The following is a 516,359-nucleotide window of genomic DNA, read 5'->3' on the forward strand; positions in this document are numbered from 1 at the left end:
ACACTTTCCATGGTTGTGTTGCAAGTTTCCAAGCTAGAAACTAATTGCCAATTTGGAAAACTTACTACACTGCTGCTGACAATCTGTCATGTCTCGTGCCACCGTGCTGCAAAGGTGGCCATTGGCAGGGGACCACGTTCCATGCTTTCTATCATTGCTGGACGGCTAGTAATTGAAGTAATCGTCGCTGTTTGTTTTCTCCAATTAGTAACTGTCTCGAGTGGCATAAATATTGGCCCAGCAAAAGGGGTTAGTATTCTACGGTCTGGTTAGGAAAATAAATAAATAAATAGACCTAGATGTGGTAGAGACCATTCCAGATCAATTAATGTTTGGTTGGTGGAATTTAACTGTTTTTTTTAAACAACGATTTAGCGATCATGCATAGTAATAATGTCGTTTCAAACTAACAAATGGAGTGCGGAAAATTATATTGCCTAAAACATACTTCAAAACAAGTCGTAAACTCCATCCGCCAGGCAATGTTTGTTGAAACTCGGCAACGGATTTTAGTTGCTTACGGTGAGTCCATCAAATCCGTACGCACCGTTGTTTATGCATATGCAATATCCGTTCCACTTCTCGCGAAATGTCCCCGGACATCGCGCACGCTTTCCCGTTGTGTGGCTCTGCATGCCGACGTCTGCCAGACACAGCAGCTACTGCAACAATATTCGATATGAAAAATCGAATGTTCTCATCGGAACTACCAACAAATCGGAAGGTAGGGCATACGGGAGGAACGAGATGAAGCACCGAGGCAACTAATGTAGTATATGGAATCGAAAATAGCTCAAGCGTACAGAGCGAAAGGATGCCATTTGCCAGCATTGGTGTAGTGAAGGAGACCGTCCGGTTCCATCAGGTACGGGATTCGACGACACGGTTCGTGCCGAGTGTTGTAGAACGATCGTTTTGTAGGAACGATCAAAGACGAAATGTTTATCTACAGACAGATGAAATCGATACATGGGATAGCATAGTTTATTATTACTCTCTGTCAGGAAATAGAAAATGTTTCTGCAGAAATTCCCTTGCAAACTGTCGCATTGTTGAGAGTTATCAGCTTGGGTATTAAATCGTGTGCAACATAGAAGATCATTGTGGGAAAATTTAGCAACAGATTCAAAATTTAATCAACTGGAATATTCAACATGGACAAGTGTGTTATTACATTCCATTGCAATTAACAACTGAATAGTAGTTGGTTTGGAATTTTTTTAATCTAATTTTAATTTATTATCACAACACGGACCAGTAAGTCCTGGGATTTGATTAAATATTGTGAAGAAAGATACACGAAGCGTGGCTTATTTAATTTGTTCGGTGTTGAAACGTAACAATTTATGAAATGTTATAAATGTTTAGTTGTTTCATTAAACTGTCAAGTTTGTGTTATCATTTGTTTCTAAATCAAAATTACAAAATAACCACGATAGCAACGGTAAGCATCAGCAGCATCCGAACGATGCACCGTCTCGGTTAGTTGACCAAGATCATTCACCTAGGTTCGGATATTTAAACCGACCTCCTTTACTGTTTGCTGGGATGCGGCACGATCAGGGTGGTTCCGCACTGTGCGGGTAATTTAATTATTCAATTAGCAAATCTTCAAAGTAAAACACCAAACCCGGACTGCCGGTGCATCAGCGCTACTGGAATGCGGGCCAAATACCGCCCGCCTGTAAACGCCGGCAATGCCGCCCCGAAGAAGATGGACTTTAATTGAAATGTAATGGAAAAATGTAAATCTCTCGCTATGCGTCACGGTGCTGCATTTTGCTCTCTTGAGTTGCAGTTGCTCTTCCCGCGAGGGAAAAACGGACAGCAGGAATGGGGCTAGTAAACATTTCTTGTTGTGATTGTCGTGTACGGCTGTCAACGGTTGTGGCAACAGCTCGTCATCACCGACCGACTTGACCGGCTTGTCCAATTAATTGCCAACATGTGAAGCTATTGGAATTTTGTGTACTTCTGATGTGCGTGTTTGAACTTTTTTTTTTTTTTGATGTCTCAAACAATGCAAATGAAAATAAACATTCGGATGCTGACCTCCATTTTGATGGATGACAGAATCCGATCACATCTTTTTCTTGGAGAGAGCCGTACGTTTATTGTTTGTCGGAAGGGGAGCAAAACAAACCATCAATGGCCATCCGTCCACTCCGATCGCTTTCCTCCACTCCAAAGAACTTGACCGTTTCTGCCCCTGCATGCAAACGATCTCCGATCCTCGTTTGTCATTCTCTTCACCCTAAATCGACCCGAAGAATGATCGTCTTGACAACGCAACACCACAACAACACCACCACTGATCGCTGGCAATTTGTTCTGAGCACTCGACGAGCAGGACGATTTAGCGCACAGCGCTAAATGTTGTGTTGGGTTTCACTTTGCCGTGTACGCCATTAAAACAAAACGCAACGCGAAATGAAATAAGTTTGCAACAGGGTACGCTGCTCCGTGCGTTTTGCCATGCTGGAAGGATCGGGTAGTAGTAGTTGGGTGAAATATTTTATCACTTCACGTACCGCTGAAAAACAACGGCTTGTGGCAATGGTATGCAATTTAGTGCTTGACCGTTGGTACGGCCGTACCGGTAGCGGTAGAGCATTGAAAGATGGCGCTTCGCAAAGATGGCGGGAAATTCCTTTCGCTCAACGTGTTGTCATTTCACTCGAGTGGAGGAAGATTCGACGTTGGCGCGTTGGCGCCCAAGAACCATCGGTGCAAGTTTGTTGCCCACGGCAAAGGAAAAGACAACAATGAACGCAAGTATGTGCAATTTAATTTGCACCGGGTGTCTCCTTTTGTTCTCGCGCACAAAACTTATCATGAAGCGGGAAAATGTGGAATTTTACCTTATTTCTTTGTGTTTGGTTTGCAAGCATTTTTGCAAGTGCTGAGGAAATGTGTTACGGAAAGGCTCTAATGAGTGTGATTTTGTTTTATTTCGCTAAGATAAAACTTGCCATAAATCTGCTTCCTTGGGTGGAAAATAGCGGCTATAATTAGTATATTACACGTGGTTGGGCGGGTTTTTTTTTGCCTAGAGTTATCTCTGAAAATGGTTATGTTCTATGAACTTTATGAGTGTTGCACTGAATGTGAGTGGAGTAAACTAGTGGGAAATGTTGGGAAACTTTGTTGGGAAAAAAGACATTTCTATTTCAGGAATGTAGTTTACATTTTTTCGATCAACGCTAGTTATGATTTAGTTTTTTATTTATTAGGAATAACCAGATCGGACTCTGTGCATGGTTTAGTTATATTCCATTTGTTAAATATTTTTTCTATCCTGTTGGAGGATAGAGGATAGGAGGATAAAAGGAGGATTTTCTATTTTTCTTCACTGAGGCGAATCAATGCACTGTCTACATCATTAAAGTATGTCAAGATAAAGGTTGAAATATTAAAGTGTTTAATCACTTATCTTCAACATTTCCATCGAATACCGGGTATAATAAAGACACCCTTTTTGCCTCTTGTAGTAGCCTCTTGTCGCACTTCGTAGTCAACCACTCAAATTCATCTGTGGACGTCTGTTGGGGTTGATTCTAATACTTCTCTGACATGTGAGAACTTGTGGGTCTATCTTTATTATATGGAGCTTGTTGAATCAAGCAATATGGGATCCTTCGAGAGTTGTATTGTATAAAACCTGTCTAGATCAGAATACGGTTTAGTTTATACTAGCCAAAAAAATCTTCTAAAAATTCGTAAACTTATAGACAAAATAATAAAATGTTTATATTCCAATGAATCACTCCAATGTCGAATTCCAAATTATTTTTTTTTTAAAGATTGTCGAACTTGTTAAAGTTGCTTGTATGGCTAGAAATACTCCCGAGAATTTAATGAAGAACAGATTACTTCGCAACTAATATAACCGCTTCTTTATGTTTCAAACAACCATACACAGTTGATGTGTCCTTTAGTGCTGATTGGACAGACTCCGATGTATGCCATTGATCGAAAGATCCACATGTCCCACTGCATCAATCCGTAATCCAATGTCCCCAATCAGTAGCGTCCGTTTCGGGGCAGCGCAATAAACATCAGTCAAGGTACCAGTTAACTCGCAAAACCGCACATATCTTTACCCTGCTGGCATGGGCTAGTTTAATTACTTACTGTTCAGTCTCGGTACCGGAACCAGTACGATGCACGGTCAGTTATTACGGTCGCCCGCACATTTAGTGGTCAATATTGGCGTTTGCTCGCCAGATCACTAGTGACCGCTGCTCAAAGGAACGATATGATGAATCGATTTGTACCGCAGGGCCATTTGCCGTACGCCAGGGGGACCTTTCGTATCTACTGCAAGATTTGCGAAGCTACAGGTGGTCCACACGGTGGATGTTCCGTGCATTCAGAGACATCGTTCACACTTTATGGATTCATGATTGGATTGCGAATCGTTATGATTTTCCACACCACCATGACCGATGGTCTTCAAACAGGGTGCTTCTTGATGTGGGGATGTTGCGTTCCTTTCTGTTCCCAGTCGCGGTACTTCGCACTGTACGACAAGCGGAGAGAAGCTAGACGCGTACGTCGGGTGTGTACTACTAGCTACGCACATGAACAAACGCAATGGAGACAACATTTTTGGGATCATCCGAACCGTTCCCTGTGCTTACCATCGCTAAACGAAGCCAAACGGAACGAGGTTCGAATCAAAACAGTATTTGCAGCCAAATCGCATAAATAACGCCGTCAAGGAAATGTGAACGGTGCACGGTAACGGAGCACAAAATTCCTGACTCGACTTATGTTGGACAGCGAAGGTGAAAGGGCATCCGGTGGAAGGAACATGTGAAACGGTCAGCGAAAAAGCGCTGAATGAATGTCTGCTGGTATGAGAGCTACCTTGGAGGTATCTTGAGTTGTTTGCTTTTTTCCCGAATTGCTCGTTGGGCTATTTTAGAAAGCTATTACTTGATTTTGAAAACGCAATAAATTTCCCAACATTATACAGTTGGCTATTTGTTTGCTATATCTGGTCGACGTGTAGTTCAATTATGTGAAGTAGCAAGCATGGCAAACATTTATTGGATTATAGCCAGAAGTGATTAAATCAATTCTTTTCGTATTAATATTGATGAAGTGTCTGGAAAGTCGGTAAATGTAACGATTGCCTTAGATCTGTGGCACTAAAAGCTCAATATTGTAGAGCCTTACAACGTTAGAAGTGTATCAGCAGAAGCGCCAGAACATGTGTGTTTATTACTCATATTCCATTTCGCCACTTTCAGATCACACCGCACACGCGACCCATAAAATCGGACGCAGCGTTCGTGTGGATTTCCTCGGAAATGGTGACCGGTAACACGGACGTGCGCCCAGAACCATGCTGCCAATTCTCACCTGGGCCTACCTGCGTCATCTTGCCGTCCAGTACCATGCGGAACCACAGGAACCGTTCGGTGGCGTACAGCGTATATCAGCGACACCTTCGCTCGGTATGGAACCTGCAGCACACGGCTACAACTGTAGTCCCATGTCGACGCTTACGCCCATCAGCAACGCTTCGAATAAGGGCCACGGATTTGCGACGCACCTAGATCGAGCAATTGGCTCGCCATTCACTCCCCACGGTTGTCAATCAAGGTTAGACGGTCGGTGGATCATCCCCAACGATACGAACGGCACGTTCCGTCCGTCCGTGCCGTTTCATCCGCCCGCAAACCTAGCAAGTGAGGTGACAGGCGGGGGACAAAACACCCAACAGTCGAGTATGCTTTTCCGGGAGCAGGTGGACGCGTTCGGCATCTCCAGCAGTACGCAGATCTCAGCATTGCCGCTTCCGCTGGTCCACAGTGCGGGAGTCGCCAGGGATCCAGCGGAGTCCCACACGGTGCGCGGTATCCCGGCTGTCGGGACCGGACTTGGATCGGTCGGATCATTCGTTGCCGTGAACGATGTCATTGGCATGAACATTACACCGGCATTATCGCAGGTAAGATCGAAAGATGTCCCACATCTTCCCACATCCGCCCCCAACTGCAAGTGACTGCAAAATGGAACTCGTAAAATTTTACAGGTTCTTTTAGCGCCTCCCGCGACTAGTGCGGGCTCCGGTGCGTCCATCATTGCGGCCGTGAATGGGGTGGCCGATGACAACGGGACGCGCGGCGAGGAAATAAATTCCTTTTACTTTTATGAGGTAAGTTTTGTGCCGTTGGCTGCTTGATTCGTACGTTACGTTACGGTAATTTTTCGCTGCACAAGCAAACAAATCCTTACCTCGGTGGACTTCTCGGTTCCTGTGGAGGTGTCTGAGGTGTGGCAGCGGTACAGCAGGGTAATAAAAGTATATGAGTGCATTAGTGACGAAGTTGACGAGGATTTCGCGAGTGCCAATCGAGTTGGAAGAAAAAAAAACTGAGGGGAACTTCCCATTACTGTTGTCCTGGTATCGATGTGATGGAGCAGCTTTTATGAAGTCATCAACGGTTCTTATCGCAACCGAAACTTTCTCGCGGTAAGCTGAAACAGCTGCAGGTGGCCGGAGAAGCAGGCAAAGGTATGCTCACAAATGGCCATTGCAATGCGCGGGCCATAAACATCAAAGACGAGCAAAGGCGCGATTTAGCGGACGGCGGATGAGCAAAATCTCGGCACAAAATTGTTGTCCAAATTTTTGTACTCCCAACCCAACAAACCACAACATCGTTTGATTATGATCTCGTATCCGCAAACCGCATAACAATTTGCGCCGGCAGGTTACGGTACGGTACGGACATTTCTGTCGCATTCTTGCGCTCGTTTGTCGTTGCGAGCTGTGACAACAGGCGGCAAACATTTCTCGCCGCAACGAAGTTTGTACCGCGCCCGGTACGGTTGGCGTCAAGCGCAACACATTCCCGGGGCTGGTGCTGGTGTAGCAGGACCTAATTTTCTGCAACGCCACCGTGGAGGGAAAGCATTTTCGCATTATCGGCATTATCATTGACCTACCTAGCTGGCGGGCGGCACCACGAGAAGAAGAACGTGCAACCGTTCTGCGCTGAATTGATTTTGTCTAGACGGAATAATTTATAGAGATTGTGTTCGATTCGTGTGAGTCAGCCAGTGCCGTGGGACAGGAGCAACGGTACGCCACAGAACGATTCATGATGATTTCCAAGCGTTCCGTTGCGTTAGAATGTGAGCGTTCGCCAGATATTCGGCACGTTTACGGTTTCGGTGATGAGGAATGTTCTGGTCGGAAACATTTCTCATTGGACGTGTTTTCGAGGCGAAGGATCGCAACAGCGCGTAGCGGCGTGGAATGTTCATTATAGAATTATAGCGATGAAGATTTAAATGACATTAGATCTTACGAGGAACTATTTTATATAGTAGTGTTATTAAGTGCATTAGAAAGAGTAATATTTTCAGGTGTTTAAATCATATTGTTTCATTAAACTTAATATCGCACGAAAAACTTGTTTTGATTTATGGCGACATTACTTAAGTATTCAACTTAGTTTTATATCCTTGACATCTGTCAAATTTGAGTAGTGCTCAAATTGAATTCTCCGTTAAGTATGTTTTGGTAATAAATGTAAATGATTTCATGATCAGTATCAGTAATGTCCTGGAACAGGCAATGTGTAGGCAAGATGTCTAATATGTCATTCTATGTTTTATGAATGGTAACAAAGTTCCTGGTATTGCCAGCGCGGAAACAACTTAGTGCTAGTAAATGGATTTCCTTATCGGCAAGCTTGAAATGGTTCCGTTTGGGCTTCGTAGTAATCGCACATAATAGCAAAGTGAAACAATGTCGCGTTTAGAGTTCCAGCAGTTCATAAACTTCAACCGCTACGTTTTCAAGACTCTCGAACCATGCCAACGGCTAGCAAACGGTCACCGAGCTGGCGCCAGTGTACCGAACCCATTTGGGTTAACCACCCGAAAACCGGAAAAATAACATCCCCACATCTCTGGGATGTGGCAGGGCCACTAATCGCGCTTGGGAAAAACCGATTAGTTATCGAAAAAGCGTGTGACGATCGGTTTCCGGCCACTGTTGTGTGGTGAAAATTTATAGCTGGCCATAACTTTTTCCCGGGGTTTTCCCGAACCGTTCGGCGGAAGTTATGTGCGTGTGAAGTGCGTTGACAATTGAGAACCACACCGCCCGCTAGCGTGAACCAAGAACTTACCCGAAAAGCCCGCGGGTATCGTAAAAGGCGCACCATGTAACCTAGTTTGGTTCGTGGTTTTGGCGGAACGCATGAAAACGGAAGGAGATCGCGTACCACGTAAGCAACAGCTAGAAGCAATTAAAATTGCTTATCAAACGGTTGAAAATGGAGCGGAGTGGTTTTGGTGATAGCGAACACCAGGAAGTCGCACCACATGACCGTGTAGAGCGAGGTTAGTAAAGAAGGACATACACACGAGGGGGGAATTTCCTAGAACACCAACCCTGGGGATCAAAAAGACGCGTCCTTCAGACCTTAATTTACAAACTGTGATTTTAAATTGGGTTGTCACGGGGGGGACGCGAAAAAGGGACACGATTTGCAATCTAGTTGCCGTGTCTGCCGGTGATCTGAAAGCTGTTGTCCATCAACGGGGAAAGCTTTCGCCGGATGCAGAAAACAATTAACTGGGCGCTGTAAAGCTTTCTTTTTCGGAATAAAATCACCGTTTGGGTGATTTTTTCACACGTGTGAGCGTTTCGTTCTCTATGGAGAATGATGACGAAACGCTTTGCGCGAGCAACGTATGTGCGTCGAAAGGGATCTTTGTAGGTTTACTGCCTTTACCGAACTTTTATTTCGTTATAGCTAGAGGTTAAATGTTTTTTGTTGCCCTTAGTCTGCTAAAAGATTTTTTTTTATTAGATAACAACAATTAAAACCAAGATGTTGGTTTACGGTTTAGTCTGGTATAGGCCAATGACTTATATGTCGAAATTAGTAAAAAACTATATGCACCACTTAAGTTTTACGAAGCGCTTGAATCAAAGCACACCATGAAACCACTCTCATAACCAAGAGAAAGCTACCTGGAGAATATTTCTGCCATCAAAGTTTCTTACTCATTGCAACTCAGTTGGAACGAATCCATCTTTGCTCTTGTTCAAATTCTTCCGCGCTTCTTGTCAATCAACCGGAAACCGTACCCTTCCGTACACTTATCTGCGACCGACATTAAGACTTCATAAAAGACAGTACCGTTCGTAAGCGGTTTCCGGTGCTCGGTTCGTACGTCGGTTCTAAATTTGCCGAAACGTTCGGTGCGAGCAGGGCCAAGATCTCATTGAAATTCATCGAGAATCGGTTGGTATTAAACTGTTAACCGGTAGCTGAGGCAGTCCTCTACCGCACGGCAGAGGTACGTTATGACGAAGCAAGGTTCGCAACACACCACACCAAATCAAACCGTTCTGCGTGATGACAACGATGTCTAGAGGGTGAGTGTCGCAAGACGCTTCGCAAAACCAGTGTTCTTGGGTTTCATTCCATGCGGAACGCTTCCAAAGTGGCTCTTGTTTTGGAAGGCATTTCGTTTTGGGAAAAGGTAAATGAAGTAATTTGCATGCGTTTGGGAACACGTTGGAATCGTGTGTGCGTGAACAGTGATGAAAGATTGCATCACCAGGTTCGCTTATCAGGATGCATAATAGAACGCTTGCTGCTAACTATCAATAAGAATATGAAAGTGAAGGTTTTGCAAAGTTAGAGTACAATTAAAAATCGTTGAAGAATCTTCAATTGTGCTGCTAACGGTAGGAATCCGTTCACGATAAAATCATAATAATAAATAATTACAGGAAGACAATAATCTTATCATATTATCCGTTTCAAGTTGTTACCATTGATGAGGATTAAAACGTCAAGCTGAAAAACACGCAGAGCCCAGGGAAAACTCCCGTGTTCGGATGATGACGAAGCGAGGGTTGCATGTCTGACGGCATCATCCAGATAAACAAGAATTCCCCACCCGGATTATACGCATCACTTGAAACGTGCCAATCACCTCTGAGGTTATATCGGTTTTACCGGATAATAAGTTTAGTACTCTTTGCGCTCAAGGTAAAGACGAATACTTCCAGTGATCGTGACAGGTACCTGTTTTGTTGTGGAACTAATACGGGGAAAATCTCACAATGCCTCGATTCCGGGAATTAATTTCAGGGCGAGGATATAAATGCGATAAATCGGGAACAGTTGAAGTACGTTCCATTAGGGAGTAAAGTACTTTCCGCAGAAGCGATCACTACGTAGGTGATAAGAAAATAATTAAACATTGCCGACCGGTTGTGTAAAGGCGTTGCGCTTGCAATGAATTATGTACACGCTTGAAGAGCATAATCCAACTCAAGTGCAAAACCGCTGGATCAGAAGAGTTTCTCGATGATACTTAGCTGAGTACTGAGAACAGACAAGCAACTGCATGATACTCCTATGTTCCGGATGAGAGAATTGTTATCAGTAGTTGGAAAATAAACAAATTGATTTTTGTCTGATGGTTTGCTGACACGGTTGAGCAAAGTAAATAATATTTATTATAATATGGTTGAGAATTTGTGAGGAAGACATTTTTTCTTATATATTTATTATATATTTATTATATATTTTTCATTAGTTGTGTGATTAATTTACGTTCCATTAGGAGCAGAACGAGTAACTTTAATTGGAAAACTATCAACGTGTAAATTGCATTTTCTGTCATCGTCCATTCCACGAGTCGTTGGATGAGTGTTTATTATGTACTTTAACATTCCTCCGGTGAAGTGGCATCGTTTTCTTTATTCGGTTTTTCTGAGTCTCGTCAGCCATCTATCGCTATTCAATTATCTGCAGGCGACCGATTACATTACTTGTGACACGTGTTACATATGCAGATCGAGTAAGACATGTACATGCACGATCGCTGCACGATGAATTGTACACAGCCGGAAGGCAAGAAAGTCGTCTCACGCGCTTCGCCAAAGAAGTCTGGAAGTCTGTTATGTTCGAGTACTTACATGCTCGGCTCCATCCGTTTCGTCCCTCCATCCTGCCGGCTGTCAAACGCTCCAGCTGGAGGTATGATTTTATAGATTCTGAAGGTTTCCCTTTCGTATCACCAGAAGCAAAACCCCCCCACGATGCGCATAAAGTAAACCCGCCCGGTACAAAATCATGCCTTCCTTACCTTCCCGCAATGCCAAGACAGAATGGGAACAGATGCTATAATGCTGCAGGGAATTAGCATAACCCATCCGCACGGTACACTAATCGTATGTGACGTGTGCCACCGAGTACTGGGTGGTTGACTGCTGCCATGCCCGATGGTGAGGATGCGCCTCGATCGATTTCATGCTTGTTGGCGATTATTTTAACATTTATCTTGATTTGAACGGCAGCACTCCGCCTTTGGGGTGGTGTTCCACCTCCAGCCCAACGAAAGTCCACATTGCTTCTGACACCTCGAGAACCGGATTTTACGAGTCGCGTCTCGTGATGCATTTAAGAAGCTGCGTGAACACCATCGGAACGATTATATGCATGGTGGAGCGATAATTTGTTGGGACAGAAAATGCGAGCAGCAGTTTGTTCGATTTATGATGATGCTCTCTGTGGGACCGGTGGATGGTAGTTTGTTTACGCAAGGGGCGTGTAGCAGCACTAGAGAAATTGATGTTCCATTTCTTACAGAAGCCGCCGAAAGTCCTTTCAGCAATGGCTTTTGACACCGAACAAAGCACACGTCCGGAACAGAGTGTGTGCTGACACTTTGCCGATGTTCTGTAATTGGTGGGGTGTGGGTGTGATTTCTGAAACCGCCTGTTGGTATGCAAATAAGAGAAATCTGCTTTAGTTGTGGTTTAAACGAGAATGTTTCCCACTTTTTAAATTCACTTTACTTTGCTTCATAATGTCAAGTTCCGTCTCATGTCGGCAATATCCGTTCAGATTTTTAAGATATAGTTGCAGACAGTTTGACTTCAATTTAAACAAATTTAAAAGTGTCTTAAAGTTCAATGAGTTCTAAGTATCAAGTAACGATATAACTGATTTACTATACAACATCCCTATTTTAAAAGCTTCTAAAACATTAAGCTTTCGGTTCATCAGTTTTATTGAAGTTCAGTAGGCATAGACACTCAAAGACACGACAAGTTGTAGTCCCTTTTGTGATCTAGAAGGATCTATTATTTTAATGATTTTGCAGATCATTCTGAGCTCGTTGTAAGCCTGTACTTAGCACTTAGGGCACCGTCGACTGTAGTTCGTGGTTCAATTCCACCCTGACCGTGACTTCCGCGGATCGTGCTGTGTGCAATCACACAGGTATGCGGGAAATAGTTATGTTCGTTGTGTTTGATTTATCTGAAGCATTTTTTAAAAGCCATTCCAGCATCCAGTAGAAAAATGTGCTTATGGCCACATACGCGACGCCATCCCCGGGCAGATGATGGCACACTGGTACATTCATCAAAACAGCAAAAACTTGTTCAATTATCCCGGCGCAATTAAGGCCCCGGCTACGAATGCAATGCAACCGCAAGTCTTCGGGCCTGTCTGTAAGAGATCTTCCTCTGTTTGCGGGCAGGGTCTTAAATGCGAACTGTAAAAGCAAAAACAAATATAAGGCTACACCGAGAGTGCAACAAAAAAAACACACACAGCAAACAACCAATGGAATGAAATGGTATCGGCGTATGGCATCTGCTCGTCGAGGCACGAATGTCGACGTTCGTCTTTGAAGTTTATTGATTTGTGATCATTATCGTGAAGAATTTAGAGCCACCCGTTCGTACTGTAGCTTCCTTTTCCACCCGGGTACGATCCAATCTCGGTGCTGTGCGCTCCCCGGTGAGGAAGCTAATTAACTAATCTGTTGAACACTTCATTATTTTCGACTCGCCCAGCCTGTTCATGACTGTGTGATCCGGAGGATGTAGGGAACAGAAGTGTGCGCTGGGATAAAAAATGATCCTCGATCTTTAAGCGCCTGCAATTGCACCCGGTGGTGTATGTGATTTTTTTTCCTCTCGCACTTTCACGTACCAGAGTTGAACTTCGGGATGCAGTCAATCGTTCGTTTATTTTTGCACCAATCTCAGCAGCACTGGGTACTGGCGCGCACAGAACATACCGAAATGAAGCAGGAGAAGAAAAAAACAACCATCCCTCCAATCATCCTCACGGTGCTGATGGACTGGCGAGGCATTTAACCTGGGTGCATTAAATTCCAACCATGGCTGCAGTAGATTTATGAAAAGAAAAAAACAACAAACCAAACGAATGAGAACGAGCAAGAAATAATGCAGCAAGTTCTTCGACGCCTTCAATCGCACAGCAAACGGTTCGCATTGAATTCGTTTATGAGGCAGATGACTCTGCGGTGCGCTTAACAGAAACCCTCCGACCTGGCATCCGTTCGATTGGCCCAGGAAAGCCTGCCCTGGGTGTTTGGCATTGTGTGCCGGTGTGTGTTTTTTTTTCGCGTGCCCATCCTGTCTCTTCGAAGTATCTTGTCCGTTTGTGTTGCTAGGCGGCCGAGTTTTGAAGCCGTAATTGCAAACCGGCTTCGGACATCACTCTCCGTTTTTGCCATTTCAATCGATTCCGTCGATTTGTGGTGGAAGATCGAGATCGCGGCTCGATCTCCATTCCCGTTCCAGCGTGTGTAAGGTATGGGTTACTTGCGTTTTGATACATTGATACGTGTTAATTATTATTCTTCTCGCTCGTGGTGGTACGGAATGGTGCGGAAGTCGGGGAGGCAACCGATGGGAAGCAATCCTGCCGTAGCGAGTGCACCGAAGTTATGCGTTCAATTGAACGTGTGGAATCGCGGCTAGGCGTCAATAGACTGAGGCCACACAATTTAGCTCAATTATTGTTAGTATGTTTTTTTCTAGTCTTGGACTGAATTTCTTTAAGCTTGGTTGATATATCTATAGAGAGTTCAAATTTGAAAAATCAATACTGGATTTGTATAATCTTGAAGAAAATGTATCATATCAAATAATGGCCTTATTAATTATCAATCTCAATACAAACTGGACTAATAATCGATCTAATGCAATTGACTGCTCGCCTGGTTCTATTGATCAGCAAAATACGCCAAAAAAAAAACGAATATATACAACCTCGTCTGAACCGACTCCACCATGGAAATAAATTAGAATTATTAGAACACAACATCGGTATATAGAACAGGACATTCGACACCTTCCTACGCATAGACCGATACTCAAAGCTCCGACTGCGGTTTCGAGACGTACAATCGTAAGGGAGATCCGAAATGATAGGCAAAAAATGTCTTGTTGTCGTGATGATAATAAATAATTAATAATTATATAAATACAAATACAAATAATTACATAAATAAATAAATAAAATCAGGCTTTGGGAAGGTTATTAAAATTCATCAAGATATACCCTCGCACTTTCAGTAAGATTATTTGATCGAAATTGTCTAGAATGCGACGTGTGTCAGACGATGATTTAGTGAATCGTTACGTCAAAGTCAGAGTAGGAGCTTCAGAGACTTATTAAAATATTTAACAGTTTTTTTATATTTGATTATTTAATTATATTATTTATTTATTTATTTATTTTATTTTATTGATTATTTTAAACTCGGCCCATGCACTACAATTGTGGGAGTGTAAAAATCTTATGATAAATTTGCATACATTTTTAACATAAAAAGGAAAAAAATCACAATTTTCCTGTAAGTGATAGAAGGGATAAAACACGTTACAATTATTCACTCAACAAAAAGTGCAACAGTCACCCGGAACTGGAACTCACCCCTGGAAAGGAATAATAAAATTACGTTTCCTGCATCCCGGATAAGCTCGCCCTGTAAAAGGGTGTGAAAAATGCTGTGGGAAAGAGCTAATTATTGACATAATTAGAAGGCTCTTGATGCCGCAGTGAATTAATGCCTACGGGTGCAATCGCACCAACGTGAGAATGTGCCAAAGACGTAAGACGTTCTTTGCGAAGTTGTCCCACGTCTCACACCTGGACGCTGCTGAATGGTCGTACCGGTGTGCCGTGCCGGCAAGCTTAACCACCACCCTGCCCAGGAAGTGTGCGACCAAACGCGCTTGTTACAGCGTGTCCCAGCATCATCATCAACAGGTCGATATGCGATCTACCATCAGCGAGTCATCCTTATCCGCAAGATCCTTATGCACGATTACGTATTCCGCAGGGTATACACAGTTTAACGTAGTACCATTGTGTGGAAGCACAACGGAATTCCCACCCGACGGTGGACGGTTTGTGTGATGGAGCGTCTTTTTTCATGAATATTTCAAGCTGCATGCGTTCGCCAGATTGACACTTGCAACATGTTTGCTTACTCGTCGGACGGCTCAACGAAGGTGATGCGACAGAATTCCCGTCCTTTTTGCCGGCCTCTGCTAATGGGATGAATTCCGGGTCGTTCGTTCGTACGGCTGCAGAACCCGCTATGCCGAACGTGTGCTAATGTTTAATAAATGAGCTGTAACGTGGACTGGATGGCGGGGCAGCACCGATGGGGAAGATGCATATGCATTTTTCGTGGTCAGGGACGTGATCGGATGCGATGCGAATCAGTGCACTAACTAGCGAATTATCGAGAGCAGCTGTAACGATGACGAGTGCGGGCAGTTGTGGGTATACTTGCTACAAATTAGCAGCCTTGTGTTGTGATTAGCTGGCTAGTAGTATAAAGTATATTTGATTTTTAAGTAAATTTGTTTTTGTGTTAGTACTAAAAATTATGTAAAGATCTTGTAAAGCTGTTAGAAAACTACTTTAAAGGATTTTTTTGGTCGAAGTTTTTCAGGAGTTGATGTTCTTTTTTTAATGTCCAGTGATTGATTGACGTATTTGATGTGTAATTTGCACAACATTTGAATGTAACTGTTGAGCAAGGATAATTAAATTTATGGAGCCTGGTTCGCAGGATAATGCAGCAGTTAAAAATATTCCATCCACCACGTGCCTCGACATCCATGCGGTAAATCATATAACATTGCCTATACAATGAGCAGCGGGTTTGTAATGAGAGGATTGGGTAGGATGTACGTTAATTATATGACACGTTGCAGCATCCACGGATACACTCATTCAGTCACCAGCGTCGGTATGGCAAGTGTCCTCATGCTGACTGTAAGCCCCGTGCTGGATAACGCGCATCTCACCGGACTGCATAATGTGGTCATTTTACAACTGCTTGTAGCTCGTTAGCGTTGGATTAGTGGTGGAATGCGTTTGCTGGAGGTTCATTAAAATTGGCACTTTCAGCTTAGCGCTGCGGTTTATTGCGGATGCACTTGAACGCATTCATTTAGGGACGCACCATCTAACGAGATAACCTTTCACATGCCTATTACTTCATTTGACGTTTGGGCGATAGTAAGCGAGATGAGCGAATGAGTGTAATTTTGTAGTGCAAATTGCATATTTTCAGGCTGCGACTTTAAATTGGACCGTAAAACACTATACCATCATGCAAAAAATATTCTTTAACTATATTAAGAAGAGCTTAGAACTCTTATTTCTTGAACTCACCCTGTCAGTGTTTTCCTGAATTAAGCTGGACTCTTTCATGAAGCGAAACGATGGCGATCTCCTTGGAAAAATACAATAATAATGTTTATTTGATGGTTTTTATTTGCAATAACCTTTAAGCACCCAAATTAGTGTTTTATTTGTGTGGGAACGAAGCAGCAGACATACAAACTTACCCTACTTAGTTTGTTCCTTTTAATTTGGCAAAACGACTTTAATAGGTACGTAACGTTCCATTTGCAAGTTATCAACACAACGGTCATCTTGCTAATTGACTCCCTAATACTACCCAAGCGCAAAAGCTTGTTCGTGCTGTGCCACGTACAGGGCGTAGAAATAGTTTCCAGATACACGTGTCCTTCCTACAGCCAACGTCGGCCCGGATGGTGGATGAACGAGCAATTGAAAGTTTCCCACCATTATCAATTACCAGCGGGAGGGCTTTGCTCGCACCTTTTGGCGCGGAAAACAATGAGGAAAAACCCATCATTTCCGTTGCCAACACCTGGTGCTTTGGGCAGCTAGCAGAGTGCCACGAGTACGCAAAGTCCTGCACCGTTGTTATAAAACCCATCCGTGGTTTGCCGGCTGTGGGTTTGGCGCAACTGAATGGTTTCCGCGTAGAACGGTATCACGTTGTCTGCCGGCTGTGCAGAACTACGGAAAGCCGTGCAGTGCTTTGGCGGTTGGACGCTCACGTGGGTATGGTTGCTTTTTCGCTTCATTTAACACAAAACAAGTCGATTTGTACGTAAGTTCGGAATGAATAAGCTTTGGAGAGTCCGACCGGATGTTTCTTTCGATGTTCGCTATGTAACTCATGGTTGACATTGCAATTTTATTAAATCATTCTACAGACAATATACAACACAACTTTGGCGTCTGAAAAGAGACACGATTTGAAGTTTATAATGTTGTAACATTAAAGTTCTATCAAGCAATTGGTCCCGATCGCTTAGCAGACTAGTTTGACGCGATTTGTTTTCGCGATCGGTCGCGTGCCTACTGGTGCACTTTAAAACGATCTGATAATTGCAATCGTACAACCATCTGCTGGCCAGAACCGTAGCCACGTCCAGTTAATGGTGATCGTTTTGTCGAACGGATCAAATTAGCGCAGGACTATGGATTCCGATGCGATTTGATGCGACGATTACTGGCGGAATTATGGATCAGCTTTTCCTGCGAACTGAATAGCGGCACGTACCGCTCGTGAAACGTCAATCAGATATGATTTTATTTTGCCGGCTAATGCTGCACCAGGGCCGAGCTAGTTGATAACTCCATCGAAGGAAGTTTTAATTAGTACGACATTGTTTCAGCATGATTCGTTTCAAGTTCATTACGTGGCGACGATTGTTTTGTGTCTGCTGGGTGGGAAAATGAACCGATGGTTCAACCGGGCGTAATAATAATCCAGAAATGGAGAGCACCAATCAGAGCGGCAGCAGTGGAATGGTGTCAGGTATGTTGGGTTGATTAGTTTTGTTAACAGTTTCATTTAAATTTTATCGGCCCTGGTTTGGATGAAACTTCTCGAAGGATTCCACGTTGTTGGGACTGTTGTTTTGCTAATTTAATAATTGGGTTAGTAGTTCAAGCATCTTCTGATATTGAATCCCCGAAGAATGCATGCAACAGATTTGTTGTGGATGAGGTTATAGCCGCCGGAAAGTATGCAATTAAGCTTCAAGTAATTCAGAATGAGAAGAGTTGTAATTGCAACAACATTTCAAATTCAAAGGTTGGCCTTCTCCTTGTTCACTAATAGGTGACATATAACAAACAGCGCCATCTCTTGTCATTTTTTTAAACTAATAATTATTAAAAGATTCAGAGACATTCCTAGGAGACAGATTTAGTTATATTATTTGCAACATTATTATACATTATTTGTTAAATTATCACTGTGCTTACACAAGGTTAGGCCTTGAAGTACAGAATAAAATAGGCAGCATTGATATTACCACTGTTGTTTTGACAAATTGATTTAAAACAAAATGAGTTCAAAATCTGTCTCTCTGTTGATCAACAGACACAAAGCACACACAAGGAGAAAGCTGTCCAAACATCTGCAAACCCTGTGCTTGTTTGTTTTGTCAAATTGTGTATCTTCACATACACGGTGGTTCACACCGTCCCGATCGGCTCACATCCGATGATCGTAACTCGAACCGTACGGTGGTCTTGCGTACCGATTAGGACTACCCAAAAGATGAAACACTTTGATAGTTTGTTCACAGAAACCGTTCCCAGCCGAACGACGCACTGCGAACGATCGGTCATTCGATAAAAAAACGGATACAACGATCAGCCACAATAAATCACCTCCATTTGCTTTCGCAGCCTAACGACGTTGTTCTACGACTTCATACCGTACCACCGTGTGTGCTAGTTTGAAGTTGGACGTTGAAGCTTCCGGACAGTGAACAACGGCTCTCGGTTGGCGATGGAAAGGCATACGGCATACAAATTATATCTCAATCAGCATTCGTAATTCCTTTTTCGGAAAACGGTGCGGTACCCGTACCGGGACCAAGTCGTCGTAATGATGCACTCGGCGGTTGAATAGCTCCTGACTACGCACGGTGTGCGCTTCGGCCGGGATCTGTACGACCTGCGAGATCGTAGATATACGTTCGTTCGTCTAGCCCGGTGTCTACCACCCCTTTAGCAGAGCGATCCAGTTTGCGCTTCTGTGTGTACCGTGCACCAGAAAACAAAAGCCACAAGTTTCATGTGTCTTTGCACACAATCCCACGTCCTGTTCCGAGTGGACGCCGTGTTGTCCGTAACTGAAACCCTCGCAGTGCTTCGATCAAGTTTTACCAACCGCCAAGTTCGGCAAAAGACGATCGCGATATCATCAGGCCCGCAACTGGACGATAAATAAACCCCCGCAGTGCGGTGTTTGCGGTTACTTCGCAGCCGTCCGTACCCATTTGCGGCAGGTTTGCGCGAGGTCCCCGTGGTGCGCGTTTTGCAACACCCGAGATTTTCCGGGCACGGGCACCCTGATGGCTTCCAAAAAGGAAGCAGCACCCGAGAACGGTGTCGGCAATGGAAAGGCCGTGCGTGTGTGTGGTGATTCTTAAAATTAAGACGTATATAGCAGCACCAGAAGTAAGAGTCCAGTTATTTCTTTACCTCCGAAGATGTCCATCAGGGAGAACGCACTGGTTGAGTAGAGATAAGGTTTGAAATGTAGTCATCGACAGACTGCTCGTGATGGTTTGATGGTTGTACCGTCAGTGTGGGTCTGTTCTGCCCCCTAACCCTGTCAGTTGTCCATCGCTTGTGGGGCTTTTATTTGAAATGTTGACCATCTAATTACCCGTACCGTAGACGACAGCTCGCAACTGCCGAGGGCTATTGCAATTTAATTAATTGTGAATAATTTCTACAACGGTGTCCGCCTTCCACGGAAACGGCGTTGACGTTAGGCGGTCACACACCCAACTGTTGGCTCCATTTGCTGGAGAATAATTCCTCTAATTCCCGGGGAATTTTGTGCGCACCGTTACACCGAGTCAAAGACACTTTGCCGCAATGTTTCTTGTACGCGTATCCAACGGTTCACCGTAGGGTTGAAGAACTGTTTCTTCGCGAAACAGGGAAATAGTTGCTCTCGGTTGAGTCGCTTTCACTGTTTCCCCAAGGGAGATCCGCACAAAGGCGCTGGAAGTAACTCCCGGATGCCATTTTAGAACGCGGAACAGGGTTTGGTGGCCCCTTGCTGCTTGTTCCCGATCCCGGTGGCACAAGGGCAGAGGAGGAGGGTCGACAAAACGGCACACAATATTCATGGCGTAATGTTGCGATGGATAGGGAAATACCTTGGCACCCGATTATGCACGGTTCGTCAGCAATGGTGAAAGAATGCGCAATGGCAGCATTCATGCAGCTACTGGAGCATTAAAAATGTGTGTTTGGAATTTGCGTGCTATTGGAGCGCGGAATGCATGTGTTGAAATGATTCAAACATAACTTTGCCGAAGGTAAGTACATATTAAAGGGTCCTATATTCAGGAGCAACCGCCGTACCTTAGCCGGAGTTTAAAAATAGACCAGAGGCTAAACATCCAGTACTGCGGAGGAATAATCCCCACACAGAAATGACGTCACACATCGGAAACAGGTTTCGGGAGTTGCTGGCTCTGGGTTTGAAAATGTGCACCTCACCTACATTTAATCATCTTTTGACATTTTAATAATTGAACAAACGTGTGGGGCCACTGACATTGACATGTACATGCGTGAAGCCGTTTATAATTGTCCAGTCAGAAACCATTATGACTGAAACCGAAGCAAGCCCTTTTTGCAAATCGGTGAACATCAATCACGATGAACGGCACGGGGAGGAAGTGTGGTTGCAACCCGCTGCAACTTTCGCCACATGACGAGCGCGATGATAAAGTACATAATTTGGCAACCATAATTATTGTTTCGCCGCACACAATTGTGTACCGTGCAGCCGGGTCGAGGGGATGCCAAAAAGGTGATGAGAGAAACAAAATTGTATAATAAACCTCCTGGTGGCCGGTGAGTGTGCAAGCGAGCGCATTAATTTGACAGATACATTGTTTAAACACGCATCGCCACCGGTGCGTGGAATGTCATCCGTTGTGCGTGACGTCAGAGCAACACCAAGCAGCGACGATGAGACGATGAATTGAAGCAATTAAAATCAGCAGGATTACTATCGAAACAGGTTGTTGCTGCAGACGCGAACATGCGAACAAAAGGGAGACAAACAGCCACCGCAAAACCGTTCATTAATTTCGACTAATTTTAGTAGCTATTTAAAAACGGGGGTTTTTTAAAACTTCTTGAAGGGTCTGTTTGCTTTGTGCATTGTTTATCACTCGCTGCGTGACGTTATTAGAAGGCGACGCGATATCTTTCGCGACAGCGCGGTTGCGGGTCACAGTGCGTTGCTAGGGCGACGTGTCGTGTGCGTTGGTAAGTCGCAAAAGATGGCGTTGGTTGACCCAACCGTGTAACGCCTTCGTGGCGCAATCGGTTAGCGCGTTCGGCTGTTAACCGAAAGGTTGGTGGTTCGAGTCCACCCGGGGGCGGCGAAGATTTTTTATAAAAGTCTTCAATGCACCCCAACACTCGTTCTAAACATATGCGAGGTGACGAGAGTATTGTTCTGCAATGTAAGGTGTGTTGCGTACTTATGTAGTTGTGACATTGAAAACAAAATAAATTCTTTACCTAAGATTTTTCATCTTCATCGCCAATCATCATTTGTTTAGCGAATTTAAAATAAACTGCATGATCTATTATTATCATCTCCTTTTTAACCAACCTGACATTTAAGAATGCGCTAATGCTGGCAGATAACGCAAAATGATCAAACGATTTATGGAATACAAAAATATACTCACTTGCGTGGGATGTTTTTTTCTTTCTCGCAGTTCGTTCACCAAGCGCCCTAAATTTTGCTCAGCTTCATCCCTCAACAGACAGACAAAAGCTCTCCCTTTCGCCAGAACCCAGACTTAACCAGCCAAAGAAATGCACTTCCAGACATAAAATTGCGTTGGTTGGTTGGTTGGTTGGTCGGTGCTGGTGCGCTGCTGGGGAAATCAATTTATTATTATCGCACACCATAGCGAAACTAACGCCAGACGCACTAATTAGCCAGCGTGGTTAAGGGCGCCGCTAAAGTATTACTTTGGGAAGACAATTTTCCCCAATCCGTCCGATGGTTCCGTCCTACGCGATGAACCATTTTCAATTTCTTAAAGCTACCCACCACCGACTTTTCATGCCATTTTCATAAATTTGTTGCCCTTTTCTCCAAACTAACGGTGAGTAGTGCGGTGCTGTGGCTTTTTGCAGGCCGGAACTTAAATTGCATCACTTTCAATTATGCTGATTAAACTTTTCCTTCGGAAGAATGTTTCGTACCGGGCGTATGAATTTCACGCGACATGACGCGAGACGCGAGTGTTTGAATGAGTTTATTCTTGCTTCACCGGACGCGAAGCGTGTTCGTGTAGGATAAAGCAATATTTATTGTAATTTTCTATGTATTCTGTAAACGACTTGGAAAATGTTAAGGGTTTTTTCATGGATAAAGTAAAGTTCACATGCGTTAAATTAAATATGCTCATCCTAACATACACCCACTCGATGATACACTCGTTAAGCATACCGTAAAAGCATTTGGCGGATGAGTATTCAACTTTTCTGCGAGTTGTTATGGTAACTGTAACGTGATTTTTACTGCCTAGAACATAATTATAAGTGTCTAATGTAACGAGTGATACAAACGATGTTGTACGAATGATCAAATAACAGATCCATTGACAGCTTAAATTGAATACTCCATTCATCTAATCTAATGTGTCTCCGTATGTGATTTGTTCAATGAATGTGAAAGGTAAGGTTTTTATTCCTCCATACGATACACATGTGAGTACCAGAGCAAGAGCGCGTAATAAGTTCTTGGAATTGACGTTTGACTTGGTGGTAATTGGTTTCAGAGATTATTTTTATATTCAGCAGACATACAGGGAAGGACTGATGTCGTAACTCAATGTAATAGACATCGTTCATGTCTAAAAATCATACTTAGTTAAGCGGTTTGCATACTTTTAGGGGCTAATGTATAAAAAGGTGTTTTTAGTTATTAAAACGATCTAATCAACGATAAACTAGTGGTTCCATGCAATTAATTCACACGTTCCCTTTACTTTTCTTTCAACCTTTTTTGCAGACTGAACAGTTCGCGTTACTGTGGGTGCTGTTTACCGTGATCGTGCTGGGCAATTCGGCCGTGCTACTAACGCTGATGCTTAACAGAACTCGCAAATCGCGAATGAATTTCTTCATCAAACAGCTTGCAATCGCTGGTAAGTGGAGCACATGCAATATACAGTTTATTAATTTCCAATATTGCATTAGCGTATGGATAACAATGAAAGAAAAGCAAAAAAAAGAGGCTGATATTGCGCTTGAAGTAGTTCCCAGCCAATAAAATGAACGGAAACTTTTGAAATTGAGATTCAATCATCGAGAAATATTAAATTTTTCAACTGCTCTCCAAGATGATGAGGGTTCAATTTTGTTCCACCCGTAAAGGTACTTGACACGTGCTCGAAACCTGGAATTAAATTCAATTAACTGAACCTCCTTTCTTGCTGTGATTCATACACTCTGGTCACTGTTTTGTTGGTTGCACCGAATAAAGGGCCAAACCATTTTTCAGAAGGTTATAAACAGTGAACAGTTGGGTCTGTGTTTGTGGCATACCTTTCGAAGAACGGAAACAAGTAAGGATGGTTGCTAATATTTCCGTTTAATAACAGTTTCCTCGTTAGCTAAGGCTTTTTTAGGCGCTTTGGTGCTTTTCACTCCCGCTTACATCGTTATGGAGGATTACAGTTTGTCGGAAGAGTCTCTAGTAGCGTCCTAAGCGGTACAGAGAGATAGTTCGATCGTGGATAAACCCTTCTAATCCACTTACTTCGTACTAAACATTCGAAAATTTGGCAAAAATCCTGCCGTCAGCATCCAACACTGAACCCCCAGTGAGGGTACGAGAGCTCGAAATGCTTTAAATCGTAAAAGGACAACAAACTGTTCAAGTGCACTAAAGCGACACACAACGGCTTCACGGAGCGAACGGTTTTTTGCTCCGCACCGCGTTCCGTTCGCAATTCGTTCGAATCGGGCGAAAGTTTGCCCATAAAAGTGGCCCCCACAGAATGACAGAATGCTCGTGCGGACCGCTACTACACACCGGTGGTGGCAAACCGGGTGGAAAAGCATTACGCACCACCCGATCCCCAAAATGGGAAGGAAAATATGATGCCAGCCACAAACCAAACAGAACAAAAAAAAAAAAAACATCGACCCATTCAAGCATATCTACTTTAAACGACTCTCCCTTTATGCGATTTGATGTGGGTGATTTGATGCACAAAATGCGACCCACGGTCGCGCTCTCCACGCTCCGTTTCGGGGAGATGCACACTTCCGGTACCACTCCACGCCCCCCCGCAAAAGGGCGGAAACGAGGTCAAACTTTTGTCATTCCACAAGTTGAATCATCTTTCACGTTATGTGTCTTTGCTACCGCATCCCGGCGGTCACCAATCTGGGGGCGGACCGCTGTTCGGTTCCATCCTCCAAAAACTGGTCGTAAAGATGAGGAACACATTCCTTTCCAAACACACAAACACGCACACAGCAATCATCAATCCCGTAAACACCGTACCCACACGACGATGAATATAAATTATGTGTCCTTGTTTCGACGAAACGGGTGTGTTCCACCCCTGAAAGCGGGATGCTTTCCCGGGTGTGCTTTCTGGGTCCGCGTGTATCCTGTTGTTTGTTTGTTTGTTTGCTCTCGCTTCATTTAATGTCCCCTGATGCTGCACGGGATCGGGATGTGATTTTACTCGTGGGTTGTGAAACGCATAACAACAGTACGCGGAAATAGGAAAATCCCGTCCCGTCCCGATGTGCGGAACGCAATGAGTGTGGTTTTTGTTTCCCCAAGGAGCAACCGTGGCCATCTTGTAGATGCAAAAATGTTGTAAATGTACAGGACACGCGCTGCAAGATCAAAGTGAAGTGAAAAGAACAAGGACAACGTTTGACGCGAGAGCAAAATCGGGGCAGATCCGGTTGTAGAATGTAGTGGCCAATGTTGTCGCCCTTTAATGTCCACGGACGGCACAGAAGCTGAACGTTACATTTTGTGCTTTGGATTGGACGCTTGCAACTTGGACGGATCATAAGAATCAGCATCGATTTTCCATCACGCCATACTGAAATTGAGTTCCCTTTCTTGCCACACATTCATTGACCTTGTTGTTCATTCATCGCTAACGAGCAGATGGTGTTCCATATTTTATGCAAAACAGCGAGTAATTAAAGACGCTTCACGCGCTAATGGAAATAGGATAAGCGAGGGCGGCTGTAGGGTACGAAGGGATAAAGGATGGATAAAGTGACCTTTGGGCTCTTTTTTTTCTAGGGACAAGTGTCTATTATTATGTGGTAATGTTTAAGCAAATATTCACGCATCGAGTGGTCTTTTCTTCAGTTGATGCGTATTGTGCTATATTTAGGTTGCGTGCAATCAGCTTAATGTCCGGTTTAATGGCAGTATTGTTAGTAATTATAGATCGAAGGACACTCGATACAGCTCCTTTGATGCTTTAGAAATGGAAAAATCGATTGAAGTTGACACCATTGAGTAGTGACAATAACCTTTTTCGAAGAAAGCATCCCTAGTAAGCATGAATATAGTAATCGCGAAATGAATCGGACCGCTGGATCTAAGGTTTTCTTCATCTAGCTGATCGCCTAACAGAGCAATGGTTCAATCCACTTACCCGTTTTGTCAACTAGCGAACTGTGTTCCAGATTTAATTTATTTTCATCACTTTCTTTATTAACGAATGGTTCAGCTGTGTCTTCAACTTATCACTCTTGCGGAACCTTTTTTTTTGCCATCGTGACACGGCGAAGGAAAACTTCTATTCAATTGCAAGTTTCCATCACTTGCACCGTAAAAGTAACTACGCTACGGTGGGTTATACCGGTGGGGCCAACGTTGAGTTGAGTTTGACCTATCGTTCGTAGGATTCCTAGGGTGTGCGAAGAAACCGAGGTGGGAAAAAATGTTCTACCCATGACGTACGACTACGTTCGGCGTCGCGTTCTATGAGTGCTCATAAATTGTGATCAGATTTATGCGCCGTTTCGGTGCCATTACTATTTATCGCGATTTGTGCACGGTAAGTAACGAGGCGGAATTTACGGCCGGACCGTCAACGTCCGGAAGCAATAAATCGGGTAAACGATGCACAGTGTGCGGGGGTCAGTGAGGTGAAGCAATTTAGTTTGAGCAAGTAAGTAGGGCCAAAGTTTCCATGGGAAAGAACTTACTTAAGAACAATCGAAAATTCGTTACTTTATCGGTTTTTGTTTTCCTGACAGCGTTTTTGTTGCTGTCAATGAAATCGGTTCGGATTGCAAGGCTGGGTTCTTCGGAATGCAACAGATCGTGAGCTGACAATCGAACAAGTAGAGCGATTGTTCCCGATGATCAACTATCTACAAGCGATCCTTCTTCTGGTTCTGGTTAAAAAAGATTCTTGAGAAGAGCGAATTGCATACTTTTAGGCGTTTAAATTTCAAACATACTATAGGTAACTTGATGAACGCATTCTTGAAGCCTCGTATGGCTGCATAATTCCACAATAATTGATTCATCGTAAAATCATATCTCCTTACACATTACTTTATATTCATTCCAATTTCCGGTTGTTTGGCCACACTAAAGCTTCCAATGTTCTCATCTACCTCCCGCTAACAGATCTCTGCGTTGGATTGCTAAGTGTTCTGACGGACATCATCTGGCGCATCACGGTAGTATGGCGGGCCGGAAATGCCGCCTGTAAAGCCATACGGTTCGTACAGGTCTGTGTAACATATGCCTCCACGTACGTGCTGGTAGCGCTCAGCATTGACCGCTACGATGCCATCACACATCCGATGAACTTCTCCGGATGCTGTAAGTAACGACCAGAAGTGCTGGCTGCTTTCCATTTGTCCGTTTGTTCGGTAACTATACTAGCGCTGCTTTGTGTTTCTTTCAGGGAGCCGTGCACGGAAGCTGGTGGCTGCGGCTTGGAGTTTCAGTATCCTTTTCTCCCTACCGATAACGTACTTTTACGAGGAGCGACTAATACAGGGTTAGTTGTGGGGTGGTACCGGGGTGCCGTATACTATCCGATTTTTGTATGTTGCGTTCCCTTATTTTCCAGGTAAAATGCAGTGCTGGATCGATCTGGTGGAAGCGTGGCGATGGCAACTGTACATGTGCTGGGTGTCGGGTTCCCTGTTCGTCATACCGGCGTTAATCATTTCCGCCTGTTACGCTATCATCGTACGAACGATCTGGGCAAAGGGTACCATTCTTGGCCCGATCGGTAAGGGGGTTGCTTTTGACATTTTAAACACTGACATTGTAACGCCAATGTATTGTCTCCATCATTGTAGACCGGACGCACAACGGAATGGCCGATCTGGCAACACGGCGGGCCAGCTCCCGTGGCATCATACCACGTGCGAAGGTGAAGACGGTCAAGATGACGATCGTGATTGTGATCGTGTTCGTGCTGTGCTGGTCACCGTACATCATCTTCGATCTGCTGCAGGTATTCGGGCAAATACCGGCGACCCAAACCAATGTGGCCATTGCCACCTTTATCCAAAGCCTGGCGCCGCTCAACTCGGCGGCCAATCCACTGATATACTGTCTCTTCTCGACGCAGGTGTGCCGTATGATAAAGTGAGTATTGTTACGTTAGAATTAAGAGTGAAATTACTAAAAGGTTCTTGGCATTCACTGCTTTTAATCAGTTTACACAATTGTGCCATAAAATTGTGTTATAAGCAGCTTTAGATCGATTTGTTAATTTGCCGCTTTTCAAGACTAAACGGTTGTCTTCAATCAAAATAAACTTCCAAAGGCAGCTCTAATTCTCTTCCTCTAAAGTGTGGGCAATGTGGTTTTTAATTTTCCACACACCCGGTCCAGATGTAACCAGGCAGGCTGCTGCTGCTCACGGACGAAACACTTAAAGTGCAAAAATTGATCCATCGCCTCGCTTCGGAATGAGGCCAAAGCGGTTCTCGCGGTGATGGGATTATTCCATCTAGCAGGTGCTTACTTTACGAGCGTCATAATTTTGCACATCGCGGATGGTTTATTGATTTACGGTCGTAAATTCACAATCGTTTTGCGCAACTCCTTCAGGTTCACCCCGAACGGACGTCATCTGTCGGCGTCATTTGAAGCATCAAAATTTGTCTTTACTGAAATTAGTATTACACACTAAAAGAAAAGCAGCTTGCTGCCGAGTGGCAAGAGGTTACCGAAGGACGAATTAAACCCTGTTCGCACCATCTTCATTTGTACCATTATTTAATGGATCCCGTTTTTGGGTCGTTTCTTTGCAGGAGACTGCCACCATTCCGATGGCTATGGTCGACAAAGTGGTGCTGCAAACCGCACGATTCCGGCACACTACCGCTCGGCAACGGGACGACCGTGAACGGTGCGGCACACGGACGGTTCCACAACCACAACAGTAGCGACTCGATGCGAACGCTCACCACGTCACTGACCGTGTCCCGCCGGTCCTGCTTGCGGCCGGCCCGTGTTGTCATTGTGGAACGCCCGAAAACGGAGCTCGCCATGTCGGAGGTGTAGACGTGTCCGGGAGCCGTGTCCCGATTGGGGGACAAATTAGCTGATGCGTTAAAGCTGAGTAGCGTCACCAGACCAAACGAACGAAAATGCATCCTGTGGGTGCACGGAGAGACTTAATAGAAACGCAACGTAAGACCCATTAGGTGTTGCAAGAAAAAAAGAAAGAAAAGATACAAACCCTAAGAGGCTTCGGTCAGAACGAAACTGAAACAAAAACGGAACATCATCCATCCAAGAAACAAATAAGCTTTTCTTTTCTCGATGTGCTTAACACACCATGAAAGCGTAAAAGTCAACGATCGTTTGCTCTTAACACAGAACACTTTGCTTTGCTCATGCGATGCGTAAATAAACTCGACCCAGTGCAGTGGTCTGTTTTCAGGGCCATAATCTTTGGTTGCAGCTTCAAACAATACCCAAACAGCACAAAAAAAGGCAATAGAACGCTAGACCCGAACATAAGTAGGTTGAAAAGAGAATAAAAAAGCAAACAGAAAAATCCCAGCGTGCAAAATGATATCAACAAAGTGCGGTTTTGCAATGCGTGTTGCATACCTTTAGGCGTTTTTGTGATGCAAGATGCATTATAAAGTCCTGTTGAACAAACGAAAGGAGCGCATTAAGCATTACAATATATGGTCCATCTCGTCCACTTGTCAGCCTTCCCTTACCTTATCTGCTTCCGGAAGCATTCCGCACGGTCAATCACACCGTGTGCTAAGCGGTTTCATTAATACGAACCCATCTCACACGTCACTGTCCGTTGAAAAGCTCGCTGAACAAATGAAACGATTAGGCCAAAAAGGGTGGACGGTTGTCAAGGGCGCAAGAGAAAATAAAAGCCCAACATCGAGTGGAACAATCCGTCTCAGAATGAGGTTAGAACCCGGGTTGGAATCTTAGGTTCGCAGATTTATGTACGCCCATTATCGTCAAAGTCAATCCGCATGTATGTGTGCGTGCGTACGTGTGTGTGTGTGTTTGTGTGTTGGTTTTCGTGGGTGAGTGAATGTTATGTAAATGTTGTCCCTCCGATCCGTTCCGATCCCTGTTTAGTGTATTGGCGGATGATTAGACTCGGGAAAGATAAGGAAGCGAGCGAGAGACAAATCTTGCCAGCACAAATAGAAAAACTAAAGACGTTAAAGGAGCAGAAGGATGAGCGTAATGAAATGAATGGGCAAACTGTTTTCCGCATCAAGATATGGAACGCCCGGTGGGGGCCTAGGGCGAAGTAATGTACGGCCTACGAATTTTCCCCCCAACAGGCACAGTCTGAAGGCACAAAACGAAACACAGAGAAATGGTGCTCATGGCGTTGGGATCGAGTTGCATGTAAATAGCTATCAACTATCGTTCAGGGAAGTGAAATTCCAAATCCAACCCAACCCTCTCTAATGGAGAGCGAGCTGTCGATGTTGTCTGAACGGTACCGCAAAGCAGAACCACACACAAACCGCACAAACCACTTGGCGTTGAAAACAAATATATGTATAGGAAAAGCGCAAAACCAAAACAACCCCCATTTGCAAATATATTTACAATAAATGTTAAAACGGTTTAGACAGAAAGACTACTGCCACTGAATGGGTACAGAGTAAGAGAGAGTGGCTTCTTTCGGCCCATTGAAACTGGGGACTGAATTTTGAACACACCCAACGATCGTTTGTCACCTTTTGTGTTGCGGAGGAGAGCTTTGCGGCTGAATGTCCTTATGCGCCTTCACAGTTGCGGTGGTCGGAAAATTGAATGTGCTGACGTTTACCGAATTCCAACCAGCAGCCAAAACCCCAATCGCGGCGCATCAATCAAGGGAAGCGAAAGTTCAACGAACTGCTGCCGGCCGGAACGCAATACCCGTGTTATGGGACGATCGAAATGAATGGGTTCGAATTTCGCCCCAAACCCCACCAGCTCCCTTGCAGGAACCGGCATTCGGATGGCAAGGACATCGTGCGAGAGTGTATACTTTTGGGAGTAGTTTTTGTATTAAGATAATGCGGCTAACCAAATCCCCTAGAATGATGTCGCTTGCCGTAAAGATGGCATAAATGTATGGGTGGGATTTAGTTAGCCGGTAAGATGCTCACCGGGTTTCCCAGCCCGACAGATTGTATGATGTAGTGTTAACTTATTTCCCATAATAAATGTACCGAGAGGTTTAACCATTCTCGCTGTCTGATTGTTAAAGTCATTGGAAACAATAAAGGAAAGTGGGTTTATTTTCGAACAGGCGGTTTCGCCCGGCAGAGTTTTTTGTTTGTTTGTTATATATATATAGCTTTACTTTATATTTGTATATATCATATCAACAGGTATACAAGAATGTTTGTTATTACAATTTTATAAATCGCACGTTTTTGCATCCTTTATACAAAACAAAGTAGAAAAAAACACCATCAGTCGAAGCAAAAGGTTTGCAAAGAAAACGAAACATTTGTCCCTTTGGTGTACTTCTGCTCCTTCTTGCGCTTGTGTACTGGATGCGTTTGCCTAAAGCTATGCAATATGGGGGTTTAAAGCACCGGTCACGAAAACAGAGAGCTGTGGGGCCTTGTGGAACTTTGCAATCAAAAGAGGATTAATACAATGTCGAATCAGGTTTCCGAAAATCCACCGAGAACAGAAAAAACGGATACATTACTGTATGATTGCATAATTTCAGGCGTTGCAAGTTTAACACACTACACAAACGGAATGAAATCGAGAGAGAAAAAAGACACTAAAGTACTGTAGGTTAACAATCTTACGAAAATTGCTTTGAATTAAGCTACACAGCGTCAACAACTCTTGTTTTGCTCGATTTTGCAGCATTACTGACTGGCTCTTGTAAAAATGTTTGTGGTGAAACAGAGTTTTATACAAAAAATGCACACTCACATCCGCTCGAAACGCCATCGTTCCGTTCTAAACTATACACCCAACGGTACAGCACTAAGGGTGAGTCTAAAAGTCGCTCCCAACGGTAGGCTTATCAATGATGGTCGGTAGTGCTTTCGCTTTTTGGAACCACTGTTCGTTAAACCCTTGTATGCCAACGGAACCTATTTGTTCCACACAGCCGTAGCTAACGCCTGTCAAGCTTGTTTCAGAAGAAACACAGTTACCTATGACATCCTTTCATCCGTCAAAACTACGCCAGGGCCTACTGTGGTGGAGTGTGCGTTAAAATCATTCTGTTGTTCACATCCATTCTCGAACGTATACATCGATCGTTCCAAAGCCTACTTCCTACCGGGGTGTTTATTGTAGTACACATTATTAACTTACGATTAAAAGACTTTTTACATAAAAATACCTAAAGCTAATCCAAGCACATCAATTGATTAAACTCATTCTTCGCCCGGTTTAACATGCCAAATATAACAACTGTTACAGCCTTACTTTACAGGTGTTTTCGCCATGCACGCAAGGGTTCTATATGGCAACAAATTTCTCACAAAGATTCTTTGCTGTTGTAAGCAGGCAGAGCGCTACAAAATTACAAATTATCTTCACTGTTGGTAGCGGTCTCCTCTAAGGTTGGTTGTTTCGCAGGACCTTATCCCTAACATGATACCCAACTGACAGTGCCTTATTGGCAGAGACAAACAAGTGTTGCATTATTTTTTGAAACGCAAAGTATTTTATCATATACTGTGTAAATGGTATGCTCGCTTCATTTGTCTGCCTGCAAAACACCTCAAAGTATGCAATTTGCACGACACCATTCGAGTTTTATTACTTGGCACACAGCTTATTTATCTCTTTTTAACGCGATTTTCCCTCCGGGTTGGCCTGCTGGGACTGTTGTCGGGTGACATTATTGTGCGCGTCGGTATTCGTTGCTTAGCATCACCTTAAATTCCGCTGCCGGAAAGGTGTTATTGTAAAGCCCTCGTACTATAAAGGCTCACCGTTAGCGAATTCTTCGTTGTTTGTGATGTCTTTGGGAGGTTGGTGAAGATTCGTTTGTTATATCCACATCCTGACTAGACTAAACACTGAATGGCACCTAGCGCATCCGCCAGCACAGTTGATGGCTGCAAGGTAGCTTGAGATCCTTCCGAACCGACCCATGTCATGTAAATCCTTCGGAACTTATGGGGAGGCCAGATTTCTAAGCAAGTCGTTGGTGGAGAGCGGTCTTGTGCACGAGGAATATTTTTCCCTCGGTATCGAGATAGACCTGCGTGGCACCGGGCGTTGGCCCACTAGCTTTTCCACTCCCCACCATCCCTCGCTACACGAGCAAGCGTCCCGCTGCACCGGCACCACCATTCGTACCACGCGTCGATATCGTGGCGGTCGATCGACGGGTCGATACGGTCAGCGAGGTGGTCAGCGTTCGCATCGAGCTGCTGCTGTGCTGGTTGCGCAGGTTGCGATTTCCGTTCGAGATCGTACCGCAACGGGCCCGGTCTGTGCGGTCTTCCTCACTGGCACAGCAGAACGGTGACGATAGCAGCCATCGGAATGGTGGAAGTCTTCTGCGAAAAGATAACAAACCGAAGGAATGGAAATTAGGGTTTCAAAACGAATAAAACAAACGGCCTGGATTGAGGCAGGATTACTTACTTCAGTGTGCGCACAAAGTGCGTGGAAAAGAGACAGTATATCAGTGGGTTGGCCGCCGAGTTGAGCGGCGCCAAGCTTTGGATAAAGGTGGCGATAGCGATGTTGGTTTGCGTCTTTGGTATCTGCTCGAACACCTGCAGCAGATCGAAGACTATGTACGGTGACCAGCACAGCACAAACACGATCACAATCACGATCGTCATCTTCACCGTCTTCACCTTCGCACGTGGTATGATGCCACGGGAGCTGGCTCGTCTGCTAGCCAGCTCGGCGCAACCTCCATTGCGGATTGGTCGATCTATGGAGAAAAAATATTGTAAAATTAATAGAAAATACCAAAGAAATGTTAATAACACAAATATATCGTCAAGCGAAAATTAAACGAAATAACAATATTGAATTGGTTTGGTGCAAGATTGGGATCCATGTGCCATTCATATTCCGGAGTCTGAATGAATATTGGAATCAAACGAAAATTATGTTATGAAAATCAATGATTATTCCTTCATATTTGAGATTTTGTGGCTTTTTAAAGATTAAAAAATCTTTGTTTATTTTTGAATTTTTAAAGACTCGTTAAGCTTTTGCGAATCGGCTCTTGATTTGAACCATCCCTCACTTTATATAGATTACTCTTCTTCAAAGATTGCCATCACGCGATTTGTTGTTTTTTCCATGAGAATTAATGTTTCTCATAAGTTAGAGTTTCAAACTAGAAACTAATACTAGAAAATCAATTTAATTATTTCCTGTTTATCTCCCATTGTTGGTTGAAATGATATTAAGTTCACGATATTGCTCCAACAGTTTGAACGGTGGATTATGCGCTATTTCTTATGTCGTAAGGTTTTGTGCAATATACCGTATTATCCTTTCCAATTCGATCAAAATTAAATTCAAAATAAATAATAATGTTGCATCCGCAATACAGCAAGAAAATGCACAACGCTTCGAGGGGATGATGTAATATCCACCGGACGTACAACGCATACAAAGCAAAAAGCAATAACCCTTACCGTGCACGGTCCTCAAAACTCATCGTGCGGTAGAAAATTGAGTTGGTACTAGAAATTGGAATATGGAACCGATGTCTGTCACTCAATCTCATCACCCCGAGCCTGCCCGTCGTACCGTACCGCAGTTTTTACTTACGTTTGGCTCCGTTTGCACCAGCACCGACAGGGGCCGGTCCCAGCATCGAACCTTTGCTCCATATCGTCCGAATGATGATGACGTAACATGCCGAAATGATGAACGCCGGAATGACGAAGAGTGAGGCGGCGACCCAACACATGTACACCTGCCACCGGAACGGATCGCCCAGATCGATCCAACACTGCAGTTGATCTATTTTTTTGAAGGGAACGAAACCCATGAATGTGTGAAGTCGAAAACCCCCGCGTATGTTAGCGACACTTACCCTGTATGGTGCGCTCCTCGTACAGGTAGAACATGGGCGACGAAAAGACGGCACTGAAGCCCCAGGCTGCGGCTACCAGTCGACGGGCACGCTTCCCTGCACGGGTTCGATGCGCACAAAAAAGGAGGTTCGATGGAGGCGCCCAGTCGTGCACGTGGTTCGATCGCAATAAACGAGTGAAAATAGAAGTGCAGGTGATTGGAATAAAAATAAGTGCAGCGCATAACAAAACAAAAAAACGAAGGTTGTACACATTACTTACAGCAACCGGAAAAATTCATCGGGTGCGTGATGGCATCGTAGCGGTCGATACTAAGGGCCACCAGCACGTACGTGGAGGCGTACGTTACCCACACCTGGACGAAACGGATCAGCTTGCAGGCCACATTCCCGGCCAACCAGGAGATCGTTATCCGCTGCACGATGTCCGTCAGGACGCTTAGCAGCCCCACGCTGAGGTCTGCAGGAGGGAAGACGGAAGGAGACGAGCAAATAAACGACCGTCCGTCAACGTGCGGGTTGTGGTTTTCAATTGGAATGTAAGCGATTGTTTGTCCGACAGAGGCTACTGTAAACACGATCAAATTAATTCTGACACTTTGCGGCCGATGCAGAGGTGATGTTTTGATTTTGAAAGACAATATTTATTATGTTTTGAAAAACAACCCTACGGATGTGTTCCATATCCGATTATGTTGTGTTGTATTGTTATTCTAAAGAAAACATTTATTTTTTAAGTGATTCTGTCCTCAATGCAAATCGAAAAAACAACTATTTTACCAATTTAGAACAATGTCTCTTATCACTTTAAATAAACTCTACTCTCCCCTCCCCCAAAACTCACCTGCTATCGCAAGCTGTTTGATGAAAAAATTCATCCTCGATTTGCGGTTTTTGTTTAGAAATAGCGTCACCAGCACAGCAGTGTTGCCGAGCACGATCACCACAAATAATATCCATAATACTGCAAATTGTTCAGTCTGAAAGGAAAAGAAAAGCGGCATGGTGGTGAGAAGACCCATTCCGGGGAACGACAAAACCCTCTAAAATCCAACCCGTGCGTAACAACTATTCGGATGCAGGGACGGTACATTAACCAAGGGTTTTTGGAATGTGCGGGACGAGAAAAGAACCATCGCCATCATGCATCGATCCATCACGAACGGAACCCGCTGTGAGAAGTGTTTCCACACCGTCGGACACCGGTCGTGATGATCCCTGCTGCTGGGAAGAAATTCGACCGGCCTGTCTGTGTCAGCACGCGCACAAACGGTCACATTTCGGCAGTGTCGCTCGTCGACAGACGATAATCAAGTCGAAGCTGTAGATCACGTTTCGGCAGCTCACTTAAACCGGCTCGCTCAAACCGTCACCCGTCAGACCTGCAACCTGTTCTTCGATACCACAACGTGTGTGTTAGAATGATGTCTGTGTGTGTTTTTTTTTATTTGCTAGAAACACTTCACAGTATGTTTCATGCATTGTATGAGGTGTGGAATATTTTTGGAAAACTTGTCTTTTTTTTGTTATTTGAAGTGTGTTGTGTGTGTTTCGAATTTTAAGAGTAAAAGAAAGAATAAAAAAGAGTAGCGTGTAGAGCAACACACATCAATTACTGAGGAGCATTGCATCAGACTGCCATCAGTAGCGTGTCAATAAAACAAAAGTAAAAGAAAATGAAATGAATGATATGACTAAAAGGAAAGTTTGAACAATTTATTTTGCGTTATTTTTTGACGCACAGCAACAACCATTTATTTGTTAATTAACGAAGGTTTTCGTTTAACAGTAGAAAATGATAATTGGCATTGAAGGAAGCCGATACGGGATTTAAAATTACTATCACCTTCATTACTTATGATAGAAACCATTTCACAACAGGTTATACGTTGGTCACAAATCTCTCAAAAATAGTGATTTAAAATGCTATTTAATCAACTACTTAAAGATGTAACGCCATTTGATGAATAATTCAAGAATCAATGAAAGAGGGACACGTTACTCTACGTCAAAATAAATCATCGATCCAAACCCATGGGTACGCGTGCAAAGATAAATATGAAAATCTGCGATGGATACGCATTACTGGCGATAAAAGCATCGTCCAGTAATTTAATTTACACGAGCACTTCAGCTAAAAGTCACTAGGCATCGTATCGCCACCGAACTGCTGTTAATGCAGTACGACCCATTAAACGAGCTGCACACTAAACGAGCCAGAATTGCATCCAAATCGATCGTTTACGGTCCAGCATCAACCCGTCCCGGCATCGGCCGTCCTCCTATCTACTTGTGGTTCAATAAAATTGCAATAAAACCGCTCGTCCGCTCGGGTGTACCGCTCAAAAGCTCGAGCGGGAATGAAATTATACGCCCCATTTAACGCCCAACACGTGGTTGATTATTGCATGTGTGCTTAACCAAACGCAACCCGCTTGTGGAGACGCCCATTATCCCACGAGCAGAGCACTGCGGACAACGGAACGCGTACGCGAAGAAAGAGTTTGAGAGTAATCATCATTATAATAATCCTCCGCAAGCACCCACCGCCAGCGGTACACAATGGGTGTTTCTCATTAGACGAGCGAGTTTTCATGCTAAATTTGGTGAACTTCAAGCGCAGTACCGCTTCGCCCATTAGGATGTGCGTCCGCTTTGCATACGTGGTGGTGGGTAGCTGCTGGGCAAACTGGCAAACATCCCCGGTGCCGGTTAACGAGACGAGAGTTTTAAAACAAGCGAAAGGTTAGCATTCATTTAGCTCCGCGTGAAGCACCATCGCCCCGGGGCGAGCCGGGGATAATTATTGTAATGAGGAGAGCTTTAACGAATCAATGGATTGTGCTGTGTTTTGATTGATTCTAATAGGTTGCTTTTGAGTGCTGTTTGTTTAGGTCTCGCGATAACGGACAAGAAGCGGCGAATGGTTGTTTGCGTTGGAAATTGTGGCAAGGTAAGAGGAAAGCAAGCAATCTTTTGAAAATTATGATTGAATTAATCGTTTCAGTAATTTAAAGGAAATTGTGTTCTTTACTAATTTTATTATTAATACCTTAAAATTATTCGTTTTATTGATAAAGTGGAAATCAGAAATATTAAACCAATGCACATCGTTAAACACTCAGATTAATTAGTAGCATTAGAAATGCATTCCAATAACGCGCGCACTATCCCTCCGCCACACACTAACGCCATCTGTGAGCAACCGCACGAACTCACCGCTCACCGCAGATGAGAAAACGGAAAAAAAGCTGTGGAAAAATGAAATTCAGCAATTAAGAGACTATTTGTCTCGTTTTTAGATCAATTTATTTCTTCACCTTCCCCACAGCAGTGCCGCACCACATCCATTATGGATGATGGCGATGGATGCACTGATAATGCACTCCACCTTCTGCGCCAGCCACTGGTGGTGCTTTAATTTAATTCCCAGTCAAAACGACGTGCCTCACACCTTCGGGTGAACAAATTCGAACACAGGACAGTACGTTACCGGACCAACCGTACGACACTTGTCGGATTGCTTGCGTCGTGCATAAATATGCAGTAGTACAAGCGAGCGAGCTAGGACAGCGTTACCGGCCGCGCGCAACACCCAACGAAAACGGGCGATCCGATTTATCAACGCGCTGCACCACACAAGGGCCACCGGTGGTACCCGTTAGTTGGGACAGTTTGGGTGGTGCAGCCACATGTAACGGTGACGACAGGTGAAGACATGTAACTGTAACTGCGGGCACACGGCAACCGTACGCTGGCGCGCTACGTGCAGTCCCATACATGGGTACTTCGCATTCTCATAAATAATTAATCGAATCAAAATACCTGATCGTTGCTACCCTTTGGTTGTGCACCCCGGTGTGAGCAGTTGGGGGCACATGGCATCCGTCTTGCCTTATACCGGTCGCAAACCATATCGGTATCGAATGTGTAAAAGGGCCATCTGTTGTGCGCGAAGGTGCATCAATTTACCGTCGATCAATCTAAGATGTCTTTCGCGCGTCTCATGCAGCCCGAGCTGCAATGGGAAGCTTTTAGTACTTCCAGCGTCCTAATACTTAATTTTCTCTCTCTCACTCTCACTCTCTGTGCTTCTTGTCACCCCAAAACGGCACCCTAATGACCCGAACTTTTATCAATTAATTGGCAATAATTATACAATTTAGTTTGTGCCATATTTTAGCGCCCGGTTCACATCACAAGCACCTGGCGCTCGGTGAGCTTCAACCCCGTAGGTGGCAAATGGTGAACTAACGATCAGAATGATTGATCAGTGGAAAATGGAATGAGGCGAGAGGGAGCGGTGGTATGGAAACCATAACTCACACGAAACGCCATAGCAGCAATTGCATCCAACTACACTCGCCGCGACACAGTGACAAAACACCGATAACAGTCCGTTGCCTTGTGACTGTGGTGTACCGAGTGACTTTCGTAAACATGATGAGATCGGTGGCACGTGCTGGCCAAAATGGATACTGCAGCGAAGAGGGGGCATGGGTCGCGGAGAGAAATGTCCAGTACCAATTAGGAAATTCGTCGGAGAATTTACAAATGTCAGTTTGACACGAATTACACCACACCCGCGTGCACGGTTGTTTATCTGTCACTCTCAGGATGGCAAAACGCCCGCAAAATGGACAAACCGTTTACATAAGCGGCGCGAATGAATGTTAGCTCGTTAGAAAACGGTGATCGAGCAGCAAACGGGGGGTTTGGGTTTTGGGGAAACTGAAAATTTACCTCCCACCCCTGTGCGTGCCTGACATTGATGGCTCACAAGGACCTCTCATCGGACCACCGGGCGGCCCCCATAGCCGTACTCGAAATCGACACCTGCATACCGTACACGGGTGTACAATTAGATCATATTTAACGTCCAAAACAATGCTGCCAAGGCCGGTGGACAAACTGTTGTGCTCGCGACTGGGCCGGCCGCCGAGTGGCGTAGGTAATTTTGGTCCGTATTTCAACTGGACCGGATCGGATCGGAATCCCATAAATAGTATTTTCATACACTTACTTTCCCATCCCCGCGTGAACCTTGTTTGTTTGTTTGTTCCGAGGTGGCTTTTTACTTTTACTGACACTTTTATGACACGCTAGTGACGCACTACAAACTACCGAAACCCATAAACGTAGCCTCATTCTGTCAAACGAAACTGTAGGCAGAAATGTAATTTCGGTACCACTGCCAATGGCCGGCGTGTAATCTACGTTTGTACGAGCGATAACATAAAACGGTTACATGGTTTTGCTCACAAACACACAACTTCACATCCGGCGTTCTTGTAATGTTTTTCATATAAAAGCATCATAACAAACAGAACCCCAGTTCGCCTGACAGCGTTCTGATCTTAAGCTTTATACTTTATGTTCGCATCTCGCTGTCCATAAATCAATGGCGATTCGTATCGGAAGCGATAATTCCATCAGCACTTGACATTCGATCGCTTTCATCTAACCGATTAAGAAGCAATTCTAATGAATGCTCCAAGGGGATGAATTGAATGAAAGCTGGGCTCGAAACGATACGTTCCAAATTTACGCGATGTATGAAGTTCCGAGCGTGCCACCATGTCTGCCCAGTTGAGACATGCTAAAAGGAGGGTAAAATTCTTACCACTTTCCCCCAAGTAAGATAAACACAAACAACAAAGCGCTTCCTGGAGAATCGTCGACGAAGAAAGAGTTCTAAGATCTGGGAACTAGGTGAGCTTTCATCATATTGGGATATCGGATCAACTACAAGGAATAGATTCATACGTTGGTACGTGCAGGAATGCTGTACGGAACCTTAAATTACCACCGGCTACCAACAAAGTTGTGTTGTATGCTCAATCAGTAAGATATTGCCCGGGGAGTTGAGAGTTTGCTGACTTCACCGTCGAAGTTGATTTGGAGCAGTTCCGGAGTTGAATGGCATGAAAAGTTCAGCTAGAATACCATGCTTTGCCTAGGACTATTGAAAGGTCTCATTATGTTCCAATTTAATTTCCCACCAAGTTTAAATGAAAACCCTTTCATAGCTTCTGTCCCATGGCCCTTGGAAGCTCACTCACTCCGAACGAATGGCCTACATTCGTGTTTCATTACATCCCCCCAAATATTCTCCGCCGAAGGCGTACCCGACCGTTTCCCTGCTAATTTTTCACGTCAACTTATACATCCGCCCCTCCGGTGAGCTGCCGGATCGGAAAGAAAAAAAGAACTGCGGCGGAACGATCTAACGATCTCACCCCCTAGTGCAGCCTACTTTTACCGGGTCATTCGTCATGGCTTGTTGAGTTGAACCCGAAATTCTCGCACCGTTCCCGCCTACCTCAGCAATATCCCAGCAGTAATAACATCCGGCGCCACCAGCAATCGTCCCATTCCGGACGGGGTCCTGCGGAAAATGCGCCTGGAATTCATCCCCTAACTGTGACCCATTTGTCACCGGATCCGATACGATTCATCAGTACCGGAAGCAATGGCGGGTGTGTGCGTGTGTGTGAACGATGCCTTTACTTCCCGTTCACATGCAATGCGTACGTGAAGTTGCTTGTAGTAAAAATAGTACACCCATTCCTTACCGGATGTGGGTACCAAACAGCGCTAAAATATGGCTATTCCCTCAGGACAAACCCACCGAAAAAGAAAGAAAAAAAAAACAATTGGGAAGCTGAATTTCTGATAAGATTCCTCGGGAAAATAGGATACGGTTGTGTAGAAACTGAATGACGCCTTCCAAGGAGAAAGGTCCGTCAAAAGCGAGCCCATGTGCTATGGGACAAAGAAGAAAAGCAGAGTTACAAAGCAAACTAGACAGCAGAAGGCAAAAAAAAGAAAACCATCCCCAACGTTGCATCAAACTGCGCCGTGGCGTTCGCTAAATAAAATCATAAATTTAATGTCATTATAGCAAAACGCACGTTTTTCCAGTGAAGAAAACGAGGGCACGGATGGGCCTTCAATGGCCGTAAAAACGTTCAACGTTCAAAGAAGACGCACATCGCAGTGCAAGTTTTGCAACGGACCGATCAAAACTAAGAGGAAGGACACTAGCAGAGGAGAAATGATAGCATGGTGTGGTACACAAAAAAAAAACAACTAACACCAAATGTAGGTCAAAGTATTTGAGGACACTACTCTCTCGACAAGGGACCGTGTCTCGTCCGTCTGTCGAGGGCTTCCAATGGGCTGAACGCACAGGAGATGAGTGGAGGCTAGGACGCATCTTCGTTCATCAAGCCTTTTATTCGATGCGTAGGTTTTATGGTTTGATATCGTTTTGACTATTTCGCTTATGTCCTTCAGCATTCTTCGTTGCCGTGCTGCTATGATGAGTGGTAAATTTTATATCTTGAGGAGTTTTTGTGGCACTGAAAACTTATTTTAAGTTACCATGATAGGCTGATGTAATGCGGGCTGTTTTTGTTCTAAAAAATAAAATTATGGTAACGAATTAAATTACACTTCAGAAACAAGGTTCACCGGAACAATTTAAACATAAAATTGCAGCGGCGGATCAAACGGTAGGCGGAGTAGGCGGTCGCCTAGGGCCTCGCCGTGTTGGGGGCCCCAAAAAATTTGTGCCAATTGTGCGATTGAGCGATTGAAAATTTAACAACAGCGTTAATTTATAGCAAAAAAAAATATTTAAAAGATAAAAAAATGATCAAAAATATCTTCCTTGTTCATATAAAACATTTGTTTCTATGTGATACATTAAATGCAGAGAAGAATATCGACTTTGTGACTTTAAAGTATAAACGAAATTGCACCAGTACAAGGACACTAATTTTCCCGTTGGTCGAGAAAAATTTCTTCGAAAACTACCTGTTTCCGAATGTATAATACCAGGAGAGCATCCACGGAAGAGGTAGCACCTAGTACAGCAATTTTGGTCGAAAACCGCCGAAAAGTATGCAATGTTTAAACACTAACTTTCCCGTTGGTCGTGAAAAATTTCTTCGAAAACTACCAGTTTCCGAATTTAAAGTACCAGGAGAGCATGCACGGAAGAGGTAGCTCCTGGTACTGCGCCGTAAGGTATGCAATGTGTAAACACTAACTTTGCAACCAATTTTCCGCCGTAAGGTATGCAATGTTTATACACTAACTTTCCATACAAATCAGCTGTTTTCAGATTGCCAATACCAGGAGAGCATGTTTTTCAACAGGTGACATCTTCCTTCTCCCTTCCCCCTTGGTACCAGCCGAGTACCAGGATGTTGCATAACACATGTTGCACAACATATGTTGCGCAACATATGTTGCGCAACATATGTTGCACACCATCTGACATGCAACATATGTCGCGCAACATATGTTGCGCAACATCTGGCATGCAACATCTTTCATGCAACAACTTGGGATTGCAATTTTGGTCGAAAACCGCCGAAAGGTATGCAATGTTTAAACACTAATTTTCCCGTTAATCGAGAAAAATTTCTTCGAAAACTACCGATTTTCGAATGTATAGTACCAGGAGAGCATCCACGGAAGAGGTAGCTCCTGGTACTGCGCCGTAAGGTATGCAATGTTTATACACTATTTAAACGCCGTAAGGTATGCAATGTTTATACACTTTATAAACGCCGTAAGGTATGCAATGTTTATACACTATATAAACATTGCATACCTTTAGGCGGGCAAAATACCAGGTGCTACCTCTTCCGTGGATGCTCTCCTGGTACAATACATTCGAAAACTGGTAGTTTTCAAAGAAATTTTTCACGACCAACGAGAAAGTTAGTGTTTAAACATTGCATACCTTTCGGCGGTTTTCGACCAAAATTGCTGTACTAGGTGCTACCTCTTCCGTGGATGCTTTTCTGGTATCGACAAAATCGCAGAAGGCGTTAGACTAATCAGGAATCGTAAATGTAAGTAAATCGTAGAAAATGTTATCCAAGTAGTGGTGTTATGGTTCTCCTTAGCGCATACAAACGTTTATATATAGACTAGCTTACTAGGCCCGTTTACAGGGCTACGCAACAGAACTCTGAGATGTACGCAAGGGAGCTTTCTTTCCGAGACTTTGCTGGTGTTGTTAAATCATGTATGAAGTACACCTCCCTAACACCGATAATGCCGTAGCAAAATTATAGGCCCCCCTTTAAAAATTCCGCCCTGGGCCTTCAAGGGGATTGATCCTCCACTGTAAAATTGTATTATTCCACGAATTTGTATCCACACAGCTCTCAAACTCAACTTTTCAATTTATCAACATCAGTATTTATCAACATGTTCCTCGTACAATTAAGGTAACTGTCAATGCTCTCATCATCATTCAGTAAATAGTTTCAAGAATATTTTCTCCCACAAAAAAAAACTATGACAAGCACCACACGATTATTAACCCTCAGAGAAAAGATGGCATGAATTGCAACTCGGTTCACCTCGTGTTGGGGTTTGCCACGGGTCAGTAAAAGTGACTCACTCTGCTAACCCCAACACGAAAGGTGTTGGAAAGGTATTCCACTTAATGGAAACCATTATTTGTGTGCGATTGTGCTTATCAGCCCCTACAGACACATTAACAGCATCCCCGATGAGACGAAAAAAAATAGACCGTTAAAGTCATGGGAAATATGAAAAAAACATCAACATCATTTCAACGGTGAGAAATACGTTGCTGTACGGTAGCGTATCCGGTCCATCGTCCGGTACGGTTTTTGGATTCATCGTACAAGGGAAACCATCCCATTCAACGGACGGTTCGTATATGCTTCAAATGACGCAGATTTATGATGATCGATCTGCACGCGGAAGGGCACGTTACGGGAGGTTCCTTGGGGCGGGCTACAACACCGTGCCACCGTATGGTATGGTTAAGCGGTGCTGTCCGGTGCAGTGCTGCACACGTCGTGTGCAGCGGTAAGTTATGACAAATTGATTGACTAGCTATCAGATAAGGGCTGGGTTTTCCGTTGCACATTTTACTGTTTTGCCGACAGCCAGAGTCCGACAGACTTTTCTGGTCATTTGGTCGCTTTGCCGGGTGCGATGATGGTTCACGCTTTTCGGGCAGATGTTGCTACGAACCGATCTGCCCATAAACGTGGACATGGTGGGCATTCGTCGCGCTATGCCCATTAGCAGTACGATATAGATGCCTAGGATGGGTTCGCTCGTGAGCGTTTGTGCTGTTTGATAAGTTCCTTGGAATGAGTGGAATGGGAGTGCTTATAAGGTATCGAAACACATAAGGCTCTTATTTCATCAGCTCTAAATGAATTATTGAAGGTGCTGGCCATTCCTATCGTTAGGATATACGGCCGATCATATTGTAAGAAAAGGTAATTGAGCTTTAAACCCAAAAAAACTGCGGAGTAATTAGTTAAGGCTCCAGAAACCTGGATCCCCATCATCCTTTTTTTCTTGTGGGTTGCTTTCTGTTTTGTCATATTTTGAACCTTTCTAATTAATCTGGATAACCCAGTAACGTAGTCAATATTATTCAGTCAACATAGTCGATGTAAAGTCATAGCGAGGTTTATTGTTGTGCGAATCGAGCTCGTAGAGCGACTATAAGAGTGTACCTTCCAGTGAGTTATCAATTCACAACGACCGATCAACGCGAAGGATTGCATCACACATGTACTATGTATCGACCCTACACCGTACATCAAAGCACGTCCAGTGCGCGTGGATCGCGCATCCATCGTGCCACCGGTAAGGAATAAAAGGCGGTTTTATTGAGTTATTATACGATAATCAGCTTGATTTACTTGTAATCCACGGGGTGTTGCACTTAATGTAGTGATTATGTACGATCAACTTCCACACTCGTGTACGCCTTTACTTGGCAGCGGCCCGTCCGGACACGTGCATTTGCGCACGTACACACTGCCCAGCATAAACGCGACCGTTACGGATTTGCAGCCAACTGCACCGCGAAAGGGCAGCAACAAAAGGCACACGAAGCTTTTGCAAAACATAAATAACGCTGCTTCTGGGGATGGAGGATGAAAGCGGACAGGAAACCTGTTGCACGCCTCACCGTGCAATCTAATTTTCCATGTCCAAGACGGCGATGGAAGATGCGGCAAAATGTTTAACATTGAATCGAGATTTTTCTCTCCCCATCTCTATCGCGAACAGCAGCAGGACATATAGTAGCAATGGACAGGGTCTCTTTCCTTCTCAAGGTTGGCATAGTTGTCTAGGTTGCAAGGGAGGAAAAGAAATGCACACTAAAAAGTGCAACCAAACGAATCGCAGCCAACCGGAGTAACGAAACGTTGCTGCAAGCTTTCAAAGCAATGATGATGAAAAGATCCCCAAAGCCCCCCAAAAAAAAGAACGTTCCGTATGAGGACGAAAAAAAGGATAAAGATCATTTAATTTAATGACATCCTAAATAAAGCTCTATCTAAACGAATTATCGGAAGTGGAAGCAACCGCACCACCATCTGCGTGTACTTTGCAAATGCTTCCTCTCCCAATGCAGGACCTTGTGAACGATGTCCTTTTTTTCCTTTATGTCACCAGGATCTTTAAGACGTAAAAGATAAGGGGAAAAAAAGGGAACGAAAAAACCCCTCGCGCAAAACTTCCATCGTTCGTGAGTGTACGAACAAAATAAAAAACAGACAGGGTGGAAAAAAGTAAATGCGAAACGGATGCGTTTAAATTCGTGCTTATTGAAGCGCAAAATGAATACTTTTGCTGATAAAACTAATGCGCGGGAGAGCGTGGGAGCAATGGCACGTGGCGTGGATGGACAACCGTCCCCCGTTTTCGTTTCGGCAGCATAAACTGTTATACATAAATTTGGATGACCGAAGCTTTCCCGGTTGATGAAGTTGTTTGATGTTTCATTATACGATCGTCCCTGCAGTTAGCGACAGACCGCCACCAAACTGTGCGACACTGTCCGTCGAAGGCAAAAGTTAACACATTTTAAAGTTCCACACTGTGGGCTGTGGAGCTCGGTCTGACTAATATGTAATTAGCTGCTTGAAGTTGGGAGGTAGAATGTCCAAGCCATGCAGACGGTACAGTAACGCCACAGTTGGCGTCTTTATGAGCTTCCCGTCGTCGTGTTACTAGCGACTCTGCCAGCACTGTGCCAGCATGCTTGGTCGCCTACGAACTGATTATCGCCATGCACTGAGAGTGGGTGCGTGTAGTCGATGATGATGATGATGTCCATAATTCCTGGTTTCTCTACGGACCTGACGCAAGCTAAACTGAACAAAAGTGCTTACCGCAGCGTGCGGACATGGGGGTAACAGTAAAACATATGGTCAGTGGCTGGTGCACATCTCACACACCAGTCTTTGTGCGTGGTGGAAGCGGAAGGTAATATACTTCCACTTGCGACGGCGGATAGTAGGTCAAATTGTGTCCCCGTGCACCCAGCCCGGCCCTCATCGTGCCCAACATTTGCAAACAATTTTCGCATTAAGCTCAAAGCCCCACCACCAGACGGGGGTTAAGGGTGGATAAGAAGGGTGAGTGTTCTTCGTTTGCCGGGAACTGACATCCAGCAGATAGGACGATGATGATCATAATTATCGTTTTCTATTGAGCGTACAACATGCACACTCGACGCTGGGAATCGATTGGATAATCGGGCAGTCAAGTCGTGGGAAGCTTCTGTCTTCTGTCAGGTCTTTGAACTGTGGCTGATGGATAATCCACCGAACGGTGCGCGGTTTTGTGGATGACTTCGGCGCCATTAAGATTGACGGTAATTGTAGACAAATGTGTGCGATAGAAAATATTGGGCCTGAACCGAGCTCGGAAAAAAAAAGATTTCCACTTCGAACTTTGAGTATTTGGAAACGGTTGCTTAGTTTATTAATTTATTTTAATTACTGTCTAAATTGTATTCCGTTCCTACAAGCTGGAGATCATCAATAACGATCATCTGAAGCTTATTTTTAACAAATTTTATTTCTAGCTTTGTACACATAATTTTGATAACTTCGCTAGAACACAATAAAGATGAAGAGAAAGTCGATTTTTGCTCCAGGAAAACTCAACATGGATCGTCGATTTGCTTAATTTGCAGAATAAACTAACCATTTTTCCAGGTTGACATACGACTCAAGACGCCCAAAAGTATGCAATTGCTGCCATGAAGGTAATTGAGCGAGTAATTTACGTGTATGTTATTTATTGAATTTCATGACACATTTATTGATCAGTAAAAGCTAAGCTGAAACGACTTTGAAAACGAGTAAAATAGAAAGAGCCCATTTACGAAACACCATGCGGTGCGGTGCTGTGTGAAGTATCTATCAAATAAATTAGACACGGTTTCACATTTTAGTGCAAATCTTATGAGCCCTCTTAACCGGGTACGTGTGTCCCGCGTGTCGCTTCCTTCATCTCGTAACGCACCGAGGGAAATATGAGCAAATGATGCTTTGCTGCGGTTAATTGCTGCCGGCTGGTGATAAATTGTCCCACGTTGACGCAATCCTAGGGGCCCACAGCGTTCGATTAACCTTTGAAATAGGCCATCGCTACTATCGCTACACACCCATCCGGCAAGCGGCCTATGGCCTATCGCTTTTGCGCAAAAGCGTTAGATTCTTTTCGCGAAATTGATGTCCCGATATAATAAAGCGCGCATCATTTGCGGATCAGTTTTCCACCCGCAGTTACGATCGAGCACCGAACGGGCGGACGGATCGGGCCGTGTGTGGTGGGCCATCGCCCACTGCCGGGCAGGTTTACGATTAAACAAATCGATTTACGGCCCCTAAATAATACACTTAAGCGCACACGCTATCGGGGCAGCTCACCATCTCAACCCGTAGCATTTTGCACCAAAAGGCGGCGGACCAGCTGAATGCGACGACCGCGGCCGTGCTGAAACCGGAATCGAACGGCTTGCGTTTAATTGCAAAGGGTAATGGCCGGTGTTTAGTGGGGTGCGAATTGGAGGATGTAAAAGAAAAATGAACAAGACACAACGCAACTTCTAAGCTGGTGGTTTTATGTGCATTATTTGCGGCGACTCCACGCTCGAATACGAATGCAAAATAATGCTACCACCACAGGCGCGGTTGAAGGAATCTGCTTTTCCGATCGAACTGAGAAGATTACGGCAGGTCTGTTGGAAACATAGACTTGGATGAGAAGCGTGAGTGATTCGTTGATGCTAAAGCACTTTTAGACAGGAGGATTAACATAACACAGCAATACGTGCTGTGGCTGCTCGTTGAACGATTTGTGAAGTAAAAATTGTTCCGTTCCATTCCATGTTCCATATTCTTCTGCTAAGATGCGCTTTCCTTGGCATACTTTTGTTTTTATAGGCGATAGCTTGAGTTCTCCGTCAACTTGGTCTGGTTTATTTACACTCTTTTGATACATAACAGTACGCTAAATCTTTTAACCACACACAAGCAGCGGTTCGAGTCGTGCAGGAGAATGCTTAGTTTAAATCTAGTTGAGAATATTTTGAAATTATGAACACTTGATGATTACGCCATAAATTATGCAATTCGCATGACAAAATTAACTTATTAATGTTTAAAATTTTCCTATAATTAAAGTAGTTACACAATATAATCACCATAGAGAGCAAAATTAATTAACTTTCCACTCTCGGCACTGTTTTGCTTCTTCCTTTACAAGTTGGAAGAATTATTTTGCGTTTGTATGAATTTAACATGGTCGGCTCAAAATTCCATCCAGACCAATCCGTTGTAGGCAGGACTAACTATCCGGCTTTGGGTAAAAATAAAGTCACAGAAAGCCAGAAATTGTGGTTGTTGTGCCAATGAAGAAAATGGATTACAAGTAGAAGTTTATCATTTTGTGGTTGAATAATTAATCTCTTTTCATCATTATGCGCAAATTAATTATTTTAATTATCACATCATATTATTTTTTATATTGCTATATATTACTAATAAAGAATGCCAGATGTTTATCCATTCATTTCAGCATCAACTGCTCTACTCAAACGATAGAAAAGTTGTTTTTGATATTTCCCTTCTTCGAGTCACTCATCAGCATTTATTGCATCGTGCATATGCAATCAAACCACCACAAAGGCACCGCCTTATATCTCGCAATCGCAATCATAAACAATTAAACACCATGATGAAAGCTAATGAAACACAAAATTCGACTTGCGATTTACTATCCACCTTTACCACCCCTGGGCCACCAGATCTGCCCGCATAATGACGAATGGTTTATTGCAGCATTCCAGTTTTGCAGCCAAAAATGCCAAAATGGTTCCCAATTTGTGATTTAGATTTTCAATCTACGATTTATGGTACCGTGGCACACGGACACGCGGCACGTTTCAATTTTCGTCTCCCGCTGGAGAGATATTTGTGAGAAAGGTCATAAATTAATGGTGCAATAAAATATGTCAATCGTGGAATGGAGATATCAATCCGTTGGCAAGGCAGGCAGCAATCTGTACCGCTGCCCGTGTGTTGTCACAAAAAAAGGGAAGAATAGACAAAATATTGCTCCGTCATAAACGGGCGGCTAGAAAGGCAATGTTACACATGCTGCCTAGGTGATATTGGGTTGTTAATGATTTGTGGCAGTGTCCAACCTGAGGATGAGGGTTTGGATAATATGTGTGTTTCGATAGCTAACAAAATTGCGTGTAATTCGCTTGATGGTTCGACTTAGACTACTGTATTTCAGGTACCGTAATTACAATTGTGTCTTACATACTAATACTAATACTATATCACGAAATTCCTGCAACCCAATTACCAAATGTACGTAATGCGGATAGCCTACGCATAGGCGCGAACATCCCGACCACCTTAAAATTACCCTTTTTAACAATTCAAAAAAAAAACTATCTTTTTCAATTCCTCTCTATTCGTTCGCATTGTCTTCTTCAACCTCTTCAAAAGGAAGTATACATAATTTAGCTACTGGCCTCTTGACTTTATCTGAGTTAGCCGTGCGTAACGTGGCTACTCTTACAATTCCATCTTTCCCTGGATGAATCTCCGTGATTCTCGCTAACGGCCAGCTATTCGGTGGAACATTATCATCGCGTATGATAACCATCATCCCAGGTTGAATTTTCGTAACCAGACCCTTCCATTTATTTCTCGACCGTAGTTGTTGCAAATACTCCACACGCCATCGTTCCCAGAAGTGTTGCAATCGTTGTTGTGTTGCTCTCCAGTGATTTAAACGATTCTCGGGAATATTTCGTATGTCCACATCCGGAACTTGCTGCAAACTCGTCCCGGTTAGGAAATGACCTGGCGTCAACGCTTCCAGATCCGAGGGGTCATTTGACATCGGTGTGATCGGACGGGAATTCAAGCACGCCTCAATCTGCGTCAGAAGCGTGGTCATATCCTCATAGGAGACGGAATTGTCTCCAAGCACTCGTCGCAGATGATGCTTCATAGACCGGACCGCCGCTTCCCACAAGCCTCCGAAGTGAGGTGCACCCGGCGGGATAAACTTCCATGTCAAGCCTTGTTCGGTGCTCCAAGAATATACCTGTTCCTGAAATGCAGATGACTTAAGCAAATCAAACAGGGATTTTAGATCATTGGCTGCTCCCCTAAAGTTAGTCCCGTTGTCCGAATGAAGTTCAGCTACAAGACCCCTTCTGGATACAAATCTCCGTAACGCAGCGATAAATGCAGCAGTGCTGAGGTTTGATACCAGTTCTAAATGAACAGCACGTGTGACGAAACAAACGAAGACGGCAACATAAGCCTTCGTAGGACTTGCCTTTCGTGAATTCCCCTTTATATAAACTGGCCCGCAGTAATCCACGCCAGCTACTGAGAACGGTCGCGCTTCCGTCACTCGCGATGTAGGAAGATCTCCCATGGGTTGTACAATCGTTCTCGGTTTACACTTAAAGCATTGTACACACTGCCGATGAACTCGCCGGACCATTGTTCTTGCGCCTAACACCCAAAACCGTTGCCGCAACGATGTCAGCATCAATTGTGGCCCTGCATGTAACAAGCTGAGGTGGTAGTGTGTTGCTAACATTCTTGCCAACGGATGATCCTTGGGTATGACAATAGGGTACTTTATTGCCATATCCAGCTTTGCATTTTTCAGCCTCCCATTCACGCGAATCAATCCGTCTTCGTCCACATAAGGATTACACGCCCATAATGCCGAAGAACGTGGGATCAATCCCTTTTGGTGCAGCTTTTTCGATTCATCGCTGAATCTCTCCCTTTGTGCCAGTCGACATATTGCTACTTCCGCCTTCCTCAGCTCCTCGGTGCTTAAATATGTCGTGAGCTCCTCTGTTGCTTCTGGTGCCTTCGTACGCCTTTGTAAGGCATTCAAGTATCGCAAACAATATCCAACCACTCTGCGAAGTTTCGTATACGCTGAATATCGCGAAAACACACGATCACCAAAACTTTCTTCCGCGTTCGTCGAAGACACTACTATCACCTTTGCTCGTTCTTCACCCGTCATAGGAATCAGTCTGGCCTTACTTGGAACCTCTGGCCAACTGTCTTCTGATAGAGAAAGCCATGATGGCCCCGACCACCATAACTGAGCCTCGATGAAAACTTGTGGATCAACACCTCTAGACACCAAATCAGCGGGATTCTCCTTCCCTGGAACGTGTCTCCATTGGCAACCTTCTGTGAGCTTCTGGATCTTCGATACACGGTTCGCCACGAACGTTTTCCAATCATTATGTGACGAGCTTATCCAGTGCCAAACCGTCATTGAATCTGTCCACAACGTAGTTGATACTAATACAGGTAACGCTCGTTTGATTAACTCAATCAACTTGCTGCCAAGGAGTGCTGCGCATAGTTCTAGTCTCGCTATGGTTAACCTTTGTGCCAACGGTGCCACCTTCGATTTCGAAACCGCTAACCTCACTGTCGCTTCATTTGGTGATGAATAGCTACGGATGTAAACGCAAGCCCCGTAACCTTTCTCCGATGCATCGCAAAATATATGGCATTCAATTTTACTAGCGTCGATGGCTATGATTGTTCTCGGAAACTTCACTCCAGCCAGTAATGGCAACTGTGACCAATACGTTTGCCATTCCGCGAGCAATTCTGTTGGCAGCTTAGTATCCCAATTCCACGGTTTTCCTTGTTCATCCTTCAACCTCCAAATGTGCTGCATGTAGAGTTTGGCCCTCATCTTCACCGGATCAAGGAAGCCTAGAGGATCGTAAATCCTTGCTATACTAGCTAAAACTTCTCGTTTTGTACATACTTCCTTGTCTGGTACCCGTACTTGAACTTGCAGGCTGTCTACCGTAGGTGTCCACAACAATCCCAACGTTGGTATCGAACTGTTAGATTCAATCGCCAACTCGTGATGCACGGCCTTTGCGATATGTTGTTGTGGTATGTTAGCAAGCACTTCTGGTTCATTGGAGGCCCACTTACGAAGGCACAGACCTCCCGCATTTAGAAGATTACTCAACTCTTCTACCACTTTACTTGCTTGTTCCTTGGTATCTGCACCCGACAGCAGATCGTCTACATAGAAGTCATTACAGCACCTCATTGCATTAGGAAACCTCTTTCCTTCATCTTCGAAAACCTTCCTCAGCGTACGTATGGCCAAAAACGGAGCGCAAGCAGTTCCATACGTGACCGTATTTAATCGATATACCGAAATAGGTTCTGAGGTGTTCTCTCTCCATAAGATTCGTTGTAGTTCTTTATCCTTCTCCGACACCAATACTTGGCGGTACATTTTCTCAGCATCAGCCACCACCGCCACAGGCCAGAAACGAAAACGCAGCAAAATCAACTCGAGATCATCTTGCAACCGCGGCCCGGTTAACAAAATGTCGTTTAAACTGTACCCACTGCTGCTCTTGCACGACGCATCAAATACGACTCGACACTTAGTGGTCGTGCTATCTGCCTTCCATACAGCATGGTGAGGTAAGTAGAAATGTGGCCCATCATCTACAGCGACGGCTTCATCATACGTAGACACTCTTGTCATGTGTCCTAATCCTTCATATTCCGTCATAAACTCCTTATATGCGACCTCAAGCTTGGAATCTCCTTCTAAACGCCGTTCAATTGCTTTAAAACGCCTTAACGCGGTTGATCGTGAATCTCCAAGCATCGATTCAAAATTCGAAACCTTCGGAAGCTCTACTACGTATCTGCCTTCTTCGTTGCGATGCGTGGTTTTCAGATACAAAGCTTCGCACTCTTCATCTTGGATACTCCAAACGCGCTCTTCAGGAACTGCCTCCAAACTTGCCAATCTTTCCATCAAAACTCCGAGGTCCTCTTCATTCACACAAGAACATACAAGCTCATCATTCGAATCTTCCTGCTTACATTCTTCCTTGCCGATCACTATCCATCCAAGTCTTGTTTCTAGCAACGTGGGTAACTGAGGAGCTAATCTTAGTTGTCCTTGTTGAAGGAGCTCAGCGAACAACTCCGCTCCGATCAACAAATCAATCCGCTCGCTTTCGTAGAACAGTGGATCCGCTAATTCCACTTCCTTGGGGATGTTCCAATACCCCGTTCTCCTTGTCTGAGCCGGAAAATTGGCAGTTATCTTGCTCAGGACCAACCAGTCAATAGAGACAACAAACTCCGACACTCGCGACTTAATAGTTGCCGTCACAATATTTTCTGCCTTCAGGGACATAAGTCCTATCCCGGATAGCGGTTTATGGATTCTACGTTTTTTCAACCTCAACTGCTGTACCAATCTCTCGCTTATAAAATTGGACTGAGACCCTTGATCCAACAATGCTCTAGCCGGCACTTCGCTACCTTCACCGTTGTATACTAAGACCTGGGCTGTCGAAAGCCAAATCATCTTCTTAGGGCCTACTGCAGTATGAGAAATGGCGGTAATAGGTGTGTTCACTTTGGCCACTTCTTGCTCCTTTTCACTGTTGCACACTAACGTATGATGTCGTCTCTTACACATTCCACAGTTCACCCTTGACTTGCAGAATCTGGCTTGATGGTGTTTGCCGAGGCACTTAAAACACAACAATCCCTCTCTGACGATCCTCTGACGCTCTGTTGTTGGTAAGGTTTTGAATTTGTCGCATTTCGATATAGGGTGATTAACCTTGCACACCAGACACTCCATTGAAACATCGCGTTGAGACTGTGCTGCACATGCTACGGAGGGTATAAATGCTCGTCGTTGGTTTGCCATTGCCTTCTTCTGCGTAGAACGGTCGTGTTGATGAGCATCGATTGGCGGCTTCGTATCGACCTTATTACTTTTGTTTCTGCTGTTCAGAATCTTTATTCTCTTCTCGCAAAACTGGAGCAGCTCGGTGTACATGTCATCCTTCTGGTCCGCTGCAATCAGTTCATAGGCCATTAGTGTCTCTTCATCAAACTTGTATCTTACCAGACTGGACAATGGTGTGTTCCAGTTTGCTACCGGTTCCTTTAAACGCTCCATGCCTAGGATCAACCGCTTTGATTCGTTGACAATGCGGGTCAATTCTTGAGCAGTTGGTCCCACCATCGGTTGAAGATCCACCAGGGCCCGGAAGTAATCTCTCTTCAGCATCTTTTGGTCATCGAATCGATCTAACAACGCTTGCCACGTAGCGTCGTAATTTTCCTCCACCAACTGGACGTGATCGAATAACCTAGCTGCATCTCCTTTCAGTGACGCCAACAGATATTGCAGCTTCATCGTATTCGATATTTCACTCACATCATGCACCATTGCCGTAAATCTATCTTTGAAGCTAATCCATTGCGTACTGTCGCCATTAAACACAGGAAGTTCGATTTTAGGAAGACGCACTTGTGAATTAATCGTCGAGTTGTTGGCCATTGTACTGTTCGCGATTGGTCTATGTTCGGTACTTTCTCGTTTCCCTAGCAAGAAACCTTTCACCTTATGATATTTTGCGTAAAATTGCTTCCTGTCCTTTAATAAGGCTTGTTCATCACACTCGTCATAGTCCATTATCAGTTTTTCACGAGCTTTTTCATACGCCATTTTAGCTTCTTCCAAAGACGCTAACTGTCCGCCATTTTGCGGTAGATCCTCATCGGTATACTCTCTCACAAACTCTTCAAAAATCTCTATACTCGCCAAGCGATCTTTGTACACCCTAGTAAGCTGTCGCACAGTTTTATCCGTTGTTACGGGCATTTTGCGTCACGTTGAAAAGTACTGCAATTTCGCAAACTTCCACTTGTGCGCACCACACTGTAGCTCCGCTACGCAATGGTTGACCTCTGCCGCTTACACAGATCTTGCACTCACGCACACTCCACCTCTATCGTTGCGCGTACGTCACGCACAAAATACCACTTATTACGGATTACAAGCGGTCGGATAAATTCGCTTTATCTCGCGCACTGGTGTTAATCTGGTTGCTTCACTGGTTGATCTGATCTACCTCCACGTCACTTCCACGGACAACGTAACACACGCGTACCGGCACTCACGTAGAATGATCTCGGTTGACCCCGCCAGAGGTCAATGTTCTCGAGCACGTTTTCACGATGATCAGTTTCAACCTTTATCGGTCCTTGCAGCTACCGTGCAACCACACTAAACGTAACACCAAGTTCTCAACGGGTTGAATCCAAATCGTTCCACTCGATTACACTTAACTAGGATAGTTCTGCTGGATCCAATATCCTAATTATGATATCCGGTTCGAAGGACCAATGTTTCGATAGCTAACAAAATTGCGTGTAATTCGCTTGATGGTTCGACTTAGACTACTGTATTTCAGGTACCGTAATTACAATTGTGTCTTACATACTAATACTAATACTATATCACGAAATTCCTGCAACCCAATTACCAAATGTACGTAATGCGGATAGCCTACGCATAGGCGCGAACAATGTGATAAAACTTCTACGAAGGTTCGCCGTCTGCGATATGCAAATTTGTTGGATGGTTTTGAATATTTCGGATGATCACAAATGTGAGCAGTTCTGAGAAGGTTGGTTGAAGAGATTTTCATTGTGCTCGAATCAGCTGTGAGTAAAGTATTTAAAAACGTGTCACTTAAGGTATTATGCTGGAGATGTCCTTATTTTCTTCAGAGGGGAAATTTTTTAAACACTTGACCTTTTCGTCTAAATTGGTCTTTAGCCAAATTTGCACTCAACACACCTGGTGACCATCATTCCATTTCACAGAAGATTAAAATTGCTGTATAAAGTCATCATTCTTCAAAACCAATCACACGATCCCGGGTTTATAAAAAAGGAAAAAGGAGGTTAAAGGTACTACATCACGCACCGTACCAACAATAACCGTAACCATTGCAACCGTCTTACATACGGCCTAATCGTTTCCAATCGGGAAGAATCAACCGGAGGACCGTGTGCTACGCGCTGGAATGGCGTGACGCCCAAACGTTACCCACCGGGCACCGATCGAAATGGAAGCGTCCGTGACATTTGTCGAGAACCTCATTTCGAAATCGGCTGTCGATTCCCCCCCGCAAAGCCACCGTCGGTCCCGCACAAGACAGTACGGTGCAAATGAATTCAATTATCTGCAGACTGCAATTACCAGTGTCCACCCGTGATCGTTACCCGTCGGGGCCAGCAGTTTGCATCGAATCTTCCGACAGCAATTATGCGCCATTTAATCGGTAACGGTGTTCGATGTTCGAATTCAATTACTATCTTCCCTGTGTTACGATTCCGCGGCGCATCTCGCCACGGGACAGGGCGATGTTCGAGCCAATGCATTCGATGTCAATTAAACACCCAGGGCCACCCCTTTTTCGGCTCAACTGCATTGTCCAACAATTGCAGTTCTGAGGAAGTTCGAGGAGGAGACGGAACAAAAATTTGCACACGAAACACCCAACTGGGGAATTTCCCATTTGGAAATTAGCATGAACTAGTATTAGTAGCATTAACATAAACATTAACATAAAACCCCGGTCTGCCAACGTGTTGCACATTCTCTCAGCACTGGTCATGAATGTCGATGAAATACATGCGCTTGGTTGCATGCGAACCAATGGGACATCTTCCGTGCTGTGGGATTGGTGGGACCGACCCGATCGTCTTTGTTGCCACCATCACCAGATGCTAAGGGCTTTTAGTTTTCAGCTAGAATTGTGTCCGTTTTTCTTCATATGATTTATGCTAGCGACAGAAAAAAAACTGCATCTCACGTGGGTTGCTCTATACGGTTCTTTAAGCGTTCAAACCACGTCGGGTCACTTCCCTTTTTTTCCCCCCACGGATGGCAAAAGCTACACATAAATCAAGCAGCGTGCGTGAACGTCTTACCATCGTGATACGTGATCACGATTCCGTGTAAGAAAGTGCCATTCGGTGGCAAATTCAACCAGTAAGTAAGTGTCTAAAACTTTACAGAACTTTATGCCGGAGAGCCAGTGCCGGCGAGTGCTCGGTCACCCATTTCCACCAACAAAGCATAGCATGGCAATTATTGTCGAAAGGATAGGAATAGAACGCAAAAAAAAAACAAAGAAATAAAGCAAAGAACCAACCCCGAGCGCGTAAAAATCACAATTCATCGACATCCATCATCCAATATCGCGATCGATTCCCTACCGTCGGCTGGGCCACTCTCTGCGTGCGTAGTACGGTGAACCTTCGCTTTCATCTCGTTCCCCGTTTTCTCTTATCGTCCACACATTTAAATGGCCACAAGCATGGCGGTGATGCAGTGAGATAGCGATTTGTGAAGTTCACTGTTGATTTCCACGATGTTTGTTTTTCTTCTGCGCTTAGGTTTTTCCCTCGCTTGTGGGTCATTGGCACACAAACCACACGCACAGTGGAGATTTACCAGATTCAACAGCTCTCGGTGCACCAGTTGTGGGCGACGGATGTTTTGGAACTTTGCCCAAAAAATAATTTATTTCCCACCCAATAGGGCAGTGCGTTGCAGGGTGCAGTGGGCTGTTGGGCGAGTGAATACATACATTTACGACATCAACACACTTTCTGTCCATTCGCGTGTTTTGCGATTGAAGTAACGATGGTTTGTAAATCAATTTAAGGTGATTTATCGTTCCAGCATGGCATTATGAGCTGCAGGAACGATCTCCATTTCGCTGTCGAATGCAGGTTACATCGTGTGGGTTGTGCGTCTGACCTTAAGACAACTGGATAGAGCTTTAATAAATCGTAAACGTAGAGAGTGTGCTCGATAATAAGGCATGCTTTTCAGAATTTTATATATGTTATAGTTATTATTTTTAATGTTTAATTCCTAAACACTGTAGCCTTACGGGGTAAAGTATCGTAAAACAAACAATATAGATTAATTTAGCAATACTCGTCGTGTTCGTAGCGCCTAAAAGTATGCAAATCCCCTCAAGAGACCACGATCATCTGTCTTCCTTTGTATGGATGAATTGGTAGACAAATAAATTGCATAACTCTAGGCGTTAATTTGCATTATGCTTCTAAGTTTTGATAGGAATAGTTTCTGTGACTTTTATTTAATAAGGAACGGTTAGGCCCCTTTTGCTATTGATACGAGCGGTGTCACAATGTGTGTTATACATAATTATATTAACTTCATCTCAAGCTTTAATACAAAAATATCAGTTCATCATTATTTAACTGAACTTGTTGTCTACACTTTTATATGATTATGCAAATACCTTGATATCTTCATCCAGTAGTTCAGTCATTCTTGGCAATCCTTGTTGTTAAAAAACACGTGTTGAACTCCATGTCATGCGATATACAAAGGAATAGTTTCAAAGTTAGAAGAAGGTCACATGACGATCATAACCGGATTGTCAATTGCTGCGTATCTGTCATCAAACAAATTCAAACACCATCGACTGTCTCTCGCATAACAATCAAAAGTGAGAACCCGCTAGCTACCATGGCAATGATTGATGGAATGCAGCATGCGACAACATCTGACACTAATACACGATCTGATCAACGTTTGATGCATTAAAGATTCACCGCTGCTACCCTTTTCCGACTCAAGCTGGTGTAGTTTGATGGAAGTTTTGGAGCGTTGGTGCAAACGAAACAAAAGACCACTGACAACTACAACACCAACGGCACATCGTGCCAGGGTGTATCAAAAAGGAAACGATAGAATGTAAATGAAAATACAATGAAAACACTCATCCACAACCGTGCTCCCGTTTCGTGTTCAGCAATTGTGAAAAACCAGAAAATGTTTATGCTTTTCGCTACAAACGATCCCATCTTCTACCGAATGGGTTGATAGGTTTCCGCGTACTACATTTCGGAATTCAGTGATTGCCATTGTTTGCCTTTGGAAAACGCATTTCCACTTCACACCATCATTCGAACGTTGGCGTTGGCATGGGAAGTATCGTTTTGTTTGGTGTCAAAATTCAATTTTCTCTCGCATTATTTTTTTTTTAGAAACTTAAATCTAACACATGTGTGTGTGCAACGGTCCATTTATCCACTGTACCGTGATCCTTGCCGTAATGTGTTTCATCCAAAGATATTCACATCCTCCTGAGAAAACGAGGTGGCCCCTTTTTATCTGAGGGTTTTTGCCTCGCACTTTGGCACTTGCAAAGCGCTCCAAATTTCGCTATAATCGACCGTTGAATGGCGAAGCGGAAGAAAATAATCTTCACGGTTGACCTCACCGTTCCCGCAGGTCACAAATTAGAAAGCAATTTCCCCACCGTACAGTAGCTGCCAAAGTGTCAAAGCTACCCGCTGCGAACCGTATGCAGCGTCGCCGCATTCGGTATCGATAAAATCGATGCTCATAAATTAGTCCTCCTATGGTGTTGCCAGCCAGCACGGTTCCATGCAGGATCTTCCCAACAAAATATAAGAAAAAAACCCGCCGCCAAAACAAACAATGCTTGCATACAAAATGTTCAGCATAAAAATAGAAACATTGTTTAGCACCAGCAAGGGGGGGTCACGTAAAAAGGACACCGGAAGGACGGTTTCACACTTCAAATTCGGTTGCCACTTGCCGTGGCACGTACTGGCACGAATTCGAAACCATTCATTGCCCCGCATTCATTCATTCATCCATATTCGATTACGACCGTGCGGGAAAATGGTCGCGCGAACATGCACACAGGACCAAACGAATGGATGAGTGTTCTCGGTCGCTCCGCAACGCTACAACTTTCCACCGAAAAGACAGAAGCCAAAATGTTGTCTTTTGGCACATTCTTTTCTATTCGTCTTGCGCTTCTGTCAGTGAATGTGTTTCTGTGTGCGTGTTTTTATTCGTATTGGAATATTTCCACGTCCAGTCCGATGTCGCATTTTATGCTACTTGAGCGAGTCTTTCTCGTGGCATCTTTCTTCAAATCCAACGATAAGATAAGACACCAGTTTCGGTGCTTCTTTTTTTCAACCGCCCCCCCTCCCACCACCACGAAACGATGACGCCGGTTTAACTCTTTTCGGAAGCGGCCCTCCTTCAGCGACGCACATTCGCCACCGGCCGTTTTCCGGGGCAGCGTGAAAATGCGTCGGTTTCTCTCGCTTTTCCCTCCATGCACAGTGTGTGTTTAGCGTTCTTTTCGGTGCTTTCCGTGAGGTCCACTCGAACGATGGTTTTAGTTTCATTTCGCGCTCCAGTTGGCCGTGCCTTTGGCCTTTTGGACAGCGACTGTATGTTGCCATCATTGGACGGGAACACACAAAGACTCCAAAACAAAAAAAAACTGTCATTTTTCTTTCAACAAACCTGACAAAGGCGCACACACACGCACACCAACGACAAGCACACGATTGCAATTCCTTGTGCGCTACTTCAAATATTCAATATCCTTTCCCCGAACGTGCCGGAAGAACGAAAGCAGCGAGGAAAGCTTTCCGGCTTAAATCTCTTTTTCTTAGCTTCATGTTGCCTTCCCCGCCCTTGCGTCACCCGCAAGTGGCGAAAGTTTATTTTCTTTCCTCACACAGCGGCAATCTGCCAATTTGCCGTCTCTCAAGTGTTGGCTTTAAATCGTTTGACTCTTCGCCGAAGGAGGTGAAAAGGGAAATTAACTGCGCTCATTATGGAGCTTCCTTCGAGTGCTGGCAATTGTTCGCAGGATGTTCTCATTAGTTGTGCTTTTTTGAAGCTTATTTTCGTGGGAGAAAATGTGACAAGAAAGTTAAGTAAATAGTGCTTCCAATGAAAAACCAAAGAACCTTTGGATGCTCTTATGCATTGGTTTAGATTTAATTACATACAATCAACTGTCCATTAAATAATAACAATTAATGGGTTAGGCGATCGAGTTGTGATAGTTATGGAGACTCAAGTTTGCACAACACACCCAAAGAATTCACCCAAAAGGACACTGCTGGTTAAAATAGCATACTTTTAGGCGGTTATTAAATTTTTTATTATTATTAACATAATTTTATGCCTCAGGTTTCCTGCCTATTTTTCCTGGTTTCCTGTAAATTAAGAATATTTTGCATTGTTTGAAGGTTTGCAAAAGAGTATAATTTTCCAACAATTTCAAACCACATCAAATGGAATTGAGTTGTAAACTTTACTTTGTTCCATAGCACAACAATTCACCTTAATCGAAAGAATCTCTCTCGAAAGCAATTAAAACTACGTTTAAATTTACTGGTATCCTTTATAGCAGACTGTTTTTAAGGGCACTTTACTCCCTTTGAAAAGGTAGCACTCCCGCACGGGAGAACGCACCCGAATGCAGCATTATGAACGAACTCTGCGTCGATGTCACCATGTGCTTGCACAGCGTCAAGAAGCCTCTCTCGAGAACGAACTCAACCGAAAATGTTTCACTGCACCTAACGAGCGCACCTGCTCCCTGAAGCAAATCAAAAAGTTGCAAACCACAGCCCTTGCCACGTGTCGCTTCCCGTACCCACCGCACTAAAGCACACGTGTACACTCCATCCCGTCGGCAAATGATCGAGTAAAAATGGAATCAGCTCGATAAAAATCACATCAACCGGTCTAGACGGTTGGGGCGATAAATTTAGGGACGCCCGCATTCCGTCCCCAAACAGACGTTCCCTTCCGTTACCTTCATTTTCAGCCCATCAGTCCTTTTACCTTTTACCCACCCGTCCCATCCAGCTCGTTTACGCCACGCCGGGAACACACGCAAGCGACAGCGCGACATCCGTTTCCGGTGTCCGACATTTCGATTGGACAGCGCTTTATGACAGTTTTCGGGTTCCGACGTTTCCTTTTCAATTCGTTTCCCCACACGGAGGGAAGGTGTTTTTCAATCTGGATGTTTTTTTTGTGGTTCGCTCCCCATCAACAGGTTCTGACGCAGCACACGGGCAAACTTAGTGCTTGCTTTTAATTAAAGTACCGTTCCATTTCGTCTTGCAGTTGCGGTACGCTACCCATTGCTTACCTCATAGAAGTAAAAGCTGTTGATTGGTTGCTCCAGGCTCTCGATCGCTTCGGACGTACCGTTCGACATGTTGCCAACTATTTCTGTCCTTTCGAGGATGCCAAGGTTTTGCTAGAATTTCGAGCGGGACAAAAGAGGAGGAACGAAAAAAAAAGCAAGAGCAAAATTATTCGTTTGATATGGAGTTCTTCGAGAAAGAAGTAAGAAAGTTAATCTAGAAGTGAGAGAATATTAAACTAATGCACTGCCGTGCATTTTCGATGCGATTAATTCATTTTCGTATTTGTTATCACAGCCCAATTAGCACACTACTCTTACATTTCCATTACAGAAGCATCAGGGGTTGTCAACCGAAGTGGTAACTGTCGTTTGGAACTGTTTTTCTAACTAAATTTGAAAGTCGACTATCGTATTGTCCTATTTATATGATGAACCTTTTGGCTTTTGGTAGACCATTTTTAGAATTGTTAGTTAAGTTAGTTAAATTTATAAGATTCTATAATGGTTTTACTACTGAAAATACAAAACAAGATTAGAGTCCTTCAACACACAAGTCACTTTCATCAGAAATATTTGTAGTTTTTAGAGATAAATAATTGAGATGATGATTCTATAAGACTTCTCTAGTCTCTTCTTTTTTAAAATAAAGACAAAAAAGTGTATGATACTGTTTTATATTTCTGTCATATACCAGAAACATGTCTTAAAACTGTTTGACTAGATTTAATTTTTTATTTTATTTATTGTAAATAGCTTCATTCTACACTTTCGAAATTTAATTTACAGATAAGTTTTCCGCATTTATAACAATGCTTGCTGATGAAACCGTTTCTATTTTCTTGTGAGACAGGACAGTGTGCCAAGCAACGGGCTAGACGTAAACCACCGCAAGGAAGCATCCTTGCGTGCACTTACTTGCTTATACTCCGCATCCAGTTCGGTACCATTCACCGTCAACCACTGCACACCAAAGTCTTCGATATTGGTATCCGGTGGGAACCGATTCCCGGTCCTTTCCCGCCCGGATGTGAACGCTTCCCGAACATCCGTATCCCGGCCCATTGTTTCGCCCATCGCCGAAACCGATTGATCGAGATCGAAATCGTTTCACACTGTGCGGTCGTGTAGGTGAAGGCGGAAACGGGGTTTTCTCTTACGGGGAAGCCAATAACCGGCCACAACCCGGCGTGCACTGATCTCCCGGTACCCGCAGGACACTAAAACTTTAATGTAACGCGCTTGTGTTCACAAAAGTTCCTGCTGGCGTACGGTGCACTGCCAACGGTTTAGCGCATTGTCGTCATCATCATCGCCATCGCCGTTGGCAATCTCGTCACTGTTGGTCTCGGTGTCACACTTCGCATCGTCAACCGTCCCAATGGTAGCCATCGTTGCATTGCGACTAGAGCTGCCCACCCAACGTTGACCGGACGGGCGTCCTGGCGCATACAAACACGGTACACGGCTCGCTAATGAGAATCACGGGGGGGGGGTGTTAGAATGGAATGGGACACTGATGACAATCACGAGATAATGCTGCAATGTTTTGCAGTGTAAACCCCGTTTGGGACAATGTGTTCGTTGCCGAAGTTCCCGGGATAGTGCACTCCTACACGAAATTGTCCTCTTTTCTGGGTACTGGGTCGTTGGATGATTTTTCATCAAATTGTACAATATTCTGTAATGAAAAATGAGACACAATGAATAATTAATGCAAAATTGGGAAGTGGGGTTGTTTGTTCGTGTTAAATAAATTCCAACAAACTTTCGGTACCATTCCGCTATCCATCCGCTTAAATCCCGAGAAAGAACTCTGTATAATGAAATTGATTCCCTTTTTTCCCGCCAGCGCGTACTCAATCACACTTGACATGCCGGGCAGCCCCGATAAATAAAAACCCGATCAATCATTTTCACCACTTTTTCCACAAAAAAGCCATCATTCCATTATGCACGGTCCGTGGTAGGGGACCATTTCGTCCAGCGATAGAAAAAAGGATTTAAATTAAGTGAACCCATTCAAAAAAAAACGCATCAACACAGCAACACTTTGATACACTGAGCGCACTCCACTCGGTCGCGGATCGAAAGATTGATCGAATGTCACGTTCAAACAGAATCAATTATGTCGGCCAAGAAAACAGGGAAGCCGAACAGAGACCGACCAACCGACATCGAAATTCAAAAGCTTTTACGAACGCGAACCAATTTCTGCCTCCTTCAAACGCAACGAGTTCCGGCGTATTTTGTACCGATCGAATTCCGGTAGCGGCGGGCCGCGTCAGCTCAGCGAAGGTAACACGCTATCGGTCGTAATTACCGGTTTTGATTCCACACCGGATTAGCGATGATCCAGATTTGTGTTTATGATGGTTGTAAATTTTAACGACCCATAAACTGTGTACCCCCGGCCGTTTCCCGGCGGGTCAGCAGCAGTGGGCCTTTTTTTACGTTGCACATTGAGGTTTGAGGTGTTCTGGGCGACCGAAGAAGCATCGACCAAAAATGTACCGCGAACGTTACTCACTTGCTAAAGGAAAGTTTCAGCGGTGGTCACCGGTGGCCAGTAAAAACAAAACGCGAAACCAGAAGGCTTTATAAACAAATTACTTTCGAACGTTAGTGCTCATTACAGTAAGTGCTTAATTACTTGTCGCCTCGATACTCTGTAAAGTCTAAAATTAGCCCACCCGGTTTGGTGGAAAGGAAAAGCACTTTCCTAATTGAGATGCTTCGAATAGGAATGAATTAAAGAACGCTATTTTTAGCCGTACCACTTGGACATACTTCGTGCGACTGTGTACCAGATGATAAATGATCAACTTTATTCTGAAGTTCATTCTGCATTCGGCCTAATTGGTAATTGGTAGGATATTTTCATGGCAATTTTCATACAATCAAACTGCTGCAAAAGCGTTTAAATTCTCAATTAGTGTTTAAATTGACATGATGGTAGATTTCTGGTATGTTTGCTTTCATCACAAGTGATTATTTCTTACTTCTTTTCGTAACTGCGTAATCATTATGTTTATTATTGAATTAAGTTATAGTTTCATTAAGGCTTATTTTAATGAAGAAATCTGTTCAACTGAACTAGAAACGGTTCCAACTTAAAGGTTTGGTCAAACACACCATAGTTCTGGGAAGGAATCTGATCTAGAGCGATCCTCTTTCCATTCCTAAGAGCATCTCGATCGTGTTGTGTGGAGAGACTTGCAGGAGCATAATACATCCATCTCACCACCGGAGGTCGAATTTCCATTAAATTCAATTATGTTTATTACCATTCGATTACCATCGTTTGCCCATCACTACCAATTAAATCCTAGCAATTACGCGACATAAACAATTATGTCGAATGAAATTAAACACTACCGATGAAAAAAGGGGTTCGCTTTAAATTAATTTTTAATTTTATGCTCATCCTAGCGAAAGCATACGGTCACACAAATTGATATTAATTCCCAGATATGAAATGCGATAGATTATCTCCTGCCCGGCGGACAACGTTTGGTTCATACGTGAACCGCATCACGGCACGGATCACGAACGATCGACACCGTTCCCGTAACGTCAGCAAACAAATTAACTTTCCAAAATTCAGCTTCATTTCTCTTCGCACTGTTGCCTCGCGGCCGGCGTTGGCTCGCGAACGGGTCACCAGCGCCATCATTTAGTTCAAATCGTGCCCATAAATCAATACCGTCCCAGCCCCATTCATCTGTCAGCGAGATTAATCGGTGCCGAACCCGCTGCTTTGGGCGGGCAAAAAAAAACAGCGGGAACCGGTGCGCAGTGTGTCCTGCTTAAGCAAACACTTTGACACGTCGGCCACGGGGTACCTGGGGGGTGGGGGGGGTGGAAAACAAGATAAAGATGTGTGGGAATCCGAATCCGGAGCGGAAAGACACAGCATCAACAAACCGAAAGGGATTTGACAACCGATGCTTCCTTTTACTGTATATTTTTCCTTCGCTGCCACGCTACGCAATCTTTCAATCGCCGCTTGGCAAACACCTTTTGGAGCGGTGTTTGTGGGTGGGTTTTGGCCTTTGACCTCCGTTCGAAAGGTTCCCTTTTGGGAGCAGCAGCACAACAAACAAACACTGAAAACATCGATGGCGGAGGCCTACCGGATGGTCCCCGCATCACCATCGGGGGGCCGGAGGTGATCGGCACCGTTTACATAATTCCTACATTAATTTAATGCTGCCCTTTTCCGTTCAGCGATGCAGCGCGTACTGCGCCAGTGCCACAAGAAGGGCGGGTTAACCCCTTACACCAAGATTTACGATGGCCCCGTGGCACTCGCGCAAACTAATGTCGCGTTGACGACCCAATGAACAGTTCCTTGCACTCGGCCGCTTCGCAGCTGAACAAAAAACCGATTTCGGCGTGGAAGGAAAAACAATCGTTAAACGGAAACAAATTCATCAACCATAAAACAAAAACAAGATACGGCACAGCATAAGAAGCAATGGACCCCCCTCGAATCGATAGGTGAGGGGGCCGTTACGTATATGGCGATATGTTTATTTATGTGCTACAAGCAGCGCGATGTAAGCGGCTTTGGTGGAATCAGGAAGCGATGGCATATAGAGTGTTTAGCCGATCAGGATGAACTGGGTAACAGACTGAAAAAAACGAACCAAACAATAAGTGGAACGAGCGAAGTGGAATCGCACATGAGCCGTTCCATCTTGCCCGGGCAACAATCGGAATGCTCCAAACGGATCGTACGATGGGGGAGAGGACCCGATATCTTATGCTGTTTTCGGTATAAGTTTCACCGTCCCCAAAAACCCAGCTGGCCATTCCACACCGATTGGTATTTGTTCCGCCAATAAAGCAATTATCGTCACCTTCACGATCTTGACACTGATTCGACTTCACCGCTGGCAACGCCAAATTTCGTGGCCAGCAAGTCGTGAACTCCACCACCACCACTACCTTCCATCCATCTCCACCACATCACGTGGCACAGCGTGGGGGTGGGGTCACGATGAGGGAAAACATTCCCAATTCCCTTTCCCGGGCAGATCCGGAACCTGTCACGCGGTGGCTTTTATGTTACGATCAGGCTTTGCACTTATTGGTGAATTTTTGGGTACGATGGAGCGAGACGGTCCGCGGACATCTGTGGCATACCACCGGATCACCGGCGGGACAGGACAATGTCAATGGCAATTAAACACACACCCGATCCGGCCCGAGCACCGGTGTGCGTGGCATTGCTGGGCATGGAAAAAATGTGCCACAGAGCCCGGTTTCCAGTGCGAAGAATTGGTAAGTTATTCCCCTTTTTTCACCACGCGCCACGGACGGGACGAGGGATTCTTTTCTTCGTGCTCATTTGCTGCTGGAACATGGAGGAGGTTTTTATTCGCAAGGTTTGGGAACGTAAAGGTGTTAAAAAGAAACCTGTTCGTTGTGATTAACGTTTTCGACGTTTGCAATTGATTCTGTTTTTTTTTTGCGTACAGTTTTCCCCAGCTTGGTTGAGTTAAGAAGTTGACCTTATAATGATAATAAAATATTTCAGCCAGCTACTTAGCGCAAATGTCAAATCGGCGACAAAATTAAACACTAAATGTCATTTCAAGGGATCATTTCTGTCCACGTATTTTGCGTACCCATAAAAGCGTTATAAATGAAGGTTAATATTATAAAGTTGTTAATATAATAGCTTGAAGTGTACTTATTCCATAAAGCTTATTCCATTGCTGTTATTTTTTTAACAAACAACAACTTCAAACCACCAACAAAGAGATAGTCAGAGGACAACTCTACAAAGCAATTCCTCGTTTAGGAAGTTTTCCCACAATCCCACAGCTGACTTGATTAGTTAGAACAACTATAAGTATCCTCACATGGTAAGGGAATTCATTGAAAAAACCTCGGCAGACAACATCACCCGAGACATGGTTGAACGATTCTCCAAAAGTCAATCAAGACTCTGTTACGAGCTTCGAGCCTTAGGCATATCTTCAATTCAATTTAGGTCAATTCTTTGAATCTTTTATTGGATGTATAAAGCAGCTGATAAACAACGATGAACTCGAGATATACCGATTCTGATAAAAGTTTGATGGGAATAAAATCAATATTGGTTATAAAACATTTCTAGTATTCAAATATTTTACGTTCTCTATAGTCTGGCAATTCTGAAAAATGTTTCCCTCGAGAAAATAGTTCAAAAATTAGCTGGAATCTATTGTAAAACGGAACAATAGATCCAAGTTGTGGGAAAAATGTCCTTAAATTTCTTAGATATTCATCTTATATATAAGTTCAATAAACCATTCAAGAAAACCGCTACAATGCTTAGCTCTGTCAGCTGAACATTGAACTTATATTAGTGCAATACATTAGACTCCCTTGATAAGAACTCCTCAAAGTGATGATTTCACTTAAACATTCCATAAACCTTATTTGAATGCCAATTGAGAGTTAAAGACTCGAGAAAAAGAGGAAATACACAGAGCTTTAATAGTGCGGAAATAAATGAGCTAACCGATTGAACCGATAGGGATTAATTATCAAAACGCAATCACTAGAGCTGTCATTAACACCAATCAAATGACACTGTGGTACAACAATTAGTCAACCGTTTCTCACCAACACGGAAATGATTATAATGAAGTTCCAAGTTCCGTGCTTTAATTTGGTGGCAGTAAGGGAAAGGAAAGCGTTAACCAAAATTACCCTTTCAACCAACAACGGTAAGTAACGGCCAGCCTGTCTGGAAGTCTGCTTAACCCACATCCGAAAGGAAGGGTTTTCCTTTCTAGTGATAAATGGATTCCCGATAGCGGTACGCCAGCGCTGTGTCCCTTTTCCCACAGGAAACTTCATCTTTGCTGGTCAACCGAGTCTGGAGTGGAGCCCCGATCGAAAAAGGGTGGCAAAAGTATTGCCCTTCATTTCTTTGTCTTCTCCAGGCGAAGATGTTCGGGATGTATGCTTCCAGTGACGTTGTATGTTGGACCACCTTTCGTCAACTTACGCCCAGCGAGAGCGAATTCTGGCAAAGTGTGCATGGGAAAAGATGTCAAACATTCACCAACATTGTCTGCCACAACAGAAGGTGCATAAAGAGCACACAAACAAGGCACTTTCTTTTTACCATTCAATCATAACACATCAAGCAGATGCACGGACTGTGAATGTTAATGCAGTTGTTCCAGCTGTCAGCGAAGTGTCATCGCTCATTCCTTCTTGGTTCGGACAAAATCAACCGTAGAAGAACGTCTAACCCATCGTACGAAGCAAACGCTGATGGTTCGGACAAAGATGGCAGTGCGTCGTCAATGCGTTTCCTCCCTCTGCGGTCGATTTATGGTCGCAGTTTGTAACCTCAACACCCCCCAAAATGCTGATCGGTGCATAGATTATGTTTGGCCGAGCTGTTCCGGCGTGACAGATTTGCTTTGGAGATTGAATAATTCATACGCGCAATATGTCACGTGGCTCGGGAACTTGCCTCGTTGGTCTGCGGTAAGATATCGGCAGTGAAGCGACTGTTGCCTAAAACCAACCCAACCAGACACATCCCATCCCAATGCTACATGAGAAATGCAGTTCGTACACGGCTTAAAGATTGAGCCGCGCGTCAAAGCAGGCTAAGCCGAGCGTGACGTTTACGAGTTGGCGAGCTGTCATCACAGTGCACGCGGGAATTGATTGATACTTATAATCAATTTTCCTATTAAGGTAATGCCATGCTGTTTCCGGCCGACGGATGTTTCGTTCTGGCAGGTACATCGTGTATCGCAGCGGCAGAGTTTGAAACGAATTTCTCCCGAGAAACTCACAATTGCTGGCACACAATTGGAATGATTGTTTCGTGTTGTTGCGGCGCACATGCTTGGTTGCGCGCTCGTGTGCCCAAGAAATGAGTCTTATTACATTACAGCACCGAAACACCGCATGTTGCCGCGTAAAACGGTCCGCTGGGGGCTTCAATTACAACGGCGGCCCCATTAATCATATTTGAACGTACCAGCTTTTCCACAACCTCATCGCAACGTGACCTGTTTTTCGTGGGTATTTCTTATTGCTCTATTTTATTTCCATCATGCATGAATCAGGACCGATTTCGTGGCTCAATCGGTAGTTGTTTTATTGTTTCCTTTTTTTTTGTTCTGATGAAATCTCCAACATGACAAGCACACTCAAGAAATAGCGACAAGAAAGAAAGGCTGAGGTTTTGTATTTGTATGATGGAAGTTTGTTAAAAAAAACGATTGTATAGCCATTTGCTTTACTTATGACAATCGTCACGTGATGTGTGCACGTGATCATGTGCCAGATGAATGATGGCATTAGGTATGGTAAGAAAGGATTTCATAAGAACGCTAATGATACATTTCATACATTTCCAAGACAAACGAACGTTTCCGAAGATGACATCTTGAGATCTGACTTTGGTGTTCTATGACGGTCTACGCAAAATTAGCAAAAACACACGGCCACATTTGATATTGTTTCGAAGATCGAGAAACCACCACTATTACCAACGTCTACGAAGACACAAAACCGTCACCTTGACCGTCTACTGGCTGTAAGGAGTTCGGGGTAAAAACGAATTGTCGGGGTGACACGTTTCCTAAAGGTCTCGTGGTCGTCCTTTCTTGTCATTACAGTCGTAATGATAGCTGAAAGTTTTTTTTTATTGAAAACGTGTTATTGTCTTCTAGATTCTCTTTGAGTAGTGAATAAATAATTATGTATTTACCCACAAAATACTTAAGCACAGTTGGTAATAAGTCTGATTACTTCTTAATTGTTCGCATTTATGAAAGGATTTAATTTAAACAACTAGAAGCAACAACGAAGTTTCACAGGATATTTTTCGACAGAAAGTAACAGCCTAAATTTATGCAATCCACTTCACTAAATGCATTCCTTGCGACATTTTAAGCGAACCTAGTACAAAGATAAAATTTGTAAAATCAATTTGCAAAATAACATAAATTTGGAAACTTTAATTTAAGAATATGACCTTTTTCTGCTGAGAATCGATATGATTTCGTTTCTAACTCTTCGATTATTTCGGACAACAGTAGCTCTTCGTGACGTTTAAATTAAGCAAAGAAAGAGGAGAGTTAAATAAATCTGAATACCAATAAATACATTTCAACGTCTCACGTAACTCAATCGCATAAAACCTACCATTGCCGGTTCTGGTATGGATGAGACCGCTCAACCCCCGAGCCATGTACAGCGCTATCCATTAGAGTGAGCGCATTTTTCCAGGCGCACAAGGTTCGTATTACTTATACCGCTGGTATTCGCTACCATTTCCACTACAATAAATCAACACTACTCATCATCTGCCCCAACTGCCTACAACGGAAAGCTTTGCCAGGCTAAAAATATCTTACCATAACGAACCATCTTTCCATCACTATCCGCCTACGCCGATCCGGCCGCCGTTGCTTTTTTTCAATTCCTCACATTTCCGATAATCGAGATTGCTTCTGGGAAATTATTCGGTCCACTGCAGCGGTCCGCCAATCAAGATGTCCAACCTGCACTGATTGCTGGGAGCGGATGCAGCGCACAATTTAAATGAATATCTCGATAGTCTTATGAATACACGCTTGGGAGACATTATTTATGTTGCACACCCTCTACACCCGCCGTACGATCAGACGACGCGGTGTAACGAACAAACAGAAAAAAGCAACGCAGGTTCAATATTGTGACCGACGGGTATTCATCGTCCAAGCCAAACGATGGTGCAAGAGTGATGAAGTTTGAAATATGGTGTGGACACACGCCAAGATAAATGGGACGCCAGCGGAAATGACATTTCGTTCGTTTCGTTGCAACAGCCAACAGCCAATGAGGATGGGGAAGTGGACCAACGAACAACCCGAATCGGTATGCAGCAACGCGTCCACTTCCTTCTCCTCCTGAGTGGTCCAGCTTCATTGTGATATGATTTATAGATCCACCGTCCAAAAGTGCAACTCTTAGCGGAAGAATGCAACCCCAAAGTAAGGCGATCTTCGTTTCGGTTTCGCGTCTTCATTTGTACCACGGGGCTGGGGTGTGTTCTGTATATTAAGTAGCGATGATCGCCAGAATGCCTCTCACCGTCCACTATTGTTCGGCGAATTTCTCCCAAAACCGGAACCATTGCCGAAAGCGAAACGCAGCCGAAAAGAGTAGCGGAAGTGGCAGTGTATGGCATTTAAAACACCACACGGAGAAACGGGACAAAAAGGGCAATTCTTCCGCAACCGTCGTCCAAAGATGGTTGGAACGCGGCACGAATTCCAATTCGCGATGCTCAAGATACACGATGCGTTACGTGAGACAGTGATTTATTTCCGTACCGCACGCCTACTTTGCTCCCGCACGCTGGTTTGCGGTGCTAGAAAATATGTACCTTTTAACAGCCATTCATCTGTCAACGGTGCTTGATGTATGTAAAGGCGCTTCGACTTCTAGCTGTGCTTGCCCAGTGGAAGGAAGCAAGAACGGACCGTACCCGGCGTTGCGATGTCTGCCGGATTTCGCCGTCCCTGGCGTGAGAAAATGCAACACGGTAATGCCAGTAATGCAAGAGAAACCGTTGGAAGCAAATTGGTTATGGGCATTTTTTGAGTGCTTAATGTAAGGTGAATTATGTCCAGCCAAAAAAGGTTAGGTGTCAAACTTGCCGTTAGTGTAAAATATTAGTTAAATTTAAACCATTCAGTTTATCTGATTTATTTTTAATTCGATAAGAAATGTGTCCTCAATAATTACTGTGGGAAACAATATTATTCTTACTTACTTATCAGATTTTCTAACGCCTAAAATTCTGCAAACTTCCCTTTTTTGTACAACCCCTTTTTCATTAAAATTACACCCAAGTACACAAGTACACGATCCAATTCAATCAGCACGATCAACACCGAAATGGTGCGGAAAAACACTTCCATCCATCGTTCCATTTCCACTGACACTGAATAACCGGAAGTTTGCCGTATTACATTTCCAACTCACACCCCCGGCAGTTCTAGAAAAAGTTGCGAGTCTTTTGCACCAATCAGGGTTGAATAATTTTCACGTTTATTTACCTTACCATTGGACCAGATCGATCCGGTTCTGGGCAGCCGGGTTGGCAAAGGCAAATGGAACGAAAGAAAACTTTGCTACGGGTTTGGCGCTTACCACACCGGAAGCCCTACAGAAACCATCGTTTGAAGTGGTTTGCCGCATGCACAGGCCAAGATAAATAAACAGTTGTGACATAATCCTTCATCGTGTCCGGATGAAACCGTCCCGGAACGAGCGCTGTTGGATGGCGAAGCAATTGTTTCGCCGTTCGCTACCGCCACCGGAAATGTACTCTAGATTTTGGCTTCAGTTTTGATGGTGATGGTAAACATAAATACTACTAATTCAGCACAGCGTGCGGACTTCAGATAATTAACCAAATCATTTACTTCTAATCTAATCGTCTAAAATATCGCTGGAAGAAATTGCTTCGGATAATGATTGATGTGTTTATCCTAAAGATTGTCCACAAAAAGAAGTTTTCCCAAGTGAAATCATTCTAATATTACGAATTTCCAAATGCTATTCAATAAATCGTCAATGTCATCTTCTTATGGCATATTCAACAGGATATCCATCAAAAACCAATGTAATAGCGTTGGGGAAAAAGCTTCGTTCAAAAATATTGAGTACAGTTCCGCCACCCCCCTATTCAGCATCCGAATGATGTGCAAATGTGGTGCGAGCGAAATGATCATAAATTAAACCCAATTAGCAGCGACACCGACCAAAACGTGCGTCGAATTGTTTGTTTGGTGCACTTTTTTATTTGTCACCCCTAGCGCGTGATGACGTGTGTTGCTTTTTTTCCTCCCCCTTGTACTCGTTTAAACAAAACAACGAGCAAAACGGCCTGGCGCCTCCCCAAAACCACCAGACATCGGTGCTTAATTTTGTATTCACCTAGTGGCGCTTAATAAATTGCATTTGGTTGATTTCAATTACCGCGATTGATTTTCACCAACACCACGCAAATGAAGGCACAACACCAGGCCGGTGTGTAACTTGATTTCTGTTCCATTTATCACACGCTAACCAGTGGCGATGTATTTTTTTTATTTCGATTAAACCAAGATAAAATAAACACACGCACAATTTAACGAAGAGAACAAGTGCGACAAAAAAAACAGACGACAACAAATTCCCCCACATTCAGGCCCCACAAATGTGTACTTGTGCGGTTGATCGATTGATCATTAAGGGAATTTATTATCCTCCCCCCTGCCCGCTAAGGGTGTGCGGGCCTATATGAGGGCGAACGAGGGGTGCACGATCCAATATGGGGACGATTGGGCCAGCTTGCCCACCGTCGTACGCATGCAAACGATTGCAAGCCGGGTGGGAAATAAATATTGTATTATTTATTTTCACACCATACGTCGTGTACTCTTGCGCGAGCGCCACCGTGAGTTTGGGTTTTGTTTTGCTTGTTGAGTAAATCGTTTTTTTATTTTTGCTTATTTTTCAACGAGGACTGAATGCTAGGAATTGCAAGGGGAACTTCCATTTTTCATTCGTTTTTGTAGTACACGACGTTATTTGATTCGCTACAGTTTGAGCAGCATACTTAAATTATGATGAATGTTTGACTGTTATAGCAGTGTACAGAAGATTAATTTAATTATTAATAAGCAATAATAAAATTACTTTAATTAAGAAAAGTGATTAAATATTAAGGTGATTAATATTATTAATAATTTTTTTTTCAAATCATCCCCAAAATCAAGTAAAAATGTTTAAAGCATACGCGTCACCGTAGAACACTCCCTTGCGTAGTTACTCAATTTGCTCCCGAGCGTGCAAATGGCGCTTCATAAATCTTCCTTTAATAATGACCCCCTCACCACGTTAAACTGCAACGTGCCGTGAGTATATATAATATATATAATAGAATATTGGAAAGCTTATTATCACTCGTCCGCTTTTTATTGCTGACTATAAAGTATAAAATACATTTCACTTGGTATGCGTATGAGCCTAATTGCGTGTGAAAATTTAAAATAAATTAATACAAAAAATTGTTTCGATTTTTTTCCTTTTCTATACAACTTCTTCACCTCACAATGTATAACAAATTCTCTACTATACCATGGATTTGTACTGTTCCATAAGCTACCGAAACTGCCAACACCAGTTGCATGCTAAACAACGTGTCTCTCTCTCCTATGGTGACGTGATGACTAAACAATACGCGAATGTACTGCTTGCCTTCATTGCCCTCGAATAACGTACATCAAACATTGGCACCATGGTTACCGCTTGAAAAGGATGTTTTTATGAAAGAAAAATTCATCACGAAAATACCTTACCAACTCTCCTCTCTGGATACATTTTCCTTAGGTAAGGTTTGCCGTACCGAGCACGTGCTTTCCGGAACGCTATTGTTTCGATTGAATGGGAGCATATGCTCAGCCCCGTTGAATGGTTTCCCATCAGTATCCGAAGTTTTCTCCCCAAAATGAATTGTCCTTCAAGCATCCATCAACATGGTTTGGATTTTTTGTTGTTGTTCAAAGTATAGAGCCGGCCTATAGAAGGCAGGACAAAAAAACATCCTCTACAAGCTGTCAAAATGGTATTATGAATACCATTGAAATCGTTCGACTTACTCCGAGCAATTGAAGTGTTGAACGATCGGCACGCTTCGCTCTAATGATGCTACGAGTGGTAATTGATGTGGTTAAAATGCGTTTTCCTGTACCCACTGCACTGTCACCGACCGACCGGCAATTTAAACCACCCCCCAAATGTGTTGTTTCAGGTCTTACCTTCGAACACTGTTCAATGGGTTATTTTTGGCCCTCGCTAGTAGCAAGGCTGTTTGTTTATTGATGTGGATGACAGCAGGGAAAAACACTGTGTTCCATGACAGTGAAGCAATCGACTTTTTTATATAAAAATAAACAGAAACAATATAACAATATAGGCAGCTGTTGCATGCACGGTTCGTTAGCTGCGCTAGCGTAAAAACCCACGCATTGCGCACCTAATTATGAGAGAAATTGTCTTTTTTTTTTAATTAATTGCTTTTCCTAACGAGACGTGTTCTTCGTTGCTAGAGTTGCTCAATATGGCTTGCAACAGGGCATGGTGATTATAATGGTTTTACATAAATTATCGTCCTTATGTACCTTAGACACAGGAATCGAGTTGGAATATAATTACTTAAAAATTTTGATTTCTAGCTCGCTACGCAAATTGCGCACTAATTTTATCTACAGACGACGAAATTTTGATACTAACTACTTCAAACACATTGCACATTTTCGTTACATTTCCAGGAAGGGTGGCACAAGTCAACCCATAAACGCAAAACGTCATAAAGTGTCATATTAAATGAAATGAAATAAAATTAACAACGTTTACCAATTGGGAAGAAAACCTCTTTTCTGTTCTGGAATTCTGTTGCATAGTCCTGCAACCGGACCTGTTAGCAAGTAAAAACAAAAGAGAGTACAACTCACCAGTAAATATTACCAATCATTATTTTTAAACTGCTTTCAGCTACCCTTTATTAGCTTTGCACCGTCAAATGGATGATTAACACACCATTAAACGCACAGCCACCAATAAACCTATTTTGTTTGTAGCAAAAGAACTAGGTTAAAACACAAAGCCAACCGTTGCGGTATGCGGTGAAAGAAAACAACAGAAAAAAAACCCATCGTAAACCCATTCACATTGTTGTTCCGGTTATGACACGGTAGTGAAGTAAAACAACCATGCGTTGCGTTGCAGACGGGAAAACAAACAAAATAATCCTTCCTTCTGGCAAGAAGGGCTGTGACACAAAACTAAAAAGGTGTGTAAGAAAAGTGCCAACCACACGGCCACCGAAGCCAATCGAATGGAACGGAATGAGTCCACAAAATAAGGGCGATACTAAAATAAAAAACACACAACCCAACTGCACTCAAACTCATTGCTGACAGAGGCAAAAGCAACCATTCCCAAGTGCTTCGCGGTCCGTGTGCGGTCGGGTCGAGTTTATTAATTTGCCAGTTGTTCTCCGTCTTAATAGCACGCTCGTTAAACGTCGCGCCAGTGACCAGTGCCAGTAAAAACCCGGTCCCGTCATGAACATTCGCTGCGGTCATTTAATTCTGTGCCTTTCCGCTATCGGTTTTGCGGCTGCCGGGGATTTTCCTCCGTCCGCGAATCGCCGTGTTTCCTCGCAGCGAAACCAACCATTCCAGGCGGATGTGAAACATTCGAAACCAGCGATCCTGCAATCGGTGGGCAAACGATCGTACGAACGATCGGGGGTAATCGCACTCTCCGAAGAATTGGAGATGATAGCACCGGTCGAACCGATCGTTGGTAACGTGGCAACCGGTAAGCGGAAATCAAAGCATTCTTCCGATCGCTCAGTGTCCCCGGTAACGAATCGGTCGCCCACAAACGTCACCACCGCACCAGCGAGCGCAACCACGGAAAGTGACATGTTCCGTTCGTACATGGTAAGTTACATGGTTCCTGGATGGAGTCAAAAGTTCGCCCACACTAATGGGATCCATTTTCTAACTTCCCAAAACGCGCGTCGCACAGGAAACGCACCGCAAGAAATACTACGCCAAGTATCGTGCCCAGCGTAGACGGTCCGCCTACATGGACAACCTGGCGGAAATTAACGAACACAACAAAGCGTTCGAGGCGGGTAGCAATCGATTCCGCATGGCACCGAATGCGTTCGCCGACATGGTAAGCATCCCCTTTTCTCACCCTGCACATTATTATCGCCAGTTCACTTCGCTGACGTAAAAGTGCGACGGTGCGTTAGCATACATTCAGGCGCATTAAAGAATGGCCTTACCGGGCGCGGAATGTGTGTTAGCAGCCGAACCGGTTCAAGGAAGCCGAGAATCCTTCCCACATCAAATCCAACGCTGCCGGGCGAAATGGGCTGGCAATTCCAATACGTTGCCCGTGCCTTACGGTGCTGGATTTGTGAGTTGATTAGCATCACATTTTACGGGGGTCGCTTCAACCAAGCGCGTAGGTGTAGTATTGTAAATTTAAGATGAAAGTTTTATCAAAAGTAACGAGGGTTGATATTTCCCTTCTCTGCGTACTGTCTGGGAATTTTCAAGGATACGTCACAAAATCTTCAATGTTCAAAGCAATAACGTCGTAATAAGGTATTGTTAACAAACGCATTGCATACCTTTAGGCGTTTGATGTGTTGTTGCTGTTTATAATAAGCACTTCATGAGCAGTTTTGGGTTAATGTTTAGCTGCGATTTTTACAGCATTAATCATTTAATTCAAAATGATGATTTATTCCGAAACCATGTTAATCATCTCTTGCAATTACAAACTTAACTCACCACGAAAACTATAAACGGACGGAGAGTTTCTATCTTCCAGCGTCCTACCTAACCGCAGAATTCGTTTATCATATTTTTCACGCACATTAATTAATTTGCAAATTACACCCACAACACCTTTCTACCACACAAACTAGCCATTTGCTCTGAAGTAGACAAAATATTACGACGAACCCGTTCTGGGTATTCCCATTTCCACGAAACCAATCACGGTTGGCGAAACCTTTGTGAACCGGTCATAACTTTTCGTTTCCGTCCAATAAACTCGGTACATCCCGAGTTGCACAACTCCGTCCCACGCACCACGTTCGTGGTACGTTCCGATCGAGTGGCAAGTGGTTTTCATGGTGGTCACTCTTTTCACACGTCCTGCAGACAGACTGGACAATGTTTCCGGGTACGGTTGTAGTGCAGCATGTGCATATGAAATTTAATCCTCCCCGGTATGATTGCGCCAATGATAAACTTCTCCCTTAGCGAAGGGTTGTTACATCAGACACGTGTAACTGACGTCATTTTAAGTTGAACACTGATGGTAAAGGAACTATTTAATTATGGTATTAAATGTGATAATTGAAACCATTTCAGTAAACTTAATTCCAATTCCAGGGAATGTGGTCTAAGAAAAAGAATTATCCATTAATAGATTCTCCGCCAAGAAGCTTCTTAATAGAAATGCTAATCTTCATACAAAACTCGATCATCCTGTTTTAGAATAACAGTGAATACCGGAAACGGCTCATCCGGTTGAAGATGGACCCACACCGGAAGGTGAAGCCCACAATATCGGACGAAATTGTCAGCTCCAGCAACGAGCTCCCGGAGACAATCGATTGGCGCGAGAAGGGCTTCAAAACGGCTCCGGCCAACCAAAAGACCTGCGGTTCCTGTTACGCGTTCAGCGTGGCGTACGCAATATCGGCCCAGCTAATGAAACACATCGGCCGGGTAGAGTTGGTGAGCGAGCAGCAGATGGTGGACTGTTCAACGGCTACCGGTAACTTGGTGAGTGTCGGAACCGGAATTTCTACGGCACATCGAACGCTATAGGGGTCAATCTGTTGCTGTGGGAGCTTTCCGAGCAGCGAGCAACATTAAGCCTGCCAATCGTGTCTCATTGTTAAATGTAAATCTGCTTCGACAGGGTTGCGGAGGTGGTTCGCTCCGAAACACGCTGAAATATCTTGAACAGGCCGGTGGAGTGATGCGCGAGGTGGACTACCCGTACACGTCTTCGGTAAGTTTAGATACGGGACAACGAAACTTTAAAAACGTGTGGTAGGTAACACGGAAAAAAGGAGGTCATCATCATTTTATTTGAAATCAGAAGACTATGAGGTGTTGGGGTGTTTGCCCGTGAGAGGGCAGAAAGGTAACACATTTCAGCTAATTTGCCCACCACCCACCGGATCGCGGTTAACAACTTGCACGAATGGAAGAGTGATGTGATGCGTGGTGGCAAATAAATGACCGCATCATGCATTTACTGCACTGTTCGAGTGCTAATTGCATCCGGGGCGGCCGCGTGGTGTCTCTGCCGGTGAAGCAAGCAGACAGAGAGTGTGGGCCCAAAGCGACGAAGCCGGCGAGGAGCAACGAAAAGACAAAGAATTATACCCTCACCGATCGCCGAATTGCATCCTGTGCCGCTTATCGTAATTGATGATATTCGTAAGTACTTTCAATATATCTCCTTGGCTTGGTTCTTCCCAAAGCTGTTGGGCTTAAACAAACGAAAAAAGACACAAAAAAAAGTCACTTGTGTACACAATAACCAGTACCGGACCGTGCGCGAACGGAAGGGTAAATAATGGACCTGAACTTCTCGACTCCGACAATCGAAACCCGTCGCGCCAAGCATGACGAGTAATGGAGACAAACGGGGACGAAATGCAGGTGATTGCTTTTTATGTAGCCTCTTGCCATTTTAGACGAATTTATTGTCGATTTTTTTCTTTCTGTTAATTCCTCCCTCTGTATCGCCTTTTCGTTTAGTGGTAGACTGTTGCATCTTGCCGTGAGCGTAATCGGGGTACGTATTGGCACTGCGACACAATGAGCTGTAGTACTGCACACCGACGCTTGACGTACATAATTTAATGCACCTGCCACCCCTGCGCTACTATCAACGACAATCCGGCCATGCATTGTGGCAACCTACGCCTTACCGGATTCTATAAATAAGTCACCGGTGTTTGGTCTGGGCAGCTTGTCACAGTTTGCGAGAACGTGTCCATGCTGTTGTCGCAGGATGACCGATAACGATCAGTGCCTCAGTTGGCTACCTACCACCACCGCCCCCCGAGGCCCGACCAATGGGTTGGTCCGATTGTTGGCAAACAGATTTCAAAATCAAACCACAAGTGACCGCAGGGTAGGAAATTTCAAATTAAACCTCAATAAACAGATCCCTTATCAGTGGGAAGACATTCAGCAAACGGTGAAAGACGATGTTTACGGTAGGCCATTCCGTAGAAACAGGGACGTCATTAGGGACTTATGGGAAGGTAATCCGACATGGAAGCATGCATTCTAATGAGCTTAGCATGTGCACTGTACCGCAAATCCCATGTGATGTAGGTTTCGATTTCGCAAGGAAGGAAAATAAACTGTCCCATTCATGCTTTCGGCTTGTTTCGTAGCACAGTAATCCGATCGACCCAATCGTACCCCAGTGCGCTCGATTTCAATTTGACTATGAAATTAATGCTGTCAACTGTCATGGTTGTTGAAAAATTATCAGCATTTGCATTTTGATTTGCAACGTTATCAGCATATCATGGGAATCTGGAGCAGATGCGATGACAATTGTGTCTTAATTCAGGCGCATTGATAACAAATCTGAGTTGACCTAGACCTGCTGCAGCACTGTCTGGTTGATGGTTGACGTTTGCAGTTCGTTTATTCCGATCATCCCCCTGGAACTCCAGAAGAATTCCGCGAAGAGGTTGAAAAGTATCCTCCTATTCCTATATGCCTAGTTTAATGCTCTACAAACAAAATTAAAATCATATACAGTCTCAGAGGTATTCGTAGCTCAATTTGCAGTATCACGGCTTAGAATTCTCGAAACTGTCCCAGTCAAAAACTTTTCCCAAATTTTCCCAAGAATTTTCTTCGGGCCTTTTGCAATTGCGAACCAAGTTGGGAAATAATCAGAATTTTAGACGACTTCAATTATTTCGAAGCTGTGGTTGTTTAAAAAAGACGCCAGTATAGATGTCCATATCGATTGATTCTTGGATATCTGCAAGTGACCGTCGATTCGGTCCTGCGTAGTAAATATCTTCGCACATAGGAAAAGAGATAGGCTGGAGTATATGGTGGAATTTGGACCGAACTTATCACGATGAAGTTTATTTACGAAGTTTCCCTTTTCGCTTTCTTCAGCATCTTACTACTCGTTGAGTACGAGACAAGTATACCGCCATGCGTCATCGCCATTCCAGCAACCCTGATAAGCTCTGGATGGAAACTCCAGAGTGTTCCAGCTATTGCGTCGTAGCCGGTCACCACAACCATACTGTCAGATGCATCCAGAAAGACGAACGAATCAGCAGCATTGATGAGACAAATTTCGAAACTTTGTCATATTCAATTCTCACACATTTATCGGTCGCAAATTATGTATCGGAAGCACAAACAGCACAAAGTAGATCACTCACTAAGCTGCATTACAATCGCTAATCCACCTGTAATCCACCGGAAAGACCACCGCTAGCATTGGAACAGCTAGCAAACATCACAAATAGGGAAGGAAATCGTCAGCTTCATGCTTGATGGCGAATAAGGCTCGGCTGGGTGATAAACAAATGTTTCGATTCCCAACGCCCGAACCTGTCTGCTGACTGGACCGACGACGAAACAAACCATCTAGCCAATGGCGCATTTACTGTGACCCAAAAACATAACCCAAAAACAAAAAAACCACATGAAACATAAACATAAAACTTATCATAGGCATTACCACGCCTATCGGTCTGCGCCAAAAAAAAAGCAGACATAAAGCAAGCTTTTTCCCAAGACGGTTAAAATGATCGCAAACGAAATAGAATCTTTCGGCATTCAAACCAGCCGGAACGGAACAGTACGGTAAACCTGAAAAGCGCAAATGCGCAATGAAAAATGTGTGTGTGTGTGTTTTTTTACGGCAACGTTATCAATAAGGGAGACAAAATTGAGCGTTTGCGCTGCCCTGCCAACGGACAATCAAGCAATCCCATCAAACAATCGGCACGTGCGGGCAGACACATTGCAAACATGTAACGCAATTTGCAGCCCAAAGCAGTTCTGTTCCGTTCTAAATAGGCAGGATGCCCTTGATTGATCGTAATCAACTTTGTGGCGAAAATTTCATTGCAATTGCTTGGCCAGAAATGCCAGAAAAAAAACATTTACAGAATGATTTACTAGAGGTTTGCTGGAAATATTCCTTGCATTAAATGCTAGCCTCCATTCGCTTCTAACCAACTCGTTTGTTTGGTTCTCTAGCACATACAATTGATCAGTCCTTGCCAAGTCACACTCGCTTCTCAGAACTTTTCCACCTCAGAACGACTGATTGGCCTTTTCCATTGGTTGCCACTATTGCAAACCCATCGCATCGTTCACCTGATCAAAGGAAAGCATTTTAATAAAAGCTTCACTTTCACACCCGGGTTTGGCGGGGAAACACACCGACCGGAGAATTTCCCTTCCCAAGTTTTGTGCAAGAAAACCCAGATTGTCACCATAGTTGGATGCGAAACGCAAAACGCAACTTTTGAACGGTAACAAACCTTTCAACTTGTTTCATCATAACAACAAGTCGCACACGAAAGTGTGCAGCAAAAAGCGTTGTTATTAGAGTGTGCCGATGTTAAGGAAGCGATAGAAAAGTTCTTCCCAAATGGCGACCATACCCTGTGGGACACGTGTCTACGGGGAAAGCTGGGAAAATGTACGGAGCTTTTCTTTATTTTTTGTTCTCTCGCACTCTCTCTCTCTCTTTTCCCCCATTACTTAAAAGGATACGGGTGGAGGAGTTGTGCTTGAATTTCCTAGAAAATAACATCCTTCACCGATTGCAGCAAAACGTGCGAAATGCATCGAAGGGAACACGTTGTACTCAGGATCTGGGTAAACGATGGTGCTGTTTGTTCAGAACAAACCGTACCGTTGCTTACCATCCCGGAACCCTCGACAGCATCAAGGTCAATCCCGGTGTTGGTCGGGATGCACATTAAAGTGAACCTTCCGCTCTCTCACACACTCTCTCTAAATGCTATAATACTTCGTTACGCGCCGGATCTTTCAAAGTGGTTGGATGCGATACTTTCGCCTTCGGGGGAAAAATGGTCCGGAAAGCTACATATTGTGCTGGCTCCCGCCTGAGCTTACTTAGGCGCATATAAAACCTCATCAGCATACTAATTGAATGGTTCCAGAGGAAAAACAACTGCATGCTTTCGACTGCACTTTGACACATGTTCAATCACGTGGAGACTGTTGCTGTTGTGAGCGTATAAAAACGTAACAATCAGTGTTTATTATTAGATTGTTCAGAAGGAACCATAGATTGCTCAGGAGAAGATTACATTTTTCTACATTTTAACACACGTTAGCAATAAATATTGAGTGTCAATACTTTAATTTTATTCGCGCATTTTGTTTGGTTTTTCAATTTAATGTGACCTAACTGATGTAACCGTAACTCATCGATATGTTACTTCATGTCAAAGAGCCTTTTTTACAATTTTTTTTTTTTTTATTGCGATAATTGTACGTAAAACTTTAATGTAAAAAGAAGGAAAGTAAATGTAAATTGATAATATAATAAAAAAACATAAGTTTTTAGTCATTAAAGCAGCAGTATCAGCCATATTTGAGAAAAAAAAGCTCAGAAGAATTATGTTGAAGTACCTCCAATGTCCTAACAGCCACTACAATAATGAGCTCGACAAGCGATACGATAAATTCACTATAGTACAGCGATAGAAGACCTAGCAGCGATAGAAGATAGTAGACTGGAAGACCTAGATTTCTATACTTCTTGAGCTTGTTGTGCCGGTGAAGAAGAAGTAGGCTACTGTGGGCTTGTCATGTCATGAGAATAACACCGAACAACCCTGGCCGTAGAGTCTTTTAGGTCGTCTTCAAACTGGAGGAGTGGTATATCAACATTCCAACTCCAGCCACCCTACCCCACTTTCGATAGCTCCGCCGTGAGCTGAGACTTCTATTGGACTTCTATCACAGGCAACGACCGTGAAGTGTTCACTCGATCAGTAAGTAAGTGAGAAGCAATATTTACAAGATCAACCTTTATTCCAAATAAAGTGTGTTTAGGACACTTATTGTTGTGTAAAGCAAACATTCTACAACCTTGCTATTAAATATTACCATTAGACAGTATTTAGATTTCAATAATCACCCGATGGTGAATTTTATTCTCAACCCAGTGCCCTCGGAGAACATCATGTAACGAATTGCCATATCGTGAAAATATTGACAAACTCACTCACTTTATTTATTAACCTACCTTTACAAACACACTGCCGTCCGTTGAACATTCGCACCCATCGCACACTTTCCTTCCTGCCCGGGAACGGTGCCCGCTCGCGATCGAACAAGATCGTAAAGTGAGGACGCTTTGTCCGGGAGTATCGCAATGTAACAAAACAACACACTCCACTCACACACACAAAACACTTCACTTGTTTATAAATAATGCTAACAGAGAAAGCAAATCAACACCCCGTCCTGTTGCCCGACCCGCGAAATGCACTGCACAGTTGCAACACGCACCGAGGTCCCGCGACGTTTCACTCGTCGTTCGCCGCTGTCACTTTTCGCATCAACAGTTGCCGGAATATAAATATCATTTTCACTTCACTGACATTCTTTTGTTGCTGCACATGCACATGGTTTTGTTTGCCCGCTTACTTGGCTTACGCTTCATCTATCGCGTAGATGGGCGCACTGATACCGGAGAGTGGCACTTGCGGTATGGTTTGGCACTGTTGCAGCATATCAGTGGCTGAGGAAAACAAAAAAAACAACGGCAAATCACAACACTACCTACGGGAAGATGGTACAAAGTGTAAGGCAAAGAATGGTCCCCAAATAATATATGGAACGCATTATAAATAGCCCGTACGTCAGAATGGTCCAATGCAAAGCCGGCTCTGTGCGGCACGGCCCTTTCTACCCGAAAAATGTTGTTATTATAACGATGCGTTTTTAAATTCGATTGAGGTGTGTTTTATAAAGGCTGTAAATTTCCCACGCCATCACGTTGCGGGTTGCGCGCCCGTACAAGTGTGTGCAAGCGTTGCAGATGAGTATAAATAACCATAAATTTTAAAACGGAACACTACCCCACCGTAAACGAACACCGCAATGGTATGTCCGTTTGGAGCGTTAAAGAAAAAGGAAAAAAAAGGAAACAGATTTCATGTCGTTATGTCTTACTGGGCGCCTCCATTAAGTTGAGCGATGTCCGTCCATTAATTTTTCGCCTTCGCAAATAAAGGTCTAGTTTGCACGTTGGAAAATTGTTTTCAAATTAGGTTCTTGTATGTTTGTTTGTTTGTTTATGAAACAATTTTTTCACCCCTGCCCCGAATGTTTCTTTATTGTTGTCACGCATAAATATGTCCTCTACCATACAAAGGCCCTCACGCCGTTCGGTTTTCATTCAGGTTCTAACTGTTTGCCGTTCTGCACAGGAATTCACACTCGAACTTCATGCAAATGTGACAATATTCGGGGAAAAAAATACAGCCGCACAAGGTATGATGAATTTTCCTACACATAAAGGAGGACGCCGTAAAATATAAATAAAACACTCACTGGTACGGTGTTCATTGATCTTTTCCCGTTCGGTGGTGGAGATAACGAGCAACAAAATAAAAGTTCGCTCCACTCAGTGGCGAAAAATCCAGCATTCATACATCCATTGCTTTGAAGAAAAATTCCCCATTCATCCCATCTTTATGCCAACTTGGACGGTTACCATGGAAGCTGATTCGGCGAATGACGCGAATGATGAGCGGTGCAGCACCGTCCGGTTTGCCCGAACGAACGAACGAGTCACCGCAGTCACTAAATCCATTCCACCTCATCACCGGGTGGTGTGCCGGTGTGTGGGATGCGAAAGTGAGCAGAAAATCGCATCGACACACACTATCGCCACCGCCGCGCCGTCCGGCAATAAAAGATGTACGCTACTTTCGCTTTCATCTTCACCGCCAACGGGGCCAAAACCGCTGGGGCTTCGTTATTGTTTCAACCGGACCACCACAATCACCGCACGCTCCGGATCCGGTCCAGCAGCCGAAATGCTGTTTTTTTTTTCTTTTACCCTGTGTATCTCAAAATCTAATCCGCTCGAAGATGCAGGAAATTTCGTTTTCTTAAATGTGAGCGAACGCAACGCATTTTCCAGCAGGTTGCGGGTGTGGTGGTGGTGGTGGTGATGGTGGTGGTGGGTATTGCTCACTTGGAATAGGTCAAGAAGCAACAGCAAAACACACATACAAACAGGAAAGCCTTCATTTCCGTTGGTCGCTTTTATACCGCTTTTCCTTCCTTTCCTTCTCTAAACACATTCTACGCACTTCATATTCTAATTTTCTACACTCACTTTACCACAAAGCCAAATTTGACATCAGTGAAAACATGGCCAAGCATGTTGTTTGCGAAGAGGCGAAACAAAAAAAAAGTCGTACAGATGTAACAAATGTCACCTTTAAACTCATAAATTATCCACACCGCCTGCCTTGTGACTGTAACAAATCGCGCGAGGATTTTGACTTGGTTTAGACCCCGCATGTCATTACGTGTGTCCTGTCTATTTTTCCTTCGGGGAGACTTTTTCGTGTTGTTTTTGTGGCTTTCCGTTTTTTTTCCTCCTAAACGATGCTGCTACACAGATTTTGCACAGATTATTAAATTACATTGTTCTACGCGCGGAGAGGCAACGCTCGATTTGAGTAATGTGATCCATCCCGCGGGGAGAAAATGTTGAAAGCGTCTCCAGAGGAGGTTTGTACAAGGATAATAAAAAAGAGGAAGGCTTTACTGTTCCACCGACAAACCATCACATCGATCAACGTTCACATTGGTAAAGAACGAATAAAACAACGCACACGCCTAAATATTCACATTTCTCACACCTTTTCCCTTGCCGGCATTGGCACCGGATTCTAAGTTACGTAGCGCTGCGAAGCGCACGACCCGCGAACAAACTCGACCGAACGGACCAAAAAACCACCGACGACCGATCGACACGGCCAACAAATTCCAACTGACTTTGGCGCTGCGAGCGCACGGTCACCCAACCCGAATCGTGGTGGCAAACCGTGCTACCAGCAGCACGCCGCAAACACGTACCTTGGATGTCTCTTTCGTGGATGCTTTCTCTGGACATCTGTTGGGTGCTGTGTGCTCTCACGCTCGCTGGCTAGTGCCGTAGTGCCGATCCAAACATTGCCGGTGGTTGTTTTCAAAACATGCTTCTAACAGGGGTGGTGGGTGGTTTAGCATTAGTTCGCTGTTACTTCTGGTGCGGGCCCCGTGGCTGAGTTCGTGTTTGCCTGCATGTAAATTAGAAGACGCTCCAAAACGCATTTGTTGCACCACCTTGACGTCGGTTGGTCATTTCTGTGTCTGGGACCTTCCCCCAGTTGACCATTGATGGCGTATTGCTGTGTTGCGTGAGTCCTTTTGGAAAGAAGCAATGACCCGTTGGATGTCAAGTTGGATGGAAATGGAATGGAGTTGGAAAGAAATGCGGAGGAGTTGGTTAAGTTTTGGTGGATGAAAAATGAAAGATTAACTACAATTTATTTGCTGTGTTGATTATTAGTAATGTCTTATGCTTAAACTCTTTCAAAACTATGAAATGTATAGCTCTAGGGAGTTTTTGATTACCAACAATTCTTCATTAGTTTTACTAGAAATGTAATAATTATTAAAAAAATTTCAAAAAGTTTTTAAAAGAAAATTATTTTACATCTTCTTGAGCATGATGACTAATATTGAGGAAATTTTGATTTAGTTTAGTTGTTTATTGAATTATCTCTTATTTTATATATAGAGGATTATATTATATTCAAGGCACAAAACAGAGATAAATGAAGTGAAGTAATTCGTAATCATATTTTATGAAAAAGGATCAAACATAGCCCAATTCAGTTGGTTATGTAGTTAAAAACAAAACTCTTTCTTTATATATACAAACTTGCATAAGTTTGAAGTAATTTAAATTTCTTTCAAAAGGGTTCTTGATTAAAATAACGTTTAGCATTAATTCAACCTGTTTGATGTTGGTGAGAGGAATAATTCTTGAACATTCACAGCGTTCGACACCCTTGCTTTCCTATTGCTCACTCTCTTTCTCTCACGCACACGGAACCACGGTGAGCGTACTCTCACTCACCTGTTGCTTCCGCTCGTATGCATACAACCCCGTTCGAAAAGGGCGCAAATTCCACGCGACCCGAAGAGGTGTCGAGACACCGCGTGTCTTTAACATTTTTTCTGTTTGTTTCTTGATGCTTCCTCCCCCTTTATTTCCCTTCCTTTCTCTTCCTTTCGCAGCCCAACACCAACTTACCGTTACTGTTGATGCTGTTGATTAAATTCAAATAAACAACACCGCGGGAATGCGCACGGAAAACCGGAAGTTATTCGCACTTCGGGAAGCGGTAGCTGTTTTTTGTGTACGGGCTCAACATTAAAGCTACCATTGCTGCCCTAGAAATCGAGAGCTCCGGCGATAGCCTTTCCTTGCGCGAATGCATCGCTTCCATCCTTTACAACCGCTTCATCGCGACAACCCCGAACGGAAGGAATAAGTCATCACACGTAAACAGGGGACACGGGACAGAAGGCAGAAGGCAAAAAGGCATATACGCGACCATCCTACCAAAGCCTTTTCGTCTTCCATTGGCTTGGCCGTTGCTTCTTCCTCCTACGGGCCCAAGAGCACCGTGACAGGGACATAAATTTTCGATAATCCGGATTAGAGGCACTTGCGTTGTGCACTTGATTAGTGTAAAACCTGTAGCTGGACGGCGGGCTCAGGAATCGGGGGGGCCCGCTTGGCTGATGTTTTCGTTCTCTTTATTACGCTTTCGCAATCTGCTTTAAATGTCCCGTATTTTTTAGAGCTGGGAAAAAAGAAAAAAAAGTTTAAGTTTCTTACGCTGAAGTAAGTAAAATATGTAAGAGAAAATGGTAAGTCCTATACTTTTATTTATGAGTGTCAATAATATCTTGCAGTTATCATATGCTATTATTTTACAGTATTTTAACATATTTTTGTTTTACACAAAACTGTTTTATGTTCAATATTTAAAAATTATATTAAACACTACAAAGACTTCCTAAACTTTTATTTAAATTTTATGAAACAACTTCGTGTCTTCCAAAACTCTTATTCAATTTGCTTAAAATTCAAAATCCGCCAATTATATTGTCAGATTAAAATCCAGTCTAGTCCAAAAACTCATTCTTCACAAAATTCAATGTGTTTAAAGTTTAACAAAATATAAAACAAGTCAATGCATTTGTTTTTTTTTAGATGAAATTTCTCGTTCTATATCAAAAGTCAAATAAATTAGTCTTTTTAATTTATTCCAATCATACTGTTTTTTTGTTTCTAGTGTTCACGCTCTACAGCACATCTCTTCCGCCTTCTGCCCTTGATGGATAATTATGCGTTTAATAGTTACGCCCAACAAAACAAGCCAACCAGTCGTTTTTTTTGTTTTTGCTTCCACAGATTAATTTCTCAATTGTGTAAAAATCAGCCCACAGCTGTTGACCGTTTTGGGGGAGCCATAACCCAACACCCGCATGCGATGTTTACCCGTGGAGAGCATAAATTATTCAATATGACAACTAATCCACAATTAACCCCCGCTCGAGCAACACTTGCGGAAGAGACGCACATTCCAACGCTCATCCATCATACGCTTTTCCACCGTGACCGATATATGCTGTGATCGGCCACACGGCATACTGCACTGCTCCGCCACAAAATCACTGTGCATCATCCGCACTCGCGTTAGCGTACACGCGTGACATTTATTATTTACCCCCAGTGTCTACCGCGAACGGCTTCAAATTATGTGGCTGATTAAACAACAGTAGGCACAGCGCAAGCGCAATGCAAAAACTTCACCGCTTTAAAGCAGGCCGCGCCAGCATCGCAAACATCACAACACAGCATTAAAACACTTGAGCGTCAAATTAAATAGTCACGACATTGTTTACCCAAAACGGGCTATTACCACCGGGGACTGCTCGAACCTGGCGATCGGTGTGTGTGTGTGTGTGTGGGTTTTTTTGCTCAGAAGTGTGCCAATTGCATGGTTCATTAATTTCTACCCTCTTACTTTCTTTATCTGTGCGGATAGTAAATGCGACCGAGTGCTAAATTCCTTCCTTCTAAAACCCACCACAGCTAAACCGTCTTAAGGCCCTCGTGCCCGGTAGTCCGCCCGGTCATACCCTGCAGCCAATTATCAGCCGTACTCGACGCGCGCGCCGCGACAAATTTGGAAACCCGTCCGATCCGGTAGCTTCCCGAAGCGGACACTACAACAAACTTCCCAAACCCACCCATTTCCCACCACCCTCCCGGCAGGCATTCGAATGCGTCGTTCGTTACGCCTGTTAGCCGTGTTTGAAGTGCGATTTGGCCCACCGTCCATGCTGCGTGAGTGGTGCGTGGAGGCAACGGGTAAGAAAAAACGCGCAAACAAGTGTAACTTTAATGCAGCAAATTGAGCAGCATTAGCTAGCCTATTAGTGGTACCCCCTGAGACACTGCGCTACCAGGTGCTAAGTAGTGGCAGTAGCGGAAAATTGAACGAAAACTACCGACGGGAGAAAAAAAAAGATCTTTGAAGTTATGCTCGGTGCGGAAAAGCAACGCACAACCGAAGCCACAGAACTGCACCCTGGAGACGTGCTGCCTGGGTTGGATTAGCTGGAAGCAGGGAGACGCTGTGTGCCGTGGGGTACTCTAGGAGTTAATTAATTTTTTGCTCCAACTCTACAATCACGATCATTCCGATCGATAGTTGACACGATAAATGGGCTTAGTATTAATGTAATGTCGCCCCAGCTTCCAGTGAGCCTGACGATGATGATAGGTATGATGCTAATGGTTATGTTGGCAACAGACAACATTACAAATTACGGACCGTGTAAAACCGGATAAAAGATACAAATCATTATGGGAGATTCTGGCTGAATGTAGCAATAAGAGACTCTCATACAAGATACCAATTCCTTGTGTATGATCACTTCTTCTAATGCCTGCTACTAAGATACTTCCTTAAAAATCGACAGATCATTGACTTTTCGTAGGTGATTAAAACCGGATATGAGATCCAATTCATGATCTATCGTTCTGACTAAATTTAGCAATAAGAGGCTCTCATAGGTTGATGACGCTTCTCAATGCTTTCGAATGATGATGTTGTTTCGCTGAAGTCTCAAGTTCGACTGTATATTCCTTCGTAATTCGTAATAAATTACAATAGATCTTTATCCTATAAATTCCTATTCCCTCTAATTTCTAATTCATTATATTTCCGATCCGTGGTAATAATTTCACTGCGTTTTGCATAAACATTGGCGTGGACATAGGTGATACTGTCTCTTTAGCGTCCAAGATAAAGATTCCTTCCATTTGAGCACTTCTTCGAATGACTAAAACTAAGATCTAAATCTAAAGATTGTGAAACAGCAGAGCCTTGACATTTTTCAAAAGTTATCTGAAGATGGCAAAGGTTGCCAAGAGATGACATTTAAGTAGTGTTGGACATTGAACAAATTGCTCAAGTCCTAAGATTTAGAAGAAGCTCATTAGACCAACTAGCTAAATGGTCATCGAAGTGGCAGTATTGAATGGTTACTCTTATGTCAAAAATAGTTTCCAAATCGACAAAAAAGATAGCGTTTATGTCCAGAAGAGTTTAACTGAAGCGAAGCGAAAGAAACTACTACACCTCACGAAATATAAGAATCATCTCGGCCTGAAGCAACTGATCCGATTGGTGAGATGTCCCATGCGAATACAGACAACCCCACCTTCGCACACAACATGACACCACGGTCGAAAGATTTGTTTGGGACTGATAAAACGAACGCGAACCACTTGACCTCGGGTGGAGGAAACACAGCATCCTCGCGCTTGAGCCGGAACACAAATCAACCCTCATCGAATAATACCCGTACGTCCGTACACGGTGCGAATGATCGGTTGCCGTGTTGCGTGTGGGCGTTGTCACCGTATCGACCATGTTCCTCTTCCCCCACCCCCCAATGAGTCACGGATCTACCGGCACGCAATGTTGGAAGTGATCTCGTTTCCAGCATCGCGGTGATCTACGGCATCAAGCTCAAGATAGGTGGCGGTAGAGAGACTGGAGACACAGCGCCTCTGTTCCAGCGGCATATTCGAATATCGGGCACGATTACGCCCTCGCAGATACACCGGTGGCGAAGGCGTTCCATGCACGCTTTCACACGAAGATTATTAATCCGGCTACCTTTGCACCACCGTGAACTCGCACCATGGAGCAAAGGTTCCATATTTTATACTGTAGATTAACCGTTTTTTTGTGCTTAATTTAAAAATTTACCAGCTGTATCTGTATCTGTCTGCATCTTACGCGGAATAGCTTTAAAAGAAACTGTAACCTGATCTTTCCAATGTGTTGAGTTCATCTGGCCAGACGCCACAGATTGCTGATTTCAATTGATTCGTAATTAAAATATCGTAAAATGTTTTATTGTCGAGTAAACGCAGCCTTTTGCGTGTTTTCTTTTTTTCCCCCTTTCTTCGGTATCTTGTACCGCGTGTCCGCGTAGCATTGTAGGGAACGCAGGAATTCGATACGCAGGACATTCCGGCATCATCGATCGGGTTTGCGCCGACGGATCCGGCTAACGATTAGCTTCGATTGCGTGCCAAAAATGCTGTCCCGCCGTACGGGGCAGGATAAGCAAGGTTGAAAACCATCGAACAGAGATCCTGCACAAGCTTGCGCAAAAACTTCTTTACGTGTTGTGGATTTTTGAGCAGGTAAATAAAGGCATCAGGTATCGCTCAATCGAGCCACCTGGAACCGTGGGGTTGGGGATGGCCATTATCGTAAAGTACGCTACTTTATGCAAATTAGTGACAGAAATTTACATTTTCAGCTGCCATACCTGGTGCTTAATCAATCTTCGTTTCTCTGCTTCGGTGTTAGCTGCCGTTATGTAGTTCGCCGTGGAGAGAAGAAAAACTTTATCCGGAATCGGTAAGGGAACGTCAACAGAATCGGATCGGTTTACCTTATTCGAGATATGCACTGGTGTACATATCACCAGTAAGATTGACACAGTGCTATGCATTGCTAAAGCACGGGCTTGTTTTATTATCACAAGAGCCATATTAGCAACTGATAGTTTCGGAAATCGAATACCTTGAAGAAGTAATCGAATTTATTTATTTAATTTCCGCACATGTTAAATTACTTTCATCGAAACATAATTCAATCAATTAGCCCAAAACTTAGCGCCTAAAGCTATGCAATACGCATGACAAAATGAGCATATTTGTTATTTTTTGTATTAATTTATAGTTATAGTCGAATTAGCTGAAAGAAATGCGTCAAATCTGCAGCTCACTGTGAACTCACAAACAATTCAATTGAAAAAAAGATAACTACAGCACAATAAACAACTCGAAAACCCAATCATAATTGAACCAACTGCAAACATCGTACCCGCACAACTCACACCATCGGTAACCGTAGCTCGGACGCGTACAATCAAAAATATTATTAGTTTCTGATTGTTATATTTCGGTAAATAAAATTTTTTAAAATGCTTTTTCCCCGTCAGCTCCACTCCGGCTCCTGCCGTCGGCATGACCGTAACGCCCTGGTTGATTGGATAAAGAGTGTAAAAACAACCGAATGCTCGTTGATTGAACCACTTCACCGGACCGTGGTTTGAAATGCACGGGAACGGTAAGGTGCCCCGAACGTGTGAAAGTAACCGAACCAAGCCCGAGACGCAGATGATCAAAAGGCAGCGAACCTTTCCCCGCTTCCCGAAGCGAAAAGGGTTTTGGGGCAAATGGGAAAAGGAAGAAAGGCAGCTGGAGACGGACGAAGAAGTAATTTTTTTGAATTTGGATAATTAAGATACAAAAACCGTCTTTCGCCTTCGGGCAAGGTCGCAAGCGTGGCGGGCGCAATCTCGCTTCTTTCTGCTAGCTGTTTTTTCGCCCTCAATTTGCCGACCCTAACACACCGCCCGTTATCGTAACTTCGAAGGATTTGTGGCAGTTTTTCACGGCTTTCGACAAGATTACTATCACTTAATCAGTCGGGTTCGGGATCAGGTTACAAACCAAGCGGTTGCTGGAGCGATTGTAAATTTGGGCCCGCTTATGAGAAAACGAAGCGAACCGAAAAAAAAAGCTTTTCACATGCTGTAGCGTCGGTAACGCAAGCTGAGTGGCGTCTTCAAGACAAACTTTTTCGCTAAACTGGTTCAAAAGTGGTAGATAATTGTCCGAAGCGGGGAGAAAAATCAACCCCCACCAATACGCGCGTGTGTGCAATTGATTGTTTTAAAAAAGCTGTGATACTAATTAAGGCTACAACCCTTATCTAAAGAGAGTGACGGATATGCAAAACAGCAAACACGTGTATTTATGTCGCATAACAGAACATAACACTTGACACAGTCAAGTAACACAGACACTTGACAGTAGTAAATTTGGGTGAGAAAATGGGAAACTCTCGCACAAGGTGGAAAGAATTAAAATAAAACCCCATAAGTAACAGTTGCTTGTTTTATCTTTACAGTTCGTTTTACAATTTATTGAACTGATCAGAATAAACAAAAAAAAACACACACACGCTCACGATTTATTTCCTGCCGCATCCGACCGGGCGTATAGAATAAACGCGTTTCGCACGCCCGAAAGCATTGCCCATAAATGGTTCCATTGTATGCAAATTGAAATTTATTGTACGAAGTGAAACGATGCATCTTGCTTTCCCCACTGCGCCACGATACACTGTGGCGGAAAGTCACCACCCGTCGGACCCTGGGGTTCCTGGTAGCGAAAGGTCGCATTTTTTACCGCCCCGTAAGCCAGGAAGCCTTCCCGCGTGGAACATTAAAGATGGAATCAACGATCATACAACGAGTGTTTCCCGGGAATCCTGTCCGGCAGCGTGAAGGACACACTTGATCGTACCATCTATTTCATTGCCGGATGTGCCGCGATCGACAAATTTAATTTCGCGCCTCGAAAAACAAGCGAAACGCATCGAGCAAACGGAGCGGGGGGTAGGAACAACGAAATGCTGCAACAACCCGAAAACAAACAGCAAACACAAAAAAACAAGCATACTGGATACATAAAAACCCTCCACCCAGCCATTCCTGTGGGCCGGGTGACTGTGTCATTATCAGCGAATTGGTCGTAAAGTTAACTGAACCTGTCTGTACTCGGTACGCATTAAATTAAACACCTTTGATGGAGGCATTCCGTTCCAGTTTGTTGTTTTATGATTATCATTTTGTTTTCTCGCATGCATATTATTACTGATTTTGTGTGCGAGTGTACCCATCCCCACCTTTGCTGGAACATATTCCGCACACACGGCTGTCACCAAAAAACATTTTTCGGAGCAGATCGGGCGAGGATCGGTCGCCGTTCGAGGTGCTCCAATTAGGTACCCGGGGGGTTGGGTGTTGAAAGATATTAATTTCGTTCTGTTTCTCCATCGTTTCAGTTTTGGACATTTTTTTTTCTCTACATCTCGTTACGCACGATCAATTTGGACGAGGATCCTGTAGGATCACCGTTCCAGAACAACCTCCACGCGAGTAAGAAGTAACCGCTGGGAACAGTTTGTAGGCGACAGGCGCCCCACGGCCGCTGATTGGTGGTTCCCCGTGAGTTTGGTTACTTTATGGTGTTGTAAACTTTGCTCTGACATTAAACACACTGTTCGGACGTGGTAAAGTGGGTTCCAGGTCCGAACGGGGATACCAGCAAAACCGCATCGCACACAGACCTCGCTTTGGCCCGAGACTTGCCTTGTGGAGAAAGGTGCAGTAAGATGGGATTGTGTGTACACTCAATTTTGTTAATGAGCCGTGCGACAACTTTATCTGATGCATAATCAGATGGCAGTAAGATTGCTGTACGAAGTGTTTTAATTATAGATTATGGGTGAGAAATGTTCCTAACATAATGAAAACAGAATGGTTGTTTGCAATGGTAAAGAGGATTAGATTGTTTTACCGTTTTATTGCAATAACATTGCATTTACGTTGCACTTGGTTTGTCGGGTTGGAGTTAAATCACTGCTCGACCCAGTCTGTCGAACTACTAAATACAACGAATACCTCATTCACAGAAGCAAAAAGACTTGCCTGGATCATGGCATACAAATATCATTAGACGTAATTAAGACTTTCTATGGCCAGTTTTCATCAAGATTTATGTCACCCCGCAAAGCAACACAATTAATACCTATTTAGCAGGAGATCTGTTCCTGTGTACATATCGTCCCCTTCTAAACGATTCTGAAGCGCACCATTAATAAACCGATTATTAGAAACGGAAGTTTTGTTTTGCCATAGCATCCGATATTTATGGTTTGTTTACGTTGTTATCTTCCATTTCCAGCTTGAAGTGTTTTACGCGGTTGTCAAGCGAAAGAGTAAACACCCCGTCAGTAGGTGGCACTAAGCAACTATCTACACCAATAGACACCGCGAACCGAACAAGCACGATGGACAGTTCCGCTCTGCTCGTAAATGAAGCGTCCAACATGGGTTAGCGAATGATGATCAATTTGCCACATTGCCGGACTATGTTAACACGATTGTGAATAAGTTTGTTGTGTTGAAAGATTATAAATAATTCAGTTGGCCGATGAATTCCCCTTGGAGTTCCCTGGTCCTGAACGCAGGTTTAACAATTCCCAGCGGCACCAGACAACTCTGCCTAACGGTTTTCTTTACGGAACAACACCTTCAAGTGAAGATCAGCGTGCCTAGAGAAAGTGTACCGTTTCTGGTGGGTTCGCGTTATTTATAGATGATTTGTTTTAGCAAGATACACCTGCTGCCACCCTTTCCCGAGGGAGGCACGCCGGTTTGATGGATCTTTAACGTTTGCCCGTCTGACCTACTGTATAATCGCACAAGCAGTTCTCAGCAAGGCAGGTGTGTCGATGAGGTTGGAAGTACGCGTTCTACGCATCGTTTTTCATTTTCTGACATTCTAATAATGGGTACCTTAACAACAAGAAGCATTCCGCACGATATGCGTCTAACGCTTCGACGAAACTAGGCAACGTTTTAGGAATGCAGTAGCGTTTTGCGATGTTTGCTTACTTTCTATTATCAGCTAGCCAACACACATACAGAAACGCTCTTTACATTAATATACAGATCGTAAAAAAATCATGATGTGCGATAGTCGGTTCACTGACCGCTCGCCAAACTGCATTGATATCTATGCGAACTTAAACATCAACACAACGAATCCATCTAACGATCTAACGATCCGCCATGAAAGAGCACGTGTGGGAAGCAAAGTCGGAACACATGGTGCACTAACATCGGCGGACTCGCGAGAATGGGGCTCGTACTTAAATCATTCTCACGAACAAAACAAACAAACGCGCTTGCACACGTCAGAAGGGCTCAATTGAAATCCGACTATCCAGATTTCTGAAAATGACATCATTCTTCACACGCAGGCTAAAATAAAAGCAGCCAATTTATGGGACTTTAAAACCATGGAGGTTGAATTTCGGGTAATCTCACACCGATTAAACAACCGTTGGGGCATAAAGGCAAGCCATGGTGATCCTTACCCATACGAACGATCTACAACCCTCGAGTTGAATGATAAATGATCGCAGATATGTTCGTGTTTGTGAATGGAAGAAGAAAGGACGGCAGGTGCCACCAGCGGTTTTTTTTCTTCACGCATATGATTTATTTTCCCCTCAATGCCACCCTGCTGCTGACGGCCACGTTGATACATAACAGAACATTGTGATATTTCAGTACGAAAATACTTTCTTTTTGCGAATCCATCCCATTCGCTTTGATTCTGGTAAACATAGTTCTTTTTTATTATTATTTGGTTCATTACGAAGACGATCTTGTTGTTGCTTCACACGATCACATATTAGCGCATCCGGTCATCATAGCCCGCCTTGAATATATTATTGATAAATGTATGTTTTATGCATTATCATCCCGTCCCGTGTCGTAATCTTTCAAGCCAAAAAAACCTGATTGTATCGCTATTGTATTGATTTCTATTGAATGCTGACCATTTTCTTGCGTATGCTTGTCTTGCTACTTCCCACCGCCTAATCATTTGGCCCTACCGTCTTCCACGTCTTGCGCGTTTCATATACTTGCCAAGCCGTTTTTCTTTACGAGTGTATGAATATTATTATGCGAATAACTAGGTTTTCGTTTTCCATTACTAAGAGTCAATAGAGAGTGAATGTTTTGGGTTGAGTTGGGCGTGCCGCAACAAGCAGCGCTACACTGGGGTTGGACTGCAGACTATTATTAATTATTTGGCTGAAATCATATACTGAGCTGCTCAATCAGTGAAATGTGTGAGTGTCTTCCAAACCTATCTAGCGGAATGCGTACATGCTTTGTGGCGGAAGCATCAGTTCGAACATAATGATTTCCAAAATAAAGCAGAATGCCTTTTCGCTATCGCCTTGCGCTTTGAGTACTGTAGTCCTTCGGCTACACTAAAAATACACGCAAACACACACGCACACACATTGGAATCCTTTTAGGATAAATTAGCGTACCATAAACATTTAATGCAACTAAAGAGCAAGCTTTTCACGTAGCACACGTTGCATGTCTGCGCAATCGATACAGAGTGAGATAAATACTTGTTGTTTTCATGAAATCTAAAACTTTCTTACTTAAAGTTAACAACATCCGTTACAACTTTTGGCTTATCGATTTCAAGCGGCATCTTGAATTTCGTACCGGAAAATAGTTTTCCAATGCTGTGAAAAAGAATGTTCGAGTTACGGGAACATCAATACTGATCAATGCGATAACATTCTGGAATTCGCATAGAATTTAGTAAAATCAAGCAATGTTGAAATAGTGGAATGGAATGTTCTAGTCCGTGTGCTATGCATCTGCAGATCGAAATCCTTAAGGCTATAATAACACAGCAATTGTAATTAGCTTTAGAGATCTGTAACGAAAAACGAAGAGTCTGACAAAAGCACGAGTTCATAAAATAAGGATCAACAAAATTACAACATAAAGAACATAAAGAACACACATCAAACGCGCACACGTAGAATAAACAAAAATAATCACATGATGCAAAGTCGGGTTCCTAACGTTCCTTTCGGCTGGAACCGAAGGATTACCGGGTTTCTGTTCTATAGGTAAATGTTATTATATCGCAGCAGTACAGTACTGTCCTATACGGTAGTGAGTTGCATTCCGTCTTTGCCTCAGTTCGACCAGGTTTTGCGGAAATAGTCGAGAATTAAAGAATACTTAGTACATATTCCCACGATACAGCTTATAAGCCAATAGTTATCCGCAAGCTTCACCTGGTACAGCTGAGACTCCCACAGAAACGGTTCGCCCTACACGTTGCTTCATTTTGCCGGTTTGTGCGAGTACGAGTGGGAACGGTTTTAGTCGCTTTAGCGATAGAACTTCACCTCTGCCTCGACGCAGTCTTTCATTAGTTCGTCTAACTCTTGGCTCGCTTCGCCCGAGTGTTCACTGAGGAAACGGTTTACCTCGTCCATACAGGTAGCTTCCAGCGAGCTAAGCAAACTACCGACTAACTCCCACTTCCGGTTGCTATGCAGTCGATGCAGCAGCGTTTGTGTTTCACCGTCCGGCACCCGAGTTAACGGCGAAATCTTGGCCCCAGCAGTGAATATGAATGGTTTAAATACCGACTCACCGACTTGTGGTGTTGCTGTGAACCAATGGCAGGCCAGCTTACCCTCCCCACTCAGCACCGACACCTGGCTCGATCCAGTCGGAGGATCGGAACCAACCGCACGAAGGCATTCAAACATTTGCTGCAATCCAAATGCTCCTTCCACTCCCGGCTCATTTGCTGGCCAGGAACGAACGGCAGCCGTATCCGGAGTACCTCCAAATGCCTCACTAAAACTAAATTCTCCTGCACCATCCCACGCACCTGCCGCCTGTGCGTTCGATGCAAGATCGTCCGAACTACGATCGAAGCAAGTTCCGATTGTGAAACCTGTTGCGGCTAACGCTATGCTACTGTCCTGCACCTGCTTTGCCGCCCAGAACTTTCCGGCCACGTTTAGCAACCAAACGGCCGACGGATCACATACTACCAAGGCAGCCTTCAGTGCATTTCGATCTTCCGGGCAATGTTTTTCGACGAAAGCCACAAGCTTGTCGATGGCACTGGACGCACTATCACCACGTTCCAGCCCTAACCGAACCAGATCCAGCGATGATACCTTACCTTCCTCACCCGATCCCTCACTGTACGATAGTCCAATCGTGACAGCTTTTTCGTTAGAGCCACTTTCCGCACCCCAACTACCAGCAGGTTTATTGAGGATCACTCCAAAGCTGGCCGCTCCCTCGATCTCGCAACCATTTGGCAGAGTGATTGGTTCACTTCCATCCGCTGCTGGCAGATAGACAACCGCCGTAACGTGCTCGGTTGATCCCGCTCCGTTGCGCCCGAAAATGATCTGCTTCCGATCGGATTCCGTGCACGGCGGAAGCACAACGAATGTTTCACCCCCGTTGCCAGACATTTTTCTCTCGCTGTGTCCGGTGTGTAAGTGCGTGTGTTTCTGTGCCGTCACCGTACGCTGTCTCGTTCAGACTGCTCCGCCGCAGTGCGTTTTCGAAGGCGTTCTCTTTCTCTACCCTGCCAACAAATCAATAAAGGGGTGAAAGTTTTTCCGCTTTACAATTACAATAGTTTTTCGACCCAATGGTTAAATGAGGTTTCGTTCGGTAAAGCATTTGGTCTCCAAGCGCTAGTAGGAAAAAGGAATAGGAAAACGAACGAAAGGAAAGGCCGACTTACCACGGAGACTGAAAGAGCTCGCAAAGGGATGTTTCAACCCTGGGGGATGCAATTCTGTACAGCACGCCGGTTGTTCAATGATGCAAATAAATAATTCAAATCTGGACGCACGATATCTGAACTATTAATTTTCTACACGACGGAGCAGACGAGAAGTTTCTGGTTGTTTTTCCAGACAGACACAATCTATTGCACACACCGGGACAAATCAGCAATTTTCACTCGCAGATGCTTTCTTTTTCTCGGAAAAACGACTGACAGCATGCCGAACTGTCACAGCCCACTGAGGGAGAGCATTGGGTCAAGTTTGAATATATAATACGAAATAATAAAATAAATCGTTTTGGATTTTTTGATTCCGACGATCTGAAGAATGGCAAAATTTCAACATGCTTTTCGTCATAAATTGTGAGTAGAAAAGGATGAAATTCAGCAACGAATTCGTTGTTTTCGTGCAAATAGCCCATTCAAAATTTACGACTTTTCGACCACAGTGCACAGACACTTGAAAAGAGCGATTTTGACAGCTCGGGGTTTTCACGCTTGCTGGCAGCACTGGTCAGCATTGTCAAGCGAAGAAATAAAATGGAGAATTCTGTGTGATTGTTATTTTGCACAACAGTACAGAAGCTGTTGTCAAAAAGTGATTTCCCGACGCATTTTGCTACGATTGTGCAGCTCATTTCCATCTAAAGCACCTGCCAATCATTAATCCGCGGCCATTACACGCGTTCGCGGCTTCATTTAGGTATTCTACAACGTGTCGCCCTGGAAACGCCAAAAGCCCCCCTTCCCCCCTGGAGTGGAATAGGTTTTGAGAATGAAAATTCACTGAAAAACGGCATTCCGTCTGGTTGCAGTTGTTCTGAAGTAGTGATAATCTTTCCGTTGCTGAATTTCCAGTGTCCGCCAGGGTTTTGGTAGCAAATCGTGTGCCCACTTTGCCTGCAACGGTACACACGGCTGTGTTTATGTATCCATCCCCCACGCCGATATGTGTGCATAAGCGAGGGGGTGAATAAGACGGGAAGGGAAGTGAAAGCATAAGAAGTGGCACACAAAACATACAATCACCCGCCCGTACGTCGTTCTACGCCGCGCGCGCCTAGCATGGAAACGACGAAACACCAGTCGCGTGCAGCTGCAACAAACACCCCCCATCGGTGGTGATGCTGCCGCCGTGCAGATCAACGAATGATGCATTACCACGTTGCATCCCGGAATACGGTCGAAACGGTTTGTGAATATAGACAATATATAGGCGTTGCTGGATGGCGTGCGTCAATGCGTGCGCGTACGGTAAAAATATTCCAGCCAGTGTTTAGGATGCAATGGCGGTAGAGAGTGTTTCCCGTTGTAATGATGCCAGCATATCCGGTGTGGACAAAGTGTGGATAAAACAAAACGAAAAACGATATATGTAAAGTGCAATAGGAGCATTCTTGAATTAAGAAGACAAAAACTAATATAATTAACAGTGCCGCCTTGAGAAATTTCACGTGTGCGTATCCGGTGGAAGTGAAAGTGGTATCGTTTATCGAGAGCATCCAAGAAAAGGTCTATTTCCATCCCGATCGGTCAGATAGAAACGTTTGTTCCGGTCTGGTGGTCTCACCAACAGCGCGCACTGATACAATTTCAGTGGATGGGAAAAGGATCAACGCTAATCCACGGACCAGAATGAAGGAGATGGTCGGTGGATGTTGTGTCTGTTCAGACGATCGCGGCTGGTCGGAAAATCCGCTAGTGTACTGCGATGGTCAAAGCTGTGCCGTGGCCGTGCACCAGGCGTGCTACGGTATCGTAACCGTACCGAGTGGACCTTGGTACTGTCGGAAGTGTGAAAGTCAGGAGCGTTCGGCCCGGGTCCGTTGCGAGCTGTGTCCATCGCGCGATGGCGCGCTCAAACGAACGGACAACCAGGGATGGGCGCATGTCGTCTGCGCGCTGTACATCCCCGAGGTGCGCTTCGGTAACGTGACGACGATGGAACCAATCATCCTGCAGTTGATCCCACAGGAGCGGTACAACAAAAGTAAGATACGCTTGAAGTAATAATGCTCCGAAAGCAAGGACATTCATTATGATTTATATTTCCAACAGCATGTTACATCTGTCAGGAGGTTGGAAAGGGATCCCGTGCCACCGTTGGAGCCTGTATGCAGTGTAACAAATCGGGCTGTAAGCAACAGTTTCACGTCACCTGTGCCCAGCAGTTGGGTCTACTGTGCGAGGAAGCCGGCAACTATTTGGACAACGTCAAATACTGCGGTTACTGTCAGCATCATTACAGCAAGTTGGTAAGTTTCACTATTATGGCGGTAACAGATGAACAGATTGATCAATCCTTCCTCTGTATTACAGAAAAAAGGAGGCAACGTGAAAACAATTCCACCGTACAAACCGATCAGTCACGAAGCCAACTCAAGCGATGGTCAATCGTCGCCGGAAAAAGAAATGGAACCACCGTCGACGCAGCCACACTCGAGCGCCAATGCTGCTGGTTCGAGCGGAACAGGCGGCAGTAGCAGTGGTGCAGGTGGAGGCAGCAGTTCGAGCAGTGGGCTTAAATCCAGCAGTCGGTTATCCGGTGAACCGAATATCGGTGGTTCATCGTCTACCTCCTCCTCTTCATCGTCATCATCCTCTAAGCAGCGAAAGTCTTCGAGTGCGTCGAAAAGCTCGAGTGGTTCCAGCTCCAACCCTTCGCTCTCGTCGTCTTCTTCGTCTTCGATACAAACGACCGGTGGAGGAGGTTCCGGCAGTGGACCCGGTATGTCCAGTTCTTCATCGATGTCAGCGCTATCTTCGACGGCTTCGTCCGCTTCATCGGGCATTTCAAGCCTGTCCGGAAGTGGTAGTATTGACGATCGACGCGTGGGTAACAGTAGCAGCGGAATCGGTGGCTCTGGCGTAACTGGAAGTGTCAGCAGTAGTGGAAATTCGAGCAAGAGCAGTTCCGGTTCGTCCGGTGGAACTGGTGGAAGCGGTAATTCGGGCAGTACCTCGAAGGAAAAGGATAAATATAGCAAAAGTGTAAGTAGCCCTTTGCAAGCTTTCCTGCCCTACTTGTCCCTATCACTCCACGTATACATACCTTTGTTTTTCTAATAATTTTACAGCGCGACAAAAGCTCCAAGTCATCGAAATCATCAAGCAGCAGTGGTGGCAACAGTGGCACGAGTGGCGGAAGTGCGGGCAATTTTAACAATAGTACAAGTACCAGTAATAGTTCTGTCGCTGGAAGTTCAAACCAGTCGAAAGATGTGGATATGAGCGCAGCATCCGGACCGTCTTCGGGTACGACCGGTTCGCTTGGTTCTAGTGCGTCCTCGCAATCTATATCGCAAAGCGGATATTCGTCGACCGCTGGCGGTGGCGGAAATGCGCCTGGTAGCGGCAGTACGAACAGCTCCACCAAACATCACTCGGATAAATCGGATAAAGGTAGTACCAGTCAAGGGGGATTACTATCCAGTAATGCGAGTGCCGGATCGGGACGAGCTTCTTCTTTGTCGCCTCCAAGTACGCTAATAATTAAGGCACCGCTGGATCATTCCGGTGGTAGCGGAAAGGAACAATTGTCCAAGGAAGCAATTGCTAAACTAAGCACCTCAAGTAATTTTACCGAAACAATCGTGGTCAATTCGGAATCGGTGTACAATCACGTTGGTTCGACCGGGAATACTGGTTCCACGTCCGTCATCGAAAGCGGCAAGCTGGCAATGGGAACGGGATCTGGTGGTGCTTCCGGAGGTGGTTCGTATGGTGGTAGCAGTACGGGCAGTGGTACCACGACCGGGAGTACTAGCGGAGGTAAGAAACGAAAGGCCGATGCACGCTCCACACCAACTTCAACCGCGGGAACCAATGAGATGGAGTCTAGCCGGTAAGTTTTAAAAGTGGCGAAAATATCTCCATCACAATGTGAATAATATTTCCTATTTTCTCACTCCAGTGACCTGATAAGGGATGTCGCAGTGTCGTTAGTGCCATTGTCGCTGAATAAAAACGATCATATTGATCCTTCGTCGCTTGTAGGACACGAGAAAAATGTAAAGAAGGTGAGTGGGATGATATCATACATCAGCTAGACACATTTGCGATCGATTGAACTACCTTCATCAGACCCAGAAGACTGGCGTGTTGCTATTACTTCAGCCAATATTTAGCTGCAGTTAAACAAGTGAAGAAATGAATTAAACTTTTGCCAGCAGAATTTCGCGACCAAAACAACTACTGGCCGTGCATTTGCAACTCTCTCTTTCACTCTACTTTGCCTGAGTCAAAGATCAACTTCCTTGCAGGTGCAAAACCAACACTAGCGAATGAGAATAGATTTAGAATGTGTTATGACGTGTTATGCTACTTTTTAAATTACCAATACACTTGTGTGCGTGGAACGTTGCTTTCGTCCCTGAGCAATTCCAAACGAACCTTCACACTAAGCCAAATACAGAAGTACTGTGTAACTCCTGTAGGAACAGTGTGTTGAAGGAAGAATGCAGAAAATCCCTTACCCACATGCATGTAGTGGTGAGGGATGAAACAGTGATCCCTTGCAAATCGTTCTGCCAAAGCGCAGTGTGTGCGCACATTTTATTATTATTGTTGTACGTATATCCTGCGCCGTTCGCTGCCTATCCGCACGTACGCACTCTGCACATACGATCACGCATTGATAGGATAATCGGAAGGCAAGGAACACGACGACGTAATACGAGAGCATGACTAGCGGTCGAAAGGTAGGACAAAAGGAACGAACGAATAGCTGTTTGCAAAAGGGGAACTATGAATGCCAAGCGGCGCAGCAGTGATTTTTTTTTCTAGTTTGATTCAAAAGGGGAAGCAAAGCCTTCCCTGTATGTGCCGATCGTCGTATTTGCTCAGCGAACTTTATGCGTACAGGGAGCAACGTTTATAGCGCCTCATTGTACCCTTAGGGGTGAGGTACAAATATGTTTGGATGGTGACTATAAAAAAGCAGATTCCTGCACATACGAAATCCGGTGCTATTCGGTACGATGAGTGATATTAAAACTCACCCCTTGTTGGTGCCGGCTGCAACCGGCTTCGCTTATTCCGATCGATGCTTTCTCGCGTAGTACCACGCATCGTTTCGTGAGGAAACCGGTCGTTGTTGCGCCATGCGCACGAGAAGTTTCGTTGCGATGGACGGTTATTTCGGAAGTTTACTGAAGTAAACCGTAATCACTGTGATCGATAATTTGCTGTTGTTTGTGAGAAGCATGTGTGTTGATCGGTGATCCACAAAAAAAAACAGCACAAAGTGCCACCCGATAGTGACACCCGTTTGGTAGTGGATTTGGTGGCAAAGGAAATCTGTCGTGCGTGAAAAATGCCACACAAACACAAAAGCCACAAGAAAGAACGGCGTGAAAAGAAGAAAAAACATAAGGAGCGCAGCAGCCGCGAAAGTGGCGACGATGTTCGTGTTTGGCTTAAACTGCGCTTCGACGGCGAGTACGTGCTGCGACGCTGTCTAACCGGAACGTTGTGCTCTGGCGTTTGCTTACAGGCGAAAACCGAAACCAGCTCCTCGCTGCAACATCCGACCACGGCAGCGGCCGCGGCGACGGTGCCCGCTCCGGAACCGAATCTGCAGAATGTTGCACCAAACCTCATCCAATCGACGCACACATCGAGCATCATTTCATCATCGGCAGCCACCACCGGAAAGCATCAGCAGCAGCAACAGCATCAACAGGTAAGCAAATGAGGGAGGACAATTTCTTTTCCCGGTCGGAGAACCTATTTTTTTTCCCCGCACAATCCTACACACAAATGAAAACACACATACAATCACTTTCATCACACACAAACGACGAACCCACGCACAGTATCCTTTGCGAGCAATTATTATCGAGCAATACCTGTCCCCTTGTGCTACGGTACCTAAGCCCGTGTACCGGTGCTGTTGTAAATATGTTTATGTCGCCTGGGGAATATTTCATTTCAGGCCTTTTTTTGGTTTCGGTGCTGCAACGGCACATCTGTGTTTAGTTTTGCCCACTCCTAAACGTCCGCTGCTAGCGGAGGACGAGACGCTGTCCCCAAAACCCGAAGTTATTTACGCCATTTGGGAAGCATTTTCTTACGGTTTTGGATCCATTATTTCCCTGGCCAAATGGTCATCTTTGCAGCAAACGCCTCACTCGCCTCAGCAGCCATCATCGCACACACCGAGCCTGGTGGTGTCGGTACCACTGTCGACGGCTACCGTACCTGGAGTTAATCTACCCGCTAGTAACAGTAGTAATAGCAGTAGCAGCAACGTTAATCATAGCGCTAGTCTTAGCAGCAGCAACAGTAGCAACAATACCCCGAACATTGTGTCACCTGGACAGTTGGGTAACAGCGGCAGCGGGAACAGTAGTAGCATCGGCAACACTGGAGGCAATGTGTACCAACAGCTTTCACACCGGGCCGGTGATCAGTTGATGGTAAGTGTCGACAACAACCGAACCAGGGTATGGATTAGGTGTGGCTTCTGAAAGGGAAGGATTGGATTGCTCGAAAAGGAATTGTATCGAAAGGGGATTGTCCATCGTGGAACTTAATTGGAGATGTATTAAGTTACCCTTCTTTTTTACTCATATCTATTCTTCACCGTAGAATGCCAACACGAGCCGCTCTAGTCCCGTGATACAGCAGCAAACGACGGCCCAGAACATTATACAGTCGTCTTCCTCCTCATCCGCTGCCGGTTCCGCGTCTTCGTCCACACTGATCGGTCATCATCATCACGAGCGGCAATCACCGTCGATGCGATCGTCACCGGCCGGACTGTCGACCGCCGGTGGCGCTAACGTTATCACCTCACTGCATCACAGTCAATCACAGCAGTCGGATCTGCTGTCCCCGGCCGGTGCGGCCGGCGGTTCCGTGCTGCAAAGCATTTCACCCGTCCCGATGAGCACGATCCAACGCACGTCCTCGCCGTCGACACTGCTGGGTGGCGATAACAGTAACAGCAGCAGCGGAGGATTAAAGTTCGGCTATGAAAAGCAACCACCTACGACGAATGCCCGGATAGCGGCCATACAGGAAGAGGAATCTTCGACCGGTCGGCGATCCAGGTACGGGTGAGGACACTTTGCTATTTTCTTACACACTCACACGTTTAGAAGCACATGCTTTCTGCTTCCAAGTATCTTCACGATTAATTCAGTGGAAGCAGAAATGATGGCGATCTTCTAAGTAAATAGCTGTAGTTGGTGTTTTGCCATTTTTCCACAGTTAATAGTATAGCTTTGTTGCCGTTGTTAATTTTGATTTCTCAATTAGGTCGTTACGATGGTACAAGCTTTTTGTGTATTTAAGTTTAAGAGGGGCATTGGTTTTCCTTGTAATCGTCGTTGTTTATTTTCAGTTTGTAGCGTTTCCGTTTCGAAGTGATTCCACAAGCTAAGTTGCATGTGTTGTCGAAAACATTAAGAGGAAGCGTAATAGCTAAAACTAAAGGTGAAAGTTATTTTTTGCACAACGGGAATGTGGAATGCGTTCTGTTGATCCGTCAAGACCCTCTTTCTCAAGACTCCTGGTTAAATGTTATCGGAGCAGCCTGGCCTACGGTTAAGATCTAAACAGTTCAGCTAAAACGGTGAAGTAACTAGTGTTACTTTATCAGCAAGCAAACTAGAACAATCTTCGTGCTGTTCTGGGAAAATCACGTGTAGCCTTATATGGTACCGTATTCGCAATTATGTTTATGTTTCAGCTAATGTTTGTTCAACTTTATGTCCGATTGTGGTTGTTGTTACTTTCCGTTAGCTGTCTCGGTGTGCGTGTTGGGATTAATTTGTTTTTATAACACAACACCTCCTCCTTCTTCCTACAATCCTCCCCATACTCCACATGCAGATCACACTCGAGAGAGCGCAGTGGAGGCAATGGTGGTAACAACACTACTGGTACTACTAGTGGTACTGGTAGCGGCAGTGGTGGTGGTGGTAGTGGTGGCGGAAAAACCCGCACTTCTAAGAAGCGTTCGCAACAGCAACAACAATCACAGCTACCACCCGATCGAGGATCACCTTCGATAGTGGTAGAATCTTCCTCGACCAGAGGAACCAATCGTAACCTTTCATCTTCATCACCATCGCGACCGCCATCACATGACAGTGGTGGGCAATCATACCCGTACGGCGGGGTAGTGGATCGTAACACCGAGGATCATCATGTATCGCAATATCATCAGTCATCTTCGGGCGGTAGCAATGCACCACCGGCGGGTGGTAATAATGCTAGCAATAATGGCAGCGTGCTCTCCATGGCAGCCGGAACCGGTTCGGCCACGGCTTCGGTTGTTGTAGGGAACTCGTCCTCACAGAACAACCATCACCATCATCATCAGCATCTGGCGCAGCATCAACAGCACTCGCATCATCACCATCACCACCACCAGCAGCAGCAACACCATCATCACCATCAGCATCATCATCATTCGCAGCATCAACAGCAAACGGTCGCCGCGTCGATGGGTGAAAAGCTTTCCTCGGGCGGTGCTTCAGTAGCTTCGCTTCCCTACTCTACGGGCAGTTCTCACTCCGCGCAGTCTCAGCACTCAGCTAACAGCAGCGCTGCCAATGCCACATCCACCATCTCATCTATTGCTTCTTCCGTCGGTGTTGCTGCTGCTGCTGCTGCTTCTGTTGCTAATGCTTCAAATGCACCAATGTCTACTTCTTCTTCTACTCACTCTAACAACTCTTCCACTTCTGCTGCTGCTGCCAGGGTCGAAACTGGATCTTCCTCCGGTGTGCATCCGGTCATTGAGATGGCGGGACATGGCTATCACGGTGGTAGTGGGATCATTGCGGGATACTCTCACAGCGCTAGTTCCAGTAGCAGCAACACGGCTGGTGTCAGCAAATCTAATCAGAACACCAATAACAGCAGCAGCACCACCGCTGACAACTTTCATCAGCACCCTCATCAACAGTATCATGCCGGCGGGGGTTCTGGTTCACACGGTGTACTAACCAGTGCCGGTCCCACCATGGGTGGTGGCGGTAATAACATCAGCGGCAGTAGTATCGGCAACAACAGTGTGAACAGTAGTATTAGTAATAGTAGCAACAGTAACAGCAGTATCCTTAGTAGCAATAATAACACCTCCACCATCACCACCACAAGCAGTAGCACTAGTGGCAGTAACAGTAACGGCAAAAACACCACCATCATCAGTAGCAATAGCAGCAACATGAGCGGCACCACCAACAGTAACACTAACAGCACCGGAAACAACCATAATCTATCTAACAGTAGCAGCAGTACCATCGTAACAGCCGCTACTCATCCGAACAAAAAGCACCGTGGGGCTTCGCACCATCAAACAATCGTTGAACTTTCGCCATCACCATCTACTTCCAGAACGCCGGAAATGATTGTATCCAGCGGCGCACCCTACAGCATGAACTCAACACTGACGGCGCCTTCGTCGTCCTCCTCTTCCCTGTACGGTACTGCCGGAGGTGGTGGTGGTGGAGGTGGCTTGAAGTTCTCGTACGAAGCACAGCCAACGAATCCGTTGGCGACCGTATCTACCGCTTCGATGATCGGCAATAGCGGTAGCAGTAGTGTTATTGCCGTTCCCCAAGTCAAGGATTCGCCACCGAGCTCTCCCGGATCGGATGCTGGCGGTCCGTCTGGCACTGCGATCGTTAGTGGTCGTGGCACGAAACGTAACCGTAAGATGTCCTCCAATACGGGACCGGGTGCAGCATCGACAGCTCCAGGCAGTGGGCCATCGATTGTACCAGCGTCCATAGTAGCCGGTGGCGCAATAAACGATGCGAAGGATGGGAAACTGTTCCAAAACGGGGGTAGTAGTGCCGTCGGAGGTGGTTCAGTGGTTTCCGCCACCCATATGCTGGGCAATCAGCTGAATCCGAGCAGCAGCGTGGCACAGAAAATGTCCGACCAGTTGAGCATGGAGATCGAGGCACATACCTATGTGCCCGGTCCTATCGATTCCGTGCCGTCGTTAATGGGACCACAGTTCCCGGGAAAGGTAACATGAGCTTTCCAGCTTGCTTCAGTTGGTCGTTAAGCGGTTTTTAGTAACTCACAACTCCGATGTTCTGTTTCAGAATCGCACAAACAATCCGCAACCGGTGATGCCGGTTGGAGGTGGTGGTAACTCGTTAAGCTCCATGTTAACAGGCGGTGGTACGGCGACGGCGAATGGAAACACTCCGCAAAGCTTGGAACAACTGCTGGAGCGGCAATGGGAGCAAGGATCTCAGTTTCTTATGGAACAAGCGCAACACTTCGACAGTACGGACGATTAGAATCATTTATATATGGGGTTACGTACGAATTTACATACTGACATGTTGCTTTTCACGTTGCAGTTGCCTCTCTGCTTTCCTGTCTTCATCAGCTGCGAAGTGAAAACATCCGTTTGGAAGAGCACGTCAACAATTTGGTTGCACGAAGAGATCATCTGCTGGCGGTAAACGCTCGGCTAGCCATACCGCTCAACCCAACGGCTGCCCTTGGAGGTGTTGGCATCATCGGAGGATCGGGTGGTTCCGGCCCAGGTGGCGGTGGTGTAGGATCCGTCGGGGGAGCTGGAATTGGACCCGCCCAAGGTATGTGATTACAGCCACTAGAAAAATAAACCCCATTCGTCTAACATTCGTAACTCGACAGGACAATTTAACAACATTCATGGTAATGGTCCGATCGATGCTAACGTGATCACCAACGCCGCAACAATCTCGAGCCGGTCTAGCAGGGGGCAGCACGGGCCGAATCAACCGCCCGCCCAAGGTCCCCCCAGTCACTTTGGGTCCGGTGCCGGCAGCAATGCCGGTGGGCTGCCCCAGGAAAATGGTATCGATTTTCGGCACACCAATTCCTCCCATTCGACCACAAATAGCGCTTCGATAAGGTAAGCCCTGTTTCGGGATGTAACGAATAAGTGAAGTACACACACGGCATCATACCTTTAAGCGGAGAGCACCCGTACCTTAAGTTTTCTTTCGTTGGTGAGCTAATTCGACATTTTACTTCATTGTACATCTCGTCATCAATCGTCATACTGTCCCTCCACAGCTTACCATTACCTTTACCTATATATATATATAATAGAAACCATTGAAAATGTATATTTGATATAAGAGAGATTACTCCTCTCCTACTTCACGGTTAATACTGGGTTATATCTTAGGTACATGCGCTGAAGGAAGCACAGTTATTTATAACCTGACGAATGTTTCAGTAAAATTATTAAACTGCCTACCCCATCCTGTACACTAAGAAAAGTTCTTGTATACCTTCAGGCGCTCGGTACCCAAGATAAAACCCATCCGAATTTAGGTTCCGGGAAGTACACTACTAGTACACTTCTGCCGTATATTTTGTACCGTTTGTGTTTCTTTTTATTTATTCTTTCTTCTATTTTTTTTCTTTCTTCTCTTTTGTATTTTCTTTTTTTTCCCATTTTCCAATTGTTTATTCCCGTTCTATGTGTTTTTTTTATTCTATTATTATTTCATACAATCAATATCGAATTATTAACAGTGAGAAACCTAACACAATTTACGTGAATTTTTGAGTGCGAATAAACTCGGAAGCAGTAACGCGTAAAGTTAATGCCGAGCTAAATACAAAGCGATGCTGATGTGCAATTACCCTTAGCAAAGAAATATAAAGGCAGGGCATTCAAAGGAGAAAAAAAACACCAGTTTAAACAGGTTTAAAAAATACACGTCTCCTGATTGTGCACGATTGCAAACAGCTCTGTACTTTTGGTTGCTGTTCGATAAATGCTAGCGACAGTAAGACGTATAAATATATATATAATATAAATAGGCCAACTAAAACGGCGCATAATCTAGACAAAAGAGTAGATAAATATTCGATTCGATTTCGACATGAAACTTTACAATATGTGTAACATACGCACCAGAATTTAGTCTGGAGTTGCATACGATTTGGTGTGGATTCTCTACATGAGAAGATTTTTTTTTTTCATAAGTATAATAACTCGTTGTGTCCCTCCGTACGATTGTATCGTATCCCTTTAAGCACGCATACGCACTCACACACACAAAAACACACACCCTCCGTACACGCCACAGTAAGTAAGTTAAGCGTTAAGCGTTTTATGTTGAAGCGGTCTTCGATGTAAACTACGTGTAGGAAACTTTCGAAGGAACGTTAGCGCTTATGAAACGTTAGTCCACCGATCACTTTGTTGCAAAGGGCCATACTTGTTGGCGCAATTTATACTTGATAGAGGAAGTGTGGTAAGGCGCTCATTTAGATTGTTCTAAGTCTGATAAGTTTTTCTCAGTTGGTTTTATCACTAATGCAAACGATGGACCCAAAAGTATAGAAGCGTGTATAGTAGTGCACGTTGTACTGCAAAAGGTAGAAAGTTTATTTATTAACTAATTTGCTCAATCAATAAAACAAACAACGCAACTCCGTTCCCCAAAAAGGAGATAGCTCTAGAATCTTATGACTGGACTGTGTTTAGTTGTGACTGCTAGGCATTTAGTTTTAAAAAGACTTGTACATCCAAATTGTGTATATTTATTACCTTCTATCAACACGTGGCATGTGTCTTGATGTCTGTGTGTGTGTATGTGTGTTTAGAATGATTGTATTTTGGTAATTATTTTACCATGGTTTAAGTAAAGATAAAACAGGGCAATTATAATTTAGCGCAACGAACACAACAAAACAAATTCTCTCCCACAATCAAACACGTCGTTTTCCTGTGTGTTTTTTTTAAATGAGTTGCATTATCCCAAGTTGTTCCTTTTGTTTTTTTTCTGAGTTGGTATCTTACACAGTTGATAATAGCTAGCCTTTATTTATACGTGTTTCACATTTAAATCCCCGCAAAATTTGTAGCGGAAACAAAAAAAAACATGAAAGCTAGTAAAATGTGGTTAATGTAAACGTAAAACAATGAATTGAAGACATGATATGGTTAGCAAAAATATTATTATTAAACACCTCATTTTTCATTAAGGTGAAGCGAAAATCGAACAAAAATAAGATACAAAGTATGTAGAGTAGTGTCACAAAACAACAGCATACATAGAAACTTTTCAAAACATTATCGAAAAGCGAAAAACGATCGGCTCTCCGGGCGTTTAATTCACGGCATCGGTTAGGCAACTCCCCAGTTGTGCCGGTGAAGGATGATCTATAGCAGGCCAAACCCAATAAAAGGAGAAACACAAACATATTCACGGTACCTTCTGATTTAGACGGAAGGTTTCATACAAAATCGAATTGGACAGAGAACAGAGACGCATTTGAAGCACACAAATATATAAACAATTTTTAACAACACACACACAACGGTCCTCCATTGCCTGCACCAATCTTTTAGTTTGCTGTTGTTTCATTTACCGAAGTTTACAATCATTATCCTTCTCTTAAAGCCATTGTTTCATTGTGCCGTACATAATAGTGGTCCTAGCTAAAATGATACGGATAAATCTTTCCCTTGCTTTGGGTGGTTTTTCGGTGCTGAAAACAATTGGCTGTTGATGCTTAAGTTGCGTGTTAGTTTCATAGGGAATCACCCATATAAATATCACCTTTCTGTCTGCTGGTTCTGCGTTAAGTTTGTAAATTTAGCCACAGCACTATTTTTTTTATTGTACATACTACCTTCACACAGTGATCTATCCAAAAAACAAACAAAAAACCCCCACAGACAGAATCACTTCCATTCATCCGGCACCAACCATCAGTTGGCGCACGTTCTACAATGATTTCTTTGTGTCCCGTTCTTGTTTCCCTCGGAAAAGGCGTAACTCACCTTCGAATCAGCCGTACGCCGCATCCTCGGCAGGGGTCGGTGGATCCTCGCGAGGATCATCTACAGCATCCTCGTCCAACAGCAGCGCACCTGTTGGGGGCGGAAGTGCTAGTGAAGCGCTCCCTTCCACGGGGACGGCACGAGCCAACACGATGCGATCATCAGCCGGACCGGGCAGTGTGTCCACCGCCAATAGCAGCAGTAGTGCGAGCAGCAGCAACAGTGTCACCATTTCCACCGGCAATGGTCCTACGGTTGGCAGCCTGAGCAACAGTTCTTCTACCGGTGGGACTGCGGGAACTTATCAGGCTACGCGCGAACAGCAGCAAACGATCTACAACACCGCACACCAGGTAGAGTAATGTCGTTTGCCAGGGTGGCGATCGACCGATCGGTCGAATTCATGTGTGTTTCGTTGCGAATTTCAATAACTCCATTGGAATTGTGTCATTGCCATCCCGGTGTTTGCCTTATCGCCATCCATTTCGATGTTTCATCCTGTTGTTTACTCGATTGGCTTTTAAACTGATGAAAGCGCCCGCCTCTCGTCTCAGAACAGAAAGATACGGCTCGTTTCCGGTGCAATTCGCGTGTATGGTTTGTGATTGGTGTTCAAAATTGCGTATTACGATTGTGTATTGTTTTGTTACAAGAAATCGAATCAATCGACAATCAAAGACATCTTCATCATCCGGTTGCACACATGCTTCATATCTCACGATCACCACCATCAGCAACATCATCATCATCATCATCTCATACCTCACCATCGATCGAGCGTCACACGGGGCGTGATCGTGCAGATGTAACTACATTAACCCGCCTTAACACAATATGCTAAATGTGTGTTTTTTTCTTTATCAAACCAAACCCACAAACAAAAAAAAAACGGCACGTAATAATGATGTCACGTTTCCTCTGTCGGAACCGGAACCGCGACACTTGAACCCCATTCTTTCCTTACGATACGATACAGCCTACACACCAATTACGCCGAGACGATGTTAGTAGCCATGTTAGAAGTAGCTGAAATAGCACCGGGCCAAGCCAAGCAAACCGGCACCACCCGTCGCCGTCGGTCATTAATGAAAGCCATTTTGTTTCCAACCGCCTAGATACCGCTCTTGCTCGAACACCATCAGCAGGAACATTTGCATCATCACCAACACCAACACCACCACCACCACCCGCTCCACCATCCACAGCAACATCCGCCCCCGTCCGCTCTTCCACATCCTCCTCCTGCTGCTCCTACTCTTCCCTCCACCCAAGCTTCTGCGCATCTTCATCCACCAGCACTGGTAGCGTCGGTGCAACAGGCTTCGCAAGGACATTCGCAACAGAACCACCATCAGCACCACCAGCAAACGAACAGCAGCAGTATAATGCCGCAATCAAACCCATCATCGTCCCATCAGCAGGTGACGGTGGGTCGCGTAGCACCAGCGTCGGTGGCCAGCGCGTCGGCAAGGATCACTACCACCAGTCACGCACCAACAGTGCAACAACCGCGTACCGGTTCCAACCATCTTCATCAGCAGCAGCAGCAGCATCACCATTATGCACCCCATCCGTACATGCAGCATCAGCACGGGAATCATCTGCAGCACCGGTCGGCATCCCCACCAGTACCAACCGGAAGCGTCAGCGTGATGGCACACCATCACGCACCGATGAATTCGCACGACGGGCCGGCGACAACCGGGCGGGGATCGGCTATCAGTACGCCACCACCACCACCACTCCAACCGGCAGTGGACCAACGGATGGTTCACTCCCAACGGCCGCCAGCTCACTGAGACGGTGCGCGCAGGTGGTAAGCTACATCGATCGATTCCTGCAGACGTCGAACCGGTGCCGTCGCGTCGGCACAACGCCAACCACCCAGACGGCTGGTGGACCATGCTGGCGACGTACCGGCGGTGAAAAGTACAAAGATTTTTCCATCGATTTTATACTGGGCGCGGGACGACCGACTGCGGCCGGAATGTCGTCCCTTATGCAGTACCGCAGCACAATGATGGTTGGCAGCTCTAGCAGCGATGAGGAGGAGCAGGATGATGATGAGGACGACGAATACGATAACGATGGTGATGATGAGACGGATGACGATGATGATGATGATGATGATGATGATGAAGTTGTGGGTTACGATGATGAGAGTTAAACGTTGCGCACTGCAATGAAACGTTGGTTTGGTTTTAAAGCATGCAATACACCTGGAGCTTGGTCTGCCGTTAGGGTCTGAACGCGTTCAAACAAACAAGCCCAAAGTATCATATTTAAAAGCTTCCTGTAGTGGATGGAACACTTCTTACTTCCTTACGCATTTCCCTTCGAAGCTCGCTCTCTCTCACTCTCTTTCCCACTATCTAGTCTGTAAGGATCGGTTTTACAAGGAGTTACAATATTTAACATATGCTGTACATAAACCTATACAGAACGGTTAAAGATGGACGGCGATGAATCTCCTCATGATTTAGAGAGTACGTGCACAGATAAGAGTGCTTATTTTACCGACCTTTGTCGAAGAATCGTGTGAATCACCTGGACGACTTAACAACAAGATAAGCCCATAAAATGCGTAGCTTCGCTGAAATATATAGAAGAAGCGGCGGCAAGGTGGGCCAAATGCCGACATTGGTTGGTGTGGAGCCAAATAATGCAAAGAAGGACTCGGGACAATTAAAGGCACATTATTGTACGAATTTTAAAACAAAAATTAGGGAACAGAAGGCCACCGAAACGACGGGGTGTTGTTTTTATTTTTTGAGGGCGTCCCAATAATGTTTGGCTTTCAACTCCTGTCCACCCCCGTGTGCATCTGGCCAGAGTGCTTATACTTTGGTTGTTGTGTTAGCATCGTTCCGAAAGGTTCCACAACCCCAAGTGGACGCAAATAATGAAAGTAAACACTCAGGTACTCCACAGACAGAGAAAAGCGAACGCTCGTAATTAAAGTTCATATATTAACGGTATGCGGTATGCAATAGAGAGACTGTAGCAGATAGAAGAAAAGGTACAACAGTAAACAAGAAAAAAACACAGATACACAAAAGTGAAACATATTAAAAGACTTGCTAAATCTCAGTCGGGAAGCTTTGATCCTTTTGCGCTTGACGAGGTGTGGATCGATTATTTTTGGTGAATATTTTAATTCTTTTGGAACCATTTAACCTCTAAAGGAAGAACGTTTTGAGGGCTATAATTTACTGCTCGTGCAAATTCCTTTACCATTTCCGCCATTCCTGTGCTGTCCCCGTTGGTTGGTTTAGTATATTTCCAAGTGAATGATTTCACCTTCCCCCTTACTTGCGAAGCCTATTTCGCGGTCTATAGAGAGGGCCAAAAACAATGTGTAGAGCATTAATGCGAAGTAACGAACACAAATAAATTACGAGACCTGCAAGTAAGCTACGATATTTAAAGCAAAACAAAAATCTCTTAAATACTTAAGCATTAGGCGAGGGAGGAAGGGGGCTTACCAGGGCAACCCACGAAAACCCCGTAACAATACAAAACTAATCCAGTAACAAAATCAGCTACACTGATGGCTTTTTTCCAACCCCCTTCCCGCAACAGAAAGGTCACATTAGATAACCGGATGAAATTAGTGAAACGGGACGCGTACGCAAATGGAACATGGAATGTAAAAGTAATCGATTTAATAAATATTTGACAAACTTAGCATTGCGAAGGATACGGCGTTGGCTGGCCGTTTTTAAATGCACCCCGTATGGCGTAACGCATACGAAGGATTTTACGGGCATGAGGTGAGTTCTTTCGATATGTTTGCATTCTTCCTTTGTGTATGCTTCAACCAGGTACCAAACACTTCAATTGGCTAGCGATGGGAAATGGAAACTGCGGGCACCATCTTGTATAAGTCAAGCCAGATCTTGGTATAGGTACAACCTTTACGTCGCCCACATGGACCAAATTGAGTTGACGGAATGGCGTTCATGTGTCAGTCAGAAGGCGTCGTTCGACCGTGAGCGTTTGGGAGGACTCCTGCATGTAAGTAAGCAACTTAATGTATGTTTCATATTAGATATTCCTAAAAAAAGCCTTACTTTATTTTCTCACTAGATTGCACTTGCGGTGTATGTGTGTTAATGTGACTTACAATATTGCTCGATCTCGACCGTCACTGTATCAACCAGCGTGGGGTGTAAGTGTGTGTGTTGGGGGGGGGGGGGGGGGGGTGTTGTGTTGTGCGAAAACACATGGTATCACAATCCGAGAACTACCACCACACAGCAAATCGTATTAAGGAGCAGCACACAAAAAAAAACAACAAGGTGATCCTATCAAATACCAAAAAGGCAAAACGGCGCAAAAGTCCATGGACTAGAAAGGAAGGAGGGAATAAAACTGGAAAAGTGGAAAGATAGCAAAACCACATTGCCCCGGATCGGATGGACGTTAAACGTCCTCCACCGAAAGGTTCATCTTGAAGCAGCAACCATCGTTGGCAAGAAGTTTCAGGATGTTTTCCTCAAATCGTCGCTGGATGTGGTTAAAGTCCATAATGTTCTTTGGTTTACACTCGACCCAGTACCGATCAAACTCGTAAAACAGATAGCAATAGAACTGGTGGAACGTCTCCACCGTTAGATGATGCTGCGGGTGATTGTAAAAGTGCGTGCGTGCGGAACCGGACTTTAATAGGTGGTATGCCATGGACGTAAGGTTGATACCGACGATCGCGAAAAAGTATCCGTGCTTTGGATGATGCGAGTGTGACAGCAGATGGCGAGCAGTGCCATTGTAGTTTTGTACCAGAAAGAGTAAATTATCCAGCCCAAGCACACCCATGCCGCGGAAATCCGTCGATGGATCGTCACCCTACAAAATAAATAGAAGGATGACATCTTACACTTCTCGCCACGGATTGCTACGGACACCTACCTGAAATCCAATATGCTGCCACTGATCTGTGATGCGCCCGGTAAGTACCATCTCATCACCCACCAACAATTTCCACAGCATCAATAGCTTTGCTTCGTGTTCCGGTTCCTCGCAGTCGTACTGTGTGGCGCGCAACTTCTCCACCATATAGTACAGCCGCTTGTAGCCCCAGATTCTTTCCGCACACGAACCGAACGATCGTGGAAAATCGATGTGTACCTTCGGGTTGATCTTCTTCACCTGCAGCACCGTACCGACGGCTCGGGTTTGTATTTCACGGCGTAGAAACGTTTCCTCCACATCGTTGCTAACCAGCTCGTTCAGGATGTGTAGCAATTTCTTGATTGGCAAGCGGCGGGACAGCTCCAGTGACATCTGTACCTTTTTCGTGCGTGTTGCCCCCGGTGGACAACCGTAACAGATGCGCTGCAGCTCACAAAGATTGGTAAACCGATGCAGCAACCACTTGAGCAGTGGTCTCGACAGGAAGTAGAGAAAGCTTAACACGCGAAATAACATCTTCGGCTCAGCTGCTGGAGGTAGCATTGTTGGGGTAAGCGGTATTAAGGCTTGTTTCCGATTGTTTTAAAAGTACGCTAGTGCTCCTTGTTTACGGTGCGGTGCGTGCCTGCTAGCAATCATTCGTGATCGCGACTATTAGTTTCTATTGTCCATAGTGATTCGGGATCGTCTTTACAAGTTACCCACGGTCTCCAAACAGGTTGCTGAGGAACATCAGCGCATGCTCGGAACGTGCGGTGTACGTAATGTATGGCCGTAAACGACACGTCAACAAACGCTGAAATTCATAGTTGAAAAATTAATCTTTGCTAAGTTTTAAAAGCTACACCTACGCACCGATATCTAATGTTGCGAACCGATGTAATGTTTACGAATTAATTCTCTAAAAGGAATGGGAGGAAAACAAATCAAAAATCAATACTCATTTTGACATTATTTTGCTGTCAAACTATAGATGTCAAATTGACGCAAGATTTCCAGCTTTCATTCGAAACATTTCCCGTGCAACATTTCACACAAAACGGCTGTTGATGAATTAAGTTTTGATAATGCTCTGGTAATTGGAAGTTATTTCTATAGAACTAACATTTATTCTTATCATTTTGTTTACTACTTGTGTAGCATGCGCACAAAGTATTTATTAAATCAACTTAACAGCTATTTGAGATGATGGGTGTAACGGTCCAACTCTATCAGCAAATGTTTTACCACGAAAGATAAACTCAGAATGAGGCACTTCCTTAATAAATTGGAAGCCAATCTTTTCCCCTACCCGTTGCGAGATTCTCGACGAAAACAGTGCTGATACGAGCTGTGGATTCGGGATGTTTGAGTTCAGTACGATTTTCCCAGTTTTCAAATCTTTTGCCAACTGAATCGATTCTTCCACCAGCCTTGTAGCAATGCCGTGTCCTGCATAGTTCGGGAGCGTTGCCAGATACATGATGTCCAGCACACAGTTCACATTGTACATTTCGAACAGATTAACTTTTGCGTCCATCGCGATCATGTAATCGAGTACCGAGCGCGAACTATCCGTAGTGCATTTGCTGTCACGGAAACGTTCAAAGTATCCGATGTACTCCCGTTGGTTCTTGGTCTAAGGACGAATGAGGAGAGACACGAGATAATTTAAACATTTATTCCACAGGCGTTAGATCACTTTATTACCTGCAGTACGTTGAAGGCTACACCCAGAATCGTGTCAGTGGGAGTGTGTCGTGCGATCATCGTTACTCCACGGTTGGCAACTTCCGTACAGAGCAGCTCAAGGTCACGCTGTGCTTGTGGGGTAGTGTTCACTTCCGATCCAATGCATACCGATTCGTGTAGGAAGAACGACGTACGCAATACCTCCAAAGACTGATGTTTGTAACGATCTTCGTAGCGCACAATTTCGATGTCACTCGATGCAATCGTCAAAGCCATATTACTTCCAAGCGTGTTGATGATTGTATTACAACGATCCAACTGCTACCGAAGCAAAAACGAGAGTGTGTGCTGAGAAAATAGTTGTGATTGACGATGATGAACGGCATAACAAAGCGGCGTAATCCTAATCAGCGCAAACGATTGTGAGGGTTGGTCGAACAGTTCTTACTGTCCTTTCCCTGAGCACTTTAATTATTCCGTCATTGAAGCTCGTATTTTGCAGCCTCATAATACAAATCGAACATATTTGTTTTAACTCTTCGTTCCAAAATGTAAAAGGGTTTTATTATATGAAATCAATCAAGGCTCAACGCCATTTGAAACAAAGTGTCAATACTGATTTTATTTGCCTTGGTAAACATGTACACCATTCACACATTCGCTAACTAAATATTCGCGCCAATAACATGATCACACTTATCGCCTTTTTTTGTCCCGCGTTTTAACTTTCACTGCACGATCGTTCACTCATATGTGCTTTACAACAAGCGTCGAAAATGGATGAGCTGGACCGATCCGATCGGTGAACGTTCTTTCCTTGTACACAAACTCCGAATGTGACACCTGATTGATAACCGTGAAGCCAACCTTTTCACCGACACGTTGCGAGATTCGGGACGTAAACAGTGCCGAAACGAGCTGAGGTTTGTCGAACGCTCCCGAACTCTCACCTGGTGCCGTTGGTACGGCCTTGCCACTTTTCAGCTCCTCCGCTAACCGGACGGACTCCGCAACGAGACGCGTACCAACGCCATGGCCCTCGTAGTTGGGTAAGGTGGCAAGGAACATGATCTCCAGCAGGCAGCGCACGTTGAACCGCTCAAACAGGTTCACCTTTGCATCCATCGTGATCATGTACTGCATCAGTGCCCGGGAGCTATCGGTCGTACATTGCGTGTCACGGAACTGCTCAAAGTAGTTGGAATCTTCCGGTCCGCTCGGAGTCTACGGGAAATGTAGAAACAGAGAACTATTATGCAAAACAGTTTTGATGTGAACGCCAGCTCACGAACCTGTAGCACATTGAAAGACACTCCCACGATCGTATCGGTTGGTGTGTGTTTCGCGATCATCGACACACCCGCGTTGGCCACATCCAGACAGAGCTGTTCAAGATCCTTCTGTGCCTGCGGTGTAAGATTCACCTCTGCTCCAATGCACACCGTTTCGTTGAGAAAAAATGACTTCCGGAGTACCTCCATCGATTGGTCGCGGTAGCGATCGTCGTAACGTAGAATTTCAATCTCTCCCAACTTGTTGGACGCCATATCTTGAAGTTTTGCGATGATTGAATGATGGTCCACGCTGTCTACGATGGCAGATAATCTTTGCCTGCGGTGCGTGCGGTAGAGATAACGTCCGGACTGTGACTGAGATGTTTGCATTGAGCTTGAAGTTGGCACATCGGCGTTTCGTTGGGTCAGCTGATTCGTGATGTCGGTGACCATAGAAGGTGAGAGTGAGGCTATCATGGACATTAAATGCGAGCAGACGAATCTTTCTCTCTCTCTCTCAGTAAAGATGTTTAAGGGAGGGTGGTACATGCGTTTTAAATCAACGCATTATGTTGCTTGCGTGCGTGTAGAATTCAGTTTGCGGTACAAAACAACATCATGCCCTCTAATGAGCTAAACGATCATCGGAATGAATTGCAGCTGACATGCAGACCCTTCTATTACTCGCTTTAGGCTCGTCATCATCACATCAGGCGTTCGTCATCACCAATTTTCTTCATTCAAGCTACGATCGTTTGATAGTTTTTGCACTGTAAACATGTGCTAGCGGTTACCGTGAACAAACAAACTCCAACATAATCAAATGTCACAACAAAAGAAAACGGATTTAATTTATCGCGAACGCGGAAAACTTTATACACTGTCGTGATTGTAAGGTTGAGTGATAGAAGCACTACATTGAAGATACGGAAAAAAAATCATCCAGATCAAACTTTTTGTTCCCTTCACTGAAGTGGTGATATTAATCTCAATTGGTGGTTTTATTAAAATCTTCGCTTATTCACCCCCCTCCCGATAGCGTCCCCGTCACCTAAGCTTAATTCTAAAAAAAAGTGAATTCAAAACCCGCTATTCCCCTTTTCCCAACCAGAGCCACTTTTAATTCGACCCGAGAGGATTTTGGCACCCTTCGATTCAAATGCAATTAAGTCCCGCAGACCGGTTACACCGCGTACGGTGAAGGGACTCCGTCACGGTTGCTGCCGCCCTGTTGATCCGGCGGTTGTCGAGATCGACGCGATGTTGCATTGGGCTAGCTCTACGGTAATGTATCTGCAAATGCACATCTCTTGCTTTTTTCCCTTTCTGTGTCACGTTGATTTTTGGGAGATCCATTGCGGTGTGATTGTATTTTTTTTTATTTCAATCCAACCGAAGGGTCTTATTTTGTGTTATCTTTGCAAAAATTGTTCTCGTTTTTTTACTGTTGTAAAAGTACATCCGTAGCCGGACGATTTACAATCCGCTTGGAAGCGTTTTAATGCGTGCGTTGCGTTTTAAACCTCATCAAGTGTCAGCCCTAATCCCTGTGCTTGGTGTATGATTTAAAAAAGTCTTTCACTGTTTATTCGTAATGGAAGGTAGGAAAAGGAGTGGAATTAACTGTATCCAGAATTAACTGGCATGCGGGACGTCAGCAGTCCAATATCCAGACGGTGTTCCGAATCGCGGACATCTCACGATTCTATCGTCAATTTTAGTTTCCGTTACCAGAATTGAAGAACATAAGAGTTACTGTATCTGGATGTAAGTGAGAAAGGTATTCTTATTCTGAAATATTTACATAAATTCCGTCATAACTCTTCTACATATCTGAATCACGAATAGCAGCGTTAAAACCTTGAAGAACTATTGAACCACCCTGTTGGGGATAATCCAAGATGTCCAAGATATCCAATGGAATAAGACCTGATCTTATCTTATTCTACTTTTTCCAAGTTTTAGTCATTGCCAATAGAGTTGAAGGTACATGAATAGTCGAAAAGCAGCATCATCCCTAATGAAATTCAGCTTAACAAAACCGTAGCGCTTATGAACTGAAAGACAGATTGGTCAGGTTATCTGGGCGACAATCTCACTCGTCGTTACTTATCAGTGTCTTCGTTCGTTTTGTGCACTATTTCAGCTGAATTTTATTGCCATACTAGCCATAATAAGAATAATATTCTAACACAAATTCATAACAATCAAATTCCTCCTCCTTATCGTCACAACAATCTAAGCAGGCCAAGGCCTGCCATTTGTGGCTTTCTTCGACTTTATTTACCCGTAGGCGGATAGTCATTCCTCCGTACGGTGGATTGGCCCGAATGGAAGGAGTTTGGCCCGGAGCCGCCGTTTGAAGACTGGCACCGTTACACCTTAGGGCCGTTTCCAGTAAATGAAAATACTTAACTGAAATTTGCTAATACTACATGAACGAGCTACACAAAATGGCAAAATAGTGATATACTGCGTAATGCTAATGCTCAACCAAAAATAGAAAAGTAGTACACGAAGTCAATCTGCAGTTGATGAGCAATGTGAGAACTCTCCTCACCAACGCTAATGCAGTTCAAATCGATCACAAACTTTCCATTTCCGTTAAAGCACAGCCGGATGCATTTAGGCTAGCAGTAAAAGCATATCATATCGCTAACAAATCACCGCCAGCTTCGATCGAAACAAAATATCACTAGCGAAGTTTTGTTTACTCAGGTGTAAACGTGTTTGTCACACGGGTTCCTTTCCTAGCGGGATGATTTGACCCTCGAAAGGGGGAACGTATATTAACAGCAACCAAACAACACCAACAAAAAAAAAACGGGGAAACATTCTCATGTATCACACCCCGGATGGACGTTCAAATGTACATACAATAGCAAACAAAGTTATTAAAACAAGCCAACACACAGGCTCCGGTTGATGCATCAACCTTCGGCATGCCCGAAAGTGCATTAAAACAACAAACTTTTGCGTCCCTTTTTTTTTTCTTCGCAAACAAAACGGGGAAGAAAAGAGCAGCGTTTTAATGAAGCGCTAACATTTTTGGACTGTTTTAAAATCGATTACGTTCCCTAGCGCTGGTAGGTTCATTTTTTGGGTTGTCGCTGTCAGTAGAGCTTTACGGGTCCAGAAGTGTGTGCGAATGAGTAACGGTTGGGAATTATACAAAAAAAACAGAGAAAGAAAGGGTGTTGCTTTGAAACTGAATTTTTGGTTTTATTTTATGCTAAGCACCGAGACAAACGTTTCTTTCACCATGTGAAAGTAAAACCCAACAACTAATATCGGAACTAAGATGGTTCAAGTAATAATTAGAATAAATTTATTTACAGTGCCATTTACGGGTATAGTAAACGCCGCAGACAGCCAAAGACTAGATTGTTTGTTGCACATTGGTTAGTGTGGACCTAGAAATGCCCGTGGCCGGAGGGCGTCTAACAGATTCCGTTCGTTGCGTACGTTGATGGACCGGCCGCGATATTGCGATGGTTGCTGCGTGGATCCTCCGGGCGCCAAATGCGTGCAAAGTAGCGCCCGTTTGCGTTCCGATCGCCCTTCCGGTGCCAGGAAAGTGAGTGTGTCTGACCGCTGCCACCTGCGGGGAGAAAGAGCACCAGAACCTACTGTAGAACGGAGTCGTTTCCCCTGTTTTCCGAACCAATCGAGCGGAATCGATGCTGGCATAATAGTGAGGGGTCCCATCCCCTGCGAAGATGCGAGAGGGTGGATCGCGAATGATGCCGCCGGTACACACATTTAAGGACGAATTTGCTTTGGCAACTGTTTCGGTGCAAACCATCTCACCCAGCGACAGTTTGTTTACAAATCCCCCAAAAAGTACGTCGCTTAAGTGCTTCGTAACGCTGTTTCCATTGCCACCGTACAGAACGGGCACGAGAGATAACAAATTTGCCCCTCCGGGTAGAACGAACCATGTGCTCACAGTTCCCAGGGATCTTTACCGTGTTCAAAAACAAAGCACAACAAAACAAAAAAAGACACCCATCGGGACACGGGACAAGACTCGATGGTTGGCGTTTGCGCAAAAGCGCATCCCAAACACGCATCCAAACATCCTTCGGCAAAATGGAAGAGCAGGACCGGTGCCGGACCTGTGTGGCCCCTGTTAATGGTGGCAGGGCGGTGGGCGTGAGAATTTTGTACTTATCGTTCAGGTGGCCAACGTTCCATCAAGTGGAGCGGATTTAGGTTGGGTATTAGTGTAGCGAGCTGTGTGCGCGGTACGTACTGTGTCTCTTTGGTGGTAAATGTATCTAGACGGGCGCCATGTTTTATTTCGACAAAAAGAAGGCTTAAAGCAAAGTTGAAATATTTTGCATTTATGTTTAAAAAATGAAAAATAAGGACCAGACTCTTTGTTCAGCAATACACAGAAAACTTCTCACAACTTAGAATGAATTGGAATTGAATATTGTGGGCCAATGTTTAGCTGATAAAACCGGATTCTTTAGAAACCTTTTTAGTTCATGTTTAAGCTCTTCTTGAAATATTTGTCTCCCAATCCTTATCCTTACTTCAAGGTAAAATTCCCAATTTCATTCCATAGATATGTTCTAAAAGGTGGGGTTGGTGTTAACTCCTGGCTTGACTAATTCTAGTCTCGAATCGCAGCACTCTGGTTCGAGTGCGATGCAAGAACAGTTCTGGCATTTATATTTAGCTTCACACCGATAACGATTCCAGCAATCATATATGTTGCATTCCTTGAGTATATTCAACCATTGCCGGTGGTGTTTTTGGTAGCGGCACCAGTCTTCACAGGACAGAACCGGCACAAAATCGCATCTAAACCAATCCCTCATAGCAAGGACTGAGTATCCGTTTATGTGGTATAAATAAGTTTAGTAAGCTAGCAATGTCAGGAATGATCTAGATTCTAGAAGGTCGTTATGTCACGAAGAGAGAGTAAGAACGTCGGTAATCCGGAACCTGATAAACCGATGGAACTATCCTTGAGTTAAAAAATAACAGCTAGTAGATAGATTTTGAAGTTTTTTTCGTTTAACCAGTTGGCCCTGAGAGGAACTTGATCGTTTTCTTTAAAGAGTTTATCTAGTTTAACTCCCTGGAAAGTGTTCCATACTGTGTTGATCAATCGGCATGTGACCGCAGTTGCACGGATAATTGCCGTTCTACTGCAAATACCTCATACTAATTTTCCAACAATGCATTAATAAATTTTATCTGTTTTAGAATTCCTTCAAATGAGCCTGATTACTTTCTTTATATACCTTCATAAAAGGATGTGAAATCTTATCTTACGAGACGATAACTATGCAAAACATAATGTCTCTTTACAGGATGTCCTAAGATCCAGACCGAAGGATGTGTGGTCCACATGAACAAAGGAGGCGTGTTAGGCCTCCTTGAGATGGGAGCTGATGGCGTCCACCAGAAGGGCAGAAATAATGTATTGGTCTAGACCTGCGCCTGATAAGCATGTAAGTAAGAACCAGGACAGGGATTACATCCCAAATCTGTAAATTATCTTAATAGCTCATCCTTAAAAAATTAAAATATTTGAAATTTTAGTATCATTTACTATGAGGAGTCTAAACTCTACCTTACTTCTTCTGTTAAAACAATTTGCAATCCTTCATTGTTGTGTGGAATTGTTTACCTTTTCAACTCAATCTCGTTCCACCCGAAGCATGCATGTGGATCACCGGTTTTACCTATCAAACCCTTTGATCGAGACGGTGTGCTCTTCGAACCTTTCCATCTTCATCACAGCTGCCAGCCAGATAACCCAAACCCTACCATACCGAACATCAAGCACACCACCAAACGCGAACGAATTCAATTTTCGACCGGCAACCGAAAAACGGTCCGAAAAAGTGCATTCATTTATTCATGCCCTGTCACACCATCCGACTCCACGCCCGGTTCGCCCATGACGATGCTAGGGCCGTGCTAGGAACGCGAAGAAACACCGTGACACAATAACTGCATCAGTTACGGTTTCCGGTACATTAGTGATCTCCGATCCCTCCAACGTTCCTCGCTCGCATCCAATACGAACGCAATCGAATCGTCCTTTCCATACCGGGAGAAGGTACGGCACGATCGATGGAAAAAAGTCAATTCGCTACGGAACATTTGAGCTCTACCAAAACACAGCCGTTTCGCCGAGGGTTTCTGGTGCGGGGTTTGCCCACAGGGCGCAGTTGGCTAGCGTTGGCCTACCGGGCCAACTGCACGATCAAATGTAGTTCAGCTATCCGGCAATGCGTCGTCGCTCCTGTTGCTTACTTACCACGTACGATAAACTTCTTCGGTGGTTCCTTCACCGGCGCCCGCTTGATGCCGTTCGTGCCGGTTTCATTGCCATTTTTGTCCTTTCGTAACATTTCGCCCAAGAAGGAAATGTAGCTGATGGCCAGCTTCAGAGTGTCCACCTTGCTCAGACGCTTCTCGTACGGCAGCGTGGGAATGTGGGTCCTTAAACCTTCGAAGGCTTCGTTGATGCTCTGCATCCGGCGCCGTTCGCGAAGATTGGCCGCCTGTCGTTGTTGGGCTTGCTGGGAGGCGCACTTCGGCCGTCGGTACTTGGACGATCGGTTGCTGTAGATTCTGTTGCGGAGAGAATAAGAATTTACGATGAGATGGTTTGTATTGTATCGTCATCCTGCAGAGCTAAAACAGACCATTGCACATTACATTACGCTAAGACTCGTTAAACATTTTAGTCAGTAATGCTCGATTTTATAACAAGAATAGTAAAGAAAGTAAGACATGATTCAACTACAAGTCTAGTTTAAGATAAAGCCCTTCTAGAATTTCCTTCTAATCATGATGTTTGACGAGATAACTTTAGTAAACTTTAAACAGACTTAACGAATTCTAGTGAGTTTTGTCTAAAATTTACTGTACCAACCGAAAATAATGTTTAATACAACTTTCAACTTTATCTAAACAAATTCCAGGAAATTCCTGAATATTTTTAGAATGTTTTCCGAAGTAATTAGACTATAGAAGTTCCAGTGAGTATTATATATTGTTTTAATACACTTTAAACATATCTCCACTTTACATCAGGAATACTAAGGAGGTATGTGTACTCTACACTTCTTGTCCTTGGCCAGTGCCTATGTCTTCTGAACTCTGGACTAAACACTTAACCTGGTACTACTGTAGCTACTGATAGGCTCACACACTTACTAGCTATAAGTCTTGTAGATAGTAAGTTTATAATACAACCGAGCAAGCCCGGGATAAGGCTCATAACTGGGAGGAAATGCCCACAGTCATGCAATTAGGAGTCCATTTAGGAGTCTAACATTAAGTTACGTGATATCAGTTTTTAACTGTGATCATTGACTTTAAAAGTATTATGTGTCTGAAGTAATTTGAGTTCACTAAACAATCCACCTCGTGAAGATCTTTTAGGCTGTCTTTAAGAAGAATTTAAACATTCTATAGTTCAAGATCAGATACTTATATGTAGACCCTTTAATACAAACTTAAAACAAATGCCAACAAAGTAATAGTAATCGTGTCTTACTCTTTCATAGAATCATTATTCTCCTGGTCGCTGTTAAACCCACAGTACGAATCACTGTCGGTGGTGTTTTCATCATCGGCAAGGAAAAAGTCCGAACTGTTCGACGTGGTCGAATCGACATTGTTCGCTTGATGCAGCTGATGCTGTTGATGATCGTGCGAATGTGGCACCGGCTGGAAGTCATGCTGATGACGATGATTGTTATGCGCCAGATGATGATCACTACCACCGTCCATGTGCGGATGCTGGTGATGCTGCTGCTGCTGGTGCTGCTGTTGATGCTGCTGCTGGTGCTGCTGCTGGCAGGAGGAGTGATGCTGCAGATGATGCAACGGTTGCTGCCCTTGATGCTGATGCACCGACGGTCCCTCGAACAGATGGCGGCTCATAACCGCCTCAAAGTCGAACGAATCCATCGAGAACATGGTGGAAAGTTTTGGGGAAGCGGTACTTAACGTGACTAGATGGACGTGACTAGATTCGTCTCTTTGGTAAATTGCTTTAATTCTGAAAATTAACACTGTTGCTTTACATCCTCAAGTGGCACACTTAAAGAACCACACCCACAGCCACGGTTTCCCCCCGAAAAGGGACACTTGTCGTATTCGTTTGACACGCCTGCTTAGATTATCCGATTAAACACTTTCCTATTGTAAAGGGATCATTGTTCACACTCACTCGCGTTGCCTTCCGCAGCCAAACAACCACAGTTCCCACCGTGGCCACGTGGCCACGTGTCCGACGGTAAACACATGATGGGTTGTTGCCCAGCAGTAAGCCTAATTGGCGCAACAATGGGCGTTTATGTGGCGCCTGTTTGCATACAAATCACTTCCGATCGTTAAACATTCACTTAACTCGCACAAACACGGTGCACACGGCCGTGTCACGTGTCGGCCACTTGCCTGGGAAGGGCGCTACGGGTAAGAAACTCCCACACCGTACACCGCGGTCCGGATGCCAGAGTCTTTAGAAGCTTCCGGCAGGAATCACTAACGGCCGTGTTGTCCTGGTAAGCTGTGTCCCGATGATAACCCCAGGAGAGTCGGCAAAGGACTAACACAGCTCGAGCGACTTCACGTTTCACTTATCCTGGCTGCTGGTTGAACTCTACGCCATCGGACCGAGAAGGGAGGGTGCACGGAACGGCATGAAGGGAAAACAAATAAGGGGTATTTGCATCCAGGTTTGCTTTCCCTACCTCGTACGGGGTCTTTCCGTGCTTCGTACCACGCCGAACATGGGGGAAAACGTTGCTGCTTTGCTCGGGAAATTTTGCTAAACCACGCCCGTTATCATGTGATTGGTTGATTGCATTGCTTCATGCGCACTGTCGCAGGTCCTTGCAAGTGAATGTCTAAATTGCATTGCAGTAAAACATTTCTTTATGATGATGTTTTTTTTAATGTTTGAACTTCATAAAATATATTTAAAGAATTTGAAATTATTATCATGAAAGTTGTGCTATATATATAAGTTAGACATTTTCATACGTTAGCCAAACTAAAATAGAAAAATTACAATGTTTTACGTTAACAATTTTTTTCCTATTACATATGCATGTTTTAGTAAGATGTTTGTATTTTTAATTTAATCTTATTTATTACTTCCTTTTTTTAAATTTTGCTTTTCATTTGTTTTTTCTCTTTCTTCTTAGTTATGCTGTGCTGCTGTTTCTAAGGTAATGTAAGTTATTTACTTATTTTACTTTTTTTATGTACTTGTTAATATTACTTTGTTTGTTATTTATTTATATATTCTTTTATTATGATGGATCCGCCTCTTTTTCGTATTATCGATCACATTTGGGTTGAAGAAAGTACAATTTTGTACTGTTGCACTGTTTTATATTATTTATTATTTCTTTGTTTATTTTTTATTACAATAATCGATTATATAATTTTTACTACCTGATTATTGAATGTTCTTACAGACTCACCGCACCATTTATTAATAGAAACATTTGCATTAAACGACTACTTTGTTCTTGCAGGGGCAAATATTTGCGGTTTTGCACCGGTCACGACCCCTTGCTTGAATGTTAGCCAAACCATTTTTGGGCACATTTTTGTGGACTACATCAATTTCACATTCCACCCTCACGCCCCGAAGAATGTGAACCGTGTCGTATGCTCTTTTTCCTTCGATTTGTAGCTCATCACTCTCCTACAAATCACCATTAGGACAAACACAGCTGCATGCCCCTGCTGGTAAACCCTGAGCGCCCTTCGAGAGGTAGCATCCTGGCGCTCAGTGTCCTTACCGGAAGGGGAAAACTTTGCTTAAACGTCCCATTTTAGTGCGCTTGCGGTGCAAATTTGTTTCGTTTGCCAGCGGTCGTCCGTACTGGGCGGAGCGTACACGAAGGAATTTCCACACTAAAATCTTGACAGGATAAGAATTTCCCGCGAAAGTTTCCATGGCAACGAACATTGAAAGGGTTCTTGGGTAAAAAAAAAACAGTAATGTGAGAAAACTGGTCGACAAGGATGGCACCGTGAAGGGAAGTGAAATTTGTTCCTGCATGTTGCACCATTTCCGGTCGTTAGCATACGGAACCACGCTCACAAGGTGCGCGCGCGATGAATCCAGGGAACCCCATTTAGGTGGAGAATTGAGCCATTTCAATCGAGCCACCTGCCTGATGGCAGACAAATATGAACTGATGCATTCGGTACCCTATTGCGTTTTCGTGTGTGTTGTCACACATGAAAGTTATTTTGAATGTTACTGTCCGTTTGTCACACTTTTTTGACAAACTTTCTTTAGAAGTTTAGAACTCGCAACATCTGTCTGTTAGTTTTGGACTACAATTTACCACATAATAAGCACATCGACATAAATGTAATATTCTATTGTTTGTCGCAACCGAGCACTACCGAGGGGGTCAACTGTATTGGCCTGGGCAGTTGTTTTGGTGCAAGGGTTACAAGATGGAAATCGTATCCGTTCATTAACAAAACTGGAAGGAGCCGCCGTATAGTTATTAAACATTCAAATGGTGCTCCCTGCTGCTGTAAGATTCGTGAACTACGCGTTAACATGTGTTTCTGTTGCTTCCGTGCGATTGTGTTAAGTTTTTCCCCGGTGGTACGAGTGCCCCCCGAAATGGTACGAGGTTAAGTGGCAAGGTATCGATAATCGATGTCAAAGTTTCCGACCGTACCGGTAATGAAGCGTTTTACGACTGGAAACAGTTACCACCGTTGGAAACACCTGATAGGGGAATAGTGTGTTTTTATGCTTTCCATTCGGGAAATTCTTTCCCGGATCTGAGGGAAATCAGCAATTAAATAATCATACAGAAGAACTCCACACGCACCGGGTTCGTGCACCGGTTCAGCTGTTAACCGGGTCTGTACTTATCAGTTAAATAGTCACCTTCAATCACTCCGGAGGGTTCGTTTTATTGTGTTAAAACTTAGAATAACTTTTAACATAAAAGTTGGAAAAAATTCAAATTCGTTTCATATTGTAATAATATAAAAAAGTTAACAGTATTTTCTATGCGCTTTAAGTTCAAGTGTCTATTTGAACGCTTAATATGAAATGTTATCTTATGATCGTGGGATTGGTTGATTAATGGGTTAGACTTAAAGTAGTTAAAAGCTTATTATTCACCTCTTCTTTTTTTACATCCTATGTCGTTCTTATATAGTTACACAACTCTTACCGTTCTTTAGACAGATTGTAGTCAGTGCCACGGGTGTATTTGTAGCTTTCCTAATAATTCATAGAAATATGGAGATACAGTCCAATCGGGATTCGATCCCAGGTCGAGAAAGTTGTAGATATTACCCGATATTACCATTTATCCGGTCAAAAACTTAAGCCTAACGAACCATTAAAAGCAAGACTACCGGCCAATGTTCCAATAGTTTAGTTTCCCTATATTCAGTCATTGATGGCAGTTAATTGTACTAATAAAATAACTTAAATTGAATTTAAAAAAATCAGGATTTTCAATCCCCAATACCCCTGATTATTATTATCAGAATAAATGCTTCCACTTATACGAAAACCAATTATCATTCTATAAAGCCTTCAAAGTTTTTAGTAGTTGTTCTTAATAGTTTAGTTATAATCTTTTACATTAATGACTTCATCAATTTCTTTCGAGTAAAATTTTTTTCTGTCGTTATATTTATTTTTTTCAGTTTTACATATTTCATCCATTCAAAGGATTCATAAACAACGTCCGTTAATAAATTATTTTTGTTGTAACTAAATGTTCTATAATGATTCTCGATAAACCGCAAACACTTTTGAGAAAGAAAGTAACTCTCACGGCACCACCAAACCAGAAATAGAAAAATCGAATCCTTTCAATTTACCGCCTACCAACTGGCTCGATCGTTTGCCGTGGGAAAAATGATTGCATGCAGCATATGTCCAACCATTTATTACACCCAACAATCGTGCTAGAGACGGTGGAGGTGGGAGCCTTTGTTGCATACCGAATGATGATAATATATCATACTAGCACCCACCCTCGAAGCCAGGCGACCAGGCGCAACAAAACTGAACAGTTTTCGCCCGGTAAAACCCCACATTTGCCACCGATCGTTCGTTCCCTGTTCGGAAAAAACACCTGAGATACAGGAAGCATCCAGCTTGCCGGATGAGCTTATCCGAAGGGTACTTCGAGCAGAGGCGAATGCAAACACTTCACTTTCGCTTTAGCATGTGACCAAAGGTCCAAGGGGTGCATTTCAGCATACGGTTTTTTTTCGACCTCACCATTATCACACAATAGGAAAAGCCCACACTCGAACAGCCCCGCAACAGTGAGATGGCTATCAAAATCAATACACATAGCACGGACCACGGTAGTTTCCCGATCGAAATCTGGCCATACCTTCAGGGCTAGGGAAACAATTTTTACAACTGAATAAACAACTAATCGCCTGATAATTATCGCTACACCCAAAACGTAACGCGTTACGAGCGAGGGAGATCCTTTTCCTCCGGTTCTTCGCATATGCTTTTCATTACGCGCCGCGACCCCTTGCTCGATGTGGTCTAGCTCGCGCAACCCCTACCGTAACAGGGCGGGTGCCCAAGATTCGATTGTTCCGTGTTCCGTTTTGATGCGGTTTTTTCTTCCTTCCTTTTTCTTCTGCTTGTGCGCCCAAACCTGGGATGCGAAAGTGATGTCCCAGTGCGTGCATCATTAAACCGTGCGCATCGGAAAACAATAATAACTTAATTTTACGCCGGAACGGAAACGGTCCGTCGGAATTGGTAGGGCCGTGGCCGCGGTCTGGGTTTTGAGCCCAAAAGCTGCGTGTTCATTGCACAATGGACTACCACAGGAAGGATGATATTGATGTGATGATAGTGACGCATGAATGGTTCGTTTGTTTCGGCGGATGGATCTTATCAGAAGTTGTTGTGACGTTCTGTAGATGAAGTGGCTGGAGCTGTACAGGAAAACTTGCGTGTAATGGTTGAGAAATTTAAATGTGGTTGGTTTCATTCAAGATTGTTCGCCAAAGTTCGTTAGGGTAAATGCATGCATATCATTGAAAAGCTGCATTTAATCTACAGCGAGAAGATTGATGTATGTGCTCTTCTATAGAAAATAATAGAACTGGACTCGTAACATAATGATCTTTCCTGTTCATCGATGATCCATTCATAATCATCAATGATGTCTGTCAAGATCATACGAATGGAGGTCCAATGATGTCATCAGCACATCTTTGTACAAACTTTAGTCAAGAACTCTTTTAGGTCTCAAAAATCATTCATTTTCCTGATTCCGGTCTCCACCTTGATGCTAGTTTTAACTGTTGTTCTTTCTCATAAATAATCTCTCTCGATCTTCACTCGGTGAAACTTACATTTTTCGGTATTAGAAACATATTAAAAGTTGAAGTTGTATGTCGCTATTAGAAATAAACTTTTTTAATTCATACGTGTGTAAATTTGTTGAGCCTTATTAAAAATAACCGCCATTTGAGCAAGAAAACTTTTGTACGACTTTTTTCAAACCAACATCTGCACAATTCGAGTCTAATTCCACGATCGAGCAGCTGCTCGATTATTTTTCATCATCGGTTCTGCTGTCATCGGTTTGTTTTGTATACGTTGGTGCAAAAGTCAAATGTAGCAGCGGCATAAAAAAGGGTTTACGTGTTCTTTTTGCGAATCTAATTCGTGTTCTAAAGAGCTCGTGTCTCTAAACAAAGTTTCCCTTAATGTACGCACTACGTGCCATGCATAGTGATTCCAACGTATAGTGTACATTTGCCGTCAGCTCCCTGTTGCTAGCAATCACTGGCCATTTATAAACCAGCTCTAGGATGTCGGACAAACAAACGCTGGTTATTTCTGCGGTGGGCATTTTCGTGTGCTACTTCTATTTTGCAATTCTGCAGGAAAAGATTACACGCGGCCGGTACGGGGATGAGCTGCAGGACGATGGTTCCCGTGGCGAGCGGTTCACGTATATGCTAGCCCTGGTGGGTGTACAGTGTGTCTGTAATTGGATCTTCGCGAAAGGTTAGTTTCAATGGCGTGTGAGTTTTGTTTTTGGGTTTCACAATCTCAACGGCTTATCTTCTTTGTAGCTCTACTAACGATCTCACCGCAGCCGGACGATGGTACCCCAAAGGTGTACTATGCTAGCAGCGCCCTTACTTATCTGCTGGCCATGATCAGTTCGAATATGGCGCTCCGGTGGGTAGCCTACCCGATGCAAGTTGTCGCCAAGGCGGCTAAGCCAATTCCCGTCATGCTACTGGGTGTGCTGGTTGGGCGGAAAAGTTACACACTGCAGAAGTACTTCTTCGTACTGTTGATTGTGGTGGGCGTCGTGTTGTTTATGTTTAAAGATAGCAAACCAAACCCCGGCACTGTACTGGAACACGAATCACTCGGTCAACTACTGCTGGTATTGAGCCTGCTGATGGATGGATTAACCGGTGCGGTCCAGGAGCGAATGAGAGCGCACAGTGCACCATCCGCCCAGCACATGATGCTCGCAATGAACGGCTGGAGTGCAATGATCGTGTCCGTCGGACTTTTGGCAACCGGTGAAGGCAAAGCATTCGTGTTGTTTGCCAGTAGGCATCCGGAACTGTTCACGCACCTTACGCTGCTAGCCCTGACCGGTGCGCTGGGACAATTGTTCATCTTCATGATGGTGTCGTCGTTCGGTGCACTGGCCTGTTCCGTAGTGACAACAACACGAAAATTCTTCACCGTACTCTTTTCGGTACTGTTCTTTGGTAATGTACTCACCGGCCGGCAGTGGGTTGGTGCGGTTCTCGTATTTTGCGGCCTGTTTGCGGACATGTTCTTTGGCAGAAAGCCATCACCTGCCACCAAGCAAGGAAAGGAAAAACAAAAGGTTGAAACTGAGCTGCTGGCAGATAAACAGTAAAGTCGAATGCTTTGTTTTCGGAAGCATTTAAAATACAAATAATTCCATAATGGTGCTAAAGCACCGTAAAGTTAAAGTGAACTCCAAAATCATGCGCACATGCCTTGATAATTGTCTTCTCACCGTGCAAGACCAGATGCTAATTTACCTGTAATCCCTCTGTAAACGATATTACCAGAGTCCTTCATTAGTATAGTTAAGCAAAAGCGAGAAATAAGCTGAAAATAAAAGTGAACTATATTTGTATGGAATACCATAAATCACATTATTAGTTTTTGCTTAGTTATTGGATATTTTAGATCATTTATCACATTCTCGTTTAAAGGTGCTACATTTAGTGTCTTTATCTTCACTTGTTGCGAAGCCTCTTGCATATGTTAGTTAATGGATAGCATTAACACAAGCTGCTTAACAAAGATGAGACCAATTTACAATTAACGGATTTAAGTGAGAGGTATTTCAAAAGCAAAAATGCGTCAAACAAACGTCACTTCCAATTGAGAAGCGTTCGAGTTCGAAGTTCTTTTCCCAACGGAAACGGAGCATGCGCACCGGTTCCACCGTAGTCGCACACATTTGCGGCAAACTATCGGCAAATGTGTTTGTGCAACATCGGTTAGTGTGCAATGTTGTGACAGCTGACATCACACTTGAAATTCCGCACTAGGCAGACGAAAACGGCAGGATTTTTTTTTCTTCCACTGGGTAAACCTTTATCTTTCCAATCTTTCGTGACGCGGTAGTGTGTCCGTGTTTGTGTGTGCTTATTTTGGTGTTCAATTTCTGATACGGTCAGCATTTAGTTGTTGCTCGATAAAATTGTCGCACGCGTCACTTGTTAATCTACCAAGCACCAGGCGTCCGCTTGCAAAAAACCCCTTCACTCAAATCAGTTGTTGCGTTGTGTGCGTACGCCCGTACAGGTGTGAGTGAGCAGCGTGTAAGCGAATGAAAGGGAAGGAATGTGCAAAGAAATAAACTAAAAAGCTGTCAAGCATTGGTGTGTCCTATTAAATTGGAAACAGTGGTGTGCTGCGGTAGCATACAGCGTTTCTGTATTTGCTGTTCCGTTCCGTTGCACGGGCCCGGTGCCTTTCTCGCGTTACGCGTTTTGGCCGTGCGTCACGCAGGGTTTGCTTTCGTACAGTTTGGGGTTCGGCATGGTACTGCCCGCGTACCAGAGCAACGTTCGCATCCATCCTTTCCAGTCGGTCTGTCGCGATAGGTTGCTTCGGTTCGTGCCGTCCTCTTGGCAACGTACAAACACACCACGCAGCCACGAGATCTCGTGCCGTTCAGTGGGGGATATTTTATTTTAAGCAACTTCTAGCCATTTCTTCTTCCGGGAATAAATAGCACAGGTTAGGAACGCGCTAAGAACGACGTTTGAATAATAGAGTTTTTCCATTTCAAGAGCGGTTTTGCTCTTTACAATCAACTGCTAAAAAGAGGTGTCGTAATCGATTTACTTATCGAACCGCCTACAATTAGTGTTACAATTTAACTTGTCGCATCCGAATCCCTGGAAGTGTCAGAATCCAGAACCAGGAATATAAGTGCGATTGAGGAGTAAAATTCCCAAAATGTGAGTGGGGATATTTAAACCTATAAAAAGAATAAAATATCCGCTCACGGGAAAACCCATGTTTGACATAAGCAAGCGGTGTAAAAGTATCTTCGTGTGTGTTGGTGTTCGTCTCGCTGTGTGTATGTGTATGTGGGCGAGTGAATAAGTATACACATTTTCCTCGCGATTTCCCCAACCAAAGCAATACGGAAATCGTTTGTTTTTGTGCTGTGCCAAAATACGTACACACCAAGCCGCCGTACATAAGTGACGGAGTTTGTGCTTGTGCGCTAGTAGTGGTGGTAGTCTGTTGAGCTGTCAAAAAAGGATTCAGAGCAGCAGCCGCAGCAGTAGCAGCATCAGCTTCGAGCGCGGAAAAACAGTGCCCCCGCGTACTGACGGTGTCCTCCTGTGACAACAAGTGCAAACTGCGGCATTGTGCGGTTTTTCCACTGTTGTGCGGCATTTGCGAGTGTGTGTGGTTTTCTGTAACCGTGCAGGAATGTTTTGTGAGCCAAATCCTGCAGTGTTTGCAGTGTTGTATGTGCTGACGGTGTGATTTCGTGTGTCGATTTATGGTGAGAAAAGAAAACCGTAGGCCCTCTGGGCCCGGGAAATGCTATTGTTTTTTGATCGATAATGTTTATTGTGAGTGAATTTTGCATCGAAACGCGTTTAGTGCTGCCGGTAGAGTAGTGCACAATCATGACGCTACCGCCACATGACGCCATGTGGCTCCATGAAGAAGAAAACGAAAACACAAGGTAAACATTGTTTGTCAAATAGTAGGCTACACTTTATCTTAATTAGCTATGGTTAATTACTCTCGCTTAGAAATTTGGTCTTTTCCCCATCACTTCCCCACAGTCCGCCAAACAGTGTCGCGATGGTTGTTTCAGTCGGGTTGTGATTTATGTAATCCGATCGATTTTCTTTAAAACATCATTTATCCGTGCCGTGTGAGTGTGTATGTGGTGAAAGTGTGCTGCACAGCTCGGTATTTCGGTACTACAAATTCGTACCGATAGAACGTTCTACCAGACAAATCGTCTCCTAGGAGTGCATTGAATGGATTCACCTGGTTTACCACAGCTGTATCTCTTGCATGTGGCTAAGGTCTGTTCGAGCATTCCGTTGCCAAAATGTGAGAGCGGGGTAACGATCCACCACCACCATTCCCGCACGCGATGAAATTGCATTCCCTCAATTGTAACAAACCACACGGATGATGTCAGAGGATGCAGAGTGAAGCAATATTTACACCGACACAAACACAAACATTGCTTCTTCGCTTCTTGGCCCCCTTTTTTTTGTTCTATCCACCCCACCCCCATCAAATTAATCCATCGCTTTCACTCGATCGCAGGAAAAGCAAAAGTGCATTCGATTGATGTTTGTGTGTGAGGGAGAGAGAGAAAGAGAGAAAGAGAGCGGGGTGTGTGTGTACAAAAATAAAATGGCTCACTTGATCATAAACAAAGGCAAAGGATTCGTGAGCCGGGTTTTAGCCCACCCCATCCAAGTAGGGCGGAATGGGGGGAGGGAAATTGGCAAAACCGGAGGTGGCAAAAGGAATGTGGAAAATAATTAAGTCCGCAAATACGACTGCCACCCGAACGGGTGATGGGTTTGTGATGTGTTTTTTTTCTCCCTTTTTATGTTGTGCACCACAACTCTGCTCAGGTGCAATCAGGTGACGCACTCAAGTAGATAGTCTTGCCGTCCTTCGGCTTTCTTCAAAGGAGAAACGGAAAATTCAATTCAGATCAAAGCAGGCACGTGAGCCTCTTTCTGGGAAGGTTTCTGGCACGATCGGGAGGGTTTGTTTTTAACAGTTGAACTGAATGAGTTAGATGGATGTGTTTCTTTCTTTTTGCTATCACTTGTGAATGAGTAAAAGTTATTAGTAACAAGAATCTCAAGCAAGCACTCTCGAATGTATTAGATTCAACGAGAATGGGGTGAATCTGATTCAGATTCATGAATATAAATGATTCATTGAACTAGATGAATGAATTTGAATGTCTATTTCAAAGATTCATGTATCCTTAAAGATCCCAGATTTATGACCTCCAATTAATTTGTTTTCTTGGAAAAAAGGCATCCAAGGGGCTTGGTCCACTACTACTTAAGGGATTCAGTAATCTTTTGAGAAACGGTTTCTGAATTGATCGACTCCTCACTAAAGATTCATACGAACGACTCTTCTCAAAAGACTCATTATGCACAGTTTTAGATTCACTCTTTTCACTATGAATGGGTATCGAAACAACAAAATTATTACCTTCATAAAATTAACACAAAATTTTTACTTTAACTTAGGGCTTTATATCAACCTCTTTTTTGTGTAGTTCTTGTCATACCTAATAGTGGATACTTCAAGTGAAAACCCAAGTCTCTTGCAGCACTTCGCGAAGATCAAGCCTATATGGCTAATATTTAAGCCAAACCAAGATTTTTAGTAAAATTAGCGTTTTAAACATTTTTAAGATCTGATCTGATCTGATAAATTAGACAAAGATCTGCGCTGAGATCATCAATCTGCAATATTCATTTTTTAAGTACAGGTTTTAAAAAATAATATTGACAACGCAAAGTGATCACGGGTAAATCCTTTGTAACAGGAGATTAATTTCAATTTCCCACCCATCTTAGCTAGAACTCCTCAAGCGGAGCAATGTTAATGCTATTTGGTTGCTATGCTTTAAGCCTTGGCGGTGGAAGAACTGGAAGATGGACGGCAGACAATTTAACTGTATACTTGCTCGGGGAAGAAAAAGAGATGCGAAAATGCCCACCGTCCTTGAACGCGTTTAATGTCCAACCGTTGGCGAAGCATCGTCCGGATGTTTGCATCATGCTCGGACACTAAATCGTGTGCGTGTGTGTTTTGAAGGGTTTTTGTTTTGTCTTTTCCACCCGCTTTTGCACGGTCTGCTGAAGAAGAATCACAAGTGAGTCATGCGAGAAGGTGACGGTATGAGTTTAAACCGTGGTCCTATCGGATTTCCTTTCCTTTCTGGGCTACGTTTCATGACGTTTGTTTAATCATTTAAATCATTCCATCGCTTTAACACTCTCTGGTGTGGTTTACAGTGCTCCACAGGCCCCCGACAGGAAAGGGAATTGGCTCTATGTTAGCTGTTGTTCTGTGGCCCTTTTATATAGCTTTCCGAGTATTGTTTCGCTCACTTCACAGTGTTTATACCATTCATTTGCAGCCCACGATTGGCGCCACCGTTTCGGGTGTTTGGCGAAGCAAATCGAATTATTGTTGATGGCCACTATTTCTTCCCCACCGATGGGTCAGCAGAACGATGCGAACAGTTCACAGCTGAGACAGCACACGCCAGCCGTACCGCTGGCTGACTGGCGCCAGCTGGCCTGGAAATGCAAAAGCGACAGTAAAAACAATGTGCACGCATGCCAATACGTAAGAAAAAAAACATACTGCGGTGCATTTTCTCGCCGACGCCTGCAATCGTCTGCCTCTAGTCGTGTGCCTTTTTGACCAGGCTTAACCAGAGAAAAAGTTCTAAGTGTAAAAGTTTGTGTATGTGCTTATTCGTGGGGAATTGCAAGATTATAATGAAATTCAATTATTACACTTAATTCCAAGCAACTTGCACGGTCAACAATGTATGACTTAGCGACAAGCACGTAGAATAAAGTGCAGTAGAAATAAAGCTTGGCCGATCGACAGTTGGCCGGTTCCGTGAATTAATCACGACCCTATACTGCGTTCAAATTTTGCTCTGACCAGAGTGTTTTTTTATGTGTTGTGTACTTGGTTATTCGACCATAAATAAATAAAGTCTACGAACCATAAAACAAGACAGTGACAGATCGACAACGATTGAAGCATCAGCAGAAGATTAATAATTCATTTCGTGTTGGTAGAAAAAAAAAGCCGAACATAGGATGGATTGGACTATTCCTCACAGTAGTGAGTATAAAATTAATTTATTATTTATAGAGACTTTTGTTAATTATTGCTGACATTACAATCGTTTTGTTGTTTTTGGCCTTCTGCAGCAAGAGTGTCTGAAATCGCTTTGAATGGAACTATCTTAATTCGGGTTGACGATGACGTGTCCGTCAGGTGTACAACTGACAGAGTAATCGAAGAATTATCGGAACGAAAAACCACAAATCCTTATCAGTATCCTTCTATTGAATATGGGTGGGAGATTCCGTTAGCTTTCGCTCATAATCTTTGAGACCTTAGAGGTTTTTATGAGCACTGGAACTAGAAATGTTTGATAGACGGATAGAAAGGGAATCTTTCAATTATGTAAGACGCAATTAGACATCTGAAATCACGAATGTCCCTCCCTCGTTCCATCTCTCTTCTTGGAGTAACGATCTTGTAGGAAATGCCTGAAAATTTCTAGAGGACCTTTTGAAAGGGTATATGGAAGGTTAGTGAAGGAACCATTACAGAGAGTTCCAAAAAAATTGTACTCCATAAACGCACTGCCGTACTTGAAATTATACGTACAGTTGTAGATCGTCCACATGACCAGAGGCGCAGAGTTGTTGAGGTTTGGACGACACCTGTACGAAGATCAGATCTTCAAGACACTGTTCAATTCAAAAGTACAAAATAGAGAGTGTGTTTAGAGTGTTAACAGCGGAGTTACTAAATATTGCAGTTGGAGATCATGTGATCGTGCTAATATGTTATGTTTTACAGAGTACTGCAAGTGTTAAAATACATAGTTAAAGTGAAGTACATTAAAAAAAAACTTAAAGTGTTCCGATTCAATTGGCATTTGCATGATTCGAGCATCATTATTCTGAACAAAAAGCTTATAAATAACTCTTGTGATCCTTTTTTCAAAAGTAACGAATTTATCGAACTTCTAACCCCATAACTACAACATGAATGGGAAATGTTAAAAATGATGTTAAACAAATCTCGCGACACATCCTCTTTGAAAGCACCTCTTCCCTGCCCGAAAGAGCACAATCAGCTGGAATTGGTTGGTAACCCCTAACCGGTCAACGTTCCCTTGCGCCGTATCATGCTGAAGGTCATACAAATTGTGACAAACCACAGCAGCAGCACGGCAGTGGCACCTCGCTTCGGGAACGTGCCGGGAAGTGGATCACACTCCACTCCACGGTGATTGAGTGTTGTGCGAGGCGTTCATCTATTTGCCATGCGAACCAATTGAAAACCAGCATCATCAACATGACGTGCTGTGGTGTTCGCGTCACATCAATTGATCGACACCCGGTTCGAAGGAAATCGTCTGTTTCCATCACCATCCGTAGCGCGTTTTATTGCACGCTCTCCGTCCGTTGTCGTGTTTTCCTCTTTTTCTTGCATCCATTCAGCGTGTGTATGTTTATATTTTCCCGCAGTAATGGTGGCAATGTTTAATTCGGGTGAGAATCATTCTTACACTCGGTAAAATCAACTTCCACCGTAACGTAAACAGGGCGCTTCGTTGCCTGTGCCTTTGGGACGGGGTTAAAACCTGAAACTCACCCGCCAGTAGTGTGTGGAAGGAAAGCTGCCATACTTGGGAAGCCACAGCAGTACGGTTAAGTTATTTTTAGTGCAACAACGAGTTAGCGTAAATAATTACACCAATTCCGTCGACCAACTTCTAATGACACGTGCCGAGTACGATGACCGTGGCCGTAGCTCTAGTGGAATCGAGAAGCTTGAACAGCAGCTCTTTATATCTTTCACTGAATCTACCACTGCAAAGTGAGGGGTTTGCAAACTCGACCAGGAAGACGAGTTGGCACTAATGAAGCTTATCACTACATGGAAGAATTATCATTTGTCGGCCGATTGCACTTGACTTCTCCGTTCTTTCGCTCCGTAGTGCCGCAGAAGGAGGCAACGAGTCAAGATCGTCAAGTTTGGCGGATTTGCAAAGCAAAGCCTGGCGTCAATTAGAGGCCACATTTCATGGTTGGAATCATGTTTTTATGTTGCGCATTTTAATGACGCTCAGTGTCATAACAATATTATATTTCTCGAATGAATGAAAGCATATTTTGGAATACAGTTTATAAAATCTTGTTTAACTAAAAATCAGATTGAGTTCTTCTGCTTTTTGAGTACGTTTCTTTTGATGATCATGTCATGATCATGGAGATAATGCCTATATATGCCATGGAATAAGCGTGTATAGAATTATATTCACTATATTTGCGAATATCCAAGACATTGCTCTGGTTCAGGCGAGATTTGATCGAGGACCTTTTGTGTATAAGAGCGAAAGCCAAAGCCCAAAGAAGTACGATACCCTGGTATATCTCCTTTTGCGTGGCATTTGCTTATACTATTGAGGTACATTCTTTCATTCAGAACTCTGTTAAACTTTCTTGAACATTCTACTCCGTTTGCTCCTTTTACACTTTTTTTTATTCACAATGGACGGCCTCTCTAGTTGAATCTTAATCTAAGGTACAAATCGAATAAGTTACAGATAAATCATTCATCATCATTTTCCAAACAACGAACAGGTCACCTTTTTCCGGGAGTAATAGACCATCAAATTCGTAATATCTTGTCACGATTCACTAACCACTAGTTAAGTATATTACCGATTGTGGCACTTAACCGGCCTTAAAGCTACTCGGGATATAATCTGAGCTTTGGTAGGATTATTTGTAACTTAAAACACTACCGTTGCTGGAAATCTTCCGCTAGACTGTTGAGCGATCAACAAATGCCCGTAGCAACAACAGGATTCCTATGTGTAACGTAAATAATCTCGCATGCCGGCTAGGCTCACGCCATAAGAAAATATACATAATTGAAGTGTTCATCGATTGGGTCTGGTTCTTGCGTGAATCTGGTCGCCGTAGAATCTTTACCCTCATGTTGTGCAATGACCCATAATGTATACTTTACATGTGGTAAATTTTTCATTCCCCTCTACGGACGCCAACGTGAACCCATCATGGTGAATAATTAAACACTGCCAACACCACTCTCCTTAAAGAAGCCCTCCGTTGGCCGTGTGTATGGATTGGCAAGTGCAGGGCTGTTGTAAGGGTATGGTAGCAAATTTCCCAATGCCTCGCCCGACTTTTGCATTATTTGCGTGTCACATGGCACACCCCGAGTTATGTTCCGAAAAAAAACACACACAAAAACGTGCCCAACAACGTGTCCTAATTGTTGGGTCTCTCTAAAGCAAGCCATTTTCCAAACGATAACAAAAGGAATCGAGCACAAAAACGAAACATACAAAAATGGCAAGCGTTGGTTCCTTTTGGATTTGGTATCAGGTGAGGCAGCACCTGAACGTGTTGGACAGGTTAAAACGCTCTGTTCACCGTGGCAACACTTCGTTATGTTCGCGTGTCTTGGCGACGCAGGATATCGATTTACTACTGCTGCTGTGCTGTTATAGTGCGGCACCCTCATCGGAACAGCTCACAATAACGTCGACAGAAAAGAGTTCCACAGGAGCAAAGAAGAAACACCAACGGAACTGCAGAACTGAATGGGAAACGGTTGACGACGATCTGGCAGGGTGTGGGTCCTGTGATGCTTACCACGGCGACTGTGACTGTTTTTGTTTTTGGGGGCTTCAAAAGGACGAAGAAATGGACCAGGCAGGCCGAACCTAGGTGACACGACACGAGAGAAGGTTAATTCGTTGTCTAGTCCAACGACAACGGCTACCCAAGTGGTCCAATTGTGGGCTGCGAAGTGGGTGCCTGAACAAATTACGGTGACATTTTTATGTGTCCAGCAGGACGTTTCGAACGAATTACGATTATTTACTGAACAGCTGTACCGGGGATGGAATCGAATGGTGCTCAGGTTATTGTTAAGTGAATAAACAAATTATAAAGCATTGGAACACGCCCCCCATTCCAACGGAACGACCGATTCGGGAGCTGGTTTCATCCTCGCTTGATGCAAATGACATGAAATGAATATGATAGTTTGGGCATATCTTTAATGGCCAACCACTTTTGCTGCATGCAATTAATGCCAATAAACCAAGCACCGAACTGTAGGCGGCAATTTTGTCAATCGACATCATCCTGCTGTGGCAAACTTTTTGTTCACAGTTTAGCACATTTACCCGCCGCAAGGCTGCATCGGAGATCGGTCATCTGGCACTCATTAGATTGATGCTAAACATTCATATCCTGTCCCTGGTCACGGTCTACATCTGTTCTGCTTTTTGAGTGTTATGCTGCAATAATTTTGCAAATGCTGCTGTCTGAAATACAGTGTGTCACAGTTTTTGGCAATGCAGCCACAATTATTACACGTTTGATGTAGAATTATTTCCCGTTATACCAATATTTGCCAAGAATTTTGGCGAGGAAATGTTTATTTTATTAATCCTTTTATTAAGGATTGAATATCGAAACGGATCGTTACAAAGCATAGTCGAATTTAGTATGTCTGTATTTATTCTAGCAATTCGAACAACATTTCATTAAAAAAATAATTTTTGTATTAATCAAAAGTAACGTATTTTGTAGAATATTTCAAAATTGACGTATGATAAGTTGAAATGCACATGGAAATCGTCTCATTTCGAATCTCCGTAATTCGAGTGGGGAAAAGACTGTCCCTTTTTTAAATTCCTAAACCGTGTGGCCTCACATATCCTCTCTGTACTCATCTGATATCTTTTTTCCGCTCCAATTACAGGCCCCTGTTGGCAGCTGCGTGGGAAACAAAACCCTGAGCGTATCCCCGGACCCGTACAACACCCATCGGCGTTTCGTTTCAAGCGCAAACATCGATCAAATAACGCACCCGTAACGCATCCGTAACGCTTCGTTCAAATGGAGCGCGCTCCCGCGCGCACGTGTTCGCTAACGAAGGCGGCTGGTGGTGAATGAAGCAGCAAGAAGATACGATGAGCAATGCGTAACTTAAAAAAAAGTGAAGTGATTTCGTTGTTGCTGGCAACACTTCAACTTCCCTTGTACCTAGTGGCCGGGAAGGGGAGGCGTGTTGCATGTCGAACATTCGTTTAGGGAAAAAAAGGCCACAGTAAATGTGACACATTCGGGCCCAGTTGCTAACGTGATTTTCCCCCGTACACGGGCGCTTGTGTTCTTTGTTGAACAAAAGGAAAATTAGTATACGTGTCCCCGTCACAGTGTGCAAGAATTTGCCGAAAGGAAACAGCTGTTTGTTGACCCCCGTAAAAGCACAGTCGGCGTGGTGTGTCGGCGGACGTCACTCGGTTCTGTGTGAATCAAAATTACTGTGCTGAGTTCATTCACCGTGCTGAATTTTAATAACGAAAAGCAGTTCAAGATGAAGCGAAATTAATTCTTTAAAGAACTGCCATGCTTGTGCGGATCTGTAGACCAATATTTATGTTTAATTTTATTTTTACGATTTAGTTAGTTTGAATACATTCGTTTAGAAATTGATTTATCTCTAAATTATGTGTCCTTATACATTCTGCAGTATAACTAAAGTTGTGTAGTATATTATGTTGTTGCGAATTTGTGCCAGTTACAGTGAGTGCAATTGCTGCAGCCGTGGGGCTATCGACAACGAAAAATAGTTCGCAGTGATCCAGTGATAAAACGTAGTGATAAATAGTATTTTTAGGCTTAGCATCCGTACCTTCCTGTAAAGTTGTGGACTTGTGTTCTGGGTGTTGCTAGCGTGTGTTGTGTGTGTGTGTCGTAAGGTGACATTATCACCTCGGGTCGGTTTGTTTCGTGTGATCGATAAGCGTTAGTCATCATAGCTTCCAAAACGGCATCCGGTAGCGGTTGGCGAGCAAGCAGCAAGGTGTCCCAGGAAGGTATGTTGGCGTGAAATAATCGCTGCTTATCAATCGAACAGATTCTGTTTGTTTTGCAGTAACGTTGGGCTAGACTTTGAACTAGGGAACAATTTGTAGAGTATGAACAAGAAGCAATATCTATGCTTGTCGGTTACAGTTTTGATGACCCAGTTTTGGTTTTAAATAGAATGGTCTATCAGACTCTGCTTCTCATTGAACTTGCCTCAGCTGTTTTTGTTATTGAATTGTCAGTCACGGTTAGGAATAAAAGATATATTAGTGTTCTGTCTAAAGAATCTTTGAAGAAGAATCGTTCATATAAATCTTTAGCGAAAAGAACTCTCGATATGTTCTTGAATCGTCATAGATTTCAATTCGTCAATTCTTCTTTGAGGACTCCTGAATATTTAAGGATTCCTGATTCTTCGAGGATTCCTGAATCTTTGTGGATTACTGAATCTGTGAGGATAAAGCTTTGAGGAATCATGAATCTTCAGAATCCTTCAGAAGATCCTTTTCTGTTCCTTTCACATCTGTTCTTTCCTTATCTGTTCTTTTATATAATATTTTCCTTTGCTTTACTCTCCCCAACAACTCCAGATGTAAGCGATGAAGGTGCGACCGGAAGTTACGACGATGGTGCGACCACGAGACGCGGCCGGTTCCGTGTGTCGGCACCATCAACGGGCCCTCCAGAAACCACCGTAGGTCGGTTCCGTTTGATACCGCAAACTGGTAAGTTGCATGTTGGCACATCTATCGGTGGTACATCTATGATGTTCCATGCCATTATCTTTATTTGCGAGTTCCATTTATGCCACATCATTTATAATTATTTTTTTTTATTGTGTCATTATCAATTGCGTAGGAAATTACGGACCGACCTCTCCATTTCTCCAGCGCGGTCGGTTCTCCGTCATACCGGAGGAGCCACAGAATTCTCCGGGTGCTTCAGCCAGCACTCCGCCCATTATCACAACAACGGTCGCACCAAGGCAGGGTTCACCCGACTGGGATTTTGATGATGATAAGTCCGTAAGTATAACGCCAGATATTATATGATTTTAAACATTATACTAGGGGGTGAAATCTTACACTTCGTCGTTCGTTCGTTGAATCTTTTTTAGGGTGCAAAAATGTTTAATGAAAATTCAAATTAATGTGGAAAAAATCAATGATTTTTCAATGATTGTATGCTATTTCTCGACTTATTATACTAAATCATACCCTGATAATCGTGTACAATGCTTCTTTATTATTTAATTCTTTAATCTATCGAAAACGGTTGTTACTTATTTGAACACCTAAAAATTTTGTTTCTAACGCATTTTTTACATTTTATGAATACTCTCATGAAAACAAAAAAATGTTTACAAGAATGAAACAGTCGACTGTTTTACAGTGGCATATTTTTGTAAATTTGGCAAATAAAACTACCGATCGCATTAAACTGGACTTCTCAACAAATTCCACAGTCAGCTGGAAACACAACAATAAAGAAGTCAATCCCCGGTAGTAAACACGTCACAAAGGCCTCCGCTGCGTCAACGACGCATAGGGGTGGTAAACATTCAACCCCATCACGCACATCACCACATTCGAGTCTGTTACCTGCAAGGGGCTTGGTGGCTTACGACTCCGCGGACGCGTGTTTTTGTTTTGTCTCTTCGTGTGCATTGCGATCGTTTGTTGTGTGTTTTGCGTAACGGGGTTTCTTCCCTTTATCCGCAAGTGGTGAAGTGTCGTACGCAGTATGTGGATCGAAGTTTCCTATTAGTTTTAAACGAGCCATCCATTTTTCCGTAACACCCCGTCAGATGCAACTTTCCATGTGCGTGAGATAATAGTGAATCACACAGCATGTACACACACACACACGTTCAACTGCACACAGTCCTAGCAACAGCAAAGAAAACCTGTAGGGGTCTCTAGGAGCGTGCCGATTAAAGGTCCATTGCAGCAGCAACAACAAAAAAAAACAGCAAACCAAACGGGTCGTGCGTGGCCTACTTTGCCATTCTTCGGAATCAGCTGCACAAGTGAAATAGAGCGAAAAAGAAAGATAGAAATGGGTGCATGTGTGTGCGTGCTTATTTGTGTATGTGTACGAAAGTGTGTGTGTACATTCGATTCGCTTTCAATCACAGGAAAAAACGATATCGGCTGTTTTGTTGTATACTTTCACCCCCCGCTTTTGCATACAGATTACGCACCCCGTCGCGGTACGGTGCGTCTAACGGCGCTAGGGAAATGTTCTCTTGCATCAGCTGGCCGAAAGTAGCCTTCAATTGGATCGTTTGTTTACTTCCCGGTGCTATTTTTGTTCTCTCTTGCACGGATGCATTTTGTTGTGTGTCATTGGCATTGACGAAAAACAGTTGAAATTTGTTTTTCGTATAATAGGACGCATATTTCACAATAAATTATCTGTTTTTTAAAGCTGATAGTGATTGAGTTATGTTATTTGTATTATATTTTATGAATAATTTACACGAATATGCTTTTGAATTAGACTGTATGACTTGTGTGTATGACAATAATCGACCTTTTTATCATTATCAACTAAAATGGCTTGGACTGTTTCTTGCTTGTTTCGATGATGTACAGTATCAAACAAAATATACGCATTCCGTATGTAATTTCGAAAGTTTTTGGTGCAGCCTACAAAAATTGACCAAACCAGGCTATTAGCATAACCCTGTGAATCATGTATAAAAGAGCTTATTTAAGAACTTGTAAAAGTAAAAGCATATGGAGTGTAAAAGTTTGTAAAAAATTCAATTTCCTGCTTTTAATTTTGAACTTTTACCTATATTTTTAACATCCTTTTGAATTTCGAAACTTCTTCTTGTCTGTCCGTCCTCAAGACATAAGAGGCATGATCGAATTTAGATTTTAAATCCTGATCAAGCGTGTTAAAGCCGTGAATTGCTGGCTATTATAACAGATAGTCTGTAATACCGCTTTGTCAGGGCTAATTTGTTTTTAAATAAATTTCCATTAAATTTGGCATATAAATCCTAAAAAGAAACCTCCCGTTTTTACATTGTACCAAACAAATTTTACCCCGTTTGCTCCACAATTAAGAGCAATTGTAAAAAAAAGCTGCGAATGGTTTGCTTGATACTGTAGCAGCTCTAGTGTATGCGTGTGCAACCGGCCTGGGGAGGTTTATCGGCGCGAATGTGTTCGTGGGTTCGGTATTGGCGACAAAGAAAGCTGCGGATTACACACATGATATGCGCGCTGTCGTTCGTGCCCCATCACTCATTCCAGTGCTTGGCGACACGCAGGGAGGAAAATCTAAGCAAGCCGCGTTCTTACTGTTTGCGCTCTTGATACCTATTGTGTAAAGCCTACTGTGTGCTACTGTTAATAATATTGTATCCACTCAAGGTGCTTCTAGCGTGTGTATGTGTGACAAAACGGCAATTGAGCAGTGACTCGTGTCAGCTGTATTGTGTTTCGCGTCGATAGTCATTTGTTGCGTGGGTGATTTGATGAGTTTTGGAGTGCAAAAAAAAAATGATAATATGCTGATCGTGCTGTGCTGAGCTCCATGGATGGATGGATCAATATGCAAAGGCAAAGGTTGTGAATGCGTCACCAATGCAAACCCATTCACCAGGGGTTAGCGCACGGGTGAGAAGTGAAGCGTAACGAATACACAGGAAAGGGAGTGCAATAGGTAAAGGGCATGTGCATTTACACGATCGTATCGATCGTCGCAGAAATTCGTCCCCCAATGTGTAGTGGCTTTGTGTAAATGTGAAGGAAGTGAAGGAGTGTGTAAACGCATAGTGTGAAGAAAAACCACGAGAGCGCTGGAGTGTTGTTGGGTGGCCACAAATTTCCATGGTGGCATGGTGGTGAAGGAAAACACTAGCGTCGTGTGCGTATGTGTGTATGTGTGTGTAGCTAAGTGGATTAACCAGTCTGTCCGGTTTTTGGGCAGCGTGTGACGTCATCCGCCGTGGCACACAAGTGTGTCCCACAATTTTCCATTGCCCCATAGTTGTGCGTGCGTGTGTGTGTGTGTGTGTGTGTGTGTATGTGGGCGCGTGTGTTTCGCACGCGGCTAATTGCAGAGAAAACTTGTGAGCCTCGAAAGCAGTAGGCAACGGGTGAAAGTGAGACGCATGCTTTTTCTAATCGATCCCAGTCACCTGTAGGCGGCGACGTTGGTGGCGAACGGAGAGAGAAAGCTAATCGGTCAGTCAAGGCAAAACAGAAGAGAGATAGATGAAACCAAATCAATGCCCAAACCGGATCTGTTCGCTGGTGTGTGTGCATTGTGCAAAATCAGCTGATTTACGTGCGCGGTGAAGAATTTGTGCCAATAGAGAGTATAAAATAATAAAAAAAAAGAGTGTGCGTACTTCATACCTTGCGCATGAGTGAGAGGGAATGATGTTCAGCTGATCGCGAATTTGTTGTATCATTGCGAAATCATCTCACCGTAGTGACTGAGCGCTTCTCCTCCGCACACATCAAGAAAGCGTACATCAATCTGTTCCGGTTTACTGTTTTACCGGGATTTTTGTTGTTGTTGTTGCTGCTGTTCGTACGAAACGATAGTGAATCATTTGCCGTGGATGTGAAACGACACAGAAAAAGCCGCCCGGTCATGTAAGGAAAAACAAACAACGACAATTTACACAATCCACACACGGGTGATGGTGTGATGATGAAGTTGTACATCATCCGATTCCGCTGATCTGATGCCGATACGATCGAGCAGAGCGACAAGCAGCTTGAGTAGACAAATTCCGTTGTTGATGCTGGGGGTTGAGGGGGTGCGTTTCCAAGGGGGTTGGGGGTTGTGTAAGGGTGTCCATTTCTTATTACCGTGCAAAACAAACCCCATGGATCGCTAACATTTAACATGTCTGTCTTGGAATTGTTCGAAAAACGTCCAAACCGGTTTGATGTGATAATAAGCATGGATTAAGTAACCGGTTTATTTTGTTTGTTTGTTTACCGGGTGCTAGCATAAGCATAATTATCCCCCATTCGATCGATCTGCTGAGCAGAAATTGCCTTCAATTCCTGCGTATGACTGCGTTGTTTTGTTGCTTGAGAAAGTGAGCATAACTGTTCTCGTGACGCAATACCTTTGAAGTAGCTGCGCATTAAGGCTAGGACTTTAATATTCATACGGCAAGGAAGATCGGATTCTAAAAAACAAAGCAGCTACCTTGTTTACCTAGACTAGCTGGTTGTTTGTTTGTAATGTTTGACTCCATCATGGTCGGTGGTCTGTCGGATGTTGTCTGCTACTCCCGGTGGTAATTATGTTTGCTACATTTGAAGGATGTTTTGAACGTTCGGAGTTGCTCAGTAGCTAATACTGCACGTACAAATTTCCCAGGAAAGGAGGGAAATGTGTTTTCCCAGGAATTGTAATTAAACATCAGTGTTCGTAGAATCACATCCGATCTTTATTACAATAAAGTCCACTCGATCGCACCTTGTTCCACATTGACGGGCTGAAGTTGGACACAACTAGTGACTTGTCGTGCATGGGTATCTATTTTTGGCCTTAGAACCTCTTTGGACTTACCATGTGCTAATGACTGACCTCCTGTCCTGATCCTGTCATGATGGACGCGATCGTGAAGTTGAATGACGAGCAGAGCTCTATTCAATTAGTAGGAAATTTTCTTGGAAGATGTTGTATCACATTATTCTTTTCATTTTATGTACAGAAGTGTACATTTTGAATGTATCTGAAGCGAGATTCGTAACTCTCGACGCGTCTTTTTGCCATTTCATGTACGTTACATGTCTAGGAAATTATTGACACAGATCTAAACGAAGCTAAGTTTGATACACTCAATAGAAACCCTCGTCGAATGCATAAAAACAATCTCAATCATTTTTTCTGCCACATGTGTAGATAAAATCTGTCATTCATCTAGTTTAATTGTTCGTACTCGCTCAATTACCCGCTTAAAAATTACCCTCACCCGCACTTAATTGCGATGATCTCAGCAAGTAATGATCGACCGATGGGTTCGACCAATCATATGCCGCACCGTTAAATGCATTGAATGCACCGCACAGTGTGCACCGAGGACGGACGGACGCGCGTTATTCGGCGTGTAACAATGTCGGGTCGAGCGTTTAATTTAACGTTTTTTTTAAACGATCGCTCCAGCAAACTGTCGGATCAATATCTCGAATCCGTTCGATGCGTTTCTGATTGTGCTGTCGTCAGCGGAAAGTCTCGTCCCCATTGCCGCTGGTGTTAAGCACGGTGTGCTGGAGACGGGCCCGACATTACAAAGCGGAAAACGCTCGTAGAAAACTTTATGTGATGGCATCCCAGACCAGACAAAAGTATCGTCTTATGCGCCGAGCGCGTGTTCGCAGTAAAAGAAGCGTCAAGACAATCCCTTTTGTTGATGGTGGTTTGTTGAGCCGTGAGTAAGTGCATTGGCATCGGCAAACCCACCGACACACTCACGCGTTGCCGGGGATGATGCAAAAATGTCTCTTTTACACAAAAATGACATCTAAAGAAAGCACTAATTTATGGCACTGTCTCACAGCACCGAGTGCAAAATCCTCCATCAGCGTGCAGCATCACGCGTCACGAGATGTCAAGGTTTGTGTCATCTTGTGTGTGCATAGAACGGTCGAAGGGCACATTTGATGGGTTTGTTCCTTCGAGGAAGTAATGCAATCTCTCAATAACCCTCGAGGAGGTGTTTTCTAACCGGGCAATTAGACGGTGACAATTGTCTTGGAGACTTTTTCTCCGAGACTTTTTAAAGAAGCTCAATCCTGCAGAAAAAAACTACGTAAAAACGGAACTTTGGCACGGTATAACGTCCTTCTTGACGGAATTGATAAAAAATTCACGCAGTCGAAGATCACGAAAAGGTGCCGAACAGCGAAATTCTGGTTAAGTAAGGCGGGAAAATTAATCTTGTCCCGAAGCAATCACTTGAGAAGCAGTGCGACGATCCTGAAGGATCAGTGTCTATCAGTGGATCAGTGAAGGATGGAACAAAAAAGTGTCAATTTCAAAAAGAGAAGATAATTACTACATAATTGTGTAAAGAATATTCATTGACAGTTTCTAAACATTCAGTTCGCAAATCTTTAAAGTAATTCTGAGTTTTACACTAAGCCGAGAGAGATCTGGAATCATTCCCGCTTGTTGGTCCCTTCTCAAAAAAGAAGCTCACTTAGTACTAACCTTCGTTGACTGACTCGTTGAAAGCTTTACTAATATGTGAATGGTTAGTAATTTCTGTAAAGAGTTCAGATTGTTAAACTTATAGTAAATAAGAATTGAACATTTGCGAATAATATTTGCATGTCAGTTGCGTTCACATTCAGAAGTTCTGCTGTCGATAGTCGCACAAAAAAAAACAAACAAACAAAAGGCTTATTTGTTGTGATGTTTAAATTCGGTTAAGACTTCAACCTAAACCAGACGTAGTGCTAGTCGTACTTTACTGATAATGCAATTCTTTTGGACAAAATGATCCCAGTTTGAGGAAAATTGGACCTCTTAAGTAGCCTCTTGCTAATAATTCATTGTATTTAAAATTCCACACTAAAATTGCAAAGTGCCCATTACCGTTCGTAAATCACCGTTCAGCCAAAAATTAATTTCGACTGGATTTAAATCTCTTTCCCAGTCAAATTATGCGAAATCCTTGCCTTCTTTTATCAATTTAGAACGAAATCAGCTCACCTTTTGCTGTGTGTGCGGTGAGCGATTGTGTTGCCGGCAGATAATGTTTAACCGCTCTCCATCTCCAGCTTCATTACAAATTCCACTCCATTATTGTTTTTCGAGCGGATAAGGTTCCTGCCACACAGTCACGCATTGAACGAAAAAAAAAGACGCCCGCGTCTGACAGTTCCACAGACCGCGCTTATCAATTCCGGACCGCGCTCATTATTATTCTACCGGTGACCGGCGTTTTTTTGTTTTGCTTGTGCTTGGCTTCCTTTAAACAAATTTCACGGCCAACGTCGCAAAGTCTTCTTGCTGGACGCACCAGGATGCTGGCGGGCAAACGCGAAAGAAGAACCTCATGAACCACTCAAAGACAGACAGTGTGCCTGTTGTTCGCACTCTGCACGGCCGACAATAATGTGTGCCATGCGTCCGATAAGGGCGTCACAATTGATGGGATCTCGTGTCGATTATTGTGACCGGCACGAAGGCAAAGCAATGACGCTAATCGTGCCTGCGTGTACGACGGTCAACTGTTTGCAGCTTGAAATATTGGGTTGGTTAAATCGGGGTGTGTGAGCTCGAAGAATAATGTTTGAAAATTGTTATTTGTTTCTGTAGGGTATTCGTTTGTTTTTGAGCTAAGCGATTGACTTCCTTTATAATCGTGTTTGTTCAATTCGAGCGATAAGATCATTATTTACAAACGATGGGCGATGCATGATGGTAGCACCGTGCATGTTCTGAATCACTAATCATGCGATTGATACTAGTTGGAAAATTAATTAACAATGCAATGATTATTTTAAACCGAAGCGCGGACAAGAATTTGTTTACACTCCGAAAGGTTTTTCCGCTCGCACATAACTGTCTAGTTTATTAATAAGCCGTCCGTGCGTAGGATGGCTTGACGTTGAAAGCAACCCATCGGCAAGTGACAACCAATACGGCCAATTAAAGCGTCAATCGCTGTTTTATATTTATTTTCCTGTCATATTTAAACCGCAGGTTTCCTTTTATTTTCTTCCTTTTATTTCGCTTTTTTAGCCACGTAGAAGACGCGAAACGGGCACGAAATGTCGAGCAAATTGAATGTTTTCATTACGTTTTTTTTTCGCTGTGCACTTGTTGGATTGTTCCTTTTTGCGATGACCGCATGGGACTTTCGCCGGACACGACAGGCTGGCAATGGCGACCTATGAATCACTCCGCCGAACAGGGTGCGACATGCGACCGTCGGAATGCTTTATCGTTCGGGGGGTGGTTGGGGATGAGATTAAATTGGATTAAAGATTGAATTACAGACGCATAGGCACCAAAGGCCGTTTTGGTTTCACACGTATCGCGTATCGCACTCGGGAAAAAAAAGATAACGCACAATTTGGTCACAGAATTGGTGGAAAGAGTGTGTGTAACAAGAGCTTGGCCGGAGTTCAATCGTGTGGCGTATCGGGTAGACGATGGTAAAGCTATTGTGAATCATATGTTTGGTTAGTAATGTAGGATTATGGATAAGTAGATTTAAAGTCAATACCCTTAAGGTTGATGAGTTGGGATTTTTTTTGGTAATATTTTCACATAACAAAAAGATATTTTTCTATGTATCTTGATAAAGAATTGTTCGAAAAACTAACTGACAGATGGGACCAAAAATTAGATGGTTTATTATGAGTTTGCGAACCCTGTAAAATGTTTCAAATGCAACTACAAGTACAATGTTTACCATTGGTTTTGGTCTAGGTCGCAGCTTAATTAATCGATTTGTGTAAATCTTATCTAAACAAACAAAGAACATGGAAATCGCTAATCACTCGGTAAAAGGTCCCGAGTTACGCTTAATTTATTGCCATCCGATGGCTATCGATTGTGCGCTTCTCGTAAATCAGTCGCCAGTCAGTTCAGTGCCGACCATCAAGCCCGGGGGCCATTTATCATACGTCAATCGACGCTGCTTTTACAGTGATTGGTGCCTGTTTGTTCCACCAGCATCCGTTTTGCCTTCCCCTGGCGTGATCGCGTTGAAAGCTGAAACAACCGCTTGGTCCCCCACTAAACGGTTCTGCTGCGATTTTATCGAACACATCAATATTTCCACTTAATCGCTTAGCGAAAGTGAGCATTACGGGGCGTGTGGACACCGATACGGGAAACTCTCCTTCGATCGGATCGGGTTTTAACTTGTGCAAAGGTCCGGTGAAGGAAACCACCGTAAACCAAACCAACGAACCATCGGTATGGGTGTATTTTACGCGAGCCGCTGGCCTTAAACCACACACCAAAGAGGAGGTCGCACGCGACATAAATTAACCTCACGCAAGTGTGTTTGGGTTTTAACGATCGTATCATAACATCGGTAAAGGGGTAGAGGGGGGTAGGTGATACGTCCATCATGCAGCTGGCTTATCGATGTTCTAATCCTAGCAGCTGCTTACACGGGAGGTACATTTGTCATGCCACCGTTGAGCTGCGTGTTGGTTCTCCCGTGCAGGGTTCTTCAGCTTATCAAAAGGTGGCTTTTTTATGAAAGTTGATAAATTACTGTAATTAAATTTAAATCAATTGTAACTTGTAATTTACGTCACACGAAAGATCAAAGTACAGTTTACAGAATATTCAGAATTCGTGTTATTCTTCTAGATATAGATGGTAACCCTGTTGTTGCTGCAAATCGATCTAAGGATGGCAAGGTTTGCGGCGATGCTTATGTGTTTACCCGACGAGCAGAAAAATGCAGTCGCACCTTCACTTGAACGATTGCTCAGCGTTCTTTCGAGCCCTCGAAGCGATAATGATTTACCGTCCTCCAGTTGCCGTTTTCCTGTATTGTGTGTGTGTGTACTTAACTCATCACGCCACCTCCAATCGGCAGAAGTATACACAATCGTTTGAAAGGGGGGGGGGGAAATTATAGAAGAATAATTATAACGTTCTAGAGTAATTACAGTTAATTAGGGAATAAAGGGTATCAATATTTGTTGATCGTTGGTGTATCTCTTAATAGGGGTACATATTATAAATTTAAATGTGTAATTTGGACTAACATAATTTAAAAAATATTCCAACTATCTATAAGACGCTAGAATCTTATTATTGATTGAATTTTTGGGGATATTTCATAAAACATTTCTTCTTTCGAAATGTTATGAATGAAATATGCTTTTTTGTTGCCCCTCTCATCAGGTTAACTGTCACAACGAATGATTCTTTCGCGAACGATCGAGCTTATGCGACAAACACGCACTGGTCGGCGCTCGGTTTGTGTGTTTTACATAAACCATTAACTTCAATTTAATTCCCTCGCTCGTTTGGAGCAATTGATCTTTGCGGACTGCGGAGTCCATTGGTGACATTCTAATTGAAAACAGCTGTGGTAGCGGAATGCAACATACCACCGTCCCCTCCGTACATGTCCGCTGTCCCGCTATGCCACACACCATATGCCAGGGGGAATATTAACGAATGGGTCGAGAAATTTGCACGCAACCGTAAGCGGGCGGCATTGCGCCCACCACAAAGCTCTGCCCTGTGGCAGTGAGATAAAAGTGTTTGTTGCCTTTAGTCTCAACCGCTCGTTCACGCTGCAGTTTGTCGCTGCAGTTGCATTTCATCACATGCTAATTGATTGCATCGATACGGTAATGCCTTGGCCGACATTGAAAAACTTACGGGCGGAATGTGATTTGCTGTCAAGGTTGAACAGCCGAAGAAATGCATCGATTTTTCCACCACCACCACCACCTTCGAAATGATGTATGTTGGAAATGTGTTTAATGTGTGTCTAGCGACCGATCGCACTGCTAAAATTCATCGTTTATTATTATTCATTTTCGATTTGTTTTGCATATTTGCACCGTGCGGTTTTTTTTTTGGTTTGGTTTCGTCTTACCACTTCTGCTACCTTGACCCGTTTCCAAAGGCATAACGGTGTGCCTGTGTGCAATCACGTCACACCTTCTCCTGTCCCGGGGTTCTGTGTGGGTTTGATTAACATTTAAAAGCGCTGTATCGTGGTGTGTCGACAACGCAGACGAAAATATGTGTGCAATAAACTGTCACCGCGAGCCGTGCACTTCGTGGGGTAGGTGCGAGTAAAGTCTGATTTCCATCGACAGCAGCAACTAGAGAGACCTTTCATTTGTGCGATTGCTGCTGAAAGCCAATTACAATGTTGCGTTATCTCGTCCATCCTTGGGACCGTAAACCCGCCGCACAATCGCCAATATTAAATCTTTGGATATCGATGATCACGAACGATCATAAAATGTCGTAAATCCTAACCTATTTAAAAGCCGGTTCGGAGGTTATTAAATTCACAAGATTGTTTTACTTAAAGTTCTGTTCAGATCAAGAATGTTTGATTTAAAATTACAGGGTTTTTCATAGTTATAAACATGCGGCCAAAAACCCAATAATTTAATTTCGGGCTGATGAAATTAAATGCTCTGGATCAAAAATCTGAAGCTTGCATTCAAAAATACACGCCGATAGCATGAAATCGAGTGCCAGTCAAAAACGGAACCCTGTAAACAATTATTTTATTGGACATTGGTGTTCAAACCGATATAATGCGAAAGTTTCTCAATGTAGCTCCATTTTGGAAGTAAGGAGAGCTCCATAAAGAAAGAATAGAAGCAGAAGATCCACAAAGCATTCATTAGGCGCAAATAAAACTCCTAGTCACGACAGCTCACTCAAACCTTATCCTTATCTTGTAGAATTTAACACTCAAGGAATTTATTAAAGCAGTTAATCATACAATTATCAACTTAAACAAAATTAATCCAATAGATCCAGGTTGTTGCTCCCGACCAATAGTTATTTATAACGAGTAGTTGTTTACCTTTAACTTAATCGCTGTAGAAAAAGAACATTTTGGAGGTAACAGGAAGCAAAGCTCATCACGCTGCCTAAACACACCCCAGGAGCAAATCATTACTCATTAATCATTCCTTTCGGTGTGGCGATAACACATAAATCTGTCGGAATGTTGTTGTTTATGTTTACTCGTGTCGCTTTCTTCCATATATTTTTTTTGTTGGCGGTGGTGGTGGTGATGTGACAGTCCCAATTTGTTAGCGAAATGTCGTCTCCACATGTCGTTGCATAGTCGCAATAAATACGCGAATCACCGTGCATAATGCAATGACACCGAAATAGATGTTGTATTCTGCGAGACTTTCGCGTAGCCGTCGCATCGGTTTATTGCTTTATTTTTACCAAAGCGTACCACCAATCAAAACTCCATCTTACGAAGCGTTACCGTGCGTTTTTGGTTTTGCATTGGTTTGTACAAACAAAAAACAAAGCCACATGGTGATGATTTATTTGCGCTCTGGTAGGAGTTTTAAATTTAAATCGCACTTATCTACGATGAGGAATAGCTCGCTTAGATAGCAATTCCTCGCGCATACGTGGTTGGGTGATGGGCCCAGCTTATGTCAAGGTCTTCCGAATGGTTTTGCGCTTAAAACTCATTACAGTTCTAGCGGTAACAGCCCAAACTTCAACGAAAAGTACATTGTTCACAACCGATGGGCAGCAATGTTTGGATGCCACTCCGTTGTCTTATCACCTTGGGTGTTTGTTTGCGTCAAGATTGTGTCGAATGCTTGCGCCTTCTTCACCGAGTCACCCAAGGGTGTGTGTGTGTTTAAGGAAATATTGTAACAAACAGACACACGCAATTGCCAGTGGGTTGTGCGCAAAACCAAGGGGGTAAGTTTTAGTGGAACAGACCAAAACAGACCCTTGAAATGTAATGGGGAAGTGACACGGGGTATGTCATTATGTATTCCGGCCACACATATCAGTTGACGGGCAGTTGCTGCAACAGCTTCGCCACTGAAACGAATGCAAATGTAATGCGGCTAACGATGGGTAAATGTTTGTATCTGATTCTTGTTGGTACCATTTAAAAAAAAAACGATCACACAATTGAAACATTGTGAGTTATTGGTGTTGCAACTGCACGTACCTAGACAATTGTCAAACGACACTCCCCGGTACATGTGTGCACCCTTGCATTCGAATGTGCTGTTTGGGTGAGTTTTAGCTTAGGATAGTCTTAGAATTCCGTACAGTCCCGTTTTGCTGTAGACATACGAGTTGTACCGAATACCACGATGCCGTGTTCGTGATCAGCTGATCACGTTTTTGCAAAAGTGCTGCGAGGGCAATTAAAAGTTTTACTGCAAACACACTTACCGCGTGGAGCCACTTAATTAGTAAAGGCATGGCTAGTCCGCCGCGTTTGAAGATTGGAGAAGATATTCACAACCATCAAGAGGATATTCTAGTATGGAAGTTACTCTTATTATAATCCTTTATAATTTTTAATTTATAGTCCACTTTAAGGTCAATTTTAACTTATTTTGTCTTACACTTACTTACTTAAGGAATCTTTTAGAAAAAGGCATTTATATGAATCTTTAGCGAGGAGTCATTTAAATCCGGAATCGATTCTCAAAAGATTCATGAATCCTCAGAGCAGTCGCGGCCATACCACTGTGGAGGCCTTAAGTGGAGATTATAAATGATGGATGATTCATGAATCTTAAATGATTCATGATTCTTTGGAGTAATCAATTTGAATCATTAACTTGAATTAGATTCACCCAGCAGTTATACATGTTTATTTAATGATTGTTTGGAATATAGATTCAGATTCATTCCGATTCATGAATCTGAATCAAATTCTCCAAAAATAGTCAATTGTGTTGCGATAATGTACGCAAATCAGACAATAAATAGGGCTGATGATCTTACCTTACTTATCCAACTAAAATTATGCTGAACTAATGAGCGGAGATGTTTACTTACTGATCTATTTATATTGACATGACATGTTTCGCCGGGGACTATGTTATACAATAAAGAAATTCAACTGACAGTTCTATAATGTCAAAAATAGTTGACAGAGGTGGTAATAACGTAGATCACCCTAGGAGAATTAAGATCGATCACTCTAGTTCTTTCTGATCAATCAAACAAACCCCCTCCCGGCTGATGTTTGCATACTGACGAATGAATAACAAAACCTTTGACCGGGGCGCTATTGGGGCAAGACAAAGCGTCCAGTTCAATGAACTTTTCCGCTCAGCTGTTTGGCGATGAGGCAAGCAATCCGTTCGTTCGTGACCTATTCTGCTTTCCAACCCTTCGCTCTGGTTGGACGGTTGAACGCGCATACTAATCGACTTTCTCTCGTGTGCTTGGTTGAAGCTAAACGCCTGTACACTCCATTCTGTAGGGTCTGTTTTCTAGAATTGTTTGGATCAGTGTTACACGTTGATACGTTTTACGCCACGAGTTACCACAGACAAAATGGCAACGACTTGATTGAGCCTTATGTCGAACGCATCGACTGACTGGCTGACTGTTCTAAATGAGCAAACGTGCTGTGCGGTGATGGTATTTGTTTACGTGAGATGGTTTTGGGGTGATTATTTGTCACCTTCATTGGACATACCCGACCTCGTGCAAGGGTATCGTGGGGTGGAAAATTTCAATACCCCCAAAGTATCCACCATTCCAGTCCGGCGTTCCGGCGTGTATGTGTGCTTCACGATGCTCGGTTATCATGAGCAAACATACTGCCATCCCGGAACGTGGTGTTTGCACATCAATGCCTCCCCGCCACACCAACCGAACGAGCGGACAACACACACGGCTGTGTTTGCCATTCTAATACACACATATGGACCTTTCGCCCTATACGGAAGGGCTTTCTACCCGTTTCGTTCGGGCGTACAATTTCCGACGGGACCGGGGCGGGGTGCGGGTAGTGACACCCCACCGCACCCGACAGGGGTACACGTGTGCCTTTTTAAGTTGGTTGTGTGTGGTGTCAAGAGCGTCAAGCGTCTGAGATTCGATGCACTGAATTGTTTCGTATCAAAACAACCAATTTGGTGTCTGCCTTTCGGTGTTTGGTTCGGTGCAGGCAAGTGAAAATGATGTGTTTCCATTAAAAATAATGTACACAGCTGAAAATGATCCACAACTGTGTGTTGCCCACCGTTATCAGCAGAACAGTAGGCAACCGGGGTTCAAGATTTTCTCGGAATGTTGTTGGGATAATGGTTGTGAAATAGTTAAGCGAACAAACAGATTGTTAGCGTTGATGGCTGCATTTATCGTCCACAACAGTCAACATTGACAAGTGATGCGATACACGACGGTGGCTTTTCAGATGGGGAAAGCGAGAGAAAAGAATACGCCAAACGTTATCATCGTTAGCCCTATGTGCCCTGAGAGAACCAGTTGCAGTTACAGACAGCTGTTGGCACAAAACCCCACTTTTGTAGGGGCTTTTATTCTTGAACATAATCAGCACGTCATACTTTCTTATCAACATATTTGCCATCGTAAGTTCTGGCATTAAATATTGTTTGTTTGCGAGCAGGTCCTGGTTTGTCTATTGCTAGTACTGTTCGACTTGGACACAGTCCACAAAGTGTGCTAGCCGGTGGAAGGGTTTTTTTGGTAAGAGGCAAATGTGGTTGTTGAGTTGGGACCCTTACGAATACATTCGTCTTTTTAAGATGCAATTGATCGGTGATAGTTTATAAAGATAGAATTGGAGAAAATTGAACTTTTGGAGTTTGAGAGTTCTCAGAATTCCAATTTGGGTTATTGAATCTTTTGAAAGTTCTAGAATAGTTCTTGGAATTCTAATCTGAGCTTTTGAGAGAGTTCTTGGAATCCCAATTCTATTTCTAAAACTGGTCGACACAGTCCACAAAGTGTGCTATCCGTGGAAGGGTTTTTGTTTTGGTAAGAGGCAAATGTGGTTGTTCAGTTGGGAGTCTTACATTCGTCTTTTTAAGATGCAATTGATCGGTGTTAGTTTACAAAGATAGAATTGAAGAAAATTGCATTTTTGGGAGTTGGAGTTTCGGGAGTTTTTGGGAGAATTGGAGTTCTTAGAATTCCAATTTGAACTATTGAGAGAGTTCTTGGAAACCAATTCTATTGCTAGAACTGGTCGACTTGGACACAGTCCACATAATGTGCTAGCCGTGAAGGGTTTTTTTGGAGATCTTCTTTAAAATTGATATTGCAACTGATCGGTTATAGTTTATAATGATATAATTGGAGCTATTTTGGGAAGAGTTCTTGGAATTCCCTTCAATGTGAGGTTTTACGCGTGTAGTCTTCTCAAATAGAGTTCAAGCTCAATGTTTTACTGAGAGCTTTTGAAATTATCTATAGAATTCTTGGAATTCCGAACAATATGAGGTTTGATGCTTTTAGTCTACTCATGCCATGCCTTTGCTGTCTCGGTTATGTATCGGATTGGAACAGAAAGTGTAGATATTGGTTATGCTTTACATTTGAATTATCAGCTCATGATCTGTACCCTTCCTGCTTCATCCTCCGCTAGGCAACGAACAGTTACGGCTGATTGTTTCGAAGATGAAAGAAGGTGACACGTATCCAATTTCCAGCTGCGGAGAGACTTGCAGCAGCAAACCACCACACAGCTGCCATTAGCTAGCGCGGAAAGCAAGCGAACACATTGTTGGTATCTCTGAAACGCAGCGCATTCCGGTGCGCTCGTGTTGCATCGGAACATCGGGCTGCTGCACCCGGATTGAAACGGAAAGCCAATATCCTGCAGAGCAGAAAGTAACGATAAGAAATCGAAACGGGAAGCGACCGGCTTCTTCCCGCCCGAAAGCAAGAAGTGTACAAATAAATTAACCCTAATTAATTGCGCCGGGAAGCGAAATAAACCCCACAACAACGCGGCGGTACGCCGTTGGCCTGGGCGGCTGCGAGCACAGCGCGAGCAAATTTAGATTAATTAAATGGACGGTTCATCTAACGGCGGCACAACGACCACCGCTGGGCTGCTGATACTGGAGCAGCAAAAGCAGCCACTTGCCGCATCGATGGCACCCTCACCGAAGAACAACAACGGTACCGCCACACCGGACGAACAGCAAAACGAACGTCGACTGGCACGGGAGATGGAAGAGGCGAAGCGACGGATGAAGAAGCGGGTAGAATTTATGCAGGAGCGCCTACCGCGAAGTGACAACTTTTTGGAGACGCCCGATGAGACTCGATTTCGAATGCAATCGCACGGGAAAGTGACATCACACAAACCGATAAGGATGACCAGTACGATGTCCTGGGGTAGTGACGGTACGCCGGTGTACGTGGGCAGTCCGGTGACGGATGAAGATTTCGAGCAGCTGATCGATAGCCGCATGCAGGGCCTTGAGGAAATCCGGTCCGACTCGGACTCGGACTTTGGGGACGATCACGGTCTACCGCCGCAGCGGGTTGCCGAAGTGGGCCATCGTCGTGATGTCGGTGCACTGCGCAGACCGATCGGTGGTGGTGCTAGCAGTGGCGGTGCTGGGGTCAATGTTGGTGGACACCCGTCTGCCTCGTCCTGGAGCGATGGCAGTAGTACGGTGAGCGATGTGGAAGAGGAAGTGGATCATGAGCAGCAGCAGGAGTTGAAGACGCGCACTACTGCGGACCACTCACCGCTAGACCTTCCATCGTCGATGGAAGTGACCGGCGGACCGTTCCGAATGCTGGTACCCCCGATGAGCCCGGGCAGGCGGTCGGATAGTAACGTGTTGTTCGGACCTTCCTCGTTGCCCATAATCCTTCCCTTCCACGTCCGGCGCCGATTGTCCGAGTGTCGCGAAGAGGACGAAGAGGACGAGAAGCAGCAGCTGTCATCACATTCCCCACCATCGGCTGCGCTCCGATCAGTCGGTCCGATACCCTCGATCGTTATCGGTACGAGCCCCACTGACGCGGAACCGTCGGTGGCAGGCAAAGCAACAACGCAGGATGAAGAGAACGAAGCGACCGTACCACGTAAATCACGGTTCATGGTTACGAAGACGGAGGAGCAACAGCAGCAGGAACAGCACAAACAGCAGGATCTGCCGAGCGCCGGTGTGCGGCTTCGGCCCGAAACGATCGCGCTGCTGCCGGTGTCAGCGTCACTCAACTCGCAGACGATTCACTTTCCGTGCAGTGGCAGTAGCAGCCAACAGTATGACCAGCGCACCTCTTTGCGGTCGGTCTTTTCACCGGATGCTGCACCGCACCTCAATACGCCCCACCTTGATCGGCGGTTCTTCGACACCTCGCTGGTAGAAATCCGTCCACTAACCCAAAGCAGAGGCTCGCTATCATCGGCAACGGGAGCTGACACGACGAACGGTTATGAATCTGGAACCACTGCCAACTCATTGCCCAAGGAGCCTTCGGTGGCTGGAGAACCGCAACCAGCTAAGAGTAACATTCCGTTCGAGTTGGACGAGGTGTGGGTAAAGCGGCCGGATCCGGTAGCCACCGCCTCAACCTCCAAAGAAGATGCGTCGAAAGTGGGTGGTCGTGCCGCAACCTTACCGGTGAATGCGAAGCCCAACTACGCAGCTTTTGCCGGCAGTCCCGAGAAACAGAAGTCGCCCACGAAGGCAGTGATTGTAAGTTTTGTTTTGTTGCGAGTCAATGGAAGATTTAATTGATCGTTTTTAAAGCCTTTGATGTAGAAATTGAATTTTTGTATCAGATAGAAGAAAGTGATCGATCATTGACGTTGCACCCCCGTGTGTCGAATGTGCAGAAAATGTAACAAAAACGAATCGCCATGGTACAAAGTGCTCAATTTTGTTTGGACTGATGTCCTTGCCGTGCGATAGTAGTAGCGTGAAGCAACCTAAAAAGATAACAACGAACGAACAAAGGCGGGTTGATAACGCGGCAGTACTGTGTAATACGCGTATGGGATATTTCTTTCTGGACTAAAAATGTGTGAATTGTATTAATTTTCTGCTGTGTGTTTTTTTTTCCTTCTTCTCTGCCCAGGATGGAGTCGATGGTGCCAGCGCTGGAAACTTTCAGCGTCCTTCGACCGCTCCGGCCACTTCCGGCGAGTCGTCAACGCGTGCCTCCAAAAAGCAGAAGAAAAGCGAGAAGGAAGCGAAGAAGAAGGAAAGTCAAGTCATTAAAAAGAGGATTGAGGAGGCGCGACGGCTTGAGAAGGAGATGCTCAAGCAGGAAAAGCTCAATCGCAAGCACGAAAGCATATCGCGCAGCTCGGAGCGGGTGGGATCGGGCGGACGGTCTGGATCGTTGGAGCGGCGCCGCAGCGGAGAAGAAGCGCCCGTACTGAACCAATCGACCGTGCACGGTAATGCGAGATGCGAGCGATTATTTCTCGGGTCCGGGTCGTTAATGAGCCTTTTTTGTGTATTTGCTTTAAAACCTTTATTTTTAGGTATTGCCAGCCCGAATCGAAGACCGACAATATTCGATGTGTTCCGGCCACGGAAGGGTTCCGATTCGAAGAAAAAGAAAGACGATGGTAGCAAATCTGGGTCGGACAAGGATAGTACCGGCATGGGCAGCGGCCCGATCAGTACCTCCGGGGGCATAATGAACAGTATGAAGGCGGCCCTACACGTCGGTGGACGGCACAGCCATCAACATCAACAGCCGTCCGGTCAGGGAGGAACTGCCGCCGGCGCTGCCGCTGGCACGAAAGTGCGCGACGGTTCGGCACATCCGCATGCGGGCAGCGATGCACAGGTAGGATAAGAGAGTTGTGAATTTCAAGCAGTCGTGATTTCTCTCTAATACAATGTGTTCGATTCGCGTCCTTTTAGTACTACCACACGGTAACGGCTGTGCGCCGAGCCGACGTCGGCAAGTCTCCGATGACGAAGGTGATGGATTTGTTTAGGCACCGTTCCAACTCGGCCGTTTCCGAAGCGGATAAACGTAAAGCGGTAAGAATGTTATGCCATTTTTTATTTCAAGACAAGAGACAAATGAGTCTTGATGTGGTTAGGTGTTCATTTGAAGGGAATTTAAAGAAAATATCTGCTAAAATCATTCAATTTGGTGTAGAAGAATTGTAGTGTTTTACGTTGCTTTGTTCGTAAGGGGCAGCACACACCTGTCAGCATGTGTGATTTCTCATGTACCAACGATTGATACACACTATATTAGAGAAAGTTTATTAAGTTATCATAAAAGTTAATCTAACCACATCCAAAAACCAGAATACGGTGTTGAAATGTATAAAACTCTGCACGAAAGGTGCCTGAATGCTGAAAATTGCTAATCTGACACCTAGATGGCGCTAGTGTCAGCATTTGTTACTCGGGTTGTTGTCTAGGGGTTTTGTATTCTGCTCATGTTGAATGGGTTAAACAATTCTTTCTTCAAATAAATTTTAGACAAATGTTTGAATAGTAAATATTTTCCTCTTTAAAGCACAATACACTGTAAAGATTGTTAGTATAACATTTATAAAGAGTATAACATATTTAGCGCGTTGTAATATTTCTTTCCGTAGGACGTAATTAGAAGCGGTTGGGTCGAAATGTATGACTAGAATGAGAACTATCTCTCGGTTTATTTTATCGTTAGTCGTTCGCTGTGACGTTATCGTTAGTGCTCGTGTTCGCACGCTCGTGTTAGTACATACGCATACTAACGGATACGGATTAGTAGGTTTAGTGTGTAGCGCGGTACAGTGACGTACACGAAAAAGGCTACGCTGCCACAGTACTCCCCTCCTAGACTAGATTTCCCTTTACCGATACCTCGAAGGGATTACAACTCGTCGACCGGAACGAGTGACTCTAGTCGGAAAATATTAGGATCAGTTGTGCATGCAGGTACCTTGTCACTTGTGGTTTGCTGATCTTCTAGTGAATACGCTGGCTTCAGGCGATCGACCGAAACGTTGACTGTGCGGCCTCGTATGTTCAACTTGAAGAATTTTTCGGCTCGGTTCAGCACCTTGAATGGTCCTTCATACGGTGGCGATAGCGAGGGTCGGACCGAGTCGTTGCGCACGAAGACGTTCTTACACGTCTTTAAGTCCTGGTGTATGAAAACACTGTGATTTCCATGCCTGGCAGTCTCTCGGGGGCGAATTTGTCGCATAGTTGTACGGAGTTTGGCGACAAATTCAGCTTCGTTCGGGTTGTCTAAGTTGTTTGTGAAAAACTCAGACGGTAATCGGAGAGTTGTTCCATATACCATCTCGGCAGGCGATGATTTAAGGTCTTCCTTGTAGGCTGCCCGCAGCCCGAGTAGGATCATCGGTAGGTACTCGCTCCAGTGCTCGGGATCATGGCACAGAATAGATGCTTTTAGGGTCCTATGCCATCGTTCGATAATGCCATTTGACTGAGGGTGGTATGCAGTCGTACGCAGGTGGCTGGATCCGATCAAGCGAGTAAGTTCATCGAAAAGCGATGATTCGAATTGACGTCCTTGGTCAGACGTGATGAAAAATGGAACACCAAACCGGGCTATCCATCCGCAAACAAGAGCTTCGGCAACTGTTAACGCGGTCATATCAGGCATTGGAAACGCTTCAGGCCAACGCGTGAACCTGTCAATGACCGTTAAACAATAGCGGTTTCCCCTACTTGGAGGGAAGGGCCCCACGATGTCAATGTTGATATGAGAAAACCGGCTGTCCGGTGCCGAATATCGAGATATAGGTGATTGTGTGTGTCGCAGCACCTTCGAACGTTGGCACGGTAGGCAGTTCCTAGCGAAAGCAATGCTGTCCTTGCGGATGCTTGGCCAAACAAATCGTTCTGTCATTAACTTGGCCGTTGCCGTTAAAGGTGTTAAAACAGATGTAAGTGTTAAAGAAAACTTTTCTTTAAAAGGTTGATTATCTTTTAATCACACGTGGTGTTTTGCACGGTATTGTAATCACGATTTGCAAGCTCACGTGTAAGAATGCATATATGATTTTTCTGTGTGTCGATTTCAAAGCACGTACTATTTGGAGAAATTAAATTACACCGTAGCGCGCAATAAACAATCGCTTCTCGATATGTTACGGTGCAATGTAAGCAAACTGAATTAAAATTAGCAATCTTTCAAGTATAATTAAAGTAGGAAGTATCTTATCCCTTTTTAGTTCGCGTGTCCCACGAGCGACTTTCCAGCGTTAAGAGACAAGAGTTTCAATTCATCACTATTTGCATGTCGGTGTTTTAGCAAACAACGCTTTTTTGATTATTACTGCAAACAACACGTAACCAAGTTGCATCGTCTAGGGTGGCTAATACTTGCAATATTTGCACATTACGCAATCGTGTGTGTTTGTTACACCGTTCAAAGATCGCTTGGTTGAGTACACTACTAAACTAAACAAAAAAGAAAACAACAAGCAAACACATGGTTAGGAAGCAAAAACCATCCACACACGACAACAGGTCTCATTTTTAATCGAAGGTGATAGAATTATCAGCTATTACTACTCCATAAACACGCTAGTAGATAAGCAATCGATACGCAATTATCTGTACCGCACAGCGGATCGTGCAGCGGATGGAAGTACATGGTGGGCCAACTAAAGCACCACCGTACGGCGCTGTCAATTACGTCAGAATAAGAGCGGTACAAAGAGCATCGATGGTTGGTTTGAAAGCGGCATTTGCTTTTGCGTAGGCTTTTGTTTGGGATGGTCTTCAAACAGCATTTTTTGTTGCGGTGTGTTTGTTGGTGGTGTTCAATTAATTTGTTTGCCAGACTCTACAGCTAACCCCTCTTTACATCGCAGGTGGATCTCAACAAAAATGGTCTCCACTCCACTCACAGCATCTCAACCGTGTACGGCGCAAGGTCAAACGGTGGCTTGTTTGACGTACGTACGTTACCCGGACGGGTTGCGACTTTTTGTAACACCAACAACCAAACAACCGTCGTTCGATCACTCGCTGGCGGGCAGCATCCGATTCCGATTACTTCACCACCAGCGCCCCACCGGGTGGCGGGATCCGTCTCGATCTTGCGGCCGTGTGTGATTGTGTGCGAAGTATTGTAGACTGGCCGGGGGCATCATCACCAAGTGTCACTGCGTGCATTGCACATGTCGAGACGGGGTGGATCTTTATGTCCTTCTCGTAAAGGGTGCGAAATGGGAGATTCGCCGGGACGCGATTGTGGAACTGTGTGGGTATGCGTTTGTTTTGTGTGCTTCGTGTCGCACTTGATAGTGAAAGATCGTATCGATTACACTCCCGGAGCTGCTCTCTTTTGCTCTCACCGTCTCTTTCTGGTTTGCCAACTAGTACTGCACGCTAGTGGCGGACCGTAGCCGTACCTATGAGGCATGACGTCGCCACTGTTACACTGTTTGACCGATATCGCACCGTGCACAGAGACCAGCGCATGGTTCATTTCGAGTGAATGTGCGCGTTCTGGAAGGTGATGACGTTTGCCGGTACACGACACTCTTACGAGCGCGTATGGATGTCGCGACGTTAGGTGTTCGGGCACCGTCTTTAGTGTCGTTGTACATTTCGTCTGAATAGGTCGCGTTGAGTTGAACACACGCAACAAGGGTGTTTGGTGGAATTTTGGTGAATATTCAACGCCGGACGCGCATTGTACCTTACGATTGGGTCGCTGTTGTTGTTAGTTCGCTATAGCTGCACCAACTGGACAAATGAGTTTGGTTCTATCGGGGAAGGAAACAAAAAAAACCACATGTCCACGTGTGTTTTATACCATCGCCGTCTGGTTTCGGAACATGGAAGGCCACGGTTGTGACCCAGTTTGTTCTTGAAGCCTCCCTTCTCCGGGTCGGCCACTGGCAGTGCAGTGTGAATGCACTTATCTAAGGCCAACCGTGTACGACCACCGGAGGCACAGTCTCCACCATCGTCACAAAACGAGATCAAGTGACGGATAGGCACGCGCTTACGCGTAAACATGTGTCCGTGTGTGCGTGTTCGAGTGTGTGCACGAATGGAAACGGGATCGTTGCATCGAGCATTGGCCAGGGGTCGGTCATGTGGTTCAATATTGTTGTGTAGCTTTGCCCCCACCGTCCAATGATCGATCTCCGGCGCGCACTGGTGGCTCTCAACGCTCGCTCACACTTGGTGGGCTTTGTGGATGTGATCAATCGTCTAATGCAGCAACCGATCGTTGCAGTTGGTTGGCATTTTCTCAGTGCAGGGTCAATCGGTGGTGGTTGCCTTTGTGCGCGCGCGTATGGATAGGAAAGTGAAACCGCGGCGTGCGGCGTGAATCCGAACGCGAAGAAGCCCAAGCGAAGTGACGTACAACGGCCATCGAATGTGAAATGTTTGTCGCAAACCAGCGAAAGATGAAACCCCGAGCGTGGACGTTTGATCGCGAGACCAATTGCCCAATCAGAATCGCACGGGGAGGACGTGCGTTACGTTTATGAAACTTCCGGTTTTTAACAAAGCAGTGCGAAGGGCGCATGTACGGTGTGGCTGTGTAAAGAAACGTGATCTTCTTAAGTTCCTGCTTCCGATGCACTGTGTAGTGGATCGCGTTCAGTTTAATGTGCTGTTTAGTGTTTAGTTTTAGACAGCAGAATGAAAATGTCCCATTTTTAATGGTTGAATCTGAATCCCTGAATCCAACGATTTACGAATCTGCTAAGAGTCTCTGCGATAGCTCTGAGGATGAATGAATCTTTCGTATGTGAATGACTATTCTCGCAAGATTAATTAAGCACAACACAACGTTTGTTTTAGATAGATCCAGATCTAATAAAATTTCTTTATTCGCCATCGTGTTCAAATGTACACATTTGAACCTTTATATAATGTCGTGAGTGCGAAACAGAATAATATTTACGAGCAGAATGAATCGACAGTAATACTCTTTCGCCGATGCTTCCAGTGCACGGTTATCAGCTGTTAAAAGGGTGCTAATACAAGGAAGGGAAAATAACATGTCCGTCCCTGTATAATATATGCAGCTACACGATCGATCGTCGGTGTCCGTGTGTAGAGTCACATTTTAAAAGCACTCGTAGTAGTAGCTACCACAGTTGGCAAAGGCACTATTTTTAGCTGTGGATGTGTACAGCTCTTCAAAATTTGTAAACGCTTTTAATTGACATTTCACCAAACAACTTCAACTCGTTGAGTCATTTGCAGACAAGGGTGTCTAATGTTGAAAGCGTGTCGCTACGATTGCCGGGATTATAACCGTACCGGGAGCTTCCTTCCCTGAGCAATGTTACAGTATCGAGTGTGTTTACCTTCCTAGTCCCATTCGCTTAGCGGGAGTGAGTTGGTTTCCTTCCGAAATGCACTTCGCAGTAGCCTGCATGCGCGTTGCATTATCGCCACCCTGTGTGATGCAGTGAGCAGTAACTCTCAGGCTTATCGCTCTTCAACACCTCGGCTCGGTGAGACAACCTGGACAACCTGGGAGCGGTGGAAAGGGCAAACCAATGGCCAATCGCTCGAAGGGTATCGCAAAATCACTTGAAAATGTTTTCCGTTCCTTTCGTCCATGGCGCTCCCGGATGAACCTGTGGCGGCGCTTCGATGAAGAAGTGTATATACCGTTTTATTGCTGTTCTAATTGTGGATTGTTTCGTAACATCCTGTTGAACGTTTATCAGTCGTGTGGAATTGTATATTTTTATTTACTATTCTACCTATCTATAGATCAGTCTGTCGCCATCAGACTGTTGGGAAGCAATAACATTAGACATTGCCAGGGTGCATGTTTTAAATGCCCCTAATAATGCTAACTTTTAAGTCACTGAAACACAAAAACTGGAGACTGATGCCATAAAATCTTCCACCCTGGTAAATCCCTTTAATTGCATTTCATTTGCGAACAGTGAAACAGTCGTCTCAGGTTCATATCTTCATTGGATAATGCCCTTTACCCTCTCGTCACAACACAAAGCTTCCTCGAATCCTTGAGAGCGGAATTGCACTCCGCTCGCTTTGTTGTTGATAAAATTGTGCGAAATAATATTGATTCTGTGGCTACAACTGCTAATATTTAACTGCTCGATATCACGTGTTTGCGCTGGCTGTTGCTTCACTTCCAATTCTTAAGCGCTGAGATAGTGCGAACGACTCTGTCCCGTGGTAGAAGAGGGATTTTGTTTGCTTGTTGATAATAAAAAAATGTCCCAAAAGAACACTGCACGGGCAAGATTCGCTGCTGGTTCACTTGGAAAGACCTTGCCATTACAGATTGGTCGGCTACCGGGGCGTAACACACCAGCTCGGTGAGGTACACACCTGACGGAAGTGGGTTATAATTGCTGCTTCCGGCACGGTAATGATGACGTTGGTGTATGGTGCTTCTGCAACGAGCGCTATTTTAAGCAACACCTTTCGCGCTAACCTTAATCGAACTCTGCGTATTGCTGCATGCATCTGTTCGGCGCATCAGCGGGGGTTGAGTTTGTAGAGAGCTCCACATTCAATTGACACCTTGTTTAGGAGCCAGCTTAGGGTCAAGTGTGTTCGCTAAAGCGCTATACTGCTCTATTAGTTAACAGCCAGCCCGTACCAGCCGGGCTCGGAGAAGTGCAGCAGATCGTTAACTTCTTCACTTGATTAGCACCTTCTCCGGCACAGAAAGCTTCATTCACTTAGCGTGCCGGGGGGAGGGTTTTTTGCTACTACAAAGATCAATTTTGCTTCAAAAAAAACACCCCCCAACAATAATAACGTCCGAGAGGTGAACCAACGAAAACCAACTGCGGGTTAATATACGCTCGCAGTGAAGAGTAAATATTTATTCCAAACCATTTTGATGCTTTCGTTTGCGAATGATTTATTTTTGTGACGAAACTCGCTATTTATTTTTTCGTACGGAAAAGAATTTCTTTCAATGCAAACAAACCTCGAAGGAGAGTACACATCGTTCGTGTACTGTCGATTGAGTGGATTGGAAGATAAAGTGTTATCAGAAGCAGAGCAATTTGCTGCCTTATCAGACGATTCGTTGAATGATTCAATCTGTCCATACTTAAACGTATCTTCCAGCTGAGCCCAGACGCTCGAGAATTGCGTAAAAGTTAGTCTGAGTACTAAAATGGCATGTGAGACATTTGACAAGATCGCCATCTCGTACACCACTGTTTCCCAAAAGACCTCCAGCCATTCAGTTTGCCAATTATTTCCATTTGCATAAGTTGCATGACATCTGTGTGTGTGTGTGCGCGCGTCTGTGCTCCCGAGGGAAGTAACAAAAATACCAGCCGCGACGAATGAAAACCGAGGCACCGAAAGCACGTGGCCTGTGGCTCTGACAGTGGAGAGATGCACTTCCGACGTGGCGTTCTCGGCCAATATATGATGCACGTACGAATGGAACAATACGTAACCCGGAGTGGAACGATCGTTGACAAGTTGATCTAATATATGCACCATGCGGAGAGTGGGGATTTGGCCAGCGGGTGGTGTATGAGCTTTATAATTGCGGAACACTTGTATCTGGATGTCTCTGTGGCTTTGTGCTGATAGTATCCCGACCGTGCTTAGGTAGAATAGTGCTCAGACATCCGTCAGTGCCGGCGATGTAATTTCAGACGATCTGCGACGGATTAGGTTTTGTTCGCGCTCGTGCGGAACAAAGTGTCTTTGGACGGGTCCGTGTGTGATAGGATGGTAACATCGATTAGGAGTTACCCTTCGTGATTTGCCATGTTGCCCTTTACACGTAATTAAAGTCGCTTTGGTGATCTTCGTTGAAGAGTAGCAAGCGAGATGAGATGGTTGTGTACCGAGTGGTAGATATAAGCTGATTTGTGTTACCTGGTATTTCATCCATATCAAGCATTGCTGTAATGGGTGAAATGAAATATGAACACTGGTTGCGGAATTGAGGGGTTGTTAAAAAAGAATTGTATGGATTTATTTATCATGTATACTTTATGTAGCAATTGTAGTTGAGGTGTCATGACTTCGTCCATTAACTGTGCGACGAGCATAGTGAACTGCTTAAGTTGTGCTTAGCTTATCTGTTGAGAAGATTCATTCATATGAATCTTCAGAAGTAGCCGTTCTAATCTGGAGTCGACTCTCAAAAGATTCATGAATGCCTTTATTCAGATCATTGAAGAATCCTCAAGATTAATGAATGTCTCATAGATTCCTGCATCCTCAAGATTCACTCTTTTGAAAACATAATGACACATAAATCCATGAATGAGGATTCATGAATCTCTAAGAAATCCTTGGAATAGAGATTCAGATTCATTTAGATTCAGACGAATGTGAATCAGGTGCGCCCAACATTAATTTTAACTTTAACTCATTCCTCTTTAGAGGTTGTAGTTCCCCTGGTTGACTATTCAGGAATACATTCCACATGCTTTCCATAAGAATACCTTCCATTTTTATCTTCGGGAAATAAACAACAGCATCTTGAAACTCAATGCAGATAAGTAGTCAATTAAACAAGGCATATAACAGAGGCTAAATTGCTGATAAGACAGACGCTCCGATCGAACCTGTTTGTTGTCGTCCCGCTAGGTTTGATTGTAATCGATTGCGGAAAATTTGGGTGTCCCTGCAATGTTTTCTGTTATCGGCAGCAGCTTACGCGTGTTGTGTACTGATGGAATGGCTTATCTGTGCATTCTCATCAGAAATGTCTGCCTTTCAGAAACACGTGAGCTTTACCAGACGCACAGAATTAAGGACAAGATAGCAAAAGAAGAGTACAGCGCGATAAGAGGCCGGTTATGTGTGTATGGAGTAAATTTATTCGGGAAGTTACAGAAGAAGCAAACGACCATTCTTTTTTATTTATCTCCATAAAGGTGTCGGACATTTCCGAGCAAAAGTTGTACACCGATACATTGTGTTGGTAGTGTTTGCAATTGCTTCTCGCGATCGGTAATCGAGCAACACGGACGACGGAGAGGCTACAATACAGCCTGGTTGATTGTAGTCAGCTGAAACCACGTCAATTGATGTGTTGTTTTATCGTTGCACACTAAACCTTCACCTCAATTGCGTCAGGGATTCTCAATGCATCTCGCTCGGGAAGGTGGCGCTGTTTATCAAGAGTGCATCCTTTACAACTCCTGAATAATGGTTCAGCGGTTTGTTGAAGTAGGTACGCTCGCGAAGAAATAAAATAGAACAAGTAATGTTGTTAGAGCGGCGCACATAACTATAAAGAAGTCTTGATAACGTGTCCCTTCCTCTAGCACTTATCAATTCATCAAGCACGATGGAGACGGAAGTGGTTTCACAAGAACGGCAGACTCCCCTCGCCAATTGGAGTTCCGTTCTGGTGCGTGTCCATCCATTGCTCCCGATTGCAATTGTGTTGTTTACCCACGCGAGAGGGACAGAGCACTCGTTTTTTTTAGTGCCCTCCAACCAACTGCAGGTGGACGGATGAGGGAAATATGGTCTGTGGATGCGCATTTGGATGTCGCCCGGCTATGAATATGAAATATGATAAAGTGGCTACCCGGGCCCATGTTGGGGGTGTTCGGTTTAATTTGTTTTTGTTTTTTCCACTGCAGTTGGAACTGGTTCGCAAGTGAATCCAGGAACATTGTGGATGTTGGATGTTGGCAAATAGCAACGGTAGTGGCTTCATATGATCAGTTGGTAAAACATTGATCCATTCTCGTTCGTTAGTGATGTTCACATAGGAAATTAAAATACATTCTTTGTAAGGCTTAAACCAGGATATACTACAACCAAAGTGTCCTAAGCGTGGAGTTTACGGATTATAGCGTGTGTGTGTATGTAAAACTCTCCGGAGAGTGCGTTGTTCTGTGATAGAACCACTGGAAACAGTGGGCAGGGGAAAGTAACTCACAGCATCGGGTCGAAATATGTCGACCTACCTGAAAAATAAGCTGCTCCGGCGGCAATCGGGTGGAATGGAACTTCCCGGTCGTCAGCATCGTAGCCGCTCGTTGGACGTGGAAGCCCTCCAGAGGTCCGGTGTGCAGGCGTTAATGATTGTAAGCAAATTGTTGCCTTTTGAATAAGTGTGAATGTATTACAACCCCGTGATATTTTATTTGCCAGTTCCAGTGTTGCTTAATAGTTTTTGTTTTGAATACACTTTGCATACCTTTAGGCGTACAAATGAAAGACTCCAGGTGTTTTTAAGAGCTGATTGGCAGTTTATATATTATAATAATATATACAATAATATCTATAATACCAACCCAGAGTCTAGGATTACTTAAGTTACATCAATCGTTGATGACGTTGATTTGACGTCAAATGAAAACAAATTGCATACCTACAGGCGCACAAATGACAGACGACATGTAGTAGCGAAAGTTCTCCGATAGTAATACACCATAATATGAGATGTTAAATTCAAACTTTAACCAATGTACCACATCAAGATTCACCTTTTTATCAATAACAGATGTACGTATTTAGTCAACAATCATTTAATTTCCTCCCTAATCTCTTATTTTACAGAAAGCTGCCGCACAACATCAGCAACAGCTAGCCGTCCAATGTAAGTAGAGACAAGTTTGAATATTCCTTGTTCCTATATACCTATATTATGGATCAGTTAGAAACTCTACGATACGTTAAATGCATTTCCTTGTGAAGCTTAAGTGTCCTATTAAAGAAATAGCAAGTGACGTGAAGCACCTGTTTACATTACTATCCCCACCCGGCCGTCTGAACCGAAGGTGAACAATAAAACTTCTGTCTAGTGCGCGCATAACCATCGGCCAGTTGCACACAATTGGAAGCTTCCTGTACGTGCAATTTGTCGTTATTCGTGCCATATTTTTTTCGTTTTCGCGGTTGGATTGTATTTTCCTTTCCCGGATTTGCCAACTGTCGGACTCGCGTGCATGTGCAGTGAAGTACACTTGTCTCATAAACGATCCTCTCGATCACACGTCATCATTTACGTAAAGTTCTTGCATATTTTTTTTTGCTGTCAATGAAAGGGTAAATAAGGTTAATAATTTGTTATATAAAATACTTATTTATTCACACCCAAACATTCTCTTTGTGCGAAAACCAAACGCGACAAACAACCCCGGTAAAATCATCAACCCGGATAATCGAGAGACAGCCCGCACGCGTGTCTGTCATCCGTTCAGAAGGGTTGATTACGCATTTGTTTTGGTTTTGCCGTACAACCGGCTACGGGAAGATACTACGAAACATGGCACGCACACATCCACAGTGCCTGCTGCGTTGCTATTACTCAACCGAGCCTCCTGGCTTTGGTAGTGTGCGTGTTGTAAATCGTAAAATGTGTTTAGTTCACTGTTTACTGCTCGGAAACACAACGCCCCGCGGGGGGTTAGGGTTAAACAGAGCAAAAAAAGGCAGCGAATTTGAATGAAGCGCAAAATGCGATAAATTTGTGTGTAAAGGCAATGCGAAGCAATGAGTGAAAAATTCCGCCGGCTGGCAAGGTGCGAGTGAAACGAGAAATAAAAACAACCAATTCCAAAAAGAAGAGAGGAAGCAGTTCCACTGGAGGAACTTGTTGTGGTTTAGAGTAACCTTGAAACGGTTTTACCGTAGCGGAGGGGTGTGTGTGTGTGTAGTTGTGTTGTTAATTTGGTTTTGTTTTCTTGCCGATTGCGTCTTACTTTCCACCGGGTGTGTGTGTTCTCTCGGTCTCTGGCTCTTGGTTACACCTTCCTTTTGCGCTTTTTTTTGTACGCTGCTTCTCGCCAGAATTTCCTGTTATTGAAACTTAATATTGCAGCAGTTGCATATAAAACAGGCCTCTAGAGTTTGTTTAAAAATCGAATCTAATTTTGTACCGGAAGAGAAAAAACACACCCAAACAACTGCCTCGTAGCGCATTGTTTACTTCATTTTACATCAATCGAAGGTTGTAACGAAGTCGTCGAGTGTGTTTATTATCAGTATGACTCATTGCTTACGGTGTGGTTAAATGATAAAATAAACGTCAAATATCGACGTACCACAGCCACCTTCCCACTAAAGTTTGATTGATTGTGGACCGTGGAGCAGTGGAATGGTCTCGGGAGAGCCGTAACCCGTTGTAAACAAAACTGAAATTGAAAACCTCAAGTCACCACCTCACCGCGCACAACCACCTACATTATTGTTCCGCTATTTTTACCGAGCCGGTGAAAACTGGTTATCTTGTTTGTTTGTTTCATCTTTTGCCACGTGTATTATTTCCTCCATTTTCAGGGTCGAATACATCTCTTTTCCTGGGCAGAGGCAGGCCAGGCCGTTAAATATTATCTAACGCTTTATGACACACTAACACACCGGCCGAGTTGTTACATCTTCTAGACGGTTCAATTTCGATTGAAAACAACATCAACGATAACCGGTTATTGCAGGGAAGGGAGATCTTTTTTTTTGAGAAAAAGGACAAAACGGACAGGAAGGAAAGATTGGGTGTGTGTGGTCCTTATTGCGCAGCTTTTGCACATGCAAAAGAAAGAACGAAGATGGTGTTGGTAAAGCATTGCAAAATGCCGGTTTTCCACTGTGTTTGGATGCATTATTCTATTAAAGGGCGGGGAAATTTCTGCAAAAAATGCTACTTTTTGGTACAAATTATAAGAGCAATTGAATTTGTCAACAGAAGTTGCATTTTTCCATAAAAATCGCTCTTCCAAGCGAAAGAATCGATGAAAAGGTGAATAGATGGTTTGTTTTCCTTTCACGCCGCATTCGAGCGGCATTTGTTTGTGTGTGTGTGCGTTCGTTGCGTGTGATTTTTTTTATTACTGCATGTAACTCGCACACACACGCACTGACATGTGGCGTATTATTTAATCCAATGCACAGTGCGTGAATCGTGTGCTGACAGTGTGCGTGGTGGAATCTTTTACAACTAGCACTATGGAAACAGTTCGCGGGAAAATAAAGAAAATAAGGGGAAAATAAGGTTTAAAAAATATATATTTAGGAAAATTTTATTTTTATTGACGGTATATTTTTTTCATAACGATTATAACCGTAGTGTATTGTTCGTTTGGAAAATACAATATTATGTTATTGCATTTCTTTAGGATTTTTTTGACATTTAGTGTAAACTTGTATTACATAATGTTTATTTTGTTTTGTAAAAGCTCCCCAAATAATAGTAATAGAGTTCCCTTCCCTTCGTTGACAGCTAATGAATGCTTAGCGTGCTTTAGGCTTTAATACATTTAACATTTGTATGGCAATTACCATAACCTTTTGTATAAATATAGCCAGAATATACTCTCGAAATTTGTGCGAATAAATGAAGGGTTTTATTTTTCCATTTTTACTGAATGATTTTACGTTCCGCCCATAGTGCAGTGACGTTAGGGTTAGTTCGGTCGAACGGGTCCGCGTCTCACCCATTCGCTCAGTGGTATTTGAAGCGAATGAAAGTGAAAGACGAAGCTTCGGTGCGTAGTTACGTTTATAACAAAATAGCCCAGTTCGAATAGAGTGCTTTGGTGTTTCACTGTAAAAATTCAACTCAAAAACGCTGAGTGACTCTACCCCCTTGCATGGTGCGGTATGGCGATAAGCAACATTAACGCATAGTGATAGTGTTCGATCACAAGTGGTTCCATTTTGTTCTTAACCGAAGGAACTCCATCCGATGCTGCTGTCAAATCATCCACCCAAGAGACACTCTACGAACGTAAAAAGTGATAGCTGTGTGCGTGCATTGCAGTTCCTATTGTTTGTGGTGTGTTTCATGTGGTTTTTTTTTTATTTTGGGAAAATTCCATTTAACACTATGAAACCCCGCTCTCTAGAAGCCTTCGATGTAATACCCCTAATATCTTCCCCTTCCGTCCGGTGTGTGGTGTGTCTACGTGACTTTCAACGCTCCGCTACCGGGGCCTTCCGCGAGAGCGCCCCCAGAGTAACCTCCAGCTGTGTGGAGCACCACTAATACGCACGCTGCCATACTATACTTCTTCTACGCAACTGTGTTTACTCAGCGATCGAACAGCAAGGGTGTGTGACCCCCTAAACTGAGCTGCATTTATAGCGCTGCCGTGCGTCTCTTTTGCTCTCGATCACACGATCAACCCACGATCCTCACACGGGGCTTTGACACGCATGATCGTGATCAAGCGCTTACTGCTGTGCATTTGCTGAATGTTGCCCTTTACGCACACCGACGCAGGAAGCTGCTTTTATTTGTTGAATTTGGTTATACTCCTTTGACCGACCATTCGATCAATACTTCCCCACGCACGTCACACCAGATTTTTATTGCTGCTGTGTTTGCACACGTACGCGTATCGGTTTGTGGTGTTTATTGTGCAATCAATTTCACCTTCTATTAATTTTAATTGTCCGAATTGGCGCCGTTGGCCAACCGATCAATTATACTGGCCTCCCTCAGGACCGCAAGTGTTAGACCGCCGGTTCGCGTTCAGTGCGTGTTGGAGTGAGAGATGTATGGTGTGCTAATCGAATGAAATAACAACATTGAAGATCATGGTGACACAGTAAAACCGCACGCGTGTCAGACGCATTGCACGATTTGGACACATCTCGCGTGATGTAGATGGGGACAAAAATAACTTTTCCGCTGCTCATCCTTCTGCCACACCTTCTCCTGCTGTAGTTTCCATGCTCCCGTGTATTTTATTTTTCGTATCTTATTGTTGCATTGGTGCCCTTTTATGAAGGTGAATTCCATGTCGTTGTCACAGCTAGCGCTGGCATACGAATAAAATTGAACTCAAAGACAACCTAATTTGATTGCTTCCGGTTGGACCGGAAAAACGTGGTCCTTCCCAAGGTGAAGCGAGCGTGAAGCACACGGTGATGGACCGTGAGTTCAAAAGAAAAATTTACATCCTTTCCTTTCGTTTTGTGCCTTCGTCTTTGTATCAACTTTGTATTCTAGTAGATTGTATCAACCCAGATGGGTTTTATTTAGTGTCAAAACAAATGTTAAAGCAATATGTTATGCCAGTATTTTTGATCAATTTCTTCCTGAACCCTTCGTCCCTTTGAAGATTCTTCGTCTCTGTTTTTATTGTTCTTTAGCTTTTTTGTTTGAAAAAGTGTGTCGGTCGGATACCTGGTTATTATACTAACGTTTACCTTTACTTCTCAACTGTGTAGTCGTTTTCAGAAATTGGGTATCCCAAATTTAGATTTGTTTGATTATTCATGCTAGTATCTCGCTGACCCTTTGTTCGATCATCCTTTTCCGATATCTACCAGTTAGTTACAGGCTTAGTTAGCTTTAGATACAGTTTGCACATCTTCTAAACGACAAAAAACAAGAACAACCATACAGATGTACATTCCAGTTGATGGTGAACATGAACATGTTTACTTCTCATTTATATTACCTTCGTAAAGAGGGCATGAAGCAACAACAAGTCGATCGATCATCCTAATGGGAAATTAATTAGGTTTATCTCGTCATTTGATTGATGCATTATTCAACCCACCAGTAATTCAGTCTTAATGTCACACAATATAATTGCTAGCGTGTGCCGTTTGGGGTGTTGTAAGAGGGACTGTATGAGAACAGAGTCTCGAATAAATTATTTTATTATATAAATGCTTGTTTGATGGCAGGGATATTCCAACAGATTTCCATCTGTTCATTGACATTTGCACAAAAGAAGTGGTCAAGGGAATGTTGTATGAATGTATTTATGTTGTACCTACTGGGAAAAAGTTGATCCCCAACTGTGAGTAAACTTTGTGCCAAAAACATTCCTCTTCCTACACGATGAAATCTTTCCCCCCCACGAAAAAGGATACTAATTCCAAGAAGCTCATATAATATAAGTCCCGGGCTCCAAAAGGAAGTACTCTGAAAATGTGTGTCCACACCATGTCTAATCGTTACCAGCATAAAGTTACCCGTTTACCGTAATTTGACAAGAGTAATTTGTGTAGATCCTTGGCTTAATGCTTACCAAAGGAACAGACAAACATCCGGCGTGCGACAAAAAAAAAGAAGCTCTCCGGAAGAAGTTTAGTGCTGCACCGTTGGGCACGTGTCTTTTATGCTTGCCAATGGCCTGATATTTCTTGGTAGCAGAAGATAAGTTCTTTTTTGTTCCTCTCTTCTATTCTTTGCATATAAACCCGCTAAGACCTTTTATTCTGTTCTTTTTCTACCAAATACAAACACACGGCCTTGTCGAGAAGTCGAAGAAAAAGTGCGGATGTAGCTGAAAACCCCTTCAATGATAATTCTGCCGAGCAGCAAAAGGAAGCACAACAATGGGTTTTCTATTCATAATGTGACGGCACAATGCGAATACCGTGAGATATTGTCAGCGAACGGTGTCGCAAACAGCAAACAAATTACGAAGGTCAAAACAAATGCAACAAGCAAGCAGCAGCAGCGAGAGAGGCTGGTGCCAGAAACGATGGAACCTTTCACCCGGTTTTAGGGCAACGGGTATAGAAAAGCCACAGCCATGTAATATACATTGACTACGAGAAAGAGACCCCCCGGGGGGATGTACGCGTGTTATACATAAGGTTGATTTTTCCTTTTTCATTCGCCTCAGGAAAGGAAAACAGTTTCAGTGAAAATTACCTCAGAATCGTTATTTACTCCGATCCGATAACATGATCGACAGCGTTAATGAAAAAAAAAACAGAAACAGAAAGGAAAGCGAGGGAAAACTGTCAACCTTTTTCCCTTACCCCCCGGATATGGAGACGCCAAGTCGCCCATCCGTGCGCGTTTCCTCACTCAAGGACAGTTGGATGCTTTTCACTCTCACTTTTAATGCCCCAAACATCATCGCAATTGGTGCTCATTTCCCCTCAGTATTGGAACTCATTTTCTCACGATGATTACTCACCATGCTCACTCGCGCAGCACAACACCGTACGATGAGATGTTTGATGAAAGAATGTCCCAATCCGAGACGGTGTTTACATTCCTTGGAGTATTTTTGTTTCTCGTCTGTTCTGTTAGTTACTCAACCAAATTTCATAGACTTGTTTCGTGCTCTTTCTAACCGCTGCCCGTAGTACTACTCATTCGATTTGGAACGCTTCGCTGGGGCGTCTGCGCACCGTTTTCAGCGCTTTATGTGAGGTATTTTCCCGCGCTTGGCATTTTCTCGCTTCTCCAGTTTTCGGTGGATACGGAATACCTAGTCTATTGTACGGCTGAATGTCACGTAGGCCACACTACGGGATGATGTTTTGCGTCGTTCCTGGCCTGTGAGTACAGTGAGTTTTAAAGCGCTTTTCCATATCAAGGAGCTTTTATCTCTGTAAAAATGCAAAGCTACACGGAAATGACAGGACACCTCGGGAAGCATAGAAGAAGATCATTTTGGTACTTTTTCCACCATTCCATTTTAGGTTCACCGTAGAAACCTTTTTTTTTTTCCTCCGGATATAGAACCAGTCAAGGGGAAAAATGGTCTCAAATTTTCCTGTTGTTGCAAGGGTAATGGTTCGGTTTTGCTTGGTTTTCTTGCTTGAATTATTTGATAGCAATCAAAATTTGAAATGCTCTTCTAAGCGTAACACACGGTATAAGAGGTTTAAAAAGCTTTTAAGCTTGATATGGATTAGCTTGATTGACCGTAGCGTATTCCCAAATCTCTGATCAACTCTCTTACTCTTGATGATATTTTTTGCGAGTTTCTAAGTAAGTGCGTAAGTGAACAGAGAACATAGATATTAATAAATATGTATAAGAACCAGCAAATCATTCATACCGGTTGTTTCGTTATACCGCCACTATCGCCAACGCCATTGGCTTATCCATTTGTTGCACGTGATCCAATTTCGTGAACCTTCGGCTTGTAGTATTTACGTCGTAAAATTACAACACACTCCGCGCCGGGGAGTTGTTTACTATTTTCATTCAGTGAAGGGCCTCCAAGAAGCGGGGCAAGCCCTTCTCACGATACCTTGAACAACTGAAAGTGAACACCCAACGGAAGGTTTTTGGTGACGCGTCACCATTGTAATGTGTCTAGCGGAAATGAAAAAGTTTATTGTTTTTTTTTTCTTTTTGCTTAAGGGTTGAAGATATTTGGTCGTCCTACGACACTTTAAAGTTTGTTGCTGACAAACGGCACAACCAGAGCTTGTATTCACGCAAGTCTCGTGACTCTTCGGTAAAGCTCTATAGTAGGCGTGTTGGGTCCATTGCCTTCACCTTCATGCCACTGTACATAATTTTTGGTAGCGTGCTTCTCATCGCGGGGTGCTCACCTATCTGGTGATGGAGATGAGTGCTATACACACGGTGATGAGCTGAGTGCACAACAACACCCACTGTGGTGGGAAAATCTTGCCCTCAACGAAAACCCCCATTCAATACGCTTTTAAAACTCGCGCGAGTCGGACACAACTCGGAAGAGCCGCCAATCGTACGGGCCTCACGAGTCGGAACGGAGAGAACGAGGTTGATGACGTCCTGTGGAAACAAAACCATGTGTGTCTGTGTGTGTGTGTGTTGTGTGCAGCACGTGCAGTGATGGTGCGGGAGCGATAGAGGGAGCATTGCACGGGGACATTTGCGATTTTGCGAAAATAAACAAACGCTATTATATAAGCGGTAGTCAAAAACTGTAACTCTCGCCCCTCCGTTTTGGTGTTTTCTAATGTGATTTTGAAGTGTGTTTAGTTAGAATTTGTGAGAATTCCCAACACGGACATATGAAGGAAACGCGTGTGCAGGGGCGGAAACTCCCCGTTGACCCTCCCCCGGCCGCATTGACCTAAATATTTCGGGTGGATAATGGGGAAACAAATGCAGGCATACCAACAGCGAACACGCCACTACACACATAGTGACCATGTGACTGGGTACTGTAGGGTGAAATTCTCTTCCACTCAATCGTACATCGGGAAATTCTGTTGACATCTCGAGCGCTTATCACCGTTGAAGCTTGCTTTATCTAAATAGCAACATTCTTTTAATTTAGCTAGGCATTTCGTTATATTGTTATGATGTTGAAACATGGCACACCTCCTGATAACAACACCGGTGAGATAAACAACTCACTGGTTGCCAGGGTGAAACAATCATTTATGAAGAAACTGTTATGAACTTTTCGTATATTTTGTTATTGAACTGTGCATTAAACTGTCGAATGTTCTGTTCAAGTTGCTTAAAGCACGATCGTGCTGCACGTTGGAAGGATGTTACGCAGGATGCAAAACATTCCCACACGAAACAACCAACCGTGTGAGATATCTCATTCTCACGCTCACAACTGTCATCGGTGCCGGGATGTGAGACGCACTAGGACGTCGGTTGGAGGGGGCGGGCAAGGGATAAATTTATCAAAACCGCTTCAAACGAGTGTTTCGTCCTGCAATGGCTGCTAGATTTTCGTCGTCAAGTACATTTACCGCCGAAAGTGGGCACTCCATCACATCGTCCAAAACGGCGCATCTTTATCATCTCGGCTAGCTCTCAGCTGGGATGGGGGATGTTGGCAGGTCATGCCAAAACGGTGAATGCTTGGTATCGATTTTCTCACGGCAATCTTGTTGGGTGCTTCTTTCGGAACCGGTCTCCGGTGTCTCGTCACATTTGCTTGTGCTATTTTACAAAGGGATGAGGAATTGTTTCTCAAATGAGGATAATGTTTTTGATAATGTGCGATAGTTCCGCTCTGGTTTTATTATAATTTTCATCTTCTTTTAGGAAACTTTCAAAAGAAAAAAAGCATTTTAATGTACAGTGCTGTTGATATTGATTAGTTTTTGAATATTTTAACAAAGGGCAATGGAAAGAATACATCGTTGTCTTCTGCTCGGCTCTTCTCAAACGAAGAAATCCATTTCGCATGGAAAGCAAGATTTAATTACACTCTATTATTCATCACAGCTGCGCAAACTTCATAAACTTTTTATGATGCCCGATAGTTTTTCCCGTACTCGCGGATACAATTTTTGTTTAATGGCAACATTTCTTTCGTTCGGTCACGCGCCTTATTGCAGTTATGAAGGTGACAAACATTATCTTTTTTGGTATTGTGGAGACATTATTGATTTCTCCATCCTCTTCATGACACATCCCGGGTTGTGTGTGTCTATGTCTATTGCGGGGTGATCTAGCATCGTTGAGACACTACAATAAGAAGTGATAAACGGAGCTGGTAAGACATCATTTTCCTATCACGTACATGAGTACAACAGCATAGAAATGATATGAGAGGCACTATATAATCTCAACGATTCTTAAGAGTTTGCGACTTCTGACATTCCTCGACATTTATTTATCTGTGAGCTGCAAAATTAAGAAACAAGCGAATGGGGGATCGGCCGGGATGAGATTTGTAACCGGTTCTGTTGTGTGCAGTGTGGCACTGAACCAGCATTAAACCGTAATGCTGTGTAACTATAAGCTCATGTGGCTGTGGTTAAGGAGTGAAAAATATTTAGCGCTTGAAACCTTTGCTAAATCCGGCACAATTCGAAGCCAACTTGTCCAATGTCCAATTCTCGAATTTCTCGAATTTCTCGAGTTTTCGCTGCAAATTCATTTGTTTCGACCTTTTTTTTTAGTTTTATTTCACCATCTCATCTATCCCCACATGCGTAACACCATACGGACAAGCGTCAAATTGTCTGGCCCTATGGCCCTGTGGGATTTAATTTCATTTTAATCGTTTTACTTTCCAGTAGGGGATCGTTTAAAGTGCATTCTTGGCTATTTTTTATGACACCGCTTCTCCACTCCACACGGCATTTCGGGAGTGAAGGGAAGCTAAATGGGGGTTTCAGAAAATGAAACGAAATAAATCCAAAATAACCCGAGAAGAGGAAAAAAATAACCCAAAACATACAATTCCTCGTTTGCCAACCTCTTTTTCGTGTACTCCCTGACTGTCAACTAATCTTGGCGTAGTGGAACGTTCGTGGATGGATTTTGCGAACGGATGCAATTGCAACATGACCGTCAACCGTCATTTGAGTGTGGGGAAGGAATTCCTTCGCGTGTTTTTTTATTCATTTCCTCCAATGGTGTCCTGTACAAGAGGTTGGGTTTGCTTTGTGTTGCAAGTATGTGTGCGTGTGCACACGTGTTTAGTAGATTCGACAGAGGAAGTTGGGTGTCGAGTTCTGCAAGGCCTTTAAATTGCTGCGTTTTGCTTCAGTTTTCTTCCAGCTACTCGGAGATGTTTGATGTTTCGTGAAATTAAAACTAATAATATGGTATATTAAATGTCTTACATTACACTACAATTTAGTAAGGAAAGAGAGCTTCGTGCGAAAGTTCTTATCAATTTGCTGATAAAGAAGTAAAGCTCCAAAGCCAATGTCCAATTATGACGGATAAACAACGTTTGATTCAATCAAAAGCATTTTTCTTTACCGTTCCTACGCCCGCGCGCAATTGGCTTGAGTATATTGAGTGTATTGCTTTATATTGGAAGCATTCCCTTAGCCCTTTGTGTAACCTTTTCCACACGATCACCAGTATTGGGTGAGATACTAACCTAGCTCAGTAATAAGTTTCGTTGCTAGTTCTCCATCTCTTATCGGACCACCCGAAGGTTCCTCATAGCCTTGGTGTGTTTAATTAGAAATGATTGAATTAATTTACCCAAACCCAACCATCAATCGAACGACTGGTGGTGTGTGTGTGTGCCTATTCGCTTCATCGCCCAGTGTGGCAACTTTACGGGGAACTTCTACGGACACCATTCGGCAAATACACACCAGAAGGGCTTATGCAACAATCAGTGAACCCCGAGGGAAACGATTCTTTTTTGCATCCACCCAGGGAAAGGGTTTGTGTGTGGTGCAAGAACGCCTCAATCAATAAGCGAACGAAATTGGTTCTTCCTTTTATTCCTCCATTGGTTTTGTTGGAGCAGGATGGGTTTTTAAAATTTTTTGGCAAACGGTTACCCTTTCCGATAGCTTCCTTCTGACCGCAGAATGTTTTTTAAATCGATGCATAATGATAGCAAAACTCCCGCAATATGGTGCGCCCACTGTCTCGGAATATTGATTTAGTTGTTTTTTTTTGTTGTATGTGAATCGTAGGATTTGTGCCTTTAAATACATTAGCAGGAACTCCCCCCCACCCATTAGACCTTGACATTCGGGTGCAGTGGATGTTTGGTTGCCGAAATTCGCCGGCCGGATCGATCAGTGTTTATGCGTTTTTTTTTGTTCGTTTGTAAACCCCTATGTCATGTTTTAGATTAGTTGCCAGTTGTGTACACCTGCCGAATTGTACAAATTGCTCAAATTCTAGTTTGGCAGTCCTTTAAAATTAGCTTCTGTGTATGGCTGTGGAGCACACATTTGGAGCTCCGTCACGGTTTGGTTGGCTAGGTAGATTATGATCACGGATAGAGGTATCATACTCGAACACCTGACGGTGATAAAGTTTGTTTAATTATGCGCAATAATAAACCCCCAGCAGATCAGATGTTTTTTCCCCCCATCCGTTAGACTATTGCATTTACCGGAACCAGATTTACATCATGTGCTGTTATGGAATGCGTTAGATAACGAGCAAAACTCTTCACATTGTTGTGATATTCCAATTATGGTTTGTTCTGCATTTCCTGTCTTTTGTTGGCATATACCCGGCCCTGATGAGGTTGTTAGACGCAGTGGCGATGTCTTTTTTTTGTGTCCATCTTGAAATGTGAAACGATAGGAGAAAGACAGATGACAATCCATGGACATCTCGCATCGTGTAACGCTGTGAGGGTCGAGTCCTGCCGGTCATCCCCTCCCTGTCCCTTTTTATTTTACTTCAAATTCCTTGTTTTCATGATTGCGGCGTTATCCTCGCACGAAAGTGTTTCCTTGAAGCTCGGTTTTTGCTCGGTGCACAGCAGAGTTAGTGTGAAGCCGACATGATTTCTCCATAAATTAGCACGCCAGGAGGGCGGTGTTATGGTGTGTGTAGGTGTGCTTTTTTCGAAAAGTAGTAGTAGATGGTAGAAAAGGAATTATGGTGAAAAACGCAACGAAAAAAAACGGAACACGACCACTAACACCACCACCCGTCCGCTGACACGATTCTGCAGCAACAGCTGGTTTTGCAAAACGCTTCACGTTTCACATTAACATCCTGGGACAGAGGAGACATTGGGTCATTGGGAGAAGTGATGGGAAAAAACGACACTGCTCGAACGGCCAGCAACGGTTCCAGTCAGTACAACAGGAACGCAGCAATTCAGTCGTTGATCGTTTGTTGTGCGCACACATCGTGTGTTGTGGAATGTTGCATATTGTGCTGGAATTGACGCCGTGTCGTTTGGTGGCTTTGTAACGCGTATCTTGATAAGAGTCGTTTTTACGGCACGAAAACTATAAAACCTGGGAAAAAGGGCTCCGGGATGGATATATTCACGCAGGTGGCACTGAGATAAGCGAGATACGATGCCGGTAGTCCCCCGGGTGCACCTTTAAACAATTTTTAACACTTTTGGTTCTTATCTTGCTACAAGGATGAAGTTTGTTAAGTGTCCACAGTGTTCCGGAGATCTTTAAATGCGGCATAGTGCGATATCGAAAGGCGAAGAAGTGAGTGACTGTGTGCTTTAATGTCGCGTTCGGTTCCAATGCAAGGAATCCACAGAATGTGACTGAAGTGCGCGTTCAAAGTGTTTGCAAAGCAAAAAAAGTGTCCAGCTACAGAAGCCTTTAACCAAACCAACGTGTGTGTTCATCGTGTAAGTGAGTGATCAATCACGAACAGTGGCGCGGATCTAACAGTGTGTGATCAGTGCACTTCAAACTTTCCCTCAGCCAAGCGCGCGTGCGCGTTGTGTTTGATAGTAACGATAAGAGATTAATAATAAGCGGACCATGCACGGTATACAGCATCTCTTTCGGCAGCATGCGCTCGAGAAACAGGCGAGTGCGGACAGTTGGCATTCGGCCAACTCCTCGAATCAGGTACTGCAAGGTTCGACGTCGACAATGTCGTCGACGTCCTCCGTCAGCCATCAACGACCACCGAACGAACGATCGCAAAGCATCGACGAGTCGCAGGTGTCGCTGGCAAGTGAAGGTAGGTTCATTGGTTTTAGAACCACCGTGAACGACGATGCCCGGGCTGTACTTGCGTGTGTATGGAATTCTGAAGACGCTAAAAACCTTGAACATGATGCTGAAAAACCAACGAAGGTTAAATGCTCTCATAAAATCAGTTGCACGGGGTGGCGCTTTTGTAAATTTACACTTCATTTGTAAGCAGTGTTTTGATGGTTGTTGTTAGCATCAACAACATTGTTTGCCATTTTCGGTTGAAAACCCTTTTGCCGTGAATAGTCAATTAGTAGCCACGCGAAAAACTGTGGCGATTTAACAATTCGTGAGTGTTTTATTTTCACCCGAACGACTGCCACTTAGCGTGCGGGACGATTCTTTGTGTATTCTAAAAGCTCCGAAATGTAATCAATCCCAATAGCTTTCTGTTGTTTTTTTTCCTATACACACGCGTGTGCATGCTTGAAAGGGCAATCGTTCTCACAATCGTGTGGGATCTTTATCATATTTAACTTGTTTTACTCACACAACGCAGACTATCGGCTGGCGTCGAGTCCACGTCACATTATGGCAGGTGGATCAGTGCGATCTCCAACGTCACCGCAGGAGTATTACAACCTTGGCGTCTCGATACCGCGTGGCCGTAAATCTCCGGAGAGTCGCGGTAGCCAATGCTCCGATATGAGTGCCGGTGGGGCGAACGGAATAAAGCGGATGTCAAAGCGTACGCCGGATCCGCGAACAAATGCTTACAATCCGGTAAGGGTTTACGACAAACGGTGGGAGTTGCAACTGGCTCGACTTTATCCCGAATCTCTCCACTATCTCCACAGAATGCACGGCGAGGATCGCTGGAGAGTGCGTGTTCACCGCCGACACATCACCATTACAACACTGCCGGCTACTTCCCGCACGATCTGGACGATATTTACGAGTACAAGACGGATCATCAGTATTTCACGCACACCGGTGCCTACCAGCATCCGGCGTACCCGTTAACCTCCGACCATCAGCGCAATCTGCTGTTCCAGCGCAACCATGGCTTCCAGTCGCTGGACGAGTACGCCTCGTCCGGTGTGTCCAGTTCGAATAGCTCGAATAACCGGCTGCTGGGCTATCGGCACCGTTTCGATAACAGCAGCTTCGCCCGGAAGCTCACGCAAAGCATCTCCCAGAGCAGCATCGATAGTGGCCATTCGTCCACGTCGAAATCCTCGAACAACAACAGCCACGAAAAGCGAAACCGCGAAAAGGGTGGAAACAACCATGGTGGCAGTCACCATCATCATTCGATCACGGAGATGATCAAACACCTGGGCAAGAAGGCACACATTTGGCCGGGTGGACGCACGCGCCATTCGTCGATCAGTGAAGATCACCACACGGACGAACGACGCGGCGGCGGTGGCGGTGGTGGCGTTGATGGTGATGGAATGATTGCACCACCAAAGGAAGACTTCCGGACGCGATCGCGCTCGCTCGATGTTGATCAGACGCGCCGCATTTTGGACGATTGTGAATCGACGTACAAAATCTATAACAAAATACTGCGTGAAGGTAAAACCGCTACCGGTAAGACGAGTGCCAAACGAATTATTTGCTGCAAATAGTGTAGGAGTTTTGTGCCGGTGGTGGAGAATATTGTTTTGGACTCCTGTTATGGGGATAGTGTTCAAACTGCTTACGATCATAAGGCGGTTACACCGCGTCGTCAGATTCAAGGTGGTCATAATTTGTAGATGGCTCCAAAGTTTCCTCTGTATGAGCGCGATCTCTTTTTGTAGACAGACATTGCGCACCACATTACTGCGCGATATTATGTGACATTATACATCACGATCATAAAGCGTAATCGAGGCATAAAGGAGTGCTAGGCCACAGCACCGAGCTGCCAATTATCTCTGGTGCCTTTGTTGATCTCCCGGCAACTACAAGCCGCATCAGTTGCGTCTTGGATTCCCTTTCCCGTTTCCGGATTTTGTGGTGGAGATGCTTATAAATAAGTAGTGTGTTTTGTCCACCGCAACCACTGTTCGGTTTGCTTCCCAAACGGCGGCAAGCTTACGTAAGCGTGTGTTGTGTCCCTCTTTTGTACAACTGCGTTATAAAGCCGCGTTGGCGTGTGGCCAGTCACTTTTGGTGTGTAAAGTGCCGGCTGCCAAACGCAAACCGCGCAATGTTTTCGTTTCTGTTCGCCTCATGCGTCGCGTGGTGGGTCTTCGTTTTAACGCCAAAGGGGGGGTGTCGGGAGCCAGGGTGTTGTTTACATGAGTTTGTAAACAGAGCCGGAATTTGCCGGCTACTCGAAACCGCACAATCCATGGTGCACTTTTGATAATTTAAGTGAACGAGCAGCAGCGACGTGTAGGTGAAACAAGTCGTCGTGTATTGCACGTCCGCAACGTGAGATACGGGAAGCTGGGACCGGGGAATATATTTACTATCGAATTGGCATGTTTGACAGCGGTCCCCCCGACTATTTGGTGTAGCGTGGTCTGTCACCCTGAGACAAAGTAAAGAATATGTGATTCTTCATACAAAAGCTCTTTAAACAGAGCTTATGTTTGTTTTGTGAAGAGTGATGAGTGACAAAGTCTTTTTTTCGATTGGCGTTGTTGATGAAGTCGGTAAGACGATTCTGAACAGTAAATCCTGTTGTAAGTGGTGACATTTGAAAAGAACTGAAGAGTTATTTTGGAACATTCATATGCCGCTAGAGCCAAACTCTTGCCCATAAATGCGCCCATTTTAACTTTATATCGAACAACGTGAAGCGTACGATTCGACATGTAATAAAAAACATGAAAAACATGTTTTGATGCATTCGAATACGGGCTGTGCAGTGCCCTAGCGTGAAAAAGGAATGACGATAAAGGTAGTTGAACAGAGACAGGAGTAGTTGCCTGTGGCAGTGGCCGGATTGAAATCGATAAACAACACAAACAACTGGAACGATCCCGGACCGAAGTGTGGCGCGCTGGAGAACAGAACCGGCGATTTTGTTTACGAAGTGGAGGCACGTCCAGCACAAGCCCGCCGCGTTCTCGATGATGGCGTCAGCGAAGTATGCTATTATGCAAATTTTGCTAGGAGTAGCTGCGCTTTTTTTTGTTGCTGCTGTACACAGAGAGCTGCTGGTTAAGCTCCCCGCATTCGCTTCGACGGCGCGTATGGAGATCGCGCAATAGCAGCTTCATTCGCAACTACGTACGACACACGACGCGGCTATGCAAATCGCGGCTCGTTTAGTTGTGTCCATTTTGTCCGGTTTTGTGCAGGTTGGAAGTTGATCGAACGGAAAAACGTAGTCTTTTACGTGCTTGTGTCGATTCGTTGTCTCTTTTCCCAACGGTATGGCGATAAATAATTGCTCTGGGTTGGGTTTGGGCTCGGTGCCGTATCGGAATTTGATATACTAACGTAATTGGATTAATTTATTCATCCGCCTACGGAAGATATGATCTTAACGAGCGAGTACCTCTGCAAGTAAGCAGCAACACATGGGCGATGGGAAGGTTCTCCCTTTCACAGGACAACTCTTTGCCGATAATCGTGTGTAAATTGCGCACTACCACACGACAGCTCACTGACCTGCCCCATCAAGTTTTCCAGTATGTGACGTACGAGGGAACAACCCTAGCAAACCTGGAGGAGTTCCCCGTTTTGATGCCAAACCGGAACTCCGAACTAACCAATCCATCTTCAGGTTTCCAGTGTTGAGTGGTTCTCCGGTTGCTTCAAGTTCGAATGAATGCAAAACGAACGAATGCCCGCTGGTTAAGCTATTACGCCGTCTGGAACACTCTCATCCACAGCCTAGACCGGTCAAAGTCGACCTTCGAGCAAAAACATTGTCCGGTCATTGCCGACCTCTCCTCCCGATACCGGCGCGAATTTGCAAATCAAACGCGATCTTTTTTTTTTTGTTTGCTGCATATCCATGACCATGCGTGTTCCCTCGAGAACGTTCAACGCTGTTCCGTACCGTTGCGATACATGGAATGTTGTGCCACGTCGCGCGGTCAGGACAGTTTTGCAGGAGCGTAATGGACGCGTGACGCATCAATTATCGGAATGGGGTTTGTCTTTTTTGTTGCTTGTGGTCGAATCAGTTACTCACTTCCTCATGACGTTCCAGCTCTGTCCAGCCTGTTTGTTGAGGATGTGTCCAACAGGTCATGTGGCGCCCTTTACGCCTTTGGCTAAAGGTCACCTCAAAGCATCGTTCATCGCGATGAGTTGTCATTGAGTTGTGGAGAGTATGATAAAGTCACGCCGCGAAATGCATTTAATGTATATTCTGTAGATCACTGTAATTAATTATAAAAATCAATTGTTTACCGATAGCTTTCTTACAAGATTTGTTGCTTGCCTTTCCTTAACAGCCGCTCATATGCGGAGAGCTTCCGCCGAACTGGCAGAACGACGGCGAGCATCGCTTGGGGCAACGCGAGGACTACGTGCGGACGGTACGCTCGATCCGTATCATGCTGCGATCCTGTTCCGTGACTCAAGAGGGGTAAGTTCCATGAATAAATCATATCTAACACGGAGGAGGAAAGCACACAATAATATCCGTAGATCGATTGATTCGAATCGAGCAAACCCGTTTCTGTATGATGATGTGCAGATTGCATACCCATTAGGCGCAAACTCGCGAGTGAGTGTGAGCACGTGGTTGGGCGTCGAGCAAATCTCCGCGTTGTGCTGCTGTGTGATGATTTCCGTTGTGTTCGTAATGAGATAATATTTAATCACTGTATGCGGTTCCAATTTGCCAATTGGCGTTTATTTATATGTTTGTGCACATTTATAGTATTGAGGGCGCTTGTTTTAGGTAGAGATAAAGGATGGTACTCGCCAAGCAATCGATTACCTTGATTTCCCATACATCTGGTTCGTACCTTCTTGGCGACAATGATCGATGCACTGTGGTTCAATCATCGGCGCATTTGTGCTTCCCCCGTATTCTCGGAGTTCTCGGACCTGTCAAAGTTGACACGTGAATTGTATCAAATTAGCACCCTGTTTGCAAATTCCAACCTCTCAACCACAAGCACACAAGCTTCTTCCACGCAAACGATGTCAATTCGATGCAATCGCTGCGCTCCCGGACAAAGAAAGATCTAACTCGAAATGGATGGACTGGTGCTGTTCGTCTCCATCCCGAGCGCAACATTTACATTCGGGGAAGATCGGTCCTGGGTTACCGCGTCATCGCGACTGGCGCCATTCGCGGTGTCCGCAAAGTGACAAGGGACGGCAAGGCCCGCGATAATTGCTTTTACTGCACAATAACCTGCGTGTTTCATTGCTGCGCACTGGCCGGTGTCAGTGTGGCGATGAGCCTGCCCTGCCGGGCGATTATTGGAAGGTTGCGCCGCCCCGTGGGTTGTGTAGATCAATGGCAGCTGTTGCGAAATTGATCGTAATATCCAACCCGCTAATGAAACAATAAAATTAAAGACATGACTGCTCGCTCGATTGAATATTCTGATTTGCCTGCAGCACAGTCACAGTCGGCTCGGTGTCCCGGTGTGTGCCGCCGGGTGTGTTTAATAATTTCACTTAACGCCTGAAGACATCTCGATCGAAGTTCCAATTGTTGTGTGGCGTCTACTTGTCTATCGCGCTATTAATAAACCGAAAAGTATTGTTGATAAGCATTCGTCGTAGCGGGGCCTGCCTGTAACGCAATTTCCAATAGCGCTTCCCCGGGATCCATCTTTTAATTGAGCCAGCGAAGAAACCGGCGTGCGATGACTAATTGGCAATAAAAGTGTTCTCTTCTCTTCCACCGCGGCGAACCCAAGAGCATTGCATTGCGCAATGGGCGGCACAAAAGTACTCGGCGAGGGGGCTAGATGGTGCCCCCGTTTGGAGGCTTGTTTTCGTACATTCACCATCACTACAACCCATCTTGTTGTACACTCGAGGCAACAATCTCGGTTGTTTACTGTTTACTTGTTGCTCGGCACCGCACCGAGAAGGAGAACAAGATTAAGATCACTTAATCATTCAACTTTTCTTTCGTCTGCTTTTTGGGTTATTATGGTAGGAAGTATCGCCCAAAAATTAACGCTGTGCGAAATTGTACAAACGCAACGATACGAATCACACTCACATCTCCACAAAGACTTCGCATTCTGCTTGATCAAGCAACCTGCGCTGGGCAATACGCGGCGATACGCAATAGATAGAATACGCGAACACATTCGCGCACTGTAGCAGCACCGGCTGCTAGAGGCTGTGATTGGTGAACAGGTTGAGATAAAGCGGGCTCTTATCGTAGCTCTATCCGGCTAATCATTAACCCGTCTCATGTGAGCGATAGGAACCCACTTCGCGACCATTACTCCCTGGGTCGGGTCGGCTTCCTCGACTTCGCGTAGGTGAGAGTGCGTACGCATGATACGTGTGTGTGTTTGTGCACGCACGCGTAATTGTTAAACCCAACTCCGCGGTATTCGCAAAGCCCCAGCTATTCGCGGCGACGTTCCGGGGGGTGATGATGGGCAGCTGATAAGGAAACAATTTGCGCTGTTCGCTACGTGTGTGTGTGTGCGTAGAGTATGAGCAAGCATTTTTAAGTCAAAGCCGCCACCTTCTCCGCGATTAGAACGCACTGTTTGCTGGTGGCATTTGTGCGAGATGTTCGCCCTGTCGCCGCCCCTGTGATTGGTTCGTAAGGCATTGGCACCACCCGGTGCAATTAAACTTTGTGTTGGTGCGCATGACGTCACACGCCGGGTGCTTTGTCCGGTAAGTTCTACATTGTTTCGACGCACAATAACGGCATGCCAAAAGGCGGAGGAGGGGGGGGAGGGAGAAGGTTAGAAAATGCAACCATCTTGTGCACCATCGCAAAAGAAGTTAGATCGAGCTCTGACTCGCTAGCCAGATCATGTCCATGTACGCAAGGGCTATGAAGGGGATATGAGGGGACCACAGCAAGCAGAGCAGAATGTGTATTATGAGATTGATAGTGAGAGGAGGCGCGATGCGGTGGCCACACGGAGACGAGTGGATGTATATGTGTGGCACGAGTTGTGTGTATTATGGCCTCGAAAAACATCTACCGGGCGGCGCGCAGTTTGAGTTCGTACGCTCGCGAAACCAGACGCGCGATCCGTGATCCGCGCACCAACAAGAGCAAACAAACACACACAGCGCGTGACACAGTCCACGGTCTGTGTGGTGTGTTGCAAATTTGTAAGACGAGTTCGTCGTGTTGCGCTACTGTGCGTGTACCGGGAATGGAAGGCTTTCACTGATGATGTTCCCGGCTCCGAAAAACGCGTTTAAGCGTGTTTTGCAAGAGGGTTAATCGATAGCGATCGTTTATGTGCTGGCGGTAGTACCAAGCTACACGGAACTATTAATCGATTTGTGCGTGATAAATACACGATCAAGATGTATATTTCATTTAAGTGCGTGAAGACAGAACGGTCGTATTGTGTGGGCAGCTTGTGACTGTGTGAGTTGATGGTAAAGGAAGATCACGAGGATTGTACTGGCCGGTGTGCAGTGATTTTACTTTTCGCCATCATCGCTTCTTCGGCACGTGTGCACATTCTTACCATCACTCCATGTGCGCGTAATAAAATATGTGTGCTCTCCCCCCCCCCGGGTGTGTGTGCGCGTTGAAAAGCCATCGAATTTAAAGTTCGTCGCAATAGAAGAAACCAACCGTCGCCTCCCCCCTGTATGTGTGTGTGTGTGTGCGTGTGTGTGCCCAACAAGAAGTTGGCGCGACCATTTGTACCCACCGTTTGTGAACGCACCACCGCGTTGAGGTGTGTGTACGTACGTGCAATGTTGTTTGGCGCGTGAAGATAAAAATAGTTACAACAAACGCGAAAAGAGCCCGATCAACAACTTAAACCCGATTCTGTTCGGTTTGTTGCTTGTTGCGCGTATACGCCGATAGGGGATGATCCGGTTATTGGGTGAAGAAGTGAAGCTAATAGGGTGTTTTGCTTTGGTTTTGCTACGTGAGGCTTTCGAGACATTTAGTTTAGTTCCTAAATTGGTTTACCAATTCGGAGTGGAGGGTTCGAGTTCTACCCAGGAAGTTCAATACGATCAGGATGTTGATTGATCTGCCCCCCAAAAATCGGTGGTTGTTTTTAAACGCGTTCGTCTGCTAAAACATCACGACTTCTTCCAAGGAGGAAGCATATTACCTTTCGTTGATCACCGACACTCGTGGATCGGTTTAAGCAAAAGGGCAAATAGCGCTCAACTCCGACCAAAAACTCCCGCAGCATTGAGGAGACACCAACCGTTTGGTAGAGTTTTTTGAAAGGGTCCTTGAAATTGGTCAGAACCAGTTCATGAAATAAGGCTGTTGAGTGGCGCGGTAGGTCTCACTCCTTCCCCTGCCCGTTCCGTGCAAACTGTACCGATTTTACTGCTGTTGACCTAGGCCGACTCCGAACTCGGTTGCGCCTCCGCCAGGAATGTGGAACAACTAGTCGTTTGTTGACCCAGGTGGGGATTACACGATCAAATGTGACTTGTTGTTGTTCAAGGTTTTGCAATCTTTCGGATAATTTGTCCCTCGAGGATCGCTCTAATACACCGAAGGACGTGCATTGAATCTCATTGTGGGCACACGGGTTCGCATAGCAAAACCTTGAACATATGGCTACGAGTTGAAAGTAGGTCTTTTGAAACTCATTATATGACCAGCTCTTAATCTAGCAGAAGACCAAGTGCTCTGACCAGAAGAAGCTAGATCGATAAAGATTGCTATTGCTCTTGTTTTTTTCGATTCCATACTTGAAATTATTGATGCAATACGTTGGACAGACACAAAGCAGTCAGTCGGGAGTGTTACTAATCCTGCATCAATTATTGTAGAACCCTCTCCAGTTGCATCCAGTTTAACTGCCCTATAAATGGATTTAGAATTCGTGTCACCGTGTATACCCCGACACTTGTCCCAATGGGCAATAAAACCTGGAAACGTGCCTAGACTGTGGACGTACGTGTGGTGTGTTGCACCGGAGCACCAAATGCCAATACCCTTAGCTCCCGTGTCGATCGTGTTCGTGTGCGTGGTGCGAAATTGTAACGCCAATAAACGGACGCCGATGTGCGGGCGAGCATTTACCGAAAAGCTGCGATTGATACTGTTGCGCGTCATCTCAACGTCAGTGTGTGCCGCTGGACGGAGGGAGTAATCATTTACCCGTCAAACAGATGTGGTGGCGCCGCGAGGTTAAGGAGTTGGATTTTTTCGGTTTCGACCCGCTGCGGGATTCATAACACGCTGCACGGTCGTGGTTATCTCCATTCCCCTCGGGGGAGAAATCCTTACTGTGAGGGGGGGTAGAAAATCTACTTCCCCTTCCCCTTTTCAACAAGAGGTCGATGGGGCTACACCCCTTAAACCCCTCCGGTGATAATGAGTGTTGACCAAATATTTACCGTGCATTTCACGAAAGCAAAAACGAGAACGAGAAAAGAACCGAACGCGCGAACTCGCGTCTCGTTGCTAGGGTATATGAAATGGTTTTTCGGGGGGGCTGTCGATCTCCCTCTCGCAACGCTTTTGGTAATTCTTTTTCCACGTCCAAAGCCACCCTTGGCCCGTGCACCTGTAGTTGTGCGCATTGATATCCGTATCAGCCCACGCAAACTGGAGCCGTGTTTCAGTGCTCAGGATTTTGATAATTTGCATCGACATTTTTGTTTTTTGTGCACACCACCATGGGGAACTATATCTTATCGGGACGCAAGTTGAGTACGAAATGAGCGCGGAATGAAGAGGCACTTCGGGAGGCTTTGATGCCGCCGTTTTTATTGGAACTTGATTGAAGGCTTGGGGTTGGTTTTTTTTTCTTGGTTCAGGTTGTGCCTGATGAATCTTTCGATAAGAGAGTTATTCATGTAAATCTTCAATCACACTAAGAATCGACTCACTTGAAAAAATGTTCCAAGCTTGACAATTTCAAAGATTTCCAAAACTAAAGCATACCTAACGATAACCTTGAAGATTCATAAATTTTTCCAGCATTCAAGGTTCTATGGGATCTTTGTGATAATTGTGTGAAGGTCGTGTCTAATTGCTATATTGCTAAAACGTGCCTGCCGGTGCACAAAAATAGATCAGATCTTTTGCACACAGGACAGGAGTATTACTTCCTGAGCGGCACCGAGCACCGGGGCATAAAAATAATCCATTTATTTCAATTTACAAAAAAAAATTCAAAAACTGTTGTTTACATTGGTGTGTGTCGCGTTGCTTTTCGCGTTTGCAGTTTGAATGTGCGGCGGAAACTGGTTAAACTGCACCATCCCCCGGGAAAGGAAATGGATGGTGCCTAGCGCGCTTCCACAAGGCACAGAGTGTTTACAAATCAGCTCACTAAGCGTTTCATGCAGGGTTCTCAGATAGGGTGAGGTAGGGCAAATCACCATGTCCCACACCCCCCCCCCCCCCTCGCCCACACATGCCCTTTTATTAAGGCCCTCCTTCCCTCCCGGGAGATGGCAAAATGGTGCTAAAAAGTGACGGCGATTTCGTTGATGGATTGACCGTTTTGGCATCGTTGTGTTGTAGTTTGTCGGAAAAATCGACAGCACCACACCGGGCCATCCGGCTGTTTTGTCCACACATCCGGGGGGGATGTGGATGTAGCATTTTTTCATTCGCTAGTGTGCGCAAATTCCGTAAACAAATAGCAAAGGTTAGTGGCAAAGCAAACGCGCGCGCACACCAACCCGAGAACAACCCCGGCTATGATGTGCCTGATCGATCGTACTTAACTGTGTGTGGATGTGTGTGTGTGTTACCAATGGAACACTTTGGTCCTCTAGCCGGGCACTGTGTCCGTCTCTGTGATCTAGTTCGAAAAGCGAAGTGACGGCTGCACGTTATATGTGTTGAACCGGATCGATCGTGAATCGATCCTCCAGCGGGTGGAGTGTACTCCTCCCCGTCCGTAAATAATATCCGGCGTGTGTGTTTTCCCTTTTCTCTTTCCGACCTGACCTCGTTTGTCCACGTGTTTGTGGTGTGATTTTAACGTTGCGTTTAAATTGTATTACAAATCAGCTACAAAGGCAGACCACGAATCACTCTTCCTCTCCAGTGCGCCGCGTGTGTGTGATTTGAGGTGTTCCGTTCCGTGCCATACACTCTCCTCCCACCCCAAAAGGATAACGCAAATGATCGCCTAAGTGTGTGCGGGGGCTGCTGCCATAGAGAGCGGTGAACATGTTCCGACGCTTTTCCCTGTTTGATGCGGCCCCACCGTCCAGCACGGTGTCCGTTTCGCGGCCGAAACCACCACCCGTGCCAAAGCTGCACCATTCAAACACGTCCTCCTGTGCGACACCGAGCATCGCGGTGGTGCCCGAGTTCCGTGCGCCACCCCGTACCGATCCGATCAACATTGCCGGATCCGGCGGCACCGGTGACCCAGGCGTTGGTGGTACGGCACTCGCAATAAATGGTAACCACCGGGCGCCGCCGCATCAACTGTTGCGCGAAGGGTCCAGCACCGGGGAGCTGCACCATTTGCACCAAACACCACCGGGACATTCGCCGAGTTCCGTTGGTTCGGTATCGTCGGCCACGGCCGTCGCTCCACCGCCGGCTGGCGGTGGCATTAAGCTGCTGTCATCTTCACCGGCCTACCAGCGGCATACGTCGATCGGTGGTTCCGCACCGGTTAACGCGAGCAGCGTACTGCAGCAGCAGCAACTGTTCGACTCCATCTACAATCAGGGCCCCAAGCGGGCAACGGTTAATAATGTTCCGGTGGCTGCGGCGGCATCGAACGGGCACCTCCAAACGGTGGCCGGAGCGGCACGAGCCCGCTACAGCGCGGGGCGATCGATAAGCAGCCCGGTGTCACCCAGCCAGTTCGGGGACTGTCCGCTGTCCTCGTCGATGCCGACCAGCATTAAGTACTACTACACCTCGCCGACGTGGTACTCGCGGTTTAGTCATTCGCTGCGCAAGAACGTTCTGCGTCGTTCCACCAGTAGTGCGCACAACAGTCAAAACGTAATGTCCTTTGCGCCATTGATGATTTTCTAAATGCATTCTCTATAAGCTTATTACGATCTATAAGATCTTCTGCGGTCCTTTTGCAATGTGATTAATAATTCGGTTTCGTTTTCCACCTTCTGTCTCATTTTAGCTGCCCGTGGCCGACCCATTCCTGGAGAAGGTTCCACTTTCGGATCTAGGTAAGTGTCTCTGATGTGTGTGGCGTGCCCGAATCGACATCCAAATCATCTTTCTCTGGTCGCTGTGAAGGGGCGCATGTATTTATAAACCTTACGTGATCGATATTTTGCCAGAAGAGTCAGCTCGTTCCCTCCTCCCCGCGATGATAGTGATTCCTTCTTTTTTTTCTGCGCCACCGTGAGGGCATGTTGTTGTTGTTCACTGTTCACCTCAAATGTTTGATAGAATGCCAAAACATGCAGCCCGTTCAGTGCGGGCCGAGCGGACTTCGCTACATAAATGTCAAACTGTTTGTGACGGTTGAGCGATTTATTAGCAAGGCTGATGCTACGTGCGCAGATGAGTTGTGTTCGACAAAATGTTGGTGATACGTCCGAAGAATTTCGGAACTCTTACGAAGAGATTTTAATTGAATTCTTTGCTCCGGATGGGAGCTCGTCGTGTGACGATTCTATAGAGCTGTGTTTGATTAATGTCCCCTCCAATAGACGTCATTCTTTCTGACGTCGTCATCAACCTTCTGAAGCATTCAACAAATGGGCCTACCTTAGCGCCATCCGTAAGCAACCACGAGCATCATGCGTGTGTGTGAGGGAAGATATTCTAACAAGACTCTTCAGCATCAGCGATCATCTTTCGGCTCTCGGTCGGTTGGTTTCTCTTTGCTCGCCAAACCAAAACTATGTAACCCTGCGTGCGAAACCATTTCCCGAAGCTCACCAGACATGCGCAATTAACCACCGGTGCAACCGGGCCCCGGGACTGTGGGGGGGGGGGGTTGAGGGGCGGACCAACCTACCTTGAATGTTTGCAATTTCGGGCCACACGAACCACATTCTCGGTCAAGATCGGTCAAGATCGGGGCAAGATCTTCCGCCACCGACGGCGGTGTTTGTTGCGCAGAACGCATTTCGCTCCAAGGCAAAGGATTGTTTGCGCATGCTGTTGTGGATGTCGTCGCGCGCTACCGCCGGCCAAGAGGGGGGGGGGGGGGGGGGGGGGGGGGGGCAGCCAGTTAAACATCGAACGTGTCTCGTTTGTTTGTCGTCAGCGGAAGCGACTGAAGCTGACCGGGACGGAACCGTACACGGATCAGTTGTTCGGTGAATGCTGGGTGTGCTCGTACCGTCCGCGTTGGACGCAAAACTCAAATCGGACTCGCTCGAAGAAGAAGCAAGAGAAAAAGGAAACAGATCTCCGTTGTATTATATGCCCTTTGGCGGGGTGAATTTTCTTCCGCGATCGCGATTTGCGGGATTCGATCTCTTTCCACGCGCCTGGAATGCGTTTCCGCGCGCCCCGTCGGTGTAGATGCGTAGCTCTGTGTAGTGTTCCACAGCAAAAAAAAGCTCTGTGATTCGTGATCTCACACAATCGGAAAGATAGAATTTAATTAGCGCGAGCGTGTGTGGGTCTTCCCCTTTTCTAGGTCTTGGACGAGAGACTCTTCCCAATTTTTGCGTAGTTTGTGGTGATCGTTTTGTGTAAATATTATCCCCCCAAACCCCCCCTCAAATCAAGCAAGGACGCATTCCCAGAATGTGTCGTCCCTGGTCCTACACGAAACGCATCCAAACGTTGGTGTTGTTCTAGCAGTTGTAGAATAGCGTGTGTCTCTTACTCCGACTAACATACGCTGTGTAGCTCCGCAGCACCTTTAATAATGCATCTCACAGTACCAATTGTTCGATCAGTCCGATCGTCTCTCTGAGCGCTAACGTGACAACAAATATGGGAGTGATTCTTTCCCTGTTCTGTACGACACATGATTGATGTTAAAAATAACATAGTGCGAAAATGTTGGAAAATCATTTACTACACACGCGCCTCACTCACTGTGAGGAGTCAGCGAGGAGTGTGTTGTGTAGGACAGTGCATAGAAGAAGAAAAAACAATAGCAAAGCCAAGAGCGGGAAGTGGAATGGATTCAGTATTATTCCACCCCGGAACGTCGATAGTGGATAGTATTTGTAGGAATTAGGAGTAGGAATTCCGTTTTTTTAAATCGTTTTGTTACTTTTTTTTGACGTCATGAAGTTGCTGCCAATGCGTCAGGAATAGGTTACGCATACCGCATTTCTTTCGGACACGTGGAGGATTCGCCCTGTGAAACATATGGTCCAATAGTAAAGGGGGCACGTCCTTCCTCGTCGGTGCGCGTCCACCACCATTGACAGTGACTGCGAGCAGTGAGCGATATTAATAGCAAGATGCGTTACAAGACGTTAGCTGCGAGTTTGAGAGCCGTTTTGATAAATCAACGTTCAATGAAATCGCACGCATCCGGGGGGGGGGGGCATGTATTTGTGTGACGCCGTGTGCCCATGAGTCATCGAGCTTTTATTTTCGCTCGCCCGTTGTGTATTATCACAAAGCGTGTTCGCCGAATGGCGGTAAACGGCCGTTACCTACCAGCTGATCTGCTGACTACCAGCAATGAAAGCGGAGGTACATGAGAAGACACACGACGACGCCTTTACGGTGAATGATATTTTTAATCCACAACTGGTGGTGGCGTCGACCATCATCCACCTCCCTGGCCAGGGGGTTTGTCTAGACGGATGAGATGACAGCTTTTTTAAAAGGCGCAAGGGCGCACTGTGTCATATTGGAGCACGGGAGGATGGTGTGTGGCGGCTGCCCATTGCTAATTATTCGATTGTCGTGCGACACACTGCTGTGTTCGCATACGTCGAATCAAGCAAATGGCGTGTTAGAAAGGGTGGAGACGGGGCTTGGTACAGTGTCCAAGGGGAAAGAAACGTTCCGAAACAGAAAACCTTCATGGTGATTTACGAGGACGATCTTAATGCCAACAGGTCGTTGCTCTTATTATAGAGCATTGATTTTAACGAGATTGGTAGCTACTGCTTGATAGAGTGTCGTACTATTAGGAGAGATCCCTAGAGGTAATTCCCCAAGGTGAGACCATGTCTTTTGAGGAGAGTTCGCTAGAGGTAATTCCCCCAAGAACTCAACCCGCGTATGCAAAAGAGTAGTCGATAACGCTTGGCTGATAATCTGTGCTCAAGCTGGTACCAGGTTACTGTTATGTCAGATGACACTAAAATGCCAAAACGGTGCCTGCTGTCAACGGTCTGATCCAACATTACTCGGGAACAACACAAGAAGTTGTAAAATGTTGTGACATTTTCCTGTACTTGGCACCGGGAACGTGTGTGGATGTAAATTGAAAACGAGTCTGACGTTCATTAGATGCCATCAATTAGCGTCAGCTCTGTACCAAACAAACACCAAAACCGGACCGAACTACCACTAGTATAGGTGATCTGATTTGTGTAGTAGTCGTCAAAAATAAACTTGTTGTCAGTGTTAGCGCCTGGTAGACGCCGTCGTTAGTAGCTTGTAAACCGAGGCCATTTTGTGCCCATCGTAGGAAGAGAATTGAATTGTTTGGTCCCGATCATAAATGTTTGTTAGATGCGTGTGCGTGTGTAAATACTCATTTCGCTGTCCGCGTGTTCGGCTAATTCCTTCTTCCCTAGTAGTAGTAGTGGTGTAAATACTAATCCGTAACCCAACCACCCAGCTGTTAGAGCTGCCTTCGATGGATCCCGGCATTGGGACCTGGAACAGTCTCAGCCGCTTCGGAAGTGGCGTCAGCATGTCGGATGGCGAGCAAAGCCAGCAGTACAGTTTCAGCAATGCGTCCATTCTCACCAGTTCCGCCTGCTCCAGTGCGAGTAGCCTTAGCCAGGACAGCAGCTGCTGTCTGGGGTCCTGCTCCGAACCGGACGGCAACAGTAGTGGAGGCTTGAGAAGCAAAATCTGAAAGTATCTACACACACATTACGCACACTCAGCACACACACACACCTTTCTTCGCTCATGATCCCTGTACTATGTGTGTGTGTGTTTGTTGTGCGTTTTTCCTCACCCAATGCATGTATATGTGACATTTGCTTCACCAGAGTTTCACCAAAACACGGAAGCGAAACTGATTCTGCTCACAAATTTCATCCCGCCCGCATCTGCACACACCAATCGAACACAAGACAATAAGTAATACAACGTTTACCACCCCCCGTCGGTGAGTCTGTGATCTGTTTGGCCTAATGTCTCTACCCTTGTCCTTTATCTACCTTGGCGGAACCGTGTGTGTGTGCGCGCGCGTGCAGTGTGTTATGTGAATCCAAACTTTAAGAAAATTAGTAACCATAAGAAACGCTCCAACTATGGCTGCAGGCGGCGCTGGTTTGCCGGCCGGGAGCCATGGCCCACGTTGCATTTCTACTCGAACTATGCCGGCCGGCTGGTTCTCGGTGCCGGCTATCACGATTTCTTCAATACCGAAACGTACCCGCTGGAAAGCATAAAGGAGTTTGAGGCAATCTCGAGCGCCTGGAAGCAGCATCTGGCGGAGCTGCTTAAGAAAGGTTTGCCCCACCCTGGCGTGTGAAGAATTAGACGAGGGGTTCGCTGTGCGGGATAGAAGTCTTTGTCTTGTATTTCATTCCATTCCTTTGAAATTAATTTTTCCAATAGTACTAATTGTTTCCCACCTTTTGCTTTACGTTTTACTTCGCAGAGGAAGATGAGTCACAGATTTTTGTCAAGTTCTTCCGATTTCATAAGTGCTACGATCTGGTACCGACCTCGGCCAAGCTGGTCGTGTTCGACACACAGCTGCTGGTGAAGAAGGCGTTCTACGCGCTCGTCTACAACGGCGTCCGGGCGGCACCGTTGTGGGACTCGAAGCGCCAGGAGTTTGTCGGCATGCTAACGATCACCGATTTCATCAAGATTCTAAAAATGTATTACAAATCACCGAACGCATCGATGGACGAGCTCGAGGAGCACAAGCTGGACACTTGGCGAAGTACGTACCACCGATCGTGCGATCGTTGAGTTTGATTAGTACATGATCTAATGCGCGCTACTGTTGCTTTCGTTCTTATTGCAGAAGTGCTACAGGAGGATGTGAAGAAGCTCGTTAGCATCGGTCCAGATGCGTCGCTGTACGATGCCATCAAGATGCTGGTACACAACCGCATCCATCGGCTGCCTGTGATTGATCCGGTCACCGGCAACGTGCTGTACATATTGACTCACAAGCGGATACTTAGATTCCTATTTTTATATGTAAGTAGCGTGCATTGCCACAGACTTCAACGGCTAAGCAACACAACACTCAACGTTTTGTGCGTTCCGTTGCAGATTAACGAACTACCAAAGCCATCGTACATGCAGAAAACGCTCCGAGAGGTACGCATTGGCAGCTACAATAACATCGAAACGGCCACGGAAGATACCAGCATCATAACGGCGTTGCACAAGTTTGTGGATAGGCGCGTATCCGCCCTGCCGATGGTGGACTCCGAGGGACGCTTGACGGACATTTACGCCAAGTTTGATGTCATTGTGAGTTACCGTTTTTACTGTGCCACATGCCCATGCGGGTGAACCAATTCTTAATGATCGCTTCGTTTTCAGAACTTGGCTGCGGAAAAAACGTACAACGATCTAGATGTGTCCCTCAAGAAGGCAAACGAACATCGAAACGCGTGGTTCGAGGGTGTGCATCACTGCTCGTTGGACGAAACGCTCTACACCATTATGGAGCGTATCGTGCGCGTCGAGGTGCATCGGTTGGTGGTGGTGGACGAGCTGAAGAAGGTGATCGGTATCATCTCGCTGTCCGACATTCTGCTCTACCTGGTGCTGCGCCCGAGCGGTGACGGTATTGGCGACTCGGAGTCGCTCCGTGCGACCGATCCGAAGCTGATGAAACCGGCCTCACCGGGCAGCAGCGGCAAACTGCACGCGACGAAACGCGACAGCAGCAACGAAAGCATCGAGGAGGAGAAAGAAACCACCGAGGAGGATGCGGCCGTAGCGGAGGACGCTGCCCACAAGACTGAAACCGTCACGACGCCACCGGACGAGAGCGCGGAAAAGGACGACGAAGCAGTGGAACGGCAGGCGGCAGCTTTGGAACGGCGTGACGATTCCGTCCCGGAGCTGGCGGCAGAAGAGTTGGCGGAGGAGGCGAAGGAAGACGATACGGCATCGACGCCGGTCGATCGCAGCAGTGCCAATGATTCGCCCGTTGCGCAGGAAATGCTCGCCACCGACGTCCCGCTGCAGTCCGTCCAGCGGGAGGTGGGATTAGTTAGTGAGTAAGCAGGGCAAACACACCACGGGGGTGCGGTGCAACCACAACCACACGCGCGTTCGAAGACGTTCCATTGAGAGTGTGTTTTACATTTTGAGACACGGGAAAAGCGGAAGTGGATCGAACGGATTCCCTTCTCGCGCTTTCCTTTTTACGGAAAATGGGGGGAGTTGCGTGCTTGTTTTGCTACCTATATCTTCTTCTTTTTTCCTGCATGTGTGTGATATCGGGTCGCTCCGCGTGTTTCCAATTATAGTGGAAACCCGGTGCGCGACACCGACGTAAGAAATGGCGGCGAAGGATAGGTTGAAACAAAAAAATATGGTCGGATACACTAGTGAGAAGCTGGTCGTCGGCGATTAGTTAGGACGGCAGAGACTGTCGATGGTACGATAAATCGTTGTAAAGGATGTAGGCAGTAAGTACAAACAAATAGCAAACAAATCCCAATCAAAAAAGCTTCAGCTGTGTGCGGTAGAGAGAGAGTGAGCGCAAAAAAGCATTAGAACACAGGCGTAGAAATACGTTTTTGCAGAACTTAAAACCATACGAATCTGCAACGTTTATTCAACTATTGACATTTTTGCAACGCCAGCCGCAACAAACAAACAAAAAAACAACCAAACATTCGCTTCGGCTGCTGTAGTAGAGAGTGAGGGATAGTATCATGTGCTGTAGTACTTTTTTCCTTACCAATATTCTCCTATCCAGTAGAAGAGAGACGGAGAGAAACGGCACACGATTGAAGCATAGTATAATAACTAATCGTGCGAGATACGTACCGGCGGTGTAAGTAGAAAACACACGCCGCATCAACTACCGCTTATCTCATTACAGTTCTTAAACAATTGTTCATTTTACACAACCTCACACATAAAAAAATTAGTCATCCTTCCTTAGGGTTGGGATGTGTTTTTGTTTAAATGTTTTTGGCATTATTGAAAAGGGAATAGTTTTATGAATTTTACTCATTCAACGATTGAGAGGAAAGATTATTAGTGCAATGGAAATGTGTGTGTGTTACAAAATTAGAACCAAATTCAGAATGAATCATGATCGTGTGCAGTGAGTTGTTGGAGTCGCTATTAGAAGTTAACATTTCATTTCTGTAACCATCGCTGATCGCGTTCTATTCCCACAGGTTTGGAGAATGTTCCGATTGTAAGGGAGTTGACAGGCTATGTTGACATTTATTACCGACCCGTAAACACTCACCTCCCTTCGTAATGTAATGGAAGGGCAACTTGACTTGGCTTCAAACACTATGCGTGACTTAATGTACTCTGGAGTGTAGTGTGGTAACAGTCGATTGGCTCGTTGCGTTCACATTCGAGCGAGAGCGCGAATGTTAAAAACGCAAAAGAACGCACCAGCGAAACGTTATGGAATGCGATAACCAAACTTATTTGATAATAATTTAAAAAATTGTAGTGTATAGAGCAAGTAAACTATGCTGATTAAGGGAACGGATTGCAACAAACAGAGTTGAAAAAAAGGATAAGAGAGATGGATGAAAGTATGAATGGAAAAGAGATAAGAAAAACAAAAACTACAACCACAAAAATTGTGAATAGATAGGTTTACCTAGGAGAGAAGAGAAGAGAGTAATGAAGGTGAGAAAAAAAACTATAGAGAAGCTAGCTTATATATATACAAGATTAGTTCATACATAACGCGCGCACTACACAGCAATGAGATGGAATGATGGAACTGATGCAATACACAGGCAAAAAATGATCGGTTGGAGCCGTTTGAGGGTAATGTGAGCTTTCGAAAGCATACGGCGAAAACGGAAAACAGCATGCAATTAATTGTAGAAGCGCATGCGTTTTCGAATATTTAGAGTTTTGTTTCGTTGTTCTTTTCGTTTTGTTTTTTACTCTACCGATCTTATTTCGGCTCTATTTACAGAGACGAAGCAAAAAAAAAACTACATACACACACACACACACACTCGTGATCGTGTTTGACGATCAAATGATCTGGTACATTCGTGCGAAACGAATTGAGAAGAGCAAAACATTAATTGGCAACATTTGAGTGATATGAAGATGTAGCAAAGAAAACGTTCCCATTGTTTCTTCATTGATGCTTCTGCACTCTCATCGAGAACCGATAAGGATAAGAAACAAATCCGCTCTGCTCGTGTACCTTTAAGCGCTTGTTGTCCAGTGTGTGCGTAAGGGGGAAACCTTTTTTCCCTGCCCCCCCTTCCTCTTCCATATTAAAAAACAGTGATTGGAAAGAGGTAAAAGGGTGGTGGGGGAACGCTTGATGAACTCGGATCGAAGTAGACATGCCTGTGAAAATGAAGAAAACTCCCCGCAAAAGACGACGGGACAGAGAGAGAACGTTTGAAGTGAAAACGGAAACGGAGTGTATAGTGCATACAGAAAACTAAAAACAAAACACACACACACACAAACAGAACAGAAAGTTACGTTGTTTCGCTAAGATAACTAAAACCTAATCGGAACGTTAAATCGCGGTAAACCATTAAAAAGAACGATAGCTCATGTAAATACGTATTGCGTATCGGTATCGAATTTGAACATGATGATAAAACCTCCCCGGATATCGACCATGAAGGATGATCAAACATCAATGCAGGACGATGCGATGGCGCGCGGTAAGCTAAACGATCTTTATTTAATACTTGTTGTGCCGTTTTCTGGTGGGGGTGGTGCGCAGGGTTTTTGTTCGTGTTGTTCTTAATGAATTTTATGACAAGCTTGTTTCTTTTCCAGTGAAGCATCAGTGAGGATTCATGCCAAACGTGAAATTCTCGAAGCTTCATCTTCAGAATTTCGCTTTCGAATGCTGACCAGTAAAGTAATATACATAAGACAAATTCGCAAGGTCATAAAGCTTTTATGGTCTCGACGAATCTTTTAGGGCTCTCTTCAATGCTAAAGGATTAGGGAATCTTCAGACATGAGATTAACAATTCAATCAGTTCCAAATATCCCATCTGAATAATCTTCTTTCTTTCATTGATTAATACAAAACATTTCTAGTGTAACGATTCTTCAATAACATTTTATTTCTCTTCCATTGAAAACACCTTCCAATACCTATCGATCACTTAGAACAGTGACGCTTGGAAGTGGTAGCGGTCAGTGTAAACAATCGTCTTCTCTCAATCACCTGCGTGTGATTTGGTAGGAAGTATCCCTTTTACGGGTAAAGATGGATGCTTAGGATCCGTGGAACGAAGAAGGAACTTATTACGGTAGTACAGGAAGCTTATTTAACCGTTGTTAGTAGTAGGGAGGGTCTTCAATCGGTGGGTGGATAGGATGCGGTTGCGTTAGCTTTCGCGGTTTCAAGGCTGCGAGAATAAACAAGGAATGGATAGAGTAAGTACAGGTTAGTATGCATCGATCCCCTCTTGCTCGTATGTTCGGTTAGCCGCGTTGGAATGAAAGATGAAATTAAATGTAATAAATAAGCTCTCCGCCAATGCTCTCCCCCGTCCACATCACAACTCATCGTGATTATTGTCCTCTTGGTGGTGTTGTTGTTGTGTTGTGTGCAGTGGCATTTCGACCGTTTCAACCGTCCCACGGACCCGTTGTTCCGGTAGCTGGGACCCATTGCGGAAACGGGCCGGCACGAACGTGACCGTGCCGGATGCACTATGCACCGAGTTGTGTGCGTTCGGTGTTTGCGTGTTTGCCGACGGATCCGGACTGGTGAGTGTAATGCGTGACGATGGTGTCGATGTCGCATCCTCGCTTCGTTGTGTAATAGTGTGTGGTGTTCATGTGTTGGAAAATGGAACAGAAAACAAAATGGGTAATGCGTATGTAACGAATAGGCCGTATGTAACGTTGCAGCTTAAATTCTAACGTGTGTCTCGCTTCTAAACCCTCACAAGTTTACCACACTCCTTCACTTCTCTCCCGTTGCAGACTCCCGTCCAAGTGGCCCCTTGATAATTACCTATCCCGTGCCTGGATCTCCGAGCTGACAGTCACACCGCGCGGCTTGCGGAAGTCGCATTCCACCGCGAACGCGGCATCACCGGGCGTAACAATGTCCGGATCGTGCTGGACGACGACGATGTTCGAGTACACCTCACCGTTGTTGACCGTTTGGCATTGGTCCAGATTGAACTTCATCTCCAGCGTGCGGCCCGCCCGTTCCGGCTTCACGAAGCAGGGTTTCGTCTGCTTGTAGTAGCTGCCCCGCGTGTACATCACACCCTGGAAGTCTTCCTCCGTCTTCAGCTCGATGCGCATCGAGTCGGCACCGCACCGTAAGTTTACCTTCTGCAGGCCCTGCGTGGAGGCGTCTATTTTGAACTGATCACCCAAATCCTGCTCGAAAAGACTCTCTGCAAGAAGGAAAAAGATTGTTTGTTAGAAACAGAACAGAATAGAACCGAAGAAGCTCTTGAAGTTAAGAATGATCGTAGAGCTTTTGGTGGATTGGATTACAGAAAGTAGATCGTTGTAGAGATCGCGTTAGACTCGGGAATAATAGCTGTGTGCCTGAAGGTTCGATCAGATTAAAAAGAACAATCAAAATACACTTTAGAGACGCTGAGAAAGTTACACATCTGAAGAATTGTCCCACCGTGATCCATTTAGCTACCGAAGACACACATTCGCTTGTCAGCATTTAAAACACTGAAGAGAAATGTCTTAAAAAAGCGCAATTGACATTGGGAAGATCTTTTACTACAAATCGTGTACTGCTAGAAGTTCTTCGACAATCATCTTTAGTGTTCGTTTATATGAGATTGTATGGGTTATCACACTCAGACTCTCTCAGCATGGAAAGCAAAAGTGATTGTAAACCTTGCATCTTTAGTTTCCTTTCCTTTAGTTTAGGATGTTTTGATAAAACAGGTTAAAAGTTTTGAAGCGACACGAAAGTTCCATCACAAATTCATTCTTTTCGTAATTAAGCAAAAAGATCCCAGGGGAACTGAACAATTAAGAAAGATCATGTTCTTTTCATGTTTGAACTTAAAAAAAGATCAACATTCTACTTTCTTGATCTTCATAAACCGCCCAGGCTAGCGACTTGACAGCACCACCGTATGCACAGCCACGGCACAGATCGCAAAGCACACAGAAAACACCAACACATGCGAGAATGGGAACCGTGTATAACCGGTTCCAGGTGGATGATTCGCTTTTTGATCATCTTTCACACGGGTGAACCAACCACCACCTGACACGGGCCCCAAAGCAGCAGTGCTGTGGGTTACACAAAGCTGGGTACGTTCCACCACACTGATGACCCAAAGCGCGAACCCGTTACGCGCTGACGTTGCGTGTGGTTCAACCGTCTGTGAGTCATCCGCCGGGAGCAGGGAACTTAAAAAACGATAGACGATCTTCTACTCTTAAAAGCGGCAGTGCAATAACGCAAACATTTCTTTTTTACATTTTGTTGCAGTTTGTACACAACACATCAACACACACCGGGCGGCACTGACCTTCGGGTTTGTTATCATCCTTTTTGGCAAACACACTGTAATCGGATGGTAGCAGCAGCACCAGACAACACTGGAGCAAGATGGTCGTACACTTGGCCATATTTGAATGCAGGTAAACTGTGCGCGATCAATCTACTTTTATCACTATCCACTAAAGCCGCACCACAACCTTCTTTTCGCTGTAGGAATCTTGCAACGTTTGCTACGAACGCCTGCTAGCTGATCGACGGTCGCTGACTGAGTACGATCTTAACCGTCCAGCACCGGACGCTATATATAAGTGCGTGTAGTGGTGTGAGCATTAGTTTGCCCACTCGCATCCCCTCCCAAAGTGTGGAGAGATCGACACGACCGATCGTTTCCACTCCCGATGCGCCATTCGGGCGCTGGAGAACACGTGGAAGTTCGGCTCGCGGAGCGTGTGGTGTTTCGTGCGTAGACCGCGATTCGACCACAGACGGTGGCCAGCAGAATAGGACGAGACGACACTTCCTGCGTGTGTACATTGCGTGCACGCGCTCAAAAGGGAAGCTCGATAGCGCAATCCGTGACTTACCTTACGTAATGCTGCGCGCTCGGATAGGGCACGGAAGAATTTCCACCACGGGGAAAACTAACTGCCACCTGCCTGCAATGCGCTGAGCGCTTCCTTTCACACTCCACCACACCACATGCGAGGGTGCCAGTTGTGGTCGGTCGATTTAGGTAGAAAGAAACCGTGTGTCGATGAATGGAAAGAATGGCACTCATTTATGGAATGCCACCGCAGGTTCCATTTGATATGCGGGGCTTTTGAACGAAGAAATGGTAAAAGGGCTGGGCTGATCGGTAGGGAGTAGTAGAGCAGGGGGCCTTTTTTAATAGAAAAACAAGCCGAACCACACTTCCCCAAACCGATTACAAACCGACCGATCTTATCGGGCCTACGATCATGCAACGGGGTGGTTGGTTTTTCCGATTTCCGCGAACCATGCCAAAACCATTTCCCGTTTACAACCACGAGCAAAGCTGCGTAGAGGGAGGGTGGTGGTAATTAGGATTTCCTAATGGTAAACAGTGGTAAACGCCACCTCTGTGTTCCTTCGCTTGCCGCGCTACACTGCTCATTCGGATGCATAATTTGCTATTTACAATTAACCTTCCTTTCTCGCCCGTGTGTCCCTCCTGTTGAGCGAGGCGGTTCCTGCCTTCGTATTGCTGGGCGTGCGGTGGTCGCGGTTGTTGTACATCATGGCACGTGATATTGCACGTGTTTTGCTTCGCGTTTACATATCTACATGACGCGACATGCGAGCGGCGGCAGTGTTGCAGTGTGATCATTGTGCTGTGTGTAAAAATTTATGGAGAAGAAAAACGTTAACTGTTGAGTTTAACAGGGTTTTATTTACAGTAAAAGTATGTGAATTAGGTTAGTAAAGGTAGAAGCTAGAGTTGGTTGCGTTGGTACCGTGTTGATGCTGTTTCTAATCAGGCTCGACAAATCATGGTAAACAACGCTGTGTTGATCTCACCATTATGCTGGATCCATTTTAAACTACAAGTTCTTGGATTATTTTAAAGATTTGTTATCATATATCAAGACTGTAAGACAACCCCCAACAAGGGAAAAGAAATTGTTCAGTTAAAGATGTGGTAACATGGTCCTCTTGCTGTACAGAGGTGTCGTGTTCGAATGATCATTCAGATGTTGGTTCCTGTTGGAATTGAAGTGTATGATATCGAGGTGTAGGACCCGTACACTGGATTGACTATCTAGCTTTGATCAAATTAAGTTAAAGAAAGCCAGAAATGATCTATCTACATCTCTTGAGGTTGTTGTGCCAGTAAGAAAGATAACGAGGTAGACAAGAGAATCTTTCCAGATTCATGAATTTAAATGAATCTGAATCCATGATTCATCAACCTTTTAAGATGGCCTCTGCCTATGACCATCATGCATCAGTTGTCAAAATTGGACCTAATCACCGTTTTCTGTTGATTGTTTGTAAAAGTTTCATTAAGCCACAACGCTACAACTGACTTCCGTACTCAAATATCATCTTTCATTAATGCTTAATAACAGTTGAAAAATCATCTCCTTTAAGACTCTTTCTCTCTCCTGCTCTACCTACTCCACTTCAAGCTTAAAAGAATCCAGAACAAGTGGTTCCATCTACCTGTTAATTGGATGTGGCAAGATGTGATGGAAACACAATCAAATGACTAACAAACATTGTAATTCTACGAGTCCGAATAATGTGTATCTATAAGAGCAACCGCTCACTCGTATCAATATGAAAACTGTCTTCCATCTTATTACCTCGTTCGATAATAACAGTTATTGGTCAGGTGATGGAAGTGAAAGGAAGGGGGAGGGTTTAAACAGCGAAACCCCACCATCATGTTTCGCTTCAGCGCCACCACGAGCGTACTTGCACTTGGACTTGGGAATTAAGAAAAAAATGAAAAGGGCAACCACAGAAACAAACGAAGTAGAAATAAAACCATTCCCAAATCCGACGATCAGTACGACGATCGGTTCATTTCCCTAACTGAAACGCGCTGATCGAACAATTGAAGCGTTTAACATGGAATATCATACATTGGTGTTTCATTGCCACTCTTCCTCGTGGATTGCGCAACCCACGGTGGCGCCAGTTATGTCACTTGCAGGAAAATGGGGATGAAACTGCACACACTGTGTTACTTATTTGCCATTGTACCGGAACGCACCAATAATAAGTACGCGATCGTGTACGATCGACAGTAAATGGCTCTGTTTTTTTTTGTTGCACCTATTTAGCACTAATTTCCTGCCATCTCCGCACCGTTTTCGTTTTTTGTATTTGCCCCAATCAATCAATCCGGTTCATTTATCATCCGGACGCGCGCCTTCCTGTTACTTCCTTATCGACGGTAACATGGGGCCTGATCATCTCTCATGTATCCCACACACACAAACACAGACACGATCGAGAGTGAAGAAACCAGTTGCAGTCGGTCGCAAAATGTGGGCTACTAGTGCGAAAGTAACCTCTGGTGGAAGCTGTGTGGTGGTGGTGGTTGGCTCGGTAGTAGGGGCACGCGCCCGCACGGTTCGCATAATCCGGAAGATGTCGGTATGATGTGTTACGTCAGGGGAAAACTGGTTCGCGTGTGTACGGCGGGAAACTCACTTTCCCGTCCCGAGAAAATGAAGTAAGTCAGTAAGTCAGTCAGTTGGTTTCGTTGCACTGCCGTAGCTATTCTGTCCATTGGCAGATGGAGTGTACATGCACACGCGTGTACATGTTTTTCCTAGCATTATGTAAAATTGAAGTAGCTACGTAAATTACAAATGGCTTTGATGAAATGAAAGGATTGTTAAAACGATTCAATTGTTCGAAATTTTCTATTTATCTACTGGAAAACTATAAAAAAACCTTTTGGAGAGCACAATTTGCTAGAAATCATATGTAAAATTACTGCTAAAAACACTGGTAGTTCCATGCAAAAATTTGAAAAAAAAATCTCAAAACCAACCCTTTGCGGAATATCCAAAGAAATGTGATCCGATAAACCAGAGAAAGATTATTCAAAAACTCACAGACAACCGCTTGACTGAGCCCCTCATGTCCATAAAGCCGTTGAAAAACTGTTGCAAAGAAATTGCTACTGCAAAAAACAACAAAATTCTGTGCTGAAAACCCTGTAAAAAGTTACCAGAAACCTGAGATCAATAATTTCGTTAAAAAATTGCTACTGAAAAAAAACAATCAAATTCTGTGTTGAAAACCCTGTAAAAAACTGCTGAAAACCCTGTAAAAAATTACCAGAAACCTGAGGTTAATGAATCCGTTAAAAAACTGTTGAAAAATTAATACTGGAAAAACAATTCTGTGTTGAAAACCCTGTAGAAAAACTGTACTAAACACCCTGTAAAAAGTTACCAGAAACCTGAGGTCGATAAATCCATTGTAAAACTGTTGGAAAATTGCTACTGAAAAGAAACCACTGAATTCTGTGTTGAAAACCCTGTAAAAAAACTATACTAAAAACCCTGTAAAAAGTTACCAGAAACCTGAGGTCGATAAATCCGTTTTAAAACTGTTAAAAAATTGTTACTGGAAAAAACCACCAAATTCTGTGTTGAAAACCCTGTAGAAAAACTGTACTAAAAACCCTGTAAAAAGTTACCAGAAACCTGAGGTCGATAAATCCATTGTAAAACTGTTGGAAAATTGCTACTGAAAGAAACCACTAAATTCTGTGTTGAAAACCCTGTAAAAAAACTGTACTAAAACCCTGTAAAAAGTTACCAGAAACCTGAGGTCGATAAATCCGTTTTAAAACTGTTAAAAAATTGTTACTGGAAAAAACCACCAAATTCTGTGTTGAAAACCCTGTAGAAAAACTGTACTAAAAACCCTGTAAAAAGTTACCAGAAACCTGAGGTCGATAAATCCGTTGTAAAACTGTTGAAAATATGCTACCGAAAGAAATCACTAAATTCTGTGTTGAAAACCCTGTAGAAAAACTGTGCTGAAAACCCTGTAAAAAGTTACCAGAAACCTGAGGTCGATAAATCCATTGTAAAACTGTTAAAAAATTGTTACTGAAAAAAACCACCAAATTCTGTGTTGAAAACCCTGTAGAAAAACTGTACTAAAAACCCTGTAAAAAGTTACCAGAAACCTGAGGTCGATAAATCCGTTGTAAAACTGTTGAAAATATGCTACCGAAAGAAATCACTAAATTCTGTGTTGAAAACCCTGTAGAAAAACTGTGCTGAAAACCCTGTAAAAAGTTACCTGAAACCTGAGGTGAATAAATCCGTTGAAAAACTGTTAAAAAATTGTTACTGAAAAAAACCACCAAATTCTGTGTTGAAAACCCTGTAAAAAACTGTACTAAAAACCCTGTAAAAAGTTACCAGAAACCTGAGGTCGATAAATCCGTTGTAAAACTGTTGAAAATATGCTACCGAAAGAAATCACTAAATTCTGTGTTGAAAACCCTGTAGAAAAACTGTGCTGAAAACCCTGTAAAAAGTTACCTGAAACCTGAGGTGAATAAATCCGTTGAAAAACTGTTAAAAAATTGTTACTGAAAAAAACCACCAAATTCTGTGTTGAAAACCCTGTAGAAAAACTGTACTAAAAACCCTGTAAAAAGTTACCAGAAACCTGAGGTCAATAAATCTGTTGAAAAACTGTTAAAAAATTGTTACTGAAAAAAACCACCAAATTCTGTGTTGAAAACCCTGTAGAAAAACTGTACTAAAAACCCTGTAAAAAGTTACCAGAAACCTGAGGTCGATAAATCCGTTGTAAAACTGTTGAAAATATGCTACCGAAAGAAATCACTAAATTCTGTGTTGAAAACCCTGTAGAAAAACTGTGCTGAAAACCCTGTAAAAAGTTACCTGAAACCTGAGGTGAATAAATCCGTTGAAAAACTGTTAAAAAATTGTTACTGAAAAAAACCACCAAATTCTGTGTTGAAAACCCTGTAGAAAAACTGTACTAAAAACCCTGTAAAAAGTTACCAGAAACCTGAGGTCAATAAATCTGTTGAAAAACTGTTAAAAAATTGTTACTGAAAAAAACCACCAAATTCTGTGTTGAAAACCCTGTAGAAAAACTGTAATAAAAACCCTGTAAAAAGTTACCAGAAACCTGAGGTTAATAAATCCGTTGAAAAACTGTTGAAAAATCGCTACTGAAAAAAACCACCAAATTCTGTGTTGAAAACCCTGTCTTGAACCCGAACCCCGAATCCGAAACAAAATTTTCAACCGGCAAATCCATCTGAAGTAACAGGAGAGCATCCAAATGAAGAGGTAACTGGTATCACCCCAGTGGCTGCGTACGTTAACAGCTCGAACGCAGCCATAGCGTGTCAAAAAGCTCGAACCAACCCATAAAGCTCGCACCATACCATAAAAGCTCAAAATTTGAATTGGCTGCGTACGTGAAAAGCTTCCATTTTCTTCGCACGGTGGTTTGTCATCATGAAATTTTTTATTTTTCAATTAATATTTAGCAAAAAAACTTTTTTTTAAATTTAACAAAAAAATTCCTTTTTCAACTCTGTTTTCAAATGCACCTCACTCCGTTCGGTAAGATTTTATTTTGTTTGTATCGTAATATAATCTTTGTTTTTGCGCACCCGCGTTACGCGCGTGAGTATGGTGTGCGGTTTTTTACGTGTTATTTACGTTTTGTCCCCTCGCTCCGTTCACAATGTTCCCTCTCTTCACTCGACAACCGCTTTTACACACACACACACACACACACTTTACTTTCCCAACTGCACTTTACTAATGCCTAACAAAATGCTCCCCGCGTTCTGTACAAATGGCCTGTATTACTCAACCTGAAAGTATCCTTTCGCTTACAACCTAAAATGCGGTTTTTCTACGCATTACTTCTTTTTAATCACTTTTTTGCGCTTATCCATTACAAGTAACGCTACATACAAATGGAGAGGGTTTTGTAAGAGGCGGAAATGAACGAGATGTAGGAGGGGGCGGCGCGCACCTGACCTGCTTGGTTGTTGTTTTTTGTTTTTGGTATAATTATAATTCATTTGTTGTTACTTTTCCCTTTTAATCTATTTTTACAGCATAACTGCACACAAACATGGGTTAATGTGTGTTTTTAAAGTCCGTCTGTTTCAAAGAATTGTATGTTTCCTGTTCTCAAATGCATTGCGTATGGGGTGTAATAGATATAATAAGGTTTTTGTGTGTAATTGAAACGATTTAGCCTAAAAAAAGGTTAAACAAACAAAAAAACGATCGAAAGAGCAAACAAAACCTTTTGAAAAGCTTCACCCAAACAACCAAAAAAGCTCGCCAACTGCGATTGTTTTTAAAAACCCAGGTGCGTTATATCCTTTGTACCCTTAGCAACCGCATGCTGTGTGTGGTGATTTTTTTCCCGTTTCGCGCATAAAGCTCCTGCTCTATATTGAATTTACTGCTTTTTCCCACACACACACACAACCTGGACCAAAAAAGGGTCCGCCCGCGCTACATGACTGGGATTAACATTTCTCACCGCGGCCTAAACTCTGCGGGGGCTTGCTTAGGTTTGCCGTTGGGGGGAAATTTATGGCGAAAATTAGCGAATCACACGAACGTTTCTTCCTACAAGCAATCAAATAATAAATGAATGCATCCTTCCATTCACCACCCTTTTCGCCCGTTCTTTTCCTTTCCGGATGCGATGGCTTTATCCCTTGGTCAGTCCGTTTTTATCGAAGTATCGCAAACGATAAATTGTTATAATTTTGCTCGTATCCACCGTTCATCAAAACAAAGCCGTGGCGGTGACCCTAACGCTCCATCTCTCTGTCTCTCTATCTTTCTTCCCATTCTGTCTATCTAAGGATCTTGTGAGGATTTATTTTAATGCCTGCACTGCCTCTGTTACCGGAACAAACGGTCCCTTCTAGAGTTAAGGGATCCGGATATCCACTACCCGGGCGCACACGAAGCATAACTAAATTAACCTCATTCACAAAGTTCGATGTGTTTCTGGCGGGATGGGGTTTATTGGTGGTATGTGTCTGTCGCTGTAGCTTTTCTCTCTTTGCTGTTACTTTTAATGTGATAGTGAAAGGGATGAATGACAAAATAGAAAAAGAAAGTAAAATGGGAAGTAACTGTAACGGGCGAAGTTGATTAACCGTGGTTCTCTCAGTGCTTTCGATGGATTGTGTGATGGACACCGCCGTGATATAAAAACGACTTGATAATGACCAACCCATGCCTTTTTGCAGGCGATTGCTTACAGTTTTGCTATTCCTCGTTCCATTTCGAACCGGTGGGAATTTGTATGCTTCCTCTTATGTAGTCCTTCTTTCACACGCAGGACTTTCAGCGGAAAGCTTCCATTGTGAAATTGTGATTTTTCGTTAAAAATTTCTTCTTCAAACTAAAACAAAAGAAGGGTGTGGATAAAATGCAATTCATAAGTGAGAAACATATTACCACTAAATACCAGATTTTAAAAGTCCATCTTTTCCCCTTTTAAAGTTTAATGTTGAGGGTTTGTAGTTAACTGTTTCGGGAATATTTACTTGCTGCTCTTTCGGTTTGGTACGTTTTCTACCTCAACGTTGGCGCTCTCTACTTGTCACTCTCCTATCGTTCTATTTCATTTTGATATGATTTTGTTGTATTGTTGTGTGTGTATGTTTGGGGGGTTTCGAGTAATGCGTGTTACCATTATTTGTTTGAGGTGCCACACACATTTTTGTGTTGCTGCGCTCGGCTTGGCTTTTTATCAATGGCTATCATCCCTATTGCACTATGGTTTTATGAAATTGTATATTGCATTACTTCAATGCTTTTACCCTCCTCTTTCCCTCTCTCATACGCCTCCGCTATTACCCTTACCAGTGAATATTATTCCCCGGAAGCACAACAAGATGTGCATTTGTGGTGTAAAACATGATGGCCCTCCGAAGGCTTGAGGATCCAAAAGTCAAATAAAAAAAAACATATATAAACAAAGTTTAAAACTAAACACTTCTAAATCGTTATCAGCTTTGCAAGCTTTGCTATAACAAAAAACAAAAATACATAGGCACGCGCATCGAGATCTCATCTACACATGGTGGTGCGCATTCGTATGGGTTCTCGCTTTAGTAATGTTTTGTTTTTCCTGTTCAACTTTCTTCTGGCAGCCCCCGGCACACCTTGCAACTTCGCTTATAAACAATGACACACAAACACACTGCTTGTACGGAAGTACGAAAAACAACTGCAAAAGCTCACACCTTTAATCTTTGGTACGCTACTTCCCTCCAGCCCGCTGCGTTGCGTTGGGGACACTTTCTTCGCCGTTGTTCGCTTTGCGCTTTTTCACTAATTTTCCGAAAATGCACCATTCTTTGTGATACAGTCGATTGACCTCTTCCACAATGACATCGTGGTTGGGATTATAATAGTGTATACAAAACAATTGTAAAATTGAACTTTAAATCTGAGAAACTTAAATCGATGTGAGGGGATAAGATGTGTTGTGAAAGAAACCCTAACCTGCATATAAGGCTGCCTTCCCTATTCACATGCCCTAAATGTTGCGCGTCTATGTACTGCAACGCGCTAGAAGCTTTTCAACTAAAACTGTACAACATGCGTTGCGTGTTATGCGGCGATCGCTCTCTCTCTCTCCGGTTGTGTTTTTTCGTCTGGACTGAGTTTGTTGCTGAAGAGAGCTTTATCGGAGCATTAAGCAGGAGGACTGTGTTGTAGAACGGTAGTGCGCTTACAGAAGCGCATAATAGTTTATTCCTTACTAGCACGGACTATGTGGTCGTATGAGAAGTAATAGGATGCTCTGCAATGAGAAAGAGAGAAAAACAGAAAAGTATGTTAAAATAATGCAGCAAAGCAATTTACTCTCAACTCCATAGTAATACTAATAATCTTTATCCACATAATCCACATAATAATAATCACAACCACAATTTCATCTACAACAATAGCACCGGACCAAAATCAACACACAAAACAATAGAACAGACATACTCCAACATCCAATACAACCGAGTATGCCCGGGATAAGGCAAACTGCAAGGAGGAAATGCCTTGTAAAATTGTATACCACTCGACACTACGGTGTCGATAATACGACGAGAGCCGTCATCATGGAATAAATAATAATAATAATAACAATCTATATAATAAGACGTATAAAATAAGGCGTATTGGCAAGTCGTGCAGAAAACTCTGATGGACAAGTGACAAAATTTGCTTGTCAACTGCGAAAACCACGATTGCATTTCATACTATCAAATCCGTGAGAGCGATCGCTAATAAGTAATATCAATAAAACGGAAAGCATCTTTCATCTCGCTCAAACTTTCCGTCGGCTGGTACGAAATTCCATACAAAACCAGCTGTTTTCCGATTTCCGATACCAGGAAACCATCCACGGAAGAGGTAGCACCTTGTACAGCAATTTTGGCCGAAAACCGCCGAAAAGTATGCAATTTTTAAACACTAACTTTCCATACAAATCAGCTGTTTTCAGATTGCCGATACTAGGGGAGCATGTTTTTCAAGAGGTAACACCTGGTACCAGCCGAGTACCAGGATGTTGCATAACACATGTTGCACAACACATGTTGCGCAACATATGTTGCACACCATCTGACATGCAACATATGTCGCGCAACATATGTTGCGCAACATCTGGCATGCAACATCTTTCATGCAACAACTTGGGATTGCAATTTTGGTCGAAAACCGCCGAAAGGTATGCAATGTTTAAACACTAATTTTCCCGTTAATCGAGAAAAATTTCATCGAAAACTACCAGTTTTTGAATGTATAATACCAGGAGAGCATCCACGGAAGAGGTAGCTCCTGGTACTGCGCCGTAAGGTATGCAATCAGCTTGCAATGCAATACGCCGTAAGGTATGCAATGTTTAAACACTAACTTTTCATACAAACCAGCTGTTTTCAGATTTCCGATATCAGGAGAGCATGTTGTTCAAGAGGTACCATCTTCCATCCCCCTCCCCCCCTTCCCCTCAAAAATGGCGGACAAGATGGCGGACATAAGATGGCGGCCAAGATGGTGGACACAAGATGGCGGCCAAGATGGTGGACAAGATGGCGGACAAGATGGTAGACAAGATGGCGGACACAAAATGGCGGACAAGATGGTGGACAAGATGGCGGACAAGATGGCGGACACAAGATGGCGGACAAGATGGCGGCCAAGATGGCGGCCAAGATGGCGGCCAAGATGGCGGACAAGATGGTGGACAAGATGGCGGCCAAGATGGCGAACACAAGATGGCGGACAAGATGGTGGACAAGATGGCGGACAAGATGGCGGACAAGATGGCGGACACAAGATGGCGGACAAGATGGCGGACACAAGATGGTGGACAAGATGGCGGACAAGATGATAGACAAGATGGCGGACACAAGATGGCGGACAAGATGGCGGACTCAAGATGGCGGACAAGATGGTGGACAAGATGGCGGACAAGATGGCGGACAAGATGGTGGACAAGATGGCGGACAAGATGGCGGACAAGATGGCGGACACAAGATGGCGGACAAGATGGCGGACACAAGATGGCGGACAAGATGGCGGACAAGATGGCGGACACAAGATGGTGGACAAGATGGCGGACAAGATGGCGGACACAAGATGGCGGACAAGATGGCGGACAAGATGGTGGACAAGATGGCGGACAAGATGGCGGCCAAGATGGCGGACACAAGATGGCGGACAAGATGGTGGACAAGATGGCGGACAAGATGATAGACAAGATGGCGGACATAAGATGGCGGCCAAGATGGTGGACACAAGATGGCGGCCAAGATGGTGGACAAGATGGCGGACAAGATGGTAGACAAGATGGCGGACACAAAATGGCGGACAAGATGGTGGACAAGATGGCGGACAAGATGGCGGACACAAGATGGCGGACAAGATGGCGGCCAAGATGGCGGACAAGATGGCGGCCAAGATGGCGGACAAGATGGTGGACAAGATGGCGGACAAGATGGCGGACACAAGATGGCGGACAAGATGGCGGACACAAGATGGTGGACAAGATGGCGGACAAGATGATAGACAAGATGGCGGACACAAGATGGCGGACAAGATGGCGGACTCAAGATGGCGGACAAGATGGTGGACAAGATGGCGGACAAGATGGCGGCCAAGATGGCGGACAAGATGGCGGACACAAGATGGTGGACAAGATGGCGGACAAGATGATAGACAAGATGGTGGACAAGATGGTGGACAAGATGGTAGACAAGATGGCGGAAAAGATGGCTGACAAGATGGCGGACACAAGATGGTGGACAAGATGGCGGACAAGATGGTGGACAAGATGGCGGACACAAGATGGCGGCCAAGATGGCGAACAAGATGGCGGACAAGATGGCGGACAAGATGGTGGACAAGATGGCGGACAAGATGGTGGACAAGATGGCGGACACAAGATGGTGGACAAGATGGCGGACAAGATGGCGGACAAGATGGCGGACACAAGATGGCGGACAAGATGGCGGACACAAGATGGCGGACAAGATGGCGGACACAAGATGGCGGACAAGATGGTGGACAAGATGGCGGACAAGATGGCGGCCAAGATGGCGGACACAAGATGGCGGACAAGATGGTGGACAAGATGGCGGACAAGATGATAGACAAGATGGCGGACAAGATGGCTGACAAGATGGCGGACACAAGATGGCGGACAAGATGGTGGACAAGATGGCGGACAAGATGGTAGACAAGATGGCGGACACAAAATGGCGGACAAGATGGTGGACAAGATGGCGGACAAGATGGCGGACACAAGATGGCGGACAAGATGGCGGCCAAGATGGCGGACAAGATGGCGGCCAAGATGGCGGACAAGATGGTGGACAAGATGGCGGCCAAGATGGCGAACACAAGATGGCGGACAAGATGGTGGACAAGATGGCGGACAAGATGGCGGACACAAGATGGCGGACAAGATGGCGGACACAAGATGGCGGACAAGATGGCGGACAAGATGGCGGACACAAGATGGCGGACAAGATGGTGGACAAGATGGCGGACAAGATGGCGGCCAAGATGGCGGCCAAGATGGCGGACACAAGATGGCGGACAAGATGGTGGACAAGATGGCGGACAAGATGATAGACAAGATGGCGGACATAAGATGGCGGCCAAGATGGTGGACACAAGATGGCGGCCAAGATGGTGGACAAGATGGCGGACAAGATGGTAGACAAGATGGCGGACACAAAATGGCGGACAAGATGGTGGACAAGATGGCGGACAAGATGGCGGACACAAGATGGCGGACAAGATGGCGGCCAAGATGGCGGACAAGATGGCGGCCAAGATGGCGGACAAGATGGTGGACAAGATGGCGGCCAAGATGGCGAACACAAGATGGCGGACAAGATGGTGGACAAGATGGCGGACAAGATGGCGGACAAGATGGCGGACACAAGATGGCGGACAAGATGGCGGACACAAGATGGTGGACAAGATGGCGGACAAGATGATAGACAAGATGGCGGACACAAGATGGCGGACAAGATGGCTGACAAGATGGCGGACACAAGATGGCGGACACAAGATGGCAGACAAGATGGTGGACAAGATGGCGGACAAGATGGCGGCCAAGATGGCGGCCAAGATGGCGGACACAAGATGGCGGACAAGATGGTGGACAAGATGGCGGACAAGATGATAGACAAGATGGCGGACAAGATGGCTGACAAGATGGCGGACACAAAATGGCGGACAAGATGGTGGACAAGATGGCGGACAAGATGGCGGACACAAGATGGCGGACAAGATGGCGGACACAAGATGGCGGACAAGATGGTGGACAAGATGGCGGACAAGATGGCGGCCAAGATGGCGGACAAGATGGTGGACAAGATGGTGGACAAGATGGCGGACAAGATGGCTGACAAGATGGCGGACACAAGATGGCGGACAAGATGGCGGACAAGATGGCGGACACAAGATGGTGGACAAGATGGCGGACAAGATGATAGACAAGATGGTGGACAAGATGGTGGACAAGATGGTAGACAAGATGGCGGAAAAGATGGCTGACAAGATGGCGGACACAAGATGGTGGACAAGATGGCGGACAAGATGGTGGACAAGATGGCGGACACAAGATGGCGGCCAAGATGGCGAACAAGATGGCGGACAAGATGGCGGACAAGATGGTGGACAAGATGGCGGACAAGATGGTGGACAAGATGGCGGACACAAGATGGTGGACAAGATGGCGGACAAGATGGCGGACAAGATGGCGGACACAAGATGGCGGACAAGATGGCGGACACAAGATGGCGGACAAGATGGCGGACACAAGATGGCGGACAAGATGGTGGACAAGATGGCGGACAAGATGGCGGCCAAGATGGCGGCCAAGATGGCGGACACAAGATGGCGGACAAGATGGTGGACAAGATGGCGGACAAGATGATAGACAAGATGGCGGACAAGATGGCTGACAAGATGGCGGACACAAGATGGCGGACAAGATGGCGGACAAGATGGCGGACACAAGATGGCGGACAAGATGGCGGACAAGATGGTGGACAAGATGGCGGACAAGATGGCGGCCAAGATGGCGGACAAGATGGTGGACAAGATGGTGGACAAGATGGCGGACAAGATGGCTGACAAGATGGCGGACACAAGATGGCGGACAAGATGGTGGACTCAAGATGGCGGACAAGATGGTGGACAAGATGGCGGACAAGATGGCGGACAAGATGGCGGACAAGATGGCGGACAAGATGGTGGACAAGATGGCGGACAAGATGGTGGACAAGATGGCGGACAAGATGGCGGACACAAGATGGCGGACAAGATGGCGGACACAAGATGGCGGACAAGATGGCGGCCAAGACGGCGGCCAAGATGGCGGACACAAGATGGCGGACAAGATGGCGGACACAAGATGGTGGACAAGATGGCGGACAGAAGATGGCGGACAAGATGGTGGACAAGATGGCGGACACAAAATGGCGGACAAGATGGTGGACAAGATGGCGGACACAAGATGGCGGACACAAGATGGCGGACAAGATGGCGGCCAAGATGGCGGACACAAGATGGCGGACAAGATTGCGGCCAAGATGGCGGACACAAGATGGCGGACAAGATGGCTGACAAGATGGCGGACAAGATGATGGACAAGATGGCGGACACAAGATGGCGGCCACAAGATGGCGGACAAGATGGCGGACAAGATGGCGGACAAGATGGTGGACAAGATGGCGGACACAAAATGGCGGACAAGATGGTGGACAAGATGGCGGACAAGATGGTGGACAAGATGGCGGACAAGATGGCGGACAAGATGGTGGACAAGATGGCGGACAAGATGGCGAACTCAAGATGGTGGACAAGATGGTGGACAGAAGATGGCGGACAAGATGGTGGACAAGATGGCGGACAAGATGGCGGACACAAGATGGCGGCCAAGATGGCGGACACAAGATGGCGGACACAAGATGGCGGACAAGATGGCGAACTCAAGATGGTGGACAAGATGGTGGACAGAAGATGGCGAACAAGATGGTGGACAAGATGGCGGACAAGATGGCGGACACAAGATGGCGAACATAAGATGGCGGACAAGATGGCGGACAGAAGATGGCGGACAAGATGGCGGACAAGATGGTGGCCAAGATGGCGGACAAGATGGCGGACACAAGATGGCGGACAAGATAGCGGACAAGATGGCGACCAAGATGGCGGACAAGATGGCGGCCAAGATGGCGGACACAAGATGGCGGACAAGATGGCGGCCAAGATGGCGGCCAAGACGGCGGACACAAGATGGCAGACAAGATGGCGAACAAGATGGCGGACAAGATGGTGGACAAGATGGCTGACAAGATGGCGGACACAAGATGATGGACAAGATGGCGGACAAGATGGCGGACAAGATGGTGGACAAGATGGCGGACAAGATGGTAGACAAGATGGCGGACAAGATGGCGGACAAGATGGTGGACAAGATAGCGGACAAGATAGCGGACAAGATGGCGACCAAGATGGCGGCCAAGATGGCGGACACAAGATGGCGGACAAGATGGCGTCCAAGATGGCGGCCAAGATGGTGGACAAGATGGCGGCCAAGATGGCGACCAAGATGGTGGACAAGATGATGGACAAGATGGCGGACAAGATGGTGGACAAGGTGGCGGCAAGATGGCGGACAAGATGGCGGACACAAGATGGCGACCAAGATGGTGGACAAGATGATGGACAAGATGGCGGACAAGATGGTGTACAAGGTGGCGGCAAGATGGCGGACAAGATGACGGACACAAGATGGCGGACAAGATGGCGGACAAAAGATGGTGGACAAGATGGCGGACAAGATGATGGACAAGATGGTGGACAAGATGGCGGACAAGATAGCGGACAAGATGGGACAAGATGGCGGACACAAGATGGCGGTGGGAGGTGGGTGGTGATCTGTGGGAGGTGCGTGGTGATCCGTGGAAAGTGGGTGGTGACCCGTGGGAGGTGGGTGGTGACCCGTGGGAGGTGGGTGGTGACCCGTGGGAGGTGGGTGGTGACCTGTGGGAGGTGCGTGGTGATCCGTGGGAGATGCTCTCCTGGTATAGGAAAGCTGAAAACAGCTGTCTTTGTATGGAATTTCGTACCAGCCGACGGAAAGTTTGAGCGAAATAAAGGATGCTCTCCGTTTCATCCATATTACTTACACTAGCGATCGCTTTCACGGGTTTGATAGTATGCAATGCAATAGTGATGGGCAAATTTATCCCAAGCTACACCAATGATATGATACAATGTTTTCATGGGGAAATTTTCTGCATTATCACCAATGTACCAAACAGCAAAGAATTTCTTGGCTCAAAAGTCAAATGGGTCGCGGAGGGCGAAATAGAACATTTCACCCATTCCGCAGCATCCAAAACCATTCGAAACATGCCTCATCTGTGCAAGGATTCTGTTTTATCTCTCCACTGCTGCTCCACAAACCAATTTCACACATGCCGGATTTAAAAAAACAACAAAAAAGAAGGTAACCCAAAGTCCGCAAAGCGGTTGCGGTTGCTGACGTACAAAAAGGGGCAAACTTTCGAACCCGACCCGAGAAATGTCGGTGAAGAAAACAACGATCCGCACACGGACTTGCAGTACGATGGTTAAAAATTGTTTCGAATGAAACCACGAAACCCTGTGTTGGGTGAAGCAAAACAACTCACACCAAAGATTGATGAGTTTGAACAGTTATTTTTTGTGTGGTTTTGTTCTCGTGAATGTAGCGCAAAGCAAGTAACGCAGCAACACGGAAAGTACTTTAGCACATATCAAACCATCATACAATATGGAACTATCAACATCAAACCACCAAACTCGGAGAGTTAGTTCCACAATCGCAGATTGCGTGCTTTTATATTGCAAGTGCACAGTACAAAACCTCAGCTCCTACATGTTGAATCAAGCCAAACATACTTCACAGTGAGGAGAACGTGACACGAATACGTCCGGGCAGATTAGAGAGAAGAAATGTGTATCACCAAAAAAAAACACACACTGTACGTACGCTGCAATCTTGCAAAAGGAATGGATGGAATAATATTTGCACTGTTTGTGATACACGCGGTACGATGGGTTGGTTCCAGCGTGTGGTGGTGCTATCCTTTTTGGCCACAAGCATTACCACTAAAGGAAGCACTTTGTGAAGCAAATAGTAGAGTGAACGGTGCCGTTAGCACAGGGGTTAGTTCGTTTCTTATTGGGCCAAAGGAGCAACGATGACACATGCATAATCCAAATGCGGAAAAAAGGAATTGTTAACCGATAACGACGATCAACACCCATAGCTATAAATTAAACTGTACAAATTAACTGTTAATAATCAATTGCGATCGATCTGTACCGGACCATGTAATAATAATTGTTAGCCCCAGAGCACACCATGGATGAGTGGTGTCACGACTATTCAAGTGAACAATTGTCCATCACTTCTAGCCCTCTATCCCCATCTAGCCCTAATCGAGCACAATTTAAATCGTTTTTGAACGGTTTTTGTACGATACGATAATAAAATGAGCGGCTCAATTCTCTATGCGATTCGATTCACTCTCGGTACGCAGCTGTCCACCAGTTTCCACGTTTTCCATCTGGTGCGCTTGGTTCGGTTGATAGTATTGACGATGGTCAACCATCAGTTTGGTGTTTGAGGTCTCTGGTAGTCACCATATTTAGCAAAAGCCACGTTCAAATAGTAAAAAAAAACTGTATCAACTTTTAACCTCAAATAATGCTCCATTTGGTTAAAAGTATACAATGGCGTGGGTTCAATTAATAATAAATGTCCGTAATTATTGAACATAAAGTGATCAATCCGAGCATGCCGAGACTTTTGCAGCATGTCAAAACCGCTGCAGGTGGGTGTTATGTCTGATAAACGGAAGCTAACAATGATTTTGACAGAATTCGCATATCGAAACGACATTTTAAAGGGAATTGTTCGATGAAATTAGATATAATAATACTTAATATTTACTCTAAGTAAATAAGTAAGAAAAATTGTCTCTCGTCGTGTTGATAAAAGCGGTCAGTTACTGTGCCCTTTAGAATATTTATGATAACTGAACGAGTGTCGATTGTCACGTGTGATGGGGGACAAATATTTGCCATCAGTGTGGCAGATTCGTTTCAAAATAAAGGCAGCCACGTTTCATTACAGACTTCAATCGATTGACCCCCGCTCGTATGAAACGAAGCGAACAACAATAAAAACGGTCGTTTTTAAAACGTAAAATTAATAAAAATGGCTGCATCCACACAGCAGCAGCAGCCAACAATTAAAGCTTATATTTTCCACACAATTAATACCGCGTCGTGGTACAATCAGGGGTGGGGGGCGGCCTAAGCTACAATTCAACGTTAAATCGTCCGTTAAAGGACGAATCACCGCGTACGTACACCGAACGTAACCGGGCATCATAATTGCCAGCAGCATGGCCCGGATATTTCGCACATGTACTCTTAACCCCGTACCGTACCGTTTCGATTAAAAAGCGCTCTCATTAATTAACCATTCTAATTAGCAGGGAAAGCCATTTACATTTCCCATCGCTGCTGCAAAGCGCTACAAATCTGCTCATATCAGCGGATTTTTTTTTTGGCTGCATTTGTTACTTCGCCGGGAGAACCGTTCCAGTCAGGCATAGAAATCCATCCTCCAGACGGCTGGTGAGGGCTTTTTCTCCTCTCCCACGATCCTATAATGCCCACCTCCTCCGTCTGCTGCCATTATGAGTATTGCATATTCAGTAGATTTAACCGAAAAGTTCAACCGAAGCACCAAACCCCCGTCCCACCACCATCGCCGAAAAGGACATCCATTTAGAGCCAGAATTCAAACCAAAGGAGCCATCCAGCCGTCTGGTGGTGGTGTGTGGTGCATATGTGAGGAGGAACCATCATCGTCGCACGGAAAATGTCGCCCCTGATGTGGGCTACTTATGCATGCCCGAATTTCACATTTCATCTGCTCCCACCAAAACCAGCTTACAACGCCTCATCGGATCAACGGATGATTTCGCGCACATATCCGCTCGATGCGAAGACAAATTTGCGACGTCGGGACGTTATTCCATCTCTGCGTATAATGACTTCCATTCTACCGGGGGAGACGAGGGGCGGCGGCCTAGGGCACAACACCCAGCTCCCTAGAGACGCCGAATAGACGACCGCCTGATGTTTTCTGATGCGTTGGAATGATTATGCTAGAGAAAATGAAGAATAAGGTCACCAATACGGTTCGGCTTCTTGCCGGGAACGGAGAACTGCAAAGCCCTGATGATGTTTGCAGAGCGATATGAGACACACGGAATGCTAGTATCAAAATGTATGAATGCATTGATGGTGACGATGGGTTGCCACACTCGCTAGGAGTTGGAGATCGTGTGCCGTGCTTTCCTTCGAACGGAGTCTGCGAAAAGATAAACTTCCAATGTGACTGCTGCTGTGCGTATGCGCTCCTCTATATATGTTTTTTCTTGTTTTTCAAAAACTCTTTGACATTTGCCCTTCCATTCCGTCCCATCTCCTGCTGCGTCATCCTACTCCCCCGACGACTTTCTTTCTTTGGTGCTGAAAAACAGCAAAACCAGGAAGTGGTAGCAAACATACTACACCCAGGCATTACATCAAGTCGAAATGTCACAACAGAACGCTCACACACAGGGCCGGCAGGCAGGCAGCCACACCAAAAGGGCACACACACCTCTCCCTGTGCTTTTTAGCAGCAGGAATTAGCCTTCCCGGGTGTGGAGAGCGAGTTTGCTGTGAACGACAACGGCATTCATTCAGAACAGCGAAAGTCTTTCAAGCCGAATTTTACATCGAAACCAACGCTTGCAATCTCACCGCACGTTATCGTACCACCCACACACACACAGGACGACGAATGTCCTAAGGTCATGGGGAGCTGGTTGAAAGGAACTCATGGCTGGCGAGGTGAGTGAATGATGCTGATGATGATGGTGCTCGATTAGGCCTATAGAGCACACATGCAGCCTGCTGGTAAACGACGATGCGACATCACATCACCCCACACAGTGGGAGAATGTGATGTAAAGGAATGTGGCTACACATTTTGTGCTGGAACTTCCACACTTGAGGCATAGTTTTTAGGGGCTATTAGTTACCGTAACATAAGCGAACTTTTACTATTACGATAAGCATCCTATGAGGGGATAGAGATGGTTAGGAATTTACTGACTTGGGATGCTGAATCTTAGAGGTTGCTACATTAGGACATTGTATAAATTAAGATGACTAAATTCCTCGTTTAGGATAACAGATAAACCGTAACGTATTTCCCTAGTCGGATTGTTTAATCATCGAAAAGATATACTACACGACGATAAGCTTGACAGCAGCGCCATCTGTTGGTGCTGAGCGGTATACTATTAATAAAACGGAATACTGTTCCCAGGAGGATCCATCAATCTACCAACATCTTTCTACTACGTTTTGCCTTATTAACTCTCCTTCTATTTTTATAATACCCTTTAGAAAAAAGGTCGGTTGAAAACATAATTGATTGCCCGCTAAGGGTATATAACGCCTAAAAGTATGCATTCACGTTGCGATAAAAAGATGTTAACTAGTAACATTACGACATAGTAGTTGAACACCGCCTAAGTGTTACTGCAATTTGATTCGAGTCGAAAGAGTGTGTTTAGCACACACTACCGTAAAGTCATTGCTCAATGCAGCAGGAGCCGGATATTCGCCTACCCGCATCCACAACACGTCATAAACCTTCGACCTAGTAGTACCACCGTATCACAGCAAAGCTTGGAAGGGCGGCCACCGTTCAAACGACGTGTTACAAACGGCTGCAGGCATCTCAAATTCGCAAGCTGTCAGCCAGTCACCAGCCAGGGGGGTGCGGTCTGCCGACCCGGAACCCGGTCATACATTTGTCCCGTTGTCAACGGTATCATCCTGAGGGCGGCATCGAATAAATAGCGCATGTCCTTCCCATTGTATCCTCGACGCGTACTGCAAACCGGCGGAGAGGAACAGGGGGGACAGGAAGCTTCGTTGGGTGTGCACTTTGAGGGTGAAGTTTGATCCGTACGGAAACCCAAATCACCGAATGACCTGTAGCGTATACAGCGACAGGGTGTACAGTGCACGTCGAAGTTCATATCGAGAGGGTTTTGGGGAAACGGAAACGAGAGTGTACGGTACGGATAACGTGGGCACAGGTTTCGCGTGAGTGACGATACAATGCGGCAGCCTTCCGAGGTGGTTCTCGGGGTATTTTGCCACTTTTCCACTGCCAACTCCCAACCGAAGGATCACATCGAAACGGCCAGCAGAGCAGCAGCTAGGAGCAGCAGTACTATTGTGCTCGGGGGGCCTTCCCATGCCGCCTATACGGTGCCGCCCCGCCATCACAGGCAAAAGGTGCCAAGTTCATCGAAGCAACGCATCGTTCAGCCTTGTAATTCTCGGTTTACTCGACTGGTTGCGCTCCAAGAAAGAAAAAGGGTATTATAGCACACACACACGGACGGACACGACGATGCGTGTATGTGGGCTTAGTGCGAAACCCCGGGCCCAATCGATAAAAGGACCCATCCGTTCTGCAATGTTTGGTTTAGACGTGCACATGACAAAACGAAGATTTACAGCTCAATAACGTCCGAGACCCTTCGGGGTCGTATCTTATGTCCAAAACAGTTGGATGTGAGGGGGAGGGAAGAGAGAGAGAGAAAGAAAGGTCCCATTGACACAAACCGTCCGTCCGTCTCGATCCGATCCGGCAGCATATTCTTGATGGTCCCTTTTTCCGGGATCTTTTGATTGTGTTTACAAATCTTCATAGCAATTCATTTGCTGCCCTCCGGCGTTTGCCGACAGGAAGTCGTCGGTCGGCCGGCCGGCTCGCCGTGATCAAACGAAACCGACCGCTTCTCGGGGAGGGGGGTTCGATCCGAAAATGTATCACTTTCCTCCTCGCAAACGCTGCAAAACCAATTGGTTTGATTAAAGCACTTTTCGATTGATGGAAGATGAGATATGAGCAGGGGGATCATCCATAACAATCGTGCGTGGGAAACTAAAATAAAAAACGGGAAAGAAAAGCAACAATTTGTTTAAAATTATATGAACAGAGTTCAACAGAGTGATACTGTTTTAGTAAAAAGGGCAGCTTTGGGGCGTCCTGGTTCAATGTAATAACTCACGAAGAGGAGAAAAGTAATAGACTTGCAGCTGTGTTTGATGAACATTGCAAACAGGACCTTGTTAAAGTGTAAGGTGTAATATTAAATTCTTGCTCAATTACTTGATGAAACATACTGCGCCCTGGCACTCCTGGCATACAACCAACAAGACACGGTTGTTGTCGCGCAGTTGAAACGAATGAAAACCCAATCAATCTCGTCTTGTGATTTCCTCCAATACTCCAAGAATAAGAGGATCGGCATATATAAGCCAAAGGCAGCAACAAAGATGGCGGAAAAGAAAGATAAAAAAATGATTACTTAACTTCTCCGGCACGAGAGACGTTCGGAATGTCACCTGAAGTGCCCACTTTCCTTCATAATTTACTTTCCTCAACTGATTACGGTAATCATCGGAAAACACACACACATGCCCACATCCACAGAGATCCTTCAATCTGCCACCCCCTCTGGGGAACAGTGTAGCCCCAATTTACCTAACGTCTGTGCTCTTGCCCGGGGAGGTTGGGTACGGACGGATATTCTTACGACAAATCCCGTAAAAGAGTGCAAAAGAAACGATCCAATTCAATTGGAGCACTCTCGAAGGAACGGGCAAATTATTTGCATATCTACAAACGGGGGACAGACAGACTGACAGACAGGTGGTGGTGGTGGTGCTCACATCACACGGCCTATCATTAGAAGGTTCAGTGATCCATTGTACCGATTTGGGGACGCAGTGGAGCAGTTTCTGATGCTTTCAATTCAAAATTGCGCGCAAAACACAGTCACCGGGTCGGAGTGGCGTATGGGGATGAGCTGGAGCAGAAGAAAAAAAAAAGAACAACAACAATAATATCCCCAACTCCCCCACAACTCCGAAAAACAAGGGGACAGCACCCTTCGCAAAAAAAAGGAAAGCCACCACCACCACCACCCTACCAGGAGAAAAGCCGGATACGAGAGTGTAAAGGTTTTACGATCTGTTTACGAATGCATAAATTACGGAGCAGACAAAGAATGCTTCATCGTCGGCAGTAGACGCACAAACGGCCACCCTCAACAGCAGATCGTCCTCCGTTTCAAGTTGGCAGGGGGGATGAAGGAGGTTTATTGTTATAACAATTTATATTTCTTTTTAAACGGAGAATACACACCCGTAAACAAATTTGTGTCAAGCTGCGACCGGGCTAAGGCTTTTAAACGTTTTTTTTTTTATGAATCCTTATGCGAAATTGGATCATACTGGCGATCATCTTCTTATGGGGGTAAACATTGTTCGGTGTCTGTCCGGTTTGTCCACGGCCATTTTGAAAAGGAACGGGCCAACATTTATCAATTTGTTTGTGCAGATTATTCCCTTTCTGCTCCCACTCTCCCTCTCACTAGATGGTGTGTACGATTAAATTAAAACAAAAACGTGCAAAATGTATAGTTATTAATCGTTGTTTTTTTTCGGTGCATCCTTCCTTCCTGGACACCACTGTGGACGCACCACACTCCCTCTTAAAACCGCGAAGTGACTTGATCAAACATTTATAAAACGATTTTATTGACACTTCATTATCGATGGACAAACCCCCGCTCACCGCTCGCATCCGTGTCTGGCTGCTCCCAGAAACGGTTGGAGGACAGGAGGAAAAACGGCACGCACCCGCTTGGCGTCGTAATTTACATATTGATCTCGCGGAAAAATAGCCCATCATGTGCGTTTTCCGGCTCGGGGTGGTGAAAAGGATATTTGGTTGCGCAGCAAAACGTTTGCGGTCCACACAACTGGCACGATGATATGCTCAAGCACGAATTTTGTTAATAATAATTTTCAAACGTTCTGCACGCGGGATATCTCTAAACTTTTAGCTTGCGCTACGATGAAACGGACGGATGTGAGAGGGAGCGCAGAGGGAGATAAATTTTCAAATTAATTTATTTTCCAGCAGTTTCGCTTCACCACGTCCCCCCTCCCCCCTTTTACGCAGCATGTGTCGAATATTGTTTAATTGAAAATGTTCAACACCCTTCCACACAACCGAGCCCCAAAACACACACACAACCGGAGTAAGAATAGTATCCCACCATCCGGTGACTTTGGTTCGCACACGGGCGCTCTAATATCCCACGCGCTTTTCCGCACGGTGGAAAAGTGCGCCCATTAAAATATAGCTGAAACCGGAGCCCTCGAGGGTGGGGCCCCCTGGGCAGGGCAATTAAAATTTGGCAAACAAATGCCGCACGGATTCGTGGATTCCAATGTTCCGGAATGTTCGAGAGCGCATCCGCTCGGGGATCGGTGAGATCAACCGTCGATCATGGGGCGAGGAATGGCGAGGCTGCGGGCGAATTGAATAACGGACAGACAATTCGGTGGCTTTGCACCGATATTACCGTCACATTCCAAAGGGAACGATCTCATTCGGCGTCCTCCCGAACTCGCACTCGTTTCTTCGGAGCAAAACCCTTGTGTGCAGCATTTGACAGGGGTTCTTCATTATCCCCGGACGGAATATAGATAGGATGGCAATGGATATTCCACCCGGCCGGGAATGCATCGGATGCACTTACCCACCAGCGCTACTACCCATCCCCCCCCCCCCCCCCCCCCCCCATCCACAAGATTACTTGGCAAACGCGGTGTGAAGGGTATTCGTAAAGTGGACGATTTTATAGTGTACTGCCAAACCTAAAGGACGGATAAACACTAAACCGACCCGCCACCCGACGTCCGGGGTACCCGCTCTGTTCGATTTCGAGAATGTATGGGAGTGGAAATTTGTGGAATTTTCCCCCCGGCTTGATGAAAGGTGCATAATTTAGTGAAGTTTACGAGGACATAATTTTCGGTACGTATGGATGAGACAGGCAGACAGACAGACAGTAGCAGTTCTGCTTTGGCCAGTGTAACACTGCGGCCACAAAGATATGAGCTTTCGCGCAAATAAAACTAAAACCCCTTCGATGATAGGGACCTTGCGCGACCCAACGGCTCGCGTCCCGTTTATCGTTTTGCATAAACAGTGAACTCATCAAAATTGCATTCCATTTTCGCGAACTATCATTTTAGTGGCGCTCGCTGGATGAATAAACTGGCACACATATTGCCAACCGTTGCAAGTATGCGGTTAGTTGATGGGGCAGTGCTTTCATCATGCTATTTCTATAGACTTACGCTACCTATTGCGCTGCAAAATTGTGCCAAAAGGGACCCTCTATAATCGAGAAAACTCATATCGATAGACACACTGAACGAAACATAGTAAAAAAATAAACTATAAATATCGGGGATCAATAAAGGGAAATTAGTTTTTGGAAGCATTTACTTTAAGCTGAAAAAACGCCTAAAAGTAGGCAATCATGTTACATCTTGTGATTAATTTCTTGAAATGGTTGTGATAATAAGGGTTTGTGTAGATGCATCGCTTAGCGTTAAATATAGAAAATTGATCAAGTAATCATCTTGATCAACATCATGACTTCAACATCGAATAGACAAACTAAAGCGTTCGAGTAATACAATTCGTTACTTATATTATCGACTGCTCCTCCAATAAATGGTGAATACTTCAAGCCAAACATTAATATAAATTAAAACATGCCTCAAATGTCTTTAGAAAAATGCCCATGCAACCAATTCTCAACGCTCTAACAGTCTATTCTAATCGCTTTATAAAAATACATTAAACAATGCCCAATTTTCGTCACCAACTGAGCGTACTCAAACTCATCACATCAAATTTCCAAAATTGCCCATCAACATTCAAACGAATTATGCATTCAAATTACTTCTTTTTAGCCCAAGGCACTTATGGGGCCTAATAAGCAAAACTTTTTCATCACAGTTCATGATGCGCGCCGAGGATCAATTCCTCTAAATCAACTTACTCGCCGCCGCCGCCGCCAGAATGCCGATGAACCGACGGGTAAATTCGATACGCCACACAAAAGCATTTCCCAATGGGAGCACAAATCACACCATGGTCATGGGGCTGTGGCTGTGAGTGTGGGGTGGGGGGAAGGCGTGAAAGCGAATTTCCATAGTCTTTACGCTTGCCACCACGCCGAAGCCTAATAGCAAACAGTATCAGTGATGATCGAAATAATTGCACACGCCTCACGCCGCTACAGCACGGTCCAACTGCCTTTACACCTCTGTGGGCAAGACGCTACAAACAACCTTTCATCATGGCCACAAATTTTCCACAACTGCGACAACAAAGCCAAGGAGAACCAAGGTAACGCCTCCCTAACGCTTGTTTATCGCACCCTCTCGAGTCCAAGGGTGTGTGTGCGTGGAAAGCGGAAGTTGAATGGAGGGAAGGTGAATTAAATAGGCTTTCATTCAATTAGCAGCATCCCCCCCCCCCCCACTGCCATTATTCGCGCCATTTCCGGTGCCGAAATTGGAGGCATCGTGGTCCGTTGCGCAAGGATCCGCTAGATGTCGCCAGTGAGCACACAATTTCCCACACGTTGATACTGTGCCCGGTGTGGGGTGGTTTTTCCATGGTAGCTAACTTGTGACTCCATTATTCACGCTCACCCACCCGATAGTTTTGGGGGCAGGAATCGGTTCCAAATAGCAAACGAACCATTTATTGATGTACATACACACAGGGCGTGTTCTACGTGTACGGGAAACCAGCCGTTCAATTTCCTGTACACATTTCGCACTTTCACTGGCGAGGTGTTGGTGAAGCCCACCCCGTTTAGGGGGCCATAATTAGAAACCGCAAATGATGCTACTCGAATGCAATCGTTGCTGGATGGCAGAGGGAGCCGCACGTGCATTGAAAATTTGAAGAAAAGCTGATAAAATCCTTGAGCCCCACTCGTGAACAAGAGAACTGCACTGCTGCTGCGAACTTCTCCGTCACTTCTCCTTCGTGGGAAAACATATACAAAAGCAAGGGAAAAAGGGAAATCTTGTAGGCAAATTTATAGCTGTCCCATTCCAGCAAAACGTTTGCCCAACGACGGGGTGTGGCAGGGTGTTGGTCGAAGTGGTGCTCCTAAACAGCAAATTAAACACCCATCTGGTGAGTGGTGTTCCCAATCGTGGACCAAAACCACGGCTCCGCGCTACCATTTCGAGGTTTCGAGGGCGCGCACACGTTTGTGCAGGTTCAGTTCAATCGTTTCATCTTGTTCCTACCCGAACCGATCGATTTCCGATCGATGCTTTGTGGGCCACCACCACCCCAGGGACGTCTAAACCGCTGGCACGAACACTGCAGCGTGGTGCATGGCACGCCGGCAAAACCTCTAAAAATCGATGAAACAGAAGAAAGGGGGAAAGCAACAAAAAGGGGGGGATTGGTTGGTTTTGGAAAATGGTGCGCCTTTTTCCCGTTCTATAAAAACCGAAGGGAGAGAAAAGCACCGAAAACGTGCTCGAGATTTTTCTTCGTCCTTCGACACACGTACGGGAAGAACTTGGTGGAATTCAAAGAGAGAGATCAAAAGCTGCTAAGAAGCTAGCGGATGCAGTGCTAGCGGAGAAGAATGGAGGACAAACGAATGCATGAAGAAGTGCGCATGCAGGCAAGCACGGGTAGAAAGGGAAAAGTTGCATTGAAAGCATTTCACCACACAACAAAACCCGTCCAAGAAACATACGAAAGAAGGATGCTTTAATAGGAACGATTTCCTAGTCCCACGTTGTACAAGTGTATAGGTTGTACACAACAAAAATGTAAGTTGGTTACTAGACATAACGAACATTCTCATTCTCATACTTCTACCAGTAAATGTTTCAACGTTTCACGCGAGTCCCCTAAAGCGCTAAAGAAAAAGCTTTTATGAACTCTGCTTCTCGCCCTCCACCAATCCGTTTCCTTTTGTTGACTAACTGATTAGATCAGACCCATCTATTCCCGTGCAGTTATTGCACCACCCGAGTACGTGTTAAAATGACCGAGTCCTTCTCTTCTGCGTCGTACAAAACCTCACGGTCAGCAGAAGCAGCGGGGGAAAACATAACACTCCAATGGCAAAAGTCACCGGGCAGCTCTGGCGCACATTCTTCTCGCCCTGCCCCCGTCGTCTTATCCGGTACCGAAGCAGTACTTTCGTTGGTGTGAAATTACATTCCACCGAGGTTAAATCAAAGGAAACAACCCCCAGACAGGGGGCCTTTATAGCAAGTAAAGTGTGTACTCACCCCTCACATCCACAGCATCAAGAAGTCTTCGTTCGTCTGCTACCAACCCGCGGCGGGGGGTATGTGTGTGTGCCGCCGCAGTGTCCCGGCACCCGAGACGCATTTGTCGAGCCGTCTACTATCGCTGCTCCTTGCCCACTCCTTGGGGCGGAAAAAAGCTTCCCTGTTTTTTTCTGTTTTACATTGTACGAAGCATTCAGCACTCGAGAGCGGTTCATTCCTGTTCGCGCGGCGTCAGCTTTATCCTGTCGGGGTTGTACAGACGGAGCAGCCCGCGCCCTCGTCGTAGGACACTAATCACTGAAGAAAGCGACCACAACGTACGGGCTGTGGTGGGTGGGACGTGATGGAACCGTTGCACAACAGCAGCAGCAGCAGCAGCAGCAGCACAAAAATGGTAGCCGCTCGTATAAACCTCCTTTAACCTCGTCCTGGTTATCCCTTCGGCTCAAGTCACATGGCAAACAATGTGTGTGTGTGCTGCTTCCTTCATGCTAGGCTTGATTGCGCTCACCGCATACATTGCGCTCGAAAACGTAAACGAGGTCATAGGCCAGAGAGGCGACCCATCGTTCGCATCGCCTGTGAACAACCGGTGTGACGTGTTCTTGGAGCATGGGTGGTGTGTACACTCTTATTGGTCTGACGTGTCTGCAGCGACTAGTGCCTTTGCTGTGCATTCGCTTTGAAAATCTCGGTCGATGCACAACGGTCTCTGGCCTTCAAGATGCTGCACCCTACAAGTACAAAAAGAAGGAGAAGAAAACAGTGAATAAATGAGATGAAATTAAAATATATTCTAATGAAATTAGCTACCAGAACCGACATGTTTTCTAAGCCCACACATCCTGGGGGCCGACTTCTGCTTGAAGTGTGTTCTTTGTTTAAACGAACACTCGATGGAACAGTAGGCGCAGAAGACGAGACTCACTAGAGCAAAAGCTCTACTTAATGCATCTTCTGTTTTCTGTTTCTTTTTGTTTACAAAATACTAAAACAGGGGCAAACTGCTCTAAAACTTAAAGCGGACCTAAAAGAGCAGTATTTAAGCCAGCGTACGTACAGAGAAAACATTGGAAAGTACCCCTATTTGCGCAAATATATGCACGCGCAAAACGACAATACAGAACACGTCGAAAAAAAAAAGCACAAACGGTGGCATAACTTTATCCAAAATCAAGACGCACAGCAATTCTAGCGGATGTACCCTTGCCATGCCTGCCCCACAATCGAGGCGGCGACAAACGTGTACCCCACACCCCTTCTATAAACATTTTTTTCCGGATTTAAGAGTGAAAACCCCCCATGCTGAAAGTGATGCAACTAACTGGAAATGAAAAGAGAGACGGAACGAAAAAGAAAAAAAACATCGTAACCCGATCCCCATTTTTCCATTCGTGAAAAGTTTAACGGTTCACAAAAAGTTTCAAGCGTTTATTTTTCTTGCTTTTCACCGTACTTTACTTTTTTCCTTTTTCGCACAACTGAAGACATTTGGGTGTGTGTGATAAGGCAGCACGTTGTATGTCCTGGCATACCCCCACCAGCGCTAGTTGGCAAGCGAACGAGAGAGAAAAAAAGGGTTTGAATGTTTTAATCAACTGGTCAACTTTTCACTTCGCTTGTCCCCCCCGTACTCGCATTCCGACGGTAGCGGCACGCGGAGGGGGATCTTGAAGCCGGGTATGGGTATGTTTGGTAAGTGGTCCTTTTTTTTTTTGAAGCCACGGATCTTCTTGGTAGGATGTGGAACGCATACTGGCAGGACTTAACGGACGACAGTGGAATTTTTGATTTTGGACCCCTCTGGCCGTTGGGCGAGGGTTTTTGCAAGTGGGAGAATTTATGTTGACTCGTGTAAAATCCGGGCTCTTCATGCCGGACGAATCACTTTGTATTGCGCGTGTAATTGTTCAGCAGATCCGGCGTTGTTCAGCCGGAAAGGCAACGGGACGAAAGCATGAAAAAGAAAAGGTATATATTAATTAAGTTTATTTTACGCTCAACAAACATTCCATCCGGAGCAACAACTATGCAACAACTGCGCTGGAAATCCTGCTCCCCGATTTACTCATGCCAGGCGCGCAACGACATGCAAAAACATATACAATTCCCTAAAATCAACATCGACCACAACGCGACGAGGCACAAGCATAAATTATGAAACGCTACCCAACTGCAAAGTTTCCCGCTCGAAACAAGGGCCTCCCGTAGGGCCTCTGCTCTGCATGTTTCCTTATCATACTTATTGGTTTAGCAGGTGATGAAATAACTCGCGCAAGACAACGAACTTCCGGTGCATGCCGCACACCACAACACAGGCCACAAAACACCGTCGAACGAAGAAGACGCCGATGGGGGCGCGTGGAATGTTTTTGATCCGATAAAATTCTTCCACCACCATTCTCCGTTTCGCGGGGCGTGTTTGGGGAGTGTCTTTGTCCCCCGGACAGGTGACGTGTGCTGGCGTGATCGTGTCGAAAACCGAAACGGCCTGGGCACTACCATTTCCATTAGATAATGCACTACAGCGAGGAGCACGACGCTTGAAAAAGCAGGTGCAGAAGAGAACTTTTTTTGCGGGGGCTAAGCTTTCGCCAAGAAAGCCGGCAAAAGAAAATGACCTGCTACTACTACTATTCGCCTTGCAGTTGTTTCGTCCGTTCCGGCGCTTTTCTTCCTTTTGCTTCAGATTGTTGCTTTCACTCAACGTGACTCGCTCGGATGGAGAATTCGGAACTGGAGAGAGAGGCCGGGGGTGTTGTTTTCAGCCCACTTTCCTGCATAAAACAGGCCCATCTACTTGGAAGCGAAACGAGTGGGGGATAACCTGCGGAAGTGCGCGAAAAATCAGGTGACTATCTTCCCATTCCGAACGCTTCTTCTTTCGCCGAGTTCACCGTTTGAAGACGGCATCCAAAGCAGGACGGCTACGCGACAGGCTCGCAGAGAAAACAGAGTCTCTGCCCCACTTGAAGCTTCATCGTTCTTCTTGGATAACACAGGACACGTCGCGTTTTGGGAAAAGTTTACGATTCTGACACGTGCAGACATACACACCCTGTCCCACGTAATGCCTCCCTCTCGCCCAAGGGTTCCACCCAAAACGCACCATCGAAACGCGAATTTGCTGTTCGGTTTTCCACGCTTTGCTGCATTATTATTGCCGGCCCCCCCTCGTTCGCTTTAATAATCACATTGTTTACCAGCATTCCCGGCCAGCTCCAAAGCGCGAAGAACAGATAAAATAATAAAAAATATAGCAGCACAACACCGAACAAGCACCATTTTGGCTGATGCCATCCTGGTAAACACTTATCACCAAAGGGAAAGAGCGGCTCCATACGGCATGGGGGCTCCCAAAAATGCTGGGAGGGAACTTGGGTGGAGGTTGGGGGGTGACTTTTGGAGTTAGGACACCCTCCACGGGAAGCGAATAACCAACAGCCACTTATTACGGCGCGAGTACGACTGTTATCAACATCAACAATGGAGGCACAATATTTTTTTTCTAGAAGACAACAATCCGGCCGGCTTTTGGGGACACGCGCGCGCTGGGTTGTTGTTGATATAGAACTTGAGACCTATTCACAAAACTGGGAACAATACAGAGCGTGTGCAGCTTCCGTTTTTAAACGCTAATGACAATAAGACGGTTCGTGGTAAATCGACCACCTCCTAGGGGATCTCCCTTTGGGGATCATCATGGGGGTTGTCCTTTTCAAGAGAACGCAGAAGAGATGAAAGGAAAATGGAACCATCTATTCGAGATTTATCTCATTTAGCATTTATACAGCTACACGCTCACGCTCGTGAAAACTCGTAAAACAAAGACACGCATGCAACCGTATCGGCCCGTGCAGCGCTTAGCATCGTCTCCGTTTATTTATTCGTCCCAAAAAAGGCCAACAGGACGTGTCGCTGTCTGAGCAGCAAGGACACTCTCTTTCTAATATTTGGAGACTACCACCCGGTCGCCCGGAAGGCATTTGTACGTGTGCTCACGTGTTTCGCAAGCATAAATGTCATCAGTTGGGACACGGAATTGGTTATTAAGAAAATACAGTACCAACATCCTTCGCAGAACGACCGACTAGACTCGATAGAAGGATGATCTAGGAGCGTAAACGGGTAAACTTTGTCCCTCAACGACCATTAGACGTCGCCACATCTTCGAGGAACGTCGTGAAATCTTCAAGCAAATGCGACCAATGCTGATGCCGGGGTTTGGGCCACGTGTAGGGAAGCACCGGCTGAATGGTATAACATTACATTACTGCCAGCGCCTACACCGATCCGATCCTTCTAGCAATGGTTTGTATCCTTCGCGCTCGCTTTGGTGGTATCGTGGACGGGTGGTAAGGGAGAGCCGGTCTCTTAAAGAATTAACGATGGTCACTAATCAGAGGATGGCTTTTCTTACTACCATCGGTGTAAAGATCACCGTTATAGCAATCGCAATGTCCAGCATCGTAACAGTGTCTTCGCCCCCGCCGTCGTCCTCTGTGGTTCGAGACGAACCGTTAAACAGCTACGCTAGCAAACCCGGCACCGTTGTTAGTCGCTTTTGCCGCTGACCAGGGAAATCTAATTTAAGCCAACAACAACCGTCCATAAGTACAGCAATAGCCGGCGGGGCCCATGTTGTCTCTGTGTGACTTCGGTCGGCACGCATATTACTTGCAGCCGGCTCAGACGTGACGTGACATGGGGATTGAACCGTAACAGTGTGTTCAACAAAAACATGTACAACCAGGAATGTACCGGGGGTTTTTGGGGGCAGTCTGGTGTTCAAAACACCATCCGGACCAATCCTCAAGTATGCAGCACTGACTATCTCGCTACGGGTAAATATGAAAAGGCAGGCCCTATCTTGAGGTTGTTGATAACATAAGAAAAGATTTTTTTTTTTGGGAGTTTGTGTTAACTCATTTTGTTTGAATCCGTTGTAAAAATGGGTAGTTGCGATTGAAATGTATTATTTATGCCAGTGACCTCCATAATCCACCATGGGCCTCCATTTTAATTTGGAGAAGAAAAGACTATCATTTTTTTTTTGGAAATTGATTTCAATTTCAATTGAATCCTTCCATTAAATTATGTACATAAATGACCAGCTCAAGCTTTTTTGGTCATATGCAGTTTTATCTGTAATTTTTGACTGAAACTCTCTATATTTTAATGTGATTTACAACGAAATAATCCTGTTTAACCTGAAAACCCCTATTTTAATAAGTATTTCCTTCAAATTTTTTTCATGAAATTAAAATTTGTTTGAAATAAAAAGTGTATATATTGTTTTTTAGAAAAAAAATAATCTATGCTCTAAAAATTATTGCACTTTTATTCATTAATCCATTTTTCCTACATTCGATTCGTGTGAAAAATCATGCTGAGCACACTGTAGACTTACAGCAAGGAAGAGCACCGGACAAATCTCACCATAAGAAAGGATGGCAAAAAAAAAGGTTCAATGATGCCTAGACCAAAGTATTGCCTCCCCTGGGCCATATTGTCATGATCGTGATTCACCATCAATAGTCTGCCCATAAAAGCATTTCCATTTCCGCTGTGAATGTGACGGTAATAATTCTCAAAGATTGTTGTAGTACCTTGCTTTTGGAAGTATACGAAACAAAGAGCTGGACGATGGTGGACAAAATGGCGTCCCATAACGCGCCAGCGCCAAAGTGTACGAGGAAGCGCGCCTCCATCGCCGCATTGACGATCGTTCAAAATTACAACCGTAATAATATGACACATTTTACTAGTGCGCACATACACAATATTCAATCATTTTACTATTTCATAAAACCGCCCATCATCCACAGGACACCGATATATGAGACACAGAACCGGAGAAAGGGAAGCCGCCAAAAGCCCATTGCATGTGAAAATATAAACAAAAAGCAATGCCGGGGTCACATAAAACCGTAAAAACACGCGAAGAAATTATCCGTAAAAAATAATGTTATTCGCGCTGGTTGCAACGTTTATGTCGCTCTAGTGAGACACGTAACACCAAGTTACGCTGCGCAAGTGAAGAACGAAGTGAATCGCGGGCTCTGCTGTGTCTTGCTTTGCACCACAAAAAAAAGACACGCACACACCTCTGCGAATGGGACAACAAAAATCATTCCCATATGCGGAACATGACCGCTTACACGATGTGATCCGCCACCAAACAACACGACATGCGCCACACCGTTGGGCCGCTTTTATAGGTTCGAATAACAGCCACGCGAGAGCCGTACCAGGGACCGTCCGTGGAGGGCACTCTGCTCGCTGCTCGAATCCAATTCGTTTCAATTCCGCATGCAACTTCCCATCATCTCATGCCTTTCTTCCAATTTCACTAATTGCTAGCATAAAACCGATAATGACATTACGATGATGGCCATTCCGGAATCGTTATCTCGTCGTTTTCCTCGACCAAATGCCGGTCGCGGCAGACGTTGTGCCACGTGGAAAAAAAGGCACCACCACCAAAAACGGGTGGTGGATCGATCTAATAAAGAGCAAGAAACAGCGATGCTTCGATCCGCCTGACACTACTACGAAGGAACAGAGAGCGAATATTTCGATTGGGGATGGGACAGAAAGAAAGCTGTTGGGAGAAGCAAAGGAAAAAGAAACAGAAAGGACATCAACAGCATCGGCATGTGGCCCGTGAACGGAAGCACACCGAACGGGGTGACCTAATCGTCATCATATTCGATTTTAGGACGAACACATCGGTCCTCCCTTTTGCACGTATTGGAAATAGTGATTTTCACCTAATTCCACCACGGGGTAACGACCGAGCAGAATGCTTTCGATACACACTACACGAATCCCACACGAATAAGGAATAAAAAACCCTCACCTCTCAAAGGAAGTTGTGGTCTTTTGGACGGCTTGACTTGATGTTGACTTTTACGAGCCCAATATGCGTCCGGTTGGTTGCACACGCCGTGTTATTCCGAGTCGAAAATTGAACGTTTACAATAAAACATGTCAACGTTGTTGTTGGTTGGTTGGTTGGACGCAAGAAGAGCATTAATTTCCAACCAAAAGGATCTCGCCTAAACAAATGATTCGTCCAGGACTCGTAACCCCATATGGTATGGCTGTAGATGAGCCTCCGGTCCACCTATAATGGGTCGGATGAACGGTAAAGTTTATTTAGCTCGTCTACATAATCCTTCAACACATGATTTGACACGGTTCGTTTGGTAGAAACGTTACCTACCCGCAACCCAGCCCAACGGTACGGAATTTCCACCCCCGAGGGTTTTTTTTCCCCGTTTGTGTGTGTGTGTCCATACGGTGCACACATGTGTTCATCGGCCCGTAATGATGGGTTTGGTCCTGGAGGAAAAAAAAACAACAAACCATCAGGCTCCTTCTTTTCCCTTTGCTGACTAGATCCATCCATCTGTCACGGACCCATATCTAAATTCCGGGGCGACCACCAACCGCGAACACTGGCCAAACAAAACGAGATCGGTTTTCGCTTCTCGGGACGCGATCTCACTGTCAGTCCCCGATATCCCCCCCGTGCGACCATATGTTACCGGCGTCGGTCCGGTTGATCGTCAATAAACCCCGAACAACATTCCCACCCGTGCGGCCTCGCTCGTGATGCCCGTCGATGAAGTAATTCCGGAATGGAAATGAGTGACTTTTATGGATTTCCATTTCTTTTCCGACAACCCCACGGGAGGAAGGACCTTGGGAAGGTCATTCCGTATTAGACCGGACAAGGTAATGGTCCACACAATGATACGACCCATATATATTCCATCACCATCACCCGGTTTATTGGGTTTCTTGCTCGCACTTCTCTCCTGGTCCGCCGGAACGATTTATTTATGCTCATTTGCAAAGCGCGACAGACAACATCGAACCAGCCGTAAAGCAGCCAGTAGTTAATGAGCGGCCATTGAACATCTGACGGAAAGGACAGATATTAGGAAGACCCGTAAAACCCCACTCCGGGGTGGTCGTCTTCGGGGCAGTGGAAGAGTATCACACTCACACACTCACACAAAATGATTGATTCCACGTGAGATGGTCCGGGCTGGTACGATTGCGCACCCCCCCCCCCCCCCCCCCCCAACCCCACGCCGGTATAAGTGATTCGAGCCATCAAAAGCGAAATCAGCAGAACACATCGAAGAAATTTATATATCGGAATAAATTATGCAAATAATGTCATCGCCGATTGTGAGCTTTTACTGCGCGCGTACCCCTGCGATTTGTCGTTAGTAGAGGGGAGAAAAGGAACGAAATAGAAACATCAGAGTGAGAGAGAGAAAGAGAGAGCGTGTTGATGCATCGAAGCAATTTTGGTGTATAGCAACGGGGTAAAGCAAGCGCTGGAATGATGCTTTTTGCTTTTAATGAAATTAAAATTGTATTACATTACAACCCCCAAACGATCGTGGGGCATTGTTGGCGAGAGAGAGAGGTATTAATGTGGGCCATGCTGCTGAAATTGCAGTATTCCGACAACACACCCGAACGGAACAACCTGGGATGGGGGACATCCAATCAATGCAAATGTAAGGCGATGAAGTTATTAATAACAATTCCATTCCAGGGCATTAGGAAACCAAAACCACAGATTAAGCCATTTCTGTAATGGTTTGTTTTGTTATTTTTATGCTCCACTTAGAGGTACGGTTAGTCAAAACAGAACCTAGCAAAGGATTCCCCCCGATAAGAACGCTTTTTGGGGTAGGGTAGTTATAAGATAGAATTAGAAACAAATCGTCGTGCTGTGCTTTTTGTTTCTAAATGTTTCCCTTCGCGTATCAAACGTGCGGCTGAGCTGAGCTGAACCTGAGTGTCGAACTTTTCTACGAGCAAAATTATCATGCTCTCTCATTTCCCTAGGTTAGTGATTGATAATTCAAACTAATATTAACGTAGATCCACACATCGAACTCATTTCCACGTAACATCCAACATCCGAACTTGAAACTCCATACAAAAGAGTATCCAGAGTATCCCAGCAAAGTTCGATACGTAGAGGGAATTAGTTTGATATGTCTCAAAGATGTATTAATGATGCAATAAGAATGTTTATTAGCAAGACCCGCTGAATGAACACTCTGCGATAAAATGAACTCCATTATACTCACGGAGACTCTTTCTAGTGAAGGGCACCATCTATTCGGTTAGGTCAGTTAAAAAGGTGTGTAGAACTCTCAAGACTCCTTGAAGCTCTAATCATTCCACTACGAAAAAAGCGTTTTCACCAAGAAAAGGAAGTCTTATGAGACTCGCCTGCTTTAATCTCGAGAACCTTGACATATAGTTAGGACATCCGTCAGTCAGTCAGTCATAGAGGGGCAACAGCTATTCAATTATATGTAGCAGACATTAATCACAGGTTCGAAACCAAATCCATCCAGCTCACTGGAGTCACACTGCTGTGTATGGAAGTTGTCACAAGAGAGAACTCCACCAGGAGTACAATGTATTCGTACGCAATTGCGATTCGAATTTTATTCTCACTTGATTGCAAAGCTAATTTCGTTCATTGCAGTGCAAATATGTGTACCAGTCTTCAAATGGCGTTCGTGTGATGATTTTCTCATCGATGAACGCATTTTGAGTGTTTGCTCTGACTTTGTCAACTTAAAAAAACTCAAACACGCAAAACTTACACTTGTGTTCGCAAGCCTCACACACCTTTGTGGACATCTTGGATCCGCCGTTTGCAATCAACAACGTCAATGGACGTCAAGTCGAATAATTATCATAACATGAACTGCTTGCAATTAACGCTGATGCGAGTAACGTCCACGCCACGCCACGCCATCCATTCCACTTGCCCTCCTTCTCAAGAGGTCGCACGACTATTAAATGCCCTAACTAAAGCGGGTTTGTGGTGTTCCGGGAAATACTTGAATATAAATTGACGTAAAGCAGTTCTATTGCATTACTTGACTAGAATTGCACGAACACAATACGCGCGCAACACGTCGAGCGCGCGCGCGCGGTCGCTGCGAATTAATTCATCTGCCTTCCGGAGTGGTCGTCCCGGATCGTTTCTCTAATACGGCATCCATCAAAACGGGAACCCCTTTGGACGGTGGTGGCGGCTGAATAGTGGGCGGGTAGTTAAATTAATGAATTTATGGTTTTATGTCTGCGCTGTGTGGTTTTATTTCTATCTACGGTTCGTCCCCCCAGTGGCTCCCAAAACACCGCCGGCGCTCTCAGACCTTCTTCATGTAAGAGCTTTATGCAGTGTGATAGCAGACGACCATTTAGTGGCAACCAATCAACAGAAGCGACGCGGCACCCGGAGCAACCGAATGTGCTTGGCGGCGTCGAAGCTTGTTGACGATCGTTGGTTTTAGCTTTTGCCGGAAGCGACCGACGCTAACATCTTCTAGCGCTGAGGACTGCCTGCCTGTACAGCGTCGTGTGTCTCCGCACCATGTAGTAGATGGGAGCGTGCAAAATGAGAAATAATTGACACAAACCGGGACGTTTGTCTAGTGCCCTGGTGTTTCACCCCGGGCGGGGTCTTCTTCAAGCACTCAATGAACGTCCAGCTGGAATGCAATGGGAATCGTTTCGCCGGTTCCCAGAAAAGCGAATGGGAAGATGATAAAAAATTATCTCGTCACAAGTATTCCGGGTGCGCGGAGGATCACCGGTGGGGGAAAGAGCCGTAGCAAAGCGGCCAGACACAAACACTGGTGTCAATAGCAAATTAAGTTACTCGACGCAGAAACACCGCCTCACCGCGGTGTACGCAACGTTCGACAGCTGGACGCGGCAAGGCTAATCGAGCAGGAGACATGATACCGTCAACCGCGGGGTTCATCATCCCATCACAGCCATGCTTCGGTGCGTGCGAATCCGCACTGGCCTAGACGCGCGTATTGCCAGCGACAGATGAACGAATGGGGACATGAGTTTTTATCTTTTGCTTGCTCTCCCTTTTCAAAGCATCTCCGACTATTTCATGGGTTGTCCGTGTGATGTAGTGTGTCCTTTCAGTTCGGGCCATCAATAGTAGGCTTTAGCACGCACCCGATACAACAAGCCCCCCGAATGAATGTTTTATCGCTGCCATTGCGCGTTGTTGCGGATGCTGAAAGGGGCCGGCAGGCAGGGGTCTTACCAGGGGAGGCGGATCGATTTATACGAAATACCATTTGCGAAGATGTGTGATGGGAATTAGGAACGCGGGTCCGACCGTTGCCAACCGTTGGTTCGAAACGCACGAGAGCCTGATTACGTTGCTTCCTTCGTTTCTGCACTCACGCATACGCGCGTACGCTATTTCGGGTGATGACTCTCGTACGGTGGCCTACTACCGTACAGTTCATCCTATAACCGATCGAATTGGTTATTCCAAACTCCCTAACCTAATTCTCGTCAGCTCATCATCTACCGAAGACCTCCAGGGATATAGCTGAAATGACCGTGCGTTCGTGAGACGCCACACGCGCCTCACCGCCTTTCCGTTACTTTCACTATCGATAGGTCCTTGTCCGTCGAGGCGGAAAGAACAAACGCGTGAATCGCTTTCCGCAACCGTATCGTGGACATTTCATAATGGAAACCGATGAAACGTGCCCTTTTGGCCAGCGAGAGGGCGGGCGGGCGCGCGGGAGTTCGCGTCGTCCGGTGCCAGCCAAACAAAATGGAATGGATTCACCCTTATTGGATTACTGTTTCTCGGTGGCACAAAATAGCGTGACCGCCATCGAAACCGCAAACGGCCAAACGGAAACGGATTGAACCGATGAACAAGCGCGAACGATAGCCACGCTCTTGTCCGCTTGTACATAATAGAAGCAACGTTGCCTCGGTTGCTACGAACCGAACTCAATCGAATGTTTAGGTCACATCCCATTAATTTCGTGTTCGATGCCGAGTGTTGGGTAGAATGTGCGGCGCAAATCATCCTTTCATTATACCTTCTCACAAGCAACCGTCTGGCGGGAAAAGTTGCATTTTGATAGTCAGCGACTAAAATGGAAAGAAGAATCCATTAATTTATGTTCATATATGTTTTTGACAAACTCTTCCTTCCCTCGGAAAAGAGTGTGTGAAAAGAACTGTACATCATCCTATCTGGTGATAAATCCGTTGGAACATTAATCACACCCGCGTAGCACATTAATGAGAAAGCGCGCCCGCATTAGAACAATCTGCGACGCGAGCTGTGTGTCTTGGAGAAATTTAAAAGCATTTTTCAAAACGACTACATTATCTACTTACTTGGCATTACACACATCCATTTCCGGTGACGCGAAATGGAGATGACTGTGTGTGCGTCTAAAAGGACGATTCTGGATGATGAAGCCATCGTGACGAGCTCGGTGACATGATGACAGGTTACATTAACTCGTTAACTCGAAGATTTCTCGCTGTGTGTGCGAGTTGCTGGAGGAGTTTCACATTTCACTTTTCAACACTCGCGCGTACCGTTTCTCGCGACGACGATGCCATTAGTTCCAATAAACCGCCACACGCCACGACCGTCGGAGTGTCGTTTCCAGAGTACGGTATCACAGCAGGACGAACGAGACACAACGGAAGTCAATCTTCACTGCATCCACTGTGTCCAACGGTTCAGATGCTATTTTCACGAATGAAGCAACACTTTCCATACCTTCATACGTATCATCTTTCCACAAATCCGCTCTACACAGCTGCTCCTTTCACACACTTTTGGATCTACTCTGTCCGGGGGGGTAGTTTTATTTTTAAAAACCCCTCCAGTTTTAAAATCTGCTGCCATTTTGTGTTTTCCCCTGAGAATGCATTTGTGCGGATATGCCTACAAGAGCAAACAACCACCGGTGAATGTGTGTGAGCGTTGAACTGGGATTTTGTGTTTTTCACGGTCCGCGATTATCATCCTGTTGTTAGCTGTCACTAAAGCGTTTCGACAAAACACACTCCATCATACCGTGGGTTTTATGATAAATGTCTTAAAGCTACACTAAAGCCATGCACCACACCACCTTGGCTGTTTAACGTTCATCCGATGTTGGACGCTGGGGGATCTTATCGAAGAAGCTACCCGAAGAACTAAGCGCTGGAAAAACTACGCAACGATGTACAAGGATAGCTCAGCACGTCCAGCGCGTTGTTGCTGCTGGCTCCATTCCGGCATTCACGTGACGGTGATGATTATTAAGCGTTATGTGTGCAACACTGGGCAAACACGATTGAATGGGGTTTCTTTAAAAGCTTCACCTGTCTGTCACCTCCTCTACACACTATTACTGGTGGGGGGCAGGAGCCTGCCTCATTGCCGTCCATTCCATTGTTCTAATCCAGCAGCACGCACGCGCAAAACAAACGTGCGCTCACCGATAATTTCATCCACTTTCCATCTCCGTACGGCGATTCTATCGCTGCAACAGCTTAGTTGCATCGACCGGCGGATGCGTATTCTCGTGCTTGCGGATGCGTTGCGGATCGGGGTGTTGCTTATTAGACTTCTTACGCCTACGTTCACTGCTAGGAATAGTCGTCAGATTGAGCTTAGCACTAATGGGGTTGTCAACGTCACCGTGCGATGGACCGGCGTATCCAACGCCGCCGCCGCCACTTCCGGCGCGCTGATGATTGATTGAGTTTTGATGAGCGGCGACGGTATCCGCGGTGGCACTGTGGTTACCGCTAGACGCCACCGCACGAAACGGTAATGGTCCGCTGGCCGGCAACGGTCCACCGCTGCCACCGTTCGATCGCCAGCGACGCCGTCCACCGCCACCGGTGCTGATGGTACGGTGGTCGCGGTCGTCCTGCTGCGGTGTCATCATCGCCGGTGCCGAACGGGCCCGCGGGGCCCGATATCAGTGATGCTCGTTGCTGGGCATATCGTCAATGTTGCTGTCCCAGTTGAACTCCGTCACGCCGCTCCGTACGCCCAGATTGCCCAGATGCGCGAACCGGACCTCGAAGTCGTTATCTTTGGCTTTGAGTCTTTCGAATCTGTGGTGCGCCGGGACGACAAACCCCGCACAACCAACAACACCGCGCATATGGAAAAAAACGGGAAAAAAGGAAAGCAAACAGAAGAATATGTTAGTGTTGGTATGGTTTAGGCGAGCAAATCGTGGCGAAACGGGTCTCGTCCGTCCACTGGTAATGGATTGTCAACTTTCGGGGGCAGGAAGATTTGAAACCGTGTTGGGTAACACCAACAGGTTAATGCGGCTTCGTGACTTTCTGACGGGGTGCGATATCCCCATAACGGGGATGCTTTCCGTGATTTCGTAATTTATTTCTAGCTGCCACTGAATACGGGATTATGCAGCGTTAATCGATAAGCTAATGGCGTACCACAACCACTCTCTTTCTCACTTTCGGTTTCAAAAGGATATTGCCAAGTGTGCGACAAATGTTAGCCTCACATTCCCCCTGTATGGTAAATGAATGCCTTTGGCAACCTTTCGACACATTTTAAACTGTCCTTCCGTGCTCCTTTATCGAAAAGGAAGCATTAATTCTGCTCTTTATGAGTGACTGATTTTATCTCACGCCTTTTCTAGCAATCCAGCTCACTTCACACATATTTCATGCCCTAATCAAATACCAAAAGTACAACGGACCAACTTTACACAGTTTAATAAAGTGCTGCCCGTCCTTTATTACGCTGCGCTAAAAAAAAGTCATAAAATAACTTCCCCCCTTTTATCGCGATGGTCAGTTAATGCGCTTCGCTAGCTTAATCCGCCCGGAACGACGAACCCCGCCGCGGATAAGCGCCGGGCAATGCAATGAGCGAGTTACACAAAACATTTCTTACGCTTCTGCACTGCAGATCAGCAGCACAACAACGGTTGAAAGCACCCTTCCACCGGCGCCTCTTTTTCGGGCAGGTGTCGTGAACGAAAATTCCACACACACACACACGGCGATTTTGGCTTTTGGCCCTCCCCCCGGAACAGATTTACACGGCTCCGCCGAAACAGCGTGCGGGCAAAACAAATGCAACCGAAAGCCAACGGGTGGCGTGCGGTTGTCTCATAATAATTCGCTTGCTTTTTATTGCGCCAATCGTTTTGTATGCCAAGTCGTGTTTAGAGTTAATAGTCGAGTTGCGGTCGTGCCAAATATTGAGCCACACAGTTGACGGGAGGCAACACAAAAGCGTAAACACTGCAAAGCGATAAACGCACTCGGAATTACCTGCCTGCCGGGCCACAGTTTAGCACCTTTGTTTTTCGTGCAGGATTATGGTAAAGCTGGTAAACAACAACATGAAACTAATGCTGCCAAAAGAGATCCTACCGTTTGCGGGGACATTGGGGGGTGGCCGTATTGGGGCTAGCAAGAATTTATGTTTGTGTCACAACAAACACACACACACACCCTATCGTGTAACTGTCTTCGACTGTCTGTTAACTTCTTGGCCTCGATTTATGGTAAGATGCAGCTGGCGCACACGGCGACTCTTATCGCCAGTCATTTATCACACTTGAACGAGTGCAGTGAAGATTATGTTTTCTTTTTTCGGGGCGGGAGTGTGGACCTCAACAGGAATAGTTTTAACATGCTGCAGCGACGATGGGTGTTTAGCATGCCATACAAACCCACCCGGACCCGGTGATGGTGGTGTAGGTTCCGGCCATGCCGGGAAGGAAACAAAAATCAAGCCATCGAAATATGCATTCCATACCGGACCGGAACGACCGTATGATAAGTGCAGAGAACATGCACTGTTAGATAGGGCCCGGAAAGCGTGAGACGGACCGTGCAATACCTCTCCTGTACGTGTACAAGAAAGGTGCTTCCAGCTGAAGTAACAAGCGAGGAAAACTACAATTGTACAAACAGATTGCATGTCAGGATGGTATTAGAAATAGAACCGTTTTCAGTGTTCTCTTTTCTTTCACCACCAGAACCTCCATCACGTCCAAGGCAATCAAGCGGTTCCCCATACACTTTGGAGCACACTTTCAATTAATAACTGTTCCGCCCAGAACGAAAGATCCACCAGAACCCCCCCACGGGAGGAGGGAATCATTTTCCTCCCGCCTTCCCCTTTTTCGTCCTGTGCTTCGACACGGTTGGTAACCGGAAGAAAGTACAAACTGCTAAAAGAAAGTGTATCTAAAACCTGTCCGGACGGTATCGGGGACGATGGGCGGTGGTGTTGTGAGAAAGTTCTTCAGAACAGTTCCCTCTATTTGGCTGCACGCTCTACTAGCTGTTTCGTGCTACGCTAATAAACGCTCCGAAGAAGGCCGGAAGTGCCCACTTGGCCACTCTTTTACCCGACCATCGCAACACCGAAGGGGCAGGATTATAGGGTTGTACCTTTGGAACATTAGCTTCTTCGCGAACGCGTACAGCTCGAGGTCGAGCGCGTTCAGCTGGTCGATGCGGGCCCGCTGGCTCGGCGTCAGGCTGTTCATCGTCACCGTCGACACGGTGGTGTTGTGCTGCTCGAACGGTATCGCGAACCGCAGGTTGAACGTTTCCTCGAAGATGTACTGGGAAATCTTCTGGTACTCGGTCAGACCGAAGTAGGACATGGCCGCTAGGTTGCGTTTGGCGCTGGCCAACATGATGCGGTCCCGTTCCGCACCGGGCATGTACGTTTTGTTGTAGCAACCGACCAGTGCGAGGTCGGCGAGCATGCGCGTCTGCCGGTTGGCGGCCAGATTGCTTTCGCACCCGGCGAACTCATCCAGCGCCACACCATTCCAGTTGGCACCTGTGCAGGAAAAAAAACAAAGAACGAAAAATCCATTAATGATTGCAGCATTTGGGGTCACTTAAAACTACACCCTCAAACAACACTTCCATAAAGTAGTACTTCCAAACGTCTCCGGATTATGTCTCGTTTGGGGAGAGAGATGTGGGCAAGCTTTTTCTCACACGGCCATACTACACGGGTTGTCATTTGCACCAATAGTTCACCATCAACCCCATGACTTATCGGGGTGTGTTTTGTGTAAACAAGCTGTTGATACCTTTCCGCGACCCGAAAGCAAACATGAGCAGCAGCAGCGAGGTCATAACCAAACATCTCTCTGTGGGAGATGTTTTTGTTCACCCGGAGAACCCTCGATGCGGGATGCGGCATAACCAAAACAATCAAACTCTCTTAAGTACTACAATATTTGATTACACCCGGTGTCTGTATTGAGACAGCCGGTACACGGAGTCAAACATCAAGCCAAGTGAAAATCGTCGCATCTGGGCTCAACATGCATTGAGGTGGGGGAGAGTTCGGTTCATCAAGCATTTCGAACTCTCGTACAGAGCATCAAAACTACAATCAAAAACATATAAATTTCATTATCAAATACGAATGTCTGCCTTTATTATGGACATAAAATCAAAGGCCCCTGGTGGATCGCGCACGATGATGTTCTCTGTGTGATCTTCTCGTGGCAGACAATTGAATACGGTGACAATGAAGGTGATGTGTGTAGCAAAAAGAAAAAGAACATAAAGCACACATCTCTGCAATGAGCGTGTTTCAATTTGCACAAATTAATGTTGATTCGATTCTATTACGTTGCGAGAGAGCTACGCCACTCGGCACATCCAGACTGTCAGACCATAAATAAAGGATCTTCCTATGCCATGATGTTGCCACGAGTGTTTCTGACAATTTCCTCAAGTACTTTTGCATCGCACGCCTTTGTACGAAATGCGCTATAATTAATGAGCTATGCGTGTGGTTTAAAAACACAACTCACTGTTGCCACACCACAACCTGCCATCGACAGCGATCTTCTTCCGAGAGGAGGAAAGATTCCGCACAAACAGGGGCACAATCATGTTTGAAAAGACATCCAGAAGGGAGACACTCAATCAATTTAATTACATTAGAGATTCTACGTGCGAATCACTGATAACACATCCAACTAACTCACCCACAGAGGACAGATTGTGTTTTTACCGACGCGCCACAACAAGTGCAACATTTTAAGCCTTCGGTGTAGCGCAAATCTATCAACCTTTGAATAATTGTGCGCGATCTTGTCCAGCAGACCCCGCGCGTTCCCCCGTGTCCCCGTGGTTCGTAAATGTAAATATTGATAGTGAACCCGGATTGCGACGAGTGGCACCCTAGGTGCGATCGTACCGGGATATGTCCGTGACCCATCAGATTGACGACGACAAACGATAGGGTGTTGTGTGGGGCCGTTTGTTGCCACCATTCGATGCGGTTGACTACACAGATCAATTTCAAAATCGGACCGAGAATCCGGAAATCATCCGGACCGAGTGATTCAATTCTCTCCAGGCCCCACCATATGCGGGGAGGAAGAACGATTATCATAATCGTTCAATCTGATCCGTTGGCTTGTGCTAGTTAACCCCGGGCAATCCTGGCCACTTCTCATTGCATGCTTACATCTCTCGTGCAGCCAGCTAGTCAGAAACGTCACGCAGACTTGACTACAATGCCGGTGACCACCATCCAAGCGCCAATCTCAATTCGCCGCCCCATAAAGACATAAAGTACTGTTTATACTGACGTCTGTCTTTCGGGTCGTCATTGTCATCTTTTGCGTCGCCGTTTCAACGTTTCACTCCCCATCTCCCTCTCTCTCTCTCTCCCTCTGGTGTTCAAATGGAACATTTTTATGAAACCCCATAAGCATTAAATTGCAACAATATGAACATTCACCGTTGTCTATCCGGACCGCTTTTGTGTTTTTGATCCTGTGGGTATCGCGCGAAACACCTCCACGCTGACACTGACAAAAAGCTTCACCATCCGCGGTAAGGCCCCAAACCCTTCGGGGGACCCCATTTCTTGTGCATCGACCCGAACTTTAACTTTCACGGAACCACAGGGTGGCAGCACCGGATGATGTCATGTCCCGGGCGGGTTGAAGTTATTTGGATCGGGAATAGATTTTGTGGAAGGCAGCACACCCGGGGGCAGGGGAGTCTCGCCGCGGCACATCGTTGTCGGTATGCAAATTTACAATCGTTGGATATTACTTTGCACCGTGCCACGTGGCAGCGAAGAGCGAGAATGGGGGGCGAAGGGCATCAATAAAACGGGAACAACCAAGCCAAGCCTCCGGTTCCGAAAAAACACTTGGCTTCTAGTATGTGGAGGAACGTCACGGTGCCGCCACGGCATGGCTTGTTGGCTTCATTTGGTGAACATCAAACTGTGTCTAGAGGGCGCGATCTCCAAGATGCTACAACGGTGTGCTGTATGTTTGCTTTCTTGCCTTTTGCTATGTGCTTCGGGAGAAACAAAAAAAACCGTAACGGTGAGCACTTTTTGGCCACCAAGCACACCGGTGAGTCCGCGCCCGAGATGGGAAGCATCAAGCCGAGGAGAAAAACAATTATATTCGCGAACATTTCGAGGTTGGCAGCACAATACATTCGGGAGCAGCACGGGAGAAAAAAGGACACATCCAAATTGGAAACCAAACGACTACGATCGTCTTGTATTCCCCGTGTCTTCTAGGTTCATCATTCGTTCTGCCGTCGTTACCGATTTTCCTCCCAAAAAGGCAGAGTAATGAATGGGCAATACGAGAAGGAAATGGAAATTACGTGGAGCATTTCGTTTCTCCTCTTCTAAATAATTCCCCAAACACCGCATTCAAATGGTTCTGGTTTGAAGAGACAGTGAACCAACAAAAAAAGGACATCGGGACAGTTAAAAAAGAACAAAACCCGGTGGGCATCGGAGAGCATGATCAAAACGTAAAACAGGGGGGTATGTAATATAATTTCTTCCAACAGACTAAAACGTAGAAACTACCACCCAAAACTAGCGCTTTGAAAGGAGAAAACGGATGCGTTCAAACGGAAAAGAAACAAAATTCCCAATCCTGGTTGTGGTCATCATTCCATCGTGCCTAAGGACGGACTCGCTAAGAAGCGAAGCAAGACTTGACGTACAAGTTTTTACAAAGAGACATTTGCACCATTCCCGGACAAGAAGATTGTTTTTTTTTATTAATACTGCACACCAAATAAAAGGAACCGAACGGTGTGGTGTGCAGTTTAGAGAAAAGAGAAGTGATCAAAGTTTGTGCAGCGGAACAATTCCATCCAAGCAGCCTCATCATCGCCTCCTTTTCCCACCGGAAGTAATGTTGGAAAGCTTTTGTCAAACAAACGATTATAACTCAAACAAAGTGTACAATCCCCCTAGAGACTGTTCGACATTTCCCAGCAGCCGAATCAAAACTTGCTCATGGATCTTCTGTTGGGTTTTTTTTTGTTTGTTCGTACATTCCGCGGGAGTTTGTTCGAACGTGAAAATGAAATTTACTTTGTGAGAGGTTTTGTGCTCCTTTTTTGTTTCTTATTCACCGACCCCGACATGAGCCGGCGATGCGCAATAGTTAACGAGCGAATTATATCAGAACGAATTTTCATTACATTGTAACATTCTGAGCACACAACACAACTTGCGGGGGGGGAAATGTTTCGGAAAGAAAAATGTCACCCCCCTCGAACAAAAAAAAACGACAGGAAAAAAGACCTCCATCCCATCACTTTCATTTTCCAGGTCACTGGGGTTTAGAAAGGAGAAGGACTTTGTGTGATGTTCGTTAGCTCGTTCGCATGAAGCAACTCATATCGCGTATATGCCGGCCCGGCCTGTTTAAATCAAAATCTCAATATTCCATTTTTCTTTTAAGGGGGGGTTGTAAGTAAAGGGAACCCAGAAGAGTAAGATCACTTGGGGAAGGCTGTATAAATGGGGGGGGGGACACCTCTCGGAACTGGCAAACACAGCGAGACGAGAAATGTTACTCATTTTCTTTCCGGAAGCCAACAAATGAGAAGAAAAGGACCAAAATCGGTTGAGCTTCGGCGTCACTGGGGGATACACCGAATGGGAGGTGTTCCGTTTGGCACTCGCACACATGGACAAACAGCGACAACGAACTTCCACTCAGTGTGTGTGTGTGGGCATCGAAACCGTAGAAGTACGATTATTTTCTTATGCAAATAGATGCATGTTAGGGAAGATTAAAAACTTGGCCATGAATTATTCATTTCCCATCCTTTGGAGACGGACGCAAAGCGCACACAAGGCACGGGGTTTTTCGCTACTTTTTGCTTCTTCTGCTTCAATTTTTCTCTCGACGTGGACATTTGCGTTCGAAAAAAAAACCAACAACACCGAAGCATCACAAACCGCAAACGGTTTCAACACGCAAACCAAAATCAGCTCCCGCTATTTGTCCTGGTGGTGGGTAACAGCAACCTTCCTCTACCTTTATTGGACAAATCTAACCATCGTCAGTTGCCGGCTGAGGAAGTGGAGCACATTGAGAATCAACTCGGTGCGCGCATCGGGTCCTTCCGTCTTCCGGTATTATTATGAGCTGATCATATACAGCGCGCGGTTGAACAATCTTTTCCACCCACATCACTTTATTTTCACCGTTCGCTGCGCACAGTGCACGATAAGCGCGAACATGAAAACGATATTCATTTTCCATTTTCATGAGCCTGGCGCGCGATCGAAGGGCAATAGGGACACCCGCACACTCCACGGGGACAACAGAGTGCTTTCCGCGCACGAACAGAACAAGACGACACTGGGGCGGGGAGTAGGAAAAGCGCAAACCGACGACTTTGCAAATGTAAAACCGCAATCTGTAACTAAAAGATGGTTCGGGGAAAATTTGCACAAACATACACTCGCTCCCCGCTTCTGGTGGTCCCCCCAATACATACCATTGCCGAATGGAAAGAAGTTTTCCTCCAATTAAAAATAATGAGCAACGGTGTCGATTCACCAAGCAGGAGAAGATCTCGTTTTCCTCGCGTTGACGCTTTCGTACAAACAGTGGGGAGTGCGCTTTCTGCGCTTTCGCTATCTTCACTGTAGCCTGCACTTTGTTTGTAAGAGAAAAAAGGTTTTTTGGAATTGTTTTTCCCTTTGCCGGTAAGAAACAAGTATGATTTTAATTGTTTATGACGCACCCAACGTCGATAACGAAAGGGAGGGGGACAAAAAGAGAAAGAACATGTTTCGTTGTTTAGCAGATGAACACATTCAAAGCATAAGCACATGCAAGGATAACAAACATAAAATGACAGTAATATTGGAATAATCTAGAAGGAGATCCTTATTCATCTGATTACTTTACGATGATTGAAACAATCGCTTCATCAATGCGAATCCCGGGCATTGCCGGGAAATGGTTGAAATTTTGGATTAATCCTTCGCAACGGAATGATTTACAGCGCCCATTTTCAACCACGGGTTGCTTCGATTCAAGAGGCATATTTGATGAGGGCAAATAATCCACATAATCCCATTGGACGATTGGACCAAATCATTTGCATCAATCATTCATTTTCCATCATCATCGCAAATCAGAACAAATTCGTCAGCGATTGTGGCATGCTTCTTAAGCTCAACATTGAAACAGACAAGTAGTAGTGTTTAGAAAATTAGTTTAAAATTTGAATCTTAAGCTAAGCCTCACCTAAACAAGGTTACTATGTCATTAACCTTTATTATTTGAAGGTCTGAAGCGCGGTTGGGAAAATTGATTGAAATGTTGGGTTGGGGGGTCATTGTGAAGCATTGATCGATCGGTACTGATCTTCTTTAATCGATCGAAGATCGTTCTTTTGTCTCTCATCAAAAAATGTGTCTCCCATCTCCCATATGTCTTGTTCATATAGTTCCCTAATTCAACCGTTCCAAGACGCTCATCTAATGTTCCTACATTCGACCGGTACTTCGCCTCACCTTAGGACGTGCAACCTGCGTTATATGTCGTACAGCCTGTACAGCCTTTCAAGGCAATTTTACTTTGTAATTCAGGCGACCTGTGTAACATAATTTAACGAACGAAGATCATTTATTCGTTTAACAGAACTGTTGGAACTGTGCAAGTTTAGTTCAAGTGACTCGACTGTCGTGAAGTCGAGTGTAGTGAATTAATGTACTTCACTCTTCGCTTTACCTAATATCTGTTCGTAGTCATATGCTGTTTTATATTAGACTTACTAATATTAGTTCTATATTCAATTCCTAGCTGTGTTGGTGAGATACAATAAACGAATTTCATTGTACTAGAGCGACCCCCGATGCTCAATATCGCAGGAACACCCAGAACAAACAAGGTACGATCATTAAATTGTTCCGGAGTTATGAAGGACAATTAAAATGATTAACAGTCAATGATTCTCGTCGTCTTGAAAGGCAAAGATCCATTGCTTCCTTCATTTAAAATTGCTTTTTCAAATATTTTGGACACAATTGTAACGAAATAATAAATTCAATCATGATACATCACTGAAAAATCAACGAAAAGATCGATATGGAATTGCCAAGCGCAAGAAAATTCTTCATCGGATAAATATACTATGATCACGTCCCGTTGCCAAGAAGTTTCACTGTCCGTTGCCTCGGTGCTGCTGCACACAACCGATGAACATCGTGCACACTCAGCCCTCCCCACGAGATAATCCAAATTGCTGGCCCCCTTCGTGGAATGGTAGTGTCCAGTTGGCGAATAAATTTATATCCCTGCCGCTGCTGGCTACCTTCGGCGAGCATTCCTCACTTTTAAGGACAATAATGGTCACGCCATGGCAACACACACACACACACGCAATACTTCGCCGCGTGATGATGATGCACCGGAAAACGGTTCCGGTAAATTTGGTTCCTTGAGATGTGCGCGCACAGGAAAATCACACAACCGCAACAACGCGGCCCAATCGAGTTTCGAGTGGTGGACGATGGTTCTACAATAAAACCGCCATGATTTCGGTTTTATTTCCATCGTTCAATCGGGGGTGCCCCCGGGTTTTGGTGGGCAGCGAGGGCAGCGAAATAGTGCTGCTGCGAGGGCAAGATAACATAAAACTGATACGGAGAAAGAATTGGTGTTGCGGGTTATATTATTCGGTAGATTGGGGTATCGTTTGGCGTTTCGTGACTATAGGAGGGAAAGCAATTTTCCGTTTTCACCATTTTCCCGTTTCCGGATATTGCCGAAAGAACGAACGAGTCCAAACTATGTACAGAGACGGCCACATGTTGGCACCTCGCATGTTCGATCCCCTTCTTGAATGGTGAAAACTCCGGAAGAATGTCAACTCTACGCTAAAAGATTTTCCATGTATAACTTAACCTTTTGCTATCTCGGGGAATCCCGTATTTGACAATTTATTTTGGGCGATAGTATTGTTTAGCAGTGGAAATGTAAAAAGAAGTTCCATCTGCTGCTACATAGCTGTATTTGTAGGAAAATTTATTCAAAAGGGTAAATAGATAACCCAAGAACGGAATGAACGATTCGTTAAATGGTTCAACTGTAACAAGATAAGCATAAGATGCTTCATATCGCAAGGATACTTTTTTAAAGCTTTTGTTGCCAAAAGTCAAGGGATTAAAAAGTATTATTTTTCACAATGGGTTTGCTACTACAATTTCTCTATTTTATTTTATTTTATTTTTTGTAAACAGCACTGCAAACTCAATTCGACCACATCAAACAGCGAGACGTGTCAGTAAGGAAACAATAAAAAGGAATTGAAGCTGTGAAGGCAAAAAAGGAGGATGCTTGAGTGAGGGGGGGGGGGGGGACCTGGAAGGCTAGCGCGCTCGAGCCACGAAGAATCCTGGCCTTCCAAGAACAACGGGAAACCGGTGAGTGCACTCGAGAGAACCGAAGTTTCGGAACGGACAACGGAACAACGAACCGACGAATAAATCCAGCTGCTTCAATCGAGAACGAGAAAAGCTGACAAACCGACCGACCGATTCTAGAGTACTGATCGAAACGGAAAAAGAGGTGGAAAAAGAAAGGAGTGCGCCGTTTTCGCTATTCATCTATTTCAGTTCCGAGAGCAGAATAAACGAAATCAAATTCATCTGAGTGGGGCTCTGTGTGTGTGCGTCTGTGCAGGAGTAGAAAGGGGGTGGTAATCCTCTAGGGGGTGCTTTACCAGTGCCACGGTTGTCCTTCGTAGAACAAACTCCGCTTGATTTGGATAGCAACAGCGCGCTCTGACGGTGGCTGTGTTGACTAGCTGCTTCATTTGGCTGTGTATTTGTTAACTATGGCGGGCTCCACCACTTTGCATGATCTGCACATATAAATCTTTCAGCCGTGCGCTTACATTCGCCCATGTACATGTGCAGGAAGGAAGGTGAGGAAAAACGGTATAGAAGAAACAGGCATCTCCAAAACCCGGCGCGTACCATATAACTGAATATCTTTATTTTTGCCCCCCCCGCACATCCTCGAGCAATCGGAACAAACCCCCGAAAGGGAAATAAACGTAAAGGCAACGAAAACGGATAATTCAACTCCAGGGGAAAAGAAGGACACCAAACGTGTATCTGAAATTTCCTCGTCTATAAGCACAATCTACAGTGAGATTTGGACAAAGCAATACTGCGGTGAAAGGTTTTGCTTACAACACCGTGCTGTTGGTGGCTGGCTGCATTCACAACGGCTAGAGAGTCCTTGATCGTACAACTCTCTACCTAAAGGTTTCCTCTACTTAAAGAAAAACAGGTTTCCCATGTACTTTAAAAGACAGAAAAAACACCTGAGAGAACGTCTACAAAATATGTCTTAATGCTAAGGTCCGAAGAACTACGCGGGAACGTCCTTATATGATAAATTTGGATTAGTCCTAGCTAGGCGATCATTATTGATAGGTGAGTGGAATAATATCCTTCCAATGTCCAATTTGGAGCATCTTCATTTCGAACTAACAAGTTTCCACCTGCTTTGGATAAAGTTCGATGGCTCTGAGGTCCTGCAACGTGTACTGCAACTATTACTGTAGTACGCCGTTTCAGCTATTTTGATCAGGAAGTGATCACCAGTGATCACCGATCCCCTAAGAGGAAGTTAGGGAGACAATAAGTTCAGTGGTTTCTCAGTATCATGAAGTAGTTGCTGAGGCTGTCTATTGTCCGATCAGTTATATCGATTCCTTTTTCCTAGTATAATGTATGGCTTGAGGCCAGTAGGGACGCAGGCGATGACACTCTTCAGTTATTGGCTCGTAAATCTCCAACAATCTATTCTGGTTAGCAATTGCTACGCAGGAAGGATATATCCACACTAGGTTATACCCTCCAAAAGGAATTCCTCAAAAAGAACTGTATAAACGGCTTCATACAACGGTCTTTGATGTAAATAGACCTAGGATTAACCCAGAATCTTGTTTGGTTTCACAGTTCATCTAAAAGAAAATGAAGAATCGAATGCAATATTAGTTACACACTGGAAAAGGAAAACTTCAAACCGACGCACTTGATGCGTGAATTCAAATAAACTCAATACACATAATCCACCGACATATCATGCATGAACGGATGAAAGCCCAATACCCACAACAGGCGGCACAGAAACTAACGCCGTTATGCTGTGGTTTCCCAAAACTGACCCAAACCCCGACGACACACGCTGTAATTGTTTCGTGTTTCGTCCTACGGAGAGATACTTTCTCGTGCCTTGGCACTTTCATTGTTATATTGAAATTTTCCCCGTAGCTTTCCGCCCTCCGGAGACGACCGGAACTCTGGCGGGAGTCAACATCTACCGATTTTTTGACCGCCTTGACCGCCATCCCCGGCCAAAACATTTCTCTCGTGGTCACCAAATGGCCCAACCCAGTTGAAAGTTCGAAAGGAAATGAACGATCGAGGTTACTACACACTGCTGCGAGTGTAGTGGATGAATATGTCCGTTTTGCTTTTTGCACGATTGACCCGGGATGCTGATAAAGGAAGGTGGTGAATTTCGATTGAGCTCGAGAGCAAAAAAAGAAAAACACCCACCAAATCCAATCCCAAAAACCATTCGGTGGTGGCAAACTGTCGGCAACCCGAGAACTCCATCTCCACAAATCGCTTCCGGCGACAAACGGGAAAGGATTTCTTTTTTGATCATTCTATTTGTGAATAAAAAAAAGGGGGGGAAAACAGTTTTACGAGATAAGAAGAAAAAAAAACGCTACCGCAAACCTTTTCAATACTGTGAAAAGTGATGCAAAATAAGGAAAAGTTGCGCAACACCGGGGGGTTGAGATTTTTTTCTTTCTTCCTTCTTCAACACACCACGTCCTCTTAAACCGTTAAATCCAAACAACAATAAAAGAAAACTACGCAAAAGCTTCCTGTGCAAATGCAAATTGCTGCTCGCTAAATCCGGAAAAAGGATCTTTACGAGAAACGGAAATTCAAATTATCTTATCCTCCCCGTCCCCTTTCTCTATCGATGATTAATTCTTGTATTTTTGCGATCGAATTCTTTACCGCGTCTCCACAAATCCCCGAGTGGCGCTTTAGGCTACTGTGCATTGACATACACCATATTACAGTGATCAATTTCCCTTGGCTGGAAGCGTTTCCCATCATCGAACAACTAAATTGTCTTTGCGGAAAAGCGATGGTGATGGCTCGGTTTAAAATAGATGGAAAACAACAAACAGACAAGCTCGCACAGCAATGTTCCACAGGTTAACTGCGACGACCGGTGCAATAATCGTACTTTGAATTTGTGCAGGACCTGGTTGCACTAAAAAATAAAATCTAAAACAATCGCTACACTTGCTCATCGGAGCGTTCCAGGTAGCTACTTCCATATCCAACAGAGCGCGAACCATTCTTCCACCCACCCGGCCAGCACACAAATTGATGACGACGATAGTTGACTATTTTTATCCAATAAAAAGTCGTTCTATCAAATCCTCGCAGATGCAAAAACAGAGGTAATACCAAAAAAAAACGGCACCAAACACAATCGGGGGCCGCTTTTCTCCGACCGTAACAGAGCAAGGAACAGCAGGGAACATCTCGAAACAGGTGAAACTTTTCCCCCTATTTCCTCCTGGTTGGTTCGTTCAAGGCTGCGGTCCGGTTCGTTGCAACAAACTAGGACAGCTTTGGGAAATTGGTTGGGAAAAAGCAATGGAAAAACATGCTAGAGTTTTCCCACACACACACACACCGTTCGTTGGCGTTGGTTTTTGTTTGTTTGTGCTGTTTTATTACTCCATTTTCACTCGCGACGATTCGCGCTAACGATCCCCCAGAAGTGAAAGGTGAACGCCGAACGGTTGAACTTCATTATCCTGACAAAAAGAAGAGAGAGAGAGCGTGAAAAAAAAACTCAAAACCAATAGCTTTCGCTACCCATCTCCCCCGGATGGACACTCTGGTCTCCCTCTCTGGGCTGGTGGATTTTTAGCCCTTACCGGAAACTATTTCCTGACGTTCCTTCCTTCTGCTTGTACGCCGCTGATTATGATGAAGGGAAGCACAATTTCGTGCCCCAATTCCCTTACTAGCGAATAGGATAAAAAACGGTGATATAATAACAGCATCAATGGTGCACACGCTTTCTAGTGCCGGCCGGAAATGCAAAGACGTGCAATATACCGCGCTATTGTGGTGTTCGCTCGTGCTGGTGCAAATGTTCTTTGGAGTCTCCCATTGCAGCAATGCTATAAATGATTGGAATGGTGAAAATATTGCTTATGTTGTATAGGATTGCAGCTCGAGATGCCACTATTGCCCTAACAAAAAATTGCCACCCTGAAGGCACTTCATTAACCTATTCTAGGTGTGAAAATATGGTGTGAAGTTGAGCTCGAAGCTGTTAACCTATTCACCTGAGTATGGCATCTTAATTAAACTCCAGTTTTAAGTGCCCTCGCTTTAAATCTTACGCTCTCGAACTAATTCAATTGTACCGGCGTAATAAACAAAGGTGATTAATTAATTAAATACATGTTTTGTACTTCTCCAGAAACGACGAGGACAATGTTGCAGTAATCAGTTACATGAAAATCATGTCTCGCGATACAGAGAGCGCCATTGAATCAATATCATGGAAGATCCTTTGTAGCGCCACATAACAACCCAAAGATTCTAACTAATCATGTCCTCTCTTTTTTGTTGGCCTCAGAAACATACACTACCAACAGTCGTGTTTGGCGATAAACGCCATCCCCACCATCACATCAAAACCAGTGTCAGGCAACATTCATTTGATGTTCGAATAAATTAGTTCAGTGTTCAAACAGCACGGCCCAGCCGGCCGGATAAATCAAACATTATAAATATACGTTTGCAGGCTTCAATAGAGAGTACTTCTCATTTTTGCCATTCAAACTAAAACACACTCGCTTGATTAAATGCAAACATTTTGTTTGTACGTGTATGCTACGGCTTTCACGGAGAGATGTGATCATCCTCGCGATATTCTCTGTTTGTTTTATAGATTTTTTCCTTCAAATTTAAACAGCTAAAACTTACGCATTTCTGCTGTATGATTTACGGCATTTTTGCACACATTGGAGAGAGAGGTAGCATAAAAAAATATGGACATCAGCTTTGGATTGAATTAATCCGCATGATTAATGCGGACCACACCTAACGGTTCCTACCAAATCACGTGTAATTCTTTCTGGCACATCGGCAATCCTCTTAATTCAATTCCAAAAATCCGCCCCCTGCTTTCAATTGCAAACACGTTCGCATCTGTGTTTATCTATTTAATATATCTGCCACTTTATAGAACCATTTGTTTTCAAGCAACAGATGAGTATTAGTGGATCATCAATTTTTTAAACCGATTCGTGTACATTCGTGCTTTGTTTCCTGCCTCGTTTGGGAACATTGGTGCCACGAAAAAATGCAAATTGTTATTTATACAAACTCACTAGAATTTTGATGACCTTACAAAAACAACGGCCAACAGAACCGAAAGCCAGAACGGAATGCAAAATGCAACACACATGCAAGCAATGCGTGGTCCTTTTTTCCTGTCTCGTCCCACATGAACCCGTCTCTCGTCGTCGTCCATTTTGAACGACAGTATGTGAATACTAATTGCCACCAGTGCCCTAAGTGGACGAACTATCCAAACGACGACAAAAGATCCACGGTGCAGGTTACAAAGTTTTGGCACATATTTACACAGCCGCAGCCCTGTTACAGACAACACACACGTACTAAATAACTATTTTCCAGTTCACCCATTTGCGGCACATCACAAATATCTTGCCCCGAGAACTTGTTCATCGTTCCTGTCGATGGTTGCCAAGTGTGTTAATGGATCTGCACGCACACGCACTAAGGGACTTCGCCTAAATCCACACCACACACCACGGCACATGTTCGATAAAACTATTTTTATAATCCTTTGACCTCCTCCCATCGGATCACTGCCGTGCCGAATGTGATGATCCTCGAATGGATCTACGTCGGAAGACCGTGAGGACCTCGTTCCGTTTCAATTATGGTGGTTTTCAAGCTTTACACTTCAAATTGGTATCCCGAAGCACGTCCAGCTGCGCATCCCGAGGTTGCTGGTTGTCGATGCGCAACAAATGACGGTCCCTGCCATCAACATGCTTCCCCATCCCTTCCTGGTTTCTGGCTCTGACGCAACCCCACAGTCTGCCCCACGAAATCTTTTTCTTGCCCGAAAAACTCAGTGCTTGTAGATTTAAACACATTCCGTCCTTCCCTGTTTCCGGAGCACCCAACCGAAGGGAACGGGAAGGACATCCTCACCACGGACGATTCCATGGGTCGATGAGGGCACATCTCGAACAGAGCATACACTATGATGTCCGTGTTTTTCGTAAATTCACCCCACGTCCTTCTAATTACAATGCAAGACACGACTACGATCCACAAACAGTGGCGAATATGCTCGCGGTGACCCGATGGCGGAGTTTCGTCTGCTTGCACACAACGCGAGTCGGATGTACACAAATTGTTGGAATGATGGCGCGAGTTCCCCACACCCGTGGAAAAGTCCTTGTGTGCATTACTATGCACGCCGGGAACAAATCCGTACAGGCAGCACGATTTGGCCCCGGGAATGCATATGTTCGGGATGGAAGCGCATATTTTGCATCAATGTCCGATGTAGCTTTAAGCTTTCCATTGATCGTAACGGCACGTTCTGTTCTGGCGCACGCGAAGGCGGCACACAACCCAAAAGAACGTACGAACGATAACATTGCAACAAAACGTTAAGTTGATACTTAAAAATCTAAAAAACTCAAAACAGTGGAGAAACATTAACGATAGACACGGGGTAAATTTAAAACAAAACAACCACGGATTCCCCATTATTCCCCAAGTTCCGGTGCTCATTTCCACATACTCACCATTGTAACAGGGCGGAAGCTCGTCGGACGTTGCGTGCCGCCCCAGGCACCAATGGCGGGCATTTTTCCACGTGGCACCGCGCTGCACGTGCCGGAACTCGGACAGGTAGCGCGCGATCGGTTCGCGCAGTAACGTGATGTAGAAGTAGCGTCGTTTCGCCGTTTCGCCCTCGTTCTTGTCCAGCTCCTGATCGACGCACCCGGTCAGTTCGGTCCAGTCCGCGTGCAGACCACACTTCCAGCCGGTGGAGTAGCGCGAAAATAGCCAGTTCTCGTTCCGGTGCGGTCGGAAGCAGTAGCAGCGTTTCTTTTTCCGCTGGCAAGTGCACGGGCGCTGGAAGGAGGAAGAGAATGGAAAAGATTTAATTGAGTGTTATTGGGCTATTATTAGCGTGCAGCAGGAGGGTTTAGATTAACTATTTCACCTTAAATGATTTGTCTTCACAACTACCTATTACGGCAATCAAAAGGAAAAATTGACATGGCGCCTGAAAATATGGAATCCTTAAGGTCTTTAAAGTCTAACAGCACAGACATTCTTAATAAGCTTTGTTCAAATTGACACATTCCATTAATGTGTTTACTAAACGGCCGTTACTATACGAATGTCGACATTGATCGACTTAAATGAGCTCTCAGAAAAGAACATAAATGTATAAACTAGGTTTATGTCTAAGTATTTGATGGGAACTACTGAAAATCATTCATTCAGAGTAAAAGCGCACGTTTGTAACTTCTTTATAGAAGAATTATGATATTGGTTATTCATTAAAACAGATAATGGGTAGAAAGCAAAAACTTACCCTTGCATTCCCATGCAAAACGAAACTTCATCTCGCTACTTGTTTACATATTGGAAAGATACACGAGATAAACATCACGGAACGAAAGCGTGTGAAGGTATCACCATGCTTCCCCCAAAAAAAAACATAATAAACCCCGAACGAACCCCATAAAGCAATCCATCCCACAGATCTCCGGATGCGGTTTGTCGATAGAATTTGTTATCTGCACCTTTTTCTACCGCGCCGTTGTGGTTGGAAGCCCGCATCACATACAACACCGGCTGAAAACTGCGGCTATAGGTTTGCTGCATCGACAGAAAAGATTCATCTACCGAACCATACCCCGAACGGCGACGGGTTGGCATAGGTTGTTTGCGAATACTACTGTGAACGTACCACCACCACAACCAGTACAACATAAGACCTCAAAGGGCAGAACGACATGGGGACGTGAAGGAAGATGCGCTGCGGAATGTTGGGCATTTATTTACATTTCACCCTGACCACACCGCGCATTTCGTCACCCAGCGATCGTCCTGTCCCGGGGGTGCAAGGAGATCAAGACAGCACACACCATCGCCGCAAGCCAGGTCGTTTCGTTTTAGGCATCTTAAGTTTATTTAAATTCATTCATCTCCGCGTTTGGAGTTTTCCTCCGTCGTTCGCTAGCTTCCGGCGCGCACCGAGATACGCCGTGTCCGCGAGAGGGACGAACAAATTTGAATTAACAATAAGTGCATAATTTCATTGCTTTATTGCGCGCGCGTTTGTTTGGTTCCCCATGGTGCGCTTCCTTGGTGCATCTTCCCTGCAGCTACTTCGGCACCCAACGGACCGATCGTTTGGCCGACCGACGACAGCTGGGAATGGGTTTCGGTGAAAAGATAGTCACGAGATGTTTACGTACGATAGCAGCGGTACGAAGCAGAGAACAACACAGCGGTATTGCTGAGGTACACCGTACAGATCACACAGATCAAATGGAAACATTGAACACAATATTTATGGGGACCGGTCTAAGAATGCAGCATATGATCGGACAATTACGATTACTCACACCGGAGATGGAACGGAACCAGATATTCCAAACATTTCAAGAAAATGTTTTCGTACAGTAGAGAAACACCAGCGCAACCATAAACAGCAGCAGCACAAACCATATCTATTGGGCCTTAGAGATTCATTGAAGTAGTAGCACAATATTTACACTTTATTGCACTTTTCCCTTTAGAACGGTTCCATAATGCATCCCCCCTCTCCCTTAGGGAAAAAGGAAGGGAAAGCACACAAAACAAAATAAACGGACACTTCACGTCCATACGAAAGATCATTCTTTCCGTTTTCCATTTACAGACACAAGCCACTGCACACTTTAGCTAGGGCTTTTGTTTACGTAGCACAATTATGGTTTTCCCATTCAAACCCTTTTTACTCTACGCATTCTCGCGTCCCTGGCGCGCTATTCATTTGGTATGGTGGTGGTAACCTTTCAAATGCCAAGAAGCAACATTTAAATCATCATGTCAGAGATTTATCACAAATAAAATCCGCCCGGACACTATACAGCCAGTGGTCAGATAATGGTCAGTGATTCGGGGAATGTACGCAGAGTTCTCTTGGGTGCCATCATAAATGCAACTGCAGGCACAGACCCTCCCTACACACACACACACACACACACACACACGAACGTCCAGTAAACGCACGGGCCATTTGGCAAACGGATTTCTATCCGGATTGGGTGGGCCTCGTTTATGTTTCTCTCCATTCCATGCAACTCGCATTCGAACTCAACCGGTTCGGGTCAATGGATCGTAACGTACATTTATATATATATCCGGCGATAAGCTGCCACCGTCCATTTCCACACGCCCTTCCTCTTCACATTCATCTTCGCGACCGTGACAGAAACGCACCGAGATATGGAATTAATATTCCAAAAAAGAAACATACATTAAAAATGACAACATCCGTTCGTGCGAGGTTCGTGTCGCCCGGTAGGCCACGCACTCACCGGTCACGACATAAACGACGCTGACAACTGCGCTTGCAGAAGGAAGCTCAGGCTCATCACGCTCGACGGTGCATGTGCTGCCCCGCGTATTACTGCTGTGCGAGCAGTAAACCCAACCGCACATCACGTCAATCAGGGAAGATGTACCGATATATGCGGACCAATCCGAAAGAACTACTGACGCCGCTGAGCTGAGAAAACCCCGGGCTTAGTGTGGAGTACATACGGTTAAGCTTATCGAAAGGTGAAATCTTTCAAACCGGCACCGTTGTGCGTATGATGCGAGCAGTTTTGTTTTCGACGCGGGAAAGAAATGAGTTCTACCCCCCTTTCCGATGCTGCACGTTGAGAATAAGATTATGACGCACAAACCATCACCGCTAACGACGGCCTTGACGAGCAGTTTCCGAGATGAAGTTATTTTGATAAAAACTTCAAAACCATACAAACCCTCCCACCCTCCCGGTAGCGGTTAGAGATGGGAATCTAAAATTTGGGTAAAACTACCCACAAAATGCCTTCCGAGAGCTGATTTAGAGTTGCCTTCGTCACACGACGCAAACCACGGGACTTAGAGAAGTGAGGTTGCCAGCACGGAGGAGCGCAAGAGAGATGTCTGTTTTGGCGGAACAAACACAAAAGTTAATTTAGATTGACTTGATTTTTCAACCTCCGTTGTCAAGATTGCTGCATGCAGTGGCAGAACTTTCTTCATTTTGCAACCGAGAAAACGAAACGGAGAGAATAAACGATCCCAGGAGCTCCCGTTTGTACGCTTACTTTCCCTTTCCCCCCAAAAGCCGGAAGAGAAACAGGTTGACAAGCTTTATCGGAATTATCGTAAGCAACCGCCACCCGCTGGGGGACTGTGTTGGTAAAGGTGACACATGCAAGCGTACCCGAGACCTCCTACGGTGCGAAACAGCGAAACTTTGGATTCATATAGCTCCGAAGCTCTGTTGCGAGTTAGGAACGATATTCCCAGGTATATATTACCCACCGAGGGCGACAAACTTCCAATTTTCTACACTCCAACCGTACGGTAATCTGGTGTGTCACGTTGCATGCGGAAACTTCAGCTTGAATAACATAGCGCGCCAGCTGTATGATGAGAAAGATATGCTAAGAATACGGTGCGTACAGCTCCGAGATTTGAATGGGAGACACAACCGCATCGAACTATCGCTGCCCGAACTGTAAACGTCATGTGTCGGTTAAGATGTTCTGTCCGTGACGGGCACGAAAATAGAACTGAATAGATGATTTACGAAACATCATCACAGGCGCTAGAGTTCATCACAGAGGTGCTGTTCTAGGCGCTGCAACAAATTGAAGCGTGTTGTCTAAGTCACTTGACCGGTCAAATACAACGCTAACTTCAAATATCTGGAGCATGCCTACGTAGTATTTCAATCTTCGGTAAATTCCAGGGCTTCAAGTAATTCGGTTAACTAAAATGAAAGAAAGAATACATGATTTAATGACGATATTTGACGCTGTTTTGTATACATAAAACGATGACACAGTCCATTACCTCGCAAAAAGTATTCTAAGCTTCCGAATTGCATAACGTAATACAGGTCCACATTGCTCTAACGACACTACTACTGTTTGAACTCCAATCGAAATCAAATTATACCGGACGACACAGCAGCATTACGCGTTCACTCTACCCCCTCACTTCCAGACTGCCTAATAGCGAAAAGGGTAGTTCTCCCCAATAATCCTCCCTTCGCCATATGCATGCAGTATTTTCTCACATGTGTCAAATGTGCTACATAAAATCAATTAACAAATTATGAAAATAGATCCAAATTAGGCCATCACTACCGATGGGAGCACCAGATGATGATGGGGAGAAGATGCAGCTTCACTTCAACCTAACCGGAGATTATATTTGGCAATGTGTACAGTGTGATTGGCACAAAGCGTTACAAGCTTAAAAACGTTATAAATTATATGATTTAGAATTTTGTTAGTAATATTTTGATAGAGCAACCAGAGAATTTTGGGCGATGGGCCAGAATGTGCTGCGTCTTTTTTAAATGGAAATAATTACTAAGCAGGAGTTTTAGCACAATATATTTAAAAGTATATCTAGTTTATCCTGTGCTTCAATTGTCACCTGTATTTACAGTATAAAAGTTCCAGAATTTGAACTCATTCCGTAATACTTTCAACTAAAAGATCAAGTTCAGTTTGATCAAGTTTGACTTTGAAGTTAGTTACAATATGATTTTTTATCTTTAAATGTAGAACTTTAAACATGAAAGATTTAGCAAGTAAGATGTACTATCCTAAATTAGTCTTTTAAAGATTGCGACAGATAAAATCCTGTAACACTCCATATCTGCCGGTCTGTATATTCGACCATACACAGCGTTGTGAACTAATTGCACAACCCTTCCAATAAAGTTGAGGAGATTATTATCTTCCATTATGTACGACACCTTCCACAGCATTTGGTATTTTTTTCTATATAATCGTATTAAAATAACACCGGCAAAAGGCGGCTTAGTTCACCACACAGAAGATAGTCGTTCGATAGCAGCTAAAAGTGTGCCGGAGGTGCGGATGGTAGAATGTGACGAACACATTTCAACGCGGAAGACCAACCACACATGACGCGGACAGCGTGCAATGGGATGGACGATATTAAAAATGAAAGCGCCCAAACGCGCAACATGCAAATACAAATTGTCGAATAAGGGCGACATCGGGTAGAACAAGAGATTTCATGTCGTCAGCAGGAAGGCATGCCCTGTTCCGGAGTGCGCGGTGAGACGGGCTGCCATGGTACAATAGTTGAATTATGATGCAATTGCGCCATCCGTTGGTTAGATGTTCCAACCACTAAAGCTGCAGTTAAGCTTCCTTCTTCTTCACGATATTTCCCATCTTTCCACGCTATATTATCGATCGGATTTCAGGGTCGGAAATTGAACTCGATGAGCTATTGCCCAAAAATTTGGGTATATTAATAGACGAGGGAGAACAAATATTCCCCAGCTCGCCATAACAATCGCAACCGTCGTGTACCGGGGCGCCTCAGTAGTACGTGTAGTCTACACAGCAAGAGGAAATGCATCGAAACGTGATCGCGATAGTAATTGCTAGCTTGCGCTAAAAATGATCGATTCACCAAGCGTGCAGTGTTGCATGGCCACCACAGACTTGCCATAAAACTCCACAATCGCACGCAACGACAACAAAAAAAAAAGATGGCCCAAGCATTGTCGGGCCAACTTCCATTCATGAACGCAATTCAAATAACATTTGCCGGAGCGGCTACGGGTGGGTACAAGCACCAGTCAGTTGTAGCGCCATATGCGCTGACTCGGCTAGACCCGGATGAGGACGGTGCCGGTTCTGCTGTTCCGTTCAAACGACGAGCAATGTGTAGAGTGTCTCGCTTGGAGAGAGGAAAAAAAAACAATCCCCGGACTGCATTGCAAAACCGACGAAAGCTGTGTGGGCGAAACGTGCGTCTATGCGGTACGGGTGCTCCGTTTGTGTGCTTCGTTTTTTTGTTTGCCCTCCCGTGGAGAACAGTTAGTCGAACGTTTTCGCGAGTTCTATCCGTCAACAGTTTTATGAGCCACAGCCAAGGGTTGCCGCCGCATATCGCGCCGCCGTGTACCGTGGTGAAGAGTGACTTCTCCCCTAATGTCTGTCTCAGTCGCCTTTCACGGGTCTTTACCCCTAAAATCGAACATCCACACACACACACCTTCTACAAAGGGGTATAAGTGATTTTGGCTATTTTTCAATCCCGGAAATCTACAAAAAAAGAAGGCGAGAAAAAATGAATGTGAATGAAAATGGAAACGGACGGAACCACTCTACTTACCCACCCTCCATACAGACACACACAGCCCCCTTGAACCGATGTTGATAGTTTTCAATTTGTTCCCAGGCTACTATGATCCTGGTGGCGTGGTTACCGAAGGTTTTGGACTTTGGCTTCTGTTTTCTGTTCCGTTTCGAAGTGTACTTCCATTTCCGCTCGTGACAGTTGATATATTTCGCACGCTTCGTACACCACCACCCACGGTATATTATTGCTGGAAGAATGTTACTCCAATATTCCCATCCATCCAAAAAAAAGAGGACCCTCTCCTTCTCGTTCGGCAATACATAATGCAACTGGTTGCAACGACTTTCCACACGCTTTGCAAAGAGAGAGAGAAAAACTGTCCGACGGAATGCCGCTTTCCGTCAAAACCGACCGATGGGATCAAGATCATTTGCGAGCTGTCAACACGGACCGTTGCGCTTCCACGGTGAAAGAAAACTCCCCCCAAAAAGAGAAAATTCCATTGCCAACATCACAAACCAGTAAGAGGTGCTAACAGTTTAATAATGTTTTATAGTCAAACTGCGCGCGCCAAAGGAAAAAAATGTTTATGTTTCACATTCTGACGGTGTACTTGCAGCTCCAAAAAAAAAACTCCAAGCGGTTCCAAAGCATTGGTGAAATGAAAATGTTACCGCACCGTGGCGAAAACTGTGAGCCATTCGATTGAACGGACGGTCGGGTCTTTAGGGCAAGTGGAACGCACTCCCAAAAAAAATAATAATCTGCTGGGAATGTTCACTTACACACGAAAAAAAAAGAAGCTGGTTTCTTTTATTCTTGCTTTCAACACCCGATTGAAACATCTTGCGTTTGTGGTCGACATCGTCTCGGTGTGCTTTAGTGCACCACCGTATGGCGCCGCCGCCTTCCAGCAATAAGATGTTTGAAATTTTTCGTTTTAGCATCACCCGCGAGATGCGGCAAGGCGACCAGGCAAGACATAATACTATTCAGTGACGAGAGTCCAAGGCAAAGAAGAGTCCAGAGCCCGGGCAATTCTTACACCAAACAACAACAAAAAAACCTCGAACGTTTATTGATTGTTCAATGCGCTTTTACATCCATTTCAGATTAATAGCCACCATAAATAAAATGTGTGCTTGAAATAATGTGGGAAACAGATTTGGGTACGTACGGGTTGCGGGAGAGCCCCCAGCAGCGGCGTAACACCACCACATAAAAGATTATATTTTACATGAATTTCCAACCGGTCGTGGTAACGATTGGGGCGCAATCTGAATATGTTCAATTCGTTATTCGAGCAAGGGGAAGGTGTGGAAGTGGAAAATGAATCATCGCCAATTCGAAATAAAAACAAAACCGCAAACGAATAGCCGCTGTAGCTATTGCTCGGCAATAACTTCGCTAGATTATAGACACAAACGGTATGTTGTTGGGATGGATGGAGTAGATATGCTGGAGTTATCTGGAGTAGATATGTAGAGATCTATGAGTGATCTTGTACAGGATACACAGGATCTTCAATAGCTTCAAGAACTCTTCATGAACACCAAGTTGATGGTGGCACCATTAGCGGCCCTGCTAACAAAACCTAACGCACCGGGTGTATAATAGGTGATTGGGCTTTCGAAGTCCTCCAAAACGTCGCCTATCTTGTCGCCTATCTTGGGTCAAAAGTCAGCACCGACAACATTGAGAATGAGATACTCGCTAGGGTGCTAGCTGTCAACCGATCATTCTACAGTCTGAGGGAACTTCTCTAAACAAACCATATGTCGTGAGGAACGGAGCTGGGACTATATGTAGTTTGATTATTCACATCCACCTCTGAGACCTGGACTCTGTCCAAACCCACCTTTGTCAAACCCTCTCAGCCGCGTTCGAGAGAAAGATGCTCAGAAAGCTGTTTGGTCCCGTATGAGTGGAAGGACAATGGAGGCGGATTATACTTGCCAGGATAAGGTGGGCTTGACACGTCATAAGAATGATACAGGACAACCCAGCCCGTAAAGACCTTTTAGGTCGTCCACATGGACAGAGGAGGCGTGTTAGACCCAAATCTTCGATTGTCAAACGATGGCACTCGATCGTGAGCGGTTTAGAGGACTCCTGCAGCAGACCGCAAAACATTTGTGACGCCTTACAGTTATAAGTAAGTAAGTAAATACTCTTTCCAAGAGTAAGTAAAGAAATTCGTTTAAATTTGCCATTAGACTCTTTGCTAATCTGTCTCCTATTCAGGGACTATGTCTGAATCAATGGGTTTAAGATTACACAATCCATTTCAGAACTTATCCCAAATTTGCAGATACTACGGCGTCACTGGGTATCTGTTCCGTATCCTGTACAAAACTCCCAACTCTCAACGGATTCTTTTAAGAATATTTATTGCACAGCTTTCTATAGGAAACTTTTAGGGGCCTTTTTCTAACCATCAGTCTGCTCGTTGGCTATTTCAATGAATGTCACTGTGGCGAAGACGTGTAAACTCCTCTTCATACGTCTTACGCACACACACATCGTACGCACGGACCGCGCGTGTTACAACAGCACTAACAGTTGTAAGCACTAACTACCACTAACGATTAATCGTAACGTAATAAAATAAGTCAGTATGCAAGTGACCATTAAGCGAACAACAGCTATCCTTCGACTCTGATATTCCAATACCGAAAAGAGACAAAATAGTACCCCACAACTGGTGACCCCGACTGAACAAGCTCCCGACTGAACAAGCTCCCGACTGAACAATACGCAATACGCAAACAAAAATCGTGAAATCGTGATTTTACAGTGATCGCGTACCAAAAGCTTCTTGCTCAGCGAGAGAAAGTCCTATCACCGACCACGTGCGAAACAAAATGCCTACCGAAACCGCTGAAGAACAAAATGGTGCTACCGCCGTGAAATGCGAGGCAAGTGACGCTACAGTGATTGCCAAAATAAGCTACCCCGTTTTAGACCCAGACGATATTGAAACATGGTTTATGTGCCTCGAAGCCTCTTTTAGCGTGAACAGTTTCAAACTGGACAAAGTTAAATTCAACACAGTAATCGTCGCACTTGGCTCACGAGCGAAATACGTACATTCAGTTATTACACAGTGCCAAAATAGTAGCAACAGCAACAAGTACGAAACTCTTAAGGCCGCCGTTATCGCTCATTTCCAACCATCGGAAACACAGCGCCTGTCCAGTTTGCTGTCCGGAATGTTCTTGGGAGATCAGAAACCAAGCATTCTACTGTCCGAGATGCGCCGCTTAGGAGGAGCAGGTTGTACCGACAACGTACTGACAAACCTTTGGCTACGAGCCCTGCCCAACACAACACGTGCTATCATTGCTGCTATGCCGACCGCTACGCTGGATGACCAGGCAAAAGTCGCTGACAAAATCCTAGAAGCCCCACGTGAACAGATTGCATCAGTTCAACATCGCGAAGAAGCATCATCTATTAATTCGCTGGAACAACGTATCGAAGCCCTCACACAACGCTTGGAAGAAGCATTATCAGGTAACCCTCGCAGAAGACGTTTTAGTAATACACGCTCTCGTCCTTGCAGCCGACGGGATGGAACACCAGCCAGAAACAAACGTGGCTGGATCTGCTGGTTTCACTTCCGACATGGTGTTCAGGCTCGCAAGTGTGAGAAACAAAAGGCGGACAACCCAAACGTACCGTGTATTTTTTTCGACGGGAAGATCGAGACGTACTCTCGACAACGACCGATATAAACGCAGTCCCTCCGTCAATGTACAACCATCCTGTTACCAGAAACCCTGCATCCGACACGGATAATAACAGCAGCAGCAATAATAATCTACAACGCATACACATCCACGACTCGAGAACGTCGAATCGATTTCTAATCGACACCGGAGCGGACGTTTCTGTGGTACCACCAACCGTAAAGGAGCGTAACTCACCAAAACATGCACATCAACTTTTCGCCGCGAACGGTACTCCAATACGCACGTACGGTACCAAGCGTATCACTGTCGATCTCGGCCTACGACGATCTTTTGTGTGGTGTTTTATCATCGCCGATGTGAATTCGCCCATCATAGGTGCCGATTTTCTGAAGCATTATGATCTCCTCGTCGACCTCCGCAGAAGCAAGCTCATCGACAACACGACACGTTTAGAAATCGACAACATTAACGCAGTGAACGAACCTGCAATTACAACTTTTGACGTAAACTCACCGTTTTCTGCAATCCTTAACGAATACAAGGACATCACTGTTTTAAACATGAAGCACAAGCCAACCAAGACGAACACCGTCCACCAAATCATTACCAACGGGCCACCCGTATTTTGTCGACCTCGCCGATTGCCTATCGATAAGCTCAAAGAAGCGAAAGCTGAGTTCCAATTTTTGATGGAACAGGGAATTTGCAAACCCTCTAAAAGTAACTGGGCCAGCCCGTTACATCTAGTAAAGAAGTCAAATGGGAAGTGGCGACCTTGCGGAGACTATCGGAACCTAAATGCCATCACCGTTCCTGACCGATACCCTGTACCGCACATCCAAGATTTCTCAAACATTCTACACGGAAAAACAATATTCTCGTGCATAGACTTGCAAAGAGCTTACCATCAGATTCCTGTATCACCAGAAGATGTCCCAAAGACGGCCATAACCACGCCATTCGGACTCTTCGAATTCAATTACATGACATTCGGTTTGAGAAATGCAGGACAAACTCTTCAAAGGCATTTGCACGCCATCCTAGGCGACCTTGATTACGTATTTCCATATGTAGACGACCTATGCATAGCCTCTGAAAACATTGAGCTACATAAACAGCACCTCCGTGAAGTTTTCAAACGATTGAAGGAAAACAGTCTCGTCATCAACGCTGCAAAATGCCAAATTGGTCAAAAATCGGTTGATTTTCTAGGACACCAAGTCACAGCAGACGGAATACAACCGAAACCAAACAAGGTGCAAGCCATTCTAGATATGCCTAGACCAATAAATGCCAAGCAGATGAAGAGATTTTTGGGTGCCATCAATTTCTATCGTCGTTTCATCCCGCGCGCAGCAGAAAATCAGCGCATCCTTCAAGCTATGATCTCGGGCAACATAAAAAATGATATTACAGTCCTAGAGTGGAACGACACTACCAACGAAGCATTTCAAAGCTGCAAACAAGGTTTAGCTAATGCTACTATGCTTGCGCATCCTTCACCTGAAGGAACACTCTCCCTCGATGTGGATGCTTCAAACACATGTATTGGTGCCGTTCTTCACCAGATCACCATAAAAGGACCACAGCCACTCGCATTTTTTTCCCGCAAGCTGAACGAAAGCCAACAAAAACTGAGTACATACGATAGAGAACTCATCGCAATGTATGAAGCAGTTAAGCACTTCAAAGATACTTTACAAGCACGAGAATTCTGTATATACACAGACCACAAGCCTCTTACCACAGCTTTCCAACAGCGTCCAGAAAAAGCAACTCCAACACAGCAACGCAGACTTAGCTACATTAGCGAATTCACCACCGATATTCGACATGTAGCGGGCGAGGCGAATAAAGTGGCCGACATGCTTAGTCGTATCAACACCATCACCGATATCGAAACGATCGACTACAACCGCATGGCTGAGTTGCAGAAATCTGATTCCGATCTTAAAGATTTTTTAAAAAATCCACCTACGAACACCTCGGTTCTTCTTAAACGCCTGAAATCACCGTTGGCAAATACGCCCATCTACTGCGACGTCTCCACAGAAGCCATCCGTCCTTTCGTGCCAAACGAGTTCAGAAAACAAATCATCGGAAAATTGCATAGCGCTTCACACCCGGGCATCCGCGCAACCACTCGTCTAGTTTCCGACCGTTTCATCTGGCCTTCTCTTCGTCGCGATTGCAAATCAGTAGTCACTAATTGCATACCATGCCAAAAGTCAAAAATACAACGCCACAACAGAATGCCGATATCGCAAATCAAAACACCTGATAGTCGATTTGCACACATACACATAGATATCATAGGACCATTACCACCAGCGGAAGGTAACTTATATTGCCTTACGATCATCGATAAGTTTACCAGATGGCCTGAGGTTTATCCGTTACCGAACATGACTGCACACACCGTGGCACGCGCATTCATCAACGGCTGGATAGCGCGCTTTGGTGTACCAACGAACATTACCACCGATTGTGGCAGACAGTTCGAGTCAGAGCTGTTTCGCGCACTTACAAGCGTGCTTGGCATAACACACTTACGCACAACTCCGTACCATCCACAAGCCAATGGACAAATCGAGCGCGTACATCGTCAGCTTAAAGCAGCAATAATGTGCCACCAGAACTCCAAGTGGACAGAAGTTTTGCCTTTCGTCCTCTTAGGCATGCGGTCTTCTTTGAAAGAAGACGTCCAGGCCACAGCTGCTGAACTCATTTACGGCGTACCACTCCGACTACCTGGTGAATTCTTCGTGCAGACCGAAGATGGAAAAGCTACACCAGAATTCGCAACCCAGCTGAAACGAATGATGTCAACAGTGATACCGAAACCAACCAGCAACCACAACACTCGTGAATCTCCATTCACGCAAAAGGAACTGCATTCATGTACGCACGTTTTCGTTAGAGTTGGAGCCATCAAGCCACCTCTCACGCAACCGTATGATGGGCCATACCGAGTAGTCCGTCGGAAGAAAAAAGTTTTCATCGTAGAAGTTAAAGGCAAGAACATCCCAATTTCGGTCGATCGTCTTAAAGCAGCATTTACCCAAGAAGACACTACCACAAATCACACACCCGAAGCAACCGTTACCGATCCTCCATATAAAACGCGATCAGGACGTAGAGTTATAATTCCTAATCGGTATTAAAATCTAAGGGGGAAGTATTGTGGCGAAGACGTGTAAACTCCTCTTCATACGTCTTACGCACACACACATCGTACGCACGGACCGCGCGTGTTACAACAGCACTAACAGTTGTAAGCACTAACTACCACTAACGATTAATCGTAACGTAATAAAATAAGTCAGTATGCAAGTGACCATTGAGCGAACAACAGCTGTCCTTCGACTCTGATATTCCAATACCGAAAATAGACAAAATAGTACCCCATATCACGATTAAATTTACAAACAAAAGAATCCCGCCATAAAGCTTTAGCAATGATTTACGAACCCTGCTCTGCCTGTGCTATTATAAACAATACAACAGGCCCATCGAATTGCCGCCTCTCTTCGCTGCTCAAAAAAAGGTGAAAAAGGCCATTTCCACCCTTCCAATCTTTTTTTTTCGGAAGATTCTTCTGGCCTCCTCCAAAACGCATTATCGCTGCTTTCCATCCGCTGCGCGTGTAGTGTGTGTTTACGCGTTGTTACTGCGGAAAATATTTTCACCGTGTGCAAATTTATACATTTCTTCAATTTCTTCGGCTCGGCTTGGGATTATAGACCGACCCTTGCCTGACGCTTCCACAGGGTTCAAAACACCCCCACCAAGCAATAACTATTCGTCATCCCTAAATGGGGACGCTTCGGTGTCCAAGTGCCGCGGAGGAGACGCGAATGTTTCACCAGCTTCAAAAACGAAATCACTTCGTTTGGAAGGATCCTCTCTCGTCAGTACAGTTTCCTCGTCAGTTTTGTTCCTTTCGCTCGTAACGAAATGATTTATCCCGAAACGGTTTTGTCTCCCATTTCTTTTCCCTCCCGCTCACTGTAATTCGTTATTTGAAATGTTTAATAGTGGCCCCTCTATTAACGCAACAAAAATCCCCAACCAACTCGACAGCAGCACCCCGGCGCAGCACGTTGTCATTAAAATGCTAACATGAGGTAATGCGTTTTGTTTTTCTTTATTTCGGCACCGTTTATCGTATCGGCGCATTTAACGCCACCTCCTCGTGAGGTTATTTTTTGGCGGGATGCAAAAAGGCCGCCGGGTCAGAATCGGGCCGCCAGTCTCGTTGAGGGAAACAGATGTAATATTCTGCCCGTAATCACCGCGAAATCGGATTGTTTTTTACAATAAACACACAACACACCAACCCAAAGCCGAGAAAGAGAGAGAGTTCTCGCACACTAATCGCCATGGAATGTGCCCCTTCCTCTCTCCTCCTTCCCTCCTTCCGTTCCCAACGGAGGTGCCAGAGGAATTGCTATCGAGACACCTCGCGTAAAGCGTTCGCTTCCTTCTCTCTGCCTTCCTCCACAGCCCGGTGGTGCCGGTGCCGTGGTGATCAAATTACGAAACGGAAATAATTCCGACCAAATAAAACCAACAGGTTGGCGCCAGCAGTCAGTACTGAATTAACCAACCCCCGGCCCAGCACCAACGGGGAATAAAGGGCAGCGTACGATTAGCGCGAAAGGGCACAAACCCCTCGGGGAGAGCGCCGGCGGTTTGCTTCGAGGAGAGCATTGTCTCTCCCTCCCAGCCCATAGCGCTGCTCGCATGTACCGAATTTCCGGAAGCCCCGCTTCGGTAGCAAATGAAACGTAAAGCAGCATCGTAATACCCAAAAATAGGTTCTTCTATAGGCGGGCAGAAAAAGATCGATACTGCTGGGGACGGTTACACGCACGCACCAGCCCAAATCGAAGAAGTACACAAACGCAGCACCATCGTACCGTGTTGTGATGGTGTTGTAGACACCGGGTCGATCGACTCCCGCCACAACCCACCGATTTCCCGAAGAAAGACCCCATCTCCAAATCTCAATCACAGCCCGACACACACCAAAAAACTAAACCTCCCCCCTCGAGAACAACAAGGCCGACACACACCACACACACAGAGGGTAAATGGTGCAGCAGCAATCGGTCGGTAGTCAGGCATCAATCTGTCGATAAAACCCGGCATCGCGACGGATCGCCCCCTGTGCGTCTTAATGTGCACACACCCAGAGGGAGACCCCGTGTGTGTGTAAAACGACTGCCGTAGACCTTTTTGTGCCTTTGCTCTCAAAACCACCTCGTGGCGTCGTGGCGGATAAGCCACAGGTTTCGGGAGTTTATGGGACACAATAAAAATAGATTTTCGCCCATTTCCTGATTTAAATGTCAACGTGAATAAAATAATGAACGTACGCGTTCGGGGTTTACACGTCGGGGGTTTTTACGTTCCCGCTCCACAACGTAGCAGCATTTGGCAGGTTAATTCTGACATTGATGCGGCGAACGGACGGACACTGCGTCGATAAAGGGAAAGGAAAATCGAACCACAACCAAACAAACCGAAAAAAAAGGCTGACGCATGCACAACAGGGTCGCGCTTACCGTCCTTTGGCATTGTGGAGCGCTGTGTGGGTCTTTATGGATGGAATTTCCTTTTTTTCGCGCTAGACACCTCCGTTTAGCTACGCCATAAAGTGCAGAAAAAAAGTAATACGAACTCTGGTGGGTTTTATGCCACAAATGGCGACATTCACCTTCGGAGCGTTGGTTGATAAAAAAACATACACCTGCCCTTATTGCCTTCGGAGCTCTCTATTAACTTCTTGGCGTAACAAATCTTCTGCGTCACGTTACTAGCCCATGAGGATTATTTCAACTCCGTTAGGTGGAAAGTCCGCAGCAGCTTGATAGAATTTGTAGAATTTGGGGCTGCTTCTAATTTCAATTACCTAAAACAAAAATTAAGTTCGTAAAGTAAAACCAATCAATTATTTCTACAAACCGGTAGTTCAAATAGTTCTTTTCCATTCAATCCCATGTTTGTATTGGCGCTAATTAACGAAAGTTAATAAAATGGTCAATAAAACTTTCGTTACCACTTCGAACGAAGAGACACACACATTAACTGCTCTCAGTATCGGAACAAACAAGCTGGAATTCTGACTTCCACGGCCAAGATAAACTGTAAGCAATTTAGAGCATCCAACGCAAACATGACCAACGTGACAGACGGAGGGCCAATAAAAATGGGAGAATGACAAGGGAATTATTTTGACACTGTCCTTTTACGGGTAAACCTGCCGACGCACGCGGACCATGCGAACGAAGAAGCGCATGTGTCAATCCGCTGCCATTTACGGTGACCGAGACACGGAGAACCCGGCCATGATGATCAGGGCAGTGTTGTGCGTTTTTTTTTGTTGTGGAAAGAAAGAAGAGGAAAAAAAGCACTGTCCCCTTTTGAGAAAGAATGCGTCTTTCCCGGGAGACCACCAACGATTTCAGCACACATATCAACGCTTTGTGTCTGTGACACACACCGCAGGCTTAGGCAATGAACGGCGGACAGTAGATTTGCCCCAAAACGTTTGTTGATTTTTTTTGTTACAAATCACCCGCGCATTACACCATAAAGCACATAATTTACGCTCATTTTCACAGACGTGCTCGCACCAAAACAACTCGCCACCAACCAAACACGACGGTGGTCAGCAGACATACACGCGCTACAAAAACCCGCTCCTTCTCCACCCAACGGAACCCAGCCGAGAACGTCGAAACACAATGTACAATGCTCCGATACTGGGACATTCTGCTGTACCGCTTAATCATCTCGTATCCCGTTGCCGTTGTATGAATGGGCCGCATTTTGTACCACGGAACCAGAAGCAGAAGCAAAATTTTGTCCAAAAGATCCCATCAACATTCGCATAAAAAACGTTGAACAAAAATTGTGGTGTGCTACAACAACATGCGAGCCGCCTTCGTCGGATTTACGACTTAACATAATGCAACATCATTTACATTCATGGGGACGATATCCGGTGTCGAATCAACGTCTGAATCCGCATCGGGATGCATTGTTTAGTGCGTATTTGGGCAGTTTCGTTAGAGTTCCATGGCAAAAAAAACTCCTAAAACGAATATCAAAATTTACTAAACAGATTAATACAAGAATACGCATTTAATTAATTTATAATATAAAATAAATGAGGAAGGAATTGCGGAAATAAAATTAATCTGAGCGAGCAGCTATTCCAAAAGAAAAAGTTCGATTTGGTTAAACAAAAAGAAACCCGTTCTGGAGTAAGATCCTCTAACAGATCCTCTAACATAGATCTTACAGTAAGAAATTACTCACAAAGGGAACAATCTCTAACTAAAATCCAAAGAAAACCTTCGCGTGTATAATAAAGATGCACCGAATCAAAAACATATTGCAGCGTTACTGGTATCCTGATAAGTGACCAATCCATTGTCTCTCCACCGTACTTTAACAGCATCCCAGAGTGCAAGATGTCACAGCACAGTGGAGGATTACCTTCCTGGGTGTGTTACAGTAAGTGCACAAAACCAGCAATACATCACTCGCCCAGCTTCCCACACATCCCGACCGAAAGAAAAAAGTGCAGGAAGCAACGTACATAAAATGGTAGCTCTTCGCATTACTCTTCCGCACACACACACACACACGCAGAGGCGCACTTTTTTATGTTTCCTGCTATTTAATCCTACGTTTAATGGCGAATATTACTACCATTACTACCGAGGGTACTTAAACTCTAAGCGCTAAAGCGAAACAGTCGAACGACTAGTCCATCCTCATCCAACGGACACACAGCAAGCGTACACAGCGTTTAGCGGAGTTACAAACCCATTTGCTCGTATGGGAAGATGATGATTGCTACTGTCACTGGCAGCATTCGACTGTCCATCATACCGGTTTGACGTTCGATCATTTCGATTCTTCTTTCAATAAAAAGCATTCAATTCACTTCACATGCTTGCAGCAGCATTGCCCTAACACACTTTGCCCTTTCCACTGCCAAAGGTGGATCGTTTTAAGCAATGCTCCTGAATGCTCCTCCTTCACGATGCGACCGCGGGCGACAAGCTTCTCTGCCGACAGCAACCAAACGCGCAGAGAGATCGATCGCGATGTTGTGACTCTCTCTCTAACCTTTCGCATATTCTATGAGCTACTCAGACCACCCCTAAAGCAGTGGCCCTATTTCAACTTGCTAATTTGAAGATATTTCTACAACTTAAGACCTCAAAAATATTTCCACCTTAGCAAAACATTTTTCTCTCTCTATCTCTCTATCGTTGATGCAGTTGTTTTCCATCTCGACGAAAAAAAAGGATTTTCTAATTTACGGAATTCCATCCCAGAATTGCTGGGGGATGGTAGTGTTCGGTGGCGATCTTTTTTTGTTTGTGGTGTAGCGAGCGAGTGGAACATAAATCACGTCGGTTGAACGGTTGCTCATGCAAGACAATTCAGTTTCGCTTCCCATTTCTCCACCACCTCTCACAGCTCGGTGGTGGTGGTTCTTTCCTAACACACCGTACCGATTTTGCTGGTTGCAACACCGCCGGTGCAATCGAGGTCCATTTGGTACCCAGGTGGGCACATATGAATTAGTGCTGACAGGGACACAACAATGCCGCGTGGTCAGTAACGTTCGGTGTGGTGGACACGGTGGTGTATATAGTTCCATTCTCCACTGTCCGATCCACACCTGAACCAGTGCAGCATTCAGCATCCGGGGGAAGCTTCACTATCGGAAAACATCCTCCGGGATCTGGTAGCGCAAGAGCATCATACAAAAGCGCACAACCACTGGAAGATGGAAAAATTTGGAAAGAAAATCATTCAATGCCAGCATGCGCGGGAAAGGAAACAAACACTCCCCCGCCGTGTCTCACGACGAAATCATTAGAGAGGTGTCACACTTCAGCTACTTCCATCCACACCCCCTCCCGCATTGTCCCCAAAAACCGTTTTACGATCCAATCGGAAATTTTGCTGAATTTACGGAAACAGGATACCTGTACCATCATCCCGTTCGTTTCGTTCGTTAATGTTTGTGCTGCCCCCAAAAGTACTCCTTTGCGACTACTTTAACTTTCAGCATTCAGGTGCAATCTTCTTTCTTAATTCCTTACCGACGCAACAACAACAAAAAACAAATAGTGTGAACAAAGAACTTGCCCGAAAAACACCGAAGTTGCTACCTTTTTTAGCACAGGAATAAATCGCTTTTTTCGTTTTCGGTTACCTTTGTAAAATCGTAGCTCAGGAAAAGGTTTCACGAAACAGACCCCCCCCCCCCCCCCTTAATCGTATCGTGTTGGGTTACCCCCACCGAAACCAAACGTGACAATGGTTCGGCTCCACATCATCCCCCTTTGAATGCTTACCTTCAGGTCCAGATCACGCACCAAATGTTTGCCGAAGGAGGTGCCGCCCGTTTTCTGGATGTGCAGAAACACCATCACGTCGTGTGCGTTCATGTCGAACTGGAAGTCGTCGTTCAGCACCTCCTCGTAGCTGAGGCCCGGGTTCGCCAGCAGATTCTGCTGGACCGGTTTGCCGAGATTATCGTGCTCGTAGCCAGCCGTTAGCTCCAGGCCGGAACTGCCGCTCGACATACCACCGAGCCCTGCCGCCGACGAGGTACCGTCCCGGCGCGAAAGGGCACACACCTGGCAAGGGGGGAGAGGAGGAAGAAGGGAAAAATGAGACGAAAAAAGCATTAGCAAAAACAGGGTGTGAGGACACAGTAATCGGAGTGTGTGGGGACACGATTTACGACCCCGCAGGGAGATCCAGACCGGGGGGCAGTATTTGCGCATGGAGGAGACAAAACACACTTGCGCTTTCTTGGATGGCCGTAGAATGGGTTAAGTACACAGGAGATAGCAGAAAATCAAACAGCACACCCCACCTTCAAGATGGTGCGCCCCATCAGCACACAAAAACAGAAAGGAAAAAAAAACAAATGCGGTACGCGTAATCTCAATGTTTATATTTGCTCTCTAATTGAAATGGCTCTAGCGCACAGCTTCCGAATGCCACGGATGCTGGCCAAGATTAATTCGCTAACAAAGACCGATTGACTGATAGCTCTCGGGCCCGGGCACATTCCCGTGCGAAAGCAATCCACCGGTTCTCGTTACGGGTTTTACTTTTAAGAAGCTCTTCCAAGTCTCTTCCACGGAATTACTTCCTTTTCAGCGAATTCGCACACGAGACCTTTGCATAATCCGTCCAAGGACGGTGTAAGCAGTAATCTCAAACTTGTGCTGGTCGCAGCACTTATCTTCGGATGACACAGAAGAGTACCACCGAAATAGCACAGTTCCAACAAGAATTTCCAATGATAGGGGATGGAGTGTACCGGTTACAGCATTTTTTTTTTCTTCCTTAACTCCTTGATGTAGCGCCGCTGGAACGTGAATGGAAGTCTTAACAAATAACAACAGCAAAAACTTAAAGGAATTCACGTCACAAAGACACACACACACACATGGTCCTTGGGGTGCGATAATTTATGATGCAAAGATCCCAACTTTGCAAACAACTTTGCCCAGCAGAAGAAGCGCCTGGCGAAATTACATCATCGTGTGCCACTGGAACTTCATCGTCTTTTTCGGAAAACGGAAAGTTTACTGACACGTAAAATCGTGACAGTGGCCGGCACACCGAAGGCAGCACCATCTGTTGACACATTTGACGATTGTCTGGAGGCATCGTCGAATCGAATTCCGCTCCGGTCGTTTCGTCCGGGTCCAGAAAACTACAAACTTCGCGCATCACACGAATTACACTGGGGCGGAGGGAGGGTTCTGTTGGTTTGGAACTTTATCAAAACATCGTTAGCATGAACGAAGCAAAAAAGTTTCGAGCATTTTAGTTTTTTTCCCTCTGTACTTGGGCGTTAGAGAGAGAGAAAAGAGAGAGAAAACTCCAATGCATAGAAGAAGTGATGCGACTTCCACAGCGCACTAGTGCCGCCTAGTGTGTTGGTCACCAGGCGTTTAGGGGTTCTTCGAAGGGGCACGTCCGCACGGGTAAAACATCTTAAAAGTATATCAACTCCTTCCCAGCTTACAGCAAAGGGCGAATGCTAATCAACTCGGGGTGAAGACGTTCGTGCGGTACAGGAATGTTGATTAGAACCGTGCATTAGTGGCATCGTTACTAATTCTGCTGAGAACGATGGCTGAGATCCTATCGCTTTGTGCTACATCTCGGGGCAGATGTGTCCCGTGGATGCGATGGAACCAGAGCTAACGATATCCACAAAGTCTCTTCAACTATCCTGTTGTACCCTTCCTTCTCCCTTTATTCGTTTCTGGTGGATCGACCGGCCAAATGTTCTGCAAGCCGTCTATTTCCACGTTTCAGTCCACAGCACGTCCTTTCCCGCTCGTCGGCCCTGCTTGCACAGAGTGGCGCTGCCAAAAATGGCAAAATTATGATTGATATGGGAACGTTTAATGTCCACCGGCCGGTCGTACACCGTGTGACCAACCAATGACAGTGGCATGGAGACGGATGAATGATGAAATCAACGCTACATCACCGAAACCGCACACAAGCTAGCCGAATGTGTCCAGTAGCGCGCACAACATATGTTTAGGGGTTTTCCCCGCCGAATGATGATGGTACTCCGGGTTCTGGTTCGCTTGCGCCCGCTACGGCACGTCTGGTTGGGTTGATAGTTTTATGAGACATTCCAACATTCGTCGCCATCCTTCTCGCTCGCTTTCGGGCCTCCTCCTCCTCCCCGACAGAGAAATGGACGGCGAAATTGTAACGGTCGGCTGAACAAATGAGATCACATAAGGTTCGCGTCGGAAGCGGCAGCAATTGTTGATGGCAGCATGAGCTCGTGATTGAATGCTAAAATGAAAGAAATAAATTGTCCGATAGACGCTCGGCATCGGGCCGTAACTCACGCACAGGCCAAAGAACCGCTGGAGTGTTGTGATGGAGAGCTACAGAATCAATCACCCTCCTTTTGAAGGACGAAAACGGCAAACCGAGACCGTTGGTGACTTGACTCCTACACATTCACAGTGTACGAAAAATTACGCATTGCCAGACGTTTCAAGCATTTGTTGGGCACCAAAATTCTGTAGTTAGTTCTGCTTCAAGCGAGGAAATGCTCTTTGGATTCCGATCGCGAAAAACAAACTCGAAATTACGGGAAACATGCGTCCCTAGACCACGATGGTTCCCTATCCCACAAATCAACCCACTTCACACAGCATCGACGAATATTTCGAGTGTTTCATTAAACAAAAGCCGACCAACAAAAAAAAAATCGCCCTGGAAAAACCAAAAAGCCGACCAGTACACCACTTGAACACACTGCAATTGAAGGATGCTCCGAACCCGCAACTGCCTGGCTTACCGGTACACGCATAGCATTTTGCGAAAAAGAAACGAAAAAGGAAACAAGGAACGAACGAAGCTTTTCGAGTGGTGCTGCTTCTGGTTTGGAAAATGTACAGCCGGCCGCATTCAAAACGGAGTAAAACCTTGGAATATAATAATTTTTAGAATTAAAGCCAAAGCAGGCACTCATCAAACAGCAGAGGCGAAAAAGGGCGATATTTTGAAGAAAATTATACACCGACCCCGTAAACGATAGGGATGAAGGAAAGCCACCAATTTCCCATGACTGTCTTTCGGGGTGGTTGAGGAATAATTCAGCAAAAGCGCAAAGGAGTTGCGGAACGGCGGCACGGATGTGGTAGAATTTTAATCAAGAAATTCATGCCATACTCTCAGAAATTGAAGATTGTCTTGATGGGTGGCGCGATGAAAACCGCAGCGAAAAACTTATTAACGGTTGGGTTACATTTTCCACAGCGTCCACTCTCGGGTGAGCATCATTGGTTAGACCAGACGACCCATGACGAAACATTTCCTTTCCGGAAAACTTTTTGTTGAATGTTTGACGCAACAGAAATAAGAACTGTGTACGAAATTAATGAAACCTTTTGAAGATCACGCGCTAATGGGTGAAGGCCACACGAAGAAGTCTTCTATCTCGTGTTCTGGGCACAGTTAGAACTGATATCTCGTAGCGTCTCATCAAACCCATGTTTTAGAATAATTATTTTATGGTGATATTTTAAGTAAAGAGGAGTGAAAGGTACTCCCGGAGATAAGCCCGGAGGTCGTGTTAAAAACTCAACCATACAATCATTTCATAAGGAATTACCCCCATTAAGTTTAACGGACTAATTAGAACGACCATGACCAATAATGCACGGCATTAGACTGTACTTCACTCATGTTAAAGAGGAGGATCAAATGATCGAGCAAGCGGTAGAGATCTTCAGATTGCAGATTAGCACAGCAGAAATCATATACGTAGCGATACCATCAGCAGCCAGACGAATGGACAGATGGATAAAGGAATGTTTGAAGTCTTCTCTCAGTGATGGTGAAACTTAGAACATTCAGAATTCCACGACGATACTAAAAGGCCGGCCCTTCTGGAGTAAATTTGGATAGATTTCGAGACTTCCCAGGCGAAATTTTCGATATTTGGTTTATGTTCGTTTTGCTACAAAAATAAGAACAACAACGATAAATACGCCCTGCACCACTTCGTCTTACCTGATCCGGACAGTAGTAGCCAAAGCCGATGATGCCGGCAATGGTGAGAAACAGACAGAAGATGATGATCGGTCGCCGGAACCTCCAGCGGGGCTCCATCTTCTTGATTTCGTACACTCCACTGGACAGTAGCAATGTCAGATCACTATCTACCTTCACGGAAATGCTCTTTTTCATATCCAACGAAGGGATCATTACCTTCTTCATTTGCACGATCAATTGTGTACTACACGCGGGGAGGTGTGTATATTCGAGTTGGAGGTCTATAATTATTATCGGACACTACTCCGGTTTGCATGTGTGCCACTGCACGCTTCGCAGCTGATATCTTCACTTTCCCTCTCGCTTGCGTTTGGAGGATGATGTTTCAACCGTATCACACGGATGCACACGCGGTACCATGCAATGCACGGGATTGCGGAGGGAAACGTGCACAACGAGGTGATAATGATATGATAGGAAGGCCCGGCAACGACAACAATTGCCTGGGAAGAACTACACCAGACACCCTCCCTTTCTGATCGCAACACTAAACAACCAGCCAGTCGATGAACTCTCGTTACAGGTAGGGGGTGTGTTTCAGACAGATCGGAAAACTACAACGACGCCACTCAACCCGTTGGCGTATCGTTGCAGAACAAAACAAACGCGGCACGTTATGTCAGAGCGCACTATGTTTCTTCACGGCCTGCTGAGCTATTTCCCATCCACCGCAATGCATGTGTGCGTATTGACTTGCTGGAGGGATTGTTTTATGCTTTTTATATCTTCTTAGAAATGACCTTCGAACTACAAACTGCACGGAGAAACAAACACACACCGAGTGAGTCACCGAACCAGGGACAAAACTGGAACACTGCACCTTTTGACTTCTGTGAAACTTGTGTGTTTTTTTTGTGTGATGAAACGATCGATGCTCCCGCATACGTTCTCCCACCAACAACCGCTAACCCAAGGACCGCATAACACTACCCTGTGCGATGTTTACCACCACACAACATCGTCTCGATTGCATCGTACGTGAAAGCAGGGGCTCGGACCCATCGAAAATTAACACCCCAAAAAGGCTTCTCCGCACACATCTATCGGTACATTCGCTTCCCCATCTCCATTTCTCTATCTTTGATTGTTATTTAACGCCAAATTCGGAACCCTTCTTCGCATCGCCATCTAGGGCCGCGTTGGACACATCGTGCGAACGGTGTGGGGGGCACAGAGAGAGCAAAAAAAACTTATGGCCTTCACCGACGGATGTGATTTCGGTTCCCAGAAGGAGAATCTTCGTCTCGAAGTTCTGGTTTCACCACTGACAACACAACACACACTCCCCGTCTTCCCGTACGTGCGGACTGCGTGCACGCTTCTGCTGGATAACCACGCCGCAGCAATGATGCTTTGTTTTGCTCGTATTTTTCACACTATCTCAGCTGGATTATTGCTTTCTGGCAACTTCTGTAGCACGGGAAAACGCAAACACACCGAGTGCACTGTACCACTGAACGAAAGGCACGCGCCTTTACCGAAAGCGCTTCGCGTTGCGATAGGTTTTTTGGTATTTTTGGCTCAAGAACAACCCGTACGATGGACGCGCGCGGAGAACCGTACTTCGAGGTTCCTTCGAGTTTCGCGGAATTTGTTTGACTGTGTCCGTCCGCAGTGCACAGAACGGAGTCAACTTCGCGGCTCGTATGGCTACCAACACACTGACACGCAACTTTGACAGTTCGCAACATCACAAAACCATTCGAAAACGGCGACAACGTACTGTTTGGTTGGATTTTTTCGTTTCCTACGCTATCATATACCTTGCTTCGTGGTTTACAAATGTAGATAAACTTCCAGAGAAGGTGTTTTCTTTTCAATTCTTTCACTAGCTTTCTAAAATTGACGACGATTCAATTAAATTTTTAACCTTGTTTCGAAAACACTTTCGAACATCGTTCGGAGAAATGTCATTTGCTTGCCATTTTGCACCCCGGGGAAAATACTCATTGAATTACACGATAAACAAACAATAGACAAATAAGTTGTTCGTTTCGGTTTTTTTTTTCCACAGATAACCCATCTAAAACAGCTTAAATAAAGCTAAGAATCCTTTTCATACGGCTCATTAGTAGCTTATTACCGCGCAAGTGAAACTTTCCACTTGTATTTAATGATAATGTATGGAAACTTTTTACATTATCGCTGGGATTATCGAAGTTCAAACATAAGCAATGAAGAAACAGATAACATTACAAGCAAATAAACGGTTTAATTTGTTAAATTGATGTATCATTCACGTGATAAAAGATAGGCTTTCTGATTAAACGCAGCTACTAATGGCGCAGAGGACCAGTTTCGTACGTATTCTATATCTATCATAATTTGTACGTACAATTCAGAAGCGGTTTTAAGTTACGGAACGAAATATATAGTATGGCGAGTCCAAAGTACTCGCTTTATAACTTTTCTATGCGCTTCACACAATACAAATATTTCGTTCTTGGAACGAAAGGAAAAGCGAACGCCACGCTTGTTTCGGTACATTAACATGACACTTTTCCCAGTGCCCACGCGTACGCACGCAGAAAAAGCACGTGTCATGTACGTAGCTAACGGACGGCAATTAACATTAAATGATAATTCGTTAAACAAATGGGCAGCAATGATGCGACAATCGCATCGCTCGCATTGTATACGATCTGTGGATTAATTATCCCCCTGCTTTTCCATTCGAGAATCGTCTTGCAAGATGCAAACATAAAAATGGCCACCCGTTGTCGACCGGAAGCATTCAAAATGTTTCACACGATCGTGCAGTGCGTTCTGTTTTTCGTTACCGTTTACTGCTACCGGCTATGGCAGAACCGTCGGACGCGGGTGTTGCTGGGCCGTTTGCCTGGCCCACCAAATTTTCCTCTCATCGGGTCGATGTATATCGTCCCCGGTAGGGATACATCCCGATATCTTACAACGTTGACCGATTTAACCGGCACGTATGGATCGCCGTGCTGCATCTGGCTCGGACCCGTACCGGTGGTGGCCGTTAGTACGGCTGACCATGCTCGAATAATTCTGACCTCACCAGCAACCTTGGAGAAAGCGAGCTTCTATCGCTTTACACCACTTCAGGGCATATTTTCCCTTCCGGCACACAAATGGCGCGCCCATCGGAAAATGATTCAGCCAAGCTTTAATCAGTCCATTTTGCGCAGCTTTATACCGCTGTTTGAGCAAAAGGCTGATACGATGGTGCGCGGACTATCCGAAATGGTGGAGAATGGTGAACCGTTTGATATCTATCGCTTTACCGCCCGTTGCACGCTGGATATGATTTTTGGTAAGTAACGTCTAAGAATTATGTCGAATTTCTGGTGTATGGTGTACTTTCTTTCCCTTTTAGCCACCACACTGGGAACTGATATGCACATTCAGGAAACTGCTGCCTGCGGCTATTTGGATGTACTTGAGGAGTAAGTGACTCATCTCATCTTCTGCCCCATTTGCCTTAGGCTTGAGTGTTCCTTTTGTTCTTTACCAGGTTATTCGAAATCGTGACCATCCGTGCGGTCAATATTTTCCTTCATCCTCAATGGCTGTACCGATGGACCTCCGTGTATCGCAAGGAAGTGAAAGCATTGGAAGAATTTTGCCGTCCATCGAAAGCTATTTTATACGAAAAACGAGCGCCTGGAATAGCGAACGAAAGTGGCAAACTGTTCGGTCTAGTTGATCAGCTGCAAAGTTCAACACTCGAAAACGAAGCCGTAGAGCACGAGCTTAACACAATTATCTTCGCTGGCAATGAGACAAGTGCCATGACCGTGGCCAACACTATCCTTTTGCTAGCGATGCATCCGGAAGTGCAGGAAAAACTTTACGAGGAGCTGCGAGTCCAGTGTGGACCCGTGGTGGAAAACATTCGCTACGAAACTCTGAACCGTCTCACATACATGGAGATGGTACTGAAGGAGTCGTTGCGTTTGCTACCAATTGCAGCCGTCATTGGACGAAGAACGTCCCAGGAACTCGATCTGGGTGAGTATCGTCTGCCAGCCGATATCGATATCATAATCAACATATTCGACATTCATCGCAATCCTGCGTATTGGGGCCATGATGCCGACCGCTTTCGACCGGAACGGTTCGAAGGGCTCCAGTATGATCGATTTGCACTGCTGTCGTTCAGTGCTGGATCGAGGAATTGTATCGGTTTGCGGTATGCTTGGCTTTCGATGAAGACTATGCTGCTGAAGGTACTCAGCCGGTATCGAATTGAAACAGATCTCAGGTTGGAAGATTTATCCACAAAAATGGCTCTTACGATGAAGATTACCAACGGACATATGGTGCGTCTAAAACGGAGACAATAAACACACTGGTGGCCAATGCGGAATGCGGATGTGCTGGTTTCTATTTTTCAACCTCTTCACTCAGGCTTTCAATTTTAGCTTTCACATCGTCCGGAATTTCCAGCTGCTTTAGGTTATCCTCCCCGATTTCTTCTTCCGTTCTGCGAAGTAAATTGATGAGCATTACAAACCAGCGATTTATCACGCAACGCTATACACTTACCTTATCAATATATCCACAACGTTCTCTACGGCGTTCAGTACAGACTTATCTCCCTCCGGGCGGCATTCAAATTTGTGCAACTCGCGCAAAATCTCGTACGTACCGTGCTCGCGCAAATACAATCTTCCGTTGCGCGTCGCACACAGCTGCGCTAATGATTCTACCAGCATCTTGCGCACATCTGGATCTTCCTCGCGCGTCTTATCCGGACCAAGGTATTGCAAATCCACCGGCAACTTATCGTTCGTCTCATCGTCCAGCTCCTCCGGTCCGGCGAGCGGCAACAAGATGAACGGCAGCACGTTCATTTCCTCGCTCAGCAGCCATTCGTGCACGGAGGAATCGAAGCAGACATTTTTAAGCAAACCGACAGCACCACCCCGACGCACAATGCTACCCTCGTGGTGAACGAAGGGCAGCAACCGTCTCAGCAGCCCCGTCACCTGATTACAGAACACATCGCGACCCGCCTTACTCTGCGACACGTTGCTAAACAATGGACCGAGGTAATTGAGATGGCACTTTTGCTTGTTGTAGTTAATGCGCGTGAAGCACGTGGTTAGCTTTTCCAAGGCAAACTCTATCGCTAGCAAACGGTTCAAGACCCGCTCGACGAGATGCTCGGGACGGGTGATATTGCACAGCACCATGCACCAGGCATCGCTTAGTTTGCAGCCTTCATCCAGTACCGCTTCGTACGCCATGGGTACCAATCGTTCGGAGAGCTAAAAGTATATCATCCGAATGTTGTTAGCCTTGTTTCGGAAGAAAGTTTTCTATGTTTCACAGTGAACATCCAGAATACCTTATCTACTACCACAGCAGCACCGGTCTCTTCTGCCGTGATGTTAACGAGACACAGAACGGCATCCTTCGCGACGGTTTCGTCCGTTGTTAAATCAAGCAGATTGTTCAGCAGTGTTTCATTTTTAACCAGCAGTTTAACGCCATCCACTGTGCCAGTGAGACCTGAAAGGAAAATCCGTCCGTTAGTACATCGCAACACAACACAAGACTTTACGCGATAAGCATACTTACCTAGCACGTGTGAGAGCGACACAACCCTTAGATCGAGACGTGCACTTTTTGATAAAAAAGGAACTATTTCGTCTAGTGCTTCCATTGTGTAGCAAATCAAGAAAAAAAGGACAGTAAAGTTGCGGTAAAATGAAAACCGGTCGGACGATTGCAAATTGTCCTTGAAATTTTGATTTGTTTTGATGGAGCACATGCGCGGTTTGTTTTGACGCAAGTGGCATTCAGTTGGCCTATTCGGATGACAGGTTGTGGAATAAATTTATTTAAATTTCACTTGATAATAACGTAGAAGCACGGTTTAACTGGAAAACTAAATGTTTATACAATTTTATCCGTTAACAATCGCACAATGGTTGTGGAAGTTTTAACGGTTATGGAAACTATTTGGTGATCTTTCACCATCGAAACGCGGAGATATACGATTTAATAAAAAAAATGAGCGTATCTGAATTAAATTGTAATAATTGCATGTTAAAGTGATAACAAATCACACAACAAAACATTCAAATGTAATCAAACGCATGCAAGACGACCACTGTACCGCGCTCGGTGCGCCATAAATTTCAAATTCATATTTTACGGACTAATTTCTATTATTCGAAATGGAATCAACATTGTTCCAAACCCACTCTTTTATTCGACAGATAAAAAAGATAAATTCGTACGATGGTCGAGCGCGCTTCTTTCGAGTATTGCGAAATTTGTTTGACTGTGTGGAATCAACATTGTTCCAAACCCACTCTTTTATTCGACAGATAAAAAAAGATAAACTTACTTCCATAATATCAGCGCTACAGCAGTTAGGCATCCTTGCGTTGCGCGTGCACCGGTTGAAATCGATCACCGATGGCATGCCATATTTCACCGGGAAGTCGCTGATGTTCTTGTACCAGCTCGGCAATGGCAGCGCCTACCTTCTCCTGCAGTGCGACCGGGCTCAGCGAACCATCGTACGGTATCGGTTTACCGAGCACTGTGCGCAACTTCACAGGAAACCCACCATAAATGGGCAGGACGGGAATTTTCAGCACGTTATAGATGCGCACAAACAACCATCTGGCCACCGACACGGTACGGAAGCATTCGCGTATATTGACCGTGAACATGGGAATGATGGGCTGAAAACAAGATGATGTACGTATGATCGCCGTTCGCGTTGGAATGTTTGGGCGTTACGCAAGCTTACCACCTGTGCTTCCAGCGCTACTCTCGCGAAACCGGTTCGGTTTTTCCATAGCACCTCGTACACGTTATCACCAAACTGGGCCTCGTACACACCGCCCGGTGCAATCGACAGCAGCTCACCGGCACGCAACGTTGCCACGCATGACTGCACCGAACCAGACGTGACCTTCATAACGCGCGAAACGAGCCGCCAGCCGGGAATGTGGTCCAGAAACCGATCGCCAACCGTGTGGATCAGACGGTTCCGTTTCAGCATCGTATCGGCCGTTAGATAGTACATATCGATGGGCAATGCACCGTGATAGTAGATCAACAGTGCGGGCCCCGTCTCGGGTAGGTTCTCCAGACCGATTACTTCATAGCCTAAAAAGAGGAAAGGAACGATGAACTTCAATGCTCGCTAAGAATAATCCCTAATAAAATACTACCATGAAACAGTCTGCTCTGAAGGTTCCAAACGAATGCCAACAGTCGACGAGCCGCGTTCCAGAATTCATCTTCATCGCCATTCCTCCAGAACTTCAACCTAAAACACAATATTACGCTCACTCTCCAATTCAAACCTCTTCCCAAACGGCCGGCACTTACCGGAGGAAATTGCAAAGATGTAAATACGGAATGGACGATAAAATCAATAACACATACAGCCACGGCAGTACAAACAGCACCAACAGGGGGAGCGATAAATTATGCATCCATCCGAACCAGTCCGGAACTGCAGCTGCAAATCAACGCGTTGGAAAGATGGTTATTAGTCTACCCAAGTTGCTGCCGGCACCGGAACACTTACCAATCAATGTGCTGCCCAGTCCGGTGGTGAAAATCGAGCTGCTTCCGTTGTCCATCCCCGGCACCAAATGTTGTGTCTGCGCAAGATGGTTCCGCGTCGCGATATGACCTACACCAATATGCGGCAACTGCAGCATGCAAAAATCGCTGGGGAGGGGGAGGGTTAAAGGTTATGTAGAATTCGCAGCAGACGAGACCCCGTACGCCGCACTCGGTTATCTAATGGACCTTTTGCACTCTGCGCGGGTTGGTTGGTCTTATCAACGGATTTCGTTTTGAACTGTGTGGTGTTCTGCGTTAAAGCGTGGTAGTCCAGTGGTCGTCAAACGGTTGGAGCAGGTGATTTTGTATGGCGAACCAGGGGGGCGGGAAATGCGGGCACTCAGTAATAAACTTAATCTGCTCTCCCTTTTTCCAATAGGGCTACAAGCGCTTGAAGTTAATCATTCTGCTCGTTTGAATTTATCATAGCTCTTGTTTAAAGAACTGTGAACTAGTCTGAACCAACCCGACCTTATAGTTGAACCACTGAGAACTGACTGATGCATGCCGAACAATTCTTACCTAGCAGTCGTGTTTTGGGACCATTAAAGCTTCTTTTGACTGTTTCTTATTTAACTGGCCCACACGTTGCTCCGTTTGTTGCTAGCTCTGCATTTTAAAACGAGTTACGTAGATTATTGGTACCTTCTTCTTCCTAATCTGCCGCTGCGCTCTGTCCAATGCGTCAAAGATATGCAGGCGGAGTAAAATCGATATCAGCGCATGTATCACATGCGGGCAGTCGAAGTGCATATGCACCTGTTGATCCGATGTGTTATCTGTGAAATAAGGCAGAAATAAAATGATAACATTAGCAAAAAAAAGTTGTGAGATGTTTGTTTTTAAACATGAATTGTTCGGTTAAGCAGTAGGTTAGCTGAGTAAGTCGCCCTCCTTTCAGTACCTGGTGGACCGTAGTAAACGAACCAATCGACCTACCACAGTCTTTCAGCGTTGTTTCATCTTCGTGTACGAAGGGGAACTTGTAGTGCAGTCCGTCCCTACCGACCGTTAATCTAATTTGCAACGATGAGCGTTTGTTTGCTACGCCAAAAACCTTATTCGGGGTGCGTAATACGTTCATGCATTAGCGTCACACGACTAGCAGAAGATTCAATTGGCAGCGTGCCATGGCGCTGAGTGATGATGAAATATCGGTGTTGTCCAAATGGTGGTTCACTACTTTCGGAGGCAACTATGACAAACAATGGCATATGTAAAACCGAGCGGCTTCAATCTCATCCGTAATTTACACATCTATTAAGTACAGATATATTAAATACATCCGGGTTGTTCGCTTAAGTGTTTTAGCGCTTTGCAACGTACAGCAACACGGTAGCACCTACCACTAGAAACGGGGTAAAACATTTAACCATAAATGGAAAGGAAACATCAACCGGTGAATGTTCACAAACGGGACACGGTTTCATTTAGCTTTCTTCTTTCTGGTGATGAAACGATCCAACAGTGCGTCAAATATGCTGCCCGGGATGCGCTGATGCTTGTTGATAAGCTCCTCGATCGCAAACGCGACCTTCTCCTGGAGATCCTCGGGCGTTAGCGATGGATCGAACGGTATCGGTGCGCCGAGATGCGTGCGAAACTTGACCGGAAAGCCACCGTAGATTGGTCGCACCGGGAACCGCACCACGTTGTACAGCCGGATGAACAGTCGCTTCGCTAGACCGACGGAGCGGAAGCCTTCGCGAAGATTTTCGGTAAACATAGGAATGATGGGCTGCGCGAGAGCGAAAGATTATTCTTCATTAAGCGAACTAAACGAAAGCGTTCCCCCCCCCCGCGCGCTACCTACCGCTTTCGACTCGATCGCCACCTTGGCGAAGCCTACCCGTTGCCGCCAGAGCAGTTCATAGTTGCTATCGCCAAACTGTGCCTCGTACACACCGCCGGGTGCAATCGAAAGCATGTTACCGTCGCGCAGTACGCTCGCACACGATTGTACCGTGCCGGGACTGATCTTCATGACGCGTGCTAGCAGCTTCCAGCCGGGCACTTTGTTCAGAAAGCGATCACCGACAGTATATATCAGCCGTTGTCTCTTCAGGTAGACGCGCGCAGTGAAGTAGTACATATCGATCGGGATCGCACCGTGGTAGTAGATGATGAGTGCGGGGCCTGAATCGGGAAGGTTCTCCAACCCGCAAACCTCGTAACCTGTCAGTACGGCAAACAGAAATACGGTTGAACAATTGTGCTGTACGGTAGGTTTAGAGTTTCGCACCATGAAATATCCATCCGTGGGCATCCCACACAACGGCGACGAGTGTTCGGGCAACGTCCCAGAAGTCAAAATCACCCTCATTATAAACCTGCAATATAAAGCGGCTGTTCCGAGCAGAAAAGAGGAAACATTACTTATACTCGTGAGGGAGTTTTGGCCACGTATCACATTACCTGTGCAGCTTGTAAATGTAGAGAAATGATATGGTACAGTAAATTAACAGCACAAATGCGCAAGGCAGTAGGAATGTAACCAGCACCGGTGTAAGCAACCGATACAACCATATCGAATAGTCCAAGTCTATGTATTGTCCTGAGGGATAGGGGGATGGGAAACGTTTTAAACGGTTGGCATCTGGGTGGCGAAAGTCGTGTATTGTTGTCTTACCAATATACGCGAAAAAAGTGGAATTGCCTACAGTCTCATTGCTCAATGGTATCAAATCGTCCGCCGAGCTCATCTTGCAAACAGTAAAGCTAGTCTTACGTACTGAGTCCGCGATAGCAGCGGCACGTACACGTTCTGGATGCGTCAGTCAGGCCAGGCTCACTGCAAACTACAAACGAAACGGTACTACATTAATGGATAGTGTTTTTAAGGCCAATGCTAATTAACCTGACCACTGATGGCCACGACGTTTTGCGACGTTGTGACTGAAGCATACTTACCTACTTTAGCCGCACAGAAGCACACCGCTGGTAGAACACTTTCACGCAGGTCAAGCAATGGGTTGGCAGTCACGGAATATCGCACCGAACGGCGCCTGTGGTGGTTGTGCATTTAGGAAGCAAATGTCGCCAGGAATGTCGCACAAAGCCTTGTCGGTTCCAGAACTTTTCTTTCTTATCGGCGGTCACAAGGGAAGACGATGATGACGACACAGATCAGCAGCAACACGCCGCGCATTGTGTTTTTGCTTTCAGATGCTGCAGAAATAAAGCACTGGTGCAGCACGGGAAACACACTTTGTGTTCCTTTCTTTGTGGGACGCACGTATCGTTCAACAGACTGCTGGCGTTTGTATACACAGCGGGGCCACAACCTTGTGGCTTCCGTTTTCTCCTAATTACGAATCAATCGCGTCAATATTGTGAATGACACATCAAAATAAAGAAAAACGCACGACAAACCAACCCCCTTGCACGCACCCTTCAGCAAAATGTGTTGTTTTGTTTACGCCCTACACCCGTTTGACAGCTGATCGTTACCGGTGTGTGAGTGTGGGATCTGAGCCGACATTCGCGCACGACAATGTGTGTGTGTGTCTCGTCTGCACAACATTTCCGAAACGTCAAACGTTAAACCGCGACCAGTAGGCGCTTTCGTTTTCCGCAAAATTTCTCTCTCTTTATGAATGGGGATGTACTTTCTATTTTGTTTCGCATTTTCAAGAGGAAATAATTTATTCGTTCTTCTTCTGTCCCGCACAACTATGGAGGTTTGTGAGTCTTTTGAGCAGAGTTATGAACCAAGTTTCTACACCCTTCAAATTATATGGAATAGACTAATTCATTGCCAGGCGTTGGGTTGGTTAGGTTACTGTGCAGATGAGTTTCGCTCTTGTACGGACAATTTATTCTTCTACTCGGCGGAAGATTTCATTGCAAAGATGTATTAACGTTTTGCCAACTCACTTGTTTCGCAAATTTTAATTCTCAGCCAGAGATTATGCAACAGTGAACATTCAGATAAAAACTATACATTCGTCAGTCGGATTTTTGTTTTAAATGAAAGGAGCTAGATAGGTTTGTGAACAGATAGCCCGTGGGGTGTGGATTCTCTGCACAAGTGGGAGATTTTGTTTCTTTGAACCGGAAAAAACAACATGATACGGAGAAGTAGAGGTTAAGACTGGTAGACAAATTAATTAATTTGCATTATGCGCTAACCGTTGCCGGGAACAATAGACGGACAACACCACCACGTTTTACGTCAGCTTCTTCGCCTTCTGGTAGAGCGTATCGACCACCTTGCCCATGTGCTGTATCGTTTCCAGTGCAGTCTCGTAAGTTTTGTCGACCGGCGTTTCCTCGAACACGATCAACACACCGATACCCTGATCCAGGATGCCGCTAAACTTCTTGTCCAGTATCATCTGTGAAAGCTTCTTCTCAACCTGGGCGATGGGCAGGGCAATCTGTTCCGCGATGAAGCTTACCTCGCATTGCGAGTACGGTTCGATAATGCGACACAGGTTCTGCTCGAGCATCGTATCGTACAGTGTGCCGAGATGTGCCTTCACGATCACATCATCCTCCAGTTCTTTCTTGTACTGCTTCAGCGCATCCTGAAAGTCGGCCAGCGAGCGTTTGTGCGATGCTTCCGCGACCGCCTTCATGGCGTCGATATCGCGTCCAGAGTATGTGATGGCCTACAACAGCAACAGAATTCCACTTACACTTACACGTTCTGAGCACACTTTAAACAGGGCTGGGCATTCACAACTTACCAATTTGCCACTGACGATTTGATTCACATCATCCGATTGGCCGAGCATGATCTTGCACAGCAGCATGTACTTCAGTGCGGTCAGTGCCTTGCTGCTCTGCACGGAATCGAATCCTTCGAACGCTTCGTAGAAGTACGAGAAGGCAGTTTTGAAATCACGCTCGTCGGCCGCATGTAGAATTCCCGATTGGAGATCGAGCGTGGCTTGCACCTTCGGCGCACAGTAGATTGCATTCGCTGTGGTACGCGCGGACGTGAGTGCAGCGCGGGCCTACAATGGAAAGACCATTTTCCGATAAGGCAATCATTTATTCCCTTTACAATTTGTATTAGGAATAGCATTCTACAACGCGTTCTTACCTTCGGTAAATTACTCAGCGCGTGATACGTTTTGCTCTCGAGCAGCTGTACCTCGACGAGCAGATTTTTGTCGTCCAGCTTCTTCAGTTCCTTTAGCAGCTGGCTGCCAAGATTAAGCGCTTCCGTGTACATGCCCGTGTCGAAGTAAAGCGCAATCAGTCGAGCCTCAAGCGACTGCCGGAGGAAGGTGCGCTTTTCCTGCTTCGCCCATTCGATGCATTCCTTACACAGCTGTACCTCTATGCCGGTTTCGGCTTCCAGGTCCAGGAACAGATCCACCAGCGAACGTACCAGTTTAGCTGCTTTCGCCTTGCTGAGAAAGCTCAGGAACGGACGGGTCACTTTGATCAGATCGGCCAGCTCCTTGGCCTTGCCTTCTTTCTTGTACGTTTCGCCCAGCTCGAGAATTTTCTGTTCCTTCTGTCGGATCTGTTCCTCATCGTTTTCGTCCACCTCGAGGTCGCGCGCAAAGATGGTCATATCCTGCCGATTCAGCGAGTGCGATTGGGCACGGTCGATCAGCATTGCGCCAGCCATCTCGATGCAACTGAGTGGGGTCTAGTAGTACTGAGCCTTGGTGTGTTCTATCGTTGCTGTGGTTGCCTCTATACTGTCCGGATGCCAACGCCTCTCGGTACACAGCAGTGTGATTCAGCGTTTTAAACGTTGTGTGGCTGAAAGTGTTCGATTCGGGATTTAATGTCGCTTTATTTCCAGCCAGCTAGCTTTGTCAGCGACAAAGGAGAGGAAGGAATGCGGAAAGCCGTGGGCGCGTGTGTGTGTGTGTTTGGTTCGAGGACAATGACGTTCAAAATCGCACAAGTCATCAGAACGCTACGCCGAAGCAGATGTCAACAAGTTCGGATTTTGTTCAATTTCCGGCACAAAACACACCACCTTTTGCTAGTTCCTTACGTTTGCCATTGCAGCAATCGTTTTACTCACCGAAAACAGAGCTTTTTGCACTTGTAAACTGATTATATTTCACGAAATTCACGCAACAATTACACGAAACGTTCCTGGGTGATGGGTTTTCGATGAAGCGGTTTGACAGTACCATTTCTGTTCAGTCATGACAGTGACATTTCTCACCGCAATGCTGGCAGCTCTGGTCTGAGATTGCCAATCAACCGTTTCCGAAGCGTTTCAGGTTTGAGAAACTAAATTTAAAATGTTTTCACGAATATCGAACTAATATATAATAAAAACATAATATAACTCAAGTTTTAAGCCATAAATTAGGGAAATTTGGCTTTTGCAAACTGTTTAGAAGCGTAAATATGTTTTGTCGAGAATCTTCCAGAGTACCCTGATTGTCAGGTACAGTTTCAAACGTTTGCCGTGAAGCCAAACGTCTTCGGCTAGCGTCTTATGCGCGCTTCTTTTCCGCTGTTGTCAACGCATTCGTTCGCTGGCAGGCAGAAATTTAGAACGTGGGTAGCAAGAGAACCTTTCATAAAACCATTAAATACTGTGTAGTTGCTAATGTGAACAGGTAAATGTAGGCTAAAATTTTACGTTCTCATAGTCCTTAACAAGAGGAAAATATATAAAGCCCACGTATGTCTCTTATTTTTTGTCATTACAGCTCGAAACGGATCGCGTCGTAGTTGTTCGAAAACGTGTCGACCAAAGTGCAGTGAAAAAGTGTGTGCAAAAGGAAACTTATAGCCAAAAAAGCTAGAGAAACAATCCCCATTGGTGGTGAATAACCGAATATCGTGCAGAGTGATCAATTTTCGTTAGGTGAGCTATGATTGCTTTGATATTTGCTTCCGTGGTTTCTTGTGTTTTTTTTTTTTGCGCATCTAAGCCCTCCCCCTGGTGAATTTCGTCAACATGGCGGCGTTCACATGTCCAAAAATAGAATCACAAACCCTGAATCACAGCGGCTTATCTCATGCGTGCGTGTTGCACGATGCAACACATTCAGTGGCGGTTTTAATTTCTATGAATAATTCTTTGCTTTTCCTTCTACAGAGAATCGCCATTTTGAAAGCGGCAACCCAAAATACACACTTCTATTGTTCCTGGTACCGCCTGTGCGTGTCGTGTGTGTGTGTGTTTAGAAGTCGTTGCTACAATCAGAATCGCAAAGATGAATTCAGCCCTGAACAAATTACACTTTGTCAACACGACTGGTGTATCGTTGAATGACCGTTTCACATCGATGGCCAAACCATTTCTAGGATTTGGGATGTCTAAGACGATGATGGACGTACCCATGTCCCGCCCGAATCCAGTTCCCATAACGGATAGCAGCAATCGTCGGCTGATTGATAGCTGGGATCGTATGCATGCCCTGCACGCTTTGGCAAGAAATGTGAGCGCAAGCGTTTATAACGTAAAAAAAATGCTTTAGAACGTAATTCCCTAACATTGCAATTGCGTACTTTCAGGTTATCCAAGAAAGTCGTCCGGCCAGGCAGCGGCTGCAGCGCAATACATTGGCGCAGCAGGTGAAGCGTACGATGAATAGGCTGCCCGGCGGTGCTCGTCGTCTGCAGCGATCCAACAGTTTCACGGATATAGCAACGTAAGTGCTTTGGGATTCTTGTTATGCTATGGTAACATCCAAATGTTCATGTACCTTGAATATAGGTTAACATCATCTTCGTTCCGATTTATCGAATGTGATGTCATAATTCAAGGAAAAGCATTTCCACTGCCACGAATCAAAACAGCTAGTTTGATCTCTGTTTTGATGCAATGGCATCGTACAGCAATTAAAAAAACACAATGGGTGCGACTCTTCATCATGGTTGTCCTTGAATATAGGTTAACAGCAGATTTGAATCCATTCCCCAAATTTGGTGTCATAATTCAAGGAAGAATAAATTCTCCCTGCCACGACTCAGTTCATGGGCGTTTGCTGCTCGGTTTTGACGCAATGGTACGGAACACCAGTACTAATCGTACCCCCCAGTTGTCCTTGAGTACAGATTAACAAAATTTTCGAATACTTGTTTCGGAAATTTGTACCTGTACTGCAAGGAAAAATTAAACAAAAGACCACGGAAAAGCCAGAACCAAGCCGGTCATATGTTTGTTTTCTGGGACTTATGCTTCTTTACATGAACTCGACCCGTTAAATATTTCGTTATAAGTATTAAGAACGTAACAGCTGTTTCGTGTGAAACAATAACAGTCATTTTTTCTTTCTTTATCTGCAGAATGAATGCTGATCGCGTTGAACTGTTGCAGAGAGTGCGAGGTCGTACACCGACGATCAATTCCCGACTGGGTGCGGCCCGTAATGTAAGCCGTGGTCGCAGCATGTCACGTGGACGTAGTGCTTCCCGTAATCGCAGCTCATCCCGCGATCGACAGCCCTCGCTAAGTCGTTCGAACTCACAGACGAATCTACAGCGGGCCGGATCTCGAAACAACTTGACTCGCGCCGGTTCCCGTACCAACCTTGCTCGTGCTGGTTCCCGCACCAACCTTACTCGTGCCGGATCCCGGACCAACCTGGCTCGTGCCGGATCCCGGACCAACCTGGCTCGTGCCGGATCCCGGACCAACCTGGCTCGTGCCGGAAGCCGCAACGGACTAAACGCAACCCATAAAACCATCGCACCGAATGATGCTCGTCGTCGTATAAACCGCAACAATTTGATTGCCAATCGGTTGGGTACGGTTAATGGTGCGGTCGGCGCACGTGGCCGTAGCCGCAGCCGGAGCCGTGTTCGTGGAGCAGCACCAGCTGCACCTGTGCAGACCGGCGGAGCCCCGAATGGCCGGGCCCGATCGCGATCCCGTAAACGTGTCGGATCTAGAACGCGAGCCGGAAGCGTGAACAGTCGGCTCGGTGTGAATCGTACGAACGAGCCAACCGGCAATGTCGGTGGCCGGGCCAATGGAGGCCGAGTTACTAAGCGAAGCCGTAGCATCCGCCGCGGAGTGGCTAATGCATCAACCGTCGGTGCACGCGCCGGACGCCCGTTGAAGAGGTAATACCACGAGGATGAAATCGGAAACGCGCGGACAGCCATACATTGGGCCATCCCGGCGTGAGACACATGCTTTACAACACCCCATTGCGAGGACGGAAACAGTCTTCATACTCTTGAAAAGAGAAAAACAGCGAGAGATATAACAATACCCGGTGGTGCTGAACGATAATGGGGAGCGATATTTGTTCCACCACCCCAAACCACCTTCTCGAGGGTCAAAACAGAAGCAACCCGTAGATGGTTTGAAACCTCCTTTCCCAAAAAAACAGCAGTTACTTCTCTAAATGGGTTTTAGTGCGTATGTTCGTTAAAAGGCTTCTCAAAGCTTAATTTAAGCACCTTAATGTGGACGGCCTGTCACGCCTAATCAGGAGAAGAAGATGCGGCCAGTACGAGACTATATTACTTGAACCTGCCCCCAAGAATGAAGAAATTCAAAGGAAACCGGATGAATTCAGTCGGAAACCATCAGTGTACCCATTACCAACGATCTTCTCATTTTAGCTCCGGAATCGCGGAAAAGGATAGAAACCGGCATCTTCATCGTGTTGAATTGATGATTGCCATATAAGCGGTAGTACCGCTATCACCGGTTTGAGATTGACCTACGAAGCAACGCTGGTAATAGAGTGGCACACTCCTCGATTGCCTTTGTTTTGGTCGATTCGAAAGGGAATCAACAGCAAAAAGGCAGAGCATAATCGAGTATTTATCGCGCTTGCATGTCGTGCTCTGTCCCAGAGGGCACGTATTGTGGTCTCTAACTCACCGCGTTGATACGCTGTTGATAGCAGTTTCTCTTTCTGGCTGTGCAAAGGAGCTAATAGAACGCCAGCCGCCCTCCTGGAGTCCTTCCCGGTTGCTATAGGATCCTTTTGCGTATTTGAGAATAGGAGCTCTAGTGTTGAACACGCGGGCAGATTACTACTACCGTGTTACACCACAGCAACAACCACATCTCCTGACTCCTGCTCGGTGCGAATGGATGGCAAATCTAAACTTTCGTTTGTATGTGCTTCTGCTGCTCTGCGTAATTGCACTAGTGCGCACAATGTAAGACCATCATCATCATCATCATCCGCCGTGTGTGGTCAGCCACGACCACGAACGTGTGACGAGAAAGAGAAGGACATTTTCCAACTTGCTTCATGTTGCTGTGCATATTGGGCGGGCTAGAGCTATAGATGTGCATCGGAGCGGTGAAAGGAAACGCGTAAAAGATCGTAATCTTCTCCACTAGTGTGTCGTTGTTTGGTGAGCGGTTATTGGGATTTGGAAGTTGTTGCCGTACTGGTGAGATAACCTTAACGAAACTCATGTGGTTTAAACAAATTTCTGATTGAAGGTATTTGCTCGGGGGATGTTTGCCCGCGTTGCTATTGTTAAATGTATTTGTTTTCGTTCGAGATGTCGCATCTCATTTATGTCTGCTGCATCTTGCAAACTGTCCTGCAAAGGATCATCCCACCGAAAACGTGATGGTGTATGCAAGCAGATCGGTCTACCTCGTCGGACCATTGGAACTGGATCGTTCATACCCTACCCGTCTTCTTCGTAAAGCAACAGAAAATTGTACAACGACCACAACTATTTTCTTTGCAGAGAAGCGCCTAAACGCAAGGGAGCGGGTGGCAAAGCAGCGAAGGGTAAAGCAGCCAACAACGGTGGTGGCGCGAATGGAGGTGCAGGCGCTGCAGCATCCGGAAGACGCGGACGATCACGATCACGCCGTGCAAATTCGCGCGTTCGTGGACGCAGTGGTGAGTAATAAATAAGCAATTTGCATTCGCAGCGGGACAGTTAAAGTATAACTGCTTGTCGTAATTTGCTCTTTTGCAGCTTCGAAGAATCGTACCGGGCACGTAAACCAGCAGCCCAAGAGCCGCGCAGAGTTGGACAGCGAGCTGGATCAGTACATGGCAAACACGAAGTCGTCGCTGGACAAAGAAATGGACCAGTATATGAACGGTTTCGGTACGGGGCGCATGTGAAGCCAGCCCCTTCATCGATCGAGCCATAATACATTTACATATGCATCCAGTAAGGCCGCGTTTTTTAAACTAAACTCTGTAAACCTGGACTACTAGATGAATAGGACTCTCTCCTGTACTCTATACCTACGAGTCGGTATTATTACGTATCATTAAGCAAAAACAACCCTTTGCGGGACTCTGGAAAAGTTTTGCAACCCCGTATCGCCAGAAGGGCAATGCATCGTGACTTACGGCATAAGTTTGAAGTTAGTTTTATTTAATTATACACTCTACCAGTAACACTATACACATTATTAAACCGTGTATCATGTACAAAGGATTCTCACGTGTAGCTGTTAGCATTTCATGAATAAACAAAACAAAGAATTCACACTTCTTTTTTGAGTGAACGCAAAGGAGGCAGTGATTTTGTCACGGTGTTTGATGACAGTTAACGCGTTGTCCACCCCATTCGTTTGCGTTCGATTTCTGTACAATGCGTGACTTGCGCGGAAGCGCATCTGTTTTGTTTGACAGAGTTGTCAAAAGAGGGTAGGTCACGGAACAGGCGTATAGAGAGAGAGATGACATAAACAACAACAGTGAAACTGTCGCTGCCGGTAAACACCGTCCTTAGGGTGGAAAATAGATTAAAATTGTGCGTGAATTGAAAAGTGTACGGGAAAACGCGTTGTGTGTGTTAAACGTGTAGAAGATTAGGGAAAGTGTAATCGTAATGGCAACAGCAATGAATTCCGAGGCAGGCACCTTAGAGGTGAGTTTGTTTAGCCTTGTAAACGACGCACAGGTGGAATCACACAGAAAAAAACATAATTCCAACATGATAAAAAATTAGTTACATATACTAAAGGATGCTTCAAACAGTTACTTAACAAATTCTATCAAACTGGTTGCTGAGATGACTCCAATTTCAAGATCATTCAATTTAAAATAAGTTCTCATTGCTAATAGCTCCGTTAGCACTCCCACCCTGAAGCAAATTTCCGGTGTTGTTTATGTGCTTTCGTTACACTTAATCACTTTCAATGTCATAAAGCTGATAAGTACATGCTCGCAATTGATAATCATGGGTGTGCGCGCTTGTGTGTGGGAATTGTGATCGTAGCAGGCCAATGCTTGTGTCAAAACAACACAAACAGTTTAATGTACAATTTAATTCCCTACTAAGATCGCGCCAAAGTGTCGGCCCCCGTTTTTAAGGTGCAACAAATGCGCCGCATCCTTTCAAATGATTTAAGTGTACATCAGCCGGCAATGTGTTGCATGTGCTCTTTCCCACGTCGAAAGCAGCATCCGAAACGTTTCTTTATGGCGCCAATCATTAGCCAAAACGACTCCTGTACGTACCCGTATACCCGAAAGAGAAAAAAAAACGCATGATGATAAGACGGTTGGGAATTGATGGGCGGCTGATACGACGATGGCCAAAGTTTCACTTACACGGGAGCCACATCTATACACATATATCGTGATATTCTTGGGCTGTTACAATTTTATCATCACATAAAAGTTTCTAATACCTCTCTGCTTTAGGACGGTAATTCCATTACCGATTTGTTCGCTGTACCGTGGCTGCTGCTGCTGTCTTCCACCCTCCCATTCTGATGGTCTTAAAGGACAAAGGGCATAAAGTACAAGGGGACGGGGAAAGATTATTTCTGCTGGAACTTATGTGTGGTACTGGAAACCACGGTATGATAATGGGGGAGAGTCATGAGGGAAGCAAAAGTTGGAACTTTTGAAGCAACTTTTATGTGGGGTGCTACTCTGTATCGACCGAAGCAGGGGAAACATAATTAAATCTTCTCAAAGTCAATTTATGATTCATCGATGATGATCTATCGGAATGCATCGGAATGGAGCACGTTTTTCCGTTACTGTTTTCCAGGGAAGTTTGTGCGTGTGTTTGTTGGCATTAAACAACGGACGCATAATTCCGCAAGCCCCGGGGAGGTTACTTCCAGGGTAATAAAAACAAAACCGACCATCTTCCGGTATGGATGTTTTACATACAACTGTGCCGTGTGCTTCAAAGGCATGTGAGTGGATTTTTTTTATTTCGTACCAAACAACAATCTCCACAAGCTTAAGCTCTTTCCTTATTGAATTCCCTGCTCAGGCAACATCTAGCATACACACACACTGTGTCTTTCTTGGGGGCAAGTATGTTTTCTGCATGCACGTTCTTTGTTACCCATTGATGACGTACTTCCCTGGAAAAAGCTCCCTAAATCCATCCATCCCCTTCCACAGTGTAGATAGATCCAGGGAAGATTTAGTTCTCGGTTGTCCTGGCACCGGGTGTGCCCGGGTGTGGGGGGTTTAGTTTTACCGCACGCCAAATGGTTTTCGTATTGCGCAAGCGAGTGTCTGCGTGTGTCTATATGGTAAAACCGCAGAGACTTGAGGGTTTTTGTAAATCGCTTTCCATCCCACCACCACCCTCAACACACAAATATACAACGCGTTCGTGAGTGATGGTGCTTATCGCGAGAATTCAAACATGGAGCACCATATTTCCCTGCCCTACCTCGCACACGCACGTGCAGACATTCTACGGCTGGTACGAGATTGAAGGGTACTGAGGACTAATCTGCGGAACAAAAAGTGGAAAGGAACTCCTCTCCATAAGCGGAAGGCGGCGTGTCAACCGACTCGCTTCCGAGTGCCGTCAGCCGATGATGCGTGTGTAAACGTAGTTGAAAAGATTATGTTTGATCGCTCCAAAATAAAAAAAGGAAGAGGTCCTTCACCGAGACGACTAGCTGCATATAACACCCGTGTGCCGTGTGTGACACCTCGCGTCTCTTCGTCGGCGGTGAAATTCCAATGAGGGAAAGTTCTGTACCAACCCCAAACCAACTCACCTCCCTCTCCGTATATCCTTTCGAAGCTGCAAAAGAACCCCGAGCTCTCGGTTGTACAAAGTTTGCCCATGTTGATGGTTACAAAATCGCCCCGAACTCCCGATCGTACCGAACCCGTACGGTGTTGCGGGTACCAGGTGTCGAAAGGATATCATATTCCGCGGGTCGGTAAAAGCAAACGCGAATGGTGAGGTGAACAAACACCCCTTAAAAAAAGGGAAAACCTTCCTTTTAGCGGTATAAGCAATGGGCAGGCACGGCTCATACTGGCATGCGATTGTTTAGACGCCTGGCAGGCAGCAGTTTGGCATTTACCCAAACAGTAAGCTCCCTTTCGAATGAGCTTTTTCGACTTAATCACCCACAACGGCGGCAATGAGGCAATTTCACGAAGAACGAAGAAAGATGGATGAGTAGCAAATATGTCTGTGTGCGTCATAGCAAGCTTTCTCATACGTCTTCGGGAAGACGCAAAAAGAACTGCAACCACCAGCACCACCACCTGCCATAAAATCGTCTCCGGTGGGTGATGCACTAATGTGCGCGCGTAGCACTTCGTAGGAACTCCGAGATAACTCCATGCCAAAATGTGAACTGAAACTAAACCAGAGTTCTTTAGCGTGAATCCTTTGGACGGGTAAATGGAAATTTGCGGCATTAAGAGACTGTGCCCGTTACTGTGACTAAGCTTCGTGAGATTGTTTTACGTGGCTGTGGCGGTGGAAGTGTATGAACGCTAAAGAAGTAGCTTTAAAATTCGTATGGTTTGGTGTATGACAATGTTAACGCTGGAACGGAATGAATTTGAACGCCAAGCAGGCTGTGTCATATCGCATTCTAGTCGACATCTAGGCGGCTTCCCAGGTTTTCGTTGCTTGGGACAGATTTCGGATGGATTTTCTGCAATGTGATGTAGAATTCCCTGGAATTGTAACGTGAGTGGAGTCTTCTTGAGCAAGAAACCGAGGAAATGGCTAGTGAAAAGACACACAGAGTAGCAGTTAGCCTAATATCTTGGATTCTCACCTCATGCACCTCAGCCAGGTTGGCAGTGACTTACAATGGCTACTTTGATATCAAATATCGGGACGTTTGAAGATGACAATCTTCTTCTACATTATCGGTACAACAACCTCAGGAGGTCTAAGCATGCCATTTCTGGCTTTCTTTGGCTTTATTTTCCCCAATCCGGATATAGTCCGGATGGGATTTTGGACCGGTCCGGCGCAATGAAAATGTTTGTGAGGTTGACAATATTCTAGGTGAAATTTTTATGAGACAGTTTCGCTGTTACAGGTGTTATATAGCTCAGGATCTCCACTGCAAACAGTGAGAAAATTGTGAAAATGTCCAGCATATCCTTATAAACTGTAATTAAACTTCTGTGAAACATCAACCCCAGGACATCCCATTCCTAATTACTATGCATACATCCAATTTCACAACGCGTGTCATGGGAAAATTCAGATTAAAGCAACGTGTGGCAATGCAGTGGTTCTCAGCTTTATCACAATGAATCGGTAGTGCGTTTTTTTCTAGTGAACGATTTTACTCACTAAAACGATGAAGTGCGTGAGTGAACGGTTCTCGTTCATTTTGCCCACTTTTCGCTCACTTTCGATAGGGACATTACAGCTAAAGTTATTTAAAGATTACACCATGTTTTTTCTATGGAAATTTACCGCATAAAATGAGAAAGGACTAAACGAGTTCTCTCAATGCATTCTGCTTCTTCTTGTGTGACGTCATTGCTCAATAATCCTGAGGAAAAGCCGAACAATTTCCATACGATTTGACAGTAAGCCTGCCACGAAGAAGGACTGCAATTTCGATATGTTCTGTATCTGCCTATCACGTTTAAAGCCCAGGCTGCAAGAGTTCACTTTGTCATTGTCATGTATGGCATTTGGGAGACATGAGTCGTTGACAATGAGCGATAATTAGAAACGGACTCTAGGAGGCCGTGCTTTTCACTTTGGTATTACGCGTATCGAAGTAACCTTCAGTTTTGTAAGTTGCATGAAATAAAGTAGTTGGCATAAGAGAAAACACAACATTTTGGTGTCAGAAGTGGGATTTCTTCGAAAAATACAGTGAAAAGGAAGTGAGAATCATAATGGCCCAGCTAGATCAAGCAGCCATGGCACAGTTTTCCATAATGATCGCGGAAGCTCTAAAGTCCGCCCTGGGCACCGCCAACGGACCGGCAAATCGAGACAACGCTGCTCATACGCCGAAATTGCCAACATTCTCACACCCACCGTTTATTGCAGCTGATGGATATACAGTAGAAGACTACTTCAACCGATTTGAATGGGGTCTTAAACTCAGCAACATTCCCGTCAGCAAGTATGCCGACTACGCTCGTGTACATATGGGAACCGAACTGAACAACGCTTTCAAGTTTCTCGTTACCCCAAGACAACCGGAAGAAATCTCATATGCAGAGCTGCGGACGACGCTTCAAAACCACGTCGATAGTAAGAAAAACAAATTTGTCGAAAGTGTAAAGTTCCGGAATATTCTTCAGCAAAAGGGCGAAACAATCTCGCAATTCGTCCTTCGACTCAAACAAGGCGCAGCCTACTGTGAGTATGACGATTTTCTCGACCGAATGTTGATTGAACAAATGCTACACGGAATGGAAGCACGCGATATTTGTGACGAAGTCATCGCTAAAAATCCGGATAGATTCCAAGAAGCTTTGGATATTGCTCTAACGCTTGAAACAACGCGCAACACGGTTCGGGATATCTCCACAGCAACAACGATAACACCAAGCGAAGGTACAAATAAGCTAGGTTACGAAAAACCTCACACAAAAAGGAAACAACCGTTCCGTCAAGCAGGACATCCTAAGCCCAAGTCACTAGCTACGCATGCTAAATATGCATCTGAAAAGCAATTCCCTAGATCAAAAACAGTAAGTAATAACAACTCAGCAATTACGTCCTGCAATGGTTGTGGTGGGCCACACCATAGAAGTTCTTGTCGTTTCCGCAACGCTATATGTCGGACGTGCAACAAAAAGGGTCACCTTTCGCAGGTCTGCCGTTCAGGAATCTCACCGCGCGAACATAATAAGATCGATCAAATCCCTGCTTATAATATCGATTCAGTACAGGTCATCAATACAGTGCAAAATACTGCACCTAGCGCCAAAATAATGATCAACATAAGAATAGACGGAAAAAATACCGAGATGGAATTAGACACGGGAGCCCCTTGCGGTATTATAGGTGAAACCACGTTAAAAGCAATGAAGGCACAATATTCTCTACTACCAACAGACAGACAATTCATCAGTTACACTGGTCATCGCATTAATTGTCTGGGTCGCTTGCCTGTGGACGTATCCGTTGGTTCTGTAACTCGAAGGAAACGCAACATTCGCAACAACGAAGGAGGAAATGTCATGTATGGCATTTGGGAGATATGAGTCGTTGACAATGAGCGACAATTAGAAACGGACTCTAGGAGGCCGTGCTTTTCGCTTTGGTATTACGCGTATCGAAGTAACCTTCAGTATTGTAAGTTGCATGAAATAAAGTAGTTGGCAGAAGAGAAAACACAACAGTCATCGACCTAATTATTTTCAACTATGAAGGTAATCGGTTCTAAGTTTCAGCTATATATCCTTCCATAAAAATCAGAGATTTGATCGGTTGTAAAAATGTACCAATTGATCTGTCAAATAAGCATCACATAGGATTGAAAAGATTTCTGTTTTAAAACCGTTACTCTGGGATCCTTGAGACGAGTGCTTTGATGAAAGAGTAATGGCTAGATGCGAGCCATTTGAGCTACTAGACAACGAAAATGTGAGATGGTTTAGTAGAAAAGATAGAATATCTCCTACTAATTAGTATATTGCATATTAACCTTCAGTCCGGTATGTATAACTTTTAACCTATGCAGTTCCGGTTTCACCTCAACACAGAGCGAAAAGAACCAAGTTGGTGGTGGATGCTAAGAAAATTGGCAATATCATCCCACTCGCCGATACCGATACGAGCTGGACGAATCAGTTGCTGTTTGAAGATGTACGATTGAGCCGGAAAACCAATGAATAAAGTTTTGTCTCCACCATCGCCACCTGCACTAATCCCGCTCGGGACGTGATCTTACATACACGCCTTCCTGCAATCACACCCCGCGAGTCATTCGGTCATTCATATTTAATAAACAGATACGACTCCAGCGCACTAAAGATAAATTAGTACGCTGCTTCGGTACGCGCTTCGGTGTTGGCAGTTTCTTGCCAGTCTGTTCAACTTAATTTGCTACTTGCCGAACAGAATGCTTACACACAAGACACAACCCGGGGCTGGGGAAGGACACAAAACGATGGGCAATAAGAAATCAGTAAGACGAACACTCGTCCCCTCCTCAGAAACTGTCTATCCCAGCAGTATTCGCTATTAATGTTCTGTTATGGTTTTAGGTTGCCGTTTCCCCCGGGGTTTGGTTTTGCCGGGGTAATGCCTCAACAGGGTTTTGCTGCTGTCGTACACTTCCTGGGCCCTCACACCCCCCCCCCCCCCCCATCCCCACAAAAAAAACCAAAACCATCTCACGATAAAGCCCCTAAATTGCTACAATTCATTTGCTACTTCTACTGGCTGGCTGGGTTTTGTGGGGCTGAATCCGTGCTGCTCGAGCCCGTAGCCCGTGGACACTGGCAGTGGGATTGACGCAACACGAAGCAGCAATCCGGCGGCATCCTCCATCCCCTGGCCAGCCATGTTTTTTCCCAACCCCGAACACGGAACGGATTGATTGAATAACATCAATCAATTAGCAGCGGGACGGACGACACTTTGACGAGAGAGACAGAGGGAGCGCGAGGACACCAGGGTACGGTCCTGCGTCGTTGTGCCGAAACGAAACGAATATCCAATATCAGGAACTCAGCTTGGCGCTCTTGTGTTCTTGTGCGGCAAATGGGCTAGTAGATTTGCGCTTACTTTCGTTTGAACCCTGCTCCACTCCACCCCCGGTGACGTTGCCTTTCCGGCTGACCGCGCATCCTTCTCGCATCCAAGTAGCGAGGAGGGCTAAGTGGATTTTGAAGACACTCTTAAGGGATTTGTTTTACTTCCCTCTCCCCCGTCCCTCCCTTTGGCAAGGGGGTAGTTTTCCCGTTCGTGTCCGTTTTCGGCTCCACCATCCATCAGGCAATTTGATTGAACCGAGATATATATACACGGCAGCGGCGATACAATGTTTTAGACCAATGGACAACGCCATCGATTGGGAAGCATTCTGGGTGAGCATGAGAGCAAGCTTTTGTTGGGTGGGTTACATTTTACTGCCAGGGAAACATTGTCGGATCGTGAAGTCCCCCCACCGTCGTGTTGTGCGTCATGGGCACGGATTTACTCGCGTGGCGCTATCGCATCAAGTTATCGTAATCGTGAATTTGCAACCATAAGACCTTCCCCACCACCATTCAAAACCCCGGGTGTGGCACACTCCGGTGGATGCAGGCGAATGTAAAAGTAATTTGTATTTTTATGAGCCATCGTAAAAGCTTCCAGCTTCTTCCACAATCTTTCGCAAAGGGAAGAAAGTCCACGGGATGAGCTTTTCGAGTGGGGGAGGGGGGGAGGGGGGGGGGGTGACCAAATTGAGGTATGAACATTTTTGGATGGAAATAATTCAAGTTGCTTCACATTAGCGCGCGGCGAGGGGTCGTTGATCATACTATCTTCTCATCAGTAATCCCGTGGCCCGTGGAGTTGGTTGTAGGGGGCCGCGTGTCGTCAAACTTTGGCAAAATGAAGCAGTGAATCAGACACGATACACAGTGTCCGCTTAAGACCGCCAGCAAGTACCCAACACGTGGTTCGCGCTCCTTGGAATTGAGCTTTCCGATTCCGATGTGTCTCTAAGGTGAAGGTGAATTCCCAGTTCTGGGTGGGAAAATCCTCAAAAATAAAAAAAATTAAACGATTGACAAAATACTCAATTTCCCCGGTGTGCTTTCACCACCAATCGTAACATTCCCCCCGTCCAAACCTTCTCTCGCATTGTTGGGCAAAATAATTAAGCAGTGCAGTGGCCATAAAAAGTTAATCAAACGATTGCTAATTTGTTTACCACTGGCGTATGTGTGTGTGTGTGTCAGCCATTTTTTTCCCTCTTTTTTGTTGTTGGGCCATAGGTTGGGCGCTTTGTTTGTTCTGCCGAATCGTCGAGTACCTTTCTCGCTTTTGCGGTGGTAGAAAATTTACGGTTATCCGGGGTTGTGTCACTTTAAGCTGGGCCGGCGCAACGGTGTGGGAGTGAGCGAAATTGTGGTTCATTTTTTAGGCGAGTCTGGGGGATTGTTCTCCAGCGGGCCGAGGAAACAAGAGGGGGAGGACAGTAAAGCGGTTACCAAGCGATTAAACCACACGAAAAAAGGAAGAGACCCCCCAGGCCGGGTCGGAAAGCTCCCACACCCACTTGGTACGGAGGAGGAGGAGGAGGAGGATGGTCCCAAGTATGGTTTCTCCTTGTGGATCAGAACCTTAGCAGTGCGCCATGCCGATGCCTGGTGTATGGGCCCCGTTGATCATTTCGATTGTTATTTGTTTTCGTCCTTCCACACACGTGGATCCTAAACCGATGGTGGAACACAGCCACACAGGACGACCGTATGGTGGGAATTCGAGAAAAAATCGTGATAATCATCAGCATAACGAAGCCACCGTTCTGTGCCCCCCCCCCCCCCCCCCCCACCCTCATCCTCACCGTCGGTTCTCATTCATTTGTTTGAATAAATATACATACCAACGGAGTTATCTTTTATGTTTTCGTTTCGGCCCGCGTACCAATGGGACGCATATACTCGTCTGCCGATCGCCATCGCGCGAGTGAGGACGCAAGCAAAACAACAAGGGCCGATAAAAAAGAAGGGCACCGAAAACACCGATAAAAGGATATATTTACAAAACAACAGGCAGCAAACGGAAACCAACCAACTCGGAATCCTCCCATCAGTGGTCAGTGGTGGGATTACGGGCGTGTGGCGCTGGCAAAGGGCGCGCTCTGGGTATAATTTACCTTTATAATTTATTCCATCAATTCGCGTGGGCTAATTTTGGAATGGGCCACCCCGAAAACGACAAAACAAAAAAAAGACCAAGCAAAAAAATTAACCAAAAGCACCCCTTCCGCCCTGTGCTGTGTAATGTTTGCGATTGAGTGTGTGTTTTTTTTTCTGCTCTTCCTTTTTGCGCAAGCGGCCATAGTAAAAGCGGAACAAGAATATTGACTAGCTGACGTTCAACATTGTCAGCAGCATCGATGTGTGTGTGTGTGTGTGTGGGTCATTAGTGATGATGAACGGGACCCCGTAAGTACGGGTCAATAGAGTCAATAAATTACTCCAGCAAGCACTTGGTCACATGGTCTGTAGCATTGTTATGCGTGTGTTGTTACTATAAGTAATTCACATCCATTGTTATGGTAATCTGTTGCCATTTAATACACAGCATCGTTCTATTTAGACGAAACATTGTACATCGATTTGGTGTTATAAATTACCAGTGGTTAGATTGTAATCGTCTGGAACGAGGAATTTTATTGGAAAGGATTAAAATTTTTATTATGTTTACAAGATTTATTTTCTGGTAAATACTCAACCGGAAATTCATCACGAAACATGGTAATCTGAAAACATCGAGGATCAGAGGATCTCCATGGTAATTTCAGCGATTAGACATGTTAGTTTTGTATGCGCCTAAAAGTATGCAATCACTTTCAGTTTTTTATGCGCCTAAAAGTATGCAATCATTATGTTTCGATACGTTTTTTTTATAGTTTATGGAGAATAATGCTTGAAGATACATTATGGACTAGTTTTTAAGTTATCTTCAATTAGTTGACAATGCTTCATCAAATCTAGACAAGCTTCAGTGCATGCATCAATTTCAGGGACTAGACATGTCAGTTTTGTATGCGCCTAAAAGTATGCAATCATTATGTTAGCATACGTTTTTATGGAGAATATGGAGAATAATGCTTGAAGATATATTATGAAGATCTCTAAGATTCCTTCGATCCCTGCAAGATCTATAAGGATTCCTCCTTGATAAATATTAGATTGTAAGCTTTTGAGTACCTTTTACGATTAGTAACGTTAATAGCAGTGATTTAAATCGGAAATATTGTTCTCATTTCAATGAAACAAATAAAAAGCCTAAAATAAAATCATAGAAGAGTGAAATAGAACCGTCAGCTATACATCCGCTCTGAATTGGAATAAAGCTTTACCAACATAAAAAATCAGGGGAGTTTTATTTGGAATTTAATGTTAAACAAACAAGACGATATTTATATTATGCTTATCTGTTGAATGTTTGCATAAATTATGTTGCATAAAAATCCCAGCATCAATTTTGAGACTGTAAAAAAATACGCATTGGGTAACTCGTGGCCAATTGTAAGGCATAAAGCCCACTGTACACCTCTTACGGAACACCATACGAGCAGAACAGAGGCACACCATAATTCCACTCAATACCTCATGGAACGTCGTGTAAAAAAAAAACTGGCAGTAAAATAAAGCATTTTACTTATACTTCAATCAGATCAACTTTTATGGCGTACCGTGTTGCTGCTCTGCGCAGCGTAACTAGAGGCGATGGAGATGAAGAAATGATCTCCCTTTTTATCGGCAAATGCGAGGTCATTAAGCGCGCGTGGTACGATGGTCGTCTTTAAGCCTCCGCCTGCCCTTTTGCCACTGCAAGCTGGAGAGAATTTATTGTTTTACAACAATCGACTCACCGGGGTGACATTGGGCATAGGGAAATAGGGCTATGGATGAGCGAAAGATTTATGCGCTGGCCACTACCAATGGCAGGGCAGGTCGGTCGTCCTCCCCCGTTTCTGTATGACCGTAAAAGTGCTGATTCTTAACGGGCCTCAGAAGGACAATCGTCAGTCAGGGAGATGAAGCTTTTCTTCTACTAATTGCATCCCTCTCCCCTTCCTCCGGGGCACCACCACAACAACCGGGGGGGAGCCCGGTCAAAATAGCTACTTGACAGTGCGCCCTTTTTGACAGCAGGCGTCCACATTCGTCGCGTCGATTGTTTTATGGTTTCTCACGTTCCTGCGTGAAGGTGCCGGGTGTCTGTCAGGACAAAAACGCATACATACACACACGGCATGTGATGGTAAAAGGGCCATTTCGGGGATCCGCAGCTACCACCGTACCTTTGCCGTTCCATTGTTGTCTCGTGGCACTTTCGGGGGACCATTATCGGACCAAAACCCTCCTTTCGTGTCTGGTTTTTCGTATCTTTTCTGTTGCTGCGCTGTATGCTTTCACATTCGACCGTTGTGGTTGTTTTATATCATCAGTTTGCCGCAAGCAGTCAGTCCAACTGTGGGGACACACACACGATGGCCGTAGTGTCAAATGACAACGATTTATTTGCGTCACCAGTGGCATTAATTTTATTTCTCCCATACGTGCTGAATTGCGTATACAATTCGATTAAATGGCACCCATTTGGAGTTCGGGTCCATTGTCGTACCCGCGCAACAAAACCAACCGAACCGTGGCAGCCACCATGCCACGTCCAAATGAGTCTCCTGAACCGGCAAAATGGTGCACAACACACGCTGGAAATGAAATTGCAATTGATGGAACAAGATGAAGTTTGGCCCAATGGGGTGGATGGAGCGGGAGAGGAAGAGAGGGGGGGGGCGTGGGAAAATGCGGCTAGATACGGCACTATATCCGAAATATGGCAAGACAGTAGCAAATCGAAATGGAATCGAGAAAAATAGCCACCAGTTGGTGGAGGCGCCTGGTCGTTGCTGTGGTTTGGCCCCGGTGTGTGTGTGTGTGTGGGGCCAGGAGGGGCGAAAATTCGATTTCGGTGCAAAATGGAATATGTTGAAACGGACCGATCACGGTTGGATGGTTGGATTTTATTTACTTTCCGCAGCGTCCACGCGGCACTGGTGGCTGCTGCTGCTGCTGCTGCTGCTAGTGCCTGCAGTCGATCGAATTATTTCTGCCGATTTGTTTGCCATCATCATCGGTGCTGTAGTAAATGACAGTTGTTTTCGGGTGTCCCTCCCTTTCTTCCCTCGGGTTCTTTTGTGTGTGGGGAGTTGGGGGGCGAGAGGGGGTCACTTATTTTCCATTGCTTTCGATCAGGGATTTTCACTACCGTGGTGAGGATTGAAAGAGAGAGAGTGACAGAAGGAGGCTTTCAAATCCTTCTTCGCACCGTTACCTGCGTGCTCTGCACGCACGCTACCGAGGAGAAAATCCTCGGAGACGGAAATGATATGTTACCGTGCAAATAGACATGCAGCGATTTTTCTCAGTGCGAAATTTCGCAAAGTAGCTCAATCTTGTAAAAATCCCATTTCTCATTGGAGACAATTCAGCGCCTACTGAGGCTGTCAAATAATTACATCGACAAGCCGTTTTTTATATACGAACTTATCATCGCATTTCATCGAATAGCATTGCGAAATTTCGCACTGAGAAAAATCGCTGCATGTCTATTTGCACGGTTATGCGTCAGTGGTGGGTCTCTGCCGGATACGGGCTCCCGTGTGGCTTCGTCCACGCCCGAAATGTGCGGAATTGCGCGCTGCGGAATCGGTCGACGGTCGGCCAGAATAATGCAAAAATGACACGCAGCAGCAGCAGCAGCAACAGCAGCAAGTGTTGCGGTTGTCTATTGATTATTCAACCATCACCATCACCACCACCAGCCAGTCCCCCTGGGGTCTGCTGTGCAGAGGCTTTTCAGAACTATTGTGGCGGTGCGTGCGTGTGTTTCTTTTGTCGCATGGTTTTGTTGGCCCATTGTAACGTTAGGTGGGAATGCGTGTGTCGCTTGGGTTAGGTGCGATTGAAATGTTTGGTTGATGGAAATTTTGACACTCCTTCAAACGGTTAACTTACATGCTATCGGATATCAGTTCCACGGGTGAAGTTTGTTTTTACAATATATTAGTTTTGTACATCACGATGAGGTGTAACAAAGTGATTTACACACCGTTTGTTTTTTTAATTGAATTTTACAAAATCTACGGGCTTCAGCTATATAAATCTGCCGACGATTACATACGATTGAAAATGGTTCGTTCTAGTAGTGATTGCATAGTTTTGGGCGCTAAATACCCAGTGCTCAATTATCCTGGCAGTATAAACGAAGTGTACGCTTTGTGTTTTTAACGCCTAAATGTATGCAATGTAATGATCATTCTTTGAAGTATACACTGTTTCATTCATCATACAACAGTGTCAACATCATGATAATTTAAATACCTTGAAAAATTGTTGACATAAATGTTAAAATCAAATTCATATTAAAGAGCGGTTCAACACATTTAACGCAAATTTTGGAAAAAAGATTCAAAAGCTTACATTACTGGTTTAGATCATACCTCCAATTAGTTTTTCTATGTGCGTTTTGACGTTTGGAGTCTTATCCGCTGTCAGTTTCCCGTACAAATTGGCAAGCCAAGTTTTTGCCAAGCAAAACATGGTTAGACATTTTTCGTAATGAATTCTTCTGTCAACTACTGGACAAATATTAAAGCAAAGCATTATCCTAGCAGGTTTAGAACCAAATTAAGCCATATTTCCTGTATTCAGAAAATGTAAACAAGAAATACTGAATAAAATAAAATCACTTAAGTTTAACATGTTTAGTATCTGAAGTAATAAGTACAATATTTGTGAATGTTTTTCTATCCTTTTTAATTATTGTGTTTTAGTAAAAAACACTGTGTGATGTTAAGATGGCTAAGACTTGAACCTGCCTTCTCTTTTTTTATAGGAAAAAGTAATCAATTTTTTAAGCTTTGCATACACTTTTGAAATTTCTTTAAATACTGCATAGGATAAACGTATTTATGAGAATTATTCAAACATGTTTTTCACACTTATACGGCTTTACAAATTACAAATTTCTTTACAAATTTATAACATAAGATCATCTTTATAATCATATTTGTAGATTGTTCTGGATGAATTCATTATTCATCAATTATTTGAGGGATCTTGAAATTTAAGCATTATAACTTAAGGTATGATCTTCCCCATTCTGAAGTCACATCTCTTAATGTTACGCCAATATTATCTCTATGTTGCTATATGATTGTTGTATGTTTTTCAATAATACGTAAAAGTAAACTTCTGAACGTTTATAATAATAGAATGATTGCAAATAAGCACTAGTTTCTGTATTTTAAAGACACATTAATTAGTGCGATTAACACTTGTATAGCTTGAGGTTTTGATTTTCCAACGATTGTGGTACATTATTAGAAGAAACCGCCTGGCCTCGGTCGGTGCCGGCATGTTAACAAAGCCTAACACACCGTAAGATTAGTATGCTGCCATCCTTCATCCCCATTAAGGTGCATGCACTTGAGCAAATCACATAACCACAGCACACTGCGATGTCCGGATTGGTTAAATGTCAAATCGCGTCCAATTGCGTGTGTCCTCGGCACAGGACGTCAACCACTAAAACCCCCCCGCTCGCTCCAAATCTGTTGCGCTGACATTTGGAAACGGTCGCACATGTAAACACACGAGTTCGTAGGTCAATTAAACCGATTTCATCCCATCCCACAGTGTGTCGTCCCGCTACCGGGGGGCCAACTAACCCCCGGTTAACAAGGTGGCATAGTGAAGCAGGCTGTCAGGAAGCTACTTTCGAACACCGAAATCCATCCATCCGAAGTTGGCAGTTGTCCCTTTCGGGGGCGGTGGCACCAGCTGCAAGACGATAACCCGATTTACGTACTGCACACGCACGGTACCACACACCCCATCGGGCGGTTGTGGTACGGTTTGCGCTACGGGCGAATATTGATCAACCATCGTCATCGTGTGCTGGTGTTGCAACAATAACGGCCACCGTCAACAACAAGTACAGTGAGCACCCCCGGTTGCGGTACCGTCCTGTTCCCGTGCGGCCATCCCATCGCCGAGTGCGTGGTCGGCTCGGTGTAAGGATGATCGAAAGCTGCGAGATCCGTGCCAACGATACGGCGCGCGTACCGTTGCAATGCGGCGTACGCGGACACCGATTCGACCGGTACACGGTACGGTGCGTCCGGCAGTGACTATTCCCAATGGGAACGAGGTGTCTATTCGGTGGCGCAAAATTAAGTGCTCCCATGAATGCTCACCGATCGGGGGATGCAGGAGAAATGGCGCCGTACAATGTGTTGAAGCTGGGAGCGCGGTCCGGGAAGGATTAGCAACCGGGTTGTTCGGATCGAGGCGCAGACGAGTGCGGCGGATTAATCTGCATAATGCAGAAGCAGGACGGCGGGATGGGTGGATGTGGGGGATCCCGCCCGGGGCGGCCGGTTCAGAGGGGGGTATAAATATTTTATAGAGAGGCACGAATATGCGTGCCCAGACCCACTATGAATTGATGCAGCAGTGGCGCAGCGCCCGAGTAGGCGAAATAGATCCGCTGGAAGTTTATTGAATAATGCAAAGAAGATGGCCTCCTCCTGTGTGTGTGTGTGCGCCCCGGAGAGCGTTATTGGTTCAATCGAAACGGTGTGTTTTGTGCCTTTTGCACTCGCCGTACACAGCGCTATATAGCGCACGTCAACAAAGTTCGCTTCATGAAACACGGCCGCCCAACTTTACGACTGAATTCGGGAGCCCTTTTTAAAGGTTTTATCACCGTTAGCGTGGCGCAGTTTGCTTAACAATAGCTCATAATTTTACTCCAATCGTACTTTATGCGTGTAAACTTGATAACGGGGGAAAAAATACATAGACTTCTTTTGTATCAAGAGTCACTGTCGAGGTGGTGCTGACGTTGAAAACAAGTATTTAAAGGAAAACACATCGTTATTGTTGCTCAAAACCCCTTAATTTATGCAAACCGCATGTCAAGCGTTTACTTTTATTTCTGTTAAACAGTAAACTGTACGAAAAGTACAACACCAGGGAGAATGATTCGAGGTCATTCAGCTTATGTTCAAGTTTTATAAATTATTAAATAAATTGATTGTAATGTTAAAACAACAAACCTAAATATGTGACATTATATTTTCATATTATTTCCACTATTTAATCCAAACCATCCACTATTTAGAAGATTGAATATAGTACCATCTTTTTTATAAAAATACATTACTTGTGTTTAATTCTAATGAAGTATTCACAAAACGTTTTTTGACAGGAAATCTCAACTTCATCAACTGTAACTTGAAATATTTACTTGTTTGAACAAGTTGAAATTGAATTTGAATTGAGTTGAATAAGATGTTAAATAATTAAAGTCTCTTTTGTGGGATAAGTTATCTAGAACAGCCAGTGCATGTAAAAAATAGGCAAACTATAGATAACATTTTTCGTTTATTCTAACCGAGGACAATTCCTAACCTTATTCCCATGAAGTTTGTATGCGCAATTTATCGTCCCTTTTGATATGTTACGGGAATACAAATCCTAATTCTAATTTATATGCAAAGCCTGAAAAGCTCACCCTGAAATAGCCATTTAGGGCTGGATAGTGGGAGATATAGCAAATAGATTAATAAATCCTTTACGAACGATGCTGTACGACAAATAGTACAAAAATACAGTTTTTTTACCAACAAACTGTAGAGCGGTCCTGTGTCGCTAGATATTACCACTGATCCTTTACTTTACGCTTTACATTGTGTGGCAGAAATTTGCTAACAGGCAGCAGCTTCATAGCCATCAAAGCAACCGTGCCATATGTGTCTGCCTCTAGCGGTGACTTTGTGAAACAATGCAAATTTAATTACCGTACCGGTGCGCGTCTATCGCTGTAGGCGCGTACGGTGCGCGTACATATGTCTTTCGCTTGGTTTGATTTTATATTTCCTTTCGGGTCTCAAAATGAAACCGCGCACCCTAAATGGCATCGATGTATTTTACAGGCAAAAAGTGCGTCAGTGCGCCAGTGTCTTTTCCGTACACGCCTTTCACGTGGGCCCGGTTCGGGGGTGCTGGGAGGGAGGGAGAGCGGTGTCGCCGTATTGTGCCGCGTGAAACGATGCACATTAAAAAAGCAAACGTTATTTTATGCACTCTCGTGCATAATTAATTTTGCTCTGCCGGCGATCACCGCCTACTGGATTACACTTGAGACCGGGTGAGCTTCGGTTAGGCGGGCGGCCCAAAATTGCTAACAACGGCTCGCGGTGTGAAGGATGTGACTGCATGCAACGGCAACGAGATCGGCACATCCGGGGGAGGATACCAAATATCTAGCGATGGTGGTGTGCAAAGTGAAGGTCGTTGTGCTTTGTTTTGCCTCTTCTTGCCCCCCTACATGCTGCACACGAACGTTTTGGGCAGCGCGCTGGCTTGATGATGGCACGCGTGATTCATGCTTTTCGTGGCCACGAACCGTACAATTTCGCTGTGGGGCGTTTTAGTGTGGCCCCGCTTGCCCGGGCACATAAATAATAATATCGCACAAAACGGATGGCAGTTCGGGAACGCGGCACACAAACCCGGGGCTAACCGGTGATGCATATCGGCGATGCACTGCTGCTATCGATGCACGCAACATGCAACATGCAACCTTCTGTATGAGAACCAATAAACGCAATCGAGGTCAACCTGTCTTCCGCGCTTGTTGAGGCACAATAAAACCCCTGCCACGAACAGCGGCCAAATGCTGAATGCTGCTGAATCTTCTCTTTTTTCTTTCTTCACTCCGCCGTTGGCCGTTTTTCTAATGATGTGTATCCCCGGGCGGACGGGCGGACCGATTGCATGCGAATATTGCGAAACCCGGGAACCCGGGAGGCCGTCGTTTTTGGGCCAGGACACCTTGTGTTTTTTTATCAGTGTGTACCGTTCATCAAACAAATCGGTCCCATTTGGGTGCGGTTCGCTTTTCCCCGGGACTGCGTTAGGTTGGTCTTTTTTTTCGGTCTTGTAGGCTTTACGAAGCTCGCGTGTCATAACGAGAACTGGTCGGAACTTTGTTTGTTTGCGCACGTGACGCTATTTGAGGTGTTGTGTGCACGCCGAGACATTGCAATGCATTTGGGTTGAGTTGATTTACGTGAATGATTGCATGCTGACAGCGTTAATGCAATGCTTGAGCGGGAAATCGTATTGCATTGGGAGTTATTTTTGTTGTGGGGTTGTGTGTATGTTTGTTCTATTTATCGAGAACATTTTTAAATGTAAATTGCTATTGCCTGTCACTAAAATGATTGGAATATCAGTTAAAATTTCTACACGTTAAAGATAATTGAATCCAATTCCATTAAGGGGAACTGTATTTTTGGATCAATAATTAATGAAACGAACCTTCAACAATGGTAAACTATGTTACTAATGTCACGAAAACGATACCGAACAACCCAATGCGTGTAATTCTTTTAGGCTTAAACATGAGTTAAAAATTCTTTCGACATTGGGATGGTTTTGACATTTCAGCGCCTGAAAGTATGCAACCACAATGCCTTGAATAGACTGGACTATTTTTTTGCATACCTTTAGGCGCATTTCACCAAAAAATGTATGTAGCACAAAGAGAACACGTTTTATTAATGTTTATTGTTTTAAATTATACTAAAGTTATGGTTTCCGATTGCTGATACGATTGTTCTACGATATTTGCTTTATGCTTTACCGTACACCACTTTTAACTTTGATAAACTATCCACAAATGTCGGTAACTATCGCACATCAGCACGAGCTAATTACGCGTACCACACAATGTGCTAATTGTCTGCATGGTGGTGCCGGTTGGAAATTAGCCTTGTTGATGGATTGCATCGAATAGCACCGGTGACATTAGGCAGTGATTTGATCGTGATTAAGTTTGTCACCCCAAAATCCCCATCGAAATCCGTTCACACACCAAACGTGGAGTCGGAACTTTACACCAAAAGCGCAAAAGCAACGACAAACAAACGAAACCCCCGCTACAAAGGGTTGATTCTAGGCCGTTATCGGGTGCGATGTGTGTGCGCTGTGTGATGTGTGCGGGAGCATTTCGAGTTGATTGGTACCAGTGGCGTAATTCTATCGCACGTCGCATGTCGTGCACGATTGACCACTGTTGTGTGTGCATATGCTTGTCTTGACAATCGTGTCTCCCCCCGTGTGCCGGGGTTTTGCAGTGTTGTGTGTTTATTGTAAACAACTGGCCTTCACCGTGAACCAATGCACTTCCAGGTTCCAGAGCACAGATAATGGCGCTGTTTTGATGGGGGAAGTCCCCACGGGGGAAGTTATTTTTGTTGCCTAGAATAGCAAATGATTTTACATTTTTGATGAAAATCACAAAGTCAGTGATGAGGACGGATCGGGAAAATGAAAATGAACAATCGATCGTCATCATCAAAACGCAACATATACGACTGATTGCGGTTCAATTGCGAGATCAAATCAAAGTGTATCAATGCAGACTGTACGAATGTTTTACAATATGTTACATTGCAATTTAACATTCATAGTGCGATATGAGAACATCAGTCGATCTACATAAAACACCATTGCTAGACGTTACATAACCTTGTGTGCAGAATGTTTGGAGCGGGGATTTACAAATGGAAGAAGGAGAATAGGAAGTTCTCCGATCGTTGAAGTGTGGCTTCAACACAGGCGAAGGTCAGTTCAGTCGACTGTTGTAAGCGCATCGCATAAGATCACCGCGATTAGTGTTTCAAGAGAGCTGTGTGCTATTAAAAAGAGTGTACACCAGTACAGTACGTGACTTTGTGAAGTGTTTGTACGAAAAAACACAAGCATGTCGCTGAACGAGAAGATTTCCGTACAAGTTGAGGTTCGTATCGATGTGTTGCTAATAAGTGGAAGTAACGTTCCGATCTACGTGAGTTGTAGCAGCCATTGGAATATTGCCATTTGACAGTAACGTTGTTTCAGAAATAACAAGTATCTGTTATGAAGTATCTGCATAACCAGTTTGCATGTATTTAACCATTGAATAATCTTCTGGAATAACCCAAACAAATTTCTACTGAAGTTGTTACATCTTTCGGGGAATTCCCCGTCTATTGTGCCTTTGGGTGGTCAGACCTGTGTGGTATTAATGTTTGTCTGGTTGTCTAACGTCTGTGATACGAGTAAAAACTGTTTATAAACTGTTGAGATAGTATCTCGTAAGAATAATAATACAAATGTGTATTACATACTTTTAGGCGTTAATCACCTTACACAATGGATTACTGTTTTACGGATTTTTCATAAAATTTGTAAGCAAAATCTTTAAGAATGTCTTCAATATTATCATCTACTAACAATTTTTACTTAATCTGATCGCTAGTATCGAGAACTCGCTCGGAAAACAATTATGCATCGTACGACATATTTTTTTGCATTCTACCTTTCCGCAGCATAATACCTCATGCAAACAAACAGATGGGGAACGAAGGGGAAAGATGGACGAAAAGTTTCACCAGTCCCACTTGCTTACCAACTGGTAATTGGAAAAGTTCTCGTTGCTCACGGCTCACGGCCATAAAGTCGCCGTAATAACTGCGAACGTCCCCAGTACCGCACCGTAATCGTCCCGAGTCTACCTTCCCGAAAGCTGGCATTGTCAGCTCGTCTTAAACTTTGCCTCGTTAGCACTGTTACACACCCCCCGCTCCTGGGATGAGCCACAGCCAGCCGATGTGGTCGTCGCATACAGCAGGCCCACCGCACTGCATTGTCCATTGCAATCAATCAGTCAATTAGTTCACTTGCGGTTCGTGAGTATCACCCCGTGGACGGGGAAAAATAAAACACGGCCGAATGGGTTTATTTAATTGTGGCCAATCGTTGCAAACTGCTCCCAACCCGACTGGTAGCACAACACCGATCGTTCATTATGTGAAACGCAAAGTTGCGTTTCCATGGCGACGAGTGGTTGCGTACCTTACTGTCAAACGCTTAACTGTCAACGTTTCCTTCGGATGAAGTTGCATCGGCATCAAGCAGCTTGTAGCAGCGCGTTCGAAGGTGAAGGTTTTATGACATTTACGAGCTTGTCGAGCATGCAAATACACGAAAGCCCGAAAGGTCAAAAGGTGAACCTGGTTTCCCGGCCCACACAAAGGTCCTGCCGAGCCGGTGTGGAAGGAGCAAAGGATGTACTACGTTGCTGTGTGTTGGTTCGTTATAGCTGGTGTGCGGGAGATGTTATTTTTGTTTCAATTCCTGCGGCAAGTGTACCGCAGACAAATACCCAATCCCGTTAATCCCGCTTTGAGCGTAAACCGTAAGTTTAATGCACAAATAATTATTTGTTGCAAGTTTGCATAAATTTAGGCGTGAGACGATCTTTCGGTTCCACTCAATCGGTTGTCATCTTGGGGGAGTATGGATCATTTCGAGTAAATAATTTTCATTGTTTAATTCTACACAGCTTGTTTGGCTCGATTATCAAGACCGTCAGGTGGGCATGTCTGAAGAGATGCTGCACAAACCAACCGGGTGGAAACCCGCATAGCTAGTAATGAATTTGCATTGCAAATGTCACCAAGGAACTGTTTTATTTGCCATTTTTATCCCCCCTGCCTATTGCTCCCCCCCTGTCTTTCGACCTGACCTTTCGACGAAGTGCACCGTGTGCAATGGATGATGATGATGCTGATGAGAACAGTGATGCACACCTGCCACCCTGTGGGCGGCCGCCTCGGACGAATGTTTAATTAAGCAACTGGTTCCATCAGGTTGTGCCAAATCGTAGCTAGTAAGTTAATTATGTTGATTAAAGTGTGCCGCACGAGCAAACAACACAACACCCCGCCAGGGCCCAGGGAAAGCGAGCGTGTCGAATTGCAAAGCATAAAAAAAATACAAGCATCCAAACGTTTACATCCGGCCAGCTCCGAAAGCTTTTAAAGTACGCGAAGGCCCCATTAAATCGACCACTCCATCAGTGCCCTCCGAAATGCGAAGTGTTTGGCAAGAGAATTTATTATTTATTCACACATTAGCGCGCGCCTTCTTCACCCCATATAGAGAGCAGCAGAAGCCCTTCTGCTGCCTTGTTATTGCTACTGCTGCCGCTGCTGCTGCTAAGTGCTGAGCAAACTGTTGCTTTTGCGAATCTCAATAAATTTCCCATGAACCGGTAAATGGCAGGCATGGCGCAGCATATTTTTTTTTGCCTTCGCCCTTCTTTTGCCACTCGGTCGTGTACTGTTTGCTTGGGCCTGGGACGGGTTTTTCCCCTTTTGCAGCTGCAAGCAATTGCGCTTTTTCGCTTCCTTCTTCTTATTCTCCCGGGGGCTAGTTTATACGCTCAAAATACTTTCTCCCGTTCGATTGGTTTTTCGGTGGTTTGATAAAGGTAAAAGGGTTAGGGCGTAGTCACACACACACACACACACACCAAGACAGACAGACAGACAGGCGTGTACACCTATCGGGCGCCCACACGTACGCGCCAGGTCTTAAAAGGCAATAATCGTACAATCGTCAAGAAGTACTTTAGCACCCATATTGCCCCCGTCCCAAACGGCCGCCAGCCAACACATGTGGCGCGGTTGGGTGCCTGTAGGCTGCAAAAAATGGCCCACGTGTTGATGGGAGTGGAAGAGTAAATGTTTAAGGAACGAAAGGCATTGTGCGCAATTTTGTACAGGGCGGGCAAGGCACATTGATACAACGGAATTGAGTATTTTAATGAAATTTACCAATAAAGTTAGTTTTTATTATCAATTTGCTAAGAATATTTCTGTTTTTAGCTTCAATTGCTGAGAAGAATTTTAAAGTTATTCCCAGGAAGGATCTTTGGTGGGGTGATCATGTGATCATGCGAATGACACCGATCAATCTCAGCCACAGAAGCACTACATTTTTTTCTACCAGATGCAATGTACCGGATTGATGAGTCCGTTTTGTTTGTGAGTTTTTCATCACATTGGACTAGGACATGGACGGAATGATCGGTGCTCGTTTCGAAATTTTTAAATAAAGATCAATGCGTTCCATGTAGTCAATAATAAATAATGAGACAAGACTGTGAATTTTAATTATTTCATAGAAATTGCATACACACAATTTAATTCGATGATTTCGGTCTCGAAACTCGATCGAAACTTTTCTCCAAATATGCACTGCTAGCCTATTATCTCTTCTCGCTTTTCGAGTAATTCAAATGAATCTTCTATTATGAATCATCTCAGAACTCTCACACTGTCGACTCGCCAAAGATTCATGTATCTCTGAGGATACTCTGAGGTATCTATGAAGATTCATAAGTGGTTTGGAATAGATCGAACTTCGAAGGGTTTAAGGACAATTTAATAATTTAATTCATAATTTAAACTCCTTTTTTATGGTAGAGCTTTGCTACCTTTTTGTATCCAGGATGGACAATCCAGCTGCGGGTAAATAGAGTCAACGGAAGAAAAAGTATTGAATTATATGAAACGAATGTCAGACATTGCACGGCTAACCCTTTGAGATTGTCGTGCCACTAAAACAGAAACAGATTCTCTCTTGTTTTACTTTCGTCCAATATCGAAAGGTCAACAAACGCCAATCCCTTATGTCATTCCTTATGTCAAAATGCCCAAAAAGCTCCCTCATGTCCTTTACGAATCTGTTTAGAATGATACAGCCCTCTACCTGGATTATTTAACAGATACAAATTGAAAGCTCAAGCTTTCTAATTCTAATTTATGTTATGATCTAATTTATTTATGTTTTAATCTAATTTATGTTATGATCTGCCCCAATATTAAAATACAAAAAATTAACATATTGGATAATAAATTTTACACCGATTTGCTTGGCTCATGCTGCTTGCTTACAATTTACAACGCCCTGGTAATTTATCAAATCAAATTAAAAAAAAAACATGACATTTTATTCGTTGTACAACATGTGTACCACACTGTAAAGGAAGCAGCGTGCACTTAAGGCACTAAACAAAGCCACACCGAAAATCCTGGTTCGTGAGGGCCCTTGGTCGTGAGAGATTGGGACTTGCTTTGCCACCTGCAAACATGCCAACATAAAGAAATGAATCATATCACCACGATCAATGCCAAACCCGAAGGTGCGGGAGAGATCATTGGAATGATTCGATGTTTATGCATTCGGCAGACAGATACAATGGGGCCAAAAGCCATGTCACAAATGTGCCCCGCACAGGATGACTTTCGATGGGAATAAAACCCCCTTGAAAAAGCAATTCGTGTCGTTCGTGTACGGCTCTCCCTTTGTGGAATTTCTTGTCCGATACGGAGTTCTTTTTGTTATTGATCAGATGACAGTTCATCTTCCAGTTTTGTATGAACTTTCCAGGAATTGTGTACCCAACAGGGGGAAGAGGGAGGGGAGGGGGTTGGGATTTGCCAAAAAAGTGTCCTGTGATGCCCGGATTTTGCCGGACACATTTGCCGAAATCCCGAATGGCTGGTGTGCGTGTAAAACCCCATAAACTGTGCCCATGTTCGAAAGGTTGGCTCGAAATCAACCGAAACCATTCAGAGGGGACGGAACATGCAGCGATGGCCATGGCCGACTCAGAACAGCCCAGGACACATTGTTTAGCTTCTGCAGACGGCAGGACACCACACACAAAAACCAGACCCACATACATGACGCGTGTGTGTGTAGCTGGGGCACTGTAAGCACTAGACTAGTTTCCGAGAGTCAACGGGACCAAGCGGACACACTGCTACCGGTCCTCCGGTTTCGAAGCCCTCAAGATCGCACTCAAAATGAGCCCGAAAATAGGACACACCACCGCCCCGAAAGTAAGGGAAGGGGTGGGTAGGTTTTATGCCGATTTTTTCCACCCCATTCCCTGCCACGGCCAAGCTCCAACGGAGAGGACCTGCAACAAAGTTCCTCAAACAGTCTCAAATAGCTATTCGGGCAAGTGCGCGGTGCGGAAGGGAAGAGACCGGTGGTCCCGGTGGTGTGGAAACGACACAGATAAGTTGTAGTCCCGTTTGGTCCTGGCACCGAGCACCGAGGCTTGTCCCCCCAAGTCCACACTAATTCCGAAAGGCACTTGGGCCACACTTCAGTTGGATGATAAATATTTGCACACATATTTGCTGACAGTTTGCAGCACTTTCGGAGTTTGCGTTCGTGATTGTAATTTCGTTTCGCTTCCGCCTCGATGTAGGCAGCCCCCCCACCAATACAAACAACACCCCCCAACAACCCCCCAATCTATTGTGGAACAATAGAAACACCCCCCTCTATCAGACACCCATCGCTCGCTGCTCGCTGCCCCGTCCCCGTTTAGCATGTGTTGATAGCGACAGGAAGTCCGGTGTTCGTCGGTTTTTTTTTCTGCTGCTTCTCCCCAGTCCCAGTCCCCTTGCCTTGTTGTGTGTTGTGTGTTGCGTTGCTTGTTCGGCCGGTTTCGGTTTCAGGAGCTGGGCAGCTTGCTCACTTGCGCGAGGGTACCTTCCGGTTACAATGTGCCAACCAGGGAGAAGCGGCCGCGCGAACTGGGCGTGTGAGTTTTTCCCGCTCGTTTCTATATGCGTGTCAGCGCAACATTAGAGACAGACGGCATGGCCCCCCGTTACCAGTGGGTCCAGTAAAAAAAGCACCCTCGAGTGTCTGGTTTAATTTCTCTTTAATGTGCACTCACACTCACACACGCGCGTTGCTAAATCACAGCAACCAGCGCGAGAGAGGTGCAGCTTAAATTCATTGCCACGCTTTCGCCTCTTGGCTTTGATTAATCCCCAGCCCACCTCCCCCCCCGGGGCTGGTGGTCAATTTCTAACTTTGTCTAACCACGAAGTTTTGGCGTACGTTCGTGTTTTCGGTCTCTCCACATCGTTTGCTAATTAAAATGGAGCACCAGGCTCCAGGACGCTTTTATGGTGTTTCATTCGCTGTACCACAGATCGGACCGAGCGCTGGCTGTACGAGTTAAGATTATTTAATTACCCACGCAACTTTTGAGCACATGCACATTGTGTATATATTTTTTTGTTAAATCGTCTCATTGTGAATCGTTCTTTCCTGTCTGGAGGCGCTCGGGGCGGCAAATTCTTTGTCGACAAAAAAGACCAGACCTTCTTATGATTTGCTTCGGAGCAACTTTGGTGCGAGATTGAATATGATACTTATGCTTATGCCGAGTTTGATAAGTGTCACTATGGGATAGGGGTGTTCTGGATGGACAAAAAAATTGTACTTAGCGTTTATAAGGATCCGAAGGTATTTTTCATTTAGGTCATCTGTCAACTGTGGGATGATGATGAGTTTTAGAGGAAAATAAACCATAATAAAAATAAATTGAGACGCGTTCGCACTTAATGGGCTTCGTCTGGAGATTGATAATCGGCTGTAAAGCGTCAGAAAGAAGCCTGTTGGCAGGTGTAAGGCTTTTCTCTGTGTCAAACACTTGCCTGCTTTGATTTAGACAGGAATGTTTGAATACCGACTGACAATTCGACCATCTCCTTTATGTTTGGTACGTCTGATTCATTTCTTGAAACTGTGTATACCTTGGCAATGTGATCGATCGAGCAGTTTCTTGTTTGTCCAAGATGCCCGTCACTTTCCTTGAGGTCTCCTTGTTTCCTTGGGTCTTTGAACAACTTGAACTGTTAAAGTAATAGTTATAAAATATCTAAAACTCTTAATGACTATTAAACCAAAGTTAGACATTGGAAAAAAAACAGGATTATTTTTCAATTCAAATAACCTGTTTGGTGTCAGTCTCGTTGCTCGTTGTTTGGGCACATTAGAAATTGGCACTGAGCTCAATATGTTCGACAAGAAATTATTATTTATTTAATACTAACCTTAATGTTACATATAAACTAACTTAAATGAAAACCATTAATAACCTGATTGATGAACAACGAATTTTAAATTGAACAGAGTTGCAGGAAAGCGAGTACGAGGAAAGAGATATAGCTCAACCGTTGCACTGAGGTTGAAGCTTCTAGACGGTTCTAGCAGTGTTGCCATCAACGTAACCCAACACTTTCACTTAGACATACTTAGACTTTTTTGGAATATCTTATATTATTATATGCCAATAAAAGAGCACTAATTTACACTAGATTTAGCAGGAACGTCGTGCCGTTGCCCACTGTGCATCGATGCTCACCACCATTTGTCTTAAACTTTTACAAGTGACGTAAATCCATTGCCGTGTCACTGTCAGTCAGAGTGGAGTCACTTTTCTTTCAATTTGAACGAAAAGCTTAAACTCGCATTGAAAAGCAAGAAAAAGAACTCCCGCTTTCTCGAGGGCTCCCCTCGCCCACCCCCGTCTCGAAATAAACCTCCCCCCCTCTCGCCAACCACAATCAGATTCGCAAGATTGCATAGGAGAAAACCGATCCCAGGCCCGTCCGGGCCAGGCTGCTCCGTTCCCATGACACGGAGCGCTGCTAAAAACATCTTAATGAATTTTAATGAGCGCTTTTTTCTTGAGGCCATCTCCTCTCCCTCGGTAGGCTGGCTGGCTGTTGCTTTTATACGGGGGCCCGGTATTCTCGTCCTTTGACCACCACCGCATTTAAGAAAACTGCCGATCTGTTAAGGAGATGCTGCCGTGGTTTTGTCATATCGTGCCGCCGCCTTTTGTGGACCACTTGCGCCAGCCAGGTTTTCGTCGAATCGATTCTTCGCGTTTTCTTTTTGTGCTGTCCGAGGGGGAGGGACGCAGAGTACGCCAAAGTCGCATTTGAATGGAAGTATCGCACAAACGGGCATAAAGTAACAAAAAAACTGAGGGAGAGAGATACGTAACAACCGAATAGCTGGGGCCGAATGTTTTGGCCACTGTGAACCTTAACCATAGGGGCGACCGGAGTTTTGGGGTAGGCAAGCCATTCGAGACAAGCAACGCCTAACCTGAGGAGTTGGATGATGCAAAAGCTCATAAATTATGCATACCGGTGGCAGGGTTTCGGGCTTTCGGGTGTGCAAATAGCTTTTCGGTTTTGCCGGCGAATGCGTGTGCCCGGGGTTTTGTGCGTCTCTCGGTCTGTCAATTCCCGAACCCCAGTAGCTAGCAGAGCAGTAGCCCAAAAATCTGTGAAAAATACACACACACAGGCATAAAAATTGGCAAACAAATCACAGAAGAAATATGGAACACAATCATCGACGGTTGGCTGCGGAACGGCTTTTTTTCCTGTGGTTGTGTCTTTTCTGCATGGGAACGCCGCAGACGCGGATCGGACGGGCGTGCGGCGGCGCGGTATGGAAACGATCGAAATGTAACCGAATTTCGGCATCCGTTTTTGATGGAAAATCTTCAAAGTATCATCGGCACCGCCGTAGTACGGAGCACAAATGGAGCTCCCACGACATCCCGAGAGGAGAATGCGGGAGTAGAGGCGGCAAAACGAAAAGGGTCTTCCTTCCCATGTCTCCACCGTGCCGTATCTGGCACGTGTTGCGTCAAACGTGGGTGAGGAAAAATTGCACGCCCGTGTGTGTGTGCTTGAAGAAGTCAGCACCATAACCGGGAATCTGATTTCGTAGAAATGCCGTAACGCGAACCCGGCTGCGTACACCGTATTCGGGTCGCTTTCGCTAGGATCCGGCAGGGGAGGGGTTTTGAGATGAAATTTCCAACCGAATAGCATTCAAATCCTTCAAGCTTAAGTTTTCCCCGCATTTCCATTTGCCCTTCTGCAAGCTAATTGCAACGGAACAATTTCTGCGCTCGCTGTGTAGCCGAGAAGTATTTATAGACTTTCCGCCTTTCCCGAAGAGGATCCACCAATGGAGGCTCTGTTCTTTTCGGGACGGTTAGGGGAACAAACGAAACCCTGGGGTCCCCGGTTAGCCAGCCAAACGGATGGATGGAATGTGTTTCATAAGTGGCTTTCATTGTTTTAATATATTTTGGGTGCGAGATTTCAGCACACCGTCATTTTGTGGGGCTGTTAGAAATCACATTATTGCATACCGTTGGTTAGCATTATTGAATGTTTTGGCCGAGGGAGGGCTTTTGTTTACTGTGTTGTCCTATTCCAAACAAACTTTATTGCGAAAAGCAAATAGTAATCAGTGATGATAAGAAATATTTCAACTATTTTAATTTAATTTTAAATGTTAATGTTCGTTGTACTAGGTTTGGCATATGCTCTTTTTGCTTTGCTATACAATGGTCGATTATCCGTGCGCATTGGGATTCAAATGGTTCCTAGGCACATATCCTGTTTATGACAAAATTTGCGTATAATGTGTCACAGATAGGTCTTTTTTTAGAATCAACCTTAGTTTTTCTGTGGGTTTTTTTGTTACAAAAGAAATTATATTTGTTTTCTTTAAGAATTTGAGCTCATTTGATCATATACAATTGGATCATTCAATTCTTCCGTCAACGGTGTTGCTAGAATATGTCAAATTTCCTTTGAAACTGTCATTTCCGAACTGCACGGATAATCAGACACCCGGATAATCGGCCCTCCACTGTACTTTATATACAACGACGCAGCGCAGAAAAATCAGACATCATGGAAAGTGTATTAGTTATTTGAATAGAAGGGATGAAAAATAAGCTAATTCCTCTTAGTTCAACATTTCAACTCTTCAATATGAAGTATAAACGATATAGCTAAGGAAAACTCGATACAGGTCGTAGCGTTTGGTTTGGAACATTCACGCAAAGCGGGGAGCTGCTGTATTCAAGAAGATTTTCTGAGAACAAGTCACAAGTGCTATGCTGTGGGTACATGATTTGGGTCTTGATCTGTTAGATATGAGGTTCCTTCAAACATCACCCAGTTTCGTGGAAGTGATGGAAGTGCATTCACTAAAGCCTGCGGATGACAAGCTAAACAGCACCTTACGTCCGATCGCATCTGGGAGAAGATGTGTTCCCGAGGGTTTTCCGGGGCGATGGTGTATGGATACTCCAAAAAGACATACGATGAAGACTTCCTAACTTCTCTGGGAAACTACAACCGTATATTAACGCGAGGTGGTCAACCACAGAGACGTGTCGAACTGCACTGCCTTAAAACGACGTAATTTCCAACGCGAGGAACGTAAGTCGGCGTGTCTAATTAGTCTGCAATCTCCGCGACCACCGAGTGCCGATGTATCTGATTTCTGTAATGATTGACATCTGCTAGAATCAAGATCTAATCCACTATTCCTCAGACGAAGATCAAATAATCGAGTAGGCGGAAATAATTTGACATTAAGTAATTGCTTAGGAGGCTATGGAAATTTCGCAGGTCCTAGATAGAACCACATTTAGGACCACATATTGCGTGATATATTTCACAGAGAATGGTCTGCATTGTCGAGAGCTTCTACTGTCACAACCAGAATTTAAACTGTTTACGTTTTAATGTAACATTTGTCAGCTTTAAAGTGTCATCGATTCATCAGAATTTGCAACAGATGCCATACATTTTCTTACAATTCCAATAAAGCCTCTTGCTACTTGCAACTCGAATAGCCTGTTCCGTCGTTCGTTCCCGTGTCTGTAATACCAAACACTCTCCTACCGTGTTATTGAAATTGATTTTATCGCATTACGACGTAAGCCAACCCCTTTTAGCCCGACATTACCCGTGCTCCATCCGTCCCGGTCGGTAGCATTATGCGAAACATGCAATGGGTTAATAATAACCGCTAAACTTCGCTTCAATCTCACCGAACCACAGGCCCGTCAGCTTCATCATGCCGGTATTGCGCGGAAACAATTTCAACCCCCCTACCCTACCTAAAACCAACACCGCGCGTGGAGAAACACTGACTGTCCGGGGGCTTGGAGTTTATTTCCCGGCCACATTACGGACCACCAGAGCAGCAGCAGCAGCGCCCGTAGTTAATGATGGAAATATTTTCGGAAAAGCATCATCATACCCGAGACCCCGAACGGACAGCATAATCGGTTTCCGTACCGTTGGCGTCTTTGGCCGGACGGGTATATTTTGTTTTCGACATGTTGTCGACCACCCATCCCGACTGGTTAATCCTGCCCGTGCGCCTGTTGTAAACCGTGTAGCACCGTGCGAAGGAAGCGATGAAAAACCCCGGTCTGGCAGAGGACGCATGGGACGAGTTGGGATGGGACGACGGCGGGGTGGTGCGCAACGAGGTCTCATTACTCGTAACAGGGAAGGTTATGCCCGTGGACTGCCACACAACGAGCTCAAACAGGCACCATTATTTTGAAGCTTCGAGACAATCTTCGCACCAGTTTTTGGCGCGCCGAGAAAATAATCCCCCCCTCAACCAGGCTCCCCCGGGGTGAAAGTGAACTGAAGGAAGTGAAGCGCATTAAAGGAGTATTTAATTTTCTCCGAAACGGGGCCCCGTTTTGCGGAAGCGGTGATCCGGATGCGGTACTGCGGAGTGCTGCTGTTTTGGGGTCCGATAGGAATCTTCCGGCCGATCGTCCTTGTCGTCGTCGCCGTTGTGCGGTCGAACCGGGTATCATCCGAGCCGAGCGCAGTCAAGGAAGAACAGTGGTGCCAGAATAAGTGGGGTGTCGGGTTCTTGCCCGAGTTTACTTCACCGTCCGTACCCGGTTACAGAAGAAAACGCTTCCACACCAGAGCGAGGAGGGCGAAGGATAATTCACAGTGGCGCTAATGTTAAAAGGATTACGCCTTGAAAAAGCCGTGTCTTGTTGTAAATGGTCGTTCGCGTTTCACCGGTTCTCGTTCGCCGGGTTGGGTGGTGTGTACCGGTTCGGTAGCAGCCTAACACTTTTCCAACGGTGGCACTTGCCTTTCGAATACGTTCTTGCGGCGGAAGCTGTTCTGAAGCGGTGGATTTTCACACGCAATCAAAAAGAAATTTACCTTGCAATTTGGAGCTAAACTTTCCCCGCAAACGCAGCGAAGAGAGCGTGTGGGGATTGGAGAACTATGTGCGCCCATGTGTGGTGTGACGGTTGTACGGTTAGGGCGTAGCCCATGGACGAATCACAATGACGATGAAACAAAACAATACCGCCGGCAATACTCACACACGCCAACTTAAGTCGTTCGGGTTTAGTTTAACTATTCCGGGCAGCATCTTAGGCGTTAATTTGCTGTTAACATTCTATCCATTGCTCGCACGAACCCGGACCAGAAGCGATCTCCCCACCCCCCCCTCCCCCACGGTCGAACGGCCATAATTTCGATGCATGAGGCAGGGTTTTTAAATGGATTGTGTCATTGGGAATAAAACTCGTGAAGAACGGTACTGTATGCGCCCCATGGCATGTCACCCTTTGGGGGGGATGAAACCCATTACTGGGAAGTTCTTTGGACGTATGTTTACGATTAAGACCACCGTCCGTTCGAACACGGCTATCCACGGCCAGGGCTTTACAGGAAACCATCGGCACACACGGTAGTTTATTTAATAGTGTTTGCATTTGAGGAAGCAAGGCACGAAAGACATCTCCGTAGTTTAATTGTCTTAGTTGTCCCCATGCCCAGGGAAAAGGATCCTTTCTTATGGAATCGAATCCGGGTTTACAGTGTCGTGTACTGCTTGTTACTAACATTAATAAAATCTAATGCGTTTAAAGGGCTTAGAAGATATCTTTCCGATTCGCCACACGTTGGGTGTTGGATGTTGCTGATCCCTCTTTTGTTTTAGTATCGGTATTGACTGTCAGATTGATGTGCTAATCCTGAAGAAAAATACTGAGAAAGTTACTAAAAATGCCTCCGAAGCATTCTTCGTTCGGCGTTTATCTCTTGCGACTGAATTCTTTGGTTAAGTTATCGAAGCAATCCTTGGTATTTAATTCTCTGTTGCAAGACTTAGTAGAAGAGGACATCAAAAGAACTAGGATAGTTTTTTGGTGATTTGGTCATTTCAGAAGACTAGATTCGTCTTAAGGAGCTCTTCAGGAGACCAGGAGTGTTGGACCCAATCCGTCTTTTAGGACTATTGAGAGAAGTCCTTTAGTATATTAATTTGGGTTCCGAGTCAGTCTTTGCTGTCTCTTTGTAAGATAACTCCAGGAGTGTTCACATGTTATCATCAGTTTTCTTAGCTCTCTTATCAAACATACAATAACAATCTGTTGCGACTGAATTTTTTGGTTAAGTTATCAGATCGAAGCAATCATTGGAATTTAATTCGCTTTTGCAAAAAATTGTTGAAGAGGACATCAAGAGAACTAAGATAGTTTTTTGGTGATTTGGTGATGCTAGAGAAATGACACTCGACGACTAGATTCGTCTTCTGGAGCTCATCAGGAGACCAGGAATGTTGGACCCAATCCGTCCTTTAGGACCTTTAGGAGTCCTTTAGGATATTAAGTTGGGGTCAGAGTCAGTCTTCTCTGTCTCTTTGTAAGATAACTCCAGGATTGTCCACATGTTCTTGTCAGTTTTCTCAGCTCTCTTATCCAACATACAATAACATTGCAAACCAGCAACAATGTTGGAGTTATTTTCAGAGTTGAAGTTGAAGACGGAGTTATTTCCTGAGTTAACTCAGTTGTTCCTTCTTTACATGGCCCAAACATATGGAAGAATATAAATCATATGAAAGGACTACAACTTTGGATTGTTCTTCAAGGAATTAGCAATAATTCAGGGCTCCAAAAGCTTTAGGCACTGGGTCGCGTAATTACCCGCGTAATTCATTGCACATTAGCTGCAAACGTTCGTGCCGTTAAGATTTCACATCCAGTCTGACGTGTTTTGACCTACTCCAACCTCCTACACCTATACCCACCTTGCGAGCAAACTGTCAATCTGGCCTAAAAATTCAAATTCCTTTCGAAAACCCAACGTCAAATGTCACGGGGGCCCTTCCCCTCCCCCCGGCCGTCAACTTTGGCCATGCCTTTGCCCGTGGAACGTAACCGCCGTAACCGGGGTTGGCGAAGAACCCCGTACGTAGCAACGGACGTCATCGGTGTGCCGTTCACGGTAAAGCAACTATTTACCCCGTTGCCGTGGTTACCGTGCGGTAGAGGTTTCTTCAATAAGCACGTTGCCAACGCGGCACGGGTGTTCTTCCGCGGATACTTTCAGTGCACGGGAAAGTCAGAACCGCGGTGACCGAACCGGGTCCATTTTCACATTTTCCTCCAGTGCGGTCAGACCGGTGGTGGCGCTTGCTAGTTGCTAGTCTGACTCGGAAATCCCGTACCGACCGAAAAGGATCGAGTGTTCCGTGCGTCCAAGCGTGCGTCCTTGCGTGTGTGTGTGCGTGTGTGCGTGTGTGTGTTTGTGGGCGTGTGCAGTACATGGGCTTGTACTGCAGTGTTTTCGATTGCCAGTCACCAGTTAGTGCAACAATTTTCACTTTTCCAAATCAGCACCCCACCGTGTGCTGGCTGTGGTGTATCACCATTGTTGTGTGCGTGTGTGTGTGTGTGTGCTACTGACATCCGTCGCACCCATAGAACAAACGGCAACAAACGTGCCTTGCTAGAGCCGGCAGCTGGCAACAACACTCCCTCCCCGATTGGCTTAGTAATTTAGTGTTGGTGGTGGTAGTGGTGGTGCTGACAAAAAAGAAATCCACCTCCCCTCCCCCTCATCCACCGTACGGCTAAGTGACGTACCCATATCACCGTTCCTTCCGAATCGTACCGACGATTTGTGTGTGTTGTTATGGTGCTTACCTTTGACAGTTGCCTAATTATTGGAGATGCGTTTGTGTCGTTGTTCCGTTGTTCCGTTGTTATTTTGTCGTAACACCTTCATGTAGCGCTACCGTGTCCCGTACCTTATTTCTAACGATCTGCCCTTGTTTCACCTGGTCCACTCCTCCTTCCCAAAATACAAAATGTCAACCACGCTTATATTTCGCATGTTCGACCTGACAGTGGACAGTGCTTTCTAGCAACCGTTTTGTTTTCCTTTTTATTACATCTTTCTGTTTGTCGCTGTGTGTGTCTGTCTCCATCTTTTCTGTTTCACCGGACACGGACCGGACTCGGTTTGGTGCAGCATCACTAATGAAATGCTTCTGTTTTTGTCTTTCTTTTTGCCGTGTTTTGCCCACTTCTAATCCTGCCGTGCGTTCGCCTGCATTCCTGTCGGCTTAACCATGATTAACCGCGCGCTACAAAACGACCCAAGCAGCCGACGGAGCTCCCAGACGAGGACTTTATGACGAATCCTTCGCTGGCCATGGACGCTTGTTTCACCGCTTTCGACAAGGATGGGTAAGTAGTAGAGAGGAAACTGTTGAGGTGTGTGTAGTTAAGTAAGCAAGGATGGATGCTTTCCTTCCCTTCCAGATCTTCCTTTACGCCCAAATTGTCTAAAGAATAAGGACAATACGTTCGCTTGCTTAGTTTCGGCTGTCAGCAGCCATGGGTGGCTTTGCTACTTGAAAAGCTTCCGATACGTCAAACGTCAAATGCACTAGTGAGTGAGTTGGAAGGTGAGCGTGAGAAGGGTACGAGTGAGATCCCATGAGAACACTTGAATTTCACCCTTTAACGCATCGTGCTTCAATGTTGATGATGTACCCGACAAAATGTTTATTTATAATCGATAATGATGGGAAATTATTCAACTAACGCTATCGTAATAAAAATAATGCCTGCACCAAGAACCTTGAAATAAACGTCCGTGTACTGTACCCGGCACTGCAAACACTTTCTCCGGTGTTCCGCACCCCGGCTGTCTTGGTTGAAGGTCTCGCTCGTTTCACACGGTAAACGCGGTGGCGTCTGCCCATTTGTTTGCCTTTGATGCCAAAGCGCACACATTGAACACGGTCTGTGTGCTTCCCAAGCAGCAACGAAACAAAAAAAACTCCATCACCGGGAGAATATGTCGCAGTGAGGATAAAAATAAATCCGGTTTTATGGCAATTCAATAAAATGCACTATCGCTGCTGGTACACCGCGTGGCACTTTTGTTTACCTTCACACAGTGCTACACCCGTAACGAAATGGGCCAAGCATATGTCCCCGACGTACGGCCATCCGCGAGGAATGTGGGCAAGGGGAAGGTTTGATTGGTTTGATTCCATACCATCGGTTTATGTCCTCAAATGAGCGAACGATTCACTCTCTTGGGAGTTGAGAGCTTTTATTATGCCACGTACCCCGTTTTTCGATACGTTCGGGGGTTTGCTATAAAAATTGACACTTGCGTGTTCCGTTTGTCACATTTGCAATGATTCACTTCCCACCGGGCGGGTTTTAATCCGGTTTTGATTGTGGATGGTTAAAATCAAGCTTTACGATTGGCCATTACTACCATCATCAAACGGGTGCATTGAGGGTGTTGCACTTTTGCGAGGGCTCGAGATGGCAAACCATTTAAATCAATCGTAAACGCGGCACCATAATGATTAGCATATGCTAAACGACCAGTCCCCATGTGGAGGACAGTGTTTGGTGTGGATGAATGGAGAAAAAGTGACGGGTTTAGGCAGGGTCCATATCAATTATTGTCACACACGTGTGCCACACCACCCTATGGATGGAGGGACAATCGAACTGTTTATCGATCCTGCCAGATATTCATTCCCGTTCATCATGAATTACATTCCTGCACAACATTTTCCGCCCAATACCGGGTTGTGCAGGTAGGTACGTATCCTTCTCATGCTGTCAGGTCACGTACGTGATCGTACAAATCGCGCACCAGAAACCAGACTACTGCCAGAATGCTTGGTGAATTGATTTTGATTTATAACCCACCCACATCTATTTGTCCCCACCACACTACACACGGTGTGCATGTTCTTATTTCATGCAAATTGTCCTCCATTTATGGTTGGATGGTACCGGACGGATGGATAAGGCCCGGCTTGAAAGATCCAGCCAACTGACAACACCGTGCCGTGGCTACAAAACTGTGCGGCACAAATTTCAATTTCATATTGCTTCGCGCGTGTACTCTGGCAACGAAATGGGAACCAAATATTGCCCTTTCACATGATGGGAGGCAGCAAGGAAAAGAAGTTCTTCCCGCGTTTGTGAAAATTACGCGGCATCGCACCGACATCTCGACCGTACGAAAGCAAGGTCCGCCCCAAGAAGGAGACGACCACGGTCACCAAAACCCCGTTGCCTTACATCGCAACAAATCGGTGTGCAAACGATGGATATTTTTTTTTTCTTGCGTAGCTGTTGTGTTGCTGTAGGCGCCTTGCCATGGCGCAAGGAAAATGTATTACCTTTTGATCGGGCAATAAATTTCAAATTTTCTCACTGTTTAAACGCCCTGAACGACTGCACCGACACACACACACACACACACACTCACTCGTGAGTTTGTTCCGGTCGTGGCATGTCGAACCACGTGAACGTGAAGCTTGTCGAAGTTTCCTTTGCCAAAAACTTATAACGCCCGTTCAAAAACGAAAAAATAAAAGGAAGCGACTTCCGGTTAGTTCCGTCGTCCCAATTTTCCGCGGTCGGGAAACCGGGAAAACCCCCCCCCCCCCCCGGGAACGCAACGCACCAACAGAGCTTGGTTGGAAAATTTATGTCTCACGCTCGGTTGAGATGTGACCTTCTTTCCCCACCCGCCATGGGGAGGAAAAGGAGAGGAAGAGGGGTTTGGTGGTAAGCAGGGCGCTCGAGTGCATCGGATGTTGTAGTGGTAGTGGGCTCTTTTCTTTCACCAATCCTTACCCGTAAGAAACGGTAAGCTACGGGGCAATAAAAAAAAACCGGGCTTCCTCCGGCTGCATCCTGGCGAGATGCAGCAGCACCGTGGAGAGCGAACAGTCACAAGAACAGCGGCGCAAAGCACATCCTATTTTGGCAACTCGAATCGCTAGTGTTTTATTCCTATTGTGTGTGCAAGGCTGTAAAGTTTTACGAGTGTTCCGGAGGTTTTGCCACGATTGCAATCGGCGCATCGGTCGCATCGCGCGGAAAATACCGATAGCACCGTGTCCGTGTCTTGTACGCCCGTTGGCTTTCGACACGTACCGTAGATAAATGTTAATCTGCCTTTTGTCTGCTTGGTGTGGCGCAAAGTGTGGTATGGAACGGAATTTATGGCAACAAAACTGTTGTTCTCGGAGATCTGCATCTCAGAATCCACCCTCCCGAAGGGGGCAGGAGCAGGTGGGTGGGCATTTACGACCGGTTATTGTTAACATTGATGGGGACCGGTTTTATGGGTGAAAGTTAAGCTTTCGATTGATTTGTGAAGTTAAGAGTTTTATGGTGCTGCTGCCTTCGAATTGTGCCATTTTCTAACAAATGATAACGGCCACTATTTTTACTATCTGCATCGGAAGGTTGCCGCTGTGTGCTAAGGGGAGCTTGTTTTGACAACCGGAAGATGGTTGTTTTTTTGTTGTTTGGGAAATAGAATAATTTAAACAAACATTGCATTACTTTAGGTGTACCAATTACAGGAATTACAGAGGATCACAACGTTGGGAAGTTATATGGAAACTCTTCACATGGAGTAGAAGCAGATCTTCTTTATTGAAGATCACCATATAGATTGATGAGAAATTCACCACTATTGATGAGAAATTCATATAGGATTCATAAATCCACTACGATTCCGCACAATTCGACTATACCACTAGTCTGTCGGCTCTTAATAGCAATAGGTTTGGGCTACCTTAACAACCCTGTGTTTTCCCCAAGGTGCAGATTCTACTATTTTTATATAGTATGCCACATCATGGGTAATTAGGTTCGAGATTCCTCAAAATCTCAAACTTTACCCCTCTTACATCCTTTCCTTTTTCCTTTTCAAACTCCTTTCCCCCTATTACCAGCCGAGGCGAAATTTTTATACAAACGGAAGGGATTTTTTAAACTGTTTTCAAACGAGCTTTTCCCACTACTTTCCATGTTTTCTAGTAGTTTCCCTGGGATTGTGTAGCAATAGTTGTACCTAGACTTCCACATTCGTTCTTTCAAGAACTGTTTCTGAGATCTACTTATGGATTTTTAAATATAAAAAGGAACGTTTTGTACACCATTCCTAGGAGATTCTAATAGTTTTTTGTTATTTATTCAGCCACAGTTTACAACACGATTTTTCATTAATTTGTATTCGTATTTTTGCGTTTCTCTTCAGGGTTTTTCACAGTTTTGATGCACAGTTTCTATCAGTTTTAATGAAGAGTTTCGAGTCTGTTAATTTTCTGTTTTCACAGATATTTGTGATTTCCGAGAAATATATTAGAAAAAAGCCTTCCCCAATCCCCGCTTCCTATCAGACCACTTATCCCAACTTCATGCTTGGAACTAACACCGCAATGTTCCGAAGCTGGATTAATCCGACAAGTGATCCGACCATAATAGAAAAGTTATTCAAAAAGTTCTAATTTATGAAGATCTGAACATAAAATAAGATAAAGTTAACGACTTGGACATCAATGAGTACTCTATCCAGAAAGTACTCGTGGGAGCTTTGAATCCATTAGAATTGTCGATAGTAACGTTTTATGCTTATCCCTTTGTGAACGTACTTGTTGAGGAGTCCCATTGCCTGCCCATTCGTTCCAACTATTTCTGTTTCATTGCACATCATTCGAATTTGCGAATAAAAAACCGTATCTAATGATCGATCTTTTCCATCGCATGAAATTGATCTTAAAAAAACGCGCACGAGCGCAATTCATTTGCATGTTCTCCGTCGTCGTCAGTGCGGCGACCATCATCAAAGTATCGCCAATTCGCCGTTGGTTGGATAATTGGATTGCATTGATACGCGGCATCTTTTCTTCTGCCGCCGAAAGAGCAGGAAGTGATAGTGTGTAATAAAATAAAACTGCACAACAATTTTAGCGGCCAGGTGTGTCACCGTGCAAAAGAGGAGCATAAAAAGGCCACCAAATCATTTCCATTTTCGCCAAACTCCAGACGCTCGTCTCCTCGGGGTTGTGTACTGGCAATAAAAAAAAAAGGGAAAAAAGGAACACCGTCTTTGTGTTCGTGCTGCTTCCGTCCAATCCGTGGCATGCCGGGGGTGCCGTTGGTGCTCATGTTTGCCTACTTTATGCAGCGTTCGCACGCGGGAAAGGTAGTGCTTCACGCGCTCGTGGGTATATTTTTGTCCCAATATTTTCCGCTGTCCTCATCGGGCCCTCTATTCTATTGTGTACCACGACGGGTCGGGTGTCACCACCAACCAGAACAGGCGAGCGAGCGGGAAGGGGATGGGATGGTGCCTCGCTCCATACAAAAGCAACAAAACGGAGGGCTAGAAAGGTGTCGTCTCGCTATCGGGGTACCGCCAGATGCACAACTGCACAATGGTGTGCTGCTGCTGCTGCTGCTGTAGGCTGCCGGAGCAGCGAAGCAACCGAGACAGTGACGACCAGCCGGTGACAATGGAACCGACAACGAGTGACACTCGATTTGCTGTCACAATATTCCCGTGACAATGATTAGAGAAAGTCTGCCGGAGCCTACACGGAAGAGGGGGTGCTTTTGGGTGGTGTTGCCAGGGGAGCCATAACACGTCCCCCCGGTCCCCCTCCCCGACAGCCACGTGCGCTTTGTTATGGGAGGGAGGTGAACAAAAAAAAAAACACAAGCATAGCGACAGTAAAAGAGTTGCGGCTCGGTTCGGTTTCGGAGTTTTCCATTTTCCTCGATACGACCCCGAACGGGGACGCTACACTAGCCCAGTAAGTCCCTGACGCCTGACAGCTGCCTCCCGGACCGTTCCGGTGAAGTTCGTGTCTGCTGAGCTCCGATTGTGTGCCACCCGCCGTCTATTGTTTTCGAGCCCGGGCATCAAATTGGAAGCCTGTCATCACCCGGCCGATGTGAGTGTGTGTGCGGGTAGTTGTGCGCCAATCACACGAACGTGCACACGTCACCATTAATGGAGCGCGGGCGGAACTGCTGCTGCTTTGGGCGCATATTATTTACCACCGAGCTAAATTCACCCATTTTCCCGCGGTGTACTAATTTCACCAGACACCGGCCGTCTCGTGTTTTCGAGAGCGTTGCCATTGTGCGGGGCGATAATGGGTGCTAATGGTGGGGGTGGGGGGAAGGTTAGTGCCTTGGGCAAGCAAAAAAGGGGCAGCCCACATGTTTGGAAAAGCAAATGTTTTAATATGAATTTCGAATGAATGTGGCTATTAGGTGATCGTATGGTGATCGTATGGCGATGCATATTAGCAATCTTTTTTTTGAATCTTTTGAAGTAGATACCTTCTTTATCGGTTGCACATGACTAATAAAAGATTATATTTAAATGGTTGATTCATTAAATTTAAACATCAATAAAAATGACGTTTAATGTTATTATTAATGTCTCTTAAAATATTTGACAGAGCTAAAGCAATTAAACTATATTTTAGTCTTAAAGAAAATGATTCATGCACTCCCTTAAATATGAATCCTTTATTTGAAGAACATGGCTAAAGTAGTTCGACTAGTTTGAGATTTGCGATATTACAGCGCCTAAAGGTATGCAATATAGTTTAAAACATCACTTTTAAACCATCCACTCCGATTTTAATTGAGATCTTCCAGTGACGATCTTAGTGCCTTCACATATCTCTCTCTATTGGTTTTAACTGGCGTTGTGTCTAATGAACCTTTTGTGAAGAGTGATTCATGTGAATCTTCAGCAAACAAATTGTTAAATCATCGAATCAACTGTCACAATATTCATGACTTCGCTAAGACTTTATGAAGTCCTTAAAGATTCACTTGTCCTTTTATATATAACTCATATAACTCATATGACTATTTATTTATAATTTCAGCTTACAGAAAAAAGCTTTCTGTACTGTCTAAACTGCCTTAATACCATTCGATTACGTAGACCAGGGATCGATCGAGGATCGAGGCTGAAAAATAGTTTGAAGACCATAGCAGCCGTATAAGACAATAATTCGTAAATGAACGTTGATTGCGATTAAGGAACCTTTGAGGAGTCTTGAATCTTTAGTGCTTCTGTTGCGAACTTTGCTACGTAGCCTGTAGCTACATTAACAGTTATAACAATTCACTTTTTACTCTTTAATATGACTACAAATATGTCATCTGATATCGATCAATTGTTTGCTTAACAAACTTTCCAAAAATTGCCTGCAAATTGTATCCATTTTACTGCCGCGTCTACCATCAAAATCAACCCCAAAAGAACTCACTGTATCGCGCAGTTTTTAATGATCATTGGCCTCATTCTTCATCATTCGAAAACCTCATCTTATCATCCTTCCCGCGTTCCATCATCCCCCCCAACCGCTCTCTCCATCGAGCATCGGGCATTAAAGGTCCTTCCGAATGTCATCCAAACCTTCGCCACAAAAGTACCGCACAGAACAAATGAATCACAATTGCCTTCCGTATAACGAAGAACGCGGAGCGGAGCGGCGTCACCAAAGCGTCACCGTTCGATCCCCGTTGCGACGGATGCTACACCATCAAGCACCATCAAAAATTGTGCATATAAAGTGCAAAAAGTGCTCGCCCAATCACCCGTTCCACAGGCGCACACCGTCCGGACAACACCGAACGGGAAGCATATAACCGAACCTCCTCCTCCTGTGCGGTGTTGCCCTCATACATCCGGCCCCGCAGCAAGGAAGGGAAGGAAAACATTTCCGGATATCCGAAGTAATTTATTTTGTGTGTGTGTGTGTCCTTCCTAGTGGCCCGCAAGCTGAAAGGGAAGCCGAAATGGGACGGGGGCGGTGTGTCAGCTACAGGCTCAAAGCAGCAGCAGCAGCCGCACAGCGAACGGGTTGGTTGATAAATTTCGATAGCGTGCTACCTTTTCGGATGGGTTCACTTTTTTGTGTTCCTCTGTGGCCTCTTCTGCCACCCCATCCCCACCACCCCACGGAAACCCCCTATATCGCGCGCGCGTTTTTCGGTTCGTTTCGTGCTGCCATTTTGGAAAATCCGGAAAGGGAAGGAGGGTAGAAAAGGGAGGATTTTGTCTGCCATTTATTGGGAAGTATGGCGAATCCGCACGATTCCCCGGGTGCTTCGGAAAGGTGGAGATCTAAAAATGGAAACCTCTTGTTGTTTCCTGCCCCTCTTTTTTTTCCGGGCCCCGCTCGAGAAAAAAGTTACGGAGTTGCCGTGTATGAGGTAGCCGTATGAAAGAGACACAAGGAGAGAAGGAGAGAGAGAGACGGAAGAGCAAGGGGTTTTTTTTCTAACTGCATTTATCTACCATCCTCAGGAAGCCAGGGGTTATTGGACACCATTCGTCAGCTCGTGGCAGTGATCAGATCAAATAAATAAACCCACAGAGCTATGAGGGGTGATTTTTTTTCCACCCACCCCCCTTTTATATTCGCAATATCACGTGTGGAGACCCCGCATGTAAGAACGTGTGTGTGTACCCACACGAGACCGAATAAAGGTTAGCAAATTTATTCATGGCTTGGAAAAATTGGTCCACTTTTCGTGTACATCTCCGCACTGGGGCCCGGGTCCCGGGTCCCAGCAGCAACAAAATTAAATGAATCGAAATCGAGTTATATTTTCTCATTTGCGGTTATGATACCGCCATTAGTTTTCATCGATGAACATCAATTGTTTTCATTTATTTTCTGCTCATCTCATCTCACCTCACCTCACCTCACTCACCCCGAAAGGGAACGATCGCTGCGGATCGGTGTGCGGAAAGCTTAACCGGACCGGCGTTGGGTCCCGCCGCTAGGCCCCCCCCTCCGGTTACCTATTTATGTATTTATTATCAAATTTTTACATTCTTCTCCGGTTAGGAACACAGGTTGGGAAATCTCTTTGGCCCTTTTTTGATTTTTTTTTTTGAGAGCATAATACTGCCGGACAAAGCGAGAAAGGTTTTTTAGCCGGCATGCGGCAGAAAGGTTTGGTGTAATGTTCTATTTTGTCCGCAAACGTTCGGACCGGCGGTTGGCGCACATTTCACTGATGCATGATCCTCATCATCATCAGACTGGCCCCCTTTTGCTCCGTTGTGTGGAAAGATGGAAATTTATTACGGGTTTATCCTAAAGAGGGATCCCCTATTTCCTTGCTACTGCTGTTGTTGATGATGATGATGATGATGGGTGTAAATCCTTCTTTGTTTTACAGCGATACAATGTTTAGCCGGGGGGGTTTTTTATTATAACTTTTCCCCCCTATCTTGCTGTCCACTTTGTTTTGTTGCCGAAAGATGTTGTTCCGAGTTTAAGGTGCAAAACCGCGTATGGCCACCAGGCGCGGTCGGTCTCCCTCACCGTGAACACTTTCAAATATCAAATTCGCCTGCCGTGACTGTCTGTCACGTTCAGCGGCTTTTGTGGGGCTTGTACTGTTGTTGTAAGGTGGACAGAAAAACCCACACACCACCGGGGGGAGGGGTGTATGTGCTAATCGCGCCCTCGTTTATCTGTTGGCGGCACACCAGTACAGTGTTGGGGAAATAGTTTTCCGGTATGCAAAACACACTCACTCACACTGCGCGATATAATAAATCACTCATAAAGCGGCGGCACTAAGATATGGGCGCTGATACGGGACATCCCGGAGCACCGGTGGAGCGGTCCGCATGTAAATTGCTGTAGTTTTGGACGTGCCCGGCTCGACGTGTTGCACTGGCACTGGCAGTGACAAAGTGCCGTTGAAATGTTGTCGTAGCGATGGGGGGATGAGGCAAATTTATGGCGCTCATGTTTTAAAACGGGGCCGGGCCACCACCGGTTTCGTCGTAAGTTGATGTTAACTTGTTGTACGACTGCAGTTACAAGTGTGTGTGTAGTACAAGCGTTTTGGTGATTAGTTTATGGTACACCTGGTTTTTTTTGTTGTTGAATTGTGTGTTACGGTGTGGGGGTGATCGTTTTAATGTTTGATTTTGTGCGGGGCGAAAGGACATCCGGGTTTCCCGGAGCGAAGCGTTATAATAAAGTGACATTTGATGTGTTGTTGTGGTAAGAAGCGGTTATGTTTTACAGCGATTCATAATTTCGTTTAATATCGCACGCAAGCAAAACAGCGTTTTTCGATTGGAATTATGATGATCGTTGCTGTTTTGTTTTTTTAATTCCTGATGATTAATGATTAGACAGCATTATTTGTGCTAAATAGATGTGCATGTTTACAAATTTCTTTATGCGTGGGAAAACTGAAGCGTCGGTTTTATACCAATTTATCACCAGGCAGTCGTTTGCCGCGTGTCAAATAATCGTCGTGCAGTTAAAATTTTATGGAAACTTATATAATTATATTATGACAAGTTGATTCGTACTTTGTTGTTTAACACGTGGTTTATTATTTTTGCACCACTCGGCGGACCGATCGCGAAAGTGGAAGATCTTCGAATCGCAGCACGCTCTCTCGCCCTCTCTCATCACTCACGCATTCGTGCGTGATCGTGTTTATATTATTAAATTCAGTTCTGTAACTACAATTTGCTATATAATTTTATAATAAATAACGATAATAAAATAATAATAATAAAAAAGTCTTATCAGAATGCAATAAAATATTTCTGGCAAGCTTTTAGAACGATCTTCTTGGTGTAACAACCTACTAATAGGTCATACCGGCCATTTCTGGCTTTCTTGGTCCGTTGGTGAAAAGACCGGCTTCGCAGCCACCGAGCCACCGGGCACCGGCCAGTTTGTCACTTAATAAATCACGTGAATAATATTGTAATAATATAACAATATTGTAAAGCGATTGTGTAACGCAAATTGTAAAGTTTTGGACGTTACATTTATCTCAAAATGCCAGTAAAGCTAGTCGGTAGCTTCGCGTAACTTTTGTTTGAAAATTAAAATAAATTTTGAAAAGTTTTAAAAGTACTTACAGTTCTCGTCGATTGGATGAATTGCCTAAAATAGAGAAGAATAAAAATATGCATCTTAATAAACCTTGATTTGTTGTTAGAGTAATACTTAATTAATATAAAGACTTGTGTGCATTTAACGCCAAAATAGCAATGAACTTTTAATTTTATTATTCTTAACATTAAAGATCCACCATTATCTGGCATTATTGGAATAATTGCGTCAGGAGGGAACTAAATATAGTCGATACCGTTGGAAACATTCACAATAAATCGTGTAAAATCATGTTTCCCTTAGCAGAACCCTCGACCATACAGCATTTATGCATACGTGGCGCACACAAAGCCCAAACAATAGTCGCATATTAATCACCCATTCTCCAAGCGACGGAATGTAGACTACAGCACGCCATCCCAGCGCTACCCAGCGGGTGAGACGCCGTGAAGGATCGATACATCGAACCACATCGGTGGTGTCCAAGGGATGTGGGGCGCTCGGGGCACACCGGTCCGGTTCGGGTGTGAACACATGAAATTCAATCAATCCCATATGCGCCTGACAAGACGGACTGTGGGAGGAATGACGAAGCGAGTGCGCCCCGGCCATGATTCGAAAGTAATTAGCGATAGTTTGACGAGGCTATTGGTGAAAGACAATAATGACGACGACGAGGACGACGATGATGATGATGATGATATTTTGATGGAAATGAATAGATTCGCCAAATCCCGGCACGGGATTATGTTCCGCCCGGAATTCGACACATTGCACTGCCAACGGATTGACGTCATGGATGGAACCGGACCCGGGCCCGGGTTAACGATGATGTCGTCTGACGATGAGATTAAATCCTGCCCTGACCTGAAGCGGAATTTCATTAAAGCAGGCTGAATGGAGAATATAATTCCTTTCCGGTTCTGGTGTGTTGCACCGTGTTGCATGTATAATTAACATCTTGCTGCTGGCAAATGGTTGGTGTTCACACTACAGCCAGCAGCAGTCGTTCAATTGTTGTTCGCGAGCACTTTTACAAATTCCCCTCGAGATGAACCATTTGTGTGTGAATTGTTTTGTTTGAATGATGAACCATGGTGGCGGCGACTTTGCTTGCCACAAAAAGCCAACCGGTGGGGGTGGGGTGCGTGCCAAAGTAACGGGCACATTCCGGTAAGTGAGTGCCGGAAATGAAGAAACACAGTTCATTTCAATGCGCCCTCCAACACAAACACACACCATTTAAAATGGTTGGTAGTAAAGTGCAGCAAAAGAAATTAGGAAATGATGGCCCCCCTGCCACACTCCAAGCGGGGAAAAGGGGGGGGAGGTGGGGGGGGGATAAAAGTTTTGCACTTGCGTTTCGATTTCATTTTTTCTTTTGAACGTCGGCATTGTTTTTTTTTTCGTTGGCTTGCATTTTCCCAACGTCCGTCCAGCCCAGCCCAGCGAGCCGAACACATGGTTCATGGCAATTAAACTTTTCCTCTCCAGCTGCTTAAAGGACAGGCCATTTTTCTTGAAACTTTTCACCCTCCCCCTTCCCGCAAGACCGTTCCGTTGGCCATCTTTGCCACATTATTGTGCGGATCCGGCCATCGTGGATTCCCGAAGGATCTGTTTTGCACGTCTTACGGCTGGCTGCTGCTACGACGACGCGCTGCAGCTGGTGCAATTATTCATGTGATACCGGTACGAATGGTAGTTTGTTTCATTGCGCGCACACACAGCAACTTTTATGAGCATTGTTTCGCGCGAGCGAACCGGAAACCCCCGAGCTTAGTGCAATTGCTCTTACAAACGCGTTCTGTTGTGTATTTTAAAATTCTATTCCATTACCCGAGAGTTTTTTTTTTCTACGGTGGGCTTTTGCTTCCGCCTTTACCCCCAAAAGGGTGGGCGTTTGGCCAACCTACGCAAGGGATGTTATTTGTCAGCCACCAGGCGTCTCCATTAGCGTGTTGCCGTGCGATGGTGGAAAATGTTTTAAGAACAAATACGGCCCACCACCATATGGTGGACATAAACACTGCAACACAAATAAAAGCCACGCTAATTCACGATGGTTATTCATGGCCTCCCAAAACGGGGCTGGAGAATCTCAGAAAGTAAAGTTCATTTGTACCAATTTTACAATAATCATCGACTTTTGATCGAACTTTCTCTCTCTCTCGCTCTTTCCAATCTGAACATATTGCGATGTCGGACAAGGATGAATGACAAACGTGAAAATGTGAAAATCATAAAATTTGCCCCTATCCATTAGATATTGCTACAACAACAACAACAACAACAAAAAAAACAGCAGTGTAAAGCGGATATTGATTGAGACTCCCTCCCTCTCTCCCCCCGGAAATGGGGACGAGTGTTGGTGGAAAATGGTTGGTTTGCGGGGAAAACTTTTTCCCCCTCTCCCTCGAAGCGTTGTCAAACGGCACAAAACAAATGCCTACGTCATGGGAATGCTCAGCCCGGTTCGCCCTCAGCGCAAAATTGGAAACCGGGAAGCGGAATGTCAGCGAAATTGGTGGCAGACACAGCCAGAGGAACGGGGGGAACGGGAGGGGAAGAAAAATGGTTCCGGGTTCTGGCAAACAACTAATCGTCGTTCCGACACGATATTGAATCCGCTGCCACTACTCTGCTGATGTTAGCTTTCCTTTGGGGCCGATCGGTTTTTCGGTTGCTTCCCTCTTTCACGAATATCCAGCAGCGCATGGCGCTCTTCGACATTCTAACCTTTTTTTTCCTTTCTTTCTTCCCACAACCCCCCTTTTCCGACCAACTCCAGCCAGTTTGCTGCGCCATTTAAACACGAGGTGCATGATGGAAGACCCATTCCTACTCATTCCTTTTTTCCATCCCCTTTCCCCATCTCCATGGAAGGAAAACGCCAATAGTTTTAAATTTCCGCTGAACATGCAAATCGCTGTTCCCCCCATTCCGCGCACGAAGATCGCAGTGTGAAGATTTATACGAGTTTGAACTTGGATAATTGAGCAGTAATCGGGAGGCCAAATCTACACCGGTATGTGTGTGTCCCTGAGAAACACACTGGCAAAGGGCGCTTGAATGTGCTGAAATTAGCTCGTTTCTTGTTCGCTTGGTTCAAGCTTGAAGTTACCGTATCATTCAGGGGCACGAAAATGGTTGCCACTTTCCCGTCCACCGTCCACCTCCCTTGGACGCCGAGGTAGTAAAGGACCCACTCAGGAAAGCGAAATTTGTTACAATTATACAATGTCGGGCGAGGTACCGACAACCCCCTCCCCCAACGGTGGAGAGTTGTCGTTTCTCATGCGACAGCACACAGCGGGGCTGCTAGCAAGCTCAAACGGTACAGAAGTACTGGCTTACCGGTTGGGATTGAGTTTCATTTGGAACTTTTCTTCTGTTTTTTTTTAAACAAAACACTGAAACGGCCACCGTAAGCATGGTTGTTTTGATGGATTGTGGAGTAAAAAGTTGTGGTGCTGATAAATCAGAGCGAATCGGATCGAATTGGGCTTTCGTTGATTGTTGGCATGCAGCACAACATGCCAAATGTTCCCACCCCCTCCCTAGTGTTTCGTAAGTTTGTCGGCAGTATAAAGATTAATTATGCAGCATACTGCCTTTAACATCTTTAAAGCACGTAACATTTGTTTTTTTTTTTTAATAATTGTTCCTTGTTTCTATTACCTTAATTACGAGAGGTTTAACAATTTTTAAAGCTCTTACAAATTAACAACACAACTCTGGTAAGACTGACAACTGGGTTCATTCTGCAGAAGGTTGTTACAATGTTGCAATTGGCGACGTCGGAGCTTTTTCTTGATTCGCGTCATCAAAGCAAGCGTTTCAAGATGGTTTTGCCCGCTGTCGCACCGCTTGCTGCGATGAAACTTTTACAAAAGTGACAGTCAGCTTTTAATTTGAACTGATTGCAAATGCTGCGAATGATTCAATATTTATGAGGACCCTTGCTAATTGTCTACACTACCAAATGGTGAAGAAAAATCTGATTTACCTTAAGAAAAGTCCTAAGAGTCTAAATATTGGCAAAGAAAAGTGAGTAAAATTGAACTTGAACTTATTTTTGTTTAAATGGATAATGGCTCCCCCGCAATTGTATTTGGTATTTGCTCTTAGATAGTTTTTGGTTAGCTCTCTTTGTAGGGTTAAAATTTAGCAGCTTTTATCCTGTTTATATTACCTTTTTCATTGGGATCGTTGCCTCATTTAGATTTTGTTGCAGTCTTTCGTATCGTTCGTTCATTCTTGAGTTGGTTTGCTTATTTTTCCAACTAAAGAAGCTTCTAATTTTTGTCTTTGCATATTTTGTCCACCATTCTATCCAGCTGTTATAATTCCCTGTTTGTCTTGTCCATTTGTTCCAGTTTTCATTGAATTCATTGTATGTCTCCTCTGTCATTAAATGCTTTTTAAACGACCACATTTGTTTTCTGAAATAAATGGTTAGCCTCTTTCTCTAAAAGCCAGCTCTCTAAAATTAGTTCGATTTAGTAAAATTGGATATTTTTCTTGGTCCGACAAACGAAGCAATGTTGCAACAATAAAAACGTGTTCCCCCCTGATGCCATATCATAATAGAATGTACAGAAGAAGCAATACACAGAGCTTTCGGTGGTTCCGTTTGCATAATATTCTATTACACTTAGAATAAATCAAAACTTTCCCTTGACTTGAGCGGTAACATACTGAGACAGCTGGAACGATCCTTCCCAATCCTCGTTCCATGTTCCAACTGCTTTTACATGCCTAATTGAAAACAATTGCCCCATCGTCAAACAGTGTAAAGCACCCCGAAAAGCAACGTTTGATTTGTTACTTACTCCCGCCGGTTCCCACAAATTCACGATGTGCACGAAAACTTTCTCTTGATAAAGTGTCATATTTACCCACCCACACAACCATGCGGGTGCACCATTCCCTCTGTGCTCGCTGCTTTCCCCTTTGCTGGAGATAAAGCTAGCAAGTAACTGCACCGTTTACCGCTGCAGTGTCCCGCTTAAACGTCCCGAACGATGCCATTGTCGGTCACGATGATGATGACGTGTCGTGGCATAATTTTCGATAAAAGAGAAAAGAGGGTTGGTGGCAATAAGCGTCGGTTCAGCGATTATGATTTCTATGGCACCGCCAGTTCCGGATGCGGGAGCATAATCACAATCCTATTAGTGCTGCACCGAGAATGCGAAACGCCGGTTTTGGGTGGAACATTTTTTTGCACGCGGCCACAATTTAACGAGGCAGACTAAATCCGGGTGAAACTTTCCCATCCAGCAGTTGCCCAGCAGTTTCTTCGCGATGGAGATCAAAACAAAAAAAACCCAATGGAAGTAGTAAATAATTTTCCATCCTTTCTTCCTTTTTTTTTGGGGAGGTTACTCTCCCTTTCTCACATTCTGTCCAATGGCAACGTCCGTAAAAACGGTGTTTGTCAAGTAGCTGTGTGCATGAGTGGAAATCATATCGCCGTGGTTGATCATCAGCCAAGTATTGTGTCAGCTGCCGTGAGAGCACACCACCGATCGTCAGTCTCCTGCCATCTGGAGCGAGATAAAGTGCGAAGGAATCTCGTTTTGTTTTGACTCACTGAGCGTTCTTTTTTTTTGTTTGCAGGGCTTTCACTCCACCTTTCTTTCGCTTTCATCGCGCACACTGCGCCGAGCCGGTTTCGGTGCCAGTCAGCAAGCAATCGGTGTCGATTGCGGTGAAGCATAAAAATATGCAAATTAAACCCATAAATTGTCCATGGGACGGAAGGCGAAAGGCGCACGCTGCTGCTATAAAATAAAGTTGTCCGTGGGAGTCCGTGTGCATGGGGAGAAAAGCGGGGGAAGAGGGAAAGCTCCCACAAAGTCACGATTGCAAACTTTGGTCTGTATTTGTGGTGCCGCGCACAAATCAGAAAATCTTCGCCCGAACTGTCGCAATTCCCAAGATGCTGAAAGCGGGTTTCTGCAATTTTCTGTCTGGCGCTGTGTGCAAGCTTTCAAATGAAATAATCCTCAACCGCAAACCGTGTGTCAACAGCTGGGAAATCGAGGAAAATTGCGTGGAGGAAGCGGAAGGGGGACGGAACTGTGGTGAAAAGAAACGGAACAGGATGAAAGCATTCAACCCCTCGGTGCTGATGGTCGATGGACGGCTCGCGTTCATCGCGTCCGCAAATGGAACTGACACTAATAAAGTTATAAAGTTGAGTTATTCATGGTGCGAAATAAAATTCAATCCCCATCGGTCGGTTTGGATTGTAACAGCGGAACGAGCGGTTCCGATGATTGACCAACCAGCGGGGGGTTGGGATGGAAAATCAACACCCAGACGGGATTTATTTCCATCCCACCCCCGGAGCCAGTATCGATGTACGTCAATCAGACATTTTAAGGCTTGTTGTTTTGGAAGCTTTCGAAGCATTCGCGGTACGAAGCGTATTCGGCATGACGGCCATTTCCTTTCGGCTTTCAGCCAATTCAACCGAGAGAAAGGTGGTTGGGGGGGGTACTATAAAAAAAAGTTCAAATAAAACCAAAAACAAATCCCTCTCACACCAACACTAACTCACCAAAAAAAAACAGCAAAAAATCGCTTCGTATTGATTTATTTAATTTGCATCGCGTCTCGCGGGTTTTTCGTCCCTTCGGCGTGTCGCCCTTCGGGGAAAGTTTTCCCGTTTCGAAACCGTTTTGTGCCGCGGAAACTTTTGCAGTTTGCTCAACTGCATGTAAATCGGTGCTCGGGTAAACCGTGAAGTGAAACTTCGATAAAACCTTGCACATTGACCTTTATTGAGCACAGTGTGGTGTGGTGTACGTGTAGAAATATGTGTGGTGCTTTCCATTCACTAATCGTCCTTTCACATTTCGCTTCGCTCTCCTTCACAGAGATGATCGGCTTTCGCTGAACGAATTCACACTGATCTGCAGGGCCCTGTTCCGGAATGATAAAGGTCACATCTACGTGGTACCATCCGATCGTCTGGAGCAGATGTTCGCCGTGTTCGACAAGAACGAGGACGGCTACATCGATCGGGAGGAGTTTCAGTTTTGCTGGAACCAGTGGATCAAGACGGTGAGTTGAGTAGGGGGGGGGGGGGGGGGGGCACCAAAAGAAAAGGGGGGACGCCCTTGTGTAACCTCTCCCCTATTTATGATTGTATTTATGTTTTCCACTTTCGCGCGAAAATCAACTTTTCCCCCGTGCACTGGCGAGGAATGTGTAGGGAAATTAAATTTATTTTCCCAAAAGCAAAGCACAAACAAAAAAGAAGAAACAACATCACCGCCAGTGACGTAATAATAATAATGCGCGTTTGTGTGGGTTGCAGTTTTGCTGTTCAAGTTCAATCGCACCGCTGGGGCGGGCGGGCGGCGTAAGCAATCGTACCCTTTCCGCACCAGTGCGCGCGCCCGTGAGGACGTGCAAAAATGGCAATCGATTTCAATCAACGTTCTGTTCCGGGGTGGTAAACCTTCTTCTAAGGAGAAAGCCCGCACCAATACCCCCCGGCGTTTCTGCGTGCCCGTGCTAACCGTGCTCGCGTAATGGAAATGGAACGAGTTTGGAACGTTCTTGAGCAGCTAGAAAAGTACGCCATGCTATGGTATTAGTTCAAAGGCCACCAGCATCGGCTCAAGGCCAACGTGGAAGCGGGGGGACAGAATAGGAGGGGAGTGGGGGAGGAAACACAGCAAGAAGTAAGCAGAAAAAATCTGGCTCGTAACGTACAGCCAAAGCCAATCCGGAGAAGTACCTCGAGTATTGCTTGGAAGAAAATCAATCATTCCGAGTTTGAGGAGTCCTTCGAGTGGTGGGTTCGGTAGCGAAAGCAGCGTGCCGTTCTGTTGCAGGGAAGGGAAGCGGACGAGAGCAATCTGTCTTCATTCCGTTGCGGGATGAGTCGAAGCATTTGAAGTCACAAACAGTTCACCACCTGTGCCTTCGCCCCACGCCCACAATTGGAGTCCCAATTTCCTTCCGGAAATGGCAGTTCTGGTTTGACTACCCCACACGGCCACATGGATGGCTCTCATTCTCTCTTTCGCTCCACTTTCTGGAAGGGAATCGTGCAATCCTGTGCAGGCAACTGACCTTGCAGTATTGACTTTTCGTTAGCCCTGAGACTACGGACAGCAGAGCATCAAACAAGCAAACGCGGTTAACCGCTTTTAAATTGTGCAGCGCGGGTGATTTATTTCTCAATTATGTGCAAAAGGAAAGCAACATTTGACACCAGCAACAATTTTAATAATACAACAATGTTGTCAGCGTTGCATACCTTTAGGCGCTTTCACATTTGTCTAGCAAAATCACAAACGCTTTATGACTAACATGTGGGATGTGGTTTGTTCGCATCGATTAATTTGTTTCTATCGATTAATAAGGGCTTTGCAAAAGTTTTAAATTATTGGCAAAATATTCGATTAATGAGCTGGACAACATTTCTCTGGCTTATTTTCGAAAAGCAGAAAGGGGAAAATATTCATAATAAAACAATATTGTCAGTGTTGCATACCTTTAGGCGCTTTCACATTTGTCTTGCAAAATCACAAATGCTTCATGACTAATATGTGGGAAAATGTGGTTTGTTCGCATCGATTAATTTGTTTCTATCGATTAATAAGGGCTTTGCAAAAGTTTTAAATTATTGGCAAAATATTCGATTAATGAGCTGGACAACATTTCTCTGGCTTATTTTCGAAAAGTAGAAAGGGGAAAATATTAATAATAAAACAATGTTGTCAGTGTTGTATACCTTTAGGCGCTTTCACATTTGTCTAGCAAAATCACAAACGCTTTATAACTAACATGTGGGAAAATGTGGTTTGTTCGCTTCGATTAATTTGTTTCTATCGATTAATAAGGGCTTTGCAAAAGTTTTAAATTATTGGCAAAATATTCGATTAGTGAGCAGGACAGCATTTCTTAGGTTTATTATCGGAAAGCAACCTGTTCATAAGGAACTCGTACCACATTTCTCTTGGAAAATAACGCTAAAAAAAGCTCAAAACGCGTCGCAAGCGGAACGCATAAGTTTGAGGGGATTTTTGTCCAACATTGTGAGAATTGCCAGCTTGCGTTGCTTCAAGAGTATTGACTTTATATTCGTTTAGAATCGACATCAGCTAGGGCTACAAACAAACAAATATTGTGAAGATTTCAGGCCCAAGTAATTTTCAGAACATACATTTTCGTTCAGGATGTCGGTTTAATTCCAGGTTGGCCTGCTCGAACACGCAATGTTCATCTCCTTCTCCGAAAGCTCCGCATTATAGCACCGCACATTGATTTTGAATTTGTATCATTGTGTCCAGCAATGCCGTCCGGTATTGGGGCCCGTCCTTTTACACATCGTGTAGCTGCTGCTCCCACAGAAGGATAGAACTCTTCACCGGAGGATCATTTAGTGAGAACAACGGAGAGAATGTCAACACCAAAAGCACATTCGTAAGTGAATGTGTGAAGCTAAAACTGACACCAATGACAATACAGCAATAAGTGCATGGTGCTTCCACGGCCTCATGATGAATACCTGTATTCAAACTTATTATTAAATTAATAAAAATTGACGAGTTTGTGATTAAAATAAATCAACAACTCTCTTACGAAACACTCAACACGCGTCAATAATAATGCTGTGCTGATGTAGAAAAATCCATATCCCATTGGCTCGACGTCAATGTTAATGAAAAAATAACATAAACCTCCTGCAGCAAAATGCACCCGGATACGTAATGCAACATTCCACCGAACCGCTGGGCTTTTTTTTATTTGGTCCATCCTCCAATTTCCAATCCGAACACGACAAAAAGGGTCCTCCCGAACATTCCTTTCATCTTATGTGCGCGATGTGAAATGGATCTGGATGGATTTTCAGCACGAGCGTTTTGCACGTACGAGCGAAAAGAAGAAAACTTCAAATTTTTAGCAAATCATGCAGCTGCAGCTGCTGGAAATATGAGACCTTCAATATATATATAAAAAATAAACAAACAAAAAAAAAACCATCGATTTCAATCAACGTCAACGGCTTGTCGGCTTATCAATCAGCGGTGCTAATGGGGAAGCGGGCGTTGAGCGCTGCTGAGCAACGATTTACGACTGACGTACGCATTAATTAAACCACGGGCACAACAACAGTTTCATCCGATTGGAAATGGAGAGACACAGTAAATCAATTAAAATGTCGATATTTGATTTCGTTTTGTGAGGGGGGCGGGTGTGGGTTTAGCTCCCAACGACACTTGCGATCGTTTGAATTTTTTCTTTCTTTTGTAAATGTATTTTTGTTTGAAATATTTCATACGGAGTGGGATAAGGATGGGGAGAGAGAGGCAAATCGAAATGCATAGATATAAAAGCGATGAATCGTAATTTAACCGTAAAAATAAAATTATAATCATTCAATTAAATCGTACCAAACACCGATAACGACAACGCTTTGCAGCAGGTTCGATTGATCGGGTGAAATTAATTTGCTTTCGCTGATTTATGGTTTTGTTACACACGGCCACGGTTTTGTTACAAAACGCCAAATCCCATCCGATCCACCCATCCAGTAGAGCTTACCCATACACACACCGTGGCCATTGGGGGGAGAAAAAAAAATCACACACACACACACTTGGGGAAAAAGCTACTCGTCAATAAATTAGACATCACCTTCGAAAGCGCTGCCGGAAAAAAAGTTGATGAAGTCATCTATTGCTCCATTAGCTAGCCGATTTAAGCAGCCAATCCTCGCGTATTGCTAAGCCTGAAACGTTTCATGGCTGCCGAGGCGAATTCGTTTCTACCGTCCGAGGGTATCGTCCCTTTCCTTGTGGCAAAAAGGGAAGCGATGGATACGCACCCTCTAAAAGGGGCGGAAGAAAAACCCACCAATTTCCCCACCTCCTTCTATCGGTGATCGTCGTAACGACTTGCGGTGAAAACGCGCCTTGAAGAAGTTTCATGATTGGGTTCGTGCTTTTTTTTTTCTTTTCCCTCTCCCCCCCTTGGTGGGTAGTTTTATTTCACCCAATAATACGCACATTGCGTTTAGCGTACGGGAAGTTCGGGGAATTCGATTCTTACGCGCACCCAGAGTTACGCTTGCGAAACATTTGCGACACGGTGCCGGTATCATGTTTCCCGATGTTTCCCGTACAGGACTACGGCACTCCCGTCAAGCAATTCTACCGAAACGAAACGAATGGAACTGAATGGATGGAAATCGGTTCGATTTGCAACTCCATGTGTTCCCACCGGTACCCTTCATTACCTGGGCGTGAATTTTTGGCCAACACGGGTAACCGGGAAGCGTGAAATGAAGTGCGAACCTGAGTGTGCTTGTGCTGTTTTTTTTTTTTGTTTTGATTTGTACAAACCGAAAGATAGCGAAGTAGGCCGTGTACTGCACTGCGTTCTTCACACACAGTTGTTCACTGTGTTCACTGACACTTAACAACGCCTACTTCAACTCGCTGGGCGCTTCGCTTCAAACAACACCCCCTTGAGCGGTCGCAAAAAAAACAACAACACGAAAAAAAATGCACAATCCCATCAGCATAATGACGGCCCGGAGAGGCATGCCCGGATAATGTTGGTCAAGTGAGGGGGGGGGGGGGGGGGGGCATTTTTCGTTTGTGTTCACTGCACCAAATGAGCCACAATCGGGATGAAGTCAAACCTCCGGCTTGCGCTTGCATATATCCGATGCGCTCGGGACTGTGGCCGAGAGACGGTCCAGCAGCGTTCTGTTTTTCAAAATGCAAACCCCCCCATTGGGGGGATGGTGGTGGGAATGCTATCGTGTTGCCGGATGCCTAACCGCCCAGGCGCAACTTGGTCGGACGTTTGCGGGCACTTCCGGCAAGACGACACTCGTCACGCACTAGACCGCCCGGTGTACGAACAATCAAAGTACGCTTCGGGTGAAATATATGTCTTCCATCGTCTCCGGGGGGCGGGGGGGGGGGGGGGGGGGGGGGGTCTGTGGATCACACCGGGGACGAATGTTACTTGTGCGTGAAGGTAGAACATGGTGGCCCTTTCGGTAGCACCGTCCGACCGACCGACGGTGGGGATAAACGGTTTGATTGATGATAATTTTGTGAGAAGGATCTCTCACACACTACGCCACCGACCGACCGACCGACCGACCGGGGGCGATTACGTGACGTGAGAGGATTTTATCTTCCGGAAAGGTTTTCGACACATGCGAAGTGGCCGCTTTTTTGTTGTTGTGTTTATACGAAACCCTGGCCGACTACGCTGCTATTTGCCGTTTGCCGGTTTTTTGTTGCTGCCGCGTGGCACCACCCCCGAACCATGGGAATGTGTTCTTTCTGGTTTTCTTCCATCTTCCCGTTTTATCGCTTCATCGGCGGGTCGGTCCGGGGTGTGTGTCCTATTATGCAAAAGCGGCATAATGAGTACGATAGAAGATCCGATCCACCCGAGGGGTGGCTTTTGTAGGAACATGAGACCCGTTTTATTCTCGGGTGTTTTGCGCGCGTGTGTGTGTCAGTGTGTGCCGTTGGGGTTGTTGAAAGCGTATATAATGGACATGGCTTATTGGTTGCCGGGTTGAGTCGACTTCCGTACCGCGCGCGTGTGGTAAACGGTACACACACACGGTTTTAAATGCGCTCCAACAAGCAAGCGTTGTCGAACGGAAGGAACCGTAAGGGGGAGGTGGGAAGGCTTGGCTTTCCGTGATGAGTTGCAGCTTTGCCCAGTTTGCCCTAGTGCAGCAAGATGGATTTGTTTTTGTCGACATTTTTTTTCCTCTCTTTCTTGTGGTTGGGGTTCTTGGTTGCCTGCTTTCCGTTTTCATCCGTGTGGGGGCCTTTTTTACTTCCTCTTGTGCTGCTTCAAAAAAACCAAAAAAAGAGCGACACCCTTCGGTACAAGGGGATGTTCTTATTTTGCGATGTGCCATTTTCATTTTGTCTGCTTCTGCTAACGTTTCTGCTTCTGGCTTTCCGGTTTCGTCTCATTGCAGATCGTGCGCCCCATTAGCGCCTTTCTCATCGTCGACGTCCAGAACGACTTCATCAGCGGTTCGCTCAACATCAGCAACTGCAGCGCACAGCAGAACGGACTGGAGGTAAGATTGTCCCCGCTGGTTGACGGACCAGAGAGTTGGGGAGAGAAAAAACACGTTAACAACACCGCCAACTATTAATACGTCAACGCCCGTTTCGGCATTGCGGTTCTCTTAGCCTCTTGGTAAACACGATGCGTCTCGATTGGGGATCGATATTTATTGAATTTTTGAGGCAGTGGGGTTTTTTCCTCATTTTTAACTTAATAATTTGATCTTATTTACGATTGATTTGAAGTATTTAATGATTGTTTTGAAGTGTTAACTTTGTTTTGTAATTGTTTTACTGATGTTATTTGGAAGCGATTGGATTGGCGACCACGACTTAATAGTTAATAGAAAGTAGGGCAGTTTGACATTTTGTTATTTGTTTTGTTAAGTCTAGTGGAATGAAAAACATATGAGTCTAAAAATATGAAAGATAACATCAAAATGATATTACACTTTTGAATCCCAAACTGAGTCATGAAATTACGTTCACTTATTGTTGCTCCTCTCTTGCCTTGGCATTCTTGACTTTTTCTTAGTTGTAATTATAATTAATTTCATTTCATTCATGTCATTTTGATCCGAAGAAATAAAATGTAGATTCATTTTGTCCGGAGTCCGATTAATTCAATTCGAGATCAATCTGAAGTTCCGGATTAACTTTGGAACATTTCTCGATCTATTCTATCACCAGATGAACTACGTTGAATAGCGTTATGCTGGTGCAAACCCCACTTTTCAATAACTTTCTACACATTGCTCAGTGCTGGAACACCAATAAAACACTTGAAGAAAAAAATATATTAATCGTCGAAAAATCTTTACCAGATCCCGAAACTGGAAACTTGGAAAACTCGCTTGTAATTTATGCGAAAATCTAAGGAGAATTTGGACGAACGGCCTGGACCAAAACCCCATCCGGACTAATCCTCCGTAGCTTGGACTTTCCGGCTACGTGGTAGAATAAGTCAATACGGTAGCCATGCCATTCCAACGTAAAAAAGAAAAGATCAACCCGAGGAAAACTATTGGAAAATTAGTGGAAAAACTAATTTCTAAACTTATTTTTCGAACCCCTTTCGTACACTGCAGAATTTTTCGGTGTTGACTGTAGCGGTATAAACTCTGGAGTCGCAACAGAAGTTAACATCGAAGTAAACATAGCTGTTGCGGCACCGCCGCACTCGCTTCTTTCGTTCTGAATAGAAAAAAAACGAGAACAATTAAATTTATCCACTCAAGCAGTCTATTTAACTGATAAAAGTCTTTTTATATAGTTCAACCTTGCTGTGGTAATTAGCGTTCCAAAAAGAGAGCCTTTCTCCTCTTCCGCTTCTTTTTATATCCTTTACAGGGATCTCACGGAGCCTTTCGACAGTTTGAAACGTCGTAGCGTTCAATTTCGCTTAATTTCTGTCTACACGATTCACACCGCGGTCCCAACAATAGCCTACAGCAAAGCCGGCTTCAATATCTTAGTCGAAGTCGGCTATGAATTTATATTTATATGCTCGAGTTCATTACTTGATGCCAACCTATATCAATCAGGTTTTACAGATTTTCCACACATTACTACAATCTTGTTCGTAAAGAATGACTCCAAAAGTAGAAGTTTGAATGATTCAATGGCTGCATAATCTGCTCACAATAAACATTAATTGAGCAGTAAAAAAAACCACTGCTTTGTGTGTTTGACGCTGATTTAAAACAGTTGACGAGTAATACCACATTGTCCACATCTCGTTGGTGCTATTGTCCAGAGCTTCCAACGTCACTGGCAAACAATATCGAGTTGTTGCTGGGGGTTCGATAAAACGTACCCAGGAATATTCTTTCCCGGATCCCTGCAGGACTATCAAGGTTATTTTGCGAAAGTTAGTTGCCGGGAAATGGGAAACAAGCTAAACGGGGGCATCTCCTCTCCCGGCAGTATCCCCGGGGGTTGGTGACCCGGTCGGTCGGGTTGTTCGCCACCATGCAATATCCTCAATTTGTAGCTACATTTCCTACACCCAACCGGTCGGTCGGTCGTTGCTGCACGAAAGAAACCTTGCAGATGCATCGCCGGAAGGAAATCGGATGGGACGACCCACGATGAAAGGATGGCTATTTTCAACTTGCAAGTGGTAGGCGCCATTTTAAGATGCCGTGCGGATGAACCCGGGTTTGTGCCCGGGTCCCCCATCGGGAACAAGTCAACACATTAACACACACAGACACACACCCGTACAGACGAGTATGAAAAGGCAAAAGGTAACGAGCGCCAGATTGGTAAACAAAAGGTACAGGTCGAAAGATCTTCCCTGTCGTTGGGTGGGTGGGAGATCGCTTGCTTTTAAGGTTCATCTTTGGTAGTGCACGAGTCGGCTGATGTTTGCCAGCGTTCGAGCAAACACACACACACACACACCACGTCCTGTGGAGTTTGGAGGTTTTTAGCACCTTCTTCATTCGGGTGCGGCGGGTAGTGCATAAAAACACACCCAGGACCAGCACATGGCCGTCTATCGCAACGATGCACAAATCCACACACAAACACACACACACACTGGGGCGGATGCCAATCCGTGCTCGGAAATTTAATATACTCCGGTTGTTGTTGGGGGGAGGGGACGACCGGGTGGTGGGCGCTCGATGTGAAAGGTCAGTTTGTCAAACCGAGGCCGAAGCTGTGTGTGGAATCCGCTCCGGGTGTGCACTGTGCGAACGCAGATAAGGAGACGCTAAGATGGTCCATCCAGCAGCTTCACGTGCCACCACCCGGTGAAACGACCGACCGACGTTAATTAACTTCCCTTTTGTGTTCGATGCAAAACTTTCGATAGTTTTCCTTCTTTGTTGAACATGGCCGGCGGGGGCCTAAGTTCCTGTTCCTGTGCCACAGGATGGCCGGTACACGAGCCAAACGCAACATTTATGATGTGTAATTAATGCCGAAGAAGACGTGCGTGTGGTGGGCTTGTGTGTGGACTTGCGGGGGGAAAAGATTGATGTTGGCCGCAGGCGGTGACGCAATTTTTCAAACGCAAACACAAACCCCATTCCCTTTCTGCACCATCACATCATCCCGGGTCCGGGTGTCAAACATGATGTGAATGTTTGTTTCCCATGGACAGCATGGTTGGGTGGTGTGCGTGATTAATGAAAGCGCCACGCGTTCGAATCAAAGTGTTCTAAATTTCGTCTCAAGTGAGCTCATCAAGAGCATGATCTCCATTATGACGTTTTTAAGCCATGTCCCACCCACCCAGACCACGGTCTTATCTTTGGCCACATAAATAAAGTAAACCACACACCCACATAACCTGTTGACCCGGGGCTGATGGCACCCGCCGGGTGAACAGTTATTAAGCGCAGCAGCATCAGCAACACACAGGCGTTCATTAGGGCTCCATTGCGTACCGGGGTGCCGTTGTGTCCTGCCTGTGTACGTTTGCGTGACTTGCGTGACATCGCTGACAGCAGCCAGTAGCACCCCGCGGACATTATTGAAAGTCAAGCGCGTCAGATTTTTGTATTCTCTCGTGCCTCGCATCGTGGATGAAGTGGCCGTCGGTGAACGGTGGGAATTAAATTACGACAGCTGTCAGACGGGTCGTGGGAAGGCGTTGAAATTGAAACCAGCGTGCCGGTGCACGCTGCTGTATCGCTATTTGGCAGTGTATCAACATTTCAATGTCTATGCCCTTTCCGTGTTTTTCTCTTTTTTTCCTCCGTTTCCCTCCACGGGGTTAGGTTATCGAGCCGATCAATAAGCTGCTGGATACGGTTGACTTCGATGCGGTGTTCTACTCGCTCGATTGGCACCCGAGCGATCACGTTTCCTTCATCGACAACATCAAACAGCGTCCGATTCATCCGACCAGCCCGGTAAGTGGCGTGTTTTATTCTTTCCTGCGTTTGGTTATCATATACTTAACATCCCATCCCTTCACCGGCCGACAGCTGAACGCGGACAATGCGCAGGTTTACGATACGGTCATCTTTGCCGGACCACCACCGATGAAGCAACGGCTCTGGCCACGCCACTGCGTACAGGATTCGTGGGGTTCGGAGCTGCACAAGGATTTAAAGGTGAGTTGTCGACGGTGTGTGGAGCAGCTCATCACATTCACTTCACCTGCCTCCACTCGTTGTAGGTTGTCGAGCACGGTGTGAAGGTGTACAAAGGCACCAACCCGGAGGTGGACTCGTACTCGGTGTTCTGGGATAACAAGAAGCTCTCCGACACGACCCTGTGCGCTCAGCTGCGGCTAAAGGGCTCGACCGATATCTACGTGTGTGGGCTGGCGTACGACGTGTGTGTCGGTAAGTTACAAGCCGTCGGGGCGGACGGGGCGGCCTCGGTGAACAGTGAACCATACACCGTAGCAATAATGTTGCTGCGGGTTTTGAATAATTGTTACGCAAGGGAGCGCAATACAGCAGCAAAAAAAAGTAATGTATCTCGCTCGGCGCTCATTATCTGCCGGTGAGTTCGAACTCGAATTGCGCATAAACTCGAAATCAACCAGGCGGAATTGAAGGTTCGCTGTGCTGCGGTTGGTGTATCTGTTCACAGTGGGCACACACTGCCGTATGCGCAGGGATAGAATAATTATTTGACAAAATGTCAAAATAAATGTATTGTCTATTAGACCAAATGTCAATGCTTAATGATTTGAAGAGATCACTCCTAAGAGTTGTCTATTTCTACTGCAAATCATGGAATAATCCTATAATAAAGCGAAAGTGGAATCCCACAGTGAAATTATTCACCTGGCAAATTAAATTAAATTTATTACGACGTAATCGTTACGATCGGGCAATTTTACTATTGAGTGATGGCAGGATGAAAGAGATGTCACTCATTATGGTCAGCCCTACATGCTTAATTAGGCAATTGCAATTGCCATCGTTAGCAGATCCAGAACAGATAAAACAAAACTGCCGCATATTGGAAATTGCTTCGAAGCCCAATTTAATACGAATTGAAAGCAGCACTCTTAATTCCAGATTTCCAGGGTTGGTGGTTTTTAAGTCCGATTTTTACATTTTTCACTCAATATGCATCAGAATCGGATGTGATTAATTAAAATTAAAATATATATATATATTGTTTAATGTATATTTTGTTGGCTTCCAAATTAGTCAATTCTATTCCGACTCGATATTATCATTTAACCGAAAAATCGAAAAATTGGACCAAATGTTTGCGACTATTGCACACGCCTTGATGGAGGCGCATGGTACTTCATGAAGTTTTAATGCGTTAATAAGGGCAACTACGTGGTTTGAAAAAGAGACCCTTATTTAAGTACACAAAAATACCCAAAAATAGCATAATTTTTAAAAAATAATAATTTGGAATCCCACTGCCAACGCTAGGACTGTTGTGCATTTGTTCGCGAGAAGATGTGATTACTTAAAATTAAAATATATTTTTTCGATAAGGCCAAATTCCATATAAGTCAATTTTTTCCGAATCGATATTATCATTTTATCGGAAAATTAAGCAAAAGACAATAAGTCTAAAATTATATTGCACCAAATGTTTGCGACTGTTGCACACGCCTTGATGGAGGCGCATGGTACTTCATGAAGTTTTAATGTGCTAGTAAGGGCAACTACGTGGTTTGAAAAAGAGACCCTTATTTAAGTACACAAAAATATCCAAAAATAGCATAATTTTTAAAAAATAATAATTTGGAATCCCACTGCCAACGCTGGGACCCTTGTGCATATGTTCGCGAGAAGATGTGATTACGTAAAATTAAAAAATATATTTTGTTCGAAATGACCAAATTCCACATTAGTCAATTTTCTCCCAACTCGATATTGTCATTTTATTGGAAAATGAAGCAAATGACAATAAGCCTGAAGTTGTGTTGCGCCAAATGTTTGCGACTATTGCACACGCCTTGATGGAGGCGCATGGTACTTCATGAGATTTTAATGTGTCAGTGAGGGCAACTACGTCGGATGAAAAAGAGACCCTTATTTAAGTACACAAAAATACCCAGTAATAGCATAATTCATAAAAACAGTAACTAAACCTTGTAAAATATGTAATTTAGCTACAATTTTGGAATCCCACTGCCAACCCTGGGACCGTTGTGCATTTGTTCGCGAGACGCGGTTGTAGCGATGCTCAGCAAGAGTGGCCCAGTACTAGCAGCGCCAGCATTCCCATTTTCAATTTCGACCACGTACTCAGTAATTAAGTTTGTTTCAATCTTGACAGATCGTTCGTATGCAGCACGGTTAGCGCCCTCTAGCGTACCGCTAGCGCAGCGCGCGTTTAAGCGCTCAAATAGCTATCGATTTTCTTTTCGATGACTTTTTTTTTGTCCACCGGTGTGTGGGAACGTTTCAATGCTCCATTCCATTATCGGCGTTTAGTTGTACTACCCTAATCGGCATTAGGTTGCACACAATTTGCGACGCTCAGTGAGCGGCTGAAGTGGTTGAATGTATGTGAAAGTAGCAGGCTATGAAAAAGATACGATTCAACAATTAACATCTCGATTGAAGCACAAAACAGAGCGAGGGCGAATAGAATTAAAAAAAAAAAAACCCCTCCCAGGACGTAATTACTTACGAACCACACGCCACAATGTGCTGTTCTCCCTTTGCATTGAGATATTTTCAGCAAAATCTCATTACTTGTTGTTTGCAATGAATGGGCGAATTGCGCACGAAAACGGACCCTGGGAAATGATTCAATTTCCTTGTAAGTGTAAGGAAATTAAATCGAACTTCAACAAACCCCACTCATCAAAAAACCCTCCCGTTCACTGGGTGCTAAAAACAGACAAAATCAGGTAGCGAGAGCGCACCTTTCACAGCTTCGGAATCGAGGTCATTTCCGGCGTGCCTTGGGAAAAGGATGCGCAAACTTTCGTGTGTGCGTGTGTGGGTGTGTGTGCTTTCACTGGTAGCTTTAAACGGTGAAACGGGGAAGAAGACAAAAAAAAAGCGTTTGAACACACAGAACACCCTCAGGCGTGTGCATAAAAATAGTCAACGGATGTGCACAGCAAGGAACCAGAAAGAGGGAGAGCGAGAGAAAACAAACGACTACTGCATGTCGCATGAATCAAACTGGATCACCATGCCGAGGGAGATCGAACCGGCAAACGGAACCCCGCCCCGTGGGGTTGTGGTAGAGTGGTTCATTAAATAAATGAAAATCTACCAAATTAATCTACCTAATAGGCTGGCCGCCGGGTAGGAGCATCGTCCCTTACCGGCACGGGAAAATGTCCGAATGTAGTGATTTCAGCCGAATTTTACACTCTCCTTCACCTTCCACAGGTGCAACGGCCATCGATGCACTGTCGGCCGGCTACCGGACAATACTGATCGACGACTGTTGCCGGGGCGTCGATCTGAATGACATCGAGAGCACCAAGCAGACGGTGATTTCCAGCAATGGCGTCATCGTTTCATCCCGCGAGGTAAGCAACGGGGTGGAACTCCGCAATGCATCTCCGCACTGTTAGATCGGAATCCAGGACGCAAAGGGAAATTAATTACTATCCAAAACCTGGTGGTGATGGTGAGAGAGATTGCAACAACAAAAAATTGCAGAGCGCGAGAAAGAAACCGAAAAGACACACGGGAGCACTCAGCAAAATTACCAGCTTGCCTAAAATTGAATACGGAGCTTTCGGATTCATTCCCGCGGAGGGCGAAGGACTTGGCAGCAAAAAAAAAGGAGAAAAAAGACCACCAAAATATCCCATCGTTTCGTGGAAATTCCTCACCACACCCGAGGACTCGTGTGTCCCGTGCGCACTCGAAGCGTGCATTTAACGTTCCGGTCACTTTCCGATCGCTGTGCGATCCTTGTGCGAAGATTTATCGCAAAACCCCGTGACCTTTTCTTTTGATGAGCCGTTTCCCGCCTGTTCTGTTTTCCCGCCGGGGGTTTTCTTCCACAGGTCAAAGCGATGGTGGAGGGCCGGGACCGTCGCCCGGAGCTCGGCTACAAGTTGGCGATGGAGTTGAAAAATTCTGAATCGGACCTGTCGAAGAACAACGCCTGCAGACGGCAGTCCCAGCAGCAGCAGCAACAGCAACAGCAGCAACCATCACAGTAAACATCGCCGCGTCTCCCTCCTCTGATTGGCTCCCATGGCAACCGAAACGAACGGGCAGCATTTGCGTTCATCGGCAGTGGGAAGCTCGTTACACGTAGTATTTAGGAAGACCGGTGGTGATGGAGGGGCGCATCATACCATTTTTTCATACTTTTTTCTAGTTGCCACCACCATTTGCCAGTTTTTTTTAAAGTTTTGTCCAGCATTCAGGTTTACATATGCGCGACCAAAAGGGCCCGGCTCAATCCGTTTGTTTCGTGTCATTCGCTTGTATCACCACAACGCAAAAGCTTATAAACCATTGGAGGTTATGGGGGGGGGTTTTTTTTGTCGTGTGCCTTCCCCGAAGGCAGCGGCAAAGAGGGCGTAAATGCTTCCGAGAGAGTCATAAAGCTCCTTTCATTCGAATCCGTTTTAGCCCAACCGTTTCCTATTCCGGCATTCCCGTACGTGTGTGTTCATCCCTGTGGGTGGTTTTTCTTCGCCACGTGTGTGTGTGTGTTGGTGTGTTCGCACCATTTCTTCACACACACACAGGTCCGCTCCTGGCTACTACACCAGGTTATGTTGCACCCATTACCGTTTTATTGGTTTCGGGCCTCGGTCCACCGGTATCCCTAGCCCACCCCCTCCCCCCCCCCCTCTTCCCCCCCCAAAAAAGCATCCAAAAAGCTAGAGAATGCTTCAATCTTGTACGGGGTATTGGACTAGAGAAATTTGCCCCAAACAACAAGGACGAGAAAAAAAAAACGGAACGTATAGAAACACTCCAATAAAACGAAACCGATGCAAAGCCCTGGGGCTGGGCAGGATCTGATTTAACCGAACGACGTCCGTAACGATTCTGGCTGGTCATCGAAGTTTATGGACCGTTCGAAATAAAAAAAACACACACACACATACACACATACCGAAACCCTCAGTGATGAACGTGACACATCGTGCAAACATATCCTTGGCGGTGTAACGATGGTGCCGCAGAGGAATGGGGGTGGGATGGGTGAAGAACGATCTCGGTAGTGATGGTGGTTGGTTCTATCCAGCCGCCACCCATCCCATAAAACCGGGAAGCCAATGATTTTGTCGTGGGTCAAGGTGTAAATTACTTTTTACAACCACCAATGCGTATGTGTGTTGGCGTGCGTGCGCGTGTGTTGTACCGCGTCATAAAGCGACGCCTGCTGTGTGTTACGCTCGATTGCAAGCTGCTAGAAAGTGGGGTGGGATTTGCTGTTATTGTTTATATTCACCTCACACTACTGGGCGGGAAAGGCTTTTTTTATCGCGACCGAATTGAATTTAAATCCATGGTGGCCCTTTTGTTGCTTTTTTTTTGGGTATACTTTTTCTTTTACTGTTTATAGTTTTATTCACACAACACAACAAATGGAGGGGGGAAAGCGGTTCCCATTGTAGGAGAAGAGTAAAGAGCGTTGAACAACAACAAAACAAAAAACGGATCATGGTGACGCCACTCATTATTAAGGGTCACTTTAGTGCTTACCGATTGTATAAAATAAGGGTGATTGAGGAAAGATCGTTTGGGGTTTTGGTTTAAATTTTTATGCTACTTTATCGCTTTTAATCACTTTACCCAACCCGGTCGGTCGGTGATGTGTGCGGCTGAGCATGGGAATGAGGAACTAGTTTGCATCACAGCGTACAACACAAAGTAGCGAGTGTTCCATCAAGGGTAGACAGCAGCAAAAAAAGGCATTAAGAAAAACTGCAAAAACCAGGTTTGAAAGATAGGGAAGGGTTTTTATTTTTGTTGTGGAACCGAAAGGACACAAAAAACACCTTCAAATTGTTTCATTTCTTAAAATTAGTCTCTATTAATTTAAGTGATTTAGTAGACCTGTTTGTACTGTAAAGAAGAAAACAAAACCAAGAAAGTGATCGTTAAATATGTGTCCCTTTGGTTTTAGCGTGTGGCAGTGTGTAGCTAAATTGTAGATACTTAATCATTCGGAGCTCTAGCAAAGCTTTCGGGACGCAGAAGCAGAAGCGCTAAGGAAACAAATCGACAACAACGTAGACAAACACTAAACAACATCTAAATAGAGAATTAATAAAAACAACAACAAAAAATACACACACACACACCAGAGAGCTTAAGCACACCGTTTGTACTACCAAAAACAGCAAAAATAAAAGTTTAGAACATTGTTATATCGATATTGCTCTCTCGTTAGGAGACTGTACGTTGCGCGCATTTGTAAGTGAGGCGAGCAGAGCGGATAATGCAATGAAACAGAAGCGTGTAGTGGTGAAGCATGAGCCCTGCTTTAGAAGGTAGCATTTCTAGATGATTTTCCAAAATTATTATTACATTGTCCCGTTTGTCCCATTTGTGCGTGTGCGTGCTCGATGGAGAAGCTTTACCCGCCCGGGTCTGCCCGGGATTCTGCTTCCAGGAAGAAAAAGCGTTAATAATTCCACCAAGGACCAAGCATTGGGCAACCCACGGTAAGGGCAACAGAGTTTGCAGTTACGAGATAGCGATAAAGCGATAAGGACGGAAGCTAACCGACGGGACGGACAGCAGCAGTAGGAGGCGTGATTGAGGATGAAACTTTTCGGGTCATTCGATACAAAATAAAATGGTGCATCATCTGCAGCTAAATGTTTAATGTCTTGTCGAGTTGTCCCTTACCATTGCGTTGCTACATTTCTAAGGTACATGTCCTGTTTCCTGTCCCTCACTGAAGGTACAGGAAGTTGTTGCTTTTATGCTTTCTCCGGCATTTCAAACATTTCGGGATGACGTCAGCGCTATATTTACGATACTGGGAATGCTGTTTTAATTATTTCTTACTCACAAACACCGAGCAGGTTCCGTTCCGGTGCCTTTCTCACGTTTGCACAGGAGTTAGGTGCAAACAATAACAAAGTATGGGGTGTGCTCTTTGTTCCAAAAATGTATCTTCCACACCCAGATTAAATTTAGGAATTTTCAAACAATGAGAAGGAAATGTAAAATTTGTAAAGTGCTCTGTTAAAACCCAGAAACATTTCACCCGGAACGGACACTAAACATAGTTGCAGTGAGATATTGTCATGAGAATCTCAAAGCGAATCATCTCGTGGAGCTCTCATTTCCAATGGAAATCTGGTGGTAAGGTAATAGTGGTTGTTCTACGGACACAGGGTCATAATTCTACCTTTAGATTATTTTCACCTTAATCTTCAACCTGTGTCTAATTCACTGAACTTTCCAACCGATGTCCTGGATGAAACAATTTGCTTAGCCGACATGAAGTTGGATGATGTTGTCGATGGTGACATTTAAATACAAACCAATTAAACAAAATGGAACTATCTATGTCGAATTCTTATATATCACCTTTAATTTGTACTGTTTAGCTAATATACTATATGGAATAATTAGCTAAAATTTAATATTTTAATTTGCTATTTGCTATGAATGGAGAAAAGAGTGATCAGAATTTTTATATAAAAAATACACCTCATGAAGATGTGGCTCGATGGTACATTTGGTAGCAGGGCTAGTCCTACACGCCAGGTCCGAGACAAATCCCATCTGGATTGTTCCACCGTAGCAAGGAATGACTTTCCTGACTGCAAACAAGATATTCCCCTCTTTGCTTTCTAACTATTGTTCTAATATACTCTCTTTGTCTTGTATATTAATTAAATCACTACAAGAGGTCCTCTGTAAATACCCGCCATATATATCCTTTGCAGTAATCAATTGTTTTATTTTTACGAGAAGGCTTTTATCCCGCAAGTTTTGTATAAATCTCATTGAAAAATTCTTTGTTTATGTAATATTAAAGTTCCTAATGCATGTCGTACCGAGGAATAGTTCATTCGTTAACAGTGTTACACATGCTGATGACAGATGTTCTAAATAGTCTAAGAATAGTTTAACATATTCTCAGCTAAAGTCTGTACGCAATTGTTTCATCCCCCTATGTCGTTCTGTGCAGTAAACTATCAGTGCGGCCCCAGCAGCCGTAACGTAACCTTTCCCTTTTGGACAGACACTCAGCATCCTTCATCCAAGCGAAGCAGCGTCACAGGCGAGCAGAGCATGTAATGTCAAGATAGAGGCATCGGACAAGTGTAATCCGACTAAATGTTCCCCCCCCATCCACCCCACAGACAACGGTCAAACGATAGAATGGTTGGAGGAAACCGATAAATCGACCCTTTTGGCGCACACACGGTGAACGATAAAGCTTTCATTAGAGCTGCTGTAGCCTGCGGTGCGGTGCGGGTTTGCCACACACACACTGGGCGTCACCTTTGACCTATTGCCGGGATGTGGTTGGTATCCCCCCTCATACCACCCCCTTTCCACCCTTTCTGCAGGTAAGCCTAGCGATCCGTAGATGACGGATCAAAACTTCGAGGCGCACGAGTGTGGTACGGTGAAAGCCCCAATGTTAAATGCCAACTCTTTGCGTAAAGTTCTTCAAACGCATTTGCTTCACTTGCACATTTTCATACGCATACCAGAGCGCATACCAGCCGGCTGATGGCGGACAGCTAAGAATCTTAGCAGTGTGAGCCCTTTGTTTTCCAGTAGCAGCGATAGCGACTCATCGCCGGAGGATGTAATTTATCACCCCGGAGGGGTATTGGTCTCCACCAACCTGTCATCGATGTCAACGACTCCGTCCCCCCGCCTCGTGAAATGGCTGACATCGATTGACCCGTACACGATCGATCGCTAAAGAGCTGCAGAGGATGGATGCAGTGCTTGCAGTGCTTGCGATGCGTATTCTGCATTGCATCACAGTTCATGCACTACCCCGTGTCTCGTGACCACGTGCAACACAGGGAAGTGCCATCCAAATCAAGTCCCGCAGCGAGTGTTGTGTTAACGTTCGTGTTCCCCTGATAAAAGGGATGATATTAAAATAATCGATTCTGCTTGATCGATGTACGGAGCCGGTTTGTAATGGATGCTGTTTCATGTTTGTTGTGGGAAGTTGTGCCTAAACGCCTGCAGGTATGCAATGTATGCTTATTATCCTTTTGCGGTGTGTATATGCAGCAAGTATGCGTTTAATATCCTATATCCTAAAGGACGAGTGATTGTAGGGAGCTTGGAGTGATTGTAGTGAAATTCTGTATAGTTCAATCAATTTAAGCAAAAATTCGTCATAGAATTCGCCTGACAGAATAATGCTGCCCCGTTTAATACCCGCTTTAACGCGCATGAAAAGTTTGCCGTTTTGCTTTTAAAATAATGCGCTTACCAAGAGCTTTGAGCTGGCAAATCTTTCACGTGAAACAAAATACATAATACGATGAATGGACGAGAACAATTGAACGCTGCCTTCAGGCCAATCATTATGACGCTATAAGCTGTTGCTAAACCCTTTGCATTACATAATGGAAGATTGGAAACTTCAACTTGTGCACTTCACGTCCCTCACATCCAAAAGCTTCGTCTCATTTGCGATCGATACCAATATATTGATAAGAATTTTATGAAAGAACCCCACCTCCCCCCGGCAAGCAAAACAAAACCCCTTCGCGTGATATAAAAAAAAGCACGGCAAGCCCAATATTGTTCCTTTGCTTCTTCATCCTGTCTCTTGCTTCCAACCCTGTTGGCGGTGGTACGTACCTGCTAGTAAAGCTGCTCGTTTCGGAAATGTACGAGCTTGAACCATCCCCGCAAGTAAGCTCTCTCTCTCCCTCTCGTATGTACTGGCGGCTCAAAATGGCTCGTTAGCGAAGACCGCACGATCGGTGTGTGGCAGAAACGACGGTAGGTTCAGTTTTATTTCTATTATGAAAACATTTTTCCACTCCTACCGGAATTCCCTTTCAATTTCCCCGCCGCCCGGTTCCGTCCTCCCGCCCCCCCCCCCCCCCCCCCCTTCACCCGATAGACGGGCTGAAAGGAAAGTTTATTTCTTCAAGCTCGAAAGCTCCCACAGGAAAGCAAGATCTATGTTGGGGTTGTTTCTTCGCTTCCCAGCCCCCCACTGTTGCTGGGCTGGTGCATTCCAGCTGCAAAGAAATATTACAAAAAGAAAGGTGCACAAACCGGGTGGTGGTGGTGGAACAACATGAAGCAAACTATGCACACAATAACAACCCAAGCACACTGGCGGCCCAGCTTCCGTTACTAGTTTTCTTCACATTAACCTAGGCTTCCTTCTGTTGGGTGGGGGTGTGGGGGTTGGGCGGCCATTCCTCGACACGGCACAGGGGGCACAATCTTACGGGGATGGGGGGGACGGTACTAACGTAGTGTAGAGGAAGATAAACATATCAGCGATGAAACTTTCGCGACGTGAAGATGTATCTTTTCCTCTTGAGGGTTTTCCCCGTACGATTTTCCTTTCGTTGCCAACGTCCCTCTTTTCTCTCTCTCTAGCTCTCTCGTTAGGCATTTGGTTGAGTGTGTTCTATTTCTTTGTTTTTATTTTTCAATCCGTTGCATGCACTGCCGGCTGCTCTGCAATCCACTCAAGCTGACCGGCAGTTGGGCGGGGAGAGGAAGTGAGGATGAGATGCGAGGAAACGAAAAGTGCAAGGATATGGACATTCTTTATGTCCAACTCAACAGCCCCATTGCCACGTGAAAGGCAGGCAGGAAAGGTAGAGCAAATGAGCATGGAAAAAATTGCATTGGTCGGTTGTGGCGGTTACTTCGACGAACCGGGCAAATGAAGCTTCAGTTTATACATTCTTCGGTAGATGGAGAGAGTGATGAAAATGTCCATCTTCCTTGATTAGCGATTACATCAGTGGTCGGCAAAGATTTGATGTAGTTAGTAAGCAGATTTATCAATCTTTTTTAATAATTCTGCCCATAAACTGTAGCAAATCACGTTATTTGTGTGGGAAATCTTAAGAACATCTTCGATTTATCGACAGTTATGACTGCGACCGGAGCGGCCCGATGGCAAGGTGTAGGTCCGACTATGTGTAGGTCGTTATGCCAAAAAGAGAGAGACCTAGACCTTCATGAGGTAGCAAGGACCAGCAAATGTCCAACATTACCATCGAAACATATTGATTGTTGGTTGAGAAGTTTAAGAACACCAACTGAAAATGCAAAAGGAGAAGAATTTGAACCAACCATAATAGGATGCCTTGTTTTTAATTTAACTAATTTTAAGGGAAGATACTGATCGGGAATTCGAAAGTATTTCCATCTGTCCATCTGCCGGTTGCTCCACGTTACAGAGGGTATAAGAATGGGTTAATCCATGAAGAAACTGCTATTTTGTTAAACTTTTAACGTCGTCCTGGTTAATATTACATTTGAATAATGCGATCGCTAATCTTTACGCTAAGATTTAAGAAGTAACGTTATTACATATTGCTCAATTCGGAATAGCTCGTTTTGGAATATTTGAAACAAGAAACGGAGAAGTAAATAAACACTGCCCATTGCTGTATTGAATATATTCAACGGTCGATACGAATGTGACAGATGGCTTCGTTCATTTGACGGCAGAGGGCGCTATATCGAGCGGCGAAACTGATCGAGCCGATGAAACCCGAATAAAAAAGGATCAACGACCGGGAGAAAGAGAACTTCAAAACATTTTTAGCTCCTCTCAAAACAGCCAAATTTGAGGCAATCAATTATTCGGCAAGTAAAGACAGGTTGTCAACCACTGGAATTGTACGTCCACAGCATGACGTCATTAAGTTAGTTTTTGCACTTTTATGCTCTCGTTGAAGGTTCGTCATCGTTGACAGTGCAGTTAGATTGCGTACCGACGCCATTTCCCCTTGTTCCGCCGTCTGTCTGTCTTTAGCAAAAAAAAGGTTCCGCTTTCTTCCCTCATTGCGGGCAACATCCCAGCCTGTCCAAACTGTCCAGCGAGAAGCGGGAAACACACATAATCAATCTCAATTATTTTTTATGCTGCTTATTCCATTATGAACCGAAGCGCACACTCTCGGTCTCGCACTACTGACTGTCGTCCACAGTGTATGGTGGCTGGGGCTTCATTTAGCCCGCATTCATCACTAAGGGCTGCTAGGGCTGCCCCTTCGTTTAGGATTGTACGGCGAAACGATGGGAAATCCATCCTCTCGATAGGATCGGCCGGAGGATGGGGAGACGGGCGGTGGTGAGGTTTTGCTGTTGGTTTCATTTTTGCATCGAATTACTCGTGGCTCACTCAGGATAGTCTTCTGTTATTGTTTTTTCCTCCCGCGGCGCTTTCCTGCGCCTGCTACGTCCTTTGCTGTGGGTGCAATCAAAGCGAGATACCATTTGCTTGCTGGGTTTCGTATTTTGCTGTTGTTGCTGTTTGTGAATTTTTTTACCTTCCCCCCCCCCCCCCCCCCATTCACTGTATTATGCCGCCATTCTCAAGGAGCTTGTTTGCGCAGACCAATCAACAAGCATGGCGAAGAAATGGCGGAACAAAAAAAAAACGCACGCAAACGTCTCGCTGCATCGTTACATCGTTTGTTCGGAGAACGGCTCGGCATGCTCAGCATGTGGCCGTTCATGTGATTGCTTGTGCAGGAGGAAGAAAATGAACCTTTTTCCACCGCGAGTGGCCGGAATGCACAAGGCAAAGGGAAAGGCATCATCCGACAGAACCGACCGGTGCCGCACACCGAACGGTTGCACCGAGCCGGAAAAGCTCCCACCGGGGGTAAGAAACGATTGTTTTCGGAATCTGTACCACTTGTCCCGTTTAACACACACACACACACATACGGCCACACCCTTTCCCGGGGCAGGATTCAAATCGGGTTCGATTCAAACAAAATTGTTACAGTGCCAGTGCCTACGGAACACGCGCTTGTTTTGCACGGTATTTACCGGCAAGCTTACACATTCGGGGCCCTTTACTGCAACTCGAATCCCGGGACGTGTTTCACCGCACCCACCGGCGAACCTTTTTTCCGTTTCGTGTCCAGCAAAGCTTCCCCGCGATTGCAGCGCGCAGCAATATTCATTACTCAAAATGATTAATGCTTTCCATCATTATTCGCAGCACACTCTCACACCACCGACGCCAGCACTCGGCCGCAAGACAAATGACGACTCTTGTCCGGACAGCATCGCACAATTAGTTACATTTCACGCTCCAGCGTTAGCTCATGGTTCGGTATGGTTCTCCCCCCTTGCGCCACGGCCATGTTTCGCCGTGTATTTATGGTTTAGCTTCTTGCAGTCGCTTTGTGGGTTTTTTTTTCCTTTCACTTTTTTGTTTCGATTTCCACTCGTGTTCCGCGTGTTACTTTGTTTCGTCCGACGGTTGATAGTTTTGCAAGCAGCTTTACACGTGCGCTGTTGAGAGGTCGAGATTACGTGACACAAAAAAAAAACACTGAAACCAGGAAGGTAGGAAGGATATGGATCTTACACAACCACTTCATCGTATGGGTGTTATTTTTATGAAACGATGAAAAACGATCATCAGTGTATGGTGGCTATTCAGATTATAACACAACATTCACATTTTTTCACAGCGCGGTGATGAGGATTCGATTACCTTCCGCGGCGTTCTTTCCAACTCGCTTTCTAACATCTTTACGCAAGGGCGTAACTTTTTTTTTAGGTCGCAGTGTTGGGGTGGCTCACTAATTACGTGATACTTAAGTTTTTTAACATGTTTTGTTATTAGATATTATAAACGGATGTAGTTAAAAAACTCAAAGTTTCCTCAATAAGCCATTCAAAGAAGAAGAGAATATTAAAACAAAAAAATATTGATGCATTAGAATTTACATACAATAGAACGTTGATTATCCGGACTCCTGAAACTCCCTGGACTCCTTGAATAAGTCAGTATATTGTATCGTCTTATATCGCATACTACACCGTATACTATTAGACCTTATTCACATGGCGCGATGCCTTCGCAGTATCATGAAAATCGTATATCACTTGTACGCCACCTCGACACGCACGGCTGTCAAATCTCCGCGCCTGGCTGTCAAACAGGCACTCCGCGGAAGGCGCTTCAAGATAGACACCTCGGCGGAACAACCTCCGTGGAGGACTTAACAGCTGACACGAACCGAGCTGAGCCGAACCGAAGTTCTCTATTGACATCGAAAGTCATATGCGTTTCCTGCGGTACCGGCCTGTAGGATCCGATTCCGGACTCTTGTTATGGATTTCAATTCCGGATTAGGGATTAAATCTTGGATTGATTCGATGAAGGATTGTATCCCCGAATCCGATCTGATTCGCTTCGTCCAACACTGGTACTCTTGGCCCATTAAGAGTTATGAGGCTGCTCATTGCAGTACAACCATGCCGGTAAAGCGATTGTCAAGAATGACAGGCCCTTCACAACTTTGTACGAGCAGTAAGTTGAAGCTGAAGATAACAGGTCAACGCTAGAAACATTCATATAATTTTAATGTGAATGGCGAACTGTTTATTATCGCTATTAAACATAATGCTGCGAGTTTAACTTGAAAAGTCCCTTTATAGAACAAAAACCCCTGGTCTTTCTTGAACAAAACTGTTAAACAATGAAAACATCAAAACGATTCTTCTAGCATGTTATTTGAGAATTTCCCGGATAATCCATCCCCCGGTTAATCGGGTGCCGGATAATCAAGCCTCGAACAGTGCTTTATGTTGTGAACTAATTTGTTCAGAGTACAAACATCAATCAACTTATACAACTGCTCAAATAAACAAGCAAAGGAAGCGACTTGTTTCCGATTACAGATGCCAACTTTCCATGTTTAAAAGTTTCACATGATCAAGCATTTTTATTACTTTTACATTAAAATTTTGTAAACTAACTATAAATTAACTAAACTGTCAAATTCCAAAATCCGCGTGTCCTTACAAAAGCCCAAGTATCTCAGGGATCGCATCAATAATTGCTGATTGGTAACGATATATTTTTCAGCCGCAAATGTTCTGCTACTGAACGTAGAACACTTTGCAACAAAAACCTATTATTTATGACAGCACACCATCTGCCCGAAGTAAGGCGGCAAGCGTGATGCGTTAGGGAAGAACTAATGCGACCCAGCACGTCGATAGCCATTCCTTAGCGTCAGTCAACCGCATAACCTGCCATGCGGAGTAGTATCAAAACCCAGGCTCTCAATCGCCGCGCTGTTTTGCTCTCTACAAAATTTCCATTCCATTCATCACTGTCATCGCCGTTTGCCCCGGAGGACAAGGATCAGCAGAAAACGATTGTGCAACCGTTTGCTTGCGGTAGCGACCGAATCCCGAGGACAGTTGATGGAAGAACGCACCAGCATACCCGCCGGTGGTCGTCCCTTCGACCGAAATGTGGCTCCCATGTTCCGTGCTGATACGATTATGATCGGAGCGGCCGGTTGAGTTGTGTAAGAATTGCTTCATTAACCGAACGACGCACAACCAATTTCCACCTCCCCTCCCCCCCAGGGACGCAGGGACGGCACACAATTATGCAAACTAAACACAGCCACACACGCGCAGCCGCTTCGTTTGGAGATTTGGGTGAGAACACTGGCCAGCTGGTACGATAAATCACACCAATGGCAAATGGGAGCAAAAGCAGGGACCCCAACTCTCGAGGGGGGGTGCCACACCGGTCAATGTTAAAACAGTGACAATCACGTCACTATCAGCAAAGCATTGGGAAAAGCAGACCAGTGCAGACCGGTGGGTATGGAAATTTCCAACCGAGGCTTTCTACAATGGCAATGACTGTTTTTGGGGACGACGTGAAGAAGAAACGATCGAACTTGTACTATCCACTATCACATACTGTCGGTTGTAGGGAACGAAAACTTTTAACCTACCAGCCCACACATGGCTTTGTCCCTCCCAAAGCCACCCAGCCGCCTTGCGGTGGGAATAAGTTTTCCCCGGGTGAGTTTGCCGGGCCGCAAAGGATGTTTTCTTTTGGGCCCCAACCGGTGGGTGCGAATGCAGAATGGTGGTGCGTTTATTTAAGCCATAACTCAACATCACCATCTGCCCCGGGGTTAGCTGATGGTGGTTTCAATAATTTTCCCCTATGGAAACACACCATCATCGGGCACGCCGATGGCAGGCGCCATCAGCACAATGAGAAGCGAATGCTAATGTAGGAGATACGCATTCGCCGTACACAGTGGCTCATTGCCGGTTCGCGTTTGGCCGAGCAGGAACACACAAAAGAAAGCGAACGAAAAATGAATCAACGAAACAACAGATTGGCCTGACCGCTAGTGTTGCGCTGCATTTAAATTTCCCAATTGCTAGCGAAGCCTTAACCGTAACCGTACGCCGACGCCGGAAAAAGGTGGCTTAAGAAGGCGACACACTACCCGAAACGAAGTCCAGACGAAGATCCTTACCCATAATCGTATCAATTCGTTCAAATGGCTCATTCGTTTCCCCCCAGCAGAACACTGTCGGCACAAATTGGTCACAAACGATGCGATGCCGTCCGCCGCCATCATCGTTGCTGTCAGCGGCATCGCTCGTTTTGTTCGCTCCTTGCCGTCCACGGAACACCGTGCTGCCGTTTTGGAAGCGCGGAAAAATAAAGCCATAAGCACGGGATTTGCTGCTGAAGTAAATGGTAATAAACGTAACAGAATTGATGTCCTGCCGTTTCCTTCCCCTTCGGCGAAACAATAACTTCCTTCCCCGATGCTTTCCAGCCTCCTCATCTGCTGTGTCACTGTTTCCTGTCCAAAATTACCTACCCCTCCCCGCAGTTTGCTGCCCTTCCCTTTTCCCCCATTCTTGATACAGGAACGAAAATTAGGCACGAGAAAACTACCAGGCGTCTCCATGAGCCTAACGAGCTCACAGCTCATCTCACGCGTAAGCGAGAGAGCACCACAAACACGTCCGCTCACGTCCAACTCACCTGCTCACTACGATGAGCACGAGCGAAACGAGCAATTCCCACGCCATTACGTCACGCAATGCATCCCGTGCATATGTATGTAGACGTATCCCCGGCACGAACGAGGACCATCCCTCGGGGAGTGATTGCACTGATTTCTGAGCCCGTTTCACCATTTCGCAACCACCCTTCCAGTGGTGTGTGCGTGCGCGTGTGTGTGTAGTAAACAAACAGCTGAGCTACAACTGAGAAGATGAGTGCTCGGCGTGAGTGCGGGTCACTCACAATTTAGCGGTGAGAATGTGAACCCAGCACTATCGCGAGTGATAGCACGAGAGCACGTGGAATGGTTCGTGAAGAACCGCGTGTGTGTGTGTGTGTGGGCATGGTTTAGGCATTCAAATGGCGGTTGAAAATTTGCATCTGCCTTATCAGCATATCTGCGTTTTTGTTCATACTTTCGCTCTTGCTATAAAGTGTGGGGTGGAAGAGGCGGAGACGCGTTTTTGCTTGGTCTATATCGGGCCGTTTGGAAAGATAATCGAAGTCGATTGGCAATAATAAAAAGGCCAGCATTACTACACTACATTTAGCGGGAAACGACAGCGATGAATACGCGATGCGAAGGCTGAAAATGGTGTGCAGGCTTGGAGTTTTTAAAACGCATAAACAGCTTTAGAAGTACCACCTGCAAGATAAGCTGAAGGTCATACTGTCACTTCTTTGCGCGAAAATAGCAAGACGCGACCGAGAAGGTGGGGGGGATAAACTAGACTTCCCGGTAGATATATCAGATAATAGTTTGATCAAGATTTTAAAAGAAGTTCTTGAACGAATGAATCTACAAATTTTCAAATCAAGAAAAAAAATAGTTACATAGTTATAGTTGTTTAAATATTTATAAACAAATGATGTTAAATTCCTTTTTTTAATTTAAGCTTGAATGCGAATAAAATTGATTACAATCGCACAGTATGGTGGTGTATAGCAATACATAAAAACAACTAATTTTATCTCATTTATGAAATTTCAACCCAAAAAAAATCATAGCCGTTAAACTATTAGCAAAGAAAAAATAAATAAATCCAGCTCCACCAGAATTACCGAAAAAAAAGTTAATTTCAATTATTTCACTGCCGGCTACGAGCCCTACCTCCATGTGTTCGCTCCTGCTGTGAGTTTGTGTTCGCTCCCAAATTGCTTCGATTGCTACCCTTCCCAGGAGCAAAAACACCCCACTAAAAACCCGCGGGAGCGAATTTATGCACAAATGATGCGAAAGAGAGAGAAAGAGAGAGATAGAGCGACGGGAGTGAACAGTTCGCTGCCGATCACACGCAGTGCGTGAGAGAGTGTCAACAAATTGGGTACGCGAGCAGATCGTACCTTAATGACCGGATGAAGAGCAAAATCAGAGCCAAATAAACCAAATGTGCACACACGCAAAACCAAAACCAACCCCCGTTTTGCCAAGCCTGATCGCATCTCTCACTCTCTCGGTGCGTCTCACTGCTTCAAACCACGCGGTAAAACACACGTTCGCTCTCACGACAAACCCGCCAATCGTAGCACACGGGTGAGTATGAAATTCGCACAGGACTCACAGCGAAGCACCCAGCAGCAGCAGCATCCAGGGCAAAAATTGGTCACCATCGATTTCAGTCAGGTGTAGTCTGCGTTGCGAACTGGTCGGAAGCGTTCTGCCACTGGTCTGCCACCACAGCTGGTCAGCGTTTTCACTCAGTGAGTCTGAGGGTGGGGAGCATTCATTTTTTTGTTTTTGCACTAAGGTTCCTTTGATCAAAGTGAAGTGCAAAACAAGTGTGTGAGCAAGTTGAGCAACGAATACCAAAAAAAAAAACCCCCAAGCTCAAGAAGGCCCTAGATGTACGGTGTTTGGAGGTTGTTCTCCACCATCATACCCCGATACTACTACTTCGAGTCAGCAGATTTAGTTTTCGTAGTTCCTTGTGCTCTGTGTGAGTGTTTCAACGTGCGTGTGTTTGTGTGTCTGTGTGTATACCTTGGTTTCAGGCCTCCCCTTCAAGTCAGTGCCGTATCGGTGCTGAAACGTTTCCGAACTGGAGCAAACAAGATCTGGATCGGGTTTTGGGGTGGTGCGTTCAACGCCCCAACCGAGCAGTGGTGGGCACAGTTGCCCCAGTGCCCGTTAAAGCAAAGTTCAGTTCGCAATAATAAGCCAGTAAAAACAGTCAACTACTCACCTCCTTATCGGCAAACGAAAAAAAAAGGGTCACAGCAAAACCAAACAAGGCTTTACTGGCATGGCAGTGGGCGAGAGCTGAAGTACTACAACACGGAAGGGCAAAGTAAAATCCGTCAAAAATTGACAGTGAGAGAGAAGCGGAGAGCAGCCAAAGCCGTGTACACGCAGGAGGGGTGCCGTTTTTTGTTGATTTCCATCCATTTGTGCGAGTGTAGTTGAGCGACCCCGTGTGCACGTGGGAGTGCCCCTTTTTCCGTTCCCCTTCCGCAATAGGTCTTTCTATCTAACCTTTCCAATGGGAGGAAGAAAGGGGATGGTGGGGTTGACGGTCCTTCATCGAATGATGGTTAGCGATTTTCTAAAAGCCCATTCACTTCACTGATCAAAGATCAAAGCAATCGGCCAGCGTTTCCTGGGAAGAAGTCGACCTTTCGGCAACCGAAAGTCGAACGGGAAACCCCGTGTGTAGCAAAGGTGCAGGAACGAAGGCATCAACAAAACCCCAAAAAAAAAACAGAAACAGATTAAATTCATCCAAAAATGCGTCTTCGCTTCGACATTCCGTGCGAGTATGTGTGTGTGTGTGCGGGCGAGGTTGTTTTGTGGTGGATACCTTTGGGGTTTTCCGCTTTCCATCGCCGGCGGACGGTAAAGTTTGGCTCCGGTCCAGTCATTTTCATTACATTCCTACACTGTCCGCGCTCGGGGTCCGGTACGTAATTCATACGCGGGATTGCGGGAGCATTACAACACGGTCACGGGGAAGCAAAACAAAACGGAACGGCTCGATCACAACAATTTCCCACCGTGTATGAGTTGTCGAAGGGGGGGGGGGACCGTAGACCCAGCTGGTCAACCGAATAACATACCGGAATGGTGGTGGATCAGAGGGACAGAGTGTAATGGGGACAAGGGGAAAAAATAGGAAATTAATTTCAGCAATTGAGTCTTCGCCTTTCTGGGCGATTGATGAGATTCTTTCGAGAAAATTGGTGTGTGGAAAACAGCGTAATTTGTTTGCGGTGCGGTGCTGTGCAGCACTGGAAATAAAACGCGATATTAAAATACTTTTGGCGCAGAGTTTTGTTGGTTGTGAATTTTGTTAAGAAAATAGTTGATAGGAAATAATGTTCCCGTGTTTCTAACCAATGTTGTAGGATGTGCTGTGTATAATTCGAATATTATTGTATTTATTCGACACTTTTAGTTGATATCCAACAGTGGCTGAAGATTTTTCTTTGTTACCTCAACTGTTGGATGGTTTTTTGGGAGTTTGATTTTAATCTTTTGGTGGAGCTCTTCAAAACTAGCTTATAAAAACCTAATAAACGGATCTGACCAAACTAGTTCCGATCTCGATCACAGATAGCTCGTCCAAGAACGCCATTCCGAAAGCAACACTTTTTCGTTTCTAATCTCACCTTTTCTCACTAGCTTTTATATCACAGAAGGAAATAAAAATAAAATCCTGCCCAGTTCCGCGCGTAGGAAATGTTCGCAAACAATCCGACAAACAAGCAGCGCGAAACACGGCCAGCCGAGTGATTATCCAGTTACCGCCCGATAAATGACGTGAATAGTTGCGTACCAGGTGTGCCAGGGTTGTGACGTGAAATCGAGGCCCACCGTTTAGTGACGCGAGTTTTCTCCGTAAGCCAACATAAAAAAACCACCCCCTAATTGTGACGGAATATGTGCACGTGCGTGTGTGTTTGAGTGTGTGTGGGTAGTGCTTGAAGGCGAGCCTTAACGTCGGGTCCGGATCCCGGACGGGCAGGCAGGCAGGCAGGCAAGCAGGCAGACAGGAAGCAGCAACCGAATCTTTCAGCACACCGAAATACGTTGAAATTTATCGATACACAAACCGTAAACCACAACGCCGTTGCGCGTGGTTCGACGGGCGGCGACGGGTTTTTGCGGTGCGCACGAACGAGCGATACGAAGGACGACGAACGATCGAAACCGGGGTTGCAAACGGGTGCAAAACGGAAAACCTCTAAACGCAACCAAAGAAATTACATCTTCCAGGTAAGGCTCCAGATCCATCTTCACCTTTCACGTATCCATGGCGTGGAGGGAACAGCAACGGCAACAAAAAATGGCATGAAAGACCAGGCGTCTCCATCGTATGGGGTGTAGAAAGCATTCCTAGGCAGTGACCGCAATCCAGCAGGGAAAGGGCTTTTCACCATGGTTCAGCGATGCTCGAGTGGTTCCGGAATGAAAAGCGAAGTCACAAAACAATTGCCCCGCACACACACACACACACATTGCTCGGTGTGTGTGTCATGGGGGGGGGGGGGCGGAGTGCGTTATTTAATGATGTTGCTAGAGCCGCTTCTACTCCGACAGCACTCACACCTCTGTTTCGGTGTGTCAGTCAACAACGTTCCATACATTCAGCAAATGGGATTGTGTTGATAGCCACCGACTCTGACTCTGTTTTCCCATTCCCCCCTTAATGAAACACACATGTGGGGAACGAATGGCAAACGACACAGGGGTTGACTTTTGAATTTCATTTATATAGGGGTTTTTTTTCTGAAGAATTTTTGTACTGCTTTCACCGAATGCTCTGTCGACCACGACCTATCTCCACCGTGTTACCCGTATACCCACTACGGGTAGGAACGGACCCGTTCCTACGCCTCCCCCTTATTGGGAAACATTGCCTACCGGAAAGGTGTTAAAATATAAAACTTTAAACATTTCATCCCCATCGGAAGGCTAAGCCTCTCGGCTAAGCGATGGGGCGAACACAGCTTACACAGCGCGCCCGGCCGTTGCTGACAAAAAAGGGGTTGCAAAGTTACCGGAGGCAAAAAACCGGAGGCCGAACTGTGAAAGCGATAAGAACCTTGAAGCAAAAACAAACAAACATAAAAATGAATGACAAAAAAGAAGAAACCTGAAAAAAAAACCCAATGGAAATCCTTCTCATTTTCTCGCTCCCCTCAGCGTGAGGCTTCCTCTTCGTTTTTTTTTTATTTCTTTCATTTAGTTTGACGTAAGAAATAAGGGCAGTAAGCAGAGCGAAATGCAAAGCGAATCACCATGGGCGATGGGACGCGCGATCATCACCAAGGGATGTGTGTGTGTGCGCGCCCTACAAAAGCGGCGTTGCAGGATGAGAGAAAGAGTGCGTATAGCAAAAAAAAAGCACAAGGAGAGCTTTCCCAAGCGCGTAGCAACGGTACACAGAGGCACCGCCGAACACCAACACCAATACAAAGCGTTATCAACAACCAACAACAACGACGCACGGTCAGCGTGCCTTTCACGACTACATGAAGCCCAAACGTGTACTCCACCATTGCACATGCTGTGTGGATGCTGCAACGAAAAGCACGTTCACGCAGCATTCACCAAACGCCCTACACAACACACACCCGAGCTTTTGCTCCCGCTCGAGCGCGCCCCCTCTCTCACTCACTCTCTCGCGCGCGCTGTTGACTACTTTCTCCGGATCACTCTTCGGTTGTGTGTGTGCGTGGTTTTTTCCCTTACTGACTACCTTTCTCCATGGCAGCACGACCGTTTCGTAGTCGTATTGTTTTGTGCGTGGCATTATGGTATGCAAAAGAGAAGAAAAGTAACAAACGAGAGAGAGAGAAGCGGAGAATAAACAGCAAGTTGTTTATGTGGCTGTGTGTTTGCTTGTTGTGCCCCGTCGTTGTTCTTCCTTAACCAACACAGAACTGCGTGCGGTAAGGTTGTAACAGAGACACAAACCGAGCATCGGCACACACACACACGCAGTTCGCGAAAAGGACACATTGAGAAGGAAAGGGAGATAGAGGAGAAACCATTTCCCTATCATCTGTGAGCGCGCAAATCCCTTCCAATTCCATCTGACGGATGACACTGACTATCTTCATGTGACAGGGTTTGTATGCGTGTGTGTGTGAAGGTGCCTAACACACAGTTAAGAAGCAGTAGCGTGCTTAAATATGTAACGGTACTGTAACCATGCTCATCCTTCATATTTTACCGTAACGGCAAGGCGGCATCACTAGTGCGTGTCGAGAAAATTGAGCTATTCTCCTGCTCTAGGTTCATGCTAGTGGGAAAACAAGGACGAAGAAGGAGTGTGCTGTGTGTGGAGATTCATCTCGCGGGTTCTTTTACCTGTCCCACACACACACCCGTACACGGAGCAGAGCAGTTTACCATGGTGACGGTTTTATAACAGCTCTTTGGTCCCCCTGACAGCTTACATATTTATGTTTATTTTTCACCATTTTGTTACATTTGTTGCAGACGGTATTATGTTTTGTTTCTGAAACAAATTAACATTATTTAGAAGTAACATTTGTCCATTTGTGCGATCGATCTAAACTTCATGGTATAAGCCCGAGAGAAAAAAATGGCGGGGAGGGTTGGAAAATCACGGAAAATGTCCTTCTGATAATCCTGGTGGAAATATGATTGAGTGTGCACAGGCGACGCGTTGATGGTCGCTTTCATTGCCGTGTTGCTACAACCATGCGCAACTGGAACAGCTGCAATCCATCGCCCAGGACTTCTCATTTTCCAATCCCCCAGTTCGGAATGGAGCCGGGAGCGGAGGGTGACGGGAACTCCAGAAAAACCCCACCGATTGTGTAGGGTGGAGTAATTAAAAATCAATTTTCCATCCATCCTCCTCCTGGTCGAGAGCTGGTGGGGATGGTTTGCAAATACATACACACATACACCCAGTGGAAGGTGGGAGTGAGCATAGCGTCCGACTAGAAGCAAGGAATAAACAAAAAAAAAGCCATACAAACACACACGCATCATCCCATCCACGAAAGCATGACAGATAAGGACAGGGAGGAAGAAACACGACAGCAAATAAAACTGCTATTGATAAGGCGAGAGCCTTCTCCGCATAAAGGTGTGCGTGGGAAAGAGTAGGAGAAAGAGCGAGAGGGTAAGAAAGAGAGAGAGAATGGTAAAATGAGTTTTCTATACGCGTGTGAGTGTGTGAGAGAGAAGGAGAGGCGCAACTAGGGGTAGGTTATTTTTATTGTTGTTATTCCTGTTGCCGACGACGACAATGTTGTGAAATGGCAATAAATAAATACTATCGCATTCACACCAGCCCACGCATACACACACACACACCCAGCCATACACAATTTAAATGTTGTTCATGACGCACACACACACACCCAGACCGGGCACGACGCAAAGCGATTGATAGCGAAATCCATCATAAACATAGCCAAAAGGTTCTCCTTCTACGTGCTGCCTTCTCTCCGGTGCTTTGGTGACACGTCCCACCCACCCAACAACCGAACCCCTCGAAAGGCATGGTTCGCAGCCCCCCTTGCTAGAGAAAATGGCTGCTGCTTGCCGCTGTCTACGGTTCACATCCGGTTTTGCATGACGGTCGCACTGAAGATGGGAACCGGGTGATGTGGAGCAGAGTAGCAGCTCAAAAAAAAAAAAGAGCTAGAAGGAACAGTCGGGGAGGAAAAATCACAGCAACCCATGGCAACCTCCACCACAGCAGGCTGGTGTTGTGCAAAATGGTGGATAGGCGTTCGCGCGCGCGTGTGTGTGGGAAGGGGAATGGTGCTGTTGCTCGTGCCCAATGGAGGGCCTTCCTTCTTGTTGCTGTAGTGCGCGCACACTGATGAGAGGATACGTCGCTACGTCGATGGGTAATAATGTTGCCCTGTAGCTTAGTAGTAGCTACCGTCACCTCCAGCAGCACGACTTCCGGCACACTTAGCGATCCGGGGCGATCCCTGTCAATGTCGCATGTCGAGGCCAATGAATGTTTCGTCCTGGTCGGACTGATTCGCTCTTCCTCTCCCTCCCGCCATCAACCCTCGCAAACGCTCGGTCAATCGTCAATTTGTCATCAAAAAGTGATCACTTGGGTGTGTCCATTTCAGTGGGAGGTGGGAGGTGGCTCGGATCGACTCGAGGAAGGCAAATCTGTGATGTTGATGTTTTCGCATAAGGATTAGAGCGGATTTCACAGCCAGTATGGAGGATGGATCGGTTTCCCGCATGGCACAACCACCACTGACTGTTTCGGCCCGTGGAGAATGACTATTTGATGGAGAGTTCACCTACCAGAAGGGAGGGAGGTTTTTTTGTTGTTGTTGTTGTTGTGGGGTATGGGAAGATGCATGCTGCTGCTGAAAGCCGGCCCGTCTCATTCAATGGATATGAGGCTTGGAGGAAAGTGTTATCTTTTTTGCTTTGTTTTGCTCGTCTCTATAAAGCCATCTCACATTGACCGGAAAAGCTCTTTATACGATTATTTCGAAATTTACAAGCCTTTGAGAGCACTAAAATAAATATCTTTAGTCCACGGAGCAAACCATTCCAAAGAACCAGGAAATGGTTTGTGTCGATGGCGATGTTTTTTTCTTCTTCTCTCTTTATCGCCCTGATTCCGCAGTCTGCACGTGGTGCTGAAAGACTGGAAGAAAGCTTCCCGAAGGTGTCTATCAACGTCGTGAACATCATCATTCAATAATATTGATCATCTTGACAGTGCAGTGAAGACAACTTGATTTCTTTCGAGTTGGATTCATGGAAGAAATCGTGGGAAGAATTTATAGCTTCACGTAGATGCAAGAATTTACGAGGGAACTTGGAGTTGAGCAATCATATTTTAAGTGTGTAGCAGATCATCACATTCAGCGATAACAATTTTAACACCAAACAACAGCAAGCAGCCAAGCGTGCTACGCAATAAGAAAATACAAATTCTGCATTCAATTTTTTATGAAAAACTTTACATTTAACGATTTTCAGAAATTGAGAAAAAGTAATGATTACCTTAAAGTAAGCAAGGATAAAAATATTGAAGTAAGAGGAATAAGTCTATTATTTCATTTGATATAAAAGCTACTAGCTTGAGCTTGAGTAAAGCTTAAAAATATGTAATAACTATTTTAAACATCTTTTTCAAATAAAGATATTTCTGACACGAGGTGTACAGTCAAGATTGGTTTTACTTATAAAAACAAGTCTAATCCTCATCAACCCGTTCATAAAATTCTAGAAACATTAACCCTTCCTTTGCGTACTTAAAAACCTTTTCCAACAGCACAGGTAAAGCGCTTTTGGTATCGTTTGCTGCTGATTTCGATTGATCGGCAAACCACATTGATTGATCCCGATGACTCAGCGTGGTTTTCTTCGAACGTGCTTAAAACGTATTGCTCACAAGAGAAGTAGCAAGAAAAGACGGAGTAAAAGTTTTCCGATCAAATGTCATCACACAAACTGCAAACTTGACCTTTTCAATGTTTTACTGCAAACCATTTACTGTAAATCATTAAAATGTTGCATGCATGGCCCTTAAGGTGAAGCTCGTAAAGAATTATGCAAATATTAATGGAATTTATTAGTTTTATTTTTAAACCCCTTTCAGAGTTCAACATTGTGAGAAAGTGATGAACGAGGTGCTGGTCACGGGTGGGGCTAATCATTCAGAACTAGTGTGCCATCATCGTAACACCTTATGTTTGGTTTTTGAAAATTTACACATTGCCGGTCTGGGATCCGTTGGGGGGAAAAAATCGGAGATAAACCCGTATCGACGAACAAGCTCTAAGATACCACACTGTCTATCGTAAATTCACCCGGCAAAATGTAATAGAACGCTAAGTGACAGGTGTCAGAAGATGGATTTGAAGTGCAAGATATAGGCAAGAGGCATGAGGGTGTATAATACCCAGCGCACAGGACAAAATGGGTGGCCCCATCCCGCATCGGCGAGAAGTCGATCCCCCCTTCTGGTCGGAGACGCTCGAGATTTCTGACGCGTTCCTTGTGTGTATATGTCGCCTGCCTCTCATGCAGGTCAGCAGCTCGGTGGTGGAAAAACCACTTGCGATCGATTCGTCGCCTGGCCGCTGAAGAGATTGACCGATTGGCCCGTCGCCAAGGTGTCTGCAAGCCGTTGAGACAGGCTGTAAAATTGCACACCAAGAGCGTACCGACGTATTCGGTTCACGGGCGGTAAGGAGGGCCAGTAATGGTCATCGCCGTACCGAGCGTTGTCTCGGGCGAAAGATCAGCAATCAGCGATGTACTACCAACCTACATATTTCGATGATCGCATCTTCGCACGTACCCGACAACAAACTTGGCGGATAACAAAAACACACCCCGTCTCGTGTGCGAGAGTGGAAAGGCGAACCGTGGTTCCGCCGTGCCGTACCCGTTGATTGGGGTTATTAATAAGCACTATTTTCGAACACTTAGCGGAAGTATCTAGCACCGCCAGCACACTTTAAAATGCGTTTGACGAAACCGCGGGATTAGGTGAAGTCGAACGTGAGTGTCTGCGCGCGAGAACACCAACACCGGCACCGGCCAGTGGGAAAAGGGCATGGGCAAGTGAATTAAATTAATTATGCTTGCGTGTGTGTGTGTGTGTGTGTGTGAGAGAAATCCGCACCATGCGGTGATGATGCGTCGTCGGGCAGGCAAGCGACGGTACACACGGCTGAATGATTATCTCCCACCGATTGCATTTGATGAAATTTTATGCGGCCATTCCACCCAGATCCCCCCCCCCCCCCACCGCCAAAAGGGAACCCCGCTCGACACTAATGCCGAATTAAGTCATCTAATGCAATCGAATCGTGTCCATTATGTCCAGAGATGGGGGCTGGGAGATTAAAATGATACAGTCCACCACCGGCCTTTAAACGCTCGGTCGGGTAGGAAAGTCGCGGGCAAAGGCTTAAGTGCTTTTCGCTAATTAACTGTGCTATCGATCCCGAGCAGAATGAATGCCTGATTGAGGGGTTCGAGTCAATAGGGTGGGGTGGGTCCATCCTTTTTGGTGAATTCAATTTTCTCCAACTCGCAAAGTTCGTTAAACCGTCGATGGGGCGGCCGTGCATCGATCGTGTGCACTTTCTCCGAAAAGGGCCCTCCTTCCCTCGCGCGTCCAAGAATCCGTGGTCGGTGTCCGAAAATGTGCGACATTTTCCGCCCCAAAACTGTTGTCCCACCCGACGGCTCGTGGTGCTAAAAATACTGTCCCTCATCAACACAGCGGTGGTGGCGCGGAGAAGCAAAAACGCACCGGCACTGTGGCAGAGGCATGATGTGAATCTGTCTTTTAAAAATAGTTCAACTCAATTTCATAAAAAAAGAGGGGGAAGGAGGAATGCCACCGGATCACTTTCTCCACACACTCCGTGCACGGCGGGATGTGATGTGTGGGATGGATTTGCAACGTCCAGTTCTTTTTTTGCAACAATAACAGTTCTCGCTTTTGCTTTTCCTATAGCGCTGTGCCGGATAATGCACGGAAAACGGAGAAAAAAGTGCACCGATTGTTTAGTTTCGTTAGTAAATTAGCGGGAACCGACAATTACCGTCACTGAGAAGCATGATCGTGTCTGTGGTGAGAAAGCCCGGCCTGTCTTCAGTTTTGGGACAGGCTAATGGGACATAAACATTCACTGTTTGGATTGTGCAGCACAAACGCAAGACAACAGCGCCTAAAATATCCACCGGGCAAGCAATAAGGAGCACAAAACGAACAGAGATCCGTATCGATGATGGATTTGTTGTGCTCACATTACAGCGGTTTGTTGTGATTCGATTTGTGCGTGAGTCATCACCGACCGGCGAATGTGGTTTAGTAACAGAATTAAAGAATAACAAACTGCCGGGCGGAGAAAAATTCAATTTCCGAAATGTGTTTATTTAAAATGGACAGCATTCGGCCGACTGTTTACGTGCTCCATAGCTTCACGCTCGAGAGCTACCCGGTTGGGAAATAGCATTTGTCCGGGGGGATTGAGAAGAATTTTGTTTTGCTCCTAACGAAAAAAAAAAAACAAAACAAATCCAACTTTCAATTACGTTTAATTTAATTATTATCCATAAATGTGCTTACGGCGCTGTAAAACATTTCTTCGAACAAATTAAGTTGCGCCACCGTGGACAATGTTCGGCGCAAAACGGAGTGAAACACTCGTAAACAAAGCGAAGGAAAACACCATCTAAACATAACAGAGACCCGCCAGCCAGCCAGCCAAATTCCAATCCCATTTTTTCTCTGTTTTTTTTTCTAAGAAATGCTCCCACAAATAAAGCATTGAGCGTAATTAAAATAACAAATGAAAAAAAAAGCAAATCCACACAGAAAGCCTCTAAACGTAAACAAAGCGACACTAAGCGTGGAGTGAAAATTCTAATTTCATGCTTAAATTTACGGTGTCTCTAATTCAAAATGACAGCAGTGGGATAGCAATTTCCTTTCCCACCTTTTCCTCCTGGGGGTTGGTGGTGACGATCGTGGCGCTATGGCGAGAAAAGAAAAATGTTATGCGGATGGGAAAATTATTTTCCCGACAAATATTTAAACCGTCATTAAACTGTTTCACCCCAAAGGAGGGTTTCTGGGTGAGAGCAGGCTTGTTTTTTTCGCACACATGTCATAAAACAGCACGCCAAGGATCCGCCAAACCGTGCGCGGCAGCTGTAGGCCATTTTGACGCTACAACGGAAAGCCCAGCCGTGTGCGTCTTCTTTTATGCATCTAATACACACACAGGTCTTCAGCAGGTGGGGGGAGAGTTACGGCACGCTAATGCCGCACAAATTCTGCATCCGTTCGTAAATCAGAACACGCCGGAAGAAGGGGATGGGCTTTTTATGGGCCCAAAACTTCAAAAGAAAAACACCTTTGTTTTTTGCATTCCGCAGCACCGAGGCGGGCTGCGCGCCGTAATCAATCTTTCATTCGGTTAATGACTTTTGGGTTTTTTTTTTTGTTATAGCACCTTTCCGATATGGTGCACGCATTTGGGGGTGTAATTTTGTTCTGCACCGTCTCGATTTAATGATCAAACTTCGAGGGTGAAAACAAAACACAAGTTTTGTGCCAGGCGTGGTGTACGCGATACTTTGCTGCAATGCTGCTAACAATGAAAGCCCATTTTTGCTATTTATAACGATTGCTAATGGTTCTTTGCTTTCTGATATACTTTTTTTCTCCTTCCCCGAAGCTTAATTCCCTTTAACGAGTATTAGAAACGTACGTCGAGTCGCGATCGCCCTTCTTTTGTGTGCAACAAACGCCATCACGAGCAAACCATATCTAAAGCGCAATAAAACATTGAGTGCAGAAACAAAACACCTCCAACAACCAAAAGCAATGAACCAAAGAAGGTAAAAAAAAAATCTCCACACTCCTCCTCTACATATATCCACACCTTGGCCACCTTTAAACATGGATAATAATCTCGCGAACTCGCTCCGCACCCGATGAACCGGTTCCGTTTCATCTTCCCATAACCTAACCTCAAACACGCGTTTTGTACATTTATGGGCCGGCATTCATCATTTCCTTCCCTTCCCCCATCCCGTCCCTTTCTCCCTCCATTGCTGAAAGGTAGTTTGGCCAGTCGCTTAAAGGATACGATAACGCGCATAACGCGCAACCATCGCGCCGAGTATCGCGCCATCATTAACCGGCCGGGTCGTGTTTGGTGGATGATATTTTTTGAAGCACTTAACGCACCATCCGCTCCACGACACCGTAAGCGTGTAGCAGAGCAAAAACCACAGCCTAATTAACAACGCACCTTATCAACTCCGGTGCCGAGTGTCGAGCCGAAGTTTCACGATGGTGACGATGGTGAGAGCGCAACGTAAAGCGTAACATTATCGGTCTCCACAGCCGGTGTGGCCGCCCTTGTGCTGGTGCTGGTTGCAAACAATCGCAACCCGATACCCGACCAATCCTTCATAATGTGCTTCATAATTGTTCCACCATCGGTTGAGCAATTTATTTGATTTATTAACGGCCACACGATGTAAAGCTCCCCCCGTAGCAGGGTGCCCCGTTTTGTCTGCTGCCAACCACGGTCGGCAGTTTATCTTGTGGCTCCTGGTTCACCAGGCTCTTCTCTTTTTCTCCCTGTCCCCCATCCTCTTCACCCTCTTACCTGAAGTGACATTTCGTGAAAATCTTTTGCTCCTTTCAACACTCGCGGCCCGATGTGTCCTGTGGCCGTCCGTGATAGTGGGCCCCTTCCGAAAACGGTATACAAATTGATGAAGGTGCACGCGCGTGAACGAGTTCGCTTCGCTTTTTCGAGGAAAATGATCGCTAATTTGCTTCACCTATTATGGAGAGCTTCACTTTCACTCCACCTTCCCGGAGTCATGGGTTGGGTGGGTTTGGGTAAAGCGATAGGCGTGGGCCCTCCCGGTCGCCACGCACCTCATAAATTAGTCACACCAATCTTCATCGGTGATGGTGGTTTTCCCCCCGTCAAACTTACCACCCCTTTTGGTCGCGGGAGTTTCGGTAACATGCTTTCGCTTAAAATAAAAAAAAAAACCGTTACCCAACGTGGCATGGTGGGTTCACGTTGCTAAGATCGCAACATCATTCTGCTGTAGTGTGAAGCCACCCATTGCCGCCTAATGGAAGGCAAGATTTGGCTTAATGTTTACATTTCAATCATTTCGGTGACTTGATGAGCGAAGCGCACGCAACGAGGCATGCATGCGGGCAGGCGTGTACGGGCGTTACACACAGACGGTGCAAAACGATAACGATGACTTCGTCGATCGTCATCGGAAATGCGGTACTGGGCGCCTCCATCAATTCCCGACCGCTTGATGGAGACGCCTGGTTGTTTTGGTGTACGATCTGGGGTTTGGGCCAACCATCCCCTCCGGTTGCGTGTTGTTTCATTAAAAATGCATCACTTTTAGTTGCTGTGTGGGCAAGTGGGTTTGCTTGCTCTAGCGGTACCGTTTGCGCGCCGTGCGGTAAAGGCCCATGGGTAAAATGAACGGAAATTTGGATTGTAAATTAGCGGAAGTAGGAGTCGGCCGTGTTGTTTTGCAAAAGGGTTGCTGGCTGTGGCCACTTTTAGCTAGCTTTGATTAATTGCCTTCGGATCGGATCAGTATTCATGCATACGAAATTTAAGGAGGTTATTTATTTATTGAATTATCTTACAAATGCCTAGTATAATTCTATATCAGTCTTCTCAAAGAAACGAATCAATTATTATAAAAATGGAACATGGAATGAGTTTTTAATAGCCAAAATGTGAACTTTTGTACAAAAATATTTAGTTTACGTGTAGGAATATTTGGATTATATCATTTATTAAGTTCGAAAACGTCCACCAAAATAACAATTTTTTCAAACTTATTATTTAAAGGGTTCTTTAAATATTGCCTAACCATTCGCACAAAATTGTTTATTTCAACAATATGGTCGTAGTAAACAAACTATTATTTTACAAAATTATGAACCGTTAATATAACTTTTGGGGCGTCCTGGTAGCATAATTGTAGCGGCGCCGGTGTTTACACGAACATACCGGACCAAAATCAAATCCGGACCATTTCTCCTCCAATTCGGACCCATCCGGACCATTCTCCGGACCAAAAACTACTCAAACTAATATCAAAGTTTGGACAATAAAGTGAAAGCCATAAAAGCAATAAGAGATTTTAATTCTCCATATAGTGACGATATAATGACGTCACAATATGCCATTGGCGAAAGGCTACAAGAGTTAACAATTGATTGAGTTGGTAATATCTTATTATTACTAATTCAGAAAGTTACTCTAGTTCTTGTAGTACGTTATCAAAAGATGGTCAAGTCCCGATTAATCATACGTTTGGGCAAGCGTCTGACGTGAGAAAGTTAATTGGGTCATGAGCGAACGTGACATTGGAAGTGTCCAGTGAGATCCCCAAAAGCACATGGAAATAAAAATGAGATCCTCACCAAAGGATATAAAAGGAGCCTAAATTTGTGGCTCAACGGCTCTCTTTGTTCTTACACCTCTTGGTCTGCAGACAAGACAAGTAACCCCATTTGTGAACCCCAACGGCTCTTATCAGAGCCAAGAATATTTTGAAAGATACAAATTTCGACAAACTCCAAAAAACACAACGTAGGACATTCCCCGGACGGAACAGGTATATTTGGTAGCGGCGCCTGTCTTTAAACGACAAGACCACCCAGACCAATCTCCCATACGGAGCACTGACTATCCGGCTATGTTATAAAACAGCATGATGTTATAAAACTCAAGCTGATGTATAAGCTGAAGGAACTCGATTGTATGCTACGGATTCTTACGGATTCTCAAGCAAAATTTTCAAAAAAAAAATAGAATTTATTAGAATATTCTTACAAATCAGCAATATGGTCCAAATGCAGCTACAATTTGTGATCTAATTTAATAAACCTTATCAAGGTATCGTTCTTATTTGACGAAGAAACACAATAAAAGAACTACAACTCAATCTATAGATGAAGATATTGAATTGTGCAGTTATATTAAACGTAACAATCGAATCAAACATTCATCTGATAACTTGCTTTAGGAAACTACTCCTTGAAACATTGGATTTTCTCCTTGCAAAATGAAAACAATAAAACTTCCGAGTTTGTTATCGTGTTTGATTTGCAGTCGCTGTGCGAAAACACGACCATTTCCCGAAAGCACTCTGTTTGCACATCAAGTTAAGCCCGGTTCATCAGCTTCAGAGGGATTCATAATTCTTAAGCCATGCGAAGAAAACTGATATGCCGCCTCCCACAACATACGGGCGGGCGCCCTCCATTCGCTCCCGGGAAGGGGAATAGAACGGAAACGAGCGGGCCAGAGATTACGCACCCAGAACTTTCCAGCAGAACCGTTTGACCACTGATAGCATCAAAACGGTTAGCTTCATCAACTAATTCCAAAAACCCCAGCCACGGGTTGGGTTCGGGCATCGTAAAGTAAACTACAATACGACCACTGTCTAAATAGCGTCTCACCAATGCGGCATAAAAGTTAAAGCCCAATGCAAACACTCAGCAGCAGCACGACTGAAATGGACCGATCACCATGCGCCGCACAAGCCGAAAAACCGAACACACCACACCGCCCGAACGAACCATCGCGTCGAGATAACGTTTTTATTTAATTTTATGCGGTAATTTTCTCCCTGACCAACGGGACCAACCTTGATCTACTTCCCAGCCCCGAACGGGGTGGCCGGTTAGTGTTGCCGTCCTTTCACCAATTTAGGGAAGCGACGGTTCCGCGGGAGGGGTTCCGTTAATTCTGCCAACTCTTGCCTTTCCTGCAGTGGGGCAGTGTGTGTGTTGGCAACCGTGATGAAGCAATAACTGGCCATCGTCGGAAAATTGGGGCCTCTAGCTGACGACAAAGGCGAACAACTTTCGTTTTGTGTGTGTGTGTGTGCACCAGAGCGCAAAAACCAAAGCCGGCGCGCGCCTAAGATAGAAGCATCAACAGCAAAAAAAAAAATAAAGCAAAGACGACGACTCGAACTCACCTAAAAGCCTGCCCCCGGTGGTTGCCAGTGTACGAGGAGGCTCGCGCGGTTAGTTTCGTGACGCGGTCCATTCAGCACCACACCACCAGAGCAAGAAACAGCATCTCCATTTATGAAGCATCAATTTCACGCTCTACCCCAAATGGACGCCATTTCGCCCAGCGTGTCCTTTTAAGCGTGGCTTCACTTGGGAATGGTTTGGTTTTTTTTTTGTTTCGGTTGTCCCATTGCTCCCTGTTTTGTTCGTCCCATCCATCTGTGAAGGTTCATTGTTTTTTTTTCTATTTTACTTTGCCTTTTCCTTTGGGGCGGCTACTTTCCACTCCGCTTTCCGTGATGGCCATTTCGGTTCGCCCTCACAACGGTCACTTCGACGTCCATTTCAACCACCCATTTTCATTCAATATTTTCCTCTGAATGGCTGCTGGTTATGCTGCTAAAAATATTGCATCCTTTTGCCACTCCCGGACACTACTACTACTGCCACGCGTGTGGCTGTGGCTCCCAATTTCATGGCCTATTTTCGTGCCAACACATTGCTTATGGGGCGCGTGCTTTCGTGCCCCACATTTCGGTCCACTCACCATTAGGTCCGGTTTTGCGTGACGGTCGTGTTTTACGGTGGCCGGATTTTTCTCACCGCAAAGACGGATGGGTGGGTCATGAATGGACCAACGGGAATCACCTCACCGGGTGAATGCGCGGTCGAGCGTGGCCAGCGCCACCACCACAAAAAGAGCATAACGAACGGTACACTCGTTGGCGGTAAAGGTGATGCTGCAGCATTGTGGAGGATTTTTTATTGTATTATCAAAAGGATAACGGTTGGCCCGCACCCTTCCACATCACCCCTTTGGTGCTCCCGCACTGGTGGGGATGCTCTTGAGGGTGAAATTTCGGGATTCGTTTTGCGGAAAGTCTCACGGATTGTGAATGTGATTTATGGTGATGGCTCATGGATTTTTGTTGGGATGGACCACCATCGGGCAAGTTCTGGGGCGTTGCTCGATCGGTTGCTTTCGGGCTTGAAATCGGGCTCACCGAAGAAAGTAATAACAATCGAGATGATGATGCACGGACGTTTGCCTGTTTGGAAAATCCCGAAAACCGGTCCTGAAGAAGCCGGCGAGCGAACAAAATGGGAGTGCCGGAGTGCCTTGGCAAAAAACAACAACACACACACACACACACTGCTCCGAGAGCGTTTGGCACGATGCTGTAATCCGATAAAGACATTACCGGGCCGTATGGGTCGGTGCCCTAAGCCAAGCGGGAAAGGTCGGCCTTAACGATGAGCTAATGATTTATGAAATTCTCTCCAATCTCCTTACCGTATCTGTGTGTATGTGGGTTTATGTTTGAATGGTTGTACAGGCCCGTGCAGCTAATGTGACAGGTAATGTATTAAATTTTTAATCAATAAAACAACACACGAACGATCGAGAATAAGCTTTTATGACGTTTCTATTTGATGATTCATCATTTTGGATTGATTCGGGGAAACGGTACCCTATATGGAAAGAACAAAGCACAATTCTTCCAGTGGGTTCTTAAGGGCTGTTTTTGTTTAATTTATTACTCCAAGAATCGATTTTTTGTAGAATGCTATAGCTGTAGTTCATGTGTTTTGATAAAAAAAAATAGCATTACTCTAGACGGCACAAGTTGCTGACCTAGCGCTGATGTCGAGTTTGAGAACCACAGTGCCAGAATATATTTAATCTCAATCACTGTATGCGGAATACTGTTTCCCTCTACTCAACTTTTCGATTTTTATTTGAAAAAAAGTTGATAAGAACTGTAGAAAACTTCGTTCTAAGTTTGTCAAATATTATTGTTGTTGTTTGTTATTTGTTATAGAGACTTTGAGCTGCGCAGCTATTTTTTCCGTACTAGAATAATCTTGAAGAATTCCCCTGAAGACATCGTTTGTCACTCTTGGAATAAATTTTAAATAATAAAATACAAACCATAGGAATAAACCTATGGTGATGTATGAAGGTGTTTGGCAAAACACTGTCGAACACATAAAACAATGTTTGTTTGTTTGTTTGGTCTATAAACCTCGTAAAACATGTCGGGTATCAAAAACACCCAACAAGCATTCAGAAGGACAGAATATTCCTCATCTGTTCCTACGGTTCCGTCTATTAAAGAAAAACTATTATTGTTATTATTGAAAGACTATTACTATTGAGGTTAATAAAGCTATTAACCTCAATTCAGCGCTCTACTAATTGAACGTAAAAATAATCTCTTTAAACAGGATTTGTAAACAATTTTGTAGAGGGAAGTTGATTGTGGTTTAGAGAAGATTAATTACTTGACTTGACTTGACTGTCATTAACAGTTGCGTAAGCAAACAAAGTTAGATGGAAAATTTGTAGTAAACGACATAATTTTGAGCACGTCTTCTTTTTCTTCTTTATTGGCACAACAACCTCAAGAGGCCTAGGCCTGCCATTTATGGCTTTTTTTCGACTTTATTTTCCAGTAGCTGGATAGTCAGTCCTACGTTCGTGAGGATTGGTTCAGATGGGATTTTGGACCGATCCCGTCGTGTGAAGACTGTCACATCAACTTGAAAATTGAGTTATTAAATCATTTGACGAGCAGTGTGGCTGCTAGGGAAAGAATCTAACATCTAAGAATCTGATATTCTCGAGCTTAACTTATTGGTCCTGGTAGTAGCGTTTTTGGCAGCGCTTAAACCTTTAAACTGAATAAACCCTAACCTTAGGCAAGTTCTATCACTCAACCAATTTGTTGTTGTACTGAGTTGTTCAATGTTGATCTTATGACATTCCCAATCCCATTTCTAATGGGCTTCATGCGAATCGTTATAGTACTGTTCAATAATGTTCTAAAGCCCCATTCGTTTACTGACTGGTACTTTATTACTGTAGCTTATTCTATACTCATACGGTACAATAAACCATGACCATGAGTTAAACCAAACATGCCGAAAAACAAAAGTACATTAAAAACCAAACCAAGATGCACCATAAAACAATTTTACGCTACCCTATAACTTCACCATTTCCGGCATTGTTGACGTGCGCCTGTGATTGTAAATACGTTCACGTCCGCCACTATCCTAATAAGCGATCGTTTGCCTATTGGTGTAAATAAACCCACACTTTCCTTCCGTACACGCACCGGATTCACGAGATAGTGCAATGCAAATAGAGTCCCAGGAATCGAAACCCGTCAATTTCATTCAAATAAAATCCTAACCCCGAGCCGTTCCAACATCCGTTCCGGGGAGCACATTTTGAGTCGATCAAAATCTGAGCTCCCACCAAACAATAAGCGGCCGCATCGCGGACACGAAACCGACAGGGGCTCCGACAACAGAACGGAGTGTTCGGATCATCATCATCATCACCATCATCATCGTGCTCATCATCATCGCACCATCGTCAGCGTTCACTGTCGCCCATAAACGTGGCGCGCGGCGTGGTTTCGAAGTTTTGTCAAGTTCGTTTGGCAGTGGGCCAGAGCGTGGGACAGCAAAAAAACCCCCAGTTGCCGCTGTTGTTGTTGTGGCACCGAGGTTGTACTCACGCGCTCATCATCATGGTGGTGGTGGTGGTGGCTGCTCATGAATAAAATAATCAAACCTACTCGACCAGTTGGCACGCAGGGGGGGCGGGTTCGGTACATGTGAAAAATCGAACCGTTTTACCGCTCACGACCGCCCGAAAAAAGCCAGCGTACACAACACGAGACCTTAAGACGTCGCGCGTGATTCGATCGTAAACGGGGTTTGATTCAGGTTCGTTTTTTTCTTCTACCCTCCCGGGCCTGCCACCCATCCCCGGGGCAGGTCATAGTTTCGGTGGGGGTCTCACGAGGTGGTTTGTTTTGCTTCGCCCGTGTGTGATGCCGAAGCTCGCTCCATCCACAAGCCCATCGCTGGATCTAGGATCCGTCGGGATTTAACAGGGGCACGGTTACGCATTTGTTCCAATTTATGCTGCCGAATCGAATCAAGGCCACATGGCGGAGAGCGTGTTATAGGCGGAATGGTTCGGCTGCTTCGTTACTTTCCTGCTGGGTGGTGTTGTTCTTCCGCACCGCTTTCGTTGATGGTTGAGTTTTGTTGTCGCTGATATTTTATACGCTTTCCATTCAGTGCCCTGCCGGTAACAGCACGCCGGTGTGCCGTGGCCGGGTTAACGATAAAGTAAAACGAGCGACCGAATCACTGCCCGAATGCCTAACAGCGGCACGGTTTGCTTTTTTCCGGCAACACAGCGCACAAGAACCTCATCGCTGTGGTTCCCGCTTTCTAGCACACATGGCTCGACGCGGCCTCGTAAACGTAACCTCAAATTGTCGTTTGAATGAGGAAAGAAAGCATGTACACGTTCCTTACCAGCATACGCACACACGGTTGGGACATGTGTTGTTTGGCTGCGGCAACAAGAAGCGATCTTGCGATGAACAAAACCCCCCATCAAATGTGGTTTGATTTTTCAATAGATAATTATTTACAGCACACAAACAAATGAAACACACATTCCTTGATTGAAAAGAAAATAAACGACTTTCCACCGAAAAAAAAAACAAACGGTCATAAAAACGCCGCACATCGATTTAGCGAAGCGACACGAGCGCGAAACGGGAGGGCGCCCACCAGCAACAAAATGGACCCTTTTGGGAAGGAAAACAATGCCATAAAAAGCAATTTTACTGCTATCGAGAGGATCGGGGACCCCCGCGCGCACAAGATGTCGAAAGGCCCCAGTCGGGGTCATTCCGGTGCCGGTCAATTCGGGGCCAGACCTTGCGGGTTCAACAATTGATCTGTGAACAGTGCGGTTGTGCTGTTTTCTCTCGTTCGGTATCAGTGGCCTGTTACCACCACCACCGTGTGTCCGTGTGAGATGCGTTTTTCTTTCCATTTTCATTTAAACCCTAGACAACCCTCTTTACAGTTAAGATGGTCGTCATTTATTCGCCGTACATCCGTTAAGGGAACTTTTTCAACTATGAAAAGGGAAGGGGAGGGAACAGAGGCATGGGGTGGTAGGAGGGTGGTGGACACATTTTTATGTCTCACTCGTCCCCTCTTCCCGCAGTTCTCCATTTCAATCCCGGTGTTGTTGGAAAGTGATTTTTCCCGAACCGGCCACGCTCCGGGGCAAAGAAAAAGCGCCGGGATTAAGATCCTCATCTTCTTTTCAACTCGTAAATCCTTTTCCATTCCGTCCCAAAACGGTACCAGCGATCCAGGAGATGTCTGCCTCCCACCGAACCCACCGATCTGGGCAAGATTGGTTTGGGAAAGCGCGCTCGCTGGGCTGAGGGTCTCGCTTTCCCTTTATTTTATGTCGATACTTTTACTGATTGTATTCCCCGGTTTGGGATTTGCCACCCGCCACGTGCATTGCTCGATTGTTTTGTCCGTAGATGGGGTGGCAGAGGGGGGGGGGGGGGGGATAGCGGGGTTTACACAATCGATGTTCGATTTATTTTTACAGCACCACCACATCAGCGATTCGTACCATACATGTCTACGTCATCCTGCCACCGGGGTCTTAACCGTGCACCGCGTGTGGTACTGAAGCACGCGTGTTGTCGGTCCCCACCCAGGGCCTGGGACCCAAAATTTAAGCTGCTTGAAAATATTTACCACCCTCTCTAGATTTATGTCACTTCATTCATTCATTGTCACCGAGAACCGAGGCGCCGGAGTTGTCGGAATAGTGTAACTCCCCCCTAGCTTCCTTATCGGCACAACCAAACAAAGGATCTAGGGACGTGCCATGGGCGAAGACATGTTTATGAAAGGAAACAGGAAAATTATCATGCCCACACGAGGCGAGCTACTGTTGGTTGCGTTTTCCGTTAAGGCGGGGGAAAAGGCACGCAACTTGCATTAGTGAAGACGCACGACGAGCCCAAAACCTTCTTAAAGTACAACCGGAAAGAGGCGAATATTTTTACTGCCTTCGCACGATTGCATAAATTTTGGCGCTAATGGCACGGGTATTCGATGTTTTCATGCTCCGCCGCTTGGTTCGTTGTGGTCCGGGGAAACATTCATCGTCCCCCAGAAGCGCCGAAATACGCTCATTCATTTAAACGCCCGTGTCGCTTCGGCGGGATGAATATTTGTGTAGCAGCAGCAGCGGGAATCGATAAGGATTTATAAATATCGGGAACACTTGAAACGAACATTCGTTGTTGAAGATGTTGCGTTTTTCTTGTTGTGTGGAAGGAAAATCCTCCACTTGCCAGTGTGATCCTCCTTTACGATGGTAGCTACATATATGGGGCGGGTGCCTTTCATAGGAAATAGACGAAAAAGAACACTGCCACAAACACACACACACACAAGAGTGAAATAATGAAACCGAACGAAACATCGCAACGAACGACCGGGGCAAATCCATCCGCAAGTCGTAAGCTGCTTCGTATTGGCGGGTCCGGTGGAACAGATGGCAGGGCGCGGTGAGAGCGGTGGGGCGGATGGCCTTTCTGTCCATCCAGGACATCCTTGCTAGCACTCGAAACCAATGATGATGACGACTTCATCCGTATAGCCCTACATTTTCATCCGGCGGCAATGCGCGTGAAGCGAAAAACCGAAGACCCAAGAACTCCGAGCGACCGTCAACCGGTGGACGGATTTCCATCCAAAAACACGAAAGATAATCCTACCCCCCGCTCCCACCCCCGTCCGACGGGCGAAGAAACAAGGGCGGGGGGGGGGGGGGGTAGGTGGTGTGAGTTGTTTATTCCTTAATCCTTGGCACCATTGGAACGGAATTATACGGAACTACACCCGATGGCCGTATGGGTATGGGTCTGTGTGTGTACACACGACGGTGCGTCGATGGAAAATGAAAAGACACTTCTGCCTCTCGGTCGCCTGTTTCGTCTAAGCCGCAATTTGAAGCTGTCCGTAATTGGAGTTTGCACTGTTTGCATAAGCAAATGATGATTCTGTGTGTATGTGCAACGTGTTTTCGTGCCATTTGGAACTAGAGGAGTGGCGTGTGTGTGTGCGATGGGGGTTTTTCTTTCTTTTACTTCACTCACCATGTTAACGGTGGATCTTAGCACAAAAGCAATCTTCCTTTGAATTTGCCGTCCCATCCGTGCCAGGGTCATTACACGGTGTGCTTTGTATGTTGTCTCTTGCAACGGGGCAGCCCGTTTTTGTTTTGTCCAGTGCGCAGCGGAATTAAAACGTACCAACCAACACGACACGACAGGCCGTGACGACTGGTGTTATGATCGTTTGATCGATGCAGTTGTGAAAGCGTTGTGCTGTGGGGCATTAGTTTTGCAATGTCATAAACTGCGTAAAAAAATACAAATCAATCCACAGTTGGTGTTTTTTTAACTGTTGGATCTTCATTAGTCATCTTGAATGATAATCGTTTCTTTAAGGAAGCAAAAAACACGTTTTGTTTGCTTGAGAAAGATATCCACATCACGGTTAAGTGTTCATTTTGTGTATTTATCCACCTGTATTGGTATTAGGCTATGTAATTGCCTAAATCCAGGCGTATGAAAATTGCATACATTTAGGCTTTAATGCTTACTACGTGAGAAGATTCGGAAATAATGTCTGAGAATTCTGACATATTTAAATAAATATCCGGCTGCAATAAATTCTTATACTTGAAAGTTAGATGACGACAAAAGCTGTTAAATTTTAGGCAATACGGACTGTCAAATTTTAAAATTTGGATATCTGTCATTCCCCATATGTCGGATATTAGATATTTTGGCTAACTATCTCGGAGGCTACCAATATTACAAACGTTTCAGTAAATATAATAACGATTCTAGTAAGTCTTATAAATCAGAAATAAAAGCGCCTGTCATTATGCAATCCGTGCTAAAAAATAGGCATAACAAACATTGTAAGTCACACCTAGCGATCGTACCGCAGCATGCTGTTTCCAACAATTTTCCCAGCCTTGCAAAGTAACCTAAAGTGAAATGTACCTTTTAGGAAATAAATTAGAACGAATGGCAACGACCATTTTCTGGGTCCCGCTAGCGGAACACTATGATGTATCTTTCGTTTTTAACGTTTCTTTATAAAATATTTCAACCCAACGAGGGAGTTTTTTGGACATTTGTTATTGCACTTTGGTCGTAATGTAAGTAATGTTCCTCAACCACTGAGCATCTCACAGCATTGTCATTGTCGGTATGAATTAGCACTGCAACGAATTAATGGTCCTCCACTGTTTGTGGCAATGAATTGGTAAACTACGAAGAAAAGCACAAAACCTACCGAAAACTCGCCACGCATTGCACCGGCAACGGGCAGCAGGAGAGGTTGAAAGGTACGCATATTTCTTTGGCGAATTGGAATTTCCACCACACTCATCAACTGGGGCCATTTGGCGCTGGTGTCGCGTGGTAAAAACTTTCATGATTTATGTCTTCTGCAAAGCGCACCGCATCGACGTGATGGCAAACGTGCGGAGTTGGTTTGATCAAAACGAACTAAGGAAGCAGGCAAAAGCAAAGCAAAAAACCAAGTGCTTTCACACAGCGCAAGCAAAAGGAAAAATAAAAAGAGAGCGACACGCAAAACTACCCATCCCATTACACCACAATGCAAACGCGCATTCGAGTGAATTCGTCCTCGGAATTCGTACCGTTTGGGGGGGGGGAAGTTGGGTGTTGAAGCAGTGGATTGCACAAGGACAAGAAAATCATTCAACATTTCACCACCTGCAGCGAACGGACGAAGGAGCGAACGAGTGCAACGGTACACTTACACACACCGTGGAACTGTCATTAGGATAGGAAGACAGGGCGACCCAAATAAAAGTTGCAAGAGATGTAGTGGGGACAGCAAAAGCAAAAACACCTCCTTGTCCGCCACTCCCTGCTCCTTACTTTCTTCAGCTTCGGTGAAGCACTTTAACGATGTACCATCCTCAGTGGTTTGCTTTTCATCGAACCATCCCCAAGATCCGACACGAAGCGAAGAACCCACTTGCGACACCCTCCAGGGGGGGAACCCAGCAGCCATTCATTTTCCAGCGCTTGGTCATGAATTTTTGCGCCTTACAGTTTCCACTCGAAAGGCAGCAGAAAGGAGGAGAGAGCGACCCAGCCCCACGAAAACACACACAAATATAGCGACAGCGGCGTTTCGTTGGGTTTGTAATTTATCACAATCATATTCGTGGGGCCGCCGAAGCGACAGACACACTGTTGTCTGAAAAGCGTTACTGCTGCTGCGGCAACATTTTATGAGTGCCGCTCTGCGTCCATTTTCTTCATTTGATTGGGAAAAGAAATGTGTGCGGCGGACATTGCAAAACTCTAGGCGAACGGGTGAAATGTGTCTTAACTCACTCGCCTGACGACGCGGCCCACTAGTGTGCGGCTGTCAACATTACACTGGTTGGCAGGTCGGCTTTTTGCCGTGTTACGATTTGGCCCATTTTGACATGCCGTCAAGGCCCTGAGACTGGGGTGCAATCTGTGATCAAGGAGCTGGTGACCGAAAATGCAGCCGCTACAGAGCGCGCGCGTGTATGATTAGGGCCGAATGGTGAATGGCTTCATGGCCATCGGGCCAACCCGAGTGAGTGAGTCCCCATACCACGGACAGATCGTGCTTTTCGATACCGTCGACAAGCGGCAAACCCCACCCAGGCACGACGGACAACGGAGCCGATAACGGGCCAAAGCAACGTGACAACGTCCCTTCTTTACGTGCCTATCAGTACGCCGCGTGTGTCTAGTTGCGTGTGCTGAAGCATATTTCGCAACTGAAAGATTACTGAGCGGAATGCATAAGTAGCAACTGGTGCAGCATCCCCGAAAACGAGCGCATCCATTTGCGAGCCACCACCGTTTGGGCGGCCAGGACTCGGACATTGGATTCCACCAGGACGATTCCTTTCTTAACGATGACACAAACCAGCACAAGAAGCACCACCAGCAGCAACAGCAGCATCAGCAGCAGCGCATTACGTGCAACGTGAGCTGGAAAGCAATGAAACGCCCAGCCATTCGGACGTGAGTGGAATTTTAATGGTGGCACGATTGCATTCACCAGCAACCCATCGGCTAAGCAGCAAAAAGGACCTTTCCTCGTTTCCTCCTTTTTTTTTTTGCACGACGATCCACACACCACAACCGAAACCGGCCACCAGAGAGATCAACGCTCAAGGAGGCATGAAATTTATCATTTAATTACGCAAACTTCGAGCACGGGGAGGGTTACGTGCGATCGATTCTTTGTTCCGCTACAGTACAAGGCGAGATCAAGGGTAAATTCGATAGCGAACAGAAGAAGCAACAAAAAAGCAATTCTCGCACTCGGAATAGTGCTGTCAAAATGTTGTTTATAAATACTGTTAGAGGGACCTTCAATTTCACCCATTAGTGGCCCCCAACGCTTTAAAACGGCAAACAAATCGCTGCTCATCAATCATCGACCTGCTGCTTTCTACACCCAATTCCTCTGGATCTCTCTGTCTGTCTCTCTCGATGGATTCATTCACGTACGGCCGGTTAAGTACATTTGTTGAGTGAGAATTGCCCCATTGAGCGAGTGAGCGGTGGACGCCAATGGTAGAAAACCGCCGAAGCGAAAGATTTCGAGCGAACTGCCATTCCATCGCCCCCCTTCAGCGTTACCATTATTATCGTGACCATAATCATCATTAGCACGTGCCCGGCTACTACATTACAACCCTCAATCAGCAAACCCCCCTACCCGAAACCGGGCGGTTTTCCCGATACCGATACACACCGTCAGTTGCATCTTCGGGCCCCCGAAAGACAACGGTCGGACGAAGATTGGGTTTTTGTTGCTTTGCTAAAAATAAAGCAACTGTCGGGCGGCACCAGGGAGGTGGTTACCAACCAGCTCAGGCAGAGGAAAAACTACTCAAACCAGTTCATTTGTACTATTGGCCACCGGGCAAGGGAGTAGCTAATCCAAAACCGGAGCAGTACTGGAGCGTTTTATTCCATTCTCACCCACTCACGACGACGACGACGGTGGCACTGTGGGTGTGTGTTTGTGCAAGCTGTTGCCAATTTACATGGCAGTAATTCGTGGTCGTGTGCAGGATGTAATCCGGACACGGCGGGGATGATAAAACTCGATCAAATGATGCTGTGATGCGCCATGGCTATTTTCTACCGAGCAAGTATGATTGTTTGCATGTGGGTTACTACTTTGTAGAACTCCAGCACTCCACGGGTTGGCTGGTGTATCACGTGTCGCTTCCAAGCGACCACACCACCAGGCACGTTTTCTAAGCTATTATTTTATGATTACATTCCTAATGAAACGTTCTAACGCGAATGGTCATGGGAGCGAGCACAAAGATTACCATAAAAATAATGAAACGTCAGGTATTGTGATTTGGACCGTAGTGTATTCACCAGAAATTGGATTCTAGGCGATCGAGATCTGGGAGTGGACATACATTGTTAATTATTGCAGCTACAATAGAATGTTGGCAGTTTTTGGTTTAGACCATGTGGATCATTTCACTAGATGACTGTTGATTTCAAAAGAATTTTACACACCTTTAGACGTTCCGTACCTTCTAAGGAATTGTTTGACCAGGGAGCTGGATTGCAAAATTTGAATCTGATAAAGATTAATTAATCTGAAGCTTTAACCCAAAAGAATTGCTCTGTATCTTTAGTATAAAGTACCAATCATCCTTGAACATTTGAGGAAATCACAAAATGGGGCAACAGGAACTCCTATCCTTTAAACTACAATAACTTCCAACTTCGAACTCCATGCAAGTCAATAAAAGATTACCTCCTCGTCGATATGTCCAGTACGCTGAAGATATGCGCACAACATCATCATTCCAATAAGCTGTATGAATGTCAAAGTTGCGAGAGATGACAGAAAACCAAGGCTTCGAAGAATAAGTGATCTAGAGATGGGAAATTGAATTCTTTTCAAGGATTTAAATTCGAGTTAGAATGAAGATTTAACTCTTCAACTCACTCTTCAAGATTTGAATGATTTCAAATAAGAGAGAGGGGGGCGAGCTGCGGCCTTCATCTCATGATTTAAATCTTGAGTTAAGGGTTGCCAAGAAGAATTCAATCTTCTTCTGAATGATTTAACTCTTTGTGAATAAGATATAAATGAGTTAACGAGTTTTAATGAAAATTTAACCCTTAAACTCACTCTTCATGATTAGAATGATTTTGAATAATCGAGAGGGAGGCGAGCTGCGACCCTAGTCTCATAAATTAAATCTTGAGTTAAGGGTCGCCAAGAAGAATTCAATCTTCTTCTGAATAATTTTATTCTTTAAATGAGTTTAGATGAATAGAATGATAGAATTAGATAGAATGATAGATAGATAGATGAATAGAATGATAGAATAGATGATAGAATTAGAATAAAAATTTAACCCCTCAACTCACTCTTCATGATTTGAATGATTTCAAATAAGCGAGAGGGGAGCGAGCTGCGGCCTTGATCGTGAGTTAAGGGTCGTCAAGAAGAATAAAATCTTCTTCGGATTGATTTTATTCATTGTGAATAAGATATAAATGAGTTAAAGAGTTTGAATGAAAATTTAACCCTTAAACTCACTCTTTATGGTTAGAGTTTAAATTTAAATTCCGAGTTAAGGAGTTAGAATCAAAATAAAATAAATCGTGAGTTAAGGGTCGCCAAGAAGGATATAATCTTCATTATTCTGAATGATTAAATTCTTTATGAATGAGTTATAAATGCTACTCTCGGATATTTGAATGGTTTAGTTTGAATGAGTTTTAAGTGGTGAGTAACACCCCCTTGAAAGATTTAGTGAATTCTGAATGATAGTGCACATCTCTAAAGTGATCGAATATGTATCGAGAGTGACCTAAACTGTACAAATCACAATTTTTGTTCCAGTGGTTCTAATGTTAATTAAGATTCTATTCAACGTCGCTAAACAATCTACCATATTCTATGTGACCCAAGCCATGAAGCCATTCAATGTAATAGAAAATGACGTTAATCATCTTGATTGCACCATTCAGCCGTAACTGCTAATATGATTTTAATGAACAAGGCGTTGACAAACGTTGGCCGTAGCTGCATTGCAACTACTTCCTAATTAACTTCGGCCCCTGTTTTACACGCAAACATCTTGTAAATCTATAAAACGTCACCGAATAATACTACTGAGTGCCACCCCGGCGGCGGCGGCAACTTTTACAACTTGGACCCCTTGGCCACGGTTAATAAAAATGTTAAAGAACAGCGCGCACCGGTGCGGTCACCTCCAGCCGCATCACCACGCACCACGGGAAAAAGCATCCCCTCCAACCCCCCGATGTTTGCCGGTGTCCATTTACACTTTTACAACACTTTGGACGGTCCCAAGCGTCACGTGTTTCCTCTTCTCCCCTTTGGGGGGTCATCTCGTAAAGCCGGTTTCGATCGTTAATCGGTAACCGTAAAAAAATCCACAGCTCATAATGTGTCCATCTTGCTGCTGCTGCCTTTTTCAATAGCCTTTTTCCATTCCCGGATGGGAATGGCATTCTTTTACGGCTTTTTCACACTTTCCTTCCACAACTTTGGGGTTGGGGTTGGGCCGTATTTTAGCAAAAAAAAAATTGCTGTGCATGTCTTTCCTCCTTTTTCTTTTCTTTCCTTTTTACATTCTCTCTCAATCTCTCTATCTGTCTGTCTGTCTTGGCTACTCATCATGTTATGGTGCTGTCGTGTGCCACTATTGAAAACCCGTCCTAGAGGTAATTTTGTCTTCGGTGCCAAACGGTGTGTCGCCAACGCCACCGCCACCAGCTTCAAAGTTGCCGACGGTTGTCATTTTAATCTTCGTACAATTTGTAAGATTTATGCGCTCGGCAAAGATTAAAATGGAAGACGGGTTCGGTGTTCGGGTAGCGCACGCACGAGTTTTTCCCTCATCAGCTTGTTTTCCATATGTGCGTGTGTGTTAGTGTATTGTTCGAAAAATTTTACACATCCAACAGTGACAAAGTGACAAAAAAGAATGCAAAACTCCCCCACCAGTTGGCGGTCGTACGATTTATGACCGTACCGACGATCCTCGCAGGAATAATCAAACAATTTTTTGATTACATACGACCGTCTCGTTCATCCCGTGATGGGATTCCATTTCCCCTAAAAACACGAGGACAAGCGAATGCCCGTGTCTAGGGCAGGGGTCGACAAAAGAGATGTTGGCTGTGAAATGTGTCATCTTTTTTAACAATTTTCTTAAGAACGTTGGTACAACCATAAACGTATCAGTCCACTGATATTGAGGTGATGAAAATATTAATATTATGCTTGAGAATGGTATTATGGGCCAGGGTTGTGAAATTTGGAAACTCGTTTAAAAGCAATATCCTAGTTACCCCATAAACGCTATCCGCATTGCATACTTTTAGGCTCCCGTTTATTCCTTTTTCAAGCTCAAATCACTAAAAAAAAATTGGCCTGCCAAACCCTGCGCTTCGGAGCCATCCTTTGTGCTTCTTACACGCGCGTCTAGCCTGTCGAGCTCGATAAGGATCGTCAGGCGAGCGTAACCGGCGCAACCGGTTTCACACATGTCGCGTTCCATAAAACACTCCTTCGTTTTCCACGGGGAGGTCACATCTTCTGCCACTGCCGTCACCCACTGTCCCCATACGGAGCCACCCCCGCACGGTTTTACACACACAGGGCGAGCACAAAAAAAAACTTTTACTTGACGCAAAGGTTCTCCCCGATTTTTATTACCCCATGTTGTCGACAAACGGGCGCCACCGTCTTTGCCTTCCTTGAGGGTGGAGAAGAAAGCAGCAGCAGCAGCAACGAAAGGAAGAAACAAAAAGCTGTGAAAAATAAGGTCCCCCGACGACGCGATCCTTCCAGTTCGTTGGAGGGAAAATTTAACTTTTCACCAGCCGCATACAAAAACCGTCCCCGATCTCTTCCCGATCGGGACAAGCTGACGATGCGGAGGTTTCGAAAATCCACGGATGTCACCTAGGGACGTGTAGAATGAAGTGGGGGGGAAAGAAAATCATCTCCTTCCATGTAGAACTGTCATTTCAGGTGAAGGGAGAACTTCTTGTCGCTCTGGCCGTACTTACTCTGGCCAACCCGTAGTAGCAGAACCGTGCACAGAAAGGTGTACGCAAAAAAACGGGGAAGCATCCAATGTGCACCAGGTGTGCTGAAGTATCCTTAAGACAACCGGTAAATAAAAATAGAGCACCATCGTTTAACCTTTCCCCCTAGTTTTGCGAAAGTAAAACAAAAAACGCAAGGCTCGTGCTCGCGTGAAGTGGGTGGGTGGGTTGGGTGGTCACGCCTGATAATATCATAAAACGACAGCAAAAATGACTCTCTGCTCTCTGATCGCGACTTTGTGTCGCACTTTATCCGATGCGAACCGAGAGTCGATCTGAACTTTGGCCACCCACCCCCGTGTGTTGTACGTAATGTGAGGGCATTTCGCTGGATTTTCCTCTTTTTTTTTGTTTGGTTTCTGTGTGTTGTGTTTTGTTTTTGAGTCGCTTGTACCAAACAAGGGACCAAGAACGCACATTCTTGTTTCAGTGTGCTGCACCCCGCAGAGAGGGGGAGGAACTCGCTTATCAAAATGCTAATCGCCTGCCGGCCGATTAAAGGCGTCGCTTACTCTTCCCTAGGAGCTTTTCCGTGCTGTTACCGTTCTGTTCTTCGCTGTTCGCTGTGTGTGTGTGTGTGACACTCTATCGTCTTCGCATTCTTTTCCGGTGGCCACACTAAGCCGCTTTGTAAAAAAAAGGAAAAAGGCAGAGCAAAGTTCGTGGTACCGAAACGCGTTTCCTGCTCCATATACTTAGCGAGCAGAAAATAAACAAAAAACCCAACGCTTTCGAAACGCAACTTAGCCTCAACCCCGGTAGCAAGTTTCGGTTTTCCGGAAGGTGAAGCGATAGTGCATTTGATTTGATATTCATGATCTTTAATGCTAAGCTCGTTTGGGCGTTGCTATCCTGGCCACCACCACCGAGCCCTGCCTGCTGTACCGGGACGCACCGAAAACGACGTTCGGGGCGGTGTGAAATGAAATTATAATTTTAGTATATTAATGGCACACGTTCGGTGGATGGTGGTACCCATCCGCGATCGGTGCGGTACGGTTCCTCCTTTTACGGTTGCGCTACCCCATGCGCATGAATAACGCAGCAGGTGATTATTGGTTTTCGGAATGGGGCAAAACCTATCCACCCGTCCCCCGCACGAAAATCTCACCGTTACTGGTGGTGCACGCGTGACTCCAAACACAAGCAAGTGAGGGCGGGAAATATTTATGCAAGTGGTTTAATAGAATTATTTTCGAACGCTTTGATGCTTTCGGCAGGTCATCAACAAAAAAAACGGACCCGACTCGTACATATGCTGCCGCCTCGGACATTCTCATTTTTTGGTATCTAAATCAATGAATAAATGAAAGCAATAGGGGAAATATAATCCTTCCCTGTATTATACTTTTTTTTACATAAAACAATACGTTCCTGACTCATTGTGGTCTATTGGACAGAACGTTAGAGCAGATTAACTGTGGCCTAAATAAATGACTGAATGTAAATTGGTGTTTCACATGAATATATTTTTCAATATTAACACCACACACTGTTTGATCAATTAACCTATTTACTACCGATAAAGTCGTCCACGAATGTTTTATCTTGCAATGCTTAACAAGCGGTTAATTTCAAATTAATAAAAAAATTTCAAAAATTAATATTATATTATAATAATTAATATTTTAAGAGAGTAGTCTTGTCTTGTGTTGGAGGCTTCATAAGGTTTCAAATTAGCAACGTCCCATTATTAAGCGCCTGTAATTATGCAACTCTCATGACAAAACTGCATATTTATTTTTATATGAACTTTTCACACGATCCGTCCAGGCAGCTCGCTACTGGAGCGTATTAAAGCGATCGAAATATGGATTTACCATGGCTATTATGTCATTTGAGAGGTCTAAAACATTTTTCAGGGTCTCTCCCTGAACTCTCTCTCTCTCAGGGCTCTCCCAGGGGGGGAAAACTCTCCTGTGCCTTTCTAATGACATGACCAGAACATCATAACTTGACGAGTTTAATTCGCAGCAGTTCTCTTAGAAGCCTTCTTTTTATTCTGAAGCTGTATGAAGTCTAGTCTTTGCTAGAAAGATGTGGTTCAACTGTGGCCCACAACCTTCAGCAATCACCCTAATTTTGAATAAATATCTAATTCAACAATAAAAAGTACCTAAATCAGTGGTACCTATCGCGAACGAAATTAACTACTAGTCGATAAAAATATCAATCCTTATAATGACAGTTATGGCGGATTGGTATCGCAACGCAGCAAATTTGTCAACCCTTAAAACGGTGAAGGCAACTGCCATGACTACCATACAAATCGTGGGGAAAAAATCGAGTAGTAGTTAAAAAAGTCTTTAATTTGTATCGCGAACGAGCCAAACTAATTATATCAACCCATATATTTACCTACTGCATCGATGCAGTAGTTATACGGTACCAAGCCCGTTTTATGTGAAGATTTAAGAGCTTACTTCACGGGAAATGTAATGTAATGTAATGGGAAATGTATTGTTGAAAAGGAAAAGTACAAACTTATAAAAAAAAATTAAAAATTTTCATTAATTTAATTTTTTTAATCTGATGGAATGGACTTCCGTTTTTTTTCTTCTTATCTTTAGTCTGTTCTTTACTAATTTCTTTCCTTTTCTCAACTAAACATATTCTGTTAGGCCGTCTCCACATGAGCCGCGGCCGCGATACCGCGGAAAATGCGTATAACTTTTGTTGCCAATACAGAAAATCTGCTCGGTCCGGCTCTTCTCTGTCCGTGTCGGTTGTCAAATCTTCCGTGGCTGCTGTTCTACAGGGTTGTACATCTTAAACCAAGCCGCGTTTTTCGCGGTACCGCGGCGACCGCGGCCCATGTGGAGTGGGCTTTACCTTGATTTGACCACGTCAATATGAAAACATATTACACTAACGTATACGAAAAATTGATTCCCCCAGAAAAAGTTACGATTAGAACCGGTCCGCCTGTAAACGGGAAATCTCACTCCTATTCTTTTTTTTAGAACTTTTTAGAACTTTTTAGAAATAATAAAATGGAAGAACTAGCCTAGTCGTGGAATGGGAAAGGTGGAAGGAATGTGCTGCAAATTGCTGCATCACGCAAAACACTTCTTCGTTAGCCGCCGACAAACCATAGATTTTGACAAATAGCAAAACTACTAGATCTGTATTTATAATGGTTGGTATGATTTTATAGACTGGTAGGGGAAAATCGTTCGCGATACCATTTTTACCAGTAGATATATAAATGGTTGATAAAACCAAGCAGGTGGATAAATTTTAACGACTTGCTTGGCGATAGGTACCAGTATCATAATTCACAATGTATACATCTCTTTTCATCTACATGACCTAGAGGTCGCATTGTAGATTGATTCAGCAACTAAATAAACTTCACTAAAAGACCGAACACCACTAAGCAATTTACGATATGAATATTCCCAACATTACTTCATCCGTGAATCATCGCACTCCAACCAACAGTTCTAATTCTATTGCAATGCAATCCCATACACGGTTTTTGAAACTTTTTCGCATCTCATCTCCATATCCTCCTGCACGACAAAAAGCAATTTGCCAAACAATCGTCACCTATTAAACATTACACAAACAAACCCGGGATTACACTGAGCACCAAGCACCGAAAGTGATAATCGCTTACTATCTGACTCGCAAAAACAAAAACTTCTACTATAGCCGTTTTGGAGGACGACGCAAAGGACACAGATTAGCCGCAGCATGCTTGCTGCACACTCGCAGTGTCCAGTGTCGTCAGCACGCTGAATAGTGTCCATTAGAGGCAGAGCTAATGGCGCTCACTATTTACCAACTGTGCACTACTAACTTCCCACCACCACCGCCACAATAATAATTAATCAAAACGTACAAGCACGGTGCGTAATGAGCAGATTATGCAATCGTTAAGTGTCTTCTACAGCAAAAACAACAAAAAAAGAGTGAAACACACACACACGCACGCAGATGGTAGTAAAAATATTATCCTCCCCCTCATTTGGTCCGGAATGTCTATGATAATCGTCCATATCTTTTTTTTCTTCGCTTCTTTCCCACAATGAGCCTTGCGGTTTTCTATTTCTAGCACCCCCCGCGTGCCCGTTTTGGGTCACGTTGCATGCTTGGAACGACGATGGGCCGCCTGTGACTCGTTGGGACGTTTGGTAATTTTTATTTGTCTTCGCTCTCTTTCTCTCTCTCTCTTCATGTTGCGCAACTTACGCAACGGAAATTGCGACGAAACAAAACCCCTTCCAACTGTCTTTTGCCGGGGGGGGGGGGTTATTATGTTTTTCCTTTTCTTTTTTTGTTTCCCAAACTCCGCACGCACGCAAAATCCCATTCCCCGATAGCAAGAGTGTGTGTGTCCCATCGTACCGGCACGGTGGAAAGCAAGAAAGCTCGTCGCACTTTGTATTTAATTGTTTAATTAAATTCAGCATTTGCGGCACCCGATATTGTGATCTGGCCGCGAACGTAGATTGGCTACTGTGTTCCGCTGGCAGCTGTCGTCGGTCTGGCCACAAATGACAGAGTGAAGCATCCCTCCACCTATTGTAGACAACCCTTGGCATTACTTTATGCTAGTGGCAGGTTTGATTTTCTTTTTTTTTTTGTTTCGCTGTCCTTCTCTCCTCACACATCACATCCCTTTCCTCGCAGACACAATGTGCTTCAATGTGAAACACAAAGCGTGTTCGAGTTCGGACGATAAAAGGTACCCGCGGGCTGGCGAAACCCCGGGTCCCGGCTCTCATTTACGGTGGTCACTGTGAAACTGCAACCGAGTCATTTGCGATTATGCACTTTTGCGGTCAGTGACGGCGAGAGCGAAATAGCTCGCGCTAAATTATCCATTACACTCCCGGTTCGGTGGGGGACGGTTTGTACCCGCTACGCCACATCGCGCTCCATCGCTATCGAGCGGAAAGCGAAAATTAAGGTTTCATTAGCCTTACGTCACCGCACCGCGATACACCGGAAAATGGAGACTCTCCCCCCATGCTACGCGGATTGAATTAAAACATCGATGCGCAAAGAAGATGAGCTCGAAAAACACAGGGACAGGGAGGAGGGTTGCCTTTTGGGGTCGGAAAATACGAGCAAAGAATCCATTGAAACTTTGCACGCTAAAGGGAAATTAGATTGTAAAACCCAGCTCTCCACCCTCTCGGACTACTGTGGGGTGTCGCGGCGCGGAACCGGACCGACCGGGAGAGACAGGTAGCAGCACGTCGCGGCGACCAGAATTGATTGCACGATTTACACGCGGACCACCCCACCAACCCCCCCACCCGTTAATGCTTCCTTTACTCCAGTTCCATTTTTTCCTCCCCCCCAATTCCTCCCTGCCGGGCGTGTGGGTCGCTTTAATTAAGTTAAACTTTTATTATCATTCTAATTTAATTGGATAATTTAAGCGCGACATTGCGCAGCACTGTCGCGAAACAACCGATGCCACTGATGCTGCCTGGTTTGTTCGGAGCGGATTTTTCAACCCTCCGGTCCTCCTGTCCCTGGGCCGCCATCGACTCCCGGGAGGCAAAAGTGGCTCGATAGTCTTCACTCTTCCTTCCGGGACCGCAGACCTTCCCTCTAAACTGTTGTTGAGAAGGGAAGCTTGAAGAAATAGATGACTTTATCTAACTTCCGGTCGGTTGCTGTGTCACATTGCCCCTCACAACCTTACCCTAAGGAAGAAGCACAGCAGAACGGCAGTGCCAGAGAGAACACGGGAAGGGGATGATACACACACACACACACACATTCCAGCGTGAAATCTCCCATTTTCTGCGTATGACTTCTCTTCCGAGAGTCTGTGCTTCCCGGGGGTAACTGTACGGACGCGTGATGTCGGTTAATGGAAATGGCTACATTGGAAATGTTTTTTCCTTACTTCCGCTCCGCTTACATATTTTCGGCGGAAAGGTATTGTGAGATGGTGGGGGAGGAGGATTGGGTCCGTTGATAACGAGCAGGTTTACCACGGTTGCCGTACGCAAGTGACGCACAGCGGGATTATTCACGTAATCACATCGTACGGAAGAAGGGGGGACATTTTTTATTCTCATGCTACTCCCACTACTCCCAACTGTGTGGGGGTTACAATGATTTAGTGTGCAGAAAGTCGAATTACATTCACAATCTAATATTGCGAATTCGGTTTTTAATGTTTTAATTTTTAACGCTGAGTGTGACGAAGGGACATTTTCATAATATAAGCGCATGGCGCCCGTTAGGGGATTTGGAGCAATTTTCGTGGAATATTGCATATTAATGATCTTTTTATTTTTTTTTGTGTTCTTTCTGCTAATTTCCTTAATTTTGTTGAATTCTTCAATGTATTCCGTGCGTTTTGTGTTATTTTTTCGTTCGTGTTTAATGAGAAGTTCCATTTTAATAACGTTTTAAATACCTTCAGTAACTTAAAAGCACAAAAAAAGCTTTAGCAGAATATTGTACTCCACAGTACAACGTGTAAAGTGTATCTCGATTCGATAATGAACGTGTTTCGCTAAACGTTTCCCCTTTCGAGACAAGCACCTTCACCAAAGGCGTAGCAAGCAAAATTGTTCCAACAACATTTATCACCTCCGCTCATTAATTAAATAATTTTCTGTTTCCGACGGTTGAACAATGGTCGCCACCCAGTTTTGCACATCAAAATATAACTTTTAAAAACTTTTCCAACTCCACGCACGGTTCTCGCTCACTCGCTGTCCCCACATATACACACACCTACCTGTTCAAACGTAACCGAACCGACGAAGGAAAGCATGGCAAAAAATGCTTAATCGCCTACATGAACACCGTTGCCTTTAAACGCTGCTGCTCGTGCAAAGAGAGAAAGAGAGGTTGAGATCCCTACAGGAGAACGCCAAAAAGAGTGTGCGAAGAGCACCAGGGGGAAAAAAAACCTAATTACCATAAGTATCAATTTTCTCCAGCATCCTACGCGTGAGGACAGCCTCGTGATAGAAGTCGACACAATCACGGGTAGAAGAGGCATAAAACCTCCCTTTTCCCCACCCGGTGGGGGGGCCGTCCTCCTGCCCCACTGGTGAATAAACTTTTCGGGTCTCCTATTGCTCTTCCGTGGCATGCTTCTTGTACGTGTCTGTCAACCACCAAGCGAATGCCACGCACACCCCGACCCCGGAATGCGCCGAAAATCCTGGAACGGAACGACACCCAATTAACGGGACATTCGCATTTTTTCCAACCCCCCCACTTTGGCTCTTCATTTTTCTTCTCTTCCCCACAGCCCGCTTCGTGCCCTTCCCGCGTGCCCCATTAGCACGCAAATCAAATCGTGAGGATAAATCCTTCACACGACCTTCGGGAAGGACATAGAAGACCCAGGGAAGACAGCGCACCGGTGGGTGGCAAATGGCCTTCCGGATGTGACCTTCCGGGTCTGTTACCTTTCGGCAAACGAGGACCAACAACCACCAGAAAAAAAGGGGTCGGTAAAGAAATGACACGGAGACACGAGTGAGTGCACAGAGTCAGAGGCATCACAGAATAAAAAAAAAGGGAATTGTTCACCGAAAAGCTCCTCCCGGTGATAATATTTTCCCTCGATCTTTTTTTTGCACGTTGTTGCTCAAAAGATTCCAACGAAGGATAAGAAAGGGAAAGTCAGGAAACCGGGAACGGGACCGACGAAAGCCAACGCCAAGTGTTCCACTTAGTTCGGGAAGGAATCGACAAAAGATGGACCGATCTGCCGCAGCCGCAGTGCGAACTTAGTGGTTTCTATTTCGTTTTCTTTTTTTCGTTTTGTTGGTTGCGCTTCTCAGAAACGATCATCAGAACATCTTTTAGAACGGCCCATCTCCAACGCCAAATTCCACCAGGGATGAAGCAGGGTTTGGGGTGACAGAGGCGCAGAGTGACATCGAAAGCTTCGCCTCATCACGATACATAAGCTCAATGTCCTGTGCACAATGTCGTTAGAGATAAGGACACTCGAGCGGGAGCGGTCACCGAGTAAAAGTTTGACACTTGAGAATACAATTTCTGCTTCTACTTCTACTACTACTACTACTACTACAACCGTTCACTTCTAGCACTACCTTCCATGTTGGTTTCGGTACGTGGTGGGATTATTCACTCTCTCCACCATAAAGCGAACCGCTCGTTTGAAGGGAGCATCTTCGAAAGGAAACAGAGAGAAAAAGAAACGGAAAACATAAACATGAAAAATGTACACCCAAATATTCGTCCACACACACAGCCGCATACACACAGATTCCACGGTCCATCGGACGAAAAAGGATTCTCATCCGCAGAAGGTCCGTTTGGTGAATTGAACCGAACTGATCGCAACCCTCCACAGCGCACGGGTCGACACACTTTACGCATCTCGGGTACCGGTCCGTCATCCACGTCCACGTCATCCGCGCGTGATGCCAACGGCCAACGGTACACGAAATACGGCAAACAAGAAACTTAGTTAGAGCGAACCCTCTCGAGAAAGTGACCAAAGGGGTGGCGCGGGGGAGTGAAGCTGGGGAGTTTCTTTCCGGTCCGAAACGAAACGGCACGGTTCGGTGTGCCGGAAGGATCAAGCAAATGAGAAATCGAATGGTTTGTTTATCGACGAACTTGAGCGGTGTTGTTGAATGTCGAATCAATCAAGCGAGTTTCGGAGTTTCGAGCATTTTTTTTTCCTTTTTCGATCTCACTCTTCTCGGTCAGGAGTCAGACCGGGACGGGGACGAAGAGAGGGCTAAAAAGGGGGTAGAAAAGGATTAGTTTTTCAGGCGTGTCGCATGCTTGAACCTGGTTGAACGCGAGGTAGGACATTGGAAATATTAAAAGAACCGAAATGTCATCCAGATCGGTACCAGCTGGTAACGGGTTCTTGACATATTGGAAACATTATTTGCGGAACACTTTAGGATACAGGGCAAAAAGTTTCTTAGTTTGCGTATGCGTGTATTGCTTGCTGTGTTCCTAACATATAATACCGAAGCAAATAAACAATGACGCGGGAACAGCACTCAAACTTTGCATAAGACTAAATTGAAATGTTTGCCAGAGATAACAGAGTTCCCCTTCAATATGAGCACACCTCGGTGAATAATGAAATTATTGATAGACAATTCCGAGTGGATTAATGAACCGATGGTATTGCTTAAGAAAATCTGGAGTATTACCCGGAGTCGTATTTGGGTCGAAAATACGGTCAGTACAAATGTGATGAACCTTGGATAATTTAAAGTATTCAGGAGTCGATCTCGGAATCTGCAGGAGGCGACTTCGTAAAAAAAAATATTTTTTTTCCATTATTATATTGATGTAGTTACGCAAACTTTAAACACTTTAACGTAACCACAATTCTCGCAGTAGTTAAAACCCAACTTTGCGTTTGTTTTGTGAGTTCTCGGAATAAAACATCAACAGGCACACACCTGTCCGGCATTCAAGCGATCTTGCGAACGAGATTTGCTCTCGTCAATTCTGTGATGTCACCTGATGGCAAATTATTAATTATTTTTACAATTTGCCTTCAAGTATACCTAAAATTGAACAACAAAAAATGAACCACAATCTCAAATGGATAAAAATGTTTTGTTCATCTTTCTTTAAAACTAAAAATTATATTAAACACATTTCAGTAATTTGGGGCGGCCCGGTGGCATAATGGTAGCGGAGCCGGTCTTCACACGAACGGACCGGATCAAAATCCCCAAATCCCCGGCCCAATCCCTCGTAGCAAGAACTGACTATCCGGCTACGTGGTAAAATAAGTCGCACGAAATAAAAAAAAAACATTACAGTAATTTACCTAATTACTTACTAGTATAAGTAATGTGCTTGTACTAAAGAGCTCTCTATTGCATAGCTCTAAAGTTATTGCCGATCATACATTATCGAGTTATATGACATTATCGATATTTTGACAACTTATGATATTTTAGTGTTTATAACTGAATATAAATAAACTTATTATACCTCAACCATAACCTCACGGGATATTTAACGGTCAGTATAATTCATTAACCCCGGCTCAATCCGGATCCACTTTGGTACAAGTCACAGTCGTGTGAAAGACTGGCGCCTCCATCACCACAGCACCAAGTTCGGGATTTTTGTTTAACGACCACGACACATTGCTTAAAACTGTTGTAAACTTATTGAACATTACAACTCACAATGGTTGGCAGATCTTTACTTCTCCGAACTGTGAAAAAGCCCACCTTATCCCTGTCGCACCCATGTTGAAACTATAAACATTTCTTGCACGTAAAATGTTCACTAAACTTCACCGCAACATTAGCGCATGTTGACAAAACAAAAAGAAAAACAAAAACAAAACAGAAAACAATCAGTCTAAATAAATAAAATTGTAAATTATTCAACCATTACAACGGCTGCCGCGGAACCGAGAGCATTCGCTTTTCACTTCCAAAAACAATAATTTATCATTCGTGCGCATAAATCATGCCCTTCGTGAGGGGGGCTCGCTCGCAGCCTGGCTGCATTCGAAATGTATTCATGCAATTTTTTCCCATAAGAAACAACAACAACAAAAAAAGACACAAGAAGCGGCACACTTTATCATAACGGAGACACACACACCCGCTCCTTCCCATTTTTCCGGACGCTGCTTGGCCCCGCGTACGGTACCCTCGACCGTGCTCATCACACGAACAAAGTGAATCAAATCGTCATGATTTTTCTTCTCAAATTGCCCATAATGATGTTCATTCGAGAAAGCTTTCCCGTGTTACGGGAACTGTTTGCCTGCAAAACCCCGGTGCGGGGTTCACACCGTCACAGCGGCGAGAGGGAGCGATTTCTTCAAAGCATTAAAACAAGATATGAAACACCGGGGCCAAACGAGCACGCGGGTAATGTTGAGCTGTTCCAAAAAAAAAAGAGAGCAACGACAGAAGCAAGTAGAATAAAAAAAAATCACAAACGCCACTACCGTTTGGAACCTTTGCACGCAGCGAAGAAAAAAAAGATTCATGTTACAACGTAATTTACTTCCCCGTGCCATTAGTCTTCCGGAGGCAACAAGGGTTCGGAACCATTCGTGAAGGGGCTGGAGAAAGGTATTTGCAATCGGCATCGCGCGCATTCGATGTCGTCTGTACGTTTTTTTTCACTTTCACTTGTAGCACACACGCCATTTATTCGCTGGTGTGGTGCTTTCGGTGGTGAAAAATTATCCTTCACATGCAACCAGAAACGAGCTCACAACGGCCGGGGCTTTTCCACCCATAGATGGGTGTGTGTGTGTGTGTGTTGTTTGGAAAATTTCCCACCGGATACACAGTGGACCCATAAAAACTTCCCAACTCCGCTTCGGGAATTGGGCGAAGGTTGGAAGGTTGGAAATAAAACACCAAACTACAACCCGCTCCTCCTTCTGGCCCATCCCACATCTGGACACCACCGGTCGACGGTCGAAGAGAAACGATCACCTTAACGCGTTAAAGGGAAAGATTGTTGGTTAACCGGCACAACTTCGAGAGCGTTATGTATCGGCTAACTTTGACGGAAAATATAACAACAGCAGCAGCACCCCCAAACCCCAAAAAAAACCTTTAGTGAACCGAAAAGTTCTATTGTTTCCTACTATGCCTTTTACCCACACACACACACACATCGCGCTTTAATCATTGCCGATTTACCGCAACTTTCCGGTCAGAGGAAAACTTTCCCCCCTTTTTTTGCTTTTGCTTTTGGCGATCATGGAGGGTGCTGCTGCACGGAAGATCGGGAACGGCAGCACACGGGGAAATGCGCGAACACACGTGTGGAAAACTTTTCCCGGCCCCGGACCGCGTGTGCGGAGGCGTTCTGGATTGACCTTACCACCAAAGGACGTTCGAAAGCTCAAAGGATTGATAGCGCAAACCGTACGCACTCTTGGCAACATGAGCACACGGGTACATGTCGATCAATCTCGGGGGGAACCATCTAAACAACCGAACGAAAATGGGAACGAAAAAAAAAGGTCAACCGGAACCGAACGGTAAACTCCCTCTCCATCCCAAGTTGGGCTTGTGGTTGTCAGAGAGCCAAAACCGTCGTTCATCAATCGTCGTTACGCAACGTGCCGTAGATTAACGACTACTACCTTCCCCCTCCTAAGGTGAGGGAGGTGTGGAAGAATGTTTGGTTTAGTATCCACCCAGTGGGACACCCAATTCAATCTATTCCCGATAGGTTTATAGTGTGGATAAGTGGAAAAACCCAAACGAAAAAAAAAGCCACACGCACAGGGACAGGGGATGAAATCCCATTTTGGGTGGAGTGCGCGGCTACCCACAAGCTATGAGATTTGATGTGGCTTTTACTTTACGCTGTTGCGCAACAAGAAAAATGATCAGCGGAAGAAGCGGAAGCAGCTTCCTATTACATTCCAAGAGACATTTTTTTTGTTATTTCCTTCAGTCGGTTTTTTTCTCGTCTCGGAGTTGGAGTTGGAGCTAGTGCGCTAGGTTCGCTTAAACCTACCGCTGATAAGTATCTGTCAATAAAAAGGCACTGCTGCCATCCGTCGCCATCCTTCTTCCTCACCATTGTGCAGCAGCAGAATGCCTTAAATAGTTCACCTTCACCTTCAGTGACGCCCGGGCGGAACCGGATGGTAGCAGAACACCATCCGAGCCGGAACAGTTTTGCCCAGCCGCACTCGTTACCCGAGAGGGAGGCAAGGGAGAGAGAGAGACACTAGAACGCCATCCCAAAACGCTGATCGTTTGTAATTTCCCATCGAGACCGGGTAACGATGAGTACCCGAAGCTTTATAACAACCCTTTTCGGACGACGATCCGGAAGACGGTAATAAACTCTGCGCATCGAGTACTGCGCCTGTGGGTGTGTGTGTGTGTGTGTGATTCTGCCATGAACTGTCCACTGCTGTCGCCATACCACAATGGGGGAGATGGTATTAAAAAGCTCGTTTAGCTATATCGCTGCGTTTTATCTGGCAGCACGAGAAGAAGTCGCACCTTCTCCGGGCGAAATAAAAGGTATCGGTCGTCGTCCGGGACAGGGAGGGAGGGAAGGAACCGTTTTGAAGTAAAGTGACTGATATAAAACTGAGTTAGTGTCAACTTATGCTGGAATGCTGGACCGGTGGACCGTGCCCTTTTCCCCATACCCAATTGCCCCCATCTTACGATCTAATAATGAGCGAACCGTTTCTCTTTATAAAACAGTCGTTTATGACATTTACAACTGCCTAGAGCTTTTAACGCATAAACTTTGGTACGCTGTATTCCCCATTTCACAATCGCCGCTTTGGCTTTTCTTTTTATTTCTTTCCAGGATCCGTAATCGAACGTTACCAGAATGGCCTCGGGCCATTTCTTTTGGGCCATATTTTACTTCGCTTGCCTGTGCAGTGCATCACTGTAAGTACATAATGAGAATGTGACGAAATTTAAGCAACAATACACACACACACAGAAACACTATGCCTTACTTGATATAAAGCGCCTAAAGTTATGCAATTTGCCAGACAAAATGCTCAATTGTAAAACCGTTTCGTATTAATAGTTGAAATTAGTTTTTCCAACATACAATAATACGTTAGAAGAATATAAAAAAACTAGTTATTATATATTATTTTCCTAAACTCATAGAAAATACTAGTAAATTGTGTAGAGAACATCTGAGAGAAACTTCAAATCAATCTGGATACGGATTTGCTTAAAGTCCGATTTGGCAAACTATTATAATCTTTTTCAGATATATCTGAATCCTCAAATTTCTAGTAAATTAAATCTGTTTTTCGATATTTTCAAAACATGCTTAGCGATCAACTCCCTTAAACCTTCAATTGCAAGAAACGAATAACACTCACATGATCATAATGATTTTATACTAAGTAATTCTATAATGAAAAAATATAGTTAAATTAAATTAAACTGCAAGCAAATCACAACCCCTTCAACTCCTCGGTTCTTTCCTCCCCTATTTCCAGTGCCAACAATGCCAAAGTTAACTTTCGCGAGAAGGAAAAGAAGATTCTAGATCAAATTCTGGGCGCCGGCAAGTACGACGCACGTATCCGACCGTCGGGCATCAACGGAACCGGTAAGGCCAGCCATTGTGTCCAGTTTTGTTTCGCTTACTCGGTTTCGGCCTGTTCTATTCTACTTTCTGCCCTTCAGTTTAGCTTTTGATTTACGTCTGCCCCGATGGTTTTTGCGACCATTCGATGCCGTTTTTTCATTTCATTTCATTTTCTTAGTTTTGTTACTTAGTGTGGATTGAAAAATTCGCTCAGTTCTGTTGGCTAATTTGTACAAAAGAGTAATCGTAATTCGCTTCGGTGTAGACAATCTGAGTTTTATAGTTCGATTATTTCTTTATTTTAACACCACCGCGCATATAAGCGCGCGGTAGTGGTGTTTGGAAGATTATGTGTATTTGCAGTATCTGCCATATCAGCTGATTTTAAGTTCCCTATTAACATCGCTCGGCCTAGACGAGTTGATGTGTTCAGTTCTAACTATCTTTCACCATACTACTACGTATCATTACTACACAATCGTTCGTTTCTTTACAACTCAAATGGAACATGTGAATGAATATCGAATGTCCTTCCTTGGGATAACAATCAGGTCCCAATCAGGGGTTTTTGTTCCATAATTTAAAAATGACACCCAAAACTGGTTCGCCATAGCAAGAAAAAAAAATCGCGAAAATAAATCAAATGTGAAAGCGAAAGTTGCCGACGAGAACTTTCGTGCTCCGCTGGTGGAAGTATTTTATTTAACACCAACAAGTGACTCTCTTTTGATAGCACACCGCACAGCAAACAAACAAAAAATGTCCTACCAAACAAACAGAAAAAAACCAGTGGCAACTCTCGAAGGATTTTCGAACTTTTGACGGAGGTTGAACGATTCTGGGCGCTGTGGCAACGATTTTCTTTCGCTCCTTCGCCCTACTTTTCCAAGAATTCTTTCCCAAAACTTCCCCGAAAAAGGGATAGGGGGGTTAGACGTTCTCTAATCCCGGTGCTGCAGTAGAGTGACAGCTTTTGTTTTGCTCCCTTTTTTGCTGCCTGCGTTCTGATTTAAAACACACCCAACTCGAACCAATCAGTTGGAAATCTGTCCCCACCCACCTTAAAGAGAAGGGGGGGGGGGGGGGGGGGGGGGGGAAGGGGCAAGAAAACCGAACCACTTGACAATAATCACTGCAGGCAACAAGAAGAGAAAAAAAAACAATCTCTGCAAAACAAATCACCCACAAGTTTTAGTGTTCATTTTCCCAGGGAAAAGTTTCTTGTCCCTTTTGTTTAAGTAACCGTTTTTGAGGGGGAGGGGAATTGACCCACACCCCACGGGGGGTGGGGGGGCTCGTATTGGTAGTGCCGTGCATTTTAATCGCATGTAAATGAGATGCCAAAAACATAACCCCACTCTTATGGAAAGGAAGAAAATGGCAGTCGCAAAACACAAGCTCCAGCTGTGCAGGGATGGAGAGCAAATTTTAGCAAACTGACAGCGTACTCGTGGAAGGGGTAAACGCAGCGGGTAGTACACACGGGGTCGGTAGCGATATGCGGACAAATTGCTCCAACCTTCCAACCTGATGGCAGAACACTAACACAGTGGACACCTAACCATTGGTCAACCACCAACAGAAAAAAAACCCACTGAGGTGATCAGGATGGCCACTCCTGAGATGAGAGGATGAGAAGATGTCCGTCTAAAACAACACATTTACAAAACACTGTTTTCTTTTGCCATTTGCCTTCTTAACCCTGTTTTTGGGAAAGAAGTAACACAGCGAAGTCCACGAAAACAAAAAGCGGGGAACAAAACAACACGAAATGACATTACTTCTTAAAAAGCGTCCAACACAACTTTTACTTCCACGACCCAACGGAACACGGACGTTGTGGACACTCGGATATACACTCGGATACATTTTTTTTCCTCCCCCGGTTCCTACCCGTGGGGGCCAAAAAAAATCACATAAAAACTCTCCCCGCTCAAAACGCAAACGCCGTGCGTCCTTCAATCATACAAATTGCCAAATTAGGCAAAAAACTTCACGACACCACCCAGCCCCTGATCTCCCAGAGAAGGTGAGGGGTATGTGTGTGTGTTTCGGAGTTTCGCTCCCATTACCTTCTTGGATGGCTTACGAAAAGAAGCTTCCACCCTGCAAAATGGCTTCCGGCCCTTTCCGGGTGGTTGTGCGCGGCGCAGCCAGCAAGTGACATTTTGTACCTTCCTGCCGTGTTTTAGGCTGCAGTTTTGGATAGTGATCGGGGGGGTTGTAGCGGACATGTAAAATCAGCTATTTGAATTTCGCTCAACCAAATCGACTGCTGATGAGCACTGTGATGGGGCTGTGAGTGGCTGCTACCACCCTGTGGCTCAATGTTGCTTCAAGCTTGAAATGGAAAACTTTTTCCCGAATCCATCAACCACACAACACAACGTGGACGTGGACGAGACTTTGTGTTGGTGTGCTACTTGCTGGGAAGACCCTTTCCATCAGAACCGCTGCAACCATGTTTGAGGTTAGGGATGGCTGGCGGACACAAATTGAGCCACAACCGTAATTTACCTAAGCTCATCGTGCAAGTTTCAGTTTGGGATGATGTTCCCGTACACGGGCTTATACGTAAACGGGACGAGAAAGTGTGTGTGTTCGTCTGCCAGCGTCGTGATCCATCCTCAACCTCCCAAAACGAAAAAAAAACGAACCACGCTACTACTGTCCATTTTCGGAACACAACAACCAGTTAGTTGCTTTCGGTGCTTTCGGGCAACTCCTCAACGGTTCTGTGGTTGATTTGTTTTCTCCCTTTTGGTTGCCCTCCCCCACTCCCCTCTTCTTAACAGTCTTTATGCCTTTTAACAAAAGAAAAAACCTTCTTTTTTCTGTCCGTAATCTTGGACACGCCAAACAAAATAAGAAGCGAAGAGCAGGCAACAAACAAAATGGAGGCATTAGCGCGCACTCCCTGAAGATATTTCAACTTTTGCCTGTCTTAAATTGATACCCAGTCTGGGTTGTTCGGGAGAAGGGGGGGGGCAACTCAGAACACAAATAAGGGATGGAAACTGGAAACAACTTACAACCTCCCCCTTCACTGCCCCGAGAGTTGCCCGCAAAAGAGTTTGGCCCGCTGCTGTGCGAAAGTAAAAGTTTGTTCGACCTATTAGCGAGTTAAGCAAATTGTCTGCTCCAGCCCATTGTTTGCCATTGGTCATTTTTCTGAAAGATTGCCCCTGTAGAACGGAGACTGTACTGGCACCTACTGTACTGGCACAGACGATAGCGCAACCGTGTGCAGCCAAGTGAACGAAACAACGAAAACTTGCACTACGGGGTATTGATGAAGGTCAAAGCGGTGGACCCTTTAGTTCGGTGGTTCCCGACTCCGCCTGACTTATGTGGCGAACTGAAGCCACACATACACACACACACACACACCTTTCACCACAGTAGCTGTTGTTTACTTTTTGTTGGGGTGTTTACCTTTCTTTTCACGATTGTCCCAACCCCTAACAGTGAGTGGGGGGAAGGAAAAAATGCGCTCCTTTACACCAAAAAAAAAAATAATAAAACTACCCCCCTCAAAGCAAAGTTCGTGCGCTATTGGAATTTTTTTTCTCATCCAACTTAGTGCCGTTCTGCCGTTCCCCCTAAAAGCGCGCCAAAACGCGTGCCCCCCACATGCAGCGCGAACGGTAGGGATGTTCTTTATACAACCACCTTTATTCAGCCACCGTAATCGACCTAGATGGCTTGGGCATTAATCTTTAAACGGTTTCGTCAACACACACACACGGTGTACACCGGTGTGGCAGTAGCAGGTCGTGGTTTTGTCCTGCAACGCCATAAACGATGATATTATTGCACTCTCAGACAAACATTTGACTTAAATCGCTCCCATCAAGGAACCGGGAATACAAATCGCCGGCAATATGTGGGCCACCACTTATGTGGGGGTGTGTGGTCGTAAAACTTTCTCTCGGTATGCATGTCTGCACGCAAAAAACCCACCTCTCTCGCCAAACGGAACGCGAACGGGAGGATGTTTGCCCAATTGGATAGTTTTTAGTACGGGCGTCGTAAAATAAGCGACGAGCTGGATGTGGTCCGGCGGTACCACGGAGCTGTGTATAGTGTATAGTTTAATGCCGAGACGAACATAAAATGTTCCACGGTGAACGCTGTGGTGGGTTACGTGCCTGGGACAGGGACCTGGAATGATGGCCACCTTCACCGTGTTGGTCCCAGATGGATGTGTCCGAAAGGAAGGAGAGACAGAAAAAAGAATCACCAAGAAAACGGTGTTTAAAGATGAAACACATGTAGCTTGTGCACTGTACATATGGGCAAGAGTTTTAGGATCTCGGATAGGGTGGCTAATCTGCCCGGTTTGCGTAAGCCCTGGTATATTGCGCACGGTGGTGCAGAGACCGGTGACGTTCGTCTAGTGATGTACATTAGAGGCAAAAAAGCGCTTTCTGCTTCCGTTGTAAATAAGCTTCCGATCGTTTTTGGAATGTCTGTACTTCCGCCACTGTACATTAGTTTTGGTTTCACTCACGCAATTAAAGCAGCAACAACAACCAAAAACAAAAAAAAACCGTCGCACCAGCAACCAACTCTCACCACAAAACGACAGACCCGAGTACACACGTGTCTGGTGTAAATAGTAACCACAAATAAACCCATACCCCCACACACGCCACCGGTGACGAAAGCTGTACAGTTTTCATTAGAATATTCCCCAAACTGTACATCAATCGATACGTATTAGCTGCAGTAAGTAGCTGTCAAACATAACCTCACATAAAAGCCGCAAAGACGTCAGACGTTTCACTCATACGGTTGGCTGTGACAGTTACCCTTACGATAAGACGTTTAAAACGCTTTACACGCACAGTACACACATTAGCTTGGCTCTGTTTAAAGTCACACACCTTCAGAGGAGCACGCTAAAGGTAAAGTTATTTTGGCACAGTATGGTTCTGTTTTGTGCCTACAATCTGCAGGAATTGATTTTCGTTATATTGCGCTTAATGGTACTGAACACCATTAACAATTGTGGGCGGAAACAAAAAGCAGATAAATCGTCCCCATCTGGTACGGTTGGTATCGTGAAGGAAGATATAAAATGCTCCTCCTGGAAGATAATTCCACAAGTTTCACTCACTTTCCGCAGTGGGTACGACGAGAACCAACTTTTGCACACCATTTTTCAGCACCCTTACTTTATGCGTTACGACAAGCATAACCAACAAAAAAACAATAACAAATACAAATAAAATCACAATATTTTGACCATTTTTCTTTTTCAATTCTCTCTCTTTTCCTGAATGGCGCTCGTGTGAACGCAAAAAAAAACCACCCACACACACCCGAACACACAACAACACGGCCAAAAAATGCCAAAACCATTATATATCGTGCTCGTGTCACTACTGTCGAACCTTGTCGCTTTCTTCGTTGTAAAACAAACAAAAAATCGAACCGAACCGAACGGAATCGGTCACGATCCACAAACCGGCGTCAACTGCAAACTTCCTCCTTCCTATCAAAACGCACATACACAACAACAAATGAACCTCCATAAAAAAAACACTCTTACCATTGTTTCACGATAACAAAAAAATACAAAACACAAAAATACAAAATTCCACACGTTCTTCAAATCTCACCCCGAACAAAACAAACAAACAAACAAAAAAAAACACCCACCCCAACAACCCCAACAACGCCCAGATGGTCCGGCGATCGTTCGTATCAATCTGTTCGTTCGAAGCATTATGACCATCAGTGACATTAAGATGGTAAGTTTCCGTTTTGTCTTCTGCCACACCAAACCAATGCCTTCAATGATATATACCCCCCAAAAAAAAAAAACAAAATACAACAAACAATCAATCCCTCCGTTCGAACTTTCGCATCTCCTCCATTGCGCCTGTTTAGAGCAAAAACCACACGTAAAACCGAATCACATCCTTTAACGGAATGAATGAGTTAGCGTCAGCGATCCAACAAGATCGTACCACATCATGCGTTCTTAATAGTTCCGCCATTTCGCTTTTACAAAAAAAAAACAACCCATCACAACCCCCTTTAACGCAACAACACGTTACTGTTACTTTGTTTTTGTTGTTAGAGTAGTTGCCAGCATTCCTTGGCCCCACATTAGCCCCCGGGGGGGTTTGGGTGGATATCGCTCGCGTACTTTTCCCTTTTTGTTCTACTCGGGTCGCATTTGTTTTTATGTCCTTTTGCTCCTTCTTGCTCTTCACGAGCGTTCTGTTTTCTAGAACTTCGTTCGTTGCATTCCCGTTGCGTCCTTTTTAAAACTCGCTTGCGCGTAGTAGACTAATACGTTTTGGGTTTGTTTTGTGATCTTGCTGTTTTGTAAATAGCGTTACAAAAACTAGTGCTCACTGCTGTGTGCGTGTGTGTCTTTGGCTCAAGATCATCGCGGATCCGGGGAGTTGTGATAGATACAAATTTAATTGAGCTAAAGAACTCCAAATTGGAACATTCATTAAATCCCACGACGCTTTTCCAACGCTGCCTAAAATCACATCCCACAGTAATCGGAGATCGCCAGCTAGTCACCACACATACACAGCCTCCCAAGAACAGTGAAATGAAGTCCAGTGGAGAAATGCCATTATGTTATGGCGTTCGCTTGCGTAGTAGCGTTTCTTTCTGTTTTTTCATTATGCTCGATAACTTCTTTTGCGATCTTGCGATCCACCCCAGTTTTGTAGTAACACACAGCAAATGCGTGACACGAATGGGTTTAGCCGTTGCATTTTTTGAATTTTTTAAAAGTTAACCTCTCCATACGTACTGTGAGCAACGCAGTACGCATCCCCATCATATCTTCAAACGTTCTTCAATGCCACCACGGCAATTTTCCGCAACCCGATCTCGAAATGGTATTCACGTGAAGTAGAAAAGCTTCAAAGAAAAGAATTTTTAAATTTGGTAAAACTTCTAAAACTTAAACAAAATCCATTACACCATTACGGATCGGCAACCGGGTTTCGAAATCGTTAGTGGCATCCCACGGTTTTACAGTATTTCTCGAACATTCACATTCATCTAATAGCTTGATTGCGCGTGCATTTATCTCGCCTTGAATGATGGCTTTTCCCGCAAGTTTTTCGTTTCGCAACTCTAGCGTTAGTTTGTTTTGCTTCCATGGTTGTGGCGTTTTCATTTACTACTACTTACAGTTATCAGCTAACCTTTTAAGTCTATTTTTTTTTAACATTTCCTGTCTTGCTGCTTGCGTTTCCCCGGTCATGTTTTGTATTGCCTCCGCAAGCAATATTTTTTTGACTAGCGTTAGATAAATCTTCCGATCATAGTATGCATTGAACCACTTTAGCGCGGGCAGGGTTCATCAACTTCATGTACCACCTTAGCGGGCAGGGTTCATCAACCTCATTCGCATCACAATTAAACGTTAACACAGCTTGGTAGCTCACAGGATTTAAGAAAAAAAAGGAAAACTTGATACTAATCCGGCCATCCATCCATCCAACCATCCGCACCAGGTGGGATGAGAGTAAATAACGTCAAAATAAATATCGACATTGTGAGCAATCAAAAACCATTTCACAAGCTCGACCACCCAATGACGGTGGTTGACTGCTTCCTTTTTGTTTCATTTTCATTGACGCCATACAGCCATACCACACGCCGTACGAATCTGCCCATTTCATAAATATGTTTTGTCTGCACCACGCCATGGTCAAAAAGTGTAAACATGCAAAATGTTCCCCCCCGCTTTGCGAAAGCAGCTTCAGCGAGAGAGAAAGAGAGAGAGAGAGTAGCAAAAAACGAAAATCAAGAAACACAAGTAATAAAATCCGCAATACGGAAAATCTCACCCTCGCCGTTTCACACCATCACCGGCAGCACCGTTGGGGCTTTTGCTGCATCGATTAAAGAGCCCGACCAGTGTTATTAAAAGCACACACCTTCACCCTCGGCTTATGACACCAGCGGCGCCAGGCTTCATCATCTTTAGCCCGAATCCCGACCCACCCCAATTCCCCAGAGGGGTGGGAAGGACCGGAGTGCGGTGTGCAGGGGGGAGTCAAACACTCAGTCGGATTAGCTCACCGTACACTTCCTCTTTTTTTTCGCTCTCTGCTGCTGCTCTTCGCTGCCGTTTGTTGTGGAGCTTCTAGTGCTTCTGCAGGTGTTTGCCGCTATCCACCGCAGACCAAACGGTATTTCCAACCTTTCCAACAATTCCCCCCGGGGACCTCCGGGGATCTCCGGGAGTGTTCCGACCGGGTGCGCTCAACTACAAAACCACAGAATTGCAATCTCCTGTTGAAAACGGCGAACGGGCGACCCCTCCGGGCGTTCATTTATTCATTTCATTTCAGCTCGATGCCTCAAATTGCTGCGGCCGGCACAAATTGGGGACCACTGCTACGACTGCAGTCGAATCCTATAAATAAATAAGATCTCCTCTCTCTCTCTCTCGCACACACCCTCATCGCCCCCATCAAGTGTTCCCATCCATCCCCCATTCGGGACCAAACGCTCACGATGCGCTTCCTTTAATCCAGAACGCAAGCTCGCCGGTGTGTGCCCAGGACAGTGGGACGCTTTTTCTTTTCCCTGGTTTCCCTGGGGTTTTTTTTTTCATCCCAACCCCGGTTGGCATTATTATGTTCCTCGCTCATTGCCACCCGCTCGATGGGGTGTTGTGGGGGCTGCACCACCGAAAAGAAAAGTGCTTGCATATTAAACATCCATCCACCCCCGTCTGAAGTCTCACCTCTCCCCCCGTACAGCCCCCGATAAAAGGACCGATCTCCCAAATTGGGTGCTTCATTTCGGTTGCTTGATTGTGGGAGGGACGGTTTCCGATGCTGTCTTCCACCTTTCCCTTTTTCAACCACAGTTTGCGCCCGTGAAAAAAACCTCTGACAGCTTTTGGGCAGTATGGTGGAACCGCAAAATAATGCTCCCACTTATTACGATCATCATCGCCGTCAGCAGCAGCAGCAGCAGACACCATGACCGTTTCCCCGCACGCCCGTGACGTACGTAAAATGAGGATGAGTTTTAATGAAACATTTGCCTTCCGCTCTGATGACAGGCGAGTTGTCATATGCCAGCACACATGGGCACACATTTGCATATGTGGCCACCGATGATGGTTGACCGTGACAGTGGGTTCCTTCCACGGAAAAACGGAAACGGCAGCCGTTTACGCAAGGCTCGCTCCCAAAGCTGAAGCCATAAATTTAATTTTGTTTCCCTTGTCACACTCGTGTATCGCACCGGGGTCTAGCTTTAATCTTATAGCACACCATAAATACTTCTTGCAATAGAGAGATACCAATATTTAAACGCTTTGGACAGTTGGATCTCTTATTACACAGTTCTTTTTAAATTAATTTCGACTTGTTTAAAGAAATTAAAAATATAAATAAATTCTATTCTGAGAAATTACACATTCAAGAAACATGTTATTTGAAGCTAATAAAATCAAAGACGCCTAAAAGTATGCAATATCTAGGTCTTGCATCTCTTTTAATACCCTGCCAAGGTGTGTTAGGAGACATTCTTACCAATCGTTGAATAATTGCTAACTTCCAATAAAAATATACTTTGACATTTATTCCAATTCAATTATATTAGTCTATTTTAAAGTAATAGAGCGTATGGAATCGGCGCCGGTCTTCACACGATAGGACCGGTTCATAATACCTTCCGGATCAATCCTCGTTACGCAGGACTGACTATCCGGTTCCGAGTAAATAAAGCCACAGAAAGCCAGAAATAGCAGGCGTGTAGACCTCTTGAGTTTGATGTGCCAATAAGGAAGAAGAACTTAAAGTAATACGCGATTGATTTTAGTATCTACTAGAATGAGTCATCCATTCATCGTATGGACTAATAAAATAAGGACGTCTGGACGTCCATGATATTTACTAACCACCAATTAAGTCATAGGGCATCTATAAGAGCAGGCTATAGATAGACACAAGTTATTGAGCCAGCAAGTCTAAGAAACGATGTTTAATTATATACAAAAGAAAAATGGTTTAGAATTTTTGGAAAACTTTCATGATGGCGTGTCAAGGTTTTTTGATTTGAGGATCGAAATTCGCAAGCACGGTCCTCCTGAAAAGCTTATGCACCATAAAAACCTAAACCGGTGAACTACAACCCATGACCATTCACCATTAACGAAGGGGCATTGAAGGATTCGGAATATTCCCTATTCAATGTGATCGCTGATGCATGATGCTGGTTGATGCTGCTGTACCACTGCTTTCACCACCACTGAGCTTTATAAAATATGCAACCCAACAACACACCGGTTGTGTTGTGTTGGCACGTACAAAAAACAAAAGTTGCTCTCTGAACCGGCACATGCTTTGCTTTTACTTTACGGAAACAACGGCAACAAACAAAAAAAAATCCAACAACGAGCGAAAGATTCAACACTTGAATTCTGAACTTTATCGTAAAAACGAGCAACCGATTTGTGCTTTACTGGTACATTTTGCTTTCCACACCTGTTTCCAGTCCAAACACGGAAACACGATGTTTTAAAAGTTAGCCAGAAACAAATGTTATCCTATTGCTGCTGCTGCTGCTGCTGCTGCACGAAACGCAGGCAAAGTCAGCAAAGCTTTCCCCATTGGGTACGCAAGGAGAACTAGAGCAAGGATGTAGTACCATAGCCAACCACTAAGCCGTCACACTAACAGCAAGGTTTACGCCACACAACATAATACCACCCGATGCTGCTGCTGACGACGACTTGGGCAAAGTGCAAATCCTGAGAACAAATAAACAAATCACGCAAACACATGTTGTACCGTGCGCTTTGCCACCTGGATTGCAAACCTCCAACGCCAAATCCTCCTCCCATCCCATCGTCTCTCGGACATTTACTCCGACCACTTATTCTCTTTTTCTTAATATTGCGGGGGGCGGGAAGAAAATGTTTACGGGTCGCGCATTTTTGCACTCGCCCCCGACCAACTGGGGGGCTTACGGGGGTTGGCCCATTTTCATTAAAAATACTAGCCATTCCTGGCCTGTATTCTGCAGGAATCATGAATCGTAAACCGTGCAACAGCTTGTGACCCGGTCCCTTTCGTTCCCTTTCGTCAGCTTGTCACGAAACAGCGCCAGCACGGTTTAAATGGGTACCGTTTTTTTTTTTGCTGTTGTTGCTCTCGTTTCTCATTTCCTCCGTTTCATAATTTGCCCATTTCAAAGCGATGAAAAAGTTTACCAACTGGATTACCGCCGATGCACGCGCACGCTACCTTATATTTCGTGCGCCGTTGTTCCGACCGGTGGTACAAGAACGAAAAAAAAAGCGAGGGGCACCAGCAACAGAGCAGCAGTACTAGCACCTTGTCCTAGCAGCAATGGTAAACGGAAAAGCCAATTAGACGCTTACACCTGCCTACATCGCGGACTGGCTGCGGCAGCTACGGAAGCCAGGAAGCAAAAAAAAACCGACAAACGAAAAAGAGAGAGAGAAGAAGATAATATAAAAACACTTGACCATGGTGGTGGTGTTCAGTCATACTTATCACATTTTACCTTTACCGTTTTTTTGTGTTGCCACAAGTCAACCCGAACCCGAAGTTTTGGGGTGTAGAATTTATAGTACACCTTGCTTTCTACCATGTTTCTCACTCATCTTGCTCACCACTCACCACTCACCACTCACGCTACTAACATCGCTTACGCTAACGTTTTTGAGACACGCCATTTTGTCCATGCCGGAACGCTCTTTCGCTCACACAGTTCCTGCCTGCCACGTGTGGTGCTCTTTGTGCAGTTTGGTCTTTTACAACGTTTTTCTTAGACTAACCATTTACATTTCAATTCTAATGTGTGTGTGTGTGTTTCCGTTCATTTTTCTCGTTTACCGTTTATGTTTTATGTGTGCGCGTTTTTGTAATTGAACTTTAAACCCCCGGTTAGTAACCGGCTTCCCGGTTTTTTTCCCGGCTTGGGAGGCAATCATGTGCAAGAATCAACCATACAGCCATAATGAGCACCACTAGCCGTTTACGTGAGAGACGGAGTGTAAAAATGTGCGCGCAATTGCGCTGCAGCAAACGGAAGTTGGCAGTTCTTCATGTTAACCATCGTGACGGATTGCTTCATAACGAACTAGTTTGAAATAACCACCGATGCGGCAGGCGGCAGTGTGACTGCTCTGCTATTTCTGTCAACAAAATACTTGCCCCGCTCAGTGCAACTTTGCTTCTCTCCTGATGGAGTATCTTAATGGAGTTTTTTCCACCCGGATGTGTTGATTGATTCTTGCTAGTTCTCATTTCTTGACCGTGTTAGCTTTTTTTCTTTTGCTTCGCAGCTTCTGCTACTGCTACTGTAGGATGGTTTCTCATTTTTTGATTAGTTTTATATCACTTACATTTCTTGATACGGTTTTCTTTACTTAGGGGCTTTGTGATTGGGTATGCATTTTTAACTAAGATTGCTCTTTAAACATTCGCTACTAGGGGAAGTTTAATTTTTCCATTGCTCTCTTTAGCATTTCGAAAGTAGCATTCTGTTTTAGAAACTTTTTTATCTATCAAAAGTAGCGTTAATTATCTTAGACTCATTTACTCTGTTAATGCACATGAAGCGCTACACACCCGACAGGCTTTTCTGCTCTGGCAAGGCTACATCCACGCTTTCATTCCTCAGTACAACTGCCTGTACTTTCATCACAGTTTCATAACACAATTTAAACTGTAAATGCGCAATTCAAGTTGTGCTCAAACTCACACGGAAACAAGGCGCATAATGTAACTACTAAATTTCATCCTAACATCCACAACGACTTGAGATCGTCACTTCATCGCGAACAGAAAACAAAACACCCCCACCGCATCATCGCATTCTAGCATTAAAGCGCATATAAGCAACAACACCCAACGCTAGCAAAACGGTGATTAAATTAGCTTCACCTTTTTTGTTTTTTGTTCGCCGCGAGCTGCCCATGCTCTCGTATCCCCTAGGCGCTAATGCGCAAAGCTGATAATACGCTTCCATGGTTGGTTTGCTGCTGGTTTCATCGCTTATTCATTACACGTTCTTTTCCATTCGTTCCCATGGTTCGGTGATTCTGCATGCATGTGCTGCCCAGTTCTAGTTCCCTTTTCGCCTGGGTTAAGAAGTTTCCGCCGTTTTGTTCACTTCTGTACCACTTCGTTTTACTGGTTCTTCGCTGCATCCGTGGTTCTTAACTTTTGTGCTCAGTTGTGTGTTCTGTTTCCTGCTGTATTATCCGCTACCTTCACTTTGGCCGCGCGAGCGCCTTGCCATCCGGTTTCGATCGACCGTGGGGCGCGAATGAAAGCTAAAAGTATTATTTCATTGTTGTTATTTACAAACTGCTAGTAGCGAATGGTAATGATGGTCATGAGCCCGTAATCGATCGATGCTTAGCTTTAGCCGGGTGCAAAAGTGACAGTGCAAGAAAACTTTCAACGCCGAAGCACACTGGACGATCAGCCCTGGCAGGGGGAACGGAAGCGGGGGTTTCAGAAGGAACGAAATGAGCGCATCATTCCTTTTCCCGCCAGCTGCTACCAAACATGCGCCCAAATGTCTCTTAATTGCCCGTTCTTTTCCCGCATTTCGATCGTAATGGTAAAAGACGTACGATCCAAAACGGGGGCGCATCCCGTAAACCGCTAATGGAATAATGGGAGACGGCGGTTCGGGTGAGATGAGGACCGGACGCGGGTGAGTCCGGTGCAAAAACTTTCACAAATGCTCGCGGTGGATCCTTTTTTGCGACTGCCTTCGACCCACCCGATCCGCAAAAGAAAAACCCGTCCGTCCGTCCGTCCGTCCGTCGACGACGGCAAACGAACCAAACGAGCTTTTGCATTTTGTCGTCAGCTGCCGAAAATGGATTCGGTACCACTGTTGTTTGCTAGTGTTTTGAGAGTGGGTTTTTTGCAACAAAAAAACCGGTGGAAAGCTCTCCATTAACAACTCCCAAAATAGGAGCACGAGAAGGAATGGAAAATGGGGATGTTTTGATCCCCGGAGATTCATGAGTGAAACCATACTCTCAGGCAAAAGCAATTCAGCGTCTGCAAAACGAACCTGAGGGTCCATCCCCACTGGGGGAGGGGGGGGGGGGGGGGGGATGGTGGAAGGATGTATCGTAGAACATTGTGTCGTCGTCATCGTTGATATTGGTTGAAGGCAAGAAATTTTCACTTTTTGGCCGTAGCACCATCGAACAGCCCCCCAGCCATATGGTACCCGTAGTTCTGGGGCTATCTCGGGGCTATCCACGAAACCCGGGAAAACACCCCCGAAAGGATGAGGTGCAAATGGTAGCGTGGAAAAAGGCATGTTTCGTCGGGCCAAATCCGTCCGGTAATGCACCGGCACGTACTTGAAATTCTTCGAAACGTGATGGTGCATGTGGTCCCCATTTAGAAGACCGGTCCCCTCCCGGTTCTGTTTCGCCGGTATTGGACGGGGGGGGCGGGGTATGATTTGCCCCAGGAGGCAAACTGGTAAAAGCTGGTGAAAAACACAACCCGCTTTTCTAGTTGGCAAAACTATTTGCCCTACTTGCCGGTAGGACGGAAGCGAGACAGAACATCAGAACCGTTTCTCCCTTCCTTTTTTGGTTCCGATCCGGTACGTGTGCTAGGTTTGCATCTCAATCTGAGACTGACATGTTGATCAATATTAACGAAAAGTGTACTTTTTCTCGACAGTTTGGTGAAACGATTGGCAACTAACATTTTGGCACTGTGGTAAGAAAATTGCTCCCTTTAGGAAAAAAGTCCACCCTTCGGCTCGGTACCGGACACAAGTACACTAAAATGTACAAACACGCCTCCACTGAAGGGTCCCACACTCGGGTGGAAGAAAATAATGAAAGAACAACGCACATCACTGTGTATATGCGATCGCTCGGAACCATATCAATTACATCGTTGAAATTGCTACATTTCTTCTGGCTCTTGCTTGACCAACGGCCGCTCGAGTGCGCTAGGAGAGGATAAATTCTAGCATCCTCCGGCAATTCTATACCTTGCACCACCCTGCCCCGACTGGCGGCACCGGGCGCAGTATCGTGTCCAATTTCCCAACATTGCCAAATTATTTCCGAGGACGTTTGCCTGGCCGGACAATATGGCAAAATAATCCCACCACCGAACCGAGTATCCCCTCGGGGCCTGTCGGCAGAAGGACAAGGACGATAAAAATAACACAATAATCGACTCGAACCTTGTTCGAGCACGCGTTTGCTGGGAAGTAATTGCTTGGAGCTTGGAGCTTCAAGCTCTTGTGCTCGAACAGCACACACACACACACACTTGAGAGGACCGATGCCTTCCGGTGTCTCATTGAATTCCGGCCACTGTAGCGTCTTCAACCACCGCACCCAGAGTATTGAGCGCACAGATCGTCAATTATTTGTTTGATGAAAGGAACATGTCGCGCTTAAAGCAACAGCCCAGTGTCGATGAGGTCGATAACAAGCCATAAAGAGTGAGAGAATCCCTGCTTGTACGATGGGCAAGATGAATGCTACCAAAATTTATGTTTAAAGTTTGTCTTTATAGGGCGAATATTTTTACGATCCACCTATGCCGTCGTTTGGCCCTGTTACACTACACTTCACTTCCCATCCATCCAGTTCCATTTTGAAATAGGTTTATTATTCTCCAAAGAGAGCAGAAAAAAAAGACGGAAGTCCAATTAAAACATCCCTTTTCGACGTAATAAATGCTCCAACTACCACACCGAACGGGTCTACGGAACCCAACCGAAAACGACCTGCATGAGCCGTAAGGTTCGAGCATGAAATTTCCCTCGAGCACGCTGAAACCCTCGGCACGGTACTATCAGGTTGCCACTGCCAGTAACAACAGCAAGCAACAACAAGTACCAAAAAAGCTGTACTGTACGCCAAAGGCCGGAGTTGAAAATTCAACGCGTTTTCAAGCCAAATTAGGAACGCCCCTTAACGTCGTTCTCGTTCGGTTGCTGCAGTCTGCCCGGTCGGTCGAATGCGCAGGGCGGCAGCGCATTCATGGGAGCTTGAAAGTTTAAAAGCATTCTCAATAAACGCTAATGGAACTGGTACCCACGGGACAAAAGGGTATGCAAATAGTGGGGATTGCATCTCGAGAGTGCTTCGGGTGGATCGCGTACGGATTAGCTCACGTTCGCCACAAACCGTGTGATACCGGGTGGAATGGTGAAATGCTGGTCCACATCTCGAAATTAGTTAACGCACTACAAGTTGATTGCACTGTCACTTACCGGAGAGCATGACTAGAAGATTCCTGCCCAGGCAGTTCACCTAAAAGAGGATCAAAAACCAAACCGTTATTGAACGCGTTACCTTTTCGTGTTAGTTGTGCGAATGAGTTGTGAGCTATCTTACCCTTTACTTTACCAGGCCAAATACTGATGCCGGTACATATTGTTCCGAGCGTACAGGTTCCCTCTTTCGCGAGCTTGCAACGTTTGGCCAGTGTTACTAGCACATTGCTTTGTAGCTAAACCTGTTTAAAGATCTCGTTCACTGATTATAATGATATGTGCACCAATTTGCCAAATATTTCCTGCTTTGATGCATACTAAACACGTTTTCTCTTGTTACCGCACACATACACACATCTGCTTCGATTGAACGCTTTCACAGTAATGTTTACGGACCTGCGAATTGCTACGTGAACGTTGCGCCCTGTTGGCATCGTTGTTTTCATCGTACTGAGGGTATTCGCTGTTTTCTGATCGGTTTACTTCACCAAACGAATCTTAAACCATTGCTAAATTGCCATCCCGTACATCTTCCGGGACTTAAACACTACACTCACACACATACACACACTCAACACCGACTGGTTTGCACAAAATATGAACACTTCACTGTAAATCATCACACACACACACACAAACACATTCACCGCCTTGTACATACACCCATCTTTGTTCCTACCAGGTGGAAAATGCTCTTAAGTCACACAATTTCCATCAAATTTTGGATAATTTTCCAGCATCCCGCGTACTATCCGGCTTCGTTTGTTTGCGTCACCCAATTGACGAGCTGTCAACGAGCTGTCATCGAGACCGCAATTTGACAGTTGGCTACTACGATACGTGCAGGATTTTGATGCAAACATCTGCTCCACTATTTCTATCCGTTTTTTTTATTAAATTCTCAATGTGTTTCCTCGTACTTTTTCTTAAATTTTATCACAAACTGGGTCTTTTCATTTTTCATTTAATGTTTTTGGGTTTTTTTGATTTTTGGAAGCGCACAGCGTCTACGGCAAACACAGCTTTCTAGGGCTGTTTGGCTTTTGCGAAGCGCATTCAATGATGATTTATGTACAACCAATAATCTTTACAACAACTGCAGCAACAGCCGTGACTTTTGTTTCTTTACCACTCTAATCTACAAACATCTAAACTTTCTACCACCAACTCAACTGCCAACATCTCTTCTCTCTTTTCATTATGGGCATCTGTCGTCATCTGTTTGTGTGCAACTTTGTGTGTTTTACGCATTTTGTCGTATCTATAAAAACCGAACAAACAAATATGTACAATACAAACTATCTATCGATTGTGGCATACAAAAACCCACTTCATTGTGTGATGATCGTGCAAAACAAACAAATGAAAACCAAACAAAAAATCTAATACACCATCACGGTTTCAACTGCGCCTAAAAACAAACGGTATCGTGCGTTCGATCGACGGTTTCGGGACGACCGGAAACGTCAAACACAAACGTCGACTGCAACCGACTGCAAAAATGACGAAAAACCGAAATCGTACGAACTGCAAACGAAAAAAAAATCTCTACTCGATACCGTATCACAACCAATGTAACTAAAAAATCACTTCAACTGTCGCTCAAAATGCAACTACTTTCGCATAAAATCGATTCGCTCGTGCACACCACACAGACGGTCCGGCCGTTGTTCGCGTCAACATTTTTGTAAGAAGTATATCAAAAATCGATGACGTGACTATGGTAAGTGTAGAAGTGCGACGGTATCAGCTCCTCTAAAACAAAATAATCCCCAACTACAAATCGAAACATCCCGTATCGCAACCATATAGAGCACAGTAACGATAAACAGAACCCTACAACAGTCGGAATGAAAGTTAAAACTAAAGTTTTTCGAAATATCACTCTCCTGCCCTAGTACAAAAAAATACACACATCTACATACAGACACATACTCCACATTGTCACGTGTACTTCCTTTCACTCCCCAATTTTGTGTTTTGTTTTTAAAAATCGCTCGTTTGAATGCAAGTATTTCTCTCTAACGGCGACTATCTATCAATTACCGTTTTTGAAGCAAACTGCAAAATCTTCATCACACATATGACACGATCACAACACTACTAAAAGCAGTCACCTTCTTGTCCTTGTCCGATCGTCACCATACATCACCGATACATCACACTGAAGGGGACAAAGGCTTTCTTCTCCAACGGGCCAAAGCTCCGTTCCGAGCGAACCACAACATGGCACGGACTATTCGAAGAATTCAATGTCTTTCGAATGCTCCGTATTAAGTTTTGCGTTTAACCTCGGTTTCGGTGTGGCCTCAACACTCCTCCCACTCGTTCGCTCTTGTGTGTGCGTTTTGTTTGCTATTGTTTGTGTGCCTTCACTTACACTCCTTCCGCGTGTTCCTTGCGTAAGCGTAGTGAATTAAGCAATAAACCGCCATTTTGTTGTGCTTTCGTTAGTACAAGTTAAGTAGGGCTTCTCTATTATTGATTTGTAAATTTTTCTTCTCATTTCTTACGTTTTATCCCTGGCGTTAAGCTCTGTTCCTCAGATGAAATTGTTTATCTTTCACCTCTTAGTTCCAATCAGAGTTTTGTTGGTTGTTTTTGTTCTTTGGATTATCTTATGAATTTGATTTTGAGTTTTGGCACATGGTTTTCATTCCGATTCTGCGCGTCTTTCCGTTTGTTTTACTCATGTTGCAATGATGGTTTGCAAACTAGTTTTGCTTTACAATCTTTCACTTCTTTCGCATTTGTTTGTTTAACTAACAGTCAGTTACCAGTTGTTGTGTGAGTTTTCTTTTACATTCATTCTTTTACTGTCTACTTCTTGTTTTGGGGTTATATTAGTTGTTTACTTTTCACGGTACACTTCGTTCAGTTATTTCCAGAATCTGTAATGACTCTGATGTTCGATTGTGACATATTTGAATACTTTTTTAGTGTAACCTCTGATTATTTTGATTTATTAGTAGACATTTAAGCGATACGCAAAATTTGCCAGTGAGAGGGTTTTCTGTTCTTATGGTATAGTTTTTTTTCACTATCTGCACGATCAGTTGGAATCAAAATATGCGAACTGCAATGTGTGTCTATAAAATCGAATTACATTTTCTTCTGAAATCTCTTTCCCTATTTTTGGTCCCAATGAATCGAACACGATTTGTTTCTCTCGTTACAAGAGCAAACGCAAATGATCTCTTCTTCTAGATCTCTGTCGTTCACTTACATATCCATGTTTGATCACCGTAGTTGTAAACACACCTTGACCTTGAAAAGAAACCAAATAAAAAACTAACAAAAAAGTCAACGATTAGCTCTAACTGGATTTAAACAAGCTGATACTGTCACAGAAACTTTTACCCTTTTTGTACAATAAAATACAGTAAATCACAATACTATTTTACCTTCCATCACTAAGCATTTTCTCTGCGCTGTACCGTACTCTTTCGTGTAGTCTTTGTATTCAGTCAGTCAGATGTTTTTGTCTCAAAAGTAATGCATTTGTTTCTTTTCTTTCACTTGTCCACCTTTTTGAGATTTTGCATACGTTTTGTTGCTTTTGCATTTTTGAATGTCTTTTTTCACATTTCTTTTGTCCAGGTTTATTCACTATCCAGCTTTCTTATATTTTGCTTTTGGCTTTTGTTGTTTTGTGTTCTTTTGATTTTAAACTAACAGGATAATTGAATTTTGATTTCATTTCCACTCGTTTTGTTTACTTTTAATCGGTTAAATGGATATTGTAACATTATGAAACTAAATGTTTTTCACACTTTTTGCCGAGTTCTTCTCGGTTCTGCTCTGCATAACCACGTGCTACGTGACGCACCAATCAATGCAACATTCAGTGAACTAATCGTTGGCTTTCTTGCAGGATTCGATATCATTTGCCCGACAATGTGCGTGCGGTTCACATATTTTTTCCATGCTTGCACCATGCAAAAAAGGCACAATTTGCTGATTCTACTACCGTTCCTGACCATCCCATCCTTTAATAGCCCCTTATTGTAGCATAAATACCATCCAAGGTTTACGGCTGATATTAGTTTTTTAATCTATCGTAAGCTTACATCAAACAGCTTTTGTTTGCAAAACCCTCACCATGTTTTAAATTGTTACTTCAAGATTGCACCGGCGAGTTAACAGCGTAGTTTCCCACCTCTTGAATAATTTTCCTGTAAAATCGCCTCCTTTAACAATCTCATCCCACGTGAATTGGTCTGTACCGATTTTTGCCACTGCTTTATTTATATCCGATAACTTCCTTTTATTCACCATGTTTAAAGTTGATTTTTACTCAAAAAAGTGTGAAATTGTTGTTTGTTCGGCAATTGATATTTATACTTCATATACTCCCGATATCTTCCCTCGTTTTCGTTTGACACTGGTGTGTTTTATTTTCGGTGTTAACGAAAACATAATTTAAAAAACCATAAAAAGATTAAAAGATTATTCAAAACTCCGATCTACCCTTACCAACTTGATGTAAAGTTTATCCGAATGTTTCGTTTGTTTCCTTTCAATCTAATTGCCTCGATTGTGAATGTGTTTTTGTCGTAAATGGTTCTTGCTTTTTATCAATGATCTTTCTAAGCGTATAAGCGTGCGTAACTATATTTGATATATCTTGTTTTTTTTCCTTTACACTTGCTAACCATGCAATAATACATTACCTGGTAGAATGTTTTGGAACAAATATAAAATATGATCACCCTAAATCATATATCAGTTAAACCAACAAACAATTATCGGCTCACCAAACACAGCAGACGAAATAGACGAAGGGTACGGTCACGCACACCGACCTTATTACACAGTTCCTTTAATCGGTGTAGATACGAAGCCATCTGTCACCCTGTCGTTGTCAATAAATGTTAGTGTAACAGTAGCTATAAGCGTCCAATCTGTCTCCTAGTGCCTTTTCTCTCACGACACGAGTGCAACTGTCACTGGATGTATCCATCTCAATGTGATGTCCTTTTGATCCTCGGGGGTAAACGACACACGTGGCATGTAAAGTTTTGGGTTCCATTTTCCGCACAGTTCAACCTAGTTGCGATCTGTGCGTTGCTGTTCATTGTATCTAATCTGCCTCTCTCTCTTTTTCAGTGTTACTGTTATAGCACGTAGGTGTCTCTTTGTTGTGTGGTATTCTAGGTAGTAGAGTAAGTGTAGATTATTTTGCTAGTATTTTTTAACCATCTCCGATAATACTGATGAAGAAACTACCATAACCCTATGTAAATATCCGTATGGAACCGTGAGCTCTATCGGCAGAAAAGAATCTTCCGCCAAGAATCTGCCACGGCGCCGCCAAGACTTCTACCGAACAACACACGACCACTGGAGCGACCGTACGCTCCAACTGTTTTGTTTACATCATAGTAGTTCGATTAATGTAAAAAACACGCACCAAACCGCCTACAAAAACCGTGCATAATCAGCTTCTGAATTGCTTAATAGTATGGAAAAAATATCATTTACAAGCAATGGTAACTGTTATATGCCATTCGACTATCTCAACCAAACCATGCAATAGTTCACTGAATGTCACTGTACGTTTATGCATATAGTTGATTATACTTGCTTTGTTATTACGTTTCTTTTTTACTGATTACTTATTGTTTTATGCCGTTACTTTAACATTATTGTTTTTCGCTATCTCTTCTGCCAGCTCTCTTGCGCATCCAAACATTTAGATATACTAAATTTTCTTCTTCTATTTCTCTGTTTAATTCTTTTTCTTTTATTTTAACCTTTTTTGCATTTTGCATTTTTGTATCACTCTCTCGCTCTCTTTCTCTCTCTTTTTTATCTTATACTTCAAACTACGTGCGTTGTAGTTATATTGCGAAATCTCTATCAGTCATGCGCTTTCTCTCTCTGTCTCTCTCTCTCTCTCTCTCGCTGTAAAAAGAATTGACTCTAGTTGGTCCTATTTCGTTAGCCAACCAGATTGGTTCTGAAATAAAATTGTGTATCAAATTTATCAACACTACTTCCTTCAACTGTTTCTTCTTATTAGTCCGCGTGTAGAAAATTGCAATTCTTTAAGTGGCGTTTACTACATAACGTAAACCATTATTGACCATGTATATGAATAAATGCATTGTTCTCTCTTCACATAGTTTCACCTTGGCAAAGGTTGGTCCCCCATTCGGCGATTATAGAGTGCAATTCGTAGCCAACCGTTGCGGGTTGGCGATGGAACACGGTCTCACGTAAAGCTAAACATCAATCATAATATTTTGCCAATCAAGCATAACCAAAGTATCAGTTGGATTAGGAATTTCTCGCATAACTGCTACCGTTAGTTACTGTAGAGCGTGTCAAGCAACATTGTTATGGGCGTAGTGTTGGTTTTCTTCTGTTAAGCCTATTCATCATATGCAACTCATATGCAAGAAAGCCGTTTCATACGTTACCATTCATTCATTACCTACCGTAGTGTAATTAGATGCGTACCAGCAATGTTAAACCAAAACAGCAAACTGCATCAGATGTTATACGAACCTCAGCGAACGCCATTGTCTGCATCCGTTTGCGCGGAAAAAGGTTTGCCATCGGTTTAGAATGTACGGTGCTGCACCGCTCGTGTAATGCGGAGTATAAGTTTTGGTGCAATTTGATATCTCCACACTCTAACTCTAACCGTATCGCTAGTACTTTCGATGCATTCATTGCATTCATTTGCCAGTTCGTTTTGGGTTGCCGTTTTACTTTCAGTTGATCGTTTTCCGTTGTTTATCGACTACATATTACGTTGTGTTCTGTACAAGTATTTATGTTTGGTTTCGTATTTCAATGATAATCATTCTCAGATTTCCTTCGTTGATTCTTAGTTCGTAAGTGTACTCTCAAAAGCTAAACCAGTTCAGTGCCACCACCTGTCATCAACTACCGTACAATCGATATGCAGTGCTAATTAATTTTCTCTCTTTTTTTTACCACTCGTACCCGTTCGCATACTGCTTTTACATTCGATCTGAACCAAAATAAAAACCACACCTCCGTACTCCCCTGCTGTACCGATCCGGGTTTTGCGATAAACACACAAAAAAAAAAAACCGGCCACCAACAATTATCCTGTAAACAAACAAAACAAAAACCGATCGCTAAACGCGTTGAACTGAACACCCGCCAACACCATATATAAAAACGAAAAACAAAAACCGCACCATAACATTCAATTTGTCGACCCGCTGTGTTGAACGTGCCCGGCGCTCCCTCCATCGCAAAAATAAAACAATTACCAATGCAATGGAACACCAAAAAAAATAATGATATAAAACTCAACTTGCAAAAAACAATCCAACCCCAACCGAAATCAAATTAAAAAAAAAACACACACACCCCCGTAGACGATAAGGCCACACAGGTGTACGTCAACATGTTCCTAAGATCGATCTCAAAAATCGACGATTACAAAATGGTGAGTTAGTGTGCATTTGTAACAGTCCAAGACCAACATAAAAAAATATAAAACAACCAGTTACCGTTAATTAATCTGTTCAGTCAAATCACACCAGTTTGTACAGTTGTTTCTTCGTTTTCCTGTGCGTCCTCTTGTGTCCGTCATTGTTGCGGAAGCTAGTGCCTAAACATTAATATAACTCTTTGTTTGTGTTGTGTCTCAGAGCACCGGTGTTTATACGTCTACCGTTAAGCGAAACAAAAGCGCCACAGCTACACACTTGTACAAAAATTACACAGCAAAACGGCCGGTTCAACCCGGGACTGTCCACCCTTAAATTGCCAATTGTCTTTCGGCTTCTCTCTGTCTCTGTCTCTGTTTTGTTACCCCTATGTTTTTGTTTACCTATTTTTATTTGTTGATTCAGTGTCTATCTCTCGTGCTGTTCATGTACGTTACGTTGTTAAGGCAAACAGTATAAACGCTATCACTTTCAAACAACAAGAAACCAGCAAACTATTCCAATTAGCGTTCCTCGCACCGAGGTTTCATTAAATTCCAAAAGCTAGGAGCAACATACAAAAATATCTGTATTACAATTCAATATGCTCACATTCCTTTCATCTACATCTACTCTCTACAACACATGATCTTTCTGAGCTATAGTTTGCCATCGTTAGTTACCCTTCCTGTAAACCCTGTACATTTCCATTTCCTGTTCCCAATTTCATACGAACTCTCTACATAAGACCAGTAACCACCTCCGTTTAGTGTCATACTATACTGCTATAAACAAGACATTATATACGCATACCAAAAACCACACACATTGACCAATGAAATCGATGGAATCAGTCTCAAAATTTCAAAATCATTAACCTCTTTCACAAACAAAAAAGAAAGATACATTCATCGTTCTTACTTTCGTTATTCGTTACATACTGTTTAAGTTCGAGTTTTTACTATTTATTTCTTTTCTTTCCTGTGTTTTGTTTATTTTATCGTGTTGATTTCTAACAAATCTAACAAATTGTAACTGCCGACACACTGTGTGTACGATTGTCTAACCCAGTATCTTCGATACATCAATCTTTCACCTTTACTTTTAATACGGCCCCTGCGTACGCTGTGGAGCCAACGAGCATCCTTGAACTGTTGACACTACACCTGTCAAAGTCTATTTGACAGCAGGAAGTTCTCCGGTGCGCCCCATCTATTGCTATCTGAATCGTGTGTGCGCGTGTGTTTGTATGTGTGTGTGCGTGCGTGCGCGTGCGTGCGCGTGCATTTATCTATGCGTGTGTTGTGTGTGTGTGTGCGTGATTAATGTACGTTTTGCATACTGTATCAATGTCTACTGATTACACACGTGTGTTTGATGTCTATTTAACACAAACCAGTGCACCTTGTGTTTTTAACTCTCTCTCTCTCTCTCTTTTTCTTTCTTTGTCCACCAAAAGGATTTTGACGTCCGTATTACATTGTTAGAAGCTAGGATCGTGATTGGAAATTAAAAGCTTCGGCCGGTGCTTAGTGCACGATGTTTTTAAAATTGAAAACTTGCTCTTCAAACCACGCACACTTCAAAAGGCATACATGTACCATCAACCCCCTCTCTCTTTCTCTCTTTTCTTCTCTCTCTCTCTCTCTCTTTCTCGTGGAATACGCTCAACAATGACTATCATCATGTTGTGAATAACAATGTCTTTTGCGTACAGAAAACACACACGGAAACATAGCTGCACAGATACATGACCGTTCCCTTTCACAGTATGCAGTGAGTGGACCAGTCGATTTGCTTGCCCCTTCCATTCCACGTTGCCATTTGTTCACTTCGTTTTGTTCTCTTATTTTCAAGTGTTTCGGCTACGCCCCGTATTCCGACCATATAACCGACCGACACCGTGTGTTTCCGTGCGTGCGCGCTCGTATGTGTGTGTGTGTGTGTATTTTGTATGTGTTTGTATGTGTGTACAAGGGTACAATTCTTACTTCGGCTTCCGGTACAGCATCCTGCCGTACGGAGAAACAACAGCATTGTTATAACATGCAAAAGGCGCCAACCGGATTCGAAGCACACACACACACACACACATTTCTTTTCACCCTGGTTCCGTCAGTCACCGCGTATGTACTGGCCACAAATAGAGAAAAAAATCACACACACACACATATACATTACAACACTCCAAACAACTGTCTTTGTGTCTGAGCAACTGCTTCCAACAGTACGGAAAACTTGTCTAGTTCTATGCAAAGTGTGTTTGTAATGCAAAAAAAGTCGCAAACCGATTGCATTGTTTTGCTCCGTTTTGTTTTTAAATATCATTTTACTTTGTTTTGTTTTTCTCGTGGTACTGGTAAGATATACTTTCTCATAGTTTGGTTCAAGTTTTTGGCTTCGCAGTTGATCTTTTATAAATTTTGTGTTGAGTTTACTATTTCTCAATGTTCTGCTAATTACATTTCAAACTTTCTGTTCATCGTTATACGTTCGGAGTAGCTTTTCATTATCTTTTCAATTTGTTTTGTCAAATTATCTTTGTTCTTTTCTACTACTACATATGAAATGCATATCATGTATACACGACTGTAGTAATTCATTCACCACACAAAATTCATCCATTCATCGGCTCACCCTTATCAGTGCATACTCATTTGTTGCTCGGTTCGTATTTTAGGCTACAAAACATTCAAAAACAAAAGAAAACAAATGTGCAATCCCCAACACACCTTTGTATTGGAAAAAATTAAAGTATATACTTACCCCAATGATTATCGATCGATTTTCTTGCTTACCTTTTTCAATACATTTAACTCATCATTGAACATGTCTACTGTTCAGTAACTCGAACTAAATCATGTTTAATAGTAATTGTATTGTGTTGTCAATATTGTGACGTTATGTTGTTGTTCCATTCCATCATACTGCTTCTGTTCTGATTATTAAAATGTATAATTTCTAAACTACTTCCTGGTACTCGTAGCGCATGGGAATGTAAAATAATTAAACTCACACCCTTACGAACATTCAATAATGAACGTCTCTCGAGGGTTTTGTGTTTAATTATCATGTTAAACTTATCTCAAGCAAACAACGCACAAAAAAAAATCTCGGAGCCATGCGGAAAAGTGATAATAATTTGCCAATTTAGCGGAACTCGTTAGGTAACACGCTCTACCATTTTTGTCGCGCTCTCACCTTCTTCGCGCCTACCACGCGAATGAGTTCCTCTTGAGCATTAATCCAATCAAGCTGGAAAGAGAGACATTTTGAATGCAAAATTTTTCACTAGAATTAATTATCGTCTACCTATGCTGAATTGGAAATGGTACCACGAAATAGCAAGGTGTTCTATTGCTGCTTTGCTACGACACGATAGCAAAGTAAGGAAGACAGCAGCGGCAAACGAAAAAAAAAAATGCTAATCAAATCCAAGGTCCTGATTTGATGAGCACATTTACATTTTCGCTCGCTCCAAAACCTTCCATGTGCTTCGCCTGTTTCACAAAAGCCGAAACCCCCCGGTGGCAAAATAATTCAAAAACATCCTCATCATCTTCATCACCATTTCCGCATCCGCTTGGCGAACAACATTTGGCGAACGGTGAGCAAAAGGATCGCAACCGTGTCGGCCATCCTGGTACCGTTACCGTCGTCGGCCTGTTGGCGTGAGCCGAAGGGATTACTGCTGCAGAGGTACCGGACCGACCGTGCATGTGGCGTCCCGACCACTTGACACGATTGTCGAGCACTGTTTGCTGCTTCCGCCTACGAATGACATCATTAGCGTGCCCTTCCCGGCGCAAACCATTGCAAAATTCAGCCAGGCAACCCCCCAGGAGCTGACCTTCGATGGGAGGCAAAGGGGCTGACCTTATACTGGTTCGTATGCAGTGGCGACAAACAAACAAACAGAGAAAAAAAAGGAAACGGACTAGCACTGACAATGCTAGAATACGGATGAAACCCTTCAGCGTTAGCAACAACAACAACAAAAAACCGGATGGTAGATTTACATCTCATTAAGCGAAATCTGCGTTGCGCTGGACCTGCTGCGTTTGCTGCGAATCGCCCAGGAAGCGAGCGGGATCAAAACCAGGACCCCTTGCGTGATTGCTTTCGTAGCAAATTTTACAAATCACCAGGCGTCTCCATCGTTTGCCGAATATGGGGGAACGCCGGACCGGCTTGAAGCATAACCATTTTCTGGTTCTTATAGAACCATTCGTTGGATTGATTTAAAGTGAATTCTTTTGTAAGTGAGATCGCACGCGTAAGATTCGCCTAACGAGTACATGGAAATGTGGCAACAATGTCATAAACTACCAGGCGTCTCCATCGTGGCGCCTCCATTGCGGCGTCTCCATGCAATGCTACGTGGCCCGCCAATGCAGATCCAAAAACATGGAACAATGGACCATGATGGTGATTTTATCATCTAAATAATTATTCTGTCACTGTGCTAAGATCGTAAAATGCAGCACGGAATGAACGTTGCGACGTGCGTTTCGGCAGACATTTTCGGCCACATGTACCCCATGGAAGCCACGGAAGCAACGACCAATGTATTTGAAACGATTTTTATGGAAATAAAAATACAAACTCACATACACACACACACAAATACACCGAGCGGTACAGCAAATGAAGCGCACAGAAATTGGTGCGCCTGTACCAGGGGGCCCACAGGCGCTGGTAGAATTATCTCAACGAGGCACACGAACGAAACGGCCGACCTGCCGGGTTCGAACCGGCTTAAACTCTGGACCGTAAAATTAATAAGCTATTAAATTTGCACCGACCAAACGCCCCGGTCGGCATCAGTCCGAGCAGCAGCAGCAGCACACTCGAAAGACGATTTCGGCTGTTTCGAGTTCTACTTGCTCTACTACAACAACACAAGCAAAGAAGAAAAAAAGAACGAAATAGAACAAAATAAAAAAGAGCCTCACGAACGACACAAGCACCACAGTTCGTTTCGCATTTATTGGCCCCCGAAAGTTCCCGTAGTAAAGTGCATTTTACGGTTATCGGTCCGCCATAAGTCAGCCTACCCCTTAGCGGTGAGTTTGTGTGTGTGTGTCCCCGGGAGCGAAATCTTACCGACCTGCCCGAGGGGGGGGGGGGGGGGAGAATGTGCATTGGCCACAAATTTTTGAAAGTACGCTTCCACAAACGTCCGCCAACTGGTAGCGCTGGAAGGGCCGCTATGCGAGCGGACCGTATGATCGCTTCAGGAAAACTTTTCCAATTAACTTTAAAACCCATCCCGAAATGTTCGCTCGCTCGCTTCGTGTCTGCGTTCGGATTCGGCCCTCTACCCCCTACCCCGATTCCGACCGGGATGGTACACCCCCAGCATCTTTTGCACACTCGACTCGTTATGTGCTTTGACCACTCGACCACATTCAAAATGCAGACGATCGAACACCCGTCTTCCATGTTTCGCCAGCTGCTAGCTCGCTGCCTTTTGCCCTTACGCTGGTAGAACTGGATGTGCGAGCACCGGTTGGTACTGCTGCTGCTACCGGTTAGCATTTGCAAAACTTCAACCTACCTCCACTTTTGCATGACGGAAGGGCAGCCGGGGTTTTCCGTTTATTTTATTGACGTTACTTTACGATTGCAATCCATTTCCCCGACGGTGGTTCAATTTCCCGAAATTGCACGAGTTAAATATTGCAACGAATTGTGGTACCGCCGTACCGAGATAAAGCTCATCGAATCGGTTGTCAATCTGGGCGCACGGGGGAGCAGAGTGAAGCGCAAGAGCGAAACGAACCAACTTCCTTCCCAACTTACAAGCGAGAGCTTACAGTTGCTGGCGGCGGCTGGTGAGTTATATTTATGTGATGTAGCCATACGGGGCCGGCTCTTCTATCTCGCTGTTTGTTTTTTTTTTTAAATGCACACTACCGTTACGGTTATTGAAGTTCCATACCAGCGCGGTGCAACGATAACAAGCTTGATTTCTGTAAACATTAAGATGGTGGTTTGTTTGCTTTCTTTTGCCCTGTTAGTTCGGTGCATAAATTACCATTCATTTGCAGCAGTACAAACCATTCCGGGCCGAATGCAAAACGCAGTTAATCCTTCGCCGCATCATTGCTGGCGCGCCGTATCAGTGGCGTACGGTTGCGAACAGCGCAAGAGTGAGGAATAAAATATGGTAACTTACCGAACCTCATCCCACGGCCGCTTTCAACATGGTACACGAATGCGAACCGCATTGTTCAAGTTGTTGAATAATGCAATAATTCGTGCGGCGCTCGTGTACATACTCGATGGCCGCGTCTTGCATTCGCGATGCTCCGTAAAAAATGAATGCAAATAAATCCTCCACCCTTCCACGCTTCCGAAAAGACACCAGACCTTGGGAAGGGAAAAACCGTGGCTGACCACCGGGCCGCCATTGGGATGGCCACAAATGGTGAGAATAAATTATGACGCCACATTGCATCATCGTGTCCGTATCTTCATCTTCATCTTCATCATCATCATCATCATCATCTGGCGCACATGCCTCCCGGGCCCCGGTAGAAAGCGGGATCTTTCGGTGTTTCTTTGTTTTATTATAACCCAGTGAAAGGAGGTGTATATTTCTTGGCATGAACTGCACTGCACTTCATACAAAGTTGGCCCAAACGGAACGGTTCTTCGAAGCGGGATTAGAAATGGTGATGTGGCCGGGGGATCTTTTTTTTGTGGTACATACCATTGGCTTTAAATATAAGCTAATGCAATGTTTCAAACTAAATTGCATTCCCAAGAGGCAGAAGAAATGGTTGACCATGGGTTTAATTAATAGGGACATGAGACACGTCTGTTCGATGGCAGGTTTTATGGAGATAATGCTCCAATTTAAGCCAAACTGCATGAATTCAATTAATGCAGTGTTCTGCAAGACCTGTGTAAGCTTCATAATTATAATGATGATGATAATTGTGGACAATGATAATTATTTATTGCAAAACAAATTACATGTAGTCCCCGACAGTACGCGGCATCTAATGAAGAATTAAGTTTGCAATACTTTTACAGGCGATATTTATCCTAAAGCAATAAGCTTTAAAAAACTAACTTGAAATGAACTCTTACTTGTGAAAATAAACCAATTTCCATATGTCAAATATGGAAGGTTTATAGTGAAAAAAATTCCTACTGCGATGCTACTACTCTGAAACTGTCAACTATAAACGAAACTGTCAACTGAATGTCAAGATTCGTGAATATGAGCTGTCTACATGTACAGTGTATCTCGGGGACTACCTGTGCTTTGAAGTCATAATGGAGATGGTACAGAGATGGAACATCAAACTGCAGTTTATGAGCAGTATGAAAACTATTGCCCCATGTACAAAAAGCAATATGTTCGCGTAAGACTAAATCCACAGAGAATAATAGTAACTTTGTGTTAAAGTAAGCAGTTATGGTAACTAATAAGCATAAAATTATTTACCAAATGCATCACCATCCATTACTATCCATATCTTGACATCTTTTGACGGGATGCGCTACTGTATTCGGGTTCTTAATTAACGCTTATTGTGTCATCATATTCATTTATTCACATCATCAACGTGCATCGCTATGCTTTCATCGCTTTTACCCATCTGTCTTGTAGCCGTGCCTCTTAATTCATCGTAACTGTGCCCCAACGTGTCGTTCTCTTTCATACATCACCACACATCTACCCACCTCCCCACACACACACACACACACATACAAAATCATCACTACAGCACACACACGGGTATGTAAATTATTCTGCACCCTTGCAAAACCATTTTATCAACCAGAACCGTTCTGGAAGGAACGGAACGTTCCACCCGGCCCGACCGAGCAGCACGATGCAAAAACCCCCACCACGGTGCACACAGCTCATGATCAGCTTTTGCATAATTGATTAATGTTTGATCAAACTTCGGTCGGAAAGCGTAAGATAAATAAATGACGATGCTCCAAACCACTGTGCGGGAGCGCTCCTTAACAACGATGAATTTACTTCCTCGAAACAGAACCAACAAAAAAAAACCCACCCCAATTTCATCGTTGCACCATTGGTTGGGTGGTCAATAAAAACGCAACACACGTGATCCGTCACAAAGCAAACATTGGCTCCACACACTACGGTGACAGGTCCTCTGACGGCAAACTAACGAATCCGTAGAAAGTTACAGCATCATACAAATAACACAAAAACGAAAAAAGAGAGAGAAAATTTACATCCCAAGCAGCTGCCTTTGGTTTCTGGACGGCGGGCACGAATTGATTTGCCGTTACAGCGTTTGTACGACGACCACCGTCACAAGCCCAAAACCCAGCGCGCTTCAAGCGCTCGTTTTGCGCAATATAATCAAATCAAATATTAGGTTTTCTTCAATTTTTATATGCTTTCCTATTCGGTTTTTGAGATGGTTTTTTATTTTTATTTGGTTTTGTTTTCTCTTTCCATCCCTACGTGTTTCATTTCGATCGTACATTTCGCTCATACTGTGAATGGTGAATGTGAATCGAGTATCAAAGCATCCCCACCATTTTGTAGCGGAAGCGTAATGCACGCGCTCCCGCCCTAGCGTATGTATGTAGATGTGCGCGCGTGTGTGTGTGTGTGTGTGCGTATGTGTGTCTGTTTTGTATGTATGTATGTAAAGGACAATCGCTGACAAAATGGCTTGCCGGCGACGGCGACAACGCTTTGACATTGGGACCCATAGACTACAGGGGACAGCACAAGTCCAGACATTACGCGAACAAACTTGTGGAGACTGGAGCGAAGGTACAGCTGTCCCAAGATGGGATGAGGAAGGTGGAGTAAGAGTGACGGATGCATTAGGAGTCCGAGAGTCAGGTACGACACTGCAATGCCAGACTACTACGGTAACGCTTCGCGTCGCAACTGTCAAAGTGACAGCATCTCTCAAGCTACTTTCCGTGTTGGCTCAGCAAGTAGCAAGCAAACACGGTTGAGGAACACGAGGGAACTCTCCTAATTGCCTCACCATTACTCCTTCTCCACCTTCCAACACCTTATACCACCAGGCTTAATGTTCTAATGCAGGGTAGCTGCACAATGTGACATAAGAGTTATAAAAATGACTCAAACAAATGACCGAAATTCGATTATCGATTATCTGCTTTAGTATTTGACACATACAATACTACGTACAAAATCTGACATTATACAATACTTAGTACATTAACCAACACTATCGACGGTAACGACGGTATGTTTATTACTACTTCTACACACACTCTAAGCAACCCAACTGTCATCTAGAGGCTAACCCTAGAACAAAATAAGGTTATGTTTTCCGCAGCAACCCGGCCACCCAACAGAGGCACACCAGCAAACTTGACAATGTTTCCACCACCACCACCACATCGACGGTAACGTCACAGCGTTGCTCGAAATAAAATACCCAAAAGAAAAACAGGACCCACAATTTCCTCCCGACGATCGAGCGACACAAGAAAGCCTTTGGTGGCCGGGTTCTCCGCTGTCAATAAATACTAAAAGAGAGAGAAGAAAATACGTTCGTGTGGTGTTGTGGTCGGTTTTGTGTTTCCTTCAGTTTCTGTTTCATTTCCTTTTATTCACGAGTGTGTATATTTTGATATACTTTGTTTTTATTCTAGGCGTCTTTCTTCCCGTAGCGGACATGCACACCCATCTCCGACACGCGCCCTAACCCACCCCCCTGCCAAAACATAGCGGGGTTTGGGTAATGGTTCGGGGTTTTGGGAGTCTGCCGCACGTATACAAAAACGGATCGTACGGGGATCCGGGGCACTTCAAACCTCTGCGCAATGATAGCCTTAACAAATATGAAAAGAGAAGACGAGAAAAAAAATACATCAAGAAAAACAAATACAAATGTACGCGGCGTCCGCGAATGCATGCCCGCGGACGTTCTCGCGACTCCTTCTCGAGGAGGTTTTCTCTCCATACATAGGTTACGGAGTGCACGTATGTTTTAGCTGCATGCGCATCCTTCTCGTAAGCACACAGACACAAACACACACTGACACTCTTTCTTTCTCTTTCTTTCACCGTAGTGCATTGGTTCGTAGCTGCCTTCGATGTGCATGTGGGCATGGCATGGTGCATGTAGCTCGCGCGCGCATGTTATTTCCGCACGTAAAGCATGAAGCACGAGAAAGTAGATAACGATGAATGCATGCTGTATGATGATGATGATGATGATGATAATGCATGATGATTGTTGCATGTTGTGCTGGCATGTGTATCACCGTTCCCATCTGTCTTTCCTCCTGTCATCCCCTCACGCACGCACACACACTCGCCGTAGATTTCCTTGCATGCAGGTGCATGTGCATCGTGGTAGTGCATGCTCAGTAACAAATCGTGTCTCAACCGTTTTTGTCGCATGAAATGTGTGTCGCTCTCGCATGATAGCATTAAGCATTAGGTATTTTTCCCCAATCCCTTTACTTTCTTCTGCTCCTTTGTTACGTGGTGCTTTCAAAACGCTGCTACTGCAAAAGAAAAAAATCAAACAAACAAACAATAAAAGCACGATAAAAATGTACGTCACCACTACACTAGCCAAAAACTTCGCCTTTGTTTGCATGGTTCGATAAATCGCATCTTCATGGCATGGCATGGCAAAACCACCCCTTCCCTCTGTCTTGGTTTTGTTTGTTAGTGCCCCTCCTACTCGGCTACCGTTTCATCTAGCGACCAATTCATTCAGGTGCATGCTGCTGCTGCATGTATTGTGCATGTGCGCTTCTGCACGACACCTAGCATGTTGGTAGCTGCATGCTGCCTGCTCTGGCATGACAAGGATTGCATGTTATCTTTTTTTTTTTTCTTACTATTCCACCCACCTGCCGATCCCGTACCCTGCCTAGCTCTTTACCTACCGACTCGACCCGTTATCAGTAATGGTTTTCCTTTTAGCATGGGCGCACTCTTCCATCCTTTCTCCCATGTTCTCGAAAAACACCGGCCAATTGGAATGTTTTAAATAGCGATGAAAAAAAAGGAAAAACACACACACAAGAAATAAGTTTAAAATTTTAAATCTTTCTCTACTCTACCCCATCCCACACCTCCCACGCCCCCCCCCCTCCTCATCACCCAAAAAAGAAATATATGTGTACCACCACGACAAAACCACACAGAGAGCGAACTGAAATGCACACAGCAAGACGATGGCATTTTTCCGAAGCTGCCACCGACACCCGGCACCGGAAATGAAACTACCCCCTCTCCCATTCCCCCGTTCTGCCCCCACCACAATTGCTACTCTCTTGTCCTTCGTCTCATTTTTTTACCTGCATGAAATAGTAATCTTTTTGTTTTTCTGTTTAATGGAAACTTCAACACTTTGGAAAAGAAAGGACACAAATGAGGGTGGTACTACTGGGTGGCATTACATGCAGGGTGAGGGGTGTGATAGGCCAACTAAAAACATTATCTATTTATTTAATTTTTTGTTTTTACTCTCCGGTATGCATTCCACACCATCTTCAGAGGGGGCGGCAGGTGGCAAATTGTTAAAAGATACAACAAAACACCAACTCGAGCTACCCTTCGTTTAATGCCACCCATAGCACCGACACCTGCGTGTGTGTCCTTTTTGGCGTTCTTTTTACCACCCCACAAGACTCCCTCCTCTCTACGAACACATGCAAAATAGAATAAACGATATCAAGCTTTCGGTACATGGATTTTCCCATAATGGCCCGGTATTTCGTCCGGATTTTATTCGAGGCTTTAATTTACATACTTTCGAACCGGCTTCCCGGTCACCCTAGTGTCCTTATCGAAACCGATTTTCCAAATTTTCAACCCCTCCACCTGCATTTCCACCTGTGTTCTTCAGTTTGTGTGCCACCGTTACGATTAACATTCCTTCTCATTCTGATCCTCCTGTATTTTTTCACCTTTCTTCATTCTTTTCTTCTCCCGTACCGCCAATTGTTCCACCTAGTGTACCGTCTCTTTACATCCGTTTTTTATCTTCTCGTTTACATGCTCTCTTTTTTATACGGTCTCAATTTTTTATCCCAAGTTTTATCTACTTTTTGCCGATCCTTTTTACTAGTCATTACACTCCACTTGTCCCTCTTACACTTGTTTCCATCTTTAGATTTTTCTCTCATTTTCTTATCTCGAGCAATTTGTCTACTTTATCATTCTCCTTCCTCTGTCTCTTCTGTCTCGCTCACTATCTTTCTTTCTCTCTTTTGCGTACAAAAGAATAGTTTGGAAAAGTTGTACTTCTCTGTCTTTCCTACTAATTTCTCTGCAATGTGTTTCCACCAAAACGACTCTAGAAAAAAAAAACTCTCATTTTAAATGTATTAATTATTTAGACCAGGGTACATCATGGCCACTCATCCATGATGGCCCGCAACTGTGACCAACTGGATGGAAACTACCTTCCCTAGCCCTAACCTGTCCCTTAACCTATGCTCCTTTCCCCAACTATTGTTTCATTCCATATCTCGTCCATCCCTTTCCCCAATATGGACCAAATAAAGGATATGTTGGATTAAATATCGACATTCTTCCAATTCTTGTACCCAGTGAAATAACTCACAAAAAGTTTGTTTTTGTGTTAAAGTTTCATGTTTTGTGTTTGTCAACCAAATCCCTTCCCAACTTGTCCCTTCCTACCAAGCTCAGTTTGTTACGTATTTTTAGTGTCTAAGCGTTCCCGGAGATTGCTAAGGCTTAACCTAGACATACCACAGATCCAGCGAGGGAAAGTTCTAGGGAAAGTTCGATTCCATCCACACACGAAATATTGCTCAATTAGAAGAACAAACCCTCATATCGTCTCCCACTTGGCCACTCGTTTTATGTTTCTCCGTCGTCCTCCCCCGTCCTTTTCCTAGTTGTGTTCCGGTTTAAATGGTTATCATGAGCTACAAGTGGAAACAGGAAGCATATTATCGATTTCGAACACTTTGCCTCCTAGTTTTACTTATAAAAAAAGAAATGTTAGAACATTAATCTCAAGATAGCAAAATAGACCGGAAACATGATTTTCTAAACCTTGTCTAAAACTGGATTGTCCCAAAAAAACCCGCAAACCTTTCTGCATTGAACCTGGCCCTTGTAGAGACATCTGTTTGTACACCCTCAACCAACCCCACCGGACCTGTCCTACCCCCTTTTCTCGCTCTCTGTTTCTCACTCTATTATGCTCTAGTTCCCCTCTCCACCCCCTTTCATGACCCCTGACCAAACTAGCCAGCTCTCGTTTTTGTTTTCAATGCCTCAATAATCATTCCAAAATTAACAAATTCCCAAAATAAAAACAATACCAAAAATACAATATACAACCGCCGCCGTTAGATTTAAGTGCACACATGCGTATGCGTACAAAGTATACAGGACCATATTACTAATGCATTTTTCTCTCTTTCGTCCTTCAACATGGCCGCCATCAAAACACACGCCAAACCCCGTGGCTGCGCATCGAATCCGTTGATCTCCAACCCATAACGTGCATCAAAACACAACAAACCAAAACAAAACACACTATACTCATGCACACCATCAAACTCGGCCCAAAAAAACACACAAAAAATAACATGACGACCCCGTAGGAGTACAGTGTACAGCTCACGTTCCGAGAACAGTGGCTGGACGAACGATTAAAGTTCGATGACATCGGAGGTAAGTATTGGGTGGAAGTAGTACGATGGGTAGCAGATCGAAGAAGGAAGATGGCTTGTAAACTTTAGTCCCTGGTCCCTCCCCCCCACTAAAAGGGCAAATTAATTTTGTCAAACACACGATCTTTTTGCCTGTTCCGCAACAGATTTCATCAAGTTCCTCTTTCTGTTTTCCTGTTTTCCGTTTACCGTACATATATACGTATATTACTTGGGATCAGAGTAGACCTTGCTGCAGTAGCATTTGTACCTTTTTTACCAGCATCATTCTGCCGTAGTGTCATCAGTGTCAGTCCCTTGCATAAGCGCAGGCGTTTTGCGTTTATCCATCCCACCGCCACCGTGTAACGCGGTGAGGAGCTCGTCGTACAGATTAAATTTTCGCTAAACGTCATAAGCGTTTCAATCATCTCCTTTAGCGGGAAATTAGAGTAGGCTTTTGCACCACCCGCACAACGGCACCACCCACCGGACCGCGAGCAGAGCATCCCGATTTGCCCGGAATAAAAAGAAGAAGGAAACTAAACCGCCCGGGTTGCCAATTTCAGCACCGGCAAAGGACCCGGGGACGGTGCCGGGTTTGCTGTACCGAAAATCATTTTCATCGCCTTGCTCGATCATAAATTCGATATGTTACACTCGGCTTGCTCGGGCGTCGTTTGATGTGGGAGAGAGAATCTGGGAAGCCATAATAATGTTTTCCGCCAACCCCCTCTCCCCCTCCCCCTTCACCCCTATCCCCCTACCACCCACTCACCCTGCCTACTCATATCAACATTGCCGGAGCGCCTACATGTAGGCACACCGCATTACAACAACCATGCCTCATCATCCAAGCGCTCGCGGTAGGCCAATCCGGTTCCCGTTCCCCATTTCCCGATCAAACGTCGCGCACGTGCTTGTTTCGCTGTTCCGGTACTCTTCCACATCCCGAAGCGAGTGAAAGCTTCCGAACACCATCGATTACCGGAACAAACTTGAAATTCTTCCACCTTCCACGCTCTGCCATACCGTCTCGAGCGTCCCGTGGTGGCCCGCGGGGCAACTTTGCCTAGCGTCTAGATTGCTGACGAAATTCGATTACGCTTCATCGACCGATCCTAACCTTAAAGGCTACGACACACACACACGCACACATCAACCAACAAGAACGTCCCCAAGAACGTGCCAATCAAGGGCTTTTCGTTCCCTCGGGGGAAAGAATGAGTATGGGACAACTTGGTTGCCATCGGTTTGATTCCCTCTCCCTACCAGAATTCATCCTTGCAGAATTCTTCTTAACACCAGAGACCGGCTATTTGAACGGAGGCAATCAGCGTTCCAAAAAAAAAAAAATCGCGAACTCTTGCAAAATATTGATGTTCCCATCCAAGACGATCGTCCCATCCATCTTCACGCCTTGGAAAGGGCCCTAGGTGACGGCTTCCCTGGGCCCAAATTTTACCAGCTCGTTGGGCATTTCCGGTTCAAATCTTTAAACATTGACACATATGCCCACGTACAGACATACATACACTTATATCTGAATAGAGCACATGTGTGTGCGTGTGTGTGTGTAGCCCTTTATATGACCTCCGCAACCTTATCCCTTGATCCAATTCCCCTCCAGCTAGCAAATAAACCCGGAACTCATGTTTTCGGTGCGCTTCCATTCTACTTCATCATTTCCGTGTGGAGAAAATCCGCAAGAAGCCCCCCGGGATGGGAAGTCCCACAGCAACGCAATAATGTTGATAAAATGAGTCCCGCGCGGAGCGTCCGGGAGCGTCGCAAACAGTAAACACATGTTCCCTATCCGTTTCCGGACACCGGAAGCGATGGATGATTTTTGTCGGGAAAACATTTCTTGGTGGAAAGAAAAACCGATGGAAAGAAATCAATTTAGATCTCGGTCCGGTCCGCTATGGATGGGCGCGGCAAAATAAATATGTGTGTACGTACGTATAGCGTGGAGTGAAAACAAGCGCCGTTCAGCGAGCGTACATCTGCGTCGTCGTTCCGGTCATGGGTTAGCCGGGGAGATGCTGGAACACCATTACCAGTTCGTCACATACCCATCGCCCATGTGGCCCAGTGCTGTAAAAAGGGCCACCCGCCACGACTGTAAACTTCCCAGCCTGTCGGCACAGCACGGTTCGCGGCTCGAGGCAATCCACGCACAAGCACACAAGCACGCACACCTCTCCGCCGGACGCGCACATACAAGCACACACCAGAACAGATAAAAAAAATTATATATATACAAGCGGTACGGATGAATGGTTAAGGGCTGGTCGACGAGGGCCATGAAACACGGATCTATCATCGACTACGGTCTATAGCAGTCTACGCCTTCGTTCGGTCTTCGGTCAGTGTATGTCTAACAAGGGCTGTAAAGTTTACATATCAATCATAATTTACCTACCCACCAACCATCGTCGAAACTCTCGCCATAACCTCCCCAACCCCCAGTCTCTTGTTCAACCCCTCGGCACAACCCAAACCGCCAAGCAGAGACTTGAGTCGCGACGTCTAAAGCATGAAGTTCAAACAGGTCCTTCGACAATACCCAAGCATAGACGAGGCCTGCTTGTTATGTGTTTATGCAGCAGTCAAACTAGACCCATCCCATCGATGGGATGATGTCCTTTATAGGGTTCCACCTTCATGTTTTGGGGCGCGCAGGGAGGACTTTGTCCTCGAAATACGTGATAAAAAATGGATCAAAATTGATACTCCACAATCTTAACGACTTGTTCGTATTCCAGCCCGACCCGGCATGAATTCGCCTAGACGCTGGAGCTGCTACCGAAAAATTGGTAGATGTTGGACAGCGAATGCGAACGCGAACACAAACAGTGTCCTAAGCAAACAGAGTGGCCAGAGTTCGAAGAATCAGAACCCGGCGTCGGCGAAGAAGCGCTGCTTCTTTCTTTTCTTTTCTTTTTTTTTGGTGTGCGCTACCATCCTATCACATTTAATTCCTCTTTAAACTACTCCCCGATGACCCATTTCGGGAGGAAATAAAATGAAATAATGGAAGATTTATTGTTTCGGGTGCACTTTGGTTCTTAATCAGATATTCTCAATTCTCGCTTGCGGAGCGTTTGTGAAGTAGCGCCCGGTGGACACCCGGTGGTCGGCTTAGGTTCTACAGCCAGGCGTGACAGATAATTAATCAGAAGATAAATGTGAAAAGTTGTGATCACCCAGTTTTGAAGTGGCGCAGGTTGCTTCGGTGGCAAATTCTTTGCCGTTTCGTTTTTTTTTTTTTGAATGCTCAATTTCAAACTAAATGAAGCGAAACGGCGCCTGCTTGGGATAGTAGCATTAGTGGTAGGGCGAAATGTCACAAACGTCAGCATAGATGCAAAACGTCAGCTATGACAGGCGAGCTAGATGAAGTGATCTAAAAGTTGCGTTGCTTGAATAATTAAATTAACTAGCCATCCACAACGAACCTGTGCAAATAAAAGCTCTACACCGACTTCTCTTCACGCGCCCTTTCGCGTTCTCTCTCACTATCTCTCTCTCTCTCTGTCTCTCTGTCTCACATACACAAACACTCTTTCACCGTCTTCACTTCTTCTTCCTTCGCTCTTCACGCAGGCCGCTTAAAGTACCTTACACTGACCGAAGCAAACCGTGTGTGGATGCCTGACTTGTTCTTCTCGAACGAGAAGGAAGGTCACTTCCACAACATCATTATGCCGAACGTCTATATCCGTATCTTCCCGTACGGATCGGTACTATATAGCATACGTATTTCACTCACGTTGGCCTGCCCGATGAATCTCAAGCTGTACCCACTGGATCGTCAGGTGTGCTCGCTGCGTATGGCAAGTTGTAAGTACCGTTTTACCCACAAGACGTACACACTGAACCACACCCGTCTCAGACACAGAAACAGACAGATGCGTCCTTCGCTCCCTATACCTTGCATTATTGCTCCCGTCCCATTTCCAAAATCCGGTCCCAACAAAACACACTACACGATACACACGACAGCTCCAAAATGGCAGAAACCTCGCTGCCCACCCCCAAGCAATGGCCGTTGCTCGCCGAACACAACGCGGACTAATACGGGTGCCGTGCTTCTCCGCAGATGGTTGGACGACGGCCGATCTAGTGTTTCTGTGGAAGGAGGGCGATCCTGTGCAGGTGGTGAAGAACCTGCATCTGCCCCGGTTCACGCTGGAGAAGTTCTTGACCGATTACTGCAACAGCAAGACCAACACCGGTAAGCGCTTGGCGACCAGCGACGGTCGCGCCGCACTCGACAGAGCTGTCCGGCGACACACTTCACATTGCATCGTGACAGTTTTACACGAGCGCCACTAACGTTACGTCTTTCCGCTTCTCGTACCGCTTGCCACTGTTCGCCCTCCCCTTTCACGTCTCCTGCAGGTGAATACAGTTGCCTGAAGGTGGATCTGCTGTTCAAGCGCGAGTTCTCGTACTATCTGATCCAGATCTACATCCCCTGCTGCATGTTGGTCATCGTGTCCTGGGTCTCGTTCTGGCTCGATCAGGGCGCGGTACCGGCCCGGGTATCGCTCGGCGTTACGACACTGCTAACGATGGCGACGCAAACGTCGGGCATCAACGCATCGCTACCGCCCGTCTCCTACACGAAAGCCATCGACGTGTGGACCGGCGTCTGTTTGACGTTCGTGTTCGGGGCACTGCTCGAGTTTGCCCTGGTCAACTACGCGTCCCGTTCAGGTTTGCTAATTTTATTGTTCGTGTATGTGTTTATCTGTGTCGCCGTGGTGCGTTTATGAGTTCTCTGTTTATTTACACTTACTTTATAAAGCCCACCTGCTCTTTCTACCCTGGCTAAAAAAGAAAAAAAAACCTTCCATTCCCTAACATGCCACGAGATGGTACCGTCCGTGTCTCTTGGGCTACTTTTGACAGCGACCGTTCTACCTCAGCTACTGAACAACACGTGACAGCAGAAGCAGCGATGGTAGTTAAAATAGTAGTAACCGGAAAGAGCAGCAGTCCCAATAGACAGCTGTCAAGTGTCAAAGTCTCTGCCAATGTCAGCCAACTGTAGTGCACGTGGTTGTCCGTTTGGTACGGCGGTTGGCTTCCCAAGCATTCCAAGGAGCACGTGTACGGTAACATTCGTTCGCGTACGCTGCCTACGCTGTACAGTTGCTGTTTTAACTTCACTTATCTGTGTTCCGTCCGTCTGTTTTCGTCCTTTTCTGTTGGCAACATAGCTAGAAAACAGAGCTCCTATACAAAACTTCCTATCCCTATTTTCTTTCCCCAATGTCCGCGTTTTCACATGTGCTCGTCGTTTATTACGTTCTAACTATATTTCTGGGCTAGTTTTATTTTTCCTCCGTTGTTTTCTTATATTCTGCAACATAACCTTAAATAATACAACCGTAGTTCGAACCGATTATAATGATGTCACCCGCATCTCTTTTTTCGTTTCTTTTCTCCTCTCCTCCTGCTGCTCACGTCACTCACGTTACGTTACGTTACCGGTTGCGTTACTCGTCCGCTGCATCGACACATGTGTTGTCATTTCGTGCGCGATCAATTATTGTGGTTTATTCTTTACGTTCGTTCACTATTTTCGTTGCCAAATTTTATATCCACCATTCTTACGTTGTCGTTTTCGCTCATTTCCATCCCAATCACCCTCTTTGCGCAAATCGTGTTCCCATCTCACGTGATACCGTAAATCAATCACTCAAATGACATTTTCGTCCATCGCTGTCATCCCATCTGTCATACTGTATAACACTATGATTGATACCTACACGGCGCCGCACACACGCGATGCGTACTTGATGCATGCTTCGCGTTTACGCTTTCACAATCGAACAATAACAATCACTTTACCCCTTCATATCGAACACCGTACCGGCTCACTGTCACACGCATTACTATTTGCGCAAAATAACGTGTTCCTAACGTATTTATTACCCTCTTTGCATTACGTGGTTTGCATTCCACAAATACGCACACGTACACCTCCTTCCCGTTGATGTATTGCTGTCTATTTTGACATTTCTTAATAACTGGAAATCCTTCAAACCATCTCGCCCCTACCACACGATCATGAATATTCGCCTCACAATCACATCATCGTACGCCACATCCTTCATTTTTTCTTTCCTCCCATTTTGGAACACATAAATTCTTTTGCGCTTCTATATCAATCCATTCATGCTCACCAAGCGGATAGGGCAGCAGACATGCACCGAGAGAATATGAAGAAAAAGCGCCGCGAAATGGAACAGGCCAGCCTGGACGCGGCCTCGGATCTGCTGGACACCGACAGTAACGCCACCTTTGCGATGGTTCGTATCGGGCAATGGGGTTTGCGCTGGGAGGGAAGGGATATGCAAAGCGCCGGGGCTACCTAACCTCACCCTAACCCGCGGGACAATAGCCAAAAACAAATGGGAAGAGTCAACCAGAAAATCGTCCGTTTTGCCATCCAAAAGAGGCAATCATGTACCGTTGTTCAGCAGTGGTTTTATCTCCCTTTCCCAACTAGAGATGAGTGTAATACTGTCATGCAGTAGCACAAAACATAGTAGTCCACTTTTGTTAGTAGAACAATACCGTAGCAAATATGACGTGCGTAGCTTTACTGACCAACATTGCCATGGCAACGTGCTACAGTAAAGCTTTTTCAATTTCAATTTACCATTTACCTCCCCAAACTGGTTTGGGCGTATCACCGAAAAAGAAAACCACCAACTTCTCGAAGCCATTTCGGGGTTTTTTGGGGAAATTAAGGAACAACTTCATCGCAAGCAACACAACCAGCTAACCATGTTCTAACCAGAGTTACGTCTGTCTGTCAGTTCGAGTAATTGTCTGCATTACATTTTCCAGAAACCGCTGGTGCGCCACCCCGGCGATCCGCTCGCACTGGAGAAGCTTCGCCAATGCGAAGTGCACATGCAGGCCCCGAAGCGGCCAAACTGCTGCCGTAGCTGGCTGTCAAAGTTCCCAACCAGGTAAGCTTAGCCGTGCCATGTCCGCGTACTTGCGCGCCTTACTCCACACCAATCCAACACCGTACGTGTGCCCTATTGCTCTGTCGCTCTCCTTCTCTCTTGCTCTCTCTCTTTCTCTGTCTGTCTTTCTTCCTCGCTCTCTTTGTCTCTTGTCAAAAACTCCGTTTTTGAAAACCCTTCCAAACATGGCGCACGCACGTCACTGACATCATCCAGATAGCGAAATATACCCGAAACGTAACTGGAAGGATCGTTTCGACTGAGCCAAAGTTTTTAAGCGTATTTTCGTTTCCGTATTCTTTTTTCCGTTCCGTTCCGTTCCTTTACACGGTTACACAGTGTGGTTGTGTTTCTGTTTTCTCTACTTTCTCTTCTGTCCGTTGTTTTAGTCGATTGGTTTTGTGCAATTTTCATTTACCCACAGACACACTGGCACAAACAGCTACTTACATTCACCGAAACACACAGAATATAGTCACAATGAGTCTACAAAACACCCGTGACAGCAGGAACCCGCTTGACACAGTGTCTCTCTTTCTGCTTTTCTCGTTTTTGTCACACTACGAGCCCCTGTGTCCTTGCCCCTTAGTAAATCTTGCCTGTCGTGATCTTGAGTAACTGTCGTCAAACGAAGAACAAAAAAAAAGCATAAATCAAAGATCTTATCTCACTATCGGATCCCGGTGGCGATACGATTCGTGCCAGTCGCGTATCGCTGTCAGGAATTAAGTAGCTCCCGCATTGCAACGTGTACGTGTGTACGTGCGAAAAATATGTAATGTCATCTGTTTATTCTTCCATGTATTGCAAACAATACCAAATCTTCACACACAAACCAATTGAATCGAATAACTTCATCCCGAACACCCGACTACCTTAAAGCCCCTTCAAAAAGGTGCCGTGTCTGGGACGAGGGTAATTACTTTTACTACTACCACTTTACTAATTTCCGCCTTTTACTACTATCGCCTTTAATTACTACCATCAAGCAACTCTCGTACACTATTGTTAACCCTATCTTTACTTTGTTTTCCTTGTTTTGTGCAACTCTTTTGCTACCCGAACTGCTGTTTGTTTTGTTACGTATTTCATGCTCCGCTGAAAACCCTGCCCGGTTTTCGGTCGTTCTGTTCATCCTTCTATTACAAAACTAACCGTCGTGTTGCGTCATTCATGCTCTGATGCTGCTTTTCACATACATCTCGCTGAGCAGCCTCTTCGGTGACAGTTTTGGTACAAAAAACTAGCACGACGAGGAATTTTGTACACGCACGAAGTAACCGTCTGCTGGGACGTTTCTAGAGCGCCTGAAAGTATGCAATCAAGACTTGGCGGAATATTTTTAATGACGTAATTACTGCGGCGATACACATTCACACAAGTTTATACCCCGAATCTTTCAACAAACGAGTCATTCGTTGAACAAATATAAAAAAAAACATTACATTGCATACTTTTAGGGGCTTTGGAGAGTTTTCGAGTGCATTGCATACCTTGCGGCGTTTTATTCAACTAAAAGGCGTATCGGTGCTAATTTTGCAGTGCAATGTTGCACGCGTGTATGTTTTAGTGCATAACGTCTAGCTCAAAATTTCCATTCCAAATTCAACTCGATATAACCGTGCTCGGTGTTGTTTTTATCAAAACTGTCTACAGAAGGTTCATCATTGTTCAAATGCTAATTAGATAGTATGCATCATCCACACCACACCGCATATTGCAGCCGATAAAAAAATCTATTCCGTTTTAACAACCTATCCTAGCACTACAAAAACGGACCCGTTGCGTTTGTGTTTGTGAGTTGTAGAAGCTTGGTTTGGTTTAGTTTTGTAACGAAGTAGAACCACCCTTTAGCTTCGGTCACATGCTCGACCGCTTTCCGATTCGATGCGTATCCTTGCCTCATACAACGGTGCCATTCAACGGCGTGTACATTCTCATGCGAAATTCGGACGATCTATATAATGTCTCTGTATTAAAGAGGCAATACTAACAACCCACATTGCGCTTAAAACATCCCCCGGAACAAACTACTGAGCAACACATTTTGCTGTAAATATTCATCCCATTTCATGTCGTCCAGGACGGTTTCGTCCTTCGCGATAACATTGCAAGAATATGTAGGTTTCCCGGTCGTCTGCAGCAAATGTATCCATAGATTGCCTCGATGCTCACATATCCGGAATCGCCGGAACCGGGAATGCTCATTCATACACGCTCATTGCAACACACCGACACCTCCAACATGCCAGATCAAGCCACACACTCTCGTTCATTTCTTGATGCGCTCCTAATTTTAGTCTTCTATTTCGTTAGTTTAGCCCAACCTTCCACAAAAAAAACAACAGCAAACAAACAAAAAAAAAACAATTACTAAATCCTTCATTTCACTTGGTCCGATCCGTTTAGTGATCGAACGGATCGGTTCCAAACCCATCAGTACCGAATAGGCAAACCAAAGCGAATTCCTTAACATCACCGTACTGAGCTGATTGTTTCCTACTCTTCTTGCATACGTTTCTCTTACTCACAGTTTTCCTTTAGTTTTACTTTTGTATGCATCGAATGAAACATCATCATGCTCATTTGAATTAGCTCGAATAAATACATTCTTTAGATACTTACCTTTTGTCTTGTCTGCATACGTTTTCGTTTGTGGCGTGATGATCAATCTATAGTCCAGTTAGTTGATCGATCGTGATCACCCTGTAGCTCGCGTACAAGCGCACGTGCGCACCGTGCATGCCATAATCAACCCCTGCTAATCGAAATGTTTCTCTCTCCTTGTCCCCTACCCGCCGTGTCCTTTCTGCCTACGACCATGACAACGCGCCGGCATGTAGACAATGCTCGCGCTCGAAGCGCATCGACGTTATCTCCCGGATAACGTTCCCGCTGGTGTTTGCCCTGTTCAACCTGGTCTACTGGAGCACCTATCTCTTCCGCGAAGAGGAGGAGGACTAAGCGCGTACAGCTGCAACCCCGTACTAATGTTAGCACGTAGACACCCCACGTAGCAGAGTAGCACAACCATGTCCACCCTCCCTCTAAAGTGATCGGTTCCAGCAAACCCCCGGCTCCGTACACCCCTCCCCAGCTGAACGGGTGTGAGATGACACCGAATGCAGAACAACCAAAATGCAAGGTTGACAGCGCGCAGCCAACGCTTACTTGCCCACGGTTTGCTGGCGGTGTAGCATAAACGGTCGCCCCAGGCAACACACATACCAGTCAATCGCTCAAGCAACAGTCATAAATGCACATACAGTCTACGTTCGTGCCGTAAATACGCATGGCGACAAATGTTACGCACAGTTTCACATCAGCACCGCAGAATAAGCTCAGTATATCAGTATCCACAAAAAACAACAGCAACAGATCAAGCATGCCTGTTAATATGTAGCGCATAGTTCAGTTATAGCAGAAAATCACCTACCGGAGAGAAATAGAACAATTACCGCCTAGCCAAAATACAGTTTCAACTGCACAGCAGTAAGCAACACTTCTAGTTGCCAATTCTTCTGGTGAGCTGTTTGTTGATCAGGTTTAGTTAGACTACAGTACAGTACCCCAATACCATACAGAACACATAGGGAATGGTGAAATCATATTCTTCAAACAGGTTCTAATTTACCACAAAAAGATAGTTATGTTATGCGAGTTGCATACTTTCGGGCGGATTACTTTTATGTAGTGAACAACTTGCATTGGGTGGATTATTGCGCTCCTTTTCTTCATCTTATTGGGATAATTTCAACTGCAGACACGATAACACAGTGTCCTGCCCAGTCACAGCAGTAACACGCACACCTACCATATACCCAATGCTGCCAATTTGCTCGGTTTCTTCGGTAGTTTGGACAGATAGTGCCTTTAGCTTGAATTAGTTTATCTTTTGATTCGGGTAAGCTCAACATCAACCCCCAGTTTTCTATTAGTATTTCACGGACAAAGAAGGAAGGTACTGTACACGCACTTTAATCACACACAGAGATATACGCATAGCATACTCACCCACACTCAGTGTACGTCCCGATCTCATTAAGCTAGTGCCATAGTTGTTAAAACATTTGCGGTTGTGAATGCGGACCGGGACATACATACACACATACCTACATGGACGAGGTTCGATCTTTGCCTACCATTGAATCCCGTTTCTGTCTTCATTCATTCGTTCGTTCATAAAGAAAATCTTGTTCGAAAATTGCACTTTGCACCAAGAAATGTTTTCTTTTCTTTTGTTCTATCGAACTGTTCTAAGAACTGAAATGCGAAATACAACATATGTGCGTGCTTTTGTTTTTTTCTCTTCTTTTTCCCCTTTTTGTGGCATTCTTCGTTAATTTTTGCGCTTAGCAAAACAAAACCCACAAAAAATAGTAAAACTACCAATATACCACAGTAAGTTCACTGTAGATGCGTTTCAGGACGCAGTCCAACACTAGTACGTGCTGTTAAGCGTGCAAAAGTGTATGGCAAAACCAATGGTTTGGTATTTTTGTACTGAGAAAAAAGCGCATAAAAATGTAAAAAAACTCTATGTGCGAAAACAAGCAAAAGAAAACAATGTTCTTTCATAAGCTATATCCAAAACAAAACAAAAACACACAAACACTCAATTTAAATACGCATATTACTAATGCCAGCGCGCATGGAAGGAGTCGCCACACAAAATAACACAATGCAAACAATCGTATAAACTATTCGCGAAGCAGGAAGAATAAATAGTTCACCAGTTTTCTTAAACGTATAAAGGCACTAGGCAAAAAAACACAACAACAACAACACACCCACACACACAGAAGCAAGTGAAACACGAGGTAACACTAGACAGAAGAGAAGTTTAATGTAGTGGATTAAATTAAAACAAGGGGGAAACTCTTTAAAAAAATTACAGGGTCATAGCTATTTGTTGGCACGAAAGCACAACATTAAGTAAAATCGAGATTCTATCATCACCGCTAAACAGATTGCTAACTGATAAACGTAAAAGATCGTGTGTAAATTATAAGCAACAAAATGAATCACAGAAAAAGAAAAAAATCTATCCCAAAAGCATAACTGACAAAAAAAACAGCTACACAAAAAACATCGGCACGAGCAAGACATAAAACACACACACGGTCACATAGGGGATAAAATTTAGTATAGTAAGCGAAAGACATGTCAAACAAATCGAACGAAGATTATTTTAGATGTTATTAAATGGTAGAGTATGTATACTTTACTGTGCTAATTGTGCGAATGTGTGCGTATGCGAATGGAAAATGAACGGAAAATGAATGTGTGTGAGCATTTAGAGGATAAAATAGACGCAGAAAGTGAAAGTGGAAAAAAAACAAAACCAAGGTAGACATACAAAGCTGACGCGAACATGGTTGGAGGATAGTGGAAGCAAGAATCGTACCGAAGCATAAATGGAACAGCTAGTTGAATGGCGTGTTAAAGCATTACTGAATCAAAAACAAACAAAAAAAAAACAAACAAAAAACAACCAAAACTGAAAACTGTTCTCTGTAGTGTTTTTTTCTAAGTACCCAGCAACAACAAGAAAACTTTGCTAGAAAGAGAAGGGAGGAAAACTTTAAGCAAAATCTAGATCCCAGCCATTCGAGGAGCTGCGTTATGTGGTTGCAAGTGTTTTTATATGAAATTTTAAACGTATTTTCTAGATCAAAACGCTCTAGGGACGAATCCTGGCGCGATCCGGCCTGGGTGTGAAGGAGAACGGAAACGGTGAGAATGGAAAGGTTGGGAAGTACGGAAAGTACGCGAGAGTTGGAACTAGAAATAATCTTCTTCATGCGCCAGTTAGGTTGAGGTGTCTGTTTTCTATTCTTTTGTTTGTTGAACATTTTCCACATAACAAACAAAACTAAATCCACCATTTTGGGGGTCACGGACATCCGGGTTCCGGAGTCGGATCGGAATTTCTGAGCGTTTGCAAGGCGTCTCGGGGAGAATCGATACACAAGCTGGTAGTTTATTCGTTTCTCGGAATGTTTAAACGATAGAATGTTTCTTTTAATTTGTGTCGTGCTATAGGTTTGCAACATTTCAAACACAGATTCGTCGAAATTCGTCGCTTCGATGAGCGAACCGCGAACGGTTTGCGAAGCGAAAACAAATCGAATTTCCCAAACACTAAGCTGTACAGTTCGAATCGGGTTGTGGTTATATTTTGCCGTTGCCGTGGCGACCGTTGTAGGGTTCCGCCCGCCCCGGACTGAAATATTTCCATTTCATAATGAAAGATTTCATGCACGCGTGCGAGCGCACGTGTGCGGCCGTTGTACGGTGAATGTGGCCTTTCCTTCCGTTTCTTGGCCGGCTCATCGGATTTTAGACAAGCAAAGCGAAACGAAAGCTCACCCTGTCCGGCATGAAGGCGATATTTTGTTTGAAAATGTGTTGTGAGGTGTGTTTATACGCATACGGTTTATATGCCGCTGTTCCCGCGCACAGCACACTGTATCACAACTAGCGAACGGAAACAGCAAGCAGGTAGTGACTCTGTAAGAGCAAACAGTGTGCACGGAAGAGCTACGGCCCACATGGCAAACAAAACTGTTGTATCGCTAATCGTGTGTAATAAACAATCAAAGTGAAAATCTTATCTACGTAAATATGACAAAAAAACGGTGTCAAAACAATCTGTCTATAAACATAAAAGCTGTAGATTTTCCTACGTGACGTGTTGGTGTTAAGTGGGGTGACGGATAGAAGAAGAAAGTAGAAGGAAAAAAAACCCTTGTAACTGTGGTGCTGTGCATTAAAATGAAAAAAAAAAATAAACAAACAACACAAGATTTTAACGAACATGTTATTCGTACCGGAGGCGAATCCCATTACACCGAGAACCACTCACGGCCTAGCTGGGTTGGTTCGTCCGAAACCGAAATTATGAAGCAGAATCTACCGATAGCAGCTAATTATATTAAAGACGTACGACGAGCCGTTACCCACACACACACACACAATTGGCATCTTCCAATCTGTTCTGCCACTGTTGCCACTTTACACGGGCGAAAAGGTCTCCGGGCGAGAGATCTCCACTGAAATACCATCATGCAAGATGTTGTCCATTACGAAGCCTAGAAGCGAACTAACGATATTACACTTTAAAAAAAAAACAAAACAGAAAAAAAACAATCTCCCAGCAAACCTTTCTCGCTGGCAAGAGCAAAACACACACGCGGCCGATTAAAAGATATCAGCAAGTCGGGGGAGAAAAATCGTGTAGTAGGCAAAACAAAAAAAAAACCGTAATATACTTGTGTAAAATATACTAGTGTCGAATCTTTGAACGTTTCATGTTACAAAACAAACAAACAAACAAACAAACAAACAAAAAAAAACAAAACAACCCCGCCCCGTGTGCGGATGTGTATGGGAGCGCCAAAAATAAATAAAACTAGATCTAAAATCAAAGCAAAACACAAAAAAAAAAGCGCGAGATATAAGTCCTGACATAGGTCCACTGATTTAATGCCGTGGCATACTGCGTGGATGAAGGGGTCTGCGATTGTCTATCGATAAGTAGTAGTTACTTAAATGCACGTTTCGCCGACGAGAAGCAACACAACATGTGTACCGCAGCAGCCACAGAGAATGAGCGAGCGAGAGAGAGAGAGAGAGTGAGAGAGAAAATATTTTGGTTTTTCTTTTTTGTTTCGCTGAGATGACGCGAGGAAAATGGAAAATGGTACGGAAATGGGATAACAATTACGTAGGATGAAACAGGCGTGAGCTAGAACAGGAAGCTATATTGTTTGTATAGTGCATGGGGGGGGAGTTGGGAAAATGCTTAAAAAACAACATGGGGAAAACATGTAAAAAAACAACAATGAAACACCGGAATGGAAGTGATTGTTTAAGTGTATTTTTTCATTTGTTTCTCGCATGCTCTTACTCTTAATTGATTTTTCTACCGATCGCTCTCTTCGTTTCTGTTCACCTGTGCGAGCAGCGCTTACTGCATTAGGACATCTGAGTCCCTCTACTATCACGTCACGCACTTTCCATATCCTTATCCTTACAGTTCCACTTCGTTACTACGCCTAAAGCGTGTTGTAGCTTGTTATTATTATTGTTATCTTTCAACTGGTTATGCATCAACTTTTCGGGTAGCTTTATCGAACAGTTCCGTTCAGCGTTATCAATTAAACACGAACAGGAGGAATGTACGGAATCTCTCTCTCACACACACACACACCAGCGCGCGATGCATAGTCTCGTATAAGTTAGTTTATAAATTAGGATAAACAAACAAGAAGAAGAAAAAACACACACGCAACAGAAAAAAAGGCTAACACTAATTGATTATCGATAATAGTGGAGCGCGGAACGCGGTTGGGAGTGGGATAGCGAGAAGTAGAGGAAGAAGAAAAAAAAAACCACGGAGACGGACGGATGGGCGGATTAAACAGAAATAAATTATATACAAAAAACCGAAAACACAACGCATGTGTTTGAGTTTTTGTTTCGTTTCGCTACATCACTAGGATTTTTCTTTTTTTCGGATCCGAAATTCTGAATCCGTTACGCCTATCACACTGCCTTGTAGGGTGGGGGGAAAAGGGGGGGGAGGGGAGGATTATGGCCATTTCTTCCCAGCACTGCTTACTTCTTCGTATTTTCCCTGATCCACTCCATGTACTCGCTGATGCGCGTGTAGACACCCGGGTAGCCCGGTTCGCCGCACTTGTTCCCGAACGATACGACACCGACCTGGGTCCAGCGGGCCTCGACCAGCATCATCAGCGGTCCACCAGAATCACCCTGGCACGCGTCGACACCACCCTCGGAAAATCCGGCACACACGAAGTTGTCCGTGATCGGTTGGAAGTACGCCCGGTTGCAATCCTCGTTGCGCCAAACCGGTAGGGTCGCCTGCTGCTGCTTGGTGGATTCCTTACCACCGTAGTACGTGGTGCCCCAACCGACGACTGTTGCCCGCCGACCTGGCGTAAGGGATGGCAAAGAGCGAGATTAGAATGTTACCCCGGTCTGATCACCCCTCCCCGCAAAACCTACCTGCCAGCCGCTCCTTGGACGGTAGATTCGGCCCCGGTAGACACACCGGTATGACGTACTTCGACTTACGAACCGGTTTGTCCAGCACGAGCAGCGCAATGTCGTTGTAGAAGCCGACGCGCGAAAACCGTGGATGGGCCCGCACCTCCGTCACCTTGTACGTAACCGGTGCCGACGGTTCCCCGTCCGTGGACAGATCGATATCGCCCAGCCGCACGGTAAACTGGCGCGCCGCGAACGGCCTCTGGCGGGAATCGCGCGTACAATGGGCCGCCGTCAGGATGTACTTCGTGCCGATCAGCGAACCACCGCACCAGAACTCGGTGCGCTTCGTGCCGTGGAGAAAGATGGCCGCCATCCATGGCCACTGCCCGGTAGGGGCCTCTATTCCACCCACGATCCTGCCGGACGAGTACTCCTGCTGCCCGCAATCGTCCGGATCGACAATGTTGTCGATCGGTTTGAGGGTGGCCGACAGAACCGCCCCACTGTCGGCCGGAGACACCGTGTACACTGGCACGAGTGGCCGTTTCGTGGTCGTTGTCGTCGTACTGGTCGTCGTCGATGGTTTCGCAACGGGGCTGAGTACTAGCGAACCCGATCCGGTTTGCTGTGGCCGGGGTGGTGGTCGCGGTGTTGTCAGCACCGTACTGGTGGTAGTGATCGGGCAACACACACCCGGCACAAAGAGACTCTTGAAGCAGAGCGATTCCCGCAGATGACTCAGATCCAGCAGCAACCCTGGACACGTGCTCAGGTCTTCACACCGTCCGGGGCGTCCATCTGGTGTGCGGCACCGATTCTCGATGTCCTTCGTTGACTCTACGATTTTGTCTACAAGAACAAAAAAAAACGAAGATTTAGACTTCAAAGACCTTCAATGACGAATTCGGGGCAATGAGCAACTTGTCCCACTTACTGCTCGGGGCCGGATCCGGTCTGCGCGTCGTGGTGCTTGTGGTCGTCGTAGTTAACCGCATCTCCTGGTGTGCCGGATCCTTTCGCTTTACCTTGTTCTTCTTCTTCTTTTTCTTCTTCTTCTTTTGCTCGGTCGCGACACTTCCGGCCGGTACGGGGACCGGTGCGATCTTGCTGTCGATCGCTCCACCGAGCGTTAGCTCGTTGTCTTCCTTTCGCTGCGCAACAGCCGCAAGTGATGCCACGGTAGATGAGGCAACGGTTGGTTCCAACGTACCGGTGGACAGGACCACTAGCGGACCGGAAGTGACCGCACCGACGGTTTCGGACTCTCCCCCATTACCACCGAAACCGCCACGCTTGATGAGTGGTTCGATTGTTTTGGTTATGTTTTGGCCGAGCATCGTTTTCGTGAGGGTAAGCAACGCTTCCGGGACGGTTTCCTTCGTGCCAGGATCAACCTGCGTGATGGCGCTGGCTTCCTGTCCCTTGGTAATGTTCACGATGTACCGCCCGACCGTATTCAGTGCGCCGAGCGTCTCGGACAGCTTCGTGAAGGCCGCATCGGACAGCAATCTTGCACGTGTCGTGCTCGTTTCCACCACCGGAAGCTCCGGTTTGACAGGCGGTTCTACCTCCTCCTCGTCATCCTCTTCCTCTTCTTCTTCCTCCTCCTCATCATCATCGTCGTCGTCATCATCTTCCAGCCCAAAGTCAAAGTAATCATCATCATCGTCGTCATCGTCGTCATCGTCGTCGTCCTCCACAGCGGGTCGCTGTTTGCCAACCGGACGTAGCTTGGTAACCTTCGATCCAGTCACAGGAACTACCGGCAATCGTGACCCAGCTGCCAGACAGAGTAAAAACCCAACATGCACATTATTCATACACCATTTGGTTTGGAGAGCAAACAAACAAACTGCTGCTTACCTCGAATGCCGGAATCGATCAGGGCCGGGCTGGATCTTCTGTTGGCGCCGCTCGAACTATCGCCCCTCACCAGGGTGTGTGACAGGAGTAATGTTGTCGCCAGTAACACTGTAACGCATAAACGGTAACGAAGATGGAATGATTATGAGCTTGTGTGATGCGAAGAAGAGAAGAAAAAAAACAGACCCAGCACACCTACATTCCCCGTTTCCGCAACACACAAACGGCATTAAGTAATCGAAGCCACCCCTGGCTAAAACCGGTTTCGCGAATTTAGGCCACTTTCTTCTGCGCTTCAAACCACACCACACCACCCATTCATCCAACAGCCCAATCCATCTTCCGACCGGACGGTTTTGCTGTTTGGTGGCCAATTTTAAATGGCTGCAGGGCATCCGGAACTAGGGAATATGTTCGCGTGTGTTGCACCTTATCCCACCGTAGCACGTTTGCACTTCGCTCTTTTTTGTTTGTTTGTTTGTTTGTTGCTTTTGCCACATGTGATAAATGGTACGTTACGCAACGTGTGGTCCATTTTTTGAGGGCCTAGACGGGGGTGTCACGTAATAACTACCGCAACCGCGCCAAGGCAAATGTCCGGTAAGGGACGGACGTTTCAATGAAGTCCTCACGCGTAGTCGTACCGGCGCAATTGATATTCACACAAGGCAACGGTGAAGGTTTTGCTAGGAAATCTAGTAGCCGATTACACACTAACCGAATGACAGATAATACGTGACATATGGAATAGTATAAACAAACAAACGAATTGCCAGCAGTGTTTCTTATTCACGTAGTGTCCTTCCTTGAGTGCCGATAACTCATAGAAAAATCATAATTTTAAGATTCTCTAAAGTGTTTTATAAGATCCTTGATCGTCTTAGCTTATTACATCAAGGACTTCTACTTCCTAAGCTTTCTACAATCATACTCACATCGCTGAAAGTTTCAACCAGTGTTCAAGACTTGTTGCCAATAAACGAGGTTTACTTCAAGGATGACTGCACTATAATAGTAACTAAGGTATCTTCAATAATCATTGCGCAGAGTATAAAGACCAGAACTCCTAATAACGATCAGTTATAGGGAAACAATGTACTTGCTTTTTGGCTTTTTTTGGGAGGTTTCGAAGTGTTGGTTGTGTCTTATAAATAACATCCATCAAAGAACATCAGGAAGTTTAGTATTAAACTTTAGATTAGTGAGAATTGAGCTAAATATGTTATTTCTCTTAAAGATCACACTATTTTAGCATATTCAAACGATCATATTTAGGGGTGGCCCGGTGGCATGAGTGTAGCGGGGCCGGTCTTCACACGAACGGACCGGACCAAAACCCCATCCGGACCAATCCTCCGTGAAAGGACTTACCTTCCGGCTGCGTGGTAAGATAATTCTAGTAAGCATATGAATGACATAGTGGGTTGTTATGCCAAAATAGAGAGAGAGAGGGAGAGAGATAGAGATCTTACACACCAAAACAATCCTTACGAGTATTTCAACTATTATTCAATTTCTTGCTTAAAACTGTGTATTGAAATAAATTTAATATTCATATATTATGCTAATACCCTAAAACACTCCAAAACACACCGGAAGCAGTAGCGCACAATAAATTGCGAAAGTAATCATACTGAAGCTATGTTACCACTTTCGTTTTCAACCGCTTGTCAGTGTACGCTTAGTACAGTAGTAAACATGTGTTTACGGGACAACTGCAATGCAATTGCTCAGCGGTGCACGGTCCGCAGACTCGGAAACTTCTTGTAAAGCTCTTGTAACACTCTTCCATCTCGGCCAGCAACAACAGCAACAAAACACAATCCACCCAACCCGGGTAATGGATAAAATGTTAAATTATTATTATACCGCTTCCACTGCACCGCGGCGTGGCGTTGTTCTGCACGTTGGGCGAGTGAAGCAAATAATACACAATAAATGGCGCACGTAGGGAGCGTTGGTGCGACCCGGCAAGTAGAAAGCAGGAAACCCCGAACCGAATGAACTGTACGGAATGCTCTCTCAAACACACACACACCAACCGTTTCTTTCCGCCCGTGTGGGCGAGTGTGCGGAAAACGTTGGACGTGCTTTAAATTGTAGCAAGGGTGTAAAGATGGAATTTGCTTACAAAAACCCGAACATCCGAATTTTAAGCGAGCGTTACATTTGTGCCCTGAACCACGGCGCACACAGCCACGGCTTCGAGGCGAAAAGGGTTTGCCGAAGTATAGTGGTAAAGTGGAGCGAAAAGAAATTACTTCTTGCATTACCTTTCGCACGTGGGACAGAAACGTGCGATACCGGCGTGGAAGAGGTGAGAAAGGTTATGTGTGTGTGTGTGGTTTTTTGTTATTTCCCCAAAAACCACAGCGCCTGCTAAGTTCATAGCGAACGTAGTACAAAGTAAAGCTTGAATCATACCGATTACGCATAGACTCAACCGCCGAAGAAGGAAAAACAAACGCTCCACAAACGTCAGATGACGCGTTCGCCCGCCAACTGAGATCTCGGCAGCGCGGCAGTGAAAGTGAATTATGAATCATTTTGTGACTGGCGTTTGGTTCCGTGCGTTACGATTTCGTTTCGGTTTCGGTTTCCGATTTCACACCAGGACGGTTCTTTCCATTTTCAAACCCAAACTCACCTCAAACTGATTCGCCTTTGTTTCGTTAAATTGTCTCATTCCGTAATTTATAATTACGCGTGTTGGGTGAAATGGTTCGGTGTGGCTCAGTTGTTATGGTTTACCAACATTGGGAAGATTAAGGAGGGGTTTTTGTTCAGACGGAAATTCTTGACCGTTCCGTATATATCGCATACCGTCATCAAGTTACGGTAAGACTAATCCAAATATCGATTATAATCTGGAAAATTGGTACAGCAACGAATACTTCGATGCTCATTATCCATGGTCCCGTAAAGAACTCTAGATGGAGCTTTAAAGACTCTCAAACCCATCAAATAAGCGCTCATCATTAATCTGTTGAAACGAATGCACGCATTCTTCACGCCGTAGAAGATTGTTCAAACGAAGAGGAAAGTAAAATCGTTCTCTTGCCCTCCGGAACGCTGCCTTCCAAATGTGCCAGTCTACCTGTCGCTGCTACAGCATCCATTAAATCTTCCGTTAGGTCATCAGCCGTCGAAAACCGGTTCTTCCGTCGAACCCGTTCAACCGATCCGAATGACACCATGGCACGAGATCGTTAGATTTCCTTCTGCCACCAAAAAGAACGTGCAGAGCAGAATGGTGTCTTCTAGCGAAAGGCGTCAGGAGAGTGAAAGTAACGGCAGTCTTAATGGTGAATCTAATGTTTTTGGTACCAGGTGACAAAATGCCTTCCTCGGGTGATGTTGAAGGTAGTCATCAAGACGATTGAGAGTGTTTATGATGAAATATGTTAGATTTTCGAATGATTACTTAAGATTTTTAAAATATCTTTGGTATTACCTTGATAACTTTTAGTGAAGAAATGTCTTATAGCATCAACTTCAATACGTTGATGCATTGAACTCCTCATCTCCAAATATCCAACGATACCAACTCCAGATCTCCAACTCCTCATAAGTTGAATGTTGGGGTTTTGAACAGACCTGATAAATGAACAACAGGTGCTACTTCTTCTATTCACAAATAAAATAATATTCTAGTTTTTATCCACTAATCCAAAGAGTCTCTCTTCTCTCTCTCTGGCGGCACAACAACCTTCAGAGGTCTAATGGGCTGTCATTTCTGTCTTTTTTCATTTGATATAAAGGACGGACAGAAATTTTGTTTATACTTTAATATTTACTTTAACTTATCCAAGAACAATCATTCAAACATCTCGGATATTTTGTCTAATGTCTAATGTCTTATTCTCAATACAAAAAACATTACATTCTAACAAAAACTGATCCGTCAGGCACTTTATCCCCGAGCAACGCATTTTGTGATCGTTCGTGAAATATTTCATAAGATATCCTGGTTGAAATATTTCATCAATATTAGTACACCGTTTCCGTTGTGTACGAAATTGGTACTAAAATAACTAAAATCCCTTCCGTCGTGCTACTTCCTTTATTGTGTGCACTTTTTCAGCTTTTTCTACAAATTCAAACCTTTAATTGGTAAAAAAAAAATCACAAACAAAAACCCAGAAATCCTTTCAAGAGGTCAGCAGCGAATAAACGAGCGTCATTTAATTTCAACGCCGGTGACTTGCATCTTCCTGCAATAGGGTTAAGTTCTGTTACAAAAAAAAGTATCAAAACTGCACATAAAAAGGTAGCGGTAAGTAGGCTAGGATGAGTGTCTCCAGACAGTTTTAAAACGTGTGCGACGTTTAAAAAAAATAAAAAAACCCTCTTGGTGATGATCGTCAATTTTGGGCAAAGCTCGATCTGTTGCACAACGGAGATGGTACATTCGACACGATACATTAAGCATTTATCCATTCAATCAAAACACATGAACGAGAAAGCTCACCCACCCAGCTCCGGCACACCGGCAAAAATGGCGCGTTACAGGCCGACGCTTACGAAATCCGCAACAGGAGCGTATTAGTGGGGTTGGTTGGTTGGGTCCCGTACCCATAACCGCGACAACGTGACACGCGACAAAACCCAACTGGCATGTTGTTTGATTTCTTCGCTGTGAACCCGTCGCGTCGAGGCGGTGCTGTGCACGGAACCATTTCCCAACGCTTCCCAAGGTTTCGCTTTCATTCGTTTCGTTTGTGTAACGTTTTTCCACCCGGGATCCACTTTTCACTCGACGCCAACGCCGTTCGTGCATACTTAGCTTCTTTCTTTCTTGCCTCGCTGGATCAATTTTGCAATTGTTATTGTTGCTGCGCCCTGCCATACCCTTCATTCGCTTCGTTTTTGACCTTCCCCGGCGGCATTTGCATATTTGCATTGCTTTTAAGGCCCGCGTTGCGTCTTGGAGCGCTTCGCCTTGTCGCCGCTTCAAATACCGAAAAAAGGAAAACAAACAAATAAACATCGCACTGTTTCTCCGTTTATCATTTCTTCACATTTCACAATGGGCAGTACACAAACAAACAACAACGGCACACGCACCGCGGCATGATGCATAACCCGGGACGGAGTTGTTGCTGTTGCTGTACCGTATCTTTGCAGCGTTAGCCTTTGCCTTCTTCGCTTTCGTACATTACAATTCGCCAAATGCTTATACACATTTGAGGAGGTTTGAGTTTATTGTTGCTGGTTGGTTGTGTTGTGTTTCCTTTTTTCCATTTTTTTTTTTTCGGTGGGCCATTAGTCCACAGCGACCATAATCAGTAATGAGCGTTACCCCTTCTTCGGGACCCGGGTATCTTTCTCCTGGAGTACAAAACAACAACAACAGACACAACGGCACAATTCATTTCCCTTTCAATTCGGCAGGACGGCGACTCCCGCCTAATGATGCCTCGAACAATAACCGAAAGATTGCACAACCGGTAAGCGGAGATCCCCACAGCAACTGATAATGATACGGTGCGGAATTATGTAGCATGACGCGCACCGACGGGTGGACCGAGCGGTGGCGATGGCGGGACGATCACGATTGCACCGGATGGAATGGAAAAACGCAACGCAGCGGAGCATCGTGCCGGAACATTTTGCCCGCTCGTAAGCGCTGCAGGTTGATTGTACGCAAGCCATTTTTGGGCACCTACCGGTACTGGTGGATCTCGTTTGGGGTTCACGGTGGCCTGCCAGATGGGTTGTGCACGAGTTTGGCTTGGTGCAGCTAAACTGTCATCCCTGATTGTTGCTTATCAACACTTGCCGTACCGGCCAGGCATTCATCATTCAATTATCTTGCGGAACAGTTAATGGTGAGGTTGTATAGCGTTTGCGATAATTTGGTAACATGATGTTTGCCGGGTCGGGTGAAAGTTTCGTTCATCTCAAGCTTTTGGTTGATGAATTATTACAAAATATAAACGATCATTTACCTATAGTTGCCTCAATGCAACAGAGCTGCATGATTTATATATTGGAGTACTGCTTCAGACAAGGTTGTACGGTGTCATTCTCGTTACATGGCCATCCTTAGTTTAGCCTCGGCATTGACAGCTGAATGTCTAATATTTTCCTGTAATTATCGCATTTTCTTCTTCAGGTTTCAACTATAATTGGGCCGTGAAATCAGTTCTATGTATAAGGCCATACTGATCAACATTAAATCATGCTCCAATGCTGTGACTGATCACGATTCAATAGTCCGCCCAGAACCATTCATTCTCCATAACAACAAAAAGGTGAACCGAAACATTCGCCTCCAGTTTTAGACAGGACTGTAGGGACTATTTATACTTGATAGAACTTGGAAGTCTTGGTTTCTTGGGTGATATTATTCCTTTACAACTTCCTTTCATGTATGTATGACCTATGACGAGGGATGTATGAAAGATCAGAACCTTCGTCTCACAAGATATTCCATAATTGAGTCAATCGCTTAGAACCACCTGATTTAGTGTGATTCTTCCAATCAGACTTGAAGAACTCGTAGTAAATATCTTCTGCTTAATCCCACCATATTTAGAGCCTCATCTTCTTGGGATTCGGCAATCTTCCGGTCAACTTGATGAACATTGATGATCATTTTCATCTCCGTTTGCCGTTTGCTGTTATTCTAACTACTTTGAAAAAGTGTTAAACATCATCACTTCCGCTTGATTTCAATAATATCGCCAACCCAATCGCATCGACCAAAGAAGACACACATCGCAAAACCTATCATAAAATGGCCACCGATCATTTCCGTTCGAACAAAGATGTAACATCTCAACCGTCCTTCCGTGTAGCGCACCCTTTAAGATGTCTTTTTAATCGACCCATCAATAAAGTTGTATTGCAGACATAAATTTAAAAAAAAACCCACACACACACACACGATCGTAAACACTGAAAACATCACTTCCAGCATGTTTGCAGCGAAAGGTGTCAAGATAAAGCGCGCGAAGAAAGGGAAAAGAAAACAAAACGGAACACACACACACTGTTTGGCGCCAGGGTGAAGCCCAACCGTGATTAGATGGCGCCAATTTCGCCCTTCGCTTCCCCCTGTGCCTGCTAGCACAACCTTGCCGCCAGCCGGCCGATCGTCAATTACTGTCACTTTTAGCCGGCTGTCAATTTTTATTACACCATTTCGCCCGCAATTATGCACCTTGCAGCTGAACGATCGCGGAAGTGGAGGAAGTGCAGTTAAAAAAAAAACACACACACACACACACACTTCCTATGCCGGATCCGTGCCTGATGGGGGTCGGGAAAATGGCCATGAAAGCGCAGCACTGTAATGGGTTTGGTCCTGCTAATGTTCCCCAACGCCTTGGTTGGAGGTTATGATAGCCGAACGAAAGTGAAAAGACTCGTGATCGAGTGTTTCGATCATCGCCGTTTGCACGGTGTCTAGCTCGATCTGTTTTATTTCTCTCTTTTTTACTTCTTGACGATTCCGTCTAGGTTTCGTTATTCAACCTTCCGGCACACAAGACGTTAGCGTAGCGGGAAAAAAAAGCTCAGTCTCCCCGCTTATAGCTTCTTAATCGATCGATCAACTTCGGACGGGCTCCAAGGTACGCGTGCCCGTTTTGGAAGTGGACAGGCAAAAGAGAGAGAGAGAGAGAAAGAGGGAGAGAAATAGAAAGAGAAAAAATAGATACATAAACACACACACAGCCAAAGAAAGTAATTATATAGAAAAAAACAACACACCCTCTTTGGGGCCACGGCTCGGTCATTGGAATGAGTGGACGTCTACAGCAACCGAACCGCAACGCGAAAGAAAAATAACATACAAACAGACGCCCATTTTGCCACCGGTCATACTCCAGACCCCCCACATTTATCTAATCGATTAATCAGCGCGAAATCTTCCTTCGCATTTGTGTGTGAAGCGGATTTTTTTTTCCTCTTCATCTCTCCACCTTTGGGCGTAGGGAAACAAGTTTCCAACAGCTGCCGGAAACGGAGCTCCAGGTAAGGTTAGCGTGGAACAGAAGAACCGGACTTGTACGGGTACCGGATATGGGGATGGCTTTTTCTTCAAATCGCAGAACCGGTGTGCCTGATATCCCGACGGGTTCAAACGGAGAATCCAGTGAAACTGGTCATTTCGAAACCGAAAGCCACCGAATAAGTTATCGAAACGATCCGCTGTGTTTCGGAAGATGTTGGAAAATAATTAAAATGGAACGCCTAAACTGAGACCAGCGCGACACTTCTCATTAGCAGGTGACAACGGTTGAATGCGATGGGTCCGCATGGGTAAAGAGTTTCCCTGAAATTCTCTCCTACCTACTGACAACGCACTAATGATGGTGAAGATGATGATGATGTGAAACAAACAAAATATTTTACATAAATAAGATGTGATCAGTATCGTTTACATTTTTAATGTAAATTATTCAAATGATACGCAAAACCGGAGGCACTGATGAATTGATCAGCTCACTATGGATTATTTCAATCACAAAGCAAAACATTGAAACACAACAACGATATCATCGATCGTTCATCATCGACCATTGGTTCCTGGCGCCTGAAAGTATGCAATAAATGTTTCAAAATCGTTGTTTTTAGTCTACAACGTCGTCTAAGGACTTGATCATCATTTTAATCATCATCATCTCATCACTTTAACTTTTGTAGCTAACAATTTACGTTAAAAACATTTTTGTATTGCATATCTCTAGGCGCTGACACTCAAGAATGTATCTATTAAGCTGTTTGGTAGAATGGTAGACTAGTTCGATTATTCCCTTTTTAGTTTGGGTCTAAGTCCTGAGTTATATTGAAAAGGATCTCAAATGCTAGAGGTTTAGCCTAAAGAATAAACTATCGTACAGCTGTCCTGAATGCAATAAGTCTTAGGTTGTCCATAACATTTTAGTGTTATATACACGAATGTACCTTATAGGCAATTTAATGTGATGTTTAATACTTTAGTTAGTCGTTGAAGACCTGGGATATTAGGAATTATTAAATGAGATATCTCTGAGATTACGATAATTAAATCTATCATTGAATAATTTTTGATACATTCAAATCAATTTCAATTCCACAAAGATACCTGAAAGGAGCTTCATAAATCATTGCATCTTCCCAAACAAAGGACAAGCAGTATTGAACATTTTCCGCTCGGTTTTAGTTCGTAGCGTCTTTGTCTGCCAGCATTAACCCACCATCCAACCAAACCTCCAGACACATCTGTTCACAGCTAATGATGCTACATTAGCACGTACAAACCGTGACATCGGCCTGCCTTTGCCGATGCGCACCGTGCCGATTCACACACGTGGATGGCCTCAAGCCATGACTTGGTGTGTTGGTAAGTGTTTCCAAGACATGTGAACATCATCGAGTCTTGCGAACCAGCAGCAGACCGCACCAGGGGAAAAAGGGAATTCTTCCTTCTGTGGGGAGGGCTAAACGGGACGTCCGGCATTGTCCAGCCGGTTATGCGATCGCGAAGAATGGGGTCAACCGTGACGAACAGGAACCACGGGGATGATGGAATGAATTCACCGTGTGGCAATAAAAATAATGAAAAAAACAACCCCTCCCCAGTTGCTGCGAGCCGGGCCTATCAAACGAACGAGAAATAAAATCCCAATACAAACACACATCAGAGCGGGCCCGAGCACGGATCGGGTACTTCAACCTGTTGGGAACTTGATGAATATTTCATGAGCGCCAAACCGCCCGCGACCCGATCCGATACGGGTACGGTACACTGGTGATGCTGGTGTCGGATTGTACACCGCAGTGCCCACCGCCGGCCTTCTTGGTTTTGTGCGCTTTCTTCGCCTTTGACGGGGCGGCTTTCATTTTCCGGCGGTTAAAGTTTATCGCTTTATTAAGCGGCGATAACGGTTAGTGATTGACCGTGATAGATCAAGATCGGTGGTGGTCAGTGGATTTTGCAAAGCTCCAACCCAAACGGAAGACCCACTGAAGCAATACCGCAGTACGTTATCAAAAACTAAAAACGGATAATTGAATGATATTCGACACTTTTTTATGCAAACAAACGGGATGGTGGTATTTAAATTTTAAAACATGGCGAATGACTTAACGTCAACGACCACTCAATGAGTGACAGCTGTCAGCTGAACGCGGAACATAAAGCAAACATTTAGGCGTTGTCGTCGCGTTGATTATTTAATAGCTTTCGCACCATAATTTATTACCCGTCACGATAGGCTGTGTTTCATTGCAGAACTGATTTACAGCGCACAGTGTGAGGGCTGTCCCAGTTTGTACCAGATTTATAGCTTGCGTTATGTCTAGTGTTCGCAAAATTTACAAACAAAACCCACCCCACCGCGTATCGGATGTATACTAATCAGGTTAATATCAAGGTGGAAAAGATAGAAATGAACCGTCAAATGAAACAAGCACATCCGTCTTCTCACGCTCAATATGGTGGAAGAATGGTTTCAAACTTATGTCCCATTTTTGCTTGGTTTTTGTTTTTCGTTTATTACTCGAGAGACATACACAGATCCGGCACAGGCGGTAAACACGCCTGTTTGATGGAACAAGCATTCGTCCGGCCGATCGTAAAATTATGGCACTTTTGTGACCTGCATTCTTGTGCTGCAGATGGCACCGGGTCGGTGAATTTCTTGACTACGAAATCAACGAGTTGGAAAATTCGTCACTGTGAAAGTTTCACATTACTACCCCATTAAAAGGTTTTTGTATTGCAAACAAGAGGAAAACAAATCCATTCATCCTCCCAAACCGTTTCATTTATTATTCTTCAATCACATTGACCCTGCAAACCGTGTAATAGGGAATGAAGAAAGGGCAAATTGAGTCACCCTGCATAATAACACTTCATTAAATTTAATATCTTCAAGAGCCTTCAGTCCTTATATCCTTCAGTTGGACAAATTAATCATGCTCGACCAAGGCTTTTCCCCCAATCATTCTTAAAGGCAAACTTAAGTCCTTTTTTCAAAACAAACACCCGATTTTGCATAGTCTCAGCCCTCTCCTAAAGGGTAATTAGCTTTCGTCCCCGCTGGTACGTTTGTATATTGGATGTGTCTTTTTTTTTAATTTCTGGCCGACGTTCGGTAGCGCCCAATTATCATTTCTTAATCAGGAAAGGAAAGCTCATAAATATTCAACAACCAGCTGCCAATGGCTGTGTTAATAGCATTCGGAGCGAAGTTTCGGACCGATTTGCGAAAGAGTATTCCTTTGCAAAGGACGTGGTGTATATCTAGGGTTTAACATGAAGAATGTATTTCACTTCTCGTGCGCTTACCGCGGCTCGAACCTGGCACACAAAAATACTCATCGGGTTCATGATGCAATCGGCGTACTTTCAGTGACCCCATCCAAAACACCGTCAAGAGGGAGAGAGAGAGCATAAACCCGGACACGCGGTACCATCCAGTACCGGCATGTATGCTCGGGAAAGCCCCACGAAGGTGAACGAGAGCTGCAATGGCTGCAATCGTCACCCGGTCTGGAGGCCACCGATCGCATTGATGACCCACTTCCAGCACACGCAGCAACCGAGCGTGGAGAGAGCACGGTGGAGATGATTTCGAAAGCAAGAAAAGTAGGGAACGTCCACTGTTGCGTCGTACATGCATTACGCAACACGCGCCTACTGCAATTTGAACACACCGGTAATCCGCGGCTAATCAAACATGCAACACATTTCGTACCGTTCAACCGGATGAGTCACACGTGCGAAGGTGTCGCTACAGCAGTCCCTAGCGAAGACCGCGAATCGAGTCGTTCGTTTGTCCAGGTGATTAATTGGTAAATTTCCCCTAGCAGTGGTTGTTTTTTTTTAACGGCGCTTTGCAATGGTGTCTTGTTATTTGGTAAAATGTTACAACCTTGTGAGAAAGTGTGAGGTCACTAGGGGAAGAAGTGTGTTGAAACTTACCTCCCCATAAAACACTGCCTAGGAGTTTATTTCTTTCTTTAAATATACTCTCGCATAAATCCTGCTCAGTAGGTCTTGCTTCGTAACTTATGGATACAAATTTATAGCACCATAATTATTAAGTGTCTTACACTAAACGCTTATGTATTAAAGCTTATCTTATGATTTACAACATAGGCAGAAATTATTCCACTGGTAATATGTACAGGCAGTCCCCGAGATACGCGGTTCCTCTTCTACACGGAGTCGGAGATACGCGGTTTTAAGAAATTTGACAGCTAAACAAGTTTATAGCACATAGTCGAAGCAAAAAGGTGAACATTTGATGGAAAATACCTTTTTTGTCATATAAAACATTTATTTTTGACTTATTTTAATGTAATCATTGTAAAAATCGTCCTGATTGTAAATAAATTAAGTGCCGAGAAGGAAGTCAACTCTGTGATTCTACAGTATAAATCAAAATTGCACCAGGATTCGACATATGCAAATTTATCCCGGATTATAGCGGTCCGCTATAATAGCGTATCTCGGGGATTACCTGTGCTTCGTTCATGCTATAATCGTTATTCTGTCAATGACTATCGGTGACAAATACGCCATAAAACTGCTGTTAAGCATAGAAAAATCACATTTGCATACTTTCAGGCGTTTTGTTATTGGGCACTTTTTATTGGCTGTGCCTTCAGTCTTTATTCCGAAAATGATCTTAATTGTTATAAAAAGGTATTGAAATTTTACATTAACACCTAATTCATCCTTCCGTTGGTGCTCACCAAGCTCACTAAATTAGTGCATCAATGCACGCCAGCGATTCACCCGTTCCCGGATATCCCAAGCCGCTTCCGTGACGCCGACGCAATACGTGCGGCTCCAAATCCAAAGATCCGGGCAGCTACAAATTCGCACCGCCAGCAGTACACCGATCGCACGAGATTGCGTGCCATGGTTTCAATCCAGTAAGAAGAGACCGGTAGAGATTTGATACCCTCAACGACCCCTGTCGAGGGGTAAGCGAGCTGCAGATCGTGGGGAAGTGTAGTAAGCGTCCGGAAGTGGAGACCTTTCCAAGTGAGATGAGTCGGGTGAGTAAAAGTGGCACCGTTTGGCGTCATTTTGACAAGGGAATGCATTTTCCTTGTCCGCTTCTTTTAGGAATGTAGGAGGGGATGGGGGATGTACCATGGTACCGGGAGTACGATGAATGCTCACATTCACATTTTCCCTTTGCATTCGCGTAAAATTGAGCACGCTGCAATTGTGCATTGTTTTTGCATCGATGCCACGTTGTCGGGGGGGAGGCACCCAAAGTCACTGCGGCGCTGTGTGCAGGAAGTGTATACGTGGTGTAGCTTTTTGAAAGTGGTTGATTTTATGCGATCGAGCTAATCGTTAGCAATCGAACGAGCAGGATCTCTTGATGTGAAGCGATTAATTCATCGGTGAAGATTTTTGGAAGTTAACGCTCGTTAAAGAGCGGAAATCGGCTGTTCGAATTCGAGTGTCGTTTGTATGATTGAACAACTTGCGTAACGGTACTGCAGCCTCGCACAACGTTT

At 44.9% G+C, this 516,359-nt stretch overlaps 22 protein-coding genes and 1 non-coding gene across 34 annotated transcripts; 10 read left to right on the forward strand and 13 right to left on the reverse strand.

The window, feature by feature from the left end:
- Nucleotides 1-5,353: 5,353 nt before the first annotated feature.
- On the forward strand, nt 5,354-30,924 carry LOC128301543 (cardioacceleratory peptide receptor-like). Its single transcript, XM_053038094.1, has 8 exons — nt 5,354-5,962; nt 6,047-6,169; nt 23,245-23,380; nt 26,863-27,060; nt 27,146-27,241; nt 27,314-27,478; nt 27,549-27,840; nt 28,512-30,924. The coding sequence occupies exons 1-8, from the start codon at nt 5,354-5,356 to the stop codon at nt 28,762-28,764; spliced, it is 1,872 nt and encodes a 623-aa protein (XP_052894054.1). The 3' UTR covers nt 28,765-30,924.
- Trnan-guu (transfer RNA asparagine (anticodon GUU)) lies at nt 21,519-21,592 on the forward strand. Its single transcript has one exon. It is a non-coding gene; the product is annotated as a tRNA-Asn (tRNA).
- A 136-nt stretch (nt 30,925-31,060) lies between the features above and the next one.
- LOC128309414 (cardioacceleratory peptide receptor-like) lies at nt 31,061-64,058 on the reverse strand. Its single transcript, XM_053045793.1, has 8 exons — nt 63,900-64,058; nt 62,985-63,095; nt 35,586-35,721; nt 35,004-35,201; nt 34,742-34,837; nt 34,474-34,668; nt 33,322-33,619; nt 31,061-33,233 (listed from the first exon to the last, which is right to left on the reverse strand). Exons 1-8 carry the CDS (start codon nt 64,056-64,058, stop codon nt 32,987-32,989), a joined length of 1,440 nt encoding a protein of 479 aa, XP_052901753.1. The 3' UTR covers nt 31,061-32,986.
- Nucleotides 64,059-78,115: 14,057 nt separating this feature from the next.
- On the forward strand, nt 78,116-80,648 carry LOC128299056 (procathepsin L-like). Its single transcript, XM_053034904.1, has 4 exons — nt 78,116-78,499; nt 78,588-78,740; nt 80,081-80,371; nt 80,511-80,648. The coding sequence occupies exons 1-4, from the start codon at nt 78,116-78,118 to the stop codon at nt 80,646-80,648; spliced, it is 966 nt and encodes a 321-aa protein (XP_052890864.1).
- An 18,875-nt stretch (nt 80,649-99,523) lies between these two features.
- Nucleotides 99,524-102,686, reverse strand: LOC128310247 (secernin-1). Its single transcript, XM_053046839.1, has 2 exons — nt 102,507-102,686; nt 99,524-102,344 (listed from the first exon to the last, which is right to left on the reverse strand). The coding sequence occupies exon 2, from the start codon at nt 102,226-102,228 to the stop codon at nt 101,116-101,118; it is 1,113 nt and encodes a 370-aa protein (XP_052902799.1). The 5' UTR covers nt 102,229-102,344; nt 102,507-102,686; the 3' UTR covers nt 99,524-101,115.
- Nucleotides 102,687-103,920: 1,234 nt separating this feature from the next.
- On the forward strand, nt 103,921-118,129 carry LOC128304134 (serine-rich adhesin for platelets). The gene is made up of 15 exons (XM_053041279.1): nt 103,921-104,541; nt 104,610-104,806; nt 104,871-105,542; nt 105,629-106,395; nt 106,465-106,570; nt 108,046-108,234; nt 108,671-108,970; nt 109,143-109,612; nt 110,391-112,542; nt 112,622-112,808; nt 112,886-113,125; nt 113,187-113,427; nt 116,312-116,675; nt 117,299-117,325; nt 117,438-118,129. Exons 1-15 carry the CDS (start codon nt 104,187-104,189, stop codon nt 118,119-118,121), a joined length of 6,951 nt encoding a protein of 2,316 aa, XP_052897239.1. The 5' UTR covers nt 103,921-104,186; the 3' UTR covers nt 118,122-118,129.
- Nucleotides 118,130-120,526: 2,397 nt separating this feature from the next.
- LOC128309743 (ELMO domain-containing protein 2) lies at nt 120,527-122,027 on the reverse strand. Its single transcript, XM_053046207.1, has 2 exons — nt 121,234-122,027; nt 120,527-121,170 (listed from the first exon to the last, which is right to left on the reverse strand). The coding sequence occupies exons 1-2, from the start codon at nt 121,777-121,779 to the stop codon at nt 120,748-120,750; spliced, it is 969 nt and encodes a 322-aa protein (XP_052902167.1). The 5' UTR covers nt 121,780-122,027; the 3' UTR covers nt 120,527-120,747.
- A 338-nt stretch (nt 122,028-122,365) lies between these two features.
- Nucleotides 122,366-123,213, reverse strand: LOC128309745 (uncharacterized). Its single transcript, XM_053046209.1, has 2 exons — nt 122,926-123,213; nt 122,366-122,854 (listed from the first exon to the last, which is right to left on the reverse strand). The coding sequence occupies exons 1-2, from the start codon at nt 123,181-123,183 to the stop codon at nt 122,396-122,398; spliced, it is 717 nt and encodes a 238-aa protein (XP_052902169.1). The 5' UTR covers nt 123,184-123,213; the 3' UTR covers nt 122,366-122,395.
- A 441-nt stretch (nt 123,214-123,654) lies between these two features.
- On the reverse strand, nt 123,655-124,454 carry LOC128309746 (uncharacterized). The gene is made up of 2 exons (XM_053046210.1): nt 124,200-124,454; nt 123,655-124,131 (listed from the first exon to the last, which is right to left on the reverse strand). The coding sequence occupies exons 1-2, from the start codon at nt 124,452-124,454 to the stop codon at nt 123,655-123,657; spliced, it is 732 nt and encodes a 243-aa protein (XP_052902170.1).
- A 3,070-nt stretch (nt 124,455-127,524) lies between these two features.
- Nucleotides 127,525-132,308, reverse strand: LOC128309744 (pancreas transcription factor 1 subunit alpha). Its single transcript, XM_053046208.1, has 3 exons — nt 131,713-132,308; nt 130,465-130,781; nt 127,525-127,782 (listed from the first exon to the last, which is right to left on the reverse strand). The coding sequence occupies exons 1-3, from the start codon at nt 132,135-132,137 to the stop codon at nt 127,622-127,624; spliced, it is 903 nt and encodes a 300-aa protein (XP_052902168.1). The 5' UTR covers nt 132,138-132,308; the 3' UTR covers nt 127,525-127,621.
- Nucleotides 132,309-137,822: 5,514 nt separating this feature from the next.
- Nucleotides 137,823-139,350, forward strand: LOC128296922 (solute carrier family 35 member B1 homolog). The gene is made up of 2 exons (XM_053032453.1): nt 137,823-138,219; nt 138,288-139,350. The coding sequence occupies exons 1-2, from the start codon at nt 138,021-138,023 to the stop codon at nt 139,100-139,102; spliced, it is 1,014 nt and encodes a 337-aa protein (XP_052888413.1). The 5' UTR covers nt 137,823-138,020; the 3' UTR covers nt 139,103-139,350.
- A 28,407-nt stretch (nt 139,351-167,757) lies between these two features.
- LOC128298608 (uncharacterized) lies at nt 167,758-214,854 on the forward strand. The gene is made up of 11 exons (XM_053034375.1): nt 167,758-169,582; nt 169,965-170,289; nt 170,377-170,687; nt 170,765-170,887; nt 181,346-181,385; nt 199,198-199,331; nt 206,971-207,019; nt 211,570-211,860; nt 211,945-212,123; nt 212,199-212,402; nt 212,475-214,854. Exons 1-11 carry the CDS (start codon nt 167,933-167,935, stop codon nt 213,162-213,164), a joined length of 3,996 nt encoding a protein of 1,331 aa, XP_052890335.1. The 5' UTR covers nt 167,758-167,932; the 3' UTR covers nt 213,165-214,854.
- Nucleotides 214,855-216,182: 1,328 nt separating this feature from the next.
- LOC128298609 (uncharacterized) lies at nt 216,183-218,831 on the reverse strand. Its single transcript, XM_053034377.1, has 3 exons — nt 218,609-218,831; nt 217,102-217,495; nt 216,183-216,893 (listed from the first exon to the last, which is right to left on the reverse strand). The coding sequence occupies exons 1-3, from the start codon at nt 218,706-218,708 to the stop codon at nt 216,638-216,640; spliced, it is 750 nt and encodes a 249-aa protein (XP_052890337.1). The 5' UTR covers nt 218,709-218,831; the 3' UTR covers nt 216,183-216,637.
- A 5,845-nt stretch (nt 218,832-224,676) lies between these two features.
- LOC128310513 (heparan-sulfate 6-O-sulfotransferase 3-B) lies at nt 224,677-302,216 on the reverse strand. The gene is made up of 7 exons (XM_053047168.1): nt 302,010-302,216; nt 297,791-298,075; nt 278,088-278,421; nt 263,277-263,676; nt 259,218-260,945; nt 246,984-247,720; nt 224,677-227,919 (listed from the first exon to the last, which is right to left on the reverse strand). Exons 1-5 carry the CDS (start codon nt 302,214-302,216, stop codon nt 260,807-260,809), a joined length of 1,365 nt encoding a protein of 454 aa, XP_052903128.1. The 3' UTR covers nt 224,677-227,919; nt 246,984-247,720; nt 259,218-260,806.
- Nucleotides 302,217-304,674: 2,458 nt separating this feature from the next.
- LOC128302963 (cytochrome P450 4C1-like) lies at nt 304,675-306,364 on the forward strand. The gene is made up of 3 exons (XM_053039818.1): nt 304,675-305,331; nt 305,395-305,464; nt 305,533-306,364. Exons 1-3 carry the CDS (start codon nt 304,758-304,760, stop codon nt 306,362-306,364), a joined length of 1,476 nt encoding a protein of 491 aa, XP_052895778.1. The 5' UTR covers nt 304,675-304,757.
- Nucleotides 306,292-307,882, reverse strand: LOC128302975 (protein HGH1 homolog). Its single transcript, XM_053039829.1, has 4 exons — nt 307,605-307,882; nt 307,372-307,535; nt 306,567-307,291; nt 306,292-306,504 (listed from the first exon to the last, which is right to left on the reverse strand). Exons 1-4 carry the CDS (start codon nt 307,795-307,797, stop codon nt 306,405-306,407), a joined length of 1,182 nt encoding a protein of 393 aa, XP_052895789.1. The 5' UTR covers nt 307,798-307,882; the 3' UTR covers nt 306,292-306,404.
- A 441-nt stretch (nt 307,883-308,323) lies between these two features.
- LOC128302986 (transmembrane protein 68-like) lies at nt 308,324-310,034 on the reverse strand. Its single transcript, XM_053039839.1, has 5 exons — nt 309,580-310,034; nt 309,378-309,510; nt 309,218-309,315; nt 308,791-309,152; nt 308,324-308,722 (listed from the first exon to the last, which is right to left on the reverse strand). The coding sequence occupies exons 1-5, from the start codon at nt 309,713-309,715 to the stop codon at nt 308,405-308,407; spliced, it is 1,047 nt and encodes a 348-aa protein (XP_052895799.1). The 5' UTR covers nt 309,716-310,034; the 3' UTR covers nt 308,324-308,404.
- Nucleotides 310,035-310,852: 818 nt separating this feature from the next.
- Nucleotides 310,853-312,994, reverse strand: LOC128299743 (transmembrane protein 68-like). The gene is made up of 6 exons (XM_053035789.1): nt 312,531-312,994; nt 312,250-312,418; nt 312,036-312,174; nt 311,863-311,966; nt 311,434-311,795; nt 310,853-311,358 (listed from the first exon to the last, which is right to left on the reverse strand). Exons 2-6 carry the CDS (start codon nt 312,320-312,322, stop codon nt 311,047-311,049), a joined length of 990 nt encoding a protein of 329 aa, XP_052891749.1. The 5' UTR covers nt 312,323-312,418; nt 312,531-312,994; the 3' UTR covers nt 310,853-311,046.
- A 226-nt stretch (nt 312,995-313,220) lies between these two features.
- LOC128299742 (26S proteasome non-ATPase regulatory subunit 11) lies at nt 313,221-315,718 on the reverse strand. The gene is made up of 4 exons (XM_053035788.1): nt 315,616-315,718; nt 314,671-315,344; nt 314,312-314,581; nt 313,221-314,233 (listed from the first exon to the last, which is right to left on the reverse strand). The coding sequence occupies exons 2-4, from the start codon at nt 315,205-315,207 to the stop codon at nt 313,790-313,792; spliced, it is 1,251 nt and encodes a 416-aa protein (XP_052891748.1). The 5' UTR covers nt 315,208-315,344; nt 315,616-315,718; the 3' UTR covers nt 313,221-313,789.
- Nucleotides 315,719-316,081: 363 nt separating this feature from the next.
- LOC128297401 (circumsporozoite protein-like) lies at nt 316,082-321,006 on the forward strand. Its single transcript, XM_053033032.1, has 7 exons — nt 316,082-316,165; nt 316,259-316,416; nt 316,651-316,993; nt 317,070-317,206; nt 317,844-318,623; nt 320,229-320,386; nt 320,466-321,006. Exons 3-7 carry the CDS (start codon nt 316,769-316,771, stop codon nt 320,615-320,617), a joined length of 1,452 nt encoding a protein of 483 aa, XP_052888992.1. The 5' UTR covers nt 316,082-316,165; nt 316,259-316,416; nt 316,651-316,768; the 3' UTR covers nt 320,618-321,006.
- Nucleotides 321,007-321,213: 207 nt separating this feature from the next.
- LOC128297541 (uncharacterized) lies at nt 321,214-388,860 on the forward strand. The gene is made up of 9 exons (XM_053033211.1): nt 321,214-321,374; nt 356,461-356,543; nt 373,945-374,131; nt 380,049-380,153; nt 383,874-384,008; nt 384,084-384,212; nt 384,278-384,446; nt 387,435-387,577; nt 388,064-388,860. The coding sequence occupies exons 1-9, from the start codon at nt 321,336-321,338 to the stop codon at nt 388,220-388,222; spliced, it is 1,149 nt and encodes a 382-aa protein (XP_052889171.1). The 5' UTR covers nt 321,214-321,335; the 3' UTR covers nt 388,223-388,860.
- Nucleotides 388,861-446,956: 58,096 nt separating this feature from the next.
- LOC128296821 (glutamate-gated chloride channel) lies at nt 446,957-499,190 on the forward strand. Of its 12 annotated transcripts, none has more exons than XM_053032311.1 (11): nt 446,957-447,018; nt 447,591-447,703; nt 453,374-453,441; nt 484,954-485,023; nt 488,611-488,847; nt 489,107-489,241; nt 489,409-489,726; nt 491,221-491,327; nt 491,872-491,996; nt 492,879-492,911; nt 494,840-499,190. In XM_053032311.1, the coding sequence occupies exons 1-11, from the start codon at nt 446,957-446,959 to the stop codon at nt 494,958-494,960; spliced, it is 1,389 nt and encodes a 462-aa protein (XP_052888271.1). In that variant the 3' UTR covers nt 494,961-499,190. The 12 variants fall into 12 exon arrangements, with proteins under 12 accessions (XP_052888271.1, XP_052888270.1, XP_052888269.1 ...); XM_053032310.1 differs by lacking the exon at nt 453,374-453,441 and adding an exon at nt 465,601-465,668 and having other exon boundaries at nt 491,206-491,327; XM_053032309.1 differs by lacking the exon at nt 453,374-453,441 and adding an exon at nt 471,307-471,377 and having other exon boundaries at nt 491,206-491,327.
- A 1,428-nt stretch (nt 499,191-500,618) lies between these two features.
- LOC128299063 (uncharacterized) lies at nt 500,619-505,566 on the reverse strand. Its single transcript, XM_053034910.1, is given in 9 exon segments — nt 500,619-500,959; nt 501,033-501,866; nt 501,952-502,797; nt 502,881-503,003; nt 503,006-503,036; nt 503,039-503,245; nt 503,247-503,368; nt 504,252-504,276; nt 505,528-505,566. Coding segments are annotated over 9 exon segments (2,568 nt in total).
- Between the last annotated feature and the right edge of the window lie 10,793 nt (nt 505,567-516,359).

The sequence above is a fragment of the Anopheles moucheti genome, chromosome 2 (genome assembly GCF_943734755.1).
Source record: "Anopheles moucheti chromosome 2, idAnoMoucSN_F20_07, whole genome shotgun sequence".
Lineage (NCBI taxonomy): Eukaryota > Metazoa > Arthropoda > Insecta > Diptera > Culicidae > Anopheles > Anopheles moucheti.

Excerpts from the sequence above, each read along its gene's own strand:
- LOC128301543 (XM_053038094.1), top strand. The coding sequence starts at position 5,354 with ATGCTGCCAATTCTCACCTGGGCCTACCTGCGTCATCTTGCCGTCCAG. Across the intron at positions 27,061-27,145 it reads GATGAACTTCTCCGGATGCT|GGAGCCGTGCACGGAAGCTG; the intron begins GTAAGTAACGAC and ends TGTTTCTTTCAG. Across the intron at positions 27,479-27,548 it reads TACCATTCTTGGCCCGATCG|ACCGGACGCACAACGGAATG; the intron begins GTAAGGGGGTTG and ends CCATCATTGTAG.
- LOC128309414 (XM_053045793.1), bottom strand. The coding sequence starts at position 64,058 with ATGGGCGAAACAATGGGCCGGGATACGGATGTTCGGGAAGCGTTCACA. Across the intron at positions 63,096-63,899 it reads TGGATGCGGAGTATAAGCAA|CAAAACCTTGGCATCCTCGA; the intron begins GTAAGTGCACGC and ends TCGAAATTCTAG. Across the intron at positions 35,722-62,984 it reads ACAGCTTTTACTTCTATGAG|ACTGAACAATTTGCAGTATT; the intron begins GTAAGCAATGGG and ends TTTTCCTTTCAG.
- LOC128299056 (XM_053034904.1), top strand. The coding sequence starts at position 78,116 with ATGAACATTCGCTGCGGTCATTTAATTCTGTGCCTTTCCGCTATCGGT. Across the intron at positions 78,741-80,080 it reads CGAATGCGTTCGCCGACATG|AATAACAGTGAATACCGGAA; the intron begins GTAAGCATCCCC and ends ATCCTGTTTTAG. Across the intron at positions 80,372-80,510 it reads CAACGGCTACCGGTAACTTG|GGTTGCGGAGGTGGTTCGCT; the intron begins GTGAGTGTCGGA and ends CTGCTTCGACAG.
- LOC128310247 (XM_053046839.1), bottom strand. The coding sequence starts at position 102,228 with ATGTCTGGCAACGGGGGTGAAACATTCGTTGTGCTTCCGCCGTGCACG.
- LOC128304134 (XM_053041279.1), top strand. The coding sequence starts at position 104,187 with ATGAAGGAGATGGTCGGTGGATGTTGTGTCTGTTCAGACGATCGCGGC. Across the intron at positions 105,543-105,628 it reads AGGATAAATATAGCAAAAGT|CGCGACAAAAGCTCCAAGTC; the intron begins GTAAGTAGCCCT and ends ATAATTTTACAG. Across the intron at positions 106,396-106,464 it reads AATGAGATGGAGTCTAGCCG|TGACCTGATAAGGGATGTCG; the intron begins GTAAGTTTTAAA and ends TTCTCACTCCAG.
- LOC128309743 (XM_053046207.1), bottom strand. The coding sequence starts at position 121,779 with ATGCTACCTCCAGCAGCTGAGCCGAAGATGTTATTTCGCGTGTTAAGC. Across the intron at positions 121,171-121,233 it reads GGCAGCATATTGGATTTCAG|GGTGACGATCCATCGACGGA; the intron begins GTAGGTGTCCGT and ends TTTATTTTGTAG.
- LOC128309745 (XM_053046209.1), bottom strand. The coding sequence starts at position 123,183 with ATGGCTTTGACGATTGCATCGAGTGACATCGAAATTGTGCGCTACGAA. Across the intron at positions 122,855-122,925 it reads TAGCCTTCAACGTACTGCAG|ACCAAGAACCAACGGGAGTA; the intron begins GTAATAAAGTGA and ends ATTCGTCCTTAG.
- LOC128309746 (XM_053046210.1), bottom strand. The coding sequence starts at position 124,454 with ATGGCGTCCAACAAGTTGGGAGAGATTGAAATTCTACGTTACGACGAT. Across the intron at positions 124,132-124,199 it reads TGTCTTTCAATGTGCTACAG|ACTCCGAGCGGACCGGAAGA; the intron begins GTTCGTGAGCTG and ends CATTTCCCGTAG.
- LOC128309744 (XM_053046208.1), bottom strand. The coding sequence starts at position 132,137 with ATGTTCTCGATGGATTCGTTCGACTTTGAGGCGGTTATGAGCCGCCAT. Across the intron at positions 130,782-131,712 it reads AATAATGATTCTATGAAAGA|AATCTACAGCAACCGATCGT; the intron begins GTAAGACACGAT and ends TCTCCGCAACAG. Across the intron at positions 127,783-130,464 it reads GAAGAAGTTTATCGTACGTG|GTGGCAGCGGTCAGACACAC; the intron begins GTAAGTAAGCAA and ends TTCTCCCCGCAG.
- LOC128296922 (XM_053032453.1), top strand. The coding sequence starts at position 138,021 with ATGTCGGACAAACAAACGCTGGTTATTTCTGCGGTGGGCATTTTCGTG. Across the intron at positions 138,220-138,287 it reads TAATTGGATCTTCGCGAAAG|CTCTACTAACGATCTCACCG; the intron begins GTTAGTTTCAAT and ends TCTTCTTTGTAG.
- LOC128298608 (XM_053034375.1), top strand. The coding sequence starts at position 167,933 with ATGGACGGTTCATCTAACGGCGGCACAACGACCACCGCTGGGCTGCTG. Across the intron at positions 181,386-199,197 it reads GCAACAGCTAGCCGTCCAAT|CCGCTCATATGCGGAGAGCT; the intron begins GTAAGTAGAGAC and ends TTTCCTTAACAG. Across the intron at positions 212,124-212,198 it reads TTAGATTCCTATTTTTATAT|ATTAACGAACTACCAAAGCC; the intron begins GTAAGTAGCGTG and ends GTTCCGTTGCAG.
- LOC128298609 (XM_053034377.1), bottom strand. The coding sequence starts at position 218,708 with ATGGCCAAGTGTACGACCATCTTGCTCCAGTGTTGTCTGGTGCTGCTG. Across the intron at positions 217,496-218,608 it reads GGATGATAACAAACCCGAAG|AGAGTCTTTTCGAGCAGGAT; the intron begins GTCAGTGCCGCC and ends TCCTTCTTGCAG. Across the intron at positions 216,894-217,101 it reads GAGATCCAGGCACGGGATAG|CGAGGATGCGACATCGACAC; the intron begins GTAATTATCAAG and ends TACACAACGAAG.
- LOC128310513 (XM_053047168.1), bottom strand. The coding sequence starts at position 302,216 with ATGAAGAAGGTAATGATCCCTTCGTTGGATATGAAAAAGAGCATTTCC. Across the intron at positions 278,422-297,790 it reads TGCGTGATCTGGACCTGAAG|CGCCCGTGCACTTGCCAGCG; the intron begins GTAAGCATTCAA and ends TCCTCCTTCCAG. Across the intron at positions 260,946-263,276 it reads AAGAAGCTAATGTTCCAAAG|ATTCGAAAGACTCAAAGCCA; the intron begins GTACAACCCTAT and ends GGCGCACCACAG.
- LOC128302963 (XM_053039818.1), top strand. The coding sequence starts at position 304,758 with ATGGCCACCCGTTGTCGACCGGAAGCATTCAAAATGTTTCACACGATC. Across the intron at positions 305,332-305,394 it reads CACGCTGGATATGATTTTTG|CCACCACACTGGGAACTGAT; the intron begins GTAAGTAACGTC and ends TTTCCCTTTTAG. Across the intron at positions 305,465-305,532 it reads TATTTGGATGTACTTGAGGA|GTTATTCGAAATCGTGACCA; the intron begins GTAAGTGACTCA and ends GTTCTTTACCAG.
- LOC128302975 (XM_053039829.1), bottom strand. The coding sequence starts at position 307,797 with ATGTGCTCCATCAAAACAAATCAAAATTTCAAGGACAATTTGCAATCG. Across the intron at positions 307,292-307,371 it reads CTGCTGTGGTAGTAGATAAG|CTCTCCGAACGATTGGTACC; the intron begins GTATTCTGGATG and ends ATATACTTTTAG. Across the intron at positions 306,505-306,566 it reads GTTGTGGATATATTGATAAG|AACGGAAGAAGAAATCGGGG; the intron begins GTAAGTGTATAG and ends TTTACTTCGCAG.
- LOC128302986 (XM_053039839.1), bottom strand. The coding sequence starts at position 309,715 with ATGCTGCAGTTGCCGCATATTGGTGTAGGTCATATCGCGACGCGGAAC. Across the intron at positions 309,511-309,579 it reads ACTGGGCAGCACATTGATTG|CTGCAGTTCCGGACTGGTTC; the intron begins GTAAGTGTTCCG and ends GTTGATTTGCAG. Across the intron at positions 309,153-309,217 it reads TCAGAGCAGACTGTTTCATG|GCTATGAAGTAATCGGTCTG; the intron begins GTAGTATTTTAT and ends TCCTCTTTTTAG.
- LOC128299743 (XM_053035789.1), bottom strand. The coding sequence starts at position 312,322 with ATGAGCTCGGCGGACGATTTGATACCATTGAGCAATGAGACTGTAGGC. Across the intron at positions 312,175-312,249 it reads CACTTTTTTCGCGTATATTG|GACAATACATAGACTTGGAC; the intron begins GTAAGACAACAA and ends CCTATCCCTCAG. Across the intron at positions 311,359-311,433 it reads TGGCGATCGAGTCGAAAGCG|CCCATCATTCCTATGTTTAC; the intron begins GTAGGTAGCGCG and ends GCTCTCGCGCAG.
- LOC128299742 (XM_053035788.1), bottom strand. The coding sequence starts at position 315,207 with ATGGCTGGCGCAATGCTGATCGACCGTGCCCAATCGCACTCGCTGAAT. Across the intron at positions 314,582-314,670 it reads CGCTGAGTAATTTACCGAAG|GCCCGCGCTGCACTCACGTC; the intron begins GTAAGAACGCGT and ends TTTCCATTGTAG. Across the intron at positions 314,234-314,311 it reads AAATCGTCAGTGGCAAATTG|GCCATCACATACTCTGGACG; the intron begins GTAAGTTGTGAA and ends TTGCTGTTGTAG.
- LOC128297401 (XM_053033032.1), top strand. The coding sequence starts at position 316,769 with ATGAATTCAGCCCTGAACAAATTACACTTTGTCAACACGACTGGTGTA. Across the intron at positions 318,624-320,228 it reads GCCGGACGCCCGTTGAAGAG|AGAAGCGCCTAAACGCAAGG; the intron begins GTAATACCACGA and ends TTTTCTTTGCAG. Across the intron at positions 320,387-320,465 it reads GCGCGTTCGTGGACGCAGTG|CTTCGAAGAATCGTACCGGG; the intron begins GTGAGTAATAAA and ends GCTCTTTTGCAG.
- LOC128297541 (XM_053033211.1), top strand. The coding sequence starts at position 321,336 with ATGGCAACAGCAATGAATTCCGAGGCAGGCACCTTAGAG. Across the intron at positions 356,544-373,944 it reads ACCGCTTTCGACAAGGATGG|AGATGATCGGCTTTCGCTGA; the intron begins GTAAGTAGTAGA and ends TCTCCTTCACAG. Across the intron at positions 387,578-388,063 it reads TCATCGTTTCATCCCGCGAG|GTCAAAGCGATGGTGGAGGG; the intron begins GTAAGCAACGGG and ends TTTCTTCCACAG.
- LOC128296821 (XM_053032309.1), top strand. The coding sequence starts at position 446,957 with ATGGCCTCGGGCCATTTCTTTTGGGCCATATTTTACTTCGCTTGCCTG. Across the intron at positions 488,848-489,106 it reads CTCGCTGCGTATGGCAAGTT|ATGGTTGGACGACGGCCGAT; the intron begins GTAAGTACCGTT and ends GCTTCTCCGCAG. Across the intron at positions 492,912-494,839 it reads GTGCCGTGTCTGGGACGAGG|ACAATGCTCGCGCTCGAAGC; the intron begins GTAATTACTTTT and ends GCCGGCATGTAG.